General features: G+C 43.0%; 11 protein-coding genes and 1 non-coding gene across 17 annotated transcripts in view; 8 read left to right on the top strand and 4 right to left on the bottom strand.

Annotated features, from left to right (window-relative positions):
- The window catches only part of LOC115122009 (Krueppel-like factor 15), a 16,058-nt gene extending 8,884 nt beyond the window's left edge, over positions 1–7,174 (top strand). Inside the window, exon 3 of the mRNA XM_029651160.2 lies at positions 4,629–7,174. Coding sequence (XP_029507020.1) covers positions 4,629–4,794 — 166 coding nt within the window. The 3' untranslated portion in view covers positions 4,795–7,174. The remainder of the gene's footprint in view (positions 1–4,628) is intronic.
- Positions 7,175–135,771: 128,597 nt separating this feature from the next.
- Positions 135,772–181,118, top strand: LOC115143729 (cytosolic 10-formyltetrahydrofolate dehydrogenase-like). 3 transcript variants are annotated; one of them, XM_029684212.2, is made up of 23 exons: positions 135,772–135,892; positions 137,264–137,406; positions 139,758–139,992; positions 140,156–140,321; positions 140,546–140,647; positions 140,921–141,010; positions 143,314–143,451; positions 163,923–164,048; positions 164,215–164,306; positions 165,892–166,039; positions 166,310–166,429; positions 166,615–166,742; positions 167,129–167,279; positions 168,432–168,502; positions 168,599–168,704; positions 171,084–171,171; positions 171,417–171,510; positions 173,529–173,628; positions 173,764–173,862; positions 175,543–175,708; positions 175,947–176,052; positions 176,191–176,390; positions 178,333–181,118. In XM_029684212.2, exons 2-23 carry the CDS (start codon positions 137,277–137,279, stop codon positions 178,386–178,388), a joined length of 2,712 nt encoding a protein of 903 aa, XP_029540072.1. In that variant the 5' UTR covers positions 135,772–135,892; positions 137,264–137,276; the 3' UTR covers positions 178,389–181,118. The 3 variants fall into 3 exon arrangements, with proteins under 3 accessions (XP_029540072.1, XP_029540064.1, XP_029540078.1); XM_029684204.2 differs by having other exon boundaries at positions 137,261–137,406; XM_029684218.2 differs by having other exon boundaries at positions 137,261–137,406; positions 178,320–181,118.
- Positions 155,345–162,973, bottom strand: LOC115143750 (zinc finger protein 227-like). The gene is made up of 2 exons (XM_029684229.2): positions 162,687–162,973; positions 155,345–157,042 (listed from the first exon to the last, which is right to left on the bottom strand). Exons 1-2 carry the CDS (start codon positions 162,877–162,879, stop codon positions 156,183–156,185), a joined length of 1,053 nt encoding a protein of 350 aa, XP_029540089.1. The 5' UTR covers positions 162,880–162,973; the 3' UTR covers positions 155,345–156,182.
- LOC115146392 (U7 small nuclear RNA) lies at positions 176,749–176,803 on the top strand. The gene has a single exon (XR_003866140.1). It is a non-coding gene; the product is annotated as a U7 small nuclear RNA (small nuclear RNA).
- Positions 181,119–183,149: 2,031 nt separating the features above from the next.
- Positions 183,150–195,703, top strand: LOC115143702 (solute carrier family 41 member 3-like). 2 transcript variants are annotated; one of them, XM_029684183.2, is made up of 10 exons: positions 183,150–185,181; positions 186,947–187,054; positions 187,257–187,328; positions 187,860–188,004; positions 188,300–188,446; positions 189,811–189,955; positions 190,293–190,372; positions 192,188–192,322; positions 193,485–193,695; positions 195,074–195,160. In XM_029684183.2, exons 1-10 carry the CDS (start codon positions 184,987–184,989, stop codon positions 195,078–195,080), a joined length of 1,245 nt encoding a protein of 414 aa, XP_029540043.1. In that variant the 5' UTR covers positions 183,150–184,986; the 3' UTR covers positions 195,081–195,160. The 2 variants fall into 2 exon arrangements, with proteins under 2 accessions (XP_029540043.1, XP_029540037.1); XM_029684177.2 differs by having other exon boundaries at positions 183,165–185,181; positions 193,485–193,633; positions 195,074–195,703.
- A 900-nt stretch (positions 195,704–196,603) lies between these two features.
- LOC115143717 (carbohydrate sulfotransferase 11-like) lies at positions 196,604–237,124 on the bottom strand. The gene is made up of 3 exons (XM_029684194.1): positions 236,734–237,124; positions 208,537–208,619; positions 196,604–198,723 (listed from the first exon to the last, which is right to left on the bottom strand). The coding sequence occupies exons 1-3, from the start codon at positions 236,825–236,827 to the stop codon at positions 197,878–197,880; spliced, it is 1,023 nt and encodes a 340-aa protein (XP_029540054.1). The 5' UTR covers positions 236,828–237,124; the 3' UTR covers positions 196,604–197,877.
- A 6,368-nt stretch (positions 237,125–243,492) lies between these two features.
- On the bottom strand, positions 243,493–269,983 carry LOC115143692 (thioredoxin reductase 1, cytoplasmic-like). The gene is made up of 16 exons (XM_029684168.2): positions 269,637–269,983; positions 269,116–269,176; positions 262,447–262,556; positions 261,294–261,401; positions 260,801–260,873; positions 260,457–260,579; positions 258,633–258,775; positions 258,022–258,137; positions 251,087–251,312; positions 250,526–250,618; positions 250,176–250,252; positions 248,242–248,398; positions 247,794–247,901; positions 245,969–246,064; positions 245,437–245,571; positions 243,493–244,886 (listed from the first exon to the last, which is right to left on the bottom strand). The coding sequence occupies exons 1-16, from the start codon at positions 269,751–269,753 to the stop codon at positions 244,824–244,826; spliced, it is 1,806 nt and encodes a 601-aa protein (XP_029540028.1). The 5' UTR covers positions 269,754–269,983; the 3' UTR covers positions 243,493–244,823.
- A 5,396-nt stretch (positions 269,984–275,379) lies between these two features.
- On the top strand, positions 275,380–289,251 carry LOC115143677 (bridging integrator 2-like). 2 transcript variants are annotated; one of them, XM_065003815.1, is made up of 13 exons: positions 275,380–275,632; positions 276,012–276,181; positions 277,177–277,257; positions 278,671–278,725; positions 279,456–279,550; positions 284,181–284,276; positions 284,457–284,564; positions 284,668–284,753; positions 284,869–284,944; positions 285,146–285,228; positions 285,380–286,032; positions 288,125–288,213; positions 288,715–289,251. In XM_065003815.1, the coding sequence occupies exons 2-13, from the start codon at positions 276,089–276,091 to the stop codon at positions 288,778–288,780; spliced, it is 1,581 nt and encodes a 526-aa protein (XP_064859887.1). In that variant the 5' UTR covers positions 275,380–275,632; positions 276,012–276,088; the 3' UTR covers positions 288,781–289,251. The 2 variants fall into 2 exon arrangements, with proteins under 2 accessions (XP_064859887.1, XP_029540014.1); XM_029684154.2 differs by having other exon boundaries at positions 275,381–275,632; positions 285,380–286,094; positions 288,121–288,213.
- A 10,897-nt stretch (positions 289,252–300,148) lies between these two features.
- Positions 300,149–432,024, top strand: LOC115143667 (integrin alpha-5-like). The gene is made up of 30 exons (XM_029684146.2): positions 300,149–300,499; positions 304,901–305,031; positions 319,083–319,183; positions 319,601–319,724; positions 321,457–321,518; positions 322,074–322,119; positions 323,106–323,231; positions 323,529–323,573; positions 324,678–324,721; positions 325,485–325,541; positions 407,114–407,166; positions 407,712–407,923; positions 408,186–408,377; positions 408,474–408,519; positions 408,725–408,838; positions 410,397–410,452; positions 411,522–411,682; positions 412,918–413,055; positions 416,481–416,548; positions 422,470–422,620; positions 422,900–422,992; positions 423,281–423,360; positions 423,872–423,952; positions 424,461–424,566; positions 425,393–425,551; positions 425,760–425,870; positions 427,624–427,737; positions 428,884–428,985; positions 429,213–429,335; positions 429,753–432,024. Exons 1-30 carry the CDS (start codon positions 300,291–300,293, stop codon positions 429,834–429,836), a joined length of 3,189 nt encoding a protein of 1,062 aa, XP_029540006.1. The 5' UTR covers positions 300,149–300,290; the 3' UTR covers positions 429,837–432,024.
- A 12,759-nt stretch (positions 432,025–444,783) lies between these two features.
- On the top strand, positions 444,784–462,714 carry LOC115143657 (heme transporter hrg1-A-like). Its single transcript, XM_029684136.2, has 3 exons — positions 444,784–445,219; positions 456,303–456,470; positions 460,792–462,714. The coding sequence occupies exons 1-3, from the start codon at positions 445,090–445,092 to the stop codon at positions 460,926–460,928; spliced, it is 435 nt and encodes a 144-aa protein (XP_029539996.1). The 5' UTR covers positions 444,784–445,089; the 3' UTR covers positions 460,929–462,714.
- Positions 462,715–463,348: 634 nt separating this feature from the next.
- Positions 463,349–487,108, top strand: LOC115143641 (twist-related protein 2-like). The gene is made up of 3 exons (XM_065003778.1): positions 463,349–468,965; positions 469,582–472,964; positions 485,783–487,108. The coding sequence occupies exon 2, from the start codon at positions 471,142–471,144 to the stop codon at positions 471,745–471,747; it is 606 nt and encodes a 201-aa protein (XP_064859850.1). The 5' UTR covers positions 463,349–468,965; positions 469,582–471,141; the 3' UTR covers positions 471,748–472,964; positions 485,783–487,108.
- A 6,249-nt stretch (positions 487,109–493,357) lies between these two features.
- LOC115122145 (histone deacetylase 7-like) lies at positions 493,358–574,769 on the bottom strand. 2 transcript variants are annotated; one of them, XM_029651336.2, is made up of 25 exons: positions 574,400–574,769; positions 574,014–574,118; positions 556,146–556,318; positions 555,444–555,537; positions 538,959–539,079; positions 536,384–536,490; positions 530,088–530,210; positions 528,681–528,787; positions 519,209–519,455; positions 518,067–518,260; positions 517,633–517,821; positions 515,155–515,392; positions 514,699–514,832; positions 513,879–513,999; positions 512,350–512,399; positions 510,843–510,950; positions 510,505–510,560; positions 509,391–509,478; positions 508,876–508,995; positions 504,259–504,356; positions 498,867–498,985; positions 498,024–498,157; positions 497,842–497,923; positions 495,966–496,119; positions 493,358–494,243 (listed from the first exon to the last, which is right to left on the bottom strand). In XM_029651336.2, exons 3-25 carry the CDS (start codon positions 556,263–556,265, stop codon positions 494,198–494,200), a joined length of 2,850 nt encoding a protein of 949 aa, XP_029507196.2. In that variant the 5' UTR covers positions 556,266–556,318; positions 574,014–574,118; positions 574,400–574,769; the 3' UTR covers positions 493,358–494,197. The 2 variants fall into 2 exon arrangements, with proteins under 2 accessions (XP_029507196.2, XP_029507197.2); XM_029651337.2 differs by lacking the exons at positions 574,014–574,118; positions 574,400–574,769 and having other exon boundaries at positions 555,444–555,576; positions 556,146–556,223.
- Positions 574,770–576,716: the final 1,947 nt, after the last annotated feature.

The raw sequence follows: 576,716 nt of genomic DNA, 5'->3' as shown, positions 1-576,716 counted from the left end.
AGTATGGGAATGAGGTAGGTGAAAATGGGTGGGCTTATTTACCAATAGACTATGTACAGCTGCAGCGATCGGTTAGCTGCTCGGATAGCTGATGTTTGAAGTTGGTGAGGGAGATAAAAGTCTCCAACTTCAGCGATTTTTGCAGTTCGTTCCAGTCACAGGCAGCAGAGTACTGGAACGAAAGGCGGCCAAATGAGGTGTTGGCTTTAGGGATGATCAGTGAGATACACCTGCTGGAGCGTGTGCTACGGATGGGTGTTGCCATCGTGACCAGTGAACTGAGATAAGGCGGAGCTTTACCTAGCATGGACTTGTAGATGACCTGGAGCCAGTGGGTCTGGCGACGAATATGTAGCGAGGGCCAGCCGACTAGAGCATACAAGTCGCAGTGGTGGGTGGTATAAGGTGCTTTGGTGACAAAACGGATGGCACTATGATAGACTGCATCCAGTTTGCTGAGTAGAGTGTTGGAAGCCATTTTGTAGATGACATCGCCGAAATCGAGGATCGGTAGGATAGTCAGTTTTACTAGGGTAAGCTTGGCGGCGTGAGTGAAGGAGGCTTTGTTGCGGAATAGAAAGCCGACTCTTGATTTGATTTTCGATTGGAGATGTTTGATGTGAGTCTGGAAGGAGAGTTTGCAGTCTAGCCAGACACCTAGGTACTTATAGATGTCCACATATTCAAGGTCGGAACCATCCAGGGTGGTGATGCTAGTCGGGCATGCGGGTGCAGGCAGCGATCGGTTGAAAAGCATGCATTTGGTTTTACTCGCGTTTAAGAGCAGTTGGAGGCCACGGAAGGAGTGCTGTATGGCATTGAAGCTCGTTTGGAGGTTAGATAGCACAGTGTCCAATGACGGGCCGAAAGTATATAGAATGGTGTCGTCTGCGTAGAGGTGGATCAGGGAATCGCCCGCAGCAAGAGCAACATCATTGATATATACAGAGAAAAGAGTCGGCCCGAGAATTGAACCCTGTGGCACCCCCATAGAGACTGCCAGAGGACCGGACAGCATGCCCTCCGATTTGACACACTGAACTCTGTCTGCAAAGTAATTGGTGAACCAGGCAAGGCAGTCATCCGAGAAACCGAGGCTATTGAGTCTGCCGATAAGAATATGGTGATTGACAGAGTCGAAAGCCTTGGCGAGGTCGATGAAGACGGCTGCACAGTACTGTCTTTTATCGATGGCGGTAATGATATCGTTTAGTACCTTGAGCGTGGCTGAGGTGCACCCGTGACCAGCTCGGAAACCAGATTGCACAGCGGAGAAGGTACGGTGGGATTCGAGATGGTCAGTGACCTGTTTGTTGACTTGGCTTTCGAAGACCTTAGATAGGCAGGGCAGGATGGATATAGGTCTATAGCAGTTTGGGTCCAGGGTGTCTCCCCCTTTGAAGAGGGGGATGACTGCGGCAGCTTTCCAATCCTTGGGGATCTCAGACGAGTTAATGCGAGTGTAGCGAAATGCTTGTGCTTCGAGTTCCGACAATGCTGTAATAACCAACAAGTAATCTAACTAACAATTCCAAAACTACTGTCTTATACACAGTGTAAGGGGATAAAGAATATGTACATAAAGATATATGAATGAGTGATGGTACGGAGCAGCATAGGCAAGATACAGTAGATGGTATCGAGTACAGTATATACATATGAGATGAGTATGTAAACAAAGTGGCATAGTTAAAGTGGCTAGTGATACATGTATTACATAAGGATGCAGTAGATGATATAGAGTACAGTATATACGTATGCATATGAGATGAATAATGTAGGGTATGTAACATTATATAAGGTAGCATTGTTTAAAGTGGCTAGTGATATATTTTACATCATTTCCCATCAATTCCCATTATTAAAGTGGCTGGAGTTGAGTCAGTGTCAGTGTCAGTGTCAGTGTGTTGGCAGCAGCCACTCAATGTTAGTGGTGGCTGTTTAACAGTCTGATGGCCTTGAGATAGAAGCTGTTTTTCAGTCTCTCGGTCCCAGCTTTGATGCACCTGTACTGACCTCGCCTTCTGGATGATAGCGGGGTGAACAGGCAGTGGCTCGGGTGGTTGTTGTCCTTGATGATCTTTATGGCCTTCCTGTAACATCGGGTGGTGTAGGTGTCCTGGAGGGCAGGTAGTTTGCCCCCGGTGATGCATTGTACAGACCTCACTACTCTCTGGAGAGCCTTACGGTTGTGGGCGGAGCAGTTGCCGTACCAGGCGGTGATACAGCCCGCCAGGATGCTCTCGATTGTGCATCTGTAGAAGTTTGTGAGTGCTTTTGGTGACAAGCCGAATTTCTTCAGCCTCCTGAGGTTGAAGAGGCGCTGCTGCGCCTTCTTCACGATGCTGTCTGTGTGAGTGGACCAATTCAGTTTGTCTGTGATGTGTAATCCGAGGAACTTAAAACTTGCTACCCTCTCCACTACTGTTCCATCGATGTGGATAGGGGGGTGTTCCCTCTGCTGTTTCCTGAAGTCCACAATCATCTCCTTAGTTTTGTTGACGTTGAGTGTGAGGTTATTTTCCTGACACCACACTCCGAGGGCCCTCACCTCCTCCCTGTAGGCCGTCTCGTCGTTGTTGGTAATCAAGCCTACCACTGTTGTGGATGCATCTCATCCCTACAACATGGGTCTTGTCTGGACACAAAGACCAGATTTAGGGAGAGAGAAGGTAGGGCAAGAAACAGAAAGAGTGGATGAATATAAATGGAGGAAGAGAGGGAGGGAGAGAGAAGGCAGTGCAAGAAAAAGAGAGAGTGAAGGAATATAAATGGAAGAAGAGAAGGATAGGGAGAGAGAAGGTAGGGCAAGAAAAAGAGAGAGTGGGCAAATGTAAATGGAGGAGGAGAGGGAGAGAGAAGGTAGGGCAAGAAAAAGAGAGTGAAGGAATATAAATGGAGGAAGAGAAGGATAGGGAGAGAGAAGGTAGGGCAAGAAAGAGAGAGATTGGGGAAATGTAAATGGAGGAGGAGAGGGAGAGAGAAGGTAGGGCAAGAGGGGCCTGTTTCAGTTTTGTACACACAATCAGTCTGATGGAAACTGGTGTGGAAATGAGATGAAGAAAAGGCTAAGTGCTGAATAGCATGACAGTGTGATAGGAACGTCTAGGCTGGCAGACTGCTTGAAAAGGGAGCAGGATCGATGTGAGGCTGATGTGTTTACAGTTGGACAGAGGGACACACATGCGAACAGATACACGTGCAAACACACACGTACAGGTATGGGAATGTTGTGTGCACGCACGCACGCACACAAACATACACTATACACTCATGTGCACACAGTCTCTGTGTCCTTTTCTCTCTCTCTCTTTCTCTCTTTCTCTCTCTCTCTCTCTCTCTCTCTCTCTCTCTCTCTCTCACACACAAATACCAAAATCTAATTAAATCTCCCCATATTTCATCTAGCATCTAGAGTTGACATCGATTTCACTCCATCACCCATCACAAGGACGTGGGGTTCTTAGTAGTAGTGTGCCCACACGTGAGAGGAATGTTGAACAGGATAGGGCCAAGATGAGAAACTACCTTACTCTACAGACTTTACTACTCTCTAGCCGCCACCATGGGCCTCCGTACACCAGTTCTAGAGCAGTAGCAGTAGAGAGTAGTAGAGCTTGTGTCATTATGTGCTCTGAATGTTTGCCCTAGATTCGTACTCTTGTATAAACTGCCTACAATCTACTTATACACGCTTTTCAACACCCGTTACAGGGTTTTTACATGTCTGCACTGTAATTGATTATTAGCTGACTGTTATTGATAACAATGTTATTATTTTATTACTATCATTTGACTATAAGCCATTATTTTGAGAGTCACTGCTGTAGGCCTTCTGTAGTTGCCTATCTACTGAGATTGGCTCGCTGAGTCTAAACCTCTTCTCTCTTTTCCTTGTGGTTTGGGGACTCATGTTTTATGTGTGTGTGACAGATAGTAAATTGGGTTTTATACCGACTCCGCAGCTAAATCACAGGCTCCAGATTGCATGAATTCGTCATCCTGTCAGATCTGGCTGTAACATCTGGGAGACAGAAAGAGCTAGGCTTGTGAGAGACTGCTGGGAGGCCAATAGTTGTCATGCCTTAAGCTTTATCCATCTGTTTCACGCTATCGCTAACTATTTAGAATTTCCTCATAGCATTTCTCCAGGGTTTATTCCTGGGTTTTAAGCTAGCACTAACTAGCTAACAATGATCTGCATAGCACTGGTAAGGTAATGTGTTTAAGTTAGCATGAACCTTTTTTGTATTGCCATTCCTTAAGCTTAGCCGAACCATGTGTTTTAAGCTAATTATTTAGCATTGCTAGTCTTGCTTTAGGGTTCATTATTATGAGCCGTCCTCCCCTCAGCAGCCTCCTGTGAACTTCGTGCTGTAAAATTACTTTTACTATCGTGACTGTAGACAAATCTGTATATCTTACCATTTCGGAATCACTGTCAACCTTTAACAATAATATGGAATGAAACTAAAAGCAAATTCTCTTGTCTGTTGCTATGTCAAAGAAAATAAAAAGTATAATTCTGAAAAAAAGAAACATATCACATTACATATGTAAACAATAATGTTTTATTCTGTTCTATTTTAAAATCATTGACATCTCTCTCCTATCTGTGTCTCTCCCAGGTTCTCGAGGTCAGATGAGCTATCGCGACACCGGCGGTCCCACTCAGGGATCAAGCCCTACCAGTGTCCAGTGTGTGAGAAGAAATTTGCCCGCAGTGACCATCTGTCAAAACACATCAAAGTCCACCGCTTTCCGCGAAGCCGGACACTGCGCACAACAAACTGACCACACCCGGATCACTCTTCAATGGACACAGTCCAAAGGAGCACGGAATGTGTGTCTGTGAGATGGGAGAGAGAGAAAAAGAGCCAGAGAGAGAGAGAGAGCAAGAGAGAGAGAGAGAGAGAGAGAAAGAGCTAGAGAGAGAGGGGTCGAGAGAGCGCGAGCACGAGAGAGCGATGGAGATGGAAGATTTATGTGTGTGCCTTGCCTTTTAGAGAGATCTATAACAGTGGTCTTGTGCTATAATTTATTGTTGAAAGCAAAAGCAAAACCAACACATGACACTTACCATCTTCTCAGTAATCAACGTTTCTTGAGATTCTTATTGCTGTTGGTATTTCGTACTCTTTTTATTTGTTTTTCTGTTCAGTCTTTATTTTCTTTTTCAATGAAAGATTGTTTTCATTTGAGATGAAATGTATTAATTGCTTCAGTAATAGCCTTGAGTTTCTATTTTACCTGGATATGACTGCCTTTTACCTTGTTAAGAAGTGCCAATGTCTTTGACATTCCTCATCCAAGTCAGGTTGAAGTTTGCCCGGAAAAGTTCTCCTTGTTTTTTGCCTTGTCACTCATAGCTCATTGAGGGTAAAGAATAGCTTACTCATTCATCACACTGTTGGTTCAAAGGGAGTGGCAGAGCTTATTGGCAATTCTGTACATAAACTACTGATAACAAATATGAACATGTCGCTATAAGCTACTGGGACTCTTCTCAAGTTCCAGAAAAACTCAGATTCTGAGACAAGGCAATTGAAAGTAAAAGAATGGAACAAAGAAAGAATTGCGCACATTTATGATTGTTGATTGTTTTATGTGTAAAAAAAAGCCTTCCAATCAGTGTTAGATTTTGTATTCAGCTTTTTATTCTAAACTCATATTGTGTATTTGTTGGTCTTTTTCGTGTCAGTGGCTCAAGCCGTTCGTAAGACACTTGTCTGGCCTTAACCCACCACAGCATCCTTACTAGGGGGGCAAAATGGTCAAATAACAAGTGATTCATTGCAGGCGTGTTTTATGGATTAATGGTGGTATGGTTTGAGAGAATGAGGAAAGGGAATTGGAAATGCATAATCCTTTAATCCTGTCCATGGAATTGAATCTCAATGAGCTTTTTCTCTCTTTTTTGCTGTTGACACAAAATCTGCCTCAAATCAGCTCCACAAACTGATCTGTTACTGGAATACCCCAGAAGCTCTTGCCCTCACACGGTTATGTTGGAGTGAGGTTATCATGTATGTGGATACCACTACACCACGGTGCTGAACAACCAGAAGAACTGCCTTCTGGAAGCTGTTGTCATAACACACTTATTAGGCCATGGCACAGTTGTCATTATTCTTGATGTCCTGTTTGCTCTTGAGACTTGTTTGTTAAGTACGCCACGCCCTGTTGTGAAAGTACAGTGTGTGAGACACCATTCATGCATAGTTAATGTAAGGTTCGCAGATGAAAAAGCAGGGGTACATTATATTGTACATAATTCCTTTCATTCAATTTTTGAATTTTTAATGCTTGTTTAAACACAGGTGTTTTATCGCATCCTATGAATGCATGTGAATATGCAGGAGTGTACATAGCTACACAGAAGACTATTGTAATAACATATCTAAAGGCCAAGATTCAGGACTCTATTCAATCTGTAAAGCTGAAGCGTCATTTCTGATTGAGCTGACATTTGCAGTGTTTACCGTGAATCCAGTCTCCGCTAAACAGGAACCTTGCCTTGAAATTAAATCACTCTGTAAAGCTGAACTTCTGCGATGGGGATTGAATAGAGCCCTCAATCAGATCAAGCGTTAATCGGCGAGAGCCGACACCTGCATAGCTGATGTTTTGGCGTTTTCTGAACTGCGTTGGAGCTCTCAAATTGTTGAGCAGCTGCTCTTGTTATCTTTTTCATGAAGCCACACCCATCCCACTTGCATTAGAAGTTCAGAACGAGAAAGTCTAGGCTATATAGAAATAATGATGCTCATTGAAAATCATTCAACAGAATATTAAGGATTTCTATCAGCCTAATAGAGGTGTAGATTCCATTTCGCATTCCAGTGTTCCAACTTGTAAACAAGGCTGCATGGGATTTCTCTTAATGCGACTTTGCAGCCAATGGCAATGTCCCCTTTAGGTATAATGCCGGGAGCCACTTGTGGATTTGACAACTCCAACACAGTTCCACCTCGGACACCGTCAAAACATCAGCTATGTGGATGGCGGCTAATCCGGATCTGATTGAATCGGACCCTTAGTTTGTGGTTGTGTAGATTTCTAGTATACGCCCTAAACGTGTACATAACAAAACATTTCAGAACATATCAATATATTATATATTTTTTCTTTGTTCTACCCAAGATGCATTTACAAATAAAATTTTAAGAAGCGATCCTGTGATCATTACTTTTTATTATTTCTTCACATTTGATCTTGTGACTTTATTACAGAAATGTATTCTTAATGTTAAGGGGCAACACATTGTTAAAAGTAACTGTCCAGTGAAAATTTCACTTTTAAAAGTGAAATTTTCTGTTAAATCATACCCAAAATAATGTTGTTGACTTATCCTTTACTCAAATGTATGGCCAAAGCATAAATTGGAGGGGGAAAAAAACACTTAAAAAAATGTATCTCAAACAGACCGTTTCAAAAATGCTTGCTATTTCCTCATAAAAGATGATGTCATCGTCCTCAGAAGGATGAGCTGACCAATAAGCGATCTACTTGCATGAATATAAGTACTGGTATACTCCCACAAGATTCTGTTGTAGGGGTATGCCCACACCATTCAAACACAAACATTAATATAGTAATTAATTATAGGTTGTATTTCATAGAAATCTGGAAACACTGGACACTTTAACAAAAGATATACAGTACCAGTCAAAAGTTTGGCCTCAACTCAAGGATTTTATTAAATGTTTTAATATTTTCTACATTGAAGAATAATAGTGAAGCCATCAAAACTATGAAATAGCACATATGGATTAATGTAGGAACCACAAAAGTGATTTTAGATTCTTCAAAGCACCCACCCTTTGCCTTGATGACAGTTTTGCACACTCTTGGCATTCTCTCAACCAGCTTTACTTGGAATGCTTTTCCAACAGTTTTGAAGGAGTTCCCACATATGCTGAGCACTTGTTGGCTGCTTTTCTTTCACATTGCAGTCCAACTCATCCCAAACCATCTCAATTGGGCTGGTGATTGTGGAGGCCAGGTCATTTGATGCAGCACTCATGAAGCTGGTTGAGAGAATGCCAAGAGTGTACAGAGCTGTCATCAAGTCAAAGGGTGGCTACTTTGAAGAATCTCAAATATAAAATACATGTTGATTTGTTTAACACTTTTTTGGTTACTACATGATTCCATATGTGTTATTTCATAGTTTTGACGTATTCACTATTATTCTACAATGTAGAAAATAGTACAAATAAAGGAAAACCCTTGAATGAGTCTGTGTATCCAAACTTCTGACTGGTACTGTATGTATCATTAGTTTCTTGACCATAGCTAAATATCCTTATGAATGTATTTATTAACACAAATACATGTTTAAATATAAACAATTTATTAAAAGTGGCAATCCTGTAATCATACACCAACAGACCTTATCTATGTATTAACTCTGTTCCATGGCTAACAAACAAAGGTGTTGTTGATGGGTACATTTGATTTTAGACAGATAGAAACACAATATTGCATCGTACTGTATGTCTAACAATGACTGCATATACAGTTGAAGTCGGAAGTTAACATACACCTTAGTCAAATACATTTCAACTCAGTTTTTCATCATTCCTGACATTTAATCCTAGTAAAAAGTCCCTGTCTTAGGTCAGTTAGGATCACCACTTTATTTTAAGAATGTGAAATGTCAGAATAATAGTAGAAAGAATGATTTATTTCAGCTTTTATTTCTTTCACCACATTCCCAGTGGGTCAGAAGTTTACATACACTCAATTAGTATTTGGTAGCATTGCCTTTAAATTGTTTAACTTGGGTCAAACATTTTGGGTAGCCTTCCACAAGCTTCCCACAATAAGTTGAGTGAATTTTGGCCCATTCCTCCTGACAGAGCTGGTGTAACTGAGTCAGGTTTGTAGGCCTCCTTGCTCGCACACGCTTTTTCAGTTCTGCCCACAAATTTTCTATAGGATTGAGGTCATGGCTTTGTGATGGTCACTCCAATACCTTGACTTTGTTGTCTTCTTTGCCACAACTTTGGAAGTATGCTTGGGGTCATTGTCCATTTGGAAGACCCATTTGCGACCAAGCTTTAACTTCCTGACTGATGTCTTGAGATGTTGCTTCAAAATATCCACATAATTTTCCTGCCTCATGATGCCATCTATTTTGTGAAGTGCACCAGTCCCTCCTGCAGCAAAGCACCCCCACAACATGATGCTGCCACCCACGTGCTTCACGGTTGGGATGGTGTTCTTTGGCTTGCAAGCCTCACCCTTTTTCCTCCAAACATAACGATGGTCATTACGGCCAAACAGTTTTATTTTTGTTTCATCAGACCAGAGGACATTTCTCCAAAAAGTACGATCTTTCTCCCCATGTGCAGTTGCAAACCGCATTCTGGCTTTTTATGGCAGTTTAGGAGCAGTGGCTTCTTCCTTGCTGAGCGGTCTTTCAGGTTATGTCGATATAGGACTCGTTTTACTGTGGATATAGATACTTTTGTACCTGTTTCCTCCAGCATCTTCAAATAGTCCTTTGCTGTTATTCTGAGATTGATTTGCACGTTTCGCACCAAAGTACGTTCATCTCTAGGAGACAGAACGCATCTCCTTCCTGAGCGGTATGACGGCTGTGTTGTCCCATGGTGTTTATACTTGTGTACTATTGTTTGTACAGATGAACGTGGTACCTTCAGGCGTTTGGAAATTGCTCCCAAGGATGAACCAGACTTGTGGAGGTCTACAATTTGTTCTGAGGTCTTGGCTGATTTCATTTGATTTTCCCATGATGTCAAGGGAAGAGGCACAGAGTTTGAAGGTAAGCCTTGAAATACATCCACAGGTACACCTCCAATTGACTCAAATTATGTCAATTAGCCTATCAAAAGCTTCTAAAGTTATGACATCATTTTTTGGAATTTTCCAAGCTGTTTAAAGGCACAGTCAACTTAGTGTATGTAAACTTCTGACCCACTGGAATTTTGATACAATAAATTATAATTGAAATAATCTATCTGTAAAGAATTGTTGGAAAAATGACTTGTGTCATGCACAAAGTAGATGTCCTAACCGACTTTCCGAAACTATAGTTTGTTAACAAGAAATTTGTGGAGTGGTTGAAAACAAGTGTATGTAAACTGGAAAATGTCCGTTTTAAATAGGGCTGTTAATGTTCAGAAATCTGCTAAATGACACACATTTAAATATAAATATTATTCCTAAATTCCTGGAGTTGGGAATCAAGAGTCGATTTCAAAATAAGAGACAAACGGATACAAAACACATTTACGCAAATGTAGTAATGTGTATTTATCGTTTGCACCAAAAATGATAAAATATCTCACTAATTTGAATGAAAATATCTAATTTCTACGTGTGCACTCAGCGAAATCATAATCACAAAACATGAACTTGATGAAAAAGGACAGGAACCGATTCCTTGTGAAGGAGTCCCGATTCCCGATTCCTGATTCCAGTCATTGTTAGAATCAGTAATCAACTCTTTTTGCAATCAACATCCAGCCCTATTTTAGAACCGACTTGTTCGGCTACATCAATGCCCCTCAAGCCATCCCCCCACCCACCCTCCGATTCCTACAACTCAGAGAACACAAAGATGAGACCGAGAGGCAGAGAGCATTTAAATTAATTAGGAACATCCAGTTCCTGCCAAGCCCCAATGTAATGTAAAGTAAACATGTGGACACCATTTTAGATATATGGCCTCTCTATTTACGTGATTTCCATTTTAATCAGCCCGTGCGTCTATATCAGTGGTTCTTACCTTGGGTTCGATCGAACCCCAGCGGTTCGGTGAGTCAGTCTCAGGGGTTCGGCGAAGGTCAAGACACACATCCGATTCATATGATTCGTGATGACACGCTCCGCTTGGCCATCATTGGCTGCAGGTGATCACGCTACATCGCTTGGCCTATCTGTGCTGCAGGGAATTTGGTGCGCTCAGTAGTCGACTTGCGACTGTCGTGATGGTACGTCTTGTGATTTCTTTCTTAATATTTTAATCCCTTCATACTTACTATGTCGAGCAAAAAAAGAAAGTGGTCGGACGAATATGTTTAGTTTAGTTTAGTTTAGTTTATTTTATTTTTACAGGGACAGTGCACATTAATCAACGTTTCAGTAAAAGTGCCGGTTTTAGCCAGCCGGCTAATTTTCAACTGCAGTCCCTGGGCAGGTTATTAAAAACAATTACAATATAGACAATAGCACCATAGAACAAGCAAGACATAGCAACATAGGACAAGCAAGACATAGCATACAGACAGAGCAACATAGAACAAAAAGCAGCAAGACAAAATTCATAAAAGCAACAAAGTGTTTCCACACCTCACAAGCTACAGACAACAGACAACATGGAAAGCGGCAACACACAGCTAGGGACCATGTTCACAAATCTGATTGACCTTTAGCCAGGTCTTCAAGCATTTTGTGAAAGTGTGATATGTGGTGCAGTTATGTGTGTCTGATGGCAGTGTATTCCAGACATGGGAAGCTCTCACAGAGAATGCAGATTTACTAAAGGTGCTTTTCCTTAGGGGAACTATACAGTCACCTCTCATGGCAGACCTTGTGGATCTGCTGCCATATGTCTGGGTTTTCTGTTTAACAAAAATATTGAGTGGAGGGGGAGCCAGGCCATTAAGGATCTTGAATACAAGACATGCGTCGGTGTATTGCACAAGATTTTCCCAACTCAAGAGCTCATGCTTTCTAAGGATGTGACAATGATGATGGCTATTGGGCTTTCTATCAAGCACTTTGAGAGCCTGTTTGTAGACAGACTGAATAGGTTTTAATGTTGTACAGCAAGCTTGGGCCCAACTAGTCAAGCAGTATGTTAAGTGGGGGAGTATCATAGATTTGAAGTACAGTTTTGCTACCTCTGTAGTCAAATAATTTTGTATAAATCGGAAATTAGTTAGATTGAATTTAGTTATTTGAATTACCTTTTTCACATGCTTTTTAAAAGAGAGGTTGGAGTCAAGTATGATGCCAAGGTACTTAAAATCGGATACCACCTGGAGCTTCTCCCCTGACACATAGACATCTGGCTCAGTAGCATCTGTTGCCCTCTTTGTGAAGAACATGCAAACAGTTTTTTTCACATTGAGATGCAAACACGAGTCACTGAGCCACTTTGTAACCTGGACCATTACAGTAGTGAGTTCTTGTGCAGCTTGTTGTTTGCTCTTTGCATGCACATATATCACTGTATCATCTGCATACATTTGAACTTCAGACCCAGTACAGACAGAAGGCAGATCATTAATGTACAGGCTGAACAGGAGGGGCCCCAGTATTGACCCTTGGGGCACGCCCACATCATAGCTACGAGTGGGCGACAGCTCATTGCTCACTCTGACACACTGAGTTCTGCCTTCAAGGTATGATTTCATCCATCTCAAGGCATCAGGGGAAAAGTTGAACTTGGACAATTTTGTGATGAGAATCTCATGGTTAACAGTATCAAAAGCCTTCCTTAGGTCCAGAAACACAGCCCCAACAGCACCCCTTTGTCCATCTTGGACTTCACATTTTCCAGAAGAAAGCAGTTGGCCGTTTCTGTGGAGTGTTTCGCTCTGAAGCCAAACTGCATGGAGTGTAATGTGAAGGGGCTGTTGTTGAGGTGGGCAATCAGTTGTTCTGCTACACACTTTTCAACAACCTTTGACACCACAGGTAGTATACTAATGGGCCTGTAGTTACTCACGTCAGCAGGGTCGCCTGATTTAAAGATGGCCATTATTATGGCCGACTTCCATACCCTTGGAAACACACCGAGACCAATAGATGTGTTGGTGACCTTAGTAATGGGGCCAATGAGTGACTCTTTGTAGTTTTTAAGAAAGGTAGAGTCCATCCCAAACACATCTTTGGCTTTAGAGTTCTTTAGTGAGCTAATCACCTTGTTCACCTTTGACTCAGAAACCTCCCTTATGATGAAGACAGGTTGAGTGTCATTCACTAGCACTGAGCCCAAGAAATCAGTGGAGGGGTTCTGTGTCAGTAACCTGACAGAGTCAATAAAGTAGGAATTGAAGGCTGTTGCTATTTCAACTGCATCCTGTGTTAGGTTGTTATTCACCATGAATTCTAGTCTTTTTGCAGTGTTACTATGGTCTTTCCCTGTTAACTTTTTTAGATGTACAATATGGATTCACATGTATAACGGAACGTGATGGGAGTCAGTGTCCTAACTGCATGATTTGCAATGCCAAGTTGAGCAATTCTAGTCTAGCACCGGCAAAACTAAGAGAACACTTCCTTAAGCTGCATGGAGATGGAAAATACAAGAACACAACGCTCGCTGAATTCAAGGTGAAGAGAGCCAGATTCGATGAAAAGGCTACTCTGCCTGTTCTCGGCTTTGTACCCATCAACAAACCGATCCTCACAGCATCGTACGAAGTTGCTTACCTGATCGCAAAGCAGGGCAAACCACACACCATTGGTGAAACACTCATAAAACCAGCTGTGTTGAAGATGGCGAATATCATGCTGGGAAAAGAGGCTGAAGTTAAGTTATCCCAAATTCCTCTTTCAAATGACAACATCAGCGACAGAATAGAGGACATGAGCAAAGACATCTTGGCTCAAGTAATTGCAGATCTGATTTCAAGCCTGGCAAAATTCAGCCTTCAACTCAACGAGACCACAGGCGTTTCCAATCTAAGCCAGCTTGCTGTATTCGTGCGCTATGTGAAAGTCGACGTGATAAAGGAAGAATTTTTATTTTGTAAGCCTCTTACAACAACAACTAAGGCAGCCGATGTGAAGAAACTTGTGGATGACTTCTTCAAAGACAACAATCTTTCGTGGGATATGGTTTCTGCAGTTTTTTCGGACGGAGCTCCAGTCATGTTGGGAAGAAAGACTGGTTTTGGTGCGCTAGTGAAAGCCGATGCACCACACATCATTGTTACGCATTGTATTCTGCAATGGCATGCGTTGGCAACAATAACCTTGCCTCCAAAACTGGCAGAAGTATTAAAAATTGTAGTGGAATGCGTGAACTATGTGCGAACTAGTGCTCTGCGGCATCGCATCTTCAGTGAACTGTGTAAAGAAATGGGCTCTGAATTCGAGGTACTTCTGTACCATTCTAACGTTCGGTGGTTATCCCGGGGACAGGTGCTGAATCGTGTTTTTGCCGTGCGTGTGGAAATAGCCCTGTTTTTGCAAGAGCACCAACATTGTCATGCAGATTGCTTCAAAATTTCTGAGTTCATTCTCATTTTAGCGTACATGGCTGATATCTTCACAGCTCTCAATCATCTCAATCAAAAGATGCAGGGCGGTGGAGTCAACATCATCAAAGCGGAGGAAAACCTGAAGGCTTTTCAAAAAAAGCTACCGTTATGGAAACGACGAACAGAGAACAATAACTTCGCAAACTTTCCCCTGCTGGACGACTGTGTAAGTAAGATCGAAGATGTATCTGGAATCGGAGACATTTCTGTACCCGCGGAACTGAAGCAAGCAATTGCCACGCACTTAGATGAGCTTGCAAAGTCTCTCGACGGATACTTCCCTACAAGAGAGTCATATCCAGCATGGGTGAGACAGCCGTTCACGTTTAGTGTTGAGACAACAGATGTCAATGATGAATACCTCGATGAAATCATTGAAATTCAGCAGAGCCAGGTTCAACAGCAACTCTTCAGAACAACAACGCTTTCAACGTTTTGGTGTCAACAAATGGTAACGTACCCTGTTATTGCTAAGAAAGCTCTGGAGATTTTCATACCGTTTGTTACAACATATCTTTGAGAGCAATCCTTTCCGAGGATGCTGGACATAAAAACGAAGAAAAGGAACAGACTTTGTTGCGAAAATGACATGAGAGTGGCACTTGCCAAGGTGAAGCCGCACATTTCTGAACTGGTCTCTGAAAGGCAACAGCAGAAGTCACACTGATTTGCAGTAAATATTCATTATTATGTTTTTGTTTTTGTGTGAAAATCATGTTTTGATGATTTTGTTCTTTGAACACAGTGATGTTGATGCACGGTTCATTTTGTGCACCAGCCAAATATATACCTATGTTTTGAATTTGAAAAAAAATCATTGTATTTTTCCAATTAAGAAGGGTTCGGTGAATGCACCTCTGAAACTGGTGGGGTTCAGTACCTTCAACAAGGTTAAGAACCACTGGTCTATATGCACTGAGTGACATATCCATTACAAGCAGCAGTTGATAGCATGTAGTGTTCCATGTGCAAAATGTGCTGACTCACTCACCATCAGGAGACAGTCAAAATGTTGTTATGGACAGGGAGAAATAAGGAGGAGGGTCGGAGGACTTTAAAACGCCTACATTCGCCCAGGAATGGGTCTGGTTTGGTGATATGGTGAAAACGGTTTATGCTCTTTTTTAAAGATTTAACTTGCTTTCCATCAATATTATGGTGTTCATATTAGGACATTCTCAGTCTCAGCACAACGTATTGCATTAGGAAAAACCAACAGTAGGTATTGTCAGTTCAATTCAAACAACTACCCCCTTAGGGCAATTACTACCATAATTGTTTCAGACATACAACAAACAGTCACAGAGAAAAGAAATACACAAGACACATGAGAGTCAATAACTAAAACGTGTAGTGCAATAAATATCCTATGAGTTATATTATCTCAGTCAAAGGACACACCATTTCGAAAACACTGGGTACACTCGCAAACATCTGGCAATGTGTACAGGAGCACATATGTATGTGGGCAGTATCTTATCAGTGTTCCCAGTGACTTTGTAGTGTTCAGACAAGCTCAAGGTTTGCCGTGCATGACAAACATCTAGCGCTTTCCGTCTGACTGCCAAAGGGAATTGATCAAGATGATTGGTTTTCAAATGAGAGATATTCTCATCTTTAGTTTTTTTTAAATACGGGTGGTAAAAATAGCTCTGAAAAAATGGTTCTGAAACCAAATCCCATGCACTCCTTTAGCAGCATCTCTCTATTGGCCAGAAGAGGTTCTGTTAGTGGAAATCAGTCAACCACCACGCACAACCACATCGTCATATTCAATTTACAGCAATAAAAGAACGCTAAATTAATTCAACGCTAATGATCATGACAAAGTTAAGTAGGACAATGGGAAGCTTGCAACAACATCCTTCTTCTTATGCTGTGATGTTGATTCACTGAAGGCCCAGGCCCCAGGCCCACGGCCCCAGGCCCCAGGCCCACGGCACGCCACTGGAACATTCGGATATTATTGAGACGTCTTCCCCTTTTCCACATTTTGTTACGTTACAGCATTATTCTAAAATTGATGAAATATTTTTTTCCCTCAGCAACCTACACACAATACCCCATAATAACAAAGTGAAAACAGGTTTTTAGAATTTTTGCAAATGTATTAAACATAAAAATAGAAATACCTTATTTACATAAGTACTCAGACCTTTTGCTGTGAGACTTGAAATTGAGCTCAGGTGCCTCCTGTTTCCATTGCTAATCCTTAAAATGTTTCTACAACTTGAGTGTAGTCCAGTTCAATTCAATTCAATTCAATTACTTGGACATGATTTGAAGGTCCCACAGTTGACAGTGTATGTCAGAGAAAAAAACCAAGCCATAAGGTTGAAGGAGATGTCCATGGAGCGCCAAGACAGGATTGTGTCGAGGCACAGACCTGGGGAAGGGTACGAAAAAAATTCTGCAGCATTGAAGGTCCCCAACAACAAAGTGGCCTCCATAATTCTTAAATGGAAGAAGTTAAGAACCACCTAGACTCTTCCTAGAGCTGGCCGCCCGGCCAAACTGAGCAATCAGTTTGAGAAGGGCCTTGGTCAGGGAGGTGACCAAAAACCCGATGGTCACTCTGACAGAGCTCCCGAGTTGTGGAGTCTGTGGAGATGGGAGAACCTTCCAGAAGGACAACCATCTCTGCAGCACTCCACCAATCAGGCCTTTAGGGTAGAGTGGCCAGATGGAATCCACTCCTCAGTAAAAGGCACATGACAGCCCGCAAGGAGTTTTCCAAAAGGCACCTAAAGGACTCTCAGACCATGACAAACTTGACGCTTGGCCTGAATGCCAAACCTGGCACCATCCCTACGATGAAGCATGGTGGTGGCAGCATCATGCCGTGGGGATGTTTTTCTGCGGCAGGGACTGGGATCAATGGAAAGATGAATGGAGCAAAGTACATAGAGATCCTTGATGAAAACCTAGGAGGGCTGCAGAGATGGTAGTTCTTCTGGAAGGTTCTCCAACCTCCACAGAACCACCTAGAGTGACCAGAGCGAAGGGAAAGCAGCCAACAAGTGCTCAGCATATGTGGGATCTCCTTCAAGACTGTTGGAAATGCAGTCCAGGTGAAGCTGATTGAGAGAATGCTGTGTAAAAATCTGTCATCAGGGCAAAGGTTGGCTATATATCTACATAGTGCAAGTGAAAAGTTTGGACACACCTACTCATTCAAGGGTATTTCTTTATTTGTGTATATATATATATATATATGAGTGTGTATAGACAGAATGGACAGTATATGAATTGAAAAGTTGTGTACAGAAGTAATTATATAGGATGAGCCATGACTAGAATATAGTATATAAATACAGTTTCAATTGGGTACAACAGTATGTAAACATTATTAAAGTGACCAGCGTTCAATTACTCTATGTACAAAGGGCAGCAGTCTCTAAGGTGCAGTGTAGAGTACTGGGTGGCATCCGGCTAGTAACAGTGCTAAGGTTCAGGACAGAATACTGGGAGGAGGCCGGCTAGTGATGACTGTTTAACAGTCTGATGGCCTGGAGATAGAAGCTCTTTTATCAGTCTCTCGGTCCCAGCTTTGATCCACCTTTACTGTCTCAGCCTTCTAGATGATAGCGGGTGAACAGGCCGTGGCTCGGGTGGTTGATGTCTTTGACGATCTCCTTAGCCTTCTGGTGCTGTAGATGTGCTGTAGGAGAGGCCGTGTGACCCCGGTGATTCATTGGCCGGACCACACCACCCTCTGGAGAGCCCTGCATTTGCGGGAGGTGCAGTTGTCGTACCAGGCGGTAGTGCTGAGTATTTGGGTTGAATGCTGTAACAACACAGAATAAAACAATTAATAAAAGTCCCATGATGGTAGTAATGGTGCCAGGTTTCTGCCCATTACTGCTTACCACTTATTCACCATTTATTCGCATTACTTTAATAAAATATTTCAGTTTAGATTTGTATTTGTACGTATTAAGGATCCCCTCTTCCTGGGGTCCAGCAACATTAAGGCAGTTATATACAATTTTGAATATTACATGACATTACATTTCATAAGACTTTACCCAATACATTTAGTCTGTTCCCTCAGGCCACTACTCCACTATCACATATTTACAATACAACATCCATGTGTACGTGTGTGTACAGTGCTTGTCTTATCATGTGTATGTGTGTCTGTGACTGTCCCCCTGCTGTGGCGGGATGACTTTAGCTTCCCTCCAGGCCTGAGGGCACACACTTTCTAGTAGGCTTAGACTGAAGATGTGTGTCACGTCCTGACCTTAGTTCCTTTTGTATGTCTTTGTTTTAGTTTGGTCAGGGTGTGAGTTGGGGTGGGCATTCTATGTTTTGTGTTCTATGTTCTCTATTTCTATGTGTTTGGCCTGGTATGGTTCCCAATCAGAGGCAGCTGGCAATCGTTGTCTCTGATTGAGAACCATACTTAGGCAGCCTGTTTTCCACTAGGGGTGTGGGTAGTTATTTTCTGTTTAGTGTTTTTGGTGCACCTTGCAGAACTGTTTGTTTTGTCGGTTTGTTGTTTTTGTTTGAGTATTCATCTTTATTAAAAGTATTATGAATACATACCACGCTGCACTTTGGTCCTCTTCTCCTTCTCCCAACGACAATTTTTACTATGTGGCAATATCCTCTGCTATTATTCTCAGTAATTTTCCATCCAAGTTGTCATTGTTGATAGACAACAATATATATTTTTTTACTTCTCCTACACTCACTTTACTGAATAAAAAATGACAATGCTTGTCTTTCATATTTGGATGTGTAGTGTCAGCGTTTGTCGCTGGCATATCATGCCTAAATTTGCCAATATTGCCTATTAAAAAATTATTTAAGTAATTGGAAACATCAGTGGGTTTTGTGATGAATGAACCATCCGATTAAATTAATGACGGAGCTGATTTTGCCTTTTTGCCCAAAATGTCATTTAAGGTGCTCCAAAGCTTTTTACCATCATTCTTTTATGTAATTGGTCACATTTCTCAATTTGCAGTACGTTGGCCAATCGGTTGTGCAGCCAGACTTATTTACCATTCCTTTTGTATCATCCCTCTCAACCATAACATTTTTCAATTCATCATCAATCCACAGAGATTTAATGTTTTTGTTCAGTAATTTTCTTGATGGGTGCATGCTTATTAGTAACTGCAATTAGCAATTTTATAAATGTGTCAACTGCAGCATCTGGTTGCTCCTCATTACACACCACAGACCAACACATATGATTTACATCAACAACATAGGAATCACTGCAAAATGTATTGCATGACTATATTTGGAACTTTGGTTTTCCTAGATATGGCTACTATATTGTGATCAGTACATCAGATGGATTTGGATACTGTTGTTAAAGATCATTTCTGCAGCATTAGTAAAGACGTGATCAATACATGTTGATGATTTGCTGTTTGTAACTACACTGGTAGGTTGACTGGTAGGTTGACTGATAACCTGAACCAGGTTGCAGGCACTAGTTACAGTTTGAAGCTTTTCTTGATTGGGCAGCTTAATGGAAGCCAGTCAATATTTAAATAATCTAGAAAATATACCTCTTTGTTGATATCACATACTTTATCAAGCATTTCACAAGAAGTTGTCTTAGCACTTGGTGGTCTATAGCAGCTTCCCACCAGAATGGGCATTAGGTGAGATAGATGAACCTGTAGCCATATTACCTCAACATTATTTAACATGATATCTCTCTAAGCTTTACAGTAATGTTATTCTGAATATAAATGGCAACACCTCCACCTTTGGCATTTCTGTCTTTTCTGTTGATGTTATAACCTTGTATTGCTACCACTGTATTATCAAAGGTATTATCTAAGTGAGCTTCCGAGATTGTCAGAATATGAATGTCTTTTCTTACTAGCAAATTATTGATTTCAATAACCTTGTTTCTTAAGATACATATGTTAACGTTTAGCACTTTTCTGGCATGCTTGACTCTATTCATTGCTTTACTGAGGAGCTTAGCAGAAGAAGACATGGTCATGTTATTTATGTTAGTGCAGCATGAGCTGTACACCGTGGACTTCCTACTAGGACACACTGCCTCAGTGCTAACAGTATATGGAATATGGATGTGGTCAGATGACGCAGACGCTACGCTACAGGACTTTTTTGCTAGCAAAGACTGGAATATGTTCCGGGATTCATCCAATCGAATTGAGGAGTATAGCACCTCAGTCATTGGCTTCATCAATAAGTGCATTGACGACGTTGTCCCAACAGTGACCGTACGTACATATGCCAACCAGAAGCCATGGATTACAGGCAACATCTGCATCGAGCTAAAGGCTAGAGCTTCAAAGAGCGGGACATTTATCTGGACGTTTATAAGAAATCCCGCTACGCCCTCAGATGAACCATCCATCAGGCAAAGCGTCAATACAGGATTAAGATTGAATCCTACTACACCAGCTCTAACACTCGTTGGATGTGGTAGGGCTTGAAAACTATTATGGACTACAAAGGGAAACCCAGCCTCGAGCTGACTAGTGATGCTGCCCAACATTAACAAAGCCGTGGGCCAGATGGATTACCAGGACGTGTACTCAATGCATGCGCTGACCAACTTGTAAGTTTCTTCACTGACATTTTCAACCTCTCCCTTACCGAGTCTGTAATACCTACATCTTTCAAGAAAACCACCATAGTCCCTGTGCCCAAGGAAGCAAAGATAACCTGCCTAATTGACTCACGTCGATAGCCATGAAGTGCTTTGAAAGGCTGGTCATGGCTCACATCAACAGTATCATCCCATATTCCCTAGACCCACTCCAATTCACATACAGCCCCAACAGATCCACAGATGACGCAATCTCAATCTCACTCCACACTGCCCTTTCTCACCTGGACAAAAGCAACACCTATGTGAGAATGCTGTTCATTGACTACAGCTCAGCGGTCAACACCATAGTGCCCACAAAGCTCATCACTAAGCTAAGGACCCTGGGACTAAGCACCTCTCTCTGCAACTGGATCCTGGATTTCTTGATGGGCCACCCACAGGTGGTAAGGGTAGGCAACAACACATCTGCCATGCTAATCCTCAACACTGGGGCCCCTCAGGGGTGCGTGCTTAGTCCCCTCCTATACTCCCTGTTCACCAACGACTGCATGGCCAAGCACAACTCCAACACCATCATTAAGGTTGCTGACGACACAACAGTGGTAGGCCTGATTACTGACAACGATGAGACAGCCTATAGGGAAGAGGTCAAAGACCTGGCAGTGTGGTGCCAGTACAACAACTTCTCCCTCAATGTGAGCAAGACAAAGGAGCTGATCGTGGACTACAGGAAAAGGCGGGCTGAACAGACCCCCATTCACATCGACAGGGCTGTAGTGGAGGGGGTTGAGAGTTTCAAGTTCCTTGGTGTCCACATCACCAACAAACTGGCATGGTCTAAACATACCAAGACAGTTGTGAAGAGGGCATGAAAACCCATTTTCCCCCTCAGGAGATTGAAAAAAATTGGCATGGGTCTCTAGATCCTTAAAAAAGTTATATAGCTGCACCATCGAGAGTATCCTGACTGGTTGCATCACCACCTGGTATGGCAACTACTCGGCATCTGACAGTAAGTACAGAGGGTAGTGCATACGGACCAGTACATCACTGGGGCCAAGCTTCCCGCCATCCATGACCTATACGCTAGGCGGTGTCAGAGGAAAGCCCAAATAATTGTCAAAAACTGTCCTCTCAGCTACCGCATGGCAAGCGGTACCGGAGCGCCAACACGAGGATCAAAAGTCTCCTTAACAGCTTCTACCCCCAGGCCATAAGACTGCTGAACAATTAATCAAATGGACACCCTGAATATTTACATTGACACCCCCCCATTCATTTTTTACACTGCTGCTACTCGCTGTTTATTATCTATGCATTGTCACAATACCCCTACCTACATGTACAAATTACCTCAATTAACCTGTACCCCCCCACACTGACTCGGTACCAGTACCCCCTTATTTGGTAAATATTTTCTTAACTCTTTCTTGAACTGCATTGTTGGTTAAGGGCTTCGCGGTAAAGGTTGTATTCGGCACATGTGACAAATAACGTTTGATTTGATGTGATAACTCTGGTTCGTAGGCATATGATTACTGCATACAATAGCTGTAGGATTAGCAGAGGAATTCAAGGCAATTTAAAATACATACATTCAGTTACGTACATTGTGTCTTCCAATGCCCCTGGTATGATGTACATTTGCTAAAGCATTATGACAACTCAGTGACACAATGGTAGGGATTAACTGAGCTGGGTTTGGGTCATTGATAAGTCATTCTTCAACACAGCCTTATTATGCTGCTTAAGGATCCAGGAACCCAGATGATTTGGGTGGATCCCATCGTCCTTATAAAACAAGCTTTGTTTCCAGAAGGTATCAAAATTGTCAATAAATGTTGCACCCACAGAGCTGCAATAGTCTCGTAGCCAGTTATGGAGGGATAAAAATGCCATGACTAAGGGAGGGCACAGGGCCAGGTATTATGATGCGTTTTTTGGTGTCAAGCCGAGACCCAATCAGTTCTTTAAAATCCATCTTCAGCTGTTCTGAGCTGCCCTCCATAATGTCATTAAATCACACACTATGATAGACTCAATTTCCTGATGCAGGTTTAAAATGTTTGGGAGCAGCTTATTGATGTCCTGATACAGGTTTATAATGTTGGGGAGCAGCTTATTGATGTCCTGATACAGGTTTATAATGTCTGGGAGCAGGTTATTGATGTCCTGATACAGGTTTATAATGTTAGGGAGCAGCTTATTGATGTCCTGATACAGGTTTATAATGTTTAGGAGCAGCTTATTGATGTCCTGATACAGGTTTATAATGTTAAGGAGCAGCTTATTGATGTCCTGATACAGGTTTATAATGTTAAGGAGCAGCTTATTGATGTCCTGATACAGGTTTATAATGTCTGGGAGCAGCTTATTGATGTCCTGATACAGGTTTATAATGTCTGGGAGCAGCTTATTGATGTCCTGATACAGGTTTATAATGTTAGGGAGCAGCTTATTGATGTCCTGATACAGGTTTATAATGTTTAGGAGCAGCTTATTGATGTCCTGATACAGGTTTATAATGTTGGGGAGCAGCTTATTGATGTCCTGATGCAGGTTTATAATGTCTGGGAGCAGCTTATTGATGTCCTGATGCAGGTTTATAATGTCTGGGAGCAGCTTATTGATGTCCTGATACAGGTTTATAATGTCTGGGAGCAGTTTTGATGTCCTGATACAGGTTTATAATGTCTGGGAGCAGCTTTTGATGTCCTGATACAGGTTTATAATGTCTGGGAGCAGCTTATTGATGTCCTGATACAGGTTTATAATGTCTGGGAGCAGCTTTATGATGTCCTGATACAGGTTTATAATGTCTGGGAGCAGCTTATTGATGTCCTGGTACAGGTTTATAATGTCTGGGAGCAGTTTATAATGTCCTGATACAGGTTTATAATGTCTGGGAGCAGTGTTTATGATGTCCTGATACAGGTTTATAATGTCTGGGAGCAGTTTATTGATGTCCTGATACAGGTTTATAATGTCTGGGAGCAGCTTATAATGTCCTGATACAGGTTTATAATGTCTGGCAGCTGTTTATGATGTCCTGATACAGGTTTATAATGTTAGGTAGCGTGTTTATTGATGTCCTGATACAGGTTTATAATGTTTAGGAGCAGCTGTTTGATAATGTCCTGATACAGGTTTATAATGTTTGGGAGCAGCTTATTGATGTCCTGATACAGGTTTTATAATGTCTGGGAGCAGCTGTTTATAATCCTGATACAGGTTTATAATGTTTGGGTTTATAATGTCAGCTTTTTGATGTCCTGATACAGGTTTATAATGTTTGGGAGCAGCTTATTGATGTCCTGATACAGGTTTATAATGTTTGGGAGCAGCTTATTGATGTCCTGATACAGGTTTATAATGTTTGGGAGCAGTTTATAATGATGTCCTGTTTATACAGGTTTATAATGTTTGGGAGCAGCTTATTGATGTCCTGATACAGGTTTATAATGTTTGGGAGCAGTTTATAATGTCCTGATACAGGTTTATAATGTTTGGGAGCAGCTGTTTTGATGTCCTGATACAGGTTTATAATGTCTGGGACCAGCTTATTGATGTCCTGATACAGGTTTATAATGTTTGGGAGCAGCTTATTGATGTCCTGATACAGGTTTATAATGTCTGGGAGCAGTTTATTGATGTCTGATACAGGTTTATAATGTCTGGGAGCAGTTTATAATGTCTGATACAGGTTTATAATGTCTGGGAGCAGTTTATAATGTCTGATACAGTGTTTATAATGTCTGGTAGCAGTTTATAATGTCCTGATGCAGGTTTATAATGTTTGGGAGCAGTTTATAATGTCTGATACAGTGTTTATAATGTTTGGTGAGCAGCTTATTGATTTATAATGTCTGATACAGGTTTATAATGTCTGGGAGCAGTTTATAATGTCCTGATACAGGTTTATAATGTCTGGGAGCTGTTTATAATGTCCTGATACAGGTTTATAATGTCTGGTACCGTGTTTATAATGTCCTGATACAGTGTTTATAATGTCTGGGAGCAGCTTATTTATAATGTCTGGTACAGTGTTTATAATGTCTGGGAGCTGTTTATTGATGTCCTGATACAGGTTTATAATGTCTGGGACCGTGTTTATAATGTCTGGATGCGTGTTTATAATGTTAGGGAGCAGTTTATTGATGTCCTGATACAGGTTTATAATGTCTGGGAGCAGTTTATAATGTCTGATGCGTGTTTATAATGTCTGGGAGCGTGTTTATAATGTCCTGATACAGGTTTATAATGTCTGGGAGCGTGTTTATTGATGTCTGATACAGGTTTATAATGTCTGGTAGCAGCTTATAATGTCTGATGTGTTTATAATGTCTGGGAGCAGTGTTTATGATGTCCTGATACTGTTTATAATGTCTGGGAGCAGCTTATTGATGTTTATAATGTTTATAATGTTAGGTGTTTAGCAGTTATTGATGTCTGATACAGTGTTTATAATGTCTGGGAGCGTGTTTATAATGTCTGGTACAGGTGTTTATAATGTCTGGGAGCAGTGTTTATAATGTCCTGATGCAGTGTTTATAATGTCTGGGAGCGTGTTTATAATGTCTGGTACTGTGTTTATAATGTCTGGGAGCAGTTTATAATGTCTGATACAGTGTTTATAATGTCTGCTTTATTGATGTCCTGATACAGGTTTATAATGTCTGGGAGCGTGTTTATAATGTCTGATACAGGTTTATAATGTCTGGAGCAGCTTATTGATGTCCTGATGCTGTGTTTATAATGTCTGGTACAGTGTTTATAATGTCTGGTACAGTGTTTATAATGTTTGGGAGCAGTTTATAATGTCTGGTACAGTGTTTATAATGTTGGGGAGCAGTTTATAATGTCTGATACAGTGTTTATAATGTCTGGGACCGTGTTTATAATGTCTGATACAGTGTTTATAATGTCTGGGAGCAGTTTATAATGTCTGATACAGGTTTATAATGTCTGGGAGCAGTTTATAATGTCTGATACAGTGTTTATAATGTCTGGGAGCAGTTTATAATGTCTGATACAGTGTTTATAATGTCTGGGGAGCAGTTTATAATGTCTGATACAGGTTTATAATGTCTGGGAGCAGTTTATAATGTCTGATACAGGTTTATAATGTCTGGGACCGTGTTTATAATGTCTGATGCTGTGTTTATAATGTCTGGGAGCGTGTTTATAATGTCTGGTACCGTGTTTATAATGTCTAGGTACCAGTTTATAATGTCTGATACAGTGTTTATAATGTCTGGGAGCGTGTTTATAATGTCTGGTACAGTGTTTATAATGTCTGGTAGCAGCTGTTTATTGATGTCCTGATACAGTGTTTATAATGTCTAGGTAGCAGTTATTGATAATGTCTGATACAGTGTTTATAATGTCTGGGAGTGTTTATAATGTCTGATACAGGTTTATAATGTTAGGGAGCAGTGTTTATAATGTCTGGTACAGTGTTTATAATGTTAGGGAGTGTTTATAATGTCTGATACAGGTTTATAATGTCTAGGTAGCAGTGTTTATAATGTCTGATACAGGTTTATAATGTCTGGTACCGTGTTTATAATGTCTGTCCTGATACAGGTTTATAATGTCTGGTACCAGTTTATAATGTGTCCTGATACAGGTTTATAATGTCTGGTACCAGCTTTATATGTCTGGTACAGTGTTTATAATGTCTGGTACCGTGTTTATAATGTCTGGTCCTGTTTATAATGTCAGTGTTTATAATGTCTGGGAGCAGTTTATAATGTCTGGTACAGTGTTTATAATGTCTGGTACCGTGTTTATAATGTCTGATACAGTGTTTATAATGTCTTGGGAGCGTGTTTATAATGTCTGGTACAGTGTTTATAATGTCTAGGTGTTTAGCAGCTGTATTGAATGTCTGATACCGTGTTTATAATGTCTGGTACCGTGTTTATAATGTCTGATACAGTGTTTATAATGTCTGGTACCGTGTTTATAATGTCCTGATACAGTGTTTATAATGTCTGGTACCGTGTTTATAATGTCTGATACAGTTTATAATGTCTGGTAGCAGTGTTTATAATGTCTGATACAGTGTTTATAATGTCTGGTACCAGTTTATTGATGTCCTGATACAGGTTTATAATGTCTGGTACAGTGTTTTAATGTCCTGATACAGTGTTTATAATGTCTGGGAGCAGTTTATAATGTCTGGTACCGTGTTTATAATGTCTGGTACAGTGTTTATAATGTCTGATACAGTGTTTATAATGTCTGGTAGCGTGTTTATAATGTCTGATACAGGTTTATAATGTCTGGTTGTTTATAATGTCTGGTACCGTGTTTATAATGTCTAGGTAGCGTGTTTATAATGTCCTGATACAGGTTTATAATGTCTGGGAGCAGTTTATAATGTCTGGTACAGTGTTTATAATGTCTGGTAGCAGTTTATAATGTCTGGTACAGTGTTTATAATGTTTGGTACCGTGTTTATAATGTGTCCTGATACAGGTTTATAATGTCTGGTAGCAGCTTATAATGTCTGATACAGTGTTTATAATGTCTGGGAGCAGTGTTTATAATGTCTGATACAGTGTTTATAATGTCTGGTAGCAGTTTATAATGTCTGATACAGGTTTATAATGTTTGGGAGCAGTTTATAATGTCTGATACAGTGTTTATAATGTCTGGGAGCAGCTGTTTATAATGTCTGATACAGTGTTTATAATGTCTGGTACCGTGTTTATAATGTCCTGATACAGTGTTTATAATGTCTGGTAGCCGTGTTTATAATGTCTGATACAGTGTTTATAATGTCTTGGGACCGTGTTTATAATGTCTGGTACAGTGTTTATAATGTCTGGTAGCAGTTTATAATGTCTGATACAGGTTTATAATGTCTGGGAGCAGTTTATAATGTCTGATACAGTGTTTATAATGTCTGGTAGCAGTGTTTATAATGTCTGATACAGTGTTTATAATGTCTGGTAGCAGTGTTTATAATGTCTGTCCTGATGCAGTGTTTATAATGTCTGGGAGCGTGTTTATAATGTCTGATACAGTGTTTATAATGTCTGGGAGCGTGTTTATAATGTCTGATACAGTGTTTATAATGTCTGGGAGCAGTTTATAATGTCTGATACAGTGTTTATAATGTCTGGGAGCTGTTTATAATGTCTGGTACCGTGTTTATAATGTTTGGGAGCAGTTTATAATGTCCTGATACAGTGTTTATAATGTCTGGTACCGTGTTTATAATGTCTGATACCGTGTTTATAATGTCTGGTAGCGTGTTTATAATGTCTGATACCGTGTTTATAATGTCTGGTAGCAGTTTATAATGTCTGGTACAGTGTTTATAATGTCTAGGGAGCGTGTTTATAATGTCTGATACCGTGTTTATAATGTCTGGGAGCAGCTTTATGATGTCCTGTGCAGGTTTATAATGTCTGGGACCGTGTTTATAATGTCTGATACAGTGTTTATAATGTCTGGGAGCTGTGTTTATAATGTCTGGTACAGTGTTTATAATGTCTGGGAGCAGTTTATAATGTCTGGTACCGTGTTTATAATGTCTGGGAGCAGTTTATAATGTCTGATACTGGTTTATAATGTCTGGGAGCAGTTTATAATGTCTGATACAGTGTTTATAATGTCTAGGTGTTTAGTGTTTGATAATGTCTGGTGTTTATAATGTTTGGGAGCAGTTTATAATGTCTGATACAGTGTTTATAATGTCTGGGAGCAGTTTATAATGTCTGATGCAGGTTTATAATGTCTGGGAGCAGTGTTTATAATGTCTGATACTGTGTTTATAATGTCTGGTAGCAGTTTATAATGTCTGATACAGTGTTTATAATGTTGGGGAGCGTGTTTATAATGTCTGGTACAGTGTTTATAATGTCTGGGAGCAGTGTTTATAATGTCTGATACAGGTTTATAATGTTAAGGAGCAGTTTATTGATGTCTGATGCTGTGTTTATAATGTCTGGGAGCAGTTTATAATGTCTGATACAGTGTTTATAATGTTTGGGAGCGTGTTTATAATGTCTGATGCAGGTTTATAATGTCTGGTAGCGTGTTTATAATGTCTGATACAGTGTTTATAATGTCTGGGACCGTGTTTATAATGTCTGATACAGTGTTTATAATGTCTGGTACAGTGTTTATAATGTCTGGTACAGGTTTATAATGTTTGGGAGCAGTTTATAATGTCTGGTACAGGTTTATAATGTCTGGGAGCAGTGTTTATAATGTCTGGTACAGTGTTTATAATGTCTGGGGAGCCGTGTTTATAATGTCTGATACAGTGTTTATAATGTCTGGTAGCGTGTTTATAATGTCTGGTACAGTGTTTATAATGTCTGGGAGCAGTTTATAATGTCTGATACTGTGTTTATAATGTTAGGGAGCTGTGTTTATAATGTCTGATACAGTGTTTATAATGTTGGGACCGTGTTTATAATGTCTGATACAGTGTTTATAATGTCTGGTAGCAGTTTATAATGTCTGATACAGGTTTATAATGTCTGGGAGCGTGTTTATAATGTCTGGTACAGGTTTATAATGTTAGGTAGCAGTTTATAATGTCTGATACAGGTTTATAATGTTTGGGAGCGTGTTTATTGATGTCTGGTACAGGTTTATAATGTTAGGGAGCAGTTTATAATGTCTGGTACAGGTGTTTATAATGTTAGGGAGCTGTTTATAATGTCTGATACAGGTTTATAATGTTAGGGAGCAGTTTATAATGTCCTGATGCAGTGTTTATAATGTCTGGGAGCGTGTTTATAATGTCTGATGCAGGTTTATAATGTCTGGGAGCAGTTTATAATGTCTGATGCAGTGTTTATAATGTCTGGGAGCAGTTTATAATGTCCTGATACAGTGTTTATAATGTTTGGGAGCAGTTTATAATGTCTGATGCAGTGTTTATAATGTTTGGGAGCGTGTTTATAATGTCTGATACAGTGTTTATAATGTTAAGGAGCAGTTTATAATGTCCTGATACAGTGTTTATAATGTCTGGTGTTTATAATGCTTATTGATGTCCTGTACAGGTTTATAATGTCTGGGAGCAGTGTTTATAATGTCTGATACAGTGTTTATAATGTTGGGGAGCAGCTTATTGATGTCCTGATACTGGTTTTTATAATGTTTGGGAGCAGTGTTTATGTCCTGATACTGTGTTTATAATGTTGGGGAGCAGCTTTATAATGTCCTGATACAGGTTTATAATGTTTGGGAGCAGCTTATAATGTCTGATACAGGTTTATAATGTCTGGGAGCAGTTATTATAATGTCTGATACAGTTTTATAATGTCTGGGAGCAGTTTATAATGATCTGATGCAGGTTTATAATGTCTGGTAGCAGTTTATAATGTCTGATGCAGGTTTATAATGTCTGGGATCAGTTTATTGATGTCTGATACAGGTTTATAATGTTGGGGAGCTGTTTATAATGTCCTGATACAGATTTATAATGTTTGGGAGCAGTTTATAATGTCCTGATACAGGTTTATAATGTTTGGGAGCAGTTTATAATGTCTGATGCCGGTTTATAATGTTTGGGAGCAGTTTATAATGTCTGATACAGGTTTATAATGTTGGGAGCAGTTTATTGATGTCCTGATGCCGTGTTTATAATGTCTGGGAGCAGCTTATAATGTCCTGATGCAGGTTTATAATGTTTGGGAGCAGTGTTTGATGTCTGATACTGGTTTATAATGTTTGGGAGCAGCTTTATAATGTCTGATACAGTGTTTATAATGTCTGGGAGCTACTGTTTATGATGTCCTGATACAGGTTTATAATGTCTGGTACCGTGTTTATAATGTCTGATACAGGTTTATAATGTTTGGGAGCAGTTTATAATGTCTGATACAGGTTTATAATGTCTGGTACAGTGTTTATAATGTCCTGATACAGGTTTATAATGTTGGTACCGTGTTTATAATGTCTGATACAGTGTTTATAATGTCTGGGACCGTGTTTATAATGTCTGATACAGTGTTTATAATGTTTGGGATCAGCTTATTGATGTCTGATGCTGTGTTTATAATGTCTGGGAGCAGTTTATAATGTCTGATGCTGGTTTATAATGTCTAGGGAGCTGTTTATAATGTCTGATACAGGTTTATAATGTCTGGGAGCAGTTTATTGATGTCTGATACAGGTTTATAATGTTTGGGATCAGTTTATTGATGTCCTGATGCTGGTTTATAATGTTTGGGAGCAGTTTATAATGTCCTGATGCAGGTTTATAATGTTTGGGAGCAGTTTATAATGTCCTGATACAGGTTTATAATGTTTGGGAGCAGTTTATAATGTCCTGATACAGGTTTATAATGTTAGGGAGCAGTGTTTATAATGTGCAGGTTTATAATGTCTGGGAGCAGTGTTTATAATGTCTGATGCAGGTTTATAATGTTTGGGAGCAGCTTATTGATGTCCTGATACAGGTTTATAATGTTGGGGAGCTGTTTATAATGTCTGATGCAGGTTTATAATGTTGGGGAGCAGCTTTTGATGTCTGATGCAGTGTTTATAATGTTTGGGAGCAGTTTATAATGTCCTGATACAGGTTTATAATGTCTGGGAGCAGCTTATTGTTTATAATGTCTGATACAGGTTTATAATGTTGGGGAGCTGTTTATTGATGTCCTGATACAGGTTTATAATGTTGGGGACCAGTTTATAATGTCCTGATGCAGGTTTATAATGTTAAGGAGCAGCTTATTGATGTCCTGATACAGGTTTATAATGTCTGGGAGCAGTGTTTGATGTCTGATACAGGTTTATAATGTTGGGGAGCTGTGTTTTGATGTCCTGATACAGGTTTATAATGTTGGGGACCAGTTTATAATGTCCTGATGCAGGTTTATAATGTCTAAGGAGCAGCTTATTGATGTCCTGATACAGGTTTATAATGTCTGGGAGCAGTTTATAATGTCCTGATACAGGTTTATAATGTCTGGGAGCAGTTTATAATGTCTGATACAGGTTTATAATGTTTGGGAGCAGCTTATAATGTCCTGATACAGGTTTATAATGTTGGGGAGCTGTTTATAATGTCCTGATGCAGGTTTATAATGTTAAGGAGCAGCTTATTGATAATGTCTGATGCAGTGTTTATAATGTTAAGGAGCAGCTTATAATGTCTGATACAGGTTTATAATGTCTGGGAGCGTGTTTATAATGTCTGATACAGGTTTATAATGTCTGGGAGCAGCTTATTGATGTCCTGATACAGGTTTATAATGTTTGGGAGCAGCTTTATAATGTCCTGATACAGGTTTATAATGTCTGGGAGCAGCTTATTGATGTCCTGATACAGGTTTATAATGTTAGGGAGCAGTTTATAATGTCCTGATGCAGTGTTTATAATGTCTGGGAGCAGCTGTTTATAATGTCCTGATGCAGTGTTTATAATGTTTGGGAGCAGTTTATAATGTCCTGATACAGTGTTTATAATGTTGGGGAGCTGTTTATAATGTCCTGATGCAGTGTTTATAATGTTGGGAGCAGTTTTGATGTCCTGATGCAGGTTTATAATGTTTGGGAGCAGTGTTTATGATGTCTGATACAGGTTTATAATGTCTGGGAGCAGCTGTTTTAATGTCCTGATACAGGTTTATAATGTTGGGGAGCTGTTTATAATGTCCTGATACAGGTTTATAATGTTGGGGTGTTTATAATGTCCTGATGCAGGTTTATAATGTTAAGTAGCAGTTTATAATGTCCTGATACAGGTTTTATAATGTCTGGGAGCAGTTTATAATGTCCTGATACAGGTTTATAATGTTGGGGAGCTGTTTATTGATGTCCTGATACAGGTTTATAATGTTGGGGAGCAGTTTATAATGTCTGATGCAGGTTTATAATGTTAAGGAGCAGTTTATAATGTCTGATACAGGTTTATAATGTCTGGGAGCAGTTTATAATGTCCTGATACAGGTTTATAATGTTAGGGAGCAGTTTATAATGTCCTGATGCAGTGTTTATAATGTCTGGGAGCAGCTTTATTGATGTCCTGATGCAGGTTTATAATGTTTGGGAGCAGCTTATTGATGTCCTGATACAGGTTTATAATGTTGGGGAGCTGTTTATTGATGTCCTGATGCAGGTTTATAATGTTGGGGAGCAGCTTTATGATGTCCTGATGCAGGTTTATAATGTTTGGGAGCAGTTTATAATGTCCTGATACAGGTTTATAATGTCTGGGAGCAGTTTATAATGTCTGATACAGGTTTATAATGTTGGGGAGCTGTTTATAATGTCCTGATACAGGTTTATAATGTTGGGGAGCAGTTTATAATGTCCTGATGCAGGTTTATAATGTTAAGGAGCAGTTTATAATGTCTGGTACAGGTTTATAATGTCTGGGAGTGTTTATTGATGTCTGATACAGGTTTATAATGTTGGGGAGCTGCTTATAATGTCTGATACAGGTTTATAATGTTGGGGAGCAGCTTTATAATGTCCTGATGCAGGTTTATAATGTTAAGGAGCAGTGTTTTGATGTCCTGATACAGGTTTATAATGTCTGGGACCAGTTTATAATGTCTGATACCGTGTTTATAATGTCTGGTAGCGTGTTTATAATGTCCTGATACAGGTTTATAATGTTTGGGAGCAGCTTATTGATGTCCTGATACAGGTTTATAATGTTGGGGAGCTGCTTATTGATGTCCTGATGCAGGTTTATAATGTTAAGGAGCAGCTTATTGATGTCCTGATGCAGGTTTATAATGTTAAGGAGCAGCTTATTGATGTCCTGATACAGGTTTATAATGTCTGGGAGCAGCTTATTGATGTCCTGATACAGGTTTATAATGTCTGGGAGCAGCTTATTGATGTCCTGATACAGGTTTATAATGTTTGGGAGCAGCTTATAGATGTCCTGATACAGGTTTATAATGTCTGGGAGCAGTTTATAATGTCCTGATACAGGTTTATAATGTCTGGGAGCAGCTTTATGATGTCCTGATACAGGTTTATAATGTTTGGGAGCAGCTTATTGATGTCCTGATACAGGTTTATAATGTCTGGGGAGCTGTTTATTGATGTCCTGATGCAGGTTTATAATGTTAAGGAGCAGCTTTTGATGTCCTGATACAGGTTTATAATGTTTGGGAGCAGCTTATTGATGTCCTGATACAGGTTTATAATGTCTGGGAGCGTGTTTATAATGTCTGATACAGGTTTATAATGTCTGGGGAGCTGTTTATAATGTCCTGATACAGGTTTATAATGTTGGGGAGCAGTTTATAATGTCCTGATGCAGGTTTATAATGTTAAGGAGCAGTTTATAATGTCCTGATGCAGTGTTTATAATGTCTGGGAGCAGCTTATTGATGTCTGATGCAGGTTTATAATGTTTGGGAGCAGCTTATTGATGTCTGATACAGGTTTATAATGTCTGGGAGCAGCTTATTGATGTCCTGATACAGGTTTATAATGTCTGGGAGCAGCTTATTGATGTCCTGATGCAGGTTTATAATGTTTGGGATCAGCTTATTGATGTCCTGATACAGGTTTATAATGTTTGGGAGCAGCTTATTGATGTCCTGATACAGGTTTATAATGTTTGGGAGCAGCTTATTGATGTCCTGATGCAGGTTTATAATGTTAAGGAGCAGCTTATTGATGTCCTGATACAGGTTTATAATGTTAGGGAGCAGCTTATTGATGTCCTGATACAGGTTTGTAATGTTGGGGAGCAGCTTATTGATGTCCTGATACAGGTTTATAATGTTGGGGAGCTGCTTATTGATGTCCTGATACAGGTTTATAATGTCTGGGAGCAGCTTATTGATGTCCTGATACAGGTTTATAATGTCTGGGAGCAGCTTATTGATGTCCTGATACAGGTTTATAATGTCTGGGAGCAGCTTATTGATGTCCTGATACAGGTTTATAATGTCTGGGAGCAGCTTATTGATGTCCTGATACAGGTTTATAATGTCTGGGAGCAGCTTATTGATGTCCTGATGCAGGTTTATAATGTCTGGGAGCAGCTTATTGATGTCCTGATACAGGTTTATAATGTTTGGGAGCAGCTTATTGATGTCCTGATGCAGGTTTATAATGTTAGGGAGCAGCTTATTGATGTCCTGATGCAGGTTTATAATGTTAGGGAGCAGCTTATTGATGTCCCGATGCAGGTTTATAATGTTTGGGAGCAGCTTATTGATGTCCTGATACAGGTTTATAATGTTAGGGAGCAGCTTATTGATGTCCTGATACAGGTTTATAATGTTTGGGAGCAGCTTATTGATGTCCTGATACAGGTTTATAATGTCTGGGAGCAGCTTATTGATGTCCTGATGCAGGTTTATAATGTCTGGGAGCAGTGTTTATAATGTCCTGATACAGGTTTATAATGTCTGGGAGCAGCTTATTGATGTCCTGATGCAGGTTTATAATGTTAGGGAGCAGCTTATTGATGTCTGCAGGTTTATAATGTTTGGGAGCAGCTTATTGATGTCCTGATACAGGTTTATAATGTTAGGGAGCAGCTTATTGATGTCCTGATACAGGTTTATAATGTTTGGGAGCAGCTTATTGATGTCCTGATACAGGTTTATAATGTCTGGGAGCAGCTTATTGATGTCCTGTTGCAGGTTTATAATGTTAGGGAGCAGCTTATTGATGTCCTGATACAGGTTTATAATGTTTGGGATCAGCTTATTGATGTCCTGATACAGGTTTATAATGTCTGGGAGCAGCTTATTGATGTCCTGATACAGGTTTATAATGTTAGGGAGCAGCTTATTGATGTCCTGATACAGGTTTATAATGTTTGGGAGCAGCTTATTGATGTCCTGATACAGGTTTATAATGTCTGGGAGCAGCTTATTGATGTCCTGATGCAGGTTTATAATGTCTGGGAGCAGCTTATTGATGTCCTGATACAGGTTTATAATGTCTGGGAGCAGCTTATTGATGTCCTGATGCAGGTTTATAATGTTAGGGAGCAGTTTATTGATGTCCCGATGCAGGTTTATAATGTTTGGGAGCAGCTTATTGATGTCCTGATACAGGTTTATAATGTTAGGGAGCAGCTTATTGATGTCCTGATACAGGTTTATAATGTTTGGGAGCAGCTTATTGATGTCCTGATACAGGTTTATAATGTCTGGGAGCAGCTTATTGATGTCCTGTTGCAGGTTTATAATGTTAGGGAGCAGCTTATTGATGTCCTGATACAGGTTTATAATGTTTGGGATCAGCTTATTGATGTCCTGATACAGGTTTATAATGTCTGGGAGCAGCTTATTGATGTCCTGATACAGGTTTATAATGTCTGGGAGCAGCTTATTGATGTCCTGATACAGGTTTATAATGTCTGGGAGCAGCTTATTGATGTCCTGATGCAGGTTTATAATGTCTGGGAGCAGCTTATTGATGTCCTGATGCAGGTTTATAATGTTTGGGAGCAGCTTATTGATGTCCTGATGCAGGTTTATAATGTTTGGGAGCAGCTTATTGATGTCCTGATACAGGTTTATAATGTTTGGGAGCAGCTTATTGATGTCCTGATACAGGTTTATAATGTTGGGGAGCTGCTTATTGATGTCCTGATGCAGGTTTATAATGTTAAGGAGCAGCTTATTGATGTCCTGATACAGGTTTATAATGTTTGGGAGCAGCTTATTGATGTCCTGATACAGGTTTATAATGTTAGGGAGCAGCTTATTGATGTCCTGATACAGGTTTATAATGTCTGGGAGCAGCTTATTGATGTCCTGATACAGGTTTATAATGTTTGGGAGCAGCTTATTGATGTCCTGATACAGGTTTATAATGTTAGGGAGCAGCTTATTGATGTCCTGATGCAGGTTTATAATGTTTGGGAGCAGCTTATTGATGTCCTGATACAGGTTTATAATGTCTGGGAGCAGCTTATTGATGTCCTGATACAGGTTTATAATGTTTGGGAGCAGCTTATTGATGTCCTGATACAGGTTTATAATGTCTGGGAGCAGCTTATTGATGTCCTGATACAGGTTTATAATGTTGGGGAGCTGCTTATTGATGTCCTGATACAGGTTTATAATGTTGGGGAGCAGCTTAATAATGTCCTGATGCAGGTTTATAATGTTAAGGAGCAGCTTATTGATGTCCTGATGCAGGTTTATAATGTCTGGGAGCAGCTTATTGATGTTTATAATGCAGGTTTATAATGTTTGGGAGCAGTGTTTTGATGTCCTGATACAGGTTTATAATGTCTGGGAGCAGCTTATTGATGTCCTGATGCAGGTTTATAATGTTTGGGATCAGCTTATTGATGTCCTGATACAGGTTTATAATGTTTGGGAGCAGCTTATTGATGTCCTGATACAGGTTTATAATGTTTGGGAGCAGTTTATTGATGTCCTGATGCAGGTTTATAATGTTAAGGAGCAGTGTTTATTGATGTCTGATACAGGTTTATAATGTCTGGGAGCAGCTTATAATGTCCTGATACAGGTTTATAATGTTAGGGAGCAGTTTATAATGTCCTGATACAGGTTTATAATGTCTGGGAGCAGCTTATTGATGTCCTGATACAGGTTTATAATGTTAGGGAGCAGCTTATTGATGTCCTGATGCAGGTTTATAATGTTGGGGAGCAGCTTATTGATGTCCTGATACAGGTTTATAATGTTTGGGATCAGCTTATTGATGTCCTGATACAGGTTTATAATGTCTGGGAGCAGCTTATTGATGTCCTGATACAGGTTTATAATGTCTGGGAGCAGCTTATTGATGTCCTGATGCAGGTTTATAATGTCTGGGAGCAGCTTATTGATGTCCTGATGCAGGTTTATAATGTTTGGGATCAGCTTATTGATGTCCTGATGCAGGTTTATAATGTCTGGGAGCAGCTTATTGATGTCCTGATGCAGGTTTATAATGTCTGGGAGCAGCTTATTGATGTCCTGATGCAGGTTTATAATGTCTGGGAGCAGCTTATTGATGTCCTGATGCAGGTTTATAATGTTTGGGAGCAGCTTATTGATGTCCTGATACAGGTTTATAATGTCTGGGAGCAGCTTATTGATGTCCTGATACAGGTTTATAATGTTTGGGAGCAGCTTATTGATGTCCTGATGCAGGTTTATAATGTTTGGGAGCAGCTTATTGATGTCCTGATACAGGTTTATAATGTTTGGGATCAGCTTATTGATGTCCTGATACAGGTTTATAATGTCTGGGAGCAGCTTATTGATGTCCTGATACAGGTTTATAATGTTTGGGGGCAGCTTATTGATGTCCTGATGCAGGTTTATAATGTTTGGAGGCAGCTTATTGATGTCCTGATACAGGTTTATAATGTCTGGGAGCAGCTTATTGATGTCCTGATACAGGTTTATAATGTCTGGGAGCAGCTTATTGATGTCCTGATACAGGTTTATAATGTCTGGGAGCAGCTTATTGATGTCCTGATACAGGTTTATAATGTCTGGGAGCAGCTTATTGATGTCCTGATGCAGGTTTATAATGTCTGGGAGCAGCTTATTGATGTCCTGATACAGGTTTATAATGTTTGGGAGCAGCTTATTGATCTCCTGATGCAGGTTTATAATGTCTGGGAGCAGCTTATTGATGTCCTGATACAGGTTTATAATGTCTGGGAGCAGCTTATTGATGTCCTGATACAGGTTTATAATGTTAGGGAGCTGCTTATTGATGTCCTGATACAGGTTTATAATGTTGGGGAGCAGCTTATTGATGTCCTGATACAGGTTTATAATGTCTGGGAGCAGCTTATTGATGTCCTGATACAGGTTTATAATGTTAGGGAGCAGCTTATTGATGTCCTGATACAGGTTTATAATGTTAGGGAGCAGCTTATTGATGTCCTGATACAGGTTTATAATGTTTGGGAGCAGCTTATTGATGTCCTGATGCAGGTTTATAATGTTAGGGAGCAGCTTATTGATGTCCTGATGCAGGTTTATAATGTTAGGGAGCAGCTTATTGATGTCCCGATGCAGGTTTATAATGTTTGGGAGCAGCTTATTGATGTCCTGATACAGGTTTATAATGTTAGGGAGCAGCTTATTGATGTCCTGATACAGGTTTATAATGTTTGGGAGCAGCTTATTGATGTCCTGATACAGGTTTATAATGTCTGGGAGCAGCTTATTGATGTCCTGATGCAGGTTTATAATGTCTGGGAGCAGCTTATTGATGTCCTGATACAGGTTTATAATGTCTGGGAGCAGCTTATTGATGTCCTGATGCAGGTTTATAATGTTAGGGAGCAGCTTATTGATGTCCCGATGCAGGTTTATAATGTTTGGGAGCAGCTTATTGATGTCCTGATACAGGTTTATAATGTTAGGTAGCAGTTTATAATGTCCTGATACAGGTTTATAATGTCTGGGAGCAGTTTATTGATGTCCTGATGCAGGTTTATAATGTCTGGGAGCAGCTTATTGATGTCCTGATGCAGGTTTATAATGTTTGGGAGCAGTTTATAATGTCCTGATGCAGGTTTATAATGTTTGGGAGCAGTTTATTGATGTCCTGATACAGGTTTATAATGTTTGGGAGCAGTTTATAATGTCCTGATACAGGTTTATAATGTTGGGGAGCTGCTTATAATGTCCTGATGCAGGTTTATAATGTTAAGGAGCAGCTTATTGATGTCCTGATACAGGTTTATAATGTTTGGGAGCAGCTTTTATAATGTCCTGATACAGGTTTATAATGTTAGGGAGCAGCTTATTGATGTCCTGATACAGGTTTATAATGTCTGGGAGCAGTGTTTATTGATGTCCTGATACAGGTTTATAATGTTTGGGAGCAGCTTATTGATGTCCTGATGCAGGTTTATAATGTTTGGGAGCAGCTTATTGATGTCCTGATACAGGTTTATAATGTCTGGGAGCAGCTTATTGATGTCCTGATACAGGTTTATAATGTTAGGGAGCAGCTTATTGATGTCCTGATACAGGTTTATAATGTTAGGGAGCAGCTTATTGATGTCCTGATACAGGTTTATAATGTTTGGGAGCAGCTTATTGATGTCCTGATGCAGGTTTATAATGTTAGGGAGCAGCTTATTGATGTCCTGATGCAGGTTTATAATGTTAGGGAGCAGCTTATTGATGTCCCGATGCAGGTTTATAATGTTTGGGAGCAGCTTATTGATGTCCTGATACAGGTTTATAATGTTAGGGAGCAGCTTATTGATGTCCTGATACAGGTTTATAATGTTTGGGAGCAGCTTATTGATGTCCTGATACAGGTTTATAATGTCTGGGAGCAGCTTATTGATGTCCTGATGCAGGTTTATAATGTCTGGGAGCAGCTTATTGATGTCCTGATACAGGTTTATAATGTCTGGGAGCAGCTGTTTATGATGTCTGATGCAGGTTTATAATGTTAGGGAGCAGCTTATTGATGTCCCGATGCAGGTTTATAATGTTTGGGAGCAGCTTATTGATGTCCTGATACAGGTTTATAATGTTTGGGAGCAGCTTATTGATGTCCTGATACAGGTTTATAATGTCTGGGAGCAGCTTATTGATGTCCTGATGCAGGTTTATAATGTTAGGGAGCAGCTTATTGATGTCCTGATACAGGTTTTATAATGTTTGGGATCAGCTTTTGATGTCCTGATACAGGTTTATAATGTCTGGGAGCAGCTTATTGATGTCCTGATACAGGTTTATAATGTCTGGGAGCAGCTTATTGATGTCCTGATACAGGTTTATAATGTCTGGGAGCAGCTTATTGATGTCCTGATGCAGGTTTATAATGTCTGGGAGCAGCTTATTGATGTCCTGATACAGGTTTATAATGTTTGGGAGCAGCTTATTGATGTCCTGATACAGGTTTATAATGTCTGGGAGCAGCTTATTGATGTCCTGATACAGGTTTATAATGTTGGGGAGCTGCTTATTGATGTCCTGATACAGGTTTATAATGTTGGGGAGCAGCTTAATAATGTCCTGATGCAGGTTTATAATGTTAAGGAGCAGCTTATTGATGTCCTGATGCAGGTTTATAATGTCTGGGAGCAGCTTATTGATGTCCTGATGCAGGTTTATAATGTTTGGGAGCAGCTTATTGATGTCCTGATACAGGTTTATAATGTCTGGGAGCAGCTTATTGATGTCCTGATACAGGTTTATAATGTCTGGGAGCAGCTTATTGATGTCCTGATGCAGGTTTATAATGTTTGGGATCAGCTTATTGATGTCCTGATACAGGTTTATAATGTTTGGGAGCAGCTTATTGATGTCCTGATACAGGTTTATAATGTTTGGGAGCAGCTTATTGATGTCCTGATGCAGGTTTATAATGTTAAGGAGCAGCTTATTGATGTCCTGATACAGGTTTATAATGTCTGGGAGCAGCTTATTGATGTCCTGATACAGGTTTATAATGTTAGGGAGCAGTTTATTGATGTCTGATACAGGTTTATAATGTCTGGGAGCAGTTTATTGATGTCCTGATGCAGGTTTATAATGTTGGGGAGCAGTTTATTGATGTCCTGATACAGGTTTATAATGTTTGGGATCAGCTTTATAATGTCCTGATACAGGTTTATAATGTCTGGGAGCAGCTTATTGATGTCCTGATACAGGTTTATAATGTCTGGGAGCAGCTTATTGATGTCCTGATGCAGGTTTATAATGTCTGGGAGCAGCTTATTGATGTCCTGATGCAGGTTTATAATGTTTGGGATCAGCTTATTGATGTCCTGATGCAGGTTTATAATGTCTGGGAGCAGCTTATTGATGTCCTGATACAGGTTTATAATGTCTGGGAGCAGCTTATTGATGTCCTGATACAGGTTTATAATGTTAGGGAGCAGCTTATTGATGTCCTGATACAGGTTTATAATGTTAGGGAGCAGCTTATTGATGTCCTGATACAGGTTTATAATGTTTGGGAGCAGCTTATTGATGTCCTGATACAGGTTTATAATGTTGGGGAGCTGCTTATTGATGTCCTGATACAGGTTTATAATGTTGGGGAGCTGCTTATTGATGTCCTGATACAGGTTTATAATGTTTGGGAGCAGCTTATTGATGTCCTGATACAGGTTTATAATGTCTGGGAGCAGCTTATTGATGTCCTGATACAGGTTTATAATGTTTGGGAGCAGCTTATTGATGTCCTGATACAGGTTTATAATGTCTGGGAGCAGTTTATAATGTCCTGATACAGGTTTATAATGTTAGGGAGCAGCTTATTGATGTCCTGATGCAGGTTTATAATGTTGGGGAGCTGCTTATTGATGTCCTGATACAGGTTTATAATGTTGGGGAGCAGCTTATTGATGTCCTGATACAGGTTTATAATGTCTGGGAGCAGCTTATTGATGTCCTGATACAGGTTTATAATGTTAGGGAGCAGCTTATTGATGTCCTGATACAGGTTTATAATGTTAGGGAGCAGCTTATTGATGTCCTGATACAGGTTTATAATGTTTGGGAGCAGCTTATTGATGTCCTGATACAGGTTTATAATGTTAGGGAGCAGCTTATTGATGTCCTGATACAGGTTTATAATGTTTGGGAGCAGCTTATTGATGTCCTGATACAGGTTTATAATGTTGGGGAGCTGCTTATTGATGTCCTGATGCAGGTTTATAATGTTGGGGAGCTGCTTATTGATGTCCTGATACAGGTTTATAATGTTGGGGAGCAGCTTATTGATGTCCTGATACAGGTTTATAATGTTTGGGAGCAGCTTATTGATGTCCTGATACAGGTTTATAATGTCTGGGAGCAGCTTATTGATGTCCTGATACAGGTTTATAATGTTTGGGAGCAGCTTATTGATGTCCTGATACAGGTTTATAATGTCTGGGAGCAGCTTATTGATGTCCTGATACAGGTTTATAATGTTAGGGAGCAGCTTATTGATGTCCTGATGCAGGTTTATAATGTTGGGGAGCTGCTTATTGATGTCCTGATACAGGTTTATAATGTTGGGGAGCAGCTTATTGATGTCCTGATACAGGTTTATAATGTCTGGGAGCAGCTTATTGATGTCCTGATACAGGTTTATAATGTTAGGGAGCAGTTTATAATGTCCTGATACAGGTTTATAATGTTAGGGAGCAGCTTATTGATGTCCTGATACAGGTTTATAATGTTTGGGAGCAGCTTATTGATGTCCTGATACAGGTTTATAATGTTAGGGAGCAGCTTATTGATGTCCTGATACAGGTTTATAATGTTTGGGAGCAGCTTATTGATGTCCTGATACAGGTTTATAATGTTGGGGATCTGCTTATTGATGTCCTGATACAGGTTTATAATGTTGGGGAGCTGCTTATTGATGTCCTGATACAGGTTTATAATGTTTGGGAGCAGCTTATTGATGTCCTGATACAGGTTTATAATGTTAGGGAGCAGCTTATTGATGTCCTGATGCAGGTTTATAATGTCTGGGAGCAGCTTATTGATGTCCTGATACAGGTTTATAATGTCTGGGAGCAGTTTATAATGTCCTGATACAGGTTTATAATGTCTGGGAGCAGTTTATAATGTCCTGATACAGGTTTATAATGTCTGGGAGCAGCTTATTGATGTCCTGATGCAGGTTTATAATGTTTGGGAGCAGCTTATTGATGTCCTGATACAGGTTTATAATGTTTGGGAGCAGCTTATTGATGTCCTGATACAGGTTTATAATGTCTGGGAGCAGCTTATTGATGTCCTGATACAGGTTTATAATGTCTGGGAGCAGCTTATTGATGTCCTGATGCAGGTTTATAATGTTAGGGAGCAGCTTATTGATGTCCTGATACAGGTTTATAATGTCTGGGAGCAGCTTATTGATGTCCTGATACAGGTTTATAATGTTGGGGAGCAGCTTATTGATGTCCTGATACAGGTTTCTAATGTTTGTGGAGCAGCTTATTGATGTCCTGATACTGGTTTATAATGTCTGGGAGCAGCTTATTGATGTCCTGATGCAGGTTTATAATGTCTGGGAGCAGCTTATTGATGTCCTGATGCAGGTTTATAATGTCTGGGAGCAGCTTATTGATGTCCTGATACAGGTTTATAATGTTTGGGAGCAGCTTATTGATGTCCTGATGCAGGTTTATAATGTCTGGGAGCAGCTTATTGATGTCCTGATACTGGTTTATAATGTCTGGGAGCAGCTTATTGATGTCCTGATACAGGTTTATAATGTCTGGGAGCAGCTTATTGATGTCCTGATACAGGTTTATAATGTTAAGGAGCAGCTTATTGATGTCCTGATGCTGGTTTATAATGTCTGGGAGCAGCTTATTGATGTCCTGATACAGGTTTATAATGTTTGGGAGCAGCTTATTGATGTCCTGATACAGGTTTATAATGTCTGGGAGCAGCTTATTGATGTCCTGATACAGGTTTATAATGTCTGGGAGCAGCTTATTGATGTCCTATACTCCTGGAGACCACAATGTTTCTGCTTTGAACCTTTCACGGGTCCACGAGAAGCAGGATAGCATGTGCCCACTGCTCCCGGCGATAGGTCCAGAACTCCGACATCGACACCAGCCCCCATCAGATACAGAGAGTTATTGTGTATATTACATTTGTTTTATTTGATGACTTTATTATTTAATTCCAAGTCAACATTTCATCTCTATAGACCTGCTGCCTATGCTGTCTGACAAAATCACTATTTTGTAGTTCTTCAAAGTAAATAAGGCCCACTTTTATGACTGCTGTCAATCACTTAGATAATGTTTTTTGATGATTGAGTTGGAGACGTGCATGGCCACGCAGTCATGGGTGAACAGGGAGTACAGTAGGAGGCTGAGAATGCACCCCTGTGGGGCCCCCATTTTGAGAATCAGCATGGCGGAGGTGTTGTTGCTGCCTACCTTCACCACCTGGGCCCGTCAGGAAGTCTAGGACCCAACTGCACCGGGCAGCGTTCAGACCCAGGGACCTGAGCTTAGTGATTAGCTTGGAGGACACTATGGTGTTGAAGGCTGAGCTGTAGTCGATGAACAACAATCTTACATAGGTATTTCTCTTGTCCAGGTGGGATAGGCAGTGTGCAGTGCAATGGCGATTGTGTCGTCCGTGGATCTGTTGGGGTGTTATGCAAATTGTAGTGTTCTTAACTACGTTGTTAAAGCATTTCATGATGACAGAAGTCAGTGCTACAGGGCGATAGTCATTTAGTTCAGTTACCTTCACTTTCTTGGGTACAGGAACAATGGTGGACATCTTGTGGACATCTTGAAGCGTGTGGGGACAACAGACTGGGATAGGGAGATATTGAATATGTCTGTAAACACTCCAGCCAGCTGGTCTACAAAAGCTCTGAGGACGTGGCTTGGGATGCCATCTGGGCTGGTAGCCTTGCGAGAGTTAACACCCTTAAATGTCTTATCCACCTCGGCCACGGAGAATGAGAGCGGTGGGGCCCACGTTGGTGGTCTGTGTTTTTTCCCCGAAGCGGGTGTTTACCTTGTCCTGGAGCAAGCCATCAGTGTCCATGACGTGGCTGGCGTTTCCTTTATAATTGTGATTATCTGGAGTCCCTGCCACATGCATCTCGTATCTGAGCCATTGAATTGCGAGTCCACTTTGTCCTTGTATTGTTGTTTTGCTTCTTTGATTGCCTTACGGAGGTCATAGCTGGACTGTTCCCAGTCACCTCGCTGTTGTTAAATGTGGTCATTTGCACTTTTAGTTTTATGTGGATGCTGCCATCTATCCATGGTTTTTGGTTTGGAGAAGTTCTAATTGTCACAGTGGGAACTACATCCTCTATGCACTTCCTGATTAACCCAGTCACGAGTCAGTATATACATCGATTTCTCCTGTACTTTACCACAATCACACCATGAGTTGTTAATCATGAAACATACTGCTCCACCTTTATTTTTCCCAGAGAGTTATTTCTTCCTGTCCGTGTGATGGACAGAGAACCCCACTGGCTGAATTGACATTGACAATATATCTGAAGAGAGCCGTGAATCCGTAAAAAAATGTATGTTACAGTCCCTGAGCTTGTCTACTTAATTGTCCAAGGGACTAAACGTTAGCGAGTAATATTCTCGGAAGCGGTGGATGGTATGCACGCTGCCTGAGTCTGACAAGGGCTTCACTTCTACTTCCTCTTTTCTTGCATCTGCATTTCGTTATAAATGTAATAAATAACACAACAAAACATATATCCTGTATATACTGTGAAGTTGGCTAGGAGCTAGAAACAGGGCAAACATGTCTACGTCACCTTGTCAACCGTGTCTGTCTGCGTCATCTTGTCTACCGTGTCTGTCTGCGTCATCTTGTCAACCGTGTCTGCCTGCATCATCTTGTCAACCGTGTCTATCTGCGTCATCTTGTCTACCGTGTCTGTCTGCGTCATCTTGTCTACCGTGTCTGCCTGCATCATCTTGTCAACCGTGTCTGTCTGCGTCATCTTGTCAACCGTGTCTGTCTGCGTCATCTTGTCAACCGTGTCTGTCTGCGTCATCTTGTCTACCGTGTCTGTCTGCGTCATCTTGTCTACCGTGTCTGTCTGCGTCATCTTGTCTACCGTGTCTGTCTGCGTCATCTTGTCAACCTTGTCTGTCTGCGTCATCTTGTCAACCGTGTCTGTCTGCGTCATCTTGTCTACCGTGTCTGTCTGCGTCATCTTGTCTACCGTGTCTGTCTGCGTCATCTTGTCTACCGTGTCTGTCTGCGTCATCTTGTCTACCGTGTCTGTCTGTCTTGTCAGCGCATCTTGTCAACCGTGTCTGTCTGCGTCATCTTGTCTACCGTGTCTGTCTCGTCATCTTGTCAACCGTGTCTGTCTGCGTCATCTTGTCTACCGTGTCTGTCTGCGTCATCTTGTCTACCGTGTCTGTCTGCGTCATCTTGTCTACCGTGTCTGTCTGCGTCATCTTGTCTACCGTGTCTGTCTGCGTCATCTTGTCTACCGTGTCTGTCTGCGTCATCTTGTCAACCGTGTCTGTCTGTCGTCATCTTGTCAACCGTGTCTGTCTGCGTCATCTTGTCTACCGTGTCTGTCTGCGTCATCTTGTCAACCGTGTCTGTCTGCGTCATCTTGTCTACCGTGTCTGTCTGCGTCATCTTGTCAACCGTGTCTTGTCAACCGTGTCTGGTGTCTGTCTGCGTCATCTTGTCAACCGTGTCTGTCAACCGTGTCTGTCTCGTGCGCGTCATCTTGTCAACCGTGTCTGTCTCGTCATCTTGTCAACCGTGTCTGTCTGCGTCATCTTGTCAACCGTGTCTGTCTCTTGTCGTCTGTCTCGTCATCTTGTCAACCGTGTCTGTCTGCGTCATCTTGTCTACCGTGTCTGTCTCTTGTCATCTTGTCAACCGTGTCTGTCTGCGTCATCTTGTCTACCGTGTCTGTCTGCGCTATCTTGTCAACCGTGTCTGTCTGCGTCATCTTGTCTACTGTCGTGTCATCTTGTCAACCGTGTCTCTCCGTGTCTGCGCATCTTGTCAACCGTGGTCTGTCTGCGTCATCTTGTCACCGTGTCTGTCTGCGTCATCTTGTCAACCGTGTCTGTCTGCGTCATCTTGTCTACCGTGGTCTGTCTTGTCAACCGTCATCTTGTTCGTGTCTGTCGCGTCATCTTGTCAACCGTGTCGTCTGGGCGTCATCTTGTCTACCGTGTCTGTCTGCGTCATCTTGTCAACCGTGTCTGTCTGCGCTATCTTGTCTACCGTGTCTGTCTCGTCTGGCGCTATCTTGTCTACCGTGTCTGTCTGCGCTCATCTTGTCTACCGTGTCTGTCTGCGTCATCTTGTCTACCGTGTCTGTCTGTGCGTCATCTTGTCAACCGTGTCTGTCTGCGTCATCTTGTCTACCGTGTCTGTCTGCGTCATCTTGTCTACCGTGTCTGTCTGCGTCATCTTGTCAACCGTGTCTGTCTGCGTCATCTTGTCTACCGTGTCTGTCTGCGTCATCTTGTCTACCGTGTCTGTCTGCGTCATCTTGTCATGTCTTGTCATCTTGTCTACCGTGTCTGTCTGCGTCATCTTGTCAACCGTGTCTGTCTGCGTCATCTTGTCTACCGTGTCTGTCTGCGTCATCTTGTCAACCGTGTCTGTCTGTCATCTTGTCAACCGTGTCTGTCTGCGTCATCTTGTCTACCGTGTCTGTCTGCGTCATCTTGTCTACCGTGTCTGTCTGCGTCATCTTGTCTACCGTGTCTGTTCGTCTGGTCGTCTGCATCTTGTCTACCGTGGTCTGTCTGCGCTCATCTTGTCAACCGTGGTCTCATCTTGTCTGTGTCGCTCATCTTGTCAACCGTGTCTGTCTCGCGTCTATCTTGTCATCTTGTCAACCGTGTCTGTCTGCGTCATCTTGTCAACCGTGTCTGTCTCGTCATCTTGTCTACCGTGTCTGTCTGCGTCATCTTGTCAACCGTGTCTCGTCGTCATCTTGTCTACCGTGTCTGTCTCGTCATCTCTTGTCAACCGTGTCTGTCTGTCAACCGTCATCTTGTCTACCGTGTCTGTCTTCGTCATCTTGTCAACCGTGTCTGTCTCGTCATCTTGTCAACCGTGTCTGTCTGGTCATCTTGTCGTCTGCATCATCTTGTCAACCGTGTCTGTCTGCGTCATCTTGTCTACCGTGTCTGTCTGCGTCATCTTGTCAACCGTGTCTGTCTGCATCATCTTGTCTACCGTGTCTGTCTGTCATCTTGTCTACCGTGTCTGTCTGCGTCATCTTGTCAACCGTGTCTGTCTGCGTCATCTTGTCTACCGTGTCTGTCTGCGCATCTTGTCTACCGTGTCTGCGTCGTCATCTTGTCAACCGTGTCTGTCTGTCATCTTGTCAACCGTGTCTGTCTCGTCATCTTGTCTACCGTGGTCTCGTCTGCATCTTGTCAACCGTGTCTGTCTCATCTTGTCGTGTCATCTTGTCTACCGTGTCTGTCTGCGCATCTTGTCAACCGTGTCTGTCTGCGTCATCTTGTCTACCGTGTCTGTCTGCGTCATCTTGTCTACCGTGTCTGTCTGCGCCATCTTGTCAACCGTGTCTGTCTGCGTCATCTTGTCTACCGTGTCTGTCTGCGTCATCTTGTCTGTCTGTCTCGCGCTCATCTTGTCAACCGTGTCTGTCTGCGTCATCTTGTCTACCGTGTCTGTCTGCGTCATCTTGTCTACCGTGTCTGTCTGTCATCTTGTCTACCGTGTCTGTCTGCGTCATCTTGTCAACCGTGTCTGTCTGCGTCATCTTGTCTACCGTGTCTGTCTGCGTCATCTTGTCTCCGTGTCTGTCTGTCATCTTGTCAACCGTGTCTGTCTGCGTCATCTTGTCAACCGTGTCATCTTGTCTGTGCGTCATCTTGTCAACCGTGTCTGTCTGCGTCATCTTGTCTACCGTGTCTGTCTGGCGTCATCTTGTCAACCGTGTCTGTCTGCGTCATCTTGTCAACCGTGTCTGTCTGCGTCATCTTGTCTACCGTGTCTGTCTGTCATCTTGTCTACCGTGTCTGTCTGCGTCATCTTGTCAACCGTGTCTGCATCTTGTCTATCATCTTGTCTACCGTGTCTGTCTGCGTCATCTTGTCTGTGTCTGTCTGCATCATCTTGTCAACCGTGTCTGTCTGCGTCATCTTGTCTACCGTGTCTGTCTGCGTCATCTTGTCTACCGTGTCTGTCTGCGTCATCTTGTCTACCGTGTCTGTCTGCGCATCTTGTCTACCGTGTCTTGTCAACCGTGTCTGTCTGCGTCATCTTGTCTACCGTGGTCTCGTCTGCGCATCTTGTCAACCGTGTCTGTCTGCGTCATCTTGTCTACCGTGTCTGTCTGCGTCATCTTGTCAACCGTGTCTGTCTCGCATCTTGTCTACCGTGTCTGTCTGCGTCATCTTGTCAACCGTGTCTGTCTGCGTCATCTTGTCTACCGTGTCTGTCTGCGTCATCTTGTCTACCGTGTCTGTCTGCGTCATCTTGTCAACCGTGTCTGTCTGTCATCTTGTCTACCGTGTCTGTCTCGTCATCTTGTCAACCGTGTCTGTCTGCGTCATCTTGTCAACCGTGTCTGTCTGCGTCATCTTGTCTACCGTGTCTGTCTGCGTCATCTTGTCTACCGTGTCTGTCTGCGTCATCTTGTCAACCGTGTCTGTCTGCGTCATCTTGTCTACCGTGTCTGTCATCTTGTCTACCGTGTCTGTCTGCGTCATCTTGTCTACCGTGTCTGTCTGCGTCATCTTGTCAACCGTGTCTGTCTGCGTCATCTTGTCTACCGTGTCTGTCTGCGTCATCTTGTCTACCGTGTCTGTCGTCATCTTGTCAACCGTGTCTGTCTGCGTCATCTTGTCTACCGTGTCTGTCTGCGTCATCTTGTCAACCGTGTCTGTCTGCGTCATCTTGTCTACCGTGTCTGTCTGCGTCATCTTGTCTACCGTGTCTGTCTGCGTCATCTTGTCTACCGTGTCTGTCTGCGTCATCTTGTCACCGTGTCTGTCTGCGCTATCTTGTCAACCGTGTCTGTCTGCGTCATCTTGTGTCTGGCGTCATCTTGTCTACCGTGTCTGTCTGCGCCATCTTGTCTACCGTGTCTGTCTGCGTCATCTTGTCTACCGTGTCTGTCTGCGTCATCTTGTCAACCGTGTCTGTCTGCGTCATCTTGTCTACCGTGTCTGTCTGCGTCATCTTGTCAACCGTGTCTGTCTGCGTCATCTTGTCTACCGTGTCTGTCTGCGTCATCTTGTCTACCGTGTCTGTCTGCGTCATCTTGTCTACCGTGTCTGTCTGCGTCATCTTGTCTACCGTGTCTGTCTGCGTCATCTTGTCAACCGTGTCTGTCTGCATCATCTTGTCTACCGTGTCTGCCTGCATCATCTTGTCTACCGTGTCTGTCTGCGTCATCTTGTCAACCGTGTCTGTCTGCGTCATCTTGTCTACCGTGTCTGTCTGCGTCATCTTGTCTACCGTGTCTGTCTGCGTCATCTTGTCTACCGTGTCTGTCTGCGTCATCTTGTCTACCGTGTCGTCTGTCATCTTGTCTACCGTGTCTGTCTCGTCATCTTGTCAACCGTGTCTGTCTGCGTCATCTTGTCTACCGTGTCTGTCTTGTCAACCGTGCGTCATCTTGTCTACCGTGTCTGTCTGCGTCATCTTGTCTACCGTGTCTGTCTGCGTCATCTTGTCAACCGTGTCTGTCTGCGTCATCTTGTCTACCGTGTCTGTCTGCGTCATCTTGTCAACCGTGTCTGTCTGCGTCATCTTGTCTACCGTCTGTCTGTCTCATCTTGTCTACCGTGTCGTCATCTTGTCTACCGTGTCTGTCTGCGTCATCTTGTCTACCGTGTCTGTCTGCGCATCTTGTCTACCGTGTCTGTCTGCGTCATCTTGTCTACCGTGTCTGCTCTTGTCTACCGTGTCTGTCTGCGTCATCTTGTCAACCGTGTCTGTCTGCGTCATCTTGTCTACCGTGTCTGTCTGCGTCATCTTGTCTACCGTGTCTGTCTGCGTCATCTTGTCTACCGTGTCTGTCTGCGTCATCTTGTCAACCGTGTCTGTCTGCGCCATCTTGTCTACCGTGTCTGTCTGCATCATCTTGTCTACCGTGTCTGTCTGCGTCATCTTGTCAACCGTGTCTGTCTGCGTCATCTTGTCAACCGTGTCTGTCTGCGTCATCTTGTGTCTGTCTGCGTCATCTTGTCTACCGTGTCTGTCTGCGTCATCTTGTCAACCGTGTCTGTCTGCGTCATCTTGTCTACCGTGTCTGTCTGCGTCATCTTGTCTACCGTGTCTGTCTGCGTCATCTTGTCTACCGTGTCTGTCTGCGTCATCTTGTCAACCGTGTCTGTCTGCGTCATCTTGTCTACCGTGTCTGTCTGCGTCATCTTGTCTACCGTGTCTGTCTGCGTCATCTTGTCTACCGTGTCTGTCTGCGTCATCTTGTCTACCGTGTCTGTCTGCGTCATCTTGTCTACCGTGTCTGTCTGCGCATCTTGTCTACCGTGTCTGTCTGCGTCATCTTGTCTACCGTGTCTGTCTGCGTCATCTTGTCTACCGTGTCTGTCTGTCATCTTGTCTACCGTGTCTGTCTGCGTCATCTTGTCTACCGTGTCTGTCTGCGTCATCTTGTCTACCGTGTCTGTCTGCGTCATCTTGTCTACCGTGTCTGTCTGCGTCATCTTGTCTACCGTGTCTGTCTGTTGTCTACTGCGTCATCTTGTCTACCGTGTCTTGTCTGCGTCATCTTGTCTACCGTGTCTGTCTGCGTCATCTTGTCTACCGTGTCTGTCTGCGTCATCTTGTCTACCGTGTCTGTCTGTCGTCATCTTGTCTACCGTGTCTGTCTGCGTCATCTTGTCTACCGTGTCTGTCTGCGTTCTTGTCTACCGTGTCTGTCTGCGTCATCTTGTCTACCGTGTCTGTCTGCGTCATCTTGTCCACTGTGTCTGTCTGCGTCATCTTGTCTACCGTGTCTGTCTGCGTCATCTTGTCTACCGTGTCTGTCTGCGTCATCTTGTCTACCGTGTCTGTCTGCGTCATCTTGTCTACCGTGTCTGTCTGCATCATCTTGTCTACCGTGTCTGTCTGCGTCATCTTGTCTACCGTGTCTTGTCTGTGTCTGTCGTCATCTTGTCTACCGTGTCTGTCTGCGTCATCTTGTCTACCGTGTCTGTCTGCGTCATCTTGTCTACCGTGTCTGTCTGCGTCATCTTGTCTACCGTGTCTGTCTGCGTCATCTTGTCTACCGTGTCTGTCTGCGTCATCTTGTCTACCGTGTCTGTCTGCGTCATCTTGTCTACCGTGTCTGTCTGCGTCATCTTGTCTACCGTGTCTGTCTGCGTCATCTTGTCAACCGTGTCTGTCTGCGTCATCTTGTCTACCGTGTCTGTCTGCGTCATCTTGTCTACCGTGTCTGTCTGCGTCATCTTGTCAACCGTGTCTGTCTGCGTCATCTTGTCTACCGTGTCTGTCTGCGTCATCTTGTCAACCGTGTCTGTCTGCGTCATCTTGTCTACCGTGTCTGTCTGCGTCATCTTGTCTACCGTGTCTGTCATCTTGTCTACCGTGTCTGTCTGCGTCATCTTGTCAACCGTGTCTGTCTGCGTCATCTTGTCAACCGTGTCTGTCTTGTCGTGTCATCTTGTCTACCGTGTCTGTCTGCGTCATCTTGTCAACCGTGTCTGTCTGCGTCATCTTGTCTACCGTGTCTGTCTGCGTCATCTTGTCTACCGTGTCTGTCTGCGTCATCTTGTCAACCGTGTCTGTCTGCGTCATCTTGTCTACCGTGTCTGTCTGCGTCATCTTGTCAACCGTGTCTGTCTGCATCATATTGTCTACCGTGTCTGTCTGCGTCATCTTGTCTACGGTGTCTGTCTGCGTCATCTTGTCTACCGTGTCTGTCTGCGTCATCTTGTCAACCGTGTCTGTCTGCGTCATCTTGTCTACCGTGTCTGTCTGCGTCATCTTGTCTACCGTGTCTGTCTGCGTCATCTTGTCAACCGTGTCTGTCTGCGTCATCTTGTCTACCGTGTCTGTCTGCGTCATCTTGTCAACCGTGTCTGTCTCGTCATCTTGTCTACCGTGTCTGTCTCTTGTCTACCGCGTCATCTTGTCAACCGTGTCTGTCTCTTGTCAACCGTCATCTTGTCCACTGTGTCTGTCTCGTCATCTTGTCTACCGTGTCTGCCTGCATCATCTTGTCAACCGTGTCTGTCTGCGCCATCTTGTCTACCGTGTCTGTCTGCGTCATCTTGTCTACCGTGTCTCTTGTCTGCGCATCTTGTCAACCGTGTCTGTCTGCGTCATCTTGTCTACCGTGTCTCTTGTCTGTGTCATCTTGTCTACCGTGTCTGTCTGCGTCATCTTGTCAACCGTGTCTGTCTGCGTCATCTTGTCTACCGTGTCTGTCTGCGTCATCTTGTCAACCGTGTCTGTCTGCATCATCTTGTCTACCGTGTCTGTCTCGTCATCTTGTCTACCGTGTCTGTCTGCGTCATCTTGTCTACCGTGTGTCTGTCTGCGCATCTTGTCAACCGTCTTGTCATCTTGTCTACCGTGTCTGTCTGCGTCATCTTGTCTACCGTGTCTGTCTGCGTCATCTTGTCTACCGGTGTCTGTCATCTTGTCGTGTCTGCGTCTCTTGTCAACCGTGTCTGTCTGCGTCATCTTGTCTACCGTGTCTGTCTGCGTCATCTTGTCTACCGTGTCTGTCTGCGTCATCTTGTCAACCGTGTCTGTCTCGCGTCATCTTGTCTACCGTGTCTGTCTGCGTCATCTTGTCAACCGTGTCTGTCTGCGTCATCTTGTCTACCGTGTCTGTCTGCATCATCTTGTCTACCGTGTCTGTCTGCGTCATCTTGTCAACCGTGTCTGTCTGCGTCTTGTCTATCTTGTCTCTTGTCACCGTGTCTGTCTGCGTCATCTTGTCAACCGTGTCTGTCTGCGTCATCTTGTCTACCGTGTCTGTCTCGTCATCTTGTCAACCGTGTCTGTCTGCGTCATCTTGTCAACCGTGTCTGTCTGCGTCATCTTGTCAACCGTGTCTGTCTGCGTCATCTTGTCTACCGTGTCTGTCTGCGTCATCTTGTCTACCGTGTCTGTCTGCGTCATCTTGTCAACCGTGTCTGTCTGCGTCATCTTGTCTACCGTGTCTGTCTGCGTCATCTTGTCTACCGTGTCTGTCTGCGTCATCTTGTCAACCGTGTCTGTCTGCGTCATCTTGTCTACCGTGTCTGTCTGCGTCATCTTGTCTACCGTGTCTGTCTGCGTCATCTTGTCAACCGTGTCTGTCTGCGTCATCTTGTCTACCGTGTCTGTCTGTCATCTTGTCATCTTGTCAACCGTGTCTGTCTGCGTCATCTTGTCTACCGTGTCTGTCTGCGTCATCTTGTCAACCGTGTCTGTCTGCGTCATCTTGTCCACCGTGTCTGTCTGCGTCATCTTGTCTACCGTGTCTGTCTGCGTCATCTTGTCAACCGTGTCTGTCTGCGTCATCTTGTCTACCGTGTCTGTCTGCGTCATCTTGTCTACCGTGTCTGTCTGCGTCATCTTGTCAACCGTGTCTGTCTTGTCACGTCATCTTGTCTACCGTGTCTGTCTGCGTCATCTTGTCTACCGTGTCTGTCTTTGTCCACGTGTCGTCTCGTCATCTTGTCTACCGTGTCTGTCTGCGTCATCTTGTCAACCGTGTCTGTCTGCGTCATCTTGTCTACCGTGTCTGTCTCTGCGTCATCTTGTCTACCGTGTCTGTCTGCGTCATCTTGTCTACCGTGTCTGTCTGCGTCATCTTGTCTACCGTGTCTGTCTGCGTCATCTTGTCTACCGTGTCTGTCACCCTGTCTGTCGTCATCTTGTCAACCGTGTCTGTCTCATCGTCATCTTGTCTACCGTGTCTGTCTGCGTCATCTTGTCTACCGTGTCTGTCTGCGTCATCTTGTCAACCGTGTCTGTCTGCGTCATCTTGTCTACCGTGTCTGTCTGCGTCATCTTGTCAACCGTGTCTGTCTGCGTCATCTTGTCTACCGTGTCTGTCTGCGTCATCTTGTCTACCGTGTCTGTCTGCGTCATCTTGTCAACCGTGTCTGTCTCGTCATCTTGTCAACCGTGTCTGTCTGCGCCATCTTGTCTACCGTGTCTCTTGTCTACCGTGTCGTCATCTTGTCAACCGTGTCTGTCTCGTCATCTTGTCTACCGTGTCTGTCTCGTCATCTTGTCTACCGTGTCTGTCTGCGTCATCTTGTCAACCGTGTCTGTCTGCGTCATCTTGTCTACCGTGTCTGTCTGCGTCATCTTGTCAACCGTGTCTGTCTGCATCATCTTGTCTACCGTGTCTGTCTGCGTCATCTTGTCTACGGTGTCTGTCTGTGTCGTCTGCGTCATCTTGTCTACCGTGTCTGTCTGCGTCATCTTGTCAACCGTGTCTGTCTCGTCATCTTGTCTACCGTGTCTGTCTGCGTCATCTTGTCTACCGTGTCTGTCTCGTCATCTTGTCAACCGTGTCTCTGCGTCATCTTGTCTGTGTCGTCATCTTGTCTACCGTGTCTGTCTGCGTCATCTTGTCAACCGTGTCTGTCTGTCTCATCTTGTCTACCGTGTCTGTCTTGTCATCTTGTCAACCGTGTCTGTCTGCGTCATCTTGTCCACTGTGTCTGTCTGCGTCATCTTGTCTACCGTGTCTGCCTGCATCATCTTGTCAACCGTGTCTGTCTGCGTCATCTTGTCTACCGTGTCTGTCTGCGTCATCTTGTCTACCGTGTCTGTCTGCGTCATCTTGTCAACCGTGTCTGTCTGCGTCATCTTGTCTACCGTGTCTGTCTGTGTCATCTTGTCTACCGTGTCTGTCTGCGTCATCTTGTCAACCGTGTCTGTCTGCGTCATCTTGTCTACCGTGTCTGTCTGCGTCATCTTGTCAACCGTGTCTGTCTGCATCATCTTGTCTACCGTGTCTGTCTGCGTCATCTTGTCTACGGTGTCTGTCTGCGTCATCTTGTCTACCGTGTCTGTCTGCGTCATCTTGTCAACCGTGTCTGTCTGCGTCATCTTGTCTACCGTGTCTGTCTGCGTCATCTTGTCTACGGTGTCTGTCTGCGTCATCTTGTCAACCGTGTCTGTCTGCGTCATCTTGTCTACCGTGTCTGTCTCGTCATCTTGTCTACCGTGTCATCTTGTCTGTGTCGTCATCTTGTCAACCGTGTCTGTCTCGTCATCTTGTCTACCGTGTCTGTCTGCGTCATCTTGTCAACCGTGTCTGTCTGCGTCATCTTGTCTACCGTGTCTGTCTGCATCATCTTGTCTACCTTGTCTGTCTGCGTCATCTTGTCAACCGTGTCTGTCTGCGTCATCTTGTCTACCGTGTCTGTCTGCGTCATCTTGTCAACCGTGTCTGTCTGCGTCATCTTGTCTACCGTGTCTGTCTGCGTCATCTTGTCAACCGTGTCTGTCTGCGTCATCTTGTCAACCGTGTCTGTCTGCGTCATCTTGTCAACCGTGTCTGTCTGCGTCATCTTGTCTACCGTGTCTGTCTGCGTCATCTTGTCTACCGTGTCTGTCTGCGTCATCTTGTCAACCGTGTCTGTCTGCGTCATCTTGTCTACCGTGTCTGTCTGCGTCATCTTGTCTACCGTGTCTGTCTCGTCATCTTGTCAACCTGTGTCTGTCTGTCTCGTCATCTTGTCTACCGTGTCTGTCTTGTCAACGTCATCTTGTCTACCGTGTCTGTCTCGTCATCTTGTCAACCGTGTCTGTCTCGCGTCATCTTGTCTACCGTGTCTGTCTGCGTCATCTTGTCAACCGTGTCTGTCTGCGTCATCTTGTCTACCGTGTCTGTCTGCGTCATCTTGTCAACCGTGTCTGTCTGCGTCATCTTGTCCACTGTGTCTGTCTGCGTCATCTTGTCTACCGTGTCTGCCTGCATCATCTTGTCAACCGTGTCTGTCTGCGTCATCTTGTCTACCGTGTCTGTCTGCGTCATCTTGTCTACCGTGTCTGTCTGCGTCATCTTGTCAACCGTGTCTGTCTGCGTCATCTTGTCTACCGTGTCTGTCTGTGTCATCTTGTCTACCGTGTCTGTCTGCGTCATCTTGTCAACCGTGTCTGTCTGCGTGATCTTGTCCACTGTGTCTGTCTGCGTCATCTTGTCTACCGTGTCTGCCTGCATCATCTTGTCAACCGTGTCTGTCTGCGTCATCTTGTCTACCGTGTCTGTCTGCGTCATCTTGTCTACCGTGTCTGTCTGTCATCTTGTCTGTGTCTGTCTGCGTCATCTTGTCAACCGTGTCTGTCTGCGTCATCTTGTCTACCGTGTCTGTCTGTGTCATCTTGTCTACCGTGTCTGTCTGCGTCATCTTGTCTACCGTGTGTCATCTTGTCAACCGTGTCTGTCTGCGTCATCTTGTCTACCGTGTCTGTCTGCGTCATCTTGTCAACCGTGTCTGTCTGCATCATCTTGTCTACCGTGTCTGTCTGCGTCATCTTGTCTACGGTGTCTGTCTGCGTCATCTTGTCTACCGTGTCTGTCTGCGTCATCTTGTCAACCGTGTCTGTCTGCGTCATCTTGTCTACCGTGTCTGTCATCTTGTCAACCGTGTCATCTTGTCTACGGTGTCTGTCTGCGTCATCTTGTCTACCGTGTCTGTCTGCGTCATCTTGTCTACCGTGTCTGTCTGCGTCATCTTGTCAACCGTGTCTGTCTGCGTCATCTTGTCTACCGTGTCTGTCTGCGTCATCTTGTCTACCGTGTCTGTCTGCGTCATCTTGTCAACCGTGTCTGTCTGCGTCATCTTGTCTACCGTGTCTGTCTGCGTCATCTTGTCAACCGTGTCTGTCTGCGTCATCTTGTCTACCGTGTCTGTCTGCATCATCTTGTCTACCTTGTCTGTCTGCGTCATCTTGTCAACCGTGTCTGTCTGCGTCATCTTGTCTACCGTGTCTGTCTGCGTCATCTTGTCAACCGTGTCTGTCTGCGTCATCTTGTCTACCGTGTCTGTCTGCGTCATCTTGTCAACCGTGTCTGTCTTGTCCACTGTGTCTGTCATCTTGTCAACCGTGTCTGTCTGCGTCATCTTGTCAACCGTGTCTGTCTGCGTCATCTTGTCTACCGTGTCTGTCTGCGTCATCTTGTCTACCGTGTCTGTCTGCGTCATCTTGTCAACCGTGTCTGTCTGCGTCATCTTGTCTACCGTGTCTGTCTGTGTCATCTTGTCTACCGTGTCTGTCTGCGTCATCTTGTCAACCGTGTCTCTTGTCTGCGTCATCTTGTCTACCGTGTCTGTCTGCGTCATCTTGTCAACCGTGTCTGTCTGCATCATCTTGTCTACCGTGTCTGTCTGCGTCATCTTGTCAACGGTGTCTGTCTGCGTCATCTTGTCTACCGTGTCTGTCTGCGTCATCTTGTCTACCGTGTCTGTCTGCGTCATCTTGTCAAACGTGTCTGTCTGCGTCATCTTGTCTACCGTGTCTGTCTGCGTCATCTTGTCAACCGTGTCTGTCTGCGTCATCTTGTCTACCGTGTCTGTCTGCATCATCTTGTCTACCTTGTCTGTCTGCGTCATCTTGTCTACCGTGTCTGTCTGCGTCATCTTGTCAACCGTGTCTGTCTGCGTCATCTTGTCTACCGTGTCTGTCTGCGTCATCTTGTCAACCGTGTCTGTCTGCGTCATCTTGTCACCGTGTCTGTCTCTTGGGCGTCATCTTGTCAACCGTGTCTCTTGTCTGCGTGTCTCATCTTGTCAACCGTGTCTGTCTGCGTCATCTTGTCTACCGTGTCTGTCTGCGTCATCTTGTCTACCGTGTCTGTCTGCGTCATCTTGTCTACCGTGTCTGTCTTGTCTACCGTGTCATCTTGTCAACCGTGTCTGTCTGCATCATCTTGTCTACCGTGTCTGCCTGCATCATCTTGTCTACCGTGTCTGTCTGCGTCATCTTGTCAACCGTGTCTGTCTGCGTCATCTTGTCTACCGTGTCTGTCTGCGTCATCTTGTCTACCGTGTCTGTCTGCGTCATCTTGTCTACCGTGTCTGTCTGCGTCATCTTGTCTACCGTGTCTGTCTGCGTCATCATCTTGTCTACCGTGTCTGTCTGCGTCATCTTGTCTACCGTGTCTGTCTTGTCTAACCGTCTGTCGTCATCTTGTCTACCGTGTCTGTCTCGTCATCTTGTCCACTGTGTCTGCGTCATCTTGTCACCGTGTCTGTCTGCGTCATCTTGTCTACCGTGTCTGTCTGCGTCATCTTGTCTACCGTGTCTGTCTGCGTCATCTTGTCTACCGTGTCTGTCTGCGTCATCTTGTCTACCGTGTCTGTCGTCATCTTGTCTGTGTCTGTCTGCGTCATCTTGTCTACCGTGTCTGTCTGCGTCATCATCTTGTCTACCGTGTCTGTCTGCGTCATCTTGTCTACCGTGTCTGTCTGCGTCATCTTGTCCACTGTGTCTGTCTGCGTCATCTTGTCTACCGTGTCTGTCTGCGTCATCTTGTCTACCGTGTCTGTCTGCGTCATCTTGTCTACCGTGTCTGTCTGCGTCATCTTGTCAACCGTGTCTGTCTGCGTCATCTTGTCTACCGTGTCTGTCTGTCTGTCTCGTCATCTTGTCTACCGTGTCTGTCTGCGTCATCTTGTCTACCGTGTCTGTCTCGCGTCATCTTGTCCACTGTGTCTGTCTGCGTCATCTTGTCTACCGTGTCTGTCTGCGTCATCTTGTCTACCTTGTGTCTGTCTGCGTCATCTTGTCTACCGTGTCTGTCTGCGTCATCTTGTCAACCGTGTCTGTCTGCGTCATCTTGTCTACCGTGTCTGTCTGCGTCATCTTGTCTACCGTGTCTGTCTCGTCATCTTGTCTACCGTGTCTGTCTCGTCATCTTGTCTACCGTGTCTGTCTGCGTCATCTTGTCAACCGTGTCTGTCTGCGTCATCTTGTCTACCGTGTCAGTCTGCGTCATCTTGTCAACCGTGTCTGTCTGCGTCATCTTGTCTACCGTGTCTGTCTGCGTCATCTTGTCTACCGTGTCTGTCTGTCTGCGTCATCTTGTCTACCGTGTCTGTCTGCGTCATCTTGTCTACCGTGTCTGTCTGCGTCATCTTGTCAACCGTGTCTGTCTGCGTCATCTTGTCTACCGTGTCTGTCTCGTCATCTTGTCTACCGTGTCTGTCTGCGTCATCTTGTCTACCGTGTCTGTCTGCGTCATCTTGTCAACCGTGTCTGTCTGCGTCATCTTGTCTACCGTGTCTGTCTGCGTCATCTTGTCTACCGTGTCTGTCTGCGTCATCTTGTCTACCGTGTCTGTCTGTCATCTTGTCTACCGTGTCTGTCTGCGTCATCTTGTCTACCGTGTCTGTCTGCGTCATCTTGTCTACCGTGTCTGTCTGCGTCATCTTGTCTACCGTGTCTGTCTGCGTCATCTTGTCAACCGTGTCTGTCTGCGTCATCTTGTCTACCGTGTCTGTCTACCGTGTCTGTCTCGTCATCTTGTCAACCGTGTCTGTCTTGTCAACCGTGTCTGTCTGCGTCATCTTGTCAACCGTGTCTGTCTGCGCGTCATCTTGTCAACCGTGTCTGTCTCGTCATCTTGTCTACCGTGTCTGTCTCGTCATCTTGTCTACCGTGTCTGTCTGCGTCATCTTGTCAACCGTGTCTGTCTGCGTCATCTTGTCTACCGTGTCTGTCTGCGTCATCTTGTCTACCGTGTCTGTCTGCGTCATCTTGTCAACCGTGTCTGTCTGCGTCATCTTGTCTACCGTGTCTGTCTGCGTCATCTTGTCAACCGTGTCTGTCTGCATCATCTTGTCTACCGTGTCTGTCTGCGTCATCTTGTCAACGGTGTCTGTCTGCGTCATCTTGTCTACCGTGTCTGTCTGCGTCATCTTGTCTACCGTGTCTGTCTGCGTCATCTTGTCAAACGTGTCTGTCTGCGTCATCTTGTCTACCGTGTCTGTCTCTTGTCTACCGTGTCGTCATCTTGTCAACCGTGTCTGTCTTGTCGTCATCTTGTCTACCGTGTCTGTCTGCATCATCTTGTCTACCTTGTCTGTCTGCGTCATCTTGTCTACCGTGTCTGTCTGCGTCATCTTGTCAACCGTGTCTGTCTGCGTCATCTTGTCTACCGTGTCTGTCTGCGTCATCTTGTCAACCGTGTCTGTCTGCGTCATCTTGTCTACCGTGTCTGTCTGCGTCATCTTGTCAACCGTGTCTGTCTGCGTCATCTTGTCAACCGTGTCTGTCTGCGTCATCTTGTCTACCGTGTCTGTCTGCGTCATCTTGTCTACCGTGTCTGTCTGCGTCATCTTGTCTACCGTGTCTGTCTGCGTCATCTTGTCTACCGTGTCTGTCTGCGTCATCTTGTATACCGTGTCTGTCTGCGTCATCTTGTCTACCGTGTCTGTCTGCGTCATCTTGTCCACTGTGTCTGTCTGCGTCATCTTGTCTACCGTGTCTGTCTGCGTCATCTTGTCTACCGTGTCTGTCTGCGTCATCTTGTCTACCGTGTCTGTCTGCGTCATCTTGTCTACCGTGTCTGTCTGCGTCATCTTGTCTACCGTGTCTGTCTGCGTCATCTTGTCTACCGTGTCTGTCTGCGTCATCATCTTGTCTACCGTGTCTGTCTGCGTCATCTTGTCTACCGTGTCTGTCTGCGTCATCTTGTCCACTGTGTCTGTCTGCGTCATCTTGTCTACCGTGTCTGTCTGCGTCATCTTGTCTACCGTGTCTGTCTGCGTCATCTTGTCTACCGTGTCTGTCTGCGTCATCTTGTCAACCGTGTCTGTCTGCGTCATCTTGTCTACCGTGTCTGTCTGCGTCATCTTGTCTACCGTGTCTGTCTGCGTCATCTTGTCTACCGTGTCTGTCTGCGTCATCTTGTCCACTGTGTCTGTCTGCGTCATCTTGTCTACCGTGTCTGTCTGCGTCATCTTGTCTACCGTGTCTGTCTGCGTCATCTTGTCTACCGTGTCTGTCTGCGTCATCTTGTCAACCGTGTCTGTCTGCGTCATCTTGTCTACCGTGTCTGTCTGCGTCATCTTGTCTACCGTGTCTGTCTGCGTCATCTTGTCTACCGTGTCTGTCTGCGTCATCTTGTCTACCGTGTCTGTCTGCGTCATCTTGTCAACCGTGTCTGTCTGCGTCATCTTGTCTACCGTGTCAGTCTGCGTCATCTTGTCAACCGTGTCTGTCTGCGTCATCTTGTCTACCGTGTCTGTCTGCGTCATCTTGTCTACCGTGTCTGTCTGCGTCATCTTGTCTACCGTGTCTGTCTCGTCATCTTGTCTACCGTGTCTGTCTGCGTCATCTTGTCAACCGTGTCTGTCTGCGTCATCTTGTCTACCGTGTCTGTCTGCGTCATCTTGTCTACCGTGTCTGTCTGCGTCATCTTGTCTACCGTGTCTGTCTGCGTCATCTTGTCAACCGTGTCTGTCTGCGTCATCTTGTCTACCGTGTCTGTCTGCGTCATCTTGTCTACCGTGTCTGTCTGCGTCATCTTGTCTACCGTGTCTGTCTGCGTCATCTTGTCTACCGTGTCTGTCTGCGTCATCTTGTCTACCGTGTCTGTCTGCGTCATCTTGTCTACCGTGTCTGTCTGCGTCATCTTGTCTACCGTGTCTGTCTCCGTCATCTTGTCTACCGTGTCTGTCTGCGTCATCTTGTCTACCGTGTCTGTCTGCGTCATCTTGTCTACCGTGTCTGTCTGCGTCATCTTGTCAACCGTGTCTGTCTGCGTCATCTTGTCTACCGTGTCTGTCTGCATCATCTTGTCAACCGTGTCTGTCTGCGTCATCTTGTCTACCGTGTCTGTCTGCATCATCTTGTCTACCGTGTCTGTCTGCGTCATCTTGTCTACCGTGTCTGTCTGCGTCATCTTGTCTACCGTGTCTGTCTGCGTCATCTTGTCAACCGTGTCTGTCTGCGTCATCTTGTCTTTCGGTTTTGGGCTGGGGGCTGCCTGTTACCGACCCCTTTCTTACAGTTACTTTCCAGCTCACACACATTGAAAAATCAACTTTAAACTGTTTATGTAGTTTATTAACTTTTTACATAATTGCAAAAAGTTGGACGCATAAATAGAAAATAATGAGTTGTTTCTATTTTTGTGGTATAAAATTCAATTTATTCCTGTTGTCTGGGTGACGTCTCTAACTATAGTTAAAACCCCAAAACATGGAGTTAAATGTAATAATGATACATGTATCCACGGAGAGAAAACAATTGACATTAAGTAGAGACAGTTTACTGAACACCCTCTGCTTCAAACTGGTACCAGCCAGTCTGACTAGGCCCTATTTACAGATGTTGTCTGTTTAACTTTCTCCCCCATTGTGGTTTCAGGAGGAGTGAAAATGACCTCCTTTGGCAAATCATAAATAGTCAGCTTAAAAACATGGGCAGAAAATAGACTTAGAAGACAGGTTTTTTTCAGCAGACAGACAATTGAAAAAGAAGAGGGGTAGGGTACACAGGAGAGGTTTGAGAGCAGACGAGAGAGAGATGGAGAGAGAGACAGAGATGGAGAAAGAGAGAAATGCAGAGAGAGAGAGAGAGAGATGGAGAAAGAGAGAAATGCAGAGAGAGAGAGAGATGGGGAAAGAGAGAAATGCAGAGAGAGAGAGAGAGATGGAGAAAGAAAGAAATGCAGAGAGAGAGAGAGAGAGAGAGAGAGATGGAGAAAGAGAGAAATGCAGAGAGAGAGAGAGAGAGAGAGATGGGGAAAGAGAGAAATGCAGACAGAGAGAGAGAGAAATGCAGAGAGAGACAAATCAAATCAAATCCAATTGTATTTGTCACATACACATGGTTAGCAGATGTTAATGCGAGTGTAGCGAAATGCTTGTGCTTCTAGTTCCGACAATGCAGTAATAACCAACAAGTAATCTAACTAACAATTCCAAAACTACTGTCTTATACACAGTGTAAGGGGATAAAGAATATGTACATAAAGATATATGAATGAGTGATGGTACAGAGCAGCATAGGCAAGATACAGTAGATGGTATCGAGTTCAGTATATACATATGAGATGAGTATGTAAACAAAGTGGCATAGTTAAAGTGGCTAGTGATACATGTATTACATAAGGATGCAGTAGATGATATAGAGTACAGTATATACGTATGCATATGAGATGAATAATGTAGGGTATGTAACATTATATTAGGTAGCATTGTTTAAAGTGGCTAGTGATATATTTTACATCATTTCCCATCAATTCCCATTATTAAAGTGGCTGGAGTTGAGTCAGTGTCGGTGTCAGTGTGTTGGCAGCAGCCACTCAATGTTAGTGGTGGCTGTTTAACAGTCTGATGGCCTTGAGATAGAAGCTGTTTTTCAGTCTCTCGGTCCCAGCTTTGATGCACCTGTACTGACCTCGCCTTCTGGATGATAGCGGGGTGAACAGGCAGTGGCTCGGGTGGTTGTTGTCCTTGATGATCTGTATGGCCTTCCTGTAACATCGGGTGGTGTAGGTGTCCTGGAGGGCAGGTAGTTTGCCCCCGGTGATGCGTTGTGCAAACCTCACTACCCTCTGGAGAGCCTTACGGTTGTGGGCGGAGCAGTTGCCGTACCAGGCGGTGATACAGCCCGCCAGGATGCTCTCGATTGTGCATCTGTAGAAGTTTGTGAGTGCTTTTGGTGACAAGCCGAATTTCTTCAGCCTCCTGAGGTTGAAGAGGCGCTGCTGCGCCTTCTTCACGATGCTGTCTGTGTGAGTGGACCAATTCAGTTTGTCTGTGATGTGTATGCCGAGGAACTTAAAACTTGCTACCCTCTCCACTACTGTTCCATCGATGTGGATAGGGGGGTGTTCCCTCTGCTGTTTCCTGAAGTCCACAATCATCTCCTTAGTTTTGTTGACGTTGAGTGTGAGGTTATTTTCCTGACACCACACTCCGAGGGCCCTCACCTCCTCCCTGTAGGCCGTCTCGTCGTTGTTGGTAATCAAGCCTACCACTGTTGTGTCGTCCGCAAACTTGATGATTGAGTTGGAGGCGTGCGTGGCCACGCAGTCGTGGGTGAACAGGGAGTACAGGAGAGGGCTCAGAACACACCCTTGTGGGGCCCCAGTGTTGAGGATCAGCGGGGTGCAGATGTTGTTGCCTACCCTCACCACCTGGGGGCGGCCCGTCAGGAAGTCCAGTACCCAGTTGCACAGGGCGGGGTCGAGACCCAGGGTCTCGAGCTTGATGACGAGCTTGGAGGGTACTATGGTGTTGAATGCCGAGCTGTAGTCGATGAACAGCATTCTCACATAGGTATTCCTCTTGTCCAGATGGGTTAGGGCAGTGTGCAGTGTGGTTGAGATTGCATCGTCTGTGGACCTATTTGGGCGGTAAGCAAATTGGAGTGGGTCTAGGGTGTCAGGTAGGGTGGAGGTGATATGGTCCTTGACTAGTCTCTCAAAGCACTTCATGATGATGGAAGTGAGTGCTACGGGGTGGTAGTCGTTTAGCTCAGTTACCTTAACTTTCTTGGGAACAGGAACAATGGTGGCCCTCTTGAAGCATGTGGGAACAGCAGACTGGTATAGGGATTGATTGAATATGTCCGTAAACACACCGGCCAGCTGGTCCGCATGCTCTGAGGGCGCGGCTGGGGATGCCGTCTGGGCCTGCAGCCTTGCGAGGGTTAACACGTTTAAATGTCTTACTCACCTCGGCTGCAGTGAAGGAGAGACCGCATGTTTTCGTTGCAGGCCGTGTCATTGGCACTGTATTGTCCTCAAAGCGGGCAAAAAAGTTATTTAGTCTGCCTGGGAGCAAGACATCCTGGTCCGTGACTGGGCTGGATTTCTTCTTGTAGTCCGTGATTGACTGTAGACCCTGCCACATGCCTCTTGTGTCTGAGCCGTTGAATTGAGATTCTACTTTGTCTCTGTACTGACGCTTAGCTTGTTTGATAGCCTTGCGGAGGGAATAGCTGCACTGTTTGTATTCGGTCATGTTACCAGTCACCTTGCCCTGATTAAAAGCAGTGGTTCGCGCTTTCAGTTTCACGCAAATGCTGCCATCAATCCACGGTTTCTGGTTAGGGAATGTTTTAATCGTTGCTATGGGAACGACATCTTCAACTCACGTTCTAATGAACTCGCACACCGAATCAGCGTATTCGTCAATGTTGTTATCTGACGCAATACGAAACATATCCCAGTCCACGTGATGGAAGCAGTCTTGGAGTGTGGAGTCAGCTTGGTCGGACCAGCGTTGGACAGACCTCAGCGTGGGAGCTTCTTTTTTTAGTTTCTGTCTGTAGGCAGGGATCAACAAAATGGAGTCGTGGTCAGCTTTTCCAAAAGGAGGGCGGGGCAGGGCCTTATATGCGTCGCGGAAGTTAGAGTAACAATGATCCAAGGTTTTTCCACCCCTGGTTGCGCAATCGATATGCTGATAAAATTTAGGGAGTCTTGTTTTCAGATTAGCCTTGTTAAAATCCCCAGCTACAATGAATGCAGCCTCCGGATAAATGGATTCCAGTTTGCAAAGAGTCAAATAAAGTTCATTCAGAGCCATCGATGTGTCTGCTTGGGGGGGATATATACGGCTGTGATTATAATCGAAGAGAATTCTCTTGGTAGATAATGTGGTCGACATTTGATTGTGAGGAATTCTAAATCAGGTGAACAGAAGGATTTGAGTTCCTGTATGTTTCTTTCATCACACCATGTCTCGTTAGCCATAAGGCATACGCCCCCGCCCCTCTTCTTACCAGAAAGATGTTTGTTTCTGTCGGCGCGATGCGTGGACAAACCCGCTGGCTGCACCGCCTCCGATAGCGTCTCTCCAGTGAGCCATGTTTCCGTGAAGCAAAGAACGTTACAGTCTCTGATGTCCCTCTGGAATGCTACCCTTGCTCAGATTTCATCAACCTTGTTGTCAAGAGACTGGTCATTGGCGAGAAGAATGCTAGGGAGTGGTGCACGATGTGCCCGTCTCCGGAGTCTGACCAGAAGACCGCCTCATTTCCCTCTTTTACGGAGTCGTTTTTTTGGGTCGCCGCATGGGATCCATTCCGCTGTCCTGGTTGAAAGGCAGAACACAGCATCCGCGTCGCGAAAATCATATTCTTGGTCGTACTGATGGTGAGTTGACGCTGATCTTATATTCAGTAGTTCTTCTCAACTGTATGTAATGAAACCTAAGATGACCTGGGGTACTAATGTAAGAAATAACATGTAAAAAAACAAAAAACTGCATAGTTTCCTAGGAACGCGAAGCGAGGCGGCCATCTCTGTCGGCGCCGGAAGTACTATTTCTCTCAGAGAGAGAGAGAGAGAGAGAGAGAGAGAGAGAGATGGAGAAAGAGAGAAATGCAGAGAGAGAGACAGAGAGAGAGAGAGATGGGGAAAGAGAGAAATGTAGAGAGAGACAGAGAGAGAGATGGAGAAAGAGAGAAATGCAGAGAGAGACAGAAAGAGAGAGATGGAGAAAGAGAGAAATGCAGAGAGAGAGAGAGAATGCAGACACTAAAAATCCTCTGGTGTCTTCTGTCCGCCATGTAACCACTGGATGGGACACAGATCCATTTCAACATGTCAATGCAGGAGACCCGCACACCGTCGAAGATGAGATGTCGAAGATGAGGAAAAGCATGAGGCTTAAATGCAAAAATAGAGATGATTTTTGTGACATCATGATGCCCAAAAAGTGCATTGTGCAGAAAAGTGCAGAAATTAAAGGTGAAAAAACATTGTGCGGGTCTCCATCTCTCCTAATATTCTGATTTTAAAACCTACACACCTGTAACACTATTGAATCTACTTGGCCTTCAAAGAGCGCAAATGAAGACCCATCAAAAACAGGTTATGGCCAATTACAGAAATAATTTGTCATCAGTTACACCAATATGTCTTTAGAGCCAACATGTACAATTACTTAGGAATACTGTTGTTACTGTACCAATAAAGGATTTTTTCACTTCTCTTGTGTTCTTTACTTTTGAAAGTGTTAACAGTATTTCATTTACCTCAACCAAACCATATTCTTAGTTGTTATCATTGTCTTCAGTCACTGAGAGAATTTGCTGGAATACTTAGACTATAATGTCAGCACAGTTGGGCCGAAATTTCAGTGAGCGTAGCTGAGAGACTTGGTGACATTCTATGATGATGCCAGGTCACGTCTGGTCTGTCATGGTCAGGAGGTCACAGTCACTCTGTTTCCTGATTGGGCTGAGAAAATCGGACTGTCGTTGTTATGCAACAGAACATCTCATGGCCAAGAAGAGAGAAGAGAGACTGTAAAATTGCACAACATGGTGTCATCACACTCCGAATTTTGTTTGCCGTGAGATTTCACTGTGTTGTTCGCAAAGGCATTTCTCAAGGTTGATTGACTGACTGACTGACTGAGTGTGTGTGTGTGTGTGTGTGTGTGTGTGTGTGTGTGTGTGTGTGTGCGCGCGGGTGCGTGTGTGTGTGCGCGGGTGCGTGTGTGTGTGCGTGTATGTGTGTGTACGTGTGTTTGTGAGTGCATGTATGTATGTGAGTGTGTGTGTGTGTGTGTGTGTGTGTGTGTGTGTGTGTGTGTGCAAGCGTGCGTGCGTGTACATGTACCCGTGTGTGTGTGTTCATGCATGTGTGTTTTTGTGTGTGTATGCTAAATCATAGCTTTTTGATATCCATGTTGCTCAGTCTCCGTTCACCTCCATTCATTCACAGGCAATGTTAAGACTAGGGGGAACTACAGTGTGCATGCAAAAGTCAGTAAAGTGGTCACAGCCTGTGTAGCAAGGTGCTAACTGTGGCATAAATTAATTATTGCAGGTTGATGGTGTGGAGGGAAACTGTGAAGAGTTTGACCTTTGACCTCAAATTTACACTGGTGTCAGAAGTAGGATTGTTCTGTCAAGGAAATATTTGGAATAGTTGTGTGATGTGAGGGATAAGATAGTGATGGGAATGCAATGACACATTGTTTTAATCTGCAAGCATGAGATACCCAATATTGATTGGGATCCTGTGATGTGGGATCACACATGGGGCTGTCACTTTGTCACCTTGACCCCTAACCTGTGCAACCTGGTCTCAGAGCATTTCAGATGATTCTGTATGTAAATGCAAGATACTCCATTTAGTACAATTTGTTACATTTCGTATGGTATGTATTAATTTGTGGATGTCCATCAACAACATCGATGACACAACACTGTTAGGCCTGATCACCGACAACGACAATAGGGAGGAGGTCAGAGACCTGGCCGGGTGGTTCCAGAATAACAACCTATCTCTCAACCAAGACTAAGAAGATGATTGTGGACTACTGGAAAAGGAGGACCGAGAACACCCCCATTCTCATCGACAGGGCTGTAGTGGAGCAGGTTGAGAGCTTCAAGTTCCTTGGTGTCCACATCACCAACAAACTAGAATGGTCCAAACACACCAAGACAGTCGTGAAGAGGGCACGACAAAGCCTATTCCCCCTCAGGAAATGAAAAATATTTGGCATGGGTCCTCAGATCTTTAAAAGGTTCTACAGCTGCAAATTCAAGAGCATCCTGACTAGTTGCCTGGTTGCCTGGTACGGCAACTGCTCGGCCTCCGACAGCAAGGCACTACAGAGGGTAGTGCGTACGGCCCAGTACATCGCAGGGGCTAAGCTGCCTGCCATTCAGGACCTCTACACCAGGCGGTGTCAGAAGAAGGCCCTAAAAATTGTGAAATACTCCAGCCACCCCAGTCATAGATTGTTCTCTCTAGTACCGCATGGCAAGTGGTACCGGAGCGCCAAGTCTAGGACCAAAAGGCTTCTCAACAGTTTTCACCCCCAAGCCATAACACTCCTGAACAGGTAATCAAATGGCTACCCAGACTATATGCACTGCTACTCTCTGTTTATCATATATGCATAGTCACTTTAACTATACATTCATGTACATACTTCCTCAGTTAGCCCGAATAACTGGTGCCCCCACACATTGGCTACCCAGACTATCTGCATTGTGTCCCGCCACCCACCACCCACCAACCCCTCTTTTACACTACTGCTACTCTCTGTTTATCATATATGCATCGTCACTTTAACCATACCTACATGTACATACTACCTCAATCAGCCCGACTAACCGGGGCCTGTATATAGCCTCGCTACTGTTATTATTCACTGTAATTTGCTGTTTTTTTATTTCCTTTCTTATCTATTGTCCACCTAATATCTATTTTTTACTTAACAATTGCACTGTTGGTTAGGGCCTGTAAGTAAGCATTTCACCTGTTGTATTCGGTGCACGTGACAAATAAACTTTGATTTGATTTGATGTTACGAATTTCCAAAACGTATGAAATGTTACAAATTCTAACTAGGTGGCTAGGCTAACTAGATAAATTGCTAAAGATGTCAGTGATGAGATTTAAACTTGCAAACTTTGAGTCGCTAGACGTTCGCAAAATACACCCACCCATCCACCCTGACCAACCACCCTACTTTTGATTTTCATTTACTATGTTACGTCTAGTCTATGAGACCAGGCTGATCTGTGACGCAGGGTCACACGTTTGATCCCTAACCTTTGTGCAACTCCGGCCGCACAAGTTCTGAACATCATCTAAGTTACCTTTTGGGCTGTAAGATTTAAGTACATTTTGACACGGTAACACAGTTTTATTGAAATCTCTGGAACAATATGTTCCTAAATAGTTCTAAAAGATATTTTGAGGAGGGTAAAAAGGCTAAATGAGTGCTGCACTTTTGAATCACAACAGTGACATGTGTTTCTGATAGGAATTCCATTCCATTACTTTAAATGAGCCATACATACAGAACTCATGAACCGCACATGATTTATGTCTATCATTATGCACTGCAAAATAGAAAAATGCCCCCAAAAATTCTGAAAAGTGCATTCTGGGAGCAACATGTTCTTCTGATGAGTGGAGAGAAACATACTCAGGAAACAATTGTTCTCCCACCTTGATTATACCATCGTATCTAACAACAGCGTATTGGTCAAACTCTTTGACATACGATAGCCTACATAATGTGACTTAACATAGTGCAACATGCTTCATTGACTACCTTCCTTGTTCTGACTCTTGTCTCTCCTCATCAAACCTCATGTCAGTGACCCCTTCCCAGCTGATGACGCCAATAGCTTGGGGCTCCAGTCAATATTTGTGCAGAGAAACAGTGGTCCCTTTAGGCCCCAGGTTTCGCTGTTTTGTCAATGGCAATCACGTTAAAAAAACGGGAGAAAATACAGCCATTGACGGCAACGACGGCATGTGTCTCCAAAAAATCCTTAGAAATTGGAACACGTGTCAACAACTCATCATCCGATAACTCCAACTTAGCCTAGAGTTTAAAACTAACCTGCGAGCGAACCTTGTTCTCAAACGCAACTACATGACTCGCCAATTTTGACAGCACCTTTGTCTCTGCGAATGAACTGCAGAACCGTTGTTGTTGTTCACAGATTCCCCCAAATACTGCTGGCCGATATTTGCCCTCATATGGGGAGGGCTCTTTCTATATAGTTTACTCTACTATATACTTTGTAATCACTGTTCCACAACCTACGTTTCATCTCCGTGCTGGCTTGCTTGGCGAGCCGCCTGAAGCTCCCTGCTCCTGGCTTCATTCTTGACATGGCCAGCATAAATAAATACACTCTGGCCAGGGTCACCCTTGTCCATGTCTGTGCAGTTTTGCAGATAATCTATTGGTTCCACTGTGCCAGGAAAGCTCAATCAAGCCCAGATAAAGTATTTGAAAGCATTGTATTTCATTTGAACCCAGGTCTTGATCACCAACACTGGGAGTGGCTGACCTGTTTTTCCAGCTGCACCCATACGTTTGACTCTTTGATCTCTATTAACTGGTGTGGCTGTGAGCCCTCTGACCCTCTCTGTAGCTATATTATAGTCACAAAGTACTGTTTTTATAGTTAGCTTGTAATCGTCAACAGACCGATTTGATTGAACAACAGGTAGGCGTTCCGCTTTGTGACTGGAACGTAATGAAGTAGCCTGGCGGGTAGGAGTGTTGGACCAAAAGGTTGCTGGATCAAATCCCTGAGCTGACAAGATAAACATCTGTCGTTCTGTTCCTGAGCAAGGCAGTTATCCCACTGTTCCCTGGGCGCTGATGCCGTGGATGTTGATTAAGGCAGCCCCCCGCACCTCTCTGATTCAGAGGGTTTGGGTTAAATGCAGAGGACACATTTCAGTTGAACGCTTTCAGTTGTCCAACTGACTAGGTATCCCCCTTTCCCTTAATGAAGCTTCTTTCAATTAAGTGTTTATAAGCAGGCATTAATATATCACAAATGAAAACAGTTGAGTATTTATGAAGGAAGTATGGTATGACATAAAGTGTATGTCTTTGATAGCATGCAATAACAGTTCATATCAGAAGGATACCATGTGGTAGACACTGAAATGACCATATAATTCAATTGAATAGATCACATTTTTCACCAGTCCCTCCGAATAAGCTTTTAATAACGAGTAAACAAGTTACATAAGGCTACAACAAGTGCTTTGATAAATAATATATTTTTTCAGCAGATATACAAATTTAATCATAGGCCTACTTCAAAAGGTTATGCACAAACCCTTATCAGTAGCACAGAATGGCTGTGTTTACACAGGCAGCCCAATTCTGATCTTTTGCCACTTATTGGTATATTCACCAAACAGATCAGAACTTTTGCCCATAATAAGGCACAATATAAGAAATGGGCTGCCTGTGTAAACGCAGCCAAGTTACCTGCTTTATGTCCAACCTCAAAGACATACTTTTCTGTGACTCTACGGGGCTTATGTGGTCATTAAGTTCAATGTACAGTATTTGGTCTAGCAGGTCAGAATAAACAGAACTACAGCCAATCAATCATCAACGTAAAATAAGCATAGGCTGATTACTGTATAGAGATGAATGACTCTTGCGGGTAACTCTTGTTAATCATAAAGGGTTGACTGAGAAAAGCCAATGCCATTCTGAACAGTGACAGAACACAGAGTTCAATTCACATACCTACACTATGTACTGTATGTACAGCCTGGTATCAATGTATATGTCACTTTGTGACGCTTTTGCAGAAAGACATGCAGCATACCATTTATCTGCCTGTTTTTGGTCTGTTATATTATGACACTGTGTAGAAAGGTGTGGTGTGTAGTGTCCAGGTTCAGAATACTGAAGACTATTGATTGTAAGTATCTTATCCCCTGGCTAATCGCTACCATGCAGGTGAAAGAGACTTCATTTCATTGTAAGCTATTTGTTATTCCTTGCTATTCATCCATTTTCTTCATGCTATTTCTCTATTTCCTTTCCCATAGCCCCATGTTTTTTTGCCATTCATGTTTATAATGTTAAAAGAGTTCAAACAAAGAAACATAACAAATAGCATGGCTTGATTTATTAAAACGGATGGATTAATGGCGTATTTGTTTAACTATGTAGTTCATAACTGTGCTGTAAATGGACTTTCTCGGGATTGCAAAATTACAGGTCTTTGTGAAATTGTTTTTCCCAGACTGGAGCTTCAATGGTGGTGCTTCTCTTTGAGTAAGTTACTGTGTGCAAAGGGTCGGTTTTGACATTAAGGGTGAGTGTGTGTAAGATTTTCCCCTTGTAACTCTCCCTTGTCCCTCAGGGCTATTCGGAGAACCTGGCATGCAGTTAGAGTGTAACCGGATCAAACACACACACACACACACACACACACACACACACACACACACACACACACACACACACACACACACACACACACACAGACACACACACACACACACACACGCAGACACACACAAACACACACACACACGCAGACACGCAGACACACACACACACACACACACACACACACACAGACACACACACACACGCAGACACACGCAGACACACACACACACACAGACACACACACGCAGACACACACACGCAGACACACACACACACACACGCAGACACACACACGCAGACACACACACACACACACACACACGCACGCATGCAGACACACACAGACACACACACACGCACGCACGCACGCAGACACATACAGACACGCACGCACGCAGACACACACACACACACTCACACACACACACACACGCACGCACGCAGACACACAGACACGCACGCAGACACATACAGACCAGCATGCACGCAGACACAAACACACACGCACGCATGCAGACACACACACACACACACAGACAAACACACAGACACACACACATACACACGCAGACACACACACACGCAGACACACACACACACACACACACACACGCAGACACACACGCAGACACACACACACACACATACACACGCAGACACACACACACGCAGACACACACACACACACATGCAGACACACACACACACAGAGACACACACACACACACACAGACACACACACGCAGACACACACACACACGCACGCATGCATGCAGACACACACAGACACACACACACGCACGCAGACACATACAGACACGCACGCAGACACATACAGACACGCACGCACGCAGACACACACACACACACACTCACACACACACACACACACACGCACGCACGCAGACACATACAGACACGCACGCACGCAGACACACACACACACACGCACGCATGCAGACACACACACACACACACTCACACACACACACACACACACACACACACGCACGCACGCAGACACATACAGACACGCACGAAAAACAAATGATAAAAAAAAACAAATGATAGTCCCATTAAGCGCAAACCAGATGGGATGGCGTATTGCTGCAGAATGCTGTGGTATTAACCTGCGTCGTGCTGGTTAAGTGTGCATTGAATTCTAAATAAATCACAGACAGTGTCACCACTGTCACCACAGAAACTTTCAAAGTATTGACTGACCTTTATGTCTTAAAGTAATGATATATTGTTCTTTCTCTTTGCTTATTTGAGCTGTTCTTGCCATAATATGGACTTGGTCTATTACCAAATAGGGCTATCTTCTGTATACCACCCCTACCTTGTCAAAACACAACTGATTGTCTCAAACACATTAAGAGGAACAGAAATTCCACAAGTTAACTTTTAACAAGGCACACATGTTAATTGAAATACATTCCAGGTGACTACCTCACGAAGCTGGTTGAGAGAATGCCCATCAAAACTATGAAATAACACACATGGAAACATGTAGTAACCAAAAAAGTTTTAAACAAATCTAAATATATTTTAGTTTTGAGATTTTTCAAAGTAGACACCCTTTGCCTTGATGACAGTTTTGTACACTATTGGTCTTCACTATTATTCTACAATTTAGAAAGTAGAAAATATAAAGAAAAATCCTTGAATGAGTAAGTGAGTCCAAACTTTTGACTGGTACTGTATGATGGGCCTGCCGGTTATTATAAGTTGTGCTTGTGCTTCTATTGTTTCACTAAACAATAGAATTCAGGCTTGAGGGAATCTCTCCCACCATCAACAATGGCTCAAAGCAAGGCTGTATCCTGGCACCTACATGCTTACAAAAAAGGGTTCTTAAAATGGTTCTCCTATTGGGACAGCAGAAGAACCCTTTATGGTTCCAGATAGCACCTTTTTTTTCTAAAAGTGTACCATGTAACAATGTCCCTTACAAGTCTAGGATTTTTTCAGTCTAAATAAGTTATATCAGATTCTTCATGTATGGCACCTCAAAATGTTCTACATAGAACTCCAATTAACCATTTTTCTTGCCATATGTGAAGGAATCAATATAACCCTTTTTGGTTCAATATAGAACTTTTCTTTCTACTGCGCCTACCACAGTCCTTTAGCTAGATCCAACCCACCTCTGGAGCCATGGCTACTTGATGAGCCCATCTCCCAACTGGCCACACCAGGAAAGATGAGAGCCAGTTGGTCCGACCAGCTTGGAGACGACCTACACAACCTGAAACTCATCGTCCTGGGACCTGGCCCAGAACAGGACAGCGCGGAGAGCCAAATGTCAATGTTACGCTCCAAGGGGCCAGCAAAGATAAGTGAACGAACGAGTGAGTAAGTGATTTATTTCTTATTTCATTATCATATTTTTTAGGGAGTAGATCAGCTTTAATATTGCAGATAGATTGTGGCTTCTATCAATGTTGTTATCTGAATAATTTCCAATCACCCATATATTTTTGGGACAAATACATGTTTAAAAAAAATGTATTTTCCTTCTTTATTTTTCCCCTTAACCCTACCATCCCTCCCCTAATTGCAGTAAACTAATGGATAACAATACTTAGGCTTCTTGTTAGGGGAACAACCTTTATAGTGCTCCTAAGAGGAGCTCATAGTAAGTTCTGTTGTGTCTCTGTCCTATGTTTTTTACTTGACCTTTGACCCTAGTGCTAGACCCTTATACCCATAATTCCTATAAGAAGAGTTGACTCTGTATCTCTCAATTCCTGCGGAGCGCAATAAAGTCCAACCACCGCCTCCGTTCCTCACAAAACACAACCTTGTTTTAGTTCCCAGAGAGACCTATTTTCCCCCTAACCCAGTTAGTGCCGCCACCGAGCGCTAGCTAGATGGACGGACGGTAGCCAGGGTTCTGGAGCATATAGGTGCCAAATTCCCAGGCTTGGTGAACCAGTAACCGTTTGGGATTGGGCCTTGTTGTGACAGGAATAGACAGTGACACAGTGAAGGATAACAAAGCGGGTCTGGGACAATGGGTCTTTATTCCTCTGAGGATCTGGCTGAGGTAGTGTTGAATACAGAGAAAAGGAGCATGCGTCCCAAGTCCCTATTAAGTGCACTACTTTTGACAGGGCCCATAGGGTTCTGGTCAAAAGTAGAGCGCTGGGGAATAGGGTGACATTTGGGACTCAAACAGCCCTGTAGAGATAGCCTTAATGAGGCCTCATGGGAGTTAGAGTTTTTATTCATGTGTAGCATCTATGGTACTAGAGATGTGCCATGCCAGGTAGGGTAAGCCCCTGTGTGTTTTAGTTAAAGAGTTCTTTTTTCTTTGCCATGATGACAAAAGTCGAGCAGAGAAAATAGGATGACCAGACTTTGCGGAATGTGTGTAAGAGTTGTCTAGCGGTTAGATAGGGGAATAGCTAGTCAGTTGTCCAACTGAATGTAATCAACTTAAAAGTGCCTTCCGCATTTAACCCAACCCCTCTGAATCAGAGGTGCGGGAAAATCTGTTGGGAAGTTTGCTGACAACCACAGGGTTGCTGATGGAAAATCCTAGATGCCGTTGCCTGCCGTTCTGCCCTTGAGCAAGGCACTTAACTCCCCACAACAACAGCTCCTTCTGAAAATCTGTATATGTACAGTATCAGTCAAAAGTTTGGACACACCAACTCATTCAAGGGTTTTTCTTTATTTGTACTATTTATTACATTGTAGAATAATAGTGAAGACATCAAAACTATGAAATAACATATATGGAATCATGTGGTAACCAAAAAAGTGTTCAACATATCAAAACATATTGTATACTTGAGATTATTCGAAGTAGCCACCGTTTGACTTGATGACAGCTTTGCATACTCTTGGCATTCTCTCAACCAGCTTCACCTGGAATGCATTCAAATTAACAGTCTTGAAGGAGTTCCCACATATGCTGAGCACTGTTGGATGCTTTTCCTTCACTCTGCGGTCCAACTCATCCCAAACCATCTCAATTGGGTTGAGGTCAGGTGATTGTGGAGGACAGGTCATCTGATGCAGCACTCCATCACTCTCCGTCTTGGTCAAATAGCCCTTACACAGCCTGGAGGTGTGTTGGATTCATTGTCCTGTTGAAAAACAAATAATAGTCCCACTAAGAGCAAATCAGATGGGATGGCGTATTGCTGCAGAATGCTGTGGTATCCATGCTGGTTAAGTGTGCCTTGAATTCTAAATAAATCACCAACAGTGTCACCAGCTAAGCATCCCCACACCATCACACCTCCTCCTCAATGCTTCAAGGTGGGAACTACACATTCAGAGATCATTGTTCACTTACTCTGCGTCTCACAAAGACACAGGGGTTTGAACCAAACATATCAAATTTGGACTCATCAGACCAAAGGACAGATTTCCACTGGTCTAATGTCCATTGCTTGTGTTTCTTGGCCCAGACAAGTTTCTTCTTCTTATTGATGTCCTTTAGTAGTGGTTTCTTTGCAGCAATTCGACCATGTAGGCCTGATTCACGCAGTCTCCTCTGAACAGTTGGTGTTGAGATGTGTCTGTTACTTGAACTCTGTGAAGCTGGGCTGCAATTTCTGAGCCTGGTAACTCCAATGAACATATCCTCTGCAGCAGAGGTAACTCTGGGTCTTCCTCTCCTGTGGCGGTCCACATGAGAGCCAGTTTCATCATTGCGCTTCATGACTTTTTCGACCGCACTTGAAGAAACTTTAAAAGTTCTTGAAATGTTCCGTATTGACTGACCATGTCTTAAAGTAATGATGTATTGTCATTTCTCTTTGCTTATTTGAGCTGTTCTTGCCATATTTGAGCTGTTCTTTTACCAAATCGTGCTATCTTCTTTATACCACCCCTAACTTGTCACAAGACAACTGATTGGCTCAAACGCATGAGGAAGGAAAGAAATTCCACAAATTCACTTTTAACAAGGCTCACCTGTTAATTGAAATGCATTCCAGGTGACTACCTCATGAAGCTGGTTGAGAGAATGCCAAGAGTGTGCAAAGCTGTCATCAAGGCAAAGGGTGGCTACTTTGAAGAATCTCAAATATAAAATCCATTTTGATTTGTCTAACACTTGTCTTGGTTACTACATGATTCCATATGTGTTATTTCATAGTTTTGATGTCTTCACTATTATTCTACAATGTAGAAAATAGTACAAACAAAGAAAAACCCTTGAATGAGTTTTGACTAGTACTGTGTTTTTCGGAGGGCTTGGGTTAAAAGCGGAAGCCAAATTTAAGTTGGATCTTGTGTGTGATTGATCAATACAGTGATCTTAATCTTTACGTCGTGTATACAATACCAAAAATGAAATGTGTTTGTGCCCACATGCAGATGCATGTCTGTTTGAAGTTATGTATTGTGTACACATACGATAACGTACACGTAACACGTGTGTGCACACACAGATGCACGTGTGTTTGCATTAGTGTATTGTGTACACACAAGTGTTATTTGATGAAGATTTGTATACACACACACACACACGCACACACACACACACACACACATACACACACACACACACAGGAGTTCATAGTGGTGACAGATCTAATGGTGATATAACTAATGGTGATAGACATAATGGTGACAGACAATGGTGACAGATTTAATGGTGATAGACCTAATGGTGACAAACATAATGGTGTCAGATGATGATGACAGATCGAATGGTGACAGTCCTAATGGTGACAGTCCTAATGGTGACAGACGATGGTGACAGATGTAATGGTGACAGACCTAATGGTGGAAGATCTAATGGTGACAAACATAACGGTGACAGACAATGGTGACAGATTTAATGGTGATAGACATAATGGTGAGAGACAACATGGTGTCAGACAATGGTGACGGAGATACTGGTGATAGACCTAATGGTGACAAACATAATGGTGTCAGATGATTGTGACATATCTAATGGTGACAGATGATGGTGACAGATATAATGGTGACAGACTTAATGGTGACAGATATAATGGTGACAGACATAATGGTGACAGACACCACCATTCAAAAGTTTGGGGTCACTTAGCAATTTCATTGTTTTTGAAAGAAAAGCTTTTTTTTGTCCGTTAAAATAACATCACATTGATAAAAAAAGATACAGTGTGGACATTGTAGCTGGAAACAGCAGATTTTTTATGGAATCTCTACATAGCTGTACAGAGGCCCATTATCAGTAACCGCTGTGTTCCAATGGCATGTTTTAATTTGACCTTTATTTAGCTATGCAGGTCAGCTATGAACAAATTCTTATTTTCAATGATAGCTAAGGAACAGTGGGTTAACTGCCTTGTTCAGGTGCAGAATGACAGATTTGTACCTTGTCAGCTCTGGGATTTGAACTTGCAACCTTTCAACTACTAGTCCATCACTCAAACCACTAGGCTACCCTGCCACCCTGTTGTGTTAGCTAATCCAAGTTTATCATTTTAAAAGGCTCATTAGATCATAAGAAAACCTTTTTGCAATTCTGTTAGCCCAGCTGAAAACTGTTGTTCTGATTAAAGAAGCAACAAAACTGGCCTTCTTTAGACTAGTATCTGGAACATCAGCATTTGTGGGTTTGATTACATGCTCAAAATAGCCAGAAACAATTCACTTTCTTCTGTAACTCATCAGTCTATTTTTGTTCTGAGAAATGAAGGCTATTCCATGCGAGAAATTGCAGATGAAACTGAAGATCTCATACAACGCTGTGTACTACTCCCTTCACAGAACGGCACAAACTGGCTCTAACCAGAATAGAAAGACGAGTGGGAGGCCCCGGTATACAACTGAGCAAGAGCACAAGTACATTAGAGTGTCTAGTTTGAGAAACAGATGCCTCAAAAGTCCTCAACTAGCAGCTTCATTAAATAGTACCCGCAAAACACCAGTCTCAACATCAACAGTGAAGAGGTGACTCGGGGATGCTGGCCTCATAGGTAGAGTTCCTCTGTCCAGTGTCTGTGTTCTTTTGCCCATCTTAATCTTTAATTTGTATTGGCCAGTCTGAGATATTGCTTTTTCTTTGCAACTCTTGACTAACAATCGGAAACTCTGACAATAGGCATTTATAACATTAACAATGTCTACACTGTATTTCTGATCAATTTGATGTTATTTTAATGGACAAAAAAATGTGCTTTTCTTTCAAAAACAAGGACATTTCTAAGTGACCCCAAACTTTGGAACGGTGGTGTATGTAAAGTACGAAGTATTTTGTCTGTAATGTATTTTTCGTTATGTGTTGGATCCCAGTAAGACTAGCTGTCACCATGAGCGTTGACTAATGGGGGTCCTAATAAATCTAACATTTAGAAATACAAATTCTTGTTAAGATGAAGCAACACCAATTTTGTCCTGCCATCCAAGTAATATTCAAAATATTGTTTGTTGAATGAAAGAAAGTTTGAATGATAAATGGATGTGTTTTCTTGTGGGAAGAATATCATTCTGGAAACTCCTGGGCCCTATTCATGAAGCGCCTCAGAAAATGACTGCTGATCTAGTATCAGTTTAGCCTTTTAGATCATCAAGTACAAGATTACAAGGGGGACCTGATCCTAGATCAGCACTTAATACTATGAGGAGCGTTATGGAGGTGGGTCCTGATTACTGCTTTGGTTCAATGGTACATTTCTTTGATTCACCTAAAATAAATCACAAAACTAAACTGTGAGTGATATCTGCAGCTCCATTCCTTGCCCTACCTCTCCTCTGCCTTAGACTTGAATTAGAGAGAATGGCTTACGCTATACAATGCCTTATAGTGAAGACCAGGGGTTGAAGTTACACCTGCCAGTATGGCTCTCAGTTGTATTATTGTCTCATTTAGTTCCATTATCTCGCCACAGAGAAAACGTGTTTGAGTCAACATGCAGGTTGCCATACACAAGGTCGCTGGTTCAAATCTCTGTGGGTTGTTTGTTTTCTAACCTTACCCTTCATGAAAAATAGGAGTTGATTCAGCTCAAAGGACCAAAAATAGAAGGGCAATATGTACCAGATAAATCAAATCACAATTTATTTAAAGTGCATTTGACCAGGTCTCTCAACACACGTTGGAGAAAAAAATATACAAATTATAATAATTCCTAAATAAAAACACAACAAAGAAATCAAGAACAGAGAAGCAGATGGACGGACGGACGGATGGACAGTACATTCACAAAAAGAAAACATGAGGAGAGGGCGATGGGGAGTGTGGGCCAGAGTAAGACAGAGTACATGGACAATACATGGGGCACATTGCGACACATTAGACTGTAACACACTAGGGAGTTCAATAGGGAGTGACAGTCCAATGACAGCCAGGATGACGGTGGAGGGACCGCAGGGTGGTGCAGCACGGGGCTGGCCTTTTTTACACTTAACCAATCACATTTCTTGCCTAAACTACTATACTTAACTAATCTAGCCTTGAGGCAGAGCTTCCCTCAGAACACTACTGAATATAGCAAACTCTAATCTGCATCACATCTGGCGAGGGCCTATATAGGATAAACGCATTCCGACATTGTTATCATCAATAACTTTGGTCATTTTTAACATATGTGAGAGGTAACCTCCCATGGGTAAGTGTGTATTGTTAGAATGATCTCGTAACTTTAATCAATCAACCAACAGAAATGACCGGTCAGCTATCCCAGAGGTCAGTAGGGTATTTCACAGGGTTGAAAAGGTCCCACAACCCCCAGTTTTCTGAGAGCCCCCTCCACACCTGTCATGGTTGGTTTTGCCAAAACAAAGCCCCAAATAGAATCAAATCAAATGTTATTTGTCACATGCGCCGAATGCAACAGGACCTTTTCATTTTCACCTTACAGTGAAATGCTTACTTACTACAAGCCCTTAACCAATAATGCAGTTTTAAGAAAATACCTACAAAAAGTAAGAGATAAGAATAACAAAAAATTAAAGCGTAGCAGTAAATAACAATAGCGGGGCTTTATACAGGGGATACCAGTACAGAGTCAATGTGTCAATATGCAGGAGGCACCGGTGTCAAGGTAGTTGAGGTAATTATGTACATGTAGGTAAAGTTATTAAAGTGGCTATGCATAGATAATAACAGAGAGTAGTGCGTCTGCTGCTAAAACACACTGAAACATTATGGAGTAACACTGTGTGTGTCATACCCTTCACTAACAATGGGGCGTTTCAGCTTTGATTGTTATTGGGATATGTTGCTCAGGCGCTCTATGGCTGTTTGTTAGAGTCCGACACGGTCCAGTTCATCAACGGTCTCTGTGTTTGCAGTCAATTTCCAACAGGGAATGAATGACCGCAAGTGTCCCAACAGGGGGCCTGGGGGGAAATAGTAGAGTACCTGAAAAACTGGGATGTTATGAAACATTGGTGTTGTGTATTTTGTTTTATGAATTTCAGTTTGGAAATCCAGCAAACATTTCAATATCTTGTTAGATCTTGATTTAAAGCAGGACTCAAGTGAGTCTGAGAAAGAAAAACAGGACATTTCATACAACTTCCTATAACTTCCCTTCAGTGAATAAATACAGTTTTCCGCCAAAGGAGAACAGGGGTGAGTTTTCCAGAGCCTTAAGCTCTATTCAATCAGCATCACTGAAGCATTGCAGATTTTTCAATAGAAATGTAAAAGTAACATCCAATTGAGCCGACATACTCAGCGTTTACCATGAATGCAGTCTTCCATAACGCGGGAACATTGCCTTTAAATTTCAATCCCGCTGTAAAGATGAACTTCCGTAATAGGGATTGAATAGAGCCTTTCATTTGGCACAGTGTGGTATTTATCTCCACAACACAGGTGAACAGATGGGAGAGAGTCACAATAATAAAATAGTTGTTTGACGTCAATCTTCTGTGTGTGAACAAACAAAATGTGTCTAATGAATCACTTTGCTGATCTACAAGTGGCGTGAGTTTGGGTTGTCGAGAGAAATAAATAAATATGTTCGCTACGTATTGAACTAATATAGTTACAAACTGTATAAGAAATATGTCACCACGCATGACATACTGTAGAACTAATACAGTATGTCTACATAAGTGACATATTGTTCAATGTCACTATTTCAATGAGACCATGTTGAGCTTCAAGGTCAAATCAAATCAAAGTTTATTTGTCATGTGCTCCGAAGCGCCGAATACAACAGACCCGTGAAATGCTTACTTACAGGCTCTAACCAATACTGCAAAAAAGGTATTAGGTGAACAATAGGTAAGTAAAGAAATAAAACAACAGTTAAAAGACAGGCGAGGCTATAAAAGTAGTGAGGCTACATACAGACACCGGTTAGTCAGGCTGATTGAGGTTAGTATGACATGTAGATATGGTTAAAGTGACTATGCATATACTGTATGATGAACAGAGAGTAGCAGTAGCATAAAAGAGGGTTGGCGGGTGGGGGGTGGGACACAATGCAGATAGCCCAGTTTTCCAATGTGCGGGAGCACTGGTTGGTCGGGCCAATTGAGGTAGTATGTACATGTAGGTATAGTTAAAGTGACTACGCATATATGATAAACATAGAGCAGCAGCGTGAAAAGAGGGGTTCGGGTCATTGGGAAACACAGCTCAAGACCCAAAGCTAAAGATGGTATGGTGAAAGCACTTCTAAAACAATGTGCCTTAGCATCAGAGAGCCATTATGGGAGCCTCACTGTCACCCGTTGTGTCATGTTCAATCAAATCAAATGCTTATTTGTCACATGCTTGGTAAAAGAACAGGTGTAGACTAACAGTAAAATGTTTACTTACAGGCTCTTCCCAAAAATACAGACAGAAACATTTCAAAATTCTAGAAACAAGTAAATAGAAAGATGAAAAATGAAGAAATAATAGAAAGATAAGATCCATCTGTGTTGGAACTGAGGGTGACAGCTTGTTTACGGCTCAACACATGCCCCTGTAGGAGGGAGATAGAGGGCATAGGAGTGTGTGTGTGTATGTGCGCGTTCATGCGTGCGTGCGTGTGTGTGCGGGCGGGCACGTGTGTGTTTGTTCCACCTCAAAGGCACCGTGCCCGACTGGCAAGTGTGACAGAGAGAGGTGTGTGTAAGTGTGAGGGGGGTGGGAGGGAGGGAGGGAGGAAGGTGACCGTATACGGCCAAGGTGAGATTCCTCTCTTGGTGGCGTGAAGGCTAGCAGGCAGCAGCTGGTCCACTGGTTTACTCAACAGGATGGTTTCTCTCCTGTCACTCACTCTCACACAACAAAAAGACAAGTATAGTAGAGTAGAATTAGTGGTATGAGTATTGATATGACCACTAACCTTCGTCATATTACTATATACTGTATATACATTGAGTATACCAAACATTAGGAACACCTCCCCACCCGCCCCTTTTTGCCCTCAGAACAGCCTCAATTCGTCAGGGCATGGACTCTACAAGGTGTTGAAAGTGTTCCATAGGAATGCTGGCCCATGTTGACTCCAATACTTCCCACGGTTGTGTCAAGTTAGCTGGATGTCCTTTGGGTGGTGGACCATTCTTGATACACACAGGAAACTGTTGAGCGTGGAAAAACCCATCAGCGTTACAGATCTTGACATTGCTCTTGGATTGTGTATGTGTGCCTGGCACCAGCTACCATACCCCGTTAAAAGGCATTTAAAGATTTTGTCCTGATCATTGTTACATATCAGTATGGAACTGTACAAGGTTGAAATGAGTATTCCCTGGCCCAAAGGTGGCCCGTGGAAGTGCTAACTTGGTAAGTTAGTACAATCTCGACTTTCAATTAAGTCAATCAATCAAAAAGTATCCTACTAAGTTCAATTAAACGCACTTAAATTGGTGCAAATTCATTCTAATTGAATAAAATGTGTCTTTCTCACCCTCATACTGAAGGTCTCTGGTTACCCCATAGCAGTACCACACTCACGGGAAAGAATGCTTTGAAGTTGTGTCCAGGGAGGTCTGCTGCTCTTTACTTCCTGCTCAAAATAGCTCCACGCTTTTCTGTCTGGTGAAGCAGCGTCACAAAGATGTACATTTTCATCTAAAATAGTGACCTAGACTGTTAAAATGCAGTAGCCACATAGGGCTCACATGGTCAACAGTATTGCATTATAGGACTAGGTTGTCATCATTTCTTGTCATCCTGTCATTCCAACCGTGTCCCCCTAGGGTAGGGGTGGCCAACTCCAGTCCTCGGGGAACTGATTGGTGTCACACTTTTTCTCCTTCCCTAGAAAACACAGCTGAATAATCACATTGTATTCTAAACTGAAGATCATGATTAGGTGACTATTGGAGGCAGGTGTGTTCGCTGGAGATGGGGCAAAACGGTGACACCAATCATGCCCCCGAGGACTGGAATTGCCCACCCCTGCCCTAGGGTATGTTGATGAGCAACACTAAAGGGACTGTTCACGTCAAAATCTATAGCCAATAATTTTCACTGGCTTCCACGTGGGATAGTTATAATCATTTGTTATAATATAGTAATTTGGCCATTATAACCAAATTACATAAACTATTATACCACGTTTCCAAAATGTCAATTTGAAAAATATATAGCATGCTAGCGATGCTAGTACTGTAAATTGTCTTACTCTGAATAATTTGTGCTTCTGAAGACAGATGGAAAGGGTCTACTCACAGCCAATCAGATAGCAGCCGCTAGCAATCAGTGCTCTACTCATACCCACTGTTCCAATATGAGGTTCCCCAGGCTTTTGACAACAATGTGAGCGAAGCCTGGGATTCACATTCAACAATCTGCAGACACTCTTTGAGGTTTTTGTTTTAACTGACAAACAGGACAAACAGTTTTTTCCATTCTGTAAATAACACGTACAATCTTCGCACTGGCGCACCAACTCAATAAATCTGGCCTTAGGAAATCTGTACCTGGAAGAAAGTAAGCAGACTATAGGAATGTCATGAATCCATCATGTGAACTGTATGTGTCTATGTAGTTCTACATTTCACTGAGCACAGAAATGTCATGGTAAGCCATGAAATGTACACATTTCAAGTAACCCCATCAAGATAGACAGCTGATGAGCACACAATTGACCATCCATCTCAATGGTAATGTAATGCATATATTTCATGGCACCAGCAGGCTATCGTATTGTTATTACAGTACTGTCTGGGATATTTCACTCTCCCTGTAGGGAGAATTCTGACATCTCCAGAGTTCCATACCTGTCTCTCATGGCCAAGTTCTGTAATGTAACGTAATGATAACGTATGTAATGTAATGATAACCCTGTTCCCAACCTGAGGGCCTAGTTCTGTAATGTAAAGATAGCCCTGTTCCCAACCTGAGGGCCTAGTTCTGTAATGTAAAGATAACCTCTGTTCCCAACCTGAGGGCCTAGTTCTGTAATGTAAAGATAACCCTGTTCCCAACCTGAGGGCCAAGTTCTGTAATGTAAGGATAACCTCTGTTCCCAACCTGAGGGCCTAGTTCTGTAATGTAAAGATAACCCTGTTCCCAACCTGAGGGCCTAGTTCTGTAATGTAAAGATAACCCTGTTCCCAACCTGAGGGCCTAGATCTGTAATGTAAAGATAACCCTGTTCCCAACCTGAGGGCATAGTTCTGTAATGTAAAGATAACCCTGTTCCCAACCTGAGGGCCTAGTTCTGTAATGTAAGGATAACCTCTGTTCCCAACCTGAGGGCCAAGTTCTGTAATGTAAGGATAACCTCTGTTCCCAACCTGAGGGCCTAGTTCTGTAATGTAAAGATAACCCTGTTCCCAACCTGAGGGCCTAGTTCTGTAATGCAAGGATAACCTCTGTTCCCAACCTGAGGGCCAAGTTCTGTAATGTAAGGATAACCTCTGTTCCCAACCTGAGGGCCTAGTTCTGTAATGTAAGGATAACCTCTGTTCCCAACCTGAGGGCCAAGTTCTGTAATGTAAGGATAACCTCTGTTCCCAACCTGAGGGCCAAGTTCTGTAATGTAAGGATAACCTCTGTTCCCAACCTGAGGGCCTAGTTCTGTAATGTAAGGATAACCTCTGTTCCCAACCTGAGGGCCAAGTTCTGTAATGTAAGGATAACCTCTGTTCCCAACCTGAGGGCCAAGTTCTGTAATGTAAGGATAACCTCTGTTCCCAACCTGAGGGCCAAGTTCTGTAATGTAAGGATAACCTCTGTTCCCAACCTGAGGGCCTAGTTCTGTAATGTAAAGATAACCCTGTTCCCAACCTGAGGGCCAAGTTCTGTAATGTAAGGATAACCTCTGTTCCCAACCTGAGGGCCAAGTTCTGTAATGTAAGGATAACCTCTGTTCCCAACCTGAGGGCCAAGTTCTGTAATGTAAAGATAACCCTGTTCCCAACCTGAGGGCCTAGTTCTGTAATGTAAGGATAACCTCTGTTCCCAACCTGAGGGCCAAGTTCTGTAATGTAAGGATAACCTCTGTTCCCAACCTGAGGGCCAAGTTCTGTAATGTAAAGATAACCCTGTTCCCAACCTGAGGGCCTAGTTCTGTAATGTAAGGATAACCTCTGTTCCCAACCTGAGGGCCAAGTTCTGTAATGTAAGGATAACCTCTGTTCCCAACCTGAGGGCCTAGTTCTGTAATGTAAGGATAACCTCTGTTCCCAACCTGAGGGCCACGTTCTGTAATGTAAGGATAACCTCTGTTCCCAACCTGAGGGCCACGTTCTGTAATGTAAGGATAACCTCTGTTCCCAACCTGAGGGCCACGTTCTGTAATGTAAAGATAACCCTGTTCCCAACCTGAGGGCCTAGTTCTGTAATGTAAAGATAACCCTGTTCCCAACCTGAGGGCCTAGTTCTGTAATGTAAGGATAACCTCTGTTCCCAACCTGAGGGCCTAGTTCTGTAATGTAAAGATAACCCTGTTCCCAACCTGAGGGCCTAGTTCTGTAATGTAAAGATAACCCTGTTCCCAACCTGAGGGCCTAGTTCTGTAATGTAAAGATAACCCTGTTCCCAACCTGAGGGCCAAGTTCTGTAATGTAAGGATAACCTCTGTTCCCAACCTGAGGGCCAAGTTCTGTAATGTAAGGATAACCTCTGTTCCCAACCTGAGGGCCTAGTTCTGTAATGTAAAGATAACCCTGTTCCCAACCTGAGGGCCTAGTTCTGTAATGTAAGGATAACCTCTGTTCCCAACCTGAGGGCCAAGTTCTGTAATGTAAGGATAACCTCTGTTCCCAACCTGAGGGCCTAGTTCTGTAATGTAAGGATAACCTCTGTTCCCAACCTGAGGGCCAAGTTCTGTAATGTAAGGATAACCTCTGTTCCCAACCTGAGGGCCAAGTTCTGTAATGTAAGGATAACCTCTGTTCCCAACCTGAGGGCCTAGTTCTGTAATGTAAGGATAACCTCTGTTCCCAACCTGAGGGCCAAGTTCTGTAATGTAAGGATAACCTCTGTTCCCAACCTGAGGGCCAAGTTCTGTAATGTAAGGATAACCTCTGTTCCCAACCTGAGGGCCAAGTTCTGTAATGTAAGGATAACCTCTGTTCCCAACCTGAGGGCCAAGTTCTGTAATGTAAGGATAACCTCTGTTCCCAACCTGAGGGCCTAGTTCTGTAATGTAAAGATAACCCTGTTCCCAACCTGAGGGCCAAGTTCTGTAATGTAAGGATAACCTCTGTTCCCAACCTGAGGGCCTAGTTCTGTAATGTAAGGATAACCTCTGTTCCCAACCTGAGGGCCAAGTTCTGTAATGTAAAGATAACCCTGTTCCCAACCTGAGGGCATAGTTCTGTAATGTAAGGATAACCTCTGTTCCCAACCTGAGGGCCAAGTTCTGTAATGTAAGGATAACCTCTGTTCCCAACCTGAGGGCCAAGTTCTGTAATGTAAAGATAACCCTGTTCCCAACCTGAGGGCCTAGTTCTGTAATGTAAGGATAACCTCTGTTCCCAACCTGAGGGCCAAGTTCTGTAATGTAAGGATAACCTCTGTTCCCAACCTGAGGGCCTAGTTCTGTAATGTAAGGATAACCTCTGTTCCCAACCTGAGGGCCACGTTCTGTAATGTAAGGATAACCTCTGTTCCCAACCTGAGGGCCACTTTCTGTAATGTAAGGATAACCTCTGTTCCCAACCTGAGGGCCTAGTTCTGTAATGTAAGGATAACCTCTGTTCCCAACCTGAGGGCCACGTTCTGTAATGTAAGGATAACCTCTGTTCCCAACCTGAGGGCCTAGTTCTGTAATGTAAGGATAACCTCTGTTCCCAACCTGAGGGCCTAGTTCTGTAATGTAAGGATAACCTCTGTTCCCTAGCTGAGGGCCTAGTTCTGTAATGTAAGGATAACCTCTGTTCCCAACCTGGGGGCCTAGTTCTGTAATGTAAGGATAACCTCTGTTCCCAACCTGAGGGCCTAGTTCTGTAATATAAAGAGAACCCTGTTCCCAACCTGAGGGCCTAGTTCTGTAATGTAAGGATAACCTCTGTTCCCAACCTGAGGGCCTAGTTCTGTAATGTAAAGATAACCCTGTTCCCAACCTGAGGGCCTAGTTCTGTAATGTAAGGATAACCTCTGTTCCCAACCTGAGGGCCACGTTCTGTAATATAAAGATAACCCTGTTCCCAACCTGAGGGCCACGTTCTGTAATGTAAGGATAACCTCTGTTCCCAACCTGAGGGCCTAGTTCTGTAATGTAAAGATAACCCTGTTCCCAACCTGAGGGCCTAGTTCTATAATATAAGGATAACCTCTGTTCCCAACCTGAGGGCCACGTTCTGTAATGTAAGGATAACCTCTGTTCCCAACCTGAGGGCCTAGTTCTGTAATGTAAGGATAACCTCTGTTCCCTAGCTGAGGGCCTAGTTCTGTAATGTAAGGATAACCTCTGTTCCCTAGCTGAGGGCCTAGTTCTGTAATGTAAGGATAACCTCTGTTCCCAACCTGAGGGCCTAGTTCTGTAATGTAAGGATAACCTCTGTTCCCAACCTGAGGGCCTAGTTCTGTAATGTAAGGATAACCTCTGTTCCCAACCTGAGGGCCTAGTTCTGTAATGTAAGGATAACCTCTGTTCCCAACCTGAGGGCCTAGTTCTGTAATGTAAAGATAACCTCTGTTCCCAACCTGAGGGCCTAGTTCTGTAATGTAAGGATAACCTCTGTTCCCAACCTGAGGGCCTAGTTCTGTAATGTAAGGATAACCTCTGTTCCCAACCTGAGGGCCTAGTTCTGTAATGTAAGGATAACCTCTGTTCCCAACCTGAGGGCCTAGTTCTGTAATGTAAGGATAACCTCTGTTCCCAACCTGAGGGCCTAGTTCTGTAATATAAAGATAACCCTGTTCCCTAGCTGAGGGCCTAGTTCTGTAATGTAAGGATAACCTCTGTTCCCAACCTGAGGGCCTAGTTCTGTAATGTAAGGATAACCTCTGTTCCCAACCTGAGGGCCTAGTTCTGTAATGTAAGGATAACCTCTGTTCCCAACCTGAGGGCCTAGTTCTGTAATGTAAGGATAACCTCTGTTCCCAACCTGAGGGCCTAGTTCTGTAATGTAAGGATAACCTCTGTTCCCAACCTGAGGGCCTAGTTCTGTAATGTAAGGATAACCTCTGTTCCCAACCTGAGGGCCTAGTTCTGTAATGTAAGGATAACCTCTGTTCCCAACCTGAGGGCCTAGTTCTGTAATGTAAGGATAACCTCTGTTCCCAACCTGAGGGCCTAGTTCTGTAATGTAAGGATAACCTCTGTTCCCAACCTGAGGGCCTAGTTCTGTAATGTAAGGATAACCTCTGTTCCCTAGCTGAGGAAACATACCCAGGCCTGTGAGATTCCCCCTGCCACAGGGAAATGTAGCGTCCCCTTCACACACATACACTAGGGTGACTTTGGGCAGGAGCACAGGCCATCAATGGTGCTGTTGTTGGCATTCCACAAGACATTGACCCAACTAGCTTCTGTACATATGTCATGTGCTGCCTTACGTGTTCTCTTTTAGATTGGATCCTTTCAAGTTCTTGGAGTTGGAATGTGTTTGCACACTGTAAAAAACCCTGAAATGTCGCAAGGCAATTTGAAACTTGGAAGAATGTTGGTCACTGTCTGCCATGGCCAAAGTGTGTCTGTGTGTCATGTTCTGACCTTTATTTCCTTTGTTTTGTCTTTATTTAGTATGGTCAGGGCGTGAGTTGGGGTGGGCAATCTATATTTGTTTTTCTATGTTTGGTTTCTGTTTCGGCCTAGTATGGTTCTCAATCAGAGGCAGGTGTCGTTAGTTGTCTCTGATTGAGAATCATACTTAGGTAGCCTGGGTTTCACTGTTGTTTTGTGGGTGTTTGTTTCCGTGTCAGTGTTTGTCGCCACACGGTACTGTTTCAGTTTCATTTCTTCAGGTTTCTTTTGTTATTTTTGATTTCAGTGTTTTGTGCATTCTTTGATTAAAGTTATGGACACTTACCACGCTGCATCTTGGTCCGATCCTTCCTCCTCTTCGTCAGAAGAAGAGATCTGCCGTTACACTGTGTGAGTGTGTGTATGTGAGAGAAAAAGCGTGTTGTTGTTGTTGTCACTTTCCTCCATCTCTCTCTCTCCATCTCCCTAAAACTCTCTCTCTCTTTTCTCTCTCTCTCTCACTCTCTCCTTTCTTTCCTGTTCCCTTCCCCCTCAACTCCTTTCCCTCCTCCCCTCCCCCCTAACCCCTCCTCCTCCATGGCGGTGACAAATAGCGGGTGGTGGCGTCAACGTCTGTGCTGCTGGGAAAGCTTCAAAGCCGCTGTGATAATGGGCTACGGTGTTATGTAACAGAGCAGCAGGGGGCTCTGGGGAACTGAAGGGAACAGGCGGAGGCTTCTTCTCCAAACCGCGTGAAGGAATGCCTGTAAATCCATACATTAGCTAAGTGCCTCCACAACCCGCCCTATTAAAACTCTGTAAATCGCTGCCATACATGGAACCACTGTTATTATCATTTTTATGATTTTTTTTACACGACAGATTTAATTCATCAAGGATTTTTTATGATTAATCTCTGGACAGGTTTATTTGATTTTTATTTGGTGGAATGAAAACGAGCACGTGCCGGGGCGGGGCAGTACATAGATCCGTGCTGTACTTGTGTGTGGTACTTTTAATTGCATTGCGTGTTCTATAATTATGTAGCATAGTGAATGGGTAGAGAGTCATTATCGGCGGACGCGACTAAAGTTATGCATACCATTACCATTTCGGTAATCTCGTCCACCAGCCGGCTCGTCCACGAGCTTACCATGGTAACACTGTATTTGAACTGTACGGCATAACGGCTTCAATTGGAGTTAGGGTATGATTAGGAGTTAGGGTATGATTAGGAGTTAGGGTATGATTAGGAGTTAGGGTATGATTAGGAGTTAGGGTATGATTAGGTGTTAGTGTATGATGTATTCTGGGCCTATGTTTATGTGGTCTGACGATACCCAATGACTTCAAATGTGTGTTTACCTTTGCGCTGCCAAAAGAACAGCTGTGGTTAAAATCAGAACACATGATCTGCATTGGGCAGCTGTCATCGGAACTTTCATTTGATCAGTTGGATTTTCTCAGACAGCTAGAGAAAGAGAGGGGAAGAGAGAGAGGGGGAGAGAAAGGGAGAGAGATGGGGAGATATTAGGGGTAGAAAGAGAGAGAGCGAGCGAGAGAGAGAGAGAAGGAGTGTGTATGTGTGTGTGCATGCATGTGTGTGAGAAGACTTGGGATGTTTACCAAATGGCTACCAGCTGGTGCTCTTGTTCTTATACAACACACACACACCCCCACACACAAACACACAGATACACACACACACACACACACACACAGACACACACACACAGACACAGAGCGAGAGATAGATATCTCAACAACCACTCCCTCAATGTGAGCAAGACAAAGGAGCTGATCGTGGACTATAGGAAAAGGAGGGCCGAACAGGTCCCCATTAATATCGACGGGGCTGAAGTGGAGCGGGTTGAGAGTTTCAAGATCCTTGGTGTCCACATCACCAACAAACTATCATAGTCAAAACACACCAAGACAGTTGTGAAGAGGGCACGACAACACCTTTTCCCCCTCAGGAGACTGAAAAGATTTGGCGTGGCTCCCCAGATCCTCAAAAAGATCTACAGCTGCACCATCGAGAGCATCACCGCCTGGTATGGCAAATGCTCAGCATCTGACCGTAAGGCACTACAGAGGGTAGTGCGTCCGGCCCAGTATATCACTGGGGCCAAGCTTCCTGACATCCAGGACCTATACGCTAGGCAGTGTCAGAGCAAGGCCCAAAAAATTGTCAAAGACTCCAGTCACCCAAGTCATAGACTGTTCTCTTTGTTACCGCAGGGCGAGTGGTACCGGAGTGCCAAGTCTAGGACCAAAGGGCTCCTTAACAGCTTATACCATTAAGTCATAAGACTGCTGAATAATTAATCAGATGACCCCTCCCCGTATTTTTCACTGCTGCTACTCGCTGTTTATTATCTATTCATAGTCACTTTACAAATGACCTCAACTAACCTGTACCCCCGCACATTGACTTGGTACCGTTATCCCTTGTATATAGCCTCGTTATTGTTATGTCATATTTTATTTACTTTCATTTATTTAGTAAATATTTTCTTAACTCTATTTCTTGAACTGAATTGTTGGTTAAGGGCTTGTAAGTAAGCATCTCACGGTAAGGTCTACACCTGCTGTATTCGGCGCATGTGACAAATCAAATTTGATTTGGATTTGATATCAACACTCACTGCCTGTTAAAGTAGTGTGTGTACTAGCCCTCACTGTCTATCTAGGACATCACCTGAGCAGTGTAGAGCCCAGTCCAGAAACAACCCCTGGCCTCTATAGATCTCAAAGGATTGGATAAACAATATGGTTGTGCTGAAGCTCCATGTTGCCCTCTGACCTCTGACTGGCTAGATGGAATGTTGCTTACAATGCCTGTCAAATCCTCTCAGATGATGCTATAGCGGTTTTTCTGGATGGACCATAAAGTAACAGTGCTGTCCTGTGGTGTGTACTGGGGGGTGTGCTAGTTTACAATGACATCCCCAGCTGTACTGTGAGCTTCCACCACCTCTACTATCTTATCCCCATTCCTTTCTCTCACCCACATCACTTCATTTTGTTTAATCGAATCAAATCAAATCCAATGTTATTGGTCACATACAGTGATCAGCAGATGTTATTGCGGGTGTAGCGAAAAGTTTGCGCATTTAGCTCCAACAGTGCAGTAATATCTAACAAGTAATATCTAACAAATTACACAACATATACCCAATACACACAAATCTAAGTAGGAATGAATTAAGACTATATACATATGGACCAGCGATGTCAGAGTTGAATGGACTAAGAATAGTATATTCTGTAGTATAGAATAGTATAGAATACAGTATATACATATGAGATGAGTAATGCAAGATATGTAAACATTATTAAGTGAATGAGATACTGTAGAATAGTACAGAAAACAGTATATACATATGAGATGAGTAATGCCAGACAGTGTCACCAAACATGGTCCCCTCCCCAGCCTGTCCTTTTCCAGGGATGCCAGGGGAGTTTCTGAATCCCTAGTCGGTGCTGCTTTAGAAATACGATACCTCTTCCCAAAATGAGCTAGGCATGTGGTCATATAATCATCATAATATTACGTAATATTACAATGTTGTTCATATGAAAGTGGATTTGGCCACCCATTCTCATGACTTTTTCTCATGACTTGATGTACAGTATATAGGATAAGATTTCCAACTTGATAATCTAAAGAATATGCAAAATAGGCAAGTACTGTGAAATTGTCTGTCCAAAATGTGTATCTTTTCGCAAATGAAAATGGACAAGGATTTGGAGTTGCTGTGTTGCACCAATCACGTACAATACTTGCTTATTACAATGTTATGCTATGGTACTTGTGTAACGCTGGTATTTTCAAGTCAAGAGTCATATCACACAACTGGCAAGAACTGCTGTGACATGGAATCAATAAAGCAATCAAGAAAATCACTGTTTCTCATTTCATTTCTGTAGGAATGATAATATTTCAGCAGTCTTCTATGACATCCACTCTCATTCAAGTTTGCCCTATGAGACTTATATAATTGAGAGGCTTGGGTCTTAGCCAGTTAGGTGAGGGAAGAGATCACATTGAGAAACTAAGAAGAACAATGCAAACCAGGATTGTGTTATACCTGGAAAAGTGACCTCTATTCTCTTTAGACACACACCCAAGACAGATTTTCCAGTTGAGAAGAGTGAGGGTATTTGCTGTCATTGGCAAACACGATTAGTCTTTCTCCTCACTCCTCCGATAAAATACCAGATGGAGTTTCAATATAAAAGGCAGAAATTGATGCGAGCACAGAGTATTATAGCAGGAGTTTATGGTGTAGGTCTAGTAAATATAAGGAAAGAAACAATCATTCCTGCATTGTAATAGATACACTGACCTGATCTTTTGTGTTTTTATTAAAAGACTGTTATTTCTCCAAATTAATAGAGAATTAATAGAGAAATAGTAACTTCATGCATAATGTATTTTACCTTTAACACCATTTGTTTTTTTACCGAATGACTTCAATGGAAGAACTGGGACATTTTCAACTTCCAGGAATTATGTAGAGATCCTTGCGACATGGGGCCCTGCGTTATGATGCTGAAACATGAGGTGATAGCAGTGGATGAATGACACGACAATGGGCCTCAGGATCTCTTATGCCTGCCCATGCCATAACCACACCGCCACCATGGGGCACTCTGTTCACAACGTTGACATCAGCAAACCTGGTCGCCCACACGACGCTATACACGTGGTCTGCGGTTGATAGGCCGGTTGGACTGCCAAATTCTCTAAAACAACGTTGGAAGCGGCTTATGGTAGAGAAATTAACATACAATTATCTGGCAACAGCTCTGGTGGACATTCCTGTAGTCAGCATGCCAATTGCACCCTCCCTCAAAACTTGAAACATATTTAACATTTTGTGTGACAAAACTGCACATTTTAGAGTGGCCTTTTATTGCCCCCAGCACAAGGTGCACCTGTGTAAGGATCATGCTGTTTAATCAGCTTCTTGATATACCACACAGGTGGATGGATTATCTTGGCAAAGGAGGAATACTCACCAACAGGGATGTAAACAAGTTTGTTCACAGAATTTGAGAGAAATACGCTTTTTGTGCATATGGAACATTTCTGAGATCTTTTATTTCAGCTCATGAAACATGTGAAACACTTTACATGGTCAAAAAAGGCGCTCTGCATTTTCCCTGGCTATTGGCCAAGTGGGACGCGACTGTCCCGCCTATCCCAGAGAGGTTTTAAGGGATTGTAAGTAAGCATTTCACGGTAATGTCTACACTTGTTGTATTCGGCACGTGACAAATAAAGTTTGATTTGATTTGTCTGATTAATTCATTTGACTAGTTCTTCAAAGTAGATAAGACATACTTTCACGATCTGTCTCTGTCCCTCTCGTTGTTGTGTTGTATACTACAGGAGGCTGATGGCACCTTAATTGTGAAGGACGGGCTTGTGGTAATGGCTGGAGCGGAATGGGTGGAGCGGAATGGGTGGAATGGTATGTTTTTTTTATGCCATTCCATTCGCTCCGTTCCAGACATTATTATGGGTCATCCTCCCCTCAGCAGCCTCCACTGTTGTATACATTCCTCTCTCATGCGGTCTGTGTGTATTTAACCTAACGTAGCAGGTGTATCCGTTCAGAGATCTGTATATAAAGACGCAATGCTCATGTCTCCACCCACGCTTTGGCCTTATTTTGGACAGATTTTGACGAGTGAAACTTTTCGCTTCGCCTTTTCCTCTCTGATCCATCTCAGCCCGAGCCGTAAGAAAATTGTGCAATGGATTATGGGATTTTAGTTAATTACCATGTTTCTGAGCTGAACTAGGTTGAATTGCTTAACAACAACCTTCAGCACAGCGTCCCACATAGTTCATGACTTGATTTCAGTTGTGAATGATTTAATTTCTCTGTAGAGAAATTGTCCATTGGCTCACACAAAAAAATACAAATTAAATTAAATTCAAGTAATTGAACCAACGTCAGTCAATTAGTTGTTTAATAATAAATAAAATACAGAATTGCTGGTTAATCGCTCAGCACTATGAATTTAGTACTTCGTTTGATTCATTTTTTGAAAAAGTATGTATTTTTTTATTTCATGATATTTACTGACCTATCATATGGAATTGTTTTGAGATAGTAATAACATGGACCATCTAGCTCTTTGTTTTTCTATTTTAGGACCACTGTAGGTGTCCGAAACAAATTATGTAAAAAAAATATTGATGAAACGTTGAATTTGGCCTTACTGTTATTAGCCCATAGAAATGCAATAACACAGAAATACAATACGAGATAAATCAGAAGGAAAACATCAGGGATGAAAAGAAAAAAAATGGAGTTGGGACGTGGGCGTCCTTTGGTCCTGAGAGGATTGTGAGCGTCGTAAAGTGAAACAGACAACACGTGCATGTTCCTGAGAGTCTTTTCAGAATGGGGTCAAACGTCGGAAGATCCTCCCTAGTCACACAATCACTGCTTTTGTCTCTGCCCCCCGTCCACCTCACAAGCTAATGGCCGACATTGGCAGAATCAGTGGTTTGAGACAAATCCAATGCAAGGCCCCGGAAGTCTTTATCTCAAACACACATTTTTTAACTATGTAAAAAGCTGCAATTTACGCGAGGGCGCGGACATAGACTCTTGATTAATAACTGGAGTATGGAATTTGATGAAAAAGTCTGTGTCTATTTTGAAGCTTGTGTTGTTCTCATTGTTTACACCACAAGGGGTGTGTGTGTTGTTTGTGTGTGTTTGCCTGCCTATCTCCGTGTGGTGTGACATGAGGGCGTCAACAAGCCCCTGTCCCGCTTCACAGCTCCCTTATCAGCTGACATGGGATGCCTTCTCACGAGAGTCTCACATGCTGGCACACTCTCTCATGTTTCCATGATGCCAATCTGTCTGGGGGATTACTGTAGGATGGGCACAGACAAGAAAGGTTTATGACATCAAAGTGTGCAAAGACTTTGAAAAGTATCTGTAAGTAATTCTCCCTTGTGTTGTCATGAGAAAGTTACAATTGTAGAGAACTTACAGAGACAATAGCAGTAATGTCCCTGAAAAGATCAACACTGAAAAGGTGTTGACCCTGATCGTTTCAGAACGTCACTTCTTAGAAGATCTTCAAAGATCTGTGATCAGATTTATTACTGAACTGCAACACATCAAGACTTGTCTTTTTGAGACACAAAATCCTGACAAATAGTCATAACAGAATGAGACAAAGGCAATGTCACCAAAGCCCCATACACTACCCACCACTGCGACCTGTACGCTCTCGTTGGTTGGCCCTCGCTTCATACTCGTCGCCAAACCCACTGGCTCCAGGTTATCTACAAGTCTCTGCTAGGTAAAGCCCTGCCTTATATCTCAGCTTACTGGTCACCATATCAGCACCCACTCATAGCACACGCTCCAGCAGGTATATCTCACTGGTCACCCCCAAACACAATTCCTGCTTTGGTCGCCTTTCCTTCCAGTTCTCTGCTGCCAATGACTGGAACGAACTGCAAAAATCACTGAAGCTGGAGACTCATATCTCCCTCACTAGCTTTAACACCAGCTGTCAGAGCAGCTCACAGATCACTGCACCTGTACATAGCCCATCTGTAAACAGCCCATCTATCTACCTCATCCCCATACTGTATTTATTTATTTATCTTGCTCCTTTGCACCCCAGTATCTCTACTTGCACATTCATCTTCTGCACATCTACCATTCCAGTGTTTAATTGCTATATTGTAATTACTTCGCCACCATGGCCTATTTACTGCCTTAACTCCCTTATCTTACCTCATTTGAACTCACTGTATATAGACTTTTTTGTTTTCTTTTTTTCTACTGTATTATTGACTGTATGTTTTGTTCATTCCATGTGTAACTCTGTGTTGTTGTATGTGTCGAATTGCTATGCTTTATCTTGGCCAGGTCGCAGTTGCAAATGAGAACTTGTTCTCAACTAGGCTACCTGGTTAAATAAAGGTGAAATAAATAAATCATATTTGTGGAGATCTTGTGGTGGCTCTAGTGTAAATGGCCTGTAAAAGTCAAGTTCAGGGCGACGTCTCCACAGTGTATTTTGTTTGAATCACGGTTCTATTCATATCCGAATCGGACCAAGGCTGGGATTCAATCCGAAGCACATTGTAGAGTGCTTGACCTAATTTATGTCAATGTGATTTCTGCGAATGGCAGAAGCATTGCCTTTAATAGGCGATCTACAAAATGCTTTGGATTTTGAATCCCAATCCCTAACGTCTGCATCTTGAATTCCGGCCTTGAGCATTTTGAATCCCAATCCCTAACGTCTGCAGAGCTTCAGGACACTAGCTCAGGTTCCTCAGCTGTTTCCCTTAGAGGAGAACAATACACAGAGGCCTCTCGTATCAGCGTCCTGAGTAGTCCCATAATGTCCCATAAATCTCTCTTCTCTAAACACATTGGGTCCATACTTGCGAACATTTAAAAAAGTTTAAGTTTAAACTTATTCTCTCTCTCAAAACACACATCAGCCAATTAAAATCGTGGACACAGTTGCTGATAAAACGTTTCCATTACATGACCTGGCATGAAGTATCCTTGACAAGGCTACTAACGTTACACAAAATTCAAAAGGCATGTTTTTGCTTTTCCATTTCACACACATCCATGTGCTTTTCCAGGAAAAAGATAAAGGAGGTCCATACAACATAAGTTTATTGTACATCTAAAAAGTCGAAGAGCCTTATGGTCTTGTCAAATAGCTGTCATGAAGCTCCATTACAATCGCTGTCAGGTGGCATAGGACTACAGTAGCAGTGAGTTTGATGCCCCCTCGCGTCAAGCTTTTTTGCTAAGGAAAAAAATGGTTCACTGCTGGTCCTCGATGCTCGATTCAAATAATAATGTGATGAAGTGGTTGATTCTAATAATGCATATGAAATGGTGTATATTTAAGTGTAGGTCGACACATCAATATAATATATTTAGGCCTAATAAACTTGATTATTGGCAGTGTGCTTGTCTTCAAGGCTGAAGAAAGATGCAGCCCATTAAATATATTCTTAATCTTCATTTCAATGTGTTGGCTGCACTTTCCCTTGCAAAACACTTACACAATATATCTACATTTCTGTTCAGTCAATTCAGTGACTGAATAACCCTATTCCACTATTACACCAACTTGTATTAAACAGAAGGCGGTGGCTCCTGATCCGTGACCGGATGTTTTATTTCTGAGGCTCTGTATCAGTGAGTTTGCAAAGTTTTTCACTTGTACAATGATCATTTCTGATGTCTGATGTTTACAAGATAATGTCCTTGGTTGCCCTCAAGTCATTGTTTAACCTTTCTAGCGCAGGCGTTCCGATAGCGGAACCCCTCGACAACATTCTGCTGAAAAGGCAGTGAGCAAAATTTAATATTTTTTTTTTGAAATATGTAACTCTCACACATTAACAATTCCAATACAGCAACTGAAAGATAAACATTTTGTTAATCTCCCCATCGTGTCCGATTTCAAAAATGCTTTACAGCGAAAGCACATTTTTCCAGCCAAAGATATTAGTCACAAAAAGCAGAAATATAGATCAAATTAATCTTCATCAGATGACACTCATAGGACATCATGTTACACAATACATGTATGTTTTGTTCGATAATGTGCATATTTATATCCAAAAATCTCTGTTTACATTGACGCCTTACGTGCAGTAATGTTTTGATTCCAAAACATCCGGTGATTTTGCAGAAATACTCATAATAAACATTGATAAAAGATACAAGTGTTATTCACATAATTAAAGATAGACTTCTCCTTAATGCAACCGCTGTATCAGATTTATTTATTTTTTTACAGAAAAAGCATAATCTGAGAACAGCGCTCAGAACCCAAAACACCAAGAATCGCAAATGTAAAAAATTGTTTAACACTTTTTTGGTTACTACATGATTCCATATGTGTTATTTCATAGTTTTGATGTCTTCACTACAATATAGAAAATAGTACAAATAAAGAAAAACCCTGGAATGAGTAGGTGTGTCCAAACTTTTGACTGGTACTGTATATTTCAACTGAAATTTTTAATTCAAATTTTTAAATTTGAATATACAGTAGTCCACTTCCTCTAGCGTCAGGGTTGGCTTATAGTACCAATAGTTATATCACAAAATATATCACAATATAAGACATACAAGAACTGTATCAGAATATCGGCCATACTCTATAGATTCTATAGTATATTTTTGTATTGCCATGCATACATGGTTTTATTTATGGTTTTATTCATTTTTATTTCATTTCTACTGGGACTGCAGCGCATAACACACATGCATCTCAGCCTGAAGCAATAACCCCTCAAAGTTCTCTCTACATGTCTTAACTCTGTCATAACATATTTTTGCACTGCTGCCATGTGAGGTGGAACGCCGCTGGCTGCTGAGCCAGTTTCCCCTTTAGGTCTTTAGGGCTTCCTGGTAGATTAATCAATCACCAGTTAGAATGAGCCTTTTTTCTCCCAGTTCAATGATGTTGGTGTTTCCCAGGAAGGCCCACAGACCCAGGGGCGTAACAGAATGTGATACAAAATGAGACAACGGTGTGCTTAAGGACAATGCGGACACCCCTGAGCGGTTGGGTAGGCTGCTTGGAGTGTTTATCCCCGCCCCCAAAAAAGTTATGTCCCCCCACTTCTAAAACCAAAGTTGCGCCCCTGCCCAGACCTACTCCCCAGAGCCCAACCATGAGTCAATGAGAGAGTGAAAGCCAGTTAGCCTGCTAACACGTACAGTCAATGAGAAGAAAATCGTGCGGACGGGCTAAGGGGAGGGGGAGCCTTATTTTTATTAAAGGGCCCTGTTAGTGGTGTTAGGGTTAAATGTAATCCATGTTTGTTCCTCTTTTATTAGAGCTGTTAAGCTCTCTTGTGTTGTCTTTCCATACTACAGTTAGTACCTGGAAATAATCTCAATTAGGCCATTCATGTCACAAGTGGATTGGTTGTCTTAGTTTTTTTTCACTGTAGGACTCCAGCTGGACTTCATGTAGACACATGTGGTGGTTTCAGTAGCAAAAAAAAAAGAAACCAAAAAGAAAACTATTCCTGGTGCTTTGTGCAACATTCACTCTATATGGTTATGATGACCAGTTGTGTTCCTTTCCTGGAAAGGAAAGCCTTTTAATGGAATGGTATTTCTAGAATACCGAGTACTGAAAAGGACTGCATGTCTGTTTCCAGGGTCTAAATACAGTATGACACATAAACACACACACATGCTTCCAAGGGCACATGGGTGGAGAAAAAGAGGCCCTCGAGGCGTAAGTAAATGGCATAGCTACAGTAAATGAACAACTCTCAGCCTGTAAGGTGTTCTTTGTGTGTGGTTTGGTTTTAGTATCCATGTGGGTACTGAAAGTCCTCACAAGAATAGTAAAACAAGGACAATTCGGACAAGTGTGTGTTAAGCTCATGTAGGGCTGGCTGGGCAGTATACCGTATTTTACAATATACCAGTATTGATGCATGGACCGGTTTGGGTTTTTACATTACCTTCTATAACGGTATTTGAATGTTTGTTTTGTTAAATGTGATATGCTGTGTGTAACGTCCATTTGTATAGTTTACTCCACTATTTGAGTCATCTCTCTCCGCTCTCGCGCCATGCCGCTTTCCACACAGACCTAGTCCCACCCCGTCACTCAAGGAGCGCATATTGTTGTTGATTGACCACGAGACACTTTTGTTCAGTCTGCATGGTCAATACTGCACATGCAACAATGTTGACAACGATGTTGTTTCCACTTTGATTTTAATATAAATCCACAAGCGTTCTATAATTACAATATTAGTTTGTGTTTCTTACATCTACAAACAGCTAGTTTGTATTTTCTTAGCAAGTTAAGTTAAATCGTGTTAGCCACTAATGCTAATCGCTAGCTATCTTGCTAGCCAACTAGCTAATAAAAGTACTGAGTCAGAGCAAACGTGGCTAGCTAATACAGCCTGACACCAGTGCTGGTGGAGGCTTAAATCAGCATATTGTTTGTGCAACAGTATCTTCTAAATCAAAGAGGAATAGGCGAAGCATGAATATGTTGGCTACATGAATAAATATTTAATGTAGCCAAAGATTATAGGGTCCCCTAGGAAACACTATCTTTGGTTCAATTGGTTCCTACCCTGTCACAATAACTCGTCCATAGCATTTTCATTTGTTGTCATGTCAAACACTGTATTCAAAGTTCCCACTATTATTTATATACTCCAAAAGTAACTATAGAATTAGAATAAACATTATATTTCCATGATTCCAAAATTGCAATTGCAATATTTGGTAAAAAATGAAGGCCTAGTTTTTTTGCCCATATCATGTCAGTGTGGAAATTATCTCAAATGAGTGCAGGAAATGCAGAAATGGATGGAAATGCAGGAAATTATTTTAGGTTGAAGTTGAATTGAAAAGTATAAAACAATCAGAATGGAGAAAGACCCATTGAAATCATTTAGAATATGTGTTGCCACCCTAGGGTCACGCACTACTCATAAAGCAAATGTAGAACTTTTATCATTAATCAAAAACATCAAATACTGTCACATTGTCAAAAATTTGAAAATTACCATGATATGATATTTTGACCATATCGCCCAGCTCTAAGTTCATGTTTTAAGTATCCCTATACTTCTGTTATTACAGTGCTCTCACTCTATCATTAGTGCACCTGCGCAGAAGTTTCCCTCTCTTTTGGACCGGGCCTGAGTGTAATGGCACCTATGTACCGTGGAGATACAGTGAAGTAAGCGTTGTTAAACTGGAATGTAGTCTGTGTGTCATTTGGACTTGAGGACATTTGTGGGGATATTTCACTGGTCCAAACAAGGAAAAAGGCTATTTTAGGTTTAGGGGTTAGGTTTAGGATTACAATCAGGGTTAGGGTTAGAATTAGGGTTAAGGGTTTGGGTTAGGGGTTAGAGTTAAGTTCCGTTTTAGGGTTCAGGTTAGGGGTTTGGGTTTAAGGTTAGGGTTAAGGAAAAAAATATTTTAAATGGGAATACATTTTTTGGTCCCCAAAGGCACATCTCCCAGATGGATGGATGACAGCCTGCATGGCTCAAAACATTTTTGCCACTCGTGGTCTATTAGCACTTAATGCAAAGGCAGCGCTATCTACGTAGCAATTATCAATGATACGTACCAGAGAGAACTCACCACCAATGTCATTGAGCCACACCTTCGACTTCTTGTTCTGAAGCAGCTTGGCTGCCTTCACTAAAAGCAGAGCTGCATGGTTCTGTAACCACGGAGATGTTGCAAGACCACTCTGAGAAGATCTTTAACCTTGTATCTGAATCAATGATTAATTGGTTGTTTTTACATGTCTTCTTCGGTACAGTGGGTTTTGAGATGAATATACACCGCTACAACTTTCCGCCTAGGCAGACTTTGAACTCCAAGAGGTCTGAAAGAGGCCTGAGTCTCAAATAAATCAACCATCGTCATGTCTCCGCAAAGTAGAACCAAGCTTACATAACTTTGAGAAATTACATGAGTCTACAAACCAATATTGCAGAGACTGTCTTAATTGGAAGATCTCAAAAAGGCTTTGTTATTACACTGTACTGAGCTAAAGTTGCTGGGATGTTGGATTGAAGTTGACTTTCAGTTAGTTCGCTTTGCTATATTCCTTTGTGGATAGTTTCAGCATATGGCTACTAGAAAGGACACTAATGAAATAAGGGTAAGGAAGATGGGTCTGATGGGGCAGGATGTAGAGGGGGGTTTGGTTAAAATAGACATAGCCCAACATACACAACGTTTCCTCAACGTTCCCTCAACGTTTTCTTTTAGTTATCAGAAAAATTACTTTCGCACAGTGTTCTGGGAACCACAATGACTGTTCTTGGGCCTAGCCACTGTAGTGAAGTTTGGTGGCGAGGAAAAGGAGAAGTTGGCGGAATGAGTCAGGGCCAAAAGACTTGGAAAACCTTGATTGTTACAGTACTACGGGTCAACCTGACCTCCAGGAATCATCTAGGAATGAAACCCATGAGCTTTAGAGTACAGTGGGTCAACCTCACCTCCAGGAATCATCTAGGAATGAAACCCATGAGCTTTAGAGTACAGTGGGTCAACCTCACCTCCAGGAATCATCTAGGAATGAAACCCATGAGCTTTAGAGTACAGTGGGTCAACCTCACCTCCAGGAATCATCTAGGAATGAAACCCATGAGCTTTAGAGTACAGTTGGTCAACCTCACCTCCAGGAATCATCTAGGAATGAAACCCATGAGCTTTAGAGTACAGTTGGTCAACCTCACGTCCAGGAATCATCTAGGAATGTGCTGTAATCATTAACACCAAGCGGAAACCTTGGAGGAGAGGCGCCAGTTTCATGAATGAATGTATGGATTTGTACACAGGCTCACACACACACACCTACACCTCCACATGTGGCAAATACCTTGGAACACCAGAATTGCACAGATGCCTTTTCATGTAATTGACTGAGGTTTGTTATGTAATTCCACGATCTGCCCAGATGTTTGTTTGTGTTGGAGTGGTCACCTCATCGTAGCGCCACTGATAGCGAAGCTCTGGGGGCTCTCTCTCTCCCAGACAGGCCTCTCTGTCCTGTGGAGAAGCACTCTCCTGTTCACTCTTATCCGCAACCTGAACTGGAAGCCAGCTACTCTGCTCTGCGCTGACTATGAATTTGAGCTTTAAAAACTACAACTAAATTAAGGAGGGGGATGGAAACAGAGTACACACTGTACACCGTGTGTAGGGGTTACTGTGTCGCCGTGGATGTGCCTTGTCATGGAAACACAGGTATGAGGTCATGTCTTCTTGTCACTGCATGGGCAGTGAGGGACAGGACTGAGATGAGCGTATACTGTATTTGTAGAGGGTAAACAAAGACACAGTCTTATACTCACATATGTCATTCCAAAAGTAAATGAGCCTTGTAAAGAAATACCACATGACACAAGACTTATAACAAGCATGCCTCTATCCATTTTCAACGATAGCCTACATTCCAACTAAACAAAATGTATCCTCTGACTCATAACAGGAGTTGGTTATCACCAGGGAGAGTCCTTCATTTGAACTTCATAGACCTGTCATGTTGGTCATTGAGCATGATGGTTATAACTACATTACCAATGACTGGCCCCTGCAGTTAGGTGCTGTCATAGCACCACTGTTTGTACATGAAAAACGACAGTGCTTGATGAGACTGAGAGAAGTACTGTACAGTACTGTATAGGTCTGAAACTGGAGCAGAGAAGATAGACTGGAATGACTGGTACAGGAGGAGCAAGGACAGCACCGGAGCTTTAAACACAAACACATGTGGAACAGCGCAGGCTGGTATGCCCCAGACGTGTGTGTGCGCGAGGGATTAAAACATTTCATGTTATAGCTTCACAGTACAGTAACCATGGTGAAAAACACATAATCAAGCAATGCAATACGTTGCAACCTCCAAAACTATAGGTACAAATCAAACCATTGTGTATTGTTGTAACTGCTCCACAATTTAGTGAAAGGGGGTCTCCTTGGAATGTTCACGAAAAAAAACAGCCAGCTTTCCCCAATAATGATATACAGTACATGGGATTTTATGGGCTCTATTTTCGTCTGGCGTTAAAGCGGCGCTAGTGTCAAACGCACGTTACTTGCAATTTCATCATGCGCACTAGCATTTTCCAGCTCTAATGACAGCTCAATTTACCTGTCTAACATCAGCACACTTGCGCTCAGATGGGAGAGGTGGATATATTTGAGGCGTGTCCTTTAAAAACTTGATCCAAAGTGCTAATTTCAGACAGCGCTGGTAGGGATATTTTAGCTGTACGGTTATGGAGTTGGTTATGGCATGACTTTTGACAGCAGAAACGCAGCCTGTCCAGCAGTCACGCACTGTGCCCATATGCACATGGAAAGAAATGTTATTTTGGTGCCTGTATACTTTGTATATAGAAACATAAAACACTAATGTTTTTTCCCCCATTTCATTTTACATTATTAAAAACCAAGCATAGAACAGGGCTCCGGGCAGCCGAGCGGAAATGGAGGAAAACTCGCCTCCCTGCGGACCTGGCATCCTTTCACTCCCTCCTCTCTACATTTTCCTCCTCTGTCTCTGCTGCTAAAGCCACTTTCTACCACTCTAAATTCCAAGCATCTGCCTCTAACCCTAGGAAGCTCTTTGCCACCTTCTCCTCCCTCTTGAATCCTCCTCCCCCTCCCCCCCCTCCTCCCTCTCTGCAGATGACTTCGTCAACCATTTTGAAAAGAAGGTCGACGACATCCGATCCTCGTTTGCTAAGTCAAACGACACCGCTGGTTCTGCTCACACTGCCCTACCCTGTGCTCTGACCTCTTTCTCCCCTCTCTCTCCAGATGACATCTCGCGTCTTGTGACGGCCGGCCGCCCAACAACCTGCCCGCTTGACCCTATCCCCTCCTCTCTTCTCCAGACCATCTCCGGTGACCTTCTCCCTTACCTCACCTCGCTCATCATCTCATCCCTGACCGCTGGCTACGTCCCTCCCGTCTTCAAGAGAGCGAGAGTTGCACCCCTTCTGAAAAAACCTACACTCGATCCCTCCGATGTCAACAACTACAGACCAGTATCCCTTCTTTCTTTTCTCTCCAAAACTCTTGAACGTGCCGTCCTTGGCCAGCTCTCCCGCTATCTCTCTCAGAATGACCTTCTTGATCCAAATCAGTCAGGTTTCAAGACTAGTCATTCAACTGAGACTGCTCTTCTCTGTATCACGGAGGCACTCCGCACTGCTAAAGCTAACTCTCTCTCCTCTGCTCTCATCCTTCTAGACCTATCGGCTGCCTTCGATACTGTGAACCATCAGATCCTCCTCTCCACCCTCTCCGAGTTGGGCATCTCCGGCGTGGCCTATGCTTGGATTGCGTCCTACCTGACAGGTCGCTCCTACCAGGTGGCGTGGCGAGAATCTGTCTCCTCACCACGCGCTCTCACCACTGGTGTCCCCCAGGGCTCTGTTCTAGGCCCTCTCCTATTCTCGCTATACACCAAGTCACTTGGCTCTGTCATAACCTCACATGGTCTCTCCTATCATTGCTATGCAGACGACACACAATTAATCTTCTCCTTTCCCCCCTCTGATGACCAGGTGGCGAATCGCATCTCTGCATGTCTGGCAGACATATCAGTGTGGATGACGGATCACCACCTCAAGCTGAACCTCGGCAAGACGGAGCTGCTCTTCCTCCCGGGAAGGACTGCCCGTTCCATGATCTCGCCATCACGGTTGACAACTCCATCGTGTCCTCCTCCCAGAGCGCTAAGAACCTTGGCGTGATCCTGGACAACACCCTGTCGTTCTCAACTAACATCAAGGCGGTGGCCCGTTCCTGTAGGTTCATGCTCTACAACATCCGCAGAGTACGACCCTGCCTCACACAGGAAGCGGCGCAGGTCCTAATCCAGGCACTTGTCATCTCCCGTCTGGATTACTGCAACTCGCTGTTGGCTGGGCTCCCTGCCTGTGCCATTAAACCCCTACAACTCATCCAGAACGCCGCAGCCCGTCTGGTGTTCAACCTTCCCAAGTTCTCTCACGTCACCCCGCTCCTCCGCTCTCTCCACTGGCTTCCAGTTGAAGCTTGCATCCGCTACAAGACCATGGTGCTTGCCTACGGAGCTGTGAGGGGAACGGCACCTCAGTACCTCCAGGCTCTGATCAGGCCCTACACCCAAACAAGGGCACTGCGTTCATCCACCTCTGGCCTGCTCGCCTCCCTACCACTGAGGAAGTACAGTTCCCGCTCAGCCCAGTCAAAACTGTTCGCTGCTCTGGCCCCCCAATGGTGGAACAAACTCCCTCACGACGCCAGGACAGCGGAGTCAATCACCACCTTCCGGAGACACCTGAAACCCCACCTCTTTAAGGAATACCTAGGATAGGATAAAGTAATCCTTCTCACCCCCCCTTAAAAGACCTAGATGCACTATTGTAAAGTGGCTGTTCCACTGGATGTCATAAGGTGAAAGCACCAATTTGTAAGTCGCTCTGGATAAGAGCGTCTGCTAAATGACTTAAATGTAAATGTTAAATGCCTAGCCCCTATATCAGTGTGAATGCTATGTATATATTCCCACATTGAAGACCTACAATGACTTAGAACAATGTGGACTGCAAACAGGTTCAAGTTAACGTACTGTATTTAGCAAAGATAGGATAGGTCTACATTTTGTTATTTAGTTGCTGTAAGCTATTTAACAAGACTAACGTTGGAATGGATTCAAGGCAGTACATAAAATACCGTAAATAACCAAGCAACCATATATTTTTATCCATGGAATGAGTTCTGATTCTTTATTATTTTGGTCAGGCCAGGGTGTGACATGGGTTATTTTTGTGGTGTGTTTTGTCTTGGGGTTTTTGTAGGTTATGGGATTGTGGTATAGTAGAGTTGTCTAGGTAAGTCTATGGTTGCCTAGAGTGGTTCTCAATCAGAGGCAGGTGTTTATCGTTGTCTCTGATTGGGAACCATATTTAGGCAGCGATATTCTTTGAGTGTTTCGTGAGTGATTGTTCCTGTCTCTGTGTTTGTTTGCACCAGATAGGGCTGTTTTGGTTTTTTCACGTTATGTTTAGTGGTTTTGTATTGTTCCTCATTATCTTTATTAAAGATTTATGAAGATAACCACGCTGTATTTTGGTCCTCCTCTCCTTCGACGGTAGAAAACCGTAACATACTGTAAATTGCATTAAAGCTGAGCATGCCAAACTTAGTCAATAAGCAATATTAAATTCATTATTGAGGGTGGAACTTTACTTTGCCATTATAGCGTAGGCTATGTCTCATAATGCTCAGACATGTTTTTCTCAGAAACTGCACACTTTGTGCTATAACTTTGATTTCTGTCTGAGATCTCGAAACAAATCAGTCAACTCCTGTTGGTCTGAGGGAAAATAAACAGCCATTTCTGTCAATTTCTTAAATATTGTTTTTTTTTCCCTCATACTCATGCACACTCGACCTAGCAGCACAAGCAATGAGGATTTGCCCTTGGGAATGAAAATTACTCATGGTTTGGCCACCATATGTGCCTTTTTTGTATTCCGGCATCCAACTTTCAATGCTGGGTTAGAAACAAAATATGTACCGACTGAAGCAGTTTGAGTTAGACAGGTTTGAGTTAGCCAGATTTGAGATTCTGGAAATATTTTCACAGGTGGAACTGCTGTGTAATGCAACTAAAATAGTGGTTCATGTCAAATCCAATCTCAAACATGAGATTTTATTTTTTTATTTTTTTATTTCACCTTTATTTAACCAGGTAGGCTAGTTGAGAACAAGTTCTCATTTGCAACTGCGACCTGGCCAAGATAAAGCATAGCAGTGTGAACAGACAACACAGAGTTACACATGGAGTAAACAATTAACAAGTCAATAACACAGTAGAAAAAAAAAATGGGCAGTCTATATACAATGTGTGCAAAAGGCATGAGGAGGTAGGCGAATAATACAATTTTGCAGATTAACACTGGGGTGATAAATGATCAGATGGTCATGTACAGGTAGAGATATTGGTGTGCAAAAGAGCAGAAAAGTAAATAAATAAAAAAAACAGTATAAAAACAGTATGGGAATGAGGTAGGTGAAAATGGGTGGGCTATTTACCAATAGACTATGTACAGCTGCAGCGATCGGTTAGCTGCTCGGATAGCTGATGTTTGAAGTTGGTGAGGGAGATAAAAGTCTCCAACTTCAGCGATTTTTGCAGTTCGTTCCAGTCACAGGCAGCAGAGTACTGGAACGAAAGGTGGCCAAATGAGGTGTTGGCTTTAGGGATGATCAGTGAGATACACCTGCTGGAGCGTGTGCTACGGATGGGTGTTGCCATCGTGACCAGTGAACTGAGATAAGGCGGAGCTTTACCTAGCATGGACTTGTAGATGACCTGGAGCCAGTGGGTCTGGCGACGAATATGTAGCGAGGGCCAGCCGACTAGAGCATACAAGTCGCAGTGGTGGGTGGTATAAGGTGCTTTGGTGACAAAACGGATGGCACTATGATAGACTGCATCCAGTTTACTGAGTAGAGTGTTGGAAGCCATTTTGTAGATGACATCGCCGAAATCGAGGATCGGTAGGATAGTCAGTTTTACTAGGGTAAGCTTGGCGGCGTGAGTGAAGGAGGCTTTGTTGCGGAATAGAAAGCCGACTCTTGATTTGATTTTCGATTGGAGATGTTTGATGTGAGTCTGGAAGGAGAGTTTGCAGTCTAGCCAGACACCTAGGTACTTATAGATGTCCACATATTCAAGGTCGGAACCATCCAGGGTGGTGATGCTAGTCGGGCATGCGGGTGCAGGCAGCGATCGATTGAAAAGCATGCATTTGGTTTTACTCGCGTTTAAGAGCAGTTGGAGGCCACGGAAGGAGTGCTGTATGGCATTGAAGCTCGTTTGGAGGTTAGATAGCACAGTGTCCAATGACGGGCCGAAAGTATATAGAATGGTGTCGTCTGCGTAGAGGTGGATCAGGGAATCGCCCGCAGCAAGAGCAACATCATTGATATATACAGAGAAAAGAGTCGGCCCGAGAATTGAACCCTGTGGCACCCCCATAGAGACTGCCAGAGGACCGGACAGCATGCCCTCCGATTTGACACACTGAACTCTGTCTGCAAAGTAATTGGTGAACCAGGCAAGGCAGTCATCCGAGAAACCGAGGCTATTGAGTCTGCCGATAAGAATATGGTGATTGACAGAGTCGAAAGCCTTGGCGAGGTCGATGAAGACGGCTGCACAGTACTGTCTTTTATCGATGGCGGTTATGATATCGTTTAGTACCTTGAGCGTGATACCAATCATTCTCTCACGGTTATCTCCTCCTTATAAGAAAACAGTCCCTTTCCATAGCTTCTAAGACATATAAAATATGGCTCAATTCATAATGTAGTTTCCCCTAGCGCCACTAAAAAATTGACTGCCGACCAGAAAAATGATACTTTCAAAACACATCTGGCCAGATACGGTAAAGTTGCTTTGAATAGAGCAAAAATAAATCCCTATCATAGAATAAAAGGTAAGAGGAGGCTTGTGAATGGCTGTGGGCTTCCAGAAGTGGAGGCTTATGAATGGCTGTGGGCTTCCAGAAGTGGAGGCTTATGAATGGTTGTGGGCTTCCAGAAGAGGTTTGTGAATGGCTGTGGGCTTCCAGAAGTGGAGGCTTATGAATGGTTGTGGGCTTCCAGAAGAGGTTTGTGAATGGCTGTGGGCTTCTTGAGGAGGCTTGTGAATGGCTGTGGGCATCCAGAAGAGGAGGCTTGTGAATGGCTGTGGGCTTCCAGAAGTGGAGGCTTATGAATAGTTGTGGGCTTCCAGAAGAGGTTTGTGAATGGCTGTGGGCTTCTTGAGGAGGCTTGTGAATGGCTGTGGGCTTCCAGGGGAGGCTTGTGAATGGCTGTGGGCTTCCAGAAAAGGAGGCTTGTGAATGGCTGTGGGCATGTACTCTATATACTCTGTGGTGTGTGTATGTATGTATGTGGGTAGGGATGTTACTGGAACTTAACTCAAAGTCTATATACTCTGTGAGTACCTCTGTGGTATGTATGTATGTATGTATGTATGTATGTATGTATGTATGTATGTATGTATGTATGTATGTATGTATGTATGTATGTATGTATGTATGTATGTATGTATGTATGTATGTGTGTGTGTGGGTAGGGATGTTACTGGAACTTAACTCAAAGTCTATATACTCTGTGAGTACCTCTGTGGTATGTATGTATGTATGTATGTATGTATGTATGTATGTATGTATGTATGTATGTATGTATGTATGTATGTATGTATGTATGTATGTATGTATGTATGTATGTATGTATGTATGTATGTATGTATGTATGTATGTATGTGTGTGTGTGTGTGTGTGTGTGTGTGTGTCTGTGTGTGTGTGTGTGTGTGTGTGTATGTATGTATGTATGTATGTATGTATGTATGTATGTATGTATGTATGTATGTATGTATGTATGATGTATGTATGTATGTATATGTGTATGTGTGTGTGTGTGTGTGTGTGCAGGGGGACGTTACTGGAACTAAACTCAAAGTCTATATACTCTAGTTCCAGTAACAACACCTGCACACACACACACAAATACTCAGTCACTCAGTCAGTCAGTCACTCAGTCAGTCAGTCACTCACTCAGTCACTCAGTCAGTCAGTCAGTCACTCACTCACTCACTCACTCACTCACTCACTCACTCACTCACTCACTCACTCACTCACTCACTCACTCACTCACTCACAATTTTCCACCAAAACATGATGTTCTCCCCACCGCCTGCCAACCAATATGAAGAGTAAGTGAATAAAAACTCTTCGAAAACAAATGCAAAAACTTTGTAAATTAATGAGTTCATTATGCTATTATTAGAAAAAAGTTGTGCCAGCTATAAGCAGAGAAATGAAGAACACGGTGGTGCTTGAACCTCCACAATGAAACAGAGGTGTGGATTAGATAGTCTGCTGGACTTTCAGCTCCTCTCCACATAGTTGCAAGGCAAGGGTTGAAAAGGAAATGGAAGAGGAGGCTCGCTAAGCACATGGCTCTGTGTTGGTATCCCACGTGTCCATGTATGGCTTTCCCACTGCCCCTCTGTGTGTGACATACACAGGCCCTTGTGTTAAGGGCAGAACAGGCCTTGGGTTACTTTGTTTCCAACTGTTGGGAGCAGTGGGATATTTTTCACGACTTATTCACTGGTTCTGAGGTAAGTAAAAGGCAGAGGAAAAGAACAAAAGCCCAGTGTGCCTCCCCCTTGAGGTTGGTCATACTCACACAGAGTATGTGTAAAATTGTTTCTACAAGGCTATGTGGGGAGTTTTTATGTTCAGAATAAAGAGGGTCTTGAAAGTTGTCATGTCTCACAAACAATACACTGTCACAAACCCACTACTAAGTTTTTAGTTTATGTTCTACTGTAAAAATATATTTTCCTGCTACTGTGAACTTGAGCTTGATCTCAACAAACCATTTTTGTATGGACCTCGCTTCGTGCACGGGAGCATTGTCACGCTGAAACAGGAAAGGACCTTCCCCAAACTGTTGCCAAAAAGTTGGAAGCACAGAATCATCTAGAATGTCATTGCATGCTGTAGCATTAAAATTTGGAACTACGCATTGGGGCAGGTAGTGTTCTCCTGGCATCCGCCAAACCTGCTGTGTCTGCAGACATAGCCCCAAACAAACAAAAACCGACTTTCTGAGAAATAGTGCACAACTGGTAAATAGTCACTTACAGATTATGTCAATCAGTCAGGTGGCTAGCTGCTGGCAGAGACTTCTATTGAAGTAACATTGAAGGGCTCTGGCTAGTATTACTTAGGCAACTAGAAGAATGAAGTAAGAAGCTAATATTAAATGGAGCCTACCTCAGCAGGAGCAAAATATACGCTACTAAGTTCTCATAATAACTTTGCTTTACAGAGAGTAGGCTACTGAGACAGACAATGATGTGGCGCTTAGTAGTGAAGCTGGGGCAGGCTGCAATGCATGCAGGGGAAGCAGAAGAGACAGAAAGAGAGGTTAGTAAAGTGGTTCCCAAACTTGGGGTCGGGGTCCAATGTTGGGTCCCCTGATTAAATCTGTACTAATCTTATCCAAGAAGTTAGGGGGGGGGGAGGTATGTTTCAAATTGAACATCTCCACATGGCCTATATTTTCTATAGGCCTACATAAAAATGCAATCAAAACGCAAACAATACAGTAAAAAAAAGTCATACATATTAGTTTCGCCACTGATGCTACATGTCAGTGTGAATAATTTATCATATTTCCCCCTTTCAGCAATATAACATTACAGGTGTATAGCTAGTAGGCAGCCAAAGTGATAACGGTTGGGATCATTTTTGCTTGTTTTGGCTGTTTAACATTTAAAAGTGTTTTTACTGTATAGAAATGCAATAAATGAGGTTCAACCCCCACCCACTGGGTTCAAATACATGTGTTCAAATAGTCAGCCCAAAACAAGTACTTTATAGATATAAAATCCCATGTTTAGGGGCTCTGCATGGTTCCGGTACCGGTTCCGACCGTCATTCTTCAAGCTGGGATGTCCCTCCTACCATTTCATTCTGACTGTCTATCAACTGCTGGGTGAACCGTACATCTCAGCCACCGACAAAGCACATGCCTGCAACCCTTACATGGTAGTGCAGCAGGAGAGAGTGTTTTCGTCGTAGCACATTCAGAGATTTGTTTATAGCCATTCATCTAAAATAATTCATAGATTTTAACCAGAAAACACTTTCTGTTTGTCATAGACGGGCGAGATTAGTATGAGACAAGTTTCTAACGAGTTCAGGAAGCCAAGCTAAAGCTCTGTGTGACATTCACAGCATTGGGGGCAGACGTTTTGATCAAGAGACCTTTAGAAAATATGCACATTTTCTCTAACACTAAATATACAAATATGTATTTTACAGTTGTATGGAAGGTGAAATAGTATAGTTAGTCATTTATAAATTGATTATATTTAGAAAAGCATATAACTCATTTCAAGCCTTATTCATTCAGATTAGGATAGGAAATATATTTCCTTTTTTTTATCATATTTGTTCAGTGCACTTGAGCTTGTGTCCTGTGACTACATCTCAGCAATGTATAACTATTTTTACCGGAAAGGTGAGATTTCAGCCTTTCTTGGAGTATACAGCATTACTAGTTATTGTTTATGGTCCTCTCATGATAAATCATAACCTTCGGGGATTACGTAGATTACATTTTAGATTACATGTAGTTAGATTTAAGAGGTTTTAAGTATTTGAATCGTTATTTGTAAAAACAAAAGTCTACCTGTATTTGAGACTATTTTCAAATACCTGGGTTAAATGCATGGTAGTGTATTTGAGTCAGTACAAAACTCCTCCCACCCAAACCTCGGCTTGTTCTCCCCACTTCCATCTCTCAGACACAGACAGTATATGAGTATCGTGGCAAGAACTGTCCGACTAGATTCTACCCCCAGACCATCAGAATGCTGTTTAGCCACTAGACAGCTACCTGCTCCCCCTGTCCCCCTCCTGCATCTCGAACATCCTACTCCGCCCCCTTACCTTGCCCCCAACCCCAATGGACATTTTTCATTGCTACAGTTGTGAATGTGTATATGTTATTATTATTATTAGAATTTGTATTATTATCTCATTCGCTTCTCTTTTTTTGACCTGCACTGTTGGAGCTCCGAGCATAAGATTTTAACTTTACCCTGCAATGACATCTTCGACCCTGTGCATATGACTAATGAACTCATCTAATATAATCTACCCACCTCTTGGTGGCCACACACCTCCTTCAATGTAATTAACCAGATCACATCCACGTGAAAGAGGCAGGGCTATTCCTTTAAATTCCCCCACCTTCAAACCTTAGATTCTTTTGAACCAAACCAACATGGAACCCTAGAGATGTGTTATTGACTGTGATTGTGTAGTATGAATGTGGTGTGTGTTGGCCAAGGCTATGGCTGTGTTTACACAGGCAGCCCAATTATGATCTTTTTTTCACTCATTTGTCTTTTCACCAATAAGATTATCTCTGAAAAGATCTGTGATTGGTCAAAAGAACAACTAGTGGAAAAAATATCAGAAATGGGTTTGCCTTGCTTGGCTGCCTGTGTAAATGCAGCCAATGCAATTCCTTTGTATTGTAAATGTAGCCTGGACTGTTTGATTTAAAGAGTACTTATTTAACCTATTGATGGTGTTGTGCATACTATTGCAATTGTTTGCTACAGTAATAAAAAAAATAGCATCTAAACATTTTATTCAAGTGTTTTCATTAATGCCCATATGTGCTTTATTTGAACATCTACCTCTTTCGGTCTGATCCTAGTGAACGCCATAAAGACCAAAGAATAACATGATTTTAATGAAATGGTCGAAGGCTACCGTTTCTCCTTCTTGCAGAGATACCCATTGATTTACCTCCCAGATTTTAAGCTATTGTTCACTTCCCAAGTGTGTTTCCAAATACAGCAAAATAGTCACCTTTTTTTTCACATAACATATCTGAATGTAATTGAGGTTTTAAACAGTATTTGAACCCAGGTCTGGTGTAAACCTCAAATTCAGTTTATTGGCTCCTATACCCAATTCACTAACAGGCCAAAGCTCAAATGATTTTACACTATGTGGAAATGAGTGGAGGTGCATTTCTATGGCATTCCCCTTGGGTCATAATTGACCAGCAACCTTAAATCCATAGCCTGCCTAAATTGGTAAATAGACCAATAAGAAAGGGTTCCAAACATTCTGCCAATAAGAGCTAGTTTTACGCACCCCACTCAGACCACTCCCAGCTAAATTCTTGCTTGAGAACTTGCTCTTTGCTAAGGTTCCATTTCTGTTTGTTTAAAATTAAAAGTGTAAAATAAAATCACAGTAAGGTACTTAATTGTTCAATTGAAATGATTTGATATTGAAAAACGGCTGCATTGTACCTTAAACACCCACAATGCCACAGGCGCTCCGAATGACCCTAATGTTTACTGGGTAGCGTATTAGAATTTAAAATCGTCATTGCCTAGACATATTGATGCAACCTCAGTGTCATATCAACTCTTAGACTTTTACTATGCTTAAAGCTCTATATTACAATGCTAGAGCTCCCGGGTGGCGCAGCAGTCTAAGGCACTGCATCTCAGTGTTAGAGGCATCACTACAGGCCCTGGTTTGATCCTGGGCAGTATCACAACCGCCTGTGATCCATACTCCCATAAGGCGGTGCACAATTGGCCCAGCGCTGTCCGTGTTAGGGGAGGGTTTGGATGGGGTAGGCCGTCATTGTAAAATGATGGCCTGCCCCAGAAACATTGTATGAAAGTCCTGTCAGAGTCAGACTTTTGGAGACAATAACGACCCCCAGAGGTTATTACTGCAAGATACCGTATAATGTTGAATGGGAGAAACTCCACAAATACAGGTGTCCAAGCTTGTAGCGTCATACCCAAGAAGACTAGGCTGTAATCGCTGCCAAAGGTCCTTCAACAAAGTTCTGAGTAAAGGGTCTGAATACTTATGTAAATGTAATATTTCAGGTTTTTATTTTTAATAAATTAAACATTTCTAATAAACTGTGTTTGAATTGTCATTATGGGGTGTTATGTGTAGATTGAGGAGGGAAAAACAATTTAATGAATTTTAGAATAAGTCTGTAATGTAACAAAAATTGTTCCAGTGGTGACCCGTCATTCAGGGGGCATGCCTGTTAAGGGGCTCTTTCCAAGTTTAAAATGATAAACATCCAACATTGGTCATGCAGTCAATTATTATATACATAGGGAAATAATTAGGGAAGTCAGTTAACAAATTCTTATTTAATTCTTATTTAAAATGACAACCCACTGTTCCCCGGTAGGCTAACTGCCTTGTTCATGGGCAGAACGACAGATTTTTAACTTGTTGGCTCGGGGATTCGATCCAACGCTCTAACCACTAAGCTACCTGCCGCCCGATGAAGCAACTCGGAACTGCGAAAACTTGACTTCAGTGAGTTCAAGACACTGAGAAGTTGAGAAAAAACAAGCTCCGACTGGGAAAATACATTTTGAATGGTCATCCAACTCGGAATTGTAATTCCGGCCTCTTTCTAGAGCTACGACCTGAAGATCAATGACGTCATCATGATTCGACCTTGTTTTCCCCCCCTGTGTTCCCATTTGTTTTGAAAGCACCATAAATACAGAGAATGCCAGACTTTCATGACTAAATTTGCCCATGAAGGGCCACCTTCCTGTTCAAGTGAGCACAGAACAACAAGGTGAGTCCAAAAATGTATTGTATGCTGCTACATAAATTATGTAATATGCAAGGGAGATATGTATACTGTAGCTAAGAAAGTAATACTAAGTGTATGTTGTGTAGTAGCCCATGTGCCTCAACCTAATAATTTGGTCTAGTTACCCCTCTTTATTTTGCCTACTGTTCTGACTTGCTGGTGCACATATAGCCTATAACCTGTTTTTGAGAAATGCAATCATTGAATATTGTAAGAGCTTTCATTGTCTGCTCATATGCCCCCTTTATTTATCCTACAGTTCTGACTTGGTGTACATGGAGAACACTTGAACAGCCCATGTTCTGAATTCTGTCATTGTACATTTCAAAAGTGCTAAACAAATAGTTATATTGACTACGTCCATCCTAGCTCGCTCATTAACGTCTTAATCAAAATTACGGATGGCCTCTTATCTACTTGTCGTCCCCTTATGCCATAGTTTGTACATTTCAATTGTCATTAAAAATACATTTGTCAGCTATATCAGCTATGTTTTCTTAAAAGGCAGTAAATTATGCTGAATGAACTGTTTTTCTGCCAGACAAGGCTCCGCTGATAGCCACGTGTAGCAGTGGTAAGATGTTGGGACAGCTTTATGTTGGCCCTAACAATTTGTTGTCACCGTTTGTCACCGTTATAGTGCAATTAATGTGTTGTTTAGTGTTGTGTTGTAGCTTTGCTGGCATACATCCCACTTTTCCCCCCCCCACCAAGATTTACATGCTAAAATCACCACTGAAGTGTTGAAATACTCATACTACCTCGCTCTTTACAGTAACCCCGATGAGTTTGCTGTAACCCCTCACTCTTTACTGTAACCCCGAAGAGTTGAATGCGCACACAAACGTACACACACATGCGTTAAGGTACTGATTTACTGGGGATATAAATAGAGCAGATCTGTGGACACTCTTCAATGCCTGGGTTTTGATGTCAGCGATTCCTCTATAACCCCAAACAAAACAATCCATAACCACAACCCATATATAACCCTAACCTAAACAATCCACATGCTCCAAGGGTTTGGATTTAAAAGAGAGATTTGAGGTTCAACTCCTGGGGCTACTTCACTCTACTGTTGAGTCTTTATACATGCTTACGGTATTAATGCCCTGTTATTTGAGATTATAACATAAACTAAATTGGAAGCAGACAATGGCATTCTTTTCTGATACAGTGTTGCCCCTCTGTGGCTGAAATAGATATAACCTAATGGTCCGAAACTAAACCACACAAATAACAATACTGGACACTATGGAACGCAAAGCTTTTATCATCTCATCCTGGAATATACAAGGTCTGAGGTCATCTGCCTTTGACCTAAAAGAGCAGGAACCCAGACTTCACCAAATAAACATGGTATACATTGTTGCCCTCTAGGTTACAGTGAGCTGGTAGTTAAATCCACCAAACTACCAGGAGTGCTAACTTGTTAATGTTATACACCTCGATCTTCAAGAATAGGATTTGAAAATATGGAACTATAGATTAGCCAAATTGTTTTACCTGAGCATAACCCCAAAACTAAGGACATTAACCAGCCCTACTCTGATGTTTATGATTTTGTGGTCATGGAGGACTGATTAGGCTCATTGATTCCAGTTGAAAAATAAATGCTACACTCATGGAATGGCATGCTTTGAGCACTTCTGAAAAGCGCTGTTTACATATGAAAAATGAAGGCCATATGCTGCATTTGCTATAGACCTATTGTTGACCTTTTTGTTGGTGACACTTTGATATCTTGATAATATGCAGCTGTTTAAAGGGCAAATCCACAGATGAAACAATAACAAAACGGATGCCCCGCCTCTGTTTTGGTTAAAAGCTGAGGGATGGGCCTGAAGAAATGTAACTACTCTCAGATTTATATATTTATATCCATGTTATTATTGTTTTAACCATATTATGAGGCTTTACATTGGTTGTTTACAAGCTTATATTTTGGGTTCTCATGGAACAGTTGAAACAAGCTCATAAGGCATTTATAAGTTATAATCAATGGATATACAGTACCATTCAAAAGTTTGGACACACCAACTCATTCCAGTTTTCTTTATTTTTAAAATGTTCTATATTGTAGAATAATAGTGAAGATAACAAAACTATTAAATAACACATATGGAATCATGTAATAATCAAAACAGTTAAACAAATCAAAATATATTTTATATTTGAGATTCTTCAAAGTAGCCACCCTTTGCCTTGATGACAGCTTTGTACACTCTTGGCATTCTCTCAACCAGCTTCATGAGGAATGCATTTCTAACATTCTAGAAGGAGTTCCCACATATGCTGAGCACTGTTTGGCTGCTTTTCCTTCAATCTGCGGTTCAACTCATCCCAAACCATCTCAATTGGGTTGACGTCGGGTGGTTGTGGAGGCCAGGTCATCTGATGCAGCACTCCATCACGCTCTGTCTTGGTCAAATAGCCCTTACACTGCCTGGAGGTGTGTTTTGGGTCATTGTCCTGTTGGGGAAAAAATTATAGTCCCACTAAACACAAACCAGATGGGATGGCGTATCGCTGCAGAATGCTGTGGTATTGTTATGGGATTTTTATGAATAATGACTAAATTATGTATACATTTAACTTAGAACTATCATAATACTGAATATAATGTGTGTAGTTTTAGTCAAGAATTAGAACAAGGACAGCCTGTTCCTTGTTAGAAACTAATGGAGCTATCATCAGACCGGCTGGAAGACTGTGTTCCTTACAGGACATTCTGTCCCTACCCAGGGAGGGGAGAGACCTTGGGCTTGTAGTAGATTGTTTAACAGGTGGCAGACAATGTGGGAAGGCTTGTGAACTATATTGCCATTGTATCTGAGAGGGACATTTAAAATGCTATGACGTCATATGTGATATATAAACTGATGTACATGGTATTTTAAGCAGCGCTCTCGAGAATAAATGCTATTGGCTAATTTTGGTAGACTGGTCTCCGTCTATTTTATGCAAATAAGGATCTTACAAATTCTTAGAAACAGACAGAGTGATTTAAATTGAATTGGTTAATGAACACATATAGGAATTGTTAAATTCCTTTAACAGGTATCCATGCTGGTTAAGTGTGCCTTGAATTCTGAATGAATCACTGACATTGTCACCAGTAAAGCACCCCACACCATCACACCTTCAATGCTTCCCACAGTTGGCTGGATGTCCTTTGGGTGGTGGACCATTCTTGATACAAACCGGTGTGCCTGTGTAACAGTACTCTGCTTGCGTCATGGAGATTTATTCTGATAGGAACAGCACCAAATTGCACGTCATGCAATGCACAGTTCACCATCCAACTCTGCACTCACACACGCTGGTTTGGTGCTTGTTCACTGGGCATGTAGTTACCAAAATAATATAATTACAATATAATATCTTTAACAATGTACCTGATAGGAACAGCACAAAATTGCACGTCATGCAATGCACGGCTCACCATCCAACTCTGCACTCATGCACTGTACAAAATATATGAACCCCTCCCACCAGGCATAGTATGTTGCTAGCTAGTACTGGAGGGAATTCTTTACAACAAAATGCACAACAAATATTCTCCAAAAAACGCTGCATCTTATCTATGATGTTCGAATAACATTTACAAACAAATTGATATAAATTGTACATTTAAATCATCACTTGGGAGTATAAAAATCACTTTTGACGTCCAACAACTTACCGCTGGTTTGGTGCTTGTTCACTGGGACGATTCTAACTGAAACATCCCCCCCTCGTAAGCAAGCTACACAAACCAGCCAATAAGATGCCACGTTGAGTAGGTGAAGGCAAGACAAAACTAAAACCAAAAACCCATTGGCTTAACAACAAAGTGGCAAGGGGAATCACCAATATAACCCTGTTACACCTGGCACCTACTACCATACCCTGTTCATATCCACTTAAATATTTTGTCTTTCCCATTCACCCTCTGAATGACACACATACACAGTCCATGTCTCATGTCATCTTAATGTTTTGTGCATTTGGAAAGTATTCAGACCCCATGACTTTTTCCACATTTTGTTACGTTACAGCCATGTTCTGAAATTGATTAAATATTGACAAAGCCAAAACATGTTTTTAGAAAACGCAAATATCACATTTACATAAGTATTCAGACCCTTCACTCAGTACTTTGTTAAAGCACCTATGGCAGCAATTACAGCCTTTAGCCTTCTTGGGTATGACGACACAAGCTTGGCACACCTATATTTGGTACGTTTTTTCCATTCTTCTCTGCAGATCCTCTCAAGCTTTGTCAGGTTGGATGGGGAGGGTCGCTGCACAGCTATTGTCAGGTCTCTCCAGAGATGTTCGATCGGGTTCAAGTCCAGGCTCTGGTTGGGCCACTAAAGGAGATTCAGAGACTTGTCCCGAAGCCACTCCTGCGTTGTCTTGCCTGTGCGCTTAGGGTCGTTGTCCTGTTGGAAGGTGAACCTTCACTCCAGTCTGAGGTCCTGAGGGCTCTGGATCAGCTTTTCATCAAGGATCTCTCTGTACTTTGCTTCGTTCATCTTTACCTTGATCCTGACTAGTCTCCGTCCCTGTCCCTGAAAAACATTCCCACAGCATGATGCTGTCACCACCACGTTTCACCGTAGGGATGGTGCCAGGTTTCCTCCAGACGTGACACTTGGCATTATGCCCAAATAGTTTAATCTTGGTTTCATCAGACCAGAGAATCGTGTTTCTCATGGTCTGAGAGTCTTTAGGTGCCTTTTGGCAAATTCCAAGCGGGCTGTCATGTGCCTTTAATTGAAGAGTGGCTTTCGTCTGGACATTCTACCATAAAGGCCTGATTGGTGGAGTGCTGCAGAGATGGTTGACTTTCTGGATGGTTCTCCCATCTCCACAGATAAACTCTGGAGCTCTGTCAGAGTAACCATCGGGTTCTTGGTCACCTCCCTGACTAAGGCCCTTCTCCCCCGATTGCTCAGTTTGGCCAGGCGGCCAGCTCTAATAAGAGTCTTGGTGGTTCCAAACTTCTTCCATTTAAGAATGATGGAAGCCACTGGCAGACATTTTTTGGTATCCTTCCCCAGATCTGTGCCTCAACACAATCCTGTCTCGGAGCTCTACAGGCAATTCCTTCAACCTCATGGCTTGGTTTTTGCTATGACATGCACTGTCAGTTGTGGGACCTTATATAGACAGGTGTGTGCCATTCCAAATCATGTCCAATCAATTGAATTTACCACAGGTGGACTCCAATCAAGTCGTAGAAACATCTCAAGGATGATCAATGGAAACAGGATGCACCAGACCTTAATTTCATGTCTCATAGCTAACAGCCTGAATACTTATGTAAATAAGTTATTTCTGATTTTTATTTTTAATACATTTGCTAAAAATTCAAAAACAAATGTTTTTGCTTTGTCATTATGAGGTATTGTGTTTAGATTGCTGAGGATTAAAAAAAATATATAATCCATTTTAGAATAAGGCTATAACGTAACAAAATGTGGAAAAAGTCATTGGGTCTGAATACTGTACTTTCCAAAGGCACTGTAACTAAGGCTGGGAATGTCAATACAATCAAACTAGCAAGGGCAATGATCACAAGTCAGTCATAACGTGGTTAATAGGCTAGCATATCTATTTATGTAGCAAGCTTAAAACACGGAGCTGAACAGCTAGCGGCTAGGAGGATGTCATGCCATTGGAGGAGTGGGTGAGTGACTGACTTTTTCCCCTCATATCGTTTTTCGATGGCTATGCACAGCTGTCATTTGGTTAGCTAGAAAGAACTTGAGTGACTGTTATCCAGTTAGCATATCTCTTGCATTCGCAAACTCACTCTGGCTATCCATTCCGATTTCAGAGCACTCTCGTCTGAGTATGCCAGAGCACAGAACAACTGATTAATTTCTGAATGTGCATTAATAACTGAATATGACCGGTGTCAGTGAACGTAGGCATAAAAAGTCCTAGTTCGTCTAGAACGCTCTAGATAACATGTTAACAGCCTAACCAGCTCTGCTGCTGCGAGTGAGATGTTCTCTCATTTGTGTCTGGAAGTAGCTTTAACCATTTATCTTGGGTGTTTGGTTGGGGCAAGCATGCATTGGCAGGCAATTGATTGGCTATAGCGCACTGCACTGGTCTGTGTATACTCCGGTCCTGTACAAGACAGATGTTTTTATTCAGTTTTATTTGCTGCAGTGTCTATTAATTGTCCAAACGCACTGCTGCTTTCCCACTCTATATTACTATAGAATTTTCACAAATGCATTGGAATATGTCATTCCCAAACATTCTAAGAATGAATGAAAACGTGAAAAATGACCATATCTAAGTGGTCACGATAAGTTTTTTTTTTAAGTATCATATTCTTCCTGGGGGTGTATATGACCAGATTTTGTATTGCTAAAATGCTTTCAGTTCCACTTTAAATGAAAGAACGTTTCACACTCACACACAAGTTATTATCAAAGAGATGGCTAACAGCAGCAAGCGCGCTGCAATAAAAAAACACTGTTCCACTCACCAGATGGTGATCATTTGAAACTTAACTTCTTGTTGAAAGTTATTCTTGAAAAGAGCTCATCTAAAAAATGTAAACTAGCCGACAACAAAAGCTAGCTAGCTAGACCATGGGAAAACTGCTGCTCGCTATTGCACAGTGACATGTTGGCCTTCAAGAAGGCAGAAGTTTTCATAAGTTTTAGAAAAAACGGTCGCCCATTAAGTTAAAATATGATTGATTGATTCCACTGTCACTCCAGAATGTTGCCCTAATACATTTGAATGGCATATGCCTTTATCTAGCTTTCGATGGAATAGCCAATGAATGATTTAGCTAGCTAGATTTATCCCCCCAGAGTCCAGCAAAGAAAAATCCTGACTGGATAGTTTTTCTCTACATCATTAACCCTTTCCTTTCCAACAAAAACTGAAGTGATGAGGGCCTCCCGAGTGGTGCAGTGGTCTAAGGCACTGCATCACAGTGCTTGAGGCATCACTACAGACCTAGGTTCTTTCCCAGGATGTGTCACAACCGGCCATGACCTGGAGTCCCATAGGGCGGCGCACAATTGTCCCAGTGTGGTCCAGGTTAGGGGAGTGTTTGGCCTGAGGGGATTTACTTGGCTCATCGCACTCTAGCGCCTCCTTGTGGCAGGCCGGGCGCCTGCATACTGACTCCGTCGTCAGTTGGACAGTTTTCATTTGAAACATTGGTGCGGCTGGCTTCCGGGTAAAGTGGGCGGGTGCTAAGAAGCGCGGTTTGGCCAGGTCATGTTTTGGAGGATGCATGACTTGACCTTCGCCTCTCCCTAGCCTGTTGGGGAGCTGCAGCAATGAGACAAGATCGTAATTAGATTGCAATTGGATATCACGAAATTGTGGAGAAAAAGGAGGTGAAAAAGGAGGTCTAAAAAAATACAAACTGAAGAGATTAAATCAGAACATAATTGAAAATAATAATATAATTATCATAATTATAATCATTATTTTATAAATCCTTAGCCCTTCTCTGAAGGTGTAGAAGGCCCATTGTTCCCCACTGTGTTTGGGTTAGTAATAATTTGTAGAGTGGCTCTATTTTCCCTCAGTATGTATTTGTTCACTATTCTGAATGTCTAAAGAATCCACATGTTGTTCTGAAATATGAACACAGAAATACTGGACATTTTGAACTCTTACTACGGTAATGATTGGACACAATTACAATCATGGTCTTGAATTGGACTCACATGTTTCTGGTCTTGGTCATGACCCTGACTCTATTTCCTCTGGTCTTGGTCTTCAATCGGTCTCGCTTTATGTGGTCTCGAACACAACACTGCTAAGTACAGACTCAGTAAGCATAGCATTGCTATTAAAAGAAGTCTTTTCAAGAGAAGACAGGATGTGCGCCCACTGTCCACAAAATGAGGTGGAAACTGAGTGGCACCACCTATCCTTCTACCAAATGTATGACCACATTAGAGATGTATATTTCCCACAGATCACACAGACCCACAATGAATTTGAAAACAAATCAAACGTTGATAACCTCCCATATCTGTTAGGCAAAATATCGTACTGTGCAATCACAGCAGCAAGATTTGTGGCCCATTGCCATGAGAAAAGAGCAACCAGTGGAGCACAAAACATTGTAAATACAACCAATATGTCTGTATATTTATCTTCCCCCACTATTTGTACAACATCTATTTGCACATCGCTAAAATCCATAGCTGATAATATAAAACTTGACATGTATTTATTTAATTGGAATTCTTTTTGAGTGCAATGTTTACTGTTAACCTATAATAATATTTTGGTTGAGGTTGTAAAATTAGTTTCTTCTCACTTTTGTTTGTTTATTTCACTTGCTTTGGCAATGTAAACATATGTTTCCCATGTCAAAAAAGCCCCTTTGAATTGATATACAGTCCCTTCGGAAAGTATTCATACTCGTGGACTTATTCTACATTTTGTTGTGTTACAGCCTGAATTCTAAATGGATTAGATTTATTTTCTCACCCATCTCAAATCAAATGTTATTGGTCGCATACACATATTTAGCAGATGTTATTGTGGCTGTAGCGAAATGCGCTCCGGTACCACTTGCAGTGCGGTAGTAGCAGAGAGAACAGTCTATGACTAGGGTGGCTTCTTAACAGCTTCTAACCCAAGCCATAAGACTCCTGAATAGCTAATCAAAGGGCTACCCAGACCCCACTTTTACGCTGCTGCTACTCTGTTTATTATCTATGCATAGTCACTTTAACTCTACCTACATGTACGTATTACCTCAATTACCTCGACTAACCAGTGCCCCCAGCGCATTGACTCTGTACCGGTACACCTGTATATAACCTCGCTATTGTTATTTTACTGCTGCTCTTTAATTATTTATTACTTTTATTTTTTATTAACACTTATTTTTCATAACTGCATTGTTTGTTAAGGGCTTGTAAGTAAGCATTTCACTGTAAGGTGTTGTATTCAGTGAATGTGACAAATCAAATTTGACTTTACTTGAAAATTAGATTTGATTTGGCTGGAGTCTTTGGCAAATTTTAGAACCTTACTCTGACACCGCCTGATATAGAGGTCCTGGACACTCCCACCTGCTATTCACACCCCTTGACTTTTTTCCACATTTTGTTGTGTTACAGCCTGAATTTAAATATATTAAATTGCATTTTTTGTTGTTGTTGTCACTAGCCTACACACAATACACCCCTCAGGAGACTGAACATATTTGGCATGGGTCCTCAGATCCTCAAAAAGTCATACAGCTGCACCATCGAGAGCATCCTGATTGGTTGCATCACTGCCTGGTATGGCAACTGCTCGGCCTCCGACCGCAAGGCACTACAGAGTGTAGCGCGTATGGCCCAGTAAATCACTGTGGTCAAGCTTCCTGCTGTCCAGGACCTCTATATCAGGGCTCGGACACCAGCCAGCTTTAGCTCGGTCAATACCTGTCAGTCTGCACAGCGCGAAATCAACCCAGAGCATATCGAACTGCTTTTCTTTACCACATCACCGGATTCCTACTGCAAGCTCTGGACCATTACAACGGATAATCTCCGGGCAGTCCCTCTGTGGCTGAAATAGTTATAACATCCAGGTTCTCAGATCAGTGTTGTCCCTCTGTGGCTGAAATAGATATAACATCCAGCCTGTCAGACCAGTGTTGTCCCTCTGTGGCTGAAATAGATATAACATCCAGCCTGTCAGACCATTGTTGTCCCTCTGTGGCTGAAATAGATAATATATCCAGCCTGTCAGACCAGTGTTGTCCCTCTGTGGCTGAAATAGATATAACATCCAGGCTGTCAGACCAGTGTTGTCCCTCTGTGGCTGAAATAGATATAACATCCAGCCTGTCAGACCAGTGTTGCCCCTCTGTGGCTGAAATAGATATAACATCCAGCCTGTCAGACCAGTGTTGTCCCTCTGTGGCTGAAATATATGTAACAAAAACCTGTCAGACCAGTGTTGCCCCTCTGAAATAGATATAACATCCAGCCTGTGAGACCAGTGATTCCCCTCTGTGGCTGAAATAGATGTAACATCCAGGTTGTCAGACCAGTGTTGTCCCTCTGTGGCTGAAATATATATAAACATCCAGCTTGTCAGACCAGTGTTGTGTTGGGTTATACTGTGGCGGAGATCTTTGTGGGCTATACTCGGCCTTGTCTCAGGATGGGAAGTTGGTGGTTGAAGATATCCCTCTAGTAGTGTGGGGGCTGTGCTTTGGCAAAGTGGGTGGGGTTATATCCTGCCTGTTTGGCCCTGTCCGAGGGTATCATTGGATGGGACCTCAGTGTCTCCTGACCCCTCCTGTCTCAGCCTCCATTATTTATGATGCAGTAGTTTATGTGTCGGGGGGCTAGGGTCAGTCTGTTATATCTGGAGTACTTCTCCTGTCTTATCCGGTGTCCTGTGGGAATTTAAGTATGCTCTCTCTAATTCTTTCTTTCTTTCTTTCTTTCTTTCTTTCTTTCTTTCTTTCTTTCTCTCTCTGAGGACCTGAGCACTAGGACCATGCCTCAGGACTACCTGGCATGATGACTCCTTGCTGTCCCCAGTCCACCTGGCCATGCTCCTGCTACAGTTTGAACTGTTCTGCCTGCGGCTATGGAACCCTGACCTGTTCACCGGACGTGCTACCTGTCCCAGACCTGCTGTTTTCAATTCTCTAGAGACACCAGGAGTGGTAGAGATACTCTCAATGATCGGCTATGAAAAGCCAATTGACATTTACTCCTGAGGTGCTGACTTGTTGCACCCTCGACAACAACTGTGATTATTATTATTTGACCATGCTGATCATTTATGAACATTTGAACATCTTGGCCATGTTCTGTTATAATTTTTCCCTAGCCACCGTGCTTCTACACCTTCATTTCTTTCTGTTTGGGGTTTTAGGCCGGATCTCTGTACAGCACTTTGAGATATCAGCTGATGTAAGAAGGGCTATATAAATCCATTTGATTTGATTTTGTTTTCCCTTTGTGTCTGAAATAGATGTAACATCCAGGTTGTCAGACCAGTGTTGTCCCTCTGTGGCTGAAATAGATGTAACATCCAGGTTGTCAGACCAGTGTTGTCCCTCTGTGGCTGAAATAGATGTAACATCCAGGTTGTCAGACCAGTGTTGCCTCTCTGTGGCTGAAATAGATTTAACAAAAACCTGTCAGACCAGTGTTGTCCCTCTGTGGCTGAAATCCAATTGTTACCAATTCAAGTGTATGGTGAAACATAAATATATATTTAAGGTCCCACAGTTGACAGTGCATGTCAGAGCAGAAACTTCACCATGAAGTCCAAGGAACTGTCGAAGTTCTCCAAGATATAATTTGATGAGGCATATAGCCAAGTAATCCAAGATGGTGTAGCAGTCGGACGTGTGTTTGCCTTGTCCCGTGTAAATATTCGGATTCTTCGTTTTTTTCGTATATATTTTAATCTCACTTTCCATCTACGAACTGAATATCTATCCCTAAGAAGCTATTAACATCAGAAGCCTCCTCTCTAAGTTTGTTTTATTCACTGCTTTAGCACACTCTGCCAAACCCACTGGCTCCAGGTCATCTATAAGTCTATGCTAGGTAAAGCTTCGCTTTATCTCAGCTCACTGGTCACCATAGCAACACCCACCCATAGCACGCGCTCCAGCAGGTATATTTCACTGGTCATCCCCAAATCCAACACCTTATTTGGCCGCCTTTCCTTCCAGTTCTCTGCTGCCAATGACTGGAACGAAATGCAAAAATCACTGAAGCTGGAGACTTAAATCTCCCTCACTAACGTTAAGCATCAGCTGTCAGAGCAGCTTACTGATCACTGTACCTGTACACAGCCCATCTGTAAATAGCACACCCAACTACCTCATCCCCATATTGTTATTTACTTCTTTTTTTTGCTCTTTTCCACCCTAGTACCTCTACTTGCACATCATCATCTGCACATCTATCAATCCAGTGTTAATGCTAAATTGTAATTATTTTGCCACTATGGCCTATTTATTGCCTTACCTCCCTAATCTTACTACATTTGCACACACTGTACATTTGTTTATCGCATGTGTAACTCTGTGTTGTTGTTTTTGTCGCACTGCTTTGCTTTACTAGCCTACCTGGTTAATTAAATAAACGGGAAATAAATAAATAAATAAAATATCTGGGGAAAGTATAAAACAACTTCTAGAGTGTTGAACATTTCCAAGAACCCAATGGTCTCCTTCATTGGGAAATGAAATATGTAACTACCCAGAATCTGCCTACAGCTGGTCATCTGACCAAACGGGTAAGTGGTACCTTGGTCAGGGAGCTGACCAAGAACCTAATAACCACTCTGTTTCTTGGCTAAGATGGAAGAACTTGCCAGAAGGACACCAGTCTCTACAGCACTTCACCAATCTGGGCTTTATGTGAGAGTGGCCAGACAGAAGCCAATCCTGAGAAGAAGGTACATGACAGCACACTTGGTATTTGCAAAAAGGCACATGAAAGACTCTGAAAGCATAAGAAAAATTATTCTCTGGTCTGATGAGACAAAAAAAATGTTACTCTTTGGCCTGAATGCAAAGCACACTGTCTGGAGAAAACCAGGCACAGCTCATCACCCATCTAAAACCATCCCTACCATGAAGTATGATGTTTGCAGCATCATGCTATGGGGATGCAGGGACTGGGAGAGTGATAAGGATAGAGGGAACAATGAATGAAGTCAAATGCAGGTAAATCCTTGATTAGAACATGCTTCAGAGTACAAACGACCTTAGACTGGGGCAAAGATTTACATTCCAACAGGACAATGACCCCAAGCATACATCCAAAGCAAAGCTGGAATGGCTTCAGAACAAGAATGTGAAAGACCTTGAGTGGCCCAGTCAAAGGCTAGACTTAAATTCCATTGATAATTTATGAAAAGTCTTGAAGATTGCTGTTACCACCACTCCCCATCTAATTTAACAGAGCTTGAGAAAATTTGCGAGGAAGAATGGTAGAAAATCCCCAAATCCAGATGTGCAAAGCTGATAGACACACCCAAGACGACTCAAGTCTGTAATTTCTGCCAAAGGTGCTTCAACAAAGTATTGCCTCAGGGGAGTGACTTATTTAAATGACATATTTCTGTATTTCATTTTCAACACATTTGCAACATTTTCTAGGAACATATTTTTACCTATTTTCTAAAAAAATGTATTTCATCCATTTTGAATTTAGGCTGTAACACAACAAAATGTGGAATAAGTCGAAGGGTATGAATACTTTCTGAAGGCACAATACAGTGGCAAGGAAAAGTATGTGAACCCTTTGGAAATACCTGGATTTCTGCATAATTGGTCATCAAATTTGATCTGATCTTCATTTAGGTCACAACAGTAGACAAACACAGTCTGCTTAAACTGATAACACAAACAATTATACCTTCTCATGTCTTTTTTGAACACACTATGTAAACATTCACAGTGCAGGGTGGGAAAAGTATGTGAACCCTTGGATTTAATAACTGGTTGACCCTCATTTAACAGCAATAACCTCAACCAAATGTTTCTGTAGTTGTGGATCAGACCTGCACAACGGTCAGGAGGAATTCTGGACCATTGCTCTTCACAAAACTGTTTCAGTTCAGCAATATTCTTGCGATGTCTGGTGTGAACTGCTCTCTTGACGTCATGCCACAGCATCTCAATCAGGTTAGATCAGGACTGGGCCACTAAAGAAGGCATATTTTCTTCTGTTGTTGATTTACTTCTATGTTTTGGGTCGTTGTCCTGTTGCATCACCCAACTTCTGATTAGCTTCAAATGGGGGACAGATAGCCTAATATTCCCCTGCAAAATGTCTTGATAAACTTGGGAATTCATTTTTCTGTCGATGATAGCAAGCTGTCCAGGCCCTGGGGCAGCAAAGCAGCCCCAAACCATGATGCTCCCTCCACCATACTTTACAGTTGGGATGAGGTTTTGATGTTGGTGTGCTGTGCCTTTTTTTCTCCACACAAAGTGCTGGGTGTTCCTTCCAAACAACTCAAATGTAGTTTCATCTGTTCAGAGAATATTTTGCCAGTGGAACATCCAGGTGCACTTTTGTAAACTTCAGATGTGCAGCAATATTTTGTTTGGACAGCAGTGGCTTCTTCCGTGGTGTCCTCCCATGAACACCATTCTTGTTTACATATCTTAGACTTGTCAACAGAGATGTTAGCATATTCCAGAGATTTCTGTAAGTCTTTAGCTGACTCTGGGATTCTTCTTAACCTCATTGAGCATTCTGCGCTGTGCTCTTACAATCATCTTTACAGGACGGCCACTCCTAGGGAGAGTAGCAACAGTGCTGAACTTTCTCCATTTATAGACAATTTGTCTTACCGTGGACTGATGAACATCAAGGCTTTTAGAGATACTTTTGTAACCCTTTCCAGCTTTATGCAAGTCAACCATTCTTAGGTCTTCTGAGATCTCTTTTGTTCGAGGCATGGTTCACATCAGGCAATGCTTCTTATGAATAGCAAACTCAAATTTTGTTTTTTTATAGGGCAAGGCTGCACTAACCAACATCTCCAATCTCGTCTCATTGATTTGACTCCAGGTTAGCTGACTCCTGACTCCAATTAGCTTTTGGAGAAGTCATTAGCCTAGGCGTTCACATACTTTTTCCAACCTACACTGTGAATGATTAAATTATGTATTCAATATAGACAAGAAAAACACAATAATTTGTGTTTTATTAGATTAAGAACACTATGTTTGTCTATTGTTGTGACTTCAGATCAGATCAAATTTGATGACCAATTTATGCAGAAATCCAGGTAATTCCAAAGGATTCACATACTTTTCCCACTGTATATCACCACCACTGTCTGCTGTGCTGGTCTGATGCAGTCAGGTGACTCCATTCCTATCACTCATTAACCCTAATGATAACGGGTTACTAGTGTAAACTGGCTCTAACTAAACTGGGTTACATTCAGATGCTGTGTGTGACGCAAGCACTATGGCCTGAGGTTTTCAACATTTGCGAGAAAAAGGATACAGTTGAGTCACAGTGACTGTCCCTTGTATTTTAGTGACCCTGCTCTGATGGCTAGCACACAACAAACTGTGTGAAATGCCAATACTATTAGTAGAGTTGTAATGTCCTAACTTAACCTGTGTGGTTGCTACAATACGAACATTGGTACAACTATGCCCCAATCACCTGAGCTATTATCATAATTTGTCATTAATTAATGGCGGTAGCACAAACCTGCAATTTGTGTGCACCTTGAATAACTTTCCTGCCAAGGTCAGTACAGTTAATTGACCAATATGATGACAATTATTAAAGATACACTATGAAAAAATCACTCCACTATTTCCTGGTTGCAAAAATTCTAATAGTTTGCCTAATTTCAGTTTGTTATAAAAAAAAAAAACAAGCAGTCATTGTGGAGGGAATCATTGTACCATCTAAACTACTTTGAAATATATTTTCTGTACCCAAAAACATTGTATTTTCAGCTGTTTGAATCTGGTGTACAAAACTAAAAGTAAAAGACACAAAAACTCAACTTAAGAGGCAGGGTAGCCTAGTGGTTAGAGCGTTGGACTAGTAACTGTAAGGTTGCAAGTTCGAATCCCCGAGCTGACAAGGTACAAATCTGTTGTTCTGCCCCTGAACAGGCAGTTAACCCACTGTTCCTAGGCTGTCATTGAAAATAAGAATTTGTTCTTAACTGACTTGCCTAGTAAAATAAAGGTAAAATAAATAAAAAAAGAACAGAAGCATATTGTAGAAATAGAATAGATCTACCCTGTCTTAGACTTGCTTTCAATGATAATGAAATATCTATAACTCACAATTCTATGTGAATTTGGTTGGGGTGCCCAAAAAGTTATATGTTGTAGCTTTACCTTTATTGACATTTGCAGGAGTTTATGGTAAATGGGAGTGGTAAACTAAGCCATAACCTACTGACCATTGCTGTCATATCTTTCTGTCTCTATAACAACCTGTTTTATGGTATAGATATGAACCAATGAGGAAATTATCACATTTTAGAGACTGTCATAAACTTCTGTCATAAACTATACCACACACACTTCTCAACTGGTCTGGGAAAAGTATGATTCCATATAAAGTTATACTGAAAAAATATACCATACACTGATTAAGTTTACGACCTCCCCTTGCGGCTAGACCGCCCTATCATATCACACGATTTCAACTGTTGTGTAATTCCTAATGGCTGTTACAGTCGCTCACATGCAGCAACCAGCCTTCTGACATTCTCGGCCCGAAATAAAGAGCAACGGTGTCCACACGATCCCTCTCTGCACGCCAGTAGGGGAGACTTTGGCCAGCATTAAAGTAAGGATAATGATCATTTTTAATATTCAACTGCATATTTCTATGTGTTGAGATTTGCTATCTCGAGATTGCACAGTGCACAATGTTCTACAATTTGACGTTTGTTTCTGGGTCGCGCGCCTAGCTTTACGTACGTGACATCGTTGTGTTTATACATTACTTTATAAAGGTTTGCAAGGTTGCCAACCTGCAAGGTAGCTTGCTTACACTGTAATAAACTCATATGACGCTGTCAGAAAAGTTATCACTTTGTGGTGTAGCAACTTTCATTTGTGTTTTCTATCGGAGAGTTTATTGCAAAAGTGAAACTTCACAGTGCATCATTAAAATTTGATTCAAAGATTTGTTTCTGCACACTTTTCATTGTAGGGAAGATATATTTAGGCTTTTTGCACGTAGAAGTCTAGTGTACTGTAGAGCTACGTCGATTCTATTGGTCAATCCTCCATTAGCAGGGATCTGCTCTGCAACGTGATTGGTTGAAATAAGTGCGACCCGAAGGTATAAAATATGGAGAAAAAAATACACCTTTTGAGTGAAAGTCATAGAGCGTGTTCCAGCGGATCACTTTTGCCCAGCCGGTGACCATCGCTGGAAAAGTGTGTTGCATTATTGGGAAGTAAAAATAATCTGATTTGCATCTACATGTCGACTGTATGAACTTTACAAAAATCCTGTGTTCACAGGTCATGAAGTTTTGATTGCAGTCGACTGCAAGTTTCTGCAGTTGCTATTCACCAACTTCATCCTGCAACCATGGCCTGCATTGTGGGAGGCTCTAATAATTAGGCTGTTTTGTTTGACCCATGCAAACGTGATAAAAGACATGACTGAAACAAGAACCAACTTTGTCACAATTTGTGTATACAGATGCAGTAGATATACATATAAATGAATGTGATATGAGTCTTTCTCTCATTAACTGATTGTACAATGTACACACATATATGTTCAGTTTGTGAGTGTGATATGGGGGTTGGAGAACAGCTTGTATAAATAATGGCAACACTGACATATTGATCTGAGCCTTGCTGTTGGAAAACCACATCAGTGTCTGACCTTCAGCTGTCGCAGTTGAACCTCTAACAAATTGAATCCTCGACATTCGTATACAGTCGGTTGCTTGAGCCTTACCATTCAAACGTGCCCACTGTCAACCACTTTTCATGACCTTACTAACAAATGGATCTGATATTTGCTGATCTATTTGCCTGATTTTACACAAATGAAAATGGAAACTTCTGGATAACATAGATATCATTAGGTTATTTTGAAATGGATCATATTCAAATGCTTCTGTTATAAAGTGCTTGAAGAAAGTAAAATGCTCTTTTGCTGTTTTTCTGTGGTGTTGCCTTTTTGTGCCAGTAGTTTGTGATCGCTCATGATGAGGATAGCTGTGATTGGTCAGAGTGTTTTTGGCCTGGAGGTGTACAAGGAGTTGAGGAAGGAGGGCCACACCATCGTTGGAGTGTTCACTATACCTGACAAGGATGGCAAAGCCGACCCTCTAGGTGAGCAGGCATGACAGCACCTTTTTTCCTCAGCAGTAACAAGACCCTCTGTCTCTACACTACTATAATGCTCAATTAATTTGCATATGAAACACAAAAGAGATATTCTCATAGTGGTGGGAGTCTTACTTTTTGCCGAAGGACATTTTACATGGATATCAAGAACCCGCTCGAAGTCTTTGGATAAACAGTATGCATATTGAATTTTCTACCCTTTTCTATCAGGTTTTGTCCTCACACTAGAGTACATAAAGTAAACCAAAGACTGCACAGAGAACACATATTGTGAAGGCAAACATAATATAATCTTTATAATGTCAAGGGAAGTTTGAACTCGCACATTATCAGTCAAAGAACAGCCCTGTCCCAAACTATAAGAGAAAATCAATGGATTCTTCTTAAAATGTTGAAAGGAAACAGGGGCCTTGACCATGTCAACTGAACACTGATAAAAGTTGTGCCTGTTGTTCACCCCAGACCAAAGTAGACATTAGATACATTCCACTAGGCGCACACTGGTTGAATCAACGTTGTTTCCACGTAATTTTAATGAAATTACGTTGAACCAACGTGGAAGAGACGTTGTGCCCAGTGGGATCACATCAATCCTTTCCCCCCATGTCCTCTGTCCTCAATGCATTTTCATAATCAACATAAACAAGTATAAACATACAGCCCATGGTAATTACCATTTACATTTGGCTCTATTGAAAATGTTGATGCTTACAGCCAACCTGTGAAATTCCCCCTACCTAAAAGGAGCGAAGCGCCCAGTTTGAATACATTAAATACGTGTCCCTTGATGTAACCTGATCTGACATGATTGACTTTGTGAACTCTATTCAGTGGCACACTTACTTTTACCCAACCAACCTGAACCAGAACCTGGTGTTGAGGAGATGATGAATATGACGGGATCTCCTCTGACACCTAGGATCCATCAATTCAAAGTCCTATTAAGCAGCTCTGCCAACGTTATAATGTAAATATGGAGTTTCGCAGAGCAACTACAGTCATTACTGCCATTACTCATGGTATGTACTTCCAAAGAAAAGTCTAAATAAAATAAATGATATTTCGGGATACTGTAATGCTGCTGGATAAGCCGACCTGTGCATGGCAGTAATGAGTGAATTTATTGGAGGTGCGCATGCAAACTTGGTGAAAAATAATAGATCGTTGTTATTTAGATCTTTTTTGGAAGTACACACTGTGTGTAACGGCAGTAAGGATGACAGTTGCTTACAAAGAACTTACAAAGGGCCAAGGACAAAGGTTAATTCCATGGTGACGGAATTACACTGCGACTCTGATTTTTCACTTTAAACACAAAAAAACCCATTGATTTCAAAGTTTAACAAACCATACAACTCTATGCAAAATGACTACTTTGAACAATAAAAAAAAGATAATTAATGTTACCAAACTTTGTATCTGCACAGTTCTTCCTAAAAATGTGTTTTTGTAAAATGTTCTGTGGAAATTGTTAAAACTAGTACTTGTGCATAGAGTTGTATTGTTTGGTAAATGTTGGAATCAATGTTTTTTTTTGTTTGGTATACATTTTAAAGTGAAAAATATATGTCTTGGCGTAATTCCGTTTCCATGAAATTGCCACAAACAGCCCAGTACATCACTGGAGGTACATCACTGGGGCTGAGCTCCCTGCCATCCATGATCTTTATATCAGGCTGTATGAAATCAATAAAGACTCCCACCACCCAAGCCAAGGAGTGTTATCTCTGCTTCCGCACGGCAAGTGGTACCGGTGCATCAATTCTGACACCAACAGGCTCCTGAACAGCTTCTATCCCCAAGCCATAAATAGCTAACAAAATGGCTACACAGACTTTCTGAGTTGGCCCTTGTATTTATATTCTCTATCCACACTCACAGGACTACACACTCACGCACACTGACACTTCAACACACACATAACATGTACACACATTTATACTGACTCTATACACAACTCACATACAATCTTCATTTACACTGCTACTACTCTGTTTATCATACATTCAGATGCCTAGTCACCTTACCCCTATACATATCACTCCAGTATCCCTGCACATTGTAAATATGGTACTGGAACTGATCCTGTATATAGCTTCTTACTTTCCTGTGAATTTTTGTTCTACCTTGTTATTGTTTTGTACTACATTGACATTGATCACTGCACTGTTGGTTTTAGAGCTTGCAAGAAAGGCATTTCACATTTGATATTAACTTGAAATCATAGAATTACTATAATGGTTGGGCAAGCCCCTTAGACCATGGCAATTCGACTTGAATTACATACGGTATATGGGAGAAACATCCCTCCTGTCTTCTCCCCTCTACACCCACAGGCGCGGAGGCTGAGAAGGATGGCGTGAACGTCTTCAAGTTCCCACGCTGGCGCCTGAAGGGGAAAGGCATCCCGGAGGTGGTGCAGGTCTACAAGGCCACGGGGGCCGAGCTCAACGTCATGCCCTTCTGCTCCCAATTCATCCCCATGGAGGTCATCGACCACCCGGCCCACGGTTCCATCATCTACCACCCCTCCCTGTTGCCCCGACACAGGGGGGCCTCCGCCATCAACTGGTGAGTCGAGTCGGTGGCTGCTTGGACAAACGGATGGATGTTGGTTGGGTGGATGGACAAATGATTGGTTGATTGATGCGAAGCTTGCATGGGTAAACTAAAAAACGTCAAGTAGCTTGAGTGTGTTAGGCTTACTTTACCCTCTCCATGGGTTTGACAACAGGACCTTGATCCACGGGGACAAGAAAGGTGGATTCACAGTGTTCTGGGCGGATGATGGACTCGACACTGGACCAATCCTGCTGCAGAGGGAGTGTGTTGTGGAGCCTGATGACACTGTCAACACCATCTACAAGAGGTTCCTCTTCCCTGAGGGAGTGAAAGGCACAGTAAGTCAAAGAGATACAACAAGGCCACACTTAAGTACTCTGAGGAATGCAGAGTTTTCTCTGTCTGTCACATAGGGCCAGCCAAATCAACAAATATTGTTTGAAACAGAGTTTCATGTATGCAAAAATAAAGTGCAGCATAGTACAACAACACATGGAGGGTGAGACCATTCCGTACTGTTGGGAATCTTTGAGCATGTTTGTCAAGTTTACCTGATTCACAGGTGGATGCAGTGAGGCTGATCGCAGCAGGGAATGCCCCAAAGATCGTCCAGCCAGAGGAGGGAGCCACCTATGAGGGGATTCAGAAGAAAGACAATGCCAAGGTAGGCCAAGACCTTAACTAAATTCTCTACACACACTGCTCCTGCCATCTTGCTTCTAACCACAAGTTCAGTGGACCGCTCAAGCACTCCTGTAACACTATGTTTGAGATGACATATTACATAGGACCACATATTACATATTACATAGGACCACATATTACATATTGAGATTACATATTACATAGGACCACATATTTCCTATTGTTTGATTCAGATATGCATGTCTATGTTGATTTCAGGTAATTAGTTATTATGATTTGTGTTTTTCTGTAGATTGACTGGAACCAGTCTGCACAGGTCCTACACAACTGGATCAGAGGAAATGACAAAGTGCCTGGAGCCTGGGCAGAGGTTGATGGACAGGTAAGAATATAAGGCTAGGCATAATACTGCCCCCTTTGGATGAATTGCGTGCCCATAGTAAACAAAACAAAAAATCTGTCCAAAATTGCTAATATATGCATATAATAATTATTATTGGATAGAAAACACTCTAAAGCTTCTAAAACCGTTTGAATTATGTCTGTAAGTATAGCAGAACTCACAGGGCATGCAATCTCCCAAACTAGTTTTGGAAGCCTGAAACTTGGGGCAACTTTGACATCATCGCTCCCACCCTTCCCAACCAGCTATGGATCTGGAGACACTTTCTATGTCTTCCACTAGATGTCCTCATTCAGTAGAGCGTTTAATTGTGCAAATCCCGCAAGCTTTGACCCTTTCGGAGGCAAAACAGTGTCGTGAGAAAATACATGTGTGTTAGGGCGCGAATTGGACACAGACCTTCCTCTGTTCCAGCTTGCCTGAGAAGAAGTATCATTGTCCGGTTGAATTGAGAATTGTTTTGTACGTTTATAACATCGTAAAGCTTGATTCTGCACTTAGTTTGACCAGTTTAGTCGACATATAATATGTAATTTGGAAGTTTTGATGCGCAACTGTTCGGGACCAGAAGTCATTTTGGATGCATTTCAGCTGAAAGTGGTAGCAGATGCTACTATAAGGACACACGAACTGAAACAAAACGATGTATTGGGTAAGTATGACTCCTTCCACTACATTCTGATCGAAGACCATCAAAGGTAAGGGAATATTTATGTTGTAATTTTGTATTTCTGTTGACTCCAACATAGCGGAGAAATATTGCTTACGTCTGAGCGCCGTCTCAGGTTATTGCATAGTCAACTAATTCTGTAACGTTAAAAACAAATCTGACACAGCGGTTGCATTCAGAACCAGTGTATCTTTCTAACTATATGTAAAACATGTATCTTTAGTCAAAGTTTATGATGAGTATTTCTGTTATCTGGCGTAGCTTTCCATAATTTCTCCGGACATTTTTGATAATTTTATGAACATGGCGTCAATGTAAACCGTGATTTATGGATATAAAATGCATATTATTGAACAAAACATAAATGTACTGTGTAACAAGTCATATGACTGTCATCTGATGAAGATTTTCAAAAGGTTAGTGAATGATTTATTTTTTAATACTGCTTTTATAATTTTATATTTTCTGGGACAAAATGGCTGCCTCTTGTCTTTGTTTCGGTGGTGGTCTAATATAAATATGTGCTGTGTTTTCGCCGTAAAACATTTAAAAAATCTGACATGCTGGGTAGATGAACAAGGTCAATCATTTGAGGTATTGGACTTGTTAATGTGTGGAGGTTAAATATTTCTAAGAATATTTTTGCACTGCCTGCGCCACCGTTTCAGCTGAACGGGGGGGGGGTGGCGGACCCTGAGAGGGACGCCTCGCTTAAAGTATTGTTTGTTGGTTCAGTAATGCCACTGTCAGCCAGCCAAAAGAACATGCTGAGAAGGATTATCACCACAGCAAGCAAGGTACTTGAAGTCAAACTGACAGGCTTGATGAGATCTTCAAGGTCAGGGCCCTCAGCAAGGCTCACAAAATAATTTTAGACCCAAGCTTTCCCCTGTACCTGGACTTTGAACTATTCCCCTCTGGGTGCAGGTATAGGGCACCCCCCTGCAGTAAAAACAGCACTAAACAATCATTTTGACCAAATGTGATATCCCTTTGGGGGCGGCAGGTAGCCCACAGTTACCCCACAGTTCCTCGGGCGCCGATGATGTCGATTAAGGCAGCCCCCCGCACCTCTCTGATTCAGGAGGGTTGGGTTAAATGCGGAAGACACATTTCAGTGGAATTCATTCAGTTGTACAACTGACTAGGTATCCCCCTTTCCTTTCCTAAATAGCTCAAGCTAATGTCCCTATCCATTCACTGAGACCACTATCCATTCACTGAGACCAGCAGGCTGGGCTTCTTACTGTATCTACTGTGTATACATGTCATGAATGTGTATTGTCCTTTTCTTAAACAGCATTTTGAAACAAGTACGTGATACGGCAACACATTTTCCCCAAGGGTACAATAAAGACAGTAAAGTACATGCAGAGCCTGTGGTCTAACTGTAATGCTCCTACTCCCCCCCGGAGACCGGTGTTCAAATCCCTGTGTCCACCCTTCCTGTTTCTAACTGTCTAATAAAATGTGAATCATATAGCCGTGTTCTCACCTGTTCAGTCACATCAGTGCAGATGAGGTATAGGAGAAAAGGAAAGGAGGCCAGTCTAGACTATTGAGCTCCACCCAAAGGCTGATTCCACTGCGGTCTCTCCTGTCTCTCCTCTAGAAGGTGACGTTCTACGGTTCCTCTCTGCTAGACAGTGGTGCCACTGCTATTGGTCAGCCCCTGGAGATCCCTGGTGCCAGTCAACCCGGTCTGGTCTCTAAGGCGGGCCTGATGCTGTTTGGCAACGACGGCAAAGCGGTAGGTCGTTTAATGTTACACAAACATCATTTAAAGATTATAATTATATTACTACCACTACCAGGGATTCTTGATTGTTTTTAAAGCCTAATGTCATATTATCACAATTTCATAGGACCACAGCTTTTCCTTTGGTTGTAAGCTTTGGAAGACAGAAACAAATGTTTTAACTTTTGAGCTATATGTATGTAGCATCCCTGCATGCAGACATGCTATACTACCTGGCCTTCAGGTCAAGGCTTTTATAGCACAGTTTGTAGTATTTGTATGTGTATTTATTATGGATCCCCATTAGCTGCTGCTTTTCCTGGGGTCCAGCAAAATTAAGGCAGTTTATAAAATTTTTAAACATTACAATACATTCACAGATTTCACAGCACACAGTGTGTTATCAGGCCCCTACTCCTCCACTACCACATATCTACAGTACTAAATCCACGTGTATGTATAGTGCATATGTTATCGTGTGTCTGTGTATGCATGTGTCTGTGCCAATGTTTGTGTTGCTTCACAGTCACCACTGTTCCATAAGGTGTTTTTTGAATCTGTTTTTTAAATCTAATTTTACTGTTTGCTTCAGTTACTTGATGTGGAATAGAGATCCATGTAGTCATGGCTCTATGTAGTACTGTGTCCCTCCCATAGTCTGTTCTGGACTTGGGAACTGTGAAGAGACCTCTTGTGTCATGTCTTGTGAGGTATGCATGGGTTTCTAAGCTTTGCACCAGTAGTTCAAACAGACAGCTCAGTGCATTCAACATGTCAATACCTCTCATAAATAAAAGTAGTGATGAAGTCAATCTCTCCTCTACATTCAGCCAGGAGAGATTGACATGCATATGATTCATATTAGCTCTCTGTGTACATCCAAGGGCCAGCCGTAGTGCCCTGTTCTGAGCCAATTGCAATTTTCCAAAGTCCTTTTTTGTGGCACCTGACCACACAACTGAACAGTAGTCATGAACAGTAGTCAAGGTGTGACAAAACTAGGGCCTGTAGAACCTGCCTTGTTGATAGTGTTGTTAAGAAGGCAGAGCATCACTTTACTATAGACAAACTTCTCCCCATCTTAGCCACTACTGCATCAATATGTTTTGACCATGACAGTTTACAATCTAGTGTTACTCCAAGCAGTTTAGTCATCTCAACTTGCTCGATTTACATATTATTTATTACAAGATGTAGTTGAAGTTTAGGGTAAAGTGAGTGTTATTTTCCAAATACAATGTTTTTAGTTTTAGAAATATTTCGGGCTAACTTATTCCTTGCCACCCACTCTGAAACTAACTGCAGCTCTTTGTTGTGTGTTGCAGTCATTTCAGTCATCATTGTAGTAGCTGACGTGTATAGTGTTGAGTCATCCGCATACATAGAAACTCTGGCTTTACTCAGTCAGTGGCATGTCGTTAGTAAAAATTTTAAAAAGCAAGGTGCCTAAACAGCTACCCTGGGGAATTCCTGATTCCAACTGGATTATATTTGATAGGCTTCCATTAAAGAACACCTTCTGTGTTCTGTTAGACAAGTAACTCTTTATCCACATTATAGCAGGGGGTGTAAAGCCATAACACATACATTTTTCCAGCAGCAGACAATGATCAATAATGTCAAAAGCTGCACTGTTTACTGTAAAATAGCATTGTATCTGATCAAACACATTTTTCCCCCAGAAGTTTACTAAGAGTTGGTAACAGGCTGATTGGTCGGCTATTTGAGCCAGTAAAGGGGGCTTTACTATTCTTGGGTAGCGGAATGACTTTAGCTTCCCTCCAGGCCTGAGGGCACACGCTCTCTAGTAGGCTTAAATTGAAGATGTGGCAAATAGGAGTGACAATATCGTCTGCTATTATCCTCAGTAATTTTCCATCCAGATTGTCAGATCCTGGTGGCTTGTTATTGTTGATAGACAACAATCATTTTTTCCCCTCTTCCACACAGACTTTATGGAATTCAAAAGTACAATTATTGTCTTTCATAATTCGGTCCTATATACTTGGATGTGTAGTGTTAGCGTTTGTTGCTGGCATGTCATCCCTAAGTTTGCTTATCTTGTCAATGAAAAAGTCATTAAAAGTAGTTTGCAATATCAGTGGGCTTTGAGATGAATGAGCCATTTGATTCAATAAATGAAGGAGCCGAGTTGGCTTTTCCCCAAACAATTTAATTTAAGGTGCCCCAAAGCTTTTTACTATCATTCTTTATATAATTGATTTGTTTCATAGTGTAGTTTCTTTTTATTTAGTTTAGTCACATGATTTCTTAATTTGCAGTACGTTTGCCAATCGGTTGGGCTGCCAGACTTAATTGCCATACCTTTTGCCTTATCCCTCTCAACCATACAATTTTTCAATTCCTCATCAATCCAAGGGGATTTAACAGTTTTTACAGTAATTTTTTTAATGGGTGCTTATTAGTAACTGGAATAAGTAGTTTCATAAATGCGTCAAGTGCAGCACCTGGTTGCTCCTCATTACACACCACAGACCAGCAAATATTCTTTACATCATCAACATATGAATCACAACAACACTTCTTGTATGACCTCTTATACACTATATTAGGCCCAGCCTTTGGAACTTTGGTTTTCCTAGATATGGCTATTATATTGTGATCACTGCATCCTATGGATTTAGATACTGCTTTAAAGCAAACATCTGCAGCGTTAGCAAAAATGTGATCAATACATGTTGATGATTTAATTCCTGTGCTGTAACTAGTTACAGTTTGACGTTTTTTCCTGAGTGGGCAGCTTGATGATTGCCAGTCAATATTTAAATCACCCAGAAAATATACTTCTCTATTGATATCACTTACATTATTAAGCATTTCACACATATTATCCAGATACTGACTGTTAGCACTTGGTGGTCTATAGCAGCTTCCCACAATAATTCGCTTTAGGTGAGGCAGATTAACCTGTAGCCATATTTCTTTCAACAGTATTTAACATTAGATTGTCTCTAAGCTTTACAGGAATGTGGTTCTGAATATAGACCGCAACACCGCCTCCGTTGGCATGTCTGTATTTTCTGTAGATGTTATAACCATGTATTGCTACCACTATCATCAAATGTATTATCTAAGTGAGTTTCAGAGATATGGATATGAATGTTATCTGTTACAAGCAAGTTATTGACTTCATGGACCTTGTTTCTTAGGCTACATACGTTAATATGGGCTATTTTTAGCACTTTTCTGGGTTGCTTGATTGTTTTTAATGATTTACTGGGGAGCTTATCAGAGGTAGACTTACTCATGTTATTTACATTGGAGCTGATAGTGCAGGGTGAGCTGCATAAAGTGGTGATCATACCCTGCCATCTCATGGTGATTGGCTGTTCCCCCTCATTAGCAGGGGAAATAACTGGTCTGTTAGTACTGTACTTTTTTTGTCAGAGCTGGGCCTGCGCTGAAAAGCTCTTTGTGTGGTGTTATGTAATATGTAGGAGTAACAGAGAGGGTAGACAGAGACTCTTCACTTTTAGTTTATTTCACTTTTGTTTATCCATTTCACTTGCTTTGGCAATGTAAAAATATGTTCCCGTGCCAATAAAGCTCCTTGAATTTTAATTGAGAGAGAGGATAGAGGGGTTTTGAGTGAGAGAGTGTGTTAGAGACTGACTGAATGAAAGAGAGAGTTGAGAGGCAGCCCAGTGTTAATGAATCATAGGGAGACTAATGTGTTTAGTAGCTCCATTGTCTTACCTCTTTTCAGTCAGCTCTATGGGCTGAATGCCATGGAATTTCCAGGAAGATGAATTAGTTCCGGGGACTTCTCCTCAATCAGCTCTAAATTTGTTTGTTCCCCACGATCTCACATTACTTTGGGGGAAATAGTATAAGGACATACTGTATGTGTTTTACACGTTTACACATTCGGAATATATTTTTAAGCCCATATTTGTCATCATGTTATACTATTGGGTTGTAAATATGCATTCAGGGTATATATGCAGACGTAATGTATCGAAGCCCAGAATGAGTCCTGCAAAAAAAGTGTTTTATTTGACCAATCTGGGTTGACCATAGACCGTATAGGATATGACCCGAGTCTACTGCACACGGTCTCGATATGACCCAGGCTTTTCTGGCCTCTACTGGTAATAAATTGTAATACAAGTGGAGCTAAATAAAACTCAATGTGTCTCATTGTGAAGACAGGGAGAGTCTACCTGGGTTGTGTTCATTAGGTACAACAAATTTAAGAAAATGTATAAAAAAATCTAATTTCTGTTTTACATTGCAAAAGGTTATCCATCCCGTGGACTTATGGACACGCCCCCGGAGTTTTAACAGTGCTCTAAATCGGCCTGCAATAGCTAGGACTTTGACTTTGCAATTAGGACTTTATAAAAGTGAATTTATACAGTTACCCTGCATGCGTGTTTGAAGTCTGTTTGAAAAACAAAGCACATTTTCAGTGAACAAATTGGTTTGAATAATTAATAGGTGTACACACACTTAATTCCCTTCAATAGGTCAATATTTTCCTAACATAGTTCTCAATTTGAGAACTGACATTCTTTGAAAGGGGTTATACTACGAAGCAAGCTATATCTACGCAGGGTTTTCTAAAGCTAGCCAGCGTCAGTTAGCGTCCCATTCCAGCTCAGGCTTCATCCGTACTACTACGGTGGATATTTCTCGTCCGCCTGCCGCTAACTCTAGCAGGCATGTGGCTAGTCAAACTCTTCATTGAGACAATCCTGAAACATTAATCCATGTCAGTGCTGAAATCAAAATGAAATAAACTTTTAACATCGCCGTCTTTATTTTATTACTTTGGTGTTATTAAGGCTGTGTAAGGGAGGCGAAGTCAGGTGCAGGAGAGCAGAGTAGAGTAAACAGGCGCACTTTTATTCCGTTCAACAATAGGCACAAAAAATGACATAAGTGCCCAAAAACATGGAACATAAACTATCGCGCGTGAACATACACACAAAGACATGATGGGGAACAGAGGACTAAATACATGTAGATTGATTGGGGAATGAAAACCCGGTGTGAAAATCAAGACAAAACAAATGGACAGTTGAAAAATGGAGCGGCGATGGCTAGAAAGCCGGTGATGTCAATCGCAAACGCCGCCTGAACAAGGAGAGGAGCCGACTTCGGCGGAAGTCGTGACAGTAACCCCCCCCCCTGGACGCGCGGCACCAGTGGCACACCGGCCTAGGGGACGACCCGGGGGGTGAGGCGCAGGGCGATCCGGCTGGCAACGGTAAAACTCCCGCAGCAGTTCGAGATCCAAAACATCCGCAACCGGAACCCAGTACCTCTCCTCCGGACCGTACCCCTCCCACTCCATGATGTACTGAAGGCCCCCCGCCCAACGCCTCGAATCCAGGATGGAACAAACGATGTACGCCGGGGCCCCCTCGATGTCCAAAGGGGGCGGAGGGACCTCCCGCACCTCAGATTCCTGGAGCGGACCAGCCACCACCGGCTTGAGGAGAGACACATGAGTTAATGGGTTAATACGAAAAATCAGAGGGAAGCTGTAATCTGTAACATACCTTGTTCACCCTCCTCAGGACTTTGAAGGGCCCCACAAACCGCGGACCCAGCTTCAGGCAGGGCAGGCGGAGTGGCAGGTTTTCAGGTCGAGAGCTAGACCCGGTCCCCTCGGTGTGTGCCCAGCCTTACACTGGGCACACACCGAGCAGGAGGAAACATAGATCCTCACGTCCTTAGCCAAGGTCGGCCACCAGTACTTCCCAGTCAGACAGATCCCCGGATGACGTGTGGGCCCAATAGATCAACTGGTCACGGACAGCAGACGGAACGTACATACGTCCGACCGGACACTGGATGGGAGCGGGGTCTGTACGCAATGCCTTCTCAATGTCCGCGTCCAACTCCCACACGACCGGCGCTACCAGACAAGAGGCCGGGAGTACAGGAGTCTGATCCATGGGCCGCTCCTCTGTGTCACAGCCGGGACAGTGCGTCTGCCTTCGTATTCTGGGAACCTGGTCTGTAGGACAGGGTAAACACAAAACGGGTAAAGAACATGGCCCACCTTGCCTGATGAGGATTCAGTCTCCTCGCTGCCCGGATGTACTCCAGGTTGCGGTGGTCAGTCCAGATGAGGAAAGGGTGTTTAGTCAAGCCAATGTCTCCACGCCTTCAACGCTTTAAGCACAGCCAACAGCTCCCGGTCCCCCACATCATAGTTACGCTCCACTGGGCTGAGATCCTTCGAGAAGCACAGGAGCAGAGTTTTGGTGGCGTACTCGAGCGCTGAGAGAGCACGGCTCTTATCCCAGCCTCGGATGCGTCCACCTCCACTATGAACGCCAGAGAGGGATCCGGATGGGCCAACACAGGAGCCGAGGTAAACAGAGCTCTTAGCTGCCCAAAAGCCCTGTCCACCTCAGCCGACCACTGCAACCGTACCGGTCCCCCCTTCAGCAGTGAGGTAATGGGAGCAGCCACCTGGCCAAAACCCCGGATAAATCTCTGGTAGTAATTGGCAAACCCCAAAAATGACTGCACCTACTTTACCGTGGTTGGAGTCGGACAATTACGCACGGCTGCAATGCAGTCACTCTCCATCTCCAACCCTGATGTGGAAATGCGATACCCTAGGAAGGAGATGGCGTTCTGAAAGAACAGGCATTTCTCAGCCTTGACATACAGGTCATGCGCCAACAGTCGTCCATGTACCCTGCGTACAAAGGACACATGGTAATTGAGTCGCTGCCTTTTTTCAGAAGGCGAGAGCCAAAACGGCATATTCTGGGGGGATGCGCACGGTGGAGACCTGGTCTGAACTTTCCACCGTGGTAGCACCAATGGAAACCCCTACACACCTCCCCGAGCACTCTCGCGGCCACCCCGTGAGAGCCCTCTGTTGCCAGGAAATAGTGGGGTTATGAAGAGCTAACCAGGGAAGGCCTAGTACCACGGGAAACACAGGACAGTCAATGAGAAAGAGACTGATTTTGTCCTCGTGAGCCCCCCTACTTCTCCATGGTCAGGGAGATGGTGGCTTCCCTGATTAGCCCGGACCCTAATGGTCAACTATCCAGAGCGTGAACTGGGAAAGGTCTAACTACAGGAATTAATGGAGATCCCTAAACTAAGGGTGAACGCTCTGTTGATAAAATTCCCAGCTGCGCTTGAATCGACGAGCGCCTTATGCTGGGAATGTGGGGGGAAAAAATCAGGGAAACAAACGGATACAAACAGGTGATCAACAGAGGACTCTGGATGAGTGTGGTGCGAACTAACCTGGGGTGACGCCAGAGTGCCCTGCCTGTTGCCTCGACTCCCAGAGGAACCAACACGGCACCGACCGGCAGTGTGCCCTCTGGGGCCACAGATGGTGCACGTGATGGCTCCTCCTCCAGTCTCCCTACGAGCAGCCCCTCCCAACTCCATGGGAACCGGAGCGGGGGTGCTGGAAGATGGCACCGACAGAGCCCCCTCTGGACGTCCGCGGGTGACCAGCAGAATCCTGGGCTCTCCTCGTCCCCTGGTCGAAGACGGCCCGGAAGCGACGGGTGAACTCCTCGAAGTGGTCCAACGCTGCTTCTCCTTCTCCCCACACGGCGTTTGCCCACTCCAGAGCTCTTCCTGAGAGGCATGAGACGAGGGCAGAAACTTTCTCCCTTCCCGAGGGAGCTGGATGCACAGTGGCCAGGTAGAGGTCCAGTTGTAATAGGAATCCCTGGCACTGTGCTGCCGTCCCATCATACTCCTTGGGAAGGGAGAGGCGTATCCCACTGGGACTGGTTCCGGATGGGACGGTTAGAGGGAACCCCGGTTGTGCTGGTCGAGGCACTGGGGAGACCTCCTGTCTCTCCCATCGGTCCATGGTCTGGACAACGCGATCCATCATGGCACCAAGATGATTTAACATAGCTGAATGTTCCTGGACGCGCTCCTCGACTCTAACTGGGGTACCTGCTCCTGCTGACTCCATCGTTTGGTGTGTAATTCTGTTAAATCTGTGTAATGGAGACGAAGTCAGGTGCAGGAGAGCAGAGTAGAGTAAACAGGCGCACTTTTATTCCGTTCAACAATAGGCACAGAAAATGACATAAGTGCCCAAAAACACAGAACATTAACTATAAAAGTATCGCGCGTGAACATACACCGTTAACAATGAACAATTACACACAAATACATGATGGTGAACAGAGGACTAAATACATGTAGATTGATTGGGTAATGAAAACCTGGTGTGTATGGAACAAGACAAAACAAATGGACATATGAAAAATGGAGCGGTGATGGCTAGAGAGCCGGTGACGTCGATCGCAGCCCGAACAAGGAGAGGAGCCAACTTCGGCAGAAGTCGTGACAGGTGTGGTTATCAATGCACGATCACCTTATTTCCCACTCATATGATAAAAATAATTGTTAAGTCATATGTTTTACTGTGTGTGTTTCACATGCATTTGTAATTATTAAGTGTAATGTGCTAGGTATTTTAACATGACAATTTATTTTTTACAAATACAATATTTAATCAGTTGTCCTCAAATTATTTAATTGGTCCTCGATTTGCAGCTCAGACACTTCATTCAGGATAAATGTATTTAGCCTGCCCCGGAGGAGGTTAGATCTGAAAGACTCAATGCCAAAGAAATTTACCAGGCTAAAATGTGAGCCACATTTGTGGTACTGGTTATCCCAAGTTGAACTCAGCATTGACCAAAGTTACCTCGCTAACCCCTCAAACTACATTTGTAGTAAGGGCTCAGGTCTAAAATCTACAGTATATGCCTCTGGCTTTAAAAAAACGTTATATACAGTATAATCACACTTTTCCCCCCTACCCTATCATCCCTACTCTGATTGGAGTAAATTAACGGACAACAATACTTCTACTGCTATTTACAGCTATTGTCGCTCACATCTACGTTACCTGTAGTTAAATCATTTTACATATATTCCTAATTTCCTCAAGTGATGGATTTTCACCACAGTAGCCAATCCACCATTCATTAACTCCAACCCTGCGATGTCCACAGATTTGATTTATTTAACCTTTATTTAACTAGGCAAGTCAGTTAAGAAAAAAAATCTTATTTACATTGACGGCCTAGGAACAGTGGGTTAACTGCCTTGTTCAGGGGCAGACGACAGATGTTTTACCTTATCAGCTCAGGGATTCGATCTAGCAACCTAGCAACTGGCCAAACGCTCTAACCACTAGGCTGCTGCCCCAGATTCTTCCCAGTATGCCATTATGCTATTTATTTTTTGCATTAAATCCATCCATTTTACTGAATTACAAGGGTCCATAACTTCCCTATTTGTAATATTTCTACCAATAGTGTCCTAAATAATAATGATATTTCCCATTCACTGATCATGGTTTTTCAGATCCTCTAACAATACACAGTTTGCAGGTCCATCTGAACCCTGATATTATGATAGAACAATCATTCCTGGACCAGACTCCAAAAGCAAGCCACCGAGGAACAGTATCAGAAAATCTTTATTCTGTTTTCTCGTGGCAGAGTCTGCACAAGGCTGACTATTCAATGCCCCATATATTGAGCATTATTTTTGTAGCAAGTATTTTATATAATAGTTTAAATTGAAATGAATGAAATGTGTCAATTGTTGTGACACATGTTTTTGTTGTTTTGGCACTCTACTCCAGCACTTTGGATTTGAAATGATACAATGACTGTCAGCTTTAATTTGAGGGTATTTTCATCCATATTGGGTGAACCGTTTAGAAATTACTGCACTTTTTGAACATAGTCCCATTGTAGGGGACCAAAAGTATTGGGACAAATTCACTTGTGTATTAAAGTGTCAAAAGTGTAGTATTTGGTCCCATATTGCTAGCATGCAATGATTACATCACGCTTGTGACTCTACAAACTTGTTTGATGCATTTTCTGTTTGTTTTGGTTGTGTTTCAGATCATTTTGTGCCCAATAGAAATGAAATGGTAAATATATTATTGTGTCATTTTGGACTCACTTTTATTGTAAATAAGAATAAAATGTTTCTAAACCCTTCTACATTCATTTGGATGCTACCATGATTACGCATAGTCCTGATTGAATTGTGAATAGTGATGAGTGAGAAAGTTACACGCACAAATATCTTATCACCAAGACATTACAAGAATGGAAGGTTATAATTGTTTTGGGGGGGTATGGTATTTGTGAAAGTGATGTTGTTTTCACGCATGATTTGAAAAAGGATTATCCTGGAGTCAGTAGATCCAAGAATAAATATTTAAACTGCGATATCACTAGATAATTAATCAGGGTAATATTATTGTAAATGGATAGGTTTTTCCCTCCACAGTTTCAAGATTCTGTTTTTTTAATCAAAATGAGTTGCTTAACTTTTCCAGGATATGCACACAGGCCCATTAGTATACTGCTTGTGGTGTCAAAGGTTGTCGAAAAGTGTGTAGCAAAACAACTGATTGCCCACCTCAACAACAGCCCCTTCACATTACACTCCATGCAGTTTGGCTTCAGAGCGAAACACTCCACATAAAAGGCCAACTGCTTTCTTCTGGAAAATGTGAAGTCCAAGATGGGGCTGTGTTTCTGGACCTAATGAAGGCTTTTGATACTGTTAACCATGAGATTCTCATCACAAAATTGTTCAACTTTTCCCTCGATGCCTTGAGATGGATGAAATCATACCTTGAAGGCAGAACTCAGTGTGTCAGAGTGAGCAATGAGCTGTCGCCCACTCTTAGCTATGATGTGGGCGTGCCCCAAGGATCAATACTGGGGTCCCTCCTGTTCAGCCTGAACATTAATGATCTGCCTTCTGTCTGTACTGGGACTGAAGTTCAATTGTATGCAGATGATACAGCGATATATGTGCATGCAAAGAGCAAACAACAAGCTGCACAAGAACTCACTACTGTAATGGTCCAGGTTACAAAGTGGCTCAGTGACTCGCGTTTGCATCTCATTGTGAAAAAAACTGTTTGCATGTTCTTCACAAAGAGGGCAACAGATGCTACTGACCCAGATGTCTGTGTCAGGGGAGAAGCACCAGCTGGTATCGGATTTTAAGTACCATGGCATCATACTTGACTCCAACATCTCTTTTAAAAAGCATGTGAAAAATTCAAACTAGCTAATTTCCGATTTATACGAAATTGTTTGACTACAGAGGTAGCAAAAATGTACATCAAATCTGATACTCCCCCAATGAACATACGGCTTGACTAGTTGGGCCCAAGCTTGCTGTACAACATTAAAACCTATTCAGTCTGTCTACAAACAGGCTCTCAAAATGCTTGATAGGAAGCCCAATAGCCATCATTGTTACATCCTCAGAAAGCATGAGCTCCTGAGTTGGGAAAATCTCGTGCAATACACCGACATGTCTTGTATTCAAGATCCTAAATGGCCTGGCTCCCCCTCCACTCAGTATTTTTGTTAAACAGAAAACCCAAACATATGGCAGCAGATCTACAAGGTCTGCCATGACCTTAGTTTCCTTAAGGAAAATCACCTTTAGTAAATCCACTTTCTCTGTGAGAGCTTCCCATATCTGGAATACACTGCACCACATATCACACTTTCACAAAATGCATGAAGACATGGCTAAAGGTCAATCAGATTTATGATAATCCCTAGCTGTGTATTGCCGCTTTCCATGTTGTCTGTAGCTTGTGAGGTGTGGAAACACTTTGTTGCTTTTATGAATTTTGTCTTGCTGCTTTTTGCTCTATGTTGCTCTGTCTGTATGCTACGTATTGCTTGTCCTATGTTGCTCTGTGTGTGCTCACTGCTCAATGATTGTCTATATCGTAATGGTTTTTAATAACCTGCCCAGGGACTGCGGTTGAAAATTAGCCGGTTGGCTAAAACCGGCACTTTTACTGAAACGTTGATTCATGTGCACTGTCCCTGTAAAAATAAAATAAACTCAAACACCAAGCACATCAACTTCACCAACTGCCCATTTAATTGGGAGACCACATAACAATTTAAAGTTTCTTTTAGAGACCCAATCCATAATATAACACTTTTTAGTCCAGAGAAATTGGAGAAGTTATCCAGGTCCTCAACAAGGCCCTTCAAGGTTGAAGATTGAGGACTCAAGCTAACTTTAATCATTGGCCTATTGATACTCGTCTCCATTTCCTTCATTTTTAGCCCCTTAATGTTATCTTTTAAAGCTAACAGTTCAATGGCCATATAAATAGTTATGGTGATAGAGGGCAACCTTGTTTTACACCTCTTGACAATTCAAAGTTCTCAGAAGTAACCATTTATTTATTAATTGTACATAAAGGATTGTTGTACATTACTTTTACCCATCTTATGAGAGATTCTCCAAAATTGAGAATGTCTTCCACTCTCACAAAAACACATAGAAAGCTAACAGGAGGGGAGAAATGATATCCAAGATATACAGGATATTATTGATATTAGACACAGCCCACAAAATAGGTCACATACCTCTCAATCAGGGACTCAAGGTGCTCCACAAATATTTTTTGGGTATATTTATACAATATGAGGCACCAGAGAACTACTTACATTGACAACTATTTCTCATGGGACACAAACTTGCCAACCACCACATACAGACAACCACATAGGCTACATTTTTTCTGGAAACTCCCTCCTATTTATGAATTTTGACAAATATAGGAGATGCTCTCTCAAACCTTTATACATTCTTCCTTTGTTTGTTCAATAACACATTTGAATGGTCCTTATCATGGCTGCAAGTCTAAAACGTCCTGGTCACCGAAGGCATCAAGGGAGTGAAAGTTACATCAAATTTGGGCCCAGAACAATTGGACCACAGCACACTGTCCTATGCACTTGCATCTCTCCCATCTGACTGAAGCTTTCGCCACAATCATGGCATCTGTATGGTTTCTCCTTGTGAGTCCCCCTCAAATGTCCTTTCATATGGGCGTCCTGCCTGAACGCTTTCCCACAGACTGGGCAGACAAAGGGTTTCTCTCCTGTGTGAACCCTGATATGCTCTTTCAGATGACTCTTCACTTTGAAACCTTTCCCACAGAGGTGACAGCTGTGTGGTCTCTCCCCTGTATGAGTTGTCATGTGGTCTCCCAGACCATTCCTTGCTGGGAACCCTTTTCCACAGACATGGCAACGAAATCGCTCATACAAAGCGCGTCTCTTCTTAAGTTCAGACAGCGTTCCTATATGTCTGAATGGTCTTCCTGTCTTTGTTTTCCGTTGCAGAGGGCCTCCAATCTCTGTTCCATGCATGTTTTCAATCGGAGCTGCTGAACAGTGTGCGTTTACTGCAAATATGAGCTGTGGGTCACTCGTTAGTACTCCATAGTCCTCTCCATCAGGTTCTGTTTTAATGTGTTCCACTAGGGTGCTTGATAGATTATTCGTCTCATTGTCTTCCACAATTTGGGTTTGGAAAAGGTGTGAAGGCCAAGGGTCCTGGACAAAATCACCTTTCACACAAGGAGGAGTGAACCCGAACTCTATGTTATGACCATGAGTCTCAGGCCCTTGCATTTGCTCTTCTCCCAGATTGGTCCTGAGGTCCTGTTCCTCTGTACTTTGTGTGAGCTCTGAACTTTCCCTCCTCCACTCCTGCTCAAGGGGAACCTCTTCTTCAGAGTCATGGAGCTGCCTAGGGTCTGGAGGGAAGGACAGGCAAATACATGTTATTCAATAGATCGACATTCATATTTTCAATGTTTAAAGGCCAAGTGCGTTCAAAAATGTGATTTTCCTTTATTTTATATATACTGAGTGTACAAAACATTTAGGAACACCTTCCTAATATTGAGTTGCACTCCCCCTTTTGCCAATAGAACAGCCTCAATTCGTAGGGGAATGGATTCTACAAGGTGTCGAAAGCATTCCACAGGGATGCTGGCCCATGTTGACTTCAATGGTTGCCACAATTGTGCCAAGTTGGCTGGATGTATTTTGGGTGGTGGACCATCCATGATACACATGGGAAACTGTTGAGCGTAGGGCTGGGCGTTATGGCCAAAATATCATATCATGGTATTTTTCAAATTTGACAATATTTTATGTTTTTGATTAATAATAAAAGTTCTACATTTGCTTTATGAGTAGTGCGTGACCCTAGGGTGGCAACATGTATTCTAAATGATTTCAATGGGTCTTTCTCCATTCTGATGGTTTTATACTGTTCAATTCAACTTCAACCTAAAATAATTTCCTGAATTTCCATCAATTTCTGCATTTCCTGTACTCATTTGAGATAATTTCCACACCGCCATGATATGGGCAAAAATACTAGGTGTTGTTTTTAACCAAATGTTGCAATTGCAATTTAGATCAAAACACTTGGGCGAACTTTTGGAATCATGGAATATAAATAATAGTGGGCACTTTCAATACAGTCTTGTTTGAAAAAAATGCCTTGGATGAGTTATTGTGACAGGGTAGGAACCAAAGTGATGTACGGTGTTTCCTAGGGGACCCTATAATCTTTGGCTACATTAAATCTTTATTCATATAGCCAACATATTATTATACCTTTATTTCAACAAGGAACACAGACTGAGACTACGGTCTCTTTTACAGCTGGGCCCTGCGTATACATGTTTACACATACAGTTTAGGTACAATGATTAAGAAACTACACAAGACCAACAAAGCGATCACAAATAATACACAAAAATACAGAAACAGATTACATTTACACACAGGGGAATAACCTAACAGCACAAGAACTTGCATTACCCGAAACAGTTATAATCAATACAAAAATAATATCCTCCAATAAATATTTAAAATGGGCGAAAGGGGGACAAGTTTAAGTTTAGTCTGCAGGCTATTCCATAGGCAAGGAGCGTAACAGGAAAAGGCAGCCATACACAACTCTGTTCATGCTTCGTCTATTCCTCTTTGATTTAGAAGATACTGTTTCACAAACAACATGCTGATTTTAAGCCTCCACCAGTACTGGTATCAGGCTGTATTAGCTAGCTATGTTTGCTCTGACTCAGTACTTTTATTAGCTAGCCACTATGACGTTGGAATAATACTGTGAAATTATGAAAATGATAAATGCCTTCTAGCAAGTTGATTGACCGGTAACAGGGGACAAGTAAAGTGACAGACATTATAGGTTTGCAGCAAGCTCGCCATTACAAATACAGCCATTGTTACTGTTCCAGGTTGCTGATCGGTGTTATGAAGTAGGTTAAGCGTAGCACTGGATATTTTTGATGTATCTTTACTTGATGAGACTTCCCCAATTCCTTACTTGGAAGACAACATACAGTACCAGTCAAACGTTTGGACACACCTACTCATTCCAGGGTTTTTCTTTATTTGTACTATTTTCTACATTGTAGAATAATAGTGAGGACATCAAAACTAAGAAATAACACATATGGAATCATGTAGTCAAACAAATCAAAATATATTTTATATTTGAGATTCTAGAAAGTAGCCAGACTTTGACAGCTTTACACTCTCTTGGCATTCTCTCAACCAGCTTCATGAAGTAGTCATCTGGAATGTAATTTCAATTAACAGGTGTACCTTGTTAAGTTAATTTGTGGAATTTCTTTCCTTAATGCGTTTGAGCCTATCAGTTGTGTTGTGACAATGTAGGAGGGTATTCAGACGATAGCCCTATTTGGTAAAAACCAAGTCCATATTATGGCAAGAACAGCTCATATTAGCAAAGAAAAATTACAGTCCATCATTATTTTAAGACACGAAGGTCAGTCAATCCGGAACATTTCTAGAACTTTGAAAGTTTCTTCAAATGTAGTCTCAAAAACCATCAAGCGCTATGATGAAACTGGCTCTCATGAGGACCGCCACAGGAAAGGAAGAGCCAGAGTTACCTCTGCTGCAGTTGATAAATTAATTAGAGTTAACTGCACCTCAGATTGCAGCCCAATAAATGCTTCAACGTTCAAGTAACAGACACATCTCAACTGTTAAGAGACGACCAAGAATGAGAGTGATGGAGTGCTGCAACAGATCACCCGACCTTAAACCAATTGAGATGGTTTGGGATGAGTTGGACCGCAGAGTGAAGGAAAAGCAGCCAACAAGACCTCAGCATATGTGGGAACTCCTTCAAGACTGTTGGAAAAGCATTCCTCATGAAGCTGGTTGAGAGAATGCCAAGTGTGTGCAACGCGGTCAAGACAAAAAGGGTGGCTACTTTGAAGAATCTCAAATATTTAGATTTGTTTAACACTTTTTTGGTTACTATATTTTTCCATGTGTGTTATTTCATAGTTTGTTTTCACTATTCAACAATGTAGAAAATAGTAAAAAATGAGTAGGTGAGTAGGTGTGTCCAAACTTTTGACTGGTACTGTATGTGTTCTAAACATCCATGTCTAGCTGCAGGAGTTTCGTTTGAACTTAGAAAACGCTCCATTATTAAACCAAAATTTGCTCCATGAAGTAATCCAACATTGTAGACTCTGCCATCTTGTCTATTTCAAATATTCTCTCACTGAGAGAGTTCTATTAACCTTGATTCATACGGGTGCACCGGCCTATGGCCAGTCACAAAAGTGGTGAGTGAGGAGCACCCTTCTCAAATCAAACAGTAATCTAAGCTGCTCGGTCATGTTGTCACCAAGACACTATTGTTCATCGTCCACTCACATGCATCTCTAAATAGGGTAAAACAACGTTGGAGGCGGCTTATGGTAGAGAACTGAAAAGTACATTCTCTGCAAACACCTCTGGTGGTCATTCCTGCAGTCAGCATACCAATTGCACACGCCTTCAAAACTTGAGACTTCTGTGGCATTGTGTTGTGTGACAAAACTAGACACGGCACATTTTAGAGTGGCCTTTTATTGTCCCCAGCACAAGGTGCAACTGTGTAATGACCATGCTGTTTAATCAGCTTCTTGATAATCTATCCACCTGGCAGGTGTGGCATATCTTGGCTAATGAGAAATGCTCATTACTAGGGATGTAAACTAATTTGTGCACTAAATTTAAGAGAAATACACTTTGTGCGTATGGAAAGTTTCTGGGATCTTTTATTTCAGCTCATGAAACATGTGACCAACACTTTACATGTTGCGTTTTATATTTTTGTTCAGTGTATTATAAAGTCACCATTGTCCTCATGGTGAAATCCCTGAGCGGATTCCTTCCTCTCCGGCAACTGAGTTAGGAAGGAAACCTGTATCTTTGTAGTGACTGGGTGTTTGTACACCATCCAAAGTGTAATGAATAACTTCACCATGCTCAAAGGGATATTCAATGTCTGCTTTTTTTATTTTTACCCATCTACCAATAGATGCCTTTCTTTGCGAGGCATTGGAAAACCTCCCTGGTGTTTGTAATTTAATCTGTGTTTGAAATCCATTACACAACTGAGGGACCTTACAGATAATTATATGTGTAGGGTACAGAAATGAGGTAGTCAGTCAAACATCCTGTTAAGCACTATTATGTGTGAGTCCATGCAACTTATGTGACTTGTAAAGCACATTTTTGCCCGTTAACTTAAGTATAATTTCCCGATAACAAAAGGGTTGAATACTTGTTGATTCAAGACATTTCAGCTTTTAAATGTTTTATTTGTAAAAATGTCTAAAAACATAATTCTGCTTTGACATTATGGGGTATTGTGTGTAGGCCAGTAACACAAAATGTAAATTTAATCCATTTTAAATTCGGGCTGTAAAACAACCAAATGTGTAAAAAGTCAAGGGGTGTTGCTGGAACAATAATGTCTGACTAGGCCAGGGTTCCCCAACTGCCCTCCCGTGGGACGAATTTGGCCCATAGGTGATTTTATTTCCCCCGCCCCCCGCACAAAAACGTACATTTTTTACAATTGTTGGACATGACTGTAAATATGTTCCCAAGTATTACCCTGCATAATACAAACACTAGTATGTGGACACTCCTTCAAATGAGTGGATTCGGCTACTTCAGCCACACCTGTTTCTGACAGGTGTATAAAATCGAGCACACAGCCATGCAATCTCCGTAGACAAACATTGGCAGTAGTATGGCCTTACTGAAGAGCTCAGTGACTTTCAACGTGGCACCGTCATAGGATGCCACCTTTCCAACAAGTCAGTTAGTCACATTTCTGCCCTTGTCAACTTTAAGTGCTGTTATTGTGACGTGGAAATGTCTAGGAGCAACAATGGCTCAGCCACAATGTGTTAGGCCACACAAGCTCACAGAACAGGACCGCTGAAGTGCATAAAAGTAGTCTTTCCTCTGTTGCAACACTCACTACCGAGTTCCAAACTGCCCCTGGAAGCAACGTCAGCAAAATAACTATTAGTCGGGAGCGTCATGAAATCGGTTTCCATGGCCGAGCAGCCGCACACAAGCCCAAGATCACCATGCACAATGCCAAGCGTCAGCTGGTGTGGTGAAAAGCTTGCCGCCAATGGACTCTGGAGCAGTGGAAATGCGTTCTCTGGAGTGATGAATCGCGCTCCACCATCTATCAGTCCAATGGACGAATCTGGGTTTGGCGGATGCCAGGAGAACGCTACCTCCCCGAATGCATAGTGCCAACTGTAAAGTTTGGTGGAGGAGGAATATTGGTTTGGGTTAGGCCCCTTGGTTCCAGTGAAGGGAACTGTTAACGCTATAGCATACAATGACATTCTAGAGTCAAAACAATTCTGTGCTTCCAACTTTATGGCAACAGTTTAGGGAAGGCTCTTTGCTGTTTCAGCATGACAATGCCCCCGTACACAAAGCGATGTCCATACAGAAACGGTTTGTCGAGATTGGTATGGATGAACTTGACTGGCCTGCACAGAGCCCTGACCTCAACCCCATCTTACACCTTTGGGTTGAATTGGAATGCCGACTGCGAGCCAGGCCTAATCGCCCAACCTCACAAATGCTCTTGTGGCTGAATGGAAGGCCCTGCAGCATTGTTCCAACATCTAGTGGAAAGCCTTCCCAGAAGAGTGGGGGGACTAACTCCATATTAATGCTCATGATTTTGGAATGAGATGTTCGACGAGCAGGTGTCCACATACTTAGTCATGTAGTGTAGATATGATCGTACACAAATGTACAAAAGCAATGTTTGAAATGATTATGTTTTAGTCAAGTATTATTTGTTTGGGCTTCTTGCGGTTGAGTTGCAGTCTACAAATTATTTGTAATTAAGTTCCAGCCCCCTGACCAACAATCGGCCCGCGGCTGAATTCAGTTGAAGATCCCTGACCCTGGGGACGATATTTTTAATCATAGCAAGCATCGCGAGGGCAGTGACATAGAGTAGACTAAAAGCCAGTCAAACAGTACATTGAAATAGTCGCCGTTACAAACCTGCTCTATGTAACTTGACATGAGGTTTAATGACCATATCCAACATTTTCTGTAAACGTTCGTTCTCTTCCTTCGAACGGGTGATTTCTTCTTGATACTCCACTATCGTCTTTTCAACTACTCCAAATATCTCAACAGCAGCCGCTGTCAATCTCTCGCGCAGAAACATATTGAGCAATTGCATTTTTGACATATTGTAAATACACTGTTACTTGTATTTTATTAGCAAGGTAAATAAATGGAAACCTTTTTATTTTAATCCTTGTGAAATGTGTCAGTCCGAGACCCCGGAAGTAAACACTGCTAACTCTACTATTTTACAGTGCGTGCACGGCAACCCAATACCGCACTATATCGCCACCTGTTGTCCGGAGTGGAAACTTAGTCTTTTTATTTTTTATTTAACCTTTATTTAACTAGGCAAGTCAGTTAACAATGACTGCCTACCAAAAGGCAAAAGGCCTCCTGCGGGGATAGGGGCTTGGATTAAAAATAAAAGATCAAATAAAATAGGACAAAACACACATCACGACAAGAGAGACACCACAATACTACATAAAGAGAGACCTAAGACAACAACATAGCATGGCAGCAACACATGGAAACACAGGATGGTAGCAACACAACAAGACAACTACATGGTAGCAACACAACATGGCAGCAGCACAACATGCTAGCAGCACAAAACATGGTACAAACATCGACAAGGTTTCTTCGACTTCCATTTCTCATCCTGTCTTTGATCCTGCTCAATCTGCTTACACTTTTCTACCATTCTTCTTCAACTAAACCATCTCCCCCTTTTTTTTAACCAATTCAACCTCACCCTCTTCCTTCCTCTCTCTCTTCAACCTCCTCTGCCCCACTCTTTCTCTCCATTCCTTCTCCGTAATCCAAGTACACGCCTCCTTATCTTTTATTTTTGGTTCAAATGTTCAGCACAGACAGACTCTTAAATCGCTATTTCTTCCAAACCCACTACCCAGACAGGAACTTGTGCTGCACTATGGCTATTGGTTAACATTATGGTAGCTCCAAAGACAGTAAGAACCTCTCTGGTCACTCTCCTAGTACTGCATGACTAGGTATCCCCCTTTCCCTAATGTGAAGCCAGCTGAATAGATAGTTGAATCCGGATTCAGTGTATTATAATGGCATATAATGGCATGGACTGTTTGAAACAAACTAAACCAGTGCATGCAGACATGTTGAACAGCATGATGTCTGTCTGTCCAGTTGCTAGTGAAGAACCTGCAGTTTGAGGATGGGAAGATGATCGCGGCGGCAAGGTACTTCAGCTCTGGGAGCTGCGCTTCTGTGGAGCTCACTGAGGAGGAGAAGGCCTTCGCTGAGCAAATGAGGGTAAGAAAATAAAGTACTAACACTTTACTATTGAATCTATCTGTCTTACACTGATTTTTCAGCAAATTTCAACAAGGTTGTAAATGTAAATGTTTATCTCTCACCTTAACCCTTGATAAACTGACTCCAGACCAGTGTTTACAGTGTTGTCTTGTCCCATTGACAGGGTGTGTGGAAGAGCATCTTGACTAATGTGGATGCCATCGAGGACTCCACTGACTTCTTCAAGTCTGGGGCTGCTTCTATGGACGTGGTCAGGTAAACAACACACCAGCATGGACGACTAAAAGGTCAAAGGGTGCAAGTCAATGGCTTTTAGACAGTACACCAAGTGGGAAATGTTTTTTCTATCAATGATTACCATGAAAAGGGAAACGCATTACAGCAGCTGGAGTTGAATGCCACCTCTTCCCCATTCCTCACTCCCTTCATCCCTACCTCACCTCTACCATCTCCTTCACCCCTACCACCTTCTTCATCCCTACCACCTCCTTCATCCCTACCTCACCCCTACCACCTCCTTCATCCCTACCTCACCCCTACCACCTTCTTCATCCCTACCACCTCATTCATCCCTACCTCACCTCTACAACCTCCTTCATCCCTACCTCACCTCTACCATCTCCTTCACCCCTACCACCTTCTTCACCCCTACCACCTCCCTCATCCCTACCTCACCCCTACCACCTCATTCATCCCTACCTCACCTCTACGAGCTCCTTCATCCCGACCTCACCCCTACCACCTCATTCATCCCTACCTCACCTCTACAACCTCCATCATCCATACCTCACCTCTACAAGCTCCTTCATCCCTACCACCTCCTTCATCCCTGCCTCACACCTACCACCTCCTTCACCTCCTTCAGCCCTACCTCACCCCTACCACCTCCTTCATCCCTGCCTCACCCCTACCACCTCCTTCACCCCTACCACCTCCTTCATCCCTGCCTCACCCCTGACATCTCCTACATCCCTACCTCACCCCTACTACCTCATTCATCCCTGCCTCACCCCTACCACCTCCTTCATCCCTGCCTCACCCCTACCACCTCCTTCATCCTTGCCTCACCCCTACCATCTCCTACATCCCTACCTCATCCCTACCAACTAATTCACCCATACCTCACCCCTACCACCTTCTTCCCTCCTACCTCACCCCTATCAACTCCCTCACCCCTATCAACTCCCTCACCCCTACCTCAACCCTACATCACATCCTCACATCTACCACCTCCTCCATCACTACCTCACCCCTACCACTCCCTTCATCCCTACCTCACCCCTACAACCTCCTTCATCCCTACCACCGTCTTCCCTCCTACCTCAACCCTACCAACTTCTTCATCCCTACCACCTCCTACATCCATACCTCACCCCTACCACCTCCTTCACCCTTACCACCTCCTTCACCCCTACCACCTACCTCACTCCTACCACCTCCTTCACCCCTACCACCTACCTCACCCCTACCACTCCCTTCATCCCTACCACCTCCTTCACCCCTACCACCACCTTCATCCCTACCTCACCCCTACCACGCCTTCATCCCTACCTCACCCCTACCACCTCCCTATCTCACCCCTACCACCTATTTCATCCCTATCTCACCCTTACCACCTATTTCATCCCTACCACCTCCTTTGCTTCCCTCCCTCACTCTCACTCTCCACACCCTCTCACCCCCCCACCTCGCCCTAGCCCCATCCCCCACTCCCCCTCCATCTCCCCCTCTCTCTGCAGTAAGTAAATAACTCCAAAGCATACATAAAATTAGACGTTGATGAAGAAGCATGATATTTTACTTCTGGTACAATAAAGTTAATCCTATGTTATGTTGTCAGGCTGGTGGAGGAGGTGAAGCTGAGGGCCAGTGGGTGTCAGCTGCAGAATGAGGACGTGTACATGAACACCACCTTCCAGGACTTCATCCAGATGTGTGTGAGGAAGCTCCGAGGGGAGGACGACGAGGAGGAGCTGGTCGTTGACTACGTAAGAGTCACCATCATCATCGTCATTATTACTATGATCCTCTATCTTCATCATTATCATAACCAACATCATCATTATTACCACCAGAAGCAGCATTATCCTCAATACTCTAATCTAATGTAGGCCGTTAGGTTCAGGAGTGAAACTTTGGAGGGCGTTCCAGTTCTTATTTCAGTCTCCTGCGTTAGTAACATGATCACTAAGGAAGAACACAACAAGCCTGAAAAGACCTTTGGATTAGGTAGCATAATGTAAATGTCCTGTAACTAGGTGGAGAAGAACATCAACAACATGACCATCCGGATGCCCCACCAGCTCTTCGTTAACGGGGAGTTTGTGGACGCAGAGGGAGGGAAGACGTACAAGACCATCAACCCCACAGATGGAACAGTAGGGAGCTAGCTTTCACTTGTCCATTAATGTCTGATCCATGGTTTTCCTAAAGGTCTTAATAACTTGATCTGCTCGCACCAATTTGGTTTGTCTCAGACGATGACAAATTAAGTGACGATATCACTCTTACAGTATGTGTGTTTGTGTGTCTGTGTTTCCCATCTCTCTCGCTCTCTCTTTAGGCTATCTGTGATGTGTCTTTAGCTCAAGCCAGTGACGTGGACCGAGCTGTAGCGGCCGCCAAGGAGGCGTTCGAGGAGGGAGAGTGGGGAAAGATAAACCCCAGAGACAGAGGCAGACTCCTATATAAGTCAGTCTATTAGAAACAAGCATGTAAAATAGCATCCTATTATAGCGCAGTACTTTTAACCTGGATCCATAGGGAATAGGGCCCATAGGTTCCGTATCAAATAGGGCTCCAATTCTGATGCAACACAAGACTAAGACCCAGCCGCATATAATAATACAGGTGTTCTTTGAAACATTCAAATGCAGGCAACTATATAAGGCATTCAACCATGTATCGCTGGGTCTATAAGATACACAGGATAATATATAGATGTTTTTTGAAGACGTGGGTGAGGTCACACTTCACTTTTTGATTTGTGTAATATTTTCCGTTAAGGTGCATTTTCCAACGCGTTGCTGTAGCAGATGTTTAAATGAAACCATTTAACCCTTCACTGCCCCCTACAGGCTGGCTGACCTGATGGAGGAGCACCAAGAGGAGTTAGCCACCATAGAGTCCATGGACTCTGGGGCCGTATACACACTGGCCCTGAAGACCCATGTGGGCATGTCCATCCAGACCTTCCGCTACTTCGCTGGCTGGTGTGACAAGATCCAGGTGAGAGAGTGGGGGATATCACAACATTGTCCATATTGACCACTGTTTTTCATTTTGTGCAACAAAGAAGCAGGTGCTTTAAAGAGCCAATGCAGCTGTTTTTTTTATCTCAATATCACATTGTTTCTGGGTAACAATTAAGTACTTTAATTATTAAATGGTTAAAAAGAAACAAAAATAGGTTCTTAACAAAGGGGCAATTTCTCAAGCAATAATTTAGCTAGGACTGTCTGGGAGTGGTCTGAGTGGGGAGGGAAAACTGTGAATGAGCTGTTATTGGAAGACCGGTTTGAAACTCTTTCTTATTGGTCTATTAACTCATTTACCACATGGCGATGTCACCATCGAAGGCCAAACCTCCATCCCGCCAAAACAGGCTGAAATTTCAGGCTATCTTTTGAAACAGCTTGTACACTAAAACACTAAAACGGCATTATCATAATTTTCACAAAATTATTCTAACCTAATAGTGTGGAAATATATATAAAACACTGGAAAATCATGTTTTTGACTGCATTGGGCCTTTAATTAAAGACTTGTTACCTACTGTGAATACCACAGGTAAGGGGCCAGTCATTCCTAAGTGCTTTATTATAGTTTCATAATGCTTTGACTGCATCTATAAGGTTCTATATACATTGAGTGTACAAAATATTAAGGACACCTTCCTAATATTGAGTTGCACCCCTCCCATTTTGCCCCCAGAACAGACTCAATTCTTGGGGCATAGACTACAAAGAGTTGAAAGCGTTCCACAAGGATGATGGCCCATGTTGACACCAAAAATCCTTCTTTAACCTGTCTCCATTCATCTACACAGATTTAACAAGTGACATCAATAAGGGATCATAGCTTTCACCTGGAGATTCACCTGGTTCGTCTATGTCAAGGAAAGAGCAGGTGTTCCTAATGTTTTGTACACTCAGTGTATATGTTTATAAGGCAATATAACACTCACTTTATAAGCTTCTAATTATTCTTCTGTGTTATTTGGATTGTAATATGAATTTGTTCTGATATTTCTAGATTTTTTTATTATTCTTTTGACATTCTACTCCAGTGTTAACATCCACTTAACTTTCTATGCGACCAAGAAACTTTGATTTTATGTTTAAGTTTATGTTCATGATCAGTGACTGTCTCCTTCTACAGGGCTGCACCATCCCCATCAACCAGGCCCGACCCAATCGCAACCTTACCTTCACCAAGAAAGAACCAATCGGGTGAGATACACCAGCCACATGCAAATACATAGCTAATCCATTTTTGGGTCAAAACAAGATTTTGAGAATAAGCATATTTGTCATTTTAACTCTCAGAGTGTGTGCTATTGTAATTCCCTGGAACTACCCTCTCATGATGTTGGCCTGGAAAACAGCTGCCTGTCTGGCTGCTGGTAACACTGTGGTCCTCAAACCTGCCCAAGTAAGGAGCATCACAATCCTGTTCATATTTTTTCACTAAAGAGGGGAACAAAGGGATATTGTAAAATGTTCTGTACTGTACTGTGCACTAGGGGGCAGTGCACTGGTGTCCAGACACTAAATTGTGTACTGTACAGAAAATGTTCTACCAGAGGAGGTTGGTGGCACCTTAATTGGGGATAATGGACTCGTGGTAATGGCTGAAGCAGAATCATTGGAATGGTATCAAATACATCAAACGCATGTGTTTGATGCCATTCCATTTGCTCCATTCCAGCTATTATTATGAGCTGTCCTCCCCTCAGCAGCCTCCACGGGTTTCAACCCCTTTTCCAATGGGGCATTTAGTCAGCGTGATCCGTTTGAATGATTTCAAAAGCGATATGGCCACATGTACTATTAAATCTGTACCCTGTACAGCCAGAAGACTGGCCACCCCTCAGAGCCTGGTTCCTCTCTAGGATTCTTCATAGATTCCAGCCTCCTAGGGAGTTTTTCCTAGTCACCGTGCATTTCCCTCTTTATTGCTTGCTCTTTGGGGTTTTAGGCTGGGTTGCTGTAAAGCACTTTTTGACAACTGCTAATGTAAAATGTGCTTTATATAATACATTTGATTGATTGGCCTATGGGGTTTAGCCAACTCCTGACTATTGTTAGCGTGTCCTTCAATAAAGTTACAGAAGCAGTCTTTTTACAGGGGTACAACTGATTTCAATCCATTTGATACAGTATGCCTGAGATACAGTGGGGCAAAAAAGTATTTAGTCAGCCACCAATTGTGCAAGTTCTCCCACGTAAAAAGATGAGAGAGGCCTGTAATTTTCATCGTAGGTACACTTCAAATATGACAGACAAAATGAGGGAAAAAAATCCAGAAAATCACATTGTAGGATTTTTAATTGAATTTATTTGCAAATTATGGTGGAAAATAAGTATTTGGTCAATAACAAAAGTTTATCTCAATACTTTGTTATATACCCTTTGTTGGCAATGACAGAGGTCAAACGTTTTCTGTAAGTCTTCACAAGGTTTTCACACACTGTTGCTGGTATTTTGTCCCATTCCTCCATGTAGATCTCCTCTAGAGCAGTGATGTTTTGGGGCTGTTGCTGGGCAACACGGACTTTCAACTCCCCCCAAAGATTTTCTATGGGGTTGAGATCTGGAGACTGACTAGGCCACTCCAGGACCCTGAAATGCTTCTTACGAAGCCACTCCTTCATTGCCCGAGCAGTGTGTTTGGGATCATTGTCATGCTGAAAGACCCAGCCACGTTTCATCTTCAATGCCCTTGCTGATGGAAGGAGCAGTTGTCCTGGTCCCTTTGCAGAAAAACAGCCCCAAAGCATGATGTTTCCACCCCCATGCTTCATAGTAGGTATGGTGTTCTTTGGATGCAACTCAGCATTCTTTGTCCTCCAAACACGACGAGTTGAGTTTTTACCAAAAAGTTAGATTTTGGTTTCATCTGACCATATGACATTCTCCCAATCTTCTTCTGGATCATCCAAATGCTCTCTAGCAAACTTCAGACGGGCCTGGACATGTACTGGCTTAAGCAGGGGGACACGTCTGGCACTGCAGGATTTGAGTCCCTGGTGGCGTAGTGTGTTACTGATGGTAGGCTTTGTTACTTTGGTCCCAGCTCTCTGCAGGTCATTCACTAGATCCCCCCCGTGTGGTTCTGGGATTTTTGCTCACCGTTCTTGTGATAATTTTGACCCCACGGGGTGAGATCTTGCGTGGAGCCCCAGATCGAGGGAGATTATCAGTGGTCTTGTATGTCTTCCATTTCCTAATAATTGCTCCCACAGTTGATTTCTTCAAACCAAGCTGCTTACCTATTGCAGATTCAGTCTTCCCAGCCTGGTGCAGGTCTACAATCTTTTTTCTGGTGTCCTTTGACAGCTCTTTGGTCTTGGCCATAGTGGAGTTTGGAGTGTGACTGTATGAGGTTGTGGACAGGTGTCTTTTATACTGATAACAAGTTCAAACAGGTGCCATTAATACAGGTAACAGGTGGAGGACATAGTAGCCTTTTAAAGAAGAAGTTACAGGTCTGTGAGATCCAGAAATATTGCTTGTTTGTAGGTGACCAAATACTTATTTTCCACCATAATTTGCAAGTAAATTCATATAAAATCCTACAATGTGATTTTCTGGATTTTTTTTCTTCTCATTTTGTCTGTCATAGTTGAAGTGTACCTATGATGAAAATTACAGGCCTCTCTCATATTTTTAAGTGGGAGAACTTGCACAATTGGTGGCTGACTAAATACTTTTTTTGCCCCACTGTACCTGCATTTGTCAAGGTATATGAATTGCCTAAAGCTAGCATGTTCAATCATTTTGGTTGTGTGTATATTCCTATGGTCCCTAGGTGACTCCACTGACAGCGATGAAGTTTGCTGAATTGGCTGCGAGGGCAGGATTCCCCAAGGGAGTGATCAATATCCTCCCTGGATCAGGTAAACATGCTTTTCTGTTTTTGATCGTTGTTTTATACAAATGTTCATATCGAAAGAGTTGCTCCTATCTTTTCTTTACACACCTGTTTTTTGGCTGCATGTCAGTTGTCCTCTCACCCCCTGCAATAGAGAATCTGGGAAGGTGCACCATTTTTTCTCAGATGACTGAAAAGTTGACTTATAGGAGATACAAGGTTTTGTTGTGGTGCTGACGGTGTGCTGGTTCTTCTTCTGCTGTCTCTCAGGTGCTCTGGTGGGCCAGCGTCTGTCCGACCACCCGGACGTCCGGAAGCTTGGCTTTACTGGCTCCACTGAGATAGGGAAACACATCATGAAGAGGTGAGTGGTCACTGTTGTGGCAACCTCAGTCCAGAGAGGTCATGACTTTAGGCTCTCGGTGGTTGGCCAAGACTTTGGCCAATAATAGCATACTGTTTATGTGTATGTAGTATAGCAGTGGTCACCAACCTTTTCTAAGTCAAAATCACTTTCTGAGTCAAAATTCAATCTACCGCTCAGATTTTTTTTATGTGACTTAAAACCCCCTAACATGCTGACTACCCCGCTAACATGCTGACTACACTGCTAACATGCTGACTACCCCGCTAACATGCTGACTACCCCGCTAACATGCTGACCACACCGCTAACATGCTGACCACACCGCTAACATGCTGACCACACCGCTAACATGCTGACCACACCGCTAACAGCTGACCACACCGCTAACATGCTGACTATACCGCTAACATGCTGACTACACTGCTAACATGCTGACTACACCGCTAACATGCTGACTACACCGCTAACATGCGCTAACATGCTGACCACACCGCTAACATGCTGACCACCCCGCTAACATGCTTACTACCCCGCTAACATGCTTACTACCCCGCTAACATGCTGACTACACCGCTAACATGCTGACCACACCGCTAACATGCTGACCACACCGCTAACATGCTGACCACACCGCTAACATGCTGACCACACCGCTAACATGCGCTAACATGCTGACCACACCGCTAACATGCTGACCACACCGCTAACATGCTGACCACCCTGCTAACATGCTGACAACACCGCTAACATGCTGACCACACCGCTAACATGCTGACCACACCGCTAACATGCTGACTACCCCGCTAACATGCTGACCACACCGCTAACATGCTGACTACACCGCTAACATGCTGACCACACCGCTAACATGCTGACTACACCGCTAACATGCTGACCACACCGCTAACATGCTGACTACATCGCTAACATGCTGACCACACCGCTAACATTCTGACCACACCGCTAACATTCTGACCACACCGCTAACATGCTGACTACACCGCTAACATGCTGACCACACCGCTAACATGCTGACTACCCCGCTAACATGCTGACTACCCCGCTAACATGCTGACCACACCGCTAACATGCTGACCACACCGCTAACATGCTGACTACCCCGCTAACATGCTGACTACCCCGCTAACATGCTGACCACACCGCTAACATGCTGACCACACCGCTAACATGCTGACTACATTATTGCACCCACACTGCTCGCGCGCACTAACGAGCGTCTGCATTGACAAGTGTTAAAATAGAAGTCAGTTCTATTTGTGACACTGAATCCTACCTCTCCCATCTCCTCATTGGTTTATACAAGCTGATACACACGTGCCATCTCCTTGTTGGTTATACCCACGTGTGTGACTGAAAGACGAACAGAGGTTGGTGGTGATAATACACCTTATGAAAGTTAGTTGCCAATCGCAATATAAAGTCCAAAGAAGAAAAAGCCTGGATGGGGGAGAGATGACTAGAAATAATTCGGTGGACAGTTTTATGTGTGGATTAATTGTTGGAGTAGAAGACCTTGTGTAAATAAATTGCCATACATTTTTAATCTTCAACCTATTTTTCGACCTGTCCCCAAATTTAATTGGTTCAGAGTTTGTTTTGATATTTTAACCTGCGTGTCGTGATCGCGTTTGGGGTGCGGGGGCAAAATCAATTTGTGCACGATGGCGCACTCGCTCGGCCGGTTTGGGTACGGTGTAAAAGGTCGATGTCCATGCCCCCGCTGGACTTGAATTAGCATAATCAAAAACTCCCAAAATGGGAACACTTTGCCTTCCCGGCGTTAGGGCTGCTGAATAAAGTGGAGCTACCAGAAACAGCGCAAAACAAATAAAAAAAATAGGAATGCCTAAGGCCTTAACAGAAATGTTTTGTGAGAATGGCTTGGAGATCGACCAGTTTATCACGATCCACTGGTTGGTGACCACTGTAGTGCAGTATGTGTGTGTTTGTGTGTTTGTGTATTAACACCTGTTTTTGTGTGTTCCTCTATCTCAGCTGTGCAGTCAGTAATGTGAAGAAGGTGTCCCTAGAACTGGGGGGTAAATCTCCACTCATCATCTTCAGTGACTGTGACATGGACAAGGCCGTCCGCATGGTTAGTGGGCCTTCAATTCAATGCTGGTCGCTACATAACATTAATACAAAAATATGTATATCAAAGAATATAAAATATGAATATTTCAGAATATTGTAAGGCATCAATTTCACTGTATTTATTTGTGTGTTTTAGGGAATGAGTGCTGTATTCTTCAACAAGGGAGAGAACTGCATTGCAGCAGGCAGACTCTTTGTGGAAGAGAACATCCATGACCAGTATGTCAAGAGAGTGGTACGTGTCTCAATGCTAACTTAGTCACCCACTCGCTACCTTATCTCACAGTGCTATGCTAACTTAGCCACCCGCTCGCTACCTTATCTCACAGTGCTATGCTAACTTAGCCACCCGCTCGCTACCTTATCTCACAGTGCTATGCTAACTTAGCCACTGCTCGCTACCTTATCACACAGGGCTATTCTAACTCAGCCATCCGTTAACTTATCTCACAGAGCTGTGCTAACGTAGCCATCCTCTTCCTTATCACTTCTGTCATCATGAAGTGATTTGAGAGGCTAGTTAAGGATCATATCACCTCAATCTTACCTGACACCCTAGACCCACTTCAATTTGCATACCGCCCCAATAGATCCACAGACGATGCAATCGCCATCGCACTGCACACTGCCCTATCCCATCTGTACAAGAGGAATACTTATGTAAGAATGCTGTTCATTGACTATAGCTCGGCCTTCAACGCCATAGTACCCTCCAAGCTCATCATTTAGCTCGGGGCCCTGGGTCTGAGCCCCGCCCTGTGCAACTGGGTCCTGGACTTCTTGACGGGCCGGCCCCAGGTGGTGAAAGTAAGAAACAACACCTCCATTATGCTGCTCAGCCCCCTCCTGTACTCCCTGTTCACCCATGGAGGCGTGCATGGCCACGCAGTCAACTCAATCATCAAGTTTACAGACAACACAACAGTTGTAGGCCTGATTACCAATGACGAGACAGCCTACAGGGAGGAGATGAGAGCCCTGGCGGAGTGGTGCCAGGAAAATAGCCTCTCCCTCAACAAAATGAAGGAGCTGATCGTGGACTCTGGGAAGCAGCAGAGAGAGCATGCCCCTATCCACATCGACAGGACTACAGGAGAGAAGGTGAAAAGCTTCAAGTTCCTCGGCGTACACTGACGATCTGAAATGGTCCACCCACACAGACAGTGTGGTGAAGAAGGTGCAACAGCGTCTCTTCAACCTCAGGAGGCTGAAGAAATTTGGCTTGGCCCCTAACACCCTCACAAACTTTTACAGATGCACACCGCCTGGTACGGCAACTGGACTGCCTGCAACTGCTGGGCTCTCCAGAGAGTGGTGCGGTCTGCCCAACGCATCACCGGGGGTACAATGCCTGCCCTCCAGGACACTTACAGCACCCGATGTCACAGGAAGGCCAAAAAGATCATCAAGGACATCAACCATCCAAGCCACGGTCTGTTCACCTCGCTACCATCCAGAAGGCGAGGTCAGTACAGGTGAATCAAAGCTGGGACCGAGAGACTGAAAAACACCTCAAGGCCATCAGACTGTTAAATAGCCATCATTAGCCGGCCTCCATCCAGTTACTCAACCCTTTACCTTAGAGGCTGGTCACTTTAAAATGGAACACTAGTCACTTTAATAATGTTTACTTACTACTGTGTTACTCATTTCATATGTATATACTGTATTCAATTCTACTTTATTTTAGTCAATGCCACTCCTACATTGCTCGTCCTAATATTTATATATTTCTTATTTATTTTACAGTATATTTGTGTGAATTGTTAGATACTACTGCAGTAGAGCTAGGAAAACAAACATTTCGCTACACCCACAATATCATCTGCTAAATATGTGTATGTGACCAATACAATTTGATTTGAATCTCACAGTGCTATGCTAACTTAGCCATCTGCTAACTACCTCATCTCAGGTGGAGGAAGTTAAGAAGATGAAGATTGGAGATCCTCTGGACCGCTCCACAGACCACGGACCCCAGAACCACAAGGCCCACTTGGACAAGCTGGTGGAGTACTGCCAGACAGGCGTGAGGGAAGGCGCCACTCTGGTGTGTGGGGGCAAACAGGTCTCCCGCCCAGGTTAGACTTATTTTTTCAGTTCATAGCGCTGTAGATTTGACTAATATTAGCTGTGAGGCAGAGTTAGGGGCAAATGTCACTCCAATTCCAGTCTGTTCAGAAATGGAATTTGGATGTCATACTGTGACCATTTGTGGTGTTACCATTTCTCAGTTGAAGGGATGACTATCAGCTACAAAATGACTAATATAGTAAATAAGTTGTTTACTATATCTTTCCCTGTGGTACCTTTCTCCAGGATTCTTCTTTGAGCCCACCATCTTCACTGATGTTCAGGACCACATGTTCATTGCTATAGAGGAGTCGTTTGGCCCCGTCATGATCCTCTCCAAATTCAAGAGCGGGTCAGTGTTTGCCATTGTCAAATGGGTGCCCTGTGTGGTTCAGCTGACCCCAGAACACTTACATACCTGAGTCGGCATGGGTTTCAAATCTTGCGCATTGCTCCTCTGACTAGCTCTCCTCCGACCTCTCTCTCTTAGGGATGTGGACGAGGTTCTGCGGAGGGCCAATGCCACTGAGTATGGCCTGGCATCAGGAGTGTTCACCCGTGACATCAGCAAGGCGCTGTATGTCAGCGAGAAGCTCAACGCCGGCACCGTCTTTGTCAACACCTACAACAAGACGGACGTGGCTGCTCCCTTCGGCGGATTCAAGCAGTCCGGCTTTGGCAAAGACCTGGGTAAGACTTGCTGATTCTGGGACATTGTTTCCACACAGGTTAGATTAATCATAGAAGCCCACATGTAAAAATACTACAGTTTACTATAGAATACAACAGTACTTACTATAGAATTATCTAGTAAACTGTAGAATATTATAGTAAACACAGCAAAAACACTACACTTTTTTAACTATAGTTAAATACTACAGTATTTCATTTGTATATACAATGCTGATTCTCCTCCCCCGTATTCCAATTTGTGCCACCCATAAGTGAGAAACCTACATGCTAAGTATAGACCATATTGTGTTCCCTACAGGTTATAGAAATAGGGCAGAAGCTCTGAAGGTTCAGACCTACCTACCTACAGGTTATGGAAAATTAGCTCTTTTAGTATTTCTCCAGTAGGTTTCCTCAAAGAGAAAGCCTCCACTTCAAAGATAATAAAACTAAAACACAGTAATATTGGCAAAAACACAACAGTAAATACTATATAATATGTATTAGAGGTCGACCGATTAATCGGAATGGCCGATTAATTAGGGCCGATATCAAGTTTTCATAACAATTGGAAATCTGTATTTTTGGGCGCCGATTTTTTTGATTTTTTTTATACCTTTATTTAACTAGGCAAGTCAGTTAAGAACACATTCTTATTTTCAATGACGGCCTAGGAACGGTGGGTTAACTGCCTCGTTCAGGGGCAGAACGACAGATATTCACCTTGTCAGCTCGGGGGATCCAATCTTGCAACCTTACAGTTAACTAGTCCAACGCAATAACGACCTGCCTCTCTCTCATTGCACTCCACAAGGAGACTGCCTGTTACGCGACTGCAGTAAGCCAAGGTAAGTTGCTAGCTAGCATTAAACTTATCTTATAAAAAACAATCAATCATAATCACTAGTTAACTACACATGGTTGATGATATTACTAGATATTATCTAGCGTGTCCTGCGTTGCATATAATCTGACTGAGCATACAAGTATCTAAGTATCTGACTGAGCGGTGGTAGGCAGAAGCAGGCGCGTAAACATTCATTCAAACAGCACTTTTGTGCGTTTTGCCAGCAGCTCTTCGTTGTGCGTCAAGCATTGCGCTGTTTATGACTTCAAGCCTATCAACTCCCGAGATGAGGCTGGTGTAACCGAAGTGAAATGGCTAGCTAGTTAGCGCGCGTTAATAGTGTTTCAAACGTCCCTCGCTCTGAGCCTTCTAGTAGTTGTTCCCCTTGCTCTGCATGGGTAACGCTGCTTCGATGGTGGCTGTTGTCGTTGTGTTGCTGGTTCGAGTCCAGGGAGGAGCGAGGAGAGGGACGGAAGCTATACTGTTACACTGGCAATACTAAAGTGCCTATAAGAACATCTAATAGTCAAAGGTTAATGAAATACAAATGGTATAGAGGGAAATAGTCCTATAATTCCTATAATAACTACAACCTAAAACTTCTTACCTGGGAATATTGAAGACTCATGTTAAAAGGAACCACCAGCTTTCATATGTTCTCATGTTCTGAGCAAGGAACTGAAACGTTAGCTTTCTTACAAAGCACATATTGCACTTTTACTTTCTTCTCCAACACTTTGTTTTTGCATTATTTAAACCAAATTTAACATGTTTCATTATTTACTTGAGGCTAAATTGATTTTATTGATATATTATATTAAGTTAAAATAAGTGTTCATTCAGTATAGTTGTAATTGTCATTATTACAAATACATTTTCTTTTTAATCGGCCGATTAATCGGTATCGGCTTTTTTGGTCCTCCAATAATCGGTATCGGCGTTGAAAAATCATAAATCGGTCGACCTCTAATATGTATACCATAGTATACTATAGTATTTTTTCATGTGGGAGTAGAATTACTAGAATGGGAAAAGTCCAAAGATGCATTTTCTAGGAATGCCAATTCAATTGCATTTATATCCTGTCTCAACATCACTAGCTTTCTCCAACAGGACAAGAGGCTCTTAACGAATACCTGAAGACCAAGACTGTCACTGTAGAGTACTAAATATACAGCTCTGGAAAAAATGAAGAGACCACTACAAAATAATCAGTTTCTCTGGTTTGACTATTTATAGGTATGTTATTGGTTAAAATGAACATTTTTGTTTTATTCTATAAACTACTGACAACATTTCTCCCAAATTCCAAATAAAAATGTTGTAATTTAAGAGCATTTATTTGCAGAAAATGTGAATGATCAAAATAACAAAAAGATGCAGTGTTGTCAGACCTTGAATAATGCAAAGAAAATAAGTTCATATTCATTTTTAAACAACATAATATTGTTTTAACTTAGGAAGAGTTCAGAAATCAATATTTGGTGGAATAACCCTGATTTTCAATCAGACTGATCCTCCACCAAATTTCACAGTGGTTGCGAGACAGAGCATGAAAGCTGTAAAACCAGAGACATTGATCATTTTGCAGTGGTCTGTTAATTTTTTCCAGAGTTATAGAGAGATGTGTGGTAGCTACCAACTGGGCACAGACGTCAGTTCAACATCTAGTTTTGATTTGCATTTGGTTGAGTTGTCAACTAACACGAATTCAACCCAAGAAATTCACCATGTCATTGGATTTAGGTTAAAAGTTTGGTAAAAAATCCAATCAGTTTTCCTGTTGATTCAACGTTAACACATTATTATATATTTTTTTTTAAATGGCTTGGAAAAAATGTTGATTCCAAACAGTTTTTGCCCAGTGGGTTTTCTCTCTTTATAATCAGACCATATGTCACTAAGCAAATTCCTGAACTAAATGTGAATGACAGACGAGGCAGAAAGGAAACCTAATACCTCCACATGCCCTGATGAACAATTTTACTTGTAATTCAGTCTTTCTGAAATGTGATTAACCCTCTAATATTTCTTAGTGCTGTTTAGCACAATTACTTATGAAATTGAATATTTTTATGGATGAGAAATACAATGTGAAATGATTTCCCCCTCTTAGAAATAAGAAATATTCACGTTATGTTGTAGCAGTGGTCAACACTGGTAAATCTACTAACAATATTTGAAATTGTCTACACCAGTGGTCCCCAACGTTTTATAGTCTTGTACCCCTTCAAACATTCAACATCCAGCTGCGTACCCCCTCTAGCACCCGGGTCAACGCACTCTCAAATGTTGTTTTTTGCCATCATTGTAAGCCTGCCACACACACACTATACAATAAATTCAACATAAGAATCAGTGTGTAGTTTGTCACAACCCGGATTGTGGAAAGTGACAAAGAGCTCTTACAGGACCAGGGAACAAATAATAATATAATAGTCAATCATTTTGCTCTTTATGTAACCATTTTACATATACAACTTTATTTGTTCATTGAAAATGGTGAATAATTCACCACAGGTTAATGAGAAGGGTGTGCTTGAAAGGATGCACATAACTCTGCAATGTTGGGTTGTATTGGAGAGAGTCTCCGTCTTAAATCATTTTACACACACAGTCTGTGCCTGTATTTAGTTTTCATGCTATTGAGGGCTGAGAATCCACTCTCACACAGGTACGTGGTTGCAAAGGGCATCAGTGTCTTAACAGCGCAATATGTCAAGGCAGGATACTCTGAGCGCAGCCCAATCCAGAAATCTGGCAGTGGCTTATGATTAAATTACATTCTCACCGAACCGCTTGTTGCAATTTTGATGAGGCTCTCTCTTTCAGAAGTGGACTGGAGGCAGGGCATGAAAGGGATAACGAATCCAGTTGTGTCATCCGTTTCGGAAAAGTATGTGCTTAATTGCATACCCAACTCACTCAGGTGCTTCGCTATATCACATTTGACATTGTACGTAAGCTTGAGTTTTAAAAAACATCACCCAGATAGGCCAGTCATGTGAGAAACTCGTTATCATGCAAGTTGTCAGCTAGTTGAAAATTATGGTCAGTAAAGAAAAGTTTTTAGCTCGTCTCTCATTTCAAAAAAACCTTTCTATACTTTGCCCCTTGATAACCAGTGCACTTCTGTATGTTGTAAAAGCATTACATGGTCGCTGCCCATATGATTGCATAGTGCAGAAAATACACAAGAGTTCAGGGGCCTTGCTTTAAGAAAGTTAACCATTTTCACTGTAGTGTCCAAAACGTCTTTTAAGTTGTCAGACATTCCCTTGGCAGCACGAGCCTCTCGGTGGATGCTGCACGGTACTCAAGTGGCATCGGGAGAAACTGCTTGCATGCGTATTTACCACTCCACTATGTCTCCCTGTCATGGCTTTTGCACCATCAGTACAGATATCAACATGAGCAGCAGCTACGTTTGGCTACATACGGACCGTTAGTGAAATGCCAGCAAGAGAGTAACGGTTAATGTGATTGGATGTTAATTATTTGACTAGGCTACCTGTATTTGACATTGCGTTGTTATTTAGCTGAACACTAGATGGTTTCATTTTATTTTTGGCAGTGAAACAAGGCAACTCAGACGATTAAAAAAAGCTCACCCAAATGTATAGCCCTGTTGGAAAATATAAATGGACTGTTTGAAAAGTCAAATGTTTATTTTAAAATTTTATTAATGTTGATCACATTTTTATTTGGCGTACCCCCGACGGCATTGAACCCCAGTTTGGGAATACCTGGTCTACACAATAGATGTGTTGTGTTCATGGACAATACTGGATGACAATTTAATAGAACTTTATGAATGATGATCTCCATGTCAGAGCTTGAACAAGCTCCTTTTTACTAGTTTTCCTGATTCATTAAAATCACAAAGGTTTATACAGTAATATGACTGGTGTCGTGTCTTTACTATCATTAAATTGAAGACTTAGTTTTTATCAAAGATTATCTGTAATTAGTATTACGCGATTAAACTGATTAATCATGTAACTGTAATTAACTAGTAAGGCGGGGCACCAAGGAAAATATTCAGATTACAAAGTTATATTTTCCTAATAACTTTTCAGATATTTTATATCTGATCAATTAGTCTTCGAATGAATGAATTATTTATTTTACCTCACGTTAGTCTCATTCCAAACGTCGTAAATTGTTGGTTATCTGCACGAACCTAGTCTTCACTATGAGTCATCCATACATCAATTGTCTTAAATCATTTATTTTCTAACTAAGTAATTCACAGAAATGCATAAACAAACAAAGTAAATATGGTTACAAGAAATGATAGGGAAATGCTAATTCAATTTAACAAATGGTGGACTGTATCCAAGGGACTGTATCCAAGGAGAGGGCAGGCTGAAAAGACAACACCGGTCATGGAGGAATCCTGGTTGGCAGCAAATGCGTGAGTGTTTGTTTGTGCATACTTGCGTGTTAGACAGTTTCACACACCAATAATGATCTTCAATGGAGGTCTCCTGCCCTGTCTTGGACTAATAATAAGATAGATGAGGAGAAAGACAAGTCCAACAGAGAGCTCCAGGAGGATCTGTCTACAGGTGGTGGCGCCGTAACTTGAGGTCGGGCTGGGGATGATGACTGCAGGCATAGTTCTGGATGCTGTACAGGTGGGTGAAGGGAATGTAAGGGCTGCATTCAATCCGTATCGCGGAAGATCCACGTTAAAATGTAAAGGTCGCAGCTCAGAGAGAAGCTGGGACATTGTGGGGGGTCACAGGGACCTCAGTGGCACGCCACCACTAGGAACATGTCAGTCTTGGCATAACGGGATGACATAAGCCTATTAGTGTGGACAGTTACTTCTCTCCCTTTTTTCCCCCTCATAAGACTGGCCCACTGGGCATTTGCCCGAACTGCCCTTTGGCCAGTCCTTTTCAGGTTGGAAATGATAAACAGGCCGTGTTTTTACTCAGCATTGTTGTCCATCTTAATGAAGAGTTTACATATGTCAAAGCATTACACTTTTGATGGACCACAGTCCGACAGAGAAGGTAGTACAGTATAACATACACAAATGCATCACATTCGTCTCGATCTGTACAGTTCCTAATAAAAAAATGCAACCACGTCTACAAAAACCTTGGTCTAAAGACAAGCTCTGCATAGCAAGTGCCAGAGAGTCTTTCCTTGGATTTCATTATGTAATCCTGGATCCAACTCAAGGTGTGTAATGGGTTGTCTAGCCTGTCATATTGAGTCCCATAAACTTGCCATATAACAACAAACCCGAAAGGCCATTGCTATCAATATGTCAGTGTGGACTACTACATGTATAGCTTGTAAGTTTCACTAAACTTTGTTTTCACTGCACACACACTGAGGATTATATGGCTCAACTAGGCCAGGTTCACACTCAAGTTGTACAACTGTTGTACCGCACATTTGACAGTGGTTTTGATCGTTTTTCTTCACAAAAATAATTACACAAGCATTGTGGGGACTGCAAAATGGTTGTGTGTATACAACTGAAAGCTTGGGTTCCATGTGTTTGATGCCATTCCATTAGCTCCTTTCCAGCCATTATTATGAGCCGTCCTCCCCTTAGCAGCCCCCACTGCTACTCATGGTATTAAACTGTGTCTGTTATCCATCCACTGTGTCTGCATTGTGACCAGACTTCCTGGTTCCTTCCTTTATGCAAATGTGTTCACAGCTATTCATTCAATGTCAGATTTATTTACTGTAAGACACTTGTTGATGCAATCAGTTATATGCAATCAGTTATATGCAATCAGTTATAGTGCCATCTGTCAATGATTTTAGAGGGCAGAATAATGATGATGATTTAAATGGTTTCTCTGTCCAGATCTGTCTACACTTGTAAGATATCCAGACACAATGTGTGTCTGACTACGTCCGGAGGGGGGCAGGATGATCTGATCGCAATGTGTCTTTTGATTGTGTCCACATTTTTAGACCGGTGTAGACAATCAAAATGTGTATAAGATCAGGACAAAGGACGCAAGTTAGAACCAGGTATAAACGGGGCTTCTAAATTCCAACAAGGTGTCAGTGGCGGAGCAGGAGGCAACAGATTGTCCACGCCACGTCTCAGGGACGCCTCAGCTGAGTCACTTTCAGTGTGTGCGTGTGTGTGGGGGTGGGGAGGCTATAGGACAAGGAGGGATAAAGAGCTGAACTCGGTTCCTTCTCTCCTCTCTAGATAACAGCATGCAGGTTTCAAATGTCGGTCATGGTCATGAATGATTAAGAAGCTATTGATATTTACGTCACTTCCAGTGTTTGGCAAATATTTACTAAATGTCTCTCTAGTCAATGTAGTGTTTCAATCTGAATTAAAGTGAGAAGGGGGATAAATAGAGAAAAAGACAGGGGGTGAGAGACTGGCTAATAATACTAACAGGTAGAAAGAGCCAAAACCCCATAAGCTCATAAGATGTTACGCAAATGGAGGGGAGACAGTCAGAAAAGAGAACAGATGTCCTTTAGAGGGGACCAGGCTAATGCCACATGTTGGTGACAGGTACAACACATGCTGGCACTGAGGATGGAGCAACGAGGAAGAAAAGAGAGGAGAGAGAGGAACAAGATGGAGTTATCATGAGACAGAGGGAAAGGTAGAAAGAAAGAAAATAGAAAGAGCAAAGGAGAGAGAGGGATAGAAAGAGAGAGATAGAGACCCCGTTTCAGTCTGATAGCCCTGCTCACACAGACGACAGCGGGCACCCCCTCCTTCCCTTCCAGCCGTTTCAGTCTGATAGCCCTGCTCGCACAGACGACTGCAGCACCCCCCCCCCCCTTCTCTCCCACTTGCACAGAAATACCATCACGACCCAATTTGTTTGCTTCCCAGAGGAGAGGAAACCCCTGCCAGCGACTGGACAGGTACTCTTAATGCTTCGCCTCGGGACTCACACCTCATCATCCCCACTCAATGTCACCCTGCAGTCCTTCGCCTTCCGAGCCTTAGAACCACGGACCGCCATCTATTATCACCTCGTTTTTCATCTGCGACTCACCAACCAGCGCCCCACGTCACTTCTCTCCAACCCAACATGAGAAAGGGACTCCAGGCCAGCCAGGCTGCTCACACAGGGCAGTGGGACGAGCAGAGGCATCACGAGCAGCGGCTGGGGAGGGCAGAGAAAAAGTTAGCAGCCTTCTGGTTGTCCTTGTCGCAGAGGACGTGGACGTTTTTCAGGCCCCGTGGCGGCAAATGCACCGGCTGCTTCCAGCGGAGCTCCTCGGCAGCTCGCCTACTGAAGAGCGAAGCGTGAGGACTGTGTGTGTGAGTGTTTGTGTCTGTCTGTCAGCGGCGGGTGTCAGAAGAGTCCTGGCAGACACCCCTATCTGGAGGACCCATATCTGCGTGTGTATGTGACCTCCATCCCAGAGGTCAAAGGAAGTCTATGTCGTTCTTCAGCCTTCTCCACCATTGGCATTCTTTCTTGGTTGTGTTATCTTAGCAACGTTGACTAAAGATGGAAGGACAAGCTGTCATTCTAATGTCATTCTCATTCAGAAGGATAAACAAACTGTCATTCTAAAGCCCCTGAAATACATCGAGCCCAGTGGATTGGTTGAAGAGCGTTTGGCGATTTTCTGCTGTCGACTGGAAGGAATCTCCCCATTCACTAAACTAAACTGTCAAAGAGGAGACCATACCACAGAGAATATATTAGTGGTGGGGATTGGTGTGAAAAAGGGCAGCTGTCACTCCCTTAACCCCTACTGGGGACTTTCCAGATGGGGTAACTGCGACCTGCGGAGACCATGGTGGTCACCCATTTAGAGCTAGAGCTGTGCTACCAGGGGAAGAAGCTGAGGGGCTTCACCTGTAAGCTGACCCGCTCCCCCCATGGCTATCTGCCTGAGAGTGCCTGGCTCATCTTGGCTCAGATCCTACTGCCCTACCTGGTGGCCGGCCTGGGCATGGTGGCGGCAGGCATAGTCATGGACTTGGTTCAAGTATGGGCTAACTTTGAGTGTGTGTGTATGTGTTTGTTTGTGTGTGTGTTGTATTTATCTGGGCATGCTGTGATGTGTTGAGTAAATCCCCTTTAATCTAAGAAAAAACAGGTGAGATAGATGAGCTGCCACAGAGGTTTAGGTGTCTACGTTGGCAGATTGCTTTGTATCAGCGATCCCCTTTAGAGTGCACTACTTTTGACCAGGGACCAAGTAGTGCACTATATAGGGACATGGTTGCCATTTGGGACGCAGGCACTATTGAGTCATCTCCGGCAACGTGACACTTGTGTCACGAGAGGAGCCGAGCTGTTTGCTATGAAAAGTGAAGGAAGAAACTATCAGGAAAGCATTGAGAACTGTGGGAGATGTAGCATGAAATGATAAAGAGGCCAATTTAAAATGTAGGAGGTGCTTTGACATGCATGGTATGGAAAATATAGGAGAGACTGATAAACAGACGACAGGATAGCAGCAAATCTATCTGGGGACTTCAAAGCTGTTTCAAAGAGCAGTCAGAAGACCCCTGGCTATAAATGACAGCTAGAAAGAGCATCCACGACACGAGAGTGCTGCAGCCATTTGAAAATGTGTGTCAATATCGAAAAAATCATGCACTTGAAGCTTAGCCCGAGTCCCAGATCTGCTTGTGCTGTCTTGCAAACTCCTATGTCATTGTCAATAGGAGTTGGCACGACAGCGCAAACAGAACTGGGACTCAGGCTAACTTGTGGCAATACTCCGTGGTACATTTTGAGGATGGATGACCCACTTGACTGATGAGGTCAGTACCTTGCCCTTCAAAGTGCATTCTATAAAACATGCAGATAGGCATTGTGTGTAGATAGTAGAGTAGCAAATGACATATAGGCAAATAAGTATAGAGCAGCAAAATAGCTCTTTCCCTGGTTCACCTTTTGGAAAGATCCCAGCAGTCGCATGGCGTGACTGACTCCCTGAATAATGGAATAGGTTGGTGGGTTGGGTAGTGACTTTGACTGAAGTCAGCCTTGAAAGCTCAGGGATTTAGTTCCTTTTCAATTGGAAATGAAAACGTGAAGAAAGAAACAAATGTTCACCTGTAATCAACAAGAGTTATTGTATGCCACTAAGTTACTGTAAGACTGTCATTTTATTGTCACTAATACTTAACATGTTCAGATGATTATTATTAGATTATAATGGGATGACAACAGCAAAAGATTATGGTTTTAATCTGAATAAAGAAATTACATAATAGCGGTAATAGTCTTTTCCTGTTACAGTGAATTATTCTGGTTGCCAGATCTGTTTGTGCTGGATCCAACTCCTTTCTGTTTTTTAACGACCAAGCAGTTGGCTAAAGCATGAGTACTGTATATTTGGCAACCAGGTTGGCAGTGTTGGGAGGGATTTTTATGTTTCAGCACTGGGAGGTGCTTGAGGAGATCATTGTGTATGTTTCAGCACTGGGAACTGTTTAGGGAGATCATTATTCATGTTTTAGAACTGGGACATGTTTAAAGAGGACATTGTTATGTTTCAGCATTGGGAACTGTTTAGGGAGATCATTATTGAGGTTTTAGAACTGGGACATGTTTAAAGAGGTCATTGTGTATGTTTCAGCACTGGGAACTGTTTAGGGAGATCATTATTGAGGTTTTAGAACTGGGACATGTTTAAAGAGGTCATTGTGTATGTTTCAGCATTGGGAACTGTTTAGGGAGATCATTATTGAGGTTTTAGAACTGGGACATGTTTAAAGAGGACATTGTGTATGTTTCAGCATTGGGAAGTGTTTAAGGAGATCACAGAGGTGTTTATCTTGGTGCCAGCCCTGGTGGGACTGAAAGGCAACCTGGAGATGACACTGGCATCCAGACTGTCTACAGCAGTAAGTGTACACACACACACACACACGCACGCATGTAGGCATGCATACACACACGCACAGACACTGCTGACACACACATACACACACTCAATGCTGACACAACATGTTTGTATGTAAAACTAAATCTAGATTTTACATACAAACTCACACGCACACCATTTAAAATGTTAAATATTTCTCCCGTGGTCTATGTCCCTATCAGGCGAATACTGGGCAGCTGGATGATCCAAAGCAGCAGTGGAGGATAGTGTGTAGCAACCTGGCTCTCATTCAGGTGACATTGACCTCTCCTTCAGCTAACACAGCCAGTGGCATTTTATCAAACCAGTGCTGTCACTTTGGCTAGCCTGTAATGTCAACCACACATTATTATAAAGTATGTTTATCTGTGAATCCAACAGAGGGCACAAGAGGGTTCACTGTATCAAGGCAATGCCATGTCTCAGTGTTATGCCTCATTCTCCCTCCCTCCCTCTATCCCCCTACATCTCCCTCCTTTATTTCCTGCCCCCCTCTCCTCTTCCCTTACTGCCTCTTCTGTTCATTCTTTCTCCCCTTTGCTCCCTGCCTCTCCTGCTCTCCGTTCTCTTCCCTTGCTCCTTTTCCACTCTCTCTCCCTTTCCCTCCCGGCTCTTTCTCTCTCTCTCTCTTCCCTTGCTGCATCTTCTGTTCTCCCCCTCTCTCTCTCTGCTCCCCTCTCCCTCTCTCTCTGCTCCCCTCTCCCTCTCTCTCTGCTCCCCTCTCCCTCTCTCTCTGCTCCCCCTCCCCTCCCTACCGCTCCTATTCTCTCTCTCTCCCTCCATAGGTCCAGGCCACAGTGGTGGGTTTCCTGGCTGCGGTAGCTGCAGTGGGTTTGGGCGCGATGACCAGGGGTCGTGTAGACCTGCTGCAGGCTGCTGTTTTATGTGCCAGCAGCATCACCACAGCCTTTGTAGCTGCTCTGTCATTGGGCAAGTCAACCTGACAAAACCACAATAGCTGTCATGCCACTAGCCAGTGATAGTGTTAGGTAGTGTCACTTCCATCGTTCAGATGTTAATTAAGTTAGTGTTTCATAGCTAAATCAGAGTACAAAATTAAGATGGCAATCTCAGTGGGCATTTCAAAGAATAATGTTTTGTATTTGGGTATTTTGGCAATTATTATGTATTCCTGAGTTTTGATTTTGACAATAGGGTTTTTATCCAACAAATGTATTCCCAACTAGATAATTCTAGATCTAAAGTCTGCTCTCTGTGTCGGTAGGCCTGGTGATGGTGGGAGTAATCATTGGCTCAAGGAAGGTGGGCATCAACCCTGACAACGTGGCCACGCCCATCGCTGCCAGCCTGGGTGACCTCATCACCCTCTCTCTGCTGGCTGGGGTCAGCAGCTTCCTCTTCCGGTTTAAAGGTCAGATCACTCACAGCAGAATAAGTGGTATGTGCCGGTGTCTGGTCGAGCGGTAACACTCGACTCTCAGACCACACGTGCTCCCCCGGCGATGGCGTTCGAGCCCCGGCGATGGCGTTCGAGCCTCTGCGATGGCGTTCGAGCCTCTGTGATGGCGTTCGAGCCCCGGCGATGGCGTTCGAGCCTCTACGATGGCGTTCGAGCCCCGGCGATGGCGTTCGAGCCCCGGCGATGGCGTTTGAGCCTCTGCGATGGCATTCGAGCCCCGGCGATGGCGTTCGAGCCTCGGCGATGGCGTTCGAGCCTCTGCGATGGCGTTTGAGCCTCTGCGATGGCATTCGAGCCCCGGCGATGGCGTTCGAGCCACGGCCCGGCGATGGCGTTCGAGCCCCGGCGATGGCGTTCGAGCCTCGGCACACCCACTGTTTGCCCCCATCCTACCTGTCGTTGCTTTTCCATTGTCTGTCCCCCTGACTTTCTGTCCAGTCGAAAAATATATATAAAAGTAAGAAAGGATGTTTGACATCTAATAGGCCCAATGTTATCTGAACCTTAACCCCTATCACTGACTAGGCCCATATTGATGATTCCTAGGGCTGGATGCAATATTGAGCAAAGCCTTGGTGGAGACATATCCATTATGCCTGGGTTCTGATTCCCTACACTTCCCCTGAAATGGGCACTTGTTCACTCCCCCTCATGGATTTAAACATTGTGAATTTATGTATGCATGGGGTGGACTAGATGGAGTTTCCACAATATTTCTTAAACCAATCCGTTCCATTTAAATCCATGAAGGACTCTTTGACGAGAAGGGTAAAGAATCAGACAGTAGGCCAGTTCTTTCAAATGTTCAAAGTATTTAGTAGAATGTGTTGGTTTGAAACTGATCTCTCATTATTTCCAACTGGAAAAGACTATGAGCACCAACAAGATATCTTACATAACTTCACCATTATTTCATTTCACATTAATTTTCCTTAACAGGCATAAAAAAAAATATATATAGATCTTTGTAGTCAATAAAACATCTGTTATTAGTTTCCAAATGAAATATCCTCAAATCTCTCAAAAGAAAATTCATATTCGGTACTTCAATTGTGTCTTCGGTAGAGGGCAGCACAGTTTCTTTCATGACTAGTTATTTCAGGTCTGCTTAATAAATGTCCAACACAGTACATTGGGTGGGCTCCAGCAATTTCTATTCAGGTCTGCCCAGATTATAGAATCATTTTATCATGTTGACATACAATATGTCTTGCAGATGTAACACTTCTTTTCTACCTGCATAGAAAATGTGCCCACTTTCTCCCTCTCACACACACACACACACACACACACACACACCCTTTCTTGTCTTCCAGAGATGTGGTACCTGCCTGCTCTGGTGTGTGGCTTTTTCCTGGTTCTCATTCCGCTGTGGGTGGTCATTGCCCGGCACTCTCCTCCAATCAGAGAGGTGCTGAGGTCTGGGTGGCAGCCCGTCATCATGGCCATGTCCATCAGCAGGTAAATGCCTGGGGCTATCAGCATTCTATCAATGTTCAATCCATGAGCATTCAACTAGATTTCGAAGAAACAAACATGCTGTATATTCACTTGCAGTTACGATCGCAACTTGAAGGCCTTTTGTCACCTTTATCCAAACTGATTTTACAGAACTGGACAGGTGACAGCTACTACTCAGTAGGCATAAATGCACCAGATCACTTTCACCTATCCTCTCCTTTCAAATCAGTGCAGATGGAGGACACAGAGTGGAACTTATCACTTGCCCCTTAGACAATCTACAGCTTTGAACATGTTATGTGACGTTTGTGTCCCATTGTATCCTTGTAAACCACAGTATTGGGGGCCTGATACTGGATAAGACAGTGAGTGACCCGAACTTTGAGGGCATGGCGGTGTTCACTCCCGTAATCAACGGTGAGTGGACCGAACCTAACTCCTCAGATCAAAGAGTGGGGCATGTGTGTAATTCAATGCTCAGATTGAAATTTTGTCTCAATATTATTTAAATGTTGAAGAGTTCTTACTTCCTCCTAACAAATATCCTCAAGGAGCCATCTAAGAAACAGCTGCATGGGAAAAACTAGAAACAGGTTTACCCCATTTGCAATGCTGCTTACCATTGCTAAATATGTATCTTGTAAAATCGCCATGACATCTCATTTGGACATGTGTACGAGTCGAGAAGCCATAGCTTTATTGGTCTCAAGTGGTTCTGAAAAGAGTATTAAGTTCCACTCATCCCTAGCCTGTCCACTACTATAACATATGATGTAAGCTTAAATGTCAAATCTGGTACTCCTTTCCTTAGAAGACAACATCTGGTTGTCTTGGTGGAAAGATAGATGGCATGTTTGACAAAATAATAGACAGGCGTGGTTCTTGTCCTGTTACATTTAAACAGTCTTTGAAGTATGACAGTAAATTACTATAACTTGTGGGACTAATTACATGAAGCAACTGCGCTATTGTAAACAATGTCATTTTAAAGTTGAATGTTTTAAGGGCGGCAGGTAGCCTAGTGGTTAAGGGCGTTGGGCCAGTAACTGAAAGGTTGCTGGTTTGAATCCCTGAGCTGCCAAAGTGAAAATAATCTGCCGTTCTGCCCTTGAGTCAGGTAATTAAACCCCAACAACAACTGCTCCCTAGGGGCTGATGACATCAATTAAGGTAGCCCCCCCACACGTCTGATCCAGAGGGGTTGGGTTAAATGCAGAAGACACGTGAATGCATTCAGTTGTACAACTGAATAAGTATCCCAATTCTGATATTTTTTCCACTCATTGGTCTTTTGACCAATTACAGCAGACCTTTTCACAGCATATTTTTTTCAGAGCTGATCTGATTGGTCAAAAGACTAATTGGTGAAAAAAGATCAGAATTGGGCTGCCTGTGTAAACACAGCCTAAGACTAGCATGGCAATGTTTGTTGCCCACGGCTAGCCACCATCGCTGGAGAAGACTAACAATAAGGTTTACATAAACCTCTTTAGAATGACAACTATGTACTGTCTGCTTCAGAGGATTTCCTCTATATCTTTGCCAGCCTCAGCTAGCGCTAGCAAAGCTTTTCGCATTAATCGGCATTTCAAGACAGGAAGTACATTTGCATTGCCATTCAGTGTTTTTTTCAATCTCTTGCGCACTCTCTTTTTCCCTCCCTCCTTGTTTATTCTTCTCTTACCTTTCTCCCTCTGCATCCCAATCTTGTTCTATCTTCTTCCCTCTTTCTTTCTGCCTATCAATCTTTCTGTCTTTCTCCACCTCTCTCCCTCCATCCTCCTTACCTCCAATGAACACAAAATCATGCAATCTCTGCGCACAAACTCACTTTAAAGATATGCCATTACATTCACATCAGAATTATCCCTACATAATTAACTAGAAAGAGTTGCAGAAAAACAAAATCAACTAAAATTACCTTGAAGACGCTTCATCATAACCTTGAAAATACCTATAATTTACTAAACCCAAAGCTCAAGCCTAAATATGTAAATAACTCATTATAATATTCCATATAGCAGACACTTTTATCTAAAGTGACTTACAAGTCATGTGTGTTTAGATTTTGCATATGGGTGGTCCCAGGAATCAAACCTAGTATCCTGGTGTTAGAAGCGCCATGCTCTACCAACTGAGCTACAAAGGACCAACAGACAAATTCAACAAAAACATGATTATAAAAATGCCTATGGTATTTCAACGACTGTTCGGCTCCTTCCCTTCACCCAGGTGTGGGAGGTAACCTGGTAGCCATCCAGGCCAGCCGCATCTCCACCTACCTACACTACTGGAGTATGCCAGGGACCCTGCCCTTCCCGATGACACAACACTGGCCTGGGCCCTGCCTGACCTTCTGCTCCTCAGGTCAGCAGTCAAAACACACTTCAACTTCAAACACACACAAACACACAGGATGACACAACACTGCCCTTGCCTCAACTTCAGCTCACAACACTCCCCCTGCCTGACCTTCAGCTCACAACACTTCCCTAACCCCTGCCTGACCTTCAGCTCACAACACCTCCCTAACCCCTGCCTGACCTTCAGCTCACAACACTTCCCTAACCCTTGCCTGAACTTCAGCTCACAACACTTCCCTGACCCCTGCCTGACCTTCAGCTCACAACACTTCCCTAACCCTTGCCTGAACTTCAGCTCACAACACTTCCCTGACCCCTTGCCTGACCTTCAGCTCACAACACTTCCCTGACCCCTGCCTGACCTTCAGCTCACAACACTTCCCTAACCCTTGCCTGAACTTCAGCTCACAACACTTCCCTGACCCCTGCCTGACCTTCAGCTCACAACACTTCCCTAACCCTTGCCTGAACTTCAGCTCACAACACTTCCCTAACCCCTGCCTGACCTTCAGCTCACAACACTTCCCTAACCCTTGCCTGAATTTCAGCTCACAACACTTCCCTAACCCCTGCCTGACCTTCAGCTCACAACACTTCCCTAACCCTTGCCTGAACTTCAGCTCACAACACTTCCCCTGTCTAACCTTCAGCTCACAACACTTCCCTGACCCCTGCCTGAACTTCAGCTCACAACACTCCCCCTGCCTGACCTTCAGCTCACAACACTGCCCTGACCCCTGCCTGAACTTCAGCTCACAACACTGCCCTGACCCCTGCCTGACCTTCAGCTCACAACCATGCCCTTGTCTGACTTTCAAACCACAACACTGTCCTTGCTTGACCTTCACAACACTGTCCTGACCCTTGCCTGGTCTTCACAACACTGTCCTGACCCTTGCCTGTGCTTCACAACACTGGCCTGACCCCTACCTGACCTTCAGCTCTTCAGCTAACCAGTCAAACAAACTTAAAAGAAACACAAAAGAAGCAGAGGGGTCAAATGAACACTGCACACTTCTACACACAATATTGCTAACCCGTAACAGTCGTCAGTACCCTGCCCGCTCTTGTACACTTCCTCCTAGACATTAAAAGGCTTTTGGAAGTTTAGCTTATTTTCTGCTTACTTTTAAGATGTCCTCTAAGTCTCCTGTTTACATCAACAGGGGTCAACTCCAAGTCAGCGAGGGTTCTAGTCTTCCTGGTAGTTCCGGGTCACCTGCTTTTCCTCTACACCATCCACTTACTGAATGGCGGCCATGGCGCACTCACGCCTGCCTTTGTCTGCCTCTACCTGTGTGCGGCCCTGCTACAGGTCAGAGGTCAAACTGATATGTACCACAGACATGACCCACTGTACCACTCCTACTTTAAAAGGTGACATATGGTGAAAAATGAATTTAAAAAAAAGTTGTGACCTTGGTGAAGACTGAATATGGCCCCTGGGGAATGTTATAGCAGCACAGCATTGCTTAGAATTAAGGGCAATGGTGACATCATTGAGGACCTTTAAGGTTGCAGTGACACATCCATAACCTGAGCGGAAACTAGGCCTTTAACAGTTAGGATCAGCTTGATCTCCCCCTTTAAATAAAGGACGAACTGTGGCTGCATTCCAAGCAGTGGGAACCTCCATAGAAAAGAGAGACAGGTTAAAAAGGTCAGAGATAGGCTTGGCGATGACAGGGGCAGCAACCTTAAAGAAAAAAGGGTATAAACCATCTGACCCAGATAGTTTTTTGGGGTCATGTTTCAGGGGCTCCTCTAGCACCTCAGACTTAGTGACTGCCTGCAGGGAGAAACTTTGTATGAAGGCAGGGGTAAAAGAGGAAGAAGCATTGAGGATAGTCGCATTAGAAGGGGTGGAAGATGAGGAAATGTTGGATGGGCAAGGAGGCATGGCTGAGTCGAATAGAAATCCTGACTTGATGAAGTGGTCATTAAACCACAACCACATCAATAACAACCACAACATCAACTTTAAGAGACATGGGCAGCTGTGAGGAGGGTTTATTCTCCAGGTCTTTAACCGTTTTCCAGAACTTCTTGGGGTTAGACCCACAGAGAGAGAACTGCTCCTTAAAGTAACTCACTTTGGCCTTCCGGATAGCCTATGTCCATTTCAAGGACAGATGTTCCTTAATACTACGCCTCTCTTTTGTTTGGATCTCACACATTGAGGGTTTGGGTCGAGTAAATCATAGTTTTACACTACGAGAGCCATTGCCGATATAAACAACGGCCTTAGTAGAAATGTTAATAAAATATTTACTGTTTTCAGCCCTCTTGCCAAACTCTGGCGCTGCAATTCAAACCACACGTCGCTGAAAATGCTGACCAGTATACCGATACATCTGTAGAACACCAGCCCAGTGTTTTAGTCCTGCTACTTATCAGATTAAACATATTTTTCAGAGTTGATATGACCTGTGGTGTCATTAGCAACTTTTTAGATACTTGAAAAAAGAAAAATAAATGTATACAGACAGTGTGAACCATGTACGTGTTTTTGCCCTTAATGTTTATTGTTCACATGACCTCAACTTCGTTTTACTTGTTCACATACAGTGTGGGTTGTCAGTAATCTACATAATAATGGGATGTTGCTAGACAGTATAACAGAGAAGCTATTGAACACGGCCTATACATCTTTCCCAGGGTGAAAGGGACATTGTATTACAGCTTCTGCACTGTCCAACTTCCCTCAGTTACCTGCACTAGTGGGTTACTCATCGTGCTGTCAACTGATTCACAGGTTGTGATTCTGCTGTACCTGGCTGACCTGATGGTGCGCTGGATGTGGCGGAGGGGGCTGGACCCGGATAACTACTCTATCCCGTACCTCACGGCTCTGGGGGATCTGTTGGGGACCGGCTTCCTGGCCCTGAGCTTCAAGGCCATTCAATCTATACCAGCCCACCATGTCTAGTGCGACTGAAATTAAGATATAACAACGTGGCCTACACATTGTAGTTTCACAGGCCTCCGACAACCACCAAGCTTGACTTCACATACGGTCTCTTGGCTCCACAGAAGCCCTGTTTATGCCTGCCATTAACATGCGTCCTTCGTCCTGATCTTGTCCATTTACACTTATAAGATCTGATCACAATGCGTCTTTTAAAAGTCTACACAATCAGAATGTGGAAAAGATCAGGGAAAAGGCGTCATGTTAGAACCAGGTATCAACAGGGCTTAAGAAATGAATGCTGCTAAGGGAGTACCTGTATGCTGTAGCTCGACAGTCTTTCAGCGCCCACTTACCACATAGAAGCTGTTGAGATGTGAACGCTTTAAACGCTTTAATGGTCAAATGGTAAATGCACTGTACTAAAGCAATAATATTGTCTGCGCTTGTTTGTTTGCTGACTGTCTATACATGTATCCTCATGCTCAAAAATGGTTCACTTGTGAGTTTAGTCACAATAAATGTACTAATGCACTCATAAACACACTATAAACCAATAGAGGACATGGGATTAATCCATGTGTCACAATTTCAATGATCGACCACTGCTATTTTCATTTGTGCCTCCAAACCATTACTGTACAAACTACGGGAGTCATGTGGGGCCTTTTAAGTCAATTAATATATACTTTAAAAAACAGCATATTTGATGCTCTGCAATGACACAAACAATATAACTTTCACCAAAGATTTCAACAGTTAGAATCATGTTTTCAATTGTATAGGACACATGTTGACTTAGTATGTATGTTACTGTGTTAACAATAGTCAGATTGTACCTAGAGAGCACTTGCTCACTTGCTCTTATTTTAGTAACCCAATTTGTATCAATGTGTTCCATTGTTGGAGTAAAACCATTCACATACAATGCCTGTCTTCCATTTTATGACCCCACATATCTTACAGTAGAATCAATGCATGTCATGTGATTTTACAAAACAGATCAATAAAATGTGACCTCACCACCAGCAACATTCAAACACGTCCTTGTGACAACCCTGCATTTCAACACCACGGTACCCAGGCCGATCTTCTGCTACGGGGGGGGGGGCATAAATACCTGTGCTGATCACCCCAACAGTTATTTCTCACATACACACGGTAAAACATGACCAAAACCACAGATTTCATAAAGGGATGCCCGTGCTGTAGGGATAGAACCGTGTCGGGGTCAAGGTTCGTGTCTCTTGGCTGTGGAGCACATACTGTAGAAGTGCCATGTTGACATTGTGTCAGAGAACATGGCAGGTATCCAGATTAAGTGAAGCCTATGACAAATGGCTAGACCTTTACTTAAAGGGATAGTTTGGAAAAAAATGACATGTTACGATATTTATTTATTTACCTTGAAAGCGGTTTGTGGACAAGGAGTGACAGCATTACACACTTTTGGTTTTGTTAAACTAGCCACTGCCAACAAATGTAATTTCACTGAACTATCAAAGTAAGCCCCATGTTGCAGACTTGTCTTAGGTAGACTATCAGACAGGTGTCCAAGCCTCCAGAAGGGTCACTGTTGGTACTAGCATAATGTGAAGAGTATTGACATCAAGACTGATAAAACTATTGCCTATATAATTGGACACAACTCTGTTTTGAATGCAGTGAAAGGGCTCTCTCCTCATACCTTTGTTCACAGGACCTATAAAACTGCATGATTTGACCTCAATATTTCAAACATACACAGTAAATTCAACATATTGCACAGATGGATTCTTACCCTTTGTGTTGACTGCTATGCCAGCATTCCAGACACACACAAACTGCTTAGATGTGTTCATTTGACTGATGTTATGGTAGTTATTCCTAATGTCTAAATGTGTGCTCTATCTGCAGTTTGTTGACACTGGGACACAAATATCACAATAAATAAACCATCCAATGAGAGTCAACTCTCTACAGTATAAGGAAAACACTGATGTCACATTTCCAGAGGATGTCATACACCTTTAAGTCATAAGGCCCACTCAAAGGCACTGATAGAGATACTTTCAGCACCCCTATTACTTCAGATAGCTTGCGTTCCTTTTAGTCTTACTGTAGAATGGTGGTGACAAAATAAACTTTGAAAGAAAAAATAATAATTGTAACCAAAGTTTGTTGGTGGTGTCAAAGTTTGGTCATTTTGAGTTAATGTGCACTTGAGGTGCATTTTACACATACAGAGGCAATCATTTAATCTCCATTGGCTCATTGCTAACAGTACAACATCTTCATCTTAAGTGTCCATTCCCCGTTGTCTCATCTTAAAGCCACTCTCACTTTTGATATGAAAGATATCTTTAGTTCCTTAGATTTCACCAGGTTAGTCCTCTCCGTAAAACATACCTGTGCTTTGAAGAGTCCCAGGACCCATGTTAAAAGTGTCTGTACCACTTCTTTTGAACCCTCTGTCAGAGGTTATACATAATGTTGTTATAAGCAACAGCTGTTAAAAGCCGCCAGAATAGCTGACATCAGCTATACATCACAAGTAATAAGCTAGTTGGGTCGGGCACAATGTCACGCTTCCAACTACTACGTTCCAACTACTACGTAGTGCTTATGATAGATGGTTCAAACTAAGGCTCCTCCTAAGAAGCGTAACGTCATCAAAATTTCAGGTACTCCGGCGTGGAGTAGTTGAACAGCAGGAAGTCCATGTGGTAGAGGTTATACAGCTTCTTCTGATAGAAGGGTCTGATGTTGTTGAAGAACTGAGCGGCCATGTCTCCCGTAGTCCTGGTGTTCTTGGCCGAGGCAGGGAAAGTCACCTGGCCCTCCACCCCAGCCAGCTGCAGCACGTAGCGGGAGTCCTGCTCCAGCGTCTCGTACTTGCCCACCACGTCGTAGTGGATGAGGCAGGGGTGGCACAGCGAGTGCACACGCTCCCAGTGCTCGTTGAAGGGCTCCTCGCGCTGTGTGGCCGGGTCCACCAGGTAGTACACAAACTCCTCGAAGGAGACATCGTCTCCCCGCTCCAGTGCTTCGGCCTGGGGGTTGGGCCGGTGCCGGCGGATGATCTTGGTGCCGTAGCGCTTGTGGAAGGCTGTGTTGTAGCTGCGTGTGAACTTGTTGCGGTAAGCTGAAACGAGCCGCTCAAAGGGCTCACGCACGAACACAAACTTCAGGTAGGAGCGCAGCCGCTGGTTGATCTGAGAGGTGGAATACTCAGAGAGGGTGCGCAGGTTGCCAGGCATGTGGGCCTCGTTGGCGGGGATGGCGAGGGGGTCGCGGTGGGGGCCAGCGGCGCCTGTCAGGACCATTAGGACACGCTTCCAGTTGGTGCAGGCCACCTTGGGCACGTAGCAGTAGAGCAGGCCGTGCTGGTCATCCACAATGACGTGCTTGAGGTCCTCGGGGATGAGCACGCGACGCTTGCGCGTGTATGAGCGGCAGGCGTCCTCCAGCAGCTCCCGCCGACCCTGGTGGGTCACCTGCACCGTCGACTGCTCCAGCTGTAAGAGAGGAGAGGATTCCAGACACTGACACAAATGGTAGATGGCTCAGTGTGGTTTAACAGTTAATTGAGCTTGAGGAGAGTAGGAAATGAGATGGCAAGTGGTTATTGCTCAGGGATACATTTTTATATCCATGTCACTGAACACATTGACATATTTTAACATGTTAACACATGAACAAGTTTCAACATTGTACCTCATTAGATAGGAGACAGGAAACTGATCTGGAGAACACCAAAAATATGTCATGTCAGGAGGCTGAGCACAAGTGCTGAACAATCTATAAAGGGTTTTGTCTCCAGAACTAAAATGTTTTGGCTCCAGAACTAATGGAGTTTGGCTCAGGAACTAAATGGTGTTGGCTCCAGAACTAAGAGTGTTGGCTCCAGAACTAAAGAAGTTTGGCTCAGGAACTAATGGAGTTTGGCTCAGTAACTAAATGGTGTTGGCTCTAGAACTAAATGAGTTTGGCTCAGGAACTAAATAGTGTTGGCTCCAGAACTAAAGAAGTTTGGCTCAGGAACTAATGGAGTTTGGCTCAGTAACTAAATGGTGTTGGCTCAGGAACTAATGGCGTTTGCTCCAGAACTAAAAGAGTGTTGGCTCCAGAACTAACCCCTATGGCACTTCATGTACAGTGCATTCGGAAAGTATTCCGACCCCTTGACTTTTCCACATTTTGTTACGTTACAGCCTTATTCGAAAATGAATTAAATAGTTGTTTTCCTCGTCAATCTACACACAATACCCCATAATTACAAAGAAAAATAAGGTTTTTAGAAAATGTTGTTAATGTATAATTTTTTAAAACTGAAATATTACATTTGCATAAGTACTCAGACCCTTTACACAGTACTTTGTTGAAGCACCTTTGGCAGCGATTACAGCCTTGAGTCTTCTTGGGTATGACGCTATAAGCTTGGCACACCTGTATTTGGAGAGTTTCTCTCATTCTTCTCTGCAGATTCTCTCAAGCTCTGTCAGGTTGGATGGGGAGCGTTGCTGCTATTTTCAGGTCACTCCAGAGATATTCAATTCCGGGCTCTGGCTGGTGCACTCAAGGACATTCAGAGACTTGTCCCGAAGCCACTCCTGCGTTATCTTGGCTGTGTGCTTAGGGTCATTGTCTTGTTGGAAGGTAAACCTTCACCCTAGTCTGAGGTCCTGAGCACTCTGTAGCAGGTTTTCATCAAGGATCTCTCTGTACTTTGCTCCGTTCATCTTTCCCTCAATCTTGACTCATCTACCAGTCCCTGCCGCTGAAAAACATCCGCAAGATGCTGCCACCACCCTCTTTCACCGCAGGGATGGTGCCAGGTTTCCACCAGGCGTGAGGCTTGCCATTCAGGCAAAAGAGTTTAATCTTGGTTTCATCAGTCCAGATAATCTTGTTTCTCATGGTCTGAGTCTTTAGGTGCCTATTGGCAAAATCCAAGCGGGCTGTCATCTGCCTTTTACTGAGTGGTTTCCGTCTGGCTACTCTACCATAAAGGCCTGGTTGTTGGAATGATGCAGAGATGGTTGTCCTTCTGGAAGGTTCTCCCATCTCCACAGAGGAACTCTGATGCTCTGTCAGAGTGACCATCGGGTTCCTGGTCACCTCCCTGCCCAAGGCCCTTCTCCCCGATTGCTCAGTTTGGCCGGGCAGCCAGATCTAGGAAGAGTCTTGGTAGTTCCAAACTTAATCCATTTAAGAATGATGGAAGCCACTGTGTTCTTGGGGACCTTCAATGCTGCAGAAATGTGTTGGTACTCTTCCCCAGATATGTGCCTCGACACAATCCTGTCTCGGAGCTCTACGGACAATTCCTTTGACCTCATGGTTTGGTTTTTACTCTGACATGCACTATCAACTGTGGGACCTTACAGTTGAAGTCGGAAGTTTACATACACCTTAGCTAAATACATTAACTCAGTTTTTCACAATTCCTGACATTTATTCCTCATAAAAATCCCCTGTCTTAGGTCAGTTAGGATCACCACTTTATTTTAACAATGTGAAATGTCAGAATAATAGAAGAGAGAATTATTTATTTCAGCTTTTATTTCTTTCATCACATTCCCAGTGGGTCAGAAGTTTACATACACTCATCTAGTATTTGGTAGCATTGCCTTTAAATTGTTTAACTTGGGTCAAATGTTACAGGTAGCCTTCCACAAGCAATGTTGGCCCATTCCTGACAGAGCTGGTGTAACTGAGTCAGGTTTGTAGTCCTCCTTGCTCACACACACATTTTCAGTTTTGCCCACAAATTTTCTAGAGGATTGATTTCGGGGCTTTATGATGGCCGCTCCAATACCTTGACTTTGTTGTCCTTAAGCCATTTTGCCACAGCCTTGGAAGTATGCTTGGGGTCATTGTCTATTTGGAAGACCCATTTGCGACTGATGTCTGATGTCTTGAGATATTGCTTCAATATATACACATAATTTTCCTACTTCATGATGCCATCTATTTTGTGAAGTGCACCAGTCCCTCCTGCAGCAAAGCACCCCCACAACATGATTCTCCCACCCCATGCTTCACGGTTGGGATGGTGTTCTTCGGATTGCAAGCCTCCCACTTTTTTCCTCCAAACATGACGATGGTCATTATGGACAAACAGTTCTATTTTTGTTTCATCAGACCAGAGGACATTTCAAAAAGCACGATATTTGTCCCCATGTGCAGTTGCAAACCGCACTCTGGCTTTTTATGGCGGTTTTGGAGCAGTGGCTTCTTCCTTGCTGAGCGGCCTTTCAGGTTATGTCAATATAGGACTCATTTTACTGTGGATATAGATACTTTTGTACCGTTTCCTCCAGCATTTTCACAAGGTCCTTTGCTGTTGTTGTCATCTCTAGGAGACAGAACGAGTCTCCTTCCTGGGCGGTATGACGGCTGCGTGGTCCCATGGTGTTTATACTTGCGCACTATTGTTTGTACAGATGAATGTGGTACCTTCAGGCATTGGAAATTGCTCCCATGGATGAACCAGACTTGTGGAGGTCAACAATTTTCTTTCTGAGGTCTTGGCTGATTTCTTTTGATTTTCCAATGAAATCAAGCAAGGGGGCAATGAGTTTGAAGGTAGGCCTTGAAATACATCCACAGGTACACCTCCAATTGAATCAAATGATGTCAATTAGCCTATCAGAAGCTTCTAAAGCCATGACATAATGTTTAAAGGCACAGTCAATTTAGTGTATGTAAACTTCTGACCCACTGGAATTGTGATACAGTGAATAATAAGTGAAATAATCTGTCTGTAAACAATTGTTGGAATATTTACTCGTGTCATGCACAAAGTAGATGTTTTAACTGACTTGCCAAAACTATAGTTTGTTAACAAGAAATTTGTGGAGTGGTTGAAAAACGATTTTTAATGACTCCAACCTAAGTGTGTGTAAACTTTCGACTTCAACTGTATGTAGACAGGTGTGTGCCTTTCCAAATCATGGAAAGGGCACATCTCAAGGATGATCAATGGAAACAGGATGCATCCGAGTCAATTTCTAGCCTCATAGCAAAGGGTCTGAATACTTACATAAATAGGGTATCTGTTTTTTATTTTGTATAAATTTGCAAACATTTCTAAAAACCTGTTTTCGCTTTGTCGTTATGGGGTAGTGTGTGTATATTGTTGAGGGGGAAAAATGATTTAGCCCATTTTAGAATATGACTAAAGTAACAAAATGTGGTAAAAGTCCAGGGGTTTGAATACTTTCCGAAGGCACTGCATATCTAAAGTCATTTGATAGATAAGCAATATGGTTGTAGTGCCACCTTGTCCTCAGATAGGCTAGCTGAGAGGAAGATATTGCAATATGGTTGTAGGGTAAAACTTTATTTGGATAGTATGTAGAGCATCTATAGATGGACTATCTACAGACTATTAGTAACATTTAAGCTAACTATCTACAAACCCTAACCTTAACCCTTATCCTAACCCTAAACTTAACCCTTATTCTAAACCTAACCCTAATAACCCTAATAAACCTAATAGGCTAGCTGGGAGAAACAAAATGGTTGTAGCTCCACCTTTCCCTAAACTTAACCCTTATTCTAAACCTAACCCTAATAACCCTAATAAACCTAATAGGCTAGCTAGGAGGAACATATTGCTTATACCCATCCAATCCTTTCTGATCTACCTGTGCCTTGTAGAGGCAGGGGGTTGTTTCTGGACGGGGGCCTTTGTCTATGACTATGAGAAGAAGAAAAAACACCCTTCAAAAGTCAGGCTTGGACCTCCTGTTTATTGACATTACGAAGTTACTTACAGGGGCTGAAACACTCCTCGCATTCCAATGTCACTTCATAGAATTAAATCAACACCTTGTATTCTGAAAAGGAATTAGCTACATGCTTATGCAGTAGTATAAATGTCTGGGAGATGAACCAAACTGGGCATAATCTGTCCAATGTAGTTTATCTCCAGAAAATGGAGAGTTCAGGTGGGCCTTCATGCTTCAGCATACAAAGGAAAGGAGGGGTGCTCAACAACAATGACAAAAATCATGAAACGGGCTTATCAAGAAACATTTCCAAAAGAACTAATTCGAGGTAGAAAGGAGTTGGAGCACTCAAAAAAAGCAGAGATGTATTTAATTTAGCTCACTTTAATCCATTGTACAGGATACGAACAGGTGACTGTCGTTTTGACGTCATGCTGACGTCTTCTAAGTAATTTAGAGAATATGAGGAGAGGTAGAAAATAAGATGAAAATGTGTGCATTACGGAATGACACTAAATAACAGCTTCTCTAAATGATCTTATTGTTTGTCAAACTTCATAGTTGAGTTTTATTGACCCATCTCTCTCCCTCTTGTAACACACACACAAACACTGCAGCTGGATGTCCTAATCACATTCAATCTCTCCCATCCACACACCACTGCACCTACACTTCAGTTCAGCCAGTTCAACGTGGCTTCCTTCCTGTACAAAACCTGTATTTACTCTCTCCTGTATTTACGCCTTCCATTTACTCAGCCAAATGCGGAGGCTCTCAGTTTGCCTCAGTGTCTAGTGGCATGTGTCGTCCTCTGTCCTGGTTTGAGAAGACACTGTTGACGCTGAAATTTCAAGGACACACTGGAGCAGGCAACACCGATGCTAACGGAGGCTTCACTCACTGTGTAGCTGGGTAGTTACATCTTTCTATCAAACAATTTTGTCACGGCAGAAGTTAAAGTAAAACCTCAAGTAAACTATTACTTGATCTTTGTCATCAGTGTAACTTGCCAATGTCATTCATTATCCCTGATAGTGTAAAGACGATCTTCCATAAAAATCTTGATCTTAATTTGTGGAGCAAAATGTATTTTGATGGCACATATTCTTATCTGGAGTCGTCCCTGTCGGCTACGATTTACCTCAAGTAGATACTACGTGCTCCTTGTAAACCTAGGGGTAACTGGCGCATGCAAAGCCAACTCCACATGCATTGTAAAATATTTGCTTAGGTTAAACTTCTTGTAAGAAGTAATTGTTGATGTTGTTGATGTTATACCTACAGCAACGATTAAAACATTCCCAAACCAGAAACCGTGGACTGATGGCAGCATTCGCGCGAAACTGAAAGTGTGAACCACTGCTTTTAACCAGGGCAAGTTGACCGGAAACATGACCGAATACAAACAGTGTAGCTATTCCCTCCGCAAGGCAATCAAACAAGCTAAGCGTCAGTATATAGACAAAGTAGAGTCGCAATTCAACGGCTCAGACACAAGAGGTATGTGGCAGGGTCTACAGTCAATCAAGGATTACAAAAAGAAAACCAGCCCCGTCGCGGACCAGGATGTGGTCTGCGCATGCTCTGAGGACGCGGCTGGGGATGCCGTCTGGGCCTGCAGCCCTGCGAGGGTTAACACGTTTAAATGTTTTACTCACGTCGGCTGCAGTGAAGGAGAGTCTGCAGGTTTTGGTTGAGGGCCGTGTCAGTGGCACTGCAAAAAAGTGATTTAGTCTGTCTGGGAGCAAGACCTGGCTGGTGTGTTTACGGACATATTCAATCAATCCTTATCCCAGTCTGCTGTTCCCACCTGCTTCAAGAGGGCCACCATTGTTCCTGTTCCCAAGAAAGCTAAGGTAACTGAGCTAAACGACTACCGCCCCGTAGCACTCACTTCCGTCATTATGAAGTGCTTTGAGAGACTAGTCAAGGACCATATCACCTCCACCCTACCTGACACCCTAGACCCACTCCAATTTGCTTACCGCCCCAATAGGTCCACAGACGATGCAATCTCAACCACACTGCACACTGCCCTAACCCATCTGGGTCAGCATTTAACACCATAGTACCCTCCAAACTCATCATCAAGCTCGAGACACTGGGTCTCGACCCCACCCTGTGCAATTGGGTACTGGACTTCCAACTCAATCATCAAGTTTGCGGACGACACTACAGTGGTAGGCTTGATTACCAACAACGACGAGACGGCCTACAGGGAGGAGGTGAGGGCCCTCAGAGTGTGGTGTCAGGAAAATAACCTCACACTCAACGTCAACAAAACAAAAGAGATGATTGTGGACTTCAGGAAACAGCAGAGGGAGCACCCCCCAATCCACATCGACGGGACAGTAGTGGAGAGGGTAGTAAGTTTTAAGTTCCTCGGCGTACACATCACGGACAAACTGAATTGGTCCACCCACACAGACAGCGTTGTGAAGAAGGTGCAGCAGCGCCTCTTCAACCTCAGGAGGCTGAAGAAATTTGGCTTGTCACCAAAAGCACTCACAAACTTCTACAGATGCACAATCGAGAGCATCCTGTCGGGCTGTATCACCACCTGGTACGGCAACTGCTCCGCCCACAACCGTAAGGCTCTCCAGAGGGTAGTGAGGTCTGCACAACGCATCACCGGGGGCAAACTACCTGCCCTCTAGGACACCTACACCACCCGATGTCACAGGAAGGTCATAAAGATCATCAAGGACAATAACCACCCGAGCCACTGCCTGTTCACCCCGCTATCATCCAGAAGGCGAGGTCAGTACAGGTGCATCAAAGCAGGGACCAAGAGACTGAAAATCAGCTTCTATCTCAAGGCCATCAGACTGTTAAACAGCCACCACTAACATTGAGTGGCTGCTGCCAACATACTGACTCAACTCCAGCCACTTTAATAATGGAAATATGTGTAAAAATGTATCACTAGCACTTTAAACAATGCCACTTAATATAATATAATGTTTACATACCCTACATTACTCATCTCATATGTATATGTATATACTGTACTCTATATAATCTACTGCATCTTTATTTAATACATGTATCACTAGCCACTTTAAACTATGCCACTTAATATAATATAATGTTTACATACCCTACATTACTCATCTCATATGTATATGTATATACTGTACTCTATATAATCTACTGCATCTTTATTTAATACATGTATCACTAGCCACTTTAAACCATGCCACTTAATATAATATAATGTTTACATACCCTACATTACTCATCTCATATGTATATACTGTACTCGATACCATCCACTGCATCTTGCCTATGCCGTTCTGTATCATCACTCATTCATATATCTTTATGTACATGTTCTTTATCCCCTTACACTTTTGTGTATAAGGTAGTAGTTGTGGAATTGTTAGGTTAGATTACTTGTTGGTTATTACTGCATTGTCGGAACTAGAAGCACAAGCATTTCGCTACACTCGCATTAACATTTCTAACCATGTGTATGTGACAAATACAATTTGATTTGAATTTAATTACACCCTTTAGTGATCCAACGTAATATTCTTGTAGGCTTATACAGAGAAGTAAAATGAATACAATTGGTTATAATGATCTTCCAGTTTTGCTTTCTGTCTTCATAAATTCAAACACTTTTCCTCAGAGTATCGCAACACCACGGGGTTCCACTTTGGATAAGCAAAGTAAAAAATATCAAAAATAAAACCGCCAGCGATTTAAAGTAAATGATGTCTTTAGGGGTTCTTCAGTCCTTTGGCATGGGCCTCGGACTCCCCTCCCTGAGATATAATTGGCAACAGCTCACTCCTATAGAACTATTCTTTCTGTACCCTATTCAAGCTTATTTCTCTCACGCTCTCTCCAAGTCTTAGTTCTGGAACAGTCCCTATGTAATGTCATACTGTATAATTGTAGAGAGTTTGTGGGCCAGGGCTTTTCCTTTGGCCTCAGAAATTTCAATCCGTCGTAGTGACACACTGACTGTACACATTTGTTTTGAAGTTGAATGACATGGGACACTTAAGTAGTCTATTCAACTCTATCGGCTACATACACGTAGTGTACAAAACATTAAGAACACCTGCTCGCTCTTTCCATGACAGACTGACCAGGCGAATCCAGGTGAAAGCTATTGTCCCTTATTGACGTCACGTGTTAAATCCACTTCAATCAGTGTGGATGAAGGGGAGGAGACAGGTTAAAGGATTTTTAAGCCTTGAGATAATTGAGACATGGATGGTGTATGTGTGCTACTCAGAAGGTGAATGGGCAAGACAAAATATTTAAGTGCTTTTGAATGGAGTATGGTAGTAGGTGCCAGGTGCACCAGTTTGAGTGTGTCAAGAACTGCAACGCTGCTGTGTTCACTCTCAACAGTTTACCGTGTGTATCAACAATGGTCCACCACCCAAAGGACACCCAGCCAACTAGATACAACGGTGGGAAGGAGAGGCGGGAGATAGAGACAAATCCTGGCAAAATGAAAAAGTCAGGGTTAATTTTTTTTATAAGAGACAGTTTTATATTTTTCAATCAAGTGCCTGTCCAAAATAATTAGATTTTGCTAACCAATGTCTGACTGCAGTCTGGAATCGTCAAGTCAGGGCTTTTGTTTGATGAGGAACTTCAAAGTACTGTAGTTGATTCCAGGAATTATCCAACCAGGATTTCTGGAAAACCTGGGCATTTTGGAAAAGTTACTGGAATTTTCCAACCCTAACTAGACGGTAAACAAAAACATAAGAAAGGTCAAGGGTTGCACCTGTATCAATCACTGACAGTCACTCGTAACTACAGGAGACAGTTTGAAAGGCTTGAAATTAGTACAGATTGTGAGACACCCAAAACCTTGGAGCATGAGGAACATCTGTAGTAGCAATGGGGGATTAATAATGATGATCTAAATCTGATTTTATAGACCAGTAACTTCAGAAAAATAATTATTCTAAACATGGATTGGAAATTTATTTTATTAGGGGCTTACACTGACAAAATTCCCATAGATGCCAAAGATGTTAATCATCATTCTGCAGTTGCTTGAAAAATGTAATATTGGTTGAGGAAAGCTGACAAGAGAACTCTTATTTCAGTTGTTAACACCATGTCACACCCTGACCTTAGTTCCTTTTTATGTCTCTATTTTGGTTTGGTCGGGGAGTGAGTTGGGGTGGGCATTCTATGTTGTGTTTCTATGTTTTCTATGTGTTTGGCCTGGTATGGTTCCCAATCAGAGGCAGCTGTCTTTCGTTGTCTCTGATTGAGAACCATACTTAGGTAGCCTGTTCCCACCTGGTGTGTGTGGGTAGTTGTTTCCTGTTTTGTCACCTTTCAGGACGGTTTCAATTGTCGTTGTTTCACTTGGTTATTTTGTATTTCGTGTTCAGTTATATTACATTAAAATGGACACCTACCACGCTGCGGCAGCTACATTTCTATAGGGGAAACACTGATAAGAGACTTTCAGCAAGTAAGCAGTAAGTACTGAATAGCTTACCAATGATTTTATTTTCACAAATCACCTATTCTAACTCATAAAACATGACCAAAAAGAAGTTCAGTGGTCATCAACGTGAATCCTACCTGGTAGTGGGCAGGACTTACCTGGTCACTGTCATAGAGCATCTGGAGTGGACTCCTCCATGACTTCCCCTGGCCGCTGCTCCTCCCACTACCCTGTGCTGAGGCTGAGAAAACGCAGACGGGTACACACGTCAAGGTCAACACAGACAAATTACCTATAGTACACACTCAAGACCATCGGAGTCTGTATCTCTCCTGCCTTCTGATTTGGTATATACAGTCCATGGGATGCCATTGTGGCAACCCATGAGGTATGGCAGGTTAATACTGATTATCCCATCTAAATGCAAATGTCATGTCAATTTTATGTTGACCCAAATGCTTGATAAGCGAGCTAAATTACAACTTTCTAAGGGGGATAATCATTAACCATGTTAAATGTAAAGGTATGAATGCAACAACAACCTGACACTTTCATACATCCTAATAACAAAGAAGTCACAAGACAAGTACCATTGAGAATCTCAGGTAAACCAGAGGAGAAACTCGCCAATGGGTCATTTATTACATATTATAAACTGGGTGGTTCGAGCCCTGAATAGTGATTGGCTGACAGCCATGGTATTTCAGACCGTATACCTAGGGTATGACAAAACATTTCATTTTACTGCTATAATTACGTTGGTAACCAGTTTATAATAGCAATAAGGCACCTCAGGGGTTTGTGGTAAATGGCCAATATACCATGGCTAAGCTCTGTATCCAGGCACTCCGCATTGTGTTGTGCCTAAGAACAGCCCTTAGCCGTGGTATATATTGGCCATAAACCACACCTCCTCGGGCCGTATTGCTCAACTGTACACACCTGAGGGTCATTAAACACCAACACACAGGTGCACACCCAAAACGACATCTTATACAACACTACAGGTTGTCATAGAAACACACAAAAGAGAAAGAGAAGAAACCAGGCCTAAAAAAAAGATTGTGCATCCATTCAGACTAATAATGTACCTCTTACTGTAGCGCTCCGCTAAACATACAACGCAGCAACACTGCAGAAAACAGCTCTCCTTTATGGGAGTAACTGAGGAGAGGCAAAAAAGGGAAAATCCCGAAACCACATGGGTACTGAGGCATAGCAATGAGAGAAAACCAAGGGGGCAGATGGAGTATAAACAGAGGTAGAAAACCTCTGACTACTTTAGAGTTCCTTTAAATAACATGACATGGCGTTTAGATTGTTGTTGTTGTCATTTCATATGCTGTTGCTCTTTTAGTTCCTTGGTAGTTGTGGGAGCGTAAGTTTTTGGTTTCCCATTGGTTCTGGGAACGGAGCCATGAGTTTCCTGACCAGTAAAACTGTATATTTTTTTTTACGTTCTGAGAATGGAAGTGAAAATCTGGGACTTTTGTTTTTCGGTTGCTGGAAGGTTCTGAGAACATTATAATCGGGCTCCTTTAAAGTTTTCCTGGGAGGTTTTAATAACGTTCTGAGAATGAAAATTCTAGTTTTTTTTTAGTGTTTTGAATATCTTAACTTTCACTGAATGTTTCAATAAGACTTTCAATAACACTGCTGACTGACAGTGCTGCTGAAGTAATGAAATACCTTATTTAACCTATTAACACTGCTGACTTACAGTGCATTCTGCTGAAGTAATGAAATACCTTATTTAACCTATTAACACTGCTAGCTGACAGTGCATTCTGCTGACGTAATGAAATACCTTATTTAACCTATTAACACTGCTAGCTGACAGTGCATTCTGCTGAAGTAATGAAATACCTTATTTAACCTATTTCAAAATAATGTCATTTTGTCAAGTTTCTTAAATGTGCTGAGAATGTTACAAAGCTAAGCAATTATCTTGCACCATTCCCAGAACATTGTGGGAAGGTTATATGAAAAATAACCAAAGGACAACCATGCTCCCACCAAGCTCTAAGAAACATATGGTTCTCAGAACATTATCTGTTAGCTGGGAAGAGACAGAGTCACAGATATGGTCCCACAGGGCAAGGGGAGGGGTAGGTGAGGGTGCAGACAGATAGGGCATGGCTGAGATCATGTTCTGCATTTTGGTACCATCAAGCATAACTTCAAAAACCCTACATAATAAATGGCATTGAAGACCAAATGTGTTACCTATAAGGGAATGTACAAGAATGGAGAATTCAGCTACTGACATGCTTATGATTTAAAATTAAATTAGATAGCAAGACTTCAGTAACTATACTGAACAAAATTATAAAATGCTAAATGTTTTTACTGAGTTACAGTTCATAGAAGGAAATCAGTCAATTTATATAAATTCATTAGGTCCAAATCTATGGATTTCACATGATTGGGCAGGGGCGCAGCTATGGGTCGGCCCTGGAGGGCATAGGGCCAGCCACTGGTAAGCCAGGCCCAGCCAATCAGAATGAGTCTTTCCCCACAAAAGGGCTTTATTAAATATCAAACCAAAGTTTATTTGTCACCTGCTCCGAATACAACAGGTGTAGACAGTGAAATGCTTACTTACAGGTTCTAACCAACAGTGCAATTTCTAAGTTAAAAAAGGTATTAGGTGAACAATAGATAAGTAAAGAAATAAAAACAACAGTAAAAAAGACAGTGAAAAATAACAGTAACGTGGGTGAAGAGGGAGTACAGGAGGGGACTGAGCACGCACCCTTGAGGGGCTCCAGTGTTGAGGATCAGAGTATCAGATGTGTTGCTACCTACCCTCACCACCTGGTGGCGGCCCGTCAGGAAGTCCAGGATCCAGTTGCAGAGGGAGGTGTTTAGTCCCAGGATCCTTAGCTTAGGGATGAGCTTTGAGAGTACTATGGTGTTGAATGCTGAGCGCAGGGCAGTGTGGAGAAAGGGAAAGGGCAGTGTGGAGTGCAATAAAGATGGCATCATCTGTGGATCTATTGGGGTGTTGTGCAAATTGGAGTGAGTCTAGTGTTCCTGGGATAATGATGTTGATGTTAGTCTTTACCAGCCTTTCAAAGCACTTCATGGCTACGGACGTGAGTGCTACAGGTCTGTAGTCATTTAGGCAGGTTGCTTTAGTGTTCTTTGGCACAGGGACTATGGTGGTCTGCTTGAAGCATGTTGGAATTACAGACTCGATCAGGGACATGTTGAAAATGCCAGTGGAGACACCTGCCAGTTGGTCAGCACATGCCCGGAGCACACATTCTGGTAATCTGTCTGGCCCCGCGGCCTTGTGTATGTTGACCTGTCTAAAGATCTCACTCACGTCAGCTAAGGAGAGCGTCATCACACAGTCATCCGGAACAGCTGATGTTCTTATGCATGCCTCAGTGTTGCTTGCTTCGAAGCGAGCATAGAAGTGATTTAGCTCGTCTGGTAGGCTCGTGTCACTGGGCAGCTCGCGACTGTGCTTCCCTTTGTAGTCTGTAATAGTTTGCAAGCCCTGCCACATAAGACGAGTGTCGGAGCCGGTGTAGCATGATTCAATCTTAGCCCTGTATTGTCGCTTTGCCTGTTTGATAGTTTGTCTGAGGGCATAGCGGGATTTCTTATAAGCGTCCGGGTTAGAGTCCCGCAACTTGAAAGTGGCAGCTCTACCCTTTAGCTCAGTGCAAATGCTGGTTTCTGGTTGGGGTATGTACGTACAGTCACTGTGGGGACGACATCCTCGATGCAGTTATTGATAAAGCCAGTGACTGATGTGGTGCACTCCTCAATGCCATCGGAAGAATCCCGGGAACATGTTCCAGTCTGTGCTAGCAAAAGAGTCCTGTAGTTTAGCATCTGCTTCATCTGACCACTTTTTTAATAGACTGAGTCACTGGTGCTTCCTGCTTTAATTTTCGCTTGTAAGCAGGAATCAGAAGGATAGAATTATGGTCAGATTTACCAAATGGAGGGTGAGGGAGAGAGAGCTTTGTACGCGTCTCTGTGTGTGGAGTAAATGTGATCTAGAATTGTTTTCCTTCTGGTTGCACATTTGTTGATGTTGATAGAAATTAGGTAGAACTGATTTAAGTACCCTGCATTAAAGTCTCCGGCCATTAGGAGCGCCGCCTCAGGGTGAGCGGTTTCCTGTTTACTTATTTTCTTATACAGCTGACTGAGTACTGTCTTAGTTCCAAGCATTCGTCTGTGGTGGTAAATAAACAGCCACGAAAAGTATAGCTGAAAACTCTCTTGGAAAACAGTGTGGTCTGCAGTTTATCATAAGATACTCTACTTCAGGCGAGCAAAATCTAGAGATTTCCTTAGATTTTGTGCACCAGCTGTTGTTTACAAATATGCACAGACCGCCCCCCCTCGTCTTACCGGAGTGTGCTGTTCTATCTTGCTGGTGCAGCGTATATCCCGCTAGCTGAATATCCATGTCATCATTCAGCCACGATTCCGTGAAATATATGATATTACATTTTTTGATGTCCCGTTGGTAGGATATACCACGTACCTCTTCGAATTTATTGTCCAATGATTGCACGTTGACGAGTAATATTGACAATAACGGCAGCTTTCCCACTCGCCTTCTGCGGATCCTTACGAGGCATAGCACAATTGGTTGGGCGCCCGTAAAACTGCTGCCATTTCTTCCGGTGCCATTTTATCCTTTAAAGACGGAAAAACACCAATGTTGGAGGCGGCTTATGGTAGATAAATGAACATTCAATTACCTGCCAACAGCTCGATTGGACATTCCTGCAGTCAGCATGCCAATTGCACGCTCCCTCAAAACAAACTTGACATATGTGGCATTGTGTTGTGCGACAACTGCACATTTTAGAGTGGCCTTTTATTGTCCCCAGCACAAGGTACACCTGTGTAATGATCATGCTGTTTAATCAGCTTCTGCATATACCACACTTGTCAGGTGGATGGATTATCTTGGCAAAGGAGACATGCTCACTAACAGGGATGTAAACAATTAAGGTTTTTGTGCGAATGAAACATTTCTGGGATTTTTTATTTCAGCTCATGAAAAATGGGACCAACACTTTACATGTTGCGTTTACTTATTTTTTCAGTATAATTAAATACTTTCAGAGGGAAGAAACTTCCATAACTAATCTTACTAGGTTCTGTCAGATCCAGACATATCCCAATTTTCAAGATTTTTATCTTTTCTTTTGGGCCATCCATATTACAAGGTCTTGTTGAAATGGACAGATTCCACCATTCTTCTGCGACTGGGCAAAACAGACTGATGTGTCACTAGCGCCACACACACACATGGTACAAGATCAAACAGAGAACAACATCTCCAACTCATGCACCCTACAGTACACACCAGTCTGGTGGAGATATTTAGACTGAAGAGCCTGCTACTGATTGCACAAGGTCTTCCTACATACCCAACTGTCCTCTGACCCAACCATGGTAGATTGGTCTAAAATGAAACGTTATCATACTAGTCACTAGTGCTTGATTCAACCAGTATTGCATGTGTAGTCTACTCACATCACACCCGAGATCCATCAGCACAAGAGGACATCAACATTCAGAAAATATGTTTATATAGTCATCCCATATGTTCCTATATGTTTGGCTCATTTGGCAAAAGCAAGATGGTTAATGTTTATGTTAAGTTTGAGGGGTATTGCAAACAGCAGAAGCACATACTGTAACCAAACAATGAAATCTAGCAGTACGAAGGACATATAGTGTGGTCTATATCCTTTTATAAACTGGGTTGTTCGATCCCTGAGTGCTGATTGCCTGACAGACATGGTATATCAGACAATATACCACAGGTATGACAAAATACTCTTCTAATTATGTTGGTAACCAGTTTATAATGGCAATAAGGCACCTCAGGGGTTTGTGATATATGACCAATATACCTCGGCTAAGGGCTGTGTCCAGGCAATTCGCGTTGCGTCATGCATAAGAACAGCCCTTAACCGTGGTATATTGGCCATATACCACACCTCCTCGGGCCTTATTGCTTAAGCATAGGCTTCACAATTGAAAATTCCAAAATTATTCTTAGAGCAGCAAAGTCAAATCATTCTCAGCTCGTTAGCCAGGTACACAAGCTTTCAGTTGCTTTTAATATCTTCTCCCCTGCTTTAATGACCTGCACTGTTCCTGTCAATATGACTTGTACTAACTCGGTCCTGTTAAGACTTTAAAAGCAGTCAGTCTCAAGTTCAAAGGCAAAGAGTTTAAATAGGAACGCTATACAGAGGCGCTTCTCAAACCGGTTTCAACTCTAGAGTAAAGCTATATGGAGGCACTTAAGCCTTGTTCACAGTGCAGGCCTTAATGCTCAAATCAGTTTAGTTTTTTAAATCAGTTTTGGAACACTTTTAAAGCCTCAAAGGATAAAAGCATCATACTTTCAGAATGAGTCATTTTTGGCTAGCCACAGCAGTCAGCTAGCTAGGTAGCTGTTTAGCTATCTAGCACATTCACTAATTTGTTCGTTAACTAAACAATTAACTAGGTAGTTAAATACCATGTGTTCTTCTAAAACTGTCAACAGAGTAGCTAGCTAACCAATAAGATATGAGATATGCCAAATAAGTCTAAAAACCACTTGAGGGCAAATAAATCAGATTTGAGTCACATGGCAAGGAATCAGATTTCTATTCATAGGTGGTTTGAAATGTGGCTTGAAATATCTGATTCCATGTGTTTTTTGGCTGTTCAGACTGCCAGGAAGAAAAGAAACGGATTAGAATTGGACATGCAAAAAAATATATATATGAGTCACTGCCAATGTGAGCAGGGCTTTAGAGACCTGGCTCATATGATATGATGCAAAACTCATCATAGTGGCTATATTTCTGCCTCCTTGAACAGTAATCGCTCAGAGATGCACAAAAAAAGATAAAGAAAAGATTTCCCCATTTTTAATTAAGTGGCATCTGTATGTGGACCCAACACTAGCCTTGATTCCACGCTTGTGAGTATGGTACTGCGACACTAACCCAACGCAAATGACTATGCAATTTACCCGTATTAAGAGCAAACTTTATGAGCCTTGCTTTAACTTTCACATAAAGGTTATCGGAAGGCAGTTATTGCATGAGTCAGGGTATGATTTCATGGTGACTGTTTATTCTGGAAAAAGTACTTCCGGACAACATAAACCCGCAAAGCCCCAAGGATTTCTCAAATAGACTTTTTACCTCAACAGTTCTGTAAACAACGCAACTCAATGTGCTGTAGATGGATTAACCCAATAAGCATACATTTAGAGAGAGGGAGGAAAGTTACACCTAACTGCTGTGTGGATTAAGTTGAACACACACAGAAGAGGAAGGGCTGGGTGCATCAATAATTCATATAGATGTTTTTTTGTCACATACACCGGATAGGTGCAGTGAAATGTGTTGTTTTACAGGGTCAGACATAGTAGTACAGTGCCCCTGGAACAAATGAATATGTGAAATTAAATTTAGCTTAAAAAAAGAGCTAAGGACAATGTTAGTCTTGTTAGCATTCATGCTATCGCATCAAATGGCCCGGCTCTGATAGCTACCATAATCTTGCCCGAGCCCAATCCAATCAACCATTCAAATGCCATCACAATATTTACAACACAGTTGAACTCCAAGATCTTTAAATACCCATAAGGTTAAGTATCATTATATCCAATTGGATGATGCTGCTGTGACATGAAAAAAGTCAATAACTTAAAACAGTTCTCTTTTCAATGGGAATTTAGTCATATTTTACAATGTAAAACTGTCACAATCAATTGAGCTATTTGCCTTCGGAAAACTGCAGACAACTCCTTTGGACTATCCCTGGTAAATGCTAAACATACTATAACAGTTAGTTCAAAACTGATTTGAGTTATTAGAGGGTAACATCCAGCAGACCAGGGTTTAAACTCACAACCCTTGCAATTATGCACACACACCACCTTTTGGCAGAGGTCAAATTAAAGGTTACAATAGCACTGCCAATGATAGACTTTAGTTTGTAAAAAATTACAAATATGGCTTGGCATGTGGAAATGTTGTATAATGACCCTTTAACATAAAATAAAATATAAACGCAACATGTAAAGTGTTGGTCCCATGTTTCATGAGCTGAAATAAAAGCTCACAGAAATGTTCCATAAACACAAAAAGCTTATTTTATTAATAAAATAACATTTATTTAAAATGTTGTGCACAAATTTGTTTACATCCCTGTTAGTCAGCATTTCTCACTTGCCAAGATAATCTATCCACCTGACAGGTGTGGTATATCAAGAAGCTGATTAAACAGCATGATTATTACACAGGTGCACCTTGTGCTGGGGACAATAACATTCCAATCTAAAATGTGCAGTTTTGTCACACAATATAATGACACATATGTCTCAAGTTGAGGGAACATTTGAGGGAGCGTGCAATTGGCATGCTGACTGCAGGAATGTCCATCAGAGCTGTTGGCAGAGAATTTAATGTTCATTTCGCTACCATAAACTGGCCTCACAACCGCACACCACGTGTAACAACGCCAGCCCAGGACCTCCACATCAGACAGATGATGAAACTGTGGGTTTGGACAACCGAAGAATTTCTGCACAAACTGTCAGAAACTGTCTAATGGAAGCTCATCTGCGTGCTCGTCGTTCTCACCAGGGTCTTGAACTGACTGACTTCAGTGGGCAAATGTTCACCTTCGATGGCCTCTGGCACGCTGGAGAAGTGTGCTCTTCACGGATAAATCCCGGTTTCAACTGTACCGGGCAGTATGGCATCGTGTGGGCGAGCGGTTTGCTGATGTCAACGTTGTGAACAGAGTGCTCCATGGTGGCGGTGGGGTTATGGTATCGGCAGGCATAAGCTACGGACAACGAACACAATGGCAATTTGAATGCATTGTTTAGGGTTACGTGACAGACACCGTGGTCTACAAGGCTGTATAAGCCTTTTGTGGTAGTTCCACCATGTATAAATGTAACGTAATACTATTTGTAAGATCAATAGAGAGTATGGAGGGAAAATGTAGTGTGTGTGGCAAGGAAAATGGCAGACAGGCGATGTGTGTGTCTCTCCCTCTCCACACACGTGTGAGACTTGGCAAGTCTGAGTGCCAAGCCGCGTGTGAACAGTGAACCCACTGACACGCTCCATGCCACAGCAAGGCATGCATGAAATATATATACTGTAAACTGTAACCCACTGTACCTGGGGATAACCTGAGATATGCACCACCATGAGGGAGAGAGGAGTGTGAGAAGCAATAGATAGAACGATACATATTAAACCAAGTCTCTAGATTTGCCATCTGCTGTCCATCTGCATTCAACCAAACAGCTGCTAATTTGGTAAACTAGATCTGAATAAAATAACTGCATGCCAATTTTAACTTTCTCATTGTACAGATGTCTTACTAATAGAAATTAAATGTTATTTGTGTAGAGAAACAACTATTTCCACGTTTATAGGTTACGTTTATAGGTTACTTTCTCAACAGACATGGGTTTACTATTTGTTGGCTAATCACAAAAACATGTTGCCTCATTGTCCATGGAAGGGGATTTGTCAGCCTGGCCCTTGCTCAGGATTTGCGAAAGTGTGGGGCATTTTGTGGTGAAGTGTTACTGTACATATATTTTTTATTGTGTTTTTTTTATTGTTGTTTTTTATTGCGGCTGTGAGTCAAGGCAGTAGACATTTTAAATATGACCACTCCCAAACCTTTTATTGTTTTTTTCTAATTAAAATGCCAGAAGTACAGGCAACGTCAGTACTATTTTTGAATGTACTGTCAGTCTAAATAACCTGGCAGAAAGTGACTTTAGCTACTGTTCTCCAGGAACAAGCAGAGATGACACATTGAACCAATAAGTGCTCTTAGTACCTTACCTTCCTGTTATTATCATTCAACAAACATGGAAAACGACACAAAAAAAAATCTTCAAATCACTGTTTGTAGCTATTCCTCTGATGCATAAGCTAATTACAGAGAAGGTACACATTAGAGCCTAGCACTTACAACTGTTCATATGTCGTTTCATTGGCAAGCATTGCAAGCCGAACTGCTGAAGATCTAAGTCACGGACTATCACTCTACTAGCTAAGTGAGAAAAATGTAAACAGTGAAAGCCAAGTAGACACCCGTCTACCCTACAAAGGGGTTTATAGCACTCCCCCTAAACCTATTTAATGCCAGCTGTTAAGTGCTATTGGTTTCCTTTTGACTAGGCCCCATGCTGATTCCCTATTTCCCTCTCTGGTACATTAGTAATGGCTTAGTAGATGCAGAATATAGAAAGGCCAATCTTGCGTTACTCCTGTCCCTGCCATGAACACTGCTCTGTGTGGAAGTCCCTCGGGAAGCAGGGGCCCCCCTCCCCCTCCACAGGCTCTCCAGGTCTGCCAAAGAGAGTGCGCTTTAGTGAGAGACACACTGTGCTGTGTGGAGGCCGATCCCTGCTGTTGCCGCAATGTGTGTGAAGGGTGTTCGTGCGTTTGCAAGGGCGCGTGTGTGGTATCTGTTTAACAAGAGTGAGAGTCTTAAAACAGAGTGTTAGCAGATGTGGTACAGGTATCTTCTTGGTCTTGGTCCTAGAGACACACTGTGTGGATTACAGAACATGTGTGGGCTGTTTTCCTATAAGAAAATTTGCTGGGGTAAAAAGAGTAGCAAAGCTGCTAGGCAGCAAGAGGCCCAAAAAGCAAATCAGGTCATGGTGTTCCACAAGGAGGGTCTTCCAGGAGGTGATTGGGTGATCACCAAGGTTTAAGTATTTAATTCATGGATTGATTGCCCGCCAGGCTGTCCTGGGAACACCGTGTGCGCTATGCCTGTCATGTGCTGATCAGGTCATGGTGTTCCACAAGGAGCGTCTTCCAAGAGGTGATTGGGTCATCACCAAGATTTAAGTCTTTAATTCATGGATTGATTGCCCGCCAGGCTGTCCTGGGAACACCATGTGCGCTATGCCTGTCATGTGCTGATCAGGTCATGGTGTTCCACAAGGAGGGTCTTCCAGGAGGTGATTGGGTCATCACCAAGGTTTAAGTCTTTAATTCATGGATTGATTGCCCGCTAGGCTGTCCTGGGAACACCGTGTGTGCTATGCCTGTCATGTGCTGATCAGGTCATGGTGTTCCACAAGGAGGGTCTTCCAGGAGGTGATTGGGTCATCACCAAGGTTTAAGTCTTTAATTCATGGATTGATTGCCCGCCAGGCTGTCCTGGGAACACCGTGTGTGCTATGCCTGTCATGTGCTGATCAGGTCATGGTGTTCCACAAGGAGGGTCTTCCAGGAGGTGATTGGGTCATCACCAAGGTTTAAGTCTTTAATTCATGGATTGATTGCCCGCCAGGCTGTCCTGGGAACACCGTGTGTGCTATGCCTGTCATGTGCTGATCAGGTCATGGTGTTCCACAAGGAGGGTCTTCCAGGAGGTGATTGGGTCATCACCAAGGTTTAAGTCTTTAATTCATGGATTGATTGCTCGCCAGGCCGTCCTGGGAACACCGTGTGTGCTATGCCTGTCATGTGCTGATCAGGTCATGGTGTTCCACAAGGAGGGTCTTCCAGGAGGTGATTGGGTCATCACCAAGGTTTAAGTCTTTAATTCATGGATTGATTGCCCGCCAGGCTGTCCTGGGAACACCGTGTGTGCTATGCCTGTCATGTGCTGATCAGGTCATGGTGTTCCACAAGGAGCGTCTTCCAAGAGGTGATTGGGTCATCACCAAGGTTTAAGTCTTTAATTCATGGATTGATTGCCCGCCAGGCTGTCCTGGGAACACCGTGTGTGCTATGCCTGTCATGTGCTGATCAGGTCATGGTGTTCCACAAGGAGGGTCTTCCAGGAGGTGATTGGGTCATCACCAAGGTTTAAGTCTTTAATTCATGGATTGATTGCCCGCCAGGCTGTCCTGGGAACACCGTGTGCGCTATGCCTGTCATGTGCTGATCAGGTCATGGTGTTCCACAAGGAGGGTCTTCCAGGAGGTGATTGGGTCATCACCAAGGTTTAAGTCTTTAATTCATGGATTGATTGCCCGCCAGGCTGTCCTGGGAACACCGTGTGTGCTATGCCTGTCATGTGCTGATCAGGTCATGGTGTTCCACAAGGAGGGTCTTCCAGGAGGTGATTGGGTCATCACCAAGGTTTAAGTCTTTAATTCATGGATTGATTGCCCGCCAGGCTGTCCTGGGAACACCGTGTGCGCTATGCCTGTCATGTGCTGATCAGGTCATGGTGTTCCACAAGGAGGGTCTTCCAGGAGGTGATTGGGTCATCACCAAGGTTTAAGTCTTTAATTCATGGATTGATTGCCCGCCAGGCTGTCCTGGGAACACCGTGTGTGCTATGCCTGTCATGTGCTGATCAGGTCATGGTGTTCCACAAGGAGGGTCTTCCAGGAGGTGATTGGGTCATCACCAAGGTTTAAGTCTTTAATTCATGGATTGATTGCCCGCCAGGCTGTCCTGGGAACACCGTGTGTGCTATGCCTGTCATGTGCTGATCAGGTCATGGTGTTCCACAAGGAGGGTCTTCCAAGAGGTGATTGAGTCATCACCAAGGTTTAAGTCTTTAATTCATGGATTGATTGCCCGCCAGGCTGTCCTGGGAACACCGTGTGTGCTATGCCTGTCATGTGCTGATCAGGAGTCAAGTGTTTCGCCAAGTGAGGAGAACAAGGCTCTTAACCTCTTCAAATGTATCTAAATGTAATCGAAAATATAACGTAATCGAAAATATCCCCAAAAGTAATTATTTATCATGAGAGGTCTATAAACAATAACTAGTCATGCTACATACTCCAAGAAAGGTTCAAATCTCAACTTTCTGGAATTTAAAAAAATAAATTGCTGAGATGTAGCCACTTTTGAGGACACAAGCTCAAGTACACAGTACAAATATGATTTAAAAAATATGAAAATAACATTTTATGATGTATTGCCTATTTAACAAAGCTGTAAAAATCAGGCTTGAAATTACATAATTTTTCTAAATACAACATAATCAATTTATAAACAACTAACTATACAATTTCACCTTCCATACAACTGTAAAATACATATTTGTATATTTAGTGTTCGAGAAAATGTGCATATTTTCTAAAAGTCTCTTGGTCAAAATGTCTGCCCCCACTGCTGTGAATGTCACACAGAGCTTTAGCTTGGCTTCCTGAACTCGTTAGAAACATGCCTTTTATCTCATCCTAACCTTGTCCATCTATGCCATATTTATGAATTATTTTAGATGAATGGCTATAAATCGATCTCTGAATGTGCTGCCGCGACAAAACCAGATTGTGTCAGATTTCCCATCCTGCTTCACAAGGGCAGAAGAGACATACTCCTGTGTCCATGAGAATCTATGGTGTCCACATATCGATTTATACTGTAAGTGAAAATGTCAGTCAGAACCTGTACCAGAACCACGCAGGTCCCCAAAACAGGAAATTTACATCTAATTAACGCACTCAGCAATTTCCAGATCAAGGTTAAGTCAGCATAGGCAGATAAGGTGACCACAGATCTTGGAACATTTTTAATGCCAAAACTAACATTTGGATGACAGTGCAAGACTGACCGTAGATCAAAATAAAAAGCTTATGAAGCACATACAAATTATGCAAGACAAAAATCTGGAGAGAATTCCTTTTGGCATTCCCAGCAGTCCTCTGTGTGTGAGAAGATAATCAAAGCCTACGTGGGGTTTGTGCCTTGGTGAGAGCAGCTGGAAGTAATGGAGGCCAATTATGAACCAAGCCTAGAGTGAGCGAAGAAATACGTCTTCCGGAATCACAAAATAATCTAATCCTGGAGTGCTTGGTCATCATGAATATGCAGCTGGCAGGGGGAAAAGAACAGCGGGGCCTAATCGAGCTGTCATCAATATCCCAAGATGGCTACAGATCTGATGGAAATCCCAGGCAGAACTGATTTCACCTGGGACACTGAGTGCCATCGAGATCTACTTAATGAGAGACAGTCAGTCGTTATCGCTTCTGGGACACTACATTCTAGACTGAAGTCAAACAATACCAAACACTTCAAAAATGAGAATCTGGAACATATTTCAAGACTGTGCTCCTACTCTTCTGACTGGAAACAGGATGTACAGATTTACCCGTAAGGGGATTTTTATTCGTGTGTGGTGCTGCAGTTGTTCTTGACACTCGCGTGTCGAGCAGGTACATCTTATATAACCGCAATGCCCTTGAGTCAAGCCCAGGCAAGGCATGTATGAGGTGGGGACCAGCTTCATTGTGTAAGCTGATAGAACCAAAACATTTTTTGGGGGGGTACACAACACTAAAAAACAAATGAATTGCACTATAACAGTGACTTACGGTGCCCACAAACTGTTAGGGCCTACATAAAGCTGCCCCAACAGCAGAGCTTTCTTTTCAACACCATGGAATGAATCCTTACCACAGCTACACCTGGCTATCAGCGGAGCCTTGTCTGGCAGCGGAAAAGTTAATTCAGCCTCATTTACTGCTTTTGAAAAAAACATAGCTCACAGGGCTGACTTGCTTACACAAATGTGGTTTCTACAGATAATTGAGATGCACATACTTTGGCATAAGGGAAAGATGAGTGGATAAGAGGCCATCAGTAATTTCGATTAAGACATTAATGAGTGAGCTAAGATGTATTTAATCAATATAACTATTTAATCAGCACTTTTCTACTGTATTGCAACAGAATTCAGAACATGGGCTGTTCTTACAGTATTATCCCTGTACACCAAGTAACTACCGTAGGATAAATAAAGGGGACATATAAGCAGACAATGAAAGCTCTTACAATATTAAATTATTACATTTCTCTAAAACAGGTTATAGGCTACATGTGCACCACCAAGTCAGAACAGTAGGCTAAGTTATGAGGGGAAATGGACAAAATTATTAGGGTGAGGCACATGGGCTACTACCAGCTTACTACACAACACATACCTATTACTATCTTAGGTACAATATACATATCTCCCTGGCATATTACATCATTTATGTAGCAGCATACAATACATTTTTGGACTCCCCTTGTTGTGCTGTAATCACTTTACCAGGAAGGTGGAAGGTGGTCCATATTGTGGGCAAACTGTGTCAAAGTCTGGCATTCTTTGGATTTACGGTGCTTTCAAGAGAACTGGAAAAAAACACGGTTGAATCATGACGTCAGTGATCTTCAGGTCAGAGCTCTAGAAAGAGGCCAGAGTTCACGACTTGGAATTCCGAGTTGGATGGCAGTTCAAAACATTTTCCAAGCTGGAGCTAGTTCCCAGTTGTCTTGATCTCACTTGAAGTCTGAGAATTCCCAGTTGTTTTGAACGTGGCAGAAGTCATGCTGGTTTGACAGAATGGCCAATGTATTCAACCTCTTCTGGCCCATGGTGTTGCATGTGAATGTTTATCATTTTTAAGCTTGGAAAAGAGACCCTTAAAACCAGACTTGGACCACACACCCTCTCCACTGAATAGCAGGCTAGTGATTGCTTTGCAACACTTGCAGTTAGCCACTGATTCCTTCCGAACCACTCAATTTCCAACTTGTTGTGTAATGTTTATGTCCAATGGCCGATGAGCACCGATACGTTTCATCTATAATTTGTCTTCCTATGACAAGGGTTGAAAAGGATTTGCCAGGAGATTGTCGACTTGACTCATGATGATAACTGCTTGTCTAGCTTGCTAACTAAGATTTTGAAAGTATGATGTTGACATGATCAGTCCAATTAAATCTAAAGTAGATATATTATTTGACATCATTTTATCTGTGGCCAATGACCTTGAGCCTTCTTGGGATGGGCACTTCTAACGTAAATCTATAGCAACACCCAAGGGTCTTGAATTTTCAAGCTATTCCCGTAGATTTTGTGGTGATGTTTGAGGACCCATGCCAAATCTTTTCAGTCTCCTGAGGGGGAATAGGTTTTGTTATGCTCTCTTCACGACTGTCTTGGTATGCTTGGACCATGTTCGTTTATTGGTGATGTGGATACCAAGGAACTTGAAGCTCTCAACCTGCTCCACTGCAGCCCCGATGAGAATGGGGGTGCAGGCCAGGCAGCAGGCTGTTAGCCAGCCTGCCAGCATAGTGGAGTCTGCCACTAGCACAGTCAGTGTAGTCAGCTCAGCTATCACCATTGAGACCGTGTCTGTGCCTCGACCTAGGTTGGGCAAAACTAAACATGGCGGTGTTCGCCTTAGCAATCTCACTAGGATAAAAACCACCTCCATTCCTGTCATTATTGAAAGAGATCATGATACCTCACATCTCAAAATAGGGCTACTTAATGTTAGATCCCTCACTTCAAAGGCAATTATAGTCAATGAACTAATCACTGATCATAATCTTGATGTGATTGGCCTGACTGAAACATGGCTTAAGCCTGATGAATGTACTGTGTTGAATGAGGCCTCACCTCCTGGCTACACTAGTGACCATATCCCCCGTGCATCCCGCAAAGGCGGAGGTGTTGCTAACATTTACGATAGCAAATTTCAATTTACAAAAAAAAAAAGACGTTTTCGTCTTTTGAGCTTCTAGCCATGAAATCTATGCAGCCTACTCAATCACTTCTTATAGCTACTGTTTACAGGCCTCCTGGGCCATATACAGCGTTCCTCACTGAGTTCCCTGAATTCCTATCGGACCTTGTAGTCATAGCAGATAATATTCTAATCTTTGGTGACTTTAATATTCACATGGAAAAGTCCACAGACCCACTCCAAAAGGCTTTCGGAGCCATCATCGACTCAGTGGGTTTTGTCCAACATGTCTCTGGACCCACTCACTGTCACAGTCATACTCTGGACCTAGTTTTGTCCCATGGAATAAATGTTGTGGATCTTAATGTTTTTCCTCATAATCCTGGACTATCGGACCACCATTTTATTACGTTTGCAATTGCAACAAATAATCTGCTCAGACCCCAACCAAGGAACATCAAAAGTCGTGCTATAAATTCACAGACAACACAAAGATTCCTTGATGTCCTTCCAGATTCCCTCTGTCTACCCAAGGACGCCAGAGGACAAAAATCAGTTAATAACCTCTTGAGACTCTAGGGGCAGTATTTCATTATTGGATAAAAAAACGTTCCCGTTTTAAGCTCAATATTTTGTCACGAAAAGATGCTCAACTATGCATATAATTGGCAGCTTTGGAAAGAAAACACTCTGGCGTTTCCAAAACTGCAAATATATTATCTGTGAGTGCCACAGAACTCATGCTACAGGCGAAACCAAGATGAAACCCTCAAACAGGAAATGAGCAGAATTTTTGAGGCTCTGTTTTCCATCGTCTCCTTATATGGCTGTGAATGTGCCATGAACGAGCATAAGCTCTCTGCCGTTCGTCCAAGGTGTCTGCAGCATTGTGACGTATTTGTAGGCATATCATTGGAAGATTGGCCATAAGAGACTACATTTGCCAGGGGTCCGCCCGGTGTTTTTGTCTAAATTGGTGCGTAATCTTCAGCTGCCGGCATTTTCCCATGGGATTCAGAGGGGAAAGCACACTTCCACAAACGATATATCATCGAAGAGATATGTGAAAAACACGTTGAGGATTGATTCTAAACAACGTTTACCACGTTTCAGTCGATATTATGGAGTTAATTTGGAAAAAAAATTGGCGTTTTGACGAATGAATTTTCGGGTTTTTTTGGTAGCCAAACATGACGCAGAAAACGGACCGATTTCTCCTGCACAAATAATCTTTCAGGAAAAACTGAACATTTGCTATCTAACAGAGTCTCCTCATTGAAAACATCCGAAGTTCTTCAAAGGTAAATTATTTTATTTGAATTGTTTTCTGGTATTTCTGAAAATGTTGCCTGCTGAATGCTAACGCTAAATGCTAATGCTAGCTATCAATAGCTTACATTTACATTTACATTTAAGTCATTTAGCAGACGCTCTTATCCAGAGCGACTTACAAATTGGTGCATTCACCTTATGACATTCAGTGGAACAGCCACTTTACAATAGTGCATCTAAATCTTTTAAGGGGGGGGGTGAGAAGGATTACTTTATCCTATCCTAGGTATTCATTAAAGAGGTGGGGTTTCAGGTGTCTCCGGAAGGTGGTGATTGACTCCGCTGTCCTGGCGTCGTGAGGGAGTTTGTTCCACCATTGGGGGCCAGAGCAGCGAACAGTTTTGACTGGGCTGAGCGGGAACTGTACTTCCTCAGTGGTAGGGAGGCGAGCAGGCCAGAGGTGGATGAACGCAGTGCCCTTGTTTGGGTGTAGGGCCTGATCAGAGCCTGGAGGTACTGAGGTGCCGTTCCCCTCACAGCTCCGTAGGCAAGCACCATGGTCTTGTAGCGGATGCGAGCTTCAACTGGAAGCCAGTGGAGAGAGCGGAGGAGCGGGGTGACGTGAGAGAACTTGGGAAGGTTGAACACCAGACGGGCTGCGGCGTTCTGGATGAGTTGTAGGGGTTTAATGGCACAGGCAGGGAGCCCAGCCAACAGCGAGTTGCAGTAATCCAGACGGGAGATGACAAGTGCCTGGATTAGGACCTGCGCCGCTTCCTGTGTGAGGCAGGGTCGTACTCTGCGGATGTTGTAGAGCATGAACCTACAGGAACGGGCCACCGCCTTGATGTTAGTTGAGAACGACAGAGTGTTGTCCAGGATCACGCCAAGGTTCTTAGCGCTCTGGGAGGAAGACACGATGGAGTTGTCAACCGTGATGGCGAGATCATGGAACGGGCAGTCCTTCCCCGGGAGGAAGAGCAGCTCCGTCTTGCCGAGGTTCAGCTTGAGGTGGTGATCCGTCATCCACACTGATATGTCTGCCAGACATGCAGAGATGCGATTCGCCACCTGATCATCAGAAGGGGGAAAGGAGAAGATTAATTGTGTGTCGTCTGCATAGCAATGATAGGAGAGACCATGTGAGGTTATGACAGAGCCAAGTGACTTGGTGTATAGCGAGAATAGGAGAGGGCCTAGAACAGAGCCCTGGGGACGCCAGTGGTGAGAGCGCGTGGTGAGGAGACAGATTCTCGCCACGCCACCTGGTAGGAGCGACCTGTCAGGTAGGACGCAATCCAAGCGTGGGCCGCGCCGGAGATGCCCAACTCGGAGAGGGTGGAGAGGAGGATCTGATGGTTCACAGTATCGAAGGCAGCCGATAGGTGTAGAAGGATGAGAGCAGAGGAGAGAGAGTTAGCTTTAACAGTGCGGAGTGCCTCCGTGATACAGAGAAGAGCAGTCTCAGTTGAATGACTAGTCTTGAAACCTGACTGATTTGGATCAAGAAGGTCATTCTGAGAGAGATAGCGGGAGAGCTGGCCAAGGACGGCACGTTCAAGAGTTTTGGAGAGAAAAGAAAGAAGGGATACTGGTCTGTAGTTGTTGACATCGGAGGGATCGAGTGTAGGTTTTTTCAGAAGGGGTGCAACTCGCTCTCTTGAAGACGGAAGGGACGTAGCCAGCGGTCAGGGATGAGTTGATGAGCGAGGTGAGGTAAGGGAGAAGGTCTCCGGAAATGGTCTGGAGAAGAGAGGAGGGGATAGGGTCAAGCGGGCAGGTTGTTGGGCGGCCGGCCGTCACAAGACGCGAGATTTCATCTGGAGAGAGAGGGAGAAAGAGGTCAGAGCACAGGGTAGGGCAGTGTGAGCAGAACCAGCGGTGTCGTTTGACTTAGCAAACGAGGATCGGATGTCGTCGACCTTCTTTTCAAAATGGTTGACGAAGTCATCTGCAGAGAGGGAGGAGGGGGGGAGGGGAGGAGGATTCAGGAGGGAGGAGAAGGTGGCAAAGAGCTTCCTAGGGTTAGAGGCAGATGCTTGGAATTTAGAGTGGTAGAAAGTGGCTTTAGCAGCAGAGACAGAGGAGGAAAATGTAGAGAGGAGGGAGTGAAAGGATGCCAGGTCCGCAGGGAGGCGAGTTTTCCTCCATTTCCGCTCGGCTGCCCGGAGCCCTGTTCTGTGAGCTCGCAATGAGTCGTCGAGCCACGGAGCGGGAGGGGAGGACCGAGCCGGCCTGGAGGATAGGGGACATAGAGAGTCAAAGGATGCAGAAAGGGAGGAGAGGAGGGTTGAGGAGGCAGAATCAGGAGATAGGTTGGAGAAGGTTTGAGCAGAGGGAAGAGATGATAGGATGGAAGAGGAGAGAGTAGCGGGGGAGAGAGAGCGAAGGTTGGGACGGCGCGATACCATCCGAGTAGGGGCAGTGTGGGAAGTGTTGGATGAGAGCGAGAGGGAAAAGGATACAAGGTAGTGGTCGGAGACTTGGAGGGGAGTTGCAATGAGGTTAGTGGAAGAACAGCATCTAGTAAAGATGAGGTCGAGCGTATTGCCTGCCTTGTGAGTAGGGGGGAAGGTGAGAGGGTGAGGTCAAAAGAGGAGAGGAGTGGAAAGAAGGAGGCAGAGAGGAATGAGTCAAAGGTAGACGTGGGGAGGTTAAAGTCGCCCAGAACTGTGAGAGGTGAGCCGTCCTCAGGAAAGGAGCTTATCAAGGCATCAAGCTCATTGATGAACTCTCCGAGGAACCTGGAGGGCGATAAATGATAAGGATGTTAAGCTTGAAAGGGCTGGTAACTGTGACAGCATGGAATTCAAAGGAGGCGATAGACAGATGGGTAAGGGGAGAAAGAGAGAATGACCACTTGGGAGAGATGAGGATCCCGGTGCCACCACCCCGCTGACCAGAAGCTCTCGGGGTGTGCGAGAACACGTGGGCGGACGAAGAGAGAGCAGTAGGAGTAGCAGTGTTATCTGTGGTGATCCATGTTTCCGTCAGTGCCAAGAAGTCGAGGGACTGGAGGGAGGCATAGGCTGAGATGAACTCTGCCTTGTTGGCCGCAGATCGGCAGTTCCAGAGGCTACCGGAGACCTGGAACTCCACGTGGGTCGTGCGCGCTGGGACCACCAGATTAGGGTGGCGCGGCCACGCGGTGTGGAGCGTTTGTATGGTCTGTGCAGAGAGGAGAGAACAGGGATAGACAGACACATAGTTGACAGGCTACAGAAGAGGCTACGCTAATGCAAAGGAGATTGAATGACAAGTGGACTACACGTCTCGAATGTTCAGAAAGTTAAGCTTACGTAGCAAGAATCTTATTGACTAAAATGATTAAAATGATACAGTACTGCTGAAGTAGGCTAACTGGCAGTGGCTGCGTTGTTGACTTTGTAGGCTAGCTGGCAGTGGCTACAGTGCTGCTATTCGGGGGCTAGCTGGCTAGCTAGCAGTGTTGATTACGTTACGTTGCGTTAAAAGAACGACAATAGCTGGCTAGCTAACCTAGAAAATCGCTCTAGACTACACAATTATCTTTGATACAAAGACGGCTATGTAGCTAGCTATGTAGCTAGCTACGATCAAACAAATCAAACCGTTGTACTGTAATGAAATGAAATGAAAATGTGATACTACCTGTGGAGCGAAGCGGAATGCGACCGGGTTGTTGAGTGCGGAAGTTCAATACTGTTACACAAATGCTAGTTTTGCTATGGTTGAGAAGCATATTTTTGAAAATCTGAGATGACAGTGTTGTTAACAAAAGGTAAAGCTTGAGAGCTAGCATATTGATTTCATTTCATTTGCGATTTTCATGAATAGTTAACGTTATGGTAATGAGCTTGAGGCTGTATTCACGATCCCGGATCCGGGATGGCTCGCCGCAAGAAGTTTTAACCACCTAACTGAGGAACTCAATTTAACTTTGCGCAATACCCTAGATGCAGTTGCACCCCTAAAAACTAAAAACATTTCTCATAAGAAACTAGCTCCCTGGTACACAGAAAATACCCGAGCTCTGAAGCAAGCTTCCAGAAAATTGGAACGGAAATGGCGCCACACCAAACTGGAAGTCTTCCGACTAGCTTGGAAAGACAGTACCGTGCAGTACCGAAGAGCCCTTACTGCTGCTCGATCATCCTATTTTTCTAACTTAATTGAGGAAAATAAGAACAATCCAAAATTCCTTTTTGATACTGTCGCAAAGCTAACTAAAAAGCAGCATTCCCCAAGAGAGAATGACTTTCACTTTTGCAGTGATAAATTCATGAACTTCTTTGAGGAAAAGATTATGATTATTAGAAAGCAAATTACGGACTCCTCTTTATATCTGCGTATTCCTTCAAAGCTCAGTTGTCCTGAGTCTGCACAACTCTGCCAGGACCTAGGATCAAGAGAGACGCTCAAGTGTTTTAGTACTATATCTCTTGACACAATGATGAAAATAATCATGGCCTTTAAACCTTCAAGCTGCATACTGGACCCTAGGCTTCCTGTGCTTGGCCCTCCTATGTTGAACATAATAAACGGCTCTCTATCCACCGGATGTGTACCAAACTCACTAAAAGTGGCAGTAATAAAGCCTCTCTTGAAAAAGCCAAACCTTGATCCAGAAAATATAAAAAACTACTGGCCTATATCGAATCTTCCATTCCTCTCAAAATTTTTAGAAAAGGCTGTTGCGCAGCAACTCACTGCCTTCCTGAAGACAAACAATGTATACGAAATGCTTCAGTCTGGTTTTAGACCCCATCATAGCACTGAGACGGCACTTGTGAAGGTGGTAAATTAAATTTTGATGGCATCGGACCGAGGCTCTGCATCTGTCCTCGTGCTCCTAGACCTTAGTGCTGCTTTTGATACCATCGATCACCACATTCGTTTGGAGAGATTGGAAACCCAAACTGGTCTACACGGACAAGTTCTGGCCTGGTTTAGATCTTGTCTGTCGGAAAGATATCAGTTTGTCTCTGTGAATGGTTTGTCCTCTGACGAATCAACTGTAAATTTCGGTGTTCCTCAAGGTTCCGTTTTAGGACCACTATTGTTTTCACTATATATTTTACCTCTTGGGGATGTTATTCGAAAACATAATGTTAACTTTCACTGCTATGCGGATGACACACAGCTGTACATTTCAATGAAACATGGTGAAGCCCCAAAATTGCCCTTGCTAGAAGCATGTGTTTCAGACATAAGGAAGTGGATGGCTGCAAACTTTCTACTTTTAAACTCGGACAAAACAGAGATGCTTGTTCTAGGTCCCAAGAAACAAAGAGATCTTCTGTTGAATCTGACAATTAATCTTAATGGTTGTACAGTCGTCTCAAATAAAACTGTGAAGGACCTCGGCGTTACTCTGGACCCTGATCTCTCTTTTGAAGAACATATCAAGACCATTTCAAGGACAGCTTTTTTCCATCTACGTAACATTGCAAAAATCAGAAACTTTCTGTCCAAAAATGATGCAGAAAAATTAATCCATGCTTTTGTCACTTCTAGGTTAGACTACTGCAATGCTCTACTTTCCGGCCACCCGGATAAAGCACTAAATAAACTTCAGTTAGTGCTAAATATGGCTGCTAGAATCCTGACTAGAACCAAAAAAATTGATTATATTACTCCAGTGCTAGCCTCCCTACACTGGCTTCCTGTCAAAGCAAGGGCTGATTTCAAGGTTTTACTGCTAACCTACAAAGCATTACATGGGCTTGCTCCTACCTATCTCTCTGATTTGGTCCTGCCATACATACCTACGCATACGCTACGGTCACAAGACACAGGCCTCCTAATTGTCCCTAGAATTTCTAAGCAAACAGCTGGAGGCAGGGCTTTCTCCTATAGAGCTCCATTTTTATGGAACGGTCTGCCTACCCATGTCAGAGATGCAAACTCGGTCTCAACCTTTAAGTCTTTACTGAAGACTCATCTCTTCAGTGGGTCATATGATTGAGTGTAGTCTGGCCCAGGAGTGGGAAGGTGAACGGAAAGGCTCTGGAGCAACGAACCGCCCTTGCTGTCTCTGCCTAGCCGGTTCCCCTCTTTCCACTGGGATTCTCTGCCTCTAACCCTATTATAGGGGCTGAGTCACTGGCTTGCTGGGGCTCTCTCATGCCGTCCCTGGAAGGGGTGCGTCACCTGAGTGGGTTGATTCACTGATGTGGTCATCCTGTCTGGGTTGGCGCCCCCCCTTGGGTTGTGCAATGGCAGGATGGTAAGTTGGTGGTTGAAGATATCCCTCTAGTGGTGTGGGGGCTGTGCTTTGGCAAAGTGGGTGGGGTTATATCCTTCCTGTTTGGCCCTGTCCAGGGGTGTCCTCGGATGGAGCCACAGTGTCTCCTGACCCCTCCTGTCTCAGCCTCCAGTATTTATGCTGCAGTAGTTTATGTATCGGGGGGCTAGGGTCAGTTTGTTATATCTGGAGTACTTCTCCTGTCCTATTCGGTGTCCTGTGTTAATCTAAGTGTGCGTTCTCTAATTCTCTCCTTCTCTCTTTCATTTTCTCTCTCGGAGGACCTGAGCCCTAGGACCATGCCCCAGGACTACCTGACATGATGACTCCTTGCTGTCCCCAGTCCACCTGACCGTGCTGCTGCTCCAGTTTAAACTGTTCTGCCTTATTATTATTCAACCATGCTGGTCATTTATGAACATTTGAACATCTTGGCCATGTTCTGTTATAATCTCCACCCGGCACAGCCAGAAGAGGACTGGCCACCCCACATAGCCTGGTTCCTCTCTAGGTTTCTTCCTAGGTTTTGGCCTTTCTAGGGAGTTTTTCCTAGCCACCGTGCTTCTACACCTGCATTGCTTGCCGTTTGGGGTTTTAGGCTGGGTTTCTGTACAGCACTTTGAGATATCAGCTGATGTACGAAGGGCTATATAAATAAATTTGATTTGATTTGTGTGCTCGGTCCTCTTCTTCCTGTAGTCCACAATCATCTCCTTTGTCTTGATCACATTGAGGGAGAGGTTGTTGTCCTGGTATATCACGGCCAGGTCTCTGACCTCCTCCCTATAAGCGGTCTCGTTGATGTCGGTGATCAGGCCTTCCACTGTTGTGTCATCTGCAAACTTAATGATGGTGTTGGAGTCGTGCCTGGCCGTGCAGTCATGAGTGAACAGGAAGTACAGGAGGAGACTGAGCACGCACCCTTGAGGGGCCCCTGTTTTGAGGATCAGCGAGGCGGATGGGTTGTTACCTACCCTTACCACCTGGGGGCAGCCCGTCAGGAAGTCCAGGATCCAGTTGCAGAGGGAGGTGTTTTGTCACAGGGTCCTTAGCTTATTGATGAGTTTTGAGGGCACTATGGTGTTGCACGCTGAGCTGTAGTCAATGAATTGCATTCTCACATAGGTGTTCCTTTTGTCCAGGTGGGAAAGGGCAGTGTGGAGTGCAATAGAGATTGTATTATCTGTGGATCTGTTGGGGTGGTGTGCAAGTTTGAGTGGGTCTAGGGTTTCTGGGATAATGGTGTTGATGTGAGCCATGACCAGCCTTTCAAAGAACTTAATGGCTACAGACGTGAGTGTTGCGGGTCGGTAGTCATTTAGGCAGGTTACCTTTTAGTTCTTGGGCACAGGCACTATGGTGGTCTGCTTAAAATATGTTGGAATTACAGACTCGGACAAGGAGATGCGAGCATGCGCTGCCTCGCAGTACACGTCCTGGTAATCTGTCTGGCCCTGCGGCCTTGTGAATGTTGACCTGTTTAAAAGTCTGCATAGAGCATGATCACACAGTCTTCCGGAACAGCTGGTGCTCTCATGCATGTTTCAGTGTTATTTGCATCGAAGTGATGATAGAAGTAGTTTAGCTCGTCTGGTAGGCTCGTGTCACTGGGCAGCTCTCGGCTGTGCTTCCCTTTGTAGTCTGTAATAGTTTGCAAGCCCTGCCAAATCCGACGAGCGTCAGAGCCGGTGTAGTACGATTCGATCTTAGTTCTGTATTGGCGCTTTGCCTGTTTGATGGTTCGTCGGAGGGCATAGCGGGATTTCTTATAAGCTTCCAGGTTAGAGTCCAGCTCCTTGAAAGCAGCAGCTCTAGCCTTTAGCTCAGTGCGGATCCATGGCTTCTGGTTGGGGTATGCACGTACGGTCACTGTGGGGACAACGTCATCAATGCACTTATTGATGAAGCCAATGACTGATGTGGTGTACTCCTCAATGCCATCGGAGGAATCCCGGAACATATTCCAGTCTGTGCTAGCAAAACAGACCTGTAGCTTAGTGTCTGCTTCATCTGACCACTTTTTTATTGATCTAGTCACTGGTGCTTCCTGCTTTCATTTTTGCTTGTAAACAGGAGTCAGGAGGATAGAATTATGGTCAGATTTGCCAAATGGAGTGCGAGGGAGAGCTTTGTATGCGTCTGTGTGTGGAGTAAAGGTTGTCCAGATTTTTTTCTCCCTCTGATTGCACATTTAACATGCTGATAGAAATTTGGTAAAACCGATTTATGTTTCCCTGCATCCTACTAGGAGCGCCGCCTCTGAGTGAGCGTTTTCTTCTTTGCTTATGGCGGATAACAGCGTATAACCAGCCAGCTGTATGTTGATAGTGTCGTCGTTCAGCCACGACTCCGTGAAGCACAAGATATTACAGTTTTGAATGTCCTGTTGGTAGGTAATCGATTGTATTCTCCAAAGATTACACGATTGCTAGTAGAATGGAAGGAACGTTTGATAAAAAGCCCCAAAATGTACTCTTTTAGGCTTACTTGGTCTCAGTATGGCTGGGCATGTCTGAATATGGCAATTGTATTGGCAAAGAAGGACCAAAGTGGGATAGGCCTCGCAGTAAAATAAATGCAGCAACAGCTGGAAACTCTCACCACATTATTCCACATCGCAGAGGAAACACTGAACCAATCAGACTGGTAATCAAAGTTTTCCTCCATTCTGGTCCACATCCCAGAGGGAAATGGAGACAGGTTTTGCCAGGAGGTAAAACTTTAATGAAAGCTGTTAAGAGTGGGGTGGAGACGCAATACAACAATAACACACACTGTAAACACACCATCTCTGTGGTTTACTCAGTAACAGCAAGGCATTGGAAGATGTCTTTATATCTGTAGTGTGGTGTAGGCCAAGTCTGCAAAATGACCAACTTTCTCACTTTAGTCAAATTACTAAGTAAATTGGTATACAGTTTCTATTTGGCACACCAAGAAAAAAAATATCTGACAAATATTTTTTCTGTAAAGTGTGTATTTAGCCTCAGTATAGGTCATAAATTAAGACTTTTTGTTTGCATGATGTAAACTTTGATAAATAATGCATCGCAAACATCTCAACCAGCCGGCTGAGTTGCCCAATTAGAGTAAACAAATGTTGTATCGGAATTTGCTTTAAATCATCTCAAATATGACACATTCATTTACATTATGTCTGCTTCATGTAGGCCTAGTAAATGAGGACAAACTTCAAATAATACAATTATACTTTTCTGTCAAAATATAAAATATTAGAAAGCATGTAAATTAATGTGTTTACATTTTATATGCTTAGTATACCAATAAAATGACATGTACTGAACAATATTGTGAAACATATTGAAGATAACAGGCAGACAATGCATAATGTTATGGATTTGAAAGGAATTTTGTATTTGCACAAACAAGATCTAATTACAACATTTCTCCATTATCACTAGATTTAAACACAAAGCTGCAATATGTACGTTTTTGAGCGACCCGACCAAATTCACATATAAATATAATTTATAGATCTGTCCATCTCATTGAAAGCAAGTCTAAGACACTGTACATCTGTTCTATGTGCCTAATTTCTATGCTTCCTGTTCTTATGTTTTGTTTTTAAGCCTTTTACTTCTGATTTTACACACCAGCTTCACAGAGCTGAAAAAATATATATTTTTAGTTATGGAAAATGTATTTTACAGCGGTTTAGATGGTACAATGATTCCCTACTCTATATTCACTTGTTTTGTCACAAACTGAAATTAGGCGAACTTAGAATTTTTGCAACCAAGAAATGGTGTAGCAATTTCTGCATAGTGGACCTTTAACTAGGAAAGTCAGTTAAGAACAAATTCTTATTTTCAATGACGGCCTAGGAACAGTGGGTTAACTGCCTTGTTCAGGGGCAGAACGACAGATTTGTACCTTGTCAGCTCGGGGATTCGATCCTGCAACCTTTCGGTTACTAATCCAACGCTAGTTCCACTAGGCTTTATATATTTATAAATGTATCATTTAATTTAAAAATGTAAAAAGAGCTGCCTGATAAATACTTGGTGGTAGCACCTTTGGCAGCCATGACAGACAGATTTGAATCATTTTGAATACGATTCTACCAACCTTTACTCTCTTACGGCAACATTTGTTTTAGTAAACATTGCTCAAGCTCAGTACATTTGGTTCGGAATCATTCATGAGCAGCAAATATTGAGTGCCTATTACTGTACAATAAGGATACTTATTAATACGAAGAAGAAGAAGAAAAGATCCCAATGTAGGGCATGCCATTTGAGAGCTTTAAATATACATACTGTATGTTCAAAAGTTACTCTGTATGCACAACACATGGTGAAACTATGAACCCTTATTAACGTCGAAATATAAAACGCTCGTGCAGGGTATTCGACTCACCTGGTTTCAAGTTGCTCTGAAAATAGAATATAACCATTATAAAACACCCCAAGCACATCGCAAGAACCATCCGATTAACTTTGGGTTTTCTCATCCTGAATCTTAAGGAACGACAAAACCGACCCAAATCCGTTTGTAATTCATGCGAAAAAAATGACCGTTCCACGCTCAAGTAATGTTAGGGATTTGGACATTCGAGAACATTGCCCGGGTACATATAGAACAGCCTCTTCTTCAAATAAAATTGCTGGTTGTTACTTGTGCAATTCGTCATGTTGATGTACATCCACGCATGTTCTGCGCTGTTGAAAAGTTGCAACTGTTCAACCACAAAAGGAGCGACACTTTATGGTGTGTGAAGCCAGCAAATAATGAGTTGCAGACACAACTGGCCAGGGGAAAAACACAAATGTATTTTTATGATGAAGGGTTTTATATGCCCGTTGAAGCTTCTTTCCAAACGTTTGGTTTTTTGTTAACTCTTTACTTTCCAGAAACATGGCTGGCACGTGGCATGGGGTGAATCATATGCTATACTGAACAAAAATATAGCAACATGAGCAGAAATAACAAATCCAAATCCATAAAGCCATTTTGTGGGGGGAAATTAATTCAGATTGGGTGCACCCCTGCCAAGTCATGTGAAATCCATAGATTAGGGCCTAATGAATTTATATAAATGGACTGATTTTCTTATATGAACTGTAACTCAGTAAAATCTTTTAAATTGTTGCATTTTATATTTTTGTTCAATATACATACACCCACAAGAGTTTAGTTGGTGAAATTGGGAAAGAAATATGATGTATATTCAGTGAACCAATGCAAATTAATTCCTGGTATAAAATGAATGACTACAGTGATATTGGAATAGGCCTGGGTTTATTTTTTCTGCAACTAGATACTAATGATCTAGCACCTATTGCACGCAAGCTACATAAGCAAGTAGGGTAATTACAGTGTAGACATTGTTACATATACGCAGGTAAAAATCAGTTCTGGGCCATACACCACCGTTCACTACTACAGTGATATTTCAAATCAAATGTTATGTCACATGTGCCGAATACAACACGTGTACACCTTACAGTGAAATGCTTACTTACAGGTCAAGAAAGTATTTACTAAATAAACTGAAGTAAAAAAATAAAAATAACAAATGATTAAAGAGCAACAATAAAATAACAGTAACGAGGCTATATACAGTGGGGCAAAAAAGTATTTAGTCAGCTACCAATTGTGCAAGTTCTCCCACTTAAAAAGATGAGAGAGGCCTGTAATTTTCATCATAGGTACACTTCAACTATGACAGACAAAATGAGAAAAAAATCCAGAAAATCACATTGTAGGATATTTTATGAATTTATTTGCAAATTATGATGGACATTTGGGAAAACACTGCTGTGAGGAACTTAAGGGAAAGTGTAATTGTAATGGGAGAGATTATTAAATACAAGGTTACATTTCTTAACCAATAAACATGGTTGGTGGGAGGACAAAGTAATGAAGCCATGATAGATTCTCAAAAAACTGTAAACTGTTCTCGCTCCACAATCAATAATCTGTTTGGCTATTTAAAACTAAACAAGACTTATGAAATAAAAGCAAAACCACACCATACTGTACAGTATGTGCTTTAAAAAGTAATGCGCTTGTTCATTTAGACTACCCTTCGTGTAGCTTTCCCTCACAGAATTTCAATGATTTGACTGTTATAGACACTAAACATCACATAGTTGGAGCATACAAACGTTTCTAACATATCTTTTACCTTTGACCTGCCTCTAAAGTCGACCTGTTACATAACACAAGAGAGACAAAAAAAATGATAAGTGGCTTCGATATTTGACATTTTTGTTCTTGAGAATGTAAATCTCTAACATTGTTTTGGGTATTGGCATGATAGACTAGCAAGCCAGGGCAGTGTCTGCATTCCACCGTAATACTTATTGTCAGTGCTTCATTCTGCTGTGTCAGACCACATCTGTCAGAGAACTGGAAGCGACGGGAGAGCAGGGACGAGGAAAAAAGACAACTGCAAACCAGTTTCAGATACACAGAGAAAAAAAGACGTCAATCATTAATACTGTTTTTGCCATCTTTACTGCAGAGCAAGCAGTATTTTAGTGATCATCTCAAAGTCACCTACAACATCCCTTTTAGAGAGGATTTGGGCATGAAATATGAGTTTGCTAATTGGGGGACATTGACTAGCACTGGCCTTTGGTTACAAAATTGTAATTTTAGCAGTTGGTAGCAGTGGCTAGTTTAACTAAGCCAAAGCATGCATTGCACTCTCTCTTTGTCCATAGACATTTCACGTATGGCCCAATCATCCCTATAACCCTGCAAGCTTGTATTTGAAAACGAAGGCCATGATGGTAAGGTGTAACTGTCACTCAAATGACAAGAAGGACAGCATCTGCTGTGGCAATAGTAGGGCAAAGGAGAAAATTACAGCAAAGTGACACACACACACACAGAGAGAGAGAAAGACCCAGAGAGAGAGCGCGCTCCCTGGCATGGTCTCTCGCTCTGTGCTTGACACAGATCTGAGGCTGAGCACCCTTGTGATATTGTCGGGACATAAGAGCTCACTCTCTCCCCTCCCTTCTTCCCTCCCCACCTCCTCCTCCTCCATCAAGCCATCCCTCCTCCTCTAAAGAATGACACTCTGTCCCAGGATTCATTGCAAACACATTTTTGTCCAGATGAGGTGAAGGGTCCATTTGTTTATGGGTAATATGTTCCCAGACAGTACAACAAACTGAGTGAATGGCTCCACATAAAATAGGTAAATAAAAACAAACTCAGTAGGATTACAAATATGGGGATGGTTTGGTCTTTATGCAAAGAATTGTTCAGCTCTTCGTGGACACCAGGGACTAGTGAAACTGTGCTGTCCCCTACTGGACAACAATGATAAAACAGTGAAATGTTGAGATGACAGAAGACATACAGAAAACAAGAGGAGAAACAATGATTCTCCTTGTTCATACTTCCAAGTTTGAACTGAATTGTTACTCCTTTTACATCTGTACTTATCTGCTATTAGTCATCTAACGCGCGCATAGAATGGTCGGTAGAATGGTCCCACTTTAAAGCTGTAATGTGTAACTTTTTGGGCCACCCAACCAAATTAACTTAGACATCGGAATTATAGATCTGTCACTCATTGAATGCAAGTCTAAAGAAATCAGTAGATCTGCGCTATTTCTATGATTCCCGGCTTTGTACAACAGCTTCAAACAAATGAAAATATTTTTGGTTCCTGAAAAGACATTTCACAGCGGTTTTGCAAAATGATTCTCTACGCATTGCTTGTTTTGTCACAAACTGAAATTAGGCAAACTATTGGAATTTGATCAACCAGGAAATGGCAGAGCGATTTATGAATATTGCTCTTTTAAACTAGCGTATAAATGCATCTTATAAAGACTCAAGGAAGCCTTCGTAAGATCTTTATTAGGCCTATATAAAATGCATCACTCTATATAGCACCTTGACTTTTCATGAGCAAGTTTGATCATTCAAAGCACCAGCAGAGGACACTTGAGTCCATACCCCGCACCCTGCCATTGTTCGAACCATAGAGAGAATCATAGGGAGAGGTACATTACGCAGAAATAAGAAATTATCACTCCACTCATACTAGATATAAACTCAGCAAAAAAATAAATGTCCTCTCGCTGTCAACTGCGTTTGTTTTCAGCAAACCTAACATGTGTAAATATGTGTATGAACATAACAAGATTCAACAACTGAGACATAAACTGAAAAAGTTCCACAGACATGTGACTAACAGAAATGGAATAATGTGTCCCTGAACAAAGGGCGTGTCAAAATCAAAAGTCTCCTCCTCATGGACTGCACCAGATTTGCTAGTTTTTGCTGTGAGATGTTACCCCACTCATCCACCAAGGCACCTGCAAGTTCCCAGACATTTCTAGGGGGAATGGCCCTAGCCCTCACCCTCCAATCCAACAGGTCCCAGATGTGCTCAATGGGATTGAGATCCGGGCTCTTTGCTGGCCATAGCAGAACACTGACATTCCTGTCTTACAGGAAATCACGCACAGAACAAGCAGTATGGCTGGTGGCATTGTCATGCTGGAGGTTCATGTCAGGATGAGCCTGAAGGAAGGGTACCACATGAGGGAGGTGTTGTCTTCCCTGTAACTCACAGCGTTGAGATTGCCTGCAATGACAACAAGCTCAGTCCGATGATGCTGACACACCGCACCAGACCATGACGGACCCTCCACCTCCAAACCGCTCCCGCTCCAGAGGCCTCTGTGTAACGCTCATTCCTTCAACGATAAACGCGAATCTGACCATCACCCCTGGTGAGACAAAACCGTAACTCATCAGTGAAGAGCACTTTTTGCCAACCCTGTCTGGTCCAGCGACGATGGGTTTGTGCCCATAGACAACGTTGTTGCCGGTGATATCTGGTGAGGACCTGTTTTACAACAGGCCTACAAGCCCTCAGTCCAGCCTTTCTCAGCCTATTGCGGACAGTCTGTGCACTGATGGAGTGATTGTGCGTTCCTGGTTTAACTCAGGCAGTTGTTGCCATCCTGCACCTGTCCCGCAAGTGTGATGTTCGGATTTACTGATCCTGTGCAGGTGTTGTTTCACGTGGTCTGCCACTGCGAGGACGATCAGCTGTCCATCCTGTAGCGCTGTCTTAGGCATCTCACAGTACAGACATGGCAATTTATTGCCCTGGCCACATCTGCAGTCCTCATGCCTCCTTGCAGCATGCCTAAAGCATGTTCACACAGATGAGCAGGGACCCTGAGCATCTTTCTTTTGGTGTTTTTCAGTCAGTAGAAAGGCCTCTTTACTGTCCTAAGTTTTCATAACTGTGACCTTAATTGCCTACCGTTTGTAAGCTGTTAGTGTCTTAACATGCACCTGTGGAACGATCATTAATTAATTGTTTATGGGTCATTGAACAAGCATTGGAAACAGTGTTTAAACCCTTTACAATGAAGTTATTTGGATTTTTACTAATTATATTTGAAAGACAGACGGGGTCCTGAAAAAGGGACGTTTCTTTTTTTGCTGAGTTTAGTTCCTGAGTCACTGATGCAGGATGAGTCGGTGACAGCTCAAGGAAGTCTAAAAACATTTAGTTTGACTTGTAATAAACCAAACGGCATTACCTGTTCAGTTTTCAATGCAAAGTACTAAGCATACTGTATATGTCCATTGAATGTAATCAAGTTAATGACTGATGATTGTTTGAGTCTAAGATTAACAAAAACCTGTACTTATAGTCAAACATGTTTCAACACAAGACTCCATTACAACAGAGGTGGTTAGGGTCATTATTTGCAGTGAGGCAGGAATAACATGACTTGCCATTGTGAGTCACAGAAGTTGTTGGCTGTTTTCTGGTAACAATCACAGAGCACGTAAAGTTCGAGGTCACTTTATCTAGCCCGATCTAGAAGAAAAAGAAACGCACACCTATTAAGACGAGGTGCTGGCTAGCGGAGTAGAAACTTTATCTAGCCCGCCTTGGCTACATTTCCTTCTGTACCATAAAGGTATGGGAGACAATCGATAGGAGACCAAATGTTAAGTGGTTCTGGGGTCTTTGTACAGTATGTTTGCAATCCTTGACAACCTCATTCTCAGTGAGAGGAAAAGGCCTTGTTCTTTATAATTATGGGCCCTAATCTCAAAAATATAGAACAGGACTAGAAAAGTTTACTTACGAATTTATTCAACCCCTTTGGACTATTCAGGTATGTTGCCACAGATTTCTAGAAACTGACATGAATTACTCCACCTTAAATAAACTCTGGGAACACGTTGATTAACAGGGATGGAGCTCTGTTTGTTTGAAAAGCTCTCAATGATAAACAGAGAAAATAATTTAATCAGATCTCCGGTAGATTGCTTTTCAATTCAACTGAGGGACTATAAAGCTAATTAAAATTCATAGTCCAGAGTTGCCATGGCAGCATGTGCAGGTGACACCGTTTACACACCCAAGCGAAAGACAGAACCACTAAACCCAACAAAAGCTTCACACCAGTCCAGGCTCTTTTGATCATGACCGCCACTAACTGGATGAATAGGCCATAGCAATTGATACACAAATCTGAACGGAAATACCCCATTATACATTTTTCAAAACATCCTTGTCTGATATATAGGGAAATTAATGGGAGCCCACTTCAACGTGGTTTGATCGACTGTGGACGACGAATGAAGAGGATTAAAATAATCTCATCACTATGAAAACCACACACCCACCTTGTACTGAAAAACAGTTCTCAGCAAACAGCATATTGGTTTTCCTAAAGATATACCTCAGTTTAACTGTTTATATACAAATTCCCCCCTCCCAATACACCTAATGGTTTATGATATGCAAGTAATGAAATGCTGATATAGTCTAGTCACAGATCTGTTTGTGCCAGGACAAACCTGGTCTGAGTGGAAGCCACATTGCTGGTCCTTTCCAGTAAGGAGGAAACGTCAAAGCACACTGATAAGACTTTTCACACACCCGATTCCCGGTTATGAACTCTGATCTTATCTCAGGAAACTAAGGAACGCCCAAACACCCGATATTTCTTTAGGTACTTTCCCGTAAACCGGACATACTCTTCTCGCATGCACAAGATTACCACTAAACCCACTAGGCAACCACACAGAACAGGTCGTTTCATGATAGAAGCTAAAATAAAAGTAACATCTTAAATTTCACTGACACAAACAAAAGAGTCAAGACGATAGTTTGCATGTTGACATTGTCTTTCAAGACTTTAATCAGTGTGATCAAGTGATCTAGAAAAACGGTGATACCAGTAAAGCAGTCATTAATACATTTTGACCGGTGTCACTGCTCAACAGTAGGCAGAAAATAACTCTTAAATACTGTCCTCTACCAGATTGGATACATTTTACATACACAACGCAGAGGCAAACAAAACAGCAAGATCAAACTGATACAAAATAAGCATTTATTTCATTATCCACTGAAAACTTTTAAAGTGTGTGTGCGTGTGTCAAATATATACAATAAATCACTACAATTCATGTTTTATGTATTCAGTCATTGGAATTACTAACAGTGTTTTCTGAAGCAGGACAGAGATTTGACTGATGGTTCAGAGGTTCTTTCTTTTGACTTCTCCTACATGCACCTTTTTGGTTCACACTTTGGTAGAAGTTGGAACTGGGAGTTGCCTTTAAATCTAAAGTTGACGATCCCGATGTGGAGAAACGGCAAGTTCGACACCATGAGAAATACTGATATTTAAAAAATCCATTGCCCCACATTAAACTTGATTTCAATTTTCCATTTCTGAGATATCGGACAATATACACTTCTGATGAGAAATAATGCCTGGAATGTTGATGGCTTGCCAGAGAAGAAAATAAACATCTTAGGACATAGTAGTTAACTTCCACAGAGTAAAAATGATCAGGCATTTCCACCACACTGGATCAGAGAATTATTGTATCCATTCAGCTGTTAACATACTACAGGAGTCATTATACGCAAGTGTGTGTAGATGTGTGTGTATGTGTGTGTGTGTGCGGGTGTTTAAGTTTGGACGAAGGGTTCAGTTCACCCCTGGTGTCTTTGGACAGAGGGACATCAGTTCTAGCCCACCACAGTGATTGGGTTAAGGGCCAGCACGTCAAACAGCACTCACCCATTCCTAGAGAGGGGTGGTGCACCTCTGAGGAAGACACACACAGGGTGCATTGTGAAAGCAGCAGAGTAACCCCGCTATCTAGCAGGCTGTCCCATAGATAGTTAATCACCTCATATGTCTTTTATGTCCACACTACAGGCCCCCTCAGAGCATTTATTGGCTCAATCTTTCAGACAGTATTATACTGACCCACAGTTTCCCCACCCTTATTCCCAAATGTGTGGTTTTATCCGTTCAGACTCCCCCCCCCCCCCCCCCCGTTTCTGATCACCTTATTGGTTTTTCCTGAGAAGCGATTGGTCTTGGGTATAGAATTTGAGGGGGCCAGGTTGGCGCAGAGCTACGAGGTGAGAGATCTAAGATGGAGAACAGGACAGCCCGTTAAACAAGCAGGGTTTAACCTCAGCAGCCCGTCTGGGTGATGTCACCGCCTGAGCTCTTGGTCACCTCCATGGTGGTGAAGATCTGGAAGAAAAGAAGAAGCAGAAAGACTGTTGAGATCTGCATCATAGCGAGGTGGCACGACTCGTTCGCAATAATTGTTTTTAATGGTCAGAGCCAAGCTCAAACCATAGAGATGGATAGAGAGTGCGCTTGCAACAAAATACTGATGTCATTAGCCTTGAACATTACCTAGTTACCTATGACAGGGGTTCTCAAAGTGGGGTCCGCGGACAAAGTACTGCAGGGGTCTGCTGCCAGATCTCTATATATATATATATATATATATATTTTGTTATTTAAAAAATGTACTAAAAGATTAAACGGACTTTGGCCAAGAAATCTGTGAAATAAATTTAGAGTGTGTAACACAATGCAATATAATATTATGAATCTACAATGCATGTTGTTAACCCTGGGAAACATGGGCCTGGGGGCTCACTGGGTTAAACCACTTTTTTGCACTGTGGAGGGACTTACTATACCTGCTATATATATATATATATATATATATATATATATATATATATATATATATAAATATAAAATGCAGCTGGTCTGGGATCAGTCTTACCTCAGCGCAGGTGGGGTGTATGCCAACGGTGTTGTCCAGCTGCTCTTTGGTCAGGCCACATTTCATGGCCACGCCGTAGCCCTGCGTCACCTCTCCCGCATTGGGCCCCAAGTAATGGAACCCGATCACACGGTCCTGCAGGGAGACAGAGAAGGGTGTTACAGGGTCTGATAGTACATTACCGATACACTTGATCTATTTTGTTATGTTAGCCAGAACCTGCATGGAGGAACTTGTGTTCGTCTTCAACATGTTGAATTTCACATTCTAGAATAGCTTTCAGAAACAAGTGACAATGGGTTCGCATTGTCAGGCTGGCAGCCTTTTGTTCCCAGTTTTATTTATTTAACTAGGTAGGCCAGTTGAGAACAAGTTCTCATTTACAATGACTTTTATTTGTCTGGCTCCCAGACATCCTCTGTTTTCAATGTGAGAAAGTCTGAACTCTATACGGCGAAATAGGTGACAATAATTGCTGTATCTATGAATTAAAACAGGTAGTCAGGTAAGTTTGGAAAGAAGGTGTTCTTACATTGTCCAATTTATTACAGATGATCTTTGAGTAGCACTTGTTGTTGTCCCTGTTGGGGACGGTGAACTCCAGAGGCCAGAAGAGACTGTGGTACACCTACACAGTTTAGGACATTAAAATGCACATAACGTAATGGAAGAATAACATGCATTTTATTAATAAGGGGAAAAAAATGTCTGTTAAGTATCAGTTCGAAAAGTAGAAAGAAATGGTAGAAATCATAAGTGAACACAGAACCAGAACTCTGGTTTCCCACTGTCTAATAGCTAGCCATTTTAGCTGGTGTGTCAAAGGCTTTGCTCCAGTGTCCACATTTCAACTGGTATGCTAGCTAAGGTGCATATGTGAGCAGAGCCAAAATGTCAGTTGATATCGGTCCAATATGTATTATTCAGTGCCAGTGGGCTACGAGTGTGTGTGATGTGGCTAAAGTACCAATCAGCGTACTTTTGTTTGTTTGTTTTACATTCTTTTTTAAAGATTGACATGCTTGGTAATCTTTCTAAAACAAGAAATGTATTACTAGTAAGATAATGTGGTATATTGCTCAACTAAATTTTATGTGACCCGTCTTTTAACCAAAATATCACAGAGACCAAAACGCAGCTCCTCCTTTAAGCTTACCTAGGTAACGGGGCCAATAGTCATGTGTGCCTGTGAGGAATCTCAATAGCAGGGGCCAATTGATGTCTCTTTGCCAGCAGTAGAAGCAAACTCAAACATTGAAAAACAATGTAGCGTATATAATGTATACTGAACAAAAATATAAAAACGCAGTAAGTAAAAGTGTTGGTCCCACGTTTCATGATGAAATAAAAGATCCCATCAAATCTTCCAAAGCTTATTTCTCAAGCTTTGGGCACAAATTTGTTGACATCCGTGTTAGTGAGCATTTCTCCTTTCCCAAGAGAACCCATCCACCTGACAGGTTTGGCATATCAAGAAACTGATTAAACAGCATGGTCATTACACAGGTGCACCTTATGCTGGGGCCGAAAAAATGTAAACCACTAAATGTGCAGTTTTGCCACACTTCTCAAGTTGAGAGCGTGCCAGATAATTGAATGTTCATTTATTTCTCTACCATAAGCCACCTCCAATATAATTTTGGAGAATTTGGCAGTTGTCCAACCAGCCTCACAACGTGCAACCAGCTACCCGGACAGCTGATGAAACAGAGTATCTATGTCTGTAATAAAGCCCTTGTGGGGTTAAACTCATTGATTGGCTGGGCCTGGATCCCCAGTGGGTGGGCCTGTGCCCTCCAAGGCCCACCCATGGCTGCATCCCTGCCCAGTTAGGCCCTAATCTATGGATTTCACAAAACACAAGTCAGTAAGATCTTTGAAATTGTTGCATGTTGTGTTTATATTTTTTGTTCAGTATAAATGGCCAAGAAACAAGGAAAGTCTCAATTCAGTACACTTCAGTAAATTAGACCAACTAATGCACATTGCTTCTAAAAACAAATATTTCTTGCGCGCACAAGCCGCCAGTGTTGCTGCACGAAAAGGGATAGCTATAATGTTAGGATTCTTATTTCTTTGTGCATTACCAAATAGGAAACAAAACGGCAGAAATACTTCGACAACATCTACTGCAGCATTTATTTTGCTATAAAATCACAACTCACATTTCGCCATACTTGACTTTTGACTATTTTTATGGAATACTCCCATTGTAGAGTCCCGAGTGTGACCAACGTGGATGGTGAATTAGACATTCTTACTCAAATGCCAAAATCTACACATATTTGGCAGGGTGTTCATTTTTGGCCAGGTTACCACTAGGCTGGAAGTGGAGCATGTGTTGCATCAGTAGCTACCTCCAGGTTGTCTTGGCCGTACAGCTCCATAGCTTTTTCCTCAGACAGCCCACAGGCGCCATACTCCAGAGGGGTGAACACCGTGGTGGGAACATTCACGTAGTCACACTGCACACAGAATTCAACCGCAATTAATAACAATTTACTGTCTGTACCAGGTGGTGTCACATCAGAGGTTCACCAGGCAAAATACCCTACTGTATGATAGAAGCTAGGGAAAAATCTGTACATGGTTTCTTCTAGTTTACACATTTTAGGTGGGGCGCAAAGACCCCACCACATAACACCAACATCCATATTTTCTTCTGAAAGAAACAAGCGAATCTCCTCAAAGCAGAGGCACAGAGATAGTACTGCCGGAGGGTCACACTGTCAATCTGCTATGGTCTAGCAATAGAAAATGGCAACTCCTAGGGGGTAAATTGAAGGCCTGCTGTCTGACAGTTACCTTGAGCGAGGCGCCAGCGTACAGACGGCGTGCCAGCAGCTTGCCAGCCTGGATAGCCACGGGCGTCAGCTCCCACTTGCCCTCCAGGATGTCTCCGATGGCGTAGATGTGCGGCACGTTGGTCTGCTCCTCGTCGTTCACCGGGATCTTACCATTCCTGGGGAAGGTGGAGAAAGAGTGGTAGCTTAGCGAGGGAAACATGACTGGCGACTCCCATCTGACTAATTTTAGATCCCCATGTAGAGACATATTTTTTTTTAAATAAAATAACAACAATCACCAAAATATACAACGAAACAGTCAGGGAGAATCTGAAATTCATTCAGATACTATAAGAACACGACAAACCATGGCAAATGTGTAGAATTGCATGAGGTTAGCTTTAAAAATGCAAAAGTTCTCAGCCCCATGGCAAAATTAGCTTTAAAAACGACAGCATTTTAGTGGGCTATGGCGACATCACACCCACCACCTAAACCCCATTTTGATCCTGGAAAAAACGGTGTGCCATTGTATTTGCATAATCTGATATCTGACCATGCAAAACAACTCCGACCAGGTCTAGAGTGTGTTTGGACAGAATGTGTGTGTGCGTCTATACAAGAGAATACTATACCACAATGAACAACTTCTCAAGTCACATTAAAAACGAGTAATTTCTCTGTTATTCATTAGACATTTCGCTTTTGTCAATAATCCCTCCTACACGACACGTAGCGCAGCCCCGTGAACGACACGTAGCGCAGCCCCGTACACGACACGTAGCGCAGCCCCGTACACGACACGTAGCGCAGCCCCGTACACGACACGTAGCGCAGCCCCGTACACGACACGTAGCGCAGCCCCGTACACGACACGTAGCGCAGCCCCGTACACGACACGTAGCGCAACCCCGTACACGACACGTAGCGCAACCCCGTACACGACACGTAGCGCAACCCCGTACACGACACGTAGCGCAACCCCGTAAACGACACGTAGCGCAACCCCGTAAACGACACGTAGCGCAACCCCGTAAACGACACGTAGCGCAACCCCGTACACGACACGTAGCGCAACCCCGTAAACGACACGTAGTGCAACTCCGGTGGCCCTTTAGCCGTGTGTCAGTCAGCCCGGTGTTAAAATGCTGCTAGGGTCACATGGCTGACTCCGAGGTGCAGTCACTCCTAAACCTGGCGATTGCCTTATCCCTACGGCCTAAAGCACTTTATGGCATAACCAAACACCATGTTAGGAACATGAAAAACACATCATCCTCAATCCAGTTTACATGATTGTGAAGCAGCCCAAGGTTTTTAAGATACCGTTGTGTCCTAATGTTACAGCATTTGACATTTTAGTAATTTAGCAGACGCTCTTATCCAGAGTGACTTACCAGAGCAATTAGAGTTAAGTGCCTTGCTTATGGGCACAGACAGAGAGTTTCACCTAGTTGGCTCAGGGATTTGAACCAGTGACTTTTCAGTTAGTAGCCCAACGTTCTTAACCGCTAGGCTATTTGCCACCCAAGCACAAGGGAGTTTCTCTAATTACAAAGCACAAAAACAAATTTGTATTATTATTATATTTCTTTAGGGGGTGGATCAGCTTTAATATTGCATATAGATTGTGGCTTCTATCAATGTAATTGTATGCACCATTTCCAATTCCCATACATAGAAATTCAATAAATTTTCCTATATTATTTTCCCCTAACCCTACCACCCCTCCCCTAATTGGAGTAAACTAATGAAGCACAAAAATCCCAACAGTGCCAGTTCTCTCTCCCCCCCCCCCTCTCTCTCAGGGGTGGCAATAGTGCTGAATCACCATGACTGGAGTCTTAAAGGTACAGGCACAGCACCTTGTCTACATCTCCTTGGTGACGGCTGCAAGTGCGAATCGGTGGATGAATGAACTAAGGGAGAGAAAATAAAAGGAAGGAAACTTACTTGGGGTTGACTTTGACCCCGGCTTGATCCAGGCCGATCTTTCCTGTACAGGCGTCGCGCCCCACGGCTATCAACACCTGAGTGAGGAGAAGGAAGTCACCTGGTTAACAGGACATTTCTCCAGCATGTCATTAAAACAAAGCAGGAATTATTCAATTTAACTGACAAAACATTTTTTTTGTTTTAACAAATGCTCTAAGATGGACAACCCTGCAGAGTTAATTCCTAATGCAACATGTTTAAGTAGTATATTTTCAGATTTAACTCTTAGTTTCAGTCATAAGTGCTAGATTTACTTTGGGACTCCTAATCTATATCGGATATTGAGCATTACGGTGATGGCTACGTACAGTGTTGTACTCTCCCTCGATGGTCTCGTCTCCCTCCGTGCTCTTGGCTGTCACCTTCAGCCTCCCAGGAGTACCTGCCTCCAGCTCCTCCACCTGGCGTGTGCACACACACACTTTCTTTTATATCTAGTTACAAAATGTCTTTAATGCTACAATGGCCAGGGCCAGGTGAATTGAAGGCATCTTTTTCTGAAAGAGCAAGTGGTTTTTCATTCAGTTTGCCCATACAGGCTAACAGCCATCAAAGTTAGACTTAAACTGATGACAACCCTTTAGATAGAGAGCAAAATATTACGCAACTTCCCTGATGACAGAGCAATTTAGTACCAGGCATGTCCAAGCCATTACAGCTGAGGAAAGACAAGGTTCTTGTACACAGATCTGGGTTTAAACACAATTTTAAATTATTTTAAATACGAGCTGTACTTCATTGAGTTTACCTGTTGCAATGGAACCAATATCTACTACCCACCTGGCATTTCAGGCAGCCAAAAGCTAAACGAAAGATTTCAAAAAAGATTTTAACCCAGGTCTGGTAGTAGATAAGTCACGTTGACGCACCTTGACGGGGACGTACTTCCGGAGGAACTTTACGCCATGCTCCTCCATGTGCTTGCCGGCACGGTTGGCCATTTCCTGGTCGAAGCCCCTCAGGAGGATGGAGCGTACCATGACTGTCACATCCAGGCCCAGGCCCGCCAGAAAACCCCCGCACTCCAGCGCCACGTAGGACGCCCCGATCACCAGGGTCTTGCCAGGGCAGTGGGGCAGAGAGAACAGGTCGTCGCTGCGTAAAAAGGATGGACACACACAGGAAGAGCAACCAGAGTAGAGTGCACCTCCGTTAAAACCATAAAGCTCTTAGATGTATCAATGCCAAAATTAACCCATTATTTCTGCAATAAGCATGTGAAATACTTGAATGTCAGATTGATTCACTAAACAAAGTTATATCCTTAAAAATGTCAACAGTTAATCTCCCAAACAATACACAGAAAGACTGGTTATGTAGTCTGAAATGAGCCGGGGTCTTTATGAGACCAGTAGATAAGTATGTAATCTGAGAATTTAGTTATTCAGTCACAATTAGGGCTGACCCCATTTAGTCAACTGGTCGATTGTTTGGTCGACAGGCTGTTGGTCGACCAAGATTTCTTTAGTCGAGCAGTAGCAAAAAAAAAAAAGAAAAGAATCATGGTGTATAAGACACCTGCCTGATTGGCACCTGTCTGAATGGACTAATCCATTGCGGAGGACATGGGGATGGCACAGTCCATCACTAAGACGCGCTATTGAAATTGTATATGTTATATTATACAACACAAATAAATTATATTATTTTTTAACAAATGCGCCTTCTCCCACGTTGGAAAGCGGTCGCTGTCAGAAAAACATGAACCTGTTTGGCAGAGACATAATATGCACACAGTGCTGGCTCCTTACCTTTTTCTTGATCTCAAGTATTTTCCACAATTCGTCAAATTTATTCCACACATCTAACTTCCTCTTTACCTCATGAGCAACCAGTAAACATTCCCCCGTTTCGAGTTTGTCACGTCCTCTCCATTTTGCTGTCACACGTTAGTGTTAAGGGTTTGTAATAACCAATTTATTGATGTAATTATGACATGCTATATAAGTCAGGCCCTATTGGTCACGTGCATGCGACGCATACGTGTCACGTAAAGAGAACAAGTGTTGAGGGAATAAGAAAGGTTTTGCTGATTTTGGTAACAAATTTTCAGTCAGAAATGGCTGTTCCGGAAGTGTGATCACACTCTCCGCAGCCAATGTGAGTAAGATCTTTAAACAGGTCAACATTCACAAGGCCGCAGGGCCAGATGGATTACCAGGATGTATACTGCGAGCATGCGCTGACCAACTGGCAAGTGTCTTCACTGACATTTTCAACCTCTACCTGTCTGAGTCTAATACAAACATGTTTCAAGAAGACCACCATAGTGCCTGTGCCCAAGAACACTAAGGTACCTGCCTAAATGACTACCGACCCGTAGCACTCACGTCTGTAGTCATGAAGTGCTTCACTATTATCTCAGAAACCCTAGACAATTTGCATACCGCCCCAACAGATGATGCAATCTCACTCGCACTCCACACTGCCTTTTCCCACCTGGACAAAAGGAACACCTATGTGAGAAAACTATTCATTGACTACAGCTCAGCGTTCAACACCATAGTGCCCTCGAAAATCATCACTAAGCTAAGGACCCTGGGACTAAACACCTCCCTCTGCAACTGACTTCCTGACGGGCCGCCCCCAGGTGGTAACACATCCGCCACTCTGATCCTCAAAATAGGGGCCCCTCAGGGGTGCGTGCTCAGTCCCCTCCTGTACTCCCTGTTCATGCATGACTGCACGGCCAGGCACTAATCCAACACCATCATTAAGTTTACAGATGACACAACAGTGGTAGGCCTGATCACCGACAAGAGCCTACAGGGAGATGCTTGTGGACTACAGGAAAAAGAGGACAGAGCACACCCCCATTCACATCGACGGGCCTGCAGTGGAGCAGGTTGAGAACGTCAAGTTCCTTGGTTTCCACATCACTAACAAACTAACATGGCCCGAGCACACCAAGATAGTCGTTAAGAGGGCACGACAAAACCCATTTCCCCTCGGGAGACTGAAAAGATATGGCATGGGTCCTCAGATCCTCAAAAGGTTTTACAGCTGCACCATCGAGAGCATCCTGAATGGTTACATCACTGCCTGGTATGGCAACTGCTTGGCCTCCAACTGCAAGGCACTACAGAGGATAGTGTGAACGGCCCAGTACATCCCTGGGGCCAGGCTTCCTGCCATCCAGGACCTCTATACCAGGCGGTGTCAGAGGAAGGCTCTAAAAATTGTCAAAGACTCCAGCCAACCAAGTCATATAGACTGTTCTCTCTGCTATAGCACAGCAAGCGGTACCCGGAGAGTCAAGTCTAGGTCCAAGAGGCTTCTAAACAGCTTCTACCCCCAAGCCATAAGACTCCTGAACACCTAATCAAATGGCTACCCAGACTATTTACACCCCCCCCCCCCCCTTCTTTTACACCACTGCTACTCTGATCATCTATGCAGTCACTTTATTTAATAACTCTCCCTACATGTACATATTACCTCAACTAACCGGTGCCCCCGCACATCGATTCTGTACCGCACATCGACTCTGTACCGGTACCCCCTGCATTTCGCTACCAAGCATTTCGCTACACTCGCATTAACATCTGCTAACCATGTGTATGTGACAAATAAAATTTGATTTGATATATAGTCTCACTATTGTTATTTCACTGCTCTTCTTTAATTACTTGTTACTTTTAATTCTCATTCTAATGCATATTTTTTAATTTTTTTTAATTGCACTGTTGATTAGGGGCTCGTAAAGTAAGCATTTCACTGTAAGGTCTACCTGTTGTTTTCGGCACGTGACTAATAATTGTATTTTCTTTTTTATTATGTTGCAGCTTCAGCAACACAGACCGTGCGATAAACTGTTAATGTTCTGTGGTGGTTGCTGCAGCAGGGAGGAAAGGGAGACAACAGGTGCTAGTCAGTCACTTTGTCATTTTCTTTTTAACACAACAAGTCGGAGCCAGGCCATTCCCTCTAGTCATGTGTCTTAATTTCATCAAAACAGCTTACAGCATCAGACAAGGTCAGTGCAGATAGTTAATTTGATTAAAGCACATCGGATGTGTTTATATGCAGAAAAATACACGTTTAAAAATGTCAACCAATAGATTTATCTGTTCTTTTGACACCTCTTGGTCAACCAAGATTTTTGTTGTTGATGCCACTGACACCCATAGGTCACAATAAAACCATTAGACAGCCATCTCCGTACCATTTACAGTGCCTTGCGAAAGTATTCGGCCCCCTTGAACTTTGCGACCTTTTGCCACATTTCAGGCGTCAAACATAAAGATATAAAACTGTATTTTTTTGTGAAGAATCAACAACAAGTGGGACACAATCATGAAGTGGAACGACATTTATTGGACATTTCAAACTTTAACAAATCAAAAACTGAAAAATTGGGCGTGCAAAATGATTCAGCCCCTTTACTTTCAGTGCAGCAAACTCTCTCCAGAAGTTCAGTGAGGATCTCTGAATGATCCAATGTTGACCTAAATGACTAATGATGATAAATACAATCCACCTGTGTGTAATCAAGTCTCCATATAAATGCACCTGCACTGTGATAGTCTCAGAGGTCCGTTAAAAGCACAGAGAGCATCATGAAGAACAAGGAACACACCAGGCAGGTCCGAGATACTGTTGTGAAGAAGTTTAAAGCCGGATTTGGATACAAAAAGATTTCCCAAGCTTTAAACATCCCAAGGAGCACTGTGCAAGCGATAATATTGAAATGGAAGGAGTATCAGACCACTGCAAATCTACCAAGATCTGGCCATCCCTCTAAACTTTCAGCTCATACAAGGAGAAGACTGATCAGAGATGCAGCCAAGAGGCCCATGATCACTCTGGGTGAACTGCAGAGATCTACAGCTGAGGTGGGAGACTCTGTCCATAGGACAACAATCAGTCGTATATTGCACAAATCTGGCCTTTATGGAAGAGTGGCAAGAAGAAAGCCATTTCTTAAAGATATCCATAAAAAGTGGCGTTTAAAGTTTGCCACAAGCCACCTGGGAGACACAACAAACATGTGGAAGAAGGTGCTCTGGTCAGATGAAACCAAAATTGAACTTTTTGGCAACAATGCAAAACGTTATGTTTGGCGTAAAAGCAACACAGCTCATCACCCTGAACACACCATCCCCACTGTCAAACATGGTGGTGGCAGCATCATGGTTTGGGCCTGCTTTTCTTCAGCAGGGACAGGGAAGATGGTTAAAATTGATGGGAAGATGGATAGAGCCAAATATAGGACCATTCTGGAAGAAAACCTGATGGAGTCTGCAAAAGACCTGAGACTGGGACGGAGATTTTTCTTCCAACAAGACAATGATCCAAAACAGAAAGCAAAATCTACAATGGAATGGTTAAAAAATAAACATATCCAGTTGTTAGAATGGCCAAGTCAAAGTCCAGACCTGAATCCAATCGAGAATCTGTGGAAAGAACTGAAAACTGCTGTTCACAAATGCTCTCCATCCAACCTCACTGAGCTCGAGCTGTTTTGCAAGGAGGAATGGGAAAAAATTTCAGTCTCTCGATGTGCAAAACTGATAGAGACATACCCCAAGCGACTTACAGCTGTAATCGCAGCAAAAGGTGGCGCTACAAAGTATTAACTTAAGGGGGCTGAATAATTTTGCACGCCCAATTTTTCAGTTTTTGATTTGTTAAAAAAGTTTGAAATATCCAATAAATGTCGTTCCACTTCATGATTGTGTCCCACTTGTTGATTCTTCACAAAAAAATACAGTTTTATATCTTTATGTTTGAAGCCTGAAATGTGGCAAAAGGTCGCAAAGTTCAAGGGGGCCGAATACTTTCGCAAGGCACTGTAAAGCAGGTTCTATCAGTGTCTGTTCCTACGACAACACACCAGTCTACAGCAGCAGAGGGTAATCTGGAAATCCTGTGATTAGACCAGTGGGAGATTATAGCCTTACTAAATGAGTACGCTGAGATACAAGGCTTAATGTGGTGGAAATTAGAAAAGTGAGTGAGTATGGTCGCATATATATATATATATAGTTGAAGTGGGAAGTTTACATACACTTAGGTTGGAGCTCGTTTTTCAACCACTTCACAAATTTCTTGCTAATAATCTATAGTTTTGGCAAGTCGGTTATGACATCTACTTTGTGCATGACACAAGTAATTTTTCTAGCAATTGTTTACAGACATATTATTTCACTATCACAATTCCAGTGGGTCAGAAGTTTACATACACTAAGCTGACTGTGCCTTTAAACAGCTTGGAAAAGTCCATAAAATGATGTCATGGCTTTAGAAGGTTCTGATTCAATTAGAGGTTGGTTCAATTGGAGGTGTACCTGTGGATGTATTTCAAGGCCTACCTCAAACTCAGTGCCTCTTTTCTTGATATCATGGGAAAATCAAAAGAAATCAGCCAATACCTCAGAAAAAAAACATTATAGACCTCCACAAGTCTGGTTCATCCTTGGGAGCAATTTCCAAATGCCTGAAGGTACCACGTTCATCTGTACAAACAATACTACGCAAGTATAAATACCATGGGACCATGAAGCCATTATACCGCTCAGGAAGAAGTTCCGTCTCCTAGAACAATCCCAGAACAGCAAAGGACCTTGTGAAGATGCTGGAGGAAACGGGTACAAAAGTATCTATATCCACAGTAAAACGAGTCCTATATTAAAATAACCTGAAAGGCCGCTCAGCAAGGAGGAAGCCACTGCTCCAAAACCACCATAAAAAAGCCAGACTACCGTTTGCAACTGAACATGGGGACAAAGATAGTACTTTTTGGAGAAATGTCCTCTGGTCTGATGAAACAAAATTAGAACTGTTTGGCCATAATAACCATCTTTATGTTTGGAGGAAAAAGGGAGAAAAAAACACCATCCCAACCGTGAAGCACGGGAGTGGCAGCATCATGTTGTGGGGGTGCTTTGATGTAGGAGGGACTGGGGGACTTCACAAAATAGATGGCGTCATGAGGCAGGAAAATTATGTGGATATATTGAAGCAACATCTCAAGACATCAGTCAGAAAGTTAAAGCTTGTTTGCAAATGGGTCTTCCAAACGGACAATGACGCCAATCATACTTCCAAAGTTGTGGCAAAATGGCTTAAGGACAACAAAATCAAGGTATTGGAGTGGCCATCACAAAGCCCTGACCTCAATCGTATATAAAATGTGTGGGGAGAACTGAAAAAGCATGTGTGAGCAAGGAGCCCTACTACAAACCTGACTCAGTTACACCAGCTCTGTCAGGAGGAATGGGCCAAAATTCACCCAACTTATTGTGGGAAGCTTGTGGAAGGCTACCTGAAACGTTTGACCCAAGTTCAACAATTTAAAAGGCAATGCTACCAAATACTAATTGAGTGTATGTAAAACTTCTGACCCACTGGGAATGTGATAAAGAAATAAAAGCTGAAATAAATAATTCTCTACTATTATTCTGACATTTCACATTCTTAAAATAAAGTGGTGATCCTAACTGACCTAAGACAGGTGTATGTAAACTTCCGACTTCAACTGTGTACACACACACACACAGTCAGCATTACAGACAAATGCTTTAACCTGTACAGTCTTGCTAGAGCTGGGTCATATTCACTAGGCTCCAAACGGAAGGACACATCCAAACAGGGAGGGATTACCTGATCTTGTCCAATTACAAATACTTTGTTTTTCCATTTCCGTTGCAAAAGGTTTCGCCACAGTGTGCACTACTGAATACAACCCTGCAGTGTATTTGTCTCTATTGTGGTGATGAGGGCTTTCCCCTGGCTGGACGGCAGTCTAAATGGATTGTGGGTTAAATAATGCCTGCGGTGTGCTGTGAGAGAAGGGTCTCACCTGGTGATGCAGTACTCTTTGTCTCCGGGGATGCTCAGGTAACGCGGCCTCTCGCCTGTCGCCAGGATAAACTTTGCGGCCGTATGGAAGGTCTCCTTCCCTCGCTTGTTGGTCGCCTGGTAGGTGGAGTGGGTAAGTACGGTGTTAAACATTCTTCACAGATTTATTTCTCTCGTACACACAAAACCATTTCCATTAAAATCAACACCTAGACTCATCTCATCTGTTGAGTGTGGTTAACAAGAATCAATGCGTCAAGTCAAGGGTGTGCAGTTTAGAACCTCCCATGGGAGACAATAGCTGCTTTACCAAGTGCTGTGTGTTTGTACAGAGCCATTAAATATCTTTGGGATTTGTTTGATTCGGTTAAGCCAAGGAACTAACATGAAGCAAGTTACTATCCAGTTTCAGAATAGATCATGTGCTTTGCATCTAAAAAGTTCACATCCATTTTCATACCGAATTGACTACCTTCTAAAATGGGTCAAATTGAAGGCAGTAACTTCAGTATGAGAATGGAAGAGTCAATTTCGTATGAAAATGAAAGGTAGTCAATTCATTAACAACTGTTGTCAAAGATCTGCTTGTAAACTCACAAAGGCCCGACCCACCTTGATTTTGTGCGACTCAATGAACTCAGCGTAGGAGTTGATGTAGTTGACGTTCTTGTCGCGCAGCGCCACCCGGTAGCCCCAGTTCAACGAGCCAATGTAGTTGTTCACCGCAGTCTTCATTGTCTCCCAGTTGTGCTTCACTAAGAACCAGATGAAAATTAAAGTCAACAATGACCACACAAACAAGTCTTAAGTTCTTTACTACCATTACTGAAAAAGCCACTGAAAATGTAACATTTAAGGTCACGGAAATGTCAGTTACCGCAGGCTCATGAAGAGGGCTTAAACAAGAATGTTTTTAAATCAGAAAGTGACTTATGCCTTCACATGTTTCATTCCTAGTACTGGCCGTGGCTCTGTTCCCAATACCCTTACTACTTTGGTTGTGTTGGGTAGAGATGGGCATTTGACTGTTCCGAGTACTCACATTATAAAAATATTTTCCAGAGTACTCGGGACGGGGGGAGAAAAAATAAATCTACTTTAGAACAAAGGGAAGACCTGACTGGAAGAAAAACCATTTGGGAATGTATCTATGCCAACAGTACACAACAATGCCTAATTTATCATAACCATTAGAGATTACAAACCTTAATTGCCTCATACTGTATATTGAGTCAATAAAAAGGCAAGTGCCATTTTAAGTTTCATTTACTGAAACCGTAATATCAACTGGTTATATTATGGAACACAATCTTCAAAAAGGCAGTAAAAAGGCAGTGGCACTTCCTTGAAGACTATGGCTGAGCAATGGCATAGCCTTGTTTTGTTAATTTAGCAGATAAGACACGTGTTTTCCGAGCCCTTATCACTGTCAAGACAAACCTATTACATAGCAACACAGGAGGTTGATGGCACCTTAGAGGACAGGCTTGTGGTGATGGCTGGAGCGGAATGTGGGGCGGCAGGGTATCCTAGTTGTTAGAGCATTGGACTTGTAACCGGAAGGTTGCAAGTTCAAACCCCCGAGCTGACAAGGTACAAATCTGTCGTTCTGCCCCCACTGTTCCTAGGCAGTCATTGAAAATAAGAATTTGTTCTAAACTGACTTGCCTGATTAAATAAAGGTAAAATAAAAAAAATGGTATGAAATGGGTTTCATGCGTTTGATGCCATTTCATTACATCCTCCCCTCAGCAGCTGTTAATAGCAAAATACATTAAATATAGCAGAATAAAATAGAACCAAATATTCTTCTAAATGAAAAAGTTGCCCGTGCAAAGTAATTCGCGTCTGGAATAGTTCTTCTCAAAAGCTGATCATATGAAACGGGGCTTAGTTTGGAGCGTTGAAATACATGTTTTTCATGGTTACAAAACAAAATCTATTACATTGCTCAACATTTTAACATTTGTAATGATCAGTTAAAGCAGTGGATATGCATCAACTCTCGTTGGACTTCGGCTGCATATTTTCCGCCATTTAATTCAAATCTGAAAACGTTGTGACGCACGGAAATAGTGTCCACTGCTTGTATATTTGGTATTTTGGTGACTGTAGTACGATCTCCGGGAACTTTTGTCATACTGACTATATCCATACTATGACCAATAAGCATGCTATGTACTCAATTTGTTACAAATAGTACAGTTAGTATGAGTATTGGAACACAGCCGTTGTCTTCAAGCCACAAAGCACACTCCACCAAATAGTTTTACAGTACTTAAAATGTTTTTGTTATCGATGGTTAGAGATGGAGTTTTGACGTCCGTTCGAGTACTCATGCCCGTCCCTAGTGTTGGGCATGCATTCCAAGTGACTAAATTGGACATTGGAACCTAAACTGCTGACGTTTGACCCAGACGCCAACCCAATTGTTACCCGTCTCCTCCGGCAACTCCCAGCCAAACTTGCGGGCGTCCTGTATGGAAGTCCCTAGCAGGGCTGTCTGGTGCATCAGCTTCTTGGGGATGCAGCCCACGTTCACGCATGTGCCGCCCAGGCCTGTCCCGAGCCAAAGAAACACAAAATCACACATTTGGAGATTTAATTTTCATCCACATTGACACATGCAGACATGTTGTTACTGATAACAGCAGAATTCTGCAAGCCATTTTGATTTGTGCTTCGGTGGGCCTGCAGCAGTGTGCTGTAGGGGATATGTTTGACACGCGCAACGGAACTCTTCAATGTCTGAAGAGTGTGACACGTGAAGCTCTACACACCCCATGTGTTCCCTTTCGGCGTGGGCACCACATAGTCCAACACCATCACCTTCTTGCCCAGCAACGCTGCCTCCTATGCCAGGAGAAGCACAAAAGGTCAGATGGCCATTTAGACAACTTGATTAAGACAACCACTGGTCAACTAGCTCAGCTTTTATGCTTAGTTTTATTGCTGCGATAATGAGCCATCTGAAATCCTCCCCGTGGCTGTCTGAAAACATTACTAGCCATCGTGTTCTTGCTTCCTCCGTCCTAACTTCACCTCCAAGCTCTTTAGAGGAGGAACCTTGGGCCCTCTCCTCCAATGCGCTTTGAGAGAAATTGAGGAAACAAGGACAGAGGACACATGGCTTGTACAGCTAGAAACATCCTCAGACCGAGCCAATGATGGACTGGACTTACAGCCTTCCTTCATGGGCCTCGATACTACACTAGAAAGGTGCAGGTCTGGAGGTGAGGTTGGTTTGGAAAGCGTTATCTGGGAGGCTCTCACCTTTGAGCATGCTAGCCCTCCTGAGCCGCCCCCGATGACGATGAGGTCATAGTCGTATACCTCATTCTCCCCGCACAGCAGCTGCTGTAGGACACCATCTTTGTGGGCCTGAGAAGAGGACGACAGGTGGTCAGACACGATGGCGAAAACAATATTAACCCAGCAATTTTAAAGGGCACAAACATTTTTCTGCTTCTGGTGTGAAATAGACAAGTGAAATACAGTAAGGATACCAGCATGCTAATTTATGGTGCCAAAATGGGTCTTCTTGAGAAGTGTGCATGTCTACGAGTGGCGAAAGGTAGCCTAGCGGTTAAGAACGTTGGGCCAGTAACCAAAAGGTCGCTGGTTAGAATCCTTGCGCAGACTAGGTGAAAAAAAAAAAAAAATAGCTCGATGTGCCCTTGAGCAAGGCACTTATCCAGAGCAACTTATAAGAGCGATTACAGTTAAGAGTGTCTGCTAAATGACTAAAATGTGAAAAGGGTATTCTACATTCAACAGCGATGCTGATACCATTCATGCCGGAGGGATATTCTCAGTCCCACATGACAGAAATAAACCAGCATTTGCTAGAAAACGGTAGGAGACAGAACACGTGGTGATATTGTCAGGATTATAATGTATCAGGAGAATGTTGCTGGCTTCAAGTGAAATATACACCATTGTGTCATGCTGTAAAAAGTGCCAGCTTATGAAAAGCATGACCAGGCAAAAAAAATTGTTTCATTAGCTAAATTGCAGCTCAGTGTAGAGGGAAGAGAAGACTAGGTTTAGGTGTTCTTAAGTAGCCATTTTTGATGTAAAAAGACAAATGTAGTGCATTTAGATGTAAATTGGCATAACCATACTTGACCCAAATAGATCCACTCAACCCTTGTTTCTGGCAAACAGACAAAGACTCTTTCGTAATATTGCATCACAATTAAAGCCTGTGGTGGGCATAATTTACCACACGTTAAAATGCAAGGGGAACGTATGAATAACACAAAGGTATCTTTGTTGCCAAAACCTGAGATTTTAGCCTAAGTTTGACATACGCTTGAATCTCAAGACAGGATGAACCCAAGACTAAAAGTCAGTGGCACTTGCAAAACCACGAGTGAAATGAGAATGATTCGTGGTTCATGAAAGCTACTGGGCCAATCCATACCTTCATTGTTTTGTCACAGCCACCGACGTGTGTCTTGTTGATGAAGACATTGGGGACAGTTTTCTGCCCGGTCATCTCAAGCAGCAGTTCTTGATAGTTTGATCCATCCTCTGGACACAACCATTAAGAGATGTTAGCAGAGTAGCAGCTACACGTACATGAAATTAATCATTCATCCTACTCTTCCTGTCATATCGCTGACATGAACACTAGTCATATACATGACAGCCTCTGCAGTCTATAATGTAAATGTACTTTGGTTCCGCAAACAAACAGAGCGTGTTTAAATAAATTGCATAATTCAGTACTGAAAGATATTTTCTATGTATTTGCCAGAGCAATAGTTATGTAATGCACAGTGTGTATTTATACCAGAACAGCTGTGACTGGTAAGAGATCAAATGGCAGTGGGCAGAACGAGAGAGCGACTCAGCACGTTTTGTGGTGGCCCGTAACGTTGACAGTGCATTCCGTGGTAAAACATAACATCTTCACTATGTAAAAACACTGTATATTTGCAGAAAAGGCACCCATTAGCCTCTTTTTACCTTTCGATCAACCATCGACATTTAATAGCAGACAAAGCAATAAGGAAAAGCTAAAAGGTGAGCTTGAGGAAACAAACTTAGTACAATAATAGGTCCTATACCTGTACTACATCACCCAAAATGAGTGGATTTGTCCATTTCAGCCACACCCGTTGCTGACCGGTGGATAAAGACATTTATGTGACGATTACAATAGTTGTAGACCTTACAGTGAAATGCTTACTTAGAAGCCCTTAACCAACAATGCAATTTTAAGAAAATCCCCCAAAAAGTAAGAGATAAGAATAACAAATAATTAAAGCGCTGCAGTAAATAACAATAGCGGGGCTTTATACAGGGGACACCAGTACAGAGTCGATGTGTCAATGTGCAGGAGGCACCGGTGTCAAGGTAGTTGAGGTAATTATGTACATTTAGGTTGAGTTATTAAAGTGGCTATGCATAGACAATAACAGAGTAGCAGCAGCGTGGGGGGGGTTGTTGTCAATGGAAATAGTCTGTGTAGCCATTTGATTAGATGTTCAGGAGTCTTATGGCTTGGGGGTAGAAGCTGTTTAGAAGCCTCTTGGACCTAGACTTGGCGCTCCGTACCACTTGCCGTGCAGTAGCAGAGAGAACAGTCTGTGACTAGGGTGGCTGGAGTATTTTACCATTTCTAGGGGCCTTCCTCTGACACCGCCTGGTATAGAGGTCCTGGATTGTAGGAGGCTTGGCCCCCATGATGGGGTTCCATGGCCGGCCCAGCACATTTCATGAAGCCCCCGACGAACAGTTATTGTGCAGACGTTGCTTCCAGAGGAATTTTGGAAATCGGTAGTGAGTGTTGCAACTGAGAACAAGCTATTTTTTTTACGCGCTTCAGCACTCTGCTGTCCCGTTCTGTGAGCTTGTGTGGCTGAGCCATTCTACTGCCATAGTTGGTCTACGGAGATTGTGTGTTCGATGTTATACAATCTCCATAGACCAACACTGGCAATAGAATGGCCTTACTGAAGAGCTCTGTGACTTTCAACGTGGCACCGTCATAGGATGCCACCTTTCCATCAAGTCAATTCGGGAACTTTCTGCCCTGCCACTGTCAACTGTAAGTGCGGTTATTGTGAAGTCAAAACGTCTAGGAGAAACAACGGCTCAGCCGCGTATTGGTAGGCCACACAAGCTCACAGAATGGGACAGCAGTGCTGAAGCGTGTATTAAAAAAAAAATAGCTTGTTCTCAGTTGTAACACTCACTACAGAGTTCCAAAATTCCTCTGGAAGCAACATCCGCACAATAACTGTTCGTCTGGAGCTTTATAAAATGGGGTTCCATGGCCGTGCAGCCACACACAAGCCTAAGATCACCATGCGCAATGCCAAGCGTCGGTTGGAGTAGTGTCAAGCTCACCACCATTGAATTAGTGGAAACGCATTCAAGTGATGAATCACACTTCACCATCTGGCAGTCTGACGGACGAATGCATAGTGCCAATTGTAATGTTTGGTGTAGGAGGAATAGTGATCTGGTGCGGTTTTTCATGGTTTGGGCAAGGCCCCTTTGTTCCATTGAAGGGAAATCTTAACTCTACAGCATATAATGACATTCTAGACAATTCTGTGCTTTAAACTTTATGCCAACAGTTTGGGGAAGGCCCTTTCCTGTTTCAGCATGTCAATGCCCCCATGCACAAAGCAAGGTCCATACAGAAATGGTTTGTTGAGATCAGTGTGGAAGAACTTGACTGGGCCTGCACAGAGCCGAACTCAACCCCATCAAACACCTTTGGGATGAATTGTGACACCGACTGCGAGCCAGGCCTAATCACCCAACATCAGTGCCCAACCTCACTAATGCTCGTGGCTGAATGGAAGCAAGTCCCCGCAGCAATGTTCCAAGTAACATCTAGTGGAAATCCTTCCCAGAAGAGTGGAGGCTGTTATAGCAACAAAGGTGGGACCAACTCCATATTAATGCACATGATTTTGGAATGAGATGTTTGACAAGCAAATGTTTGTATGTTCGTTGATGAAACGTTGATCCTTAAGAGTACTCAAGACCTTTGGAACTTCGATTGAAGGCAATTTGGCAATTCAATGATATCCCAAAATGTTTGTGTGTGTATATAACATCACTGTTATTAAAACGTAACGTAGCAAGCGTAGAAAGATGCGACTATATGAGGATTTGAAAAAAGTCACATGAAAAGGTATCTGCTCTGCTCTGTTTCCTGCGCAGCCTGCACAGACTTGTCTCTCATTCACAATGACAAGCACTCAATAATATTCTCACCCATCAGGCTATTCTCAATGTAATCTGGTCTTTACATATAGCTTACTAAACATGTGTGGAATATTTTGTATTCATCCTTAACCTGCACTGGAATAGTGAACGGAGGTTGTGTTTGGTTACGTTTGTAATATGCCAGGTAGGCGACACTGGATTTATGTGCTTAATATAGCAGCACGAGAAAGCTGGGATCCTTTTATAAATAGCGGCCAGTCAAAAGTCAGTTTTCACACGCGACTGTGTGGGTTTATGAGAACACATTCCCTAGGTTCTGTAGGTTATGGGCTCTCCAACCATGTTCCAGGGGTCCCATCCCTATAGGCTACACTTCAAGTTATTTGGCCACTTTAGTTGTGATGCAAACCTTATAAAAACATATATGCCTATGGGCTAGGCTACAAGATGCACGCAACAATGATTTGAAAAGTAAAAATAAATAAATAAAATGCATGTGCCATTTCTTGACGACACACTGGGCATCATTCACATGTGATAATATTCTCACCCAGCTGGTGAGAGGGGGGGGGGGCAACAACCCTTATGCACTTGAATAGCGAATGGTGTACACTTCTCCTGTGTTTCATTTTCATGCCAGCCAGGTAGATTACTCCGGTTGTAAAGCGAAGCAATGTGCTTAATATTAGTAAAGTTTTGACAAATAATAGGCCTGGCCTATAGAAAGCTGATGGGCTCTTCCACTTTTTAATAGCGCCATCAAAATGATGTCTTCATGCAACCTCATAGACGTCATCCTGACCAACTGGCCCTCCAAATACACCTCCGCTGTCTTCAACCAGGATCTCAGCGATCACTGCCTCATTGCCTGTATCCGCCACGGAGCCGCAGTCAAACGACCACCCCTCATCACTGTCAAACGCTCCCTAAAACACTTCTGTGAGCAGGCCTTTCTAATCGACCTGGCCCGGGTATCCTGGAAGGACATTGACCTCATCCCGTCAGTTGAGGATGCCTGGTCATTCTTTAAAAGTAACTTCCTCACCATTTTAGATAAGCATGCTCCGTTCAAAAAATGCAGAACCAAGAACAGATACAGCCCTTGGTTCACTCCAGACCTGACTGCCCTCGACCAGCACAAAAACATCCTGTGGCGGACTGCAATAGCATCGAATAGCCCCGTGATATGCAACTGTTCAGGGAAGTCAGGAACCAATACACGCAGTCAGTCAGGAAAGCTAAGGCCAGCTTCTTCAGGCAGAAGTTTGCATCCTGTAGCTCCAACTCCAAAAAGTTCTGGGACACTGTGAAGTCCATGGAGAACAAGAGCACCTCCTCCCAGCTGCCCACTGCACTGAGGCTAGGTAACACGGTCTCCACCGATAAATCCACGATTATCGAAAGCTTCAATAAGCACTTCTCAACGGCTGGCCATGCCTTCCGCCTGGCTACTCCAACCTCGGCCAACAGCTCCGCCCCCGCAGCTCCTCGCCCAAGCCTCTCCAGGTTCTCCTTTACCCAAATCCAGATAGCAGATGTTCTGAAAGAGCTGCAAAACCTAGACCCGTACAAATCAGCTGGGCTTGACAATCTGGACCCTCTATTTCTGAAACTATCTGCCGCCATTGTCGCAACCCCTATTACCAGCCTGTTCAACCTCTCTTTCATATCGTCTGAGATCCCCAAGGATTGAAAGCTGCCGCAGTCATCCCCCTCTTCAAAGGCGGAGACACCCTGGACCCAAACTGCTATAGACCTATATCCATCCTGCCCTGCCTATCTAAGGTCTTCGAAAGCCAAGTCAACAAACAGGTCACTGACCATCTCGAATCCCACCGTACCTTCTCCGCTGTGCAATCTGGTTTCCGAGCCGGTCACGGGTGCACCTCAGCCACGCTCAAGGTACTAAACGATATCATAACCGCCATCGATAAAAGACAGTACTGTGCAGCCGTCTTCATCGACCTCGCCAAGGCTTTCGACTCTGTCAATCACCATATTCTTATCGGCAGACTCAATAGCCTCGGTTTCTCGGATGACTGCCTTGCCTGGTTCACCAATTACTTTGCAGACAGAGTTCAGTGTGTCAAATCGGAGGGCATGCTGTCCGGTCCTCTGGCAGTCTCTATGGGGGTGCCACAGGGTTCAATTCTCGGGCCGACTCTTTTCTCTGTATATATCAATGATGTTGCTCTTGCTGCGGGCGATTCCCTGATCCACCTCTACGCAGACGACACCATTCTATATACTTTCGGCCCGTCATTGGACACTGTGCTATCTAACCTCCAAACGAGCTTCAATGCCATACAGCACTCCTTCCGTGGCCTCCAACTGCTCTTAAACGCGAGTAAAACAAAATGCATGCTTTTCAACCGATCGCTGCCTGCACCCGCATGCCCGACTAGCATCACCACCCTGGATGGTTCCGACCTTGAATATGTGGACATCTATAAGTACCTAGGTGTCTGGCTAGACTGCAAACTCTCCTTCCAGACTCACATCAAACATCTCCAATCGAAAATCAAATCAAGAGTCGGCTTTCTATTCCGCAACAAAGCCTCCTTCACTCACGCCGCCAAGCTTACCCTAGTAAAACTGACTATCCTACCGATCCTCGATTTCGGCGATGTCATCTACAAAATGGCTTCCAACACTCTACTCAGCAAACTGGATGCAGTCTATCATAGTGCCATCCGTTTTGTCACCAAAGCACCTTATACCACCCACCACTGCGACTTGTATGCTCTAGTCGGCTGGCCCTCGCTACATATTCGCCGCCAGACCCACTGGCTCCAGGTCATCTACAAGTCCATGCTAGGTAAAGCTCCGCCTTATCTCAGTTCACTGGTCACGATGGCAACACCCATCCGTAGCACACGCTCCAGCAGGTGTATCTCACTGATCATCCCTAAAGCCAACACCTCATTTGGCCGCCTTTCGTTCCAGTACTCTGCTGCCTGTGACTGGAACGAACTGCAAAAATCGCTGAAGTTGGAGACTTTTATCTCCCTCACCAACTTCAAACATCAGCTATCCGAGCAGCTAACCGATCGCTGCAGCTGTACATAGTCTATTGGTAAATAGCCCACCCATTTTCACCTACCTCATTCCCATACTGTTTTTATACTGTTTTTTATTTATTTATTTACTTTTCTGCTCTTTTGCAGACCAATATCTCTACCTGTACATGACCATCTGATCATTTATCACCCCAGTGTTAATCTGCAAAATTGTATTATTCGCCTACCTCCTCATGCCTTTTGCACACATTGTATATAGACTGCCCATTTTTTTTTCTTTTCTACTGTGTTATTGACTTGTTAATTGTTTACTCCATGTGTAACTCTGTGTTGTCTGTTCACACTGCTATGCTTTATCTTGGCCAGGTCGCAGTTGCAAATGAGAACTTGTTCTCAACTAGCCTACCTGGTTAAATAAAGGTGAAATAAAAATAAAATAAAAACTGCATAGCCTATAGAAATGTTTCACAACATGGTCTTATAGGAACACTTATTTCATTCCATGCATCACCAGCTATGTGGAGCTGGCTCTCCCTGCGCAACAGCTGATCATCCTACTCCACTCAAACTCTGAATGCCAGGGCTCTCATCAAGTGTTTGATTTTAGATTTAATTTGCATTGATGTCAGCGTGATTAGAAGGACAATACAGCGCTGAGTACAAGGCAAGTTTGGTAGGCAACTAATGACCATCTGAGCGCAGTTTTGGAGAAGCCTAGTTACCGTGACTTTACTGCCGGTAACAGTCACCCCAGACCTAGTTGGGACAACAATTGTGATCATACCAATCAATGACAACTACATGTGGTGTGACAGGCATAAATTGAGACTATACAGTGCAGAGTACACCCGTATTCCAAGACAGAAGCTTGGCATCCTTACCAATTAAATCCAACTCCACCACATTGCAGTTCACGTTCAGCTCCTTGAACAGATCCTTTACCTGGAAAGAAAAACAGATATGCTGCTTGAACCCCGTCTTTCTGCCTTCGCGGGATTATCCACGGGCTATTACTAGCGATATACCTCGCTAGCCAGCGTGGTAGTCATCCAGCTAACTTTAGGTACACACAACGGGGAGATGAGTGGTGCCTCAGTCAATACATGGTTATAACGGAAAGCTAAAACACTTGTTAGTAGCAAAAAACAATTAAAAGTTAGTTATGTTAAGTTTTCTAACGTTAGCCCAAGATAACTACCTAGCTATGGACCCGAGGACAATCTTCCCTAGACCCGACTAGTATCCTAACAGGTCCGGGTCTATACCCGATTGGGTGGACCCGTGAAGAACTCTACTTGCGGGAGAATGTTACTTCTTTCTCCCGCGAGTAAATTAGCAAGACAAAAGCTAGCTAGCAAGCTAGTTAGTTAAGACAAAAAGTAAACGCATATGTTGGACTTACCTTCACACAAAATGGACAGTTGCTTTTACTGAATACCAACACTTGATTAGAATCAATAAGCTCCTGTATCCGAGATTTTAGTTCATTCCTCCCGGTGTCATTGTCGATGGGAGGCATTTTCGGACTATTTCTGTCTGACTTGCCTCTTGGCAGCTTCAATTTGTGTCTAACAATGGAAGAGAGGAGCGAAACTCCCTCCAACTGGTTGTCCTTGCGAATCAGCGATAAAGACAAACTAGCTAGCTTCCTGGACCACTTGAGGTATGATATGGACTACAATTCCAACGGGACAACTTTTGTCCTCATGTCATTTCAGCGCCCGCCCAGTACATCAACACAGCGAAAAGTCGTGCGTAATTTTAGGGCCTGCCTGCAGCCACGAATGTCTAAACCATGCCTATTTCTGCTAATAGTTTTCTTAAAATAAAATCCGATTTTAAACCTAACATTAACCACACTGCTAACCTTAAATGAAGACAACAACAACAACAAAATAGTTGTCATTAATTTTTAAGATATAGGCAATTTTGACTTCGTGGCTGTGGTATCTAGTGAAAACCCTGTGTGCTTGTGCGTGCGTAAAGATCAGTGTTTGCTTTCCTAAATAAATACTAACACTTGTTTCAAACATTATTCTGTAGAAATGTATTTATATGTGATCCAACCACATTATAACATGAAACTGATGAAGCAGTGAAATTTATATCGATAATGCATGTAATATTATCGTTACAATACGAATTCATAAAATGATTGGAGGACCAACAGGCAATATTTTCAGACAGCTAAAACATTACATTCGGCGGCTTTCTGGGGGTCCTAAACCCCGGTATTTTGGTCATGTCTAGACGTAATCCCGTTTGTGTCGTCACAGGTAGATTTTTGGAGGGCAATTGAGCTAACCCTAACCTTTTTCCTAACCTTAACCCAAATCTCCTAACCCGGTACATAAAGTCAATTTTGACAAAACTGTATCCCTTTTAGACGAAACCGACTAAATCTTCAATATATCTTCTTAAAATCTTATTTTAAACCTAACCAGAGAAGAACAGAAGCCTCAATCAATATAATAATGTATGACCTAACCCTAACCACACTGCTAACCTTATGCCTAACCCTAACCTAAAATTAAGACCAAAAAAATAATTTTAGATTTGATCTATTTGTATGATATAGCCAATTTGGACATTGCCGCTTTCCCATCTAGTGGGAACCCTTTCTGGGTTTACTAGACCAACATTGTTAATGCAATGCATTATCATTGGGATGTCCCTACACTAAACCCTAACCTTAACCCTTACCTAACCCTAATCTTAATCTTTTTAAATGTCAACTTCAATGGAGGGTAGGGACGTCCCAAGGATTCTGGATAGCAAGGGAAAATTGATGGGGAGAGCAAAAAAAAATACATAAATATGTATTTGTATCGTTCTATATACTACATATGTTTACACATGTATGTATTACTCAGTATAAGGATTTTTTTAAAGTCTTAGACCATAAACTTAAATTCTCTGGATCTGTACTTTTTTAGGCTACATTATTTTTTTGATATTTGGCCGATATAATCCATAGCAATAAGAAAGCATAACTCAGACCCAATGTTTTGGCTCATAGCACCGTCTGCTGGAAAGCAAGTGTACATCACGTTCCCACTCCCAGTGTCCCAACCATAAAATGAGCTTTAAACAGTAAATTAAACCACATACTCTCTTTTCATTATTGTTTAAATTAATTATTTATAACTTAAAATGTTCACTAGTAAATCACATATCATCATCACCCACCCCAAAATCAATTAAGGAGAATGAGCTTCGAACGACTGTGTTTTGCGTCTTGGTACACCAGAAGTACATTAACGCTTCAAACACACCGACTGTGTTTTGCGTTTTGGTACACCAGAAGTACATTAACGCTTCAAACACACCGACTGTGAGTTGCGTTTTGGGACACCAGAAGTACATTAACGCTTCAAACACACCGACTGTGAGTTGCGTTTTGGTACACCAGAAGTATATTAACGCTTCAAACACACCGACTGTGTTTTGCGTTTTGGTACACCAGAAGTACATTAACGCTTCAAACACACCAACTGTGAGTTGCGTTTTGGTACACCAGAAGTACATTAACGCTTCAAACACACCGACTGTGATTTGCGTTTTGGTACACCAGTACATTATTTTCCAATGGAACTGCTGTGTTTGCCTTGCAGCATTGCATTGCAGAGGCAGTTGCAATGTGTTCAAATTGTATGAGTAGACTTGACAGAAATGACATAATAAAAACAGTTTGATTGCATACTTTCTTTACATATTTTATTCATTTATTTGCCAAGTAGCATACATATTATTTATTCGATGACATCTACAATTTTATTGTCAGAGCCTATAATATAATTTACCCCCAAAATGCATAGTTTTGGAGCGAAATGCAATAATAAATACTCAAGATAGCAAAGAGTAGTCTCTTTCAACAATGAGACTAACGTTGAGGAAGGTGGTTTTGTTGTTGGACTGGGACCAGCCCCGCAGAAAGCGCAGGTCTGTGTGGGTCCAGAGATGGTTGAAGTCCCGAAAGCATGCGAGTTCGATCACCTACTCCAGATGGTTGGAGCCAGGATTGCCTGGATGGATAACAACTACCGGGAGTCCATTAGCCCAGTTACGATTTGACTCCGGTAAGCCAAATTCTAGTGAAATTTTAAATCCTTTGATACCGTAATTGATTGATATTAGATATATATATATTATTTTATTTCACCTTTATTTAACCAGGTAGGCCAGTTGAGAACAAGTTCTCATTTACAACTGCGACCTGGCCAAGATAAAGAAAAGCAGTGTTGACAAAAACAACAACACAGAGTTACACATAAACAAATGTACAGTGAATAACACAATAGAAAAATCTATGTACAGAGTGTGCAAATGTAGAAGAATAAATAGGCCATAGAGTTGAAATAATTTCAATTTAGAATTAACACTGGAGTGATAGATGTGCAGATTATGATGTGCAAGTAGAGATACTGGGGCGCAAAAGAGCAAGAGGATAAGTAACAATATGGGGATGAGGTAGTTGGGTGTGCTATTTACAAATTGGCTGTGTACAGGTACAGTGATCGGTAAGCTGCTCTGACAGCTGATGCTTAAAGTTAGAGGGAGATATAAGACTCCAGCTGCAGTGCAATTTGTTGCAAATTGCAATTTTTGCAATTTGTTCCAGTCATTGGCAGCAGAGAACTGGAAGGAAAGGCGGCCAAAGTAAGTGTTGGCTTTGGGGATGACCAGGGAAATATACCTGCTGGAGCACGTGCTATGGGTGGGTGTTGCTATGCTGTTGCTATGGTGACCAGAGAAAAGGCAGGGCTTTACCTAGCATAGACTTATAGATGACCTGGAGTCAGTGGGTTAGGCGACGAATATGTAGTGAAGGCCAGCCAACGAGAGCATACAGGTCCTCAGTGGTGGGTAGTATATGGGGCTTTGGTGACAAAACGGATGGCACTGTGATAGACTCCATCCAATTTGCTGAGTGTTGGAGGCTTATTTTTAAATGCAATTGCCGAAGTCGAGGATCGGTAGGATAGTCAGTTTCACGAGGGTATGTTTGGCAGCATGAGTGAAAGAGGCTTTGCTGCGAAATAGGAAGCCGATTCTAGATTTAATTTGGGATTGGAGATGTTTAATGTGAGTCTGGAAGGAGAGTTTACAGTCTAACCAGACACCTATGTATTTGTAGTTGTCCACATATTCTAAGTCAGAACCGTCCAGAGTAGTGATGCTAGTCGGGCAGGAGGGTGTGGGCAGCAATCGGTTGAAGAGCATGCACTTAGTTTTACTAGCATTTAAAAGCAGTTGGAGGCCACGGAAGGAGTGTTGTATGGCATTGAAGCTCGTTTGGAGGTTTGTTAGCACAGTGTCCAAAGAAGGGCCAGATGTATACAGAATGGTGTCATCTGCGTAGAGGTGGATCAGAGAATCACCAGCAGCAAGAGCAACGTCATTGATATATACAGAGAAAATAGTCGGCCCGAGAATTGAACCCTGTGGCACCCCCATAGAGTCTACCAGAGGTCCAGACAACAGGCCCTCCGATTTGACACACTGAACTATATCTGAGAAGTAGTTGGTGATCCAGGCGAGGCAGTCATTTGAGAAGCCAAGGCTATTGAGTCTGTCGTTAAGAATGTGGTGGTTGACAGAGTCGAAAGCCTTTTCCCAAAGTTGGTTTAAAATCCCTTTTTAATGATGCAATGTTACTAAATGAAAAGAAAGTTGGGGTGCCTTCTGCCCCGATGAAGGTAGGCTAGGTAGGCAAGGACCCCTTGTTGTTCAAGAGAGTTACAGTCATTCATTACATTCCTGTTGAAATCATGTACACTCTTAGAAAAAAGGGTTTAAAAAAATGCTGCAAAAAAGGTTCACTGTTATAAGCTTTTTGATGAATTTAATAAAAAAATCCCCAAATTACAGGGCTTAACTTCCCATGGAAAATTTACGGAAAAAATCTGGAAATTTACCGGAATGTTTCCGACCCTTTGCAACCCTAATCTGTGTAGATGAAGGGGAGGAGACAGGTTAAAGAAGGATTTTGAAGCATTGAGACAATTGAGACATGGATTGTGTATGTGTGCCATTCAGAGGATGAACAGGCAATACAAAATACTTAAGTGCGGGGTATGGTAGTAGGTGCCAGGCACACTGGTTTGTGTCAAGAACTGAAACGCTGCTGGGTTTTCTGTGTATATCAAGAATGGTCCACCACCCAAAGGATATCCACCCAACAAGCATTAGAGTCAACATGGGCCAGCAACCCTGTGGAATGCATTCAACACCTTGTAGAGTCCATGCCCCGACAAATTGAGTCTGTTCTGAGGGGAAAAAGAGGTGCAATTTAATATTAGGAAGGTGTACAGTTTACAGTTGATAAAAAACTGGAAACTCCAGAAGGGTGCAATTGCAGTCCACAATTCGGGGAGTTCCTGCATCTGCAAGAACCCTTTCTTTATAATTCTATTGGTTAATTTTTAAGCTAGGTACACGAGCAGGATGCGCTCCAGTACAGTAGGTGGCAGTAATGCACCTTAACATTGGAAGAAGAGGCGGGGGTGACAACAGTAGCATAGATAGAACAAGGAGCAGTTAGAGTAATTTATAAATATGTAGCTTTGACAGTGTCCAGTAGCTTTGACAGTGTCCTTTGTCCCCACCCATCAGGCACCACTTTCCAGAAGTTCTGTTAACAATGGCAGGTGGTCTAAGATACTGTGTGCTAAGTAGAAGGACTACAGTAGGCAGGTTAATTATTTATTTAACTAGGCAAGTCAGTTAAGAACAAATTCTTATTTACAATGACAGCCTAGGAACAGTGGGTTAACTGCCTTGTACAGAGTTAGAAGGACATGTTTTTACCTTGTCAGCTCAGGGATTTGATCTAACAACATTTCAGTTACTGGCCCAATGCTCTAACCACTAGGCTACCTGCCACCCAATGCCCTACTGGCTGGCTGCAATCACACTCTATTCGGAAAATCACGTTTTTTAGCTAATTTACCATGATGTCACCAGGGCTGCCTTCAGACGTTTTTACTTTGACGTTTTTACGTTCTGGAATATTCAATTGAATGGAAACAGTGGTGTCCTGAACGTCCAGTTTAAAAACGGGGAAGGGTTGGGTTGTGGGTTAGAGAATGATGTCAGCATGGCCTCTTCTCTTTTAAAACGTCACTCATTGCTTCAAACCACACCCATCAAACGAGAGGAAACATGCCTCAAAGTCTGTTCAAGAACGTTTTGGGGGTAGAAACGTGTCGTTCAGTAACAACCATTCAAGCGAACTGAACCCACCTCTAGATATAGAACAGGAATAGAACAACAAATTAACGTTTTGTATTTTTCAGGTGATTCATATATTCATCCTGCGATCTACCTGTGTTTGGTTGCGCAAAAGCATTGCGTTTACTTGCTGATGACGGGATAAGCATGGTGTGAATCACCGAGGTGAGTCAAGTGTAGCCTTTATCATGTTGAAGCAATTTCTTGAATATTGGGTAAATATCTCTAAAGACACCGCCTTCCTGTCGCAACGTAATATTCACTGACTATTTTACAAGTTTGAACAAAAGGATCGAGCATGTTTCATGTTGTCTGTCGACTTATTTTAAAACCAGCACGTTATTACCCGTTTCATTGCAAGATAACATTTTTAACAAGCAGTTAGCTGGCAAAAAAATATTATATGGGTATACTACAGCTAAGGTGTGTGTGTGTGTGTGTGTGTGTGTGTGTGTGTGTGTGTGTGTGTGTGTGTGTGTGTGTGTGTGTGCTAGAGAGAGTCCTGTCTGAGATCGGTACTGACTCTCCCTCTCCGCTCCCTAAGTAACTCAACAAATATATAAGTACAAGAGCAGCGGCTTAACAAGAGGAATCATACATAGACCGGAGTGAGAAGACACGATGGCAGAGAACAAGATGGGGCCAAACATTGGGACTGGGGCTGGAGGTTTTGCCAAACTGGTACAAAAGTCATTGAATCGAGCTCAGGAGAAGGTAAGCAACTATAGTGAACCGCGGCATCTCTGTTACCCTGAAATCAAGATTGCCACAATACTTTAGGCTATTCTACACGACTTTCCTTGGTATTTGGGCTACTTGAACTAGTGATGCTCATAAGTTATTGGCCTGTTTATGCATATTGATATGATTATGGTGACAGTATGCCCACGTTGTCTGTTACAGTAATACCATTTCTTCAGACATAGTCTCTATCGATGCTGACTGTTGTCTGGGGGTTTGAGTGTCATCTGTTTGAAGAATCATTATGCTGAATGTAGGCCTTGATGTTGATATCTCCCAGGTTAATTCCTTGAAACAAAAACTCAGTTCAAACAATATTCGATGGACCTTTATTTTATAGCTAGCCTATATCAAGTTAGTTGTCTATTCCAATAGAAATCAGCTGAATTAACACGGTAGCCTTTATGGAGGAATTTCCATGGGCTTTGTCAGTATTAGTTTGTTAATTCCTTTTTGTTGATGTTTTTGCAAATGCCACTTCCTGCCTCTGCTGTACACTTCCTCTCCCTTGCTACTCTTACTCTGTGGCTTTGTGGTTCACTGCTTGGCCTGGGTTCTGCTCTGCTAGTTTCACTTTGCTGCCAAAACCCTCAAAACATGACAGAGAGTGTAGTTTGATGTGTTTGTGTCAGATATTGTCAAATTAAATCGGTTGAGTTGTGCCCAAGTTCCATCCTATCATTTGGGGTCAACCACAGAGGTCATTTTTGGGAAGGGGAATGCTAGAAATTATGTTGGCCTCTGTATAGAAAATAGTGTGGCCTTTATCCTATTACAGTTTGCTTTTTAACTAGTTGACTAGAATCATTATGGAATACAACATAGGGCCTAATATAATGTAAGTGCGATTGTTAGTACCTCACACTGATAAACCTCAACAACAGTACCTGTTTAGAGACTCAAGTCTTTTTAATGTTGTCTGAAACCTGTGGATAGGTCACCAGCTGTTTGTTTTCATCTTGTCATAGGTCATGCAGAAGCTGGGTAAGAACATGGAGACAAAAGATGAACAGTTTGAGCAGTACTCCCAGAACCTTCTCAAACAACAGGTACCAATGAAGAAAATTCAGACATCGCCAATCAAAATAAACATTCAACCATGTTATTTTTGCAAAGCCTATTAGATTCTGAGTTCGGACATTTGTTTGTATGTGAAAACTATTTCTAAGATGCATACTTTCAGTTGTTACGAACTTGCACATCATGGTGTGGCTTGCACTACCGGTGCTGGCACAGCAGCAGATTGATTAAATCTGTGTTCCAGCGGCATAAGCGGTTTACATTTTTTAAATCATTTGAAAGATTGCTCAGAAAACCAGGTGTTTGAATCAGCGTATGCGGACTTCAATTTTGACCTTACGCCAATTTAACATAAGCAGAGTAAAGATTTGACATGGCTATTGCTATACTCGGCCTACTGCCATAATTAGTGTAATGTCGAATTATTAGTGTGCATGTTAACATACTGACTGATACATAAAGTTTGTATTGATGTGCAACATATATTAGGTAATGAGTCGTACTTACTGTTGGCTGCTCAAGTCTCTTCATCCACCAAGTCACTTAAGGACCATATTCACACGACCGAAACCTTTTTGCATTGCTAATTTAATGGATCTAAACTCCAGGCATTTGGATCGGTGGTCTTCCTTGCACTTTGTTTACATTCTTAGTTTTTCCATGTCATTTTACTGGCTGATATGCTGTCAAATGGCTTACTCACTCTAGCCACTGGTCACTGTTCAGTGATATATTCGGTTTATATCTTGAAAGGGAGCCATATCTGATGTTAGGTTAACCATTTAACTGCCCTCAGAGCTGTGTTTTGGGGCATTTGACCAAATCCACATGTTTCATTTGAGAAAAAGTAATTAGGCTAAACATTTTCTCAGAAATAATTTTGATAAATTCCATGACAACCTGTCCATTAACCTCTGACTTCTCAGCTCTGACCAATTTTGTGCATGCCGATAACATGACATGTCACAGGAAGGAGCTCCACCCGTAGATAGTTTTCACTCTTATATCGCACTCCTATTACGAAACCGAGTAGGACGCACCCGTGATATTTTCACCAGACTGTCTTGTTTAAAACAATATCCTCCTTTATACTGAAATGTTTTTAAAGTTATTAGTTTCTCTTGTTCCATGAAGCACAAAAATATAACCATTTGACTTGTTTGAAAAGGTCCTCCTTGTTTTTAAAGGGACATAGTGAAATTGAAAATACTTAAGTGTCACTTTTAATACTCATACACTTTGTACTGTTATTGTTTGTGAAATGATTTCCGAAACGTGACTGTACAACTTGAATTGTGAAGTTCCTGGTTTCTTAGAATTTTTATGGGAGATTTATCTTCTGTAAAGGTGAAATCAAACTGGAAAGGGTCTTTTGATGGATGTTCTCACTGTAAGGAAAAAAATAACCCTCTCATAGAAGATTCTATCTTTACAACCAACAGAATGATGGCGGCAGGCTATCTAAAGACGTCAAAGCATACTTCAGTGCAGTGAAAGGTAGGATCTGTCTACATCTCAATCCATAGCAGAGGACTGTTAAACGGTTTAATATAGTAGGAGGGCTATATCTTGTACAGTAGTGTTCAACTTAACACACTGGCCAGTTTTTTCTTTCTTTTTTTCCCCCTCTTTTAAACTGACCTTACTTTCAAAACCTCTCTGGTAGCATAACTCCCAGCCATTTTAAAAGAGCCGACTCTGCAAATGAATGTGTTAATCATTTGAGCAGGAACAATGTTTGTTTTTTTGTGCTACCATTTGCATACCACTTCAAGTGAAGCCCATCTTGTTTTGACCTTTAAGTGTAGGTGTAGCCGAATCTGCAGTGTGCCACAAATCCAAAACCACTTCATCTAAATGTGTCGTCCATGCTGATTTTTGTCATACGAGCTGTGTAAAGGCCAAAAGCTTGGTGCTATTCATTAGTGCACACCAAAGCAAAACGTTTTGCAACAGAAAACAAGTGTTTCTTATTGGAAAAGTTCAGGTTCTGTTTCCATCAGTTTGGTGCCTAATGAATACAACCCTAGTTTCAAACATTCAACCCACATCCCCAGACTCTGACCCTTGGTCTAGCTAACAAGGTATCTGCTAGGCAAGCTATCCATCTACACAAATGTCTACTTTCTCACTTGGCTCTCCTAAACAATAGCTATTAGCTTTATAGTGTCATCTAGAGCAAAACGAATGCGTTTAGTTCACACGTTCCTTCTGTCCTTCTCCACAGTGATGCATGAGACTTCCAAGCGACTGTCCCAGACGTTAAGAGATGTCTACGAACCTGACTGGCAGGGAGGAGAGGACCTATCTGTCATCATGGAGGTGGGCCATAGATGGGTGTTTTCAGACAAGTGGATTTTTTTTGAGGAGGAACAACCCCTGATGAAGATCTATTGACCAAAATGTTGGTCTGAGAACCATTAAATAAGAGGAGAGTATACAGTAATACCAGAGTTTCATTTTTAAAGACTACAGTTAGGCAAAAGTGCTTTTCATGTTTCAGGTGAAGCAGTTCTTTCGGTGTGTATTTATAATAATTGTTAGTATACACTGACATGGTGACTGGATTCATCAGGAAGTCTATAGGGGATTTTCCCACTGTACGATTAAAACCTATCCGATCCAGAAACCATAGATAGATGGCAGCATTCGCGCAAAAATGAAAGCGTGAACCACTGCATTTAACTATGGCACGGTGACTGGGAATATGGTAGAGTACAAACAGTGTAGTTATGCCCTCCGTAAGTCAATCAGAGGCAAAACATCAGTACAGAGACAAAGTATTCGCAATTCAACGGCTCAGACACCAGACTTATGTGGCAGGGACTCCAGACAATCATAGATTATAAAGGGAAAACAAGCTATGTTGGGGACATCGTCTTGCTCCCTGAAACAAGCTAAACACCTTCACCCACTTCAAGGGAAACAGTACTGCCGATGCAGGCTACCGTGAGCTCTCGTGCTCTGTGGCTGACATGAGTAAGACATTTTAAGTGTGTTAACCCTCGCAAGGCTGCCGGTCCAGGTGGCATCCCTAGCCTCGTCTTCAGAGCATGCACAGACATATTCAATCTCTCCCTATCCCAGTCTGTTGTCCACACTTGCTTCACACTTCGCTTCCAAGAAAGCGAAGGTAACTAAACTAAATGACTATTGCCTGTAGAACTCACTTCTGTCATCATGAAGTGCTTTGAGAGACTAGTCAAGGATCATATCACCTCTACCTTACCTGACACCCTAGACCCACTTCAATTTGCATACCTCCCCAACAGAACCCATCTGGCTAAGAGGAATAGTTCTGTAAGAATTCTGTTCATTGACTAGAGTTCAGCCTTCAACACCATATTACCCTCCAAGCTCATCATTAACCTCCGGGCCCTGGGTCTGAACCCTGCCCTGTACAACTGGGTCCTGGACTTTCCGACGGGCCGCCCTCAGGTGGTGAGGTTAGGTAGCAACACATCTGCCATGCTGCTCCTCAGCGCGGGCCCCACAAAGGTGCATGCTCAGCCCCCCCCTGTACTCCCTATTAACCCATGACTGCGTGGCCACGCACGCCTTCAACACAATCATCAAGTTTGCAGACGACACAACAGATGTAGTCCTGATTACCAATGACAAGACAGCCTACAGGGAGGAGGTGAGGGCCCTGGCGGAGTGGTGCCATGAAAATAACCTCCATGTCAATAAAATAAAGGAGCTGATCATGGGAGACAGCAGGGGGAGCATGCACCCATCCACATCGAAGGGGCCGCAGTGGAGAAGGTGAAAAGCTTCAAGTTCCCCGTTGTACACATCGCTGACAATCTGAAATGGTCCATCCACACACACAGTGTGGTGAAGAAGGCGCAACAGCGCCTCTTCAAACTCAGGAGACTGAAGAAATTAGTCTTGGCCCCGAAGACCCACTCTAATTTTTACAGATGCACCATTGAGAGCATCCTATTGGGCTATATCACCGCCTGGTACGGCAAATGCAGCGAATGAAACCGCAGGGCTCTCCAAACGGTGGTGCGGTCTGCCCAACACATCACAGGGGGCACACTGCCTGCCCTACAGCACCTGGTGTCATAGGAAGGCCAAGAAAATCATCAAGGACCTCAGCCACCCGAGCCACGGCTTGTTACCCTGCTACCATCCAGAAGGCGAGGTCAGTACAGGTGCATCAAAGCTGGGACAGAGACCGAAGCTGTTTTTCAGTCTCAAGGCCATCAGACTGTTAAATAGTCACCACTAGCCAGTACCCTGCCCTGAACTTTAGTCACTGTTATTAGCCGGCTACCACCCGGTATTCAACCATGCACCATAGAGACTGCTACCCTGTGTACAAAGTCATTGAACACGGGTCACTTTGATCATGTTAACATACTGTTTTACACACTTCATATGTTTGTACTGTACTAGTCAAGGCCATTCTGTTCAACTATTGCTGTACATATTCTTCAGATATACTAAATATTCTATCCACATACTGTCTAATGTCTAAACATCCCATCTCACTCACAGACGCATAAATAAACAAACAAACAAACTGGTTGGTTCGAGCCCTGAATGCTGGTTAGACTGTAAACTCTCCTTCCAGACTCACATTAAGCATCTCCAAGCCAAAATTACACCTAGAATCGGCTTCCTATTTCGCAACAAAGCATCCTTCACTCATGCTGCCAAACATACCCTCGTAAAACTGACTGTCCTACTGATCCTTGACTTCGGCAATATAATTTACAAAATAGCCTCCAACACTCTACTCAGCAAATTGGATGTAGTCTATCACAGTGTCATCTGTTTTATCACCAAAGCCCCATATACTACCCACCACTGCAACCTGTATGCTCTCGTTGGTTGGCCCTCGCTTCATATTTGTCACCAAACCTACTGGCTCCAGGTCATCAATAAGTATTTTCTAGGTAAAGCCCCACCTTAACTCAGCTCACTGGTCACCATAGCAGCACTCACTCGTAGCACGCGCTCCAGCAGGTACAGTTGAAGTCGGAAGTTTACGTACACTTAGGTTGGAGTCATTAAAACCACTTCACAAATGTATTGTTAATGAACAGTTTTGACAAGTCGGTTACAACATCTACATTGTGCATAACACAAGTCATTTTTCCAACAATTGTTTAGACAGATTATTTCACTTATAATTCACTGTATCACAATTCCAGTGGGTCAGAAGTTTACATACACTAAGTTGAATGTGCCTTTAAACAGCTTGGAAAATGCCAGAAAATTATGTAATGCTTCTGATATGCTAATTGACATCATTTGTGTCAATTGGAGGTGTACCTGTGGATGTATTTCAAGGCCTACATTTAAACTCAGTGCCTCTTTGCTTGACATCATGGGAAAAACAAAAGAAATCAGCCAAGACCTCAGACAAAAAATTGCTGGAGGAAACCGGTACAAAAGTATCTATGTTGATTTAACCTGAAAGCCCGCTCAGCAAGGAATAACCACCGCTCCAAAACCGCCATAAAAAAAGCTAGACTACGGTTTGCAACTGCACATGGGGACAAAGATTGTACTTTTTGGAGAAATGTCCTCTGGTCTGATTAAACAAAAATAGAACTGTTTGGCCATAATGACCATTGTCATCTTTGGAGGAAAAAGGGGGAAGCTTGCAAGCTAAAGAACACCATCCCAACCGTGAAGCATGGGGGTGGCAGCATCATGTTGTGGGGGTGCTTTGCTGCAGGAGGGACTGGTGCACTTCACAAAATAGATGGCATCATGAGGTAGGAAAATGATGTGGATATATTGAAGCAACATCTCAAGACATCAGTCAGGAAGTTAAAGCTTGGTCGCAAATGGGTCTTCCAAATGGTTAATGACCCCAAGCATACTTCCAAAGTTGTGGCAAAATGGCTTAAGGACAACAAAGTCAAGGTATTGGAGTGGCCATCTCAAAGCCCTGACCTCAGTCCTATAGAACATTTGTGGGCAGAACTGAAAAAGCGTGTGCGTGCAAGGAGGCCTTACAAACCTGACTCCGTTATACCAGCTCTGTCAGGAGGAATGAGCCAAAATTCACCCAACTTATTGTGGGAAGCTTGTGGAAGGCTACCTGAGACATTTGACCCAGGTTAGGCAATTTAAAGGCAATGCTACCAAATACACTCCATTAGTATGTAAAACTTCTGACCCACTGGGAATGTGATAAAGAAATAAAAGCTGAAATAAATCATTCTCTCTACTAATATTCTGACATTTCACATTCTTAAAATAGTGGTGATCCTAACTGACCTAAAATGGGGAATTTTTACTAGGATTAAATGTCAGGAATTGTGAATAACTGAGTTTAAATGTATTTGGCTAAGGTGTATGTGAACTTCCAACTTCTATTGTGTTATTGACTGTACGTTTGTTTATTCTATGTGTACCTCTGTTGTTTTTGTCGCACTGTTTTGCTTTATCTTGGCCAGGTCGCAGTTGTAAATGAGAACTTGTTCTCAACTGGCCTACCTGGTGAAATAAAATGATTCAAATTGTCTGACAGCCCTGGTATATCAGACCGTATATCAAAAGGTTTATTTTACTGCTCTAATTACATTGGTAACCAGTTTATAAAAGCAATAAGGCACCTCTGGGGTTTGTGGTATATGGCCAATATACCACGACTAAGGGCTATATCCAGGCACTCCGCTTTGTGGACGTATACCATACCCCCTCGGGCCTTATTGCTTAAATATTACACACACTCTGGAATTTGAGATTGCTCGTCCTAATATTTCTAATTTCAATTTTTACTTTTTAAATGTTGTGTGTATTGTTAGATATTACTGCACTGTTAGAGCTAGGAACGCAAGCATTTCACTACACTGACAATAACTGCAATATCTTGCAAATACGTGTATGTGTCCAATAAAATTGTATTTTATTTTGGCAAATGCATTACTGTTGTATAGTAGGAAGCAGCCTGAAGGTTTATTTCTAACATTTGTTTTTACTACAGAGTGAGGACTTGCTGTGGAATGATTATGAAGAGAAACTAACAGACCAGATAGTTCGCACCATGGAGAATTACACTGGACAGTTTCATGAAGTCAAGGTAGCATCTGCTATAATCTTATCAATTGTTTGTGGTCCGATAGAACTAGTTCACGTCAGAACTCTTCTCTCCACATGTGTTTACATTGGTGATTGGTCCTACAGACAATCATGAGAGACTAGTGCCATGTGGCTCATGGGAATTGTGCTCAGAAATATCGCTTCTCCCCCTGCCTCTTAGGAACGAGTAGCCAAACGTGGTCGGAAGCTCGTAGACTACGATTCCTCACGTCACCACTTGGAGGCGCTGCAGAATGCCAAGAAGAAAGACGATGCCAAAATCACCAAGGTGTGTTGAAAATGGAATTTAAACAGCTTTTTTTTGTTGTTCTTTGTCTATGTATTTGGATATAGACACTGAAAGCATTTGGACTCCATTTCTCTCTGATCAGGCAGAGGAGGAGTTCAACAAAGCCCAGAGTGTGTTTGAGGAAATCAACAAAGAGATGAGGGAGGAGCTTCCTGTTCTCTATCAAAGGTGATGTCAATGGACCACAGCACATCGGGGTCGTGTTCATTAGGCACCAAACGGGGAAACAGGGAGGGACTACTGTTGCTCTAGTATAACAGAAAATTTTCCCTCTTGTCTAAAGCCGGATTGGATGTTACGTGACCGTCTTTCAAAACATTTCCAACCTGAGGGACATCTTCTATAAGGAAATGAGTGTGGTAAGCCTGTTTTTCCTACATTCTGATATGGATGTTATTCTCCCAAAAATAATAAAACATCACAATATATTTAACACATCTTTATCACAGATCTAAATCATTTACTGTATGTGATGTAGTATAGTGTCTCACTGTTCAGATTAAGAAATGTACTGCAAGTCAACTGGTATTGACTAATAGAATAACCACGCTTGATTGCAGCTGAACCATGAGCTTTACAGCGTGATGAAGAAGCTGGAGACTCAGCATTCAGGAAAAGCTTTTATCATCAAGGGCCTTAACAGGTCAGTGTTTCAGATGACCATAAGAATCCACCCCATTTGTTTAACCCCTTATAGCCTTTAGTTTTCTTCTCATCAAGTCTAGAATCTGGGATCTAAGAATGTCCAACCTGCTAACCAGCCAGATCATCTCACCCTCTATATCCTCTCTTAGCACCAAGTCCAAGAAGAGAAAATCCCTGGTCATCTCAGCACCCATCCCCTGTAACACAGCCTTCCCCTCGGAACACACAGCTCTCCACGCATCCACAGCCCCGGAGAACGGCAAAGAGACCTGTACCCAGAGCATCCCTGAGGAGCCCGCTGCCATCTCAGGAGAGGCTAACGAGGGCACTGGCACTGCGTACCCCTGCGTCTTCACCTCCGACCTCTCGGACGAGTTGAGCTCCAACGGCACCACTACACCCAACAGACGGTCGGCGTACGACAGCGACAACGGGGTCGGGAGTGACGTCGCTTCAGAGGGTCTGAGTGACCTCCAAGATGGCGGTGCTTTGGAAGAGCAGGGCCTTAGCCAATTGCAGAACTCCTCTGCCATAGAAGAGCAGGTTCAAAGTTCAGAGGTGACCTCTGGAGGTGAGGTCATTACCAGTCAGAAGGCTGTGGCTGAGTCCACAGAGAGCAAAGTCCTACATGACACTGACCAGGCTAATCTTCCAGAGCATGGCAAAGCCAAGGCTCCACCGCGTCCTGCGCCACAACTTTCCTTACCCCACTCTGAGAGGCACTCCTTCCCCCCTGCAGAGGCCAGCCAAGTGGAGGTGGTGGAAGAGAAGGGAGAAAGAGTTTCCCAGGCGCTGCAGGCAGGTGACACCGAGAGCACTGGAAATGACTCTGACTCCCAGAATCCACATGGTTTCATTTACAAGGTTATTCCCTTTGCTAGTAATGGTATTCTCTTTATAATATATTATAGTGTGGTGTGTGCAGAGGGGAGAACAAGTATTTGATACACTGCTGATTTTGCAGGTTTTCCTACTTCCTACTTACAAAGCATGTAGAGGTCTGTAATTTTTTATCATAGGTATACTTCAACTGTGAGAGACGGAATCTAAAACAAAAATCCAGAAAATCACATTGTATGATTTTTAAGTAATTGATTTGCATTTTATTGCATGACATAAGTACTTGATAGATCAGAAAAGCAGAACTTAATATTTGGTACAGAAACCTTTGTTTGCAATTACAGAGACCATACGTTTCCTGTAGTTCTTGACCAGGTTTGCACACACTGCAGCAGGGATTTTGGCCCACTCCTCCATACCGACCTTCTCCAGATCCTTCAGGTTTCAGAGCTGTCGCTGGACAATGGGGACTTTCAGCTCCCTCCAAAGATTTTCTATTGGGTTCAGGTCTGGAGACTGGCTAGGCCACTCCAGGACCTTGAGATGCTTTTTACGGAGCCACTCCTTAGTTGCCCTGGCTGTGTGTTTCGGGTCGTTGTCATGCTGGAAGCCACGACCCATCTTCAATGCTCTTACTGAGGGAAGGAGGTTGTTGGCCAAGATCTCGCGATACATGGCCCCATCCATCCTCCCCTCAATACGGTGCAGTCGCCCTGTCCCCTTTGCAGAAAAGCATCCCCAAAGAATGATGTTTCCACCTCCATGCTTCACGGTTGGGATAGTGTTCTTGGGGTTGTACTCATCCTTCTTCTTCCTCCAAACACGGCGAGTGAAGTTTAGACCAAAAAGCTCTAATTTTGTCTCATCAGACCACATGACCGTCTCCCATTCCTCCTCTGGATCATCCAGATGGTCATTGGAAAACTTCAGATGGGCCTGGACATGCGCTGGCTTGAGCAGGGGGACCTTGCATGTGCTGCAGGGTTTTAATCCATGATGGCGTAGTGTGTTACTAATGGTTTTCTTTGAGACTGTGGTCCTAGCTCTCTTCAGGTCATTGACCAGGTCCTGCCATGTAGTTCTTGGCTGATCCCTCACCTTCCTCATGATCATTGATGCCCCACGAGGTGAGATCTTGCATGGAGCCCCAGACTGAGGGTGACTGACCATCATCTTGAACCTCTTCCATTTTCTAATAATTGCGCCAACAGTTGTTGCCTTCTCACCAAGCTGCTTGCCTATTGTCCTGTAGCCCATCCCAGCCTTGTGTAGGTCTATAATTTTATACCTGATGTCCTTACACAGCTCTCTGTTCTTGGCCATTGTGGAGAGGTTAGAGTCTGTTTTATTGAGTGTGTGGACAGGTGTCTTTTATACAGGTAACGAGTTCAAACAGGTGCAGTTAATACAGGTAATGAGTGGAGAACAGGAGGGCTTCTTAAAGACAAACTAACAGGTCTGTGAGAGCTGGAATTCTTACTGGTTGGTAGGTGATCAAATACTTATGTCATGCAATAAAATGCTAATTAATTACTTAAAAATCATTCAATGTGATTTTTTCTGGATTTTTGAAGTGTACCTATGATAAAAAATTACAGACCTCCACATGCTTTGCAAGTAGGAAAACCTGCAAAATCGGCAGTGTATCAAATACTTGTTCTCCCCACTGTATATAGAGTCCATTGTCCTAACATTCTTTAAAATGCAGATGTTAGTCAATCAATTATGAAGGCCATGTTATTGGATAAAGTGAGAAGACCTTAGTGTTTCACATGCCTGAAGTGGTGTAAATATAAATGTGTTAATTGATGAATGAATGGCCAGCTCAGTGCATTAGGTATCTATTGCCAGCACATACTTTATGGGCCCAGTCCTAACTTGAGATTCCATTGACATCAGTTCATAATTTACAATGCAAACAATTTAAGCTTGAGCCTTACATGAGGGAAATGAAGTTCTTAGCATTTCAGTTCAAAATGTTAGATTTTGATGAAACATTTGTGCTGAGTATTTGTCTAACAGAGTTGTTTATGTGGTGGTGTGATATCAGGGAGTGGCGCTCGAGGGTCACATTTCAGAAGACGGCACACTGCAGTATGACGTGGAAGACCTGATTCTTATCCTCGCCGACACAGAGGAGAAGGTGTGTGTGTGCATGTATATACAATATTTGTATTCATGTTAGCCTGTCTCCTTGGTGTAGTTTAACTTCCAAATAGGACCACTAAGTAAGTAATACTAAAGGTCATAGTCTTAAACTGAGCACTGAATTTGAACGGTGCATCAGACTGTAACACCGAATTTGAAAACAGTTTCCCCACATGCATGTCACTTTGGAATTATTGGGATTTTCAGCACATTATGTAGCAAGTTGAGCCAACATATGGTATTGCTTTGATTTTGGTGACACTTTCATGGTTCCCTTTTTATCAAGATTGCAGAAATGATCCTTTATTCACAAAGCGTCCCAGAGTAGGAGTGCTGATCTAGGATCAGTTTAGTCTTTTAGGACATCATGAATGAGAACGGGGACCTGATTCTAGATCAGCACTCCTACTTTGAGACGCGTAATGAAAATTGGCCCTGATCTCTCTTAAAAGGTGAGTAACATGGTGTGTTTTTGTTAACCTTGACCTCACTACAGCAGGAAGGCATGGCCAAGGTGGTGAGGGAGAAGACATGTATTGAGCAGGGAGATCTGCCAGAATGAGCCAATTTGTACCTGTCATTCCTGTCTTCCCCTCGAGCTGTGGTGACCCATTCAGTGTTCATGTGCTAGTCAGAACACATCCGACTTGCTAACTGGTTGTCGTTATACACGTGCTGCGCTCAACCAGTGAGCAAGTTGGAGTTCCGATTAGCACAGCGGCACACACAATGGCAATGGACGGAGATGGTATGGGTGTGGAGGACTTCGTAAGAAGAGAAAGAGGAAAAACAGGAACACAAGCCCTATTAATCACACGCTTCCATGTCTCAACTTGTTGGAAGATAACGATGAGTGTCATACTTACCGAGAGAATGTTCTTTTGTTAACACATGTTTTTGATATACTGTATTTTGGCCTTGTTTGTGTTAACATTGTGTAAGTCTCGAAACTGTGAAACGTATAGAAACCATTTTTTATTTTTATTGATGCCATTGAAAGAGTTGTAGTTTAATAAAGTTATGTGAGAGAGGAGTGGTGTTGTTGAAATAGCAAAAACATTTTTTACTGTTCTAATAGGCTGCATGGGTTTAGCTTTACTACTTATCAATAAGGCCTGAGGAGGTGTGGTATATGGACAATATACCACGGCTAAGGGCTGTCCTGATGCACGGCACAACGCACAGTGCCTGGCCACAGCCCTGAGGTGTGGTATATTGGCCAAATATATGACAAACCGCCTGAGGTGCCTTATTGCTATTATAAACTGGTTACCAATGTAATTCGAGCAGTAAGAATATTTTCTGTCATACCCGTTGTATACGGTCTGCTATACCACTGCTGAAAGCCAATGAACATTCAGGTCTTGAACCACCCAGTTTCTAATATTCCATATTCCCATGAGTAGTCAAGCCCCTGTGTATCACATGTTGCAACACCAGGTGGCGCTAGTGGTCTAACAAACTACAGAGATGACCCATTTTCACTTGAGGTGCTTTCCCATTCCTTTTTGTTGTTGTTGCAGTGATTGTGAATATTAGTGTCAACTTCGTGGCCGACCTTGCAACTTGGTGGGATAACCTCATTTTGTACCAGATGCAACCTATGTCGAGAGAGAAGCGGAGGATACACTGTCAATTCATTTAGGATCATTCCAAAGAATCTGACAATAAGTACTCTAAATGGGTTATTTATTCATTAATATATAGTTACCATTTATTTGACTATTTTTCTAAACCGCTGCATTCTATATTTTCAAATAAAAAAAATTCTAAGTGTAATACAGGATATCAAAAGTATTGAGACAACTGTAAAATCCAGACATTTAAATGCTTTTTAAAGTTAAAGCTGCAAAAGAAAGTCAAAGGTTATTGTACTATTTACTTAATATACAGTATCAGTCAAAAGTTTGGACACACCTACTCATACAAGGGTTTTCCTTTATTTTTTTTACTGTTTTCTACATTTTAGAATTATAGTGAAGGCATCAACTATGAAATAACACACATGGACTCATGTAGTAACCAAAAAAGTGTTAAACAAATTAAAATGTTTTATATTTGAGATTCTTCAAAGTACATTTACATTTACATTTACATTTAAGTCATTTAGCAGACGCTCTTATCCAGAGCGACTTACAAATTGGTGCATTCACCTTATGACCTCCAGTGGAACAGTAGTGCATCTAAATCTTTTCAGGGGGAGGGGGGGTGAGAGGGATTACTTTATCCTATCCTAGGTATTCCTTAAAGAGGTGGGGTTTCAGGTGTCTCCGGAAGGTGGTGATTGACTCCGCTGTCCTGGCGTCGTGAGGGAGTTTGTTCCACCATTGGGGGGCCAGAGCAGCGAACAGTTTTGACTGGGCTGAGCGGGAACTGTACTTCCTCAGTGGTAGGGAGGCGAGCAGGCCAGAGGTGGATGAACGCAGTGCCCTTGTTTGGGTGTAGGGCCTGATCAGAGCCTGGAGGTACTGAGGTGCCGTTCCCCTCACAGCTCCGTAGGCAAGCACCATGGTCTTGTAGCGGATGCGAGCTTCAACTGGAAGCCAGTGGAGGGAGCGGAGGAGCGGGGTGACGTGAGAGAACTTGGGAAGGTTGAACACCAGACGGGCTGCGGCGTTCTGGATGAGTTGTAGGGGTTTAATGGCACAGGCAGGGAGCCCAGCCAACAGCGAGTTGCAGTAATCCAGACGGGAGATGACAAGTGCCTGGATTAGGACCTGCGCCGCTTCCTGTGTGAGGCAGGGTCGTACTCTGCGGATGTTGTAGAGCATGAACCTACAGGAACGGGCCACCGCCTTGATGTTAGTTGAGAACGACAGGGTGTTGTCCAGGATCACGCCAAGGTTCTTAGCGCTCTGGGAGGAGGACACAATGGAGTTGTCAACCGTGATGGCGTGATCATGGAACGGGCAGTCCTTCCCCGGGAGGAAGAGCAGCTCCGTCTTGCCGAGGTTCAGCTTGAGGTGGTGATCCGTCATCCACACGGATATGTCTGCCAGACATGCAGAGATGCGATTCGCCACCTGGTCATCAGAAGGGGGAAAGGAGAAGATTAATTGTGTGTCGTCTGCATAGCAATGATAGGAGAGACCATGTGAGGTTATGACAGAGCCAAGTGACTTGGTGTATAGCGAGAATAGGAGAGGGCCTAGAACAGAGCCCTGGGGGCAGTGGTGAGAGCACGTGGTGTGGAGACGGATTCTCGCCACGCCACCTGGTAGGAGCGACCTGTCAGGTAGGACGCAATCCAAGCGTGGGCCGCGCCGGAGATGCCCAACTCGGAGAGGGTGGAGAGGAGGATCTGATGGTTCACAGTATCGAAGGCAGCCGATAGGTCTAGAAGGATGAGAGCAGAGGAGAGAGAGTTAGCTTTAGCAGTGCGGAGCGCCTCCGTGATACAGAGAAGAGCAGTCTCAGTTGAATGACTAGTCTTGAAACCTGACTGATTTGGATCAAGAAGGTCATTCTGAGAGAGATAGCGGGAGAGCTGGCCAAGGACGGCACGTTCAAGAGTTTTGGAGAGAAAAGAAAGAAGGGATACTGGTCTGTAGTTGTTGACATCGGAGGGATCGAGTGTAGGTTTTTTCAGAAGGGGTGCAACTCTCGCTCTCTTGAAGACGGAAGGGACGTAGCCAGCGGTCAGGGATGAGTTGATGAGCGAGGTGAGGTAAGGGAGAAGGTCTCCGGAAATGGTCTGGAGAAGAGAGGAGGGGATAGGGTCAAGCGGGCAGGTTGTTGGGCGGCCGGCCGTCACAAGACGCGAGATTTCATCTGGAGAGAGAGGGAGAAAGAGGTCAGAGCACAGGGTAGGGCAGTGTGAGCAGAACCAGCGGTGTCGTTTGACTTAGCAAACGAGGATCGGATGTCGTCGACCTTCTTTTCAAAATGGTTGACGAAGTCATCTGCAGAGAGGGAGGAGGGGGGGAGGAGGATTCAGGAGGGAGGAGAAGGTTGCAAAGAGCTTCCTAGGGTTAGAGGCAGATGCTTGGAATTTAGAGTGGTAGAAAGTGGCTTTAGCAGCAGAGAGAGAAGAGGAAAATGTAGAGAGGAGGGAGTGAAAGGATGTCAGGTCCGCAGGGAGGCGAGTTTTCCTCCATTTCCGCTCGGCTGCCCGGAGCCCTGTTCTGTGAGCTCGCAATGAGTCGTCGAGCCACGGAGCGGGAGGGGAGGACCGAGCCGGCCTGGAGGATAGGGGACATAGAGCGTCAAAGGATGCAGAAAGGGAGGAGAGGAGGGTTGAGGAGGCAGAATCAGGAGATAGGTTGGAGAAGGTTTGAGCAGAGGGAAGAGATGATAGGATGGAAGAGTAGAGAGTAGCGGGGGAGAGAGAGCGAAGGTTGGGACGGCGCGATACCATCCGAGTAGGGGCAGTGTGGGAAGTGTTGGATGAGAGCGAGAGGGAAAAGGATACAAGGTAGTGGTCGGAGACTTGGAGGGGAGTTGCAACGAGGTTAGTGGAAGAACAGCATCTAGTAAAGATGAGGTCGAGCGTATTTCCTGCCTTGTGAGTAGGGGGGGAAGGTGAGAGGGTGAGGTCAAAAGAGGAGAGGAGTGGAAAGAAGGAGGCAGAGAGGAATGAGTCAAAGGTAGGCGTGGGGAGGTTAAAGTCGCCCAGAACTGTGAGAGGTGAGCCGTCCTCAGGAAAGGAGCTTATCAAGGCATCAAGCTCATTGATGAACTCTCCGAGGGAACCTGGAGGGCGATAAATGATAAGGATGTTAAGCTTGAAAGGGCTGGTAACTGTGACAGCATGGAATTCAAAGGAGGCGATAGACAGATGGGTAAGGGGAGAAAGAGAGAATGACCACTTGGGAGAGATGAGGATCCCGGTGCCACCACCCCGCTGACCAGAAGCCAACCTTTGACAGCTTTGCACACTCTTGGCATTCTCTCAACCAGCTTCATGAGGTAGTTACCTGGAATGCATTTCAATTAACAGATGTGCCTTGTTTAAAAGTTAATTTGTGGAATTTCATTCCTTAATGCGTTTGAGCTAATCAGTTGGGTTGTGACAGAAGAAAGCCCTATTTGATAAAAGACCCAAGTCCATATTATGGCAATAACAGCTCAAATAAGCAAAGAGTCCATTGTTACTTTAAGACATTTAAGACCTCAATCTAGACAATTGTAAGAACTTTGAAAATGTCTGCAAGTGCAGTCGCAAAACCATCAAGCGCTACGATGAAACTGGCTCTCATGAGGACCGCCACAGGAAAGGAAGACCCAGAGTTACCTCTGCTGCAGAAGTCAACTACACCTCAGATTGCGTCCCAAATGAATTCTTCATCAACTGTTCAGAGGCGACTGCGTGAATCAGGCCTTAATGGTCAAATTGCTGCAAAGAAACCACTACTAAAGGACACCAATAACAAGAAGAGACTTGCTTGGGCAAAAAAACACGAGCAATGGACATTAGACTGGAAATCTGTCCTTTGGTCCGAGTCCAAATGGGAGATTTTGGGTTCCAACCGCCGTGTCTTTGTGAGATGCATAGTAGGTGAACAGATGATATCTGCATGTGTGGATCCCACCGTGACGCATGGAACTAAATTACTATCACCCCGTTGCACTCACTTCTGTCATCATGAAGTGCTTTGAGAGACTAGTCAAGCATCATATCACCTCCACCCTACCTGATACCCTAGAGCCACTTCAATTTGCTTACCGCCCCAATAGGTTCACTGGCGATGCAGTCGCCATCACACTGCCTGCCCTATTCCATCTGGACAAGAGGAATACCTATGTAAGAATGCTGTTTGCTGACTACAGCTCAGCATTTAACACCAGAGTACCCTCCGAACTCGCCATTAAACTCGAGACACTGGGTCTCGACCCCGCCCTGTGCAACTGGGTCCTGGACTTTCTGACAGGCCGCCCATAGGTGGTGAAGGTGGGAAACATCTCCATCCCGCTGATCCTCAACACGGGGGCCCCACAAGGGTGCATTCTCAGCCCTCTCCTGTACTCCCTGTTCACCCATGACTGTGTGGCCATGCACGCTTCAAACTCAATCATTAAGTTTGCAGACGACACTACAGTGGTAGGCTTGATTACCAACAATGACGAGACGGTGTACAGGGATAAGGTGTGAAAATAAACTCTCAACATCAACAAAACACAGGAGATGATCGTGGACTTCAGGAGACAGCACGAGGGAGCCAATGTCATTACCACGTCACAAAAAAAAACTGATGAACAAAATGTTTTCCACCATTACCTTGGAACAGCTGTCACAAGGGGATTTCTACTGAGGAAGACAACCCAGTCGCCTTCCTGGAAAGCAAGTGCAAAACTGGCCCAGTATCTGTGCAAAATTGTGCTTTCAAGACAACTGGGAATTCAGAAAAAAAATGCCTACCTCTATTGTATGTACCCTGCTTAGCTTTGGAAAAACCGTGTTTACTTGATAGCTCAGCTGAAACAAACACATTTAGACACTGATCAGCTTCCACACTCATTTGTGTAGACTACTTAAATATCATTGAATAGTTGAAAGTAACTAACTTTTCTTACACAAGCTGTATGTTAAAGTACATTCTCAGTGAGGTTAGCTAGCTACATTGACATCTGACCCTGCTGGTCATCTATAAACATTTGAACATCTTGTCCATGTACTGTTACCTCCACCCGGCACAGCCAGAAGAAGACTGGCCACCTCTCAGAGCCTGGTTCCTCTCTAGGTTTCTGCCTTTCTAGGGAGTTTTTCCTAGCCACCGTGCTTCTACATCTGCATTGCTTTCTGTTTGGGGTTTTAGGCTGGGTTTCTGCATAAGCACTTTGTGACATCGGCTTATATAAAAAAGGGCTTTATAAATACATTTGATTGATTGGTAGCAACAAAACATGACAACAGCATGGTAGCAACACAACATGGTACAAACATTATTGGGCACAGACAAGAAGGTAGAGACAACAATACATCACGCAAAGCAGTCACAACTTTCAGTAAGAGTGTCCATGATTGAGTCTTTGAATGAAGACACAGATAAAACTGTTCAGTTTGAGTGTTTCTTGCAGCTCGCGACCCAGGGATGTGTGTGCTTTGGGGACCTTTAACAGAATGTGACTGGCAGAACGGGTGTTGTATGTGGAGGATTAGGGCTGCAATAGATATCCCAGATAGGGGGAGTGAGGCCTAAGAGGGTTTTTATAAATAAGCATCAACCAGGGGGTCTTGTGACGGGTATACAGAGATGATCAGTTTACATAGCAGTGTAGAGTGCAGTGATGTGTCCTATAAGGAGCATTGGTGGCAAATCTGATGGCCGAATGGTAAAGAACATCTAGCCGCTCGAGAGCACCCTAACCTGCCGATCTAAATATAATGTCTCCGTAGTCTAGCATGGGTAGGATGGTCATCTGAATCAGGGTTAGTTTGGCAGCTGGGGTGAAAGAGGAGCGATTACGATAGAGGAAACCAAGTCTAGATTTAACTTTAGCCTGCAGCTTTGATATGTGCTGAGAGAAGGACAGTGTACCATCTAGCCATGCTCCTAAGTACTTGTATGAGGTGACTACCTCAAGCTCTAAACCCACAGAAGTAGTAATCACACCTGTGGGGAGAGGGGCATTCTTCTTACAAACCACATGACCTTTGTTTTGGAGGTGTTCAGAACAAGGTTAAGGGCAGAGAAAGCTTGTTGGATGCTAGGAAAGCTTTGTTGTAGTGTGTTTAACACAAAATCCGTGGAGGGGCCAGCTGAGTATAAGACTGTATTATCTGCAAATAAATGGATGAGAGAGCTTCCTACTGCCTGAGCTATGTTGTTGAAGTAAATTGAGAAGAGCGTGGGGCCTAGGATCGAGGCTTGGGGTACTCCCTTGGTGACAGGCAGTGGCTGAGACAGCAGATGTTCTAACTTTATACACTGCACTCTGGGGCGGCAGTTAGCCTAGTGGTTAGATCGTTGGACTAGTAACCGAAAGGTTGCAAGGTCAAAGGTCGAAATCTGTCATTCTGCCACTTAACAAGACAGTTAACCCTCTGTTCCTAGGCTGTCATTGAAATAAGAATTTGCTCTTAAAACCTCTTTGGGATAGGGGGCAGTATTTTCACATCCAGATGAAAAGCGTGCCCAAAGTAAACTGCCTGCTTCTCAGGCCCAGAAGCTAGGATATGCATATAATTGGTATATTTGGATAGAAACACTCTAACGTTTCTAAAACTGTTAAAAATTATGTCTGTGAGTATAACAGAACATATTTGGCAGGCTAAACCCCTAGGGCAAACCATCAAAAATTTGAGGTGACTGTGTTTTCTATTGGGTTTCTATGGGAATCTAGATTCATGAGGCACCTGGTTGCAGTTCCTATGGCTTCCACTAGATGTCAACAGTCTTTAGAAATTGGTTGATGTTTATCCTTTGAGGAATGAAGAGGTATAGCTGTTCAGAATGAGTGTCAAGCCATGTGTACTCTTTTGTTTGGTGCACGCTCCAGGTCACGAGCTCCACGTTGATTTTATCCGCTATTGAACACAGTATATTCCATCTTAAATTTGATCGATTATTTACGTTTTAGGATACCTAAGGATGGATTAGGAAAGTTGTTTGAAATGTTTGGACCAAGTTTACATGTAACTTATTAGATCATTTGTAGTCATGTTGGGCGAGTCGGAACCTGTGTTTTTCTGAATCAAACGAGCCAATTAAATTGACATTTTGGGGATATAAAAAAGTAGTTTATCGAACAAAAGGATCATTTGTGATGTTTCTGGGACATATTGGAGTGCCAACAGAAGAAGATCTTCAAAGGTAAGGCATGAATTATATAGTTATTTCTGACTTTTGTGTCGCACCTGCTCGGTTGAAATATGATTTTCATGTGTTTGTATGGTGGGGTGCTGTCTTCAGATAATAGCATGGTTTGCTTTCGCCGTAAAGCCTTTTTCAAATGGCTGTATTAACAAGAAGTTAAGCTTTAATTTGGTGTATTGCTCTTGTGATTTTATGAAAGTTAAATATTTTTAATAATTTAATTTGAATTTCGCGAGCGTATTAACTGACTTTCCTATTTAAATAAAGGTAAAATTCAAATAAATACAACTCTTGAGCGAGGTAGTTAGCAAACCAGGCCAAAGATCTCTCAGAGACACCAATACTCCAATAGCCGGCCCACAAGAATGGAATGGTCTACCGTATCAAAAGCTTTAGACAAGTCAATAAAAATAGCAGCACAACATTGCTTAGAATCAAGGGCAATGGTGACATCATTGAGGACCTTTAAGGTTGCAGTGACACATCCATAACCTGAGTGTAATCCAGATTGCATACCAGAGAGAAAGCCAGACATCAAGAAAGCCAGTCAGTTGATTACTGACAAGTTTTTCCAACACTTTTGATAGACAGTGAAAAATAGAAATAGGCCTATAACAGTTAGGATCAGCTTGATCTTCCCCTTTAAATAAAGGACGAACCGTGGCTGCCTTCCAAGCAATGGAAACCTCCCCAGAGAGGAGAGACAGGTTAAAAGGTCACAGATAGGCTTGGCGATGATAGGGGTAGCAACCTTAAAGAAGGGTCTAAACCATCTGACCCAGATATTTTTGGGGGGTCAAGTTTAAGGAGCTCCTTTAGCACCTCTGACTCAGTGACTGTCTGCAGGGAGAAACTTTGTAGCGGGGCAGGGGAAAAAGAGGGAGGAGTGTCGGGGCTAGTCGCATTAGAAGGGGTGGGAGATTAGGAAATGTTGGATGGACAAGAAGCCATGGCTGAGTCAAATAGGAATCTTGACATAATGAAGTGGTGATTAAAGAGCTCAGCCATGTGCTTCTTGTCAGTAACAACCACATCATCAACATTAAGGGACATGGGCAGCAAAAACATGAAGTGTCAAAAACATGAAGTGCCCGCGGTACTCCAAGACCAGGGTTGCCTACCCCTGCCATAGACTGTGTAGGTCCGTACATACTTCTGTAAACAAATACAGCCCCATCACCTGACGTATGCTATGCAAAAGCAGATCAACACTCATTAGTTCATTGAGCTTTTACACTATAAACACTCAGGCTGTACATTATTGTCTAGCCTATCAAACATGTTTGTCTAGCCTATCAAACATCAAAATATCTTGAGAAATCTATAAGCAAAATGTTGATGAAAACATTTGTAATGCTAAAGGAAAGTCTCGTGTTGGCAGGCTATTCAATGCCTGCCCTTCTTGGACCGATGACCTTTCTTCTTGGTAGAGACATGCAAGGTCATCTGCACATCATTCAGCAAACTAATACAGCCCATCGCCTGATGTATTGTATGCTAAATCAGAGGAAAGCAGCCTCCATGACTGTTGTCATTAGTCCATTAGGAGCTTTTTAAGTTCTGTACACTCAAAAAAAAGGGTTCCAAAGGGGTTCTTTGGCTGTCCCCATAGGAGAACCTGTTTTGGTTCCAGATAGAACCCTTTTGGGTTCCAGGTAGAACCTTCTGTGAAAATAGTTTTACCTTGAACTTACAAGGGTTCTCCAAAAGGTTGTCCTATGGGGACAGCCGAATAACCAGTTTAGATAGTATAATGCATTTGATACAATGGTTGCGATACAACGTTTTTCCAAAACATGTAACACAATATTGGGTGGTATCTAAGACTAAATGTGTTTTTAATTCTCTGCACAAAGGTCTCAAAAGAAGGAATTCACCAGTTAACCTCACTGAAGATGTGATATTATTACCAGTCTGGGTGGAGGAGGCCACCACCATCAACTCTAAAATATATCTTAAAAGTTTGCCTCTACTCCAGTAATAGGGCTAATTATTTAAGTACACATGTATGGGTGGTTTCCTGGACACAGATTAAGCCTAGTCCTGGAATAAAAAACATTTTCAACGGAGATTCTCTATTATATATTAGTCTAGGACTGTGCCCGGGAAACCGTCCCGTAGTGTAATGGTGAATGGATGATGATTGTGTGGTAATGTACATGAATGAAGATGTCTTAGTCTCTAGACTCAAACAAAAGTAAACCAACTTCAATCAAACTTTCCTCCATCTTGATCTATGCAATAATCTCCTCACTTACAGGTATCTAAATAGGAGATGTACTTGTACTGCAGAATGTTAACAAGAAAACATATTGGGAAATGTTGTATTTTTCTTCTCCCCCAAGCATCTCCAGGCAAGTCATGTCAGGATCTGTGAATACCTAGACAGTGACTTCAGCTAACAGAACAGATGTTGAAACCTGGTGTTACACGCGTGTATGTTGTTCTTTTAATAGCCCTAATCCTGTGGGTTCCTGTGTGTGTGTGTGGGGGGGGGGTCTGTGTCATACCATGTGTCTGTGTCATGCCTCCTATCACTTTGTTCTGATAAAACACAGACATGAGCCTGTCATGCTGGTGTGAGTATAACAGGGGGATGCAGGAGAGCACGGGTTAAGACATAACAAAGTTGGGTCATACAGCCATTTGACTGTTCAAATATCTATTTTTATTGCTGACAATGTAGACAACTTTTCAAATCCTTCTATTTGTGTGTAATCTCTGTAACAATGATTTATAAGGCATGTACTGCAGAGGAAACACGGGGATGGTCCGAGGTGGTGTGTGTGTTACCACTTTTGACTGTAAAAACAGGCACCAATAATATCCTCTAGATATTTTGAGGTTCACAAAACTAGCCAGAGTAAAATAAGATCCCATATACTTAATAGGTTACATTACAAAATAATGAGTAATTGCAGTGAAAGCTCAGTTAGATTTAATCACTGTAACCTGGGCCTATAAATCAAAAACTGAAAATATAATGTATACCAACACAAAATTAGCCTTTTTTTTCTCCATTTTTGAAAGGCCTACATCTCAATAGCACACACATACACCAAATCTGGTTTGGATTGCGCAGAAACCTCCCCAGTTCTGTATATCCAAAGCTCCACCCCAAAATAAGTTTGCCATGAACTCCCTCTATGAGTCTTACACTGCTAGTATGAGAGGGAGATGCAGAGTGAAACGGGATCCTATTCCATTCACAATTAATTCATTTATATGTTGGAATATGCATTACCAAAATATCAGGCAGGCGTTTCACACCTCATAGCAGGTTAATTATTGTCTTGCGATTCGACGCACAAAAGAGATGGGCACTGGACGACGACTTTCAGCAATTTCAGTCAACTCAATCCTGCGAAATCCAGGTTATTGCGCCCGGTTCGTTGTAATTGCAGTTGTTTTTATCCAGCTGTGCGCAACGTTTAATTTAGAAACAGAAAACCGGATCGTCTACTCTGGACCTAAGGGATCTTTTTTCGGTTATTCCGTGGATTTTTTCTACAATAATGCATCTAGGTGAGTGCGCATTAATCTTACCACTCAGTGGTGTTTTAGGAAAATGTCACCACAATATACACAATTCCTTTCACTTCAAAAGTGATTTAAATTATTCCGTACTATTTGATATTCTTGTCATTCAATGTAGTCTAATTTCACCCATGGTCTACACGACATTGTATCATGTTATTGGCCTATATGCTACCACTGGGGCCTAGCCTACTATTTCGATTTGAATAACGGTTAATAGGGAACCCGCAATGGACAAGCGCAGGTTGATGCTTATTGTCATGAATCTTGCCCTGGGGGCAGAACTGAGAGATTCCTGCTAGATAGGCCAGCTGCAAAGTAGAAATGTTCTATGTCGAAATAATAATAATAAAATCAAAAATTGGATTTTTGGTGTTAATTAAAGGTTAGGGTTAGGCATCAGGGTTGCCAGTGTGGTTAAGGTTACGGTTACGGTTAAGGTTAGGTTTAAAATCAGATTTTATGACTTTGTGGCTGTGCCAGCTAGTGACTACTCTGCAGAGCTGCCTCCAGAGCTTCAGATTCATGACAATAAATGCCAACCCGCTTACTCTCGTGGGGTGATATCTTCTTCAATGGAAGCTCCACACGAAAAAAGGATCGTTTTTATTAGTCCATTCCTAAATGTTTTGCATGTCAGCAGTCAAGTTTTCAAGATATCGGACTTTCAAGAAGCAAATTGTCATCGGCCACATCATCATGTTAAGTAGGCTATTTTCCATTAGATTATTTTGTGGTATATTCCAGACAGACATATTCAGCATTTTTGCGGATTTGGATCAAATAAAGTGAAAATGTAAATCATTGGATGAATAGGGATTCCATGGACTTTGAATATCCCCCCACCCCTTTCTGGAATTGTATTATATACAAAAATAGAAATGAAACAATTTCAAAGATTTTACTGAGTTACAGTTGTTATAAGGAAATCAGTCAATTGAAATTGATTAATTAGGCCCTAATCTATGGATTTCACATGACTGGGAATACAGATATGCACCTGTTGGTCACAGATACCTTAAAAAAAGATAGGGGCGTGGATCAGAAAACCAGGTCAATATCTGGTGTGACCACTATTTGCCTCAAGCAGCGCAACACATCTCCTTGGCGTAGAGTTGATCAGGCTGTTGATTGTGGCCTGTGGAATGTTGTCCCACTCCTCTTCAATGGCTGTGTGAAGTTGCTGGATATGGGTGGGAACTGGAACACGCTGTTGTGCACATTGATCCAGAGCATTCCAAACTTGCTCAATGGGTGACATGTCTGGTGAGTATACAGGCCATGGAAAGAACTGGGCCATTTTCAGTTTTGAGGAATTGTGTACAGATCCTTGCGACATGGAGCCATGCATTATCACTCTGAAACATGAGTTGATGGCAGCGGAAGAATGGCAAGACAATGGGCCTCAGGATCCCGTCACAGCATCTCTATGCATTCAAATTGCAATAGATAAAATGCTATTGTGTTCGTTGTCCATAGCTTATGCCTGCCCATACCATAACTGCACCGCCACCATGGGGCTCTCTGTTTACAACCTTGACATCAGCAAACCACTCGCCATACACGTGGTCTGCGGTTGTGAGGATGGTTGGATGTACTGCCAAATTCTCTAAAACGACATTGGAGGCGGCTTATGGTAGAGAAATTAACATTAAATTCTTTGGCAACAGCTCTGGTGGACTTTCCTGCAGTCAGCATGCCAATTGAACGATCCTTCAAATATCTGTGGCATTGTGGTGTGTGACAACACTGCACATTTTCTTGACCCCATCACAAGGCACACCTGTGTAATGATCATGCTGTTGAATCAGCTTCTTTATATGCAACACCTGTTGCCCAAATTTTGAGAGAAATTAGCTTTTTGTGCATATGGAAAATGTTTGGGATCCTTTTCTGAGCTCATGAGATATGGGACCAACACTTTACACTATTCACTTTTCTCAAATGTATGGATTCATGGGTGCTATTAGCCTACAGTAGAAGGGAAAGTTTCATGCAGGCCTAGTTCACAATGGGATAACTCTAGAGATATAACTTTGACATAATTGTTAGGCCTATAATGTCAGGAGTTAGGTTACAATGCTCATTTTGCTAATAGATAATAAAGACGACCCATTTACTCAAATCTGAGGGTCACCATTGACATCGGGGCTGAGCTGATCAGATGTTTAAACACATTTTTAGAGGCTAGGCCTATATCAACTCTCCTGTCACAGCTTTCCTTCTACTGTCCTCAGAGGCAGAGTTGTTTTGATGCCATTGACTTAATCAATGTTCCCATTTTCTGACACCAGCAGCGAGGAAATTGTTTGTCTTACTCCGTTGGGGGGAGGGACAGATGTGTGTTGTGGAGTCATTACCAAGATGTTGATTCAGTCCAATTGTATGAGTCAGCTCTTTTTCTCCGGTGCTTTATTTAAGCTTGTCAGGACAGGACAACGGTAGCCTTTGTGCTGAAATAAACTAAATCATTGAATAGCTATCTATTTTTATTGTTTTGATTTCAAAAAACTTGATCATATGACTGTTGATTGCTCCTGACATGTTTTGGGTCATTTTAGTCAAGTTGGAGTCAGTGGAAAACAGTTGATGTCACAAGGGGACAAATAGAGTGACATGCCTTTTTTTCTCACTTGCCCGAAAAGGCTCTCCTCAATTTCATTGCATGCCACAAGTTAGATTGTGTTGTCCCATACAGGCGGTTGCCAGAGTTTGCTGTTTTTCAGCATGCCAAAGTTGTTTATGTGCCTCAGCGACATCCACGGTGTGAGTCAATGACCCTAGTTAACACAGAACCCCCAGTGTTTTGGTACAGAGGGTGTCTGGCAATAATATGTGATCTGCAATGTTAATGCAGTGTTTCCCCTACGTTAAAGTGTGGTGTTCATTCTCGTCATTTATTCAATTTCCACAGATTGTTGCCATTTGACCCTTAATAGCCCAATACTCCTTTGAAATATGTGTTCCGTGTTTAGCCTCCTTGGTGGAATAATATCTGAATTCATTAAATGTAGGACATGTAGCCTGCACTTCGTCTTTAGGATTGTGGAGAGATGTTTGAGCCCACTGGAGGTAGACCAGACCAGAATGTCCCACTATATACAGTATATATACACTGCTCAAAAAAATAAAGGGAACACTAAAATAACACATCCTAGATCTGAATGAATGAAATATTCTTATTAAATATTTTTTTCTTTACATAGTTGAATGTGCCGACAACAAAATCACACAAAAATTATCAATGGAAATCAAATTTATCAACACATGGATGTCTGGATTTGGAGTCACACTCAAAATTAAAGTGGAAAAACCACACTACAGGCTGATCCAACTTTGATGTAATGTCCTTAAAACAAGTCAAAATGATGCTCAGTAGTGTGTGTGGCCTCCACGTGCCTGTATGACCTCCCTACAACGCCTGAGCATGCTCCTGATGAGGTGGCGGATGGTCTCCTGAGGGATCTCCTCCCAGACCTGGACTAAAGCATCCGCCAACTCCTGGACAGTCTGTGGTGCAACGTGGCGTTGGTGGATGGAGCGAGACATGATGTCCCAGATGTGCTCAATTGGATTCAGGTCTGGGGAACGGGCGGGCCAGTCCATAGCATCAATGCCTTCCTCTTGCAGAAACTGCTGACACACTCCAGCCACATGAGGTCTAGCATTGTCTTGCATTAGGAGGAACCCAGGGCCAACCGCACCAGCATATGGTCTCACAAGGGGTCTGAGGATCTCATCTCGGTACCTAATGGCAGTCAGGCTACCTCTGACAAGCACATGGAAGAAATGCCACCCCACACCAAAGAAATGCCACCCTACACCATGGCTGACCCACCGCCAAACCGGTCATGCTGGAGGATGTTGCAGGCAGCAGAACGTTGAAGCGATCCACTTCCTTATGTCTGAAACACAGGCTTCCAGGGAGGGCAATTTTGGGGCTTCACCATGATTCATCGAAATGTACAGCTGTATATTGTCCACATAGCAGTGAAAGTTAACATTATGTTTCCGAATGACATCACCAAGAGGTAAATACAGTATATAGTGAAAATAATAGTGGTCCTAAAACGGAACCTTGAGGAACACCGAAATTTACAGTTGATTTGTCAGAGGACAAACCATTCACAGAAACAAACGGATATATTTTCGACAGATAAGATCTAAACCAGGCCAGAACTTGTCCGTGTAGACCAATTTGAGTTTCCAATCTCTCCATGAAGGGAGGGAAGTATATGTCAAATCATTGCTCAAATCATTGCTCAAATCAGTTTAAAAACAACAACCGAAGATGAATAGATCAAAAGTACTCATTGCTTCATGTACTCCCACTATTTTTGGCCGACCGTGCACTAATACTGTGTTTTGTCTTCTGTTTTTATTCTACAGTTTCAGTATTCTGATTGGTGCTCCCAAAGCTAACACCAGCCAAACGAACATCATCGAAGGTGGATCTGTGTACTTGTGTCCCTGGAGCCAGGACCAATCGGATTGCAGTGTTGTCAATTTTGACAATGAAGGTAAGGTACCTGGCTGAAAAACCTGGTGGAATGAGTTGGTGTGAATGTGTGGAAAAGCAGCTCATCAATGTTTCTTCCTTGTGTAAAGAATGATGAGTTTCCCCATTCCCCATTTTGAAATCCAAGATGGCGTAGCAGTCAGGCGTCTTTTGTCTTCGTCTTGTCGTGTCCCGTGTATATATATATATATTTTTTTTCTTCGCATATATTACTTAAAAATATATTTTTCTTGACCCCAACTTCAACATACTCTCATGCAACCCGCCTCACCAAATGTGGTATGGATCTGCTATTTTCTTTACTTCAGAACCAGAACCCCCAACAGAAAGCTAGCCAGCTAACTAGCTACTAGCTAGTAGTCAGCTAGCCACTGCTAGCGGTCATCAGCTAGCCTTCAGCCCAGACAACTCCTGCCAGTCTGCACAACGCGATTCAACCCAGAGCGTATAGGACTCCTTATTCTCCATATCCCGGGATTCCTACCGCAAGCTCTGGACCTCTTCACCTGGATCATCGCAGCTAGCTAGCTGCTATCCGATTGGCTTCTCCTGGCTAAACTCTCTGTCCCGAAGCAAGCACCAATTAGGCTGGAGCTAGCCTATGCTAGGCCCATCTCCCGGCTAGCTGAAGAGGTCCATCAGCCACTCCTTGGGCTACAACACCTATTTTTCCAATTGGCCTGTACCCCTTTTATTGCCAATACGGAACCCCACCGATCCATCACGACTGGACTACCAACGTAATCCGCCCGAGGGGGTGTTTCAACTGGCTCCCCCGTCACGACATCCCCTGAATGCCCATCTGCTAGCCTGCTAGCCGCGGCCCGCTAGCTGTCTAGAGCACTCCGGACTGCTAGCTGAAGTAGTCCATCAGCCATTTTTTGGGGGGCTACTATACCTATTTTGCCAATTGGCCTGGACCCTTTTACTACACGGAACCCTGCTGATCCATCACGACTGATCGCCCGACATAACCGCACGAAAGGGATACAACTGACTTCTTCCGTCGCAACATCCCTCTAAGGCCCTTCTGCTAGCCCCGGCCTGCTAGCTGTCTGAATAACCGTGTCTCCAGCTCACCCAGCTACTCACTGGACCCAATGATCACTCGGCTACGCATGCCTCTCCCTAATGTCAATATGCCTTGTCCATTGCTCAATACGCCTTAGTTAACCCTTTAGTTCCACCTTCCACACATGCGGTGACCTCATCTGGTTTAAATTATGTTTCTAGAGACAATATTTCTATCATCGTCACTCAATGCATAGGTTTATCTCCACTGTATTCACATCCTACCATATCTTTGTCTGTACATTATGCCTTGAATCTATTATACCGTGCCCAGAAACCTGTTCCTTTTACTCTCTGTTCCGAACGTACTAGACGACCAGTTCTTATAGCCTTTAGCCGTACCCTTATCATACTCCTCTTCTGTTCCTCTGGTGATGTAGAGGTTAATCCAGGCCCTGCAGTGCCTAGCTCCACTCCCATTCCCCAGGCGCTCTCATTTGTTGACTTCTGTAACCGTAAAAGCCTTGGTTTCATGCATGTTAACATAAGAAGCCTCCTCCCTAAGTTTGTTTTATTCACTGCTTCAGCACACTCTGCCAACCCGGATGCCCTAGCCATGTCTGAATCCTGGCTAAGGAAGACCACCAAAAACCCTGAAATTTCCCTCCCTAACTATAACACTTTCTGACAAGATAGAACTGCCAAAGGGGGTGGAGTTGCAATCTACAACAGAGATAGCCTGCAGAGTTCTGTCTTACTATATAGGTCTGTGACCAAACAATTTGAGCTTCTACTTTTAAAAATCCACCTTTCCAGTCTCTCACCGTTGCCGTTTGCTATAGACCACCTTCTGCCCCCAGCTGTGCATCCTAACCAACCTGCCCTCCAAATACAACTCTGCTGTCTTCAACCAGGATCTCAGTGATCACTGCCTCATTGCCTGCGTCCGTAATGTGTCTGTGGTCAAACGACCACCCCTCATCACTGTCAAACGCTCCGTAAAACACTTCAGCGAGCAGGCCTTTCTAATCGACCTGGTCCGGGTATCTTGGAAGAATATCGACCTCATTCCGACAGTAGAGGATGCCTGGTTATTCTTTAAAAGTGCTTTCCTCACCATCTTAAATAAGCATGGCCCCATTCAACAAATTTAGAACCAGTAACAGATATGGCCCTTGGTTCACTCCAGACCTGACTGCCCTTGACCAGCACAAAAACATCCTGTGGCGTACTGCATTAGTATCGAATAGCCCCCGCGATATGAAACTTTTCAGGGAAGTTAAGAACCAATATACACAGGCAGTTTGGAAAGCAAAGGCTAGCTTTTTCAAACCCGAAATTTGCATCCTGTAGCACAAACTCCCAAAAGTTCTGGGACACTGTAAAGTCCATGGAGAATAAGAGCACCTCCTCCCAGCTTCCCACTGCACTGAGGCTAGGAAACACTGTCACCACCAATAAATCCGTGATAATCGAGAATTTCAATAAGCATTTTTCTACGGCTAGCCATGCTTTTGACCTGGCTACCCCCACCCCGATCAACAGCCCTGCACCCCCCACAGCAACTTGCCCAAGCCTCCTCCATTTCTCTTTCACCCAAATCCTGATAGCTGATGTTCTAAAAGAGCTGGAAAATCTGGACCCCTACAAATCAGTCGGGCTAGACAATCTGGACCCTCTCTTTCTAAAATGATCTGCCAAAATTGTTGTAACCCCTATTACTAGCCCCCCCCCCTAGGAAGAAGTAAACATTTTGCGCCCCCCAACTCCCCGCCACGACTGTAAATAGTATAATTTGTCTATAAAAAATGTATAAGTACACCTCTGCATAACATTGTATCCATTGTATTTGATACTGAAAAATAAAATAAAATAGCACAATATATGAAACACTTTGACCTATAAAACAAAAATGAATAAAACAATTTGTGCTGATTTAAAAACATCTAAACATCTAAATGAGGAAGTCAGGATTAATGGCTACAATGTGCACGTTTTACAGAGCACAGCTCAATGTTTAGCTGGGACCTGTACTTGGTCTTCAGTGCAGCAACAGCAGAGAAGCCAGTCTCACAAAGATAAGATGTTGCAAAAGGAAGAAGAATGCCCACGGCCCTCTGCCCGAAGAGTGGATACTGCCTCTCTACACTCAGCCAGAATTCACCCAGTGTCTTTGATGTGAACCTCAGTCTCAATGTGGAGTCAGACGTCATATCAATGAACTGGTCCTCCTCTGCAGAGCTGAAACTAGTTGGAGCTGGTGCATTGAAAGGATCTCTCACCCAGTCATATTGGGAACTGGTCCTCCTCTGCAGAGCTGAAACCAGTTGGAGCTGGTGCATTGAAAGGATCTCTCACCCAGTCATATTGGGAACTGGTCCTCCTCTGCAGAGCTGAAACCAGTTGGAGCTGGTGCATTGAAAGGATCTCTCACCCAGTCATACAGTCATATTGGGAACTGGTCCTCCTCTGCAGAGCTGAAACCAGTTGGAGTTGGTGCATTGAAAGGATCTCTCACCCAGTCATATTGGGAACTGGTCCTCCTCTGCAGAGCTGAAACCAGTTGGAGCTGGTGCATTGAAAGGATCTCTCACCCAGTCATATTGGGAACTGGTCCTCCACTGCAGAGCTGAAACCAGTTGGAGCTGGTGCATTGAAAGGATCTCTCACCCAGTCATATTGGGAACTGGTCCTCCTCTGCAGAGCTGAAACCAGTTGGAGCTGGTGCATTGAAAGGATCTCTCACCCAGTCATATTGGGAACTGTTTTCAGGAAAGTACTTTTATTTTTGCAGCACTTGCGTCATCCAGCATGACAGAGACCAGGTCTAATGCTGCAGGCAGTATCAGCTCCTCTGCTATGGAGTGGGGTTTTTGCACTGAGCAATTTGGTACGCCACCTTATATGATGCTAACAGTGCTCGCTGGTTTACTGAAGTAGCATTCACAAAGCGGGACGATTGTTGGCAGTATTCGGCACGTTTTCGCTGAAAAAACTCAAGCGGCTTATCAGCGTGATTGGGGTGTAATGTCTTCAAGTGTCGCCTTATTTGGCTTCATGCTGTCCGCTGCCAACATTTTTAGACACAGTAAACATATCGGTCTTTCCTCGTCCCCCACCGTAGTCACAGTGAAGCCAAGCGCTACATACACTTCGTCATATTTCCTCGTCTCCCACCGTAGTCCCAGTGAAGCCAAGTGCTACATACGCTTCGTCATATCTCCTCGTCCTCCACCGTAGTCACAGTGAAGCCAAGCGCTACATACGCTTCGTCATATTTTCTCGTTCTCCACCGTAGTCACAGTGAAGCCAAGCGCTACATACGCTTCGTCATATTTCCTCGTCTCCCACCGTAGTCACAGTGAAGCCAAGTGCTACATACGCTTCGTCATATCTCCTCGTCTCCCACCGTAGTCACAGTGAAGCCAAGTGCTACATACGCTTCGTCATATTTCCTCGTCTCCCACCGTAGTCACAGTGAAGCCAAGTGCTACATACGCTTCGTCATATCTCCTCGTCCTCCACCGTAGTCACAGTGAAGCCAAGCGCTACATACGCTTCGTCATATCTCCTCGTCTCCCACCGTAGTCACAGTGAAGCCAAGCGCTACATACGCTTCATCATATTTCCTCGTCCTCCACCGTAGTCACAGTGAAGCCAAGCGCTACATACGCTTCGTCATATCCCCTCGTCCTCCACCGTAGTCACAGTGAAGCCAAGCGCTATATACGCTTCGTCATATTTTCTCGTCCTCCACCGTAGTCACGGTGATGCCAAGTGCTACATACGCTTCGTCATATCTCCTCGTCTCCCACCGTAGTCACAGTGAAGCCAAGCGCTACATACGCTTCATCATATTTCCTCGTCTTAGCTTTCGGGAGACTTACGTTTGTCTCATTATCTCCGTCTCTCTCCGCCTTTCTTTTCATCCCTGTTAAATATTTTTCTATGGTGTCTCTTAAGGGTTTGTTATCTGCACTTCATATCTCCTGCTCTGTGCTGTGTGCTCTTGTTCGGTGCAAAAAATAACTACTCCCTGCATCGCTCCGAGCCCCCCCAGGGGGGCGCGCCCCACTATTTGAGAAGTACTAGCCTGTTCAACCTCTCGTTTGTGTCGTCTGAGATCCCCAAAGATTGGAAAGCTGCTGCGGTTATCCCCCTCTTCAAAGGCGGGAAACATTCTAGACCCAAACTGCTACAGACCTATATCTATCCTTCCCTGCCTTTCTAAGGTCTTCGAAAGCCAAGTTAACAAACAGATCACCAACCACTTCAAATCCCACCGTACCTTCTCCGCTATGCAATCTGGTTTCCGACCTGGTCATGGGTGCACCTCAGCCACTCTCAAGGTCCTAAGCGATATCATCACCGCCATCGATAAGAGACAATACTGTGCAGGGAGTATTTCACCATTCATCGACCTGGCCAAGGCTTTCGACTCTGTCAATCACCACATTCTTATCAGCAGACACAACAGCCTTGGTTTCTCGAATGACTGCCTCACCTGGTTCACCAACTACTTCTCAGACAGAGTTCAGTGTGTCAAATCGGAGGGCCAGTTGTCCGGACCTCTGGCAGTCTCTATTGCGGTGCCACAGGGTTAAATTCTCAGGCCAACTTTTTTCTCTGTATACATCAATGATGTCGCTCTTGCTGCTGGTGATTCTCTGATCCACTTATACACATATGACACAATTTTGTATACTTCTGGCCCTTCTTTGGACACTGTGTTATCAAACCTCTAGACGAGCTTCAATTCCATACAACTCTCCTTCCGTGGCCAATGCTCTGCAACCATTCACTGACCACACCTGCCCGCCCATCCAGCATCACTACTCTGGACGGTTCTGACTTAGAATATGTGGACAACTACAAATACCTAGGTGTCTGGCTTCCTATTTCGCAAACAAAGCATCCTTCACTCATGCTGCCAAACATACCCTCGGAAAATTGACTATCCTACCGATCCTTGACTTCGGCGATGTAATTTAAAAAACAACCTCCAACGCTCTACTCAGCAAATTGGATGCAGTCTACCACAGTGCCAACCATTTTGTCACCAAAGCCCCATATACTACCCACCACTGTGACCTGTATGCTCTCATTGGCTGGCCCTCGCTTCATATTCATCGCCAAACCCACTGGCTCCAGGTCATCGGTAAGTCTTTGCTAGGTAAAGCCCCGCCTTATCTCAGCTCACTGGTCACCATAGCAGCACCCACCCGTAGCACGCGCTCCAGCAGGTATATCTCACTGGTCACCCCCAAAGCCAATTCCTCATTTGGTTGCCTTTCCTTCCAGTTCTCTGCTGCCAATGACTGGAACGAACTGCAAAAATCACTGAAGCTGGAGACTCATATCTCCCTCACTAACTTTAAGCACCAGCTGTCAGAGCAGCTCACAGATCACTGCACCTGTACACAGCCCATTCAACTACCTCATCCTCATCCCCATACTGTTATTTATTTTATTTATTTTGCTCCTTTGCACCCCAGTATCTCTACTTGCACACTCATCTTCTGCACATCTATCACTCCAGTGTTTAATTACTATATTGTAATTATTTCGCCACTATGGCCTATTTATTGCCTCCCTTATCCTACCTCATTTGCACACACTGTATATAGACTTTTCCTATTGTATTATTGACTGCATGTTTGTTTATTCCATGTGTAACTCTGTGTTGTTGTATGTGTCGCACTGCTTTGCTTTATCTTGGTCAGGTCGCAGTTGTAAATGAGAACTTGTTCTCAACTAGCCTACCTGGTTAAATAAAGGTGAAATAAAATTGAAATAAAAACAAAAAATAGCAAAGTTAACGTCATGTTTCATATGTAGATTTTACAAAGACAGTGTATACCGTATTTCAAATTTATACCCCCCAGTTAAAGTTGGATTGTTTAACCATAAAAATGCCTCTTCAGCCATTAAACTATAAGACTTCTATTAGCGAGCTCACTGGCTAGGATGACCTTAAAGTTATGGGGATAAACCTCTCCGTCAAGGCTTAGGGATTCATCACCAACAGTGCTCCATTTTTATTTAAACCATTCTTTGAAGTTTGTACTGGGTTTTGTAGTGGCCAAGTCCTCTCTTGTATTCCCTCTTTCTAAAGCCTATAGAGCCTTGGTTGATTTCCTGGCTGGCTGGCTGGCTGGCTTGAAGCCCAGTGTCGTAACTGTAATTAGGCCAAAGTCATTATGGGGACAAGGACCCCTGAGGACCCCTGGCTCTGCTTACCAGCGAAGCAGTCACAAACTCCATCAGATACAGCAGGAGGTGGTCCACCGTTTGAGGATCAGAGGGTGTGTGTTATCACATAGGTCACAAACATATTGTACGTTACATAGACACATGCTGTGACGGCCCTGAATTAGTCGGAACCGTCTGCACTTCTCCTTCTAACACGACGCTTCCCGTTTCATTCCCAACTAAATAGCCAGCCGCTTCCCATTTCATTCCCAACTAAATAGCCAGCATCAGCTGCACAAAATGGGGTTGTGATGGTGGTGCCAATGAGGATGTGTTCAACCCTCAGATCCGAAGGTTCTTTACTCTGTTTGTTTTGTTGTATTTAAAAGTGTGCTTTGTAGCCTTGTCTCAAGTTTAACCAGGATCGATCCACTCATTTCTTCCTTTGGACTACACATCTCAGTTGGTCTGTTTCTTCATGGCCTTTCTCGGATTGGATTGTCTGACTGACTGACTAACTACAACTTTTTTGCATATGGTATTTCATTTGTTTGAGTGTGATTTATACCGTGTTGATTTGTGGTCAGTTGTAGTTGAAGACTACAGAGATTTGATACTCTTTATGGTTGTGTTGTAAAATAATTAGATATTTTGATGAATGGACCAACATTGTGTGACTAAGGTCACTGGAGTTCACTGAACTCCTTTACCTGGCTGGACTCTTTTAGGCCCAAGGTACGGGACTTTTCTCGAGGAACAAGAGCTCATTGTTTGTTATATTATTATGTGTGTGATCATTTATGTTGGTAATACAACCCACGCAGAAGAACAGTTTTGAAGCTATTTCCAATGTTTTAAGGGTTTATGTCCATCCTTACTTGAGTCCTTTGTATTGGTGTAGACTTGACGGACCAGACGGGACTCATTCCCTCACAAACAAAAAGGAGAAATCAATATTTTCTCTGGTAGGCACAAACTACCTGGCACCCTACAGACAATAACCCCAAGTCAAAACCGTTACAATACACACACTGGATACACACATACTCACTGACACTGACTCAACTCCAGCCACTTTAATAATGGGAATTGATGGGAAATGATGTAAATATATCACTAGCCACTTTAAACAATGCTACCTTATATAATGTTACTTACCCTACATTATTCATCTCATATGCATACGTATATACTGTACTCTATATCATCGACTGCATCCTTATGTAATACATGTATCACTAGCCACTTTAACTATGCCACTTTGTTTACATACTCATCTCATATGTATATACTGTACTCGATACCATCTACTGTATCTTGCCTATGCTGCTCTGTACCATCACTCATTCATATATCCTTATGTACATATTCCTTATCCCCTTACACTGTGTATAAGACAGTAGTTTTGGAATTGTTAGTTAGATTACTTGTTGGTTATTACTGCATTGTCGGAACTAGAAGCACAAGCATTTCGCTACACTCGCATTAACATCTGCTAACCATGTGTATGTGACAAATAAAAATGTATTTTATTTGATTTGATACTCACATACCTTACTGTACACCTGTGGAAGCTGGTGGGAGGAGCTATAGGAGGACGGGCTCATCTTTAATATCTGGAATGGAATTAATGGAACAGTATCAAACACGTCAAACATATAGAAAATACATGTTTGACTCCGTTCCACACTGTACTCAGGTACAGACAGAAATGCACATAAACAGGATATACACACATACAATGCGTTCAGAAAGTATTCACACCCCTTGACTTTTTCCGCATTCCACAGCCTGAATAAAAATGATTACATTTAGATTTTTGTTGTCACTGGCCTACACACAATACCCCATAATGTCAAAGTGGAAATATGGTTTTTGAAATTGTTACAAATTAGTAAAACATGAAAGCTGAAATGCCTTGAGTCAATAAGTATTCAACCCCTTTGTTATGGTAAGCCTAAATAAGCTCATGAGTAAACATTTGCTTAACAAGTCACATAATAAGTTGCATGGACTCACTCTGTGTGTAATAATGGTGTTTATCATTATTTATGAATGACTACCTCGTCTCTGTACCCCACACATACAATTATCTGTGAATTTCAAACACAGATTCAACTACATAGACCAGAGTGGTTTTCCAATGCCTCGCAAAAAAAGAGCTGCTATTGGTAGATGGGTAAAAATACAAAAAGCTGACAATGAATATCCCTTTGAGCATGGTGTAGTTATTTATTACACTTTGGATGGTGTATCAATACACCCAGCCACTACAAAGAAACAGGTGTCCTTCCTTACTCAGTTGCCGGAGAGGAAGGAAACCGCTGAGGGTTTTCACCATGAGGCCAATGGTGACTTTAAAACCGTTACAGAGTTTAATGGCTGGGATAGGAAAAACTGAGGATGAATCAACAACATTGTAGATACTCCACAATACAAACCTAATTGACAGAGTGAAAAGAAGGAAGCCTGTACAGAATAAAAAAATATTCCAAAACATGCATTCTTTTTGCAACAAGGCACACAAGTAATACTGCAAAAAATGTGGAAAACATTTTGTCCTGAATAGAAAGTGTTATGTTTGGGGCAAATCCAATACAACACATTACTGAGTATCACTCTCCATATTTTCTAGCGTAGTGGTGGCTGCATCACGTTATGGGTATGCTTGTAATCATTAAGGACTAGATAAAAATAATGTATGAAATGGATCTAAGCACAGGCAAAATCCTAGAGGAAAACCTGGTTCAGTTTGCTTTCCACCAGACACGGGGAGATGAATTCACCTTTCTGCAGGACAAAAACTGAAAGCACAAGGCCAAATTTACACTCACTGGAGTTACTTACCAAGAAGACAGTGAATGTTCCTGAGTGGCCGAGTTACAGTTTTGAAACCGGCTTGAAAATCTATGGCAAAAGCTGAAAACAGTCGTCTAGCAATGATCAATAACTAATTTGGCAGAGCTTGAAGAATTTTGAAAAGAATAATGGGCAAATGTTGCACAATCCAGGTGTGGAAAGCTCTTGGAGACTTACCCAGAAAGACTCCAAGCTGTAATCACTGCCAAAGGTGATTCTAACATATATTGACTCAGGAGGTTGAGTACTTATCTAATCAACAAATTCGTGTTTTATTGTTCATGACTTCTCTTACAAATGTTAGACCTTTTCTTCCACTTTGACATAACAGGGTATTTTGTGTAGATCGTTGACAAAAAAAATGGCAATTAAATCTCTTACATTTTAATTCCATTTTGTAACACAACAAGATGTGTAAAAAGTCCAGGTGTGTGAATAGTTTCTGAAGCTAATGTATGCTGTAGTCAGACATGAATGCACATAACCTGGATACACACCTTCTCTTGCACGTAAACTGTTTATACATACACAAATACAGACACATGCACTGCTTACAAACCTATCTGTGATCACAAACACATACTGTGTACACAAAACTGTGTGCTGTATACATCCACCGGCTTATATGCACACAGATATACACCCTTATAAGTACATTCTCAAAATTGAAGGAACAGCTGATGTGATAAATTAATTCAGGAATTAAGATGATAGCCGTTTTACACACACACACACACACACACACACACACACACACACACACACACACACACACACACACTGCCCTGGGCCCTTCCTTTCACGTGCTTGTGCATCGCAACGTTTCCCATGCAGGTCTCTGGGTTCAAAGAGTATAGTGTGTACTAGAGACACAGTCCAGACCCCAGCAGCCAGCCAGCCAGCCAGCCAGCCAGCCAGACAGACAGACAGACAGACAGACAGACAGACAGACCGACAGGGCAGCGGTACGGGAAGGTTAATGTCACCACTCAAGTCTATGCGTCAGAAAAATGCATCAAACCCATACTGCCAAGTCTACCGCATCAAATATTTTAACTTCTTCATCTTAAACTTTTTCTTACCTGGGAAGAAGTCTATTGGCCAGGAGTGACTTTCTGAAATCAAAAATGTTATTTTTTACATTTTAACCAGGCAAGTCAGTTAAGAACAAATTCTTATTTTCAATGACGGCCTAGGAACAGTGGGTTAACTGCCTGTTCAGGGGCAGAACGGCAGATTTGTACCTTGTCAGCTCGGGGGTTTGAACTTGCAACCTTCCGGTTACTAGTCCAACGCTCTAACCACTAGGCTACCCTGCTGCCCCAGGGCTTGCCGTGCAGTAGCAGAGAGAACAGTCTATGACTAGGGTGGCTGGAGTCTTTGACACCGCCTGGTATAGAGGTCCTGGATGGCAGGAAGCTTGGCCCCAGTGATGTACTGGGCCATACGCACTACACTCTGTAGTGCCGTGCGGTCGGAGGCCGAGCAGTTGCCAAACCAGAGCATCCTGACGGGTTGCATCACTGCCTATGTCTCAACATGACTAAAGTTTGACCTTTCTCATAGCCCAGAACCAAGTCTCTCATGTGCTCTCCTAGCCAGCTGCTTGATGTTTTGCCTGTCACAAGAAACTGTTTTACCAAAGCCCCCCCACCCCCTTCATAAAAATAGGGATCAGACTATGAAGGACAAATGTTACTACAGTAACAATGCATTCCAAGTCCAGCTGAACGGTTTGATGCTTGCCAATAGCAAGGTGGATGGATTAAGAGCTGAGACTTAGACAGAGTTATAAAAACATGTGGAACCGTGTGACATCAAACAGGGATGACATGAGGGATCATGTTGAGACAAAGTTAACTTACAGTAGAAATCACAGTTTCTGAAACTTCTCTTGAGTTCCACCAGCCATTCCTTTTTTTTGTTGCAGTAGTGCCCCTTTTGTATTTGTTGTGTTTATTGGACAGGATAGAGAGAAACAAGTATAGAAGGAGACAGAGTGCTAGAGCGCAGTGGGATGGATTGGAGCCCATGCTGGCAGCAGTAATACACAGTACATGTCACCAACAGGCAGCGGCTGAGATCGATGGACCACCCCAGCCATTGCATTTATTTGATGTATTTCAGTGCAAGGACACCTGATTCAAATGATCAACTAAATGTCATTTGTCACATGCTTAGTAAACAATAACAGTGAAATGCTTACTTATGGTTCCTTTTCAAACAATGTAGAGTTAAAGATTAAATATAAATACAGTGAATAAAAAATAACATTTTGAATAAAAATAACATGGCTATATACAGACAGTAGAAAATAACATGGCTATATACAGGAAGTAGAAAATAACATGGCTATATACAGGAAGTAGAAAATAACATGGCTATATACAGGAAGTAGAAAATAACAGGGCTATATACAGGCAGTAGAAAATAACATGGCTATATACAGGCAGTAGAAAATAACATGGCTATATACAGGAAGTAGAAAATAACATGGCTATATACAGGAAGTAGAAAATAACATGGCTATATACAGGAAGTAGAAAATAACATGGCTAAATACAGGGAGTACCAGTACCTAGTTGATGTGCAGGGGTACGAGGTAATAACATGGCTATATACAGGGAGTACCAGTACCTAGTCGATGTGCAGGGATACAACGTAATAACATGGCTATATACAAGGAGTACCAGTGCCTAGTTGATGTGCAGGGGTACAGCGTAATAACATGGCTATATACAGGGAGCACCAGTACCTAGTCGATGTGCAGGGGTACAACGTAATAACATGGCTATATACAGGGAGTACCAGTACCTAGTCGATGTGCAGGGGTAAAACTTAATAACATGGCTATATACAGGGAGTACCAGTACCTAGTCGATGTGCAGGGGTACAACGTAATAACATGGCTATATACAGGGAGTACCAGTGCCTAGTTGATGTGCAGGGGTACAGCGTAATAACATGGCTATATACAGGGAGTACCAGTACCTAGTCGATGTGCAGGGGTACAACGTAATAACATGGCTATATACAGGGAGTACCAGTACCTAGTCGATGTGCAGGGGTACGAGGTAATAACATGGCTATATACAGGGAGTACCAGTACCTAGTCGATGTGCAGGGGTACGAGGTAATAACATGGCTATATACAGGGAGTACCAGTACCTAGTCGATGTGCAGGGGTACAACGTAATAACATGGCTATATACAGGGAGTACCAGTACCTAGTCGATGTGCAGGGGTACAACGTAATAACATGGCTATATACAGGGTGTACCAGTACATAGTCGATGTGCAGGGGTACAATGTAATAACATGGCTATATACAGGGAGTACCAGTACCTAGTCGATGTGCAGGGGTACAACGTAATAACATGGCTATATACAGGGAGTACCAGTACCTAGTTGATGTTCAGGGATACAACGTAATAACATGGCTATATACAGGGAGTACCAGTACCTAGTCGATGTGCAGGGGTACAACGTAATAACATGGCTATATACAGGGAGTACCAGTACCTAGTTGATGTTCAGGGATACAACGTAATAACATGGCTATATACAGGGAGTACCAGTACCTAGTCGATGTGCAGGGGTACAACGTAATAACATGGCTATATACAGGGAGTACCAGTACCTAGTCGATGTGCAGGGGTACAACGTAATAACATGGCTATATACAGGGAGTACCAGTACCTAGTTGACGTGCAGGGGTACAATGTAATAACATGGCTATATACAGGGAGTACCAGTACATAGTCGATGTGCAGGGGTACAATGTAATAACATGGCTATATACAGGGAGTACCAGTACCAAGTTGATCACGCCCCTCATTTGTCGAATCAGGTGTGATAGTCCTGAAATACAGTAAGTGGAACAGTAGGGTTACTTGAGGAAACACTGGTGCAAACTTTAGGCGAGCTATTACAGTGTCATACAAGTACTGCATTACGAATGTAAAGGTGCGTTTCTTCGGCATCTCCCAGGGGATCGCAGCTTCCACGTCAACGACGTCGACGTCCAGGTCGAGTTCAAGTCCCATCAGTGGTTTGGGGCTACGGTGCGTTCCCATGGCAACACTGTCCTGGTAAGATAGGCTACTACATTCTGTGGGATAGAAGGGAATATGTCATCATATAACTGTCCTGTTAGAATTGCTCACAGAAATATATATAATTTTATTTGGATTTTGATATCGTTCACAAGTTCTACACACAAGTTCTACCACAGGAGGTTGGTGGCAACTTAATTGGGGAGGACTGGCTCGTGGTAACGGCTGGAGTGGAATGGTATCAAATACATCAAACACATGGTTCAATTCCTTTTGCTCCCTTCCAGCCATTATTGTGAGCCGTCCTCCCCTCAGCAGCCTCCAATGAAGTCCACCATAGCCCCAGTCATAAAAAGCTTTTTACTATATGTCAGGGATGTGTATCAACATCTAACAGTTGACAGTTGTGAAGTTTGTGTGTTGTTTTGAACGCCTTTCTTGAATGTCTCCAAGGCTTGTGCCCCAAGATATTACTGGAGAACGGAACACGATGCCCCGTTCTCAGATGCCACAGGAACCTGCTACCTCTCCGTGGACAACCTCAAGACATTTGTGGAGTACGCCCCCTGTCGCACAGGTACAGTACTGCAACAACATCCTTATCCAAAATACTGTACCTGAAGTCAATTGAATGAAGTAGTGACGAAACATGCAGCCACAGATTTGTCTCGTGAGGATGAGGGCCAAATCCTCACTTTAGATCCAACATTCTTATAAATTGACCACTGATGTCAATGGGAGATTTGTGTGCTCACAATGTTATGATTGTTACACGGAGCGGAACAGTTGAACCCAAGAGCAGACTCAGACAAGGAGACTGGGATACGGTAACCAAGGTATTTATTGAAATACAGGGGAAGATGGGGTGCAGGCCAGGGAAAGATTGGACAGGTTACAGGGAGCCAGGTGCTGAGGCTGGAGCGAGGGGAGTTGGGGCTGGGTAAGCAGGTCCGGAGAGGAATCCAAGGAAACAGTAGAGTGGGGGGGTCCAGGACAGAGTTGCAGGACTGACGAGACGTGGGACTGGAGACAGGGACCAGAGTCAGAGAGGACAGAACTGTAGCGGAGAGGAAAACAGCGTCAGGCAAGGGGAAACAGGCACAACATGAAAGCAGGATCTATGCAGAAACAAACAGCAATAAACACAGACTGACTGAGCAGAGGTTACGATCTAGCAGCGTGGAAGTGGCAGGGCTGAGTATTTGTAGAGGTCTTGATTATGGAACAGGTTGCAGCTGGTGGGGATCTGCTCTGCCTCCAGCACACCTGTCTCTGCCCACACAATCACACACACACAGAGATAGAAAGAGGGAGAGAGTACTGGGGGAGTGGCGGCAGGTTAGGGAGACACAGGAGGAACAGTAGAGGGCGTGGCAGGCGCAGATGTAACAATAATATTGCCCAGGGACAGGTTTCTCATAACGATGGAAGCTTAGGCTTCCGAGTGATTTTAAAGATGCGAGGGTTTTAAAGATGCATCTTTCCTACAACCGAGGAAGATAATACGCTTTTCTCAAAACACCATGCAGAGAGAACGTTCGATAAGGCCGTCATTGGAGCATGTGACGGTACTGATAAGATTGAAATAAAGGGAGCGTTGCTCTCTGATCAGCTTCGTCCAATCAAATCTTACCTAAACATTATAATTGTTTCATAATACTGACGACGGATCAGCTTAGATTAGAGAGATAGTACCACCTACGGCTGCAAATATTGAGGCAGTTTATTCAAATGCTTAGCCAATAAAAATGCACTGAATCACAGAATTGGCACAGCATTGTGCACATGTTAGGCTACACATCATGAAATATATTAAGACAAATTACAGAACGTAGCAAAATAGAACTCAAGTGATTGAAAATTAAATATACTTCAATATGATTGAAATAGGCCTTTAGCATACTGTTTATTTTTTAATGCAGTCATCTCGGTTTTCATTTGTTTTTATCAATTGCAAAGACATTGGCGACTTTGTATTTTTAGTCAACTTCTTGTGAAGTTATCGGTGGTCACAGAGAGATGGATAAATCATGTGATTCTATGTTTAGCGGAGATCTTCTGTGAGTAAAGTGACTTGGGAGGGCAAAAAAGCATCTAACGGCACACTTAGCTGTTCTACGAGTGGTCTGAGGCAGGCGTTAGATTACGAGTTTTAACAATGGGAAACAGCTCAGAGATTTAATGATTCTCCTACGAAAGGTTCTAACGATGAACATAATCTTAACATGCTTTTGGGAAACTAGGCCCTGGATTGGCCATTTGGGTGGTGGCCTTATCAATGTTTTCTGCATCTCTTCCTTTTACCTTAGAGAGACATGGTCCTGCAGGACAGGGCTACTGTCAGGGTGGGTTCAGTGCTGACTTCACCAAGGTACGTTGAACAGGACAAGGAACAATTCCTTAACAAACAATTCAAAAGAGATTCTCTTTTAGTTTTTAATGGGGCAAACTCCTTATGTTCTGGGGGGCTGTTCCAGAAAGCAGGATCAGTAAGTTAGAGATTTTTGTATGGGGAGGCAGGTAGCCCCTCCACACCTCTCTAAAAACCTGTGTGTGTGCTGTGTGTGGGTCTTTTGGAGGGGTTGGGTTAAAAGTGGAAGTAGAATTTTGGTTGTCCTTGTCTGCAATTGACCCATAATGTGATTTGAATCTTAGCCAGGTAACTGTCCCAGACATTCTGAATTAACCTCCAACTAAGCAACAAACAACCATATTCAAGTTTTGCTTTCTGAATGATTTAGGAAATCAATACATATTTGACTGCTTATCAAAGTAAGCTGGCTAACTGAATGATCCTGCTTTCTGGAACAGCCCACTGAATGAATACTGTATGTTTAGTCATATAACATAAGACTTACAATGGAGTTTGAACAGTTGCTTGATACCTAAGGTTCTCATCAGAGTGGTGGTTTTCTGCGTGTTTCAGGATGGGAAGGTTGTTCTCGGAGGACCAGGAAGCTTTTACTGGCAAGGTGAGTGCACTATTAGATTTATGATAGGATCCTATTGAGACCATATGTGGATTACTATGAACTGGCTCAAGTACAGGATGTAGAGATAGCATACAGTACAGCTTAGAAAACTATACTGGGAATTCCCACTGTCACATTTTTATTAGACAGGCACAGAGGAGAGAGACAGGTACAGTGGAGAGAGACAGGTACAGTGGAGAGAGACAGGTACAGTGGAGAGAGACGGGTACAGTGGAGAGAGACTGGTACAGTGGAGAGAGACAGGTACAGAGGAGAGAGACAGGTACAGTGGAGAGAGAAGGTACAGTGGAGAGAGACAGGTACAGTGGAGAGAGACTGGTACAGTGGAGAGAGACAGGTACAGTGGAGAGAGACAGGTACAGTGGAGAGAGACTGGTACAGAGGAGAGAGACAGGTACAGTGGAGAGAGACAGGTACAGAGGAGAGAGACAGGTACAGTGGAGAGAGGCAGGTACAGTGGAGAGAGACAGGTACAGTGGAGAGAGACAGGTACAGAGGAGAGAGACAGATACAGAGGAGAGAGACAGGTACAGAGGAGAGAGACAGGTACAGTGGAGAGAGGCAGGTACAGTGGAGAGAGACAGGTACAGAGGAGAGAGACAGGTACAGAGGAGAGAGACAGGTACAGTGGAGAGAGACAGGTACAGTGGAGAGAGACAGGTACAGTGGAGAGAGACAGGTACAGAGGAGAGAGACAGGTACAGAGGAGAGAGACAGGTACAGTGGAGAGAGACAGGTACAGTGGAGAGAGATGGGAGAAAGAGCTTTGTATGTGTCAGTACAGTGAAAGGGCGGGTTTGGAACTTGCGCAGACAACAGCCTATTTTTCCCCAAGCGGTGAAGTTATCCCCTACACCATCCACAGGGCCAAACCTCGACAATCATTTTAGTGCAGCTAAAAAACATAGTTCAAAAGTCTTAACCTCTTAAGTCTTAACCTTTTCCCCATCCGTTCCGGCCTACAGGTCAACTAGTCTCAGCCACCACAGAGGAAATTGTCAAGGCCTACTTCCCATCCTACTTCCTGCTCTCTGTTACTGGGCAGATCCAGACTCGGCAGGTGCAGGGGAGCTATGACGACAGCTACCTCGGTTAGTATAGTCCACTTCTTCATAGGAGCTACAGTAGCTAAAGGCTGCATCTGACACCCTATTCCCCTTACAGTGCACTGCTTTTGATCAGAGCACTAAGTGGTGGCCTTTCTTGATTTCTCATTGCTCTCACTCTTCTCTTCTCTCTCTCTTTCTCTCGTTCTCTCTCCACCTTTCTTTCTCTCTCATTATCTTTCTTTCTATCTATCTTTCTTTCTCTCTCTCTCTCCCCCCTCTCTCTTTCTCACTCTTGCTTGCTCTCCCTCTCGCTTTCTCGTTGTCTCACTCTCATTCCAGGTTACTCTGTTGCCGGCGGGGAGTTCAGCGGAGATGATATTGAAGGTGAGTGTCATATTTACAACGCCAACTTACTTAGCTCGAGCATGATTGGGCTTTGGGTTTGCTTACCCCATAGCCCTGTCTAATAGTTAACCATCTAAAGACCCCCTGTGCTCTAATATACTAATGTGCTCATTAGAGCTTTAGTCATTAGAGCATTAGTCATTAGAGCATTAGTCATTAGAGCGCTAGTCATTAGAGCGCTAGTCATTAGAGCGTTAGTCATTCGAGCGCAGGTCATTAGAGCGCAGGTCATTAGAGCGCTAGTTATTAGAGCGCTAGTCATTCGAGAGCTAGTCATTCGAGAGCTAGTCATTAGAGCGTTAGTCATTAGAGCGCTAGTCATTAGAGCGCTAGTCATTAGAGCGCTAGTCATTAGAGAGCTAGTCATTAGAGCGCTAGTCATTTGAGCGCTAGTCATTAGAGAGCTAGTCATTAGAGCGTGTGAATGTATCAGAGCATAAGATAATAATGTACTTATCACATGTCTTTATAGTATATTGTAGTAAGTACTTGACAGATAGTATTCTTGAACAGAAGACACGTTTAAAACGAGGCAACTTGACTCTCACTAATATATTTCCCTGAAGCTTGTCCAGTTCAGTAACTCACTCAAAGGCGGCACTCGGGGCGGCAGGGTAGCCTAGTGGTTAGAGCGTTGGACTAGTAACCGAAAGGTTGCAAGTTCAAATCCCCGAGCTGACAAGGTACAAATCTGTCGTTCTGCCCCTGAACAGGCAGTTAACCCACTGTTCCTAGGCCGCCATTGAAAATAAGAATTTGTTCTTAACTGACTTGCCTAGTAAAATAAAGGTAAAAAAAAAAAAAAAGCCACAACAGGGATATTTTCAACATTGACTTATTTTAAAAGAAAATAAAAACTTGCGGGCTGGGCTTGCCTGTATCACTTAAGTTATTAAGCTTGTACAGTATCATGGATTTCCCATGCACCTGCAACAAACAAGCCTCAGCTTTCCCTATTTTAAACACTGGGTTATTACCAGCAAAGTTTTGACCCTTGTGTATTTGGAAGTGCTTGGACTCAACTGCTCTCTCCAATCTTTTAAACTTATTTTCTTTCTTTATTCTCATTTTCTGTCTTTTCAGACTTCATCACCGGAGTTCCCAAAGGACTCATGCTGCATGGTTTAGTAAGGAGTCCTCACATATTTATACATCATCATTCATTCTATATGAAAGTTAACGAGGGTTAACATAATAAGGATGACATTGGGGTGACATAGAACAGGAGTCGGCAATAGGCGGCTCACGGAACAAAACCGGCCTGGGAGTGATTTCTTTTGGGCCGCCCAAAGATTGCATTCAAATATATTTTTGTTTTTGATCAAATAAGACTATCAAATCACCAGGAATTCAGTTAAAACATGTAATTCAGGAAATCTGTTCCCAAGTATTCCTACAAATAAAAAGAGAGACACGCAGTATGTGATCATGTCTCAATGTAATCAAGGTATGAAATGATTGTATTTGAAAATAACAATCTCTTTTTGGGTTTACTTGTGGTCAATGTGCAGTGTACAAATTATTATGATCATGTTCCTGCCCCCTAACCATCCGCTCGGACAAAAATCGTCCCGTGGCTGAATCTAGTTGCCTACCCCTGACATAGATGTAACGTATGTTACTGTAGAGAGAAAAAAGGGAGTGAGATGATGCCAAAATATAAACAGGGGGAATATCCATAGAAAGATACAGTAAAATCTTTTAATTTGGTTACATTCACATCCACTGCAGGAAGTGTATTAATAGGGAGATTTAAAGAGATAAATATATTGAATGTAGATAAACAAGCATGAAATGCATACATGTCATAAATGGACAGTCATTTTGTTGATGGTTCTACTACAATCATGGTTGATAACTGAAGGTCTTTTACTAACTCTCTCAATGCAGGTGTCATTACTCAATGGGACAGATCTGAAATCCATGCTGAACCTAACTGGAGAACAGGTTGGTGCACATCTGCTTAACAGCAAGGGGGCTAGACTATACTGTACTTTTGGCTCCTCTGTTTTGATATGTGGGTATATATAGGGGGGGGGCTGAAGGAATTTGCCCCCAGGAGATGGAGCCTGATCTCTGGGTTAGAGGTGAGCCCACGTACACCTATGTGTTTCATATGTTCTGATTGAATCAGAAACAGAGGCAGAAACAGCAGACACTCACACTCACACACACACACACACACACACACACACACACACACACACACACACACACACACACACACACACACACACACACACACACACACACACACACACACACACACACACACACACACACACACACACACACGCACGCACGCACGCACACACATACACACACACACACACACACACAAAGTGTAACAGCTACATACTGACTCAGGATTTTGTGTGGGGTGGGGAGCTTGTTTATACCAACACGCCATTGTTGTGCCAAAGGGTCTGGATTCCTCATTCGATAAGTTGGTTTTTGGATTGATTGACATGGTTGTTTTTATACTCTCGTAGTCTTCTAAATTCTCCATGGTTGATAAACGAGACCCATACTATTGTACACATGTATATGTGCTTAGTGTTTGTGTGTGTGTTTTTGTTGTTCTTGATTTTGTGTGTGTGTGTGTGTGTGTGTGTGTGTGTGTGTGTGTGTGTGTGTGTGTGTGTGTCTACGGGTCCGCCAGCGTTGTGGAAGCTACTCTGAAAATGAATTTGACCCAGCTACCAATTTACTTGACACTGAAACAAGTTTAAGCTACACTAAAGCTACCCTTAAGAAAAATATAATTGACTTACTTATACAGTTCATTTGAAAAGTAGTTCACTACATCCAAACTACTTGGTGAAGAATTATCATATCTAAATCTGAAATGTCATAGACTACAAATTACAAGAACAGATCTGGAGTCAGATGTTAACAGAATGTGTCATTTAGCCTATTAAACACAAAAACTAAGTATCAAGTGAGAATTAGGCAGGTCTGATGCTGAAACAGAAAGGAAATTACTACATGTAGTTCACTGCTCCCCAACACTGGTTTCTGCACGTGCGCATGTTGGCGCATAAGCTGTTACTTTCAATGGAAAGCTTTGGGTTCAGGGTTCTGGGCATATGAAATACCACATGCTGTGTAAACTGCTAACTGACTGCTAACTGCTTACTTTATAGGAAGAATGATCTGAAATAAACTCCTGGCTGGATTTGACTTGACGGTCTCTTTAGGTTGACTGCTCTCAACATGAGTGCTTGGACTGCACCGTCAGACTCGGCTGCGGAAACAAAGAAATACAAATAAATAGTTGTATCTGCTTACCTAAGAGCCCCAGGACATTTGAGTCTGTAGTTCAATATCTTGATGGTTGTGTTAGATTTGGGTCTGAAGCTCAATGTCTTTACGGTTGTTTTTAGATTTGAGTCTGAAGCTCAATGTGTTGATGGTTGTGTTAGATTTGGTTCTGTAGCTCAATGCCTTGACAGTTGTGTTAGATTTGAGAATTTAGCTTAATGTCTTGATGGTTGTGTTCGATTTGAGTCCGTAGCTCAATGTCTTTACGGTTGTGTTAGATTTGAGAATTTAGCTTAATGTCTTGATGGTTGTGTTCGATTTGAGTCCGTAGCTCAATGTCTTTACGGTTGTGTTAGATTTGGTTCTGCTCTCCACATGAGGGCTTGGACTGCACCGTCAGACTCAGCTGCAGAAACAAAGAAATAAAAAGAAAGAGGGCAAGAAAAAAAGGGTTGTATCTGCTTACCCAAGAGCCCCAGGAGATTTGGGTCTGAAGCTCAATGTCTTGACGGTTGTGTTAGATTTGGGTCTGTAGCTCAATGTCTTGAAGCTTGTGTTAGATTTGGGTCTGTAGCTCAATGTCTTGATGGTTGTGTTAGATTTGGGTCTGTAGCTCAATGTCTTGAAGCTTGTGTTAGATTTGGGTCTGAAGCTCAATGTCTTGATGGTTGTGTTAGATTTGGGTCTGTAGCTCAATCTCTTGAAGCTTGTGTTAGATTTGGTTCTGTAGCTCAATGTCTTGACGGTTGTGTTAGATTTGGGTCTGTAGCTCAATGTCTTGACGGTTGTGTTAGATTTGGGTGTGTAGCTCAATGTCTTGATGGCTGTGTTAGATTTGGATGAGGTTTAGTGTTTTAGTTTGCGGACCCACTCCAAACAAAAGAAAAGACTGCCTGCATGGGTACTAGACTGTTTTCTACATTATATAGTTTCCCAGCCAAGCCAATGACACGTAGGATACAGTGGAAACACAAGAAATCAGCCATTAGCTGTTTAAAGAATGGCGGTAGCCAAGAGTCAAGACAATCACTTTGTTATTGAGATGTACAGATGTACAGTATACAGTATGTCTCCATACCATACATGACGCAATACAAGTAGCCATATCATGAACTTAATCTTGCTGCCTCATGTTGGTTATAGTATACTAAAGTGATGTTGGTTAGAGTATACTGCCTCATGTTGGTTAGAGTATACTGCCTCATGTTGGTTAGAGTATACCGCCTCATGTTGGTTATAGTATACTGCCTCATGTTGGCTAGAGTATACTGACTCATGTTGGTTATAGTATATTAAAGCGATGTTGGTTAGAGTATACTGCCTCATGTTGGTTAGAGTATACTGCCTCATGTTGGCTAGAGTATACTGCCTCATGTTGGTTAGAGTATACTGCCTCATGTCGGTTAAAGTATACTGCAGGGATGTTGGTTAGAGTATACTGCAGGGATGTTGGTTAGAGTATACTGCCTCATGTTGGCTAGAGTATACTGCCTCATGTTGGTTAGAGTATACTGCAGGGATGTTGGTTAGAGTATACTGCCTCATGTTGGTTAGAGTATACTGCAGGGATGCTGGTTAGAGTATACTGACTCATGTTGGTTAGAGTATACTGCAGGGATGTTGGTTAGAGTATACTGCCTCATGTTGGTTAGAGTATACTGCAGGGATGTTGGTTAGAGTATACTGCCTCATGCTGGTTAGAGTATACTGCAGGGATGTTGGTTAGAGTATACTGCCTCATGTTGGTTAGAGTATACTGCAAGGATGTTGGTTAGAGTATACTGCCTCATGTAGGTTAGAGTATACTGCAGAGATGTTGGTTAGAGTATACTGCAGGGATGTTGTTTAGAGTATACTGCAGGGATGTTGGTTATAGTATACTAAAGCCATGTTAGTTAGAGTATACTGCCTCATGTTGGTTAGAGTATACTGCAGGGATATTGGTTAGAGTATACTGCAGGGATATTGTTTAGAGTATACTGCAGGTATGTTGGATAGAGTATACTGCCTCATGTTGGTTAGAGTATACTGCAGGGATGTTGGTTAGAGTATACTGCCTCATGTTGGTTAGAGTATACTGCCTCATGTTGGTTAGAGTATACTGCCTCATGTTGGTTAGAGTATACTGCAGGGATGTTGGTTGGAGTATACTGCCTCATGTTGGTTAGAGTATACTGCAGGGATGTTGGTTAGAGTATACTGCCTCATGTTGGTTAGAGTATACTGCAGGGATGTTGGTTAGAGTATACTGCCTCATGTTGGTTAGAGTATACTGCAGGGATGTTGGTTAGAGTATACTGCCTCATGTTGGTTAGAGTATACTGCAGGGATTAGAGTATACTGCAGGGATGTTGGTTAGAGTATACTGCCTCATGTAGGTTAGAGTATACTGCAGGGATGTTGGTTAGAGTATACTGCAGGGATGTTGGTTAGAGTATACTGCCTCATGTTGGTTAGAGTATACTGCCTCTTGTCGGTTAGAGTATACTGCAGGGATGTTGGTTAGAGTATACTGCCTCATGTTGGTTAGAGTATACTGCAGGTATGTTGGTTAGTATACTGCCTCATGTTGGTTAGTATACTGCAGGGATGTTGGTTAGAGTATACTGCAGGGATGTTGGTTAGAGTATACTGCCTCATGTTGTTATAGTATACTAAAGGTGTTGGTTAGAGTATACTGCAGGGATGTTGGTTATAGTATACTAAAGTATTACTGCCTCATGTTGGTTAGAGTATACTGCCTCATGTTGGTTAGAGTATACTGCCTCATGTTGGTTATAGTATACTGCAGGGATGTTGGTTAGAGTATACTGCAGGGATGTTGGTTAGAGTATACTGCCTCATGTTGGTTATAGTATACTAAAGTGATGTTGTTAGAGTATACTGCAGGGATGTTGGTTATAGTATACTTCCTCAGGTTGGTTAGAGTATACTGCCTCATGTTGGTTAGACTATACTGCAGGACTGTTGGTTAGAGTATACTGCCTCATGCTGGTTATAGTATACTGCAGGGATGTTGGTTAGAGTATACTGCCTCATGTTGGTTAGAGTATACTGCAGGTATGTTGGTTAGAGTATACTGCCTCATGTTGTTAGAGTATACTGCAGGGATGTTGGTTAGAGTATACTGCAGGGATGTTGGTTAGAGTATACTGCCTCATGTTGGTTAGAGTATACTGCAGAGATGTTGGTTAGAGTATACTGCAGGGATGTTGTTTAGAGTATACTGCAGGGATGTTGGTTAGAGTATACTGCCTCATGTTGGTTAGAGTATACTGCAGGTATGTTGGTTAGAGTATACTGCCTCATGTTGGTTAGAGTATACTGCAGGGATGTTGGTTAGAGTATACTGCAGGGATGTTGGTTAGAGTATACTGCCTCATGTTGGTTAGAGTATACTGCAGAGATGTTGGTTAGAGTATACTGCAGGGATGTTGTTTAGAGTATACTGCAGGGATGTTGGTTAGAGTATACTGCCTCATGTTGGTTAGAGTATACTGCAGGTATGTTGTTGTTAGAGTATACTGCCTCATGTTGGTTAGAGTATACTGCAGGGATGTTGGTTAGAGTATACCTCATGTTGGTTAGAGTATACAGGGATGTTGGTTAGAGTATACTGCCTCATGTTGGTTAGAGTATACTGCAGGATGTTGGTTAGAGTATACTGCAGGGATGTTGTTTAGAGTATACTGCAGGGATGTTGGTTATAGTATACTAAAGTGTTAGTTAGAGTATACTGCCTCATGTTGGTTAGAGTATACTGCAGGGATATTGGTTAGAGTATACTGCCTCATATTGTTTAGAGTATACTGCAGGTATGTTGGATAGAGTATACTGCCTCATGTTGGTTAGAGTATACTGCAGGGATGTTGGTTAGAGTATACTGCAGGGATGTTGGTTAGAGTATACTGCCTCATGTTGGTTAGAGTATACTGCCTCTTGTCGGTTAGAGTATACTGCAGGGATGTTGGTTAGAGTATACTGCCTCATGTTGGTTAGAGTATACTGCAGGGATGCTGGTTAGAGTATACTGCCTCATGTTGGTTAGAGTATACTGCAGGGATGTTGGTTAGAGTATACTGCCTCATGTTGGTTAGAGTATACTGCAGGGATGTTGGTTAGAGTATACTGCCTCATGTTGGTTAGAGTATACTGCAGGGATGTTGGTTAGAGTATACTGCCTCATGTTGGTTAGAGTATACTGCCTCATGTAGGTTAGAGTATACTGCAGGGATGTTGGTTAGAGTATACTGCAGGGATGTTGGTTAGAGTATACTGCCTCATGTTGGTTAGAGTATACTGCCTCTCTTGTCGGTTAGAGTATACTGCAGGGATGTTGGTTAGAGTATACTGCCTCATGTAGGTTAGAGTATACTGCAGGGATGTTGGTTAGAGTATACTGCAGGGATGTTGGTTAGAGTATACTGCCTCATGTTGGTTAGAGTATACTGCCTCTTGTCGGTTAGAGTATACTGCAGGGATGTTGGTTAGAGTATACTGCCTCATGTTGGTTAGAGTATACTGCAGGTATGTTGGTTAGAGTATACTGCCTCATGTTGGTTAGAGTATACTGCAGGGATGTTGGTTAGAGTATACTGCAGGGATGTTGGTTAGAGTATACTGCCTCATGTTGGTTATAGTATACTAAAGTGATGTTGGTTAGAGTATACTGCAGGGATGTTGGTTATAGTATACTAAAGCCATGTTAGTTAGAGTATACTGCCTCATGTTGGTTAGAGTATACTGCCTCATGTTGGCTACTATACTGCCTCATGGGTTATAGTATACTAAAGCGATGTTGGTTAGAGTATACTGCAGGGATGTTGGTTAGAGTATACTGCCTCATGTTGGTTAGAGTATACTGCCTCATGTATGTTAGAGTATACTGCAGGGATGTTGGTTAGAGTATACTTCCTCAGTTGGTTAGAGTATACTGCCTCATGTTGGTTAGACTATACTGCAGGACTGTTGGTTAGAGTATACTGCCTCATGCTGGTTAGAGTATACTGCAGGGATGTTGGTTAGAGTATACTGCCTCATGTTGGTTAGAGTATACTGCAGGGATGTTGGTTAGAGTATACTGCCTCATGTTGGTTAGAGTATACTGCAGGGATGTTGGTTAGAGTATACTGCCTCATGTTGGTTAGAGTATACTGCCTCATGTTGGTTAGAGTATACTGCAGAGATGTTGGTTAGAGTATACTGCAGGGATGTTGTTTAGAGTATACTGCAGGGATGTTGGTTAGAGTATACTGCCTCATGTTGGTTAGAGTATACTGCAGGTATGTTGGTTAGAGTATACTGCCTCATGTTGGTTAGAGTATACTGCAGGGATGTTGGTTAGAGTATACTGCAGGGATGTTGGTTAGAGTATACTGCCTCATGTTGGTTAGAGTATACTGCAGAGATGTTGGTTAGAGTATACTGCAGGGATGTTGTTTAGAGTATACTGCAGGGATGTTGGTTAGAGTATACTGCCTCATGTTGGTTAGAGTATACTGCCTCTTGTCGGTTAGAGTATACTGCAGGGATGTTGGTTAGAGTATACTGCCTCATGTTGGTTAGAGTATACTGCAGGGATGTTGGTTAGAGTATACTGCAGGGATGCTGGTTAGAGTATACTGCCTCATGTTGGTTAGAGTATACTGCAGGTATGTTGGTTAGAGTATACTGCAGGGATGTTGTTTAGAGTATACTGCAGGGATGTTGGTTATAGTATACTAAAGCCATGTTAGTTAGAGTATACTGCCTCATGTTGGTTAGAGTATACTGCAGGGATATTGGTTAGAGTATACTGCAGGGATATTGTTTAGAGTATACTGCAGGTATGTTGGATAGAGTATACTGCCTCATGTTGGTTAGAGTATACTGCAGGGATGTTGGTTAGAGTATACTGCAGGGATGTTGGTTAGAGTATACTGCCTCATGTTGGTTAGAGTATACTGCCTCATGTCGGTTAGAGTATACTGCAGGGATGTTGGTTAGAGTATACTGCCTCATGTTGGTTAGAGTATACTGCAGGGATGTTGGTTAGACTATACTGCCTCATGTTGGTTAGAGTATACTGCCTCATGTATGTTAGAGTATACTGCAGGGATGTTGGTTAGAGTATACTTCCTCAGGTTGGTTAGAGTATACTGCCTCATGTTGGTTAGACTATACTGCAGGACTGTTGGTTAGAGTATACTGCCTCATGCTGGTTAGAGTATACTGCAGGGATGTTGGTTAGAGTATACTGCCTCATGTTGGTTAGAGTATACTGCAGGTATGTTGGTTAGAGTATACTGCCTCATGTTGGTTAGAGTATACTGCAGGGATGTTGGTTAGAGTATACTGCAGGGATGTTGGTTAGAGTATACTGCCTCATGTTGGTTAGAGTATACTGCAGAGATGTTGGTTAGAGTATACTGCAGGGATGTTGTTTAGAGTATACTGCAGGGATGTTGGTTAGAGTATACTGCCTCATGTTGGTTAGAGTATACTGCAGGTATGTTGGTTAGAGTATACTGCCTCATGTTGGTTAGAGTATACTGCAGGGATGTTGGTTAGAGTATACTGCAGGGATGTTGGTTAGAGTATACTGCCTCATGTTGGTTAGAGTATACTGCAGAGATGTTGGTTAGAGTATACTGCAGGGATGTTGTTTAGAGTATACTGCAGGGATGTTGGTTAGAGTATACTGCCTCATGTTGGTTAGAGTATACTGCCTCTTGTCGGTTAGAGTATACTGCAGGGATGTTGGTTAGAGTATACTGCCTCATGTTGGTTAGAGTATACTGCAGGGATGCTGGTTAGAGTATACTGCCTCATGTTGGTTAGAGTATACTGCAGGGATGCTGGTTAGAGTATACTGCCTCATGTTGGTTAGAGTATACTGCAGGGATGTTGGTTATAGTATACTAAAGCCATGTTAGTTAGAGTATACTGCCTCATGTTGGTTAGAGTATACTGCAGGGATATTGGTTAGAGTATACTGCAGGGATATTGTTTAGAGTATACTGCAGGTATGTTGGATAGAGTATACTGCCTCATGTTGGTTAGAGTATACTGCAGGGATGTTGGTTAGAGTATACTGCAGGGATGTTGGTTAGAGTATACTGCCTCATGTTGGTTAGAGTATACTGCCTCATGTCGGTTAGAGTATACTGCAGGGATGTTGGTTAGAGTATACTGCCTCATGTTGGTTAGAGTATACTGCAGGGATGTTGGTTGGAGTATACTGCCTCATGTTGGTTAGAGTATACTGCAGGGATGTTGGTTAGAGTATACTGCCTCATGTTGGTTAGAGTATACTGCAGGGATGCTGGTTAGAGTATACTGCCTCATGTTGGTTAGAGTATACTGCAGGGATGTTGGTTAGAGTATACTGCCTCATGTTGGTTAGAGTATACTGCCTCATGTAGGTTAGAGTATACTGCAGGGATGTTGGTTAGAGTATACTGCAGGGATGTTGGTTAGAGTATACTGCCTCATGTTGGTTAGAGTATACTGCCTCTTGTCGGTTAGAGTATACTGCAGGGATGTTGGTTAGAGTATACTGCCTCATGTAGGTTAGAGTATACTGCAGGGATGTTGGTTAGAGTATACTGCAGGGATGTTGGTTAGAGTATACTGCCTCATGTTGGTTAGAGTATACTGCCTCTTGTCGGTTAGAGTATACTGCAGGGATGTTGGTTAGAGTATACTGCCTCATGTTGGTTAGAGTATACTGCAGGTATGTTGGTTAGAGTATACTGCCTCATGTTGGTTAGAGTATACTGCAGGGATGTTGGTTAGAGTATACTGCAGGGATGTTGGTTAGAGTATACTGCCTCATGTTGGTTATAGTATACTAAAGTGATGTTGGTTAGAGTATACTGCAGGGATGTTGGTTATAGTATACTAAAGCCATGTTAGTTAGAGTATACTGCCTCATGTTGGTTAGAGTATACTGCCTCATGTTGGCTAGAGTATACTGCCTCATGTTGGTTATAGTATACTAAAGCGATGTTGGTTAGAGTATACTGCAGGGATGTTGGTTAGAGTATACTGCCTCATGTTGGTTAGAGTATACTGCCTCATGTATGTTAGAGTATACTGCAGGGATGTTGGTTAGAGTATACTTCCTCAGGTTGGTTAGAGTATACTGCCTCATGTTGGTTAGACTATACTGCAGGACTGTTGGTTAGAGTATACTGCCTCATGCTGGTTAGAGTATACTGCAGGGATGTTGGTTAGAGTATACTGCCTCATGTTGGTTAGAGTATACTGCAGGTATGTTGGTTAGAGTATACTGCCTCATGTTGGTTAGAGTATACTGCAGGGATGTTGGTTAGAGTATACTGCAGGGATGTTGGTTAGAGTATACTGCCTCATGTTGGTTAGAGTATACTGCAGAGATGTTGGTTAGAGTATACTGCAGGGATGTTGTTTAGAGTATACTGCAGGGATGTTGGTTAGAGTATACTGCCTCATGTTGGTTAGAGTATACTGCAGGTATGTTGGTTAGAGTATACTGCCTCATGTTGGTTAGAGTATACTGCAGGGATGTTGGTTAGAGTATACTGCAGGGATGTTGGTTAGAGTATACTGCCTCATGTTGGTTAGAGTATACTGCAGAGATGTTGGTTAGAGTATACTGCAGGGATGTTGTTTAGAGTATACTGCAGGGATGTTGGTTAGAGTATACTGCCTCATGTTGGTTAGAGTATACTGCCTCTTGTCGGTTAGAGTATACTGCAGGGATGTTGGTTAGAGTATACTGCCTCATGTTGGTTAGAGTATACTGCAGGGATGCTGGTTAGAGTATACTGCCTCATGTTGGTTAGAGTATACTGCAGGGATGCTGGTTATGCCTCATGTTGGTTAGAGTATACTGCAGGTATGTTGGTTACTGCCTCATGTTGTTTAGAGTATACTGCAGGGATGTTGGTTATAGTATACTAAAGCCATGTTGGTTAGAGTATACTGCCTCATGTTGGTTAGAGTATACTGCAGGGATATTGGTTAGAGTATACTGCAGGGATATTGTTTAGAGTATACTGCAGGTATGTTGGATAGAGTATACTGCCTCATGTTGGTTAGAGTATACTGCAGGGATGTTGGTTAGAGTATACTGCAGGGATGTTGGTTAGAGTATACTGCCTCATGTTGGTTAGAGTATACTGCCTCATGTTGGTTAGAGTATACTGCAGGGATGTTGGTTAGAGTATACTGCCTCATGTTGGTTAGAGTATACTGCAGGGATGTTGGTTAGAGTATACTGCCTCATGTTGGTTAGAGTATACTGCAGGGATGTTGGTTAGAGTATACTGCCTCATGTTGGTTGTATATACTGCCTCATGTTTAGAGTATACTGCAGGGATGTTGGTTAGAGTATACTGCAGGGATGTTGGTTAGAGTATACTGCCTCATGTTGGTTAGAGTATACTGCCTCTTGTCGGATAGAGTATACTGCAGGGATGTTGGTTAGAGTATACTGCCTCATGTAGGTTAGAGTATACTGCAGGGATGTTGGTTAGAGTATACTGCCTCATGTTGGTTAGATACTGCCTTGGTTAGAGTATACTGCAGGGATGTTGGTTAGAGTATACTGCCTCATGTTGGTTAGAGTATACTGCAGGTATGTTGGTTAGAGTATACTGCCTCATGTTGGTTAGAGTATACTGCAGGGATGTTGGTTAGAGTATACTGCAGGGATGTTGGTTAGAGTATACTGCCTCATGTTGGTTATAGTATACTAAAGTGATGTTGGTTAGAGTATACTGCAGGGATGTTGGTTATAGTATACTAAAGCCATGTTAGTTAGAGTATACTGCCTCATGTTGGTTAGAGTATACTGCCTCATGTTGGCTAGAGTATACTGCCTCATGTTGGTTATAGTATACTAAAGCGATGTTGGTTAGAGTATACTGCAGGGATGTTGGTTAGAGTATACTGCCTCATGTTGGTTAGAGTATACTGCCTCATGTTGGTTAGAGTATACTGCAGGGATGTTGGTTAGAGTATACTGCCTCAGGTTGGTTAGAGTATGTTGTTGGAGTATACTGCAGGATGTTGGTTAGAGTATACTGCCTCATGTTGGTTAGAGTATACTGCAGGGATGTTGGTTAGAGTATACTGCATGGGATGCCTCATGTTGGTTAGAGTATACTGCAGGGATGTTGGTTAGAGTATACTGCAGGGATGTTGGTTAGGTTAGAGCCTCATGTATACTGCCTCATGTTGGTTAGAGTATACTGCAGGGATGTTGGTTAGGTTAGAGTATACTGCAGGGATGTTGGTTAGAGTATACTGCCTCATGTTGGTTAGAGTATACTGCAGGGATGTTGGTTAGAGTATACTGCCTCATGTTGGTTAGAGTGTTGGTTAGAGTATACTGCCTCATGTTGGTTAGAGTATACTGCCTCATGTTGGTTAGAGTATACTGCAGGGATGTTGGTTAGAGTATACTGCAGGGATGTTGGTTTGGTTAGAGTATACTGCCTCATGTTGGTTAGAGTATACTGCCTCTTGTCGGTTAGAGTATACTGTGTTGGTTAGAGTATACTGCCTCATGTTGGTTAGAGTATACTGCAGGGATGTTGGTTAGACTATACTGCAGGGATGTTGGTTAGAGTATACTGCCTCATGTTGGTTAGAGTATACTGCCTCTTGTCGGTTAGAGTATACTGCAGGGATGTTGGTTAGAGTATACTGCCTCATGTTGGTTAGAGTATACTGCAGGTATGTTGGTTAGAGTATACTGCCTCATGTTGGTTAGAGTATACTGCAGGGATGTTGGTTAGAGTATACTGCAGGGATGTTGGTTAGAGTATACTGCCTCATGTTGGTTATAGTATACTAAAGTGATGTTGGTTAGAGTATACTGCAGGGATGTTGGTTATAGTATACTAAAGCCATGTTAGTTAGAGTATACTGCCTCATGTTGGTTAGAGTATACTGCCTCATGTTGGCTAGAGTATACTGCCTCATGTTGGTTATAGTATACTAAAGCGATGTTGGTTAGAGTATACTGCAGGGATGTTGGTTAGAGTATACTGCCTCATGTTGGTTAGAGTATACTGCCTCATGTTGGTTAGAGTATACTGCCTCATGTATGTTAGAGTATACTGCAGGGATGTTGGTTAGAGTATACTTCCTCAGGTTGGTTAGAGTATACTGCCTCATGTTGGTTAGACTATACTGCAGGACTGTTGGTTAGAGTATACTGCCTCATGCTGGTTAGAGTATACTGCAGGGATGTTGGTTAGAGTATACTGCCTCATGTTGGTTAGAGTATACTGCAGGTATGTTGGTTAGAGTATACTGCCTCATGTTGGTTAGAGTATACTGCAGGGATGTTGGTTAGAGTATACTGCAGGGATGTTGGTTAGAGTATACTGCCTCATGTTGGTTAGAGTATACTGCAGAGATGTTGGTTAGAGTATACTGCAGGGATGTTGTTTAGAGTATACTGCAGGGATGTTGGTTAGAGTATACTGCCTCATGTTGGTTAGAGTATACTGCAGGTATGTTGTTAGAGTATACTGCCTCATGTTGGTTAGAGTATACTGCAGGGATGTTGGTTAGAGTATACTGCAGGGATGTTGGTTAGAGTATACTGCCTCATGTTGGTTAGAGTATACTGCAGAGATGTTGGTTAGAGTATACTGCAGGGATGTTGTTTAGAGTATACTGCAGGGATGTTGGTTAGAGTATACTGCCTCATGTTGGTTAGAGTATACTGCCTCTTGTCGGTTAGAGTATACTGCAGGGATGTTGGTTAGAGTATACTGCCTCATGTTGGTTAGAGTATACTGCAGGGATGTTGGTTAGAGTATACTGCCTCATGTTGGTTAGAGTATACTGCAGGGATGTTGGTTAGAGTATACTGCAGGGATGTTGGTTAGAGTATACTGCCTCATGTTGGTTATAGTATACTAAAGTGATGTTGGTTAGAGTATACTGCAGGGATGTTGGTTATAGTATACTAAAGCCATGTTAGTTAGAGTATACTGCCTCATGTTGGTTAGAGTATACTGCCTCATGTTGGCTAGAGTATACTGCCTCATGTTGGTTATAGTATACTAAAGCGATGTTGGTTAGAGTATACTGCAGGGATGTTGGTTAGAGTATACTGCCTCATGTTGGTTAGAGTATACTGCCTCATGTTGGTTAGAGTATACTGCCTCATGTATGTTAGAGTATACTGCAGGGATGTTGGTTAGAGTATACTTCCTCAGGTTGGTTAGAGTATACTGCCTCATGTTGGTTAGACTATACTGCAGGACTGTTGGTTAGAGTATACTGCCTCATGCTGGTTAGAGTATACTGCAGGGATGTTGGTTAGAGTATACTGCCTCATGTTGGTTAGAGTATACTGCAGGTATGTTGGTTAGAGTATACTGCCTCATGTTGGTTAGAGTATACTGCAGGGATGTTGGTTAGAGTATACTGCAGGGATGTTGGTTAGAGTATACTGCCTCATGTTGGTTAGAGTATACTGCAGAGATGTTGGTTAGAGTATACTGCAGGGATGTTGTTTAGAGTATACTGCAGGGATGTTGGTTAGAGTATACTGCCTCATGTTGGTTAGAGTATACTGCAGGTATGTTGGTTAGAGTATACTGCCTCATGTTGGTTAGAGTATACTGCAGGGATGTTGGTTAGAGTATACTGCAGGGATGTTGGTTAGAGTATACTGCCTCATGTTGGTTAGAGTATACTGCAGAGATGTTGGTTAGAGTATACTGCAGGGATGTTGTTTAGAGTATACTGCAGGGATGTTGGTTAGAGTATACTGCCTCATGTTGGTTAGAGTATACTGCCTCTTGTCGGTTAGAGTATACTGCAGGGATGTTGGTTAGAGTATACTGCCTCATGTTGGTTAGAGTATACTGCCTCATGTCGGTTAGAGTATACTGCAGGGATGTTGGTTAGAGCATACTGCCTCATGTTGGTTAGAGTATACTGCCTCATGTCGGTTAGAGTATACTGTAGGGATGTTGGTTAGAGTATACTGCAGGTATGTTGGTTAGAGTATACTGCCTCATGTTGTTTAGAGTATACTGCAGGTATGTTGGTTAGAGTATACTGCCTCATGTTGGTTAGAGTATACTGCAGGGATGTTGGTTAGAGTATACTGCAGGGATGTTGGTTAGAGTATACTGCCTCATGTTGGTTATAGTATACTAAAGTGATGTTGGTTAGAGTATACTGCCTCATGTTGGTTAGAGTATACTGCAGAGATGTTGGTTAGAGTATACTGCAGGGATGTTGTTTAGAGTATACTGCAGGGATGTTGGTTAGAGTATACTGCCTCATGTTGGTTAGAGTATACTGTCTTGTCGTTAGAGTATACTGCAGGGATGTTGGTTAGAGTATACTGCCTCATGTTGGTTAGAGTATACTGCAGGGATGCTGGTTAGAGTATACTGCCTCATGTTGGTTAGAGTATACTGCAGGGATGCTGGTTAGAGTATACTGCCTCATGTTGGTTAGAGTATACTGCAGGGATGTTGGTTAGAGTATACTGCCTCATGTTGGTTAGAGTATACTGCCTCATGTAGGTTAGAGTATACTGCAGGGATGTTGGTTAGAGTATACTGCAGGGATGTTGGTTAGAGTATACTGCCTCATGTAGGTTAGAGTATACTGCAGGGATGTTGGTTAGAGTATACTGCAGGGATGTTGGTTAGAGTATACTGCCTCATGTTGGTTAGAGTATACTGCCTCTTGTCGGTTAGAGTATACTGCAGGGATGTTGGTTAGAGTATACTGCCTCATGTTGGTTAGAGTATACTGCAGGTATGTTGGTTAGAGTATACTGCCTCATGTTGGTTAGAGTATACTGCAGGGATGTTGGTTAGAGTATACTGCAGGGATGTTGGTTAGAGTATACTGCCTCATGTTGGTTATAGTATACTAAAGTGATGTTGGTTAGAGTATACTGCAGGGATGTTGGTTATAGTATACTAAAGCCATGTTAGTTAGATATACTGCCTCATGTTGGTTAGAGTATACTGCCTCATGTTGGCTAGAGTATACTGCCTCATGTTGGTTATAGTATACTAAAGCGATGTTGGTTAGAGTATACTGCAGGGATGTTGGTTAGAGTATACTGCCTCATGTTGGTTAGAGTATACTGCCTCATGTATGTTAGAGTATACTGCAGGGATGTTGGTTAGAGTATACTTCCTCAGGTTGGTTAGAGTATACTGCCTCATGTTGGTTAGACTATACTGCAGGACTGTTGGTTAGAGTATACTGCCTCATGCTGGTTAGAGTATACTGCAGGGATGTTGGTTAGAGTATACTGCCTCATGTTGGTTAGAGTATACTGCAGGTATGTTGGTTAGAGTATACTGCCTCATGTTGGTTAGAGTATACTGCAGGGATGTTGGTTAGAGTATACTGCAGGGATGTTGGTTAGAGTATACTGCCTCATGTTGGTTAGAGTATACTGCAGAGATGTTGGTTAGAGTATACTGCAGGGATGTTGTTTAGAGTATACTGCAGGGATGTTGGTTAGAGTATACTGCCTCATGTTGGTTAGAGTATACTGCAGGTATGTTGGTTAGAGTATACTGCCTCATGTTGGTTAGAGTATACTGCAGGGATGTTGGTTAGAGTATACTGCAGGGATGTTGGTTAGAGTATACTGCCTCATGTTGGTTAGAGTATACTGCAGAGATGTTGGTTAGAGTATACTGCAGGGATGTTGTTTAGAGTATACTGCAGGGATGTTGGTTAGAGTATACTGCCTCATGTTGGTTAGAGTATACTGCCTCTTGTCGGTTAGAGTATACTGCAGGGATGTTGGTTAGAGTATACTGCCTCATGTTGGTTAGAGTATACTGCCTCATGTCGGTTAGAGTATACTGCAGGGATGTTGGTTAGAGCATACTGCCTCATGTTGGTTAGAGTATACTGCCTCATGTCGGTTAGAGTATACTGTAGGGATGTTGGTTAGAGTATACTGCAGGTATGTTGGTTAGAGTATACTGCCTCATGTTGTTTAGAGTATACTGCAGGTATGTTGGTTAGAGTATACTGCCTCATGTTGGTTAGAGTATACTGCAGGGATGTTGGTTAGAGTATACTGCAGGGATGTTGGTTAGAGTATACTGCCTCATGTTGGTTATAGTATACTAAAGTGATGTTGGTTAGAGTATACTGCCTCATGTTGGTTAGATACTAAAGTATACTGCCTCATGTTGGATGTTGGGTTAGAGTATACTGCCTCATGTTGGCTAGAGTATACTGCCTCATGTTGGTTATAGTATACTAAAGGATGTTGGTTAGAGTATACTGCAGGGATGTTGGTTAGAGTATACTGCCTCATGTTGGTTAGAGTGCCTCATGTATGTTAGAGTATACTGCAGGGATGTTGGTTAGAGTATACTGCCTCATGTTGGTTAGAGTATACTGCAGGGATGTTGGTTATAGTATACTGGTTAGTTAGTATACTGCCTCATGTTGGTTAGAGTATACTGCAGGGATGTTGGTTAGAGTATACTGCAGGATGCAGGTATGGTTAGAGTATACTGCCTCATGTTGGTTAGAGTATACTGCAGGGATGTTGGTTAGAGTATACTGCCTCATGTTGGTTAGAGTATACTGCCTCATGTTGGTTAGAGTATACTGCCTCATGTCGGTTAGAGTATACTGCAGGGATGTTGGTTAGAGTATACTGCCTCATGTTGGTTAGAGTATACTGCAGGGATGTTGGTTAGAGTATACTGCCTCATGTTGGTTAGAGTATACTGCAGGGATGTTGGTTAGAGTATACTGCCTCATGTTGGTTAGAGTATACTGCAGGGATGTTGGTTAGAGTATACTGCAGGGATGTTGGTTAGAGTATACTGCCTCATGTTGGTTAGAGTATACTGCCTCATGTAGGTTAGAGTATACTGCAGGGATGTTGGTTAGGGCAGGGATGTTGGTTAGAGTATACTGCAGGGATGTTGGTTAGAGTATACTGCCTCATGTTGGTTAGAGTATACTGCCTCTGTCGTTAGAGTATACTGCAGGGATGTTGGTTAGAGTATACTGCCTCATGTTGGTTAGAGTATACTGCAGGTATGTTGGTTAGAGTATACTGCCTCATGTTGGTTAGAGTATACTGCAGGGATGTTGGTTAGAGTATACTGCAGGGATGTTGGTTAGAGTATACTGCCTCATGTTGGTTATAGTATACTAAAGTGATGTTGGTTAGAGTATACTGCAGGGATGTTGGTTATAGTATACTAAAGCCATGTTAGTTAGAGTATACTGCCTCATGTTGGTTAGAGTATACTGCCTCATGTTGGCTAGAGTATACTGCCTCATGTTGGTTATAGTATACTAAAGCGATGTTGGTTAGAGTATACTGCAGGGATGTTGGTTAGAGTATACTGCCTCATGTTGGTTAGAGTATACTGCCTCATGTATGTTAGAGTATACTGCAGGGATGTTGGTTAGAGTATACTTCCTCAGGTTGGTTAGAGTATACTGCCTCATGTTGGTTAGACTATACTGCAGGACTGTTGGTTAGAGTATACTGCCTCATGCTGGTTAGAGTATACTGCAGGGATGTTGGTTAGAGTATACTGCCTCATGTTGGTTAGAGTATACTGCAGGTATGTTGGTTAGAGTATACTGCCTCATGTTGGTTAGAGTATACTGCAGGGATGTTGGTTAGAGTATACTGCAGGGATGTTGGTTAGAGTATACTGCCTCATGTTGGTTAGAGTATACTGCAGAGATGTTGGTTAGAGTATACTGCAGGGATGTTGTTTAGAGTATACTGCAGGGATGTTGGTTAGAGTATACTGCCTCATGTTGGTTAGAGTATACTGCAGGTATGTTGGTTAGAGTATACTGCCTCATGTTGGTTAGAGTATACTGCAGGGATGTTGGTTAGAGTATACTGCAGGGATGTTGGTTAGAGTATACTGCCTCATGTTGGTTAGAGTATACTGCAGAGATGTTGGTTAGAGTATACTGCAGGGATGTTGTTTAGAGTATACTGCAGGGATGTTGGTTAGAGTATACTGCCTCATGTTGGTTAGAGTATACTGCCTCTTGTCGGTTAGAGTATACTGCAGGGATGTTGGTTAGAGTATACTGCCTCATGTTGGTTAGAGTATACTGCCTCATGTCGGTTAGAGTATACTGCAGGGATGTTGGTTAGAGCATACTGCCTCATGTTGGTTAGAGTATACTGCCTCATGTCGGTTAGAGTATACTGTAGGGATGTTGGTTAGAGTATACTGCAGGTATGTTGGTTAGAGTATACTGCCTCATGTTGTTTAGAGTATACTGCAGGTATGTTGGTTAGAGTATACTGCCTCATGTTGGTTAGAGTATACTGCAGGGATGTTGGTTAGAGTATACTGCAGGGATGTTGGTTAGAGTATACTGCCTCATGTTGGTTATAGTATACTAAAGTGATGTTGGTTAGAGTATACTGCAGGGATGTTGGTTATAGTATACTAAAGCCATGTTAGTTAGAGTATACTGCCTCATGTTGGTTACAGTATACTGCCTCATGTTGGTTAGAGTATACTGCCTCATGTTGGCTAGAGTATACTGCCTCATGTTGGTTATAGTATACTAAAGCGATGTTGGTTAGAGTATACTGCAGGGATGTTGGTTAGAGTATACTGCCTCATGTTGGTTAGAGTATACTGCCTCATGTATGTTAGAGTATACTGCAGGGATGTTGGTTATATACTGGTTGGTTAGAGTATACTGGGATGTTGGTTAGAGTATACTGCCTCATGTTGGTTAGAGTATACTGCAGGGATGTTGGTTAGAGTATACTGCCTCATGTTGGTTAGAGTATACTGCCTCATGTTGGTTAGAGTATACTGCAGGGATGTTGGTTAGAGTATACTGCCTCATGTTGGTTAGAGTATACTGCAGGGATGTTGGTTAGAGTATACTGCCTCATGTAGGTTAGAGTATACTGCAGGGATGTTGGTTAGAGTATACTGCAGGGATGTTGGTTAGAGTATACTGCCTCATGTTGGTTAGAGTATACTGCAGGGATGCTGGTTAGAGTATACTGCCTCGTGTTGGTTAGAGTATACTGCAGGGATGTTGGTTAGAGTATACTGCCTCATGTTGGTTAGACTATACTGCAGTTGGTTAGAGTATACTGCCTCATGTTGGTTAGAGTATACTGCAGGGATGTTGGTTAGAGTATACTGCCTCATGTTGGTTAGAGTATACTGCAGGGATGTTGGTTAGAGTATACTGCCTCATGCTGGTTAGAGTATACTGCAGGGATGTTGGTTAGAGTATACTGCAGGGATGTTGGTTAGAGTATACTGCAGGGATGTTGGTTAGAGTATACTGCCTCATGTTGGTTATAGTATACTGCCTGATGTTGGTTAGAGTATACTGCAGGGATGTTGGTTAGAGTATACTAAAGCCATGTTAGTTAGAGTATACTGCCTCATGTTGGTTAGAGTATACTGCCTCATGTTGGTTAGAGTATACTGCCTCATGTTGGTTAGAGTATACTGCAGGGATGTTGGTTAGAGTATACTGCCTCATGTTGGTTAGAGTATACTGCAGGGATGTTGGTTAGAGTATACTGCCTCATGTTGGTTAGAGTATACTGCCTCATGTTGGTTAGAGTATACTGCAGGGATGTTGGTTAGAGTATACTGCAGGGATGTTGGTTAGAGTATACTGCCTCATGTTGGTTAGAGTATACTGCAGGGATGTTGGTTAGAGTATACTGCAGGGATGTTGGTTAGAGTATACTGCCTCATGTTGGTTAGAGTATACTGCCTCTAGGTATACTGTCATGTTAGAGTATACTGCAGGGATGTTGGTTAGAGTATACTGCCTCATGTTGGTTAGAGTATACTGCAGGTTGGTTATGTTGGTTAGAGTATACTGCCTCATGTTGGTTAGAGTATACTGCAGGGATGTTGGTTAGAGTATACTGCAGGGATGTTGGTTAGAGTATACTGCCTCATGTTGGTTATAGTATACTAAAGTGATGTTGGTTAGAGTATACTGCAGGGATGTTGGTTATAGTATACTAAAGCCATGTTAGTTAGAGTATACTGCCTCATGTTGGTTAGAGTATACTGCCTCATGTTGGCTAGAGTATACTGCCTCATGTTGGTTATAGTATACTAAAGCGATGTTGGTTAGAGTATACTGCAGGGATGTTGGTTAGAGTATACTGCCTCATGTTGGTTAGAGTATACTGCCTCATGTATGTTAGAGTATACTGCAGGGATGTTGGTTAGAGTATACTTCCTCAGGTTGGTTAGAGTATACTGCCTCATGTTGGTTAGACTATACTGCAGGACTGTTGGTTAGAGTATACTGCCTCATGCTGGTTAGAGTATACTGCAGGGATGTTGGTTAGAGTATACTGCCTCATGTTGGTTAGAGTATACTGCAGGTATGTTGGTTAGAGTATACTGCCTCATGTTGGTTAGAGTATACTGCAGGGATGTTGGTTAGAGTATACTGCAGGGATGTTGGTTAGAGTATACTGCCTCATGTTGGTTAGAGTATACTGCAGAGATGTTGGTTAGAGTATACTGCAGGGATGTTGTTTAGAGTATACTGCAGGGATGTTGGTTAGAGTATACTGCCTCATGTTGGTTAGAGTATACTGCAGGTATGTTGGTTAGAGTATACTGCCTCATGTTGGTTAGAGTATACTGCAGGGATGTTGGTTAGAGTATACTGCAGGGATGTTGGTTAGAGTATACTGCCTCATGTTGGTTAGAGTATACTGCAGAGATGTTGGTTAGAGTATACTGCAGGGATGTTGTTTAGAGTATACTGCAGGGATGTTGGTTAGAGTATACTGCCTCATGTTGGTTAGAGTATACTGCCTCTTGTTGGTTAGAGTATACTGCAGGGATGTTGGTTAGAGTATACTGCCTCATGTTGGTTAGAGTATACTGCCTCATGTCGGTTAGAGTATACTGCAGGGATGTTGGTTAGAGCATACTGCCTCATGTTGGTTAGAGTATACTGCCTCATGGGATATACTGTTGTTGTTAGAGTATACTGCCTCATGGGATGTTGGTTAGAGTATACTGCCTCATGTTGGTTAGAGTATACTGCAGGGATGTTGGTTATGTTGGTTAGCCTCATGTATAGTATACTAAAGTATGTTGGTTAGAGTATACTGCAGGGATGTTGGTTAGAGTATACTGCCTCATGTTGGTTAAGTATACTGCCTCATGTTGGTTAGAGTATACTGCCTCATGTTGGCTAGGCCTCATGTTGGTTAGAGTATACTGCAGGGATGTTGGTTAGAGTATACTGCCTCATGTTGGTTAGAGTATACTGTCATGTATGTTAGAGTATACTGCAGGGATGTTGGTTAGAGTATACTGCCTCATGGTTGGATGTTGGTTAGAGTATACTGCCTCATGTTGGCTAGAGTATACTGCCTCATGTTGGTTAGAGTATACTGCAGGGATGTTGGTTAGAGTATACTGCCTCATGTTGGTTAGAGTATACTGCCTCATGTTGGCTAGAGTATACTGCCTCATGTTGGTTAGAGTATACTGCAGGGATGTTGGTTAGAGTATACTGCCTCATGTTGGTTAGAGTATACTGCAGGGATGTTGGTTAGAGTATACTGCCTCATGTAGGTTAGAGTATACTGCAGGGATGTTGTTTAGAGTATACTGCAGGGATGTTGGTTAGAGTATACTGCCTCATGTTGGTTAGAGTATACTGCAGGGATGCTGGTTAGAGTATACTGCCTCATGTTGGTTAGAGTATACTGCAGGGATGTTGGTTAGAGTATACTGCCTCATGTTGGTTAGACTATACTGCAGGATGTTGGTTAGAGTATACTGCCTCATGTTGGTTAGAGTATACTGCCTCATGTTGGTTAGAGTATACTGCAGGATGTTGGTTAGAGTATACTGCCTCATGTTGGTTAGAGTATACTGCAGGGATGTTGGTTAGAGTATACTGCAGGGATGTTGGTTAGAGTATACTGCAGGGATGTTGGTTAGAGTATACTGCCTCATGTTGGTTAGAGTATACTGCAGGGATGTTGGTTATAGTATACTAAAGCCATGTTATTAGAGTATACTGCCTCATGTTGGTTAGAGTATACTGCCTCATGTTGGTTAGAGTATACTGCCTCATGTTGGTTAGAGTATACTGCCTCATGTTGATGTTGGTTAGAGTATACTGCAGGGATGTTGGTTAGAGTATACTGCCTCATGTTGGTTAGAGTATACTGCAGGGATGTTGGTTAGAGTATACTGCCTCATGTTGGTTAGAGTATACTGCAGGGATGTTCATGTTGTTAGAGTATACTGCAGGGATGTTGGTTAGAGTATACTGCCTCATGTTGGTTAGAGTATACTGCCTCATGTTGGCTAGAGTATACTGCCTCATGTTAGAGTATACTGCAGGGATGTTGGTTAGAGTATACTGCCTCATGTTGGTTAGAGTATACTGCCTCATGTTATACTGGTTGGTTAGAGTATACTGCAGGGATGTTGGTTAGAGTATACTGCCTCATGTTGGTTAGAGTATACTGCAGGGATGCAGAGTATACTGCCTCATATACTGTTGTTGGTTAGAGTATACTGCCTCATGTTGGTTAGAGTATACTGCAGGATGTTGGTTAGAGTATACTGCCTCATGTGGTTATATACTGCAGGGATGTTGGTTAGAGTATACTGCCTCATGTTGGTTAGATGTTGGTTAGAGTATACTGCCTGTTGGTTAGAGTATACTGCAGGGATGTTGGTTAGAGTATACTGCAGGGATGTTGGTTAGAGTATACTGCCTCATGTTGGTTAGAGTATACTGCCTCTTGTTGGTTAGAGTATACTGCAGGGATGTTGGTTAGAGTATACTGCCTCATGTAGGTTAGAGTATACTGCAGGGATGTTGGTTAGAGTATACTGCAGGGATGTTGGTTAGATGCCTCATGTGGTTAGAGTATACTGCAGGGATGTTGGTTAGAGTATACTGCCTCATGTTGGTTAGAGTATACTGCCTCTGCAGGGATGTTGGTTAGAGTATACTGCCTCATGTTGGTTAGAGTATACTGCCTCATGTTGGTTAGAGTATACTGCAGGGATGTTGGTTAGAGTATACTGCCTCATGTTGGTTAGAGTATACTGCAGGGATGTTGGTTAGAGTATACTGCCTCATGTTGGTTAGAGTATACTGCAGGGATGTTGGTTAGAGTATACTGCAGGGATGTTGGTTAGAGTATACTGCCTCATGTTGGTTAGAGTATACTGCCTCATGTGTCGGGATTAGAGCTGCAGGGATGTTGGTTAGAGTATACTGCCTCATGTTGGTTAGAGTATACTGCCTCATGTTGGTTAGAGTATACTGCCTCTGGTTAGAGATGTCATGTTAGAGTATACTGCAGGGATGTTGGTTAGAGTATACTGCCTCATGTTGGTTATGTAGGTTAGAGTATACTGCCTGCAGGGATGTTGGTTAGAGTATACTGCCTCATGTTGGTTAGAGTATACTGCAGGGATGTTGGTTAGAGTATACTGCAGGGATGTTGGTTAGAGTATACTGCCTATGTTGGTTACTGCCTCATGTTGGTTAGAGTATACTGCAGGGATGTTGGTTAGAGTATACTGCCTCATGTTGGTTAGAGTATACTGCAGGGATGTTGGTTAGAGTATACTGCCTCATGTTGGTTAGAGTATACTGCAGGGATGTTGGTTAGAGTATACTGCAGGTATGTTGGTTAGAGTATACTGCCTGGTTGGTTATAGTATACTGCAGTATGTTGGTTAGAGTATACTGCAGGGATGTTGGTTAGATACTGCCCATGTTAGTTAGAGTACTGCCTCATGTTGGTTAGAGTATACTGCCTCATGTTGGTTAGAGTATACTGCCTCATGTTGGTTATAGTATACTGGATTTGGTTAGAGTATACTGCCTCATGTTGGTTAGAGTATACTGCCTCATGTTGGTTAGAGTATACTGCAGGGATGTTGGTTAGAGTATACTGCCTCATGTTGGTTAGAGTATACTGCAGGACTGTTGGTTAGAGTATACTGCCTCATGCTGGTTAGGCAGGGATGTTGGTTAGAGTATACTGCCTCATGTTGGTTAGAGTATACTGCAGGGATGTTGGTTAGAGTATACTGCCTCATGTTGGTTAGAGTATACTGCAGGGATGTTGGTTAGAGTATACTGCAGGGATGTTGGTTAGAGTATACTGCCTCATGTTGGTTAGAGTATACTGCAGGGATGTTGGTTAGAGTATACTGCAGGGATGTTGGTTAGAGTATACTGCCTCATGTTGTTAGAGTATACTGCAGGTATGTTGGTTAGAGTATACTGCCTCATGTTGGTTAGAGTATACTGCAGGGATGTTGGTTAGGGATGTTGGTTAGAGTATACTGCCTCATGTTGGTTAGAGTATACTGCAGGATGTTGGTTAGAGTATACTGCAGGGATGTTGGTTAGAGTATACTGCAGGGATGTTGGTTAGAGTATACTGCCTCATGTTGGTTAGAGTATACTGCAGGGATGTTGGTTAGAGTATACTCATGTTGGTTAGAGTATACTGCAGGGATGTTGGTTAGAGCATACTGCCTCATGTTGGTTAGAGTATACTGCCTCATGTTGGTTAGAGTATACTGTAGGGATGTTGGTTAGAGTATACTGCAGGTATGTTGGTTAGAGTATACTGCCTCATGTTGGTTAGAGGTATGTTGGTTACTGCCTCATGTTGGTTAGAGTATACTGCAGGGTTGGTTATGTTGGTTAGAGTATACTGCCTCATGTTGGTTATAGTATACTGCAGGATGTTGGTTAGAGTATACTGCCTGTTGGTTAGAGTATTATGAGTATACTGCCTCATGTTGGTTAGAGTATACTGCCTCATGTTGGGTTGGTTATGTTGGTTATATACTGCAGGGATGTTGGTTAGGGATGTTGTTGGTTAGAGTATACTGCCTCATGTTGGTTAGAGTATACTGCAGGGTTCATGTTGTTGTTAGAGTATACTGCAGGGATGTTGTTTAGAGTATACTGCAGGGATGTTGGTTAGAGTATACTGCCTCATGTTTAGAGTTAGAGTATACTGCCTCATGTTGGTTAGAGTATACTGCCTCAGGGATGTTGGTTAGAGTATACTGCCTCATGTTGGTTAGAGTATACTGCAGGGATGTTGGTTGGAGTATACTGCCTCATGTTGGTTAGAGTATACTGCAGGGATGTTGGTTAGAGTATACTGCCTCATGTTGGTTAGAGTATACTGCAGGGATGCTGGTTAGAGTATACTGCCTCATGTTGGTTAGAGTATACTGCAGGGATGTTGGTTAGAGTATACTGCCTCATGTTGGTTAGAGTATACTGCCTCATGTTGGTTAGAGTATACTGCCTCATGTTGGTTAGAGTATACTGCAGGGATGTTGGTTAGAGTATACTGCCTCATGTTGGTTAGAGTATACTGCAGGGATGTTGGTTAGAGTATACTGCCTCATGTTGGTTAGAGTATACTGCCTCATGTTGGTTATGTTGGTTAGAGTATACTGCAGGATGTTGGTTAGAGTATACTGCCTCATGTTGGTTAGAGTATACTGCAGGTATGTTGGTTAGAGTATACTGCCTCATGTTGGTTAGAGTATACTGCAGGGATGTTGGTTAGAGTATACTGCAGGGATGTTGGTTAGAGTATACTGCCTCATGTTGGTTATAGTATACTAAAGTGATGTTGGTTAGAGTATACTGCAGGGATGTTGGTTAGAGTATACTAAAGCCATGTTAGTTAGAGTATACTGCCTCATGTTGGTTAGAGTATACTGCCTCATGTTGGCTAGAGTATACTGCCTCATGTTGGTTATAGTATACTAAAGCGATGTTGGTTAGAGTATACTGCAGGGATGTTGGTTAGAGTATACTGCCTCATGTTGGTTAGAGTATACTGCCTCATGTATGTTAGAGTATACTGCAGGGATGTTGGTTAGAGTATACTTCCTCAGGTTGGTTAGAGTATACTGCCTCATGTTGGTTAGACTATACTGCAGGACTGTTGGTTAGAGTATACTGCCTCATGCTGGTTAGAGTATACTGCAGGGATGTTGGTTAGAGTATACTGCCTCATGTTGGTTAGAGTATACTGCAGGTATGTTGGTTAGAGTATACTGCCTCATGTTGGTTAGAGTATACTGCAGGGATGTTGGTTAGAGTATACTGCAGGGATGTTGGTTAGAGTATACTGCCTCATGTTGGTTAGAGTATACTGCAGAGATGTTGGTTAGAGTATACTGCAGGGATGTTGTTTAGAGTATACTGCAGGGATGTTGGTTAGAGTATACTGCCTCATGTTGGTTAGAGTATACTGCAGGTATGTTGGTTAGAGTATACTGCCTCATGTTGGTTAGAGTATACTGCAGGGATGTTGGTTAGAGTATACTGCAGGGATGTTGGTTAGAGTATACTGCCTCATGTTGGTTAGAGTATACTGCAGAGATGTTGGTTAGAGTATACTGCAGGGATGTTGTTTAGAGTATACTGCAGGGATGTTGGTTAGAGTATACTGCCTCATGTTGGTTAGAGTATACTGCCTCTTGTCGGTTAGAGTATACTGCAGGGATGTTGGTTAGAGTATACTGCCTCATGTTGGTTAGAGTATACTGCCTCATGTCGGTTAGAGTATACTGCAGGGATGTTGGTTAGAGCATACTGCCTCATGTTGGTTAGAGTATACTGCCTCATGTCGGTTAGAGTATACTGTAGGGATGTTGGTTAGAGTATACTGCAGGTATGTTGGTTAGAGTATACTGCCTCATGTTGTTTAGAGTATACTGCAGGTATGTTGGTTAGAGTATACTGCCTCATGTTGGTTAGAGTATACTGCAGGGATGTTGGTTAGAGTATACTGCAGGGATGTTGGTTAGAGTATACTGCCTCATGTTGGTTATAGTATACTAAAGTGATGTTGGTTAGAGTATACTGCAGGGATGTTGGTTATAGTATACTAAAGCCATGTTAGTTAGAGTATACTGCCTCATGTTGGTTAGAGTATACTGCCTCATGTTGGTTAGAGTATACTGCCTCATGTTGGCTAGAGTATACTGCCTCATGTTGGTTATAGTATACTAAAGCGATGTTGGTTAGAGTATACTGCAGGGATGTTGGTTAGAGTATACTGCCTCATGTTGGTTAGAGTATACTGCCTCATGTATGTTAGATTATACTGCAGGGATGTTGGTTAGAGTATACTTCCTCAGGTTGGTTAGAGTATACTGCCTCATGTTGGTTAGAGTATACTGCCTCATGTTGGCTAGAGTATACTGCCTCATGTTGGTTAGAGTATACTGCAGGGATGTTGGTTAGAGTATACTGCCTCATGTTGGTTAGAGTATACTGCCTCATGTTGGCTAGAGTATACTGCCTCATGTTGGCTAGAGTATACTGCCTCATGTTGGTTAGAGTATACTGCAGGGATGTTGGTTAGAGTATACTGCCTCATGTTGGTTAGAGTATACTGTTGGTTAGAGTATACTGCCTCATGTTGGTTAGAGTAGAGAGTATACTGCCTCATGTTGGTTAGAGTATACTGCAGGGATGTTGGTTAGAGTATACTGCCTCATGTTGGTTAGAGTATACTGCAGGGATGCTGGTTAGAGTATACTGCCTCGTGTTGGTTAGAGTATACTGCAGGGATGTTGGTTAGAGTATACTGCCTCATGCTGGTTAGAGTATACTGCAGGGATGTTGGTTAGAGTATACTGCCTCATGTTGGTTAGAGTATACTGCAGGGATGTTGGTTAGAGTATACTGCCTCATGCTGGTTAGAGTATACTGCAGGGATGTTGGTTAGAGTATACTGCAGGGATGTTGGTTAGAGTATACTGCAGGGATGTTGGTTAGAGTATACTGCCTCATGTTGGTTAGAGTATACTGCCTCATGTTGGTTAGACTGCAGGGATGTTGGTTAGAGTATACTGCCTCATGTTGGCTAGAGGTTAGAGTATACTGCAGGGATGTTGGTTAGAGTATACTGCCTCATGTTGGTTAGAGTATACTGCAGGGATGTTCTGCCTCATGTTGGTTAGAGTATATGTTGGTTAGAGTATACTGCCTCATGTTGGTTAGAGTATACTGCAGGGATGTTGGTTAGAGTATACTGCAGGGATGTTGGTTAGAGTATACTGCCTCATGTTGGTTATAGTATACTGCCTCATGTTGGTTAGAGTATACTGCAGGGATGTTGGTTATAGTATACTAAAGCCATGTTGGTTAGAGTATACTGCCTCATGTTGGTTAGAGTATACTGCCTCATGTTGGTTAGAGTATACTGCCTCATGTTGGTTAGAGTATACTGCCTCATGTTGGTTATAGTATACTGCAGGGATGTTGGTTAGAGTATACTGCCTCATGTTGGTTAGAGTATACTGCTGCCTCATGTTGGTTAGAGTATACTGCAGGGATGCCTCATGTATGGTTAGAGTATACTGCAGGGATGTTGGTTATAGTATACTAAAGTATACTGATGTTGGTTAGAGTATACTGCAGGGATGTTGGTTAGAGTATACTGCCATGTTGGTTAGAGTATACTGCCTCATGTTGGTTAGAGTATACTGCCTCATGTTGGTTATAGTATACTAGGTTGGTTAGAGTATACTGCAGGGATGTTGGTTAGAGTATACTGCCTCATGTATATACTGCCTCATGTTGGTTAGAGTATACTGCAGGGATGTTGGTTAGAGTATACTGCAGGGATCAGGTTGGTTGAGTATACTGCCTCATGTTGGTTAGAGTATACTGCCTCATGTTGGCTAGAGTATACTGCCTCATGTTGGTTAGAGTATACTGGGGATGTTGGTTAGAGTATACTGCCTCATGTTGGTTAGAGTATACTGCCTCATGTTGGCTCATGTTGGTTAGAGTATACTGCAGGGATGTTGGTTAGAGTATACTGCCTCATGTTGGTTAGAGTATACTGCAGGATGGTGGCTAGAGTATACTGCCTCATGTTGGTTAGAGTATACTGCAGGGATGTTGGTTAGAGTATACTGCCTCATGTTGGTTAGAGTATACTGCAGGGATGCTGGTTAGAGTATACTGCCTCATGTTGGTTAGAGTATACTGCAGGGATGTTGGTTAGAGTATACTGCCTCATGTTGGTTAGACTATACTGCAGGACTGTTGGTTAGAGTATACTGCCTCATGCTGGTTAGAGTATACTGCAGGGATGTTGGTTAGAGTATACTGCCTCATGTTGGTTAGAGTATACTGCAGGGATGTTGGTTAGAGTATACTGCCTCATGTTGGTTAGAGTATACTGCAGGGATGTTGGTTAGAGTATACTGCAGGGATGTTGGTTAGAGTATACTGCAGGGATGTTGGTTAGAGTATACTGCCTCATGTTGGTTAGAGTATACTGCCTCTTGTCGGTTAGAGTATACTGCAGGGATGTTGGTTAGAGTATACTGCCTCATGTAGGTTAGAGTATACTGCAGGGATGTTGGTTAGAGTATACTGCAGGGATGTTGGTTAGAGTATACTGCCTCATGTTGGTTAGAGTATACTGCCTCTTGTCGGTTAGAGTATACTGCAGGGATGTTGGTTAGAGTATACTGCCTCATGTTGGTTAGAGTATACTGCAGGTATGTTGGTTAGAGTATACTGCCTCATGTTGGTTAGAGTATACTGCAGGGATGTTGGTTAGAGTATACTGCAGGGATGTTGGTTAGAGTATACTGCCTCATGTTGGTTATAGTATACTAAAGTGATGTTGGTTAGAGTATACTGCAGGGATGTTGGTTATAGTATACTAAAGCCATGTTAGTTAGAGTATACTGCCTCATGTTGGTTAGAGTATACTGCCTCATGTTGGCTAGAGTATACTGCCTCATGTTGGTTATAGTATACTAAAGCGATGTTGGTTAGAGTATACTGCAGGGATGTTGGTTAGAGTATACTGCCTCATGTTGGTTAGAGTATACTGCCTCATGTATGTTAGAGTATACTGCAGGGATGTTGGTTAGAGTATACTTCCTCAGGTTGGTTAGAGTATACTGCCTCATGTTGGTTAGAGTATACTGCCTCATGTTGGCTAGAGTATACTGCCTCATGTTGGTTAGAGTATACTGCAGGGATGTTGGTTAGAGTATACTGCCTCATGTTGGTTAGAGTATACTGCCTCATGTTGGCTAGAGTATACTGCCTCATGTTGGTTAGAGTATACTGCAGGGATGTTGGTTAGAGTATACTGCCTCATGTTGGTTAGAGTATACTGCAGGGATGCTGGTTAGAGTATACTGCCTCGTGTTGGTTAGAGTATACTGCAGGGATGTTGGTTAGAGTATACTGCCTCATGTTGGTTAGACTATACTGCAGGACTGTTGGTTAGAGTATACTGCCTCATGCTGGTTAGAGTATACTGCAGGGATGTTGGTTAGAGTATACTGCCTCATGTTGGTTAGAGTATACTGCAGGGATGTTGGTTAGAGTATACTGCCTCATGCTGGTTAGAGTATACTGCAGGGATGTTGGTTAGAGTATACTGCAGGGATGTTGGTTAGAGTATACTGCAGGGATGTTGGTTAGAGTATACTGCCTCATGTTGGTTAGAGTATACTGCCTCTTGTCGGTTAGAGTATACTGCAGGGATGTTGGTTAGAGTATACTGCCTCATGTAGGTTAGAGTATACTGCAGGGATGTTGGTTAGAGTATACTGCAGGGATGTTGGTTAGAGTATACTGCCTCATGTTGGTTAGAGTATACTGCCTCATGTTGGTTAGAGTATACTGCAGGTATGTTGGTTAGAGTATACTGCCTCATGTTGGTTAGAGTATACTGCAGGGATGTTGGTTAGAGTATACTGCAGGGATGTTGGTTAGAGTATACTGCCTCATGTTGGTTATAGTATACTAAAGTGATGTTGGTTAGAGTATACTGCAGGGATGTTGGTTATAGTATACTAAAGCCATGTTAGTTAGAGTATACTGCCTCATGTTGGTTAGAGTATACTGCCTCATGTTGGCTAGAGTATACTGCCTCATGTTGGTTATAGTATACTAAAGCGATGTTGGTTAGAGTATACTGCAGGGATGTTGGTTAGAGTATACTGCCTCATGTTGGTTAGAGTATACTGCCTCATGTATGTTAGAGTATACTGCAGGGATGTTGGTTAGAGTATACTTCCTCAGGTTGGTTAGAGTATACTGCCTCATGTTGGTTAGAGTATACTGCCTCATGTTGGCTAGAGTATACTGCCTCATGTTGGTTAGAGTATACTGCAGGGATGTTGGTTAGAGTATACTGCCTCATGTTGGTTAGAGTATACTGCCTCATGTTGGCTAGAGTATACTGCCTCATGTTGGTTAGAGTATACTGCAGGGATGTTGGTTAGAGTATACTGCCTCATGTTGGTTAGAGTATACTGCAGGGATGCTGGTTAGAGTATACTGCCTCGTGTTGGTTAGAGTATACTGCAGGGATGTTGGTTAGAGTATACTGCCTCATGTTGGTTAGACTATACTGCAGGACTGTTGGTTAGAGTATACTGCCTCATGCTGGTTAGAGTATACTGCAGGGATGTTGGTTAGAGTATACTGCCTCATGTTGGTTAGAGTATACTGCAGGGATGTTGGTTAGAGTATACTGCCTCATGCTGGTTAGAGTATACTGCAGGGATGTTGGTTAGAGTATACTGCAGGGATGTTGGTTAGAGTATACTGCAGGGATGTTGGTTAGAGTATACTGCCTCATGTTGGTTAGAGTATACTGCCTCTTGTCGGTTAGAGTATACTGCAGGGATGTTGGTTAGAGTATACTGCCTCATGTAGGTTAGAGTATACTGCAGGGATGTTGGTTAGAGTATACTGCAGGGATGTTGGTTAGAGTATACTGCCTCATGTTGGTTAGAGTATACTGCCTCATGTTGGTTAGAGTATACTGCAGGTATGTTGGTTAGAGTATACTGCATCATGTTGGTTAGAGTATACTGCAGGGATGTTGGTTAGAGTATACTGCAGGGATGTTGGTTAGAGTATACTGCCTCATGTTGGTTATAGTATACTAAAGTGATGTTGGTTAGAGTATACTGCAGGGATGTTGGTTATAGTATACTAAAGCCATGTTAGTTAGAGTATACTGCCTCATGTTGGTTAGAGTATACTGCCTCATGTTGGCTAGAGTATACTGCCTCATGTTGGTTATAGTATACTAAAGCGATGTTGGTTAGAGTATACTGCAGGGATGTTGGTTAGAGTATACTGCCTCATGTTGGTTAGAGTATACTGCCTCATGTATGTTAGAGTATACTGCAGGGATGTTGGTTAGAGTATACTTCCTCAGGTTGGTTAGAGTATACTGCCTCATGTTGGTTAGACTATACTGCAGGACTGTTGGTTAGAGTATACTGCCTCATGCTGGTTAGAGTATACTGCAGGGATGTTGGTTAGAGTATACTGCCTCATGTTGGTTAGAGTATACTGCAGGTATGTTGGTTAGAGTATACTGCCTCATGTTGGTTAGAGTATACTGCAGGGATGTTGGTTAGAGTATACTGCAGGGATGTTGGTTAGAGTATACTGCCTCATGTTGGTTAGAGTATACTGCAGAGATGTTGGTTAGAGTATACTGCAGGGATGTTGTTTAGAGTATACTGCAGGGATGTTGGTTAGAGTATACTGCCTCATGTTGGTTAGAGTATACTGCAGGTATGTTGGTTAGAGTATACTGCCTCATGTTGGTTAGAGTATACTGCAGGGATGTTGGTTAGAGTATACTGCAGGGATGTGGGTTAGAGTATACTGCCTCATGTTGGTTAGAGTATACTGCAGAGATGTTGGTTAGAGTATACTGCAGGGATGTTGTTTAGAGTATACTGCAGGGATGTTGGTTAGAGCATACTGCCTCATGTTGGTTAGAGTATACTGCCTCATGTCGGTTAGAGTATACTGTAGGGATGTTGGTTAGAGTATACTGCAGGTATGTTGGTTAGAGTATACTGCCTCATGTTGTTTAGAGTATACTGCAGGTATGTTGGTTAGAGTATACTGCCTCATGTTGGTTAGAGTATACTGCAGGGATGTTGGTTAGAGTATACTGCAGGGATGTTGGTTAGAGTATACTGCCTCATGTTGGTTATAGTATACTAAAGTGATGTTGGTTAGAGTATACTGCAGGGATGTTGGTTATAGTATACTAAAGCCATGTTAGTTAGAGTATACTGCCTCATGTTGGTTAGAGTATACTGCCTCATGTTGGTTAGAGTATACTGCCTCATGTTGGCTAGAGTATACTGCCTCATGTTGGTTATAGTATACTAAAGCGATGTTGGTTAGAGTATACTGCAGGGATGTTGGTTAGAGTATACTGCCTCATGTTGGTTAGAGTATACTGCCTCATGTATGTTAGAGTATACTGCAGGGATGTTGGTTAGAGTATACTTCCTCAGGTTGGTTAGAGTATACTGCCTCATGTTGGTTAGAGTATACTGCCTCATGTTGGCTAGAGTATACTGCCTCATGTTGGTTAGAGTATACTGCAGGGATGTTGGTTAGAGTATACTGCCTCATGTTGGTTAGAGTATACTGCCTCATGTTGGCTAGAGTATACTGCCTCATGTTGGTTAGAGTATACTGCAGGGATGTTGGTTAGAGTATACTGCCTCATGTTGGTTAGAGTATACTGCAGGGATGCTGGTTAGAGTATACTGCCTCGTGTTGGTTAGAGTATACTGCAGGGATGTTGGTTAGAGTATACTGCCTCATGTTGGTTAGACTATACTGCAGGACTGTTGGTTAGAGTATACTGCCTCATGCTGGTTAGAGTATACTGCAGGGATGTTGGTTAGAGTATACTGCCTCATGTTGGTTAGAGTATACTGCAGGGATGTTGGTTAGAGTATACTGCCTCATGCTGGTTAGAGTATACTGCAGGGATGTTGGTTAGAGTATACTGCAGGGATGTTGGTTAGAGTATACTGCAGGGATGTTGGTTAGAGTATACTGCCTCATGTTGGTTAGACTATACTGCAGGACTGTTGGTTAGAGTATACTGCCTCATGCTGGTTAGAGTATACTGCAGGGATGTTGGTTAGAGTATACTGCCTCATGTTGGTTAGAGTATACTGCAAGGATGTTGGTTAGAGTATACTGCCTCATTTAGGTTAGAGTATACTGCAGGGATGTTGGTTAGAGTATACTGCAGGTATGTTGGTTAGAGTATACTGCCTCATGTTGGTTAGAGTATACTGCAGGGATGTTGGTTAGAGTATACTGCAGGGATGTTGGTTAGAGTATACTGCAGGGATGTTGGTTAGAGTATACTGCAGGGATGTTGGTTAGAGTATACTGCCTCATGTTGGTTAGACTATACTGCAGGACTGTTGGTTAGAGTATACTGCCTCATGCTGGTTAGAGTATACTGCAGGGATGTTTGTTACAGTATACTGCCTCATGTTGGTTAGAGTATACTGCAAGGATGTTGGTTAGAGTATACTGCCTCATGTATGTTAGAGTATACTGCAGGGATGTTGGTTAGAGTATACTGCCTCATGTTGGTTAGAGTATACTGCCTCATGTCGGTTAGAGTATACTGCAGGGATGTTGGTTAGAGTATACTGCCTCATGTTGGTTAGAGTATAATGCCTCTTGTCGGTTAGAGTATACTGCCTCATGTTGGTTAGAGTATACTGCCTCATGTTGGTTAGAGTATACTGCCTCTTGTCGGTTAGAGTATACTGCAGGGATGTTGGTTAGAGTATACTGCCTCATGTTGGTTATAGTATACTAAAGCGATGTTGGTTAGAGTATACTGCCTCATGTTGGTTAGAGTATACTGCCTCATGTTGGTTATAGTATACTGCCTCATGTTGGCTAGAGTATACTGACTCATGTTGGTTATAGTATATTAAAGCGATGTTGGTTAGAGTATACTGCCTCATGTTGGTTAGAGTATACTGCCTCATGTTGGCTAGAGTATACTGCCTCATGTTGGTTAGAGTATACTGCAGGGATATTGGTTAGAGTATACTGCAGGGATATTGTTTAGAGTATACTGCAGGTATGTTGGATAGAGTATACTGCCTCATGTTGGTTAGAGTATACTGCAGGGATGTTGGTTAGAGTATACTGCAGGGATGTTGGTTAGAGTATACTGCCTCATGATGGTTAGAGTATACTGCCTCATGTCGGTTAGAGTATACTGCAGGGATGTTGGTTAGAGTATACTGCCTCATGTTGGTTAGAGTATACTGCAGGGATGTTGGTTGGAGTATACTGCCTCATGTTGGTTAGAGTATACTGCAGGGATGTTGGTTTAGAGTATACTGCCTCATGTTGGTTAGAGTATACTGCAGGGATGCTGGTTAGAGTATACTGCCTCATGTTGGTTAGAGTATACTGCAGGGATGTTGGTTAGAGTATACTGCCTCATGTTGGTTAGAGTATACTGCCTCATGTAGGTTAGAGTATACTGCAGGGATGTTGGTTAGAGTATACTGCAGGGATGTTGGTTAGAGTATACTGCCTCATGTTGGTTTGAGTATACTGCCTCTTGTCGGTTAGAGTATACTGCAGGGATGTTGGTTAGAGTATACTGCCTCATGTTGGTTAGAGTATACTGCCTCATGTCGGTTAGAGTATACTGCAGGGATGTTGGTTAGAGTATACTGCCTCATGTCGGTTAGAGTATACTGTAGGGATGTTGGTTAGAGTATACTGCAGGTATGTTGGTTAGAGTATACTGCCTCATGTTGGTTAGAGTATACTGCAGGTATGTTGGTTAGAGTATACTGCCTCATGTTGGTTAGAGTATACTGCAGGGATGTTGGTTAGAGTATACTGCAGGGATGTTGGTTAGAGTATACTGCCTCATGTTGGTTATAGTATACTAAAGTGATGTTGGTTAGAGTATACTGCAGGGATGTTGGTTATAGTATACTAAAGCCATGTTAGTTAGAGTATACTGCCTCATGTTGGTTAGAGTATACTGCCTCATGTTGGCTAGAGTATACTGCCTCATGTTGGTTATAGTATACTAAAGCGATGTTGGTTAGAGTATACTGCAGGGATGTTGGTTAGAGTATACTGCCTCATGTATGTTAGAGTATACTGCAGGGATGTTGGTTAGAGTATACTTCCTCAGGTTGGTAAGAGTATACTGCCTCATGTTGGTTAGACTATACTGCAGGACTGTTGGTTAGAGTATACTGCCTCATGCTGGTTAGAGTATACTGCAGGGATGTTGGTTAGAGTATACTGCCTCATGTTGGTTAGAGTATACTGCAGGTATGTTGGTTAGAGTATACTGCCTCATGTTGGTTAGAGTATACTGCAGGGATGTTGGTTAGAGTATACTGCAGGGATGTTGGTTAGAGTATACTGCCTCATGTTGGTTAGAGTATACTGCAGAGATGTTGGTTAGAGTATACTGCAGGGATGTTGTTTAGAGTATACTGCAGGGATGTTGGTTATAGTATACTAAAGCCATGTTAGTTAGAGTATACTGCCTCATGTTGGTTAGAGTATACTGCAGGGATATTGGTTAGAGTATACTGCAGGGATATTGTTTAGAGTATACTGCAGGTATGTTGGATAGAGTATACTGCCTCATGTTGGTTAGAGTATACTGCAGGGATGTTGGTTAGAGTATACTGCAGGGATGTTGGTTAGAGTATACTGCCTCATGTTGGTTAGAGTATACTGCCTCATGTCGGTTAGAGTATACTGCAGGGATGTTGGTTAGAGTATACTGCCTCATGTTGGTTAGAGTATACTGCAGGGATGTTGGTTGGAGTATACTGCCTCATGTTGGTTAGAGTATACTGCAGGGATGTTGGTTAGAGTATACTGCCTCATGTTGGTTAGAGTATACTGCAGGGATGCTGGTTAGAGTATACTGCCTCATGTTGGTTAGAGTATACTGCAGGGATGTTGGTTAGAGTATACTGCCTCATGTTGGTTAGAGTATACTGCCTCATGTAGGTTAGAGTATACTGCAGGGATGTTGGTTAGAGTATACTGCAGGGATGTTGGTTAGAGTATACTGCCTCATGTTGGTTAGAGTATACTGCCTCTTGTCGGTTAGAGTATACTGCAGGGATGTTGGTTAGAGTATACTGCCTCATGTTGGTTAGAGTATACTGCCTCATGTCGGTTAGAGTATACTGCAGGGATGTTGGTTAGAGTATACTGCCTCATGTCGGTTAGAGTATACTGTAGGGATGTTGGTTAGAGTATACTGCAGGTATGTTGGTTAGAGTATACTGCCTCATGTTGGTTAGAGTATACTGCAGGTATGTTGGTTAGAGTATACTGCCTCATGTTGGTTAGAGTATACTGCAGGGATGTTGGTTAGAGTATACTGCAGGGATGTTGGTTAGAGTATACTGCCTCATGTTGGTTATAGTATACTAAAGTGATGTTGGTTAGAGTATACTGCAGGGATGTTGGTTATAGTATACTAAAGCCATGTTAGTTAGAGTATACTGCCTCATGTTGGTTAGAGTATACTGCCTCATGTTGGTTAGAGTATACTGCCTCATGTTGGTTATAGTATACTAAAGCGATGTTGGTTAGAGTATACTGCAGGGATGTTGGTTAGAGTATACTGCCTCATGTTGGTTAGAGTATACTGCCTCATGTTGGTTAGACTATACTGCAGGACTGTTGGTTAGAGTATACTGCCTCATGCTGGTTAGAGTATACTGCAGGGATGTTGGTTAGAGTATACTGCCTCATGTTGGTTAGAGTATACTGCAGGTATGTTGGTTAGAGTATACTGCCTCATGTTGGTTAGAGTATACTGCAGGGATGTTGGTTAGAGTATACTGCCTCATGTTGGTTAGAGTATACTGCAGAGATGTTGGTTAGAGTATACTGCAGGGATGTTGTTTAGAGTATACTGCAGGGATGTTGGTTATAGTATACTAAAGCCATGTTAGTTAGAGTATACTGCCTCATGTTGGTTAGAGTATACTGCAGGGATATTGGTTAGAGTATACTGCAGGGATATTGTTTAGAGTATACTGCAGGTATGTTGGATAGAGTATACTGCCTCATGTTGGTTAGAGTATACTGCAGGGATGTTGGTTAGAGTATACTGCAGGGATGTTGGTTAGAGTATACTGCCTCATGTTGGTTAGAGTATACTGCCTCATGTCGGTTAGAGTATACTGCAGGGATGTTGGTTAGAGTATACTGCCTCATGTTGGTTAGAGTATACTGCAGGGATGTTGGTTGGAGTATACTGCCTCATGTTGGTTAGAGTATACTGCAGGGATGTTGGTTAGAGTATACTGCCTCATGTTGGTTAGAGTATACTGCAGGGATGCTGGTTAGAGTATACTGCCTCATGTTGGTTAGAGTATACTGCAGGGATGTTGGTTAGAGTATACTGCCTCATGTTGGTTAGAGTATACTGCCTCATGTAGGTTAGAGTATACTGCAGGGATGTTGGTTAGAGTATACTGCAGGGATGTTGGTTAGAGTATACTGCCTCATGTTGGTTAGAGTATACTGCCTCTTGTCGGTTAGAGTATACTGCAGGGATGTTGGTTAGAGTATACTGCCTCATGTTGGTTAGAGTATACTGCCTCATGTCGGTTAGAGTATACTGCAGGGATGTTGGTTAGAGTATACTGCCTCATGTCGGTTAGAGTATACTGTAGGGATGTTGGTTAGAGTATACTGCAGGTATGTTGGTTAGAGTATACTGCCTCATGTTGGTTAGAGTATACTGCAGGTATGTTGGTTAGAGTATACTGCCTCATGTTGGTTAGAGTATACTGCAGGGATGTTGGTTAGAGTATACTGCAGGGATGTTGGTTAGAGTATACTGCCTCATGTTGGTTATAGTATACTAAAGTGATGTTGGTTAGAGTATACTGCAGGGATGTTGGTTATAGTATACTAAAGCCATGTTAGTTAGAGTATACTGCCTCATGTTGGTTAGAGTATACTGCCTCATGTTGGTTAGAGTATACTGCCTCATGTTGGTTATAGTATACTAAAGCGATGTTGGTTAGAGTATACTGCAGGGATGTTGGTTAGAGTATACTGCCTCATGTTGGTTAGAGTATACTGCCTCATGTTGGTTAGACTATACTGCAGGACTGTTGGTTAGAGTATACTGCCTCATGCTGGTTAGAGTATACTGCAGGGATGTTGGTTAGAGTATACTGCCTCATGTTGGTTAGAGTATACTGCAGGTATGTTGGTTAGAGTATACTGCCTCATGTTGGTTAGAGTATACTGCAGGGATGTTGGTTAGAGTATACTGCAGGGATGTTGGTTAGAGTATACTGCCTCATGTTGGTTAGAGTATACTGCAGAGATGTTGGTTAGAGTATACTGCAGGGATGTTGTTTAGAGTATACTGCAGGGATGTTGGTTAGAGTATACTGCCTCATGTTGGTTAGAGTATACTGCCTCTTGTCGGTTAGAGTATACTGCAGGGATGTTGGTTAGAGTATACTGCCTCATGTTGGTTAGAGTATACTGCCTCATGTCGGTTAGAGTATACTGCAGGGATGTTGGTTAGAGCATACTGCCTCATGTTGGTTAGAGTATACTGCCTCATGTCGGTTAGAGTATACTGTAGGGATGTTGTTTAGAGTATACTGCAGGTATGTTGGTTAGAGTATACTGCCTCATGTTGGTTAGAGTATACTGCAGGGATGTTGGTTAGAGTATACTGCAGGGATGTTGGTTAGAGTATACTGCCTCATGTTGGTTATAGTATACTAAAGTGATGTTGGTTAGAGTATACTGCAGGGATGTTGGTTATAGTATACTAAAGCCATGTTAGTTAGAGTATACTGCCTCATGTTGGTTAGAGTATACTGCCTCATGTTGGTTAGAGTATACTGCCTCATGTTGGCTAGAGTATACTGCCTCATGTTGGTTATAGTATACTAAAGCGATGTTGGTTAGAGTATACTGCAGGGATGTTGGTTAGAGTATACTGCCTCATGTTGGTTAGAGTATACTGCCTCATGTTGGTTAGAGTATACTGCCTCATGTTGGCTAGAGTATACTGCCTCATGTTGGTTAGAGTATACTGCAGGGATGTTGGTTAGAGTATACTGCCTCATGTTGGTTAGAGTATACTGCCTCATGTTGGCTAGAGTATACTGCCTCATGTTGGTTAGAGTATACTGCAGGGATGTTGGTTAGAGTATACTGCCTCATGTTGGTTAGAGTATACTGCAGGGATGCTGGTTAGAGTATACTGCCACGTGTTGGTTAGAGTATACTGCAGGGATGTTGGTTAGAGTATACTGCCTCATGTTGGTTAGACTATACTGCAGGACTGTTGGTTAGAGTATACTGCCTCATGCTGGTTAGAGTATACTGCAGGGATGTTGGTTAGAGTATACTGCCTCATGTTGGTTAGAGTATACTGCAGGGATGTTGGTTAGAGTATACTGCCTCATGCTGGTTAGAGTATACTGCAGGGATGTTGGTTAGAGTATACTGCAGGGATGTTGGTTAGAGTATACTGCAGGGATGTTGGTTAGAGTATACTGCCTCATGTTGGTTAGACTATACTGCAGGACTGTTGGTTAGAGTATACTGCCTCATGCTGGTTAGAGTATACTGCAGGGATGTTGGTTAGAGTATACTGCCTCATGTTGGTTAGAGTATACTGCAAGGATGTTGGTTAGAGTATACTGCCTCATTTATGTTAGAGTATACTGCAGGGATGTTGGTTAGAGTATACTGCCTCATGTTGGTTAGAGTATACTGCCTCATGTTGGTTAGAGTATACTGCCTCATGTTGGTTAGAGTATACTGCCTCATGTTGGCTAGAGTATACTGCCTCATGTTGGTTATAGTATACTAAAGCGATGTTGGTTAGAGTATACTGCAGGGATGTTGGTTAGAGTATACTGCCTCATGTTGGTTAGAGTATACTGCCTCATGTATGTTAGAGTATACTGCAGGGATGTTGGTTAGAGTATACTTCCTCAGGTTGGTTAGAGTATACTGCCTCATGTTGGTTAGAGTATACTGCCTCATGTTGGCTAGAGTATACTGCCTCATGTTGGTTAGAGTATACTGCAGGGATATTGGTTAGAGTATACTGCCTCATGTTGGTTAGAGTATACTGCCTCATGTTGGCTAGAGTATACTGCCTCATGTTGGTTAGAGTATACTGCAGGGATGTTGGTTAGAGTATACTGCCTCATGTTGGTTAGAGTATACTGCAGGGATGCTGGTTAGAGTATACTGCCACGTGTTGGTTAGAGTATACTGCAGGGATGTTGGTTAGAGTATACTGCCTCATGTTGGTTAGACTATACTGCAGGACTGTTGGTTAGAGTATACTGCCTCATGCTGGTTAGAGTATACTGCAGGGATGTTGGTTAGAGTATACTGCAGGGATGTTGGTTAGAGTATACTGCCTCATGCTGGTTAGAGTATACTGCAGGGATGTTGGTTAGAGTATACTGCAGGGATGTTGGTTAGAGTATACTGCAGGGATGTTGGTTAGAGTATACTGCCTCATGTTGGTTAGACTATACTGCAGGACTGTTGGTTAGAGTATACTGCCTCATGCTGGTTAGAGTATACTGCAGGGATGTTGGTTAGAGTATACTGCCTCATGTTGGTTAGAGTATACTGCAAGGATGTTGGTTAGAGTATACTGCCTCATTTATGTTAGAGTATACTGCAGGGATGTTGGTTAGAGTATACTGCCTCATGTTGGTTAGAGTATACTGCCTCATGTTGGTTAGAGTATACTGCCTCATGTTGGTTAGAGTATACTGCCTCATGTTGGCTAGAGTATACTGCCTCATGTTGGTTATAGTATACTAAAGCGATGTTGGTTAGAGTATACTGCAGGGATGTTGGTTAGAGTATACTGCCTCATGTTGGTTAGAGTATACTGCCTCATGTATGTTAGAGTATACTGCAGGGATGTTGGTTAGAGTATACTTCCTCAGGTTGGTTAGAGTATACTGCCTCATGTTGGTTAGAGTATACTGCCTCATGTTGGCTAGAGTATACTGCCTCATGTTGGTTAGAGTATACTGCAGGGATATTGGTTAGAGTATACTGCCTCATGTTGGTTAGAGTATACTGCCTCATGTTGGCTAGAGTATACTGCCTCATGTTGGTTAGAGTATACTGCAGGGATGTTGGTTAGAGTATACTGCCTCATGTTGGTTAGAGTATACTGCAGGGATGCTGGTTAGAGTATACTGCCACGTGTTGGTTAGAGTATACTGCAGGGATGTTGGTTAGAGTATACTGCCTCATGTTGGTTAGACTATACTGCAGGACTGTTGGTTAGAGTATACTGCCTCATGCTGGTTAGAGTATACTGCAGGGATGTTGGTTAGAGTATACTGCCTCATGTTGGTTAGAGTATACTGCAGGGATGTTGGTTAGAGTATACTGCCTCATGCTGGTTAGAGTATACTGCAGGGATGTTGGTTAGAGTATACTGCAGGGATGTTGGTTAGAGTATACTGCAGGGATGTTGGTTAGAGTATACTGCCTCATGTTGGTTAGACTATACTGCAGGACTGTTGGTTAGAGTATACTGCCTCATGCTGGTTAGAGTATACTGCAGGGATGTTGGTTAGAGTATACTGCCTCATGTTGGTTAGAGTATACTGCAAGGATGTTGGTTAGAGTATACTGCCTCATTTATGTTAGAGTATACTGCAGGGATGTTGGTTAGAGTATACTGCCTCATGTTGGTTAGAGTATACTGCCTCTTGTCGGTTAGAGTATACTGCAGGGATGTTGGTTAGAGTATACTGCCTCATGTTGGTTAGAGTATACTGCCTCATGTCGGTTAGAGTATACTGCAGGGATGTTGGTTAGAGTATACTGCCTCATGTTGGTTAGAGTATACTGCCTCATGTCGGTTAGAGTATACTGTAGGGATGTTGGTTAGAGTATACTGCCTCATGTTGGTTAGAGTATACTGCAAGGATGTTGGTTAGAGTATACTGCCTCATGTAGGTTAGAGTATACTGCAGGGATGTTGGTTAGAGTATACTGCAGGTATGTTGGTTAGAGTATACTGCCTCATGTTGGTTAGAGTATACTGCAGGGATGTTGGTTAGAGTATACTGCCTCATGTTGGTTAGAGTATACTGCCTCATGTTGGTTAGAGTATACTGCAGGGATTTTGGTTAGAGTATAATGCCTCATGTTGGTTAGAGTATACTGCAGGGATGTTGGTTAGAGTATACTGCCTCATGTTGGTTAGAGTATACTGCCTCATGTCGGTTAGGTATACTGCAGGGATGTTGGTTAGAGTATACTGCCTCATGTTGGTTAGACTATACTGCAGGACTGTTGGTTAGAGTATACTGCCTCATGCTGGTTAGAGTATACTGCAGGGATGTTGGTTAGAGTATACTGCCTCATGTTGGTTAGAGTATACTGCAAGGATGTTGGTTAGAGTATACTGCCTCATGTAGGTTAGAGTATACTGCAGGGATGTTGGTTAGAGTATACTGCAGGTATGTTGGTTAGAGTATACTGCCTCATGTTGGTTAGAGTATACTGCCTCATGTCGGTTAGAGTATACTGCAGGGATGTTGGTTAGAGTATACTGCCTCATGTTGGTTAGAGTATACTGCAGGGATGTTGGTTAGAGTATACTGCCTCATGTCGGTTAGAGTATACTGCAGGGATGTTGGTTGGAGTATACTGCCTCATGTTGGTTAGAGTATACTGCCTCATGTTGGTTAGAGTATACTGCAGGGATGTTGGTTAGAGTATACTGCCTCATGTTGGTTAGAGTATACTGCAGGGATGTTGGTTAGAGTATACTGCAGGGATGTTGGTTAGAGTATACTGCCTCATGTTGGTTAGAGTATACTGCCTCATGTAGGTTAGAGTATACTGCAGGGATGTTGGTTAGAGTATACTACAGGGATGTTGGTTAGAGTATACTGCCTCATGTTGGTTAGAGTATACTGCCTCTTGTCGGTTAGAGTATACTGCAGGGATGTTGGTTAGAGTATACTGCCTCATGTTGGTTAGAGTATACTGCCTCATGTCGGTTAGAGTATACTGCAGGGATGTTGGTTAGAGTATACTGCCTCATGTTGGTTAGAGTATACTATCTCATGTCGGTTAGAGTATACTGTAGGGATGTTGGTTAGAGTATACTGCCTCATGTTGGTTATAGTATACTAAAGTGATGTTGGTTAGAGTATACTGCAGGGATGTTGGTTATAGTATACTAAAGCCATGTTAGTTAGAGTATACTGCCTCATGTTGGTTAGAGTATACTGCCTCATGTTGGTTAGAGTATACTGCCTCATGTTGGCTAGAGTATACTGCCTCATGTTGGTTATAGTATACTAAAGCGATGTTGGTTAGAGTATACTGCAGGGATGTTGGTTAGAGTATACTGCCTCATGTTGGTTAGAGTATACTGCCTCATGTATGTTAGAGTATACTGCAGGGATGTTGGTTAGAGTATACTTCCTCAGGTTGGTTAGAGTATACTGCCTCATGTTGGTTAGAGTATACTGCCTCATGTTGGCTAGAGTATACTGCCTCATGTTGGTTAGAGTATACTGCAGGGATGTTGGTTAGAGTATACTGCCTCATGTTGGTTAGAGTATACTGCCTCATGTTGGCTAGAGTATACTGCCTCATGTTGGTTAGAGTATACTGCAGGGATGTTGGTTAGAGTATACTGCCTCATGTTGGTTAGAGTATACTGCAGGGATGCTGGTTAGAGTATACTGCCACGTGTTGGTTAGAGTATACTGCAGGGATGTTGGTTAGAGTATACTGCCTCATGTTGGTTAGACTATACTGCAGGACTGTTGGTTAGAGTATACTGCCTCATGCTGGTTAGAGTATACTGCAGGGATGTTGGTTAGAGTATACTGCCTCATGTTGGTTAGAGTATACTGCAGGGATGTTGGTTAGAGTATACTGCCTCATGCTGGTTAGAGTATACTGCAGGGATGTTGGTTAGAGTATACTGCAGGGATGTTGGTTAGAGTATACTGCCTCATGTTGGTTAGACTATACTGCAGGACTGTTGGTTAGAGTATACTGCCTCATGCTGGTTAGAGTATACTGCAGGGATGTTGGTTAGAGTATACTGCCTCATGTTGGTTAGAGTATACTGCAAGGATGTTGGTTAGAGTATACTGCCTCATTTATGTTAGAGTATACTGCAGGGATGTTGGTTAGAGTATACTGCCTCATGTTGGTTAGAGTATACTGCCTCTTGTCGGTTAGAGTATACTGCAGGGATGTTGGTTAGAGTATACTGCCTCATGTTGGTTAGAGTATACTGCCTCATGTCGGTTAGAGTATACTGCAGGGATGTTGGTTAGAGTATACTGCCTCATGTTGGTTAGAGTATACTGCCTCATGTCGGTTAGAGTATACTGTAGGGATGTTGGTTAGAGTATACTGCCTCATGTTGGTTAGAGTATACTGCAAGGATGTTGGTTAGAGTATACTGCCTCATGTAGGTTAGAGTATACTGCAGGGATGTTGGTTAGAGTATACTGCCTCATGTTGGTTAGAGTATACTGCCTCATGTTGGTTAGAGTATACTGCAGGGATTTTGGTTAGAGTATAATGCCTCATGTTGGTTAGAGTATACTGCAGGGATGTTGGTTAGAGTATACTGCCTCATGTTGGTTAGAGTATACTGCCTCATGTCGGTTAGAGTATACTGCAGGGATGTTGGTTAGAGTATACTGCCTCATGTTGGTTAGACTATACTGCAGGACTGTTGGTTAGAGTATACTGCCTCATGCTGGTTAGAGTATACTGCAGGGATGTTGGTTAGAGTATACTGCCTCATGTTGGTTAGAGTATACTGCAAGGATGTTGGTTAGAGTATACTGCCTCATGTAGGTTAGAGTATACTGCAGGGATGTTGGTTAGAGTACTGCAGGTATGTTGGTTAGAGTATACTGCCTCATGTTGGTTAGAGTATACTGCCTCATGTCGGTTAGAGTATACTGCAGGGATGTTGGTTAGAGTATACTGCCTCATGTTGGTTAGAGTATACTGCAGGGATGTTGGTTAGAGTATACTGCCTCATGTCGGTTAGAGTATACTGCAGGGATGTTGGTTGGAGTATACTGCCTCATGTTGGTTAGAGTATACTGCCTCATGTTGGTTAGAGTATACTGCAGGGATGTTGGTTAGAGTATACTGCCTCATGTTGGTTAGAGTATACTGCCTCATGTAGGTTAGAGTATACTGCAGGGATGTTGGTTAGAGTATACTACAGGGATGTTGGTTAGAGTATACTGCCTCATGTTGGTTAGAGTATACTGCCTCTTGTCAGTTAGAGTATACTGCAGGGATGTTGGTTAGAGTATACTGCCTCATGTTGGTTAGAGTATACTGCCTCATGTCGGTTAGAGTATACTGCAGGGATGTTGGTTAGAGTATACTGCCTCATGTTGGTTAGAGTATACTATCTCATGTCGGTTAGAGTATACTGTAGGGATGTTGGTTAGAGTATACTGCCTCATGTTGGTTAGAGTATACTGCAAGGATGTTGGTTAGAGTATACTGCCTCATGTAGGTTAGAGTATACTGCAGGGATGTTGGTTAGAGTATACTGTAGGTATGTTGGTTAGAGTATACTGCCTCATGTTGGTTAGAGTATACTGCAGGGATGTTGGTTAGAGTATACTGCCTCATGTTGGTTAGAGTATACTGCCTCATGTTGGTTAGAGTATACTGCAGGGATTTTGGTTAGAGTATAATGCCTCATGTTGGTTAGAGTATACTGCAGGGATGTTGGTTAGAGTATACTGCCTCATGTTGGTTAGAGTATACTGCCTCATGTCGGTTAGAGTATACTGCAGGGATGTTGGTTAGAGTATACTGCCTCATGTTGGTTAGACTATACTGCAGGACTGTTGGTTAGAGTATACTGCCTCATGCTGGTTAGAGTATACTGCAGGGATGTTGGTTAGAGTATACTGCCTCATGTTGGTTAGAGTATACTGCAAGGATGTTGGTTAGAGTATACTGCCTCATGTAGGTTAGAGTATACTGCAGGGATGTTGGTTAGAGTATACTGCAGGTATGTTGGTTAGAGTATACTGCCTCATGTTGGTTAGAGTATACTGCAAGGATGTTGGTTAGAGTATACTGCCTCATGTAGGTTAGAGTATACTGCAGGGATGTTGGTTAGAGTATACTGCAGGTATGTTGGTTAGAGTATACTGCCTCATGTTGGTTAGAGTATACTGCAGGGATGTTGGTTAGAGTATACTGCCTCATGTTGGTTAGAGTATACTGCCTCATGTTGGTTAGAGTATACTGCAGGGATTTTGGTTAGAGTATAATGCCTCATGTTGGTTAGAGTATACTGCCTCATGTCGGTTAGAGTATACTGCAGGGATGTTGGTTAGAGTATACTGCCTCATGTTGGTTAGACTATACTGCAGGACTGTTGGTTAGAGTATACTGCCTCATGCTGGTTAGAGTATACTGCAGGGATGTTGGTTAGAGTATACTGCCTCATGTTGGTTAGAGTATACTGCAAGGATGTTGGTTAGAGTATACTGCCTCATGTAGGTTAGAGTATACTGCAGGGATGTTGGTTAGAGTATACTGCAGGTATGTTGGTTAGAGTATACTGCCTCATGTTGGTTAGAGTATACTGCCTCATGTCGGTTAGAGTATACTGCAGGGATGTTGGTTAGAGTATACTGCCTCATGTTGGTTAGAGTATACTGCAGGGATGTTGGTTAGAGTATACTGCCTCATGTCGGTTAGAGTATACTGCAGGGATGTTGGTTGGAGTATACTGCCTCATGTTGGTTAGAGTATACTGCCTCATGTTGGTTAGAGTATACTGCAGGGATGTTGGTTAGAGTATACTGCCTCATGTTGGTTAGAGTATACTGCAGGGATGTTGGTTAGAGTATACTGCAGGGATGTTGGTTAGAGTATACTGCCTCATGTTGGTTAGAGTATACTGCCTCATGTAGGTTAGAGTATACTGCAGGGATGTTGGTTAGAGTATACTACAGGGATGTTGGTTAGAGTATACTGCCTCATGTTGGTTAGAGTATACTGCCTCTTGTCGGTTAGAGTATACTGCAGGGATGTTGGTTAGAGTATACTGCCTCATGTTGGTTAGAGTATACTGCCTCATGTCGGTTAGAGTATACTGCAGGGATGTTGGTTAGAGTATACTGCCTCATGTTGGTTAGAGTATACTGCCTCATGTCGGTTAGAGTATACTGTAGGGATGTTGGTTAGAGTATACTGCCTCATGTTGGTTAGAGTATACTGCAAGGATGTTGGTTAGAGTATACTGCCTCATGTAGGTTAGAGTATACTGCAGGGATGTTGGTTAGAGTATACTGCAGGTATGTTGGTTAGAGTATACTGCCTCATGTTGGTTAGAGTATACTGCAGGGATGTTGGTTAGAGTATACTGCCTCATGTTGGTTAGAGTATACTGCCTCATGTTGGTTAGAGTATACTGCAGGGATGTTGGTTAGAGTATACTGCCTCATGTTGGTTAGAGTATACTGCCTCATGGGTTAGAGTATACTGCAGGGATGTTGTTAGAGTATACTGCCTCATGTTGGTTAGACTATACTGCAGGACTGTTGGTTAGAGTATACTGCCTCATGCTGGTTAGAGTATACTGCAGGGATGTTGGTTAGAGTATACTGCCTCATGTAGGTTAGAGTATACTGCAGGGATGTTGGTTAGAGTATACTGCAGGTATGTTGGTTAGAGTATACTGCCTCATGTTGGTTAGAGTATACTGCAGGGATGTTGGTTATGCCTCATGTTGGTTAGAGTATACTGCCTCATGTTGGTTAGAGTATACTGCAGGGATGTTGGTTAGAGTATACTGCCTCATGTTGGTTAGAGTATACTGCCTCATGTCGGTTAGAGTATACTGCAGGGATGTTGGTTAGAGTATACTGCCTCATGTTGGTTAGACTATACTGCAGGACTGTTGGTTAGAGTATACTGCCTCATGCTGGTTAGAGTATACTGCAGGGATGTTGGTTAGAGTATACTGCCTCATGTTGGTTAGAGTATACTGCAAGGATGTTGGTTAGAGGATACTGCCTCATGTAGGTTAGAGTATACTGCAGGGATGTTGGTTAGAGTATACTGCAGGTATGTTGGTTAGAGTATACTGCCTCATGTTGGTTAGAGTATACTGCCTCATGTCGGTTAGAGTATACTGCAGGGATGTTGGTTAGAGTATAATGCCTCATGTTGGTTAGAGTATACTGCAGGGATGTTGGTTAGAGTATACTGCCTCATGTCGGTTAGAGTATACTGCAGGGATGTTGGTTGGAGTATACTGCCTCATGTTGGTTAGAGTATACTGCCTCATGTTGGTTAGAGTATACTGCAGGGATGTTGGTTAGAGTATACTGCCTCATGTTGGTTAGAGTATACTGCAGGGATGTTGGTTAGAGTATACTGCAGGGATGTTGGTTAGAGTATACTGCCTCATGTTGGTTAGAGTATACTGCCTCATGTAGGTTAGAGTATACTGCAGGGATGTTGGTTAGAGTATACTACAGGGATGTTGGTTAGAGTATACTGCCTCATGTTGGTTAGAGTATACTGCCTCTTGTCGGTTAGAGTATACTGCAGGGATGTTGGTTAGAGTATACTGCCTCATGTTGGTTAGAGTATACTGCCTCATGTCGGTTAGAGTATACTGCAGGGATGTTGGTTAGAGTATACTGCCTCATGTTGGTTAGAGTATACTGCCTCATGTCGGTTAGAGTATACTGTAGGGATGTTGGTTAGAGTATACTGCCTCATGTTGGTTAGAGTATACTGCAAGGATGTTGGTTAGAGTATACTGCCTCATGTAGGTTAGAGTATACTGCAGGGATGTTGGTTAGAGTATACTGCAGGTATGTTGGTTAGAGTATACTGCCTCATGTTGGTTAGAGTATACTGCAGGGATGTTGGTTAGAGTATACTGCCTCATGTTGGTTAGAGTATACTGCCTCATGTTGGTTAGAGTATACTGCAGGGATGTTGGTTATAGTATACTAAAGCCATGTTAGTTAGAGTATACTGCCTCATGTTGGTTAGAGTATACTGCCTCATGTTGGTTAGAGTATACTGCCTCATGTTGGCTAGAGTATACTGCCTCATGTTGGTTATAGTATACTAAAGCGATGTTGGTTAGAGTATACTGCAGGGATGTTGGTTAGAGTATACTGCCTCATGTTGGTTAGAGTATACTGCCTCATGTTGGTTAGAGTATACTGCCTCATGTTGGCTAGAGTATACTGCCTCATGTTGGTTAGAGTATACTGCAGGGATGTTGGTTAGAGTATACTGCCTCATGTTGGTTAGAGTATACTGCCTCATGTTGGCTAGAGTATACTGCCTCATGTTGGTTAGAGTATACTGCAGGGATGTTGGTTAGAGTATACTGCCTCATGTTGGTTAGAGTATACTGCAGGGATGCTGGTTAGAGTATACTGCCACGTGTTGGTTAGAGTATACTGCAGGGATGTTGGTTAGAGTATACTGCCTCATGTTGGTTAGACTATACTGCAGGACTGTTGGTTAGAGTATACTGCCTCATGCTGGTTAGAGTATACTGCAGGGATGTTGGTTAGAGTATACTGCCTCATGTTGGTTAGAGTATACTGCAGGGATGTTGGTTAGAGTATACTGCCTCATGCTGGTTAGAGTATACTGCAGCATGTTGGTTAGAGTATACTGCAGGGATGTTGGTTAGAGTATACTGCAGGGATGTTGGTTAGAGTATACTGCCTCATGTTGGTTAGACTATACTGCAGGACTGTTGGTTAGAGTATACTGCCTCATGCTGGTTAGAGTATACTGCAGGGATGTTGGTTAGAGTATACTGCCTCATGTTGGTTAGAGTATACTGCAAGGATGTTGGTTAGAGTATACTGCCTCATTTATGTTAGAGTATACTGCAGGGATGTTGGTTAGAGTATACTGCCTCATGTTGGTTAGAGTATACTGCCTCATGTTGGTTAGAGTATACTGCCTCATGTTGGTTAGAGTATACTGCCTCATGTTGGCTAGAGTATACTGCCTCATGTTGGTTATAGTATACTAAAGCGATGTTGGTTAGAGTATACTGCAGGGATGTTGGTTAGAGTATACTGCCTCATGTTGGTTAGAGTATACTGCCTCATGTATGTTAGAGTATACTGCAGGGATGTTGGTTAGAGTATACTTCCTCAGGTTGGTTAGAGTATACTGCCTCATGTTGGTTAGAGTATACTGCCTCATGTTGGCTAGAGTATACTGCCTCATGTTGGTTAGAGTATACTGCAGGGATGTTGGTTAGAGTATACTGCCTCATGTTGGTTAGAGTTACTGCCTCATGTTGGCTAGAGTATACTGCCTCATGTTGGTTAGAGTATACTGCAGGGATGTTGGTTAGAGTATACTGCCTCATGTTGGTTAGAGTATACTGCAGGGATGCTGGTTAGAGTATACTGCCACGTGTTGGTTAGAGTATACTGCAGGGATGTTGGTTAGAGTATACTGCCTCATGTTGGTTAGACTATACTGCAGGACTGTTGGTTAGAGTATACTGCCTCATGCTGGTTAGAGTATACTGCAGGGATGTTGGTTAGAGTATACTGCCTCATGTTGGTTAGAGTATACTGCAGGGATGTTGGTTAGAGTATACTGCCTCATGCTGGTTAGAGTATACTGCAGGGATGTTGGTTAGAGTATACTGCAGGGATGTTGGTTAGAGTATACTGCAGGGATGTTGGTTAGAGTATACTGCCTCATGTTGGTTAGACTATACTGCAGGACTGTTGGTTAGAGTATACTGCCTCATGCTGGTTAGAGTATACTGCAGGGATGTTGGTTAGAGTATACTGCCTCATGTTGGTTAGAGTATACTGCAAGGATGTTGGTTAGAGTATACTGCCTCATTTATGTTAGAGTATACTGCAGGGATGTTGGTTAGAGTATACTGCCTCATGTTGGTTAGAGTATACTGCCTCTTGTCGGTTAGAGTATACTGCAGGGATGTTGGTTAGAGTATACTGCCTCATGTTGGTTAGAGTATACTGCCTCATGTCGGTTAGAGTATACTGCAGGGATGTTGGTTAGAGTATACTGCCTCATGTTGGTTAGAGTATACTGCCTCATGTCGGTTAGAGTATACTGTAGGGATGTTGGTTAGAGTATACTGCCTCATGTTGGTTAGAGTATACTGCAGGATGTTGGTTATATACTGCCTCATGTAGGTTAGAGTATACTGCAGGGATGTTGGTTAGAGTATACTGCAGGTATGTTGGTTAGAGTATACTGCCTCATGTTGGTTAGAGTATACTGCAGGGATGTTGGTTAGAGTATACTGCCTCATGTTGGTTAGAGTATACTGCCTCATGTTGGTTAGAGTATACTGCATGTTGGTTAGAGTATACTGCAGGGATGTTGGTTAGAGTATACTGCCTCATGTTGGTTAGAGTATACTGCCTCATGTTGGTTAGAGTATACTGCAGGGAGTTGGTTATACTGCCTCATGTTGGTTAGAGTATACTGCCTCATGCTGGTTAGAGTATACTGCAGGGATGTTGGTTAGAGTATACTGCCTCATGTTGGTTAGAGTATACTGCCTGCCTCATGTTGGTTAGAGTATACTGCAGGGATGTTGGTTAGAGTATACTGCAGGTATGTTGGTTAGAGTATACTGCCTCATGTTGGTTAGAGTATACTGCTGCAGGGATGTTGGTTAGAGTATACTGCCTCATGTTGGTTAGAGTATACTGCCTCATGTCGGTTAGAGTATACTGCAGGGGATGTTGTTGGTTGGTTAGAGTATACTGCCTCATGTTGGTTAGAGTATACTGCAGGGATGTTGGTTAGAGTATACTGCCTCATGTTGGTTAGAGTTGCAGGGATGTTGGTTAGAGTATACTGCAGGTCATGTTGGTTAGAGTATACTGCCTCATGTTGGTTAGAGTATACTGCCTCATGTTGGTTAGAGTATACTGGTTAGAGTATACTGCAGGGATGTTGGTTAGAGTATACTGCCTCATGTTGGTTATAGTATACTAAAGTATGTTGGTTACTGCAGGGTTGGTTATAGTATACTAAAGCCATGTTGGTTAGAGTATACTGCCTCATGTTGGTTAGAGTATACTGCCTCATGTTGGTTAGAGTATACTGCAGGGATGCCTGGTTAGAGTATACTGCCTCATGTTGGTTAGAGTGTTGGTTAGAGTATACTGCCTCATGTTGGATGTTTGGTTAGAGTATACTGCCTCATGTTGGTTAGAGTATACTGCCTCATGTTGGTGTTGGTTAGAGTATACTGCCTCATGTTGGATGTGTTGGTTAGAGTATACTGTCATAGAGTATACTGCCTCAGTTGGATATACTGCCTCATGTTGGTTAGAGTTACTGCAGGGATGTTGGTTATACTGCCTCATGTTGGTTAGAGTATACTGCCTCATGTTGGTTAGAGTATACTGCCTCATGTTGGTTAGAGTATACTGCAGGGATGTTGGTTAGAGTATACTGCCTCATGTTGGTTAGAGTATACTGCAGGACTGTTGGTTAGAGTATACTGCCTCATGCTGGTTAGAGTATACTGCAGGGATGTTGGTTAGAGTATACTGCCTCATGTTGGTTAGAGTATACTGCAGGGATGTTGGTTAGAGTATACTGCTCATGCTGGTTAGAGTATACTGCAGGGATGTTGGTTAGAGTATACTGCAGGGATGTTGGTTAGGTATACTGTTGGTTAGAGTATACTGCCTCATGTTGGTTAGAGTATACTGCAGGACTGTTGGTTAGTGCCTCATGTTGGTTAGAGTATACTGCAGGGATGTTGGTTAGAGTATACTGTCATGTTGGTTACTAAATGTTGGTTAGAGTATACTGCCTCATGTTGGTTAGAGTATACTGCAGGATGTTGGTTATATACTGCCTCATGTTGGTTAGAGTATACTGCCTCATGTTGGTTAGAGTATACTGCCTCATGTTGGTTAGAGTATACTGCCTCATGTTGGCTAGAGTATACTGCCTCATGTTGGTTATAGTATACTGCCTCATGTTGGTTAGAGTATACTGCAGGGATGTTGGTTAGAGTATGTTGGTGCCTCATGTTGGTTAGAGTATACTGCCTCATGTTGTTAGAGTATACTGCAGGGATGTTGGTTAGAGTATACTGCCTCATGTTGGTTAGAGTATACTGCCTCATGTTGGTTAGAGTATACTGCCTCATGTTGGCTAGAGTATACTGCCTCATGTTGGTTAGAGTATACTGCAGGGATGTTGGTTAGAGTATACTGCCTCATGTTGGTTAGAGTATACTGCCTCATGTTGGCTAGAGTATACTGCCTCATGTTGGTTAGAGTATACTGCAGGGATGTTGGTTAGAGTATACTGCCTCATGTTGGTTAGAGTATACTGCAGGGATGCTGGTTAGAGTATACTGCCACGTGTTGGTTAGAGTATACTGCAGGGATGTTGGTTAGAGTATACTGCCTCATGTTGGTTAGACTATACTGCAGGACTGTTGGTTAGAGTATACTGCCTTGCTGGTTAGAGTATACTGCAGGGATGTTGGTTAGAGTATACTGCCTCATGTTGGTTAGAGTATACTGCAGGGATGTTGGTTAGAGTATACTGCCTCATGCTGGTTAGAGTATACTGCAGGGATGTTGGTTAGAGTATACTGCAGGGATGTTGGTTAGAGTATACTGCAGGGATGTTGGTTAGAGTATACTGCCTCATGTTGGTTAGACTATACTGCAGGACTGTTGGTTAGAGTATACTGCCTCATGCTGGTTAGAGTATACTGCAGGGATGTTGGTTAGAGTATACTGCCTCATGTTGGTTAGAGTATACTGCAAGGATGTTGGTTAGAGTATACTGCCTATTTATGTTAGAGTATACTGCAGGGATGTTGGTTAGAGTATACTGCCTCATGTTGGTTAGAGTATACTGGTTAGAGTATACTGCAGGGATGTTGGTTAGGTATACTGCCTCATGTTGGTTAGAGTATACTGCCTCATGTTTAGAGTATACTGCAGGGATGTTGGTTAGAGTATACTGCCTCATGTTGGTTAGAGTATACTGCCTCATGTCGGTTAGAGTATACTGCAGGGATGTTGGTTAGAGTATACTGCCTCAGGGTTATGTTGGTTAGAGTATACTGCCTCATGTAGGTTAGAGTATACTGCAGGGATGTTGGTTAGAGTATACTGCCTCATGTTGGTTAGAGTATACTGCCTCATGTTGGTTAGAGTATACTGCAGGGATTTTGGTTAGAGTATAATGCCTCATGTTGGTTAGAGTATACTGCAGGGATGTTGGTTATATACTGCCTCATGTTGGTTAGAGTATACTGTATACTGCCTCATGTTGGTTAGAGTATACTGCAGGATGTTGGTTAGAGTATACTGCCTCATGTTGGTTAGAGTATACTGCAGGGATGTTGGTTAGAGTATACTGCCTCATGTTGGTTAGAGTATACTGCAGGGATGTTGGTTAGAGTATACTGCCTCATGTTGGTTAGAGTATACTGCAGGGATGTTGGTTAGAGTATACTGCCTCATGTTGGTTAGAGTATACTGCCTCATGTTGGTTAGAGTATACTGCCTCATGTTGGTTAGAGTATACTGCAGGGATGTTGGTTAGAGTATACTGATGTTGGTTAGAGTATACTGCAGGGATGTTGGTTAGAGTATACTGCCTCATGTTGGTTAGAGTATACTGCAGGGATGTTGGTTAGAGTATACTGCCTCATGTTGGTTAGAGTATACTGCCTCATGTTGGTTAGAGTATACTGCAGGGATGTTGGTTAGAGTATACTGCCTCATGTTGGTTAGAGTATACTGCCTCATGTTGGTTAGAGTATACTGCAGGGATGTTGGTTAGAGTATACTGCCTCATGTTGGTTAGAGTATACTGCACGTGTTGGTTAGAGTATACTGCAGGGATGTTGGTTAGAGTATACTGCAGGGATGTTGGTTAGAGTATACTGCCTCATGTTGGTTAGAGTATACTGCCTCATGCTGGGATGTTGGTTAGAGTATACTGCAGGGATGTTGGTTAGAGTATACTGCCTCATGTTGGTTAGAGTATACTGCAGGGATGTTGGTTAGAGTATACTGCCTCATGTTGGTTAGAGTATACTGCAGGGATGTTGGTTAGAGTATACTGCCTCATGTTGGTTATGCTGGTTACTGCCTCATGTTGGTTAGAGTATACTGCAAGGGATGTTGGTTAGAGTATACTGCCTCATGTTGTTGGTATAGTTAGAGTATACTGCAGGGATGTTGGTTAGAGTATACTGCCTCATGTTGGTTAGCCTCATGTATACTGCAGGGATGTTGGTTAGAGTATACTGCCTCATGTTGGTTAGAGTATACTGCAAGGATGTTGGATGTTGTAGTTAGAGTATACTGCAGGGATGTTGGTTAGAGTATACTGCAGGGTTGGTTAGAGTATACTGCCTCATGTTGTTAGAGTATACTGCAGGGATGTTGGTTAGAGTATACTGCCTCATGTTGGTTAGAGTATACTGCCTCATGTTGGTTAGAGTATACTGCAGGTTTGGTTAGAGTATACTGCCTCAGGATGTTGGTTAGAGTATACTGCCTCATGTTGGTTAGAGTATACTGCAGGGATGTTGGTTAGAGTATACTGCCTCATGTTGGTTAGAGTATACTGCAGGGATGTTGGTTAGAGTATACTGCCTCATGTTGGTTAGAGTGTTGTTGGTTAGAGTATACTGCAGGGATGTTGGTTAGAGTATACTGCCTCATGTTGGTTAGAGTATACTGCAGGATGTTGGTTAGAGTGCCTCATGTTGGTTAGAGTATACTGCAGGGATGTTGGTTAGAGTATACTGCCTCATGTTGGTTAGAGTATACTGCCTCATGTTGGTTAGAGTATACTGCAGGGATGTTGGTTAGAGTATACTGCCTCATGTTGGTTAGAGTATACTGCAGGGATGTTATACTGCCTTAGAGTATACTGCCTCATGTTGGTTAGAGTATACTGCAGGGATGTTGGTTAGAGTATACTGCCTCATGTTGGTTAGAGTATACTGCAGGGATGTTTGGTTAGAGTATACTGCCTCATGTTGGTTAGGTTAGAGTATACTGCAGGGATGTTGGTTAGAGTATACTGCCTCATGTTGGTTAGAGTATACTCATGTTGGTTAGAGTATACTGCCTCATGTTGGTTAGAGTATACTGCAGGGATGTTGGTTAGAGTATACTGCAGGTCATGTTGGTTAGAGTATACTGCCTCATGTTGGTTAGAGTATACTGCAGGGATGTTGGTTAGAGTATACTGCCTCATGTTGGTTAGAGTATACTGCCTCATGTTGGTTAGAGTATACTGCAGGGATTTTGGTTAGAGTATAATGCCTCATGTTGGTTAGAGTATACTGCAGGGATGTTGGTTAGAGTATACTGCCTCATGTTGGTTAGAGTATACTGTCAGGATGTTGGTTGGATACTGCCTCATGTTGGTTAGAGTATACTGCCTCATGTTGGTTAGAGTATACTGCAGGGATGTTGGTTAGAGTATACTGCCTCATGTTGGTTAGAGTATACTGCAGGATGTTGGTTAGAGTATACTGCCTCATGTTGGTTAGAGTATACTGCAGGGATGTTGGTTAGAGTATACTGCAGGGTTGGTTAGAGTATACTGCCTCATGTTGGTTAGAGTATACTGCCTCATGTTGGTTAGAGTATACTGCAGGGATGTTGGTTAGAGTATACTGCCTCATGTTGGTTAGAGTATACTGCAGGGATGTGGTTAGAGTATACTGCCTCATGTTGGTTAGTATACTGCAGGGATGTTGGTTAGAGTATACTGCCTCATGTTGGTTAGAGTATACTGCCTCCTCATGTTGGTTAGAGTATACTGCAGGGATGTTGGTTAGAGTATACTGCAGGGATGTTGGTTAGAGTATACTGCCTCATGTTGGTTAGAGTATACTGCCTCATGTAGGTTAGAGTATACTGCAGGGATGTTGTTAGAGTATACTGCAGGGATGTTGGTTAGAGTATACTGCCTCATGTTGGTTAGAGTATACTGCCTCTTGTCGGTTAGAGTATACTGCAGGGATGTTGGTTAGAGTATACTGCCTCATGTTGGTTAGAGTATACTGCAGGGATGTTGGTTAGAGTATACTGCCTCATGTTGGTTAGAGTATACTGCCTCATGTTGGTTAGAGTATACTGCAGGGATGTTGGTTAGAGTATACTGCCTCATGTTGGTTAGAGTATACTGCAAGGATGATATTGCCTCATGTTTAGAGTATACTGCAGGGATGTTGTTTAGAGTTGCAGGTTGTTGGTTAGAGTATACTGCCTCATGTTGGTTATATACTGCAGGGATGTTGGTTAGAGTATACTGCCTCATGTTGGTTAGAGTATACTGCCTCATGTTGGTTAGAGTATACTGCAGGGATGTTAGAGTTAGAGTATACTGCAGGGATGTTGGTTAGAGTATACTGCCTCATGTTGGTTAGAGTATACTGCCTCATGTCGGTTAGAGTATACTGCAGGGATGTTGGTTAGAGTATACTGCCTCATGTTGGTTAGAGTATACTGCCTCATGTTGGATGTTACTGCAGTTTGGAGTATACTGCCTCATGTTGGTTAGAGTATACTGCAGGGATGTTGGTTAGAGTATACTGCCTCATGTTGGTTAGAGTATACTGCAGGGATGTTGGTTAGAGTATACTGCCTCATGTTGGTTAGAGTATACTGCCTCATGTTGGTTAGAGTATACTGCAGGGATGTTGGTTAGAGTATACTGCCTCATGTTGGTTAGAGTATACTGCAGGGATGTTGGTTAGAGTATACTGCATGTATGTTGAGTATACTGAGGGATGTTGGTTATACTGCAGGGTTGGTTATATACTGCCTCATGTTGGTTAGAGTATACTGCAGGGATGTTGGTTAGAGTATACTGCCTCATGTTGGTTAGAGTATACTGCCTCATGTTTAGAGTATACTGGTTAGAGTATACTGCAGGGATGTTGGTTAGAGTATACTGCCTCATGTTGGTTAGAGTATACTGCCTCATGTTGGTTAGAGTATACTGCCTCATGTTGGTTAGAGTATACTGCAGGGATGTTGTTAGAGTATACTGCCTCATGTTGGTTAGAGTATACTGCCTCATGTTGGTTAGAGTATACTGCCTCCTTGTTGGTTAGAGTATACTGCAGGGATGTTGGTTAGAGTATACTGCAGGGATGTTGGTTAGAGTATACTGCCTCATGTTGGTTAGAGTATACTGCAGGTATGGGTTATATACTGTGTTGGTTAGAGTATACTGCCTCATGTTGGTTAGAGTATACTGCCTCATGTTGGTTAGAGTATACTGCCTCATGTTGGTTAGAGTATACTGCAGGGATGTTGGTTAGAGTATACTGCCTCATGTTGGTTAGAGTATACTCATGTTGGTTAGAGTATACTGCCTCATGTTGGTTAGAGTATACTGCAGGGATGTTGGTTAGAGTATACTGCAGGGATGTTGGTTAGAGTATACTGCCTCATGTTGGTTAGAGTATACTGCCTCATGTTGGTTAGAGTATACTGCCTCATGTTGGTTAGAGTATACTGCAGGATGTTGGTTAGAGTATACTGCAGGGATGTTGGTTAGAGTATACTGCCTCATGTTGGTTAGAGTATACTGCCTCATGTTGGTTAGAGTATACTGCAGGGATGTTGGTTAGATATACTGTGTTGGTTAGAGTATACTGCCTCATGTTGGTTAGAGTATACTGCCTCAGAGTATACTGTTGTTGGTTAGAGTATACTGCCTCATGTTGGTTAGAGTATACTGCCTCATGTTGGTTAGAGTATACTGCAGGGATGTTGGTTAGAGTATACTGCCTCATGTTGGTTAGAGTATACTGCCTCATGTTGGTTAGAGTATACTGCAGGGATGTTGGTTAGAGTATACTGCCTCATGTTGGTTAGAGTATACTGCCTCATGTCGGTTAGAGTATACTGCAGGGATGTTGGTTAGAGTATACTGCCTCATGTTGGTTAGAGTATACTGCAGGTATGTTGGTTAGAGTATACTGCCTCATGTTGGTTAGAGTATACTGCAGGGATGTTGGTTAGAGTATACTGCCTCATGTTGGTTAGAGTATACTGCCTCATGTTGGTTAGAGTATACTGCCTTTTTGGTTAGAGTATAATGCATGTTGGTTAGAGTATACTGCAGGGATGTTGGTTAGAGTATACTGCCTCATGTTGGTTAGAGTATACTGCCTCATGTCGGTTAGAGTATACTGCAGGGATGTTGGTTAGAGTATACTGCCTCATGTTGGTTAGACTATACTGCAGGACTGTTGGTTAGAGTATACTGCCTCATGCTGGTTAGAGTATACTGCAGGGATGTTGGTTAGAGTATACTGCCTCATGTTGGTTAGAGTATACTGCAAGGATGTTGGTTAGAGTATACTGCCTCATGTTGGTTAGAGTATACTGCAGGGATGTTGGTTAGAGTATACTGCAGGTATGTTGGTTAGAGTATACTGCCTCATGTTGGTTATGTTGGTTAGAGTATACTGCAGGGATGTTGGTTAGAGTATACTGCCTCATGTTGGTTAGAGTATACTGCAGGGATGTTGGTTAGAGTATACTGCCTCTTGTCGGTTAGAGTATACTGCAGGGATGTTGGTTGGAGTATACTGCCTCATGTTGGTTAGAGTATACTGCCTCATGTTGGTTAGAGTATACTGCAGGGATGTTGGTTAGAGTATACTGCCTCATGTTGGTTAGAGTATACTGCAGGGATGTTGGTTAGAGTATACTGCCTGCCTCATGTTGGTTAGAGTATACTGCCTCATGTTGGTTAGAGTATACTGCAGGGATGTTGGTTAGAGTATACTGCAGGGATGTTGGTTAGAGTATACTGCCTCATGTTGGTTAGAGTATACTGCCTCTTGTCGGTTAGAGTATACTGCAGGGATGTTGGTTAGAGTATACTGCCTCATGTTGGTTAGAGTATACTGCCTCATGTTGGTTAGAGTATACTGCAGGGATGTTGGTTAGAGTATACTGCCTCATGTTGGTTAGAGTATACTGCCTCATGTTGGTTAGAGTATACTGTAGGGATGTTGGTTAGAGTATACTGCCTCATGTTGGTTAGAGTATACTGCCTCATGTTGGTTAGAGTATACTGCCTCATGTTGGTTAGAGTATACTGCAGGGATGTTGGTTAGAGTATACTGCCTCATGTTGGTTAGAGTATACTGCCTTGTTGGTTAGAGTATACTGCAGGGATGTTGGTTAGAGTATACTGCCTCATGTTGGTTAGAGTATACTGCAGGGATGTTGGTTAGAGTATACTGCCTCATGTTGGTTAGAGTATACTGCAGGGATGTTGGTTAGAGTATACTGCAGGTCATGTTGGTTAGAGTATACTGCCTCATGTTGGTTAGAGTATACTGCCTCATGTTGGTTAGAGTATACTGGTTAGAGTATACTGCAGGGATGTTGGTTAGAGTATACTGCCTCATGTTGGTTAGAGTATACTGCCTCATGTTGGTTAGAGTATACTGCCTCATGTTGGTTAGAGTATACTGCAGGTTTTGGTTAGAGTATACTGCCTCATGTTGGTTATGTTGGTTAGAGTATACTGCCTCATGTTGGTTAGAGTATACTGCAGGGATGTTGGTTAGAGTATACTGCATGTTGGTTAGAGTATACTCATGTTGGTTAGAGTATAGCATGTTGGTTAGAGTATACTGCCTCATGTTGGTTAGAGTATACTGCCTCATGTTGGTTAGAGTATACTGCCTATGTTGGTTAGAGTATAATGCCTCATGTTGGTTAGAGTATACTGCAGGGATGTTGGTTAGAGTATACTGCCTCATGTTGGTTAGAGTATACTGCCTCATGTTGGTTAGAGTATACTGCCTCATGTTGGTTAGAGTATACTGCAGGGATGTTGGTTAGAGTATACTGCAGGGATGTTGGTTAGAGTATACTGCCTCATGTTGGTTAGAGTATACTGCCTCTTGGTCTGCAGTTAGAGTATACTGCAGGGATGTTGGTTAGAGTATACTGCCTCATGTTGGTTAGAGTATACTGCCTCATGTTGGTTAGAGTATACTGCAGGGATGTTGGTTAGAGTATACTGCCTCATGTTGGTTAGAGTATACTGCCTCATGTTGGTTAGAGTATACTGCAGGGATGTTGGTTAGAGTATACTGCCTCATGTTGGTTAGAGTATACTGCAGGGATGTTGGTTAGAGTATACTGCCTCATGTTGGTTAGAGTATACTGCAGGGATGTTGGTTAGAGTATACTGCAGGATGTTGGTTAGAGTATACTGCCTCATGTTGGTTAGAGTATACTGCAGGGATGTTGGTTAGAGTATACTGCCTCATGTTGGTTAGAGTATACTGCCTCATGTTGGTTAGAGTATACTGCAGGGATTTTGGTTAGAGTATAATGCCTCATGTTGGTTAGAGTATACTGCAGGGATGTTGGTAGGTATACTGCCTCATGTTGGTTAGAGTATACTGCCTCATGTTGGTTAGAGTATACTGCCTCATGTCGGTTAGAGTATACTGCAGGGATGTTGGTTAGAGTATACTGCCTCATGTTGGTTAGACTATACTGCAGGACTGTTGGTTAGAGTATACTGCCTCATGCTGGTTAGAGTATACTGCAGGGATGTTGGTTAGAGTATACTGCCTCATGTTGGTTAGAGTATACTGCATGTTGGTTAGAGTATACTGCCTCATGTTGGTTAGAGTATACTGCAGGGATGTTGGTTAGAGTATACTGCCTCATGTTGGTTAGAGTATACTGTCATGTAGGTTAGAGTATACTGCAGGGATGTTGGTTAGAGTATACTGCCTCATGTTGGTTAGAGTATACTGCCTCATGTTGGTTAGAGTATACTGCCTCATGTCGGTTAGAGTATACTGCAGGGATGTTGGTTAGAGTATACTGCCTCATGTTGGTTAGAGTAGAGTATACTGCCTCATGTTAGGTTAGAGTATACTGCAGGGATGTTGGTTAGAGTATACTGCCTCATGTTGGTTAGAGTATACTGCCTCTTGTCGGTTAGAGTATACTGCAGGGATGTTGGTTAGAGTATACTGCCTCATGTTGGTTAGAGTATACTGCCTCATGTCGGTTAGAGTATACTGCAGTATACTGCCTCAGGGATGTTGGTTAGAGTATACTGTAGGGATGTTGGTTAGAGTATACTGCCTCATGTTGGTTAGAGTATACTGCAAGGATGTTGGTTAGAGTATACTGCCTCATGTAGGTTAGAGTATACTGCAGGGATGTTGGTTAGAGTATACTGCAGGTATGTTGGTTAGAGTATACTGCCTCATGTTGGTTAGAGTATACTGCAGGGATGTTGGTTAGAGTATACTGCCTCATGTTGGTTAGAGTATACTGCCTCATGTTGGTTAGAGTATACTGCAGGGATTTTGGTTAGAGTATAATGCCTCATGTTGGTTAGAGTATACTGCAGGGATGTTGGTTAGAGTATACTGCCTCATGTTGGTTAGAGTATACTGCCTCATGTCGGTTAGAGTATACTGCAGGGATGTTGGTTAGAGTATACTGCCTCATGTTGGTTAGAGTATACTGCCTCATGTTGGTTAGAGTTTTGGTTAGAGTATACTGCCTCATGTTGGTTAGAGTATACTGCAGGGATGTTGGTTAGAGTATACTGTAGGATGTTGGTTAGAGTATACTGCCTCATGCCTCATGTTGGTTAGAGTATACTGCAGGGATGTTGGTTAGAGTATACTGCCTCATGTTGGTTAGAGTATACTGCCTCATGTTTAGAGTATACTGTAGGGATGTTGGTTAGAGTATACTGCCTCATGTTGGTTAGAGTATACTGCAAGGATGTTGGTTAGAGTATACTGCCTCATGTAGGTTAGAGTATACTGCAGGGATGTTGGTTAGAGTATACTGCAGGTATGTTGGTTAGAGTATACTGCCTCATGTTGGTTAGAGTATACTGCAGGGATGTTGGTTAGAGTATACTGCCTCATGTTGGTTAGAGTATACTGCCTCATGTTGGTTAGAGTATACTGCAGGGATTTTGGTTAGAGTATAATGCCTCATGTTGGTTAGAGTATACTGCAGGGATGTTGGTTAGAGTATACTGCCTCATGTTGGTTAGAGTATACTGCCTCATGTCGGTTAGAGTATACTGCAGGGATGTTGGTTAGAGTATACTGCCTCATGTTGGTTAGACTATACTGCAGGACTTTGGTTAGAGTATACTGCCTCATGCTGGTTAGAGTATACTGCAGGGATGTTGGTTAGAGTATACTGCCTCATGTTGGTTAGAGTATACTGCAAGGATGTTGGTTAGAGGATACTCCTCATGTAGGTTAGAGTATACTGCAGGGATGTTGGTTAGAGTATACTGCAGGTATGGGTTATATACTGCCTCATGTTGGTTAGAGTATACTGCCTCATGTCGGTTAGAGTATACTGCAGGGATGTTGGTTAGAGTATAATGCCTCATGTTGGTTAGAGTATACTGCAGGGATGTTGGTTAGAGTATACTGCCTCATGTCGGTTAGAGTATACTGCAGGGATGTTGGTTGGAGTATACTGCCTCATGTTGGTTAGAGTATACTGCCTCATGTTGGTTAGAGTATACTGCAGGGATTTTGGTTAGAGTATACTGCCTCATGTTGGTTACTGCAGTATACTGCAGGGATGTTGGTTAGAGTATACTGCCTCATGTTGGTTAGAGTATACTGCCTCATGTAGGTTAGAGTATACTGCAGGGATGTTGGGGATGTAGAGTATACTGCCTCATGTTGGTTAGAGTATACTGGACTCTTGGTTAGAGTATACTGCAGGGATGTTGGTTAGAGTATACCTCATGTTGGTTAGAGTATACTGCAGGGATGTTTGGTTAGAGTATACTGCCTCATGTTGGTTAGAGTATACTGCCTCATGTCGGTTAGAGTATACTGCAGGGATGTTGGTTAGAGTATACTGCCTCATGTTGGTTAGAGTATACTGCAAGGATGTTGGTTAGAGTATACTGCCTCAGGTATGTTGGTTACTGCAGGGATGTTGGTTATACTGCCTCATGTTGGTTATATACTGCCTCATGTTGGTTAGAGTATACTGCAGGGATGTTGGTTAGAGTATACTGCCTCATGTTGGTTATATACTGCCTCATGTTGGTTAGAGTATACTGCATGGGATGTGTGGTTAGAGTATACTGCCTCATGTTGGTTAGAGTATACTGCCTCATGTAGGTTATGTTTGGTTAGAGTATACTGCCTCATGTTGGTTAGAGTATACTGCCTCATGTTGGTTAGAGTATACTGCAGGGATGTTGGTTAGAGTATACTGCCTCATGTTGGTTAGAGTATACTGCAGGGATGGCCTCATGTTGGTTAGAGTATACTGCAGGGATGTTGGTTAGAGTATACTGCCTCATGTTGGTTAGAGTATACTGCCTCATGTTGGTTAGAGTATACTGCAGGGATGTTGGTTAGAGTATACTGCCTCATGTTGGTTAGAGTATACTGCCTCATGTTGGTTAGAGTATACTGCAGGGATGTTGGTTAGAGTATACTGCCTCATGTTGGTTAGAGTATACTGCAGGGATGTTGGTTAGAGTATACTGCAGGTCATGTTGGTTAGAGTATACTGCCTCATGTTGGTTAGAGTATACTGCAGGGATGTTGGTTAGAGTATACTGCCTCATGTTGGTTAGAGTATACTGCCTCATGTTGGTTAGAGTATACTGCAGGGATGTTGGTTAGAGTATACTGCCTCATGTTGGTTAGAGTATACTGCAGGATGTTTGGTTAGAGTATAATGCCTCATGTAGGTTAGAGTATACTGCAGGGATGTTGGTTAGAGTATACTGCCTCAGTATACTGATGTTGGTTAGAGTATACTGCCTCATGTTAGTTAGAGTATACTGCCTCATGTTGGTTAGAGTATACTGCAGGGATGTTGGTTAGAGTATACTGCCTCATGTTGGTTAGAGTATACTGCCTCATGTTGGTTAGAGTATACTGCAGGGATGTTGGTTAGAGTATACTGCCTCATGTTGGTTAGACTATACTGCAGGACTGTTGGTTAGAGTATACTGCCTCATGCTGGTTAGAGTATACTGCAGGGATGTTGGTTAGAGTATACTGCCTCATGTTGGTTAGAGTATACTGCAAGGATGTTGGTTAGAGGATACTGCCTCATGTTGGTTAGAGTATACTGCAGGGATGTTGGTTAGAGTATACTGCAGGTATGTTGGTTAGAGTATACTGCCTCATGTTGGTTAGAGTATACTGCAGGGATGTTGGTTAGAGTATAATGCCTCATGTTGGTTAGAGTATGGGGATGTTGGTTAGAGTATACTGCCTCATGTCGGTTAGAGTATACTGCAGGGATGTTGGTTGGAGTATACTGCCTCATGTTGGTTAGAGTATACTGCCTCATGTTGGTTAGAGTATACTGCAGGGATGTTGGTTAGAGTATACTGCCTCATGTTGGTTAGAGTATACTGCAGGGATGTTGGTTAGAGTATACTGCCTCATGTTGGTTAGAGTATACTGCCTCATGTTGGTTAGAGTATACTGCAGGGATGTTGGTTAGAGTATACTGCCTCATGTTGGTTAGAGTATACTGCAGGGATGTTGGTTATATACTGCCTCATGTTGGTTAGAGTATACTGCAAGGATGTTGGTTAGAGTATACTGCCTCATGTAGGTTAGAGTATACTGCCTCATGTTGGTTAGAGTATACTGCCTCATGTTGGTTAGAGTATACTGCAGGGATGTTGGTTAGAGTATACTGCCTCATGTTGGTTAGAGTATACTGCCTCATGTTGGTTAGAGTATACTGCAGGGATGTTGGTTAGAGTATACTGCCTCATGTTGGTTAGAGTATACTGCCTCATGTTGGTTAGAGTATACTGCAGGGTTGGTTATTTGTTGGTTAGAGTATACTGCCTCATGTTGGTTATGAGAGTATACTGCAGGGATTTTGGTTAGAGTATACTGCCTCATGTTGGTTAGAGTATACTGCCTCATGTCGGTTAGAGTATACTGCAGGGATGTTGGTTAGAGTATACTGCCTCATGTTGGTTAGAGTATACTGCCTCATGTCGGTTAGAGTATACTGCAGGATGTTGGTTAGAGTATACTGCCTCATGCTGCCTCATGTTAAGAGTATACTGCAGGGATGTTGGTTAGAGTATACTGCCTCATGTTGGTTAGAGTATACTGCAAGGATGTTGGTTAGAGGATACTGCCTCATGCCTCATGTTAGAGTATACTGCAGGGATGTTGGTTAGAGTATACTGCCTTATATACTGTCATGTTGGTTAGAGTATACTGCCTCATGTTGGTTAGAGTATACTGCAGGGATGTTGGGAGTATAGGGATGTTGGTTAGAGTATACTGCCTCATGTTGGTTAGAGTATACTGCCTCATGTTGGTTAGAGTATACTGCCTCATGGGTTATATACTTGTTGGTTAGAGTATACTGCCTCATGTTGGTTAGAGTATACTGCAGGGATGTTGGTTGGAGTATACTGCCTCATGTTGGTTAGAGTATACTGCCTCATGTTGGTTAGAGTATACTGCAGGGATGTTGGTTAGAGTATACTGCAGGGATGTTGGTTAGAGTATACTGCCTCATGTTGGTTAGAGTATACTGCCTCATGTTGGTTAGAGTATACTGCAGGGATGTTGGTTAGAGTATACTGCCTCATGTTGGTTAGAGTTAGAGTATACTGCAGGGATGTTGGTTAGAGTATACTGCCTCATGTTGGTTAGAGTATACTGCCTCATGTTGGTTAGAGTATACTGCAGGGATGTTGGTTTGGTTACTGAGTATACTGCCTCATGTTGGTTAGAGTATACTGCCTCATGTCGGTTAGAGTATACTGCAGGGATGTTGGTTAGAGTATACTGCCTCATGTTGGTTAGAGTATACTGCCTCATGTCGGTTAGAGTATACTGTAGGGATGTTGGTTAGAGTATACTGCCTCATGTTGGTTAGAGTATACTGCAAGGATGTTGGTTAGAGTATACTGCCTCATGTAGGTTAGAGTATACTGCAGGGATGTTGGTTAGAGTATACTGCAGGTATGTTGGTTAGAGTATACTGCCTCATGTTGGTTAGAGTATACTGCAGGGATGTTGGTTAGAGTATACTGCCTCATGTTGGTTAGAGTATACTGCCTCATGTTGGTTAGAGTATACTGCAGGGATTTTGGTTAGAGTATAATGCCTCATGTTGGTTAGAGTATACTGCAGGGATGTTGGTTAGAGTATACTGCCTCATGTTGGTTAGAGTATACTGCCTCATGTCGGTTAGAGTATACTGCAGGGATGTTGGTTAGAGTATACTGCCTCATGTTGGTTAGAGTATACTGCCTCATGTTGGTTAGAGTATACTGCCTCATGTTGGTTAGAGTATACTGCAGGGATTTTGGTTAGAGTATAATGCCTCATGTTGGTTAGAGTATACTGCAGGGATGTTGGTTAGAGTATACTGCCTCATGTTGGTTAGAGTATACTGTAGGGATGTTGGTTAGAGTATACTGCCTCATGTTGGTTAGAGTATACTGCCTCATGTCGGTTAGAGTATACTGCAGGGATGTTGGTTAGAGTATACTGCCTCATGTTGGTTAGAGTATACTGCCTCATGTTGGTTAGAGTATACTGCCCTCATGTTGGTTAGAGTATACTGCAGGGATGTTGGTTAGAGTATACTGCCTCATGTTGGTTAGAGTATACTGCCTCATGTCAGAGTATACTGCAGGGATGTTGGTTAGAGTATACTGCCTCATGTTGGTTAGAGTATACTGGTTTAGAGTATACTGGTGTTGGTTAGATACTGCAGGTATGTTGGTTAGAGTATACTGCCTCATGTTGGTTAGATATACTGCCTCATGTCGGTTAGAGTATACTGCAGGGATGTTGGTTAGAGTATACTGCCTCATGTTGGTTAGAGTATACTGCAGGGATGTTGGTTAGAGTATACTGCCTCATGTCGGTTAGAGTATACTGCAGGGATGTTGGTTGGAGTATACTGCCTCATGTTGGTTAGAGTATACTGCCTCATGTTGGTTAGAGTATACTGCAGGGATGTTGGTTAGAGTATACTGTCATGTTGGTTAGAGTATACTGCAGGGATGTTGGTTAGAGTATACTGCAGGGATGTTGGTTAGAGTATACTGCCTCATGTTGGTTAGAGTATACTGCCTCATGTAGGTTAGAGTATACTGCAGGGATGTTGGTTAGAGTATACTGCCTCATGTTGGTTAGAGTATACTGCCTCATGTTGGTTAGAGTATACTGCCTCTTGTCGGTTAGAGTATACTGCAGGGATGTTGGTTAGAGTATACTGCCTCATGTTGGTTAGAGTATACTGCCTCATGTCGGTTAGAGTATACTGCAGGGATGTTGGTTAGAGTATACTGCCTCATGTTGGTTAGAGTATACTGCCTCATGTCGGTTAGAGTATACTGTAGGGATGTTGGTTAGAGTATACTGCCTCATGTTGGTTAGAGTATACTGCAAGGATGTTGGTTAGAGTATACTGCCTCATGTAGGTTAGAGTATACTGCAGGGATGTTGGTTAGAGTATACTGCAGGTATGTTGGTTAGAGTATACTGCCTCATGTTGGTTAGAGTATACTGCAGGGATGTTGGTTAGAGTATACTGCCTCATGTTGGTTAGAGTATACTGCCTCATGTTGGTTAGAGTATACTGCAGGGATTTTGGTTAGAGTATAATGCCTCATGTTGGTTAGAGTATACTGCAGGGATGTTGGTTAGAGTATACTGCCTCATGTTGGTTAGAGTATACTGCCTCATGTCGGTTAGAGTATACTGCAGGGATGTTGGTTAGAGTATACTGCCTCATGTTGGTTAGAGTATACTGCCTCATGTTGGTTAGAGTATACTGCCTCATGTTGGTTAGAGTATACTGCAGGGATTTTGGTTAGAGTATAATGCCTCATGTTGGTTAGAGTATACTGCAGGGATGTTGGTTAGAGTATACTGCCTCATGTCGGTTAGAGTATACTGTAGGGATGTTGGTTAGAGTATACTGCCTCATGTTGGTTAGAGTATACTGCAAGGATGTTGTTAGAGTATACTGCCTCATGTAGGTTAGAGTATACTGCAGGGATGTTGGTTAGAGTATACTGCAGGTATGTTGGTTAGAGTATACTGCCTCATGTTGGTTAGAGTATACTGCAGGGATGTTGGTTAGAGTATACTGCCTCATGTTGGTTAGAGTACTGCCTCATGTTGGTTAGAGTATACTGCAGGGATTTTGGTTAGAGTATAATGCCTCATGTTGGTTAGAGTATACTGCAGGGATGTTGGTTAGAGTATACTGCCTCATGTTGGTTAGAGTATACTGCCTCATGTTGGTTAGAGTATACTGCAGGGATGTTGGTTAGAGTATACTGCCTCATGTTGGTTAGAGTATACTGCCTCATGTTGGTTATATACTGTGGGATTTTGGTTAGAGTATAATGCCTCATGTTGGTTAGAGTATACTGCAGGGATGTTGGTTAGAGTATACTGCCTCATGTCGGTTAGAGTATGTTGTTGGTTAGAGTATACTGCCTCATGTTGGTTAGAGTATACTGCCTCATGTCGGTTAGAGTATACTGCAGGGATGTTGGTTAGAGTATACTGCCTCATGTTGGTTAGAGTATACTGCCTCATGTTGGTTAGAGTATACTGCAGGGATTTTGGTTAGAGTATACTGCCTCATGTTGGTTAGAGTATACTGCCTCATGTCGGTTAGAGTATACTGCAGGGATGTTGGTTAGAGTATACTGCCTCATGTTGGTTAGAGTATACTGCCTCATGTTGGTTAGAGTATACTGCAGGGATTTTGGTTAGAGTATAATGCCTCATGTTGGTTAGAGTATACTGCAGGGATGTTGGTTAGAGTATACTGCCTCATGTTGGTTAGAGTATACTGCCTCATGTCGGTTAGAGTATACTGCAGGGATGTTGGTTAGAGTATACTGCCTCATGTTGGTTAGAGTATACTGCCTCATGTCGGTTAGAGTACTGCAGGTATGTTGGTTAGAGTATACTGCATGTTGGTTAGAGTATACTGCCTCATGTCGGTTAGAGTATACTGCAGGGATGTTGGTTAGAGTATACTGCCTCATGTTGGTTAGAGTATACTGCAGGGATGTTGGTTAGAGTATACTGCCTCATGTCGGTTAGAGTATACTGCAGGGATGTTGGTTGGAGTATACTGCCTCATGTTGGTTAGAGTATACTGCCTCATGTTGGTTAGAGTATACTGCAGGGATGTTGGTTAGAGTATACTGCCTCATGTTGGTTAGAGTATACTGCAGGGATGTTGGTTAGAGTATACTGCAGGGATGTTGGTTAGAGTATACTGCCTCATGTTGGTTAGAGTATACTGCCTCATGTAGGTTAGAGTATACTGCAGGGATGTTGGTTAGAGTATACTGCCTCATGTTGGTTAGAGTATACTGCCTCATGTTGGTTAGAGTATACTGCCTCTTGTCGGTTAGAGTATACTGCAGGGATGTTGGTTAGAGTATACTGCCTCATGTTGGTTAGAGTATACTGCCTCATGTCGGTTAGAGTATACTGCAGGGATGTTGGTTAGAGTATACTGCCTCATGTTGGTTAGAGTATACTGCCTCATGTCGGTTAGAGTATACTGTAGGGATGTTGGTTAGAGTATACTGCCTCATGTTGGTTAGAGTATACTGCAAGGATGTTGGTTAGAGTATACTGCCTCATGTAGGTTAGAGTATACTGCAGGGATGTTGGTTAGAGTATACTGCAGGTATGTTGGTTAGAGTATACTGCCTCATGTTGGTTAGAGTATACTGCAGGGATGTTGGTTAGAGTATACTGCCTCATGTTGGTTAGAGTATACTGCCTGCCTCATGTTGGTTAGAGTATACTGCAGGGATTTTGGTTAGAGTATAATGCCTCATGTTGGTTAGAGTATACTGCAGGGATGTTGGTTAGAGTATACTGCCTCATGTTGGTTAGAGTATACTGCCTCATGTTGGTTAGAGTATACTGCAAGGATGTTGGTTAGAGTATACTGCCTCATGTAGGTTAGAGTATACTGCAGGGATGTTGGTTAGAGTATACTGCAGGTATGTTGGTTAGAGTATACTGCCTCATGTTGGTTAGAGTATACTGCAGGGATGTTGGTTAGAGTATACTGCCTCATGTTGGTTAGAGTATACTGCCTCATGTTGGTTAGAGTATACTGCAGGGATTTTGGTTAGAGTATAATGCCTCATGTTGGTTAGAGTATACTGCAGGGATGTTGGTTAGAGTATCATGTTGGTTAGAGTATACTGCTCTCATGTTGGTTAGAGTATACTGCAGGGATGTTGGTTAGAGTATACTGCCTCATGTTGGTTAGAGTTGCCTCATGTTGGTTAGAGTATACTGCAGGGATTTTGGTTAGAGTATAATGCCTCATGTTGGTTAGAGTATACTGCAGGGATGTTGGTTAGAGTATACTGCCTCATGTCGGTTAGAGTATACTGTAGGGATGTTGGTTAGAGTATACTGCCTCATGTTGGTTAGAGTATACTGCCTCATGTCGGTTAGAGTATACTGCAGGGATGTTGGTTAGAGTATACTGCCTCATGTTGGTTAGAGTATACTGCCTCATGTTGGTTAGAGTATACTGCAGGGATTTTGGTTAGAGTATACTGCCTCATGTTGGTTAGAGTATACTGCCTCATGTCGGTTAGAGTATACTGCAGGGATGTTGGTTAGAGTATACTGCCTCATGTTGGTTAGAGTATACTGCCTCATGTTGGTTAGAGTATTTTTGGTTAGAGTATAATGCCTCATGTTGGTTAGAGTATACTGCAGGGATGTTGGTTAGAGTATACTGCCTCATGTTGGTTAGAGTATACTGCCTCATGTCGGTTAGAGTATACTGCAGGGATGTTGGTTAGAGTATACTGCCTCATGTTGGTTAGAGTATACTGCCTCATGTCGGTTAGAGTATACTGCAGGGATGTTGGTTAGAGTATACTGCAGGTATGTTGGTTAGAGTATACTGCCTCATGTTGGTTAGAGTATACTGCCTCATGTCGGTTAGAGTATACTGCAGGGATGTTGGTTAGAGTATACTGCCTCATGTTGGTTAGAGTATACTGCAGGGATGTTGGTTAGAGTATACTGCCTCATGTCGGTTAGAGTATACTGCAGGGATGTTGGTTGGAGTATACTGCCTCATGTTGGTTAGAGTATACTGCCTCATGTTGGTTAGAGTATACTGCAGGGATGTTGGTTAGAGTATACTGCCTCATGTTGGTTAGAGTATACTGCAGGGATGTTGGTTAGAGTATACTGCAGGGATGTTGGTTAGAGTATACTGCCTCATGTTGGTTAGAGTATACTGCCTCATGTAGGTTAGAGTATACTGCAGGGATGTTGGTTAGAGTATACTGCCTCATGTTGGTTAGAGTATACTGCCTCATGTTGGTTAGAGTATACTGCCTCTTGTCGGTTAGAGTATACTGCAGGGATGTTGGTTAGAGTATACTGCCTCATGTTGGTTAGAGTATACTGCCTCATGTCGGTTAGAGTATACTGCAGGGATGTTGGTTAGAGTATACTGCCTCATGTTGGTTAGAGTATACTGCCTCATGTCGGTTAGAGTATACTGTAGGGATGTTGGTTAGAGTATACTGCCTCATGTTGGTTAGAGTATACTGCAAGGATGTTGGTTAGAGTATACTGCCTCATGTAGGTTAGAGTATACTGCAGGGATGTTGGTTAGAGTATACTGCAGGTATGTTGGTTAGAGTATACTGCCTCATGTTGGTTAGAGTATACTGCAGGGATGTTGGTTAGAGTATACTGCCTCATGTTGGTTAGAGTATACTGCCTCATGTTGGTTAGAGTATACTGCAGGGATTTTGGTTAGAGTATAATGCCTCATGTTGGTTAGAGTATACTGCAGGGATGTTGGTTAGAGTATACTGCCTCATGTTGGTTAGAGTATACTGCCTCATGTCGGTTAGAGTATACTGCAGGGATGTTGGTTAGAGTATACTGCCTCATGTTGGTTAGAGTATACTGCCTCATGTTGGTTAGAGTATACTGCCTCATGTTGGTTAGAGTATACTGCAGGGATTTTGGTTAGAGTATAATGCCTCATGTTGGTTAGAGTATACTGCAGGGATGTTGGTTAGAGTATACTGCCTCATGTCGGTTAGAGTATACTGTAGGGATGTTGGTTAGAGTATACTGCCTCATGTTGGTTAGAGTATACTGCAAGGATGTTGGTTAGAGTATACTGCCTCATGTAGGTTAGAGTATACTGCAGGGATGTTGGTTAGAGTATACTGCAGGTATGTTGGTTAGAGTATACTGCCTCATGTTGGTTAGAGTATACTGCAGGGATGTTGGTTAGAGTATACTGCCTCATGTTGGTTAGAGTATACTGCCTCATGTTGGTTAGAGTATACTGCAGGGATTTTGGTTAGAGTATAATGCCTCATGTTGGTTAGAGTATACTGCAGGGATACTGCCTCATGTTGGTTAGAGTATACTGCCTCATGTCGGTTAGAGTATACTGCAGGGATGTTGGTTAGAGGCCTCATGTTGGTTAGAGTATACTGCAGGATTTTGGTTAGAGTATAATGCCTCATGTTGGTTAGAGTATACTGCAGGGATGTTGGTTAGAGTATACTGCCTCATGTTGGTTAGAGTATACTGCCTCATGTCGGTTAGAGTATACTGCAGGGATGTTGGTTAGAGTATACTGCCTCATGTTGGTTAGAGTATACTGCCTCATGTCGGTTAGAGTATACTGCAGGGATGTTGGTTAGAGTATACTGCAGGTATGTTGGTTAGAGTATACTGCCTCATGTTGGTTAGAGTATACTGCCTCATGTTGGTTAGAGTATACTGCAGGGATGTTGGTTAGAGTATACTGCCTCATGTTGGTTAGAGTATACTGCAGGGATGTTGGTTAGAGTATACTGCCTCATGTCGGTTAGAGTATACTGCAGGGATGTTGGTTGGAGTATACTGCCTCATGTTGGTTAGAGTATACTGCCTCATGTTGGTTAGAGTATACTGCAGGGATGTTGGTTAGAGTATACTGCCTCATGTTGGTTAGAGTATACTGCAGGGATGTTGGTTAGAGTATACTGCAGGGATGTTGGTTAGAGTATACTGCCTCATGTTGGTTAGAGTATACTGCCTCATGTAGGTTAGAGTATACTGCAGGGATGTTGGTTAGAGTATACTGCCTCATGTTGGTTAGAGTATACTGCCTCATGTTGGTTAGAGTATACTGCCTCTTGTCGGTTAGAGTATACTGCAGGGATGTTGGTTAGAGTATACTGCCTCATGTTGGTTAGAGTATACTGCCTCATGTCGGTTAGAGTATACTGCAGGGATGTTGGTTAGAGTATACTGCCTCATGTTGGTTAGAGTATACTGCCTCATGTCGGTTAGAGTATACTGTAGGGATGTTGGTTAGAGTATACTGCCTCATGTTGGTTAGAGTATACTGCAAGGATGTTGGTTAGAGTATACTGCCTCATGTAGGTTAGAGTATACTGCAGGGATGTTGGTTAGAGTATACTGCAGGTATGTTGGTTAGAGTATACTGCCTCATGTTGGTTAGAGTATACTGCAGGGATGTTGGTTAGAGTATACTGCCTCATGTTGGTTAGAGTATACTGCCTCATGCTGGTTAGAGTATACTGCAGGGATTTTGGTTAGAGTATAATGCCTCATGTTGGTTAGAGTATACTGCAGGGATGTTGGTTAGAGTATACTGCCTCATGTTGGTTAGAGTATACTGCCTCATGTCGGTTAGAGTATACTGCAGGGATGTTGGTTAGAGTATACTGCCTCATGTTGGTTAGAGTATACTGCCTCATGTTGGTTAGAGTATACTGCCTCATGTTGGTTAGAGTATACTGCAGGGATTTTGGTTAGAGTATAATGCCTCATGTTGGTTAGAGTATACTGCAGGGATGTTGGTTAGAGTATACTGCCTCATGTCGGTTAGAGTATACTGTAGGGATGTTGGTTAGAGTATACTGCCTCATGTTGGTTAGAGTATACTGCCTCATGTAGGTTAGAGTATACTGCAGGGATGTTGGTTAGAGTATACTGCAGGTATGTTGGTTAGAGTATACTGCCTCATGTTGGTTAGAGTATACTGCAGGGATGTTGGTTAGAGTATACTGCCTCATGTTGGTTAGAGTATACTGCCTCATGTTGGTTAGAGTATACTGCAGGGATTTTGGTTAGAGTATAATGCCTCATGTTGGTTAGAGTATACTGCAGGGATGTTGGTTAGAGTATACTGCCTCATGTTGGTTAGAGTATACTGCCTCATGTCGGTTAGAGTATACTGCAGGGATGTTGGTTAGAGTATACTGCCTCATGTTGGTTAGAGTATACTGCATGTTGGTTAGAGTATACTGCCTCATGTTGGTTAGAGTATACTGCAGGGATGTTGGTTAGAGTATACTGCCTCATGTTGGTTAGAGTATACTGCCTCATGTTGGTTAGAGTATACTGCAGGGATGTTGGTTAGAGTATACTGCCTCATGTTGGTTAGAGTATACTGCCTCATGTCGGTTAGAGTATACTGCAGGGATGTTGGTTAGAGTATACTGCAGGTATGTTGGTTAGAGTATACTGCCTCATGTTGGTTAGAGTATACTGCCTCATGTCGGTTAGAGTATACTGCAGGGATGTTGGTTAGAGTATACTGCCTCATGTTGGTTAGAGTATACTGCAGGGATGTTGGTTAGAGTATACTGCCTCATGTCGGTTAGAGTATACTGCAGGGATGTTGGTTGGAGTATACTGCCTCATGTTGGTTAGAGTATACTGCCTCATGTTGGTTAGAGTATACTGCAGGGATGTTGGTTAGAGTATACTGCCTCATGTTGGTTAGAGTATACTGCAGGGATGTTGGTTAGAGTATACTGCAGGGATGTTGGTTAGAGTATACTGCCTCATGTTGGTTAGAGTATACTGCCTCATGTAGGTTAGAGTATACTGCAGGGATGTTGGTTAGAGTATACTGCCTCATGTTGGTTAGAGTATACTGCCTCATGTTGGTTAGAGTATACTGCCTCTTGTCGGTTAGAGTATACTGCAGGGATGTTGGTTAGAGTATACTGCCTCATGTTGGTTAGAGTATACTGCCTCATGTCGGTTAGAGTATACTGCAGGGATGTTGGTTAGAGTATACTGCCTCATGTTGGTTAGAGTATACTGCCTCATGTCGGTTAGAGTATACTGTAGGGATGTTGGTTAGAGTATACTGCCTCATGTTGGTTAGAGTATACTGCAAGGATGTTGGTTAGAGTATACTGCCTCATGTAGGTTAGAGTATACTGCAGGGATGTTGGTTAGAGTATACTGCAGGTATGTTGGTTAGAGTATACTGCCTCATGTTGGTTAGAGTATACTGCAGGGATGTTGGTTAGAGTATACTGCCTCATGTTGGTTAGAGTATACTGCCTCATGTTGGTTAGAGTATACTGCAGGGATTTTGTTAGAGTATAATGCCTCATGTTGGTTAGAGTATACTGCAGGGATGTTGGTTAGAGTATACTGCCTCATGTTGGTTAGAGTATACTGCCTCATGTCGGTTAGAGTATACTGCAGGGATGTTGGTTAGAGTATACTGCCTCATGTTGGTTAGAGTATACTGCCTCATGTTGGTTAGAGTATACTGCCTCATGTTGGTTAGAGTATACTGCAGGGATTTTGGTTAGAGTATAATGCCTCATGTTGGTTAGAGTATACTGCAGGGATGTTGGTTAGAGTATACTGCCTCATGTCGGTTAGAGTATACTGTAGGGATGTTGGTTAGAGTATACTGCCTCATGTTGGTTAGAGTATACTGCCTCATGTCGGTTAGAGTATACTGCAGGGATGTTGGTTAGAGTATACTGCCTCATGTTGGTTAGAGTATACTGCCTCATGTTGGTTAGAGTATACTGCCTCATGTTGGTTAGAGTATACTGCAGGGATTTTGGTTAGAGTATAATGCCTCATGTTGGTTAGAGTATACTGCAGGGATGTTGGTTAGAGTATACTGCCTCATGTTGGTTAGAGTATACTGCCTCATGTCGGTTAGAGTATACTGCCTCATGTTGGTTAGAGTATACTGCAGGGATTTTGGTTAGAGTATAATGCCTCATGTTGGTTAGAGTATACTGCAGGGATGTTGGTTAGAGTATACTGCCTCATGTTGGTTAGAGTATACTGCCTCATGTTGGTTAGAGTATACTGCCTCATGTTGGTTAGAGTATACTGCCTCATGTTGGTTAGAGTATACTGCAAGGATGTTGGTTAGAGTATACTGCCTCATGTTAGAGTATACTGCAGGGATGTTGGTTAGAGTATACTGCAGGTATGTTGGTTAGAGTATACTGCCTCATGTTGGTTAGAGTATACTGCCTCATGTCTATACTGCAGGGATGTTGGTTAGAGTATACTGCCTCATGTTGGTTAGAGTATACTGCCTCATGTTGTTAGAGTATACTGTAGGGATGTTGGTTAGAGTATACTGCCTCATGTTGGTTAGAGTATACTGCAAGGATGTTGGTTAGAGTATACTGCCTCATGTAGGTTAGAGTATACTGCAGGGATGTTGGTTAGAGTATACTGCAGGTATGTTGGTTAGAGTATACTGCCTCATGTTGGTTAGAGTATACTGCAGGGATGTTGGTTAGAGTATACTGCCTCATGTTGGTTAGAGTATACTGCCTCATGTTGGTTAGAGTATACTGCAGGGATTTTGGTTAGAGTATAATGCCTCATGTTGGTTAGAGTATACTGCAGGGATGTTGGTTAGAGTATACTGCCTCATGTTGGTTAGAGTATACTGCCTCATGTCGGTTAGAGTATACTGCAGGGATGTTGGTTAGAGTATACTGCCTCATGTTGGTTAGAGTATACTGCCTCATGTTGTTAGAGTATACTGCCTCATGTTGGTTAGAGTATACTGCAGGGATTTTGGTTAGAGTATAATGCCTCATGTTGGTTAGAGTATACTGCAGGGATGTTGGTTAGAGTATACTGCCTCATGTCGGTTAGAGTATACTGTAGGGATGTTGGTTAGAGTATACTGCCTCATGTTGGTTAGAGTATACTGCCTCATGTCGGTTAGAGTATACTGCAGGGATGTTGGTTAGAGTATACTGCCTCATGTTGGTTAGAGTATACTGCCTCATGTTGGTTAGAGTATACTGCCTCATGTTGGTTAGAGTATACTGCAGGGATTTTGGTTAGAGTATAATGCCTCATGTTGGTTAGAGTATACTGCAGGGATGTTGGTTAGAGTATACTGCCTCATGTTGGTTAGAGTATACTGCCTCATGTCGGTTAGAGTATACTGCAGGGATGTTGGTTAGAGTATACTGCCTCATGTTGGTTAGAGTATACTGCCTCATGTCGGTTAGAGTATACTGTAGGGATGTTGGTTAGAGTATACTGCCTCATGTTGGTTAGAGTATACTGCAAGGATGTTGGTTAGAGTATACTGCCTCATGTAGGTTAGAGTATACTGCAGGGATGTTGGTTAGAGTATACTGCAGGTATGTTGGTTAGAGTATACTGCCTCATGTTGGTTAGAGTATACTGCAGGGATGTTGGTTAGAGTATACTGCCTCATGTTGGTTAGAGTATACTGCCTCATGTTGGTTAGAGTATACTGCAGGGATTTTGGTTAGAGTATAATGCCTCATGTTGGTTAGAGTATACTGCAGGGATGTTGGTTAGAGTATACTGCCTCATGTTGGTTAGAGTATACTGCCTCATGTCGGTTAGAGTATACTGCAGGGATGTTGGTTAGAGTATACTGCCTCATGTTGGTTAGAGTATACTGCCTCATGTTGGTTAGAGTATACTGCCTCATGTTGGTTAGAGTATACTGCAGGGATTTTGGTTAGAGTATAATGCCTCATGTTGGTTAGAGTATACTGCAGGGATGTTGGTTAGAGTATACTGCCTCATGTCGGTTAGAGTATACTGTAGGGATGTTGGTTAGAGTATACTGCCTCATGTTGGTTAGAGTATACTGCCTCATGTCGGTTAGAGTATACTGCAGGGATGTTGGTTAGAGTATACTGCCTCATGTTGGTTAGAGTATACTGCCTCATGTTGGTTAGAGTATACTGCCTCATGTTGGTTAGAGTATACTGCAGGGATTTTGGTTAGAGTATAATGCCTCATGTTGGTTAGAGTATACTGCAGGGATGTTGGTTAGAGTATACTGCCTCATGTTGGTTAGAGTATACTGCCTCATGTCGGTTAGAGTATACTGCAGGGATGTTGGTTAGAGTATACTGCCTCATGTTGGTTAGAGTATACTGCCTCATGTCGGTTAGAGTATACTGTAGGGATGTTGGTTAGAGTATACTGCCTCATGTTGGTTAGAGTATACTGCAAGGATGTTGGTTAGAGTATACTGCCTCATGTAGGTTAGAGTATACTGCAGGGATGTTGGTTAGAGTATACTGCAGGTATGTTGGTTAGAGTATACTGCCTCATGTTGGTTAGAGTATACTGCAGGGATGTTGGTTAGAGTATACTGCCTCATGTCGGTTAGAGTATACTGCCTCATGTTGGTTAGAGTATACTGCAGGGATTTTGGTTAGAGTATAATGCCTCATGTTGGTTAGAGTATACTGCAGGGATGTTGGTTAGAGTATACTGCAGGGATGTTGGTTAGAGTATACTGCCTCATGTTGGTTAGAGTATACTGCCTCATGTAGGTTAGAGTATACTGCAGGGATGTTGGTTAGAGTATACTGCAGGGATGTTGGTTAGAGTATACTACAGAGAATTATTTGGGTAGCCCAGACTTAAGGTAGCTTTGAACGACATAGACAATGTGCAAGATGGGGTTCTTCTCTCAGTGTGGTGAAGTCATTCACCAGAGGAAAATAGCTGTAATATTAAACTCTTGACAATAGTCCGTCATTTACGGCATAATATAAAATCGTCAAAGATAACAACGCTGATTGACCCATCCTCTCTCTCTCTCGCTGAGATACCTATAGCAGCTTGAGTTACCTGCCTCCTCCAAACTCTTAACTATCCTCTTCTACCTCTCATGTAGTTTACAGAAGCTCTGGTACTGAGCTTAGAGAATACAGAGAGGAGAGAGGATGGCTTCTGGGGTGAGGGGATATGAGAGAGGGGGAGAGAGAGAGAGACAAATAAAAATAGAGACGAATAGAGAGAGGAAAGCTTCTTAGTAGAGGGATATTTGAGAGAAAATGATCAAAAGAGAGAATGAAGGAGAAAGAAAGAGATTCTATGCCCCACGGTGTGATGACAGGCTAACTCTGTCTGCTCTAATGTCTTCCAGATGGGTTCCTATTTCGGCTACGCAGTGGCAGCCACCGACATCAACAACGATGGGTAAGTGAGTTAGCGGATGGAGAGAAGGAGGGAAAGATGAAGAGAAGGAAGGAAAGAGAGAGCTGAAGAGAGAGAGAGATGCAGAGAGAAAGAGAGACTAAGTGAGCAAAGAGAAGGTATGTATGACAAGACTTGTACAGACAGACAGACTTGGACAGGCAGCTTATGCTAGCAGAGAGAGAGAGAGAGAGAGAGAGAGAGAGAGTATTTCAGAAGTTCTCATGGTCATGCATTTCCTCACTCTCTCATGAGTCATAAAAATTCCCTGTCATACAGTAGCTACTCCTACACTTCAGGTTCTCCATTGGCCACTCTCACATCCACTCTCCTATTAAAATGATAGTCAGGAGACTCAGGAAGACTCACCAGAGAGGGATAGGACACTCTCCTATTAGAATGATAGTCAGGAGACTCAGGAAGACTCACCATACAATGTAAATCTCCAACATCATCTTTCACACTAATAAACATTGACTCAACTTTAGAGGCCTTGGATTGGACCTAAAGTAATCTTATCCCCCCTGCCCCCCTCTCCCCGGCCTTAGTCTGGATGACCTGGTGGTGGGTGCTCCCATGTTCATGCAGAGGGGGTCTGACGGACTACGTTGGGAGGAGGTGGGCCGTGTCTATGTGTACCTACAGCAGCGTCCCTTGTTGTTTGAGCCCAGCCTGCCCCCCTTGGGAGGGAGTCAGGCCTTCGGGAGGTTTGGAAGCTCCCTGGCCCCGCTGGGAGACCTCAACCAGGACGGCTTCAACGGTGAGCACTCTGGAAAAGCTTGGGTCATATTCATTAAGGAACACTGTAGCAAAATGTTTTGCAAAGGAAAACGAAATTGATAATTTGTTATTGGACAAGTTAAGGTAGTCCCTCCCTTTTTTTGGGTCAGTTTTCCCCCCGTTTGGTGTCTACGGTGTTCTTATCTTTCATGCAAGAACATATCGAAGCTCAGGCCAGAGGGAGTGGGGATTAGCCATTATGAGGTGGCATAACTTTGTTGATTATCTGTTGATTATCTTAGATATTGCAATTGGCTGTCCCTTTGGAGGAGACGACCAACAGGGATTGGTCCTCATCTATAACGGGCATGCCAGTGGGCTGAAGGACACGCCCACTCAGGCTCTAGCTGGCCAATGGGCCTCTGGCACCTTTCCTGCCAGTTTTGGCTATGCCCTCCGCGGAGAGAAAGATCTGGATCAGAATGGGTACCCAGGTAAAATGTGTTAGTCCAATTGTTCAGTTTGTTTTTAATTGTTTTGCCTTTTACAATTTCTTATTAGTGTTTAATATTGGTGTCATCTTTGTACAGATCTCATCGTAGGTGCTTTTGGGGCTGACAAGGCTGTTCTGTACAGGTATGTGCTCTCACCAGAACTTGATTGGCTCATTGTGACCAGCCCTTTATTTGTATTTTATTTGTTCAATTAAACATGTATAATAGGTCTGAAAACATTGTTTTATATGTGATCTTTATGTCATTTGAATTACAATTTTGTATTGGAATCAAAGATTTTAATCGAGGTAATCACGTCTTCCAATTGGTTGGTATTTTTCTATCAGGGCTCGGCCTATTGTCAACGCCAGTGCTTCTCTTACTGTGCAACCTACCATGATCAACTCAGAGGAGAAGAGTTGTATGGTGTCCAATGGGAACAAGACTATCTCTGTGTCTTGGTGCGTTGATACATTTTTTTTCCTTTTCAAAAGAATCTGAATGGTTGAAACACTGCTGATATTCCATCAGTTAACTGAGGCAGCTAGATCTTTGTGATGTATTAGACAGGCAGACAGACAGACATCAACAGATAAACTGCATAGATTGTGACAGACAGACATACAGACATACAGACAGACAGACAGACAGACAGACAGACAGACAGACAGACAGACAGACAGACAGACAGACAGACAGACAGACAGACAGACAGACAGACAGACAGACAGACAGACAGACAGACAGACAGACAGACAGACAGACACAGGGAGACTGTATTTGTATTTATTATGGATCTCCATTAGTTCCTGCCAAGGCAGCAGCTACTCTTCCTGGGATCCAGCGAAATTAAGGCAGTTATACAATTTTAAAAACATGACAATACATTCACAGATTTCACAACACACATGTCAAATGTACTGTAGTCTAAAGCTGTTATGTTTCTGGCCACCAGGTTTATTGAGTAGGAAGTCACTATAGCCTCACTCAGACCAACCTTGCTAAGAGGGATAATGTCTTCAGCAACAATATCAATTCAAATAGATGTGAATGTGTTCTAGCATTGACCCAAAACTGAGTCCAAGACCTATTATATAGTACATTTTCCACTCTTAAACCATGTCAATGGACAAAATGTCTGGCATTCACCACTTGAGAATGTCAAATGACACCATGTTTGACAAGCTTGTCCAGTCTTCGTTCCAGTATGAGTGTTTGAGGACAGTCTATATTCTGAGCCCAAGCAAAGGGAACACTTCACCACTTTTAGTCTCACTGAAATTAAAGCCTAGTGGCTGTTATCTTCATATCTGCTGTTAGTACCGCACCAGTTGCTAGGTTGCTGGGAGCCTTGGGAAGGCTGAGGGAGAAGTAGAGGTGGGGTGGACAGTGGAAGGGTGGAGCGGTTTGCCATTCACTTTGAATGACATGTTATTTGGAACATCGGCCTAGGACACAGCATGCATGAGATGACACACCCACACACACATTTACCATTGCGCAGGCAGATGACCATTGACCACACACATACACACACGTGTACAGATTTTAGCACATGGATTCTGTATATGCACAAACTAAAATAATCAAACGCACACACATTTTTTTTTACCTCCCCTTGTAAAGTTTGAGCAATTTGTTTTAAAGGGGGATAGGTTGATTTGGGCTTCAGTTCTGTGCAAAGATTGAATGCATTTACATTCAGTGGGTTAGCATATAGCCTAGCAGATCTGTTTGTGCTCTTCCCCACTCCATTGTCATTGTCATGCCAAACATGATCATTCCACAAGGATTTGGCAAGAGACACAGAAACAGACTGGCAACCAGGCTATTTAGCACGAGACTTGTGAGAGATTTCTTACATAAAACATTTTTGTGACCAAATGTTTTTTATAAATTTTCTTGTTGGCGGAGGTAGAGCTATTATATACTGTTATATACCACCAAATGTTTTAGAGCTCTACATGGATCTACTTAATACATGTAAATACTGTCTCTCTGTCTTCACTCTCTCTCCAGTGTCAACCTCAGTTTCTGCCTCTCGGCCAATGGGAAGCACCTCCCTGCTGATCTAGGTGAGCCCAGTGTTTTCTGTTTTGTCTACAAGGGATACAGCTTTTGTCAAAATTGACTTCTCGTAGCAGGTTTAGGGGAACTTACAGAGCAGGTTAGGAGAATTAGCTTAGCAGGTTAGGAGAATTAGGTTAAGGTTAGGAAAGGGTTAGGGCTAGCTAAAATGTTTTTAAATTTAAAAAAAAAACTTTTGATGTCAATTTGACAAAAGCTGTATTGCATCTAGACATGACAAGTGTTTTCTTTTGTAAGGACTCCACACAGCTGTTCCCTATTATCTTCCTTGGTGTGGTCGCAAATATGCCTGAACTCACTGTGGTCAATTTAGCAGTTAAGATTAAGATGAAAGGACAATGGAGTAAGTACAGGGGAAACATTGCAAGGTTTGTGTGTGCGTGTGTGTTTATGTGTGTGGGAGTGTGATTGTGTTTGTGTCTGCACTTAGGAATGGGTATTTGCAATTGTGTGTGTGTGTGTGTGTGTGTGTGTGTGTGTGTGTGTGTGTGTGTGTGTGTGTGTGTGTGTGTGTGTGTGTGTGTATATTGTGTTACTGTATGCATAGTAACAGTGTATGTAATTGCTTTAGTTAGCCAGCAGCATACCACCCTGCATCCCACTGCTGGCTTGGCTCTGATGCTAAGCAGAGTTAGTCCAGGCCAGTCCCTGGATGGGAAACCAGACGCTGCTGGAAGTGGTGTTGGAGTGCCAGTAGGAGGCACTATTTTCTCTGTATATTCCAGGGCATTGCCCTGTGTAGGGTGCTGTCTTTCAGATGGTTTGTTAAACGGGTGTCCTGACTCTCTGTGGTCACTAAAGATCCTATGCCACTTATCATAAGAGTAACCCTAGTGTCCTGGCTAAATTCCCAATCTGGCCCTCATACCATCACAGTCACCTAATCATCCCCAGCTTCCAATTAGCTCAGTCATCCCCCCTCCTCTTCCCTGTAACTATTCCACAGGTTGTTGCTATAAATGAGAATGTGTTCTCACTTACCTGGTTAAATAAACAGTATGTTATAAGGGGTTTGTTTTTGTGACATGTTCTATTGTGTGTGTGTATGTTGCGCAGTTTTTATGGTGGAGGTGCAGTTGGACCATCTGGAGCAGAAACAGAGAGAGTCATCAGTGAGGAGAACTCTGTTCCTAGATAGCCATCAGCCCAGCCTGCTGGAGACCATCACCATGGCCAACGGAGGACCAACGTGTCACGACACCCGCATCTACCTGCGCGTTAGTCACTTCGAACTTTAAACACTCATAGAGATGTTGCTGTTAAACTGCATGAGTTTATAATGCATGCTTGTCATGAGCATGTTTGACCCCTTTTTATAATGTCTAATAATCATCTCATAATGATAGACTAAATAGAATCATTTGAAATGCTGATTGATACATAAAGATACTTATAAGCCTTGTTATAAAGCATTATACCTGCCGGCTTTAAGTAAAATGTTACCGAGTTATTCAAAGACATGTTGAGAAAATCCCAGATGATCAAAACAACATTGATCCAATGAACTGTGGGTCTTCCCAACCAATCTCTCTGGACCAAAAGTTTGCACAAAAATGTTGGCTAGTTTCTTTGAATCCAGCCTTCAAAACACCAGTAACTTGAAACAGGCTGAAACATTTAATGCTACATTTGACAGTTAATCTGTTTTTGATTATAGTTTCAATAGGACTGAAAGTGAAAATTTTCCCTTGCGCTGTACATTTAGACAGATCTATAACATTATATTTACTACAACGTACATTTAGACAGATCTATAACATTATATTCACTACAACGTACATTTAGACAGATCTATAACATTATATTTACTACAACGTACATTTAGACAGATCTATAACATTATATTTACTACAACGACATTTAGATCTATAACATTATATTTACTACAACGTACATTTAGACAGATCTATAACATTATATTTACTACAATGTACATTTAGACAGATCTATAACATTATATTTACTATAACAACGTTACATTTAGACAGATCTATAACATTATATTTACTACAACGTACATTTAGACAGATCTATAACATTATATTTATTACATTTAGACAGATCTATAACATTATATTTACTACAACGTACATTTAGACAGATCTATAACATTATATTTACTACAACGTACATTTAGACAGATCTATAACATTATATTTACTACAACGTACATTTAGACAGATCTATAACATTATATTTACTACAATGTACATTTAGACAGATCTATAACATTATATTTACTACAACGTACATTTAGACAGATCTATAACATTATATTTACTACAATGTACATTTAAATCTAGAGGTCCACAGAGTCTCAACCAGTTTACAATAAGTAAAGTAAAATTCAAGTTCAACACACCATGAAGAAAGGTCAGTGTAAGGTCAGATTCACTTCCTCTTGAGTGTGTCGGTGATGCCTTTTGACCTTCTTTCCTCATGTGTGTTGTAGAGTGAAGGGGAGTTTCGGGATAAACTGTCCCCCATTTACATCACCCTCAACTTTAGCCTGGATCCTCTCGCTCAACTGGACCTCCATGGCCTAAAACCCATTCTAAACTACCAGACAACACATATTATAAAGCAGAAGGTATGTACTAACTACGTTATTCAATTAGGAACATTTGCAATTTCAGTTGTTATCCTGAATTGACTGAATCGAACTGGACTTGACCCCAACCATGCCAGACATCACACCTTGTAGAGCAGAGTACAATATCTGGTCACATTTACCAGACCACATAACTAAGTTTAGAGCAGGTGCACTACGTATACCCATACTGAAACTCTAGAATACACAACCTAGAGGGATCATGGTCAATTTGCAATGTACAAATTATTATCATTATTTTCCGGCATTCGCTCCGACTAGTTCTAGTTGCCTAACCCCGCTATAGACGGTAGACTATGAACATAGTGCATACACAATTTAGTTATTGTACCAGACTTCATGACTTAACCACAAACACACAATGTGCACCTTATCTACTCCCCCCGGTATTTACATTTTGTACCAGGAAGTAGAAAGGGATAAGGTCAGAAGTGTCCATTTTGAAATAGATTTCATATGGAGGACCCCTCAGTAGTGCTGGTCCCCATATGGCTAAAGGTTGGGGGTTGGTCCTTATATACTAGGCACTGAATTACAATATGTTATAGCCATAGAGTTAGATAGATGGCACACTTGCTACAAAGCCTTTTTTACTCTACTTTAGAATAGATGAAAACCTTCAATGGCACTGCCCATGCTGTCACATAAGCGATAAGGACAAATAACGGGGGGTAGCCTTTCCGAATTGAGAGTAGAATCCTCAGGGGTGTGAGGGTGGGGAGTCACGGCTATGCGAAAAAAACAGAGGGAGAACTGACGGCTCTTTCTGGATGGGGCGCTGAGGCTAGCCATCTGGTTGTGCTTTGTTTATGTTGCCAGTGGTCTCCGCCATGTCGAGAGCCCGGCAAGGCAGACTTGGAGCACGTGTGTGTGTTTATATGTGTGTTTTTATATATATGTGTGTGTGTGTGTTTATATGTGTGTTTTTAGATATATATGTGTGTGTGTGTGTGCTCCAAGCCTCTCACTATTGGCAGAGAAACCAATACAACCTAGAGTAGAGAGAACAGCTTTTGGGAACAACTTGAACTTTCCATGCTCATGTTATTACACTGAAACATTTAGCAATCTCTCTCTCTCTCTTCCTCTTCCACTTCTAAACTTGTCAAAACATGAATAAAGTTTCTTCCTCTTCTTAACGCCCTTTTTGTCCCATGGAGAGTGGGTGATGGGAAGATGGAGGATGAAAGAGAGTGAGTGAGTGAGTGGGGGAGGAGAGCCTTTGGTGATTGTGTGACCATTACCAGACCCGTGCTTTCCTCTGTCTTGTGATGTTGTGTTGACTGACCGATTACCACATGAACTTGCATGAACGATAACATTGGAGGCTTTAAATTAGTAATCTCCATGGAGACGGAGTGAGTGATCGCCATGCCGACCCCGCACTGTCATAGCATTCCTTTGGGGTTCTAATGTTTGCCACATGTTGCTGCTGGGATGGATGGGCTGGTAGCGTAACAATGGGTTCACAGTACACAGTTGCAATGTTGTAGGAGACTGAGAAAAAAAGGACTAGGAAAGAGAGAGAGACAGAGTGCTTAGGACCCCAATTCCTCTCCTCTCTTCCCTAAGCCGTGCAAGACTTTCATTTTTCCTGCTATTCCTTCCTTTCCTCATGTTGCAGTATGTCTACCTTTCTTGAACATCATTGCTCTCCTCCTCATACCCACGAAAACAAAACACTCCTTCCATTCATTCTCCCCTTCTCTCATTTGATTTCCCCTTTTCCATCCTTCACGTATTCCCTCACTTCTCCCCTTCATTCCTTCATTTAGGAGGTTATTCATAAATCTTCATTGCCGTGGTAAATGTAGCATCAGTTGTTCAAAACAAATTCATAATTTGGTCTAAAAATGAGATCTGATCTTCATCTAAGTCACAACAATAGACAAACACAGTCTGCTTAAACAAATTATTGTATTTTTCTTGTCTATATTGAATACATAATTTAAACATTCACAGTGTAGGTTGGAAAAAGTATGTGAACCCCTAGGCTAATGACTTTTCCAAAAGCTAATTTGAGTCAGGAGTCAGCTAACCTGAAATACAATCATTAAGACGAGATTGGATATGTTGGTTAGAGCTGCCCTGTCCTATAAAAAATACTCACAAAATTTGAGTTTGCTATTCACAAGAAGCATTGCCTGATGTGAACCATGCCTCGAACAAAAGAGATCTCAGAAGACCCCAGATTAAGAAGTGTTGACTTGCATAAAGCTGGAAAGGGTTACAAAAGTATCTCTAAAAGCCTTGATGTTCATCAGTCCACGGTAAGACACATTTTCTGTAAATGGAGAAAGTTCAGCACTGTTGCTACTCTCCCTAGGAGTGGTCGTCTTGCAAATATGACTGCAAGAGCAGTGAGGTTAAGAAGAATCCTAGAGTGTCAGCTAAAGACTTACAGAAATCTCTGGAACATGCTAACATCTCTGTTGACAAGTCTACGATACGTAAAACACTAAACAAGAATGGTGTTCATGGGAGGACACTACAGAAGAAGCCACTACTGTCCAAAAAAAGTTAGCAAAAGAGCATCCGGATGTCCCACAGCGCTACTGGAAAAATATTATATGGACAAATTATACTAAAGTTCAGTTGTTTGGAAGGAAGGAACATAAAACATAAAACATAAAACATAAAAAAAAGGCACAGCACACCAACATCAAAACCTCATCCCAACTGTAAAGTCTGGTGAAGGGAGCATCACGGTTTCGAGCTGCTTTGCTGCTATCATCGACGGAAAAATTAATTCCCCAGTTTATCAAGACATTTTGTAGGAGAATGTAAGGCTATCTGTCCCCCATTTGAAGCTCAACAGAAGTTGGGTGATGCAACAGGACAATGAACCAAAACACAGAAGTAAATCAACAACAGAATGACTTTAACAGAAGAAAATACACCTTCTAGAGTGGCCCAATCAGAGTCCTGACCTCAACCCGACTGAGATGCTGTGGCATGACCTCAAGAGAGCGGCTCACAGACATCCCAAGAATATTCCTGAGCTGACACAGTTTTGTAAAGACAAATGGTCCAAAATTCCTCCTGACCGTTGTGCAGGTCTGATCCTCAACTACAGAAAACATTTGGTTGAGGTTATTGCTGCCAGAGGGTCAACCAGTTTATTAAATCCAAGGGTTCACATACCTTTCCCACCCTGCACTGTGAATGTTTATACGGTGTGTTCAATAAAGACATGAAAACATATAATTGTTTGTGTTATTAGTTTAGGCAGACTGTGTTTGTCTATTGATGACGATCAGATCACATTTTATGACCAATTTATGCAGAAGTCCAAGTAATTCCAAAGGGTTCACATACTTTTCCTTGCCACTGTACATTAGCTGAATTGCGCAAATAATTTTCTTTTAAAAATCTAAATCTTTCTCCATCCCTCTGTTCTGCAGGCCCAAATTCAGCTGGACTGTGGGGAGGACAACATCTGTGTTCCTGACCTCAAACTGGCTGTTTATGGGTGAGCTGAAGTCCCCTCTCCGTTACCTGAGACCAGGGCATTACACCGGAATGGCCTCCTTTGCTATTCTCCCCTCTCCCTCGTGACCCATCGATAGGAGAAAGGACTCAGCAGGTCTCCAGCACATTGCTGTCACCTGTCACATCCTTTCAGATCTGTTGGAACCAAGGAAAGAAGAGTAGGAAAATAAACAATTGCATACAGACTAGTGAGAGGTCTATAATAGTGGGTATTTTGTGATAAAAGGTCAACTCCAGTGCAGAAAGTATTTTTTTAATGCCACATAAATGACTAGCATATTACATGGACAAATGATACACAGGAGTACCCTATGATATACTTGTTTGTTTATCTGGAATTCATTTAAAGTAGCACCACTGGGCACCATGTGGTACCAGGTTGTTATAATTTTTTTTGTATTCTTCTAAAGCAAGTATCATATGAGTTTGTAACTTTGAACACATAGCCACAGGAACATATACAAAAGTATGTGGATACCCTTCAAATTACTGGATTTGGCTATTTCAGACACACCTGTTGCTGACAGGTGTATAAAACAGAACACACAGCCATGCAATCTCCATAGACAAACACTGGCAGTAGAATGGCCTTACTGACGAGATCAGTGACTTTCAGCGTGGCACCGTCATAGGATGCCACCTTTCCAACATGTCAGTTGGTAAAATTTCTGCCCTGCTAGAGCTTCCCCGGTCAACTGTAAGTGCTGTTATTGGGAAGTGGAAACATCTAGGAGCAACAACGGCTCAGCCGCGAAGTGGTAGGCCACACAAGCTCACAGAACGAGACCCCCGAGTGCTGAAGCATGTTGAGCGTTCCAAACTGCCTCTGGAAGCAACGTCATCATAGTAACTGTTTGTTGGGAGCTTCATGAAATGGGTTTCTATAGCTGAGCAGCCACACACAAGCATAAGGTCCCCAATGTGCAATGCCAAGCGTCGTCTGGAGTGGGATAAAGCTTGCCTCTGTTGGATTCTGGAACAGTGGAAACGCGTTCTCTGGAGAGATGAATCTCGCTTCACCATCTGGGAAGTCCGACAGACGAATCTGGGTTTGGCGAATGCCAGGAGAATGCTACCTGCCCAAATGCATAGTGACAACTTTAATGTTTGGTGGAGGAGGAATAATGGTCTGGGGCTGTTTTTCATAGTTCAGGCTACGCCCCTTAGTTCCAATAAAGAGAAATCTTAGCGCTACAGAATACAATTACATTCTAGACGATTCTGTGCTTCCAACATTGTGGTAACAGTTTGGGAAAGGCCCTTTCCTGTTTCAGCATGACAATGCCACCATGCACAAAGTGAGGTCCATGCAGAAATGGTTTGTCGAGATTGGTGTGGAAGAACTTGACTGGCCTGCACAGAGCCCTGACCTCAACACTATCGAACACCTTTGGGATGAATTGGAACGCCGTCTGCGACCCAGGTCTAATCATCGATCATCAATGCCCAACCTCACTAATGTTCTTGAGGCTGAATGGAAGCATGTCACCGCAGCAATGTTCCAACATCTAGTAGAAAGCCTTCCCAGAAGAGTGGAGGCTATAGCAGCAAATGGGGGACCAACTCCATAGTAATGCCCGTGATTTTTGAATGAGATGTTCGACAAGCAGGTGTCCACATACTTTTGGTCATGTAGTGTAGTTATTCACATGAAATAAATTGAGGTCCAAAGATGAAAATACGATCATAATCCAGGAGTATATTGATTCATCTAGATTCTCAGAATATCCCTGTGCTCTAGTCAGACACCATAATCCTATCCAAAAGTCAGTCTAAGCTCCCTGATACATGTACTGTAAAAACAATAATCATTCAACTATTAACATAGATAATATACTTTTTTGAAGGGACTTCCATAACATATACTTTTGGTCATGTAGCATGTGTTTACACACCTTGATTGCAGAAACGCGTTTCTATTCTCAGGAGAGTAACAAAATGGTTTGTGTCCTCTTGGTCATGGTTATTAATGGTTGATCATTGTTGTTTGAGTGTTGGACAACAGGAGAATATGTTGCATTTTAGGCTGATTGGAACAACTGGGACAATTCACAAAACAAGTTCAAGCTTTTTCTTTGCTCTCACTTGTAGTAGTTTGTTTCACGACTTCGCCATGTGATTTTTATTACCGGCACAATTCAATCATGTTAAGAGTTTCCACGAGACCAAATCACTCAGTCACTCAGAAAATAAAATATGATTCAGCACTTTCACTCTGCAGCTTCGACGACCACATTGAAATGTAATACGCAGCTTGTTTTTTAGGCCTTAAAGTGTTTACTTCCTGAGAAATCCCGTGCAGAAGGATGTTTTGTGTTCACAACCTTGAGGCCCGTCACGGAGATAAAAGTACCAGTAGTACTTTGTTGTTCCACACAAAGTACTACCACACAAAGTACTACTGGTATCCTCTGGCTTCAATTCAAATTTGAACTATTTGATTGTACACATGATTATATTTCATGTACATGTTTTCCTATATAACATCTTAAAATCTTTTAATCAAATGAAATGCGACTTACAACCCCATCTCTCCCCACCACCTCAAAGCTCCCTTCCTCTCTCGGAGTCGGCACTACGGTGTTTGTGATAGACTATCGATGGTGTCGCTTCCACTGCGCTTCGTCAAACTGGCCTGGCCATAATTGGAATCATCTGTGTGGTCCTGGTGCAGAGCATGGTGTCACTGTGTCTGTACCTCGAGTGGACAGAGGGTGGGAGATAAGAGGAAGGGGTCAGGCCAAGGGACCGACCCTCAACATCTGTACTTGGCTCTAGCTCTTTCTGCTCATTAGACAGCATGAATGTATTACTACATTTGGAAGTATGGGGGCGGGAGTGGTGTGGAGTGGATTTATCACTACACAGGAAGTGCTTTACACAGGGGTGTCAGTGTGAGTTTATATGGTGTTGGTGGGGGCTGGTTTTTATTTAACCTTTATTTAACTAGGCAAGTCAGTTAAGAACAAGTTCTTATTTATAGTGACCTACTTTTTAAATTTATTTTTAATTTCACCTTTATTTAACCTGGTAGGCCAGTTGAAAACAAGTTCTCATTTACAGCTGCGACCTGGCCAAGATAGAGCAAAGCAGTGTGACAAAAACAACACAGAGTTACACATGGGATTAACAAACGTACAGTCAATAACAAAATAAAAAAATCTGTGTGTGTGCAAATGAAGTAAGGAGGTAAGGCAATAAATAGGCCAATAGTGGCAAAGTAATTACAATTGAGCAATTTACACTGGAGTGATATATGTGCAGATGAGGATGTGCAAGTAGAAAGAAATACTGGTGTGCAAAAGAGCAGAAAAACAAAAACAAATATGGGGGGGGGGAATGTGAGTCTGGAAGGAGAGTCTGGAAGGAGAGAGAAACAAATGTGAGTCTGGAAGGAGAGAGAAACAAATGTGAGTCTGGAAGGAGAGTCTGGAAGGAGAGAGAAACAAATGTGAGTCTGGAAGGAGAGTCTGGAAGGAGAGAGAAACAAATGTGAGTCTGAAAGGAGAGTTTACAGTCTAACCAGACACCTAGGTATTTATAGTTGTCCACATATTCTACGTCAGAAACGTCCAGAGTAGTGATGCTTAGGTCAGGCGGGCAGGTGCAGGTAGAGATCGGTTGAAGAGCATGCATTTCATTTTACTAGCATTTAAGAGCAGTTGGAGGCCACGGAAGGAGTGTTGTAATGGCATTGAAGCTAGTTTGGAGGTTTGTTAACACAGTGTCCAAAGAAGGACCAGAAGTATACAGAATGGTGTCGTCTGCGTAAGAGGTGGATCAAAGAATCACCAGCAGCAAGAGCGACATCATTGATATATACAGAGAAAAGAGTCAGCCCGAGAAGTGAACCCTGTGGCACCCCCATAGAGACTACAAGAGGTCCAGACAACAGGCCCTCCAATTTGACACACTGAACTCTATCTGAGAAGTAGTTAGTGAACAGGCGAGGCAATCATTAGAGAAACCAAGGCTGTTTAGTCTGCCGTTAAGAATACGGTGATTGACAGAGTTGAAAGCCTTGGCCAGGTCGATGAAGGCGGAAGTACTGTCTTTTGTTTCAATTCAAACTAGGGTTCAACTAAAAATAAACAATACATATAGGCCAGGGGTTTCAAGCTCTGGTTGATTTGAAATGTCATCTTCAAGTTAATCATTAATATGTTGGATTCATGTCTCCATCTCAACCAAAAATCTAAGTTAAAGAATAGGACTAAATCAAATCAAACTTTAAATGCACTTTAAATAAAGTTTGATTTGATTTAATCTTATTGTTTGACTTTGATTATTGGTTGAGATGGAGACGTGAATCCAATATACCAATTATTAATTTGTAGACAAACTGGAATTAAAGCCAGACTAAGTCAGTGGCGCAAAAGATGTTGATATTTGGTTGTATTGACAACCAAACATAATTCAACATAACTTCTGCAACACAGGAAATAGCCTATTAACTTTTAGACAAGTTAACACATTTTATGTTGGATTTATGTCTCCAACTAAAGCAAAAATAGAAGTTAAAGAATAGGATTAAGTCAGTGGCTCAGATGAAACTATCAAAGCAGGAGATATTTGGTTGCGTTGTCAACCAAACAAAATTCAATATTACTTTTGTAATACAGTAAATAGCCTAAATGTATCTTACAAACTAATGTAATAATATTTATTCAACCTTAAAATGAGTAACACATCCATGGCCACATTTTGAAGATAGGCTACTGTAACTATACATGTCTTCTTACGTAGTCATAGAATGCATTCATGTTAAAGATGCATAGCATAGAAAGGCTGCAGCTCTGTGGAGATCTTCACAATTGCTATAATAATCTGCTCAGAATCTCAAACAGCATTGATCCCTTGCACTATGTTCTTTTAATGTAATCTCAACAGCAATCCAGGTCCTTTGGTTCTGCTATTAGATGAAGAACAGTGATAACACATTAAGTTGTTGTATAAATACATCTGACATTCTACTCCTATTTGAACTTTTCTATACTTTTAAATGGTTGAAAGCGCAGTGACAACACATTGGGAATTCAACAAACGTCTGGCTGTCCTTTTGAGTGGGTGAATAAAGGTTGAAATCTCATGGGGTGGCAGGGTAGCCTAGTGGTTAAAGCGTTGGACTAGTAACCGGAAGGTTGCAAGTTCATATCCCTGAGCTGACAAGGTACAAATCTGACGTTCTGCCCCTGAACAGGCAGTTAACCCACTGTTCCTAGGCCGTCATTGAAAATAAGAATTTGTTCTTAATTAACTGACTTGCCTAGTTAAATAAAGGTATACATTTTGTTTTTGATTAACATCTCAACCAAATATTACCCACATTTTCATGTTGAAATGACTTAGTGTGACCAGTGGGAACACACTTATGAAGATAATGAGCAGATAATGAGCATTGACTGTAGGATACACACGTATGGTTACCACCACCATTTAGAACACGTAGGATGCTTGGAGTCAAGTTTGAGACAACGTTGTGTGGTGGTTGTTTGCGGGTTAAGTCTTTTTTCCTCCACTGATATTGTTACAGACAATGTCCAGCAGCTCCCTAGCAAAACTTTAATTGCTCTTCAAACATGAAAGGAGATTATTTACTCATTTATGTTCATCATATGTAAACAATGCAACAACAAAAAACAATGCAGATTTTTTATATTTTGTTATTGACTGTACGTTTGTTTATGTGTAACTGTTTTGCTTTATCTTGGCCAGGTAGCAGTTGTTAATGAGAACTTGTTCTCAACTGGCCTACCTGGTTAAATAAAGGTGAAATAAAAAAATCAAAAATAAAATGCAAATTCCATGAGAGACAAAACATCTGCAACAGGTCTCGTCATGTTTTGGGGAAAAAAAGAAGTTGTTTTACGTTGTTGTTGTATTTTCTTGTGGTTTCCTTAGCGATAGGACAGAGGTGTATCTTGGCGACGAGAACTCCCTGACCCTGACCTTCAATGCCAGGAACGAGGGAGAGGGCGGGGCCTACGAGGCAGAGCTTTACGTGGTACTGCCCGCGGAGGCTGACTACAGTGGTATAGCCCGCAACAATGCGGTGAGGGAGCAACCATCTGTCCTGTCCCTCTTATGTTATGGCTAATGTTCATAATATGTTTCTAATGGAAATGACAGTGGTAAAATATTAAAGATACATATGCTAATCCACATAACAATAATTGAACTAATACCAATATAGTGTTGATACTAATGATAGCCTGATAACTAAAACATTGGTTATGATGTAAATGTTTTGAGAAAACGTGGAAATGCTGTGAAGTAAATTGCTGTCTTTGTCTCTCGTCATAATTCTGCTCGTACTGTATCTCATAAGCAGAGTCTGACTCAGCTGACCTGTAGCTACGAGGCAGAGAATCAGACCCGCTCTCTGGTCTGTGACCTGGGCAACCCTATGAAGTCTGGAACAAGTGTGAGTGGATCTTCATGGACTAACTGTTTCTTAAATTCAAATGGAGCTTTATTGTCACAAAAGGAACTATTCAATGTTGCCGCAGCAGTATGGTGTTTCTGTCCCTCTGATTGTGAGTTTCTGTATGTCTTTGCAATTCTGCGTCTTTACGACTGATGCTGCGTGGTCCAGATTGATCCAGGGTCTGTTAATGACTGTTTGTGTGTTTGACGGACTGCCTTGCTGACAGATCTGAGGTAGCTTTATCTCTAGTGTCTGATCGCCTGTCTTTTCTATGGATCTTCACAGTTGTGGGCAGGCCTCCGCTTCACTGTGCCTCGACTGAAGGACACTCACAATACAGTACAGTTTGAGCTCCAGATACGCAGGTAAGTCGCAGTTGCAGCTTCAGCACAGAAAGTGTATAAATTACTTTGTATTTTTTGAATGTATATTTTTGAATGTATATTCATATTTAGCTGAATGTGAGTGATATTTTTTTTTTACCCTTTTAAATGTGTTTTGTTAAAAAAGTACCTAAATCCTTCTCAATTTTTAACCAGGCAAGTCAGTTAAGAACAAATTCTTATTTTCAATGACAGCCTAGGAACAGTGGGTTAACTGCCTGTTCAGGGGAAGAATGACAGATTTGTACCTTGTCAGCTCGGGGGTTTGAACTTGCAACCTTCCAGTTACTAGTCCAATGCTCTAACCACTAGGCTACCCTAGCTACCCTCAATAATTCCATACTTATTACCTTGTCCTGACTGAGCTAAGGTTAGGGTTAGTGGATAGTTAGTTCAAGTGTTGTCGACAGTTAGGCGAACATCTACAAACCATCTACAGTATTTGGCACAATCCAAATTAAGTGTTGCACTTGTCTGTTCTTTCTCCGCTCAGTAAAAATGAGAATAAATCCCAGAGTGATGATGAGCTCTTTCATCTGGAGGTGACTGTGGTTGCTGATGTTATCCTACAGGGGTGAGTCATCATGGCTGGATGGACGAACGAACAAACAAGCTAATGACTGAATGCTCTCCATCACCATCACTAATAAACATACTCCCTGTTTAGCTACACTCAAAGTGACTGGGTACCAATATATTGCAGCCCCAGCGACATTGTAAAATATCTTTCTTTATAAACTGGGCGGTTCGAGGCCTAAGTGCTGATTGGCTGACAGCCATGGTATATCAGACTGTATACCACAGCTATGACAAAACATTTATTTCTACTGCTCAAATTACGTTGGTAACCAGTTTATAATAGCAATAAGGCACCTTGGGGGTTTGTGGTATATGGCCAATATACAACGGCTAAGGGCTGTATCCATAAGAACAGCCCTTAACCGTGGTATATTGGCAATATACCACACTCCCTCGGGCCTTATTGCTTGAGTACCACATTCTGTTGGGTATGTCTACTGCATCCACTCCTACTCGTTTCTCCTCTTTTCCAACTTGTATCTTTCTCCTTTTCTCAATTGAAGCGTTTCTCGTCCGGACAAGCTCCTCTTCCCTCCCCCGAACTGGAGGATGAGCCACAGCCTACAAGAGGAGCAGGATGTTGGGCCTGAGATCCAGCATGTGTACGAGGTACTCAGTGTGTGCCACGATTTACTCAGTGTGTGCCACGATTTACTCAGCGTGTGCCACGATTTACTCAGTGTGTGCCACGATTTACTCAGTGTGTGCCACGATTTACTCAGTGTGTGCCACGATTTACTCAGTGTGTGCCACGATTTACTCAGTGTGTGCCACGATTTACTCAGTGTGTGCCACGATTTACTCAGTGTGTGCCACGATTTACTCAGTGTGTGCCACGATTTACTCAGTGTGTGCCACGATTTACTCAGTGTGTGCCACGATTTACTCAGTGTGTGCCACGATTTACTCAGTGTGTGCCACGATTTACTCAGTGTGTGCCACGATTTACTCAGTGTGTGCCACGATTTACTCAGTGTGTGCCACGATTTACTCAGTGTGTGTGCCACGATTTACTCAGTGTGTGCCACGATTTACTCAGTGTGTGCCACGATTTACTCAGTGTGTGCCACGATTTACTCAGTGTGTGCCACGATTTACTCAGTGTGTGCCACGATTTACTCAGTGTGTGCCACGATTTACTCAGTGTGTGCCACGATTTACTCAGTGTGTGCCACGATTTACTCAGTGTGTGCCACGATTTACTCAGTGTGTGCCACGATTTACTCAGTGTGTGCCACGAGAGTTGATTTTGTGTTGTGTTTATTTTTATTAAGTGGAGTCAAATAGGGATGGGTTGTTAAACAAATGCTTATCTTCTTAGCTTCCTGGTACAGTATGCTGACTTGGGTTCTCTCTCGCTCTCTCTCTCTTCCTCACTCTCTCTTCCTCTGTCTCTTCTTCTCTCTCTCTCTCTCTCTGTCTCTCTCTATTTCAGTTGGTGAACAACGGGCCCAGTATGATCAGTCAGTCAGTGCTGGAGCTGCGCTGCCCTCTAAAATCTCAGGGTCACGACCTTTTGTACCCTCTGGAGGTCATCACTCAGGGACCACTCGACTGCAGCTCCAACCACACCCTCAATGCACTGAAGCTCAAGGTGAGGGACAGACTTACAGACATACATACAAAAGGACCTGCTTATATAATACTTCCACAAGCACTCATCCCAGATACTGTATACATTCACACCCACCCCTGATACCTTGTCTTTTACTTTGTGTAGTGTCATATCATTCACACTATTTATACCAAGGATATGCAGTGGTCCAGTGGTACCCAGATAACTATTCTGTGTGTGTTGCCAGCTCCAGCCTCCTACAACAGAGCAGCCACCCTCACCACTGACAGCCAGCCCTGAACACCACGTCCAGAGGAGAGAGGTCTACAGGGATCCTCTGGATGAACAAGGAAACCTGGTGAGATAACCTGGTGTGTGTCTGTGTTTTGGGGAAAGGGGTTGGTGGGGTTCTACAGTCACCTCTGGTATGTGCAGTTAGTGTGATGTTGTTGGCATCTACTGTGAGAGCAATTAATGCTGAGACCGATAAAGACTGATAAAAAAAACAGAACTAGCTACAGATTCTTCAAATGGAAACATGACTATGCACGCACACACACAGCCATCCACTGACAGGACTAACCCCACTCTCAGTCCCTACAGTGTTATAAAGCCAGCCTTATAAAGCCAGCCAGTAGTGCCTCCCGAGAGCTGTTCATCTGATCCCCCATATGAAGACCGGGAGATGTTTTCCCTTATTTTTCCGTTTCTTTTTCTCTCACGTGATACCCCCCCACACACACACACACACACCCCCACCCCACCCCACCACATACTCGTCCTGTTTAGGGGTTCGACATGCCTAAACCATGTGGCGTCAACACTGACACACGGCCGCAGAGGTCTATTGACTCTGAAAACAGTAAAACAGCAGATAGCTGCTGTTAAATGAAGTCACTTGGCACTTGGTCTGGGAGCAGAGAAGCTAGAGAGTATAGTGGTGATAATGAGGTGTCTTATGGGAGTTTATTGGCCTGCCTAACTAACCTCTTCTCTTCCTGAAGTCATTGTCTATTATTCTTTTGTATTTATGTTCGTAGTTTTTCATCGTAAATGAAGTCTCTCTTTTTGAGTCAAGGATTTCGTTTCATGTCCTAACAATAAGCTGGTCTGTCATAATATAATAGAGACAGTAGATCTAGACAGTAGATCAACAGAAAGAAACATGAAAATCCATCCATGGTTTCCCCCAATACCGCAAAACACAAAGCAAAGGGAAATTATTTTATTGTGAAAGGAGATGAGGATATCTATCATAATAAGCTCTGATCATAATTATATGTTGTAGAGAAATAAATGTCTCCCGCTCTTTGTTTTTGTCCTCTTACATTCTCCACCCGATTATTCATTCCTCCTTTCAAAAACGAATGACCACAGAACAATTAATAACCATGGCTCCTCATTTTACACCAAGGACACAAAACTACAAACTAGTGTCATTCCCTTTCATTAAAAGCAATGGGAATCTCTCTCTACCAATACCTAAAAGTTAACTATCCAGTGTCTCCAGATTTCTACGAAACATTACCTATAATTAATTACAATTATGAGTTATATACTTTTACTTTATTTCTTTTTAGGTATGTTAAAAAGTAGCTTTTCTGTGTTGTAATGGTGTGGGTGTACCCCAACAACAGAATGGTTCGAGCGAATAACGGTTATTAAAAATATTCAGGACACTGATTGACCAGCTCAGCCAATGAGGCAGAATGACATCATTCTCCATGAGGAAATAGCAAGCATTTTTTTAAATGGTCTGTTTGCAAAACAGGTTTAAGGTGGGGTTTTCTAAGTGTTTTTTTCTCCAATTTATACTTTGGCCACAAATACGAGTATAAGACGAGTCAACATTTTTTGGGTATGAGTTAACAGAATATTAACTTTTAAAAGTACGATTTTCCCTGGACAGTTACCTTAAAGATACATTATGGAAGTTGAGTTACTAATTGTTTACCTCCAATTTGGTCTTGAATGATACCCCAGAATAAAAAGTTCTGTATAGCCTCTTGTACTGCTCACAATCACAGGCTGTTAGCTGGAACTGTTTGTGAGACTGATTCATTGTAATGCACTGGTGGTCTGTATTGATGACTGTGTTCCTTCCTCCATAGTCGTGTTCCACCGCTGAGTGCTGGAGGCTGCGCTGTCATGTCGGGTTACTGGAGAGAGGAAGCAGTGTCATTCTGACCGTCCGCTCACGCATCTGGCCTGAGGCCTTCCTGGAGGTGAGAGGGCGTGACTGTAGTTTGTTCTGCTGTCATGTCGGGTTACTGGAGAGAGGAAGCAGTGTCATTCTGACCGTCCGCTCACGAATCTGGCCTGAGGCCTTCCTGGAGGTGAGAGGGCGTGACTGTAGTTTGTTCTGCTTGTCATGTCGGGTTACTGGAGAGAGGAAGCAGTGTCATTCTGACCGTCCGCTCACGCATCTGGCCTGAGGCCTTCCTGGAGGTGAGAGGGCGTGACTGTAGTTTGTTCTGCTGTCATGTCGGGTTACTGGAGAGAGAAAGCAGTGTCATTCTGACCGTCCGCTCACGCATCTGGCCTGAGGCCTTCCTGGAGGTGAGAGAGCGTGACTGTAGTTTGTTCTGCTGTCATGTCGGGTTGCTGGAGAGAGGAAGCAGTGTCATTCTGACCGTCCGCTCACGCATCTGGCCTGAGGCCTTCCTGGAGGTGAGAGAGCGTGACTGTAGTTTGTTCTGCTGTCATGTCGGGTTACTGGAGAGAGGAAGCAGTGTCATTCTGACCGTCCGCTCACGCATCTGGCCTGAGGCCTTCCTGGAGGTGAGAGAGCGTGACTGTAGTTTGTTCTGCTGTCATGTCGGGTTACTGGAGAGAGGAAGCAGTGTCATTCTGACCGTCCGCTCACGCATCTGGCCTGAGGCCTTCCTGGAGGTGAGAGAGCGTGACTGTAGTTTGTTCTGCTGTCATGTTGGGTTACTGGAGAGAGGAAGCAGTGTCATTCTGACCGTCCGCTCGCGCATCTGGCCTGAGGCCTTCCTGGAGGTGAGAGGGCGTGACTGTAGTTTGTTCTGCTGTCATGTCCTGTATTCTCCTTCTCCTCATATTAAATGGTCATTTGAATAGCACATGTACTGTATATTCTGTTATGTAGATCAAATTGGATTGGATTTGGTGTTAACAATCCTTATGATGATGTAGTATTAGTACTATAATACTACTGCTATTATTAGTAGTACAACAAAAAAATAATGAAAGAGATACAGATAAATGTAGGTCGCAAGTCTGTGGTACAATGCCGCCCTCTCCTGGTAGTGAACTTTTACAGTGAAACATTTGTTTTTTGGTACACACTTTGGCAATATATTTTAAATGATTTGTTCAACTCATTTTTCTTTGGACAAATGCTGCAGAGGGCATACAAGCAGTATGTGCTGGAGTGTTCTGTGGAGTACGGAGTCGAGAAGATGCCCTATTCCATCGCTCCCAAACTCAAACCCAGTGGATCCAAGAAGGCAAGCGCTGTTTTATTCTCCCCTTTATTTAATCATGTGTTCGTTGACCTTTATGGTATGGATGCTTTAGGCCCGTCCTGTCTGTGTGATTTGGGATATCGTTTGAAAATGTGCACACAAAACATTAAAAAACCTTTATGAGTAATGTCACGTTTAGATTTTAAATCAACTATTTTTTCAAGTGACTTCTCATTTCCCCATGGTAACAACATGTTTTTGTGTTGCAGGTCCTGACTCCAGTGATGTGGAACAAGCCAGACAGCCAGTACATGGTACCACTGTGGATCATCATTCTGGCCATACTGGCTGGATTGCTGCTGCTTGCCCTGGTCATATATGTACTCTACAAGGTAAAGGGGGCCACATCAAGGACAAACTTAGCACACTAAATTACAAGCATGTAATGTCATAATGCTTGTTAACTGTTTATGATTGAGAATCTGTCATCTAACCAGATGATGTCTTGGGATATCACATTTTGGTTGTTATATGTTCAGGCAACTACATTACAATCTATCTTTTTTTACTTCCTTTCACAACCAGTATACAACCTGACCATGATACCACCAGTTGTAGGTGGTAGCATCAAATGGTATCTAAAAACTATTAGATAAGATCAAGTGTTTCAAATGTGACAGTCTTGAAAGTGGATGTTGGTAGCAAATAACAATGAACTACAAACTAACTAAACTGTCTGGTGCAATGAGGACTATTCATGTAATTATTACCTTATTACATAAGTCTCCTTTCTCTTTCAATCATTCCAGTTGGGCTTCTTCAAACGATCCAATCCTTATGGTACGACCATGGAGAAAGCTCAACTCAAACCACAGGCTTCTTCTGAGGCCTAAACGATGGACCATCCCAGACGTTGTTTTGAATACTGGAAAGGCATTGCGTAGGACTTAACTCTAAACAAACCACAGAATACTCATGTATGAAAGGAAGTCCATCCATAGGATGAGTACCACTGGGACCTCAATGGCATTCAGCCTTCTACTGCACTGAAATGCTGAAGCAGGCAAACCCACAATGATATGTCTGGCCTGCATTATAATAGAGCTATCCTGAAAACGGGCAAATTTTGCGTACGGTTGCATAGACAATAATGTCTTTAAAATCCAGCTTTTTGCTTTTATGTGGGGAAATATCCATCAAAGTAGCAACCCTGGCTGAGGCAATGGAGCCTTTATTCAGTTGTTTGAGTCACCAAATGTGTCTTTACCTATGAGGTGAGAATGTTGGGGAAGGTGTGCTATTGAACGATAACAGCCAAAGTCCTCTGAATGCTAGGAGCACAAATAGACTCAAAGTATATCAGTCAATTTAACATTTGTTTTCTCAATGTTACAAAAACACATTGATGCTGTTTGCTACTCCAACTGGCCTTACTTTGTCCCAAAATAGACCATCCCTGACCCTGATGGCAAGTTAACATTGTCCACCGTCTGCAAACAGGTGTTACTACTACTAATAGGTGCGTGTCGACCATCAGTTAGTCAGGGTCATTGCTCTGTTGTACAGCTGGCAGTATATCCCCATATCTGCCAACACAAGTGCGATTTCAGATGTTCTAAAGTGTAGTGCTGCCTCACAGCCACCAGTTTTACGATTTTTTATTTTTTTATTTCACCTTTATTTAACCAGGTAGGCTAGTTGAGAACAAGTTCTCATTTGCAACTGCGACCTGGCCAAGATAAAGCATAGCAGTGTGAACAGACAACACAGAGTTACACATGGAATAAACAATTAACAAGTCAATAACACAGTAGAAAAAAAATGGGCAGTCTATATACAATGTGTGCAAAAGGCATGAGGAGGTAGGCGAATAATACAATTTTGCAGATTAACACTGGGGTGATAAATGATCAGATGGTCATGTACAGGTAGAGATATTGGTGTGCAAAAGAGCAGAAAAGTAAATAAATAAATAAAAAAAACAGTATAAAAACAGTATGGGAATGAGGTAGGTGAAAATGGGTGGGCTATTTACCAATAGACTATGTACAGCTGCAGCGATCGGTTAGCTGCTCGGATAGCTGATGTTTGAAGTTGGTGAGGGAGATAAAAGTCTCCAACTTCAGCGATTTTTGCAGTTCGTTCCAGTCACAGGCAGCAGAGTACTGGAACGAAAGGCGGCCAAATGAGGTGTTGGCTTTAGGGATGATCAGTGAGATACACCTGCTGGAGCGTGTGCTACGGATGGGTGTTGCCATCGTGACCAGTGAACTGAGATAAGGCGGAGCTTTACCTAGCATGGACTTGTAGATGACCTGGAGCCAGTGGGTCTGGCGACGAATATGTAGCGAGGGCCAGCCGACTAGAGCATACAAGTCGCAGTGGTGGGTGGTATAAGGTGCTTTGGTGACAAAACGGATGGCACTATGATAGACTGCATCCAGTTTGCTGAGTAGTGTTGGAAGCCATTTTGTAGATGACATCGCCGAAATCGAGGATCGGTAGGATAGTCAGTTTTACTAGGGTAAGCTTGGCGGCGTGAGTGAAGGAGGCTTTGTTGCGGAATAGAAAGCCGACTCTTGATTTGATTTTCGATTGGAGATGTTTGATGTGAGTCTGGAAGGAGAGTTTGCAGTCTAGCCAGACACCTAGGTACTTATAGATGTCCACATATTCAAGGTCGGAACCATCCAGGGTGGTGATGCTAGTCGGGCATGCGGGTGCAGGCAGCGATCGGTTGAAAAGCATGCATTTGGTTTTACTCGCGTTTAAGAGCAGTTGGAGGCCACGGAAGGAGTGCTGTATGGCATTGAAGCTCGTTTGGAGGTTAGATAGCACAGTGTCCAATGACGGGCCGAAAGTATATAGAATGGTGTCGTCTGCGTAGAGGTGGATCAGGGAATCGCCCGCAGCAAGAGCAACATCATTGATATATACAGAGAAAAGAGTCGGCCCGAGAATTGAACCCTGTGGCACCCCCATAGAGACTGCCAGAGGACCGGACAGCATGCCCTCCGATTTGACACACTGAACTCTGTCTGCAAAGTAATTGGTGAACCAGGCAAGGCAGTCATCCGAGAAACCGAGGCTATTGAGTCTGCCGATAAGAATATGGTGATTGACAGAGTCGAAAGCCTTGGCGAGGTCGATGAAGACGGCTGCACAGTACTGTCTTTTATCGATGGCGGTAATGATATCGTTTAGTACCTTGAGCGTGGCTGAGGTGCACCCGTGACCGGCTCGGAAACCAGATTGCACAGCGGAGAAGGTACGGTGGGATTCGAGATGGTCAGTGACCTGTTTGTTGACTTGGCTTTCGAAGACCTTAGATAGGCAGGGCAGGATGGATATAGGTCTATAGCAGTTTGGGTCCAGGGTGTCTCCCCTTTGAAGAGGGGGATGACTGCGGCAGCTTTCAATCCTTGGGGATCTCAGACGATATGAAAGAGAGGTTGAACAGGCTGGTAATAGGGGTTGCGACAATGGCGGCAGATAGTTTCAGAAATAGAGGGTCCAGATTGTCAAGCCCAGCTGATTTGTACGGGTCTAGGTTTTGCAGCTCTTTCAGAACATCTGCTATCTGGATTTGGGTAAAGGAGAACCTGGAGAGGCTTGGGCGAGGAGCTGCGGGGGGCGGAGCTGTTGGCCGAGATTGGAGTAGCCAGGCGGAAGGCATGGCCAGCCGTTGAGAAGTGCTTATTGAAGCTTTCGATAATCGTGGATTTATCGGTGGAGACCGTGTTACCTAGCCTCAGTGCAGTGGGCAGCTGGGAGGAGGTGCTCTTGTTCTCCATGGACTTCACAGTGTCCCAGAACTTTTTGGAGTTGGAGCTACAGGATGCAAACTTCTGCCTGAAGAAGCTGGCCATAGCTTTCCTGACTGACTGCGTGTATTGGTTCCTGACTTCCTGAACAGTTGCATATCACGGGGCTATTCGATGCTATTGCAGTCCGCCACAGGATGTTTTTGTGCTGGTCGAGGGCAGTCAGGTCTGGAGTGAACCAAGGGCTGTATCTGTTCTTGGTTCTGCATTTTTTGAACGGAGCATGCTTATCTAAAATGGTGAGGAAGTTACTTTTAAAGAATGACCAGGCATCCTCAACTGACGGGATGAGGTCAATGTCCTTCCAGGATACCCGGGCCAGGTCGATTAGAAAGGCCTGCTCACAGAAGTGTTTTAGGGAGCGTTTGACAGTGATGAGGGGTGGTCGTTTGACTGCGGCTCCGTGGCGGATACAGGCAATGAGGCAGTGATCGCTGAGATCCTGGTTGAAGACAGCGGAGGTGTATTTGGAGGGCCAGTTGGTCAGGATGACGTCTATGAGGGTGCCCTTGTTTACAGAGTTAGGGTTGTACCTGGTGGGTTCCTTGATGATTTGAGTGAGATTGAGGGCATCTAGCTTACATTGTAGGACTGCCGGGACTGCTAGCTGGAGAGAGGTCCGAGATTCTTTAAGAGGAAACGCACCTGGCCTTTTTCCTTTAACATATGATCTGTCATGTTCTTTCTGATCCATTTTGTTACTATGCAACTTGACCACATTTGTAAATACAGTGCTAGAAGCTTTTAGATAATTGTTACAGTTGAAGGATATAACCTCACATCCCCTAATCACTATTTATAACACGTTTTTGTGCATTCAACCAAATGAATTTGATCATACTTAAGGATTTTTTTCTTTGTTATGAGCGGATGTATATTTCAAAGTAGTACATTTATAATTTTGTGAAGAGTATATCAAACTGCATTGGAAATATGTTTTTCTGTGAAATAATTCCCTCCCATGTTGGGAGCTGCCATGGCTTTTTCATGTTGTTTAGCTAAATGACCATTTATTTTACCCTATCCAAATACAGATGCCATATTTCATTTGTTGCAGTCATTTTTATGTACAGCAGGAAACGCAAAAGGCTTCTAAAGTTTGTAATTTCCACTTTTAAAAACGTAATTTGCCCTAACTGAAAATGTATCAACCCCTACAAAAAAAATGCCATTAATTATAATCCACATAATTATAATTTATTTCCTGTTGCTGGAATTGGAATAGTTTGTCACGTTCTGACCTTTATTTCCTTTGTTTTGTATTTATTTTAGTATGGTCAGGGTGTGAGTTGGGTGGGCAGTCTATGTTTGTTTTTCTATGTTTTGGGGTATTTTTATGTTTCGGCCTAGTATGGTTCTCAATCAGAGGCAGGTGTCATTAGTTGTCTCTGATTGAGAATCATACTTAGGTAGCCTGGGTTTCACTGTGTGTTTGTGGGTGATTGTTCCTGTCTCTGTGTTTGCACCAGATAGGGCTGTTTAGGTTTTCGCACGTTTATTGTTTTTGTTAGTTTATTCATGTATAGTGTCTTTATAAATTAAACATGAATAACCACCATGCTGCATTTTGGTCCACCTCTACTTCACCTAAAGAAAGCCGTTACATAGTTGTTGATAACTTTGCAAATGCTATTGTATATAGGCCTAAATAGCATTATTGATAATATATGAGTGACAACATATGGTCACATTTAATTTGCTCCACTAAACCTAACCTTTGGAATGACTTTGCTAGTAACAATGACTCTATTTAGCTTTAAAATTGAGAACTTTCAACAATCATTCTCACGGTAGTGTAATGCCTGCTCCCGCTCTTCCCCTCGGGGGCGCCAGGCTGCCCTGCATTACGTACTCCTGCCTTCCCTTGTCATGCACATCAGCGAGTTATTGGAGTCCCCAGGACTCAATCACCTGTTTATTACCTCCCCTATATGTGTCAGTTCCCCAGCTCTGTTACCCACTGCTGTACTGATTGTCTTACGTCTGTGTTTTACCCGGTTCTGATGCTGTTCCTGTCCTGTTTTCATGTCTGTTCCGATTAAATGTTGACTCCTCGTACCTGCTTCTCTTCTCCAGCATCATTCCTAACAGGTAGCATATTGGTAATAGCCAGTGAGAAATATCATAGCTAAACAGTGCTGGGCTTGGTTAAAACCCTGGATGGGAGACCAAAGGGTAGCTGTAGATGATCGATTCTCCAGTAGGAGGTAATGCCCATGTAAGGGAGTGCGTAACTGGCGGCAGGGAAGTCAGGCGTAGGAGAGAGAAACTGGGTAATCAACGGATCAGTTTTATTCATTAAACCACCGGAAACCAGAACAACAAACAAATGGGTACAAAACCCTTCGAGCACCAGAGAAAACGTGCACATGCACTTACAATAAACAATTCCGCACAAAGACATGGGGGGAACAGAGGGTTAAATAGACAACATGTAATGAGGGAAATGAGACCAGGTGTGTGGGAAGACAAGACAAAACAAAAGGAAAAGGAAAGTGGATCGATGATGGCTAGAAGACCGGCGACGCCGAGCGCCGCCAGAACAAGGAGAGGAAACGACTTCACTGGAAGTTGTGACAGCCCAGACTATTGTTTTTTTTATGATAATGAATATAACATTGAAGATCTGATGTTTTAAAGGTAAAAATTCATATTTTTGTGTGTTGAAATATCTAGTCAGTTATTTCATATGAATTCTGCTCCAGCTGTGTTGTGGCATGAGGTGGTTCTTTAGTACACGCATGTTGTGTGAAAAGGGGTGGATACTTATTCATTTCATTTTGGTGATTAGAAGGGATAACAATGAAGCTAAGTAATAACTGTGATTGAGTGTAGATGATATGAATTATATATCATTACATTGTCTGTTGAAATTTGGTTACCATGGTGACATAATCCCGTGGTTGAAATTTCACCCGAAAAACAAAGTTGATAACTTTTTTCAAATCCAATGTATTTGCCACTTATATGCTGCGTCACAATACGTTGACAAATGATTGTGAAACAGAGTTGATTCAACCAGTTTGTGCCCAGTGGGTATGCAGCAAGGCTGATGTAGGCTACTGTGATCTAATCACCTCTTCCGTTTTGCTTCCGTATCATCCTCCAGGAAGACTAGCTGCTGCTATCGCAACATGGGGATCCTAATAAAATACCAAATATCAAAAACCTTTTGAATGGGCTTCACGATTATATCATGAAATTTGTGAAAACACCATCATTTCATATAAACAATGAGTGTACAAAACATTAAGAACACCTTACTAATATTGTGTTTTTTGCCCTCAGGAACAGCCTCAATTCATCGGGGCGTGGACTCTACAATGTGTCGAAAGCGTTCCACAGGGATGTCGGGCCATGTTGATTCCAATGCTTCCCACAGCTGTGTCAAGTTGGCTGGATGTCCTTTGGGTGGTGGACCATTCTTGATATACACAGGAAACTGTTGAGCATGAAAAACCCAGCAGCGTTGCAGTTCTTGACACAAACTGGTGTGCCTGGCACCAACTAACATACCCTGTTCAAGGGCACTTAAATCTTGTCCATTCACCCTCAGAATGGCACACATACACGTCATACACAATGCATGTCTTAATTGTCTCAAGGCTTAAAAATCCTTCTTTAATCCTTCCTCCCTTCATCTATGTTGTTTGAAGTGGATTTAACAAGTGACATCAATAATGGATCATAGCATTCTCCTAGTCAGTCTGCCATCATGGAAAGAGCAGGTGTTCTTAATGTTTTGTGCACTCAGTGTATATAGAATTATATGTGTTTTTGGATGAATTTACTTCTGCCAGATGCCTTTTATGAAGTTGTTGTGCTGAATATCCAATATCCACTCATTACCTGTATTAACTGCACCTGTTTGAACTCGTTACCTGTATAAGAGACACCTGTCCACACACTCAATCAAACAGACTCCAACCTCTTCACAATGGCCAAGAACAGAGAGCTGTGTAAGGACATCAGGGATAAAATTGTAGACCTGCACAAGGCTGGGATGGGCTACAGGACAATAGGCAAGCAGCTTGGTGAGAAGGCAACAACTGTTGGCGCAATTATTAGAAAATGGAAGAAGTTCAAGATGACGGCCAATCACCCTCGGTCTGGGGCTCCATGCAAGATCTCACCTTGTGGGGCATCAATGATCATGAGGAAGGTGAGGGATCAGCCTAGAACTACACGGCAGGACCTGGTCAATGACCTGAAGAGAGCTGGGAAAGAAAACCAAATAAAACCATTAGTAACACACTACGCCGTCATGGATTAAAATCATGCAGCGCACGCAAGGTCCCCCTGCTCAAGCCAGCGCATGTCCAGGCCCATCTGAAGTATGCCAATGACCATCTGGATGATACAGAGGAGGAATGGGAGAAGGTCATGTGGTCTGATGAGACAAAAATAGAGCTTTTTGGTCTAAACTCCACTCGCCGTGTTTGGAGGAAGAAGAAGGATGACTACAACCCCAAAAACACCATCCCAACTGTAAAGCATGGGGGTGGAAACATCATTCTTTGGGGATGCTTTTCTGCAAAGGGGACAGGACGACTGCACCGTATTGAGGGGAGGATGGATGGGGCCATGTATCACGAGATCTTGGCCAACAACCTCCTTCCCTCAGCAAGAGCATTGAAGATGGGTCGTGGCTGGGTCTTCCAGCATGACAACGACCCGAAACACACAGCCAGGGCAACTAAGGAGTGGTTCCGTAAGAAGCATCTCAAGGTCCTGGAGTGGCCTAGCCAGTCTCCAGACCTGAACCCAATAGAAAATATTTGGAGGGAGCTGAAAGTCCCTATTGCCCAGCGACAGCCCCAAAACCTGAACGATCTGGAGAAGGTCTGTATGGAGGAGTGGGCCAAAATCCCTGCTGCAGTGTGTGCAAACCTGGTCAAGAACTACAGGAAACGTATGGTCTCTGTAATTGCAAACAAAGGTTTCTGTACCAAATATTAAGTTCTGCTTTTCTGATCTATCAAATACTTATGTCATGCAATAAAATGCAAATTAATTACTTAAAAATCATACAATGTGATTTTCTGGATTTTTGTTTTAGATTCCGTCTCTCACAGTTGAAGTGTACCTATGATAACAATTATAGACCTCTACATGCTTTGTAAGTAGGGAAACCTGCAAAATCGGCAGTGTATCAAATACTTGTTCTCCCCACTCTATACTGTACTCTATACCATCTACTGCATCTTGCCTATGCCGTTCGGCCATTGCTCATCCATATATTTTTATGTACATATTCTTATTAATTCCTTTACACTTGTGTGTATAAGGTAGTTGTTGTGAAATTGTTAGATTACTTGTTAGATATTGTCATGACATTGGCCTGGGGGTAGGTTTATGACCCCCCCATAAATACCTTTCTCCCTTCCCTCTCTCTCTTGACTCTATAGAAGGACTCTTGAAGAGCCTTTGTTAAACATATAGAGTCTGGGAACATCTAAAGGTTGGGAGAAAGGAACCATATTTCGGTAATCCAACCAGTTGAACATATGCGTTGGTACTTAATGAATATGATGTCAGTTCGGTTGTCATCTGAGACATTCTTATTAATTAAAGGATGACATAAACTGTATCTTGGAAAGTCTACACATTACAGTTATCAGATTCACATGAAATTGTTGGTCAATTTAAATGTTTAAATATGAAACTATTTGTGAAAAGATAAAATGTAATCTTACCTTCCAAATGAGAGAATTGGGTTTTCATAAGGTTAAAGCTCTGCTCAATCAGTGGCCCACCCCTGTGAAGAGACATTGGTTATAAACTATGAAACATACCCTTCTCTCCCTCCACTATATAAGCATTTACGAAAATATAACTTTCTGTTCCGATGACATTAGGGCAACAATCCTATATTGAAAGTGTTCAGATAGTAAGCTGTTCAGATGACATTAGGGCAACAATCCTATGTTGAATGTGTTCAGATAGTAAGCTGTTCAGATGACATTAGGGAAACAATCCTATGTTGAAAGTGTTCAGATAATAAGCTGTTCAGATGACATTAGGGCCACAATCCTATGTTGAAAGTGTTCAGATAGTAAGCTGTTCAGATGACATTAGGGCAACAATCCTATGTTGAAAGTGTTCAGATAGTAACCTGTTCAGATGACATTAGGGCAACAATCCTATGTTGAAAGTGTTCAGATAATATAAGGTACATAAGGACAAAGACCACCTACAGAACTAAGCCAACCTCAGCAAGAACATAACGAAATTAGCATAGAATTTCAATGTGAAGGTGACAACCTCCATGCCGAAAGGATGAATTTCAACTATACCAGCCAGAATATAGCATGAGCTAAAAGTATGGCAACCTGGTATGAACTTTGAACTCTTATTCACTCCAGAAGTAAAACCTCCTAGCCGTTGAGTTGTCAGCGGCCACTGTAAACGTGGGCTAGGAAAGGACGGACAAAGGATTTGTTCTAACAAACAACACGATACTACTAAGTATCCAGTTTACCACCATAGACACTCTTCAAAGGACAAGGAAGATCTCTGTTGGGCAACACGGCCAGCATCTACGACCAACCTACCGAAGCGCAGCTCAGAGTAAATATTTATTGCATTCTCCTTTTTCAAATGGGCTGTAATTTAGAATGCATAAGATACTGTATTTACGATAGCATAGCTTCACCCTCTGTTCCTCAGCCTTCCCGCTCTTTACATTTACATTCACTCAAACCCAACCCCCTTTCCTTTGTGTAACCAGCCGTCATGTTGGCTCTGTCCGCCAGGGACGTTTTCCTTTATGACATAATATCGATTCTGGGTTTATGTAATTCTGTGTGATTATTTAGGTATTTAGTAAATAAATAATTAAACCAAAGTTTGTATTGCTGATTAAACTTGTTAGCCAGAGTTCGTGAAGATAACCAAGAATTATACGATGTTCAGATGAGACTGAAATAAGGTGACGATTAATATTGACTGCTATTGATGTTTTTTTTTTTTTTTTTTTTAATTTTACCTTTATTTAACCAGGCAAGTCAGTTAAGAACACATTCTTATTTTCAATGACGGCCTGAGAACAGTGGGTTAACTGCCTGTTCAGGGGCAGAACGACAGATTTGTACCTTGTCAGCTCGGGGGTTTGAACTCGCAACCTTCCGGTTACTAGTCCAACGCTCTTAACCACTAGGCTACCCTGCCGCCCCCTAGTAATCTTTTCATGTAAAAGATTACTAGGTCTTTAAGAGTTTATTCGGAAGATAACAGCTCTATAAACATTATTTTGTGGTGCCCTGACTTTCTAGTTAATTATCTACCTGATTAGCTTAATCAGGTAATATTAATTACAAAGAAATTATTTTATAGAATAGCATGTCATATCACTTAATCCGGCATAGCCAAAGACACGACAATATTACTGCATGGTCGGAACTAGAAACACAAGCATTTTGCTACAATCGCATTAACCAATGCTCACCATGTGTCTGTGACCAATAAAATTAGATTTGATTTGATGTACATATCTCCCTGGCATATTACATAATTTATAATGTCATAAGACATTTTTGTACGTAGTCACCTGAACAAGAAGATCAAATCATATGTATTTATATAGCCCTTCGTACATCAGCTGATATCTCAAAGTGCTGTACAGAAACCCAGCCTAAAACCCCAAACAGCAAGCAATGCAGGTGTAGAAGCACGGTGGCTAGGAAAAACTCCCTAGAAAGGCCAAAACCTAGGAAGAAACCTAGAGAGGAACCAGGCTATGTGGGGTGGCCAGTCCTCTTCTGGCTGTGCCGGGTGGAGATTATAAAAAGATGGCTCGGCAGTCCTTCGTGGGCAAATTTTGTCATCAAACTTTGTCATCAAAGTCTGGCATTCTCTGGAACTTGGAAAAACTAACTGGGAACTTGGAAAAAACAAGGTGGAATCATGATGACGTCAGTGATCTTCGGGTCTGAGCTCTAGAAAGAGGCCCGAGTTCCAGATTTACAATTCTGAGTTGTTCAAAACTTATTTTCCCAGTCAGAGATAGTTTTTTCCTGAGTTCCCAATAGTCTTGAACTGACTGAAGTCAGATTTCCCGGATTGACAGCATAGCCAATATTGAATGTTTATCATTTTGGAAAAGAGACCCTTAAACCCAGACTTGGGACCACACAACCACTCCACTGAATAGCAGGCTAGTGATTGCTTTGCAGTGCTTGTAGTTAGCCACTGATTCCTTCCAAATCACTCATTGTTGAATTTGCGATTTCCAAATTGTTGTGTAATGTTTATGTCCAATGGCTGATGAGCACCGATACGGGTGGCAGCACCCAAAGGGCTTGGATTTTCGAGTTGTAGCCTTAGATTTGGGGGGGACATAGTGTCCTCATGAGTGACAGAACACTGAGCCAATCACGGCGCAACTAGAGAACATTACCAAACCCTAAGCTCTGTATTTTCTGCTGGCTGCCGCACCACCACAGAAAGCGCTGAGCTAGGCTGAACACCTGCATTTTGGAGCTGCCTTACTCGTATGCAGCTTTATTAATGCAATGCTTGTTTATTTTTTGACATTGTTTGCAAACTGATACGTGACATGTATTAATGCCAAAATAACATGCAAAACAGGCAAGCCCCCCGCCATTTTTTGTTGTTGTTTTATTTAATTTAATTTAGCTAAAAATGTGGGTCTCAAAACCCCACCTGCCCTGAATGATGGGTCGCCACTGTCTCACATTATCAACGTTACCGTTCGTTTGAGGGTTCTTTTTACAGTCTATGGCTCGAGGAAACTTTGCAGACACAGTGATCTGAGCAACAAAAACATTACTTTGGGAAAGGGTCAAGTCTGCAAAACTTAGTCCACTCTGTTCATAACAGATTGTAGTTTTGGGAACAGCAAACTGCATTGAGATCAAATGTTTAATTGATGAGAAAATTTGCACAATGTCGGCCAAAATCCATCTCGTTCCATCTTCTCCTACTGCCGGCCACTGAGCTTCCTCTCCCTACCATATTTGGTAGTGAACTATACATCTGGTGAAATATCTATCTGTGGCTTTATCGTTGTTGTTTTTTACAGAAATGTTTGGTGATTGACTAGGGGTGTGTCTGAAATTCAATCTGGAGTGCCAGAGTGAATTTATGAACGCACCCTAGGAATGCCTTGGAGATCGAGATCGACCGGTTTGTGACAACTGCTCTAAGCTAACAGACTGCATTAGAGCCATTGTTCTAGGATTCGACTAGATGGGATACAGCTTTTGTCAGATTTCACTTTTCATAGTATGTTAGGAGAAGTTGCACAGTAAGTTAGGAGAAATAACGTAGGCGTTTAGGATAATTAGATTATAATTAAACTTGACGTTCATTTGACAAAAGCTGTATCCCTTCTAGCCATGACCCCTGTTCCACTCTGAGCAGTGGTCTCCACTTGCTCCTTTTCCCTGGGGGAGGATGGGGGAAGGGGAGTTTGTTGCCATGCAACAGGGGAAGGATGGACCTTGATGGTAGGAGGGGACCTCTTTGGTTTACAGGTCCCTCTGGAAGGAAAGCGGGTCAGAGACAGCCAGGGGTAGGATGTTTGGAGCAGTTGGGGTGATATCAGGAGTGGTGGCCAGAGAGCTAGAACGTCAGAGGACATCCAGAAGCTGTGGGTTTGACCTCTGGCTTTCTACAAGACTCAAGGGGTCTGCCAAGGGATTTGTCAAGGGTTTTCAGGCTATATCTCGGCAAGGACTCACACTGGCCTTGGCTAAAACAAAACAATCTAGCTAATTACAAACACAGGAAATAGCTGGAACTTTCTCACTTTCTCTAGCTTCTTCTTCTCAGAGTTGGAGATCGCTTAGCATGTTCTGCTCCACATCACCCGTGGGCGGAGATTCTTGTGATTAACTAATATTTTTTATGATAACTTATATGTATTCTGCTATATCTCCATAGCCTTTTGTACAATTGTCCTCCATTGTTATTTATTTATTTATTTAACCTTTATTTAACTACAGTATAGTATTCAGTTGCACATGATAAGTAATGAAAGGTATGATGTAACACAGGATGAACTGATCTTATTCAGCTAGCTTAGGCCTATATAGTCAGCTCATACAAGCTATTGTATATTAGCTTACACAATTTATAGATGTCAATAGAGGGCTGTACGGTCAAGCTTCCGAGGAACTAAGGTAAGGAAGTGGCAAGAGTCGTCAGAGGTGTAAGAATAACTGGGAGTACAAAACTAGGGTGTTTGGTGCTGAGGGATGTTATATATTTTTTGCCTGCTGGTGTGCAAGAATACCACAGAATGACTGAGCAATCTCTATCAAGTCTTCCAATACCACAGTGGGCGGTGGTTTCTCAGAATTCCACAGTCGCTTGATCCTGACACCTCTCTCTGGTGTGATGCCGCATTCACAACATCTCGTTATTTTCTTAAATACAAGCATACGACTGGGAAAAATCCCCTTGAATGCCCCTCCAGCTGGTAATTACTTTGGGAAACTCGTCTATCATCCCTGTGCGCTGAGTTTCCCACTTGCACCTCTCTGACGTAATTTGTCAACAAAAAAGACAGCAAGCATGGAGGCATCTTCATCAGTATTTGTGGATGGTAAGAACAAAATATAAATTGCTCATACAAAATGTATTCTGTTCCTCTTCCATTTGTGAATGTAGAAAGTGAAAGCAGCTCTGGATATAATTTTTATGGGCAAAAAATTGGCAAAACAATCACAAGCCTAATGATCTCCATGGGCCTCCGTGGTATTTCCCTCTTCAAAATGTGAATGCATTCAACTCATATTTAAGACTCCACAACTGGTAATTACCACCTTCCCAACTGGCTATGAATGCAGCATAAGGATTTAATTGATGCCTTATCATTAGCTGTGAATATTAGATAACAGCATTGTCAAGCAAATGTGTGGAAGGTCAGTAGGTATCTTGGGAGGGATGGGGTTCCATTGACAAGGCTGAGGTGGGGTCATTTTGGATTGGGAAGTTGGGTAGTGTTAGTGGGGAAACACCCAGATGGGAGGTGTGAGGAATGTGGGGTAACTACCTGCAGATTCATGCAGGGTAGTAACATTATGAGTTGGGATTATGGTTAATTGTTTAGCTAGCTAGCTAGTTACATGTCTAAACAAAAGACTCCTCTATGTAAGTAACCCTGTCAATAGAATGTTCATGTTGTCACTGCAACAACTGTCATAGATGTAGCTGGTAAATTTGCTCTGGCTATCTACTCCGATTTCAGAGCACTCATCTGAGTGTGCCACAGTGCAGAGTAACTGACAAATTTACGAATGCTCAAAGCCTGTTGAATATGGCCGGTGTCAGTAAATATTGGCAAAAAAGTGTAATTAAATTGTTGCTAGCAGCACAGTTGCCAGCAGCACGCTCGGAATAACGTAAAAACAGCCTAACCAGCTCTGCTAGGTCGAGTAAACTGGTTCCCTCATTTGTGTCTGGAAGTAGCTAGAAAGCTAGCCAATGTTAGCCAGTTAGCTTAGGTGCTTGACTGCTATTGTTAGGTCAGAGCTCTCGGATCCGAGAGAAAAATGCTCTGAATTTACGAACAGACAATCTGACAACGCTCTGAGTTTACAAATGCCCAGAGAACCCTCTGGCACTCCAGACTGAATTTACGAACACACCCGTAGTATAAACCAGCCTTTAGTCTTGAAATCTTTGGTTGTTTAATATATGACCTCACATGTAAATCCCTAAAGAGCTGGGTGGGGCTAAAGCTTAAGAGGGTGTGAAAGATGCTGAATGGGTGTAGATGAAGAAGAGCTGGTGTTGGTGTACCAAAAATATTCAAGGGCCATTTTCTCAAAAGTGAGAAAAAAGCAGAATTACTTTCAAAGCATAATTACTTTCCATTGTTCCTCTACTGTAGTGTATGATATACAATTTTCTAGCTCTGAGGCTTTACTTTTATCCAATGTAAAAAACACCATTTCTAATTTTGATACGTAAGACCGAATCGAGCTAGTCGGTCACAAATGTGTAATTCGCACTCCGACCTGAGAAAGGCAGCAATACAGCGTCTATTCATTCTGTCGGAAACGCAGAAGAAGAATAACAACAACCGTTTTTGGCTTACAAATAGAGCACATCGTTCGTGTTGAGTTGTTGTGTAGACTTTTATATTAACTATGTCGATTTAGCGCACATTTGCAGCAACGTAACGTATTAGCTACTGTCGTTCGGACGTTTTTATCCCAGTACACTGCCATGCAGCTGTTAAACTAGCTTGAGTCGTGGAGTACAGAAGCGAGTTTCTCAAAACAAAGCACTTGTTTTTAAACGTTGACGGTATTGTTATTTAAGTCTTCTTCTCGTGTGTCATCCGTGCCCAATGGGGTTCAATAAGACGTACATCAGTATCGGGTATGCCTCTTTCGGCATGCTTATGGGATTCTCTGCGTTTCTCGTGTGGAACATCGCGTACAAACAATCATGGACAGCTGCAATGGGAGGATTATCAGGTAAAGTATTAGCCAGAATGTAAACAATTATTTATTTTGTGAATGAGGCTGCAGACATGATGTAACATTATAGCTTATGCAATATTTTCAGGATGCAACTGTCCATCTGACTCACATGAGCTGGATATTGACAGTGTCGGTACCCATCTCATGTTGCAAGTGTTTACAGTCCTCGAGTTTGGAGTGACACATGTTTAGAAGCCCACACTCGAATGTATTTGCCAGCTGAACGTTAGCTACATAATGTTCAGAGACAGACCGACACAGATATGATTCTATGAAGATGTTGTATAATCTGTCGGTCGGCAACATTCTATAGTTCTAAGCGTTGCAACACGACCCTCACTGAACAACATGCCCCAGGTCAAGGTATTCTAACTAGCAAAGCTGAATCGGTAAACTTGACTTCAGAAGAGAATAGCTAAATCTCTACACACCAGGTTATAAACTACTACATCTCTGTACATTACATTACATATATTGGACATAGGCCTATTTACTTTTGTCTACTTTCGCGTTTCCCAAAACAGTTTATTGCACATCAGCGTTTTAGCATCAGCTATTACAGGGTTTCACTCAGCACCCCCGCGCCCCGCCACGTCTTTCTTTTTCTATGGGCACAAGCTCTGTTCAGGACACAAACTGTTCACACCCATTTTGCAGGTTTAAAACTTATTTCCTGCAATTTTACACATTTTGTCATAGGGTGCAGATATCATTTAGCAGTTTTAGAGCAAATTTTCTTGCAATTCTATACGTTTTGCCATGTATAATTTTATATTCATGTGATATTTGAGTGACTCACACATTACTACAAAACCTATGGGAAAATAAAAACCTGGCTAAAAACGTTAGTGTAACACACATATGTCAGAGTCAAGGCCCGCGGGCCACATCCGGCCCGCAAGAAGGTTTTTTACGGCCCCTGGGATGATCTTGATTTATTATTAGAACCGGCCCGCAGCAAGCCGGCAGCCCGCAGATCTTTTACACGCACCAATACTACATTTCCCACAATGCAAAGGTGACGCACCGAGCAGTAGGCTGCTTCATTTCAATATTTATTGGCACAGCAGTCGTCAGCATCACAGTAAAATTAACTTTCAGATACCCATCAAAAATGGCAAAACGGAAGGTGGATACTGAGAACCGGGGTTTCAAACAAGGTGGGAGTCGGAGTATATGTTCACGAAGGTAGCTGGAAAACCTGTGTGTCTTCTGTGTGGAGAAAGTGTGGCGGTACTGAAAGAGTATAATCTGAGACGACATTATGAAACGAAACACGCGGACAAAAACAAGAATATGGACATGGAACAAAGGCTACAAAAGGCAGAGGAATTAAAACGAGGCCTCAAATCTCGACAGGCTCTGTTCAAAAAAGCCAAATCACAAGGCCAGGCTGCTGTCAAGGCCAGTTTTATTTTGGCAGAAGAGATCGCTAAATCAGCCCGGCCATTTACGGAGGGGATTTCATCAAAAACTGCATGATTAAAGTTTGTGACGAAGTTTGCCCAGAAAAAAAGGCAACTCTTTTTAAATGTGAGTCTGAGCAGAAACACCATTGCCGAGAGAGTAGACCAGTTGTCCATCAATCTAAAAGAGCAGCTTGTGAAAAAGGGAAAAGATTTTATTGCATATTCCTTGGCTGTGGATGAGAGCACCGACATTTCTGACATTGCCCAGTTGTCAATTTTCATCCGCGGGAGTGGACTCCAACCTAAGCGTGACAGAGGAGTTTTTGGCTTTACGTCCTATGCATGGCACAACTACGGGGCATGATTTGTATGAAGAGGTGTCAAGATGTGTAAATGAGATGGAGCTGCCTTGGGAAAAACTCGTGGGTTTGACAACCGACGGAGCACCTGCGATGTGTGGACACAGGAGCGGACTGGTGGCGAAGATACGGGAAAAGATGCAAGAGGAAAACGCGACAGGTGAGCTGACAGCTTATCATTGTATCATACACCAGGAAGCGTTGTGCGGTAAAGCCTTGAAAATGGAGCATGTAATGAGCATCATCACGCGCACAGTTAACTTTATCAGAGCCAAAGGTTTGAATCACCGCCAGTTCAAGGCATTTCTGACGGAGTTAGAAACGGAGCATGGTGATTTGCCTTATCACACAGAGGTGCGATGGCTAAGCCAGGGAAAGGTGCTTCAAAGATGTTTCGAGCTTCGTGAGGAGATTTGTCTGTTCTTGGACAGCAAAGGGAAAGACACAACACAACTCCGAGACGAAATGTTTCTGTGTGAAATGGCTTTTCTGTGTGACATTACGAGTCATCTGAATGCAATAAACTTGCAGCTGCAGGGTCGGGATCGTGTCATCTCTGATATGTACAGTACAGTGAAGGCATTTAAAACCAAACTGACTCTGTGGGAGACGCAGATGCGGAAAGAAAATTTGAGCCACTTTCCCAGCTGCCAGACCATGAAAGAGAAGCTCTCTACCAGTGCGTTCCCGAGCACACAGTTGGCTGATAAAATAGGTATGCTTGCCGCTGACTTTCGACGCCGATTTGCTGACTTTGAAGCACAAAAAGCAGGTTGGAACTGCTCGGTAACCCATTTGCTGTTGACGTGGAAAGCTCACCACCAAACCTCCAAATGGAGTTGATTGACCTCCAATGCAATGATGCACTGAGGGCAAAATATGCGGCAGTGGGTGCTGCGGAGTTCGCCCGTTTCCTCCCGGCACAATGCCCCAGCTGCGCATCCAGGCTGCTCAAACGTTGTCTATGTTTGGCAGCACATACCTGTGTGAACAACTGTTTTCTTTGATGAACCTGAACAAAACATCACACAGAAGTCGACTTACTGCTGAACACCTCCACTCAATTCTGAGGATTTCTTCAGCTCAGAGCCTTACCCCGAACATTGATGAACTTGTGGAAAAGATGGGACACCACCAAGTATCACCCTCAACCTCAAACAAGTGAACATTACTGTGCAATCACATATTTAGAGTTTTTACTCAGTTCAAGTTTAAAAGTTAAAATTTAATATTTGTTTTCACTGCATGTTACTTCTCCTTAAACAAAGTGTTGTTTTTGATTAATAGATTTTTGCACTTTATTTTTTGTATTTCAATCCAATTATATTTTAAAAATATTTCAGTTGAGTGGATGATAGAAAATTGCTATTATTGTTTTTTCTTTGAAGTAAATTTAGCCCACTTTTGCTAAAATAGAAAATATAGTCTACTGATGGTGCCTTGAATACCGGTTTCTTTCATTTAATGTTCATGTTATGGGGATATTTATATAAAGGAAATTTGTCTTTTGTGTCTGTTGAAAATTAAAGATTACTGACAGAGCCATAAGAAAATATTGCTTTATTTATCTGATCATATTGTAATATATTTGTTAGGTTTTCAGTAGGTTCAATTAGGTTCACTAGACTATATGCGTCATTTAAAAAATTTTCAATGAACATTCGAACAGTCCGGCCCTCGTCTTGTAGCTGATTTTTTTATTTGGCCCTCCGTCCATTTGACTTTGACACCCCTGCCTTAGACCATTAATATGGTAGAATCCGGAAACTATCATCTCGAAAACAAGACGTTTATTCTTTCAGTGAAATACGGAACCGTTCCATATTTTATCTAACGGGTGGCATCCATAAGTCTAAATATTCCTGTTACATTGCACAACCTTCAATGTTATGTCATAATTACGTAGAATTCTGGCAAATTAGGTGGCCGAAACTGTTGCATATACACTGACTCTGCGTGCACTGAATGCAAGAGAAGTGACACTATTTCACCTGGTTAATATTGCCTGCTAACCTGGATTTCTTATAGCAAAATATGCAGGTTTAAAAATATATACAGTGAGGGGGGAAAAAGTATTTGATCCCCTGCTGATTTTGTACATTTGCCCACGGACAAAGACATGATCAGTCTATAATTTTAATGGTAGGTTTATTTGAACAGTGAGAGACAGAATAACAACAAAAAAATCCAGAAAAACGAATGTCAAAAAATGTTATAAATTGATTTGCATTTTAATGAGGGAAATAAGTATTTGGCCACTCTGCAAAACATGACTTAGTACTTGGTGGCAAAACCCTTGTTGGCAATCACAGAGGTCAGATGTTTCTTGTAGTTGGCCACCAGGTTTGCACACATCTCAGGAGGGATTTTGTCCCACTCCTCTCTGCAGGTTTTGAGGCTGACGTTTGGCAACTCGAACCTTCATCTCCCTCCACAGATTTTCTATGGGATTAAGGTCTGGAGACTGGCTAGGCCACTCCAGGACCCTTAATATGCTTCTTCTTGAGGCACTCCTTTGTTGCCTTGGCCATGTGTTTTGGGTCATTGTCATGCTGGAATACCCATCCATGACCCATTTTCAATGCTGAGGGAAGGAGCTTCTCACCGAAGATTTGACGGTACATGGCCCCGTCCATCGTCCCTTTGATGCAGTGAAGTTGTCCTGTCCCCTTAGCAGAAAAACACCCCCAAAGCATAATGTTTCCACCTCCATGTTTGACGGTGGGGATGATGTTCTTTAAAAAAAAAATGTTTATTATTTTCCTTTTTTTTTTTTTTTTAAAGACCGCAATACTAACAATGACATTGATTGTACTGTTGAATGGGATGGCCAATTTAGAGGACAAAACAAAACTCACACATACACAAAATAAAACAAAATCCTATTAGGTGGTACATGTATAAGAAGACAGCATATAGTCATTATAAGCAGTGTAGTTAAGCCCAAAATAAATATTGAGTGGAGTACAGCACAGAGTAGCAGCAGATCATCAACCCAGTTATGAAGCGGGACTAGACCATTTAGGGGATGATGTTCTTGGGGTCATAGGCAGCATTCCTCCTCCTCCAAACACGGCGAGTTGAGTTGATGCCAAAGAGCTCCATTTTGGTCTCATCTGACCACAACACATTCACCCAGTTGTCCTCTGAATCATTCAGATGTTCATTGGCAAACTTCAGATGGGCATGTATATGTGTTTTCTTGAGCAGGGGAACCTTGCGGGCGCTGCAGAATTTCAGTCCTTCATGGCGTAGTGTGTTACCAATTGTTTTCTTGGTGACTATGGTCCCAGCTGCCTTGATCATTGACAAGATCCTCCCGTGTAGTTCTGGACTGATTCCTCACGGTTCTCATGATCATTGCAACTCCACGAGGTGAGATCTTGCATGGCCGAGGGAGATTTACAGTTCTTTTGTGTTTCTTCCATTTGCGAATAATCACACCAACTGTTGTCACCTTCTCACCAAGCTGCTTGGCGATGGTCTTGTAGCCCATTCCAGCCTTGTGTCGGTCTACAATCTTGTCCCTGACATCCTTGGAGAGCTCTTTGGTCTTGGCCATGGTGGAGAGTTTGGAATCTGATTGATTGCTTCTGTGGACAGGTGTCTATTATACAGGTAACAAACTGAGATTAGGAGCACTCCCTTTAACTTCTTGGCGCACCCATCCCATTAGCGGGATCATTTTTGTCAACATCCACTGATTTGCAGAGTGCCAAATTCAAATTAAATTACTAAACATATAAAATTTTCATAATCACAAGTGCAATATGGCAAAACACAGTTTAGCTTGTTGTTAATCCACCTGGCGTGTCAGATTTCAAAAAAGCTTTTTGGTGAAAGCTATCCAAGCGTTTATGTTAGGACATCTCTCTCAGCAGACAACATTACAAACAGCTAGCAGCAAAGTAGATTGGTTAGAAAAGCAATAAAATGAATCGCTTACTTTTTGATGGTCTTCGGATGTTTGCACTCACGAGACTCCCAGATACACAATAAATGTTCCTTTTGTTCCATAAAGATTATTTTTATATCCAAAAACCTCCATTTGGTTGGCGGGTTATGTTCAGAAATCCACAGGCTCGAGCGGTCACGATGGGGCAGACAAATTCCAAATAGTATCCGTAAAGTTCGTAGCAACATGTCAAATGTTTTTTATAATCAATCCTCAGGTTGTTTTTACAATAAATAATCGATAATATTTCAACCGGACAGTAGCTTCTTCAATAGGAGAGCGAGCGAAAATGTTTGCTCCACTCTGTTGCGCATGCAAAACGCTGCTGACACCCAGCCATCCAATGACGCGATGTGATCTTTCTCTCTCATTTTTCAAAACAAAAGCCTGAAACTATGTCTAAAGACTGTTCACAACATGTGGAAGCCATAGGAAAATTAATCTGGTTGATATCTCCTTTAAATGGAGCGAAGGCAGGCAATGGAACCGAGAGCTTTCAGGCAAAACAGCACTTCCGGGTTGGATTTTCCTCAGGTTTTTGCCTGCAATATCAGTTCTGTTATAACTCACAGACAATGTTTTGGAAACTTTAGTGTTTTCTATCCTAATCTGACAATTATATGCATATTCTGGACCTGAGAAATAGGCAGTTTCATTTGGGAGGTTTTTCATCCAAACATCAAAATACTCCCCCCTACACTCAACAGGTTAACTGTAAGGTTGCAAGATTGAACCCCCGAGCTGACAAGGTAAAAATCTGTCATTCTGCTCCTAGGCCGTCATTGAAAATAAGAATGTGTTCTTAACTGACTTGCCTAGTTAAATATAGGATAAATAAAGGTGTAAAAAATCAAATAAAAATAAAAATAATCGGCCAAATCGGTGTCCAGAAATACAGATTTCTGATTGGTATGAAAACTTGAAATCGGCCCTAATTAATCGGCCATTCTGATTAATCGGTCGACCTCTAGTGCATTTTACTATTACAACTTTCAAGAGTAGGTTGAAAGCCTTCCTGGTTAACCTGGAATGTTTGTTCCTGATTCTAAAACACTGGTCAAAAACCTGTCAGGTGTCAACTCAAACTGCACTGTATTTCTGCTTACACATCCTTTTTAAACAGTCTCCTCAGATGAACTTGGCATACAACTTCCAATGGGATGAGTAGCAGGACTTATCTCCGCATCACCATTACAATTTGCTGACCTGATAAGAGTGGAAGCCTGCGCCTACCATAAAGCAGTAAAACTTTCAAGTATTGAACATTGGCTACACTGCAGTCGGAGGAACATTAAGGCCTAGTTACCAACCATGCATAGTAATTGTACAATAAATGATGTACTTTATGATTAAGTTCTATATTGCCTAGTATTTGAATTTAAGTGCCTTTAGAGTATTATTTGTGTTTTTATTTTATAATGTGGTGTAAAACACAGGTATTGACAGTGTAACACTAAGAGCACCCCTTTTGTCAGTTATGTAATGATCTAGTTAATTAGTGGTGCATTTGTGGCTGTGAACTTTGAGCTCTCGTTAGTTCATCTTCTCAAGTCAGCAAGTTGATATCTGTGTGACTTTTCTCTCTTCTCATTGTTGTAAACTTCTCATACCACTTCTTCAAACAGAATAGTAGCTGCAGACGCCGATTTAGTAATAGATTTGTATTGTATTGTAGCGACCCACACAGACAGCTGTGTGTTACGTGTTAGGCTGTTAGTTGGTTGTGTTGTACTTACCAGTACCCAGTGTTCGCGGGGTCTGACATGCCAATCAACCTGCTATCTGCCAATCACGGGAATGCCTGGAAGGTTCTGATGCCGGGCATCCTGGTGGTTGGCGGAGTGGCGTGGAGGGGGGTTGGGCAGGGGGATGGAGCATTGGAAGTTAAGACCAGGTTTAGCCATTGTTCTCTCTCTTACGTCTGGCCTTCACAAGAGAAGATCACAGTTGTTTTATAGGGTATCCTTCATTTATTTGGCGTGGGCTACGGCCAAACAGTAGCCTGTGTAAAGTTGGGTTAATAAACCGTCAATTCGTAAACTGAATCCTCTGTCTGAACAATTGGTCCTTTATGATCTAGTCCGGTCATTACAGTATGTATATTTCATGTACAGTGTACATCTATCTGTATGTGAAGTCAAATTACTTTTTATAAACTGCGCTGTCATTAATGTTCCAAAGGCCAAATCCACTTTTTTTCTTGTGGGGTCATGATAGCAGCATGTGATGTGTGGTGCCTGTGCCAATAGAGAAACAATTAATAAAGGTGCAATTATTGTGCTTGGTCATATGATTGTAAACCATGAGATGTGGAAATTAGTGGGGTCAGCATGGCAGATTGACACAGCAGAATAAGACAAGCCTTCTCTGTATCAGAGCAGGAAGTCTGATAGCAACAGGCTCAGAGACTGTTTCTATCTACAAGCCATCAGACTGCTGAACTCTTAAACTGGACTGACCAGCTGCACTCCTTAGCACACACTCACACAGATATAGACTCTTTCACACATACTTATACATTCATGCTACACACTCATCACAACTGCTGCTATCAAACTCTTATTGCCACCCCCGCTGATCTCCAAAACATGTGTAAATATTGGACAATAAATGGTGCCTTCCTGTATTATACTTATGCTAAAATATTTATTCTATTCTACTGAGGCATTGTTCGTGTTCTTATATTTTATTTCTTATTGTTTATTTGTTGAGAAGGGAACCTGCAAGTAAGCATTTCATTGGACGGTGTATACCAGGTGTATACCGTACGTACGACTAATAAAACATGAAGCTCCCTCTAACAATTGAACTTAGTAGCTTTGCTGTATCCCAATTCTCTACACTTTCCCCAAAAAACTCCCCATCATTGATTTAAAAGCTTTGGATTGTTGTAAGCATTGGTAGGAGGGAGTTTCCACCATTTGTTAAATCCACTACAGGAAGTGTGCAAGTGCACACTTCAGGAAAAGTGTGGAGAATCAAGACTCAGCCCTAATCACTATCTGACCATGTTTGAAAGGAAGCCAGAATGGTACTTTCAAACCTCAAACACTGTTAAAACTTTTTAACCCCCAACCCTGAAGAAAGAACAAAGTTTATGTAGACTACTTGCTCATTAGTTCTGGGCCTGTATTCAAAACATATGTCAGTGGGTTATGATCCAGGGTCTGGTCCTCCCTGTCTATATACACTTATTTTTACTAGAGCTGGGATTTGCCAGGGACCTCACAATACGATATTATCATGATACTTCGGGTGTGTTCGTAAATTCACTCTGGAGTGCCAGAGTGCGCTTTGGGCGTTTCATAAATTCAGAGTGTTTATTTTTGGCTGGGTCTGTTTCTCTAACTTGTTTTGTACAATTGCGTTTTGTACTGAAGTGAACAACTTTTGTTTGGCCGAGGAGTAGGGTTGAGCCGAGTGTTCTGACCTCAGCTTGGCTGCTTGACTGCCGTTGGAACTGGCTAAAGTTGACTGGCTTGCTAGCTACTTTCAGGCACAAATGAGAGTACCTCATTCTGACCATTTTACTCGCCCTAGCATAGCTGGTTAGGCTGTTTTCATGTTATCTAGAGCGTTGTTGACGAACTGTGCTCCTGGCAACAATTTTAGGAATGCTTTTTTGCTGACGTTTACCCGAAACTGGTCGTATTCAATGGGTGTTGCACGTTCGTACATTCAGCAGTTATTCTGCTCTCTGGCACACTCAGACGAGAGTGCTTTGAATTCGGGGTAGATATCCAGAGTGAATTTACGAATGCCCCCTTAGATTCTATATGTATTGTGATTCTCACGATTCTATATGTATTGTGATTTGATGTTCCAAACATATTGCTCACGATGTGTCTGCTGCAGAGGGACGAGCGAGCCATGAGAAAACAAGTTTTGATCGGTCATGGAAATAAGTGCTGAACACTTACATTTTTAAAAATTGTATTATTATTTTTTTTGCTCCCAATTTTAAAAAGAAGATGGGAGAACAAACTATTAAGGAGAAATACTGGTGTTTTGGTACAGGTACAGCCAACTAGCTCAAAAATATTGCAATGTTGTCGATACAATATACAGTGGGGAGAACAAGTATTTGATACTTAAATAAATAAAGATACACTACAGATTTTGCAGGTTTTCCTACTTACAAAGCATGTAGAGGTCTGTCATTTTTATCATAGGTACACTTCAACTGTGAGAGACGGAATCTAAAACAAAAATCCAGAAAATCACGTTGTATGATTTTAAGTAATTAATTTGCATTGTATTGCATGACAAAAGTATTTGATACATCAGAAAAGCAGAACTTAATATTTGGTACAGAATTACAGAGAGATCATATGTTTCCTGTAGTTCTTGACCAGGTTTGCACACACTGCAGCAGGGATTTTGGCCCACTCCTCCATACCGACCTTCTCCAGATCCTTCAGGTTTCGGGGCTGTCGCTGGGCAATAAAGACTTTCAGCTCCCTTCAACGATTTTCTATTGGGTTTAGGTCTGGAGACTGGCTAGGCCACTCCAGGACCTTGAGATGCTTCTTACGGAGCCACTACTTAGTTGACCTGGCTGTGTGTTTTAATATTATCCCAATATGTAACTTTATTACTATTATTTACACTTAGTCATTATGATCTAAATGGCAAGACTATTTCTATAGGCCTGTCAACAGAACTCCTGCGTTGAGACTCGTTGTGAATATGGCCACATTGTCCTACCTAGCATGCCCAACGAGTAAGGACAGTTGAAATATTGTGTAAGAAATGGTGAAAGTGGATCACGAAAGACCGTGCTATACGTTGTCAAATGGACTTGTTGTTATGAAGCTGACACCGTAAAAGAGGAACATGGAGTGACAACAGTTTGAATTGAGACACAAATGACACAGCAAAATGTTATGTGCTGTGTCAGAATATGTTCCCCCCTAACACATCTCCACACAATAACCTATAGTAGCCTAACCTCAATGGCCATGTACTCTTATCTCCACCAGCACAGCTAGAAGAGGACCGGCCACTCCTCAGAGCCTGGTTCCTCTCTAGGTTTCTTCCTAGGTTCCTGCCTTTCTAAGGTGTTTATCCCTAGCCATCGTGCCTCTACATCTGCATTGCTTGCTCTTTGGGGTTTTAGGCTCGGTTTCTGCATAAGCACTTTGTGACATCTGCTGATGTAAAAAGGCCTTTATAAATCCATTTGTTTCATTGAAGGCAGTTCAAGATTTTATAACAAAGAGGAATTCTTCATCAAATTCTTTCAATTAAATACTTCGTTACTTAGTGCTTGTCTCATCATGTCAGGAATTTGACTCAAAGTGTAAGGATTTTGAACAACCAGCCCCTGACTTTCTGTGTCTCTTCCCCCTCAGGTGTGCTGGCTTTCTGGGCCCTCATCACCCACATCATGTACTTGCAGGACTACTGGCGCACCTGGCTGAAGGGCCTCAAGTTCTTCCTTTTCATGGGTGTCTTCTTTGCCCTTCTGGCAGTGGTGGCCTTCATCACCTTCCTCTCCCTCGCCATCACCAACAAAGAGTGTGAGTCTCTCACACACACACTCCATTCACTCTTATTCCTTCACTCCTTATTTGATCCTCATTTGCTTCTCATCTGCCCTTCACTTGCTCTACTGTTCATTCCCTAACCACTGTTTTTAATATAAGGCTGACCTAGACACTTGCGTATAATCCGAGCACAAACAAATATGCACAAATAAGCTAGCGAACGTCCTTGGCTGCTATGATAGCTAGCTAGGTAATGTTGGCTAACTTTACAGTCTTATGTTGGCTAACGTTAGATGGATAACATTAGCTTGCTTCTCCAAAGTCTAGCAGTTAGCCTCTGTAGCTAGCTAACACCAGTCAGCTGAAAGCTAGCCAGCTAACAAACAGGAAAAGAAAGGCAGCAAGCTATATTTGGTCATGGAATTACTTAAGCCATTAGTTAGCTAGAACCAAACAACAACCGCTGACCTCACCCCATTCCGTACAAATGTGGGTAACCGCGACATTCAAACGAGGCTGCAATGAAAACGAATGGGACTGTAGTGACTGTGTTGGCATCAAATTCCGGGGTGTGAACTACGTTTCGATTCAGCATTGATTGACATGGTAATGGACTAACAGTATTGGAGAAAAGATGAAAAAACTGACCCCTCTGATGTATATTACATCGTGACGTGTCACTACGTAATGTACAGCGTGCATTTGCAACTCATTTTGTGCCGTACAGCCTCTTTCCACCAGAGGTAGCCCTTCTCTCGCAGATTAAAACCATGCTTAACCATATACACTTGTAAGAAAACTTCATGATTTTTGTCTAAATTAATATAATTATTGCTAATATTTCATGACTAGGGTGCCAATAGCATTTTGTTGCACGTCATTACTGCGAGCCATCATGGCACTCAAAAGCCGGAACAGCTGCAGTTCACTTGTGAGGCTAACGTTAGCGCAGCCCTAAATCCCTCTTCAAATTCAACACAACCCTTCAAACAGGTATGTGATGAGACATTATATAAACTCTTTGTTTTATTTACATTTTAACGTTGATTAGTTGGACAAATCGGGTGTAAAAAAAAATAAAAAACTTTCTTTACTCAACATATTTCCCCCTTTCAAGCTTTCGCTACCCACCCAACATTTTTAAAAAGACCCGACAAAGCTCATTGCCTTCATGATGCCCATCTCTGCATAATTCAAGAAGGTCTCGTCATTAATTTTGTTGGAAAGGGGAGAAAGTGTGCTTTACATTGGTATTGATATTACAGTTGATCTGGAAGTATTACGTTTTTTGGGCGCAAAAATAAGGTCAATTGTACGGACCAAGGCGATATACAAAAGTGAATGAATTTACGTTAGTGTTAGCTCGCTCACGTCCAAATGCCAGTCCTACATTTTTCCACAAAACATCGCTCACTAGCTACATCAGTTCAAACCAACACTAAACTTTGAGCAAATTGTCATGGTGCTACCTTGCAAAAGCCCCTACCTATTCCATAGTCCAAGGTGCTGTAAGAGCCAGCCACATTTCACTGTCAGAACACAATTCAAACTGTAGCTGAGAAAACAAATGGCTATGACTTAACCTTCAAAATGTTATGACTTAACCATTTTCTTTTACTTTGCATTCAACGGGAATTGACTAATATTTTGCGACGTAAGACTGTCACAATCATTTGAGCTTTTCACCTTCTGAAAACTACAGACAATTACTTTTGTTTATCCATGGTAAATTCAACACATTCTACAAACAGTTCAAAATTGATTTGAGTTATTAGAAGGCAACATCCAGCAGACCAGGGTTTAAACCAGCAACCCTTGCAGTTATGCAAGCATACCACATGTGCCGTTAAGGCCCAGACCTTTTGGCGGAGGCTGATTTTAAAGGGTAAAAAAGCACTGCCGATGACTGACTTTTGATTGTGGGAAAAAAAGTAAGGCTTTTTGTGAAAATGTTGTATAAGGACCTTTAACAGAAAATCACCTTCCGGTGTAAAAAACAATGTTTTAAGTGACAAGTAGGAATTGGTCTGAAGCCAAATGCTCTACTAAGGTTTCCAGCACACAGCTTTGACCTACAACAGTAGATAGGTTTGTCTATTGTACTTCAAACAATGTGTATGCAGGTTGCTAAGGATTCAAACCTTCTTAAACAGCCTAATTCATACTCTTCAGTGGAGTAATGGACTTTACTGTGTTCTGCTATTAAATAATGTGTATGTACACTACCGTTCAAAAGTGTGGGGTCACTTAGAAATGTCCTTGTTTTTGAAAGAAAATCAATTTTTTTGTCCATTAAAATAATATCAAATTGATCAGAAATACAGTGTAGACATTGTTAATGTTGTAAATGACTATTGTAGCTGGAAACGGCTGATTTTTATTTATTGAATATCTACATAGCGTACAGAGGCCCATTATCAGCAACCATCACTCCTGTGTTCCAATGGCACGTTGTGTTAGCTAATCCAAGTTTTATCATTTTAAAAGGCCAGCATCCCGGAGTCGCCTCTTCACTGTTGACGTTGAGACTGGTGTTTTGCGGGTACTATTTAATGAAGCTGCTAGTTGAGGACTTGTGAGGCGTCTGTTTCTCAAACTAGACACTCTAATGTAATTGTTCTCTTGCTCAGATGTGCACCTGGGCCTCCCACTCCTCTTTCTATTCTGGTTAGAGCCAGTTTGCGTTGTTCTGTGAAGGGAGTAGTACACAGCGCTGTATGAGATCTTCAGTTTCTTGGCAATTTTTCACATGGAATAGCCTTCATTTCTCAGAACAAGAATAGACTGACGAGTTTCAGACTAAGGGTTTTTGTTTCTGGCCATTTTGAGCCTGTAATTGAACCCACAAATGCTGATGCTCCTCCACATACTCAACTAGTCTAAAGAAGGCCAGTGTTATTGCTTCTTTAATCAGGACAGCAGTTTTCAGCTGTGCTAACATAATTGCAAAATCGTTTTCTAATGATTAATTAGCCCTTTAAAATGATAAACTTGGATTGGCTAACACAATGTGTCATTGGAACACAGGAGTGATGGTTGCTGATAATGGGCCTCTGTACGCCTATGTCGATGTTCCATAAAAAAAATCTGCCGTTTCCAGCTACAATAGTCATTTACAACATTAACAATATCTACACTGCATTTCTGATCAATTTCATGTTATTTTAATGGACAAAGAATGTGCTTTTCTTTCAAAAACAAGGACATTTCTAAGTGACCCAACACTTTTGAACAGTATTGTGTGTGTGTGTGTGTGTGTGTGTATATACAGCCTAATGAGAGAGGCCTTTTGTAAATTATTTATTATTATTATAGCATCACTATCTTTATTGCATCATGAAATAGAAATGCACACAACTTTAAGCTACATATTCATTTTCACATAGGTAATGAACTGCCCATTGATCCGCACAGCAATTTATAAAACAGGACTATGTTTCTGAGCTTATGTGAATATTACACAGGTAAGCTAACGGTTACAGAAATCAGGAATGCAGACAGGCTCTGTAGACCTCTATAAGAGTGACTGTATCCAACACACCATAACCTGTTGTTATGTTGGGTGCCTACTGACCCCCAAAAATATGTTATCAAGTATCTATGTTTCTCAATGTCATGTATTGCTAAAATAAAGGTTTAATGAAATACAGGCAGGCACCACATTACTACAAGTCAAAACAACTTGCTCAATCAAGTGTGATGGTCTTGTAAGTATAAAAGCAAAGCTTGCTTTCATATCATTTTAAAATGCTTGAGCTGGTACTGGAATGGGATGTGTGAAGAGTCCAATACTTTAACATGTATGCGGTTCAAGTCACATTATTGTGGCAGCACCTCTAAGAGTATGAATTAGGCTGTTTGAGAAAGTTAGAAACCTAAGCAACCTGCCTACACATTATTTGAAGTACAATAGACCAACATAGCTGCTGTAGTAGGTCCAAACTGTGGTCTGGAAAACCTTGGTGTATCATGGGTGGAGTAGTTATTGTGGTGCTCGTGAATTTCCTTTTTCGACTTCAGACCAATGCCTACTTCTCACTTAACTTAGTTTTTGTTTTTAATTTAGTCATTAATATTGCATATTTCAGCTCTTAGGGCACATGATTACATCTATTTCCCCACAAAATGACTGCTTCCCAGAGATTTTGTGCTGTGATCTCCCATAAGTTCATGGGGTTATTCCATGTCAAATCCATTGTCTTTGTGTATGTTACAAGCCTAAAGCTGTGGTCAGTTTTTCTACAGGAACCTTCATCGAGAAGTACCTGAGTCAATGAAATGTGTAACAGTGTGCCAATCAGGTCTTTTGCACTGAGTCCGCAAGACTAATATCTGTCGTGTCTGTCATTTCCAGCACTGACCGACCCGAGGAGCCTGTTCCTGTCGGGCGTGTGGAGTTTAATGACCCTGAAGTGGTCCATCCTGCTGGCCCTCTACTCCCACCGCTACCGCAAAGAGTTTGCTGACATCAGCATCCTCAGTGACTTTTGATAAGGGCCATTGAACCCCTCTATAGTGAGGGAATGAGTACCATGATCTCCACCTATGCCCGCGCCTCCTCGTTTAGGTTACCCCCTCTTTTCCTATGTCTGTGAAATCAAATCAACATTAATTTGTCACGTGCACAGGATACAACCGGTGTAAACAGTACAGTGAAATGCTTACCTGCAAGCTCTTCCTTAACAATGTAGTATTCAATATCAAAGAGAAAGAATTAGAACATTCACAATAGAATCTTAAAAAGCTCACAGAAACAGGGAATGCTCAGCGCCTGCTAGCCAGTCTATCCACAAGTTCATCCCTATTTTATACTGTTTATGAATTTGACTGTCTTCATATACATATGTATGTGACACTCTTGTCTGTGTTCCTGTTGTATGTCCTCTAAAGTTGTTTTAGTCATATGCCAATATCTCTCTTTTTATGAGATTAGGGGTTCTTATTTGATGAATTTGTATCTAACCCTTGATGATCATGTACATCTACCTATGATGTTTTTTTAATATCTAATATATATATATATATATATATATATATATATATATATATTATTCCTTCTCTGATTTATTTGTAGTTATGATACAGAATTGACTTCCATTCTCTTGCCACAAGGGGGCGTCACTCCATCAAATGCGTTGGCTGTTGGAAAATGTTTGTTTTTAGATGGAAGCCTATCTCAGAATTAATCTCAGTGTAGTATAACTGTACTCTACCTGCACAAATCATAGAACATCAATTCTAGACAACAATAGGACCCATCACAGGCATGTTTGGGAAATCCAAGTAGTTGGATTTTAGTATGACTCTGTTCTGTGTTATCCGTTTTTGCACTTTGTGCTTGGGTTCATAAAAACTTACTGTCACCTGCAGTGATGTGACGAAGCCACTACATTTAGTTTGTTGGGTCTCAACACTATTTGGAAACACTTTACTTAATGCTGACAGGTATAATGCATTTTGTATGCAGCTATAATGCTTTGTAAGACTTCTCATAAGACTTGTTTGACCCCCCTTTATAAAGTCTCATAGCCTTTATACCTGCCAGTGTTCGCCACTATCACAGCATCCCACCACCACTGTATAAAATATGAAGAAAGATTGTACTACCATCCCATAATGTAAGAACAACTGTTTTTATAACAGTTGCAAATCAATTTCAAATGTCTCTTTAGTACTCATCGTATTTGAATGGAGATATTTCGTAGCATTTTTATTATTGCCATGATGGGAAGTTGTCAACAAAGTGAGCGAGGACCAAACCAACGATGTGAGAAGGGACCATTGGGGCTTAATAATGAGCCTTTGACCAATTTTTATTCCGGTAAACGCTTTGACTCCCAACACAAGGACCCGAGTCCGAAAAAGTACCCTACTCCCTAGATAGTGCACTACAGACGGACCCTACTCCCTAGATAGTGCACTACAGACGGACCCTACTCCCTAGATAGTGCACTACAGACGGACCCTACTCCCTAGATAGTGCACTACAGACGGACCAAGGACTAATTGTGTGAATGCTTCAGTAATCCTAAACATTTGTTGCTTCTCCGATCCAAAATATTGGTGATCATCATACTGCTGCCTGTGGAGATGAATTTGATCCTGTCCTGCCTTTTTCCTTTTTAAAAGTCTGTTGTTTCTATGTGAGCTACCACATCTAGCATATTGTCATAATGAAACATGAAATGATGTATATCCACTTGCGTGTGTGTAGGAATGTATGTCTGTTGTACAGGTATGTATGTGAGAGCCATATTAATAAAATATAATTGTAGGACAGCTGTTTTTATTGCGTTGGTAGTACATCTTGTACAATGTCATACATAACAGTTAGAACCTTGTGTTTTACCTCAAATCAAATGTTATTGGTCACATACACATGGTTAGCAGATGTTAATGCGAGTGTAGCGAAATGCTTGTGCTTCTAGTTCCGACCATGCAGTAATATCTAACAAGTAATCTAACAATTTCACAACCACTACCTTATACACAGAAGTGTAAAGGAACAACCTCAGTTGTACAATGTGAGGCATAGGGCAATGTGAGGCATAGTACTAGGCATAGGGCGAAGTGTCTATAGACTTTGATTTTACAAAGATGTGCTCCGTTCTTTTGAAAGCTTTACTAGCGGATAGAAAGCACCCTCATCTTAATGGTGTACTTTGATGGCAAAGCTTAGCTTAACTACATTGTGGAAGTTGTTGCTGTGGGGTACCCCGGGAAGGGGTTTAATTGATGGAGAAAAGTAGAACTGACCTCTAGCGCCTTATGTTTGGAAACAACATAAATCATATGCATCATAGGACTTGTCATGACATAACAGCCTTATTATAAGACATTATGAAGGCTCATACATGGTTATATACAAGTTATAATGCATTATACCTGCAGGCTGTTACCCAGTGCTAAAAGCAATTGTAAAGTGTTACCCATATTTGTGTCTGTTAAACTGATGGAGGGAAAGCGATTCATTTGAGTGATTATGCCACCTTCAAAATCCGAATTTAACACCTGTGTGTATTTGTGGGGTGGAGTTGTCGTATAGTTTCCACGATGGGGTTTCTCAGAAATATTCTAGGAGGGGACGAGGGTTAGAGTGTGTGGGGAGCCCAGTGTCTTTCTTGTGGGAGTGAAACATTGTCATTTTTATTTAGCTCAGGCCAGCCAGCCGGGTCAGACCCCGGCGTTAGACTGGGATTTACACTGAGGCAGGGCCAGACATCTTCTCTCTCACCCAGCCCACATTATAAAAGAAAACACTCCATAGCACTACAGGCAACAGTAAACGCTCGGGCAATAACCTGCGCTTTGAAGTTTGCCAATTATTCAATCCGTCCACATTTGTATTTTGCTCCTTCAAAGGGGAGGTGGGGGGGATGCAAGGACTTTTGGTATATGGCTCGGTTTAGGCATCTGTATGATAAAAGAGACTTTGAAGTTTATATGAAAAATACGTAAAATTACATGTCTATGTAGATGCTGGTTACCTTGGTATAGTACTTTTTCTGGTGAGGTGATTGATGCAACAGATGCAAATGTTGGCAGATTGCCTACTTCTATTTGAATACAGATTTTTTTTATATATCAAAATAGAAAAGCATATAGAGTGAAGGTAGCACAGAGATCTACCAATGATTTAATCATTAAGTATCTTCAACCGGGATCCTTTATAAGATACCATCATTATGTTTCGCTGCCCTCATCTATATCTTTATTGCATCACGTTGGTTTGTTTGCAAGCCCTCTGAGTCATTTTGTATCAAGTTAATTGCAATGTTGTGGTTAAGTAGCCATACAAACAAAATAATATGGTATCTCGCTTATTATAACGTTTTACATTAAGACACTAAAAACAAGTCTTGTTACTTTCCAATGAACAAGCTTTAGGGTTTGGACCAAAATAGTTTATACTGTAGGCTGTAAAATGTGTGTTTTTGTGTGGTATGTAAAAAGGGGAGGGGTTACATTTTGTTATGGGACTCCTTTCCAGGGAAATCAAGGAAGGAAGTCATCTAGCACTTAACTGGTAGAGATAATGAAACTGAAAAGAGGAGAGTAAAACATGAAAAACTTCCGTTTGACAAAAAAAAGAACAAAGGTAAAAGTGAAACCTTACGTGTCATGTCACACTACACATCTTAATCAAATGAATTCAAATCATGTTTCATAATTGGAAATTTGATCATGTATTTGATGTATTTGAATCATTTTGTCAGACATACTTCAAACTTATTGGAAAATGCCAAACAGCAATTGCACCTGATGTGTTGATGAGCCGCAGATGACGACATACGAATCAAATTAAGAGATGAACTCTTCACTGTGATACAGTGCAGATGGGACAGTAACAGTAGCCTTAACCTGTTCACCCTTTTCTTGTACTTAAAAAACATCATAATGTGGTAACATCTATGTAGGGGTCGTCTAGAATTGATATGGCCATGTCCACATGATACCATAGGTATTGCCTTCTTTATAAGGTGAACACATTTATACATTTATTTGTATAACCGTCTAAATATGAACAAGATTCTATATTGGTTGTGTGTTTTGGAAGTAAGTCTACATCTGTGTGACAGGAAAATTAATTGTGAGGAAAAAATATACTATTAGGAAAGACCCATTCAGCCTCAAAGATACTTTGGTTTTATGAGTATTTATTTTAAGAAATTAAGTAAAGAGGGGAAAAAACGTGAATGAAAAGCAAACATCTTGAATTAGTAAAGAACCAGATGGCTGCTTTGACATTAAAAAGGCATTTTGGAGAAGGTCGTTTTGAAATAATTCCTGAGGAACTTCCGCAAAATGCAGTACAAAGCACACAGATATTTAAGCAATATACATAGCAATATACTATCTGTTTTATTTACAAACTGAAACATGTCTCTGGACTTTCACTTATTTGACCCTTTTCTCTTTCGTCTTCTTCTTTCTCTCTTTCACTGCTGTACCTCTTTCTCTCGCTCTCTCGCTCTCTCTCTCTCTCTCACTCACCTTCTTTACAAGTAGCATCAGGTGATTAAGCCCAGTTGGCTGCAGTGCAGTAAGATGTCCAACCTTCAGGTTCAATCAATGTTTGCCTCTCCAACTCTTTTGTTTACTGTGTTAGTCTGCCTGTGGACCACAGAACCTCACATCTGAAATATTTTATGAGACACATATTTGATGTTTTATAATACAATATGCCATGGCAGCAGTATTTTTTTTGTGGCTTCACAGGGAGAACCAGTATCAGAACATAACTTTGGTAAGGTCATCTAATCTAATGGAATAATAGAGGGATTGATTCGACTTGAAAGAATTATGCTTTGTAGCTAGCTACAGAGTTATGTTGATATTTCTAATGCAATCCCACTGGCCACAGACATCAGTTCAAAGTCGAGTTTTGATTTACATTTGGTTGAATTGTTAACTGACGTGAATTTAATGCAAAAAAAAAAATGACATCATGACATTGGATTTAGGTTAAAAGTTGGGTGAAAAAAAGAAGAAATTCCCCGACGTTGATGACATTTTGCAAATCCAATCAGTTTTCCTTATTGATTCAATGTCATCACATTGCTTTTTTTTTTTTTTTAAATGATGTGGAAACAAGTTTTTTTTCCCAGTGGGATGGCTCTGTTCTGTGACCAGTGGGATGGCTCTGTTCTGTGACCAGTGGGATGGCTCTGTTCTGTGACCAGTGGGATGGCTCTGTTCTGTGACCAGTGGGATGGCTCTGTTCTGTGACCAGTGGGATGGCTCTGTTCTGTGACCAGTGGGATGGCTCTGTTCTGTGACCAGTGGGATGGCTCTGTTCTGTGACCAGTGGGATGGCTCTGTTCTGTGACCAGTGGGATGGCTCTGTTCTGTAACCAGTGGGATGGCTCTGTTCTGTAACCAGTGGGATGGCTCTGTTCTGTGACCAGTGGGATGGCTCTGTTCTGTGACCAGTGGGATGGCTCTGTTCTGTGACCAGTGGGATGGCTCTGTTCTGTGACCAGTGGGATGGCTCTGTTCTGTGACCAGTGGGATGGCTCTGTTCTGTGACCAGTGGTACAGAGGGCCTGGTCAGAGACATCTTTTATTTTACTAGGCAAGGCAGTTTTAAGAAAAAATTCTTATTTCCAATGACAGCCTACCCCAGCCAAACTCTAACCCAGACAATGCTGGGTCAATTGTGCGCCACCCAATCACAGCCAGTTGTGATACAGCCTGGAATCAAACCAGGGTCTGTAGGGACACCTCTAGTGCTGAAATAGTGCCTTAGACCGCTGCGCCACTTCTGGGTTCACTCTGATTGGTTTGGAAGAGTTGGAAGTCATAGTTGCGTCCAGATTGAATGCCCAGCTCATGTTAATGTCTACCTCCAGTTGATACATGTGTGATCCACCCACTCAATGCAACAGGGCATCTACTGACACACCTACTCCTTGAGGGCTAGTAATAGATCACTGTCATGTCTGTGACCTAAGTTACCTCAGTTGGATGCACCATCTATTGGAACGGCCCAGCATTGGTTTTGGCACACCGTCGAGGTAGAAACCTGCACAAACTTTGATCTAAATCTACATGTTCTACATATCAATACCAATGGGCAATGTTAGCTGGCTGTGTTAGCTGGATAAATGTGCTGTATGTCAAGTAATGATAGGACTTCTGGTGTGGATAAGTCTCTCCACACGTGTTCGGTCTACGCTCATTTCCTGACAGGTGTGAGGGTAGAGGACTTAGCCATGCTAATCTAGTCTAGCTTTCCCTACAAAGTTCTGCTTGGCTGTGAGCTGGAGTTAGCCATGCTAGCCTAGTGTGCCCTATATACTGTAGTTCTTCTTGGCTGTGAACTCCACTGGTACTGTTTGTAATGTGCCATGGATGGACCCTGGGACTTAAACACTGTAATCAGAGCCAGCGCAGGATATTGGCCAAATTGCACATGAAAGCAGGGACATTTGAGGGAAGCTTGAGCACTAAATATTATGATAAATTAAAGCCTAATATAGAGAGTTAAGTCTCAGGCAAACTGAAATAACACAGATTAGCATGCAATGGAGGAGAAAAAATGCTTTTAAAGCAGGATTGTTTTTTTTTATCTGTCTCAACAGAAAAATACCTTCAGGGGTTTTTTCTTTAGTGCTGCTTTGCTCTGCCCACAGACACAGACACAGACACGGCACAGTGACAATCTCTGTTTGTGTGTGTGTTTCCAAGGACCAGATTTGCCATAAGAATACATTGATTTAGTTTCATCAGCCATCAAAAAGAAAAGGGGAGAAAAAATGGAAATGTTACATCTTTAATGTATACACACAAACAGATTGAGGCGACTTGTTGGCGGTTGAAGTGAATGGAAGTGGCCCCAGACCTGCCCTCTCTCCCAGCTTCAAACCCCTCAACCCCTCATTACTACCCATACTCTATATCTATATACATCACCCTTCCCCCTCGGTCCTGCACCTCCATCCTTCACCCCCATGCACCCTCACCCTCCACCCCCGCTAGGTTGATACCCCACAGGAAGTCCTGCTCTACGGGGGGAAATGGGTCCCAGATGTCTGCATGTGTCCCACTGGGCTCCAGAGGAGGGATGGAGGAGCAGCGGCCGGGGGAGGGGTGCTGGGCAATGCACTCTTTCCAAGACAGAGGCTTGTGGTAGATAGAAGCTTGTGCCTTACTATCCACAGATCTAAGATCAGATTACCCCACAGCCAAATCCTGACCATATCCATAAGGAGGGGAAAATATCTGACCCTGGGCTAGTGATTAGGTGATTATTCTACTAATTCCAAGACAGTGTGATGAGGATGAGCCATCTGTTAAGGTGAGAAGTTTGGTGAACAGTGTATTCTAGGACTCATTTTCAACAGGAACCACGTTACTCAATGCTTACTTATGATGGAAGGTCCTTGTGCCGTTGATCAGTTGTCTTTACTCAAGACTTTCTTAGAACTTGGCAGTAACCAAATTCAAGTATTATGGATTTAAGAAATATCACCCTCCTCTTTCAACATACACTTTCCCCAGTACAGTATTTCAATAATACGGATCAGTTCGGACTATAACATATGGGCAAAACCTAAAGTACACATTACGATGGCCTATACTCCTCTTTGATATCAAAGCTATTTCTATACACGTCCTCTTGATATCGTGCTGTCTGTTTGCAGCCACAGGAGGGGTTCATTATTAACCCCCAAAAATAAAAGTCAAAAGAAAAAAAGGGTCCGGAGTGTTTAGTGAAACATTATGTCAAGACTCTGACAAGGAAATGAAATGTGCAACATCAATCAGCCTATGAGGAGGGAGATCAAACAACCCTCCCCACTCCTGCATCTGGTTCTGTTTGGACTTTCTTTTTCTCTTCCTCTCCTTCCTTTCTTTCTTTTTTCTCTCTTTTTGCCTTTCTTTTCCATTTCTTTATTCATCTCCCATTCTCTCAATATTTTCCCCTCTGTTCTGTGCGAGGGGTGCACGTTCCATGCTGTTCCTGTTAGCCTGTCGTTCGCTCATTCTTTCCATGATGGTGGCATGGAGGCATGCTCTGCTAAGGTAAGCAGCCCCAAGGTTAGCCCCGGACAGCCCAGCGCACAACAATTGGCTTCCTGTCCTTCTTCGGAACCCCACCCGGAGGTTGGAGAAAATGTATTTATAATTCCAGTTAATCTGGGAATTGATTTGGGAATTTCGGTTGAAATGAAAGTGCATTTTGTTTAAGTAAGGCCTGTTATAATTCCAATGTGTTGAGTGCATGCTTATTCCTGCATGTTAAGTCTAACCTCCACTTCAATATCTCAGTGACTGGAATACATTTTTTGAGTTGATTGACTGCAGTTGAGTGTAGTTGATCCCAGCTCTCTTGTATATGGCTATATAACATTCATAAAGTTCACTAAAAAAAGCCCCTCTAAAATTCTCCACTCACCTCCTTCAAATGCAGAGGCAATCACACTTTGTGTCCTGTGATAAAACCATCAACACTAATATAAAGTCTGTCATAACATGACAATTCATATACATCACTTGAATGAACTATTCATGTCTATTGATAAATGTGTAGTTTTCGAGGCATCATGTTTGATTACATTTCAGGAGATTGTCTAGAGATATTGGTTGTATTGAGTTGTATTGCGTTTGTGTGTGTGTCCCTTGTGGTGTGTCCCCGCAGGTCCAGATGTGTGTTCCCCTGGGTTCCTGGTGTGGAGAGAGAACATGTGTCTACTCCACCAGAGGGCATGGATGGCATAATTAGCAGCCCTCTCACCTTAGTGAGCTGGGGTCACAAGCTCACAGGGTTAGGGGTTATTTAGGGTCCTCGATGGGCCATTGCCATGGCTACATGTCTCACATATAGAGATTGCAGTGGATAATGCATAGAAATGGAATTGCTTAAATAAGGACATTCATTCTGGTTGTTACATTTCTATGGGAAACCTGATTTGAAAAGTTATTTTAAAAATTCTTCATATGACATACTGTATGTTGAAAATACTATTTTCATTTACTAGGTTTTGTGACATATTTTCAATGTTTATACTGAACAAAAGGCATATTCACAGTGGCAGTATTGTTTTAAGGTTTAAAGGAATAATCCCAGTTGTCACGGCGCCATTTCTATGTGGGTACTACTAAACAGAAATGTGACATCACAAGGTTTATTGTTTAAAGTGAAAATCTGTCTAATGTTAATCCACATGTTTTTTGCCCAGACTGGCCTGGAGGATTGACACTTGGTGTGAGTGATGTGTCTTTATAGTGTCATGTGATATACAATAAGGATGCCACATAAATATTAGAGAGGTCACTTCTGAAACAGTGAACTCACACTTGTTCTTTCTAATTTGAGAAATAATAACATTTTTATTTTATAATAAAAAATGAGTAGTCCTTGAGATATCATGCATAAAAGGTTTTCACTGTAAACTTGTAGATATTACATCTTCTTAATCTTGAACATACCAAGCGCATTCATTCAGTACTAATCCCCTCAATCAACGAAGAAAAATGTTTTAATATCTTAGAAGTGAAAGTGCACAACAAACGTAGGAGCCTCGAAACATGTAATGAATTGATGAGAAGAGAGACAGACAGACAGACAGACAGACAGACAGACAGACAGACAGACACGCGGGTGCGGGAGAATGACAGGAGTGCTCTGGCAGGAGAAATCTGGAACCTATAAAGACGCAGAGAACTTCTGCAGCTTTTCGCAAGGCCTCTCGCAATTGGCTGAGAAGGCCACTTACCCCCTTCCCAGCCACCCACCAACCTCAAGCTCACTTCCTGCTTCCAAACCACACCCTAAGAAGCTGGTTCTGACCAATCGCAGCTGCCCGCAGGCCCCTCGTTTTCGCGGGGCGAGTATAAAAGCATGGGAGGTAGCACGACGAAGTAGATGGTTTGTTGTTGTTCTACACACGGGTTGAGGAGATGGGAAACTGGAGGTGAGGAATTCACCACAGAGGCACAGGAACGAGAGAGCTTTCTGACTTACTGGGAGTAAAGCCAAACCTATGGATCTTCAACAGTTTGCAGTTTAGAAGCGTATCACTCATCGTCCTTCACTGGAGGAAGAAGACGAAACTTCTAAACCTGTGTGTCTCTACCAGAACTTCCCACGCGGCTGTCTGAAGAAGAGAAGTAGAGGGAAAGAGAGAGAGGAACGAAGAGCAAAAACCAGCCTGCCTTGGAAAGGGAAGAAGGACGGTGTCCTGAGAGGGAGGTGGCTATGCGTGAGGAGGTTTCCTGTGCCAACTCCCCTGAAGGGGGGCTGGGGGCCAGTGAGGAGGAGCTGGAGAGGGGGTCCAAGAAGAGTGGGCCAACAGGGGGGCGAAAGCGGGTGCCGTACCCCAAGAAGGACAGTTTGGGTCGGGCCGAGGAGAGGGCCGTGGTCAGCGGGAGCCCCAACTGCCTTGTTCCGTCAGGGCCAAAGCGGCAGAAGAAGCAACAGAGCTCCCCCACGTCGGTGGTGTGTGTGGCCCCATCCGTGCTGAGCTCCAGCGGCCTTGGTTTGGGCCCGGGCGGTGAGCCCTTCGAGGACCTGCACACTCAGCGAGTGATCGCCAACGTTCGCGAGCGCCAACGCACGCAGTCACTGAACGACGCCTTTGCCTCGCTGCGTAAGATCATCCCCACTCTGCCCTCCGACAAACTTAGCAAGATACAGATCCTGAAACTGGCGTCACGCTACATCGACTTCCTGTACCAGGTGCTGCAGAGTGATGAGATGGACGCCAAGCTGGCTAGCTGCAACTACCTAGCCCACGAACGCCTCAGCTACGCCTTTTCCGTCTGGAGGATGGAGGGTGCCTGGGCAATGTCTGCCAGCCACTAGTGTCCCCTCTCTCATCCTCCATCCTGCTCTGCCCGTCCTGCTCTGTCTTAACCTTACTTTCTCTTACTTCCTTCTTGTACTGCCTAACCCCACCATCCCTGGCCTCCCCTAACCCACTATCTATGTACCCCCTAACCCCACCATTCCTGGCCTCCCCTAACCCACTATCTATGTACCCCCTAACCCCACCAACCCTGGCCTCCCCTAACCCACTATCTCTGTACCCCCTAACCCCACCATCCCTGGCCTCCCTAACCCACTATATATGTACCCCTAACCCCACCATCCCTGGCCTCCCTAACCCACTATCTCTGTACCCCTAACCCCACCACCCCTGGCCTCCCTAACCCACTATCTCTGTACCCCCTAACCCCACCATCCCTGGCCTCCCCCTAACCCACTATCTCTGTACCCCCTAACCCCACCATCCCTGGCCTCCCCTAACCCACTATCTATGTACCCCTAACCCCACCATCCCTGGCCTCCCTAACCCACTATCTCTGTACCCCTAACCCCACCATCCCTGGCCTCCCTAACCCACTATCTATGTACCCCCTAACCCTACCAATCCTGGCCTCTCCTAACCCACTCTCTCTGTACCCTGTAACACAACCAACCATGGCCTCCCTTAAGCCACTATCTCTGTACCCTGTAACACAACCAACCATGGCCTCCCTTAAGCCACTATCTCTGTACCCTGTAACACAACCAACCATGGCCTCCCTTAAGCCACTATCTCTGTACCCTGTAACCTCACCATCCAAGGCCTCCCTTAAGCCACTATCTCTGTACCCTGTAACCTCACCATCCAAGGCCTCCCTTAAGCCACTATCTCTGTACCCTGTAACCTCACCATCCAAGGCCTCCCTTAAACCACTATCTCTGGCCCTCCTTTAAGCCAAAACACACTGTTTCCTCCTAACCCACTACCTCCCTCTCTTCATTATTCTCTATTCTCTACTGTTCTTCAAACTGTTCTTTGCTTACCCTCTCATTCCCCTAATCGCCCACTGCCCCAACACTCAACTTAACCACTGCCCCAACACTCAACTTAACCACTGCCCCAACACTCAACTTAACCACTGCCCCATCACTCCCACTGTACCCGTTCACCCTTCGAGCTTTGCCCCCCCAACCCCCCTTTCCACCTAAAATGCCCCTGTATGCCGCCTAACAATTTAGCCCCAACTCCACAACTCTACGGTACACCGCTGCAGGTATGTTTAAAAACATGAACACACACACACACACACACACACACACACACACACACACACACACATATGTCAATATGGCCAAACAGCCAGGGCCTCTGTGCTTTCCCAAAAGCATCTTAAGATGATGATCATTAAAACCTTTACAGGAGCATCGTTGAATCTGCTTGCTGTTTCCCAAAACAAACGTTACTAACGTTACGCTTGAACACACTCGTAACTTAGCTCCATCGCTAAGGGGAAACCAGGCCCAGGCTAGCAACGCTAGTGACAAGGAAGTTGAACTTATGGGGTGTCTTACTAAATATGTCATACTGATCAGTCTACAGGTATTATGGGAATGTTATCCAGAGCTTATTGGTATTATGGAAAAAAACATGTACTGCAAATATTTTTCTTTTTACTTTGTTGTTTCAATTGGTTGACCATGTAGTAATGCTTTACTTTTAAGTATTTCTTTTATGAACGTGCGTGACAACAATGATGAGAACATGTGTTATAATTCACAGGTTAGGAAAGCGGAACCATCTGACATATCTGTGCATCGAACTAATGTATATATGCCTTTTCTAATTTAACTGATCAAAGTGACCCTTTAGGGTGATTGATGGGAGAACAAGCTAACCTGATTAAACATTCCCAAACAAATCCACATTTCCTACTCCGGAATGTTCAAAAAAGTGAGTTTTTCTTGCTTTTCACCTTCTCTGTAAAATTCAGATATTGATTTGCATCTCCCTTTAAGGAAATATGTTTTTATTTGTTGAAGTGGGAAAGAGTATGAGTTGACTGTCTTTATTTGAATATATCAAAATGCATTATGCTATTAATAAATAGGAAAAGCCTATTCCCAACGGATCAGTAGGTAAACGTATTTGATAAATATCTGACTGTCACATGTCCACTGCCCATGTGCATGAGTGCATGTGCATCTCTGTATGTTCGTAGCTATTGATTAACTATTTCAACAAAATATATTTTTCCGTAACATAATTAAAAGTAATAATATAGTTAAAAACGAATGACAAATTAGGAAATTGTATTATTGTATAATAGCCTAAATTACAAATAAAATCGTCTAGTAATGTGGAATCATAATTACAATATTCAATTTGCTTTCTTCTTTAGTTAAAACATATGGTGTCCAGTTTGACAACAAACACTTTAATAGACTATTTTAATTTACATCAAATTAGTATAAAGATCCTGTCCTTTCATCATAAGATGTATTATCAATCGAATTTCCTAACATAAAAAAATGATGGTTCAGTTACGCTAATGTTGCTGCAGTTACGAAATGTCGTATTTCATGAAAACAGCATTTTAATGAAACATTGTACTGTAATATGTAGCAATCTAATATAATCCTAAATAATTTTACAGTTTTAGGCAGAAATATTTAGCTATCTGTCATGATGAACTGTGTAGATCAGAAAATAGAATGACTGACAATAGTTTGGAGTTCTACATAATATTTAAACCCAACCAGCCAAATCCAATACCAGCAGCCCACTACCCGAAAATGGTCAAATTATTGTTATAGTGACAATATAACCGTTTAATTGTGGACTAATAATGTACTTAAAAATTGTTTTTAATGTTTGTAATATTATATTTTCTAAAACGTTTTTAAGTACACCAATGAGCGATTCAATTTTTGCATGTAGTTTTACCATTGACTCACTCTTAACAAACCTTTTATCCAGATCGTTATCTAACATACCTCAGGCAGACTAGACCAGAAACAGTTGGGTTTTTTCTCTCTAGTGCTATCAGATACCGGGGTCCTGCACAGTTATATCAGGTATATCAGGTACATCAGGTTATATCAGGTTAAATCAGGTTATATCAGGTACATCAGGTTATATCGGGTATATCAGGTACATCAGGTTATATCAGGTATATCAGGTTAAATCAGGTATATCAGGTACATCAGGTTAAATCAGGTATATCAGTTATATCAGGTACATCAGGATATATCAGGTATATCAGGTACATCTGGTTATATCAGGTATATCAAGTACATCAGGTTATATCAGGTATATCAGTTATATCAGGTATATCAGGTTATATCAGGTACATCAGTTATATCAGGTACATCAGGATATATCAGGTATATCAGGTACATCTGGTTATATCAGGTATATCAGTTATATCAGGTTATATCAGGTACATCAGGTTATATCAGGTATATCAGGTACATCAGGTTATATCAGGTACATCAGGTTAAATCAGGTCATATCAGGTATATCAGGTTATATCTGGTATATCAGGTTATATCAGGTTATATCAGGAATATCAGTTTGAAAAAAGAGAGGGATAGAGAAAAAGTAGTCCTGCCTCCCTCCCTGCCTCTCTCCTGCAGCCTTGCCCTTTCTCCTCAGGATCTTGTATCCAGTGTCATCTAATCAGGGCCTGCCGAGGCCCAGACAAGCAGGAACCTTTAGATTGGAAACAGTTGTGAGGCATTAGGAAGGTGTGTGTGCCAGGGGAGAGTTTGATGGTGCGTGTGTGTGAGTAAGCCGATGTATATGTGTGTGTGCTTGTTTATGTGGAGTTCTTACGCGTTCGTGTCACTGTGTGTAGCCTATGCACTGGCATGTGTATACTTGTGTGTTTACGTGTATGTGTGTGTGTGTACATCCTTGTGCGTGTGTGTGTGTATATCCATGTCTGTGTGTGTGTGTGTGTATATCCATGTCTGTGTGTGTGTGTGTGTATATCCATGTCTGTGTGTGTATATCCATGTCTGTGTGTGTGTGTACATCCTTGTGCGTGTGTGTGAGTGTATATCCATGTTTGTGTGTGTATGCCATTTCTAGCTTTTGTTATCTGCCTTTCCTCTCAGTCTCTTGGAAAAAAACAAGTAAACTTGGCGGAATTAGCGGCCACTCTTCTGAATGCAGATAAGAAACTAGAAGATAAGCTTTTATTGAAAGATAAAAGATGAGTTTGAGCTAACTGAAAAGCCCATCAAAGAGAACCAGGAAGACAGGATTAAAAGGGAGATGTAGGAAAGAACAAGGAGCCAAAGAAAGGACGATGAGGTGCAGGGAGCAGAGGCTATCCGTCATAATGAGGTGTTCCTAATGTTTTACAATCACACACACTCACACATTTTCAGTAGAAATATTAACAATGTTAGACAAACATAACATAAAACATTCAAATGAAATGTGTACACACATGTACAAATGCCCATACATAAAACACACTTAAAGACAATCACACTCACACACAAATGTTGAGTAGAACACACACACACATGAACACACACGTGTACACACATACACACATACACACACTAGTTGTGCTGTCTCCTGGTATTCCCTTTACATTACTATAACATCCTCAGCAGCATCAAAAGCCAGACTTTGAAGGTTCCACCACTGTGGTTGGAAACCCAAACACTATATGTGGATGAGTCTATCCTTGAAGAGAAGCATAGTCATTACATCCTGTTCTGCTTCCTAACGTTATCTACTGAACTGTTCTGCTTCCTAACATTATCGGATGAACTGTTCTGCTTCCTAATGTTATCTATTGAACTGTTCTGCTTCCTAACGTTATTCACTGAACTGTTCTGCTTCCTAATGTTATCTACTGAACTGTTCTGCTTCCTAATGTTATCTACTGAACTGTTCTGCTTCCTAATGTTATCTACTGAACTGTTCTGCTTCCTAACGTTATCTACTGAACTGTTCTGCTTCCTAATGTTATCTACTGAACTGTTCTGCTTCCTAATGTTATCTACTGAACTGTTCTGCTTCCTAACGTTATCTACTGAACTGTTCTGCTTCCTAATGTTATCTACTGAACTGTTCTGCTTCCTAATGTTATCTACTGAACTGTTCTGCTTCCTAATGTTATCTACTGAACCTATTCTGCTTCCTAACGTTATCGACTGAACTGTTCTGCTTCCTAACGTTATCTACTGAACCTATTCTGCTTCCTAACGTTATCTACTGAACTGTTCTGCTTCCTAACGTTATCTATTGAACTGTTCTTCTTCCTAGTGTTATCTACTGAACCTATTCTGCTTCCTAACGTTATCTATTGAACTGTTCTTCTTCCTAACGTTATTCACTGAACTGTTCTGCTTCCTAACGTTATCTACTGAACTGTTCTGCTTCCTAATGTTATCTACTGAACTGTTCTGCTTCCTAACGTTATCTACTGAACCTATTCTGCTTCCTAACGTTATCGACTGAACTGTTCTGCTTCCTAACGTTATTCACTGAACTGTTCTGCTTCCTAACGTTGTCTACTGAACTGTTTTGCTTCCTAACGTTATTCACTGAACTGTGGAAACTGAAATACCTTCCTACAGTAAATGAAACGTGCATGTGTTTATGAACTTTTTTCGTGTGTGTAATGAGTGTTTGGATAAAGTGTGTGTTTATATGAGGGGTTCATATTGGGTGCATTTGTGTGGCTGTTTTATACGGATGTGTGTGTTGTTGGTTGCATTTGTGTGTGTGTAGCATGTGTGTGTATTTAAGTGGATGTGTGTATTACTGGCTGTGTGTATATGTGTGTGTAAATGCAGATATGCATGTTGCTGGGTTCATGTGTGTGTGTGATTTAGAATACGCTGCTGTGTTTAACCTGGCAACAAGTGGCGCTCAACTCTGCTTATTCTTCAATTAAAGAGCTGTCACTGTTCTTTCCTCTGCCGGAACCTCTGGATCTACATGTGTTTGAGGGTTGCAGTTGCAGTTACTTTGCACTGATCTAGGACCAGCTGTTATAGATCCTCTGTGGCACATCTGGCTTTTAAGAGCTTCAGAGCCTTGCAAACAGGCCGATGGTTCCAAGAGTTGTGGGCTTCTGCTACTCATCTTTAGTTTTAGGGGTTTGAACATTGAGCTGATGCTAGAGCAGGTGCTGGATGGATGGATGTGCTGCATGGGCTGGGCTGTTCCAACAGCTGTAGTGTGTATGTAGTGCACGTAGTGCATCACAGAGTTCTGGGTTTGACACGTAGTGCATCACAGAGTTCTGGGTTTGACACGTAGTGCATCACAGAGTTCTGGGTTTGACACGTAGTGCATCACAGAGTTCTGGGTTCTAGCCACCGTGCTTCTACACCTGCATTGCTTGCTGTTTGGGGTTTTAGGCTGGGTTTCTGTACAGCACTTTGAGATATCAGCTGATGTACGTAGGGCTATATAAATACATTTGATTTGATTTGGATTTGACACGTAGTACATCACAGGGTTCTGGATTTGACATGTAGTGCATCACATATTTCTGGGTTTGACATGTAGTGCATCACAGAGTTCTGGGTTTGACATGTAGTGCATCACAGAGTTCTGGGTTTGACATGTAGTGCATAACAGAGTTTTGGATTTGACATGTAGTGCATCACAGAGTTCTGGGTTTGACATGTAGTGCATCACAGAGTTCTGGGTTTGACATGTAGTGCATAACAGAGTTTTGGATTTGACATGTAGTGCATCACAGAGTTCTGGGTTTGACATATAGTGCATCACAGAGTTCTGGGTTTGACATGTAGTGCATCACATATTTCTGGGTTTGACATGTAGTACATCACAGAGTTCTGGGTTCTAGCCACCGTGCTTCTACACCTGCATTGCTTGCTGTTTGGGGTTTTAGGCTGGGTTTCTGTACAGCACTTTGAGATATCAGCTGATGTACGTAGGGCTATATAAATACATTTGATTTGATTTGGATTTGACACGTAGTACATCACAGGGTTCTGGATTTGACATGTAGTGCATCACATATTTCTGGGTTTGACATGTAGTGCATCACAGAGTTCTGGGTTTGACATGTAGTGCATCACAGAGTTCTGGGTTTGACATGTAGTGCATAACAGAGTTTTGGATTTGACATGTAGTGCATCACAGAGTTCTGGGTTTGACATGTAGTGCATCACAGAGTTCTGGATTTGACACGTAGTGCATCACAGAGTTCTATACTTTGGGTTTGAGATGTAGTGCATCACAGAGTTCTGGGTTTGACACGTAGTGCATCACAGAGTTCTGGGTTTGACATGTAGTGCATCACAGAGTTCTGGATTTGACATGTAGTGCATCACAGAGTTCTGGGTTTGACATGAAGTGCATCACAGAGTTCTATACTTTGGGTTTGACATGTAGTTTATCACAGAGTTCTGGGTTTGACACGTAGTGCATCACAGAGTTCTATACTTTGGGTTTGACATGTAGTGCATCACCGAGTTCTGGGTTTGACACGTAGTGCATCACAGAGTTCTGGATTTGACATGTAGTGCATCACAGAGTTCAGGGTTTGACATGTAGTGCATCACAGAGTTCTGGGTTTGACATGTAGTGCATCACAGAGTTCTAGATTTGACATGTAGTGAATCACATATTCTGGGTTTGACATGTAGTGCATCACAGAGTTCTGGGTTTGACATGTAGTGCATCACAGAGTTCAGGGTTTGACATGTAGTGCATCACAGAGTTCTGGGTTTGACATGTACTGCATCACAGAGTTCTATACTTTGGGTTTGAGACGTAGTGCATCACAGAGTTCTGGGTTTGAGACGTAGTACATCACAGAGTTCTAGGTTTGAGACGTAGTACATCACAGAGTTCTAGGTTTGAGACGTAGTGCATCACAGAGTTCTGGGTTTGACATGTAGTGCATCACAGAGTTCTAGGTTTGACATGTAGTGCATTACAGAGTTCTGGGTTTGACAAGTAGTACATCACAGAGTTTTGGGTTTGAGATGTAGTGAGTTCAGGGTTTGACATGTAGTGCATCACAGAGTTCAGGGTTTGACATGTGGTGCATCACAGAGTTCTGGATTTGACATGTAGTGCATCACAGAGTTCTGGAATTGACATGTTGTCCATCACAGAGTTCTATACTTTGGATTTGACATGTAGTGCATCACAGAGTTCAGGATTTGACAAGTAGTACATCACAGAGTTTTGGGTTTGAAATGTACTGCATCACAGGGTTCTGGGTTTGACACGTAGTGCATCACAGAGTTCAATACTTTGGGTTTGACACGTAGTGCATCACAGAGTTCTGGGTTTGACACGTAGTGCATCACAGAGTTCTGGATTTGACAAGTAGTACATCACAGAGTTTTGGGTTTGAGATGTAGTGCATCACAGAGTTCTGGATTTGACATGTAGTGAATCACATATTTCTGGGTTTGACATGTAGTGCATCACAGAGTTTTGGGTTTGAGATGTAGTGCGTCACAGAGTTCAGGGTTTGACATGTAGTACATCACAGAGTTTTGGGTTTGAGATGTAGTGCGTCACAGAGTTCAGGGTTTGACATGTAGTGCATCACAGAGTTCAGGGTTTGACATGTGGTGCATCACAGAGTTCTGGATTTGACATGTAGTGCATCACAGAGTTCTGGAATTGACATGTTGTCCATCACAGAGTTCTATACTTTGGGTTTGACATGTAGTGCATCACAGAGTTCAGGATTTGACAAGTAGTACATCTCAGAGTTTTGGGTTTGATATGTACTGCATCACAGGGTTCTGGGTTTGACACGTAGTGCATCACAGAGTTCTGGATTTGACAAGTAGTACATCACAGAGTTTTGGGTTTGAGATGTAGTGCATCACAGAGTTCTGGATTTGACAAGTAGTACATCACAGAGTTTTGGGTTTGAGATGTAGTGCATCACAGAGTTCTGGATTTGACAAGTACTACATCACAGAGTTTTGGGTTTGAGATGTAGTGCATCACAGAGTTCTGGGTTTGACACGTAGTGCATCACAGAGTTCTGGATTTGACAAGTAGTACATCACAGAGTTTTGGGTTTGAGATGTAGTGCATCACAGAGTTCAGGGTTTGCATCTAGTGCATCACAGAGTTCAGGGTTTGACATGTAGTGCATCACAGAGTTCAGGGTTTGCATCACATAGTTCTGGGTTTGACATGTAGTGCATCACATAGTTCTATACTTTGGGTTTGACATGTAGTGCATCACAGAGTTCTGGGTTTGACACGTAGTGCATCACAGAGTTCTGGGTTTGACAGGTAGTACATCACAGAGTTCTGGGTTTGACTCTTCGTGCATCACAGAGTTCTATACTTTGGGTTTGACACGTTGTGCATCACAGAGTTCTATACTTTGGGTTTGACATGTATTGCATCACATAGTTCTATACTTTGGGTTTGACATGTAGTGCATCACAGAGTTCTGGGTTTGACAGGTAGTACATCACAGAGTTCTGGGTTTGACACTTCGTGCATCACAGAGTTCTGAGTTTGACACTTCGTGCATCACAGAGTTCTATACTTTGGGTTTGACACGTAGTGCATCACAGAGTTCTGGGTTTGAGACGAAGTACATCACAGAGTTCTGGGTTTGACAGGTAGTACATCACAGAGTTCTGGGTTTGACTCTTCGTGCATCACAGAGTTCTGAGTTTGACACTTCGTGCATCACAGAGTTCTGGGTTTGATATGTAGTGCATCACATAGTACAAGGTTTGACATGTAGTGCATCACAGAGTTCTGGGTTTGACAAGTAGTGCATCACAGAGTTCTATACTTTGGTTTGAGATGTAGTGCATCACAGAGTTCTGGGTTTGACAAGTAGTACATCACAGAGTTGTGGTTTTGACACAGTGCATCACAGAGTTCTGGGTTTGACACGTAGTGCATCACAGAGTTCTAGGTTTGCAACGTAGTGCATCACAGAGTTCTGGGTTTGACACGTAGTGCATCACATAGTTCTGGGTTTGACACGTAGTGCATCACAGAGTTCTGGGTTAGACACGTTGTGCCTCACAGAGTTCTGGGTTTGACACGTTGTGCATCACAGAGTTCTGGGTTAGACACGTTGTGCCTCACAGAGTTCTGGGTTTGACACGTTGTGCATCACAGAGTTCTGGGTTAGACACGTTGTGCATCACAGAGTTCTGTGTTAGACACGTTGTGCCTCACAGAGTTCTGGGTTAGACACGTTGTGCATCACAGAGTTCTGGGTTAGACACGTTGTGCCTCACAGAGTTTTGGGTTAGACACGTTGTACAAGAGCAGAGTTCTGGGTTAGACACGTTGTGCCTCACAGAGTTCTGGGTTAGACACGTTGTGCCTCACAGAGTTCTGGGTTTGACACGTTGTGCATCACAGAGTTCTGGGTTAGACACGTTGTGCATCACAGAGTTCTGTGTTAGACACGTTGTGCCTCACAGAGTTCAGGGTTTGACATGTAGTGCATCACAGAGTTCTATACTTTGGGTTTGAGACGTAGTGCATCACAGAGTTCTAGGTTTGAGACGTAGTACATCACAGAGTTCTAGGTTTGAGACGTAGTGCATCACAGAGTTCTGGGTTTGACATGTAGTGCATCACAGAGTTCTAGGTTTGACATGTAGTGCATTACAGAGTTCTGGGTTTGAAACGTAGTACATCACAGAGTTCTGGGTTTGACACGTCGTGCATCACAGAGTTCTGGGTTTGACACGTCGTTCATCACAGAGTTCTGGGATTGACAAGTAGTACATCACAGAGTTTTGGGTTTGAGATGTAGTGCGTCACAGAGTTCAGGGTTTGACATGTAGTCAATCACAGAGTTCAGGGTTTGACATGTGGTGCATCACAGAGTTCTGGAATTGACATGTTGTCCATCACAGAGTTCTATACTTTGGATTTGACATGTAGTGCATCACAGAGTTCAGGATTTGACAAGTAGTACATCACAGAGTTTTGGGTTTGATATGTACTGCATCACAGGGTTCAGGGTTTGACACGTAGTGCATCACAGAGTTCAATACTTTGGGTTTGACACGTAGTGCATCACAGAGTTCTGGGTTTGACACGTAGTGCATCACAGAGTTCTGGATTTGACAAGTAGTACATCACAGAGTTTTGGGTTTGAGATGTAGTGCATCACAGAGTTCTGGATTTGACAAGTAGTACATCACAGAATTTTGGGTTTGAGATGTAGTGCATCACAGAGTTCAGGGTTTGCATCTAGTGCATCACAGAGTTCAGGGTTTGACATGTAGTGCATCACATAGTTCTGGGTTTGACATGTAGTGCATCACATAGTTCTATACTTTGGGTTTGACATGTAGTGCATCACAGAGTTCTGGGTTTGACACGTAGTGCATCACAGAGTTCTGGGTTTGACAGGTAGTACATCACAGAGTTCTGGGTTTGACTCTTCGTGCATCACAGAGTTCTATACTTTGGGTTTGACACGTTGTGCATCACAGAGTTCTATACTTTGGGTTTGACATGTATTGCATCACATAGTTCTATACTTTGGGTTTGACACGTTGTGCATCACAGAGTTCTATACTTTGGGTTTGACACGTAGTGCATCACAGAGTTCTGGGTTTGACAGGTAGTACATCACAGAGTTCTGGGTTTGACAGGTAGTACATCACAGAGTTCTGGGTTTGACTCTTCGTGCATCACAGAGTTCTGGGTTTGATATGTAGTGCATCACATAGTACAAGGTTTGACATGTAGTGCATCACAGAGTTCTGGGTTTGACAAGTAGTGCATCACAGAGTTCTATACTTTGGTTTGACATGTAGTTAATCACAGAGTTCTGGGTTTGACAAGTAGTACATCACAGAGTTCTGGGTTTGACATGTAGTGCATCACAGAGTTCTGGGTTTGACATGTAGTGCATCACAGAGTTCTATACTTTAGGTTTGACACGTAGTGCATCACAGAGTTCTGGGTTTGACACGTTGTGCCTCACAGAGTTCTGGGTTAGACACGTTGTGCCTCACAGAGTTCTGGGTTTGACACGTTGTGCATCACAGAGTTCTGGGTTAGACACGTTGTGCATCACAGAGTTCTGGGTTAGACACGTTGTGCCTCACAGAGTTTTGGGTTAGACACGTTGTACAAGAGCAGAGTTCTGGGTTAGACACGTTGTGCCTCACAGAGTTCTGGGTTAGACACGTTGTACAAGAGCAGAGTTCTGGGTTAGACACGTTGTGCCTCACAGAGTTCTGGGTTAGACATGTTGTACAAGAGCAGAGTTCTGGGTTAGACACATTGTGCCTCACAGAGTTCTGGGTTTGACACGTTGTACAAGAGCAGTGCACTGACCAACATGGAAGGGTGTAGAAACTATATTGTCCATATAAAGATGTTGGTCTAATGGAAACGAGATGTATGACATTGCTCTTTATTTTTAAATTGTATTTTTTATTTTACCTTATTTAACTAGACAAGGTAAGAACAAATTCTTATTTTCAATCACGGCTCTTCCTCCATTATCGTTATCAATTCAGTGTTCCAGTCCACATCAGACAATAAGAAAAGAAAACTACGTAAAAGATCTATACTGAACAAATATATAAATACAACATGCAATGATTTTACTGAGTTACAGTTCATGTAAGGAAATCAAGTCAATTTAAATTAATGTATTAGGCCATAATCTTGGGATTTCACAGGGTCGCAGCCACTAGGGTGCTAGACCCAGCCAATCAGAATGAGTTTTTCCCCACAATAGGGCATTATTACAGACAGAAATACTCCTCAGTTTCATCAGCTGTCCGGATGGCTGGTCTCAGACGATCCCGCAGCTGAAGAAGCCGGATATGGAGGTCCTGGGCTGACATGGTTGGACGTACTGCCAAATTCTCCAAAACAAAATTAGACGATGGTAGAGAAATGAACATTAAATTCTCCCCTAACAGCTCTGGTGGACATTCCTACAGTCAGCATGCCAATTGCACCCTCCCTCAAAACTTGTGGCATTGAGTAGTGTGACAAAACTGCACATGTTAGAGTGGCCTTTTATGCTGTTTAATCAGCTTCTTGATGTGCCACACCTGTCAGGTGGATGGATTGTCTTGGCAAAGGAGAAATGCTCACTAACAGGGATATAAACAAATTTGTACACAAAATTTGAGAGAAATAAGCTTTTTTCTGGGATCTTTAATTTCAGATAATGAAACATCGGACCAACACTTTACATGTTACGTTTATATTTATCTATGTGTTAAAGGGATAGTTCAGAGAAGTTACATATTTAGAGAAGAAACACTAAGTATGTAATAGTATGTAATATCGCTGAACTATCCCTGACATGAGTAGGCTTCTGTCTCAGAAACCTTACAGATGAGGTCAATGAAGACTAAAATGCTCCTATCGTGTGTGTGTGTGTGTGTGTGTGCGTGCGTGCGTGCGACCTAATACTGCATCAGTTGCTTCTTTGTAAATCAACCGCACTTACATTTTCATTTTGCTAGAGAGAGAGAGAGAGATAAATAAATGTCAAGGAGGCTCTACCCAAATCCAGTCAGTAGGAGGGGATCTACTTTACTTTAGTCCAAAGTGACGCTAAGATCACAACTTGTTATTCGCTGCAGTAGCATACCCCCGTTTGGTAAACGAGAAAGCAACACATTCCTGGCAATTTGTGTATTATGGTGTAGTCACAGGACACCCACAACACACATGCTAACTGGATAGCTTTCTCTCTCTTGTTCTCTTTTTCTCTCTTTTTCTCTCTCTCTCTCTCTCCCTCCCTCTCCCTCTCTCTCTCTCTCTCTCTTCTGTTTCTCAGCATGGAAAGCTGCACTGTAATTACAGACAATTGAGAAAGCTCCAGATGAAATATTTGCTTGTTAAACAGGAGAAAGAGCAGAAGTTAAGCACTGTGGGCTTTGTTCTACACTGTGTGAGAGGAATTAGCTTTGTTTCCTGGTTTATGTGTTTGTTTGGGAAAACGACTTGCACACACTACACATTAGCGACTTATATATATTATTTTCCTATATTGACAAAAATATGCACATGAATGTCTCTTCAATGAACAAACTAAAACATGTGTTACTTGCATCAGGTCACTGTTTCTTTTATTTCTCCTTTTAGGACAGACATCTAACGAATGGACTCCTCTTTACATCTAAAAAGGTCTGTCGTGTCCATCCTCCCCTGCATACCCCATCTCTCCTTCTTCGGAAGCCCTGGCCCACAGACATTGGGCATTGGAGCGAACACAGGCATTGGTTTAAGGACAGATATCCAGTCGACTCTCCTTTTGCAGCCTGACAGACAGACCGTTTTATAATGCTCTATTACAGTATGTGACTGTCACTGAGGCATGACGAAGATCCTCAATTTATACGCCACTTCAAAGACTCCACAGAGGAAGATTCTTTGACAACTGAGGTGACTTACGCTCATGATAATTACAATAATGGCCATAATAATGCCGCCAAAGGGATGGATAGCTGGTGGTCCCAGCCCAATGAATGTTTACAGCAAAGATGCTAATAAGCTAATAATTGTATGCTCTTCCACCTCCATTTGATGGGTAGGAAAAGTCCCAGAAGCCTGCCATGTTTCCAACAGTTATATAAATGTATCTGCTTGAATTGTCTGTTGCCTGTGTTCATGTATTTTTCTGTTTGCATTATGTCCCTTCATAGCGAGTGGACTTAGCATGTGCATATGCTAATTGCTTATTCATAAAGGTTACATTTGACATTACAATGACTTTATATCAGAGTAAGTAACAAGCGATAATCTTTGCAGCTCCCTACAACACATGAGTACAGTAGTACACACAGTTTTGTAGCATGCACAGACTATGGTTAGATTAGACATAGTGGATCAATTCCACTAAACCTAAAGGTCTGTGATTAAGTGTGAAAACTTAACATGCTAAATAACTATGTGGTAACACAGTAGGATCAGAGTAACATATTACATATTCTTTGGACACTCTTAACTAAAGTAAAGATACAATTAGGAGTGACATTGTACATTGTTGTATATACAAGTAACATTGTACTTATAGTTTTAAGTACCATTGTACTTATAGTTTTAAGTAGCAGTGTAGTATTTTTAAATGAAAGAAAAATATAGTTTGAATATTGTAAGTTTAGTCATTCATTGGAATTTCTCTTTAAGATACTTTTAAGGAAATACTGCAATATGCTATCAGTAATTTGAGAGTGTAATAAATTGTAAACTGTACTTTTTTTTCACAATGTGATAAATTCAGATTTTGTTGCTACTGGGTAATGGTAGGTAGTGGGAATATCTGATATACTGTCTCCAGAAAATGTAGTTGGTTAATATGTTTTATCCTCGTAGTTCTTCTGGCAGATTGTTTGTCACCAGATTTTCATTACATGAACTCCTGTGGATAATAATAAAAACAGTTTTGGTAAAATACCACTGAAATTCTGATCAGGACCATTTTCAAAGACACTTTCCATCTTTCTGTCTCGAAGCAACTCTTCTAACACTCTGCACACAATGACAGAGTACATTATGTATAACAGAGTACATTATGTATAACGGAGTACATTGGAAGACAAGACAATGTCTTATAAGTTATATATAACAAATAAGTGAACTGCAATACCTTTTGTATCAATGCAAGGCAGGAACCAAGATTTGTGTCAAACTGTGTTACATTACCAAGTCATGTGTTTTTATATTCCCAAAATAGCTGAGTGCTTGGTGTAAGGGCAACATTAAATACAAATAATGACCAATATTTAAAGGGATAAAAAATATATAAACTTCAGGAAAAAATGTATGCTGAGAAAACTCTATTTCCCTTTTATTGAGGAAAACAGATAAGTGTTCTCAAAAGTACTTAATTAAAGCAGAAATAAACCTAAACCAGAATAAAATATAACACAGAACCCTTCTGAAAGAAAATGAATAATACATGGTGGCCATTTTGTTCCACATAATCATAGTCAAATGTATTGTTTCATTATCAATAATCACCTTTTCACCATGTCAATGTCAAATACCATATACCTCTTGCAGGGTCTTGTCAAGTAAAGTATTGGTTCTATAATGTATATCATAAAGCACCAAAAAGTACTGGAACAATACAACATTATAGTACAAATTAATCTGTAGCACTGTGAGATAAACATATTTTTAACACGATACATAAGCAAGGCACTGCAATAACATTACATGGGTAACAAATAAATCATTATTTAATGGAAAGTGCTAACAAGAAATGTAAGCAGTTTTTTAATCCATATTTTTTTAATATTAAGAACAAAAACCTCTGTTTAAATACAAATACAATCAGGAATTCACAAAAGTCTTTGAAGTTATGTTGAGGCCATACCACTTTACGAATGGGATGCTGTTCACAGAAGGCTTTTTAACTTTTGTCTTCTCTCAAACTGTGCTCAATTGTTCTACATACTATAGTCAGCTAGCTTAACAAGCTGACTGACTATAGTATGTAGAACTTAACAAGCTGACTCCAACAACTAAGTGCTAACTTCAAACGTTATATGCTAACTGCAGTATGGTCCAGGAACAAAAATACCTGACTTTTTTTTGTAAATCGAGTGGTAGATAATCTGATATGAACAAATCCTTGTTCACTTGTCTTTCATAGTAGAAAACTAAGCATTTCAAAAAATACAGCCTACAAAATAGAACAGGCATGTCAATAAATCCACATGTTAAAGAACTGCTCTTTGTGAAATCACAACAGAACAAGAAAAAAAAGGCATTGTCAGAGTGGAATAGACATGTAAAAATTTTACTAAAACACAATCCCAACATTTAAGACATTGTAAGTGCATTTGTGTTTTGTTTGAGTCCCGTGAAGTCAACAGACAGCTTTTAAGTGCCAGTCAGAGTTTAAAACTATGAAGTCAGTTCAACTGTGTTATTACTCTGCCTTGAACCCAGCAACATTAGTTGTATTTTACCTTCATTACGTTGAAATACCCTGCTGACAACATGTAAATGCGGTGATTTACACACACATGCATAAACACTGTGAGCCGAGCGTAGAGTAGGACCGTATGGCGGTGTGTGTGTCCTTGCCTGAAACACCTTTGAGTGGAGCGTAGAGTAGGACCGTATGGCGGTGTGTGTGTCCTTGCCTGAAACACCTTTGAGTGGAGCGTAGAGTAGGACCGTATGGCGGTGTGTGTGTCCTTGCCTGAAACACTGTGAGTGGAGCGTAGAGTAGGACCGTATGGCGGTGTGTGTGTCCTTGCCTGAAACACCTTTGAGTGGAGCGTAGAGTAGGACCGTATGGCGGTGTGTGTGTCCTTGCCTGAAACACTGTGAGTGGAGCGTAGAGTAGGACCGTATGGCGGTGTGTGTGTCCTTGCCTGAAACACCTTTGAGTGGAGCGTAGAGTAGGACCGTATGGCGGTGTGTGTGTCCTTGCCTGAAACACCTTTGAGTGGAGCGTAGAGTAGGACCGTATGGCGGTGTGTGTGTCCTTGCCTGAAACACTGTGAGTGGAGCGTAGAGTAGGACCGTATGGCGGTGTGTGTGTCCTTGCCTGAAACACTGTGAGTGGAGCGTAGAGTAGGACCGTATGGCGGTGTGTGTGTCCTTGCCTGAAACACTGTGAGTGGAGCGTAGAGTAGGACCGTATGGCGGTGTGTGTGTCCTTGCCTGAAACACCTTTGAGTGGAGCGTAGAGTAGGACCGTATGGCGGTGTGTGTGTCCTTGCCTGAAACACTGTGAGTGGAGCGTAGAGTAGGACCGTATGGCGGTGTGTGTGTCCTTGCCTGAAACACTGTGAGTGGAGCGTAGAGTAGGACCGTATGGCGGTGTGTGTGTCCTTGCCTGAAACACCTTTGAGCCGAGCGTAGAGTAGGACCGTATGGCGGTGTGTGTGTCCTTGCCTGAAACACTGTGAGTGGAGCATAGAGTAGGACCGTATGGCGGTGTGTGTGTCCTTGCCTGAAACACTGTGAGTGGAGCGTAGAGTAGGACCGTATGGCGGTGTGTGTGTCCTTGCCTGAAACACTGTGAGTGGAGCGTAGAGTAGGACCGTATGGCGGTGTGTGTGTCCTTGCCTGAAACACTGTGAGCCGAGCGTAGAGTAGGACCGTATGGCGGTGTGTGTGTCCTTGCCTGAAACACCTTTGAGTGGAGCGTAGAGTAGGACCGTATGGCGGTGTGTGTGTCCTTGCCTGAAACACTGTGAGTGGAGCGTAGAGTAGGACCGTATGGCGGTGTGTGTGTCCTTGCCTGAAACACTGTGAGTGGAGCGTAGAGTAGGACCGTATGGCGGTGTGTGTGTCCTTGCCTGAAACACTGTGAGTGGAGCGTAGAGTAGGACCGTATGGCGGTGTTTGTGTCCTTGCCTGAAACACTGTGAGTGGAGCGTAGAGTAGGACCGTATGGCGGTGTGTGTGTCCTTGCCTGAAACACTGTGAGTGGAGCGTAGAGTAGGACCGTATGGCGGTGTGTGTGTCCTTGCCTGAAACACTGTGAGTGGAGCGTAGAGTAGGACCGTATGGCGGTGTGTGTGTCCTTGCCTGAAACACTGTGAGTGGAGCGTAGAGTAGGACCGTATGGCGGTGTGTGTGTCCTTGCCTGAAACACTGTGAGTGGAGCGTAGAGTAGGACCGTATGGCGGTGTGTGTGTCCTTGCCTGAAACACTGTGAGTGGAGCGTAGAGTAGGACCGTATGGCGGTGTGTGTGTCCTTGCCTGAAACACTGTGAGTGGAGCGTAGAGTAGGACCGTATGGCGGTGTGTGTGTCCTTGCCTGAAACACTGTGAGTGGAGCGTAGAGTAGGACCGTATGGCGGTGTGTGTGTCCTTGCCTGAAACACTGTGAGTGGAGCGTAGAGTAGGACCGTATGGCGGTGTGTGTGTCCTTGCCTGAAACACCTTTGAGTGGAGCGTAGAGTAGGACCGTATGGCGGTGTGTGTGTCCTTGCCTGAAACACTGTGAGTGGAGCGTAGAGTAGGACCGTATGGCGGTGTGTGTCCTTGCCTGAAACACTGTGAGTGGAGCGTAGAGTAGGACCGTATGGCGGTGTGTGTGTCCTTGCCTGAAACACTGTGAGTGGAGCGTAGAGTAGGACCGTATGGCGGTGTGTGTGTCCTTGCCTGAAACACTGTGAGTGGAGCGTAGAGTAGGACCGTATGGCGGTGTGTGTGTCCTTGCCTGAAACACTGTGAGTGGAGCGTAGAGTAGGACCGTATGGCGGTGTGTGTGTCCTTGCCTGAAACACTGTGAGCCGAGCGTAGAGTAGGACCGTATGGCGGTGTGTGTGTCCTTGCCTGAAACACTGTGAGCCGAGCGTAGAGTAGGACCGTATGGCGGTGTGTGTGTCCTTGCCTGAAACACTGTGAGCCGAGCGTAGAGTAGGACCGTATGGCGGTGTGTGTGTCCTTGCCTGAAACACTGTGAGTGGAGCGTAGAGTAGGACCGTATGGCGGTGTGTGTGTCCTTGCCTGAAACACTGTGAGTGGAGCGTAGAGTAGGACCGTATGGCGGTGTGTGTGTCCTTGCCTGAAACACTGTGAGGGGAGCGTAGAGTAGGACCGTATGGCGGTGTGTGTGTCCTTGCCTGAAACACTGTGAGCCGAGCGTAGAGTAGGACCGTATGGCGGTGTGTGTGTCCTTGCCTGAAACACTGTGAGCCGAGCGTAGAGTAGGACCGTATGGCGGTGTGTGTGTCCTTGCCTGAAACACTGTGAGCGGAGCGTAGAGTAGGACCGTATGGCGGTGTGTGTGTCCTTGCCTGAAACACTGTGAGCCGAGCGTAGAGTAGGACCGTATGGCGGTGTGTGTGTCCTTGCCTGAAACACTGTGAGCCGAGCGTAGAGTAGGACCGTATGGCGGTGTGTGTGTCCTTGCCTGAAATACTGTGAGTGGAGCGTAGAGTAGGACCGTATGGCGGTGTGTGTGTCCTTGCCTGAAACACCTTTGAGTGGAGCGTAGAGTAGGACCGTATGGCGGTGTGTGTGTCCTTGCCTGAAACACTGTGAGTGGAGCGTAGAGTAGGACCGTATGGCGGTGTGTGTGTCCTTGCCTGAAACACTGTGAGTGGAGCGTAGAGTAGGACCGTATGGCGGTGTGTGTGTCCTTGCCTGAAACACTGTGAGTGGAGCGTAGAGTAGGACCGTATGGCGGTGTGTGTGTCCTTGCCTGAAACACTGTGAGTGGAGCGTAGAGTAGGACCGTATGGCGGTGTGTGTGTCCTTGCCTGAAACACTGTGAGTGGAGCGTAGAGTAGGACCGTATGGCGGTGTGTGTGTCCTTGCCTGAAACACTGTGAGTGGAGCGTAGAGTAGGACCGTATGGCGGTGTGTGTGTCCTTGCCTGAAACACCTTTGAGTGGAGCGTAGAGTAGGACCGTATGGCGGTGTGTGTGTCCTTGCCTGAAACACTGTGAGTGGAGCGTAGAGTAGGACCGTATGGCGGTGTGTGTGTCCTTGCCTGAAACACTGTGAGTGGAGCGTAGAGTAGGACCGTATGGCGGTGTGTGTGTCCTTGCCTGAAACACTGTGAGTGGAGCGTAGAGTAGGACCGTATGGCGGTGTGTGTGTCCTTGCCTGAAACACTGTGAGTGGAGCGTAGAGTAGGACCGTATGGCGGTGTGTGTGTCCTTGCCTGAAACACTGTGAGTGGAGCGTAGAGTAGGACCGTATGGCGGTGTGTGTGTCCTTGCCTGAAACACTGTGAGTGGAGCGTAGAGTAGGACCGTATGGCGGTGTGTGTGTCCTTGCCTGAAACACTGTGAGTGGAGCGTAGAGTAGGACCGTATGGCGGTGTGTGTGTCCTTGCCTGAAACACTGTGAGTGGAGCGTAGAGTAGGACCGTATGGCGGTGTGTGTGTCCTTGCCTGAAACACTGTGAGTGGAGCGTAGAGTAGGACCGTATGGCGGTGTGTGTGTCCTTGCCTGAAACACTGTGAGCCGAGCGTAGAGTAGGACCGTATGGCGGTGTGTGTGTCCTTGCCTGAAACACTGTGAGTGGAGCGTAGAGTAGGACCGTATGGCGGTGTGTGTGTCCTTGCCTGAAACACTGTGAGCCGAGCGTAGAGTAGGACCGTATGGCGGTGTGTGTGTCCTTGCCTGAAACACTGTGAGTGGAGCGTAGAGTAGGACCGTATGGCGGTGTGTGTGTCCTTGCCTGAAACACTGTGAGTGGAGCGTAGAGTAGGACCGTATGGCGGTGTGTGTGTCCTTGCCTGAAACACTGTGAGTGAAGCGTAGAGTAGGACCGTATGGCGGTGTGTGTGTCCTTGCCTGAAACACTGTGAGTGGAGCGTAGAGTAGGACCGTATGGCGGTGTGTGTGTCCTTGCCTGAAACACCTTTGGAACGTTTATTCTGACTCTGTTTAATCTGACTCCTCTCTCACTAACAAGTGGTTTCCTGAATTGTCACAGTGAGTCATTGGGTTCATTTCCTAATAAATGTTATCATTAGAATGACAAAGAATGAGGATGCCATCAACTTGAGATATAAATAATACCTTTTCATCTTTTCCTTAAGTGCTGTCTGAGAGGGAGTCTTACACCCCACTTTTGCATTGGAAGAAAAACAACTAGAAAATCTCTGAATCACAGGGTTCTAGGCCTTCTCTATTTGCTACTTAAAAAACATGACCATTATGTATTGACATTTCATATACAATACGCAATAAATCTAACTTACAATATTTAAATCAGCTTAAAAACATGAGTATGATAATTTACATGTTTTATTGTCAATCCCAGGTCCATTCTGTCATTCTCTCTTTGGTTCACATTACAAAATACACAGTGCAAAAAAAGTCAGAACAAAATTCCCAGTCTTCTTTCTTTTTCTTCATTTTGTTGGCGTCACATAAATTCAAATGACATTATCAATAAGAGATAAGTGTCCCCCCGGTGAGGGTGCGATGTCTGTTCTCCTTCATAGTAACTTCTGTGGGGACGTGGGACTACTTCCTACTTCTCTGTGTGATTGGGTTCTGTCGGCCTGGCGATGTGCAGCGGTAACCTGTGACCAACGGCTAAACAAGAAGCTCACTTCCCCAGAGAGACTCTGCTTACAGCCAGTCATGTAGCTGGTCTTTGTCAAGTCACTTCATGCTACAAGTCAAGTCTCAACCCCTCCCCCCCGGTGGTGTTTATAATGGTATATCTTTCCCCCCTCCAGTTTATGCTCAGGTCTGCTACTCCTCTCCTTCTGTGTCCTCACAGTTCACAATGTTACACACGAGGGTGGCATGCAGAGGCATGTCATGAAGACAGTGTTCATTCTCCTCTCTCTTGGTCCTCCTGTACCCTGTTAATGGGATGTGTTATCAGTGTGCGGTTGAGATGCGGTTGAATCAAGCGAGTGGTCGTAGTAAGGTCAGTAGAACTGTGTTCTGATGAGGTGGAAGAGTGTGTGAGGCGGAAGCTACTCAGTTTGCCTATAGTGGTCAGGATATGGTCTGTACAGTGTCAACTGGAGACAGTGGATTCTGATCAAGTGAAGCAGGGCTGAGTGGATCACAGTGTGTGTGTGTGTGTGGTTTGTTGGAAAGTGCACTTGTCTACATGGAGTCTCTGTCCCCCTCCATAAGTTCATCTGGTTGTGTCCTGAATAGGAGGGAGAGAGGAGAGAAGGGAATTGTATAGCATTCTAATATATAACCTGTTGTAGTATTACAGCAGTATAAAACTAAGGGAGATGCCTAGTCAATTGTACAACTGAATGTATTCAACTGAAATGTGTCTTCCGCATTTAACTCAACCCCTCTGTATCAGAGAGGTGCGGTGGGCTGCCTTAATCTACCTCCACATCATCGGCACCCAGGGAATTACACCATATATATATATATATATATATATATATATATATATATATATATCACTGTATTAAATTTCAACAGGACACAGATGCTGCAAATAGTTCTAGAGCATACTGATGCAATTATCTTCATGTGGTTGTAGACAACTCCTGTTTAAATAGGGTTTTAACGCTGCAATATCAAATCAAATAAATGTGTATTTGTCACATGCGCCGAATACAACAGGTGTAGTAGACATTACTGTGAAATGCTTACTTTTACAAGCCTTTAACATACAATGCAGTTCAAGAAATAGAGTTAAGAAAATATGAACTAAATAAACGAAAGTAACTTTTTAGGCGACCCGACCAAATTCATCTAAAAATGTGAGTTATAGATCTGTCATTGAAAGCAAGTCTTACAAGCGGTAGATCGGTTCAATGTGCGCTTTTCCTACGCTTCCCGTTCTTAACGTTTGTACACCAGCTTCAAACAGCTGAAAAGACAATCTTTTTGGTCATTGAAAAGATATTTCACAGCGGTTTAGATGGTAGAATGATTCTCTACATTATACATTGCTTGTTTTGTCACATAAACTGAAATGAGTCAAACTAGTAGAATTTTAGCAACCAGGAAATGGCAGATCTCGGCATATTGCACCTTTAAAGGGAGAGAGATAGTGCTGCGTCTTTTGTGTCTTTTGAATTTTCACACTGTCTCCCATAAGATACAATTAGAACACTAATTGATTCATCTTCTGGTTCAAAAGCTGATCTAGGAACTGGTGTTGGAAATGATCACTAATCCAAAGCAGTGTGATGAGATGCAGCTGACAGCTAAGGATTTCATGTTTAAGTTTTCATCTAATACATATTTAAAGTAGTGGTTCACTCGTAGTACACATGTACATGATTTTCCACATACCCACAGTAGGCTGCTGTAGAGAAATAACTGTTGTAAAGAAAATGTCTCCTATGATTCCATTAGCTTTCAGTTCAGGAAAGACAATGCTAGCCAGATGCTGCTGAAAATAACTAAATAACCTAAATATGTATTTGAGTGAACCATCCCTTTAACTATAATTTAATGTTATAACACTTCACTTGATATTTTATTATATTATTTTAATATCATACGAGACTACAGGGTGTTTTAAATCTAATCTCATGTTACATGATATTATATTGATATTATATAAGACTACATGGTGTCATTGCTGTTACTACATTGTGTCATTGCTGTTACTACATTGTGTCAGTGCTCTTATTATATAGTGCCATTGCTGTTACTACATGGGGTCATTGTTGTTACTACATGGTGTCAGTGCTGTTACTACATGGTGTCAGTGCTGTTACTACATGGTGTCATTGCTGTTACTACATGGTGTCAGTGCTGTTACTACATGGTGTCAGTGCTGTTACTACATGGTGTCAGTGCTGTTACTACATGGTGTCAGTGCTGTTACTACATGGTGTCAGTGCTGTTACAACATAGTGTCAGTGCTTTTACTATGTGGTGTCAGTGATGTCACCTGTTTGTGGTGAGGCTGGCCATGGAGAGAGAGGCCAGGGCAGAGACGGTGTCATTGTGGTCCTCTGAGCCACGTCTCAGACTGTGTCCTTGGGCCTGCATGTATGACTGATCCACTGTGTGGGCCACCACCCTCAACGACCGCCAGTACTCACCTAGAGAGAGAGAGAGAGAGAGAGATAGAGAAAGTAATTGTTTCAGGTTTTCATGTTGCATCGTTGCAGAGTACTCTCTTAAAAGTTGAGCTATTATGTCTTTGAAGTATGTGAACTATATTGTATACTAAGCAATACTACAGTTAATACTTGTGTGTGTGGTCGAAATAAAATACCAATGCCACAATTTTAATTCAGCCTTCACCAATACCACAATTTTAATTCAGCATTCATGTAATTTAAATCACACAATTGTGGCAAAGGGCCTTGGTGTGTGTGTATGTGTGTGCACATGTGGAGAGAGAGAGAGAGGACCAAGTTGTGTGTGTTCCCAGTATTCACCAGACATATATTTCACCCTCTGCCTAAATGAAGGGGCTTAACATTCTTGTGGCTTTGCAAATATTTTTAATTAATCTAATTGGAATGGGATAACATTTGTGCGCAATCAGGAGGGATGTTGTGAAGATCGTGTGGTAGAGAAGTGTTTGAAGATAATTGGAGCCAGGAAGGCAGTGGCCGGCTCTCTCTCTCTCTCTCTGTGTGTGTGTGTGTCTGTGTGAGAGAGAGAGCGAGAGAGAGAGAGAGGGAAGGAAGGAAAGAATGAGAAGGAAGGAGGGATGATGAGAGAGAGAGAGAGAGAGAGAGAGAGAGAGAGAGAGAGATAACATCCAAACAGACTATACAAATAGAGGGATGAAATAGATTGAGAGAGATGGAAGTGGTAGAGATGGATGAGATGTGGAGAGAGAGAGGTGAAGAAGAACAGAGAATGGATGTGCAAGAGAGGTGTTCATGGAGGAGGACAGAAAGAAGACGAAAGAGAGAAAGGAAGATGCAGAGTAAGAGAGAAAAGAAGATTGAGAGAAAGAGGGAGAAAGAGAGAATACCGAGAAAAAGAGAGATGGTGTGAGATAGAGAGACTGAAAAAAAGAGAGGGACGATACTGTAGAGCAAAACATCTGAACTTCTCATGCGAGACCGCAGTTGCTCACGGGTCTGCGTACCCATATTTTGCCATGGGGCAGAGAGAATATTTTAGCAAATTTTCTTACAAATTTTCTACAATTCTATTGACTTTGCCATGGTGGGGAGAAATAAATGTTTGCCATTTTTAATATGATATCTGAGTGAGACTGACTAACAAAATCAAAAGGGGCTATCGCTATCCGGCCGGTAATTCGACCATGATAAGAAGTTTAGATAGCTGGCTGCTAAACTAATTTAGCAAACAAAAAATTGTAGCAGACATTGGCTAATTGACTGACTATCAGTGACTGACATAACAAGAGCAAAACTGTTGATGCACAACAATATTTGGAAATTGCACCTTGTATTTGTGTATTCTACTATTCTATCTCGCAAAAGAAAGTTGAGACCCCGAAAGAGTTCCCCAATTTTGAGGGGGAAGTTGATCTGAGGACCTTCAAAATGGTGGCCGCAGGCCACCACCAGTTGCCCATCTCTGCTGTAGAGTGAAAGAAATCTTGAGAGAGAAAGTGAGGCAGATAGAGAGAATGGACCAAAGAAAGACAGAGATAGGGAGAGAGATAGAAAGAAAGACAGAGATAGGGAGAGAGAGAGAGAAAGACAGAGATAGGGAGAGAGAGAGAGAAAGACAGAGATAGGGAGAGAGAGAGAGAAAGACAGAGATAGGGAGAGAGAGAGAAAGACAGAGATAGGGAGAGAGATAGATAGAAAGACAGTGTATCAGATGTTCACCCTGGGCCTGGATGACTCTCTGCAGAGAGAGGACAGCGTTGGGACAGGGTCTCCTCTCTAGGATTGCTTCAGACAGGGGTTCCTGGTGGGGAACACACGGGGGGGGGGTCAGTATAGTATTGTTTCCCCCATGGTGAAGGGTAGGATTTAGGGAGAAGTAAGCTGATCCTGTGTTTACTGACCTGGATGCCCAGCAGGGCCCTGACACAGGCCTCAGAGGCATTGCAGATGGCCGTGAGCTCGTGACCCCCCTCCAGCGCCATGACAACCCGTCCCCCTGCCAGCCCCATCAGCTGCCGTGTTAGAAAACCAAAACCTTTGGGGGGAGACACATTTAAATTTACAAGTGACAATTACAATCAAAATTCACTGATGCATTCCAAAGTCCTCCATATTTCCACACACACACAGGAGACTAAACTTGCAACATGTCCTCTAAACCTCATGGCAAAATGTGTAGAATTACAGGAAATGAACTCTATAACGTAAAATATTTCTCTCCTGCGTGGCTGCTAAAATGTTTTGCTCTCAAAAGGCTAGAGCTCTGACTGCATGTGTGGGTATTGATATGGGTACACTGACTCGCGATCCACTGCGGCCCCTCATGGTGAGGTCAGATTTTTTGTGTCCCCCCCACCCCCATCAAAGTTGCCCATCCCTGGTGTGGAATATAGAACAGTCAGAATCATTTAGTGAGACTCATAAGACTGTGAAGATGAGGTGGAAACACTGTGGGCTGGTGTGGCTCAGTTGGTAGAACATGGCACTTGCAACGCCAGGGTTGTGTGTTTGACTTCCACAGGGGACCCGTATGAAAAAGTGCAAAAATGTACCCAATCACTACTGTAAGTTGCTCTGGATAAGAGTGTCTGCTAAATGACTAAAAATGTTAAATAAAATGTACCCACTCACTACTGTAAGTTGCTCTGGATAAGAGTGTCTGCTAAATGACTAAAAATGTTAAATAAAATGTACCTGTGTGTCCCGCATATGATTTTGTGAGGAACAGTGAATAGTGTGCTTACACTTGGCTGACACTTTGTAGCCCCCCAGTGGCGCCAGATGTCCCTCGACGGCATCGAAACCAGATGAGACCAGCACCACGTCAGGACAGAACTCATAGGCAATCGGCATCACCACAGTCCTGGAGACAGATAGGGGAGGTTCAACGCTGTTGTAGGTCAAAGCACTCCAAAAGGTACGTTGTGCAAAAACCTTCCGAAATTGTCTGAAAATCATTTAAAATTGCATAGGTCATTACAAGGCTTTATAAATGTTCTTATAATCCATTGTGAAGAGGGTATTCATAGACACTGTTACCCCCCCGAAAAAAAATTCAAGGAACCTTGACATCTAGTGAAGACAAGAAAGTCAACACTGAGTTACACTTTATAGAAACATATCCTGTGTGTAATGAGGAACATAGTTGCTAGCAAGAGCTTAACAAGATTCTGCAGTGTCACAGAATGACATCAAAATCTAATCAATATCAAATTCATAATGCCCTTTTTACATCAGCAGATGTTAGTAAGTGCTTATACAGAAACCCAGCCTAAAACCCCAAACAGCAAGTAATACAGATGTAGGAGCATGGTGGCTAGGAAAAACTCCCTAGAAAGGCAGGAACCTAGGAAGAAACCTAGAGAGGAACCAGCCTCTGAGAGGTGGGCCAGTCCTCTGGCCCTTAAGGCCAGATCGTTCTTCAAGATGTTCAAACGTTCATAGATGACCAGCAGGGTCAAATAATATTCACAGTGGACACAGGTTTATGCATTTGACTTTGACCCTTTCAACACCCTAGTCTCTTGTGACACACAAAACATACTGTGCTTTATTGCTTACTGTATAACACATGCTCTTCAAGAGGGAGATGTGTACAATATATTTAGGACCGCATGACATGTTCATTTGCAAATAAATCACTGACTACCCAGTGGAGAGACATGGTCAAATGAAAACCCATGTCCCATGGATCGGGCCTGGTCTGAGATCTGTTTGTGCTGTCTTGCCAACACCTACAGTCATCGTCAATATGCACAAACAGATCCGGAACCAAGCTACCACTAATCAGTCCAACTGTCAGAAACATTTCAACAAACATCCAGGTAACATACCCAGGTATGTGACACAGTGTGAAACCAAATAAAAGTACATGAAAGTTGAAACACTAACACTATCATTAACACTATCATTAACACTAACTCTATCATTAACACTAACACTAACACTATCACCAACATTAACACTATCACTATCGCCAACACTATCATTAACATCACTAACACTACCACTATCGCCAACACTATCATTAACACTGCCGCTAACACCAACACTAACACTATCATTAACACTAACACTATCACTATCATTAACACTATCACTAACACTATCACTATCATTAACACTAACACTATCATTAACACTAACACTATCTCCAACACTATCATTAACACAATCACTAACACTATCACTATCATTAACACTATCACCAACACTATCACTAACATTATCACTAACATTATCACTATCATTAACACTAACACTATCTCCAACACTATCATTAACACAATCACTAACCCTATCACTATCACTGTCAGTATCACTAACACTGTCAGTATCACTAACACTGTCACTATCACTGTCACTATCACTGTCACTATCGCTATCACTAACACTAAATGGATATAAATTACATCAAGTTGCCAGATAAATCAAATCAAACTTTATTTGTCACATGTACTGAATACAACAAGTGTAGACCTTATTGTGAAATGCTGACTTACACGCCCTTAACCAACAGTGTAGTTCAAGAAGAGTTAAGTAAATATTTACCAAATAAACTAAAGTAAAAAATAATAATGAAAGCAACACAATAAGAATAACAATAACGAGGCTATATACAGGGGGCACCGGTACCGAGTCAGTGTGCGGTGGTAAAGGTTAGTTGAGGTACTTTGTACATGTAGGTAGGGGTGAAGTGACTATGCATAAGTAATAAACAGCGAGTAGCAGCAGTATACAAAAGGGAGGGGGGGTCAATGTAAATAGTCCAGTGGCCATTTTATTAATTGTTCAGCAGTCTTATGGCTTGGGGATAGAAGCTGTTGAGGAGCCTTTTGGTCCTAGACTTGGCGCTCCGGTACCGCTTGCCGTGCGGTAGCAGAGGAAACAGTCTATAACTTGGGTGACTGGAGTCTCTGACAATTTTATGGGCTTTCCTCTGACACCACCTATTATATAGGTCTTGTAGCCTAACGATAGTTACACATCATATACATTTCACCATTTGATTGACCCTTCAAATGGCTCATTCATCTCCCCTGTAACAATTCCCCAGGTCATTGCTGTAAATTAATGTGTTCTCAGTCAAATTACCTGGTAAAATAAGGAAAATATGTTTGGGGGATTACTGTCACTAAACTTAATTTAAAATAACTTTTGGCCTGTACCTTAAAATTCAATAATTGTTTTATGTTATATGCGGTTACCAGCTACACATGAGTATCTACTAGGCTACATTCTGGGTACCACAGCAGTTAAAGACTGATTACATAACAATAAGGGCTTTATCTAAAGCGTTAGTAAACAAATAACAGGACCAAGACAGAGAGATGTCCAGAGGGGAGGATGACGTCAACCTTTCTATTTTCATCTTCTGGAACTGCTTCCCTTGTTCTTCTCCTCCTCCCCTTCTTCCTCACCCGCCTCTTCCTCCTCTCGTTGCTGCTGCCAGTGATTTAGCGAGCACACACTGCCCATGCCGTGTTTGATTCCCCTCTCTCTTCTTCTCTTTCTCTCGTTCCCTTTCTCCCCCCCACCCTTTCTCCGGCCGGCAGTTCAAAGCGCTTCGGCGTGCGTCTGGTTCCCATTAGGGGCTCGGGCCTCTTCTCACGTCACTGACAGCCAGCCATCTGGGATCCATTGGGCTTAATTACGCCGCCTTTGGATTCCCTAACAATGCACCACCCCCACACCATTCACTCCCACCACCACCCCAATCCCTCCCGGTCTGCACTACCAGACCATGCAGCCTGTGCAGTCCCACACACACACACACACACGTTGTATCCCGCAACTAAAGGAATCTACCAGATTATACTGCAACCCACCCCCCCACCCCCCACCATCCACTACCTCTATCCTATAGCCACTGAACTGCAAGACTAGCTGAAATGCCACCTTCTTCACTAATATACAGAAGAGGGTGGCATTTTGGAGGCAAACCAAGATCCCTCATCTCCTGAATGGCAAGATGTGAAATAAACAGGACGGCCCCATTGGAAGATGGAAATCTCAAATCAAATCAAAGTTAATTTGTCACGTGCGCCAAATACAACAGGTGTAGTAGACCTTACAGTGAAATGCTTACTTACAGGCTCTAACCAATAGTGCAACAAGGTATTAGGTGAACAATAGGTAAGTAAAGAAATAAAACAACAGTAAAAAGACAGTGAAAAGGACAGTGAAAGGTAGATGAATATGAATCAAATTAGAAGGATGGCAGGCTGCATTGAACCAGGTTATTACATTTATGGTATTTCAAGATGCAGAAAATACAGCCAATGCAGAAATTGGGTGCATATTTTCTGGCTCTACAGAACATCTGGGGAATAGAGGCCCAGTCACAGATTTTCCTTGCACAGAATTGACAATTTATTGCTTACAATGTTTGTTGGTGGAATTGGGTGGGGGAACACGTGGGAAAGTGAACACATTTTCACTTGTAAAATGTGTTTCTAAGGTGAATTCATGGGATTTTACATTTGGATTTCCCAGAGTCATTTTTTACCAAATTCCATATGAGGATATTGGCTATATGTCTACAAGAAACAGTTAGGTAACATCTACCTGTAGGCTACTTAGAAAACTAAGTGATAGAGCTACCTGTATTGACATCTGAGCTACTGTAAGAAAAAACTACTAGGTAACATACACCTGTACTAAGAGCTAAGAAAAAGTTACTAGGTAACATCTACCTGTAATGAAAACTAAGTGACAGTTTCTAGGTAACATCTACCTGCAATGAAAACAAAGTGACAGTTGCTAGGTAACATCTATCTGTAATGAAAAACGAAGTGACAGTTACTAGGTAACATCTACCTGTAATGAAAACTAAGTGACAGTTGCTAGGTAACATCTACCTGCAATGAAAACAAAGGGACAGTTACTAGGTAACATCTACCTGCAATGAAAACAAAGTGACAGTTACTAGGTAACATCTACCTGTAATGAAAACTAAGTGACAGTTACTAGGTAACATCTACCTGTAATGAAAACTAAGTGACAGTTGCTAGGTAACATCTACCTGCAATGAAAACTAAGTGACAGTTGCTAGGTAACATCTACCTGCAATGAAAACGAAGTGACAGTTGCTAGGTAACATCTACCTGCAATGAAAACGAAGTGACAGTTGCTAGGTAACATCTACCTGCAATGAAAACTAAGTGACAGTTGCATGGTAACATCTACCTGCAATGAAAACTAAGTGACAGTTGCTAGGTAACATCTACCTGCAATGAAAACGAAGTGACAGTTGGTAGGTAACATCTACCTGTAATGAAAACGAAGTGACAGTTGGTAGGTAACATCTACCTGTAATGAAAACGAAGTGACAGTTGGTAGGTAACATCTACATGTAATGAAAACGAAGTGACAGTTGCTACATCTACCTGTAATGAAAATGAAGTGACAGTTGTTAGGTACAGGGTTGTTAGGTACACCTGTACACGTAACGAAGATAGTCACTAGGTAACACACACCTAAACTAGGGAACACTTAGGTTTTCTTATTCTTCTATACAACCAGTGAATCAACACAGACCATACTGCTCTCAGTGAGTTAGCAATTAGCATAGTATGCTATGGGTAAACATTGAGCCTAGCATCTGCCTGTTGGAATCGATGGCTCGTAATGGTACAGTATGGCTTCAGCCATTAGAATCCTGAGTTTGACGAGCTTGGCCCACCCACTGTGTGTATGCACCATACGGACCTCACATACTGTTCATCGTCTGGTGGCGAGCCAACACCGCTGACAGGAACGCTCAAAGTTCATTACGCCGCAAACCGAGCAGCTATTCATTCAGGGGCTGAGGCTTGAATGAAGTGGAAAGTGCGGTGCACAGAAAAAAGACACACCTCCATTCAGTGGCATGGATCCACACCATATAATGGAGGGCATCACAAAAATCTAACTCGCACCACAATATAAACACATGATACTGTACAAGTATGTTATATCCCAGCTGTGCGTAGTATTTCAAGGATGAGTGAAGAGTTTTGGTAAGACTTTCTATGAATCAATTGCGCGCACACCCCATTGACTAAAATATAATCTTTGCACTTTTGTGGTTTTGTCTTAATGTGATTTCGGCTGGAGGTAAGGTGAGGTAGGTTAGGTGTATCTCTAACTCTGTACCTGAATGCTGCTAGGTATTCTGCGTCGCCCATGGGGGTGTCCAAGCCTCCCGTCCACGCCACATTGACATTGAAGCCCTCACCTGCACCTACTCCCACCTGGACAGAGAGGAAGAGACATATTTCCCTCAGATTACACAGATCCACAAAGAATTCAAAAACAAATCCAATTTTGAAAATCTCCCATATCTACTGGGTGAAATTCCACAGTGTGCCATCACAGCAGCAAGATTTGTGACCTGTTGCCATGAGAAAAGGGCAACCAGTGAAGAACACACACCATTGTAAATACAACCCATATTTATGCTTATTTATTTTATCTTGTGTCCTTTAACCATTTGTACATTGTTAAAACACTATATATATATATATATGACATTTGTAATGTCTTTATTGTTTTGAAACTTCTGTATGTGTAATGTTTACTGTTAATTTTGTTTGTTTATTTCACTTTATATATTCACTTTATATATTATATACCTCACTTGCTTTGGCAATGTTAACACATGTTTCCCATGCCAATAAAGCCCTTGAATTGAATTGAATTGAGAGAAAGAGAGATGGGAGAGAGAGAAATAGAGATATTCACTGTTCATTAATATTCATAGTTATCATGTTAACATCTTACTTCATTGAAAGTTATGCTGAGAGCTGAGAGAGGGTCGTGAGATATTTTGCGTCAAATGTTCACACACAATCAGCACCATAGTTTCAAAATGCACATTTGTGCCATTGAGGAAAAGCTGTGTCACATTTCAATGACATAAGGGAGTGATTAGAATTTCCAAATGAAAGACGGCTGGACATTAATTCAACGCCTCCATCAACTCAACTATTTTTATTTTTGATACAATTTGTCAAATCTGCTCATAAATCACAAAACTACACCCAGAATATGTCCCAGTTTTAACACACTACAGAGACATCTTTTCTTGAGTTGGCACTTGTCGATATTTAGTTTCTAGCTATATTTCACCAAAACTCAGCACCCAGAACCAAATGTTAACGTCTGTCACGAGAGAGTATATTTCACCAAATGCCAGGCACAACCTGATTTGACCTCACATTAATGGGGTGGGAGAATAGTTGAGCCACTGGTCTTAAGAGTAGGCCTTAAAATGCCTGCCTCTCTTTTTAGTCCTGCTAGTGGCTATTTACTGTAGATAATTAGCTATTTACTGTAGCTATTTACTGTAGCTATTTAGCTATTTACTGTAGCTATTTAGCTATTTACTGTAGCTATTTACTGTCGCTATTTAGCTATTTACTGTAGCTATTTAGCTATTTACTGTCGCTATTTAGCTATTTACTGTAGCTATTTACCGTAGCTATTTAGCTATTTACTGTAGCTATTTAGCTATTTACTGTCGCTATTTAGCTATTTACTGTAGCTATTTACTGTAGCTATTTAGCTATTTACTGTAGCTATTTACTGTCGCTATTTACTGTAGCTATTTACTGTAGCTATTTACTGTCGCTATTTAGCTATTTACTGTAGCTATTTACTGTCGCTATTTAGCTATTTACTGTAGCTATTTACTGTCGCTATTTACTGTCGCTATTTAGCTATTTACTGTCGCTATTTACTGTAGCTATTTACTGTCGCTATTTAGCTATTTACTGTAGCTATTTACTGTCGCTATTTACTGTAGCTATTTACTGTAGCTATTTAGCTATTTACTGTAGCTATTTAGCTATTTACTGTAGCTATTTACTGTAGCTATTTAGCTATTTACTGTAGCTATTTACTGTAGCTATTTAGCTATTTACTGTAGCTATTTACTGTAGCTATTTAGCTATTTACTGTAGCTATTTAGCTTTTGAAAACCTCTCCAACATCACTCAATGTCATGGTGAGGACTGAGTGACACCCTATTGGCAACAAACCGTGTTCATTTCCTTTGTGTGTGTGATGATGTGCATTGCAGAATGTCTCTCGGTGGACTGGATGTCCACAGGGTAAATTCAAAACACATGTGCTCCGCCATACACTGCCAACTAGTCACACACAGACACACACACACACACACACACACACACACACACACACACACACACACACACACACACACACACACACACACATACATACACACACATACACAATCCATCACTCCATTGTTCTTCTCTTCTTCATCCCTTTTCTTCATTTTTCCTCTTTTATTTCCCTTTCTGTCTTTCATTTCATGTTTAAAAGATGCTGGAGTGGATTAGGGATACCCTGATGTTTATGTGTAGTACCCCTGGTCACATCATGCTACCCCCTAGTGTGTTATAAGGTACATGGTGTTATGGTGACATCACCGCTACCCTCTAGTGTGTTATATTGGTACATGGTGCTGTGGTAACACCACCGCTACCCCATAGTGTGTTATATTGGTACATGGTGCTGTGGTAACACCACCGCTACCCCATAGTGTGTTATATAGGTACATGGTGCTATGGTGACATCACCGCTACCCCCTAGTGTGTTATATTGGTACATGGTGCTGTGGTGACACCACCGCTACCCCATAGTGTGTTATATAGGAACATGGTGCTATGGTGACACCACCGCTACCCCATAGTGTGTTATATTGGTACATGGTGCTGTGGTAACACCACCGCTACCCCATAGTGTGTTATATTGGTACATGGTGCTGTGGTAACACCACCGCTACCCCATAGTGTGTTATATAGGTACATGGTGCTGTGGTAACACCACCGCTACCCCATAGTGTGTTATATATGTACATGGTGCTGTGGTAACACCACCGCTACCCCATCGTGTGTTATATAGGTACATGGTGCTGTGGTGACATCACTGCTACCCTCTAGTGTGTTATATAGGTACATGGTGCTGTGGTGACATCACCGCTACCCTCTAGTGTGTTATATAGGTACATGGTGCTGTGGTAACACCACCGCTACCCCATAGTGTGTTATATAGGTACATGGTGCTGTGGTAACACCACCGCTACCCCATAGTGTGTTATATAGGTACATGGTGCTGTGTTAACACCACCGCTACCCCATAGTGTGTTATATAGGTACATGGTGCTGTGGTGACATCACCGCTACCCTCTAGTGTGTTATATTGGTACATGGTGCTGTGGTGACATCACCGCTACCCCCTAGTGTGTTATATAGGTACATGGTGCTGTGGTGACATCACCGCTACCCCCTAGTGTGTTATATAGGTACATGGTGCTGTGGTGACATCACTGCTACCCTCTAGTGTGTTATAAGGTACATGGTGCTGTGGTGCCATCACTGCTACCCTCTAGTGTGTTATATAGGTACATGGTGCTGTGGTGACATCACCGCTACCCTCTAGTGTGTTATAAGGTACGTGGTGCTATGGTGACATCACAGCTACCCCCTAGTGTGTTATATTGGTACATGGTTCTGTGGTGACACCGCCGCTACCCCCTAGTGTGTTATATAGGTACATGGTGCTATGGTGACATCACCGCTACCCCCTAGTGGGTTAAATTGGTACATGGTGCTGTGGTGACACCACCGCTACCCCCTAGTGTGTTAAATTGGTACATGGTGCTGTGGTGACACCACCGCTACCACCTAGTGTGTTAAATTGGTACATGGTGCTGTGGTGACACCACCGCTACCCCCTAGTGTGTTAAATTGGTACATGGTGCTGTGGTGACATCACCGCTACCCCCTAGTGTGTTAAATTGGTACATGGTGCTGTGGTGACACCACCGCTACCCCCTAGTGTGTTAAATTGGTACATGGTGCTGTGGTGACACCACCGCTACCCCCTAGTGTGTTAAATTGGTACATGGTGCTGTGGTGACATCACCGCTACCCCCTAGTGTGTTAAATTGGTACATGGTGCTGTGGTAACACCACCGCTACCCCTAGTGTGTTAAATTGGTACATGGTGCTGTGGTGACACCACCGCTACCCCTAGTGTGTTAAATTGGTACATGGTGCTGTGGTGACACCACCGCTACCCCTAGTGTGTTAAATTGGTACATGGTGCTGTGGTGACATCACCGCTACCCCCTAGTGTGTTAAATTGGTACATGGTGCTGTGGTGACACCACCGCTACCCCCTAGTGTGTTAAATTGGTACATGGTGCTGTGGTGACATCACTGCTACCCCCTAGTGTATTAAATTGGTACATGGTGCTGTGGTGACACCACCGCTACCCCCTAGTGTGTTAAATTGGTACATGGTGCTGTGGTGACATCACTGCTACCCTCTAGTGTGTTATATTGGTACATGATGCTGTAGTGGAGGGACACAGAGACTTCAGAGGTTTACCACACAGCTCAGTGGAGGTCGAGGGGCCATTTAAGGCAAAGCCACATCCAAGCCAGAACAGCCTCATTTGGACCATCCCCTCATGATGAAGGTTATGTGAAAACATCCACTTTTTCATCCTCACAGTTTTGTGAGAATGGGAAAATGAAGGTGAGTGGTGTGGTATTTGGTGGGTGGTAACAGATGCTGAAGGGGTTTTCAGACTAGTGGGCCGACCCAATCTGTTCGGTGCTTGCTCAGACGTTTTCTTTTCCAAATGGTCACACCGATATTGTATTTGATGGACAGTTCCATCTACCAATGGGAGAGCATGATGTATACGGTGATGGATAGTACAACCTAATATACCTCAGCTGGGTCCCCGCTACCGGGGAAGAATTTGCCGTTGTCATAGCGATGCAGGGAGATGTACAGCACGCTGGGGTCGTTGTAGAAGACCGACTGGGTACCGTTCCCATGGTGAACATCCTGAACATTGGTGAGAAAGGTCAAGGGGCAGTCAGACTCTTAATTATGTAGTATACTAAACTAGTCCATTACTTGACCTGTACCTGTTTGCATAATCCCTTTTAGTGCACACTACATACAATACATACAAGTATTTGTCCTTATAAGTTGTGTGTACGTTTGTGTGTGTGTGTGTGTGTGTGTGTGTGTGTGTGTGTGTGTGTGTGTGTGTGTGTGTGTGTGTGTGTGTGCGCCTAAGGCCCAGACTCGTGGCAGGTCTGACTCATGTGGAAAGCAGACATCAGTGTGAATGCTGACACCAAGCTTATGGTCAGTAATGGTGTTAAAGTGAGCATGTATGTGTGTGTCTGTGTTTAGATCCCATGTGGGGACCAGTGACAGCGGCCGTCTCTCACCCAGTCCACAATGAGGATCTTGCTGACGCCGAGTTTGTGCTGGAGCTGCTTGGCTGCGATGGCCACGGAGTTGAAGAAGCAGAAACCCCTTTGGAGAGAGACACATATGGGGACATATGAATACTTATGAGAACATGTTCCCATAATGACACCATAGACACCCAATATAAAGGCTTTTTTAAGTGAAAGGTCTCCAGGAGATATCTCCATGATAATGTGAGGCCGTTCTCACTATACACAAACTAGGTGATGTGAAGACATTAGTGCCAATGGGTCAAACATGCTTTGTTTCACTGAACATGCACTCATATTTAGACACGGTATGGCGGGACAGTACCAGAATGTAGGGTTGCAAAGTATGAATGACGGGAAATAGCGGTGCTGACAGCAGAAGCTATAAACTCGGTGAGTGTGAACTAAATTGTAGATCATATCTGCTGTCCAACTCTTCTCCTCCAGTCATTATCGACACATAAATAACTACTGACAGGCACTGCTGAGTACACACACTAGCACGCGTGAACTCAAACACTCACACAGACAGATTTATTTTATTTTTATTTCACCTTTATTTAACCAGGTAGGCTAGTTGAGAACAAGTTCTCATTTGCAACTGCGACCTGGCAAAGATAAAGCATAGCAGTGTGAACAGACAACACAGAGTTACACATGCAAGCAAACACACGCTTATGCAAGCACACAAGCAGACAAGCACACACACACACACGTGGTAAGTGTACTAATGCCTTCTATTTAAGAGTGACACACACAAACACACACACGCACACACTTAGAGGTGGTGCTATAGGCTGACAGCACAATGTCCTGAAAGCTGGGCATGAATTGAGCAGCGCGGGTAGAAGTAGATTGCTGTTAGCCTTGGGCAAGTAACACACACCTGAAAGGTACTTTTGATGTGTAGGGAACCCTTTGAAATTATTTTAGAGACCTCCTGTTTCTCTGTGTGTGTGTGTGTGTGTGTGTGTGTGTGTGTGTGTGTGTGTGTGTGTGTGTGTGTGTGTGTGTGTGTGTGTGTGTGTGTGTGTGTGTGTGTGTGTGTGTGTGTGTGTGTGTGTGTGTGTGTGTGTGTGTGTGTGTGTGTTGCAGTACTTACAAGGCGGTAGAGTGGGCTGCATGATGTCCAGGGGGCCTCACCACTGCAAAGCCATTCTGTGAGGATGGAATAGAAACTTTACACTGACTCTGGCTTTCTCTGAATAAATCTTACGATTTCACTTATATTAGTTTAATACAGGTGACATTGAAAGGTTTTGATATAGCCATATTAAATTCAAATTTCATGTGAAATTCATAAATTCAATAAACCATGAAGAGAAAGGACTATACAGTATGCTTCAATGTGTATTAATGTATGTTACGGGATTGACAATTCTGATCAGCTGTGTTACGGCTCGGACAGGACTAAGTGGGGGTTGCGATTGGCGGTCTCACCTTCAGCTCTCCTTGTGTCACCCTGAGTGCAAGCTCCGTCACGCTGCCTGCTGCCAAGCGAGACGCCGTTGATGTGTGCATCTCGTTCCAGATCGTATCATTGTCCACCTGTCAATCACGCAAAACCAAGAAGTTATGTCAGGGGATGGGATAAAAATTATAACCACAGGGAGAAACATGGGCATAATTTACAAGTTCCTTGATTGAAAATGGTGTCAGACCAATGAGTAAAGAGGAAGTCACCCATTGGAATAGGGAGGTGACAGGTTGTGACAGGTTGTAGGAAAGATTCCAGTATTGGATTACAAAGTCTACTGTTTATTCCAACTAAATGAAGAGTATCATGACTTATTGGGAGCCAGGGGGAAGGGTTTGGCAAGGGTAACATTTACCCACACTAATCACCACAACATTGACTTACTGCTGGTGTAAAGGGGGTAGTAAAGTTCTCAGATCCTCTCTCTCTCTCTCTCTCTCTCCCTTTGTTATTCCATGTTTCAAAACTCCACATTTCTGGCGGTTTGGCACAATGGAACAATGAAATCAGAGGAATTTATTTTATCACCGTCTTGGCCATCTTGTTCCAATCAGTGTGCCTGACCAGAGGAGCCAAGAGCCGGAAATCCAGACAGATCAGGCGCCTTATCAACACTATACAAAGCCCCTTCCTTCTCCTCTCCTCCTCCTATTCTCCCTCATCTTCTTCCTCATCCACTCATCTCTTCTTCATCTTCTTCTGTGTCTGCAAATATTTTCTCCTTCTTTGATACAAACCATCCTCTCCTCCTCCACTTTCATTTTCTCCCTGTTTCTCTCAACTCCTTCCTCCTCCTCTCATCTCCTCTTCGTCTTCTTTAATGTCCGCATTTTCTCCTTCCTTATTTTTATTTATTATTTTTTTAACCAGGTAGGCTAGTTGAGAAAAAGTTCTCATTTACAACTGCGACCTTATCAACACCATACAAGCATACTTCTTCCTAATCCCCCCCCCCCCCTTTCTCTTATTCCTCTTCAACTCATCCCTGCCTCATCCTCTTCTTTGGTGTCCATAAATTCCACCTCTCTCTCTCCCTCTTTCTCCCTGTCTCTCTCCCTCGTTCTCTCTCCCTCGTTCCCCTGTCTCTCTCCCTCGTTCTCTTTCCCTCGTTCTCTCTCCCTCGTTCTCCCTGTCTCTCTCTCGTTCTCTCTCCCTCGTTCTCTCTGTCTCTCTCTCGTTCTCTCTCCCTCGTTCTCTCTCTCATCTCTCACCTTTTCTTTGTCTTTGATATCTATTTGGCGTTTCGACCAAGTCCCTGCCAACAACAACATCCTCCATAATTTGTAGTCCTATTAGCTTAATTGTGTAATGAGGCATAATCAAGCATGTAATGTTTGCCATTTTGTAATGTGATTAGATAAGTGGAAAGATTTCACAATCTTTGATTGTGCATTACAAGGTCTGTTGAGCTGTGTGCCTGTGTACAGTAAGTGTGTGTGTGTGTTGTGTGTGTACTTTTGAGTAACTCACCCCAACTCCTCCACATCGTAGCATCACACGCATCCTTTGAGATAAGATCCCTGCAAGAGAAAGATAAGATAACTTTAACGTGCTTTAATAACACACTTGTATGCCATCTGTAAATACGAATAACATTTTTAATTTAAGAGCTTAGTTGGTTTAGCTATGGAAAAAGATGGGAACCTTCCCACTAGCCATGATTGGTTGAGATAATGGATGGCCTGGACATGCCAAGAGATGAGTTCAGATTGGTCTGCCCTGTAGCATGCTTCTGTCTATAACATGAGCTGCTCAGTATGTGTAGATAATCCTTCCTCTCGTGGCTTTTTTGAAAGATATAATGTAGCAAAAGTGTTGCTACTGCTCTAAACAACGTTGCTGCCCTGGATTTAGCAGGCACAATCAACAAAGATCATTGGGAAAAAGTTGTGATGGACTACTTTCTGCACAGGGCCAGTGTGAACCGGCGTGACTTGACACAACGGGCCAAACAAGCTGTAGTGACAAACAAAACGGAAAAGACACAGGACGACTTAGTTAAATTGGTTCCAGTCTGCCGTGAAGCGTTCATCCATGTATACAGGTAAGAGTCTAGCTACATTTTCAGATATTATAGGTTTCACATTTAGTCAGAAAGTCGTTTTCATTGCAAGTTGAAGCTTACTGTTAGCTAGCTAGCAAATGTTAGCTTGCCGGCTCGCTAGCTAACGTTCCCATGTACGATCTGTGTAATTGAATCAAGTTGGTTAGTTTTAGCTACCTGCAGATTCATTCTACAGCATTTCATGGATGGTGGCTAGCTAATGACAATCTGTTTGTACTGTAGCTATGGGTTGGGATTATGGTTCATTGTTTAGATAGCTAGAGCTAGCTAGCTGCATGTCTAAACAAAAAACTCCCAGATGATTCCACGACCCATCAGGTTAGCCAGATGTGTCTGGGTAAGAATCATCTAATAATTATACAATATTGTTATCTGGACACTTCATGTTTTTTATATTGCTACTATACAAATATGCAAGTAACCATTTCACTGTACCGTTTATACTTCTGAATCCAGTGCATGTGACAAATAAACTGAGATTTGATTTGATATAGTGTGTGTTTACCAGAGACGGTAATGTGAAGAACAACATGACCTGCACCAAGTCAGATTAGGATATAGGCCAAGGACTGGATAGAGTATATTTTTAAGTTTTTCCTTATTGTAGGCTACTACTTTTACCACTTTAAGTTTTGAAGTCTTTGGTTGTTTACTGAGTCTCTACTTTTATCCAAAGTAAAAATCCGCATTTAAAATGTTGCTACATAAGACCGAATCGAGGCGGTCGGTCACAAATGATCCATGCATGTGTATAGGTCCATGTATGTGATTATGAGTGTGCAAAAATACAGATTTTTGGCTATTGCCCAAGTGAGTGTGAGTGTTTGACAATGAAGTGCATCAGAGCTGTGTTGGTTTGAGTGTGTGTACTGTATGTGTCAGTGAGTGAAGATGAGTGTGTGCGTGTGTGTGTGTGTGTGTGTGTGTGTCACACCAGCCAGCTTGCGGTTGTCCAGTTTGAGACGATGGAGTAGGTTGGTGCCATACAGCAGGACGTGCTTCTCGGAGTGTACAGACTGAAGCTCCTCCAGAGAGGCCTTCCTGCTACGGATACACTACAGCAGCAAACACACATTCTTCATTAAAATGTATCTTTAACACACACACATACACACATGGATGGACGCACGCACACACACCACTCAACTGACTGTGGTGCACACACACACACACACAAAATAACAGACACTCACCAAGTTGGCCGGGGTAGATGGTAGCTGCAATGTTAGCTTAACTCTATGTGACAGTAGTGATCATAGTAGACGTTAGAAATTGGCCCATCATCTTTGAACAAAGTAGCACTGTACAGTTTACTAAGTGTCAGTTGATCTCTCGTGGACACAAATAGTATCGTAACATCTGTCAAAAGACTGTGGAATGCGACGACTATCTAACAGTTGTTCTGGTGCACAGGTTTTTCGTCAATGGTTATTTGAACAAATCACGATTTAGCGTGCGTGCGCATCTTTCTAAATTCGGAAGGGGAAGGGACATTTGGCCCATAGACTTGCCTGAGTCTTGTAGCGATAGAGGGCTGGAGCTACCGCCCTGCTTCCGCTCCTCGTTTTAGTATCTTTTTTTTCTTCATGCGATGACACAATTAGGTCAGATTCTAGTTCTGGGTTTCCTAGTTCAGGTGTCAGTAAACCATTTTAGGGACCGGCACTGGTCCACAGACCAGAAGTTGAGAAACACTGGTATAATATATAATAATATAACACACAAACACTATATATCTATATATACACACACACCTCACACTGGTTCCTGAGGCCACTTTCTTGCAATCTGGACCAGATGCTCTGGATTCTCCCAGCATGCTCTGGGTGTCGGCTGTTGTCGCCACAGGTGCACTGGTGCTTTAGCATCTGAGAGTCATACACCAGACCTACACGCGCACACACACACACACACACGAAATAGGTAGAAAGAGTCAGCCAGACAAGCAGCCAGACAGCCAGTCAGACAGCCAGCCAGCCAGTCAGACAGGCAGCCAGTTAGACAGCCAGACAGCCAGTCCGACAGTGAGCCAGCCAGACAGCCAGCCAGCCAGCTAGTCAGCTAGCCAGATAACCAGCCAGTCAGCGATCCTATTAAATGAAGTTATAATATGTCATTCTATAGACGGGACATAGAGCTGAATATATAGTAAACTGACCATGTGATACAACATAAAGCATTGTGTATAGCACTCCCCAAGTCTTTCTCACCAGTGGTGAATCGTAGCTTGGTGGGGGTCTCTGGACCAGTGCTGGCCAGAGACAGCGGGGTGTCTGTGGGCTGCGGAGGAGGGGGAAGAGAGGTGGAGGCAGGGGAGGACTTTGCGCGGCCAAGGGGGCGGTGGGAAGGGCCAAGAACCACAGGCACACCCAGGGGGTCCAGGTAGGTCACCTGTCTGTGCCTTTCTGTCAGGACCTGAAGGTGCCTGGACTGCTCCCAATGGAATGACTAGAGGGGGAGGGAGGGAGAGAGAGTGGAGAAGATGGGGAAAGAAAAGGGGGGACGAGAGGGAGGGAGAAAGGGAGAGGAATGGAGGGAGAAAGGGAGAGGAATGGAGGGAGAAAGGGAGAGGAATGGAGGGAGAAAGGGAGAGGAATGGAGGGAGAAAGGGAGAGGATTGGAGGGAGAAAGGGAGAGGAATGGAGGGAGAAAGGGAGATGAACGGAGGGAGAAGCAGGGAGATGAACGGAGGGAGAAAGGGAGAGGAACGGAGGGAGAAAGGGAGAGGAACGGAGGGAGAAAGGGAGAGGAACGGAGGGAGAAAGGGAGAGGGAGAAAGGGAGAGGAACGGAGGGAGAAAGGGAGAGGAACGGAGGGAGAAAGGGAGAGGAACGGAGGGAGAAAGGGAGAGGAACGGAGGGAGAAAGGGAGAGGAACGGAGGGAGAAAGGGAGATGAATGGAGGGAGAAAGGGAGGAATGGAGGAAGAAAGGGAGAGGAATGGAGGGAGAAAGGGAGAGGAATGGAGGGAGAAAGGGAGAGGAATGGAGGGAGAAAGGGAGAGGAATGGAGGGAGAAAGGGAGAGGAATGGAGGGAGAAGCAGGGAGGAATGGAGGAAGAAAGGGAGAGGAATGGAGGGAGAAGCAGGGAGATGAATGGAGGGAGAAGCAGGGAGATGAATGGAGGGAGAAGCAGGGAGATGAATGGAGGGAGAAGCAGGGAGATGAATGGAGGGAGAAGCAGGGAGATGAATGGAGGGAGAAGCAGGGAGAGGAATGGAGGGAGAAAGGGAGAGGAATGGAGGGAGAAAGGGAGAGGAATGGAGGGAGAAAGGGAGAGGAATGGAGGGAGAAAGGGAGAGGAATGGAGGGAGAAAGGGAGAGGAATGGAGGGAGAAAGGGAGAGGAATGGAGGGAGAAAGGGAGAGGAATGGAGGTAGAAAGGGAGAGGAATGGAGGGAGAAAGGGAGAGGAATGGAGGGAGAAAGGGAGATGAATGGAGGGAGAAGCAGGGAGGAATGGAGGAAGAAAGGGAGAGGAATGGAGGGAGAAAGGGAGAGGAATGGAGGGAGAAAGGGAGAGGAATGGAGGGCGAAAGGGAGAGGAATGGAGGGAGAAAGGGAGAGGAATGGAGGGAGAAAGGGAGAGGAATGGAGGGAGAAGCAGGGAGGAATGGAGGGAGAAGCAGGGAGATGAATGGAGGGAGAAGCAGGGAGATGAATGGAGGGAGAAGCAGGGAGATGAATGGAGGGAGAAGCAGGGAGATGAATGGAGGGAGAAGCAGGGAGATGAATGGAGGGAGAAGCAGGGAGATGAATGGAGGGAGAAGCAGGGAGATGAATGGAGGGAGAAAGGGAGAGGAATGGAGGGAGAAAGGGAGAGGAATGGAGGGAGAAAGGGAGATGAATGGAGGGAGAAGCAGGGAGATGAATGGAGGGAGAAGCAGGGAGATGAATGGAGGGAGAAGCAGGGAGATGAATGGAGGGAGAAGCAGGGAGATGAATGGAGGGAGAAGCAGGGAGATGAATGGAGGGAGAAAGGGAGAGGAATGGAAGGAGAAAGGGAGAGGAATGGAGGGAGAAAGGGAGAGGAATGGAGGGAGAAAGGGAGAGGAATGGAGGGAGAAAGGGAGAGGAATGGAGGGAGAAAGGGAGAGGAATGGAGGGAGAAAGGGGGAGGAATGGAGGGAGAAAGGGAGAGGAATGGAGGGAGAAAGGGGGAGGAATGGAGGGAGAAAGAGAGAGGAACGGGAGAACAAAGAGAGAGAGAGAGAGAGAGAGAAAAGATGAGTATTATTATTTTGTTTGTTTACCCATTACTTTAGCAATGACATAAAACAGGCAACTAAGAGCTGAGCTATTGAGCTGTGATTCTATGGTGCCCTCTATTGGTGAGCCAAACAGTTGGTCTGAACTGAAGCTGTAGTTGGGAGTGGGACTAATTGAATAATTTTCTGTATGACCTAGGTAGCGCTTCAGGTGTGTTGTAAGTGTGTGTGCGTCCGCATGCATGCATATCAGAGGAGGCTGGTGGGTGGAGCTATAGGAGGATGCGCTCAATGTAATGGCGGAATGGACTAAATGGAACATAGTCAAACGTGGTTTCCATATCTTTGATACCGTTCAATTCATTCCATTACAGCCATTACAACGAGCCTGTCCTCCTATAGCTCCTCTGATGCGTGTGTGTGTGTGTGTGTGTGTGTGTGCGTGCGTGTATGCATGTGTGCATACATGTGAGATCGTGTACCTGATTCACCAGAGGTGTGTATTTCCTGATATGTTCCCCATGGCTGTCTCGTGAGGATGTATACTCTGTGTCCCACATCGACTCAGAGCTGCTGGTTCCACTCGGTCTACTTCTCTGGTATCCATCCTCCTCCCCTAACCTGATCTCCGCTGGGTCCATGTCCTCTGAGGAGATCTGTGTGAGACGAGGCTTCTCACAGGATCAAAGGTCATCATGCGTTAGTCTTCACTCTTCTTCTTCTTCATGTCTCACTAGTACTATTATGCAGTATATAGATATATGTATTGTACTGTGTGTGTGTGTGTGTGTGTGTGTGTGTGATGCTTGAAAATTCCCAAGGTATATGTGTGTGTGTGTGTGCGTGCGTGCACATGAGCATGTTGCTCGACAATTCCCAAGCTGTGTGAGTGTGTCCAATCTGTGCTCCTTCTCACCTGATCCAGGTGTGTGTTTTGTTTGAGTCTCTCCAGCAGCAGATTGTAGTTCTGCTGCAGTAGCTGGTGCTGCTGGTGAAAGGGCAGTGGGGGCTCAGACCGGGTCCGACCCAGGGGCCTGTGGGGACCCAAGGTGGCCAGGGCTTCCAGTCTGGAGGAGGGGTACAGGATAAGGCCTGGGTTCAGACCTCGCACTGGAGGAAGAGAGAGGTGGGGAGAAAGAAAGTGAAGGGGAAGAGAGAGGGATAGAGGGAGGGAGAGAGAGAGAAAAAGAGAGTAAGAGAGAGAGAGAGTAAGAGAGAGAGAGAGAAAGAGAGAGAGAGAGAGGGGAGAGAGAGACAGACATCAGGATCATCATGTTTGACAAAAAAATTAAGAAAATGACTAGAGAGGAAGTAGACTGTTGAGGGAATGTTTTTTTAATTTATCTAGGCAAGTCAGTTAAGAACAAATTCTTATTTAAAATGACAGCCGCTCGGGGAACAGTGGGTTAACTGCCTTGTACACCCGCATTGCTTGCTGTTTGGGGATTTATGCTGGGTTTCTGTACAGCACTTTGTGACATCAGCTGATGTAAGAAGGGCTTTATAAATACATTTGATTGATAAATTGTTCAGGGGCAGAATGACATATTTTTACATTGTCAGCTCGGGGATTCGATCCAGCAACCGCTCGGTTACTGGCCCAACGCGCTAACTACTAGGCTTTGATGAATCTGGGGAACCAGGAAATAAATCAGTTTGATGAGTCTGGGTAACCATGAAATAGATCCGTTTGATGAGTCTGGGTAACCAGGAAATAAATCAGTTTGATGAGTCTGGGTAACCATGAAATAGATCCGTTTGATGAGTCTGGGTAACCAGGAAATAGATCAGTTTGATGAGTGGATGAAGTAAGTGGCATTCAGTCAAATGGTCTATAGAGGGCGGTGTCGCTCTGTGTGTGTTTGATTAGCTGTGTATGCAGCAGTCCTGAGGGCTCCAGGATGACTACAGGTGTGTGTGTGTGTGTGTATGTATGTGTGTGTGTGTGTATGTATATCTGTGTGTGTCTCACCAGTGACTAGCTGTGTATGCAGCAGTCCTGAGGGCTCCAGGATGACTACAGGTGTGTGTGTGTATGTATATCTGTGTGTCTCTCACCAGTGACTAGCTGTGTATGCAGCAGTCCTGAGGGCTCCAGGATGAACATGGGCTGGAGGTGATGGTGGGCAGCACTGTGTCTCTCCATGGGCAGGTAGACCTGGGGAAGTACCCTGGCCACCCTCTGATAACTACCCGTTTCCCAATCACCATGGCCAGGAAGCCCGGTGCTGATGCTCGGCAGGGCAGTGGAGCGGGGCACCATGAAGTGGGCCAGCGTACCATCCTGGAGTAGCAGCCTCTGTGCCTGAAGGAGGGAGGGAGGTCCGGAAAACACAAAACATTCAAACATAACTGCTAAACACACTAAATCAATTGAGTAGTGTTAACTCAAAAAACAATAGTAATTTAAACTTGATTCAATTCCAGTAGGTAGTGTGCACTCAATTACTAACTGCCGGGTTATCGAAGTTCAGTCCTCAAGGTTTCAATGTCTGTTAGAATAGATTGACTGTTTCATTCCTTTAGTATAAGTGTAAGAGCAGAAAAAAGCATCAGTTTGCTGAAATCTGAGTGGTGAAAAATATTGGAAACTGAAAAGGACACGTCAGTTGAACACTAATCTAATATTCATGGTACAGTACAGCCAGGTGGCCAAATGTTTTAAACAGGCCTGTTGAAGAGAGAGAGAGATGGACAACTGTACACCACTGCCATGTTATTCAATCAGCCCTTATTCAATTAAAACATATACTATATACAAAAGTATGTGGATACCCCTTCGAATTAGTGGATTCAGCTATTTCAGCCACACCCGTTGCTGACAGGTGTATAACATAGAGCACACAGCCATGCAATCTCCAAATCGTCTGTCCTCGGTTGCAACACTCACTACCGAGCTCCAAACTGCCTCTGGGAGCAATGTCAGCAAAATAACTGTTCATTGGGAGCTTCATGAAATGGGTTCCACAAGTCTAAGATCACCATGTGCAATGCCAAGCGTCGGCTGGAGTGGTGTAAAGCTCGCCACCATTGGGCTCTGGAGCAGTGGAAACACATTCTCTGGAGTAACGACTCATGCTTCACCATCTGGCAGTACGACGGACGAATCTGAGTTTGGAGAATGCATAGTGGCAACTGTAAAGTTTGGTGGAGGAGGGCCTCCCGAGTGGCGCAGCGGTCTAAGTCACTGTATCGCAGTGCTAGAGGCATCACTACAGATCAGGGTTTGATCCCAGGCTGTGTCGCAGCCAGCCGCGACTGGGAGACCCATGAGGCGGTACACAATTGGCCCAGCGTCGTCAGGGTTAGGGGAGGGTTTGGCCCAGCGTCGTCAAGGTTAGAGGAGGGTTTGGCCCAGCGTCGTCAGGGTTAGGGGAGGGTTTGGCCCAGCGTCGTCAGGGTTAGTGGAGGGTTTGGCCCAGCGTTATCAGGGTTAGGGGAGGGTTTGGCCCAGCGTCGTCAGGGTTAGGGGAGGGTTTGGCCGGCCAGGATGTCCTTGTCACATCGCGCTCTTGCAACTCCTTGTGGCGGCACGCTGACTTCGGTCGCCAGCTGTACGGTGTTTTCTCTAACACATTTGTGCCGACGGTTTCCGGGTTAAGCGAGCAGTGTGTCAAGAAGCAGTGCGGCTTGGCGGGGTCGTGTTTTAGAGGAAGCATGGCTCCCGACCTTCGCCTGTCCCGGGTCCGTACGGAAGCTGCAGCGATGGGACGAGACCAGGGCAAAGGCCGGCCCGGGGGCTGTGTGCGGCCCGCGACCTGATTCAGTACGGCCCGGGGGCTGTGTGCGGCCCGCGACCTGATTCAGTACGGCCCGCGGAATCATGCTCAGATGACATATAGAATTTGAGATACACACGTCACAGTTACAAATAGTAGCTAGCTAGAAATTGCGCAAAAAAAAGTTTTTCAAAGATTTCAAAGAAAAGGAAAACAGACAATGAATGTAGGGTTTTCCAGCAAGAGTGGACATCAACATATACCTTTATTGAGGTATCAGGTAAAGCTGTGTGCTTTGTGTGCAAAGAGAGCATCGCTGTTGTGAAAGACTACAACTTGTCCCGACACTTCCAGACGAAGCAGGCAGAGAAACATAGGAATATGTCTTCTGAGCGGTGGGCATCTAAAGAGTGGCTTTCTCAGTTGCAAAAGCAGCAAGGACATTTCACAAAACTGCATTCAGCAGATGGAATTGCGAGAGCGAGCTATGTACTGTCCCACTAAATTGCTAAACATAGCAAACCATTCGTTGAGGGCGAATTCATTAAAACGTTTTTAATTGATTCTGCAGCAATACTTTGCCCTGAGAAGGAAGAGCTGTTTGAAAATGTTTCCCTGTCTAGACGAACAGTGACACGGCGTGTTGAGGACATTGCAGAGAATATGGAACAACAGTTGAAAGACAAGGTAAAGGATTTCACCTATTTCTCCTTGGCCCTGGATGAGAGCAGTGATGCACGTGACACGGTGCAGTTGTTGATATTCTTACGAGGTCATAACCCCAAACTGTGAAATTACAGAGGAGCTTGCTTCAGTGCAGTCAATGAAGAGCACAACCACAGGGAAAGATTTATTGGAGGAGGTTAATAAGTGTGTGGCAAAGCTGGGACTGAGTTTTAAAAATATATCCAGTGTGACCACTGATGGGTGCCCAAACCTGATAGGAAAAAACATTGTCCTTTTGAAAAGGATGCAAGATCAAATAGCTGAGCTGAACCCAGATCAGAAAATTAATTTCCTGCATTGCATTTTTCATCAGGTGGTGCTCTCAAACGTGTTCTGAAAATGAGCCTGTTGTGGATACAGTCACTAAAGTGGTAAATTTCATAAGAGCAAAATCTTTAAACCACAGGCAGTTTGTCTGACTGTTGGAAGAGACAGAGTCGGGTCATGCAGATCTCCCCTACCACACAAATGTGAGATGGCTGTGTTTCGGGAAGGAGCTTAAAAGGGTGTGGGACCTGAAGTCGGAGATTGATGAGTTTTTGCAAATGAAAGAAAAATATGTTGATTTCCCTCAACTGCAAGATAAAGAATGGTTGGCTGGCTGATTTTTCCTTCGCCGTGGACATCACGGCCCTCATGAATGAACTGAATTCCAAACTACAAGGGAAGGGCCTTTTTGCACATCAGATGTACAGCCTTGTCAAAGCCTTCAAGGGAAAATTACTTTTCCTGACCCGTCAAGTAGAAGCCAACAATCTCACGCACCTTCCAATACTACTAGTCTGTTCCCTATCAGATGACCAGCGGGAGAAGTATACATCTCTGCTGTGTGCTTTTAACAGTGTTTTCTCATAGTTTTGAGGAAAATGACATGCTGTTGGGATTCCTCTCCTTTCACCTTCAATGTGGATAAGTCTCCCACTGACCTGCAGTGATTGGAGAACTATTCAAAACAATGTCACTGATGAGGTTCTATGCATCTCAGCATGAACAAAACTTCCCAAAGATTAGGAGTCATGCTCAGAAGATGTTTGTACTGTTTGGGTCAACCTATGGATGTGAACAGACATTTTGAGTGATGAAATATAAGTCAAGGCATCATCTCTTACTGACTCTCACCTCACAGCAATCCAGCGCATAGCGACGTCAGAAACTATACCTGACTTCACTGCTCTAGTCAGTGCCCATCAGAGACTTCACTCCTCACACTGATTGAGTAGTTTAAATGTAATGTTGAGCTCTCTCTCTCTTTCTTGTGTTTTTGTGCATACCTGTTAACAAGAGTTCTGTCCGTGGTGCTGAATGCACAGTGTACTTTCCCTGCGTGTAGTTTATTGCATGTTTAATAATGAAAATACTACAAAAAGGAGAACATGGATGTGGTTTATTTCTGTTGATGTTAAAAAGTAAAATAAGTAGCATATCTGGAAGTGATTTACAGTAGATATGAACACAGTCATACACATGATGTATAATCCTGTAATATGATTCTGGCCCGCGATGGCAAAAATATATTCCAATGTGGCCCTCCATGGAAAATACTTCCAGGGGGATGCAGGAAAACGCTACCTGCCCCAATGCATAGTGCCAACTGTAAAGTTTGGTGGAGGAGGAATAATGGTCTGGGGCTGTTTTTCATGGTTCGGGCTACGCCCCTTAGCTCAAATGAAGGGAAATATTAATGCTACAGCATGCAATGACATTGTGGATGAATATGTGCTTCCAAATTTGTGGCAACAGTTTGGGGAAGGCCCTTTCCTGTTTCAACATGACAATGCCCCTGTGCACAAAGCGAGGTCCATACAGAAATGGTTTGTTGAGATCGGTGCGGAAGAACTTGACCGGCCTGCACAGAGCCCTGACCTCAACCCCATCGATCACCTTCGGGATGAATTGGAACGCCGACTGCGAGCCAGGCCTTATCGCCTTAAATCAAGGCCCAACCTCACTAATACTCTTGTGGCAGAACGGAAGCAAGTCCCTGCAGCAATGTTCCAACATCTAGTGGAAATTCCCAGAAGAGTGGAGGCTGTTGTAGCAGCAGAGTAATGTGCAAAGAAATTAACTGTGTGTCCTGAATACAAAGCATTATGTTGGGGCAAATCCAACACAACACATCACTGAGTACCACTCTTCATATTTTCAAGCATGGTGGTGGCTGCATCATATTATGGGTACTGTATGCTTGCAATCATTCAGGACTGAGGAGTTTTTAGGATTAAAAAGAAAAGGAATATAGCTAAACACAGGTAAAGTCCTACAGGAAAACCTGGTTCAGTCTGCTGACATTGGAAGACAAATCCACCTTTCAACAGGACAACAACCTAAAACATTAGGCCAAGTATACACTGGATTTTCTTACCAAGACGACATTGAATGATGCCTAGTTATAGTTTTGACTTAAATCGGCTTTAAAATCTATGGCAAGACTTGAAAATGGTTGTCTAGCAATAATCAAAGACCAACTTGACAGAGCTTGAGAATTAAAAAAAAAAAATTGTACAATCCAGGTTTGCAAATCTCAGACTTACCCAGAAAGACTCACAGCTGTAATCGCTGCCAAAGGCTGCCAAAGGTGATTCTAACATGTATTGACTCAGGGGATTGAACACTTATAATCTAGGGGGGTGGGAGGAGAGAAGGTGGTGGGAGGAGAGAAGGTGGTGGGAGGTTAGGTGGGAGGAGAGAAGGGGGTTGGGGGAGAGAGGGGGTGGGAGGAGAGGGGTGTGGGAGGAGTATAAGGTGGTGGGAGGAGAGAGGGGTGGGAGGAGAGAAGGTGTTGGGAGGAGAGAAGGTGGGGGAGGAGAGAGGTGGTGGGAGGAGAGAGGGGGTGGGAGGAGTATAGTGTGGTGGGAGGAGAGAGGAGTATAGTGTGGTGGGAGGAGAGAGGGGTGGGAGGAGAGAAGGTGTTGGGAGGAGAGAAGGTGGGGGAGGAGAGGTGGTGGGAGGAGAGAGGTGGTGGGAGGAGTATAGTGTGGTGGGAGGAGAGAGGGGGTGGGAGGAGTATAGCGTGGTGAGAGGAGAATAGCGTGGTGGGAGGAGAATAGCATGGTGGGAGGAGAGAGGGGGTGGGAGGAGTATAGTGTGGTGGGAGGAGAGAGGGGTGGGAGGAGGAGAGGGTGGGAGGAGTATAGTGTGGTGGGAGGAGAGAGGAGCTGGGAGGAGAGAGGGGCTGGGAGGTGTATAGTGTAGTGGGAGGATAGAGGGAGGAGTATAGTGTGGTGGGAGGAGAGAAGGGGTGGGAGGAGAGAAGGTGTTGGGAGGAGAGAAGGTGGGGGAGGAGAGAGGTGGTGGGAGGAGAGAGGGTGGGAGGAGTATAGCGTGGTGGGAGGAGAATAGCGTGGTGGGAGGAGAATAGCGTGGTGGGAGGAGAATAGCGTGGTGGGAGGAGAGAGGGTGGGAGGAGTATAGTGTGGTGGGAGGAGTATAGTGTGGTGGGAGGAGAGAGGGGGTGGGAGGAGAGAGGGGGTGGGAGGAGTATAGTGTGGTGGGAGGAGAGAGGGGGTGGGAGGTGTATAGTGTGGTGGGAGGAGAGAGGGGTGGGAGGTGTATAGTGTGGTGGGAGGAGTATAGTGTGGTGGGAGGAGTATAGTGTGGTGGGAGGGGTGGGAGGAGAGAGAGGGGTGGGAGGAGTATAGTGTGTGGGAGGAGAGAGGGGGTGGGAGGTGTATAGTGTGGTGGGAGGAGAGAGGGGGTGGGAGGTGTATAGTGTGGTGGGAGAAGAGAGAGGGGTGGGAGGAGAAGAGGTGGTGGGAGGAGAAGAGGTGGTGGGAGGAGAGAGTGGGGTGGGAGGAGAGGGAGTGGGAGGAGAGAGGGGTGGGAGGTGTATAGTGTGGTGGGAGAAGAGAGGGGGTGGGAGGAGAAGAGGTGGTGGGAGGAGAAGAGGTGGTGGGAGGAGAGAGTGGGGTGGGAGGAGAGGGGAGTGGGAGGAGAGAGTGGGTGGGAGGAGAGAGTGGGGTGGGAGGAGAGAGGGAGTGGGAGGAGAGAGGGGTGGGAGGAGAGAGGGGCTGGGAGGTGTATAGTGTTGTGGGAGGATAGAGGGAGGAGTATAGTGTGGTGGGAGGTTAGGTGGGAGGAGAGAAGGGGGTTGGGGGAGAGAGAGGGGGTGGGAGGAGAGAGGGGTGTGGGAGGAGTATAAGGTGGTGGGAGGAGAGAGGGGTGGGAGGAGAGAAGGTGTTGGGAGGAGAGAAGGTGGGGGAGGAGAGAAGGTGGTGGGAGGAGAGAGGGGTGGGAGGAGTATAGTGTGGTGGGAGGAGAGGAGTATAGTGTGGTGGGAGGAGAGAGGGGGTGGGAGGAGAGAAGGTGTTGGGAGGAGAGAAGGTGGGGGAGGAGAGAGGTGGTGGGAGGAGAGGTGGTGGGAGGAGTATAGTGTGGTGGGAGGAGAGGGGGTGGGAGGAGTATAGGGTGGTGAGAGGAGAATAGCGTGGTGGGAGGAGAATAGCATGGTGGGAGGAGAGAGGGGGTGGGAGGAGTATAGTGTGGTGGGAGGAGAGGGGGGTGGGAGGAGAGAGAGGGTGGGAGGAGTATAGTGTGGTGGGAGGAGAGAGGGGGCTGGGAGGAGAGAGGGGCTGGGAGGTGTATAGTGTAGTGGGAGGATAGAGGGAGGAGTATAGTGTGGTGGGAGGAGAGAAGGGGTGGGAGGAGAGAAGGTGTTGGGAGGAGAGAAGGTGGGGGAGGAGAGAGGTGGTGGGAGGAGAGAGGGGTGGGAGGAGTATAGCGTGGTGGGAGGAGAATAGCGTGGTGGGAGGAGAATAGCGTGGTGGGAGGAGAATAGCGTGGTGGGAGGAGAGAGGGGTGGGAGGAGTATAGTGTGGTGGGAGGAGTATAGTGTGGTGGGAGGAGAGGGGGTGGGAGGAGAGAGGGGTGGGAGGAGTATAGTGTGGTGGGAGGAGAGAGGGGTGGGAGGTGTATAGTGTGGTGGGAGGAGAGAGGGGGTGGGGAGGTGTATAGTGTGGTGGGAGGAGTATAGTGTGGTGGGAGGAGTATAGTGTGGTGGGAGGAGGGAGGGGAGGAGAGAGGGGGTGGGAGGAGTATAGTGTGGTGGGAGGAGAGAGGGGGTGGGAGGTGTATAGTGTGGTGGGAGGAGAGAGGGGGTGGGAGGTGTATAGTGTGGTGGGAGGAGAAGAGGTGGTGGGAGGAGAAGAGGTGGTGGGAGGAGAGAGTGGGGTGGGAGGAGTATAGTGTGGTGGGAGGAGAGAGGGGGTGGGAGGAGGAGAGAGGGTGGGAGGAGTATAGTGTGGTGGGAGGAGAGAGGGGGCTGGGAGGAGAGAGGGGCTGGGAGGTGTATAGTGTAGTGGGAGGATAGAGGGAGGAGTATAGTGTGGTGGGAGGAGAGAAGGGGGTGGGAGGAGAGAAGGTGTTGGGAGGAGAGAAGGTGGGGGAGGAGGAGAGGTGGTGGGAGGAGAGAGGGGTGGGAGGAGTATAGCGTGGTGGGAGGAGAATAGCGTGGTGGGAGGAGAATAGCGTGGTGGGAGGAGAATAGCGTGGTGGGAGGAGAGAGGGGTGGGAGGAGTATAGTGTGGTGGGAGGAGTATAGTGTGGTGGGAGGAGAGAGGGGGTGGGAGGAGAGGGGGTGGGAGGAGTATAGTGTGGTGGGAGGAGAGAGGGGGGGGAGGTGTATAGTGTGGTGGGAGGAGAGAGGGGGTGGGAGGTGTATAGTGTGGTGGGAGGAGTATAGTGTGGTGGGAGGAGTATAGTGTGGTGGGAGGAGGGAGGGGGAGGAGAGAGGGGGTGGGAGGAGTATAGTGTGGTGGGAGGAGAGAGGGGTGGGAGGTGTATAGTGTGGTGGGAGGAGAGAGGGGTGGGAGGTGTATAGTGTGGTGGGAGGAGAAGAGGTGGTGGGAGGAGAAGAGGTGGTGGGAGGAGAGAGTGGGGTGGGAGGAGAGGGAGTGGGAGGAGAGAGGGGGTGGGAGGTGTATAGTGTGGTGGGAGAAGAGAGAGGGGTGGGAGGAGAAGAGGTGGTGGGAGGAGAGAGTGGGGTGGGAGGAGAGGGGAGTGGGAGGAGAGAGTGGAGTGGGAGGAGAGAGTGGGGTGGGAGGAGAGGGGGAGTGGGAGGAGAGAGGGGGTGGGAGGAGAGAGGGGCTGGGAGGTGTATAGTGTAGTGGGAGGATAGAGGGAGGAGTATAGTGTGGTGGGAGGAGAGAAGGGGGTGGGAGGAGTATAGTGTGGTGGGAGGAGAGAAGGTGTTGGGAGGAGAGAAGGTGGGGGAGGAGAGAGGTGTTGGGAGGAGAGAGGGGTGGGAGGAGTATAGCGTGGTGGGAGGAGAATAGCGTGGTGGGAGGAGAATAGCGTGGTGGGAGGAGAATAGCGTGGTGGGAGGAGAGAGGGGTGGGAGGAGTATAGTGTGGTGGGAGGAGTATAGTGTGGTGGGAGGAGAGGGGGTGGGAGGAGGAGAGAGGGGGTGGGAGGAGGGAGGGGTGGGAGGAGTATAGTGTGGTGGGAGGAGAGAGGGGCTGGGAGGAGAGAGGGGCTGGGAGGTGTATAGTGTAGTGGGAGGATAGAGGGAGGAGTATAGTGTGGTGGGAGGAGAGAAGGGGGTGGGAGGAGAGAAGGTGTTGGGAGGAGAGAAGGTGGGGGGAGGAGAGAGGTGGTGGGAGGAGAGAGGGGTGGGAGGAGTATAGCGTGGTGGGAGGAGAATAGCGTGGTGGGAGGAGAATAGCGTGGTGGGAGGAGAATAGCGTGGTGGGAGGAGAGAGGGGTGGGAGGAGTATAGTGTGGTGGGAGGAGTATAGTGTGGTGGGAGGAGAGAGGGGGTGGGAGGAGGAGAGAGGGGTGGGAGGAGGGAGGGGGTGGGAGGAGAGAGGGGGTGGGAGGAGTATAGTGTGGTGGGAGGAGAGAGGGGGTGGGAGGTGTATAGTGTGGTGGGAGGAGAGAGGGGGTGGGAGGTGTATAGTGTGGTGGGAGAAGAGAGAGGGGTGGGAGGAGAAGAGGTGGTGGGAGGAGAAGAGGTGGTGGGAGGAGAGAGTGGGGTGGGAGGAGAGGGGAGGGAGGAGAGAGTGGAGTGGGAGGAGAGAGTGGGGTGGGAAGAGAGGGGAGTGGGAGGAGAGAGGGGGTGGGAGGAGAGAGGGGGATTGAGAGGGGCTTACCACGTGGGTTAGTCCGGTAGTAAGTGGGCTGTCCGAGAGAAGGCTGTCATTGGGCGAGCTGCACCCAGACACTGGAGTGCTACATGTACTACTGCTGGGGGAGGAGTCTGCAGGACGGAAGAGAGGGACAGCCAATCAGGATAATACGTTGAACTGTGTGTGTACCTGAACTTGGCCATTTTTTAAATTCATTTTTTTATTTAACCTTTATTTAACCAGGTAGGCAAGTTGAGAACAAGTTCTCATTTACAATTGCAACCTGGCCAAGATAAAGCAAAGCAGTTCAACACATACAACAACACAGAGTTACACATGGAATAAACAAAACATACAGTCAATAATACAGTAGAACAATAAGTCTATATACAATGTGAGCAAATGAGGTGAGATAAGGGAGGTAAAGGCAAAAAAAAGGCCATGGTGGCGAAGTAAATACAATATAGCAAGTAAAACACTGGAATGGAAGATTTGCAGTGGAAGAATGTGCAAAGTAGAGATAGAAATAATGGGGTGCAAAATAAATAAATAAGTGTTTCCAGTTCCAGAGATTTTTGTAGTTCGTTCCAGTCATTGGCAGCAGAGAACTGGAAGGAGAGGCGGCCAAAGGAAGAATTGGTTTTGGGGTGACCAGAGAGATATACCTGCTGGAGCGCATGCTACAGGTGGGTGATGCTATGGTGAGAGATAAGGGGGGACATTACCTAGCAGGGTCTTGTAGATGACATGGAGCCAGTGGGTTTGGCGACGAGTATGAAGCGAGGGCCAGCCAACGAGAGCGAACAGGTCGCAGTGGTGGGTAGTATATGGGGCTTTGGTGACAAAACGGATGGCACTGTGATAGACTGCATCCAATTTATTGAGTAGGGTATTGGAGGCTAATTTGTAAATGACATCGCCAAAGTCGATGCAGTTGCAGGCAGGGATCGGTTGAAGAGCATGCATTTAGTTTTACTTGTATTTAAGAGCAATTGGAGGCCATGGAAGGAGAGTTGTATGGCATTGAAGCTCGTCTGGAGGGTTGTTAACACAGTGTCCAAAGAAGGGCCAGAAGTATACAGAATGGTGTCGTCTGCGTAGAGGTGGATCAGAGACTCAGCAGCAGCAAGAGCGACATCATTGACGTATACAGAGAAGAGAGTTGGTCCAAGAATTGAACCCTGTGGCACCCCAATAGAGACTGCCAGAGGCCCGGACAATAGGCCCTCCGATTTGACACACTGAACTCTATCAATAAGAAACGCGTGTTACTTTTTCCGCTGTGCTCATTAATGAATATAACCCAGATATGTTAGTGCTAGGCTGGGGCAAAACGACTGGGGCTGTACAGCATCAGGAAGGAGGAACACTAAGAGAAAATTAAATGAGACGCTTTTTTGATAGACAGTGGACACAACAAGGCAGAAGTACCCAGAGTATCCTGCATTCTGGGCTTGATTGTGGGCGGGGTGCTGGTCTTGCGTTGGAGAGGGTTCTGCCTGGAGTTGATGTGCTTCTTCAGTTTACTTCTCACCTTCAGGAGGGGATCAGAAGCTGAACACACACACACACACACACACACCCACACACACACACAAACACACATGCGAGCACGTACACACAGACACAACATACAAATGGATGTTAATAGTTTGGCCAATTCAGGACATTTCTCTAACACATCCTTAGACAGTACACAACAAAACAGTCAGCTGAATGCATAAAAGCTGAGCACAATCAATTTAGGCAAATCAAAATGGCTACAGATCCATAATGTTCTATCATAAATCCTCTACAGTACATAACAAAACCCTATCAAAGCTCTTCAACAGCACGGCAGAACAAAACACTAAAGTTTCATGTTTATTTTGGCAACTAGCACAATAGGCTTAACTACATGATCAATCATGTATTGTTGCTAGGGACTCTCCTGGAAGAAGCTAGCTAGCTTACAAATAATAACAACAAAAAATATCTAGTTAACAGAAGAAAGGAAGACAAAATAAGGACAGAAGAAAAAGGAAAAGAAAAAGGACAACAAAGTGAAACCTCTAAAGAAACAAGAGACCATAATACAAGAAACAGCACTATAGAGAGATAGAACAACAACAACGCAGCCACTGCCAGCTAGCCTACTTCAGCAGTACTGTATCATTTGAATTATTTTAGTCAATAAGATTCCTGCTACGTAAGCTTAACTTTCTGAACATTCGAGACGTGTAGTCCACTTGTCATTCCAATCTCCTTTGCATTAGCGTAGCCTCTTCTGTAGCCTGTCAACTATGTGTCTGTCTATCCCTGTTCTCTCCTCTCTGCACAGACCATACAAACGCTCCACACACAAGTGGCCGCGGCCACTCTAATCTGGTGGTCCCAGCGCGCACGACCCACGTGGAGTTCCAGGTCTCCGTTAGCCTCTGGAACTGCCGATCTGCGGCCAACAAGGCAGAGTTCATCTCAGCCTATGCCTCCCTCCAGTCCCTCGACTTCTTGGCACTGACGGAAACATGGATCACCACAGATAACACTGCTACTCCTACTGCTCTCTCTTCGTCCGCCAACGTGATCTCGCACACCCCGAGAGCTTCTGGTCAGCGGGGTGGTGGCACCGGGATCCTCATCTCTCCCAAGTGGTCATTCTCTCTTTCTCCCCTTACCCATCTGTCTATCGCCTCCTTTGAATTCCATGCTGTCACAGTTACCAGCCCTTTCAAGCTTAACATCCTTATCATTTATCGCCCTCCAGGTTCCCTCGGAGAGTTCATCAATGAGCTTGATGCCTTGATAAGCTCCTTTCCTGAGGACGGCTCACCTCTCACAGTTCTGGGCGACTTTAACCTCCCCACGTCTACCTTTGACTCATTCCTCTCTGCCTCCTTCTTTCCACTCTCTCCTCTTTGACCTCACCCTCTCACCTTCCCCTCTACTCACAAGGCAGGCAATACGCTCGACCTCATCTTTACTAGATGCTGTTCTTCCACTAACCTCACTGCAACTCCCTCCAAGTCTCCGACCACTACCTTGTATCCTTTTCCCTCTTGCTCTCATCCAACACTTCCCACACTGCCCCTACTCGGATGGTATCGCGCCGTCCCAATCTTCGCTCTCTCTCCCCCGCTACTCTCTCCTCTTCCATCCTATCATCTCTTCCCTCTGCTCAAACCTTCTCCAACCTATCTCCTGATTCTGCCTCCTCAACCCTCCTCTCCTCCCTTTCTGCATCCCTTGATTCTCTATGTCCCCTATCCTCCAGGCCGGCTCGGTCCTCCCTCCTGCTCCGTGGCTCGACGACTCATTGCGAGCTCACAGAACAGGGCTCCGGGCAGCCGAGCGGAAATGGAGGAAAACTCGCCTCCCTGCGGACCTGGCATCCTTTCACTCCCTCCTCTCTACATTTTCCTCTTCTGTCTCTGCTGCTAAAGCCACTTTCTACCACTCTAAATTCCAAGCATCTGCCTCTAACCCTAGGAAGCTCTTTGCCACCTTCTCCTCCCTCCTGAATCCTCCTCCCCCTCCCCCTCCTCCCTCTCTGCAGATGACTTCGTCAACCATTTTGAAAAGAAGGTTGACGACATCCGATCCTCGTTTGCTAAGTCAAACGACACCGCTGGTTCTGCTCACACTGCCCTACCCTGTGCTCTGAACTCTTTCTCCCCTCTCTCTCCAGATGAAATCTCGCGTCTTGTGACGGCCGGCCGCCCAACAACCTGCCCGCTTGACCCTATTCCCTCCTCTCTTCTCCAGACCATTTCCGGAGACCTTCTCCCTTACCTCACCTCGCTCATCAACTCATCCCTGACCGCTGGCTACGTCCCTTCTGTCTTCAAGAGAGCGAGAGTTGCACCCTTCTGAAAAAAACCTACACTCGATCCCTCCGATGTCAACAACTACAGACCAGTATCCCTTCTTTCTTTTCTCTCCAAACTCTTGAACGTGCCGTCCTTGGCCAGCTCTCCCGCTATCTCTCAGAATGACCTTCTTGATCCAAATCAGTCAGGTTTCAAGACTAGTCATTCAACTGAGACTGCTCTTCTCTGTATCACGGAGGCCCTCCGCACTGCTAAAGCTAACTCTCTCTCCTCTGCTCTCATCCTTCTAGACCTATCGGCTGCCTTCGATACTGTGAACCATCAGATCCTCCTCTCCACCCTCTCCGAGTTGGGCATCTCCGGCGCGCCCACGCTTGGATTGCGTCCTACCTGACAGGTCGCTCCTACCAGGTGGCGTGGCGAGAATCTGTCTCCTCACCACGCGCTCTCACCACTGGCGTCCCCAGGGCTCTGTTCTAGGCCCTCTCCTATTCTCGCTATACACCAAGTCACTTGGCTCTGTCATAACCTCACATGGTCTCTCCTATCATTGCTATGCAGACGACACACAATTAATCTTCTCCTTTCCCCTTCTGATGACCAGGTGGCGAATCGCATCTCTGCATGTCTGGCAGACATATCAGTGTGGATGACGGATCACCACCTCAAGCTGAACCTCGGCAAGACGGAGCTGCTCTTCCTCCCGGGGAAGGACTGCCCATTCCATGATCTCGCCATCACGGTTGACAACTCCATTGTGTCCTCCTCCCAGAGCGCTAAGAACCTTGGCGTGATCCTGGACAACACCCTGTCGTTCTCAACTAACATCAAGGCGGTGGCCCGTTCTTGTAGGTTCATGCTCTACAACATCCGCAGAGTACGACCCTGCCTCACACAGGAAGCAGCGCAGGTCCTAATCCAGGCACTTGTCATCTCCCGTCTGGATTACTGCAACTCGCTGTTGGCTGGGCTCCCTGCCTGTGCCATTAAACCCTACAACTCATCCAGAACGCCGCAGCCCATCTGGTGTTCAACCTTCCCAAGTTCTCTCACGTCACCCCCCGCTCCTCCGCTCTCTCCACTGGCTTCCAGTTGAAGCTCGCATCCGCTACAAGACCATGGTGCTTGCCCTCACGGAGCTGTGAGGGGAACGGCACCTCAGTACCTCCAGGCTCTGATCAGGCCCTACACCCAAACAAGGGCACTGCGTTCATCCACCTCTGGCCTGCTCGCCTCCCTACCACTGAGGAAGTACAGTTCCCGCGCAGCCCAGTCAAAACTGTTCGCTGCTCTGGCCCCCCAATGGTGGAACAAACTCCCTCACGACGCCAGGACAGCGGAGTCAATCACCACCTTCCGGAGACACCTGAAACCCCACCTCTTTCAGGAATACCTAGGATAGGATAAAGTAATCCTTCTCACCCCCCTTAAAAGATTTAGATGCACTATTGTAAAGTGGCTGTTCCACTGGATGTCTTAAGGTGAACGCACCAATTTGTAAGTCCCTCTGGATAAGAGCGTCTGCTAAATGACTTAAATGTAAATGTAAATGTAATCAGCGAGCGGCTTGGCCCAGACAAAAGACGCAGATGACTGAGGGGTGTGTAGCTAATGCTGCTCGGGTAATACAGGTAAATAATGGCATTGTAATTGAATTTCAGGTGACATAGTGTACAGTTAGTAGGAACCACTCCTTAGTACTGTAGTCCTCACTCATAGAAATGGAAAGAGGGAATGCCTACTATCTTTGCAACTGATCACGTCTAATCAAATCAAATTGTATTATAGTCACATGCTTTATAAACAACAGGTGTAGACTAACAGTGAAATGCTTACTTACAGGCCCAGAAAAAAAGAAAATAGCTACCTCTGTACCAGAGCTGTTGCCATAAAATGTAATGTTAATTTCTGTTCCCCAATGTCGTTTTAGACAATTTGACAGTACGTTCGACCAGCCTCACAACTGCAGACCACGTGTAACCACGCCAGCCCAGAACCTCCATATCCGGCTCCTTCACCTGTTGGATCGTATGGAGGGGGGTGCGGAGGAGTATTTCTGTCTGTAATAAGGCCCTTTTGTGGGGAAAAACTCATTCTGATCGGCTGGACCCCTGCCCAGTCATGTGAAATCCATAGATTAGGGCCTCATTAATTTATTTAAATTGACTGATTTCTTTATATGAACTGTAATTCAGCAAAATCTTTTAAATTGTTGCATGTTGCATTTTTGTTCAGTATATTTAGCAGGCTTATGGCTTGAGGGTAGACGTTGTTCAGGGTCCTGTTGGCAATTGCCATGCGGTAGCAGAGAGAACAGTCTATGACTTGGATGGCTGGAATCTGACCATTTTTAGGGCATTCCTCTGACACCGCCTGGTATAGAGAGCCTGGTTGGCAGGGAGCTCGGCCTAAGTTATGGGCTGTGCGGCATCCCAAGCCCAGACCTCAGAGGATGTGCAGACCAGCTGGCTGGAGGTTTAATGGGCATATTCAATCTCTCCCTATTCCAGTACCCTCTGTAGAGCCTTACGGTTGGATGGCAAGCAGTACCAGGCGGGGATGCAGCCAGTCAAGATGCTCTCAATGGTTCAGCTGTAGAACTTTTTGAGGTTCTGTGTGCCCATGCAAAATCTTTTCAGCATCCTGAGGGGGAATAGGCATTGTTGTGCCCTCTTCATGACTGTGTTGGTGTGAGTGGACCATGATATATCCTTAGTCATGTGGACACAGAGGAAGCTCTCGACCCTCTCCACTACAGCATCGTCGATGTGAATGGGGGGTGGTGTGCACTCCGTTTCCTGTAGTCCACGATCAACTCCTTTGTCTTGCTGACATTGAGGGAGAGGTTGATGTCCTGGCACCACACTGCCAGGTCTCTGAACTCCTCCCTATAGGCTGTCTCATCATCGTCAGTGATCAGGCCTGCCACCGTTGTGTCGTCAGTAAACTTAATGATGGTGGCGGATACAGAGTCGTGGGTAAACAGGGAGTATAGGAGGGAACTAACCAAGCACCTCTGAGGAGCCCCGTGGCGATGGTCAGCGTGGTGGAGATGTTGTTGCCAACCACAACCACCTGGGGGCAACCCGTCAGGAAGTCCAGGATCCAGTTTCGGAGGGAAGTGTTCAGTCCCAGGGTCCTTAGCTTAGTGATGAGTCTGGAGGGTGCTATGGTGTTGAACGCTGAGCTGTAGTCAATGAACATCATTCTCGTATAGTTGTTCCAGGTGGGAGAGGGCAGTGTGGAGTGCAATAGAGATAGCATCATCGGTGGATCTGTTGGGGCAGTATGCGAAAAGCACTTAATGAAGACAGAAGTCAGTGGCCATTAACACTCCAGCCAGCTGGTCTGCACATCCTCTGAGGTCCCGGCTTGGGATGCCGTCTGGGCTGGCAGCCTTGCTAAAGATTAACATGCTTAAATGTCTTACTCAAGTCGGCCAAGGAGAACGAGAGCTCACAGTCCCCCTGAGCGGCGGCTGCCCGCGTCAGCGCGGTTTTCCTCTAAGCGGAAAATGACAGACTTTTTGTCTAGTAATTTACTCTCTTGTTCTTTCTCTCTGTTCCCCTCTAGGCTTGGTGTCTCCTCCCTCTGAACTCTGTCTCTCTCTACATCAGTGTTCAGTATATGTGTGTTAACATGTATCCAACTACATAACTCACCCAACAACTATCAGAGTAAGAATGCTGAACTACTGTAGGATCATATCCCTGTCCATGCAATCTGATTAATTATGTTCTAAAAGGTCAAAGTGATCCTAGATGAGCACTGCTGTGCTCTGGTTTAGCACATCTTTCATGGCAGACCCAAACCATTGTCAGGAGTCGACCGCATGTTGTTTACATTGTCACCCGATGACACCATAGTGAGAACGGGAAACAATCTTGTAGTAAATGTACAAATTACAAAATGTCTCACCTGTTCTTCTGAGGGGCGTGTCCTTGCGTTGGTCACATGGTGGATGATGGACAACAGGGGTCACCATGTGAGGCTTTGGGGGCATGTCAGGATCTGGGGCCAGTTCCCTATGCAACCAAGACAGTCAGTTGAGTCATCCACCAAAATGTTAAATAACCATTGCTAAGTGTCTATTGTTTTGTGTTCTATTACTGGTGGCCTCAAAAATAATCTTGATGAAAATGGACAGTAAAGAATCGTATTGTAAAATATTACTTCACTCAGGCCAGTCAGTCTAGCTGTAATCTATCACCTAATCTAATGAGTCACTCAGGCTGTAATCTATCACCTAATCTAATGAGTCACTCAGGCTGTAATCTATCACCTAATCAATTGAGTCACTCAGGCTGTAATCTAGCACCTAATCTAATGAGTCACTCAGGCTGTAATCTATCACCTAATCTAATGAGTCACTCAGGCTGTAATCTATCACCTAATCTAATGAGTCACTCAGGCTGTAATCTATCACCTAATCTAATGAGTCACTCAGGCTATAATCTATCACCTAATCTAATGAGTCACTCAGGCTGTAATCTAGCACCTAATCTAATGAGTCACTCAGGCTGTAATCTATCACCTAATCTAATGAGTCACTCAGGCTGTAATCTATCACCTAATCTAATGAGTCACTCAGGCTGTAATCTAGCACCTAATCTAATGAGTCACTCAGGCCAGTCAGTCAGGCTAAAATCTAGCACCTAATCTAATGAGTCACTCAGGCTGTAATCTAGCACCTAATCTAATGAGTCACTCAGGCTGTAATCTAGCACCTAATCTAATGAGTCACTCAGGCTGTAATCTATCACCTAATCCAGTGGTCACCAAACGGTCGATCGCGATCTTCAAGGTATTCTTAGTGGATCACCAAACATTTCTGTAGAAAAGCTTGAGCTCCTTTTTTCTTTCTCTGGGTTGCTCTGTTGGTAGTACCGGGTCAGCAGTGTTCCCATTCTGTACCCTTTCATTTGTCTGAAAAGACAAACTCCGCCGACCCGGTGGAATGGGAGATCTTGTGGCTAAATCATGAGAGCCTACCGTGCTGGCCAATCAGATAGCTCAAATCACCGTGCCTACCTACAGCTACCCACCTACCCACGACCCTGGCCACAGTAAAGTTTGACACTAGTCTGTGTGAGATTAAATAACATTTAAAACCATGACCAGAGAGAGACTGTGAAAGAATACATCAAACAGCTGCTGTTTTTATGACTGAGTTAATGTTTTATTCAGCGCTGTCAGCAGTGTTTTTATTCAACACCATTACAAAACAGAAAACATGCTTCTCTCTACTTCCACTCAAGATGCAGCTGCAATGAATGAGTGGCCAAGTGTATCGATAGACCTGCGTTTGAATTATTATTAGCAGCTCGTCTATTTTAATATCGACGAGTATTTGACTTTCTCTGGTCATAGGAACAATATGAATTTGTGCCTGAGGCAGATGCGGTGCTACTCAAGTTAACGGCATCAGGTGGAAGACTGTTTCCCTCTCTCTTGTCAGTCTCAACAGAGGGGAAAAAGGAGAGAGCAGTGACCATGAGACCCGAACCCTTTGCTGCTCTCTTCTTCCCTCCACTGAGACTCATGTCGTGTTCAAGACAACTGTGATCTCTGAAAATAATGAGATCCGACTGGGGAAAATGGTTTTGAACAACTCGGAAACGTTGGCATCTTTCTAAAGCTCCGACGTTCCGACCTGAAGTTCACTGACGTCATGATTTGACCTCTTTTTCCCCGAGTTCCCAGTTGTCTTGAACGCACCATAACAATCAGATGCAGGTACAGTACCATCAGTCCAGTAAAATAAAACAGCTAATTGTTATAATTTATTCAAATGTATGCTCAGCAGTGCCTTGCAAGTGCTACACCAACTGATCTATTTTGTTATCAAAGCTTGAGTTTTGAAATATAATAAAGTCTGAGAAGAACAATATTGTCAGGCCATACATTTAGTCAATATGCTGTGATAAAGTATTAGGCCTACTTCACAAATGTCATTCCTACAGAAGAGTTTTTATTAGGTTAATGTAATTTTTTTTAAAGTCATGTTAAAAAACTCTGAGTGGTAGTTCTGAGTGGCTTGCTTTTTGACTTCCAAGGTAATCTTGACTCAGAAAAGGTTGGTGACCACTGACAGGATCTACTGAGTCACTCAGGCCAGTCAGTCAGGCTGTAATCTATCACCTAATCTACTGAGTCACTCAGGCCAGTCAGTCAGGCTGTAATCTATCACCTAATCTACTGAGTCACTCAGGCCAGTCAGTCAGGCTGTAATCTATCACCTAATCTACTGAGTCACTCAGGCCTATCTAGATTGTTTTAGAGGTACATTTGTCTTACTTTTATCCCTTATGAGGATCATTTGTGGGACAGGATTGGATAGGTGAGAAGAAAAAGTTGGTAGTTCCACCAAAGGCATGGGAGTCTAATAACAGTATATTTTCTTGAGTGGACACACACAGCTCTCTCACTCTCACAATCATACATTTTTTAAAGTAGAAACTTTAATCAATGTCTCTCCTGGGTCGATTCTCACCTGTAACTCCTGGGCGTGTTTCTGGTGGGGTTGGAGGCGGTCGTCTCCAGGGCGGCCTGCTCCGTCCTCTTCAGGATTTGGCTTCTGAGTTTCTGTTTCACCAGGGGACTGGCCACAGCACCTGTCCGTCAACAGAGTCACCCAATCAGAGTGTCACGGATCCCTCCGGAACATTCATTACACACACTTGGCCCCTATTCCCAGTGATTAGTAATTGTATAAGTGTGCCCTGGTTTACCAGTGTCCTGTCCATTATTGTAACAATGTCTGTTGGTTCGTTGGAACACCTGTGCTGTGCGTTTTGGGTTTCGTGCCATTGTGGATTGCGCAGATGATTACAGGTCTCATTGTTAATCATTGTGCGCTTGTGTTATTTATTCGAGGTACTACTCGCTCTTTTGTTTGGGTTTCAACCCTGTGTTTTGTCTAGTGTTTGTTTTGGTCTTCGTCCCCGTTCCTTTACACGGCACGCCATAATTTGGGTACAATAAAATACAATAAAATACCCTATTACGCATTTGCACTTTTCACACCAAAGTACGTTTATCTCTAGGAGACAGAACGTGTCTCCTTCCTGAGCGGTATGACGGCTGCGTGGTCCCATGGTGTTTATACTTGCGTACTATTGTTTGTACAGATTAATGTGGTACCTTCAGGCGTTTGGAAATTGCTCCCAAGGATGAACCACTTGTGGAGGTCTACAATTGTTTTTCTGATTTATTTTACCATGATTTCAAGCAAAGAGGCACTGAATTTGAAGGTAGGCATTGAAATACATCCACAGGTACACCTCCAATTGACTCAAATTATGTAAATTATCAGAATCTTCTAAAGCCATGACATCATTTTCTGGAATTTTCCAAGCTGTTTAAAGGCACCGTCTATTAAGTGTATGTAAACTTCTGACCCACTGGAATTGTGATACAGTGAATTATAAGTGAAATAATCTGTCTGTAAACAGTTGTTGGAAAAATTACTTGTGTCATATACAAAGTAGATGTCCTAACCGACTTGCCAAAACTATAGTTTGTTAACAAGAAATTTGTGGAGTGGTTGAAAAACAAGTTTTAATGACTCCAACCTAAGTTTATGTAAACCTCCGACTTCAACTGTATACAGTGCATTCAGAAAGTATTCGGACCCATTGACCTTTTCAACATTTTGTTACATTACAGCCTTGTTTTGAAGTTGATTAAAACATTTTTTCCCCCCTCAATCTACACACAATACCCATGATGACTGTAACTGACAGTTAGACTTACAGGTTATGTCGTTATCTTTTGTTTGAATTGTTTATGTGTCCGCTGTGCGGGGGAAATGATAATACAAGCGGAACTACGTAGCTAATACTGTTGTAACGGGGATCCTTATTGTAGCAACACACTTTTGGAGGGAAGGCAATCCTGCGCTGCGTTAGCTAAGTTTTCATGTCATCGGGTGTAGTTCATAAAGGTTGAAGAGTGTATGTTAGGATGAAGTGTGAATTCATGCCAGGAATAATAAGTGTGAAGTTTGATTTCCTCCCTTCTGTAATAAGCAGCCAATGAGGTATTTGTTCCTTTATTCATGTGTTTAATCTGAACCCGTTATAACGCCGGTTAAACTGTTATGTATGTAAGCACTTCAGAGTTATACCAAGCTAATAAGTCACTCGTAAGATAAGGTTGTAAGAGTGTGCTTAACTGTATTTTTCATTTACTTTATAGTTCTCACGGAAGGTGATAATTCTGACTAAAACTACAGAATAAAGCCGCCTGTTAAAATCAAGGAACGGTTGTGCTCATGGTTACTGAAGGGAGCTACAGTGAGAACTCAATGCTCTTCACGAGCAAGAGAGAAAGAAGAATCTCATCCAGCTGTAAAACGTCTACAAGATTCCCAAATCCTGGTAGACTCTGTCATCTGCCAGATAAGAGTTTTGCACCTACCTGCAAACTAAGAAGAACATCTCCACATAAGGAAGCATCGTGAGGCAACATAAGGTCAAGACTAACAGGAAAGTCAGACACGCAAGTACAAGTCAAGGTGTTTGAAGGTGGTCCTAGCCTTGTGAACAGCTAATAAGAGACTTTAAGATTACAATTCGTAAGGACTGGAGATAGTTGTCTATTTCATAAAGACTCTGGTATTATGCATTTGCTCTTTCTATCTTAATGTATCGCTGGTATGTGTATTACTGAAAAATATTATTTGATACTTACTAAAAATATATAGTCACAAACATTAAGGGTCAGCGTACACCTATTAATTATATTTTCACCTGTAAGTTAATAGTGTAATTGTTTGGTAAGGTGTTTGTTCAAGCCTTTGTTACCAGCATTATACATGTTTATACCACGTACTGAGGTTTAAATTACCTACTCACTTATCCAAACCTTAGCTAGAATTGATTTGACTTGATTTAGAATGTCAGAAAGAGGTAGTTTCACTAAAGGTGACAGAGATGGGGTGGGTCAAGTTGAGCAGCTGCAGCATCACCTCGCAAACTTTGAGCCTTCATCAGAACAAACAGAACAGCAGGAAGAGGCCCAGACTGGTGTGGAGTCACTTTGGCCAGTGAATGATGATACAGAGGCTGCTAATGAGATAGCACAACAAGAGCCACAAAAAGGTGAGAGGGTCCGCAGGTTAACTGAAAAGGGCAGAGAACTGCGCGACGAAAGGTGGAGACAGCTCGAACATCGTTTCAGGGTCAGCTATGAGAAGTGGAAGGCTCTGGTAAAGGAAGCAAAACTGTCACTGACAGGCTGTTGCTCTGAAGACCTACTAGAAGACCTCTTAAACAAGATTAGCCATACCTCTACAGAGCTAAACCTTGTCTATGTAAATTAGCGTCAAATCGACATTCCCGACAACGATATACGACGCAGAGTTGATACTTGTAAAGCAGTTACAATGTCTATTATCAAGACTGTAAGGTGTCATTTAAAAGGCAGGGAAGAAGGTCAAAGTAACCAGATAGAGTTGCACTGGAAGGACAGCAATTCCTTGTGCATGTCCGAACTCTCACATAAGTCAAGTCTCAACTATCAGCCCTCAAGTGCTTCCTCCCAGTCTCAAAGCAACTCAAAGGTCAACTCCAGACGCTCAAGCGTGTCATCTGTCAAGAGACAAGAGGCTGCGGCGGAAGTTGCTGCTAACCAAGCAGCTTTAGAAGTAATGGTTAAGCAAGAACGCCAACTAGAAGAGCTTCAGCGACTCGAAGATGAAGATAAGAAGAGGACAGCGGAGCAAGAAGCTGAGGCTGTGAAACGCAGCTTAGAAGAAACTAGGCTGCGAGTCAAGTTAGAGGTAGAAAATGCTGCCAGACGAAGGACACTAGAAGACAAGCGTAGAGAGTTAGAGCGCCTAGAAGTGCTCAAGAAACTAAATGCTGCCAAGGCGCGAATGCAAGTGTATGAGCAAGATGAAAACTCAGAGGACGAGAAGAGAGAACTACTCTCTAACTGCAAATCTGTGAAAGAAGGCATGCACAGAAGTGGCTCATTTCACAGTCTCTCACCACAACATGTTGTGACAAGCACACAGCAAGAAGATGGCACCAAGACCATGTTCGGGTTACTAGCGGAATCAATCAGTGAAAGCCGCCTCCCCATACCAGAACCAGTAACATTCAATGGAGAGCCTCTCTCGTACACTGACTGGAAGGTCTCTTTTCAGACTCTGATAGACAGGAAGAACATACCAACAACTGAGAAGATATATTACTTAAGAAAATATGTCGGTGGGCCTGCCAAGAAAGCCATCGAAAGTTACTTTATGTTAGGAACAGAATCAGCCTACCATGCTGCTTGGACCATTCTTGAAGAAAGGTACGGAAACAAATTCTTCATCGCCAAGTCTTTCAGAGATAAGCTCAATGCATGGCCTACGATAGGATCCAAGGACAGTCTTGAACTTAGAGACCTTGTAGACTTTCTTCGCAGCTGTGAAGCTGCTATGTCTCAGAATAAGGGCCTGGAGGTGCTTAATGACTGTAATGAAAACCAAAAGATCCTCGCTAAACTTCCAGATTGGCTAACTTCAAGATGGAATAGAAAGGTCACAGACATCTTAGAAGAAACGGAGATCTTTCCTAGCTTCAGTCAGTTTGTGAAGTTTCTCACGAGAGAAGCCAAGATTGCTTGCAATCCTGTAACATCCCTTCATGCTTTGAACCCAAGTGAAGATGGGAAACTTAAGACGCCAAGGATTCAAAACCCCGGAGCAAGGGTATTAGCAACTAACTCTGATGAGAAAGATACTGTTACTAGTTGTGTCTTCTGTGAGAAGTCAGGTCACAGTCTCCACAAATGCTGGAAGTTCATGGATAAGCCCACCGCAGAGCGACAGAAGTTTGTTCAAGAGAATAAATTGTGCTTTGGCTGTTTAAGGCCTGGGCATCGATCGAAAGATTGTGATAACAGGAACACCTGTGACACGTGTCAGAGGAGGCATCCATCCTGCCTGCACGAAGATCGTACTAAAGAAAGGTTAAGGGATAGGAAGACAGAGCCCCCACGAGATAAGGGGACAAGAGCATCAAGTGAGGCCATATCTAACAGAGTCGTAAGGGACATTAACACTCACACCTCCACAATCATTCCAGTATGGGTGTCAACCACAAGTGAGCCAGATCGTGAAGTTCTTGTGTATGCACTTCTTGACACCCAGAGCGACACCACTTTTATCCTTGAAGAGACAACAAAGGCTCTCAATACAAGGAAGGAGCCAGTCCAACTGAAACTCTCTACAATGGCTTCAAGGAATACTATTGTGCCCTGCCAGAAGCTGTCTGGTTTGCAGGTTAGAGGGTTTTACTTGGAGAAGAAAATCCCTCTGCCAACGACCTACTCGAGAGAGTTTATTCCTGCAAACAGAGATCATATTCCTACTCCAGAGACTGCAAGAGCATGGTCTCATCTTGAACACATTGCAGAGGAGATTGCTCCTCAACAGAGCTGTGATGTCGGTCTCTTAATTGGCTACAACTGCTCCCAGGCTCTCCTTCCAAGAGAAATTGTGTCTGGTAAGGGAAATCAGCCTTTTGCTCAGAGAACAGATCTTGGCTGGAGCATAGTCGGCTATGGAAATCCACGTATCGACTATGGCGACCCTATTGGAGTGAGTCATCGGGTTATCGTTAGACAGGTGATGCAAAGCCTTCAATCTTCTTCCAACCTCACAAATCAAGTACACTATGTTTGTAGAACACATGTAAGAGAGGTAATCACAACACTGGACATTATCAAGACGCTTGAATCTGACTTCAACGAGAGAGCTGCAGAAGAGGACCTCATATCTCAAGAGGATATCCGGTTCCTGAAGAAAATGAAAGAGGGCATCAGACGTAAGGACAATGGACATTATGAGATGCCGCTGCCGTTTAAGGAAGAAAGACCCAATCTGCCGAACAATAAAACATGTGCAGTTCACCGACTCAAGTGCCTGGAAAGGAGGCTAAGGAGAGACAAGCAGTACTACAAGGACTACACAGCATTTATGGAAGAGACTATAGCTTGTGGAGATGCTGAGAAGGTCTCTAAAGAGGAAATTAACAAGCATCCATCATGGTACATCCCGCACCATGGAGTTTATCACCCACAAAAGCCTGGGAAGATACGAGTCGTCTTTGACTGCTCAGCTAAGTTTCGAGAGACGTCCTTGAATGATCATCTCCTTATCGGTCCAGAGTTGACAAACACATTGCTGGGCGTCCTTTGTCGTTTTCGTAAGGGTCCCGTTGCAATCATGTGTGACGTAGAGTGCATGTTCCACCAGTTTCATGTGAAAGCAGAAGACCAAGATTATCTACGGTTCCTTTGGTGGGAGAACGGAGATCTAGAGTCTCAACCCTCAGTGTATCGTATGAAGGTCCACTTGTTCGGCGCAGCTTCATCTCCTGGTTGCGCCAACTATGGTATCAAACATCTTGCTGCCGAAGGACGAGGAAGCTTCAGCGAGAAGTCTATCCAGTTCATAGAAAGGAACTTTTATGTTGATGATGGGTTGACGAGCGTATCGTCTGAAGCTGAAGCAGCCCAGCTGGTGAAAAAAGCAAGAGAGCTTTGCAGCATCGGCAAACTTCGGTTGCACAAGTTTATCTCTAACAGCAAGGAAGTTATAGCCACAATTCCCAAGGAAGAACGTGCCAAGGGTGCCAAAGACCTGGATATGGCTCTGGGTGAACCACACATGGAGAGAGCACTTGGTGTACTGTGGTGTGTCGCATCAGACGAGTTCCAGTTTAGAGTAGTTGTCAAGGAACGCCCACTCACAAGAAGAGGAGTGTTGTCTACAGTAGCCTCTGTATATGATCCGCTTGGGTTTGTGGCACCCTTTGTCCTGGCGGGGAAGCAGATCTTGCAGCGGATGTGTCGTGACAAAATCGACTGGGATGACCCCCTTCCAGATGAGCTACGTTCCCAGTGGGAATTCTGGCTCCAAGGTCTACACAACTTGTCTGAAGTAAGGATCCAACGAAGCTATTTGCCATCAAGTTTCAAGGAGGTGCAGAGTTATGAGCTCCATCACTTCTCCGACGCTAGTACCTCAGGTTATGGAGAGTGCTCATACCTCAGAACAATCAGCACCGCAGGAGAAGTTCATTGCTCCCTAGTTATGGCGAAGTCGAGAGTCGCCCCTTCCAAGGTTACGACTATACCACGACTGGAACTTTCAGCAGCGGTGGTAGCTGTTCGAACAAGTGACATGCTCAAAAGGAGCTAGAGATACAAGGTCTACAGGAATACTTCTGGACAGACTCGAAGGTAGTTCTTGTCTACATCAACAATGAAGCCAGAAGATTCCACGTCTTTGTAGCTAACCATATTCAACGCATTAAACCTCCAACACAGACAGAAATGGAGTAAAGACAGAAGAAACGCAAGGATTAATGACATTGTCATTTTGCAAGATGATACTGCACCACGCAACCAGTGGAAATTGGCAAAGGTTACAGAAGTGTACCCGGGACAGGATGGCCGGGTGAGAAGATTCAAGTTACTGATCAGCGACTCAACCCCAGATGAGAGAGGTAAACGCATCACCAAACCCACCTATCTGGAGAGGCCCATCCATAAGACAGTCACCCTCCTGGAAGCCGATCAAGAAACCTGCAGATACCTTTCACAGAAATCACCGGTGATTGGTGGGAGTGTAACTGACAGTTAGACTTACAGGTTATGTCGTTGTCTTTTGTTTGAATTGTTTATGTGTCCGCTGTGCGGGAGAAATGATAATACAAGCGGAACTACGTAGCTAATACTGTTGTAACGGGGATCCTTATTGTAGCAACACACTTTTGGAGGGAAGGCAATCCTGCGCTGCGTTAGCTAAGTTTTCATGTCATCGGGTGTAGTTCATAAAGGTTGAAGAGTGTATGTTAGGATGAAGTGTGAATTCATGCCAGGAATAATAAGTGTGAAGTTTGATTTCCCCCCTTCTGTAATAAGCAGCCAATGAGGTATTTGTTCCTTTATTCATGTGTTTAATCTGAACCCGTTATAACGCCGGTTAAACTGTTATGTATGTAAGCACTTCAGAGTTATACCAAGCTAATAAGTCACTCGTAATATAAGGTTGTAAGAGTGTGCTTAACTGTATTTTTCATTTACTTTATAGTTCTCACGGAAGGTGATAATTCTGACTAAAACTACAGAATAAAGCCGCCAGTTAAAATCAAGGAACGGTTGTGCTCGTGGTTACTGAAGGGAGCTACAATGACAAAGCAAAAACTGTTTTTTAGAAATGTTTGCAAACTCAACTTACACTACCATGTCATGTTTGTGTCAAAAATATTGATACATGAACCCTCCTCCAAAAAGTTTCAATGGCATTGCATGGAATGTGATATTAAAGGTACTGCTGATAGAAATGAATGGACAGACAAGGAGGGAGGAGACATAATATTCCCTTCAGAGCAGGAGAGGACAATATGATAGAAATGAATGGACAGACAAGGAGGGAGGAGACATAATATTCCCCTCAGAGCAGGAGAGGACAATATGATGGAAATGAATGGACAGACAAGGAGGGAGGAGACATAATATTCCCCTCAGAGCAGGAGAGGACAATATGATAGAAATGAATGGACAGACAAGGAGGGAGGAGACATAATATTCCCCTCAGAGCAGGAGAGGACAATATGATGGAAATGAATGGACAGACAAGGAGGGAGGAGACATAATATTCCCCTCAGAGCAGGAGAGGACAATATGATGGAAATGAATGGACAGACAAGGAGGGAGGAGACATAATATTCCCCTCAGAGCAGGAGAGGACAATATGATGGAAATGAATGGACAGACAAGGAGGGAGGAGACATAATATTCCCCTCAGAGCAGGAGAGGACAATATGATGGAAATGAATGGACAGACAAGGAGGGAGGAGACATAATATTCCCCTCAGAGCAGGAGAGGACAATATGATGGGAATGCAGCACAGCGCCTCAACGTCATGACAAACATTAGTCAGCAGCATTACTCACATACTTCCCGTCAAGTGCCAGTGTCTTCACACTGGTAAACCCTGTTACACACTACCCTGGCATGGACAGGTAAGGCTTAATGGCAGTTAAACTCAGTCAAAACAATATGAAATCCATCATAATAATTTGTGAATTGTACAGTAGCTTAAGCACATAATATTCCTAACTTTCTATGAGTCACCTGTTTATAATGCATTATGAATGCACTTATAGTGCCTATCTCATGGTGCATTATAAGACTTGCTATAAGAATTCATAACATAACTTAACACATAATAAAAGTGTTAGATACCCTATTTAGCGTTGGTCCGATGAGAAACTAACAGTACTGCATGAAAAAACAACAGCAAACTTCACTCAGCGTACCTGTACACAGTACCACAGACAGACATTATATCATCAGAGATCCAAGCCCAATGTTTTTAAGGGATGAACTATAGTACTTTTTAACCAATATTATTGCAGATCCAGGAACCATGTGAACTGACACCTTGCAGGTTTGATTGAACTCTGCCCTGTATCTAAGCTGTGCAAAAGCGACTCAGGGTAGGAGATGCTAATCTAGGATCAAATGCCCTATGTCCATCTAATCGTATTCATTGTGACCGGAAAGGAAAAATTGATCCAAGATCAACACTTCTACTCTGGGAAAACTTTATGAATACGGTCCTTGAGTAGAAAAACGATGAGAAGAGAGAGAGAGATGTCTGCAAGAGTGTTCAGACCGACAGTAAAACACACCCACACACTTACAGTACATTTGGAAAGTATTCAGACAACTTGATTTTTAACCACATTTTGTTACAATACAGCCTTTTTCTAAAATTGATTAAATCATCTCACCACAATACCCCATATTGACAAAGCAAAAACAGGAATTGTCACACCTGTATTTGGGGAATTTCTCCCATTCTTCTCTGCAGATCCTCTCAAGCTCTGTCAGGTTGAATGGGGAGCATTGCTGCACAGCTATTTTCAGGTCTCTCCAGAGATGTTCGATCGGGTTTAAGTCCGGGCTCTGGCTGGGCCACTCAAGGACATTCAGAGACTTGACCCGAAGCCAATCCTGCATTGTCTTGACTGTGTGCTTAGTGTCGTTGTCCAGTTGGAAGGTGAACCTTCACCCCAGTCTGAGGTCCTGATATCTATGGAGCAGGTTTTCATCAAGGATCTCTCTGTACTTTGCTCTGTTCATCTTTCCTGCGATCCTGACTAGTCTCCCAGTCGCTGCCACTGAAACACATCCCCAGAGCATAATGTTGCCATCACCATGCTTCAGCGTAGGGATGGCGCCAGGTTTCCACCAGACATGATGCCTGGCATTTAGGCCAAAGAGTTCAATCTTGGTTTCATCAGACCAGAGAATTGTGTTTCTCATTTTCTCATGGTCTGAGAGACCTTTAGGTACCTTTTGGCAAACTCAAAGCGGGCTGTCATGTGCCTTTTACTGAGGAGTGGCTTCCGCATGGCCACTCTACCATAAAGACCTGATTGGTGGAGTGCTGCAGAGATGGTTGTCCTTCTTGAAGGTTCTCACATCTCCACAGAGGAACTCTGAAGCTATGTCAGAGTGACCATCAGGTTCTTGGTCACCGTCCTGACCAAGGCCCTTCTCCCCCGATTGCTCAGTTTGGCCAGGCGGCCAGCTCTAGGAAGAGTCTTGGTGGTTCCCAACTTCTTCCATTTAATAATGATAGAGGCCATTGTGTTCTTGGGGACCTTCAATGCTTCTGACATTTTTTGGTACCTTTCCCCAGATCTGTGCCTCAACACAATCCTGTCTCAAAGCTCTGCGGACAATTCCTTCGACCTCATGGCTTGGTTTTAGCTCTGACATTCACTGTCAACTGTGGGATCTTATATTTAGACAGCCATGTGCCTTTCCAAATCATGTCCAATCAACTGAATTTACCACAGGTGGACTCCAATATAAATCGAAACATCTCAAGGATGATCAATGAAAACAGGATGCACCTGACCTCAATTTAGAGTCTTATAGCAAAGAGTCTGAATACTTATGTAAATAAGGTATTTCTGTTTTTTTTAAATACATTTGCAAACATTTCTAAAAACCTTTTTTCGCTTTTTCATTATGGGGTATTGATGATTGATATTAATTTAATCCATTTTAGAATAAGGCTGTAACATTTTAAAAAATGTGGAAAAAGTGAAGGGGTCTGAATAATTTCTGAATGCACTGTAAGCCTCATCAAAATTTTATCTTGAAGATCTCCAGACAGATCCTTGGACTTCATGGTATAGGTTCTGCTCTGACACACACTGTCAATTGTGGGACCTTTTACCACTTACAGATAGGGGGCAGTATTTTCACTTTGGATGAATTGCGTGCCCATAGTGAACTGCATCAAAATCTGTCCTAAATTGCTAATATATGCATATTATTATTAATATTGGATAGAAAACACTCTGAAGTTTCTAAAAACCGTTTGAATTATGTCTGTGAGTATAACAGAACTCACAGGGCAGGCAATCTTCCAAACAAGTTTTGAAATCCTGAAAGTTGGGGCAACTTTGACGTCATCGCCCCCTCCCTTCCCAACAAGTTATGGATCTGGAAACACTTCCTACGTCTTCCACTAGATGTCCTCATTCAGTAGAAAGTGTAATGGAGCATTTGCTGTGAACTTTGGGAGGGAAAGTAGTTGGTGTCGCAAGAGAATGCCATTTTGTTGTGGCGCATTTCTCTTTGAGTGCTACGGCTGTTCCAATCAGCCCCAGATGAAAACGAATGATCCGGTTGGAATGTTATTGGATATATATGATTATAACATCCTGAATATTGATTCTGCACTTAGTTTGACCAGTTTCTCCGACCTGTAATATATGTCTTTTGGAAGTTTTCATGCAAAGTTATCCTGGACCAGAAGTCATTTTTTGGGCATGTGAGCTGAAAGTGATAGCAAATGCTGCTACTTGGACACTAGAATTGAACATTATGGAACAAAACGATGTATTGTTGAACTAGGACTCCTTGCACTACATTCTGATGAAAGATCATCAAAGGTAAGGGAATATTTATGTTGTAATTTTGTATTTCTGTTGACTCCAACATGGCGGAGAAATATTGTTACGTCTGAGCGCCGTCTCAGAGTATTGCAATGTTAAGCTTTTTCCGTAACGTAAAAAAAAAAATGTGACACAGCGGTTGCATTAAGAACCAGTGTTAATTATATGTAGAACATGTATCTTTAGTCAAAGTTTATGATGAGTATTTCTGTTATCTGGCGTAGCTTTCTATAATTCCTCCAGATATTTTGGAGGATTTTCTGAACATGGCGTCAATGTAAACCGAGATTTATGGATATAAAATGCATATTATCGAACAAAACATAAATGTACTGTGTAACATGTCATATGACTGTCATCTGATGAAGAATTTCAAGAGGTTAGTGATTGATTTTTTTTTAAATCCTGCTTTTGTGATTTTATCTTTTGCTGGAAAAAATGGCTATGTTTTTTCTTTGGTTTGGTGGTGGTCTAATATAAATATATGTTGTGTTTTCGCTGTAAAACATTTTTAAAATCTGACACGCTGGGTAGATGAACAAGGTGTTTATCTTTCATTTGAGGTATTGGACTTGTTAATGTGTGGAGGTTAAATATTTCTATCCCTGTGCCACCTTTTCAGCTGAAGGGGGGGGGGGGGGGTGGAGTTCACTGGGGGAACCCCTCGCCTTAACAAGATTTAACAGGTGTGTTTCTATCATGTCAAACAATTGAATTGGCCACAGGTGGACTCCAATCAAGTTGTAAGACATCTGAAGGATGATCAAAACAAATTGGATGCACCTGAGCTCAATTTGGAGTGTCATAGCAAAGGGGTGTGAATACTTACTGTATGTAAATGAGATATTTCTGTACTTCATTTTCATTACATTTGCAAGAATTTATAAAAACATGTTTTCACTTTATGGGTTATTGTGTGTAGATGGGTGAGAATAAAAACATATATAGAATCTATTTTGAATTCAGGCTGTAACACAACAAAATGTGGAATAAGTCAAGGGATATGAATACTTTCTGAAGGCACTGTATAGTATACCTAACTAGGATTGAAAAAGTGAATCCAATCTTCTCTAATAAAAAATCTCTCCCTAATTTCTGAACCACACTAGTAACATCAGTAGGCTACAGTAGACCACACTCCAGATGGGGAGGGGCAGGTTGCCTACACACTCACTGGCAAAGATTTCCAGTTGGCAGAAAGACACTGGAATACGTTTATGTGTGACAGAGTGAGGGCTTTACATACAAACCTTGTTGCTTTTTTTGTGGGACTGAAAAAAAATTCCCTTAATGTAAAATAATATTATTAAAGGTTCCCATGCTTTTAAAAATAACGTTTCTGTTCCACAACAGTATAGATCACCTTCGTATCATGGTTCGGATTCTGTTGCAGGAAATTGTTTGTTATTTTCCGGTTTTCGGTTCTGTTCCCTGAACAGGTTCCAACCCCTGAACTTTATATTTTAGTGTCAGTGGCGGGATACAGGACAATAATTCAAATATAAAGATTTTATCTGTACTGTATAATAACTGACAAGCAGTTTCATCATGTGTTAAAATCAACAATCTACCTCTATTCCTGCTTATTAAAGCTGGATATTCAATGCACCTACTGAAAACGTCAACATTAGCAAAAGAGGAGATGCTATGCATTTCCCTTGTAACAGCAGTCAGACAACCGCCTGACAACCGCCTGACTGCTGTGACTTGCGAAATGCAAGTTTTACAATGATAAGCCATTAAAGAGGCTAAATGTAAACAGTTTGCATTGTAATTTCAGAAAATTCAATACAAAATCCCATTCTGATAATTCAGCCTTTCTATTAGACAACAAAAGACAGTCCGTTTTTCTGTCAAATAGAAAAGGTGAACCCTACCATCAGCGTCTCTCAGAGGCCTGGTCATCTCCTCTCGGGCAGAATCAACAAGAGCAGACGTTGGCAGTAAAAAGAGGGGGCAGCATTTCACCCCTTTGAAGCTGAACTCTGATGGGCAGGTTCTTAGGAATTTGGTGAATTACAGATTGCTTTGCTGCATTTTTTAACAGTAGTTTCCTTCCAGAAAGTAAAAGACATCAAACAACATGACATTGTACAATTATTAAGTCCTCCATGTTACTTGCTTCCTTGTTTTGACTTAGGTTTCATGCGCAAATAGACTGACTTAAATAATGGAATTCCCCTTGTTCCATACAACACATTGTAGGATTCAAAGGACTAACCGAAACCGACGCACACAAACACCTAAACTACCTACAAGATTGCACAGGTGTCATCATACATTGCCTTTCCATTTTATTTATTTCACCTTTATTTAACCAGGTAGGCAAGTTGAGAACAAGTTCTCATTTACAATTGCGACCTGGCCAAGATAAAGCAAAGCAGTTTGACACATACAACGACACAGAGTTACACATGGAGTAAAACAAACATACAGTCAATAACACAGTATAAACAAGTCTATATACGATGTGAGCAAATGAGGTGAGATAAGGGAGGTAAAGGCAAAAAAAGGCCATGGTGGCAAAGTAAATACAATATAGCAAGTAAAACACTGGAATGGTAGATTTGCAATGGAAGAATGTGCAAAGTAGAAATAAAAATAATGGGGTGCAAAGGAGCAAAATTAATTAATTAATTAAATACCGTAATTTCCGGACTGTAAGCCGCTACTTTATTCCCACGCTTTGAACCTCGCGGTTTATACAATGACGCGGCTAATTTATGGATTTTTCCAGCTTTCACAAGATTCATGCCGCCAAAAAACTGAGCACCGTCACATAAATCAAGCGAGCTCAAACTTCCCATCATTCTGATTACGGTAGTAATTTTGTCACCCTCATCATGGCAAAGACACGGAGAAATGCATATGATGCAGCTTTCAAGTTGAAGGCGATCGATCTGGCTGTTGGAAAAGGAAATAGAGCTGCTGCACGGGAGCTTGGCCTTAATGAGTCGATGATAAGACGTTGGAAAGCAGCGTGAGGAACTGAGCAGGTTGAGAGCTTTAAGTTCCTTGGTGTCCACTTCACCAACAGACTAACATGGTCCAAGCACACCAAGACTGTTGTGAAGAGGGCACGACAAAACCTATTCACCCTCAGGAGACTGAAAAGATTTGGCATGGATCTTCAGATCCTCAAAAGGTTCTACAGCTGCATCATCGAGACTGGTTACATCACTGCCTCCGACCACAAGGCACAACAGAGAGTAGTGCATACTTCCCAGTACATCACTGGGGCCAAGCTGGCAGGACCATCCAGGACCTCTACACCAGGTGGTGTCAGAGGAAGGCCCTAAAAATTTTCAAAGACTCCAGCCACCCTAGTCATAGACTGTTCTCTCTGCTACCACACTGCAAGCGGTACCCGGAGCGCCAAGTTTAGGTCTAAGAGGCTTCTAAAACAGCTTCTACCCCTAAGCCATAAGACTCCTGAACATCTAATATAATGGCTACCCAGACTATTTGCATTGCCCTCCCCCTTTTACACCACTGCTACTCTCTGTTGTTATCATCTATGCATAGTCACTTTAACCTCTTGAACCTATGGGGGCGCTGTGTCATTATTGGATAAAAAGACGTGCCCGTTTTAAGCACAATATTTTGTCACGAAAAGATGCTCGACTATGCATGGAATTGACAGCCTTGGAAAGACAAAACTCTGACGTCTCCAAAACTGCAAAGATATTATCTGTGAGTGCCCCAGAACTAATGCAACAGGCGAAACCAAGATGAACTTTCATACAGGAAATGCCCCAGATTCTGAAGGCGCTGTGTTCCAATGTCTCCTTATATGGCTGTGAATGCGCCAGGAATGAGCCCGCGCTTTCTGTCTATTCCCCGAGGTGTCTGCAGCATTGTGACGTGTTTGTAGGCATATCATTGGAAGATTGACCATAAGAGACTACATTTACCTGGTGTCCCGCCCGGTGTCCTGTGTGCGTAATCTGTAAGTCCATGCGCGTTCCATTTCTTCAGAAGAGAAAGTAAAAATCCATCGTGGCAGTTATCGTCGATAGATATGTGAAAAACACCTTGAGGATGGATTCTAAACATCGGTTTGCCGTGTTTCTGTCGATATTATGGAGTTAATTTGGAAAAAAGTTCGCGTTTTAATGACTTATTATTATTATTTTTTCCTTACCCAAACGTGATGAACAAAACAGAGCGATTAGTCGACACAAATAATATTTTTTGTAAAAACGGAACATTTGCTATCTAACAGAGTCTCCTCATTGAAAACATCTGAAGTTCTTCAAAGGTAAATGATTTTATTTGAATGCTTTTATGGTTTTTGTGGAAAATGTTGCATTTTGAATGCTAACGCTAAATGGTACGTTAGCCATCAATACTGTTACACAAATGCTTGTTTTGCAATGGTTGAGAAGCATATTTTGAAAATCTGAGATGACAGTGTTGTTAACAAAAGGCTAAGCTTGAGAGCAAATAGATTCATTTCATTTCATTTGCGATTTTCATGAATAGTTAACGTTGCGTTATGGTAATGAGCTTGAGGCTGTAGTCACGATACCGGATCCGGGATGGCTCGACGCAAGAAGTTAATAACTCTACCTATGTACATATTACCTCAACTAACCAATGCCCCCACACATTGACTCTGTACCGGTACCCCCCCCCCCCCTGTATATAGTCTCGCTACTGTTATTTTACTGCTGCTCTTTAATTACTTGTTACTTTTATTTCTTATTCTTCCTCATATTTTTTTAAACTTCATTGTTGGTTAGGGGCTCCTAAGTAAGCATTTCACTGTAAGGTCTACTGTACCTGTTGTACTCAGCGCATGTGACTAATACAATTTAATTTGATTTGATATACAGTACAGTGGAGGCTGCTGTGGGGAGGACGGCTCATAATAATTAAGGTTCCACCAACCTCCTGTGATAGAGTACCATAACATACTGATGACATTCTACTCGTTTCTATCCCATGCAATGTGTCCTCCACAGGGCCAGGGGGCACAGTTACTTACTTTGCTCACTCTTATCCTTATACATCAGCTGCTGCAGTTCCTGACTCTTGTCCTGCTCTTTCTCCTGGCGACTCTGCTCCATGTCGTACTCGTACTGAAACGAGACCATTCAGATTTGGGGCGGCAGCGTAGCCTAGTGGTTAGAGCGTTGGACTAGTAACCGGAAGGTTGCAAGTTCAAACCCCCGAGCTGACAAGGTACAAATCTGTCGTTCTGCCCCTGAACAGGCAGTTAACCCACTGTTCCCAGGCCGTCATTGAAAATAAGAATGTGTAGAAACTGACTTGCCTGGTTAAATAAAGGTAAAATTAAAAAATATATATATATTCAATTTGCATTTAAGCGCACTGGGTTTTCACTAGTTATCACAAAGTCCAAATTGGCTATATCGAAAACAAAAATGAGCTTTTTGGTCTTAATTTAAGGTTAGCAGTGTGGTTAAGGTTAGTGTTAAAATCACGTTTGAAAAGGATACATTTTTGAAATAGGTGTGGTTTACGACTTTGTGGTTGTGGTAACTAGTGATGACCGGAAAACTGGGCCATAGACAATATTCAGGAACTTATATCAGCCCAAGGAAAGGGATCATAGAGATGGAAAGAGGGCACACCTCCTATATTTGCCATTGATTGCTTCTGTGACAGCATGGCTAGTGCCATGGAGGGCTATCTCAACTATAAAGTTTGTGAAAGGGCTCCTCACGTGGATGTGCTGTGGCAGGTGCTTCTGGGAGTCCTGGGCTCCCAGGAAGAGGGAGTGGTGGGGTGCCAGCATAACCGAGTCAGGCTCGGGACGCACCAACCTCTGGGTACGCAGGTCCATGGGCCACTCTGTCCGGAGTGGTGACGAAGCCTAGCAAGGAACTTGCACATCCACTACAGAGAAAGGGAAGGAAAATAAAAGAGGAGAGAAAGACATTAGTTAAGATGATGAGTCAAGGCTTTGTTCGTTAGACTAGATCATTGGAGAGAACGGATAACCTGGGACTGAACCAAAGCTGAGGTGCTGCATTCTAAGCTCCCAACTGAACTTTGTGAATTGGTGTCAGCGGTGGGATCTGGGCTGTCCAAAATCCCCAAAATAGAAAACCCAGCCATAACTCTCCCTTTCTCTCCTTCTGTCCTCTATTTTTCTCTCTCTTCTTCTCTTGTGTTGTTTCTTTTCGTGGCCCAGTCAAGTCCCCCAGTCAAGGCCTCCATGATGAGGCCTGTGCCAGAACACACTAGAAAAGGGATAGCTGATCCCATGGAATAGTCTACACTTGTGCGATTAAAATATACCAATGATGATATGCACCCGCACATGCACACATGCACGCACACACAGACACACACACACCATAATAAATGGCTGTATCCCACACCTGAGGGATATACTACAAAATAGGATCACCGAGTTTAACTTTAATAAGTAACCAGAAAAAGCTATTGATTTTCTGGTTCATTAAAAAAAACGATAAACTTGGGTATGTGTTTTTGTTTGTTGAATCAATTAGACCATGCTTGTTTCAAGCTTATCTTCCTAAAAAATAAACAGTTATATCAGAAGATTTAGGCAAGTTAGCTGGCTAACTCATTGATTCTGCTTTGTAGTATTTATAGATGATTCAGGACAATGAACAACTAGATTAGATTGAAACGAAACAATGATGTCTCATTATACAATACTACAATACATGTTTTATTGGTCCATTTGCACAGATATTGTTAATTTTGTTGCTGTCACAGTACCCAACCTGACACACTGGGAGTAGTACAGAGGCTGAGAAGAGCAGTGGCCCCATGTTCAAGGGCACAACGGAGGTAGGTAGTATACAGGGATATTAAGGTGTAAGAGAGTACCAGTCCTTACAACAGGCCATTGTTAGATAATGTGACTCCGTGTGTCAAGTTGGTGTTGATAGTTTGTATATTACGTAGAATAACAGTCGTCGTATAAGACTCCCAGGAAGAGGATCGTCATCCTTCTCAAATGGACTTCAGTAATAGGAGGGGGAAGAGAGTGAAGAAAGCAAGCAGCCACAGAAAGTCTGAAAGAATGAAAGACTGAAATACAGAAAGACAAAGACTGAAATACAGAAAGACTGAAATACAGAAAGACAAAGACTGAAAGACAAAGACTGAAATACAGAAAGACAAAGACTGAAATACAGAAAGACAAAGACTGAAATACAGAAAGACAAAGACTGAAATACAGAAAGACAAAGACTGAAATACAGAAAGACAAAGACTGAAATACAGAAAGACAAAGACTGAAAGACGAAAAGACAAAGACTGATAGACAAAGACTGAAATACAGTAAGAATGAAAGACTGAAATACAGAAAGACAAAGACTGTATATTTTTTTGATTGTTTATTTAACCTTCATTTAGCTAGGCAAGTCAGTTAAGAACAAATTCTTATTTACAATGGCGGCCTAGGCCAACCAAACCCGGATGACGCTGGGATAATTGTGCGCCGTCCTAAGGGACTCCCAATCACGGCTGAATGTGATACAGCCTACTACACTTTTGATTTCCATCTCAAATTGTGGTACCCTAATGATATTTGATGATGCAGGCATTTTATCTATCTTTTTTTATCAATCTTTCTATTTAATAATGGAACACTAGTCACTTTAATAATGTTTACATACTGCTTTACTAATTTCATATGTATATTCTGTATTCTACTGTATTTTAGTCAATGCCACTCCGACATTGCTCGTGATAATATTTATATATTTAATTCCATTCTTTTACTTTTAGATGTGTGTGTATTGTGAATTGTTAGATATTACTGCACTGTTGGAGCTAGGAACACAAGCATTTCGCTACACCGACAATAACATCAGCTAAATATGTGTATTGTGACCAATAAAATGTGATTTGATTTGCATTTATTAAATATCCAGTGTGGTACTTCAGCATGGACAAATCTATTAACGTTGCCATTTCCTTTCATCTTTGAAAAGAAAAACAGCTACGGGAATTACCCAGAGGCAACAGAATAGCATGTATTACCAGAAGAGTGTGTTTTCAGAGGAAATGGTGGGGGGCGCGCACACACACACACACACACACCTTGAAGAGACCTAAAGAGTATCACCATGACATCAAAGAGAAGGGCAGGAATAGGACAAGGCTAGCCAAAGGATACTTTATAACCACACTGAGACACGTATAACATTTGTAACTATCTGAATAACACTCATGTACTTCAGATCAGTGACTTATTCATTATGATTTAAAAGGCTAAACTGATCCTAGATCAGTAGCCCTATTCTGAGACACTTTGTGAATATGGGCCCGATATGGTAAAGGTATGCTGAAAGCTACTCATAACTTTAAATCGTAAGATCCACAATGTGTTTTAAGAATAGAGGGGGAAACAACAATGATATGAACTTATCTGTTGATCTGAGTGTCTGTTGATCTGCGTGTCTGTTGATCTGAGAGTCTGTTGATATGTCTGTCTAAGTGTCTGTTGATCCGTGTGTCTGTTGATCAGAGTGCCTGTTGATCTGTGTGTCTGTTGATCAGAGTGCCTGTTGATCTGCAAGTCTTAGTGTCTGTTGTTCCGTGTGTCTGTTGATCTGCACGTCTGAGTGTCTGTTGATCCGTGTGTCTGTTGATCGATGTCTGTTGATCTGAGTGTCGGTTTATCTGAGTGTCTGTTGACCCGAGTGTCTGTTGATCTGAGTGTCTGTTGATCTGAGTGTCTGTTGATCTGAGTGTCTGTTGATCTGAGTGTCTGTTGATCTGAGTGTCTGTTGATCTGAGTGTCTGTTGATCTGAGTGTCTGCTGATCCATGTGTCTATTGATGCAGGGTGTCTGTGGCTAAAAATAGACATGAGAACAAACTTAAAGTCTGTTGAAATCTTCACTTTCACAACCATCATTATTCTCTCTAAGATGCTGCAACAACCTAACACCACACACACGCGCACGCACACACACACACACACACACACACACACACATCCTGTTGCTAAAGTTAGTCTACACAATTGACATCCTTCTGGTTAATTTAGGCAAGCAGATGCTGCTACTTCGGTTGAATGGGATCACTTTACTTGCCATTTCTTGCATTATACACTGTATGTGTGTGTGTGTACCTATGTGTGTGCATGTCTATATTAGAGGTTAACCGATTATGATTTTTCAACGCTGATACAGATTATTGGAGAAGCAAAAAATGCCGATACCGATTAAATCGGTCTATATATATATATATATATATATATATATATATATATATATATATATATATGTGTGTGTGTAATAATTACAATTACAACAATACTGAATGAACAATGAACACTTTTATTTTAACCTAATATAATACATAAATAAAATCAATTTAGTCTTAAATAAATAATGAAACATGTCCAATTTGGTTTAAATAATGCAAAAACACAGTGTTGGAGAAGAAAGTAAAAGTGCAATATGCGCCATGTAAAAAAAGCTAACGTTTAAGTTCTTTGCTCAGAACATGAGAACATGGTGGTTCCTTTTAACATGAGTCTTCAATATTCCCAGGTTAGAAGTTTTAGGTTGTAGTTATAGGAATTATGATGCATCGATTATTTCTCTCTATACCATTTGTATTTCATATACCTTAGACTATTGGATGTTCTTATACATACTATAGTATTGCCAGCCTAATCTTGGGAGTTCATAGGCTTGAAGCCATAAACAGCACTGTGCTTCAAGCATTGCGAAGAGCTGCTGGCAAACTCAGCAAAGTGCTGTTGGAATGAATTATTATTATTTTATTTTTTATTTTTTTCACCTTTATTTAACCAGGTAGGCAAGTTGAGAACAAGTTCTCATTTACAATTGCGACCTGGCCAAGATAAAGCAAAGCAGTTCGACAGATACAACGACACAGAGTTACACATGGAGTAAAACAAACATACAGTCAATAATACAGTATAAACAAGTCTATATACAATGTGAGCAAATGAGGTGAGAAGGGAGGTAAAGGTAAAAAAGGCCATGGTGGCAAAGTAAATACAATATAGCACAATAAAACACTGGAATGGTAGTTTTGCAATGGAAGAATGTGCAAAGTAGAAATAAAAGTAATGGGGTGCAAAGGAGCAAAATTAATTAATTAATTAAATACAGTTGGGAAAGAGGTAGTTGTTTGGGCTAAATTATAGGTGGGCTATGTACAGGTGCAGTAATCTGTAAGATGCTCTGACAGTTGGTGCTTAAAGCTAGTGAGGGAGATAAGTGTTTCCAGTTTCAGAGATTTTTGAAGTTCGTTCCAGTCATTGGCAGCAGAGAACTGGAAGGAGAGGCGGCCAAAGAAAGAATTGGTTTTGGGGGTGACTAGAGAGATATACCTGCTGGAGCGTGTGCTACAGGTGGGAGATGCTATGGTGACCAGCGAGCTGAGATAAGGGGGGACTTTACCTAGCAGGGTCTTGTAGATGACATGGAGCCAGTGGGTTTGGCGACGAGTATGAAGCGAGGGCCAGCCAACGAGAGCGTACAGGTCGCAATGGTGGGTAGTATATGGGGCTTTGGTGACAAAACGGATTGCACTGTGATAGACTGCATCCAATTTGTTGAGTAGGGTATTGGAGGCTATTTTGTAAATGACATCGCCAAAGTCGAGGATTGGTAGGATGGTCAGTTTTACAAGGGTATGTTTGGCAGCATGAGTGAATGATGCTTTGTTGCGAAATAGGAAGCCAATTCTAGATTTAACTTTGGATTGGAGATGTTTGATATGGGTCTGGAAGGAGAGTTTACAGTCTAACCAGACACCTAAGTATTTGTAGTTGTCCACGTATTCTAAGTCAGAGCCTAAATACTTGTATTTAAGAGCAATTGGAGGCCACGGAAGGAGAGTTGTATGGCATTGAAGCTTGCCTGGAGGGTTGTTACCACAGTGTCCAAAGAAGGGCCGGAAGTATACAGAATGGTGTCGTCTGCGTAGAGGTGGATCAGAGACTCACCAGCAGCAAGAGCGACCTCATTGATGTATACAGAGAAGAGAGTCGGTCCAAGAATTGAACCCTGTGGCACCCCCATAGAGACTGCCAGAGGTCCGGACAGCAGACCCTCCGATTTGACACACTGAACTCTATCAGAGAAGTAGTTGGTGAACCAGGCGAGGCAATCATTTGAGAAACCAAGGCTGTCGAGTCTGCCGATGAGGATGTGGTGATTGACAGAGTCGAAAGCCTTGGCCAGATCAATGAATACGGCTGCACAGTAATGTTTCTTATCGATGCCGGTTAAGATGTCGTTTAGGACCTTGAGCGTGGCTGAGGTGCACCCATGACCAGCTCTGAAACCAGATTGCATAGCAGAGAAGGTATGGTGAGATTCGAAATGGTCGGTAATCTGTTTGTTGACTTGGCTTTCGAAGACCTTAGAAAGGCATGGTAGGATATATATAGGTCTGTAGCAGTTTGGGTCAAGAGTGTCCCCCCCTTTGAAGAGGGGGATGACCGCAGCTGCTTTCCAATCTTTGAGAATCTCAGACGACACGAAAGAGAGGTTGAACAGGCTAGTAATAGGGGTGGCAACAATTTTGGCAGATAATTTTAGAAAGAAAGGGTCCAGATTGTCTAGCCCGGCTGATTTGTAGGGGTCCAGATTTTTCAATGCTTACGAGCCTGCTGCTGCCTACCACCGCTCAGTCAGACTGCTCTTTCAAATATTAAATCATAGACTTAAATATAATAAACACACAGAAATTCGAGCCTTAGGACATTAATATGGTCAAATCCGGAAACTATCATTTAGTAAACAAAACATTTATTCTTTCAGTGAAAAACATAACGGTTCTGTATTTTATCAAACAGGTGGCAGCCAGCCAAGCTAAGTCTAAATATCTTTAATTTTACCTTTATTTAAGTCAGTTAAGAACAAATGTTTATTTTCAATGACGGCCTAGGAACAGTGGGTTAATTGCCTTGTTCAGTGGCAGATCGACAGATTTTTACTTTGTCAGCTCGAGAATTGGATCTTGCAACCTTTCGGTCACTAGTCCAATGCTCTAACCACTAGGCTACCTGCCGCACAACCTAGGTTACATTGCACAACCTTCAATGTTATGTCATAAGTATGTCAAATTCTGGCAAATTAATTACGGTCTTTGTTAGGAAGAAATGGTCTCGCAACGAGCCAGGCAGCCAAAACTGCTACATATACCCTGACTCTGCTTGCACTGAACACAAGAGAAGTGACACGATTTCCCTAGTTAATATTGCCTGCTAACATGCATTTCTTTTAACTAAATGTGCAGGTTTAAAAATATATACTTCTGTGTATTGATTTTTAGGAAGGCATTGATGCTTATGGTTAGGTACATTAAAATGTCAGACTTGATTTGTCCTGAAGAAAAATGTATCAAACCCTATAAAAAAAATATTTATAATCTACATTATTGTTCATATTTCCTGTTGCTGCAGGATTATTTTTCTGCTGTAGCAAATTGGCTCAAATTAAGATCCTACCATACATCTGTAAGTACTTTAAATCTGTGTGTGTGTGTGTGTGTGTGTGTCAGTCAAGTTACTAGTGGACATTTGTCTCTTTACGGGAGCACAATACGTTGAAGTAGTATACAGTGCATTTGGAAAGTATTCAGACCCCTTTATGTATGTATTTTGTCACATTACAGCCTTATACAAAAAAAAATCATCAATCTACACACAATACCCCGTAACTTACAAAGAAATAAATGGTTTTTAGAATGTTTTGCAAATATATTTAAAAGATTATAATAATAGCACATTTACATAAGTATTCAGACCCTTTACTCAGTACTTTGTTGAAGCACCTTTGGTAGCGATTACAGCCTTGAGTCTGCTTGTGTATTACCCTACAAGCTTGGCACACCTGTATTTGGAGAGTTTTTCTCATTCTTCATTGCAGATCCTCTCAAGCTCTGTCAGACTGGATGGGGAGCATCGCTGCACAGCTATTGTCAGGTCTCTCCAGAGATGTTCGATCGGGTTGAAGTCCGGGCTCTGGCTGGGCCACTCAAGAACATTCAGAGACTTGTCCTGAAGCCACTCCTTCGTTGTCTTGGCTGTGTGCTTAGATTTGTTGTCCTGTTGGAAGGTGAACCTTCGCCCAGTCTGAGATCCTGAGCACTGTGGAGCAGCATCAATGATCTCTCTGTACTTCGCTCCGTTAATCTTTCCCCTTGATCCTGACTTGTCTCCCAGTCCCTCTCCAAATCAAGTCCAATCAAATGAATTTACCACAGGTGGACTCCGATCAAGTTGTAGGCATTTCTGTTTTTATTATTTATTTATTTTTAATTTCGAAAAACCTGTTTTTGCTTTGTCATTATGGGGTATTGTGTGTAGATTGATGAGGCACATGTTTGTAATAAGGCTGTAATGTAACAAAATGTGTAAAAAGTCTGAATACTTTCCGAATGCACTGCATGTAGGCAACTAGGCGTTTATTTATAGTGTCAGATGTTGGTTAACATTTGTGTAAAAAGTGTGCAAAAAGTGTGCATATGTTCAAATGCATGTGTGTGTGTGTGTGTGTGTTTGTGTCTATATACACTACAAAATAATGTGGACACCTGCTTGTCAAAAATCTCCTTCCAAAACCATGGTCCCCCCTTTGCTACTATAACAGCCTTCTCTTCTGGGAAGGCTTTCCACTAGATGTTGGAACATTGCTGAGGGGACTTGCTTCCATTCAGCCACAAGAGCAAGAGCATTAGTGAGGTCAGGCAGTGATGTTGGGTGATTAGGCCTGGCTTGCAGTCGGCGTTCCAATTCATCCCAAAGGTGATCGATAGGGTGGAGGTCAGGTCTCTGTGCAGGCCAGCCAAGTTCTTCCACACCGATCTCGACAAACCATTTCTGTATGGACCTCGCTTTGTGCACGGGGCATTGTCATGCTGAAACAGGAAAGGGCCTTCCCCAAACTGTTGCCACAAAGTTAGAAGGTCAGAATGGTCTAGAATGTTATTGTATGCTGTAGCGTTAAGATTTACCTTCACTGTAACTAAGGAGCCTAAACCAAACTAAGAAAAACAGCCCCAGACCATTATTCCTTCTCCACCAAACTTTACAGTTGTCACTGTGCATTCGGGCATAGGTAGCGTTCTCCTGGAACCTGCGAAACTCAGATTAGTCTGTTGGACTGCCAGATGGTGAAGTGTGATTCATCACTCCAGAGAACACGTTTCCACTGCTCCAGTCCAATGGCGGTGAGCTTTACACCACTCCAGCCAACACATGGCATTGCGCATGGTGATCTTAAGCTTGTGTATGGTTGCTCGGCCATGGAAACCCATTTCATTAAGCTCCTGACGAACAGTTCTAGTGCTGATGTTGCTTCCAGAGGCAGTTTGGAACTTGGTAGTGAGTGTTGCAAGCGAGGACAGACAATTTTTGCGCTACGAACTTCAGCACTGGGCGGTCCTGTTCTGTGAGCTTGTGTGGCCTACCACTTTGCTGAGCCATTGTTGCTCCTAGACATTTCCACTTCACAATAACAGCACTCACAGTTGACCTGTGCAGCTCTTGCAGGGCAGACATTTGATGAACTGACTTGTTGGACAGATGGCATTCTATGATGGTGCCACGTTGAAAGTCACTGAGCACTTCAGTAAGGCCAATCTACTGCCAATGTTTGTCTATAGAGATTGCGTGGCTGTGTGTTCGATCTTATACGACTATCAGCAATGGGTGTGGCGGAAATAGCAGAATTCACTCATTTGAAGGGTTGTCCACATACTTTTGCATATATAGTGTATTTATAGCATCATCCAACTTGTCATTTACACACGTGTCTTTGTGAGTGTATGGCGTGTGTGTTTGTGTGTGGTATATATGCATGTCTGTCAATGTATTTATAGTGTCACGATTTGCATGCACACACTTCAATCTCTGTGTGTGTGTGTGGCGTGTGTGTGTGTATGGAGTCCTATGGAAGGTGTGTGTGCCTGTCAATATGTTCAGCCTCATAAGGAGTCATATGGAGGGTGTGTGTGCCTGTCAATATGTTCAGCCTTGTATGGAGCCTTATGGGGGGGGGGGGGGTGGAAGAGTATGTTAACTTAAACAAACCATGCAATTGGCCATGTTACGCACATAAACAGCATGCCTAAGTCGTACTTACATAGTGTGTACACTAGACAACTATTTATAGAAAAGCTATTCGCCTTATTTTTAAAAGCCACAATGATGAAGTAACAACTTACTTTGCAAAGGCAAAAGCTATACTTTCTCATACTTGACTACTGGGTGGCACAAAGACATTGTGGATGGAGGCGCTCTCTCTCATTCTCTCGCTCTCTCCCTCTCTCTCCAAGTGGTCTTTCTCTTTTTTACTCTCTTTCTACCTCTCTCTATTATTTCTTTCACTCTCTCTTTCTATGTAGCTCTCTTTCACTCGTTCTCTCTCTGTTAATTCTGTAATTCATCCTTTCCAATGGTAACTGTGTTGGAATACCATTGGCCGATCTATCAAAAGGTCAGAGGTCAAAGTCATGGAGGTATCAAGTTCTTTCACAATGTCGATCCCCTCAGGGCTAAGATGTGGGGTCTCTGACTCAGAGTTGAGAGACAAGAGAAAGAGAGAGACATGAGAAAGAGAGAAAGAGTTAGAGAAAGAGAGACGTGGGAGAAAGAGCAAGAGAGACATGAGAAAGAGAGAAAAAGAAAGCGAAATGAGAGAGAGACATGTGAGAAAGAGAAACATGAGAGAGTGCAAAAAGAGAGAGAAAAATATAGCTAGTCACAAGCTCACCAGTACTTTAGAATTTTTCAGGGCTAAAACAGACTCACAATTGTTAAACGATATTGTTGCTGTTGTTTCTTCTCGGGAGACAGTTCAGAAAGTCATGAGAGCCATTTTTTGGGCTGTAAACGTCGAAAAGTACGAAAAACAAAGTGTAAAAACTGTGGTAACATGCTCAGAAGGAGAGGATCATAACAATGTCATGCAGGGTTGGCCGATATTACGATAGTATCGGATATCGAAGATGATTGACATCCATTATCGATGGCGACGACATCATGGTGTGACGGACGATGTATAGCCTATTTCAACTTGACTGGCACCAAGCAGTTAAGAGCTGACCGGGCAGCCCACAGCAGGGTCATGCCAGGTGGCCTATTCTAGGGATAGGCATGAGTAATCGTGTACTCAAAAGGACGTCAAAGCTCGATCTTTAAGCAGAGCTAAACAAAAAAATATGTATACTGTAAAACTATTCAGTGGAATGTGCTTTGTGGCTGCCCAAACGGGATGAGACAGTGATAAGGGCTTGAGAAATAAGAGTGTCTGCTAAATTATCCAATCAACCATAGGCTTCTATAAGCAAGAGCCACTGCTGAGGTTACAGCCTTGTTGAAGATTGTGTTTCACAAAAATATATCCAGTTGATATATAATATAACCCTTTTCAATAAATGTATCTTGACATTGATATTGTGTTGCGTGGCCTTTTATTGTCCCCAGCACAAGGTGCACCTGTGTAATGATCATGTTGTTTAATCAGCTTCTTAATATGTCACACCTGTCAGGTGGATTATCTTGGCAAAGCAGAAATGCTCATTAACAGGGACGTAAACAAATGTGTGCAAACGATTTGTGAGAAATAAGCTTTTTGTGCGTATGGAACATTTCTGGGATATTTTATTTCAGTTCATGAAACATGGGACAAACACTTTACATGTTGCATTTACATTTTTGTTCAGTGTATACGGGGCAATTTAGCAATTAGGATTTGTTATCTGTAATGGTTATGATAAATGAGGCATTGTTGCTCACTGTTGGCCTATAGATAAATGCTCACATATTGTTTCCCAGTGCATCGCTTGTGTTCTAAAAATAGTTCACTTTATTTTATTTGAGTTCTAGGAAAAAATCATGAGAGCACTCGAACAGTCAAGAAATGTCAAATGCTTACCTTTGCTATAGCCTGCATTACTTATTTCAATAAATATGTTATGAACTATTGACAGAATGCAAGAGAACGATGTAGACAGAGCGAAGATGTTCACCAAGGCGGCGCAAAATATCCAGTCAGAAAATAGGTTCATTTTTTTCTCCCTCTCAATGGCGGTTGATATGGCGATAGCCTAGTTTGTTTTTTATCGCAGGCACTCCAGTGTTGAATTATTTTAAAACCCTCATTTTGTCTTTTCTCTCCATTTGATATGAGTATGACTTCAGTTTTATTCTGTCTTTCTCCTGCCTCCTCCCACCACTTCATGATCAAACATTGAATTTATCTAACAGCGTTCTCAGAAGTTGTTTTTGAATACCCTAAAAACAAACATGATAGGCCTAAATAAATAAAGAGAGATTGAACAAACCAAGATAGAAGATAGAAAAATTGAACGAGTAGTTTGAACAAACCTTTCAGTTGATCAAAGCTTAGTCTAAAATAAATAATTCATGCATCCTTCCTCTTTGCTTTTGCTAACCCAATGGACTAAAGCAAAATCATACTAATTAAAATAGCCTATCAAAAGCATTAATACAAGTTATTAAGAGTATTTCCCAAATAGGCTATTCTAATAACGTGTTTAATGTCCTAAAGTTGCAGCTTTCAAATGGGAAGGAACCATTTTGAAGGTCAGAAACCAGATGGAAAAATCGAATGAGGAGTCAAAAGAAAACTTACAGCTAAACAAAGCTTATGAAAGAAACAAAGTGTAGAGTAGGTCTATTTCCATAGCCTATCATTAGTAATGTACAGTGCCTTGCGAAAGTATTCGGCCCCCTTGAACTTTGCGACCTTTTGCCACATTTCAGGCTTCAAACATAAAGATATAAAACTGTATTTTTTTGTGAAGAATCAACAACAAGTGGGACACAATCATGAAGTGGAACGACATTTATTGGATATTTCAAACTTTTTTAACAAATCAAAAACTGAAAAATTGGGCGTGCAAAATGATTCAGCCCCTTTACTTTCAGTGCAGCAAACTCTCTCCAGAAGTTCAGTGAGGATCTCTGAATGATCCAATGTTGACCTAAATGACTAATGATGATAAATACAATCCACCTGTGTGTAATCAAGTCTCCGTATAAATGCACCTGCACTGTGATAGTTTCAGAGGTCCGTTAAAAGCGCAGAGAGCATCATGAAGAACAAGGAACACACCAGGCAGGTCCGAGATACTGTTGTGAAGAAGTTTAAAGCCGGATTTGGATACAAAAAGATTTCCCAAGCTTTAAACATCCCAAGGAGCACTGTGCAAGCGATAATATTGAAATGGAAGGAGTATCAGACCACTGCAAATCTACCAAGACCTGGCCGTCCCTCTAAACTTTCAGCTCATACAAGGAGAAGACTGATCAGAGATGCAGCCAAGAGGCCCATGATCACTCTGGATGAACTGCAGAGATCTACAGCTGAGGTGGGAGACTCTGTCCATAGGACAACAATCAGTCGTATATTGCACAAATCTGGCCTTTATGGAAGAGTGGCAAGAAGAAAGCCATTTCTTAAAGATATCCATAAAAAGTGTCGTTTAAAGTTTGCCACAAGCCACCTGGGAGACACACCAAACATGTGGAAGAAGGTGCTCTGGTCAGATGAAACCAAAATTGAACTTTTTGGCAACAATGCAAAACGTTATGTTTGGCGTAAAAGCAACACAGCTCATCACCCTGAACACACCATCCCCACTGTCAAACATGGTGGTGGCAGCATCATGGTTTGGGCCTGCTTTTCTTCAGCAGGGACAGGGAAGATGGTTAAAATTGATGGGAAGATGGATGGAGCCAAATACAGGACCATTCTGGAAGAAAACCTGATGGAGTCTGCAAAAGACCTGAGACTGGGACGGAGATTTGTCTTCCAACAAGACAATGATCCAAAACATAAAGCAAAATCTACAATGGAATGGTTCAAAAATAAACATATCCAGGTGTTAGAATGGCCAAGTCAAAGTCCAGACCTGAATCTAATCGAGAATCTGTGGAAAGAACTGAAAACTGCTGTTCACAAATGCTCTCCATCCAACCTCACTGAGCTCGAGCTGTTTTGCAAGGAGGAATGGGAAAAAATGTCAGTCTCTCGATGTGCAACACTGATAGAGACATACCACAAGCGACTTACAGCTGTAATCGCAGCAAAAGGTGGCGCTACAAAGTATTAACTTAAGGGGGCTGAATAATTTTGCACGCCCAATTTCAGTTTTTGATTTGTTAAAAAAAGTTTGAAATATCCAATAAATGTCGTTCCACTTCATGATTGTGTCCTACTTGTTGATTCTTCACAAAAAAATACAGTTTTATATCTTTATGTTTGAAGCCTGAAATGTGGCAAAAGGTCGCAAAGTTCAAGGGGGCCGAATACTTTCGCAAGGCACTGTATAGGACCTACACACAACATACAGAAGCCTAGGCCTAATAAGAGAGGGAGATGAGGCAAAATGTGAATCATTGAATAATTATCAGCAGAGTTTCTTGTTCTTGTTCCGGATTACCGAACGGGCACGCAGGACACGTGCACCGGGACCCCCGACTTCCAGGGGGACCTTAACCAATAAACAACAAATTTGTTTTAAAACTGCACATTTTTCTTTATGCATATGGCAAAATGTGTTGAAATGCAGGCTTTGGCACACACACACACCTTATTTGTGCCACATCCCCTCTCATCCCTCCTGTAGTATGCGAGCTCCTTTTTAGCAGTCTTTTATTTTATTTTATTAAACGATACAATCGTATATGTCATGATGTTTTATGTGTACTTAAAGGACAACATTTGACATCGCCCTATCCTAATGTCATGAGACTGACTTGATGCATGTGCTGACTTGATGATAGATACAGTATAACACAGGTGTGACACATTACACCAAAAGTAACCATTGTTGATGAGGCATTTGATATTTATATCGTATCAATGCACCTCTCAATAAATAACTCTACATTTACATAATTTAGCAGATGCTCTTATCCAGAGCGATTTACTGTAGTGAGTGCATACATTTTTCATACCTCTTTTCTGTCCAGTACCCCATGGGTATCAAACCCACAACCCTGTTGCTGCAAATGCCATACTCTACCAACTGAGCCACACGGGACAGTAGTTTGAGACAAACATGCGCGCGCACACACACAGACACACACACACAACATACAATTCCAACACTCTGTGTACATTCCAATGTAAATACCTACAACCACAGTGACAGGCACACAGCATTATAAAAGAGGAAATAGGGCATACATGACATCACTAGATTCTTCAGTGGTAATTGTAACCGTAAAACTCAATATTCATCCAAACCATTTAAGTGTGTGTGTGGTCAGCTGAATTGATGTAAAACCAGGAAGAGGCAACAATGATGTTCACCTCTCGTCTTTTCTAGCCCACAACACTGTCCCCATTGTCAGCACTGCTCTCTCTCACTGCTCTCTCTCACTGCTCTCTCTCACTGCTCTCTCTCACTGCTCTCTCTCACTGCGCTCTCTCACTGCGCTCTCTCACTGCTCTCTCTCACTGCGCTCTCTCACTGCGCTCTCTCACTGCTCTCTCTCACTGCTCTCTCTCACTGCGCTCTCTCGTACAGCCGGGAAACACTGGGGATTTTAGGTTAGCCAGTGGTTTTTCAGTAGAAAATACACACGTACAGTTGCAATAGCCTAATGTGTCAGGTGGTGTGAGGTGTAGTAGCCCAATGGGTGCCACTCTGTAATGCTCCCCAGTGATTTGTCTCAGGCACGACATCACAAACAGATCTGTGACCAAGCTAAAGTAACTTTAATTCCCATAAAAGTCTACCAAGAGACGGTACAGCATGTTCAGTTGCTGGAGGGAAACACAAAAATAGCAACAAGCGTATTATTGAGAAAATAACAATCACTTCATTGATGCATATCAATTGACTAGCAACCAAAGTCATTGTGGTGGTCTTCTTTCTAAAGAGAAAGGGTAATGGCCATCCATTTGATATTCAATAATAAATGTACTGTTAATTAATAACTTGGCACGTTTTGTGTGTACCCAGTGTTCTTTTAAACAGAAATCATATAGTCGATCAAACAAGAGTTTCAGACAAGCAGACAAAACATGAAGCAGACTTAATTCCATGAGGAAAACAGTCCTAGTATTGGAGCCAAACTGCCTCCTGTTGTCACCCTGTCCAATTTGTACATTTTCCAAGCAATAGCACACAATACTTTACACAATACTTTACTGTCACGTTCTGACCTTTATTTCCTTTGTTTTGTCATTATTTAGTATGGTCAGGGCGTGAGTTGGGGTGGGCAGTCTGTTTGTTTTTCTATGATTTGGGTATTTCTATGTTTCGGCCTAGTATGGTTCTCAATCAGAGGCAGGTGTCATTAGTTGTCTCTGATTGAGAATCATACTTAGGTAGCCTGGGTTTCACTGTGTGTTTGTGGGTGATTGTTCCGGTCTCTGTGTTTGCACCAGATAGGGCTGTTTTTGGTTTTCCACATTTATTGTTTTGTAGTGTTCGTGTTTATCTTTTTTTTATTAAACATGAATCAATATAACCACGCTGCATTTTGATCGGCCTCTCATTCACCACAAGAAAACCGTTACATTTACACAATACTTTACATATACCATCGATAAGAGACATTACTGTGCAGCTGTATTCATCGACCTGGCCAAGGCTTTTGACTCTGTCAATCACCACATTCTTATTGGCAGACTCAACAGCCTTGGTTTCTCAAATGATTGCCTCGCCTGGTTCACCAGGCTACTTCTCTGATAGAGCTCAGTGTGTCAAATCGGAGGGCCTGTTGTCCGGACCTCTGGTAGTCTCTATGGGGGTGCCACAGGGTTCAATTCTCGGGCCGACTCTTCTCTGTATACATCAATGATGTCGCTCTTGCTGCTGGTGATTCTCTAATCCACCTAACCCTATGCAGACGACACCATTCTGTATACTTCTGGTCCTTCTTTGGACACTGTTACTAACCTCCAGACGAGCTTCAATGCCATTACAACTCTCCTCCTTCCGTGGCCTCCAACTGCTCTTAAATAAAAGTAAAACTAAATGCATGTTATTCAACCGATCATTGCCCGCACCTGCCCGCCCATCCAGCATCACTACTCTGGACGGCTCTGACTTAGAATACGTGGACAACTACAAATACCTAGGTACCTGGCTAGACTGTAAACTCTCCTTCCAGACTCACATTAAGCATCTCCAATCAAAAATTAAATCTAGAATCGGCTTCCTATTTCGCAACAAAGCTTCCTTCACTCATGCTGCCAAACATACCCTCATAAAACTGACCATCCTACCGATCCTTGACTTCGGCGATGTCATCTATAAAATAGCCTCCAAAACTCTACTCAGCAAACTGGATGTAGTCTATCACAATGCCATCCGTTTTGTCACCAAAGCCCCATATACTACCCACCACTGCGACCTGTACGCTCTCGTTGGCTGGCCCTCGCTTCATACTCGTCGCCAAACCCACTGGCTACAGGTTATCTACAAGTCTCTGCTAGGTAAAGCCCTGCCCTATCTCAGCTCACTGGTCACCATAGCAGCACCCACTCGTAGCATACGCTCCAGCAGGTATATGTCACTGGTCACCCCCAAAGCCAATTCCTCTTTTACTCGCCTTTCCTTCCAGTTCTCTGCTGCCACTGACTGGAACGAACTGCAAAAATCAATGAAGCTGGAGATTCCCATCTCCCTCACTAGCTTTAAGAACCAGCTGTCAGAGCAGCTCACAGATCACTGCACCTGTTCATAGCCCATCTGTATACAACCCATCTATCTACCTCATCCCCATACTGTATTTATTCATTTTGCTCCTTTTGCACCACAGTATCTCTACTTGCACATCCATCTTTTGCACATCTACCATTCCAGTGTTTAATTGCCATACTGTAATTACCTCGCCACCATGGCCTATTTATTGCCTTATAACTCCCTTATTTGACCTAATTTGCACTCACTGTATATATACTTTGTTTTCTACTGTATTATTGACTGTATGTTTTGTTCATTCCATGTGCAACTCTGTGTTGAACTGCTATGCTTTATCTTGGCCAGGTCGCAGTTGCAAATGAGAACTTGTTCTAAACTAGCATACCTGGTTAAATTAAGGTGAAATCAATTGTAAAAAATATACCAAGTTCCCAAAAGACTATGTATGGGCTGGTTTTCCAGACAATCCTGGGCATAAAAGCTATTTCAATGGAGATTCCCCATTGAGTATGCTCTTTTATCCAGGACAGGGCTTAATCTGTGTCCCCGAAACCACCCCCAATACAAATGACCTTGACTAACCTGTAACCCTCATATTGACATTTCAGGTAAAGTGATACTAATACAATGTCACACGGTTTAGATCATTTTTAAAAATCTCATCAACACACACACACACACACAGTGAATTAAGTTGGGTTGGAGAAAGAGAGGAAGAGAAAGAGGGATGGAGAAAGAGAGGAAGAGAAAGAGATTTGGAATTGAGGTGTCAATTCCTCTGGCATGGCTCATGTGAAACTGTGTAACTATTTCCTCACACTACGACCTCATCCCGCCTATTGTCTGTGTGTGTGTAATACTCTCATTTGTCCAGTTTTTTTCCCTCTCTCTCTCTACCTTGATATTGGTGAAATATGGAATCCTACCTGTCACTGTCGAAAAACGTATTTCAGGTCCATCTGTCTCTATTTCAGTTCCAGATTCTATAGGTCCATCTGTCTCTATTTCAGTTCCAGATTCTATAGGTCCATCTGTTATGTAAGGAAAAACAATCATGAATTTTACAACATTCAGCACTGAGCGCGTTTTGAGGTGCATCATCACTTTAGAGTTAATTCTGAAGCACAAGACAACGCAACAGGTATACATGCATTATCAACAACGTGTGTAAATGCAAAAGCTCGTTGACATTTCACACGCGCTAAAACATCGCCCCAATTCTTCCATTAAAATGTAAACCAAGGATTCAAGATGATATTGCAAATTCAAATTGTACAAAATACAAGAGTGGACCAAATAATAAGTAACCTACCTCAGTCACTAGGCTATTTGACACATTTGCGATCCGTTTTCTACCATCTTGACGAATGAAGTCTTCCACACTGATATTAATTAGCGAATAAAATGCAACAAGTGAGCAACATGTACACCAATTTTGCGATTCATGAGTTCCTCTTAAATGGTCCAACAGCACACTTGACAAAAAGGTTGTTGATACAGGCTAATGAAATATCTTGACAACTCTAAAAAAAAAATATATGGTTAACTTCTCTCTCACACATACACTGACACACGCCTCAGCGATGCGCGTCTATAATTGAAGACAAGACTAAAAAGTAGGCGAGACTTGTTGACTTCATCTGTCTAACTATCGCATTGTTGAAGCTAACTTGAAGCGGAGCTGTTTTTGAGCGGCTCTGTCAATCTCACGTTCATCTCATTTCAGGAACAGTAAACTGAACCAGTTTACTGAATCAGGGCTCCACCTGCTGAACCCATTACGATACTTCGCTCGTTTGTCCGAGAGTGCGCGCGCCCATTTTATCATACTGATCTACCTGTCTGACTCATGTCCACACACCGACACTGAATCAGCTCACTCTAAACACACACATGTACGTGATACAGAAACCGCACATTCAAGCAAACACACTGGCACTCTATCTCACACTTACACACACACACATACACACACTCAATCTAGAGATTGCATTATGATAATAATGAATATGCTATATCAAGGATGTGGTGTATTGTGTGAATGTGGTGTATTGTGTGAATGTGGTGTATTGTGTGAATGTGGTGTATTGTGTGAATGTGGTGTATTGTGTGAATGTGGTGTATTGTGTGAATGTGGTGTATTGTGTGAATGTGGTGTATTGTGTGAATGTGGTGTATTGTGTGAATGTGGTGTATTGTGTGAATGTGGTGTATTGTGTGAATGTGGTGTATTGTGTGAATGTGGTGTATTGTGTTGATGAAGAGGATTTCGAGTTTATACACAAAAACAGAAGCTCTGTCAGGTTGAATTGGGAGCTTCGCTGCACAGCTATTTTCAGGTCTCTCCGAAGATTTTCAATCGGGTTCAACTCCAGGCTCTGGCTTGGCCACTCAAGGACATTCAGAGACTTGTCCCGAAGCTACTACTGCGTTGTCTTTGCTGTGTACTTAGGGTCGTTGTCCTGTTGGAAGGTGAACCTTCGCCTCAGTCTGAAGACCTGACAGCTCTGGAGCAGGTTTTCATCAAGGATCTCTCTGTACTTTGCTCTGTTCATCTTTGCCTTGATCCTGACTACCATCACTCATTCATATATCCTTATGTACATATTCCTTATCCCCTTACACTGTGTATAAGACAGTAGTTTTGGAATTGTTAGTTAGATTACTTGTTGGTTATCACTGCATTGTCGGAACTAGAAGCACAAGCATTTCGCTACACTCGCATTAACATCTGCTAACCATGTGTATGTGACAAATAAAATTTGATTTGATTTGATTTGACTAGTCTCCCAGTCCCTGCTGCTGAAAAACATCCCCAGAACATGATGCTGCACCACCATGCTTCACCGTAGGGATGATGCCAGGTTTCCTCCAGATGTGACACTTGGCATTCAGGCCAAAGAGTTCAATCTTGGTTTCATCCGACCAGAGAATCTTGTTTCTCATGGTCTAATAGTCTTTAGGTGCCTTTTGGCAAACTCCAAACGGGCTGTCATGTGCCTTTTACTGTGGAGTGGCTTCATTCTGGACACTACCATAAAGGCCTGATTGGTGGAGTTCTACAGAGATGGTTGTCTTTCTGGAAGGTTCTCCCATCTCCACAGAGGAACCCTAGAGCTCTGTCAAAATGACCATCAGGTTCTTTAGTCACCTCCCTGACCAAGGCCTTTCTCCCCCCGATTGCTCTGTTTGGCGGCCAGCTCTAGGATGAGTCTTGGTGGTTCCAAAATTCTTCCATTTAATAATGATGGAGGCCCCTGTGTTCTTGTGGACCTTCAATGCTGCAGAAATGTTTTGCTACCCTCGCCCAGATCTGCGCCTCAACACAGTCTCGGAGTTCTACGGACAATTACTTCTGACATACGCCGTCAACTGTGGAACCTTATTTAGACAGGCATGTGCCTTTCCAAATCATGTCCAATCTATTGAATTTACCACAGGTGGACTCCAATCAACTTGAAGAAACATCTCAAGCATGATCAATGGAACAAGATGCACCTGAGCTCAATTTCGAGTCTTATAACAAAGGGTCTGAATACTTATGTAAATAAGGTATTTCTGTTTTTATTTGTTATACATTTGCATACATTTCTAAAAACCTGTTTTCACTTTGTCATTATTGGGTATCA

This window comes from Oncorhynchus nerka, linkage group LG2 (genome assembly GCF_034236695.1).
Source record: "Oncorhynchus nerka isolate Pitt River linkage group LG2, Oner_Uvic_2.0, whole genome shotgun sequence".
NCBI classification, from domain to species: domain Eukaryota; kingdom Metazoa; phylum Chordata; class Actinopteri; order Salmoniformes; family Salmonidae; genus Oncorhynchus; species Oncorhynchus nerka.
The sequence above is the reverse complement of the archived record's forward strand: the minus strand, read 5'-3'. Positions and strand labels throughout refer to the sequence as shown.

Bases quoted from the DNA above. Each gene is read 5' to 3' on its own strand.
- LOC115143729 (XM_029684212.2), top strand. From the start codon at position 137,277: ATGATGAGGATAGCTGTGATTGGTCAGAGTGTTTTTGGCCTGGAGGTG. The intron at 139,993-140,155 runs GTGAGTCGAGTC...GTTTGACAACAG, and splicing joins GGGGCCTCCGCCATCAACTG to GACCTTGATCCACGGGGACA. The intron at 143,452-163,922 runs GTAGGTCGTTTA...CTGTCTGTCCAG, and splicing joins TTGGCAACGACGGCAAAGCG to TTGCTAGTGAAGAACCTGCA.
- LOC115143750 (XM_029684229.2), bottom strand. From the start codon at position 162,879: ATGTCAAAAATGCAATTGCTCAATATGTTTCTGCGCGAGAGATTGACA. The intron at 157,043-162,686 runs GTTTGTAACGGC...CCTTCCCTCCAG, and splicing joins TGTCAAGTTACATAGAGCAG to ACCCTAGGCAGCTCCATGAC.
- LOC115143702 (XM_029684177.2), top strand. From the start codon at position 184,987: ATGGTGGTCACCCATTTAGAGCTAGAGCTGTGCTACCAGGGGAAGAAG. The intron at 187,055-187,256 runs GTAAGTGTACAC...TGTCCCTATCAG, and splicing joins CATCCAGACTGTCTACAGCA to GCGAATACTGGGCAGCTGGA. The intron at 189,956-190,292 runs GTAAATGCCTGG...TGTAAACCACAG, and splicing joins ATGGCCATGTCCATCAGCAG to TATTGGGGGCCTGATACTGG.
- LOC115143717 (XM_029684194.1), bottom strand. From the start codon at position 236,827: ATGAGAAAACCCAAAGTTAATCGGATGGTTCTTGCGATGTGCTTGGGG. The intron at 208,620-236,733 runs GTGAGTCGAATA...GCGTTTTCTCAG, and splicing joins TCAGAGCAACTTGAAACCAG to CCTCAGCACAGGGTAGTGGG. The intron at 198,724-208,536 runs GTAAGTCCTGCC...CCTCTCTTACAG, and splicing joins TGCTCTATGACAGTGACCAG to CTGGAGCAGTCGACGGTGCA.
- LOC115143692 (XM_029684168.2), bottom strand. From the start codon at position 269,753: ATGCCTCCCATCGACAATGACACCGGGAGGAATGAACTAAAATCTCGG. The intron at 247,902-248,241 runs GTAACTGTCAGA...TTCTGTGTGCAG, and splicing joins ACGCTGGCGCCTCGCTCAAG to TGTGACTACGTGAATGTTCC. The intron at 244,887-245,436 runs GTAAGACTGATC...CTTTTCTTCCAG, and splicing joins TACACCCCACCTGCGCTGAG to ATCTTCACCACCATGGAGGT.
- LOC115143677 (XM_029684154.2), top strand. From the start codon at position 276,089: ATGGCAGAGAACAAGATGGGGCCAAACATTGGGACTGGGGCTGGAGGT. The intron at 284,277-284,456 runs GTAGCATCTGCT...CCTGCCTCTTAG, and splicing joins GACAGTTTCATGAAGTCAAG to GAACGAGTAGCCAAACGTGG. The intron at 285,229-285,379 runs GTCAGTGTTTCA...ATCCTCTCTTAG, and splicing joins ATCATCAAGGGCCTTAACAG to CACCAAGTCCAAGAAGAGAA.
- LOC115143667 (XM_029684146.2), top strand. From the start codon at position 300,291: ATGGGCACTGGACGACGACTTTCAGCAATTTCAGTCAACTCAATCCTG. The intron at 322,120-323,105 runs GTGAGTGCACTA...TCCGGCCTACAG, and splicing joins AGGAAGCTTTTACTGGCAAG to GTCAACTAGTCTCAGCCACC. The intron at 413,056-416,480 runs GTATGTACTAAC...TCTGTTCTGCAG, and splicing joins CACATATTATAAAGCAGAAG to GCCCAAATTCAGCTGGACTG.
- LOC115143657 (XM_029684136.2), top strand. From the start codon at position 445,090: ATGGGGTTCAATAAGACGTACATCAGTATCGGGTATGCCTCTTTCGGC. The intron at 445,220-456,302 runs GTAAAGTATTAG...CTTCCCCCTCAG, and splicing joins TGCAATGGGAGGATTATCAG to GTGTGCTGGCTTTCTGGGCC. The intron at 456,471-460,791 runs GTGAGTCTCTCA...TGTCATTTCCAG, and splicing joins CGCCATCACCAACAAAGAGT to CACTGACCGACCCGAGGAGC.
- LOC115143641 (XM_065003778.1), top strand. From the start codon at position 471,142: ATGCGTGAGGAGGTTTCCTGTGCCAACTCCCCTGAAGGGGGGCTGGGG.
- LOC115122145 (XM_029651336.2), bottom strand. From the start codon at position 556,265: ATGGACCTGCGTACCCAGAGGTTGGTGCGTCCCGAGCCTGACTCGGTT. The intron at 528,788-530,087 runs GTACTTCTGCCT...TCCGTCCTGCAG, and splicing joins CAGAATGCAGGATACTCTGG to ACTCCTCCCCCAGCAGTAGT. The intron at 498,158-498,866 runs GTAAGCACACTA...CTCCCCCCAAAG, and splicing joins CTACAAAGTGTCAGCCAAGT to GTTTTGGTTTTCTAACACGG.